At 48.2% G+C, this 534,235-nt stretch overlaps 7 protein-coding genes and 3 pseudogenes across 16 annotated transcripts; 6 read left to right on the top strand and 4 right to left on the bottom strand.

Annotated features, from left to right (window-relative positions):
• Positions 1-21,278: 21,278 nt before the first annotated feature.
• Positions 21,279-22,061, bottom strand: LOC101048787 (ADP-ribosylation factor-like protein 6-interacting protein 1 pseudogene; annotated as a pseudogene).
• Positions 22,062-26,841: 4,780 nt separating this feature from the next.
• Positions 26,842-64,732, top strand: LOC101044555 (tumor necrosis factor receptor superfamily member 10D-like). Its single transcript, XM_074384245.1, has 9 exons — positions 26,842-27,213; positions 41,638-41,973; positions 48,734-48,836; positions 53,040-53,150; positions 53,878-53,989; positions 55,017-55,202; positions 56,258-56,441; positions 61,624-61,696; positions 61,884-64,732. Exons 1-9 carry the CDS (start codon positions 26,842-26,844, stop codon positions 62,015-62,017), a joined length of 1,611 nt encoding a protein of 536 aa, XP_074240346.1. The 3' UTR covers positions 62,018-64,732.
• Positions 64,733-70,493: 5,761 nt separating this feature from the next.
• LOC101044220 (tumor necrosis factor receptor superfamily member 10D-like) lies at positions 70,494-90,167 on the top strand. 3 transcript variants are annotated; one of them, XM_010347735.2, is made up of 9 exons: positions 70,494-70,798; positions 74,038-74,140; positions 80,585-80,698; positions 81,447-81,558; positions 82,593-82,831; positions 83,406-83,437; positions 83,847-84,029; positions 87,523-87,595; positions 87,783-90,167. In XM_010347735.2, exons 1-9 carry the CDS (start codon positions 70,742-70,744, stop codon positions 87,848-87,850), a joined length of 981 nt encoding a protein of 326 aa, XP_010346037.1. In that variant the 5' UTR covers positions 70,494-70,741; the 3' UTR covers positions 87,851-90,167. The 3 variants fall into 3 exon arrangements, with proteins under 3 accessions (XP_010346037.1, XP_074240162.1, XP_010346036.1); XM_074384061.1 differs by lacking the exon at positions 87,523-87,595; XM_010347734.3 differs by having other exon boundaries at positions 87,523-87,871.
• LOC120360598 (peptidyl-prolyl cis-trans isomerase FKBP1A pseudogene) lies at positions 77,052-77,494 on the bottom strand (annotated as a pseudogene).
• Positions 90,168-98,716: 8,549 nt separating the features above from the next.
• LOC101043903 (tumor necrosis factor receptor superfamily member 10D) lies at positions 98,717-123,057 on the top strand. Its single transcript, XM_010347730.2, has 9 exons — positions 98,717-98,975; positions 107,571-107,673; positions 112,714-112,827; positions 113,562-113,673; positions 115,037-115,293; positions 115,862-115,893; positions 116,314-116,496; positions 120,053-120,125; positions 120,358-123,057. Exons 1-9 carry the CDS (start codon positions 98,829-98,831, stop codon positions 120,423-120,425), a joined length of 1,089 nt encoding a protein of 362 aa, XP_010346032.3. The 5' UTR covers positions 98,717-98,828; the 3' UTR covers positions 120,426-123,057.
• Positions 123,058-127,940: 4,883 nt separating this feature from the next.
• Positions 127,941-128,763, bottom strand: LOC101043590 (homeobox protein VENTX pseudogene; annotated as a pseudogene).
• Positions 128,764-165,848: 37,085 nt separating this feature from the next.
• On the top strand, positions 165,849-197,793 carry TNFRSF10B (TNF receptor superfamily member 10b). 2 transcript variants are annotated; one of them, XM_010347805.3, is made up of 10 exons: positions 165,851-166,207; positions 175,715-175,817; positions 187,184-187,297; positions 188,288-188,399; positions 189,741-189,814; positions 189,902-190,012; positions 190,585-190,616; positions 191,050-191,211; positions 194,023-194,095; positions 195,317-197,793. In XM_010347805.3, the coding sequence occupies exons 1-10, from the start codon at positions 166,127-166,129 to the stop codon at positions 195,628-195,630; spliced, it is 1,176 nt and encodes a 391-aa protein (XP_010346107.2). In that variant the 5' UTR covers positions 165,851-166,126; the 3' UTR covers positions 195,631-197,793. The 2 variants fall into 2 exon arrangements, with proteins under 2 accessions (XP_074240161.1, XP_010346107.2); XM_074384060.1 differs by having other exon boundaries at positions 165,849-166,207; positions 189,741-190,012.
• A 487-nt stretch (positions 197,794-198,280) lies between these two features.
• RHOBTB2 (Rho related BTB domain containing 2) lies at positions 198,281-218,562 on the bottom strand. 2 transcript variants are annotated; one of them, XM_003937169.4, is made up of 10 exons: positions 218,032-218,562; positions 213,523-213,724; positions 212,763-212,866; positions 212,099-212,284; positions 210,522-211,540; positions 210,158-210,276; positions 207,292-207,442; positions 203,491-203,579; positions 202,591-202,696; positions 198,281-201,134 (listed from the first exon to the last, which is right to left on the bottom strand). In XM_003937169.4, the coding sequence occupies exons 2-10, from the start codon at positions 213,712-213,714 to the stop codon at positions 200,917-200,919; spliced, it is 2,184 nt and encodes a 727-aa protein (XP_003937218.1). In that variant the 5' UTR covers positions 213,715-213,724; positions 218,032-218,562; the 3' UTR covers positions 198,281-200,916. The 2 variants fall into 2 exon arrangements, with proteins under 2 accessions (XP_003937218.1, XP_074240160.1); XM_074384059.1 differs by lacking the exon at positions 218,032-218,562 and adding an exon at positions 213,165-213,300 and having other exon boundaries at positions 213,523-213,613.
• A 181-nt stretch (positions 218,563-218,743) lies between these two features.
• PEBP4 (phosphatidylethanolamine binding protein 4) lies at positions 218,744-507,737 on the top strand. Of its 4 annotated transcripts, XM_074384056.1 has the most exons (11): positions 218,744-218,956; positions 219,403-219,527; positions 229,825-229,969; positions 273,877-274,075; positions 274,187-274,446; positions 289,716-289,852; positions 296,920-297,046; positions 403,240-403,338; positions 493,855-493,900; positions 496,095-496,208; positions 507,453-507,737. In XM_074384056.1, exons 6-11 carry the CDS (start codon positions 289,734-289,736, stop codon positions 507,605-507,607), a joined length of 660 nt encoding a protein of 219 aa, XP_074240157.1. In that variant the 5' UTR covers positions 218,744-218,956; positions 219,403-219,527; positions 229,825-229,969; positions 273,877-274,075; positions 274,187-274,446; positions 289,716-289,733; the 3' UTR covers positions 507,608-507,737. The 4 variants fall into 4 exon arrangements, with proteins under 4 accessions (XP_074240157.1, XP_074240158.1, XP_074240159.1 ...); XM_074384057.1 differs by lacking the exon at positions 219,403-219,527; XM_074384058.1 differs by lacking the exons at positions 218,744-218,956; positions 219,403-219,527; positions 229,825-229,969; positions 273,877-274,075; positions 274,187-274,446 and adding an exon at positions 289,145-289,534.
• Positions 507,738-527,798: 20,061 nt separating this feature from the next.
• Positions 527,799-531,156, top strand: EGR3 (early growth response 3). Of its 3 annotated transcripts, XM_003937166.4 has the most exons (3): positions 528,163-528,219; positions 528,640-528,692; positions 529,497-531,156. In XM_003937166.4, the coding sequence occupies exons 2-3, from the start codon at positions 528,653-528,655 to the stop codon at positions 530,504-530,506; spliced, it is 1,050 nt and encodes a 349-aa protein (XP_003937215.1). In that variant the 5' UTR covers positions 528,163-528,219; positions 528,640-528,652; the 3' UTR covers positions 530,507-531,156. The 3 variants fall into 3 exon arrangements, with proteins under 3 accessions (XP_010346027.1, XP_003937215.1, XP_074240156.1); XM_010347725.3 differs by lacking the exon at positions 528,640-528,692 and having other exon boundaries at positions 527,799-528,219; XM_074384055.1 differs by lacking the exons at positions 528,163-528,219; positions 528,640-528,692 and adding an exon at positions 528,237-528,495.
• The last annotated feature ends 3,079 nt before the right edge of the window (positions 531,157-534,235 follow it).

The raw sequence follows: 534,235 nt of genomic DNA, 5'->3' as shown, positions 1-534,235 counted from the left end.
TCCCAGGTAATTTTTCTATTTTTAGTCGAAATGGGGTTTCACTATGTTGGCCAGACTGGTCTCAAATTCCTGACCTCATGATCCACCCACCTCCGCCTCCCAAAGAGCTGGATTACAAGCGTAAGCCACTGCACCAGGCCGTGTTGTAGTCTCTAATGGAAGGCTTGTATTTGGTTCTAGGAACAGCCACTTTGTTTCCTATGCATTTCTGTTCATCAATTTGCTCTATGTAAATTTCCTAAGCTACCTTTGTCACACCTGCAAAAATTGAGAGATGACAGCAGCCGTTTAAAATTGGATTGGTTTTGCTTACCTCTGGTGATCTCGAGAGCTACAAGAGCTTTAAGCTTCCTGGCAAAATAAATAAATAAATAAATAAATAAATAAATAAATAAATAAATGGCTTAAAGTCCTGAGCAGAAAAAGTACATTATTTATTTTGTTATCTGGAAAAGCAAGTGAGAGGAGAATGTTTAAATGGTATTTCTTTTCAAGGAAATTTAATTCCATCAATAATTTAAGTTGGTTTCAGATCCTTTTCTTTAGAAAATGAAGAAAAACTGTGATAAAGGTACAAAGTTTTAATATTCAGGAAAAATTAACCTTGCCCTTAATAAAATTATCTTGACTAGGATTTCTGTAAAATTGCTTTAGTTGTGTTTGCCATTATTAAAACTAAGTGACATTCACTTGGATTAAGTAGCAATTTTATTTTATTTTTTACTTTTTATTTATTTATTTTTTTGAGACAGAGTCTCACTCTGTCACCAGGCTGGAGTGCAGTGGCTCAATCTTGGCTCACTGCAGCCTCTGGCTCCCAGGTTCAAGTGATTCTCTTGCCTCAGCCTCCCAAGTAGCTGCGATTACAGGCACTTGCCACCACACTTAGCTAATTTCCATATTTTTAATAGAGATGGGGTTTTGCCATGTTGGCCAGGCTGGTCTTGAACTCCTGACCTCAGGTGATCCACTTGCCTCGGCCTCCCAAAGCGCTGGATTACAGGAGCGAGACACCTTGCCTGGCCAACTTTCTAGTGATTTTTTTATTCCAATCCTTTGATTACATTTAGGTCTTCATGCGTGTACTTGAAAATAAAATACGTACGAGTGCCGCACAATTCTAGTGGTGAAATTTACCTAATCAGTTGTCAGTACTGTGTCCAGATTAACAATCTTGGAAAGATGTGATGACGCTGTTCTGAAATAGTTAAAATTATTCTGTGCTTGTTCTTACTCTGTCCCTGTTTTGTTGTACAGTATTAAAGTGAAAGGAGATTATTTATCCTTATGCTGAATTTCCAAAACTGATATCTGCATTTACCTTATTTTTTTTTTTTGCTTTTTAAGATGGAGTCTTGCTTTCTCACCCAGGCTGGAGTGTAGTGGCTTGGTCTCGACTCTGCAACTTCTGCCACCCGGGTTCAAGAAGTTCTCCAGCCTCAGCTTGCCAAGTAGTTGGGATTATAGGCATGAGCCACCACACCCAGCTAATGTCCGTATTTTTAGTAGAGACAGGGTTTCATCATGTTGGCCAGGCTGATCTCAAAGCCCTGACCTCAGGTGATCCACCTACCTTGGCCTCCCAAAGTATAATACCAAAGTACAGGCATGAGCCACCATGCCCGGCTGCATTTATCATTTCTTTTTAAATAATGTAGAGAAAAGTTAGTTGTCCTACTCTGATAAGTTTGGCATAAAACTTCTCACATTTTTATGCATTGGGGCACAGCTCTGTCACTAGATTGCTAGCAATTAGACACATGCAAGAAGTAACCTAATCACTTCAATATAATGGTTTGAAGTGCTGCAGGCAGAACTACTGGACGTGGTTAATTTGTGACATGATAGAGAGAATGCCAGGACTTCCTGCAGCATAAATATCCTAAGCCAGGTGCGGTGGCTCATGCCTGTAATCCCAGCACTTTCGTACGCTGAGGTGAGTGGATCATGAGGTCAGGAGATTAAGACCATCCTGGCCAACATGGTAAAACCCCCATTCCTACTAAAAATATAAAAATTAGCGGGGCTTGGTGGTTCGTGCCTGTTGTCCCAGCTACTGGGGAGGCTGAGGCAGGAGAATCGTTTGAACCCGGAGGCAGAGGTTGCAGCAAGCCGAGATCGTGCCACTGTACTCCAGCCTGGTGACAGAGCAAGACTCCATCTAGGTCGGGCGCGGTGGCTCAAGCCTGTAATCCCAGCACTTTGGGAGGCCGAGGCGGGTGGATCACGAGGTCGAGAGATCGAGACCATCCTGGTCAACATGGTGAAACCCCGTCTCTACTAAAAATACAAAAAAATTAGCTGGGCATGGTGGCGCGTGCCTGTAATCCCAGCTACTCAGGAGGTTGAGGCAGGAGAATTGCCTGAACCCAGGAGGCGGAGGTTGCGGTGAGCCGAGATTGCGCCATTGCACTCCAGCCTGGGTAACAAGAGCGAAACTCTGTCTCAAAAAAAAAAAAAAAAAAAAAAAAAAAAAGACTCCATTTCAAAAAAAAAAAAAAAAAAGTCCTAGTAACTAATCCTTGTGCTGTCAAGTTAAAGGACTTTCACTTCGGTCTGAAAAGACGCCGACTCTTGCTTAATCTTGAACCTTGGCACCTGTCAAAGCCTCGTCTTCAGACACAGGAGAAGGTGACAATCAAAATGAAGTGGTTTCTTGAGACACAGGACCAGAAATGAGAACCATTCAACCCCTTTAGGCCCAGGGACTATTTTGGAAGAGACGGGCTTGTGAGATTGTAAGGACCGATTCCAAGGGATGAAATGAATTCAGAGTTTTTCTACAAATTAAGCGTTAAAATCAAAAGCACACTGATGCAAGGCCAGCATCTGGGCCCCTGTGCCACAATAACAGGGTTTCTTTGGAAAATTGATATGCTTTTTAACAGAAAAGTATAAAACGGTATAAAGGGTTTATGAAAATCTTACATTATGATCAAACTAATTAAAATTAGATAGGTTGATAAGAGTTTATTAAAATGAATGTGAACATTAATAGTACACCATATAAGGGTAAAAATTTTGTTTTTTCTTTTAAACAAAATATTTGTGTAATATTAACAACAGATGGACTTGCTATGATTCATCTTTGGTGGAAGTGGGGGATGGAGAGAGGAAGATTGTGTTTCAGAAGAAAACTGGAGGATTAGATTAACCTCTGATTCGTGGGTGGCCACGAGGTCCCGTGTGCCCGCAATGCCCCTCCTCAGCGTGAAGCAGCCAGAAAGATCCAAGACTACGTTCCCTAGGATTGAGGAATTAATAAGTTGAAAGGAGGAACTGAAACTGGCTCAATTGTCTCAGAGAATCGATCTTGGTTTCTCTGAAAAATCATAGAAATTGACCCTTTCAGTGTTAAAACTTGAGAAAGTTACATTTGTCCTCTCTAAGTTCCTTTCTCAGAAAATGTTGGAAACAGATACTTGGTGCCACAAAGAAAAATTAGCACTGAGACAAAGGATGTCACAGCAAAGCCATTTTTACTTTACTTCCTGCATTGTAGGAAGGGTACTCTCACTAGCCATCTTGCCATGAGAGTACAATGAACAAAGGAAAACCAGACATATTTATTCCTTACATATTTGGGGTTGCTCTTACTGCTGTGTCTGATCTCCATTGGCTGGAGCTAGACCTCACAATCTAAACTAAAACCCACTTGACTAACAACTTAAAACTTTTCTAAACAGGTAAAAGCAATGGCGAGCTGGGACATGCCTGGGAGCACGTCCAGCACAAAATCTTGATTAAAGTACAAGGACATAGAATGTGCTACGTGCCTCTAAGCATGGCATGTCTAACAGCTACATAGGATAGCACTTGACAAAGAGTTACTAGCACATTTAAAATTTATTCTTTAATAAGAAAGGAAACTTAAAAGAGGATTTTTTCTCCTTCTCACCGAAAATCCACCATGAAGCCTCATAGCCAGTATCAAGGAACTGAAACTTGCTGAAATCATTCCATTTGGGCAGTGAGATGCCAGACCCTCACCCACCATGATTGCCTAACCAACCACGTGCTTCCTATTGACCGGGTTCTCTTCTTTAACCCTCTCTGCTCTTTTCGCACACATGGTTACATTTCTTGTCAGCCTCTAATTCCTGCATTCCTACACATGGTTACATTTCTTCCCTGCTATGTAAACTCCTAAATTTCCCTGGCAATATTCATTACCTCAGTGCTTGGTCTTCTGTGTTTCAAGCAGCAGGACCTAGACCCATCCTCAAGGGTTTCAGTAACAATAACAGTCTGCCTAGGGACAATTTTCATGCCTGTGCCTATACGGGATGCTCAGAAACTTCACCAGAACACGTGACATAAACCACACAACAGGAAATTCATCAAAATTGCCATGGCTTTTTGTTATGCCACCATCTAAAGATGCTTCAAGCCCAACATCTAGAAATCTCACCTGAGTGTCCTCTGGATTCAAAAACTGGGTTTATATAATTTGCTCCAACAATTAACCTTTACTTTTCTTTCATTTCCATAGAAATACCTCTTACATCATACTGATTGTCCACACTATATAGAGGCCTAACCTAGATGAAAGACCACCTATAACATAACCTCCTAAAATGAGATACAACTGCCTAAGTGGACAAAACTATTCTCATGACCAAGATACTTAATAAATAAGATATGGGACGCCTGTAATCCTAGCACTTTGGGAGGCTGAGGTGGGTAGATTGCCTGAGTTCAGGAGTTTGAGACCAGCCTGGCCAACACAGTGAACCCCTGTCTCAACTAAAATACAAAAAAATTAGCTGGGCATGGCAGCACATGCATGTAATCCCGGCTACCCGGGAGGGTGAGACAAGAGAATCGATTGAACATGGGAGGCAGAGGTTGCCGGTAGCTGAGATGGCACCATTGCACTCCAGCCTGGGCAACAGAGTGAGAATCTGTCTTAAAAAAAAAAAAAAAAGATATGGGACAATATAGTTAGACTCTAGTTAGACTCATGTCTTGCTTGTTCCAATTTATGTTCCTGTTTTCTTTTATAGATCTCTTGCCACTCCGTATTCCAATCATGGAAGAAGGCAAAGGGAGCCAGCACATCACAGGTGAGAGGGAGCAGGAGAGACGCGAGAGGTCCCAGACTCCTTGAAGCAACCAGCTCTCAAGTGAACTAACAGATGAAGAACTCATTCACTGCTGTGGGGAGGGCAGTAAGACATTCATGAGGGTTCTTCCCCCATGATCCAAACACCTTCACCAGGCCCACCTCCATATTTCAGTATGAAATTTGAAGGGGACATATATCCAAATTGTATCAGGCAATATAGCTGCATAGACTATTTATTAACTTCTATTTTGCCTGGTATGGCAAAGCACAACCCACATTCATCAGGTCCATAAACAAATGGACAGAAATGTCTCAACACATAGTCTCAGTTTCTGGCTTAGGAGTCGTTGCCGCTTCCAGCACTTGTAGTCCCGGTCCTGTGGCCACTGCACCAGGTGGCAGGTGGGAGGAGGGGAGAGTCGAGGTAACACGGTGGAGAAACAAAAATGGCAGTCATTGGCCAGGCGCGATGGCTCACATCTGTAATAATAGCACTTATGGGAGGTCAAGGCAGATAGATCACCAGAGGTCAGTCGTTTGAGACTAGCCTGACCAACACAGTGAAAACCCGTCTCTGCTAAAAATACAAAAGTGAGCTGGGCATCGTGGTGGCGGCCTGTAGTCCCAGCTACTTTGGAGGCTGAGGCAGGGGAATCACTTGAGCTCTGGAGGCAGATGTTGCAGTGGGTTGAGATTGTGCCATTGCACTCCAGCCTGGGTGACAGAGCAAGATTGTGTCTCAAAAAACCACCACCACCACCACCACCAAAATAACAGTGATTTATACTGGCATCCTCCCCACCCTCTTATCCCCAGATCCACTGGAAAATGACGGAAAGTCCAGCAGGGTCAGGAGCAGACTCACCCCCAAGGGTCTAGGAGTCGTGCCATTGACCTCACTGCCTAGAATCACAAGCTGGCACCCTTCCCCACCACACCTTGGGTCTGTCCTCACAGTGGCAGTGTGGTTAACTGGATGGGGAGGTCAGCAGCCCAAGGTCAGACAGTTGGACCTGGGTAGACACCAGACTTGGGAACAGGCTGTGGAAGCCACTCCCCTGGTTCCCCTGCCCCCATACTAGAGCCCTCAAGGTCAATCTGGGCTTATCTGTGCTTTGACCACACAATGGGTGCCAGGCTGTGGCTAGGGATGCCGCAGGGTTCCTCTCCCTCCTACCTACTCCTCAGCCTCTGCGTGTGCCTGTCATGGCCTGTGTGTCCTTCATTCTGTCCACTCATGGGTTCATTGGTCCCCTCCTTGGTGCCAGGCATCTGCTACTGAGGGGTGCCAAGCCCCAGCCAGAGAAGCTTGGAGCTGGGTGGGAGCAGCAAGGGGGCTGGAGGTAGCGCCATGAGTGCAGTGGTCAGTGAGGCGGCTGTGGGAGGAGGCAGTGGGAGCAGAGGCTGAGTGGACTGATGTGCTGAGGCCACGAGGGAGCTCAGGTTAAGAAGAGGAGAGACAGGCGTCCTGGGGACGGAGCAGGCTCCTCTGCTCCTTCCCTTGTGCTGTCCATGGCCGGGGCAGGACCCGAAATCAAACCACAGACCCGGGTCACCGCAGCCGGCCAGAACCAGTTTCCGTGGGCCCACAAACCCACCCCTCCCAGGACTGCGCCGAGTGACTACAAGAGACCACGCCCTCAAAAGCGGACGGCGGCGCAGGTGTGGGAAGTTCTCCGCGCGGAAGCACCACGACGGGGAGGATTTCCGGACGATTTCTGATTGATTTGGGGCCTTTTGACCCAAAGTTCAGGTGATGAAGAACCTCCCCCCTCCTTCTCGTGGCACTTCGGGGACAGAGTGTCCCGGCCGCCTCGACGGCTTGAGCCGGGCGCGACCCAGGACCCAGGACGGTGCGGGAACCGGGTATGGCTGCGGGCCCCAAGACCCTTCCGCTCGTCATCTTCCTCTTCGAGGTCCAGCTGCTGGTGAGTCCCGCCGCGGTCGGTGGCTGGAAAGAGCGCGCCTGACGGGGGCCGGGAGGGGCCAAGGGGTGGGGGGGAGGGGGTCGCGGCGCGGACGCCTGGCCTGGGTCGCCCGCGGCTGGCGATACCTGGTGGGACCAGCCTATCATCGGAGTTCGGGAAGAACTGGGTCCCCGCGCTGGGCTGGAGCGACACCGCCGCGAGGGAGCAGAGCGCGCGCTCCTGCTGGCTGTCCGGTGCCGCGAGGACCAGGCTGAGCTGCCCCATAGAAAGTTCCAGAATCAATGGAGGGGTGGAGTCAAGAGGGAAACTTCTGAGTGAAACCTCAGGAAGCCGCAGAGAGGTTGCCTCTTTCTTTAGTTCAGGCGTCCCCAAACTTTTTACACAGGGGGTCAGTTCACCGTCCCTCAGACCGCTGGAGGGCCGCCACATACTGTGCTCCTCTCACCGACCAGCAGTGAAAGAGGTGCCCCTTCCTGAAGTGCGGCGGGGGCCGGATAAATGGCGTCAGGGGCTGCATGCCGCCATGGTTTGGGGACGCCTGCTTTAGTTAATAAAATTAACCCGTTTATATCTATATATATATGTATTTATAAAGTTAATTATATAGATATATATATTTTTTTAAATTTTATTTTTTGAAAGGGAGTCTTTCTTGGTCGCCCAGGTTGGAGTACAGTGGCTCAATGCAACCTCTGCCTCTTGGGTGCAAGCGATTCTCTGCCTCAGCCTCCTGAGTACCTGGAACTACAGGCACCCACCACCATGCCCAGCTAATTTGTGTGTGTGTGTGTGTGTTTTTTTTTTTTTTTTTTTGAGGCGGAGTTTCGCTCATTACCCAGGCTGGAGTGCAATGGCACGATCTCGGCTCACCGCAACCTCCGCCTCCTGGGTTCAGGCAATTCTCCTGCCTCAGCCTCCTGAGTAGCTGGGATTACAGGCACCCGCCACCACGCCCAGCTAATTTTTGTATTTTTAGTAGAGACGGGGTTTCACCATATTGACCAGGATGGTCTCGATCTCTTGACCTTGTGATCCACCCGCCTCGGCCTCCCAAAGTGCTGGGATTACAGGCTTGAGCCACCGCGCCCGGCCAATTTTTGTGTTTTTAGTAGAGATGGAGTTTCACCATGTTGGCCAGCATGGTCTCGAATTCTTGACCTCGTGATCCTCCCGCCTCGGCATCTCGAAGTGCTGGGATTACAAGCGTGAGCCACTGCGCCCAGCTGACGCTATGTTTATATTGTTAAACGTTTTTCTTGGTGATGGGGTTAATAGCCAGTGAAAAGGCTTTCTTTCCAGTGCTGTCTTTTGCAGCTTTCTTTTTCTCTGCTCTGAAAGTGTCAGGAAGCACTTAACCAACTTGCTTGCGATTAGTGTCTAGCTCTGCCACGCTTGTGTCCCCTCTGCTTCCCACAGGGGACCAGGGGCTGGCCCCTTCCTTCAGCATAAAAGGTGTAATTTCTTTGTGAGTTGTCTTTGGAAACTGAGATTGGTAGTGGTGTACACAATAAGGACATATTATAAATGAAATGTGCAGATATCCGGGACTTTTTCAGAGTGATGGAGGTTTTTGCCAACAGCGCTTTTTAAGGTTCCTTATATAATATCAGAAAAAAGAAAAAAAAAAAAGATGGAAGGGCAAAACAAGGTTACAGAAATGATGAGAGTTTGCATGTTTTCTTTCAAAAAATTAGTGCTAAATTCAGAAAAGTAGTAACATTTTCACCTCTCAAAAATTGCACAACTGACTTTTTTTTTTTTTTTTTTTTTTTTTTTTTTTTTTTTGAGGCAGAGTTTCACTCTTCTTGCCCAGGCCGGGGTGCAATGGCGTTATCTCAGCCCATTGCACTCACTGCCTCTCAGGTTCAAGCATCTCTTCTGCCTCAGCCTCCTGAATAGCTGGGATTAGAGGCACACACCACCATGCCTGGCTAATTTTTTATATTTTTAGTAGAGACAGGGTTTCACCATGTTGGTCAGGTTGGTCTTGAACTCCCAATCTCAGGAGATCTGCCCATCTCAGCCTCCCAAAGTTCTGGGATTACAAGCATGAGCCAACATTCCCAGCCAACAACTGACTTCTAAATTAGTTTATAGTGGGTGGACCTTCCATGAAGGCAGCTGGAGGAATGGTTGTGTCCGGACAGTGGTCCTGAAGAGAGAATGTGTGGGTGACCTGTGTACACAAGGTCAGCAGCCTGAATTTCACAGTTTTGGGAATATGAGCTCTATATGTCCCAAAGGAGGCTTTAATCCCTCTGTCAGTCTTTCCTTATTAAATGCATTTCAAAGCACAATAGCTTTTTAAAATTTTGGAGCTAACATAAATCACATTAGATGTGTTACAGCAGTACATTCAGGTTGATTTTTTTTTTTTTTTTTTTTTTTTGAGATGGAGTCTCACTCTGCCACCCAGGCTGGAGTACTGTGGCACGATCTTAGCTCACTGCAACCTCTGCTTCCCAGGTTCAAGAGATTCTCCTACCTCAGCCTTCTGAGTAGCTGGGATTGCAGGTGCACACCACCACACCTGGCTGATTTTTTGTATTTTCAGTTGAGACGGGGTTTTGCTATGATGGCCATACTGGTCTGGAACTCCTGACATCGTGATCCACCTGCATCAGTCTCCCAGAGTGCTGGGATTACTGCCGTCAGCCGCTGCACCTGGCCTGATCTTCTTTTTAACAAGGGTATTGTGTTTTCCTGTGTGGATAAGCCACAGTTTAATTCACTGTTGCTTCCTAGGGGCAGCTGGTGAGATCCCATCATGACTTTGCCTTTGCTAATTCCAACAGCATTGTACTAAATACCCTTGTATGTATCTTGTGTCCACATGTCCATGTGCAACAGCTTATTGGGCAACTCCTTAGAAGTAGAATTTTACCACTGGACACGGTGGCTAACATCTGTAATCCAAGCATTCTTGGAAGCTAGTGCAGGTGGATCATGAGGTCAGGAGTTCAAGACTCGCCTGGCAAATATGGTGAAACCCCGTCTCTACTAAAAATACAAAAATTAGCTGGGCATGGTGGCGTGCACCTGTAGTCCCAGTTACTCGGGAGGCTGAGGCAGAGGAATCGCTTGAACCCAGGAGGCAGAGGTTGCAGTGAGCCAAGATTGGGCCACTGCACTCCAGCCTGGGCAACAGAATGAGATTCCATCTCAGGAAAAAAAAAAAAAGTTGAATTTTACTTCCACTTTTATGGGATAAATGATTTCAGAAGTTTCTTAACATGTTCACAGCTTTTCCTCTAAAAGACCATTGAACCCAGCTTACATTCACACCTAGTCCACAGATGTGACTGTGTCCCTACACCCTGGCTACCCTTAGCTTTCATTCTTTACTAGTCTGAGGAGTAAAACGTGATGCATCACATTGTTATGCATTTTCATTCCTTCATGGTATTAGGGATTTTCAAGGATACAGGAGTTTTTTGATACTGGCAGTGCATGACCTGGAGACCCCAGATGAGACAGCAGGGGAGGGCGGCAGGGAGACTGAATTCCCAGCTATGCACTTGGGAAACCGTGGTCAGCTGGTGCCAATCGCTGCCACCTGCCATGCCTATGAATAGAGATAAGGTCTGTGGCCTCAGGCTGTCAGGATGACATCAGATGAGCCTGGAGCTGAGCTCAGTTCCTGACCCGGTTCTGGCTCTGTCAGTCTCTGGGTCAGGTCCTTCTACATCTCTTAGAGAGAGAGGGGTCATTCCTCTCTCTCTAAGTAGGAATCTGGAATCCTGGACTCTTAGGCTGTCAAGGACTCCTGGAATTGGAGGCTGGAAACAGCTGGGCCCTGCCATACTTACCTCCAGCTCTGTGATTCTGGTGTGGCCCGGCTCCTGCCTGTAAAATGAAGAGGAGATAAAAATCTTCAGCAGCCCTGTGTAAACCTCAGAGGGCTGTGTTTGCAGGTGTCGGAGGACAAATTGTATCCTCAGGGCTGGTGTCAGTCACTCTGGACTGGATCCTCAGGGCACGTGTCCTCCACTTAGCAGAGGCTTCACCTGCTCCTACCTGCATCTCAGTATAGGGTCCCTGAGCTTGGGGCAGAAGCTTCTAAAGACTGGGGTGGAGCACCATGGGGAGGGGCCATGGAGGAACAGAGGAGCCAGATTTCAAGTGAGGATAGCGATGGCACTGCAGGGTCAGAGCCTGGTTCACCTGCCACGCTTCCAGTTCTCCTACTGGTAGGCGCCCAACCCTGACTGCAGTTTGAGGAGTGAGCAGGAAGCGTCTCCATCTACACGGCTGCAGATGGCTGCTCATGCAGCCTCTATGGAGGGGCCACAGCCCCAGTTCTGGTCCTCTGTCCTGTATCCAGGAGTGGCAGGGCAGCGAGGCTCTAGCTTCCAGGTTGGAGATGGGGACAGTGGGGACAGTGCCCTGCCCCGAGCCTCTGCTGTTGGGCAGCTGGTGTCCTGCTCCCAGCCAGAGACTGCACATCTTCATGTGGTGGATTTTCCCAACAACCCGGGGACAGGAAGGCAGGTTGTCTTCCCTGTTTTAAAAGTGGCAAAAATGAGATTCAGGAGCAATGTCTCTAGCATTTTTGGCCTCACCTCCTGTATAATAGCAGCCATATTTGTGCCTCTGCAGGGCTAGAGTTCTCTGAGCAGCTGCTTCTCAGTGCAGATCTCTGCCCTGCACTTGGCCCTCTGGGAGCTCCTATGGTTCCTCAGCAGAGTCCACAGGGCCCTTTGTGGTTCCCTCCCTGTGCTGCAGCCTGGAGCCTGTCCTTAGGCGGTGACCAAGACCACAACTGTCCTCACCTTTTGGGCTTAAGGGGAAAGTGATTCACACAGGAAGTAGAGAGTGAGCCCTTGACTCTGAGAACACCTGTGCCTAGAGTCTTCTGGAGCCAGGGAGGACAAACGAGCCCCATGTGAATCCTGCTCCCTGGAGCCCACCGTGTGGTGGGAGAAGTGACACCAGGGATCATATCACCAATAGGAAGTAGCATGATGGAGGCCTGAGGTCTTACCACCCTTGCCTCCCCTCCTCCACAGAGGCCATGCTGGAGGGAGGCTGCACTGGTGCGAGGCCACAGGATGTGGTATTGTTGTATTGTTCACCTGAGGATGTTGTTTGGGTACAGTCTCCATTGAGAGTCATAGCTAAGCTTCTCTTTAAAGGTTGTTTTTTTGTTTTTTGTTTTTTTTCTGAACCTGAGAATTAAATTGACATAAGACAGATGCATGGTAGACAAGCACACACACACACACACACACACACACACACACACACACACGCATATATTTTTGAGACGGAGTCTTGTTCTGTCACCCAGGCTGGAGTGCAGTGATGAAATCTCGGCTCACTGCAACCTCCGCGTTTCAGGTTCACAGGATTCTCCTGCCTCAGCCTCCCAAGTAGCTGGGATTCCAGGTGCCCACCACCACATCCAGCTAATTTTTCTTGTATTTTTAGCAGAGATGGGGTGTCTCAAAGTTGGCCAGGCTGGTCTCAAATTCCTGACCTCCTGATCCGCCCGCCTCGGCCTCCCAAAGTGTTGGGATTACAGGCATGGGCTGCTGTACCTGGCTGAACACACTTCTAAAAAATCTGTGGTTCAGAGAAGAAACCAAAAGGGAAGGTAAAATATTTCAAAATACATAATGATTTATTTCAAAATAAATAAATAATGATTGGCCAGGTGCAGTGGCTCACTCCTGTAATCCCAGCACTTTAGAAGGCTGAGGCAGATGGATCGTGAGGTCAGGAATTCAAGATCAGCCTGGCCTAGATGGTAAAACCCTGTCTCTAGTAAAAATACACACACACACACACACACACACACACACACACACAAATTAGACAGGTGTGGTGGCAGGCACCTGTAATCCCAGCTACTCGGGAAGCTGAAGCAGAGAATTGCTTGAACCTGGGAGGCAAAGGTTGCAGTGTGCCTACATCACACCACTGCACTCCAGCCTGGCAACAGAGCGAGACTTCCTCAATTTAAAAAAAAAGAAAAGGCTGAGCACAGTGACTCATGCCTGTAATCCCAGCACTTTGGGAAGCCAAGGTAGGCAGATCACGAGGTCAGGAGTTCAAGACCAGCCTGGCCAACATGGTGAAAACCCGTTTCTACTAAAAATACAAAAATTAGCTGGCCATGGTGCTGCATGCCTGTAATCCCAGCTACTCGGGAGGCTGAGGCAGGAGAATTGCTTGAACTAGAACCAGGGAGGCAGAGGTTGCCGTGAGCTGAGATCGCGCCACTGCACTCCAGCCTGGGCTACGGAGCGAGACTCTGTCTCAAAATAATAATAATAGTAACAATCATAATGACAGTAAAACACAAAAACTGGTGGAAGTAGCTAACAGTGCTGGGGTGAAATATCCACCTTTCAGTGTTTCTATGAAGAATTGGGGGTTGGGGAGATGGGGAGTTACTGCTGAAGGATATGGAGTTCCTTTTTGGAGTGATGAAAATATTCTGAGATTGATTATAGTGATGATTGCATAGCTATGAGAATATTAAAAACTATGGAAACGTAGGCTTTAAGTGGGTGAGTTGTATGAATAATCATTATTATGTGAATTGTGTCTCATTAAAACTGTCAAAGAAAAAATATGAAATCTATGGCCAGAAGCTATACATTAATGAGTTATAAAATATAAGTGTAAATTTAAACCAAAGTAACAACGAGGAACATAAATCGAGGAAACAGAATAAAAATCACAAAAAGAACTGACGAAATGGATTGTGTGCGGTGGCTTATACCTGTAATCCTGGTACTTTGGGAGACTCAGGAAGGCCGAACACTTAAGCTTAGGAGGTAGACCAGTCTGGGCAACATGGCAAAACCCCAGCTATACAAAATACACAAATATTACCTGGGTGTTTGGGCACATGCCTGTCTGTGCTCCCCGCCACTTGGGGACTGAGGTGAGAGGACCACTTGAACCTGGGAGGCAGAGGAGGAAGGGGTTGTAGTGAGCAGAGATTACACCACTACGCTTCAACCAGATGACAGAGGGAGACCCCATCTCAAAGAAAGACACTAAAATAAAAAAAATAATTTAAAAAAAAAGGAATTGACAAAATGAAAAGTTGGTCTTCTGAAAGGAGAAGAAAAAAAAACCTAATAAACCCTTCCTTGGACGAGATGGAGTAAGAGTGTGGGAGCAGAGAAAGGAGACACAGACATTGCCTGAACCTAGAGGGATCCCAGCCCGGGAAGGAAGGATTTGGAAAACGTGCCTTAGCTTCACTGTCAGCAAAGACTTGATGGACCTTGATGTGGACCAACGCTACATTTTGTCTTGTTTAGATCCAGGCAGTTGAACTGAGCCCAACATAAGTAGCTTTTATTGTAACCATTTTGTTTTTGCTCAGAAACAAAGTTAGATTAAATGTAACTAAATTTGTTTACAATTAAATTAATTTTGTACTTTAAAAAGCTCCCAAGTTAAAGAAAAGTTACAAAAAATATACAAAAAACCCCATTTGAATAATAGCTGTTGACATGATGAAGGCTATTATTGAATTGTTTAGTGTGTACAAGGAAATTAATGTCAACAGATCATCACTATGTAATACTCAGACTCTTTTCCGATTTCTCCAGTTGTCTTCTAGTTGCCATTTATAACGGAGATCAAGGCAAGAATCCCTGAATTGCTGTTTGATCTTTTTCTGTGACACTTTGATATTTAGTGGGAACAGCTTGTCAAAGTCCTTCGTAAAACAGAGATTAATGACTTAATGTTTGATGCTACATCCTGACTTTCATTAAGGTTATAGATATTTTAACCTTCATTTGTAAAAATTTGTATGTTTATGTGTGTGTCTCTGTGTTTGTGTGTGTGAGAGACAGAATTCACCTATTGGTCAATTAAACACTTGGTCAAACTAAATATATTAGACGCTATTTCTGCTTGAAGTTCTCATGTGGATTTTTTAAAAAATCATATAAAGTATTTTCTTGCCAACCACAGTGGCATGTGCCTGTTATCCACGTTACTCGGGAGACTGAGGCGGGAGATCACTTGAGGCTAGAAGTTCCAGGCTGTAGTGGACTATGATCTGTGAATAATTGCTATCCACCTGTGAATAGGCGCTACATTCCAGCCTGGGCAACATAGCAAGACTCTATCAAAAAACAAAAAACAAAAAAAAACCTCTTCTGGCTCACATTTTCTGGGGTGAAGGTATTTTATATTATAATATGAGGAAAGGATACAGAGGTGTTTTTCTTTATAGAAAATAGCCACCCTAACAGGCCAAGGGACAAACAGGGATGCAAAAGAATGAAAGTTTGGAGCTGGAAAAAAGTCCAAGCTCTGATGGCTTTTGTTACTTGGGGTGAAGGGAATGTGAGACGGAGCCTGGAAGAAGTGAGGTCTGAAAGCCATTCATGCCCATCTATGCTTTGTCCCTGCAGGGCCAAGTTGACTGTCTCAGCCACCAGCAGGATGAAGTTCCCCAGCTGACAGTGGCCCCACAGCAATAGAGGCGCAGCCTTTAGGAGGAGGAGTGACCAGCAGGTGCACTCTTATTTTAAAAAGTGGTTTTGTTTTTAATTAACATTTAAGTACAGTGCACACTATGATGTTTTGAAATATGTATGTATTGTGGAATGCCTAAATCAAGCTAATTCACATACTTATGTATTTATAGTAAGAACACTTAAAATCTGTTCTTAGTAATTTTCAGCTGTATGGATACAGAGCCCTGGGATAAGCCCTCTTTGCCCTTTCATCTTTGGGTTTTGTGGCTCTCATCTGTGGTTTCTGCATCCATGGTTGCAAAAAGCCACATATCAAAATACGTAGAAAAAAACAATAAAAATGATAATCCATCCATAAAAGTAGATAAAAAGCAATGCAGTATATCACTTATTTACATAGCATGTCTTTTGTATTAGTATTACAAGTAATCTAGAGATGATTTAAAGCATATGTGCCTGGCTTATATACAATACCACTCCAATTTATATCAGGGACTTGGGTATGTGAAGAGTTTGTTCCACAGAATATATTCCCTGTGAGTAGAAGGAAGGACTGTACAGAACATTACTTTATTGACTGTAGTTACCATGCCCTGCAAGACATCTCTTGAATTTTCCCCCCGTCTAACTGAAATTTTGTATCCTTTGACCAACATCTCCCCAACTCACCGTCCAGCTCCAGCCCTGGTAATCACCATTCTACTCTCTACCTCTTTGAGATCAACTTTTTCAGATCCCACATGTGTGAGATGGTGAGGTGTTTGTCTTTTGTGCCTGGCTTATCTCATTTAGTTCAGTATCCTCCATGTTTATCCATGCTGTCACAAATGACAGAATTTCCTTCTTTGTTAAGGCAGAATACTATTCCATTATGTCTGTGTTACCACGTTTTCTTTACCTTTTCATCCATTGATGGACTCTTAGATTGATTCCCTGTCTTGACCGTTGTAAATAATGCTCCAGTGCACATGAGAGGGAAGCTATCTCTTCAACATACTGATGTCATTTCCACTGGATGCACACCCAGTAGTGGGATTGCTAGATCATATGGTTGTTCTTGTTTGTTTCTTGAGGAGCCTCCATCCTGTTTTCCCTGACGGCTGTACTAATTTCCATTCCCACCGACAGTGTACCAGCGTCCCTTTTCCTCCACATCATCGTCATCAACACTTGTTATCTTTTGTCTTTTTGATAGTAGCCATTCTTACAGGTGTGAAGTGATATTTCTGGTTTTGATTTGCATTTCCCTGATTAGTGACGTTGAGCACTTTTTAATGTATCCGTTGGCCATTTCGATGTCTTCTTTTGAGAAATGTCTCTTCAGGCCCCTTGCCTGTGTGTCCATCCATTTTAATTGGATTATTTGATTGCCTGCTGTTGAGATGTTTGAGTTTCTGTGTGTTTTGGATATTAATCAAAATCTTGGATCTGTTGGCTATTGATCTCTCATCCTGTAGTTGTTTCTTCACTCTCTTCATTGTTTCCTTTGTTGTGCAGAACCTTTTTAGTCTGTTGTAATCTCACCTATTTTTGCTTTTGTTGCCTGTGCTTTTGGGGTCATAGCCAAGAAATGATTGCCCAGACCAACGTCATGAAGATTTTTCCCTATGTTTTCTTCTAGTAGTTTTACAATTTCAGGACTATGTTTAATCTTTAGTTTATTTTGAGTTGATTTTTACATGCGATGTGTAAAACTTTTATATGTGATGTGTAAAAAAGAGTGGATACTGCATGTATCTACTCTTCTCTATATCATATATTGAAGAGACTGTATTTTTTTCGTTTGTGTTCTTGGTATCTTTGTCACAATCAGTCTACGGTAAATGCATTGATTTAAATCTGTGTTTATTACTTATTTCCATCAGTTTATTTCTTTGTTTAAACTATGACCATTCAGTTTCGATTACTGTACCTTTGTAATATATTTTAAAATCAGGTAGTATGATGCCTCTATCTTTGTTCTTTTGTTTGTTTTGCTTAAGAGCACTTTGGCTATTTAAGGTCTTTTATGGTTCCATACAAATTTTAGAATTGTTTTCTCTATTTTGGTGAAAAATGTCATTGAAATTTTAATAGGCATTGCATTAAATCTATAGATCAATATTGTTTGATCATAGTATGGATGATTAAACAATATTGAGTTTTCTAATCCATGAACATGTACTGTCTTTCCATTTATTTGTGTCACTTTGCATTTCTTTCATCAACGTTTCACAATTTTGAGATCTTTTGGCTCTGTCATAAATTTATTTAGAAGAGTTGTTGCACTGACATCCATTTTTAGGCCTGAAGTAAGTTGTTTAAAACTCAGTCATACCACATCCTCTTTTGTCCAGTTAATAATTCCTTTCCATGTTCAATTGTTTTTGGTAAAGCATATTTGTTCTTCATCTCCATTACCCAAAACCCAACACATCCCACAGCAGCTGACTATAGTAAAACCTAATGGTTCACAACAGAGCAGTGTGAACCTTCTTTGCAGGTGTTGTCTTCCACAATCTCTGTGGGAAAGGCTGTGGTATCATGCCCATGACCTTTATAAAGGCGTAGTCCCACGGATCCTCTCTCTCTCTCTTTGCTTCCCACACATCAGTTAGTGTGGTTAGACTGAATGGCTCCCCACTTCCTGTAAGTGCTGCAAAGTGTGCTGTCCTCTTCTCTCTGGAATCTGTAAGTAATACACAACTGCTGTGTTTCCTGTGTTTTGTTGTGTTGTTTTCTCTCTGTTTTCCCTAACTAACACACCTGAACCTAACGTCTTTCCCAATCTTGCCTCTCTTAAAGAGTGACTATCTCCTAAAGAGTAGGTATAACTTTAAACAACATAGTTCAGAAAAGAACCACAGAGTCATCTACCAGAAGAAGTAATTTTCTTGTGGAAGGGACACCTATAAGATTGAATACCTAATTAGGCATTAGACAGTCCAGCGGGGTAAAGAAGTTTCTTGTGAACATCCTTGATAAAATCCCCTGGGTCCCCATCGGGGCAAAGCTAGAGTTTACAGTCACTGTTCACAGAGAAACCTCAAGACCAAATCAGAAAGAAACCCAGCTACCACCTTGCTTGAATTTATTTCTAAGCATTTTTTTGTGGCTATTATTACAAATGGGGTTTTTCAGATAGTTACTTGTTAGTGTATAAAAACACTACCGAATTTGTATGTTGATTTCATGTTTAAGTTTATTTTGCACAGATAACAACTTAACGTTTGATAACATTAAAAAACTCGACACTTTTCCATCCCTGCCTTATTTATGTTTTTGACGTCATTATTTACATCTTTTTGTGTTTCATATTTGATAACAAATTGTTTTTACTATCATTTAAAAATATTTTTGTCTTTTAACCTTTGTACTAATGATATAAGTAATTTATACACAATTTTGATTGTATTAGAATATTTTGAACTTGACCATGCACTTACTTTAACCACACTTTTATATTTTCATATGGTTTCATGTATCTAGTTAGTGTTCTGTTCTTTCAGATTGTAAGGCAAGAAATGCTAATGAGATCCCACAAGTTTTCTTTGTCTAATAAAGTCTGTACTCCTCTTTCATTTCTTTTTTCTTTTCTTTCTTTCTTTCTTTCTTTCTTTCTTTTTTTTTTTTTTTTTTTTTTGAGACAAAGTCTCTGTCACCCAGGCTGGAGTGCAGTGGTACGATCTCAGCTCACTGCAGCCTTCACCTCCCAGATTCAAGCGATTCTCCTGCCTCAGCCTCCTGAGTAGCTAGGATTACAGGCATGCAACATCATGCACAGGTAATTTTTGTATTTTTAGTAGAGATGGGGAGTCACCATGTTGGTCAGGCTGGTCTTGAACTCCTGACCTCGTGATCTTCCTACCTTGGCCTCCCAAAGTACTATGAATACAGGCGTGAGCTGCTGCACCAAGCCAGCTCTTTCATTTCTAAAGTACAGACTTGCCATTCTTGGTTGGCAAGGGTTTATTTCCTTTCTATACTTTGTATGGTTCCACTCTCTCCTGGCCTGCAGGTTTTCCACTGAGAAACCTTCAGTAGTTTTATAGGGTTCCTTTGTACATTCTTTTTCTCTTGCTGCTTTCAAAATTCTCTTTGCCTTGGATTTTTGTGAATTTGTTTATGATTTGTCTTGGTAAAGATCCCTTCATATTTAATCTGTTTGTGGTTCTTTGGGCTTCATGACTTTGGATGTCCATTTCTTTCCAGATTTGGATATTATCTTTTATTATTTCTCCCAGAATTACATGTTCTGTTCCTTTGACTTTCTCTGATGCTTCTTGGCCCACCATAATGCATATGTTGTTTTGCTCCATGGTAACCATCGGTACTGTTGGCTTTCTTCCCTCTTTTTTATTCTTTCTTTTCTTTCTTTCTTTTTTGTTTTTAAGATTCTGGCTGTTTTTATTTTTTTCCCCTTTTACAAAAAACTAAGTAGAAGAAATAATACAGGATTAAAACTGCAAAAGTAGTTAATCAGTAGAACATGTATACACAAAAAAATCCAGATAGGAAGACAGGCTTATTTACAATTAAAGTAAGGTAAAATTAAGGTGTTTTTTTTAAATGAAATATTTAAAACAATCAAACATATGCTGCAAAGGGCACCACTGTTTACAGCAATATTAAAGAGGAGAAAACAACACTTACTTAAAAGGGACAGATATACCACAAGGTACACATCATCAGTGCAGTAAATTCTCAAAACTATATTACAGCTAGTTCATCAGTTTAAGAATTGTTCCCAAGTCAGTCACATTTTTGGCCCTCAGAAGTTGATTCCTACAGATTTCAGCTACTCCGGATTTCTAGCTACCGAGAAGTTAAGAATGATTATAAGAAGCTTTCCAAGGAGTTACAAAATCTTTGTAGACCAGAGGCCAACTATCATCACCTCAAGTCTGCTCTCACCAACAGCCCTTGTATTTTTCAGGGAGAAATCTCTAGGAAAAAAGACACCAGTGTAGTCACTATCTCCCATGTCAAACCTAGGGGACTAAAATGGCCAGTATTACCATAAAATGAGAATTTTGAGGTTTACCTTAAAAGGCTTATTCTGGTATCAAAAAATCAGTCAGATTATCTTCTACTAAAATGAATCTTGACTAAACATAGAAGACTGCCGTCCTTTGCTGCTGGTCTTAAAGTACAAGTCATAGACGTGAGTCTTAACCTACTGTATACTATATAGCTAAAGTCAGCTGAAAATTTATGCTAGAGATCCTAAATGCAATCTTTTGGAACTCTGACATTAAAAAGCCTTTAAGGATTTACTAACTTCAAGGCTAAGTGCAAGGGGACAAAAGCTTAAGCCTGTCAGACATTGCTTTTTCATGGACAAAAAGATCAGTTTCCTACAAATAGCTAAGCTTTGCACAAGGGAGAAACCTACACATACTAGTGCATGGAATCAGTTTCATTTTATTCCATGGGGACTCTTCTCCCACAGGAAAGAAACAGAATGAGGAATGAATCTTACTTGGTCTCTTCATCAGAAGTGGTAAACTTGGTCTCTGTATTCATGAAGTCAGACAGTTTTTTAAGCAGACTGTGGAAGCAGACAGTAGAACCAGCTTCCTGTAGCCACAGACCACAACACTGAATCTAGCTAAAGCAAAGATGAACTTGAACAACTATCCAGAGTCACTTGAACGGTCCTAAAGGGCAAGGTTTACCACTATAAAAAGGAAGTTGTCAAAAAGCAAGAATTCAATTAACCCTGGCTACAAAAAATCAAAACAGGTCAGACACACTGAGTCACCCATGAGGCCAACTGCTAAGAGCTCACTCAACTATGCAACATGAAGACACTATGCAGAAAGCCTTACTTGCCGAGCCTCAGTTTCTATTAACTAAGGGCAGAGTGAGGGAGAGCAAAGAGCTACTTCTGAAACATTTTAGTGTCCACATAGTACAGCAGAAATGGTTCCCAGGGGCAACGGGTGCTCCATTAATCACGCTGAATAAAGCAGATGAATTATTCGTTTTTCTTTTCTTTTTGTTTGAGAAGTTTGTTTATCTCCATTTTGGCCTTTCCAATGTACTTCAAAATGATTCCATGTTGGTTTAGTCCAGGAAGCAACAGTAGGGAAGTCACTATGAGGTAGGTAAGAAGCAGGTTGTGGACTTGCTGTCCCACCCAAGCAACCGCAGCAAGGGAAACGATCCTGGTCATGAAGTACATCTTAGGTTTTTCTTCCTTTAGTGTGACGAGGCGTTTCCACCAACCCACAGCTCTGCATCGAGTTTTTTACTAGATTGCTGCAAATTTCATGGAATCTTTGCTGTTGTTCAGTGGTCCATTTATTGGAGCCAAAAATTCTAAGCGCTAGAATGGGAACGAGGTAGTCAGCCAAGCACAAAAACATAACAAAATAGGAAACGCCCGACAGAACAGATGGGTCTAGATAGTAGATCATCAGAAACACCGAAGAAACCACACCCATGATGGCAGGTGGAAACCAGGCTGTTTCCCATCGAAGGACTTTGTCAGCCATCAGCACCACTTCTCCCCATCCTTGCAGCTGTTCTTCCAGACTTGCAGTCTCTGCAGCCAGCAGGTTGGTGCTGTGATTATCTCCCTCCACCATCGTCTCTGAGATGCTGCCTCCATGAGCTCAGGCCACCTTCCCGGCGACACCTCCTACCAGGACTCACACGGGACCACAGCTTCATTCTTTATTTTCTTTTTCTTCCTGTGACTTGGTATTTTCCAATGCTTTGTTTTGAAGCTCACTGATTCTTTCTTCTGCTTAGTCAACTCTGCTGTTGACATTCTCTGTGGAGTTTTTTTAGTTCAGGTATTCTGTTGTTGATTTTTAGAATTTCTGCTTGGTTCTTTAGTATGGTGTCTGTGTGTATATGAAACTTCTCATTTTGCTCATATATTGTTTTTCCGACTTCACGTAGTTGTCTATCTGTATTCTCTAGTAGCTGACTGAGCTTCTTTAAGATGCGTATTTTCGATTCTTTGTCAGGCTTTTGTAAACCTCTATTAGTTTAGGGTAGTTACCTGTGCTTTATTTTGTTTCTTTGGTGCTGTCATGGTTCCCTGATGGCTCAGCAGCCTGTGGCAATGTGTTGGAATGTGTGCTTTGAAGCAGCAGGGACTTATTCCAGTCTTTATAGACTGGCTCTGTTAGGGAACGCCCTTCACTGTTCAGCCGGTTCACAGATTCTGGGCAGGCCATGTGGTGTGATTCAAGGGTGGTGAGAGGCTGTTTCCAGAGAGGTGACTTGAGGCCTATGTCCATGGGTACTGAACTGGCACTGGAGTGGGCCTTGAACTTCAATTTGCAGATGTCAGCCAGGTGCTGTGATGGGTTTCTTCCCTAGGTCCACAGGGAAGGGCCTGGAGTGTGAGTTAATGGGGACTGATGTGGCACTAGGGCAGACCTGGAGGCTGAGTCTGTGGAGGTGGGCCAGGATCCTGGGTCTGTAGTGCTAGCTGGAAGGCACAATCTAGGACTGCTGTCTCACCGTTATCATGCCCTTATCTCTGTGTGCCTCCAGACTTCTGTTTGCTGCACTCTTTTTCTTTATTCCATAGGGATAGATTGGATGATTTCTGTGAGTCAGGTACCATGATATTGGTGGTTATAAGAGGCCCTGTCTTCATGGAACCTTTTTTCTGGGATAATATTATTACAAAGAGATCAACATAACAATTCGAAATTATGGATACGAACCATGAAGAATAATCAAGTGATGGATGAGACAGAGACAAGGTTGGTGGGGCCTCTCAGGGATGGTGACGTTGGTCAATATCCAAAGCTGGACAGGGCTAGTGTTGCAGAGAGCCAGAAACAGTGCTCCTGAGCAGCCTGCCCAGGACTGAAAGGCCCAGGGTGCAGGGGCTGGGGGATACTGAGCAAAGACAGGGCCACTGTAGTGAGTGGACCGCAGACAGGTCAGGTGGGCAGCTTGGGCAGATCACATGTAGAAGAGGTTGGATTTTAGTTTGTTATTTTATTTTATTGTTAAAAACAAAACAGTAGACTGGGCATGGTATGTTGTGGCATGGTGGCTCAAGCTTGTATTGTCAGCACTTTGGGAAACTGAGGTGGGTGGATCAACTGAGGTCAGGAGTCCAAGACCAGCCTGGCCAGTATGGTGAAGCACCGTCTCTCCTAAAAATACAAAAAGCCGGCGTGGCGGTGGGTGCCTGTAATCCCAGCTACCTGTGAGGCTGTGGCAGGAGAATCCCTCGAACCTGAGAGGCGGAGGTTGCAGTGAGCTGAGATTGTGCGACTGCCCTCCAGCCTGAGCACCAAGAGTGAAACTCTGTCTCCAAAAACAAAAAAGAAGTAAAATATTTCTGAGATTTATACTGATTACATATTGATAAATAGTGTGGATAGTCATTGGCTTTTTCTCTCCCTTCCCAGGATCTCGTAGATCAGAATATACTGGAGCCTGTATCGGGTGCACAGAGGGTGTGGATTATACCAATGGCTCCAACAATTTGCCTGTCTGCCTCCTATGTACAGTTTGTAAATCAGGTACAGAATGTGTGGACCCCTTGCCCAGAGGTGGCGTGCGGAGTGATGAGGTGAGAGTTGTAGCCGATGTGAGTCAGAGAACCAAGTTCCAGCCCAGCTTGGTGTTCATCATACCCTGTTCCATGATTGTGACTTTGGTTGATTAAAAACAAAAAAAGAAAAGAAATATTTTTTATAAGACATGCCACCTGGCTGAGAAATCTTCTAAACTATCAGCTGCAAGGGGGCAGGGGCATGATTACAGTACAGAGAAGTCCTGGCTGAGTGGACAGGACTGGGTGTCAGCTGTGGCACGGGTCTGCTCCGGGGCCAGGCTCTCTTTTCTGGGCTCTGGGCTCCTGGAAGGTGCTGGGCCTCACTCAGCCTTTAGGTTCTCAGGCCCCTTCCTCCTCCCTAGCAAAGCTGGGGCTTTGGGAAAGTCACCTGAGTGCTCTGCTCCTTGCAGAGTCCCTCAGGTGATGCCCCTAGGCCTCCCTTGCTACTGAACATGTGATCTGAATGATGCTATTCCCCTAATCTGATGTAATAATTAATGAATCATGGTCCCTTTGTATGACCCTGAGGCTTGGTGACAGCCGAAGGGTGGGTTGTCCTATATAAGCCCCGAGTGTGCTGGTGCAGAACCGGCCCTCAGAACTCCTTGGTGAACTGAGTTGAGTAGAGTGGGAGGGGTTCGGGGTGGTGAGGAAGGGTCAAGGGACAGGCCAGGGAACTCATTGCCAAAACCTTGTGCTCTGTCATCAGATGAAGAAGAGCTAAGTCCCTGCACCACGACCAGAGACACAGAGTGTCGGTGCAAGCCAGGAACTTTCCGGAATGACAATTCCACTGAGATGTGCCGGAAGTGCCCCACAGGGTGAGACAGCAGCCAAGGGGCCCCGATAGCTTTCAGGAACCCGAGAAGACCCAAGTCACCTGGTACCTCTTTCTCTCCCCTGACCCCATGGAGCCTCTAGCCCCATGAGGCATCCCTGAGCCTGTGGGGTCTCCTGAGCCTGTGGTGGCCCCTCCTGGTCCCTGTGCCTGTCCCCACCGCTGCCCCCTACAGTAGCCCTTTCCCACTCCTCCCCAGCACGAGTCCCTTTGGCCAGGCCAGATTGTTCATCGGGCTCAGGAGGTGACTTTCTAGGTCCCTTGATACTTTTCAGGGGACCTAGGAAATGTGATTTCCTTTTGAAATCAGAAGAAAACACTTGGATCCAGCCTCGTTTGTATTTGTCCTTTTTCCAAGTTGGTTTTAAAAAATGTAATTTTAAATATTTTTTATGCAGACAGGGACCCATAAAGACAAAGGTTTCCCCAGCCCACAAGTCATGGGTGGAGCTCTCTTAAGTTACAGTGAGGAGCTGAACCCACCAGCCATCCTCACCCCGGTCCCTGATTTCTCAATAAGTCCTTCTTTCTCCTACTTAGGTTTTAGGGGCAAAGAGTAATTTTCTCTTCTCTGGCCCTCCAGTGTTTGCTGTGACTGGGAGGAACCAGCAGACAGGGAGGGGTGAGGGCTCACTTGTATTGTGGGTTAACTGGAGGATGGGGTTCAGCTGGTGGGCACATGGGCATGCGATCTTCCCCTGGAGTGTGGCTCCTCCTAACGCAGGCCTCCCCTGCAGCCCAGGGAAGCTCAGTGTGTGCCCAGCACAGAAGGCTCCTGGAGCTGCAGCTCTGACCCCAGAGCAAGGAGGCCGAGGGGCTGAAGTACGCATGCTCAGACTCTTCCCCAGCGTCAACCAGGGAGCATAGAGCGGGCCCTGCAGATGTGAGGAGCCCGTCCTTCCCCTGATGCCTTCTCAGGGACATTGACCAGGCTCCTCTTTCATCCCACCTGGCCAGCTTCCCTTCAGGAGTCCTGCCTCTACCTCCCTGTGTGTACCCAGGTGCCCCAGAGGTCAAGGTCATGATTGTACTGCCTGGAGTGACATCAAGTGCGACAGTGAATCAGCTGCCCATTCTACTGGGAAACCCGCAGCCACAGAGGAGACTGTGACCTCCAGTCCGGGGACTCCTGCCTCTCCCCTTCCCACAACAGTCATCATAGTGGTCTTACTTCTAGTGTTCACTCTGTGGCTGGGTTTGTTTGGAAGACTTCACTGTGGAAGAAAGTCCTTTCTTGCTTGAAAGGCATCTGCTCAGGTAGGTGCTGGCTGAGGGTGGGGCATTGGCCTGCCCTCTCCCACCCTGTTCCCACAGACACAAATGCCTGTCCCTGCCCCTAGTCTAAGTGTTTCTGGCCTGGCTCTTTCTTCCTCCTTGTGATTATCCCATCTCCACATCCTGTGCACCATCCAGTCCCTTTCCGGGGGTGAGGGGTCCCTCATCTCAAAGCCAAGATCAGGAGGGCAGGGTCAGTTCCTGCCATCTTCAGGCCCCGCCTGGCAGGGGGCAGTCAGCTCCTCAACTGGGTGACAAGGGTCAGGATGAGAAGTGGTCATGGGAGTTATTCAGCCTTGGTCAGAGCAGAACACAGAGCAGAAAACTGAGATTTTCCACATGTTTGTTTTTACTCTAGTTGTCCTTCTCATCCCCCTTCTCAGGTGTCCCTGAATTGCAAGGTCCCATTCCTGTCCCTAGGCCCAGGGCTTGTTGTCCAGTGTTCCAGCCCCCAGCCTGCCCCTGCCCCACACTGCCCTCCCGGAGGGAGGTGCTGAATGGGCCCCTCCCCACCTGCTAAGGAGACTCCTTCTCTTCCAGGTCCTGGAGGGGACCCCGATCGTGTGGACAGAGTGAGTTGGTTTCTCCAAAACTGGGGGCATCATGGGTTCACAAAGTGCTTCCCGTCTACTGTGGAGTCTGGGTGGGCACGATCTCTTGTCCTCACAGTGGCCCTGAGTCTCTGACATGGCCTGGGGGCTCCAGGCTAACTGTGGGGAACACATGGTCATTTTGAGCGCCATACAGACTGGCTGGCTATGCTGCAGCCCTGTCCTTCCTGCAGCCTGAGTGCCACCATCACATACAACCTGCACCCTGGGGATGTGGTGACCCACCTGCCCTGGACCTCATTGGAAGGGATTGGGGCTGACACGTCCAGCTGTGTGCTAGGGACCCTGAAGCTGAGCCCTGGGTGTGGACTTGAGTGGGCGGTTTGTCTTCCAAAGGTCTTTTTCCGGCGTTCATGTCCCTCACGAGGTCCTGAGGCTGAGGACAATGTCTGCAACGAGGACCCGAGCAACAGAGAATCGCAGCACACCCAGGTCCCTGAGCAGGAAATCGAAGGTCAGGAGCTGAGAGAGTCAGCAGATGTGACTGTACAGTTGCCAGAGGAGCCACAGCATCTGCTGGTGAGTTGAGGATGGACTGTGCCATGCCTGGCCTGCTGCCTGCACAGGGCTTCATAGACAGGGGGAGAGGGTAGTGCCTCTGCTCTCCTGGCCTAGGGGGACATGCAGCTTTTGGGAGACAGGAGACTGCAGGGGATGGAGCAGCTGCCCTGAGGTGGTGACTGTGCCACTCTGCAGGACATCTGCTTCTTACTCCCTGCCCTGTCCTTGCTGTGTCCCCAGAATCTGGAGCTCCACAGACACAGAGTGGGGGTCACAGGGTTCGTTGATGACTGAATGAGGGCAGCACGGTCTCCACTGTGTGCTCCTAACAGAACTCAGGGAGCCCCTGCTTGAAACAGCAGAAGCTTTAAATTTACTCCAAAATAATTGTTACATTGAGCATATTTCACAGTAAATCTTTGTCCAGATTTCCGATCAAGTGTGTAAGGAGGCTTCTGGGAAGAAGTAGGATTTCTGAGTCAGTGCATAGAAGTGCTTTTGTATCACACAAACACACACATCCGGATGTTCACAGCAGTTCATCAGTTTTCATACGATATTGAGTAGGTATGAAATCTGGACACATATTATTATTTTTTAAGTGTCAAAATTTCTTTCCTTCAAGATAAAACAAGATGATCCTATCTAATTTCCTACGGACTTTTAAAAAAACGATTTGGTTTGTACCATACACCAATGGAACCTAGGTGCCATTTCTTTTGTGATCCTGTGTGAAGTGAGAAACTCCCTGAATTGTTCTGAGTCACTGTCTCCTTCCAAGCCTGTTTAAGAACTGATTCCCCTAGTTTTCTCTGCTTTTGGCTCCTCTTTGATCGCTCATCAAATGGGTGGACAAGGATCATTACCTCCCATTTTCTTCCTTTCCTACGGTTATACCACGTGGTTTTTTTCTTCTTCTTCTTTTTCTTCTTCTTTTTTTTGAGACAGAGTCTAGCTCTGTCACCCAACTGGAGTGCAGTGGCATGATCTCGGCTTACTGCATGATCTTGGCTCACTGCAACCTCCACCTCCTGGGTTCAAGTGATTCTCCTGCCTCAGTAGTTGGGATTGCAGTTACCATGCCTGGCTAATTTTTGTATTTTTAATAGAGATGGAGTCTTTTCATGTTGGTCAGGCTGGTCTCAAACTGCTTACCTCAGGTGATCCACCTGCGTTGGCCTCCAAAAGTGCTGGGATTACAGGTGTGAGCCACTGTGCCCTGCCTGTTGATAGATTCTTTTTGTTGATAGTTTCTTTTGCTGTGCAGAATATCTTTACTTTAATTAAATCCTACTTGACAATTTTTATTTTTGGTGCATTGCTTTTGAGGGCTTAAGCACAAATTCTTTGCCATGGCTGATGTCTAGAAAGGTTTTCTGGGTTTTCTTCTAGGGTGGTTATAGTTCATGGGCTTACTTTTAAACATTTAATCAACCTTCAGTTAATTTGTGTATATGGTGAATAGAGGGAGTCTAGTTTTCATTCTTCTGCATTTGGCTAGCCAAATATCCCAGCATGATCTGTTGCATAGGGAGTCGTATTAGTCCATTTTCATAGTGCCAAGGAGAAATACCTGAGACTGAGTAATTTATAAGGAAAAAGAGATTTAATGGACTCATAGTTCCACATGGCTGGGGAGTTCTCACAATCGTAGTGTAAGGTGAAGGATGAGGAAAGGCACATCTTACATGGTGGCAGGCAAGAGATTGTGTGCAGGGGAACTACTCTGTATAACACCATCAGATCTTGTGAGTCTTACTAAACAAGAATAGAACAGGATAAACTCATCCACATAATTCAATTACTTCCCACCAGGTACCTCCCATGACAGGTGGGGATTATGGGAGGTACAATTCAGGATGAGATTTGGTCGGAATGCAGCCAGGCGGTATCAGGAGTCCTTTCTGCATTGTTTATTTTTGTCCACATTATCCAAGATTAGGTGGCTGTAGTTGTGCAGCTTTAGTTCTGGGTTCTCTCTTCTGTTCCATTAGCTATGTGTCTATTTTGGTACCAGTATCTTGTGGTTTGGGCTATGGTAGCCTTAGAGTATAGCTTGAAATTAGGTAATGCGATGCCTCTAGGTTTTTTCATTTTGCTTAGGATTGTTCTGGCTATTCAGGCTCTTTGTTGACTCCATATGAATATAAGAATACCTTTATCTAATTCTGTGGAAAATGACATGGGTAGTTTGATAAGAATAGCATTATATCTGTAGATCGATTTGGGCAGTATGACCATTTTAACTCTATTAACTCTTCCAATCCATGAGCATGGAATGCTTTTCCTTTTGTTCATGTTACCTATGATTTCTTTTTTTTTTTTTTTGAGACGGAGTTTCACTCTTGTTACCCAGGCTGGAGTGCAATGGCGCGATCTTGGCTCACCACAACCTCCGCCTCCCGGATTCAGGCAGTTTCCTGAGTAGCTGGGATTACAGGCATGTGCCACCATGCCCAGCTAATTTTTTTGTATTTTTAGTAGAGAAGGGGTTTCACCATGTTGACCAGGATGGTCTCGATCTCTTGACCTTGTGATCCACCTGCCTCGGCCTCCCAAAGTGCTGGGATTACAGGCTTGAGCCACCATGCTCGGCCATCTATGATTTCTTTTAGCAGTGTTTTGTAATTGTCCTTCTAGAGATCTTTTATTTCCTAGGTATTCCTAGGTATTGTACGTATGCGTATGTGTCTGTGTATTGTAAATAGGATTGTGTTCTTTATATGGTCCTCAGCCCGAACATTATTGGTATATACATATGCTACTGATTTTTATGCATTGATTTTGTATCATGAAATTTTGCTCAAGTCATTTATCAGTTCCAGGAGCCTTTTGGTGGACTCTTTAGGGGTTTCAAGGTATAGACTCATGTTGAAGAGAGATGGTTTGACCTCTTCATATCTGGATGCCTTTTATTTCTTTCTCTCGCCTGAGTGCTCTGGCTAGGACTACCAGTACTGTGTTGAATATGAGTGGTGAGAGTCAGCATCCCTGCCTTGTTCCAGTTGTCAAGGGGAATGCTTCCAACTTTTGCCCATTCAGTATGATGTTGGCTGTGGGTTAGTCATAGATGGCTCTTAGGATTTTTAGGCATGTTCCAGTCAGAAACTTGTAGTGTTTTTTAATATCCAAAAGAGCAAACACCTTTTCCATACTTTTTCAAAATTTATTATTTTACCTGGATAAAATTTAGAATTATAAGATTTCCTCCATCCTCCCCTCTCAAAAACACTCAGTGGCATTTTTATCAATTCACTTTAAAAATTAATATAGAAATACTGCATATCCTATAAATATTCAGTATTTTCTTATTGAATAAGATAGCATTTGAAGTCAAGTACTTTATTGTAACTGAGTTGTGATTAGTGTTTCTCTTTGAAGAAGCTATTCCTGTTTCTTCTCACGGCTGTTGAGTATTTTGTATCCATTATGAATTTGGATAGCCCTGTAATTCTATTAGAAACTCGTTGCATCTGCTATGTTTTTAGCATTCCTCCAGACATACATTTATATTTCAATGTTGTAGTTTCATGCTTAGGGATTTTAAATGACATTGAAAATAATGATTGTTGTGTCTGCCCCCATCCAAGAGTCTTGCCTCATTTTTGTTTCCCATCTTGTTGCCTAGACCAGACCTTTCGGAACAATGTTCAGCTGTGCTTGGGAAGGCAGGTGTTCGGGTCCTGATTTGATTTCTGGGGAAGGCCTCCAAAGTGTCAACCTTAGGAATGGTGTTCACTTTTGGTTTCATATAGAAATTCTCATCAGGAATACAGCCTCCTATTCTAAAAGGTTTAGAAAACAATCAGAATTGGTGTCTAATTTTACCAAACGTCTTTCCAGCCTCCATAGAGCCTGATGTTTTATTTAATTACCCTATTGATATGGTGCAGTATTAATGATCCAAGATCATTTACAGTCTTGGAATAAATCATTTTGTTACATTTTCCTGGGTGCCCTCATATATAGTCTTCTGCTGAGACTTCTGCTGGTAAAAATTCTATAAGGAAGTGATCATCTCTTGTGAAGGTGGGTGGGGGTTGATTAGATAGGGCAGAAGGGGACTTTCTGGGGTGATGGGAATGTTCTCTGTCTTGATCAGGGGATGATTACACCAGTGTAACAGTAGTCAGAGCTGGGCAGAACACTTACACATTCAGCATTCACTGCATGTCACTTATGTCTCAATGAGCCACTGTCACATAGAGCCTGAGAGCTATGCAGAACTAGAGGGTTATCTCCATCTCCATGTAGACCCGAGAGGGGAGGTGCTGCAGGTGTCAGGGCTGGTGGTTGGGGTCAGTACTGGACTGCAGGACTCCTGACTGATCACAGCCTTCCCCACTGTGTGTTACAGGGACAGGCAGAAGCCGAAGGGTGTCAGAGGAAGAGGCTGCAGGTTCCAGTGAATGACGCTGACCCCACTGAGAGTAAGTATTTTGTGCCTGGAGATGCAACAGGAGGGTGGGGAATAGAGACAATCCTACCTGCTGTTCCATAGCTGAGAGAACTCTTCTGGAGCACTCACTGCTGGAAGCGTGGGGTCCTATGTCGATCCTGGGCTGATTGTCCCTGGAGCATCAAGACCCTCAGTCTCCTCTTCTGTCCTCTCATTCAATGCCTTGCTGGATGCCTCGGCAACACCAGAAAAAGGACATGCAAAGGAAACAATTCAGGACCAACTGGTGGGCGCCAAAAAGCTTCTCTATGCAGAAGGTGACGCAGGCTCTGCTACGTCCTGCCTGTGAAAGACACTGGCGCTTCCCTCGTTTACCTTTTCTTCTAGAAAGGGAAGCAGCCTTGAAGAAACAGTCTAGTGCTTGAACCTTGCCCCAGCAAACTCTGCTATCCAGTATGGTGCAGCTTACCTGAGGTCCTACAACTTTGTCAATGCACTTGGAGTCATTTTAAGATTCTGGGCATTATAGAGTTATACGATTGTATATTAAGGGTGGTTTTAAGCATGTATTAAGGGGTATATTAAGTGATGTATTAATATTGTATATTAAGCGGTGGCTTATGTCTATAATCCCACCACTTTGGGAGGCTGAGGCAGGTGGATCACTTGAGCTCAGGAGTTTGAGACAAGCCTGGGCAACACGGTGAAACTCCGTCTCAATTTAAAAAGGCAAAAAGTGGTTTTAGGATGTCATTACTTACAGTTCTTCATCCTGAGACGTCTTTTTTTCTGTTTTTTGTATTGTGAGCTCCATCCATGCTGGCGTGTGCATTAATTCCATCTAGCTACAGATGCCGCACAGCCACGATGGTTTGCCTTACAGTTTTTAACTTTAGAACTGGATGGTCTGGCCATTACCTGCATATTCAGTTTAGGGTATTTTTGACTTAATGATGAGATTGTCAATACATAGCCCCATAGTAAGTCATAAGCATTTAGACTTGTGAGGGTTCAACTTAAAGTTCTGAGCTTTAAGATAGGATTATCGGGGCTTCTCCATGCTAAGTAGAGAAACATTTGCATCGCTTCATACTGTCTGACGTACATCTTTCTATTTTGCGATTCTTATAACGATGTAAGCATGAAAAAAACCTAAGAAATGCACTTAGTAGGTTGTTTGCCTTGGTTGCCTGAATGCAAACCAGCAGTCACAAATGACTAGAAATATAAGTAACGATGGGGGAGAAATCCTCCCTCTGTGGGAGGCAGGGACTGCATTCCAGGTCTCCTCCCACGCCCTGTGACTGGACCAGGGTTTAATGGCTGGCAGCTTCTCAAGGGGCCAGTTTGTCTTATTTGATAATTTTAGGGGTATATAGCAGTATTTATTTATTTAAATATTTATTTATTTATTTATAAGTAGATGTTTACATATGCCCAGGATTTTGGAGAGTGTGGGATCTACAGGAAGCCATGTGTATGTTCGGTCCTGCTGGGACAGGCAGGAGACTGCATCTTCCTGCTTGTCCACAGCAGATGAGGACAGTGAGAACTGGGTGAGATCTGAGACTGTGAATAGCTTTTCTGTCAAGTGCCCTTACAGCTGAATATGAGTGAATCTTGGGCATCCTTTGGGCTCAGGGCAGAGCAGGTGTTCATCTGCCTGAGCATCTGCCTTGGCATCGAGAGGGAAGAGTGGACGGTGTTTGGAAATGGTGTGAAATGGTTACTAACTCAGGCATGGGCGGCCCCTCTCGCTTCTGGTATTTTGTGATGCTGAGCCCCTGAGCAGAGTTTAAGGGTACAGATTCCCCATTTGAGTAGTTTGGCCCCTCTTTAAGCACATGACTCATCTCAGAAATACCAGTTCTTGAACACTGTGACAGCGGGACCTAGAATGGCTGATGCATTAATGCTTTGTTCTTGTGGCCCATTCTATTATTTTACTTAAAAACCTCAGTCATCATTTTAACTTCTTTCCAGCAAACTCTTCTCCACAGTAATCCAGTCGTGGTAGGATAATTTACAGATGTAGTCATTCTAGGAGTTTCCATCTTTTCCATCTCAAGGCATTGCGTGTTGTCTTTTTCCCGGACTGATTTGGCTGAGACAAAGTTAGAATTGCACGAAGATTTTGGCACATCCAGAGTGTTGTGTCTGTGCAGTGGCCTTTCTGGTCTTGGTACTTCCATCCTCTCCCACTTCCATGGGGCGTCCCAGGCATCGTCCCCTGCACTTCTGGAAGGCACAAGGTGCTGCTGCCTTCGGGTCTTTGTCTTTGCTGGGCCTTCGGTGTCGGACGCTTGGCCTCAGAGCTCAGAGGGAGCCATTCCGGTCCCAGATCCATTGTCCCTTCTGCAGAGGCCTTCCTTGAAGATGCATCTAGAGTATGAGCCTTATCGGTGTTTGCTAAGCTTGTTCTTTTAAAGGTAGCTTCCTGACAACGTGAAATCGTTGGAGGTTTTTGGTGTTGGTTGGTTGGTTTTGGTTTTGCTTTATACCCAGGCCAAATGGCACGTAACAGCTGGTCATCCCGAGGGCCTCCTGAGGGGCTGCGTAGTCCTGCCTGACAGACGCTGGCCCGTGGACTACTGAGCACGTGCCCTGCAGGGAACCTGAATTTGACGAGCAATTTGATGGCCCTATCGCAAGAATTTACTGACTAAATCACGTAGCATGTTTCATTAATAGTTTATTGTGCATTAATTGCATGTTGAAATGAGAACATTTTGGCTATATTGCATTGAATAAAATGTCATGAACATTCATGTCAGCTATTTCTTTTTACTTTTTTCATGAGGATATTAGAAAATATAAATTTGTGTTTCAGACTCACTTTATATATCACTGGGTAGTGTGTGTGGTACATTTCACACGCATCTCATTTAGTCCTTCGTATAGTCCCTCAGATGGTGACACTTGCTCCATCCTACCAGGTAAATCGTTCCTCAGAGTCGGTTTGCCCCCCCCGGCTCTGCCTCCGTGTCCACGAGTGAAGCTGAGTCACGTGTAAAACCAAGTTTCTGTCATCAGCAAGGTGGTGCTACAGGAGGCTCTCCGCTTTTCCTCTCTGGAAGCACCAAAGGAACATCTGTGCGTGAATCAGTTTGATCTGAGAGAAAAGCAGAAACCTGTTGAGAGACTGTTACACGTGGAGAACTGAGGAAACATCCACACTGAAATGCGCTGGACAACCTGGGACACACTCCCACACGAACACCACCCCATGCACACTGCTGCATCATCAGGAGAAAGCTCCCAGCTCCCAGCTTCTCCCCGGAGGAGTCACCACCCCGTGCACACTGCTGCGCCGTCAGGAAAAAACTCCCAGCTCCCAGCTTCTAAGCCATGTGCTTAGGCCACGCATATAGTACCCCAACTTTTACAGCTTGCCTGAAGGGTTTAGCTTTTGTGTCACCTAGATGTGGGAGTGACAGACACCTTTCCCGCTCACTCTTGACACTGCAACCCGGGCCGGACACCAGGCTATGGCCCTGCAGTGCCATCGCTGTCCTCACTTGAAGTCTGTCACTTTAAATTCCAGGGAGTCGGGAGGCAGGAAACAGCCACTCAGCCTCATCAGCAAGACCAGGCGTCCCCAAAGTAGGGGCCGCATGCAGCCCCCTGAGGCCATTTATCCGGCCCCCCGCCGTACTTCAGGAAGGGGCATCTCTTTCATTGGTGGTCAGTGAGAGGAGCACAGTATGTGGCGGCCCTCCAACGGTCTGAGGGACAGTGAACTGGCCCCCTGTGTAAAAAGTTTGGGGATGCCTGCCTGAAGGAAGAGAAGGCAGGAAGGAAGGAAGTGTGAGTCACAGGAAGAACACAGTCTGTGTTACTCAAGAGCTGATGGGCAAAAAGAAAAACAATATAGGCCGGGAGCAGTGGCTCAAGCCTGTAAGTCCAGCACTTTGGGAGGTTGAGGCGGGTAGATCACGAGGTCAAGAGATCGAGACCATCCTGGTCAACATGGTGAAACCCCATCTCCACTAAAGATATAAAAAACTAGCTGGGCATGGTGGCACATGCCTGTAATCCCAGCTACTCAGGAGGCTGAGGCAGGAGAATTGCCTGAACCCAGGAGGCGGAGGTTGCGGTGAGACGAGATCGTGCCATTGCACTCCAGCCTGGGTAACAAGCAAAACTCCGTCTCAAAAAACAAAAAAAGCAACAACAAAAAAAATAGACAAAAATAAACAAAACTTCATACTTCCTTTTATGAAAGTTTCTGTTATTAATTTAGCCATTAATTCACACACACCTAAGGCCTTTACCCCTAATTGCCTGCCTTTTATGTTTAATGTTACCAACACACTCATCACAGATAGGATCATCTACTGCTTTCTCTAGCGGGAGAGGACAAGCAAGGGAAGGTCTGCTGCCGGGAGGCGGCTCCCCCATGCACACCGCACAGACTGCTGGGAGGCGGCTCCCCCATGCACACCGCACAGACTGCTGGGAGGCGGCTCCCCCATGCACACCGCACAGACTGCTGGGAGGCGGCTCCCCCATGCACACCGCACAGACTGCTGGGAGGCGGCTCCCCCATGCACACCGCACAGACTGCTGGGAGGCGGCTCCCCCATGCACACCGCACAGACTGCTGGGAGGCGGCTCCCCCATGCACACCGCACAGGCTGCTGGCCTGTTCTTTCCTCCTGTCTTCAAATGAGCGGATTCTTTCTTCTGCCTGATCAAACCTGCTGTGGAATTTCTCTACTGGATTTTTCACTTCAGCTATTATGTTTTTTCAGTCCCAGGATTTCTACTGGGAACCTTCTAGTAATTACTCTGTCTTTATGGATACTCTCTGTAGCTTCAGAGAATTGATACATGTATGTATCAATGTGTTAGATGCATAGATGGTTCCCCAGAGGAAAGGTGTAGGTGGTGCTCTGGGTTCCCCCGGAACATTTCCCTCCACCCCTGCCCATGGGCACCTCAGCCTCACCCTGGAAGCCATGGGCTGCGAGCTACTGTTTTAATCCTTTGCAGTCCTCTACAATTATACACACACACACACACACACACACACACACACACACACAGTGCCTTTAGATATTTGAGCATGTTTAAAACTGTTGATTCAGGCAAGGTGTTAGCTCACGACCGTAAATCTATCACTTTGGGAGGTGGAGTAGGGCAGATCACTTGAAGTCAGGAGTTTGAGACCAGCCTGGCCAACATGGTGAAACTCAGTCTCTACTAAAAATAGAAAAATTAGCCAGGCATTGCGGTGCACTATTGTAATCCCAGCTGCTCCGGAGGCTGAGGCACTAGAATTGCTTGAGCCCTGGAGGAGTTGTAGTTTGCAGTGAGCCGAGATGGTGCCACTTCATTTTAGCCTGAACCACAGAGTGAGACTCTGACACAAAACCAAAAGCCCCAGCACAATGGTTGATTGAAATCATTTGCCAAATAAGCCCAATGTCTGAGCTTCCCTAGGTATCTGTCCATGTTTTTTTTCTGTACTTGGACCATATTTACTTTGTATGATTTAGTGGTTTGAATTTTTTTACCCTAAAGCTTATTTTGAATCCCTACACTCTGTTATTTGTGAATGTGATGGGTTTTTTTCTTTCTTTCTTTTTTTTAAAGATGCTGTCTCACTGTGTTGCCCAGGCTGGAGTTCAATGGTGGGATCTGGACTCACTGCAACCCCTGCCTCCCGGATTCAAGCGATTCTTCTGCCTCAGCCTCCTGAGTAGCTGGGATTACAGGTATGTGCCACCCTGTCTGGCTAATTTTTGTATTTTTAGTAGAGATGGGGTTTTTATCATGTTAGGCAGGCCGATCTCAAACTCCTGTACTCGTGATTCGCCTGCCTTGGCCTCCCAAAGTGCTGGGATTACAGGCATGCACCACCACGACCAGCAAAGAAAACAAAATTTAAAGATTATATTTAATTTGTTTCGAGGCCTTCATGAAACATTTAAAGAAATTAACACCAGAACCCACGTTGACAGCTACTGACCCCTGGAAACCAGTAGAGGATGTGTTAGGAAAAAGTGTTCTGCTGGGACCCATCTGATGTTGGCCTGATCACCTAAGCAACACTGGTCCCACTCATTAACAGATCTAAGAAACATGAGGTACCACCCCTACTGCTGAGAACTCTGAGTGTTTTAGGCTCACACAAAAAGGCAAAGTTCTAGCTTAGAAAATATTAAGAAATTAGACTGATCAATATTTATTATTTATTTATTATTTATTGAGATGGAGTTTTTCTGTGGCCCAAAATGGAGTGCAGTGGTATGATCTTGGCTCACTGCAACCTCCACCTCCCAGGTTCAAGCTATTCTTCTGCCTCAGCCTCCCAAGTAGCTGAGATTACAGGCACGTGCCACCACGCCCAGCTAATTTTTTGTATTTCTATTAGAGATGGGATTTCCCTGTGTTAGTCAGGATGGTCTGGATCTCCTGACCTCATAATTTGCCTGCCTTGGCGTCCAACATCTTGGGATTACAAGCCTGAGCCACTGGGCTCAGCCTACACTGATCAATATGTTAACAGTTCAGTATGCTTCTGTGAACAGTTGTGTGGGTTTTTCCCACTCTGACCAATTCTCCCACCTCACATGAGTATCCCCTAAATGAATTCACTTCTGACGCTAGTCAGAGGTCTGGCCGACCCCACAGGTTAAGGAGTCCATCCCACAAGACGCCCCCCTCTTCAGGGGCAATCACAAGTAGGTGGTCTGACATGGTTTGGCTCTGTGTCCCCACACAAATCTCATCTCAACTTGTAATACCCACATGAAAAGGGAGGGAGCTGGGGGCAGTGACTAGATCATGGGGGTGGTTTCCTCAGGCTGTTCTCCTTACAGCGAGTAAGTTCTCCCGACATCTGGTGGTTTTAAAGGGTTTGTTGGTTCCTCTTTCACTCTATTCTCTCCCTCCTGCCAGTTTGTGAAGAAGGTGCCTGCTTCCCCATCGCCTTCCACCATGACTGTAAGTTTCCTGAGGCCTCCCCAGCCATGTGGAACTGTGAGTCAATTAAGCCTCTTTCCTTTATAAATTACCCAGGTTCGGGTCATTCTTTATAGCAGTGTGACAAAGGTGGTCCTTTGTCAGTGTCCCTCACTTCCTGGAGGGGACACATATCCAAACCATATCAGGCAATATAGCTGCATATACTGTTAGCTTCTATTTTGCCAGGTGTGGCAAAGCACAACGCACACCCATCAGGTCCTTAAGAAAACTGACAGAATGTCTCAACACATTGTCTCAGTTTCTGGCTTAGGAGTCACCACTGCTTCCAGCACTTACAGTTGTAGCCAATCCTTCTGAAACTATTCCAAACAATACAGAAAGAGGGAGTCCTTCCCAAATCATTTTATGAGACCAACATCATCCTGATACCAAACCCAGCAGAGACTCAACAAGGAAAGAAAACTTCAGGCCAATATCCATGATGAACATAGATGAAAAAATCTTCAACAAAGTACTGGCAAACCAATTGCAATAGCACATCAAAAAGATTATCCATCACAATCAAGTAGGCTTCATCCTGGGGATGCAAGGCTGGTTCAACATACACAAGTCTATAAACATAATCCACCACATAAACAGAACCAAAGACAAAAACCACATGATTATCTCAATAGATGCAGAGAAGGCCTTTGACAAAATTCAACAGCCCTTTATGCTAAAAACTCTCAATAAACTAGGTGTCGACAGAAAGTATCTCAAAATAATAAAAGCTATTTATGACAAACCCACAGCCAATATCATACTGAATGGGAAAAACTGGAAGCATTCCCTTTGAAATCTGGCACTAGACAAGGATGCCCTCTGTCACCACTCCTATTCAATATAGTATTGGAAGTTCTAGCCAGAGCAATCAGGCAAGAAAAAGAAATAAAGGGTATTCAATTAGGAAAGGAGGAGGTCAAATTGTCTCTATCTGCAGATGACATGATTGTATATTTAGAAGACCCCATTGTCTCAGCCCAAAATCTCCTGAAACTGATAAGCAACTTCAGCAAAGTCTCAGGATACAAAATCAATGTGCAAAAATCACATGCATTTCTATATACCAATAACAGACTTAAAGAGAGCCAAATCAAGAACGAACTGCCATTCACAATTGCTACAAAGAGAATAAAATACCTAGGAATACAACAAACAAAGGATGTAAAGGACCACTTCAAGGAGAACTACGAACCACTGCCCAAGGAAATAGAGAGGACACAAACAGATGGAAAAACATTCCATGCTCATGGTTAGGAACAATCAATATTGTGAAAATGGCCACACTACCCAAAGTAATTTATAGATTCAATGCTATGCCCATCAAGCTACCTATGACCCTCTTCACAGAACTAGAAAAAGCCACCTTAAACTTCATATGGAACCAAAAGAGAGCCTACATAGACAAGTCAATTCTAAGCAAAAAGAACAAAGCTGGAGGCATCATGCTACCTGACCGCAAACTATACTACAAGGCTACAGTAATCAACACAGCATGGTACTGGTACCAAAACAGAGATATAGACCAATGGAACAGAACAGAGGCCTCAGAAGCAATGCCACACATCTACAATCATCTGATCTTTGACAAACCCGACAAAAACAAGCAGTGGGGAAAGGATTCCGTGTTTAATAAATGATGTTGGGAAAACTGGCTAGTCAGGTGCAGAAAGCAGAAACTGGACCCCCTCCCTGACACCTTACACTAAAATTAGCTCCAGATGGATTAAAGACTTAAATATAAGACCTAACACCATAAAAAACCCTAGAAGAACACCTAGGCAAAACCATTCAGGACATAGGCATAGGCAAGGACTTCATGACTAAAGCACAAAAAGCACTGGCAACAAAAGCCAAAATAGACAAATTGGATCTAATTAAACTCCACAGCTTCTGCAGAGCAAAAGAAACAATCATTAGAGTGATCTGGCAACCAACAGAATGGGAAAAAATTTTCGCAATCTACCCATCTGACAAAGGACTTATATCCACAATCTACAAAGAACTAAAACAGATTTATAAGAAAAAAGCAAACAAAGCCATTCAAAAGTGGGTGAAGGATATGAACAGACACTTTTCTAAAGAAGACATATATGAGGCCAACAAACATGAATAAATGCTCATCATCACTGCTCATTAGAGAAATGCAAATCAAAACTACATTGAGTTACCATCTCATGATAGAATGGCCATCATTTAAAAATCTGGAGACAACAGATGCTGGAGAGGATGTGGAGAAACAGGAACAATTTTACACTGTTGGTGGGAGTGTAAATTAGTTCAACCATTGTGGAAGACAGTGTGGTGATTCCTCAAGGACCTAGAAACAGAAATTGCATTTGACCCAGCAATCCCATTACTGGGTATATATCCAAAGGATTATAAATGGTTCTATTATTATAAAGACACATGCAAATGTATGTTCACTGCAGCACTGTTTACAATAGCAAAGACTTGGAACCAACCAAAATGCCCATCGATGATAGCGTGGACACGGGAAATATGACACATATCCACCACGGAATACTATGCAGCCATAAAAAATGAAGAGTTCGTGTCCTTTGTAGGGACATGGATGAACCTTGAAACCATCATTCTCAGCAAACTGACACAACAACAGAAAATCAACCACCACATGTTCTCACTCATAAGCAGGTGTCGAACAATGAGAATACTTGGACACAGGGAGGGGAGCGTCATACACTGAGGTCTGTCGGGGAGACTAGGAGAAGGACAGTGAGGAGTAGAGAGTTAGGGAGGGATAACATGGCGGAAAATGCCAGATATAGGTGATGGGGATGGCGGCAGAAAACCACATTGCCATTTATGTACCGATGCAACAATTCTGCATGTTCTTCACATATGCCATGTACTGCAGAACCTAAAGTGTAATAAAACATAGATATATATTAAAAAAAAAAAAAAAGGAAGAGGAGAGACAGGGGTCCGGGGGAGGGAGCAGGCTCCCGCCCTGCTTCGCCTTGTGCGGTCCACAGCCTGGGCATCACCCGGAATCAAACCACACTTCCCGGGTCACCGCTGCCGGCCAGAACTAGTTTCTGTCGGTCCAGGTACCCACCCTTCCCGAGACCACGCCCCGCCCCAGGCATAAAAGCGGGCCGCGCGCTCGGGTCCACGCAGAGCGGGGGTGGGAAGTTCTCGGCGCCGGCCAACTAAGGATTTCCGGAGGATTTCTGATTGATTTTGGGGCTTTTGACCCAAAGTTCAGGAGGTACAACCTCCTCCCCCCTCCGCCTCGTGGAACTTCGGGGACAGAGCGTCCCGGCCGCCTCGACGGCTTGAGCAGGGCGCGACCCAGGACCCAGGACGGCGCCGGGAACCGGGTCATGGCTCCAGGCCGCAAGACCCTTTTCTTCGTCATCTTCCTGCTCCTTGGTCACCTGCCGGTAAGTCCCCGCCGCGGTCGGTGGCTGGGAAAGAACGCGCCTGGCGCAGGCCGGGAAGGGCCAAGGGGAGAGGGGACGGGGAGGGGGACGCGGCGGGGATGCCTGGCCCGGGTGGCTGCGGCTGCGATTCCTGGAAGAACTGGGTCCCGGGCTGGGCTGGAGCGACCCGGCCGCGACAGAGCAGCGCGCCCGCTCCCCCCGGTTGTCCCCTGCGGCAAGGACCGCACTGAGCTGCCCCGTAGAGAGTTCCAGAAACAATGGAGGGGTGGAGTCAAGATGGAAATTTCTGTGTGAAACCTCGGGAAGCCGCAGAGACGTTGCCTCTTTCGTTATTTAGTAACAGTAACCTGGTTTTTACACTGTAAAACATGTTTCTCGAAGACTGATTTAACACCCACTGAAAGAGCTTTCCGACGACGGCTATTTTACCACTTCCATTTCCTCTGCTCTGAAAGTGTCCGGGGAAGGGCAGGAAGCTGCAAACCAACGTGTTCGCGGTCAGTGTCTTCCGTGGCCACCCGTGTCCCTTCTGCCTCCCACAGGCAGGACTCAGGGCTGGCGCCTTCTTTCAGCATAAATGGTGTGTAGTTTCTCCTTGTGAGTTGGCTTTGGAAACAGATTGATAGCGGTGTGCACAGCGAGGACATGTTATAAATAAAATGGGCCTGGCGCGCCTGTAAATCCAAGCACTTCGGAAGGCTGAGGTGTGGTGACTCACGCCTGTAATCACAGCACTTTTGGATCAGGAAGTCTGGAGTTCAAGATCAGCGTGTCCAAGATGACGAAACCCCTTCTCTACTAAAAAAATACAAAAATTAGCCGGAAGCGCAGCTACTCGGGAGACTGAGGCAAGAGAATTGCTTGAATCCGGGAGGTGGAGGTTGCCGTGAGCCGAGACTGCGTCATTTGCACTCCATCCTGGGCAACGGACCGAGACTCTGTCTCAAATAAATAAATAAATAAGTAAATGCATACATGCATACATACATACAAGTTGCAGACTTCCAGGACTTTTTCAGAGTGATTGAGGTTTTTGCCAACAGCACTTTCTAAGGTTCCTTATATAATACAAAAGAAGAGCTGGGAAGGTGGGGTGGGGTTGTGGGGGGAGCAAAACAAGGTTGCAGTCACATTTTCACCATGTCAAAAATGATACAACTAACTTCTGAAATAGTTTATAGTGGGTGGACCTTCCTTGAAGGCAGCTCGGGGAATGGCTGTGTCACGACAGTGGTCCTGAAGAGAGAATGTGTGGGTGACCTGTGTACACAGGTCAGCAGCCTGAATTTCACAGTTTTGGGAATGTGAGCTCTCTATGTCCCAAAGGAGGCTTTAATCCCTCCGTCAGTCTTGCCTTCATAAATGCATTTCAATGCACAATCGCTTTTAAAAACTTTGGAGCGAACACAAATCACATTAGATGTTCTCAGGCAGTACATTCAGATTCATCATCTTTTTAACAAGGTATTGTATTTTACTGCGTGGGTGAGTCACAGTTTAATTCACTGTTGCCACCTAGGAGCAGCTGGTGAGATCCCATCCTGACTTTGCCTCTGCTGATTCCACCAGCATTGTTCTAAATAACCTTGTGTGTATCTTGTGTCCACATGTCCATGTGCACCAGCTTATTGGACAACTCTTTAGAAGTAGAATTTTACTTCTACTTCTGTGGGATAAGTGACTTCAGAAGTTTCTGTAGATGTTCACAAATTTTCCTCCAAAAGACCATTGAAGCCAGCTTACACCCACACCTGGTCTACAAACATGCCTGTGTCCCTACACCCTGGCTACCCTTAGCTTTCATTCTTTACTAGTCTAAGGAGTAAAACATGACGCATCACATTGTTATGCATTTTCATTCCTTCATGGTATTAGGGATTTTCAAGGATGCAGGAGTTTTTTGATACTGGGAGTACATGACCTGGAGACCCCAGATGAGACAGCAGGGGAGGGCGGCAGGGAGACTGAATTCCCAGCTGTGCACTTGGGAAACCGTGGTCAGCTGGGGCCAGTCGCTGCCACCTGCCATGCCTGTGAATAGAGATAAGGTCTGTGGCCTCAGGCTGTCAGGATGACATCAGATGAGCCTGGGGCTGAGCTCAGTTCCTGACCCCAGTTCTGGCTCTGTCAGTGCTGGTTTGGCCCAATCTCTGGGTCAGGTCCTTCCACCCCCCACCTCTCTCTCTATCAAAGTAGGAATCGAGAAGTTACTAAGGTTCAGAATCCCGGACTCTCAGGCTATCAAGGACTCCTGGAATTGGAGGCTGGGACAGCCGGGCCCTGCCGTGCTTCCTCAGAGTCAGCTCTGTGACTCTGGTGTGGCCCCAGCTCCTGCCTGTAAAATGAAGAGGAGATAACATATCTTCAGCAGCCCTGTGTAAACCTCAGAGGGCTGTGTTTGCAGGTGTCGGAGGACAAATCATATCCTCAGGGCTGGTGTCAGTCACTCTGGACTGGATCCTGAGGACACGTGTCCTCCACTCAGCAGAGGCTTCACCTGCCCCTACCTGCACCTCGGTACGGGCTCCCTGAACTTGGGGCAGAAGCCTTTGAAGACTGGGGTGGAGCGCCATGGGGAGGAGCCATGGAGGAACAGAGGAGCCAGACTTCAAGTGAGGACAGCGATGGCACTGCAGGGCCACAGCCTGGTTCACCTGTCTCACTTCCAGTTGTCCTCCTGGTAGACGCCCAATCCAGGTTGCTGTTTTAGGAGTGAGCAGGAAGGGTCTCCATCTACACGGCTGTAGATGGGTGCTCACGCAGCCTCTATGGAGGGGCCACAGCCCCAGTTCTGGTCCTCTGTCCTGTATCCAGGAGTGACAGAGCATTGAGGCTCTAGCTTCCAGGTTGGAGATGGGGACAGTGGGGACGGTGCCCTGCCCCGAGCCTGTGCTGTTGGGCAGCTGGTGTCCTGCTCCCAGCCAGAGACTGCACATCGTCATGTGGTGGATTTTCCTAACAACCCGGGGAGAGGAGGGCGGGTTGTTTTCTGTTTTACAAGTGGCAAAAATGAGATTTAGGAGCAATGTCTCTAGCATTTTGGGCCTCACCTCCTGTATAATAGCAACATATTTGTGCCTCTGCAGGGCTAGAGTTCTCTGAGCAGCTGTTTCTCGGTGCAGATCTCTGCTCTGCACTTGGCCCTCTGGGAGCTCCTGTGGTTCCTCAGCAGAGTCCACAGGCTCTCTGGGGTCCCCTCCCTGTGCCGCAGACTGGAGCCTGTCCTTAAGCGGTGAGCTGAGGCCACCACTGCGCTCACCTTATGGGCTTGGGGGGGAAAGGATTCACCCAGGATTTAGGCAGTGAGCCCTTGACTCTGAGAACACCTGTGCCTGGAGTCTGCTGGAGCCAGGGAGGACAAACGAGTCCCATGTGAATCCTGTTCCCTGAAGCCCATAGTGTGGTGGGAGAGGTGGCAGCAGGGATCATATCACTAATAGGAAGTAGCATGAGGGAGGCCTGAGGTCCCACTTGCTTCTCCTCCTCCACAGAGGCCGTGCTGGAGGGAGGCCGCCCTGGTGCAAAGCCACAGAATGTGGTATTGTTGGCCTAAGGCTGTTGTTTGGTTATAGTCACAACTGAGGGTTCCTGGAGGGAAGCTAAGCTTCCCTTTAAGGGCTCCTTTTTTTTTTTGGCTGGGCCTGAGAAATAAATCGACATGAGACAGGTGCACAGGAGAAAAGCACATACTTTTTTTTTTTTTCTTGAGATGCTGTCTTGCTCTGTCACCCAGAGTAGAGTGCAGTGGTGCAATCTTGGCTCACTGCAACCTCCGCCTCCTAGTTTCAAGCGATTCTTCTGCTTCAGCCTCCCAAGTAGCTGGGATTACAGGTGCCCGCGCCATGCCCGGCTAATGTTTGTGTATTTAGTAGAGATAGGGTTTTGCCATGTTTTTAATACAGCTTAAAAACACATGATGCAAAAGTAGAATGAAAAGGAGATTACATCTCCCCTTTCTCCGCATTTGATAGAACTCAGATGAAAACACCAGCTAAGCGGCAAGCGATATGAACACTCTCAACCACTTAGATTTAACTGACGTTTAAAGAGGAGGAGTAGAACGTCCACTGAACACTCATTCCTTTCTATGCTCATGATACTTTTGCCAAGGTAGACCAGGTTTGGGGCTATAAAACATACAATATGATCTCTAAACTTAATGAAACTAAACTGGAAATCAGTAACAGTATCTACAGAGAACTCTAAAATTTGGTTATTGAACAACACACTTGGAAGAAATCTGTGCTTCAGAGAAGAAGTAAAAAGGGGAGGAAAATATTTCAAAATAAATAATAAGGACAATATAACACAAAAACTGGTGGGAAGTGGCTAACAGTGCTGGGGTGAAATATTCAGCTTTCAGTGTTCCTGTGAAAGAACTGGGGGTTGGGGAGGTGGGGAGTTACTACTGAAGGATATGCAGTTCCTTTTTGGAGTGATGAAAATATTCTGAGATTGATTATAGTGATGATTGCATAGCTGTGAGCATATTAAAAACTATGGAAATGTAGACTTTAAGTGGGTAAAATATATGAATAATCGTTATTATTAATGATGTAAACTGTTGTCTCATTAAAACTGTCAAAAAAAGAAAAAAATGTGAAACCTATGGCCTAAAGATCTACATTAATCAATCATAAAATATAAGTGTAAATTTAAATCAAACATGCTGGGTGCAGTGGCTCCCGATTGTAATCTCAGCATTTGTGGGAGGCTGAGGTGGACGGATTATGAGATCAAGAGATTGAGACCATCCTGGCCAACATGGTTGAAACCAAGTCTCTATTGAAAATGTAAAAAATTAGCTGGGGGTGGTGGTACCTGCCTGTAGTCCCACATACTTGGGAAGCTGAGGCAGGAGAATCACTTGAACCTGGGAGGTGGAGGTTGCGGTGAGCTGAGATCGTGCCACTGCACTCCAGCCTGGCGACAGAGTGAGACTTGATCTCAAAAAAAAAAAAAAAAAAAAAAAAATTCAACCAAACAAAGTAACAAAGAGGAACATAAATCAAGGAAACAGAATGAAACCTGCAAAAAGAATTAACAAAATGGACTGTGTGTGGTAGCTTACGCCTGTAATCCCAGTACTTTGGGAGACCCAGGCAGGCAGAATGCTTGAGGTCGCGAGTTAGACCTGTCTGGGCAACAAGGCGAAATCCCAGCTGTAAGAAATATACAAATATTAGCTGAGTGTTGGGGCACATGCCTATCTGTGGTCCCCACCACTTGGGGGACTGAGGAGGGAGGACCACTTGACCTCGGGAGGCAGAAAAGGCAGAGGTTGTAGTGAGCAGAGATTACGCCACTGCACTTTAACTAGATGACAGAGGGAGACACCATCTCCAAGAAATAATAATAATAATAATAAATTGACAAAATGAAAAGTTGACCTTCTGAAAGGGTTAAAAAATAAAACCTTATAAACCCATCGTTGGGTGAGAGAGAGTAACAATGTGAGAGCAGAGAAAGGAGACACAGACATTACCTGAACCTAGAGGGAGCCCAGCCCGTGAAGGAAGGATTTGGGAAACATGCCTTAGCTTCACTGTCAACAACTACTTGGCAGGCCTTGATGGGGACCAACACTACATTTTGTCTTGTTTAGATCCAGGCAGTTGAACTGAGCCCAAGGTAAGTAGCTTTTTTTGTAACCATTTTGTTTTTGCTCAGAAGCAAAATTAGATAAAATGTAATTGAATTTAAGTTTACAATTAATTTTGTACTTTACAACAATCTCAGTTTAAGAAAAGTTAAAAAAAAGAATCCAAAAAAAATTTGAATAATAGTTGTTGACATGATGAATGCTATTATTGAATTTTTTGTGTGTGCTTTCTACAAACAAGGAAATTAACATTAACACATTACCACTATCTAATACGTGTAACGTAGCCTCTATTCCGATTTCTCCAGTTGTCTTCTAGTCGTCATTTATAACACAAAGATCATGGCCAGAGTCCCTGAATTGCTGGTTCATCCTTTTCTGCGACACTTTGATATTTAGTGGGAACAGCTTGTCAAAGTCCTTTGTAAAGCAGAAATTAATTACTTATGTTGGATGCTATATCCTGACTTTCTTTAAGGTTATATATATTATAACCCTCATTTGTGAAAACATGTATGTTTATATGTGTGTCTGTGTGTGTTTGTGTGTGTGAGAGAGAGAATTCACCCATTGGTTAATTAAACACTTGACCAAACTAAATATATTAGATGCTATTTCTGCTTGAAGGGCTCATATCTCTCTCTCTCTCTCTCTCTCTCTCTCTCTCTCTCTCTCTCTCTCGTGTGTGTGTGTGTGTGTTTATTCTTATAAAATGTTTTCTTGCCAACCACAGTGGTGAGTAACTGTTACCCAAGTTACTTGGGAGACTGAGGCAGGAGGATCACTAGAGGCCAGAAGTTCCAGGCTGTAGTGGACTATGATCACACCTGTGAATAGCTGCTGCGTTCCAGCCTGGGCAACATGGCAAGACTCTGTCAAAAGGAAAACAAATAACTCTTCTTGCTCACATTTTCTGGGGTAAAGGTATTTTATGTTATAATATGAGGAAAGGATACAGAGGAGTTTTTCTTTATAGAAAATAGCTGCCCTAACAGGCCAAGGGACAGACACACATACAAAAGAATGAAGGTTTGGAGCTGGAAAAACGGTTTAAGCTCTGATGGCTTTTGTCACTTGGGGTGAAGGGAGTGTGAGATGGAGCCTGGGAGAGGTGAGGTCTGGAAGCCACTCACGCCCATCTATGCTTTGTCCCCACAGGTCCAAGGTGCCCCTATCGACAACGCCCCGCTGTACAAAGCTCCCCAGGAGACAGTGAAACAACAGCCACAAAGGTCCAGCCTCAAGGAGGAGTGTCCAGCAGGTGCACTTTTATTTTTAAAAATCAATTTATTTTATTAACAGATAAACATTGTATATATTTATGGTATACCTCATGACGTTTTGAACTATGTATGCATTGTGGAATGCCCAAATCCAGCTAATTCACATACTTATATATTTGTGGTAAGAACACTTAATATCTGCTCTTAGCAATTTTCAGCTCTCTGGATACAGAGCCCTGGCATAAGCCCTCTCTGTCCTTTTTATGTGTAGGTTCTATAGTCTTGCTTTTCTGTGGGTTCTGCATCTGGTCACAACAAACTGCAGATCAAAAATATGTGAAAAAAACAATAAAAGTGATACTACATCAATAAAGGTAGATAAAAGGCAATGCAGTATAGCACTTACTTACATAGCATGTGTATTGTATTAGGTATTACAAGTAATCTAGACAGATCTAAAGCATATGTGCCTGGCTTATCTGCAATACCACCCCAATTTATATCAGGAACCTGAGTATGTGCAATTTGCTCCATGGAAGATATTCCCTGTGAATAGAAGGAAGGAGTGTACAACACATTGTTTTACTAACTGTAGTCACCATGCCCCACAAGACATCTCTTGAATTTTTCCCCTGGTCTAACTGAAATTTTGACCAACATCCTTTGTATCCTTTGACCAACATCTCCCCGACCCAGCATCCAACTTCAGCCCTGGTAATCACCATTCTACTCTCTACCTCACTGAGATCAACTTTTTCAGATTCCACATGTGTGAGATGGTGAGGTGTTTGTCTTTTGTGCCTGGCTTATTTCACTTAGCATAGTATCCTCCAGGTTCATCCATGCTGTCACAAATGACAGAATTTCCTTCTTTGTTAAGGCCGAATAGTATTCCATTGTGTCTGTGTTACCACGTTTTCTATATGTTTTCAAGCATCGATGGACATTTAGGTTGATTCCATGTCTTGACCATTGTAAATAATGCTCCAGTACACATGGGAGAGAAGATGTCTCTTCAACATACTGATGTCATTTCCTTTGGATATACACCCAATAATGGGATTGCCAGCTCATATAGTTGCTCTATTTTTTGTGAGGAACCTCCATCCTGTTTTCCAAATGGCTGTACTAATTTCCATTCCCACTGACAGTGTACCAGCGTCCCTTTTTCTCCCCATCATCATCAACACTTGCTATTCTTTGTATTTTGGCTAATAGCCATTCTTAAAGGTGTGAAGTGATATTGTATTGTGGCTTTGATTTGTATTTCCCTGATGAGTGATGTTGACAACACACTATTTTTGTATATCTGTTGGCCGCTTTGATGTCTCCTTTTGAGAAGTGTCTGTTCTTCAGGCCCCTTGCCTGTGTGTCCATCTTAATTGGACTATTTGATTATCTGCTGTTGAGATGTATGACTTTCTGTGTATTTTGGATATTAACCAAAACCTTGGATCTTTTGGATATTGATCTCTCATCCTGTAGTTGTTTCTTCACTCTGTTCATTGTTTCCTTTGTTGTACAGAACCTTTTTAGTCTGATGTAATCTTATATATTTTTGCTTTTGTTGCCTGTGCTTTTGGGGCCATAGCCAAGAAATCATTGCTGAGACCCTATTTCATTCCATCAATTTATCTTTTTTTATGTCATGACCATTCCGTTTTGCTTACTATACCTTTGTAATATATTTTAAAATCAAGTAGTACAATGCCTTCAACTTTGTTCTTTTTGTTTGTTTTGCTAAAGATCTCTTTGGTTATTTGAGGTCTTTTGTGGTTCCATGCAAATTTTAGAATTGTTTTCTCTATTTTGGTGAAAAATGTCATTGGCATTTTAATAGGCATTGCATTGAATCTATAGATCATTTGGGTAGTATGGATGATTAAACAACATTGAGTTTTCTAATCCATGAACATGTATTGTCCACTTATTTGTAACACTTTCCATTTCTTACATCAATGTTTTAACAGTTTTCAGATCTTTCACCACTGTCATAAATTTATTTAAGTTGCTGCCTTGACATCCATTTTTAGGCCCAATGTAAGTTATTTAAAAACCAATCATACCACAGCATCTTTTGCCCAGTTGATAATTCCTTTCCCTGTTTATTTGGTTTTTGATATAACACATCTGTTCTTCATCTCCCTGACCCAAAACCCAGCACATCCCACAGCAGGATGATGCATGTATTGTTTTGCTTCACAGTAACCATTGGTACTGTTGGCTTTCTTCTGTCTTTTTCATTCTTTATTTTCTTTTTCTTCCTGAGTGTGACTTGGTAATTTCAAATGATCTGTTTTCAAGCTCACTGATTCTTTCTTCTGCTTAATCAACTCTGCTATTGATATTGTCTGTGGGATTTTTTAGTTCAGATATTCTGTTGTTGAATTTTAGAATTTCTGCTTGGTTCTTTCGTATGGTGTCTGTGTGTATACAGAACTTCTTGTTTTGCTCGTGTATTGTTTTTCTGACTTCACGTAGTTGTCTATCTGTATTCTCTAGTAGCTGACTGAGCTTCTTTAAGATGGTGTATTTTCGATTCTTTGTCAGCCTTTTGTAAACCTCTATTAGTTTAGGGTAGTTACCTGTGCTTTATTTTGTTTCTTTGGTGCTGTCATGGTTCCCTGATGGCTCAGCAGCCTGTGGCAATGTGTTGGAATGTGTGCTTTGAAGCAGCAGGGACTTATTCCAGTCTTTACAGACTGGCTCTGTTAGGGAACGCCCTTCACCGTTCAGCCGTTCACAGATTCTGGGGAGGCCATGTGGTGTGGTTCAAGGGTGGTCAGAGGCTGTATCCAGAGAGGCGACCTGAGGCCTGTGTTCATAGGGTCTGAACTGACACTGGAGTGGGCCTTAAACTTGGGTTTGCAGATGTCAGCCAGGTGCTGTGATGGGTTTCATTCCTAGGTCCACAGGGAAGGGCATAGACCATGAGTTTATGGGGACTGACCTGGCACTATGGCAGACCTGGAGGCTGAGTCTATAGAGGTGGGCCAGGATCCTGAGTCTATAGTGCTAGCTGGCAGGCACAATCTAAGACTGATAGCGCATCTTATCATGCCCTTATCTTGATGTTCTTCCAGACTCCTTCTTCTTGCACTTGCTCATTCTTTATTCCATAGGGATAGGTTGGATGATTTCTGAGAATCAGGCACCATGGTCATGGGGCTTATAAGAGGTCCTGCCCTCATGAAACCTTTTTTTCTGGGGTAGTATTAAGATACACACATCAGCATAACAATGAGAAATTCCTGATAGGAATCATGAAGAATCATTAAGTGATGAGTAAGACAAAGTTGAGGTTGGTGGGGCCTCTCAGCGATGGTGATGTTGGCCAGTATCCAAAGCTGGACAGGGCTAGCATTGCAGAGAGCCAGAAATAGTGCTCCTGAGCAGCCTCCCCAGGAATGAGAGGCCCAGGGTGCAGGGGCGGGGGGATACTGAGCAAAGACAGGGCCACTGTGGTGAGTGGACAGCAGACAGGTCAGGTGGGCAGCGTAGGCAGATCACATGTCAAAGAGGTTGGATTTTATTTTGTTACTTTATTGTTAAAAAAAAAAACACCCGACAAAACAAAAAACAGCACACTGGGCATGACATGGTGTTGTGGCTCACATCTGTAATCCCAGCACTTCGGGAATCAGAGGTGGGTAGATCACCTAGGTCAGGAGTTCCAGACCAGCCTGCCCAATATGGGGAAATACCGTCATGACTAAAAATATAGATAATTTGCTGGGTGTGGTAGTGGGTGCCTGCAATCCCAGCTACTCCAGAGGCTGAGGCAGGAGAATCACTTCAACCTGGCAGGTGGAGGCTGCAGTGAGCCCAGATTGTGCCACTTCTCCCCAGCCTGGGCAACAAGAGCAAAACTCTGTCTCCAAATAATAATAATAATAATAATAATAATATTTCAAAAACTTAATATTGATTACATATTGAAGTGTAGTGTTCTGGATACTTTAGATTAAAAATGGATTGTTAAAAGTAATGACCTATTATTTTTACTACTTTAATATGGTTCTTATGGAATTTGAATTTCTTATGTGGCTTGTCTTATATTTCTTTTAGTGATGCCAGTCAAAAGTATGTAATAGATGCAGAACTGATGAGAAGACCAAGCCTGGAAGAGTAGATTTCTCTGTCTGGATTCCACTGAGGGCCAAAAGAGGAGTTTCCCAGCCACTGTCAGCCTCTGGGAATTCTGTGGCAACTCATTCATTGGCTTTTCTCTCCCTTCCCAGGATCTTATAGAGAACCTGCTGGAAAGTGTACCGGGTGCAGAGAGGGTGTGGATTATACCAATGTCCCCAACACTTTGCCTTATTGCCTCCGATGTAAAGTTTGTAAATCAGGTACAGAATGTGTGGACCCCTTGCCCAGATGTGGTGTGCCGAGTGATTAGGTGGGAGTGTAGCCGATGTGAGTCAGGGAACCGAGTTCCAGCCCAGCTTGGTGTTCATCATACCCTGTTCCGTGATTATGACTTTGGTTGATGGAAAAAAAATAGAAATCTTTTTTATAATACATGCCACCTGGCTGGGAAATCTTTTAAACTATCGGCTGCAAGGAGGTGGTGGGATGTTTATGGCATAGAGAAGTCCTGGCCGAGTGGACAGGACTGGGTGTCAGCGGTAGCGCAGGTCTGCTCCGGGGCCGGGCTCTCTCCCCGGGCTCTGTGCTCCTGGAAGGTGCTCGGCCTCACTCAGCCTTTAGGTTCTCAGGCCCCTCTCTGTTCTGCAGCAGGGCAGGGGCTTTTGGGGAAGTCACCTAAGTGCTCCTCTCCTTGCAGAGTCTCTCAGGTGATGCCCCTGCACCTCCCTGAACATGTGATCTAAATGATGCTTTTCCCCTAATCTGATGTAATAATTAATGAATTATGGTCCTTTTGTATGACCCTGAGGTTTGGTGACAGCTGAAGGGTGAGTGTCCTATATGAGCCCCGAGTGTGCTGGTGCAGAACCGGCCCTCAGAACTCCTTGGCGAACTGAGTTGAGTAGAGTGGGAAGGGTTGGGGTGGTGATGAAGGGTCAAGGGACAGGCCAGGGAACTCATTGCCAAAACCTTGTGCTCTGTCATCAGATGAAGAAGAGCTAAGTCCCTGCACCACGACCAGAGACACAGAGTGTCGGTGCAAGCCAGGAACTTTCCGGAATGACAATTCCACTGAGATGTGCTGGAAGCGCCCCACAGGGTGAGACAGCCCGAACAGCTTTCAGGAACCCGAGAAGACCCGAGTCACCTGGTACCCCTTTCTCTCCCCTGACCCCATGGAGACTCCAGCCCCATGAGGCATCCCTGAGCTTGTGGGGTCTCCTGAGCCTGTGGTGGCCCCTCTTGGTCCATGTGCCTGTCCCCACCGCTGCCCCCTACAGCAGGCCCTTCCCACTCCTCCCCAGCACGAGTCCCTTTGGCCAGGCCAGATTGTTCATCGGGCTCAGGAGGTGACTTTCTAGGTTCTTTGATACTTTTCAGGGGACCTAGGAAATGTGATTTCCTTTTGAAATCTGAAGAAAACACTTGAATCCAGTGTGGCTTGTATTTATTTGTCCTTATTCCAAGTTGATTTTTAAAAATGTAATTTTTAACATTTTCTATGCAGACAGGGACCCATAAAGACAAAAGTGCCCCCAGCCCACAAAAGTCACAGTAAGGCCATGGGTGGAGCTCTCTTAAGTTCCCAGGAAGAGCTGAGCCCACCCAGCCGGCCTTGCCCCTGACCCCTGATTTCTCAAAAAGTCCTTCTCTTTCCTATTTGACTTTTAGGAGAAAACAGTAATTTGCTCTTCTCTGGCCCCACAATGTTTGCTGTGACTGGGAGGAACCAGCAGACAGGGAGGGGCGAGGGCTCACTTGTATTGTGGGTTAACTGGAGGATGGGGTTCAGCTTGCGGCCACATGGGATTGTGATAGTCTCCTGGAGTGCGGCTCCTCCTAACGCAGGCTGCCCCTGCAGCCCAGGGAAGTTCAGTGTGTGCCCAGCACAGAAGATTCCTGGAGCTGCAGCTCTGACCGCAGAGCAGGAAGGCTGAGGGGCTGAAGTACGCATGCTCAGACACTTCCCCAGCCCCAACCAGGGAGCATGGGGGAGCCCTGCAGAAACGAGGAGCCCTTCCTTCCCCTGATGGCTTCTCAGGGACATTGGACGGGGAAGGTGGCTCCTCTTTCATTCCACCTGGCCAGTTTACCCTCAGGAGTCTCCCCATCCTGTATATACTCAGGTGTCATGGAGATATGGTCCTGGACAGTAATTATACCTGCATCAACAAATCAGCTGTGAATTCCACTGAGAAAACCCCAGCTGCAGAGGAGACAACGACCACTACCCTGGAGACTCCTTTGGCTCTCTCTCTCTCTGTCATATGTATCATTGCAGGATGCGTTCTCATCATTTGTATTTTACTTTGGTAAGAAACTCACTTCTTTCCTGAAAGTCATCCGCTCAGATAGGTGCTGGCTGAGGGCGGGGCACTGGGCACTCTCTGCCCTACACTCTCCCACTCTGTTCCCACAGACAGAAAGGCCTGTCCCTGCCTCTAGTCTAAGTGTCTCTGGCCTGGCTCTATCTTCCTCCTTGTGATCACCCCATCCCTGCCTCCCGTACACCTCCTAGGACCCTGGTCACATCAGTCCCTCTCCCGGAGCTGGAGGTCCCCTCATTTCCCAGCCAAGTCCAGTAGGGCAGGGCCAGTTCCTCCCATCTTCAGGCTCAGCCAGGCAGGGGGCAGTCAGCTCCTCAACTGGGTGACAAGGGTCAGGATGACAGTTGGCCACAAGATTTCTTCAGCCTTGGTCAGAACAGAACAGAGCAGAAAACAGATTTTCCATGTGTTTGTTTTTACTCTAGTTCCCTTTGTATTCCCCCTTTCTCTGGGTGAATTGCAAGGGCTCATTGCTGTCCCCAGGCCTGGGGCTCCTTGTCCAGTGTCCAGCCCCCAGCCTGCCCCTGCCCCCCACTGCCCTCTGGAAGGGAAGTGCTTCATGGGTCCCTCCCCGCCTGCTAGGGAGACTCCTTCTCTTCCAGGTGATGGAGGGGATCCTGGATGTGTGGAGAGAGTGGGTTGGTTTCTCCAAAAACTGGGGGCATCATGGGTTCAGGAACTGCAGGGCCCAGGAGGACACAGTCCCTTGTCCTCATGGTGGCTCTCACTCTCTGACATGGCCTGGGGGCTCTGGATTGACTGTGGGGGACACGTGGCCTTTTTGAACACCCCACATACTGGCTGGCCTTGCTACAGCCCTGTCCTTCCTGCAGCCTGGGTGACACCCTCACCCACAGCCTGCACCCTGAGGATGGGGTGACCACCTGCCCTGCATCAGCAATGGGTCCTGGATGTGCTGAGCCTCAGCTGCCTGGGATGATCTCATTGGAAGGAGTTGGGAATTGCAGGTCCAGCTTCATACTGGGGACTCTGAATTCAAGCCCTGGGTATGGACCTGAGTGGGCAGTTTTCTTTCCCAGGGTCGTTTTCTGTTATTGCTTTTGCTCACAAAGGCCTGAGACTGAGGACAATGCCCACAACGAGATCCTGAATAATGGAGACTTGCAGCCCACCCAGGTCCCTGAGCAGGAAATCGAAGACCAGGAGCTGGCTGGGCTGATACATGTGACTGTACGGTCGCCAGAGGAGCCACAGCGTCTGCTGGTGAGTTGAGGATGGACTGTGCCATGCCTGGCCTGCTGCCTGCACAGGGCTTCATAGACAGGGGTAGAGGGCAGTGCCTCTGCTCTCCTGGCCTAGGGGGACATGGAGCCTTTGGGAGACAGGAGACTGCAGGAGATGGAGCAGCTGCACTCAGGTGGCGACTGTGCCACTCTGCAGACATCTGCCTCTTACTCCCTGTCCTGTCCTTGCTGTGTCCCCAGAACCTGGAGCTCCACAGGCACAGAGTGGGGGTCACAGGGTTCGTTGATGACTGAATGAGGGCTGCATGGTCTCCACTGTGTGCTCCTAACAGAACTCAGGGAGCCCCTGCTTGAAACAGCAGGAGTTTTAAAATTTACTCCAAAATAATTACTACATTGTACATGTTTCACAGTAAATCTTTGTCCAGATTTCCGATCAAGTATGTAAGGAGGCTTCTGGGAAGAAGTAGGATTTCTGAGTCAGTGCATAGAAGTGCTTTTGTATCACACAAACACACACATCCAGATGTTCACAGCGGTTCATCAGTTTGGGTATGATATTGAGTAGGTATGAAATCTGGACACAGATTTTTAATTTTTTTAAAGCTTCAAAAAGTTCTTTCCTTCAAAATAAAATGAGATGATCCTATCTAATTTCTTATGGACTTTTAAAAAAACGATTTGGTTTGTACCATACACCAATGGAACCTAGGTGCCATTTCTTTTGTGATGCTGTGTAAAGTGAGGAACTCCCTGTTCTGAGTCACTGTTTCCTTCCTCCAAGCCTGTTTAAGAACTGATTCTCCAATTTTTCTCTTTTAGCTCTTCTTTGATCACTTGTTAAATATTTATCTTGGGCCAGGCGCGGTGGCTCAAGCCTGTAATCCCAGCACTTTGGGAGGCCGAGGCGGGTGGATCACGAGGTCAAGAGATCGAGACCATCCTGGTCAACGTGGTGAAACCCCGTCTCTACTAAAAGTACAAAACATTAGCTGGGCATGGTGGTGCATGCCTGTAATCCCAGCTACTCAGGAGGCTGAGGCAGGAGAATTACCTGAACCCAGGAAGCGGAGGTTGCGGTGAGCCGAGATGGCGCTATTGCTCTCCAGCCTGGGTAACAAGAGCGAAACTCTGTCTCAAAAAGAAAAAAAAAAATTTATCTTGACAAGTATCACTTTCCACCCAACATTCCTATACCACTTTTTTTTTAATAAAGAAAAGCATGCAAAGGTAAGGAAACAAATAAAAACTGTCAGCAATTATTCCATGCTGCTGAATCACACTGGACATGTGTTTTGTAATTTGTAGAGATCTGATCTTGCTATGCTGCCCAGGCTGGTCTCAAACTCCTGGCCTCAAGTGATTCTCTCACCTTGGCCTCCCAAAGTGATGGATTACAATCATGAGCGACTGCACCCGGCCGGCCACATTGCACATTTTTTGAAAGTGGTAAATGCATAGCCACACATCTACCATACCATAGATAGGTGCTCATAGTGAGAGTCCCCTAACACTTTGTCCAGACCCTAGCCCTTTTTAATTCATAATACAATACATAATTTCTTGTGATTGTTTGTAGAAATCTTTATGCATATGCCATGTATATTAATACATGAGTATCTACATTTTCACATATGAATATGTACATTGCAGGGATTATATTATGTATAATTCACTGCCAAAGGGAACATTTTTTTTCCTTTTTAAAATGTATTTTGATTCAGGGGGCACATAAGCAGGTGTGTTACCTAGTTATATTGTTTGATGCTGAAATTTGTGGTGTGAATGATCTCATCACCCAGGTAGTGGGCATAGTACCCAACAGTTTTCATCCCCTCCTCCTTTCCCTCCCTCCCCCAACTAGTAGTCCCCAGTGTCTGTTGTTGCCATCTTTATATTCATGAGTACCCCATGTTTAGCTCCTATTTGTAAGTGAGAACATACAGTATGTGGTTTTGCATTCCTACATTCATTTGCTTAGGATGATGACCTCCAGTCTATCCATGGAGCTGCAAACAACATGATTTCATTCTTATTTATGACTCTGTAGTATTCCATGGTGTATATATACCACATTTTCTTTATCCAATCCACTGCTGATGGGAACCTAGGTTGATTCCATGTCATTGCTATGATGGATAGTGGTGTCTCTGGGTAGAATAATTTGTTTTGTTTTTTGTATATACCCAATAGTGGGGTGACTGGGTTAAATAGTAGTTGTTTTAAAATTATTTGAGAAATTTTCAAACTCATTCCACGGTGGCTAAACTAATTTACATTCCCACCAAAAGTATATGAATGTTCCTTTTTCTTCATAGCCTCACAAACACTTGTTGTTACTGGCTTTTTAATAATAGCCATTCTGACTGTGTGATATGGTATCTCATTGTAGTTTTGCTTTGCATTTCTCTGATAATTCATGATGATGAACATTCTTTTATATGTTGGTTGGCCACTTGTATGTCTTCTTTTGAGACATAAAGCCTGTTTATGTCTTTTGCCCATTTTTAATGGGGTTGTTTTGTGTGTGTTCAATTAAGTTACATATAGCTCCTGAATAGTAGACCTTTGTCAGATGGATAATTTGCAGTTATTTTCTCCCATTCTGTAGGTTGTCTATTTATTCTGTTGATTGTTTTTTCTCTCTTTGCATTTTTTTTTTTTTTTTGAGATGGAGTCTCACTCTGTCACCAGGCTGAAGAGCAATGGCATGATCTTGGCTCACTGAAACCACCGTCACTGAAGTTTAAGTGATTCTCCTGCTTCAGCCTCCAGCTATTACTACAGGCATGCCACCATGCCCAGATAATTTTTGTATTTTTAGTAGAGACGGTATTTCACCATGTTGGCCAGGATGGTCTCGATCCCTTGTGATCCACCTACCTCGGCCTCCCAATGTGGCGGGATTACAGACTTGACCACCGCCCCTGGCCCTTTCTTTTTATTTTATTTTTTGAGACATTCTTGCTTTGTCACCCAGGCTGGAGTTCACCCTCCACTTCCCAGTTTCAATTGATTCTCCTGCCTCAACCTCCCTAGTAGTTGGGATTGCAGGCACACACCACCATGCCTGGCTAATTTTTGTATTTTTAGTAGAGATGGAGTTTCATCATGTTGGCCATGCTGTTCTCAAACTCCTGACCTTAGGTAATTTGCCTGTCTCGGGCTCCCAAACTGCTGGGATTACAGATGTGAGCCTCTGCACCTGGCCTGTTGACAGTTTCTTTTTGTTGATAGTTTCTTTTGCTGTGCAGAAGGTCTTTAGTTTAATTAGGTCCCACTTGACAATTTTTGTTTTTGGTGCATTGCTTTTGAGGGCTTAATCATACATTATTTACCATGGCTGATGTACAGAAGGGTATTTTCTAGGTTTTCTGCTAGGATTCTCAGAGTTGATGGTTTTACTTTTAAACCTTTAATCCACCTTGAGTTAATTTGTGTATATGGTGAAAAGTGGAAGTATAGTTTTCATTCTTCTGCATATGGCTAGCCAAATATCCCAGCATTATCTGTTGAATAGGGCTTTGAATTAGTCCATTTTCATATTGCTATGAAGAAATACCTGAAACTGGGTAATTTGTAAAGAAAAAGAGGTTTAATGGACTCACACTTTGACATGGCTGGGAAGTCTCACAATTATGGCACAATGGGAAGAATGAGCAAAGGCACATCTTACATGGTGGCAGGCAAGAGAGCATCTGCAGGGGAACTGCTCTTTCAAAACCATCAGATCTTATGAGTCTTATTCCCTATCACAAGAACAGAACAGGAAAAACTCGTCCATGTTATGCAATTACTTTCCACATTTTTTTCAATTCACTTTAAAATTAAAAATCTAGAGGCTGGGTGCAGTGGCTCACACCTATAACCCCAGCACTTTGGGATGCCAAGGCAGGCAGATCATGAGGTCAGGAGATCAAGATCATCCTGGCTAACTGGGTCAAACCCCATCTTTACTGAAAATACAAAAAAATTAGCCAGGCATGGTGGCACACACCTGTAGTCCCAGCTACTCAGGAGGCTGAGACAGGAGAATCTCATGAATCTAGGAGGTGGAGGTTGCAGTGAGCTGAGATCACATCACTGCGCTCCAGCCTGGGTGACACAGAAAGAGTCTGTCTCAAAAAAATTAACATAAATATTTAGTTTATTAAAGAAGATAGCATTTGGAGTCAAGTATTTTATTGTAACTGAGTTGTGATTTGTGTTCGTATTCCAATAAGTTATTCCTGTTTCTTCTTATGGATGTTGAATATTTGGTAACCATATGAGTTTGGATAGCCCTGTAATTTCTATTAGAAACTTAATGCATCTGCTATGTTTTTAACTTTCCTCCAGACATACATTTATATTTCAATGTCAAAGTTTCATTCTAAGGGATTTTAAATGACATTGAAAATGATTATTGTGTCAGCCCCCTTCCAAGAGTCTTGCCTCATTTTTGTTTTCCATCTTGTTTCCTAGGCCAGACCTTTCAGAACAGTGTTCAGCTGTGCTTGGGAAGGCAGGTGTTTGGGTCCTGATTTGATTTCCAGGGAAGGCCTCCAACATGCCACCCTTAGGAATGGTGTTCAATTTTGGTTTCATATAGAAATTCTCCTCATCAGGAATACAGCCTCCTATTCTAAAGGTTTTGAAAAAAAATCAGAATAGGTATTTAATTTTACCAAATATCTTTCCAGCCTCTATAAAGCCTGATGTTTTATTTAATTACCCTATTGATATGGTACAGTATTAATGATCCAAGATCATTTACAGTCTTGAAATGAATCATTTTGTTACATTTTCCTGGGTGCTCTCATATACAGTCTTCTGCTGAGACATCTGCTGGTAAAAATTCTGTAAGGAAGTGATCATCTCCTGTGAAGGTGGGTGGGAGTTGATTAGATGGGGCAGAAGGGGACTTTCTAAGGTGGTGGGAATGTTCTGTGTCTTGATCAGGGGATGATTACACCAGCGTATACAGTAGTCAGAGCTGGACAGAACACTTACACAGTGAACACTTACTGCATGTCACTTATGTCTCAATGAGCCACTGTCACATAGAACCTGAGAGCTATGCAGAACTAGAGGGTTATCTCCATCTCCATGGAGACCTGAGAGGGGAGGTGCTGCAGATGTCAGGGCTGGCTGGGGGTCGGGGTCAGTACTGGACTGCAGGACTCCTGACTGATCACAGCCTTCCCCACTGTGTGTTACAGGTACAGGCAGAAGCCGAAGGGTGTCAGAGGAAGAGGCTGCAGGTTCCAGTGAATGACGCTGACCCCACTGAGAGTAAGTATTTTGTGGCTGGAGACACAACAGGAGGGCAGGGAATAGGGACAGTGTCCTACCTGCTGTCCCCATAGCTGAGAGAGCTCTTCTGGAGCATTCAGTGCTGGAAGTGCGGGGTCCTATGTCGATCCTGGGCTGATTATCCCTGGAGCATCAAGACCCTCAGTCTCTTCTTCTGTCTTCTCAGTCAATGCCTTGCTGGATGCCTCGGCAGCACTGGAAGAAGGACGTGCAAAGGAAACAATTCAGGACCAACTGGTGCGCGCCGAAAAGCTTCTCTATGAAGAAGGTGACGCAGGCTCTGCTACGTCCTGCCTGTGAAAGAATCTCTTCAGGAAACCAGAGCTTGTCTGGTTTACTTTTTCTCTTACAAAAGGAAGAAGTCTGGAAGAGACAGTCCAGTGCTTGACCCATGCCTCAGCAAACGCTGCTATCCAGTGTGGTGCAGCTTACCTGAGGTCTTACCACTTTGTCAATGCACTTGCAGTAATTTTAATTCTGGCATAGAGTTATACGATTGCGTATTAAGGGTAGTTTTAAGCATGTATTAAGGGGTATATTAAGTGATGTATTAATATTGTGTATTAAGCGATGGCTTACGTCTATAATCCCACCACTTTGGGAGGCTGAGGCGGGTGGATCACTTGAGCTCAGGAGTTCGAGACCAGCCTGGGCAACAAGGTGAAACTCAGTCTCAATTTAAAAAGAAAAAAAGTGGTTTTAGGATGTCACTACTTACAGTTCTTCATCCTGAGACAAGTCTTTTTTTCTGTTTCTTGTTTTGTGAGCTCCATCCTTGCTGGTGTGTGCATTAATTCCATCTAGCTACAGATGCCGCACAGCCACGATGGTTTGCCTTATGGTTTTTTAACTTTGGAACTGGATGTTCTGGCTATTACCTGCATATTCAGTTTAGGATATTTTTGACTTAATGAAGCGATTATCGATACATAGCCCCGTAGTAAGTCATGAGCATTTAGACTTATGAGGATTCAACCTAAAGTTATGCACTTTAAGATAGGATTATCGGGGCTTCTCCAAGTTAAGTAGAGAAGCATTTGCATTGCTTCATACTATCTGACGTACATCTTTCTATTTTGCGATTCTTGAATAATGACGTAAGCACGAAAAAACTTAAGAAATGCACTTATTAGGCTGTTTACCTGGGTTGCCTGGATGCAAACCAGCAGTCACAAATGACTAGAAATATAAATTGCGATGAAGGGAGAAATCCTCCCTCTGTGGGAGGCAGTGACTGCGTTCTAGGTCTCCTCCCATGCCCTGTGACTGGACCAGGGTTTAATGGCCTTTCTGGTCTTTCCACTTCCATCGGGTGTCCCACGCATTGTCCCCTGAACTTCTTGAAGGCACAGGGTGCTGCTGCCTTCTGGTCTTTGTCTTTGCTGGACCTTCGGTGCAGGACACTTGGCCTTAGAGCTCAGAGGGAGCCAGTCTGGTCTCAGTTCCCTTGTCCCTTCTGCAGAGGCCTTGAAGATGTATCTAGAGTATCAGCCTTATCAGTGTTTGCTAAGCTTGTTCTTTTAAAGTTAGCTTCCTGACAACATGAAATTGTGGGTAACCCCCCATATAGGCACGGAGGAATGAGAGCTAAGCAGAACCCTGGCACAGTTAGGGCTTGAGGAATATCTCAGTTTATAATGTTACTACTCAGCTATTTCCTTTCATATAATCCTTTACATAATCATATATTAGTTTATAGAATCAGGGCTTATAGAATCCCTTTATATAATCCTCTGTATATAATCATATAATAGTTGATAGTATGAGTGCCTAAAGAATATTTCCCTACGTATATATGTATCTTAGTTCATAATTGGAGGAATGCCTAGAGTGGACACAGTACAGAGCATGACTTAAGGAATAAGCAGCTTATAATCGGCGGAATGCCTAGAGCAGACACAGTGCAGAGCATGGTTTAAAGGAAAACAGTTATACCAGGACAAGAATCCACGGCCCAGGCGGCAGCATTCAGTATAATAAAGATACCCGCTGTATGGCAGGCTTGGGACGAGAGCCACTCCTCCTGATAAAGGAGTTGTAGGACCTTGCTCCAGTTCTTGTGGAGGGCTGCCCTCAGAACGGCAATCCACCTTGGTGACTGTGAACTTTATCAGCTCTTGCTACTGTGCTGCTTGTAAAGCATCTCCCATAGAACTCATTGGAAGCTGCCAGAAGGTGGCGGTAACATTTGACAGCTCTGTCACTACTATGAGACTTAAAGCATTCTGCCATAAATACTCTTAGAAGTAGTTTGCCCATAGATAGAAGTATTGCACACTGCACCCTCTTCACTGCGCACGGCCCACCTTCAAGCCTCGGTGACCTAATGGGGGTGGACTCTTTACTGCACACGGCCCTTGCCTTCATGGGAATGAGCCCCTTGCTGTGCACTGTCCACCTCCTAGCCTAGGTGACCTAATGGGGGTGGACCCCATGTTTTATTGCTCATGATCCTATCACTATCCTTAAAGATGATTTCACTCACTGCCCTGCCCCCTAACCTATACACAATAAATACTCACGCTTCTGGACATTCGGGGCCTCGCCTGACTACTCCGCTCATAGGTGGCGGGGCCCCTCGAGTCCAGCTGCGTTTTCCTTGTACTTCTGTGTCCTGTCTCTTTATTTCTCGGATCCTGTGCCTCAGTACAGCATGAGGCTCACCCCACGACCCTGTGGGACCATCAGCCGTACAAAAATTGTTGGAGGTTTTTGGTGTTGGTTGGTTGGTTTTGGTTTTGCTTTATACCCAGGCCAAAAGGCACGTAACAGCTGGTCATCCCGAGGGCCTCCTGAGGCGCTGCGTAGTCCTGCCCGAGAGGCGCTGGCCCGTGGACTACTGAGCACGTGCCCTGCAGGGAACCTGAATTTGACGAGCAATTTGATGGCCCTATCACAAGAATTTACTGTACTAAATCACGTAACATGTTTCATTAATAGTTTATTGTGCATTAATCACATGTTGAAATGAGAACATTTTGGCTATATTGCATTGAATAAAATGTCATGAACATTCATGTCAGCTATTTCTTTTTACTTTTTTCATGAGGATATTAGAAAATATAAATTTGTGTTTCAGACTCACCTTATATATCACTGGGTAGTGTGTGTGGTACATTTCACACGCATCTCATTTCGTCCTTCGTATAGTCCCTGAGATGGTGACACTTGCTCCATCCTACCAGGTAAATCGTTCCTCAGAGTCGGTTTGCCCCCACCTGGCTCTGCCTCCGTGTCCACGAGTGAAGCTGAGTTAAGTGTAAAACCAAGTTTCTGTCATCAGCAAGGTGGTGCTACAGGAGGCTCTCCGCTTTTCCTCTCTGGAAGCACCAAAGGAACATCTGTGCGTGAATCAGTTTGATCTGAGAGAAAAGCAGAAACCTGTTGAGAGACTGTTACACGTGGAGAACTGAGGAAACATCCACACTGAAATGCGCTGGACAACCTGGGACACACTCACTTGTTTCCCCAGAGGAAAGGTGTAGGTGCTGCTCTGGGTTCCCCTGGAACATTTCCCTCCACCCCTGCCCGTGGGCACCTCAGCCTCACCGTGGAAGCCATGGGCTGCGAGCTACTGTTTTAATCCTCTGCAATCCTCTACAATAAACACACACCCACCACCCACCAAAACACACACAGCGCCTTCAGATATTTGAGCATGTTTAAAACTGTTGATTTAGATAAGGTGTTGGATCACGCCTTGGAGGTGGAGTTGGGCAGATCACTTGAGGTCAGGAGTTTGAGACCAGCCTGGCTGGTCTAATACAAAAATTAGCCAGGCATTGTGGTGCACTCTTGTAATCCCAGCTGTTCCGGAGGCTGAGGCACTAGAAGTGCTTGAGCCCTGGAGGAGCTGGAGGTTGCAGTGAGCTGAGATGGTGCCACTTCATTTTAGCCTGAACCACAGAGCGAGACTCTGTCAGAAAAACAAAAACCCCAGCGTAACAGTTGATTGAAAGCATTTGCCAAATAAGCCCAACATCTGAGTTTCCCCAGGTTATCTGTCCATTTTTTTTTTCCTGTACACGGACCGTATTTACTTTGTATGCTTTAGTGGTTTGAATTTTTCACCCTAAAGCTTATTTTGAATCCCTACACTCTGGTATTTGTGAACGTGATGGGTTTTATTCTTTCTTACTTTTTTTGAGACGCTGTCTCGCTGTGTTGCCCAGGCTGGAGTGCAATGGTGGGATCTGGGCTCACTGCAACCTCCACCTCCCGGGTTCAAGCGATTCTCCTGCCTCAGCCTCCTGAGTAGCTGGGATTACATGTATGCACCACCCTGTCTGGCTAATTTTTGTGTTTTTAGTAGAGAAGGCGTTTTATCATGTTAGGCAGGCTGGTCTCGTGATTCGCCTGCCTTGGCCTCCCAAAGTGCTGGGATTACAGGTGTGCACCACCATACCCAGTAGAGGAAACATAATTTAAAGATTATGTTTAATTTGTTTCGAGGCCTTCATGAAACATTTAAAGAAATTAACAGCAGAACCCACGTTGACAGCTACTGACCCCTGGAAACCAGTAGAGGATATGTTATGGAAAATTGTTTTGCCAGGACCCATCTGATGTTGGCCTGATTACCTGAGCAACACTGGTCCCACTCATTAACAGATCTAAGAAACATGAAGTACCAGCCATACTGCTGAGAACCCTGAGTGCTTTAGGCTCACACAAAAAGGCAAAGTTCTAGCTTAGAAAATATTAAGAAATTGGCCGGGTGCGGTGGCTCAAGCCTGTAATCCCAGCACTTTGGGAGGCCGAGGCAGGTGGATCACAAGGTCAAGAGATCGAGACCATCCTGGTCAACATGGTGAAACCCCGTCTCTACTAAAAATACAAAAAAAGTAGCTGGGTATGGTGGCGTGTGCCTGTAATCCCAGCTACTCAGAAGGCTGAGGCAGGAGAATTGCCTGAGCCCAGGAGGCGGAGGTTGCGGTGAGCCGAGATCGCGCCATTGCACTCCAGCCTGGGCAACAAGAGCGAAACTCTGTCTCAAAAAATAAATAAATAAATAGAAAAGAAAAGAAAATATTAAGAAATTACACTGATCAATATTTATTATTTATTGAGATGGAGTTTTTCTGTGGCCCAGGATGGAGTGCAGTAGTGTGATCTTGGCTCACTGCAACTTCTACCTCCCAGGTTCAAGCTATTCTTCTGCCTCAGCCTCCCAAGTAGCTGAGATTACAGGCACGTACCACCACGCCCAGCTAATTTTTTGTATTTCTATTAGAGATGGGATTTCCCTGTGTTAGCCAGGATGGTCTGGATCTCCTGACCTTGTGATTTGCCTGCCTTGGCCTCCAACATCTTGGGATTACAAGCCTGAGCCACTGGGCTCAGCCTACACTGATCAATATGTTAACAGTTCAGTATGCTTCTGTGAACAGTTGTGTGGGTTTTTCTCACTCTGACCAATTCTCCCACCTCACGTGAGTATCCCCTAAATCAATTCACTTCTGACGCTAGTCAGAGGTCTGGCCGACCCCACAGGTTAAGGAGTCCATCCCACGAGATGCCCCCCTCTTCAGGGGCAATCACAAGTAGGTGGTCTGACATGGTTTGGCTCAGTGTCCCCACACAAATCTCATCTCGACTTGTAATCCCCACATGAAAAGGGAGGAAGCTGGGGGCGGTGACTAGATCATGGGGGTGGTTTCCTCAGGCTGTTCTCCTTACAGCGAGTAAGTTCTCCCGACATCTGGTGGTTTTAAAGGGTTTGTTGGTTCCTCCTTCTCTCTCTTCTCTCCCTCCTGCCACTTTGTGAAGAAGGTGCCTGCTTCCCCATCGCCTTCCGCCACGACTGTAAGTTTCCTGAGGCCTTCCCAGCCATGTGGAACTGTGAGTCAATTAAACCTCTTTCCTTTATAAATTACCCAGGCTCGGGTCATTCTTTATAGCAGTGTGACAAAGGTGGTCCTTTGTCAGTGTCCCTCACTTCCTGGAGGGGACATATATCCAAACCATATCAGGCAATATAGCTGCATATACTGTTAGCTTCTATTTTGCCAGGTGTGGCAAAGCACAACGCACACCCATCAGGTCCTTAAGAAAACTGACAGAATGTCTCAACACATTGTCTCAGCTTCTGGCTTAGGAGTCACCACTGCTTCCAGAACTTATAATTGTAGCCCTAGTCCTGTGGCCACTGCACCAGGTGGTGAGTGGGAGGAGGGGAGAGTTTGATGTAAGGGGCGGGGGGAGACAAAAATTACAATCATTGGCCTCTCACGATGGCTCACGCCTATAATCCCAGCATTTAGGGGAGGCCAAGGTGGGTAGATCACCTGGGGTCAGGAGTTTGAGACCAGCCTGCCCAACATTGTGAAACTCTGCCTCTGTTAAAAATACAAAAATTAGGTGGGTGTGGTGGGGGGGGCCTGTAGTCCCAGCCTCTTGGGAGGCTGAGGCAGGGGAATCATTTCAACCTAGGAGGCAGAGATTGCAGTGAGCTGAGATCGTGCCATTGCACTCCAGTCTGGGCGACAGAGCAAGACTGTGTCACAAAAAAATCCACCACCACCATCCCCACCACCACCAAAATGACAGTCATTATACTGGCATCCTCCCCATGCCCTCATCCCCAGATCCACTGGAAAAATGAAGGAGAGTCCAGCAGGGACACTCCTTTAGCTCCACTTGTGTGGAGTGGGGCACACAGCAGTGAAGGAGTGGAAGCCAGACCTTCATGCCTTTGTCTCCCCCCATTTTAGACAATCCATGTTTCGGTTGACTGTTCTGCTTCCCTGTCAAATTATTACTCTAAGGAGGATACCTCCAGCCCATTGCTAAACATTCTGTGCTCGCCATACAGCCTGTTTCTTGGTCCACAGAGGTGTGGCTTGGTGGTCCAAACTAGAACAATAGCTTGTTTCAGTTCTTTTCTATCAATAGCAGTCTGGGGCATTTGCAGCCTCCCCTGGGTAACCAAAAGACAATCCATCAGGTTCTGTTCCTGTCGAGATTCATTTGTAGCCCCCAGTGGAACTGCCCCAGTCTCACTTTCCAAGTATGTGCAGGGCGTCCCCATCAGGGAATCTGCCTCATAGTCATAGGCAGCCTGTATCTCTCCCGCTCACAGACAGAACAGAACATCTGATTGACGTTATGTTCCTGAGAGGGAGCAAGAGGAACATGTTTAGATTCAGCCCATCTCTGCATCGCTGTGGTTCCCCACGTCCGCTTATTTTACTTCGTGGCCTCTAGTGACCACGTCAAGGGAGTACACGGGGGTATGTCTTGCTGATTATAATCACTTTCCACACCCGAGGCTGGTTCTACTGACTGGCATGGGCATGTCCTACTTTAATGCAGTCCTCAAGTCCCCCTAGAGATTTCCATAGGGTAGGGCCCCATATGGACATCCTTTCAATAGGTCAGTTTTCCACTACTCTTGGAAACAATGGAAAATGTAGAGATGAATATCCAAATTTAATACACTTTATTTGGAAGGCAAGGTTGGAATTCTTGGCATACAAAACACCAAGTTGTCTTTGGTGTGTCCAAAGACAGAAGAGAAGTTTAGAGGTTTTTAGCCATAGTCAGTGCTCCACGCAGGGCACAGAGAATGTGTCATTACCTGCCCTCTGGTTTCTAGTCTACACTGTGTGCTCCACCCTCCAGGGCCAATGGGCCTGAGCTGCTCTGAAGACCTTCCCGCAGGCCCTGGTGACTCTGGTTAATGCTGTCAGTCCTCCTGAAGCCCTTGTCCTCTCACCCCCTGCCTGGATCCGCACCAGCACACATTCGTGACCACACACACTGCTCAATGCCTGCGGCCTGGCACACATTTCTGGTCCTAACTCCGTGTCTGGGGCCTGGCAAGTGCCCAGGGTGCTCCACTGCTCAAATACAAGCCTGCGGAGAGGATGACATTCATTCCCAGGTTTCTGGCGAGCCGAAAAACCTTCTTCGTTTCTATAGGGCGATCCTTTTCTATATACCAAGTGCGGGGTCAGGACTAGCCTCACCCCAAGGGTCTAGGAGGGTCATTGACCTCACTGCCTAGGGTCACAAGCTAGCACCCTTCACTACCACACCTTGGGTCTGTCCTCACAGTGGCAGTGTGGTTAACTGGATGGGGAGGTCAGTAACTCAAGGTCAGACAGTTGGACCTGGGTAGACACTAGACTTGCGAGCAGGCTTTGGAAGCCACTCCCCTGGTTCCCCTGCCCCCACACTAGAGCCCTCAAGGTCGATCTGGGAGTGTCTGTGCCTTGACCACGCAATGGGTGCCAGGCTGTGGTTAGGGATGCCCCAGGGTTCCTCTCCCTCCTACCTACTCCTCAGCCTCTGCATGTGCCTGTCATGGCCTGTGTGTCCGTTCTGCCCACTCATCGGTTCATTGGTCCCCTCCTTGCTGCCAGGCATCTGCTACTGAGGGGTGCCAAGCCCCTGCCAGAGAAACCTGGAGCTGGGTGGGAGCAGCAAGGGGCTGGAGGCAGTGGCATGAGTGCAGTGGTCAGTGAGGCGGCTGTGGGAGGAGGCAGTGGGAGCAGAAGCTGAGTGGACTGAAGGGCTTAGGCCGGGAGGCAGTTCAAGGTTTAAGAAGAGGAGAGACAGTCGTCTCGGGGAGGGAGCAGGCTCCTCAGTTCGTTCTGCTTTTGCAGTTCACAACCTGGGCACGACCCGGAATCAAACCACAGTCCCCAGGTCACCGCTGCCGGCTATAACTAGTTTGTGTCGGTTCACGCCCCCACCGCCCGAGACCACGGCCCAGCGAGACCACGCCCCCGCGCGGGACCACGCCCCTCCCACCCGGATATAAGCCACCTCCCATCCCGCCAGACAAGCAGACGCGCTTGGGTTCACGTAGAGTTGGGGCGGAAAGTTCTCCGCGCGCACGAACTACGGGGAGGATTTCCGGACGATTTCTGATTGATTTTGGGGCTTTTGACCCAAAGTTCAGGTGGTGCAACCTCCTGCCTCCTCCTTCTCGTGGAACTTCGGGGACAGAGTGTCCCGGCCGCCTCGACGGCTTGAGCAGGGCGCGACCTAGGACCCAGGACGGTGCGGGAACCGGGTATGGCTCCGGGCAAGACCCTTCCGCTCGTCATCTTCCTCTTCGAGGTCCAGCGGCTGGTGAGTCCCACCGCGGTCGGTGGCTGGAAAGAGCGCGCCTGACGGGGGCCGGGAGGGGCCAAGGGGTGGGGGGGAGGGGGTCGCGGCGCGGATGCCTGGCCTGGGTCGCCCGCGGCTGGCGATGCCTGGTGGGACCAGCCTATCATCGGAGTTCGGGAAGAACTGGGTCCCCGCGCTGGGCTGGAGCGACACCGCCGCGAGGGAGCAGAGCGCGCGCTCCTGCTGGCTGTCCGGTGCCGCGAGGACCAGGCCGAGCTGCCCCATAGAAAGTTCCAGAATCAATGGAGGGGTGGAGTCAAGAGGGAAACTTCTGAGTGAAACCTCAGGAAGCTACAGAGCGGTAGCTGGGATTACATGCGCCTGCCGCCGTGGCCGGCTAATTTTTGTATATTTAGTAGAGATACGATTTTGCCATGTTTTAAATACAGTTTAAAAACACATGATGCAAAAGTAGAATGAAAGGAGATTAAATCTCCCCTTTCTCTGCATTTGATAGAACTATCAGATGAAAACGCCAGCTAAGTGGCAAGCGATATGTGCTCTCAACCACTTAGATTTAACTGACTTTTAAAGAGGAGGAGTAGAACGTCCACTGAACACTCATTCCTTTCTATGCTCATGATACTTTTGCCAAGGTAGACCAGGTTCTGGGCTATAAAACATACAATATGATCTCTAAATTGAATGAAACTAAACTGGAAATCAGTAACAGTATATATAGAGAATTCTAAAATTTGGTTATTGAACAACACACTGGGAAGAAATCTGTGGTTCAGAGAAGAAGTAAAAAGGGAAGGAAAATATTTCAAAGTAAATAAGGACAAGATAACGTGAAAACTGGTGGGAAGTGGCTAACAGTGCTGGGGTGAAATATCCAGCTTTCAGTGTTCCTGTGGAAGAACTGGGGGTTGGGGAGGTGGGGAGTTACTACCGAAGGATATGCAGTTCCTTTTTGGAGTGATGAAAATATTCTGAGATTATTTATAGTGATGATTGCATAGGTGTGAATATATTAAAAACTACTGGACTATAAACTTTAAATGGGTGAATTATATGAATAATCATAATATTTATGTGAATTGTGTCACATTAAACCTGTCAAAAAAAAGAAAAAAATGTGAAACCTGTGGCCTGAAGATGTACATTAATCAATCATAAAATATAAGTGTAAATTTAAACCAAACAGGCTGGGCGCAGTGGCTCCTGACTGTAATCTCAGCATTTGTGGGAGGCTGAGGTAGGTGGATCACAAGGTCAAATGATTGAGACCATCCTGGCTAACATGGTGAAACCAAGTCTCTGTTGAAAATACAAAAATTAGCTCTGCGTGGTGGTACCTGCCTGTAGTCCCACATACTTGGGAAGCTGAAGCAGGAGAATCACTTGAACCTGGAAGGGGGAGGTTGCAGTGAGCTGAGATCGTGCCACTGCGCTCCAGCCTGGCGACAGAGCGAGACTCTGTCTCACACACACACACACACACACACACACACACACACACACAAAATTAAACCAAACAAAGTAACAAGGAGGAACATAAATCAAAGAAATAGAGTGCAAACTGCAAAAACAATTGACAAAATGGACTGTGTGTGGTAGCTTACTTGTGTAGTCCCAGTACTTTGGAAGACCCAGGCAGGTAGAATGCTTAGGTTGGGAGTTAGAACAGTCTGGGAAACAAGGCAAAATCCCAGCTGTACAAAATATACAAATATTAGCTGGGTGTTGGGGCACATACCTGTCTGTGGTCCCCGCCACTTGGGGGACTGAGGGGAGGACCACTTGACCCTGGGAGGCAGAAAAGGCAGAGGTTGTAGTGAGCAGAGATTACGCCACTGCACTTTAACCAGATGACAGAGGGAGACCCCATCTCCAAGAAATAATAAAAAAAAATTGACAAAATGAAAAGTTGGTCTTCTGAAAGGATTTTTAAAAACACTTATAAGCCCTTCATTGGATGAGAGATAGTAACGATGTAAGAGCAGAGAAAGGAGACACAGACATTACTGAACCTAGAGGGAGCCCAGCCCGTGAAGGAAGGATTTGGGAAACATGCCTTGACATGCCTGTCAAGTAGTTGCTTCACTGTCAGCAACTACTTGACAGGCCTTGATGGGGACCAGTGCTGCATTTTGTCTTGTTTAGATCCAAGCAGTTGAACTGAGCCCAACGTAAGTAGCTTTCATTGTAACCATTTTGTTTTCACTCAGAGGCAAAATTAGATGAAAGGTAATTGAATTCAAGTTTACAATTAAATTAATTTTGTACTTTACAACAATCCCAGTTTAAGAAAAGTTAAAAAAAAATACAAAAAATTTGAATACTAGCTGTTGACATGATGAATGCTATTATTGAAATTTTCATGTGTACTTTCTACAAACAAGGAAATTAACATCAATGCATTACCACCATCTAATACACAGCCTCTATTCCGATTTCTCCAGTTGTCTTCTAGTTGTCATTTATAACACAGAGATCATGGCCAGAATCCCTGCATTGCTGCATCTTTTTCTGCGACACTTTGATATTTAGTGGGAACAGCTTGTCAAAGTCCATTGTAAAGCAGAAATTAATTACTTAATGTTTGATGCTATATCCTGACTTTCTTTAAGGTTATATATTATAACCCTCATTTGTGAAAACGTGTATGTTTATGTGTGTGTCTGTGTGTGTTTGTGTGTGTGAGAGAGAATTCACCCATTGGTTAAACACTTGATCAAACTAAATATATTAGATGCTATTTCTGCTTGAAGGGCTCATCTCGTGTGTCTGTGTGTGTGTGTGCGTGCGTTATAAAATCTTTTCTTGCCAACCACAGTGGTGAGTGCCTTTTATCCAAGTTACTTGGGAGACTGAGGCAGGAGGATCACTTGAAGAAGTTCCAGGCTGTAGTGGACTATGATCACACCTGTGAATAGCCACTGCGTTCCACTCTGGGCAACATGGCAATACTCCATCAAGAAAAGCAGAAATAACTCTTCTTGCTCGCATTTTCTGGGGTAAAGGTATTTTATGTTATAATATGAGGAAAGGATACAGAGGAGTTTTTCTTTATAGAAAATAGCTGCCCTAACAGGCCAAGGGACAAACACACATACAAAAGAATGAAGGTTTGGAGCTGGAAAAAAGGTGTAAGCTCTGATGGCGTTTGTCACTTGGGGTGAAGGGAATGTGAGACGGAGCCTGGGAGAGGTGAGGTCTGGAAACCACTCATGCCCATCTGTGCTTTGTCCCCACAGGTCCAAGGTGCCCCTGCCACCATCACCCTGCAGGATGAAATTCCCCGGCAGACAGTGACACCACAGCAACAAAGGCCCAGCCTCAAGGGGGAGTGTCCACCAGGTGCACTTTTATTTTTAAAAATCGGTTTATTTTATTTGACAGATAAACTTTGTATATATTTATGGTCTGCCTCATGATGTTCTGAACTATGTATGCATTGTGGAATGCCCAAATCCAGCTAATTCACATACTTAGGTATTTGTGGTAAGAACACTTAAAATCTGCTCTTAGCAATTTTTAGCTCTACAGATACAGAGCCCTGGCATAAGCCCTCTCTGCCCTTTTTATCTGTGGATTCTATAGCCCTGCTTATCTGTGGGTTCTGCATCTGTGGTTGCAACAAATCACAGATCAAAAATATGTGGAAAAAACAATAAAAGTGATAATACCTCAATAAAAGTAAATAAAAGGCAATGCAGTATAGCACTTATTTACATAGCATGTCTATTGTATTAGGTATTACAAGTAATCTAGACAGATTTAAAGCATATGTGCCTGGCTTATCTGCAATACCACCCCAATTTATATCAGGAACCTGAGTATGTGCAGTTTGCTCCATGGAAGATACTCCCTTTGAGTAGAAGGAAGGGGTGTACAACACATTGTTTTACTAACTGTAGTCACCATGTCCCACAAGACATCTCTTGAATTTTTCCCCCTGGTCTAACTGAAATTTTGTATCCTTTGACCAACATCTCCCTGACCCACCATCCAACTCCAGCCCTGGTAATCACCATTCTTCTCTCTGCCTCTGAGATCAACTTTTGCAGATTCCACCTGTGTGACATGGTGAGGTGTTTGTCTTTGTGTGCCTGGCTTATTTCACTTAGCATAGTATCCTCCAGGTTCATCCATGCTGTCACAAATGACAGAATTTCTTTCTTTGTAAGGCTGCATAGTCTTCCATTGTGTCTATGTATCACATTTTCTTTACCTTTTGACCCATTGATAGACACTTAGGTTGAGTCCCTGTCTTGACCATTGTAACTAATGCTCCATGCATATCGGAGGGAAGATATCTCTTCAGCATACTGATGTCATTTCCTTTGGATGTACACCCAGTAGTGGGATGACTAGATCATATAGTTGTTCTATTTTTCATTTTTTGAGGAACCTCCATCCTGTTTTCCATAATGGCTGTATTAATTTTCATTCCCACCGACAGTGTACCAGTGTTCCTTTTCCTCCCCATCATCGTCAACACTTATCTTTTGTCTTTTTGAAAATAGCCATTCTTACAGATGTGAAGTGATACTGTACTGTGGCCTTGATTTGCGTTTCCCTGGAGATTAGTGATGCTGAACATTTTTTTCATGTATCTGTTGGCCACTTCTGTGTCTGCTTTTGAGAAGTGTCTATTCGGGTCCCTTGCCCATGTGTCCATTTTAATTGGATTATTTGATTGCCTGCTGTTGAGATGTTTGAGTTCCTGTGTAGTTTGGATATTAAGCAAAATCTTGGATCTTTTGCATATTCATCTCTGTCTCATCCTGTAGGTTGTCTCTTTACTTCATTCATTGTTTCCTTTGTTGTGCAGAACCTTTTGAGTCTGTTGTAATCTCATCTATTTTTGCTTTTGTTGCCTGTGCTTTTGGGGTCATAGCCAAGAAATCATTGCCCAGACCATCAACATGAAGATTTCCCCCTACGTTTTCTTCTTGTAGTTTAAAATTTTCAGGGCTTATGTTTAAACTTTGGTCCATTTTTAGTTGATTTTTACGTGTGATACAGTGTCTTATCTCATTCTTCTGCATGTCAATATCTTGTATGGCAAGAAATGCTAAAGATGAACTCCCACAGGTTTTCTTTGTCTGATAAAGTATTTACTGCTCTTGCATTTCTTTTTCTTTTTTTTTTTTTCTTTTTTTGCCAGCATAAAGCACTTTTATTGCAATAATAAAACTTGAAACTTATATATGGTGCTGGAGGGAGGGGGCAGCAATGATTTCCCTCACCAAATCACTACACAGGACAGCAAACGGGTGAGAAGGGGCTGAGGGAGGAAAAGCCAGGAAACTTTGAGATCCGTAGAGGGAGCCAAGCATCAAAAAACAGGAGATGCTGAAGCTGCGATGACCAGCATCATTTTCTTAAGAGAATATTCAAGGATTTGTCATGATGGCTGGGCTTTCATTGGGTGTTAAGTCTACAAACAGCACCTTCAATTTAAACTGTCAATTAAAGCTCTCAAGATTTAGGAAGTGGTGGAGCTTGGAAAGTTATGAGATTACAAAATTCCTGAAAGTCCATTAGAAAAACCACAGGATGGGGGAAAAAAAAATAAGCCAGGCCACAAAGAAGGCTTCAGAGGTCTCTGCTGGCTCAGGGACAGCTAGATACCTGTAGTGTCCAACATCACAGTGAAAATGACCTGCTATCAAAGGCAGAGGGTTTAAGGAGAGGGTAGGGTGGGACTGGTGGAGGCAAAGGCTCTCCCCATCCCCACCTCAGTTTTAGGCAGGGCTTTCATTTTAACCCAAGGACATCTCTCAACTTGGAGAATAATTCAGCCCTCAAGAGTGCCTCAAATCTGCTATGGCTTTGCAGCACAGCAGCAAGAATATTCAATATATAATAGATAAAAATTTCATCCAAAAAATTAAAATAAAATATTCTTGCAAGCCCCACCCCAAACACCAATTCCTATTCTAAAGTTAACCTATCACTCGTGCTGTTAATACTTGATCATATACTAAATTGGAAACCTAGATCCAAAAGACTGAAACCAAATCTTCACCCCAAAATGAAAACAAAATAAAATGAATAACTTGAGGTTTATGGCATATAGAGTTTAGGTAAACACACATACGAGGATAAAGGGGAAGAGGAAATGGAGGTGTCAGAAGCAAAGCTGAGTGACAGAACACATTCAGTCAGGGCAGATGTCTATACAGAGTGTAGTGGAACATCAGGAAAAGCTCCATATGGATTCACATGCACACATCTGGAGGCACCAGGATCCCTCCGGCAGACCCAAGAACAGGGAGCTAAGGGAGGAGGCCATTCCTGTCATTCCAGTTTTAGAAGCTCCACATCGAAGACAAGAATGGCATGTGGTGGGATGATGCCTGGGTGTCCAGTGGCACCATAGGCATAATCTGGAGATATAGTCAGTTTGGCTCTCTGACCCACACTCGTGGGCAACCCCTTCTTCCCAGCCTCGGATCACCTCCTGCTTGCCTAGCATAAACTTAAAGGGCTTGTTTCTGTCCTGGGAGGAATCAAATTTCTTTTCATCCTGGTGTAGTGCACCACGCAGGTCTGGCCACGCTTCGGGAAGGTGCGCCCGTCTCCTGGGGAGATGGTTTCCACCTGCACTCCCATGGCGGTGGTAGACGCTGGATAGGTGGGCACTGTGATGGGTGGTGTGGACCGACAGCAAACTGGTGGTGTTTCCATGGCTCTGCTTAGTCCTTCAGCCTGCTCTTTCATTTCTAAAGGACAGACTTGCCAGGTATAGTATTCTTGGTTGGCAAGGTTTTTTTTTTTTCCCCCCTTTCTATACTTCCTATGATTCCACTATCTCCTGGCCTGCAGGTTTTCTGCTGAGAAGCCTTCAATATTTTTATAGGGTATCCTTTGTACATTGCTTTTCTCTTGCTGCTTTCAAAATTCTCTTTGCCTTTGATTTCTGGGAATTTTTTTGTGATGTGTCTTGGTGAAGATCTCTTCATATTTAATCTGTTTGGGGTTCTTTGGGATTCATGAATATAGATGGCCAGTCCCATCCAGATTTGGGTCATTTTCTGTTATTTCATTAATAACACTTTCTGTTCCTTTGACTTTCTCTGATGCTTCTTGGACCACCATAATCCATGTATTGTTTTGCTTCATGGTAACCATCGGTACTGTTGGCTTTTTCCGTCTTTATCATTCTTTATATTCTTTTTCTTTCTGTGACTTGGTAATTTCAAATGATCTGTTTTCAGGCTCACTGATTCTTCTGCTTAGTCTACTCTGCTATTGGCATTCTCTGTGGAATTTTTATTTCAGATATTCTGTTGTTTGATTTTAGAATTTCTGCTTGGTTCTTTAGTATGGTGTCTACAGGTATTGATCGACTTATGACCTATGCAGCTTACGACCATTTGACTTTACAACCACAATCGCTAGCCACGACTGCTCCTTGTCTGGCAACGCAAATGTTGCCCAGCTGGGCATACAACAGTGTGGACCAGCTTCCGGCAGCACTACCATCTCTGCGTGCACCATTTCAACTGTTATCCCAGACTCGGTACAGCAATTTGTGTTTTGTGTCTTGGATATTTTTCATCAAACCCCTCCCAAGATGTCTACCAAGAGGAATTGCCAATAAAATGTTTCATACATGTTTGTATATTTTGATATGTTTTGCAATTGGGAAAATGTTTCCTATGGTATTTTTTACACCTGTATTTTGTATTTTTGTATGCACCTGTATTTTGTAATTTTGTATGTTTTGCAAATATTAAACCAGTTGTACTGGTAATGCAGTGTTTTACTTAAACCTGACGAATGTAAAAATAAGAAACAAAATGGTGTAGAGATGATACAAATGGCATAAAATGAACAAAGAAAATTATGATATATAACAATAATGAAAGAAAATTATGATAAAATATGACTTAAAGATTTTTATAACATCATTTCACAGTACTGTACATATAGCCTACTCAACTTACAACCAAATCATGTTACGGCCGGCCTGTTGGAACTAATCATGGTCGTAAGTCGAGCACTAGCTGTGTGTGTATATGAAACTTCTCGTTTGCTCATGTATTGTTTTTCTGACTTCATGTAGTTGTCTATCTGTATTCTCTAGTAGCTGACTGAGCTTCTTTAAGATGAGTGTTTTCAATTCTTTCTCTATTAGTTTAGGATAGTTACGAGTGCTATATTTTGTTTCTTTGGTGCTGTCATGGTTCCCTGATGGCTCAGCAGCCTGTGGCAATGTGTTGGAATGTGTGCTTTGAAGCAGCAGGGACTTATTCCAGTCTTTACAGACTGGCTTTGTCATGGAACGCCCTTCACCAGGCAGCCTGTTCACAGATTCTGGGCAGGCCATGTGGTGTGGTTCAAGGGTGGTCAGAGGCTGTATCCAGAGAGGTGACTTGAGGCCTGTTTCCATAGGGGCTGAATTGGCACTGGAGTGGGCCTTAAACTTGAGTTTGCAAGTGTCAGCCAGGTGCTGTGATGGGTTCCATCACTAGGTCCACAGGGAAGGGCCTGGAGCGTGAGTTAGTGGGGACTGATGTGGCACTAGGGCAGACCTGGAGGCTGAGTCTGTGGAGGTGGGCCAGGATGCTGGGTCTGTAGTGCTAGCTGGAAGGCACAATCTAGGACTGCTGCCTCACCGTTATCATGCCCTTATCTCTGTGTGCCTCCAGACTTCTGTTTGCTGCACTCTCTTGTGTTTTATTCCATAGGGATAGGTTGGATGATTTCTGTAAGTCAGGCACCATGCTAATGGTGGTTATAAGAGGCCCTGTCTTCATGGAACCTTTTTCTGGGGTAGTATTAAGACACACATATCAATGTAACACTCAGAAATTTCTGATAGGAATCATGAAGAATAATTAAGTGATGGGTGAGACAGAGATGAATTTGGCAGGGCGTCTCAGGGATGATGATACTGGTCAGTATCCAAAGTTGAACACGGCTAGTGTTGCAGAGAGCCAGAAATAGTGCTCCTGAGCAGCCTGCCCAGGATTGAGAGGCCCAGGGTGCAGGGGCTGGGAGATACTGAGCAAAGACAGGGCCACTGTAGTGAGTGGACAGCAGACAGGCCGGGTGGGCAGCATGGGCAGATCACATGTCGAAGAGGTTGGATTTTATTTTGTTGTTTTATTTTATTGTTAAAAAACAAAACAGTAGACTGGGTATGGTGTGGTATGGTGTGGTGGCTCACGCCTGTAATCACAGCACCTTGGGAAGCCAAGGTGGGTGGATCACTTAGGTCAGGAGTTCAAGACCAGCCTGCCCAATATGGGGAAACACCGTCACGACTAAAAATACCAAAAATTAACTGGGTGTGCTGGTGGGTGCCTGTCATCCCAGCCACTTGGGAGGCTGAGGAAGGAGAATCACTTGAACCTGGAAGATGGAGGTTACAGTGATCCGAGATAGTGCCACTGCACTCCAGCCTGGGCAACAAGAGCAAAACTCCATCTCCAAAAAAAAAAGTAAAATATTTCAAAGGTTTATATTGATTACATATTGAAATGTAGTGTTTTAGATACTTTAGGTTAAAAATAGATTGTTAAACTTAATTTGACCTCATTCCTTTTACTACTGTAATATGGTTCTCATAGAATTTGAATTTCTTATGTGGCTTGTATTATATTTCTGTCAGCAGTACCAGTCAAAGGTATGCAGTAGATGCAGAACTGATGAGAAGATCAAGCCTGGAAGAGTGGATTTCTTTGTCTGGATTCCACTCAGGGCCAAAAGAGAGGTTTCCCAGCCACTGTCAGCCTCTGGGAATTCTCTGGCAACTCATTAATTGGCTTTTCTCTCTCTTCTCAGGATCTCATAGATCACCATATACTGGAGACTGTATCAGGTGCACAGAGGGTGTGGATTACACCAATAATTCTAACAATTTGCCTTCTTGCCTCCTATGTACAGTTTGTAAATCAGGTACAGAATGTGTGGACCGCTTGCCCAGAGGTGGCGTGCGGAGCGATGAGGTGGGAGTGTAGCCGATGTGAGTCAGGGAACCAAGTTCCAGCCCATCTTGGCGTTTATCATACCCTGTTCCATGATTGTGACTTAGGTTAAATAAAAACAAAAAAAAGAGAAATCTTTTTTATAATACATTCGCCACCTGGCTGGGAAGTCTTCTAAACTATCGGCTGCAAGGTGGTGGGGGAATGATAAGAGCACAGAGAAGTCCTGGCTGAGTGGACAGGGCTGGGTTTCAGTGATGTCACGGGTCTGCTCCGGTGCCCAACTCTCAACTCCTGGCTCTGTTCTCCTGGCAGGCGCTGGGCCTCACTCAGCCTTTAGGTTCTCAGGCCCCTTCCTCCTCCCCAGCAGGGCCGGGGCTTTTGGGAAGTCACCTGAGTGTTCCTCTCCTTGCAGAGTCCCTCAGGTGATGCCCCTGCACCTCCCTTGCTACTGACCATGTGATCTAAATGATGCTTTCCCCCAATCTGATGTCATAAATAATGAATCATGGTCCTTTTGTATGACTCTGAGTGTTGGTAACAGCTGAAGGGTAGATGTTCTGTATCATACCCCAAGTGTGCTGGTGCAGAAACTGGCCTCAGAGCTTCTTGGTGAACTGAATTGAGCTGAGCTGAGTGGGAGGGGGTTTGGGTGGTAAGGAAGGATGGAGGGATATGTCAGGGAAACTCACTTCCGAAACCTTCTGCTCTGTCTTCAGGTCAAGATATGAAAAGTCCCTGCACCATGACCACAGACACGGTGTGTCAGTGCAAAGAAGGCACCTTCCAGAATGAAAACTTTACTGAGATGTGCCAGGAGTGCAGCACAGGGTGAGACAGCGGCCAAGGGACCCCAACAGCTCTCAGAACCCGAGAAGACCCGAGTCACCTGGTACCCCTATCTCTCCCCGACCCCATGGAGCCTCCAGCCCCATGAGGCATCCCTGAGCCTGTGGGGTCTCCTGAGCCTGCAGTGGTTCTTTTTGGTCCATCTGCCTGTCCTCACCCCTGCCCCCTGCAGCAGCCCCTTCCCGACCCTCTCCAGCACAAGTCCCTTTGGGTAGGCTGAAGTGTTCGTTGGGCACAGGAGGTGACTTTCTAGGTTCTTTGATACTTTTCAGGGGACCTAGGAAATGTGATTTCCTTTTGAAATCTGAAGAAAACACTTGAATCCAGTGTGGCTTGTATTTGTTTGTCCTTATTCCAAGTTGATTTTTTAAAATGTAATTTTTAATATTTCCTATGCAGACAGGGACCCATAAAGACAAAAGTAGCGCTGGCCCACAAAAGTCACAGTAAGGCCATGGGTGGAGCTCTCTTAAGTTCCCATGAGGAGCTGAGCCCACCCAGCCGGCCTTGCCCCTGACCCCTGATTTCTCACTAAGTCCTTCTTTATCTTATTTGACTTTTAGTGGAAAACAGTAATTTGCTCTCCTCTGGCCCTACAGTGTTTGCTGTGACTGGGAGGAGCCAGCAGACAGGGAGGGGCAAGGGCTCACTTTTATTGTGGGTAAACTGGAGGATGGGGCTCAGCTTGTGGCCACATGGGCATGCGATCTTCCCCTGGAGTGCGGCTCCTCCTAATGCAGGCTGCCCCTGCAGCCCAGGGAAGCTGTGTGTGCCCAGCACAGAAGGCTCCTGGAGCTGCAGCTCTGACCCCAGAGCAAGGAGGCTGAGGGGCTGAAGTACACATGCCCTTCCCCAGCCTCAACCAGGGAGCATGGGGGGCCCCTGCAGACACGAGGAGCCTGTCCTTCCCCTGATGCCTTCTCAGGGACATTGGGCAGGGAGGGTGGCTCTTCTTTCATCCCACCTGGCCAGCTTTCCATCAAGAGTCCCTCTTCTTCCTTCCTGTTTGTACCCAGGTGCCCCAGAGGGATGGTCAAGGTCAGGGATTGTACACCCTGGAGTGACATTGAGTGCGTTGATGAATCAGCTGCAGAGGAGACAGTGACTTCCAGCCCGGGGACTCCTGCCTCTCCCTTTCCCACCACAGTCATCATACTGGTCTTAATTCTACTGTTCATTCTGGTTGTGGCTGGGGTTGTTCGGAAGGCTTCACTGTGGAAGAAAGTCCTTCCTTGCTTGAAAGGCATCTGCTCAGGTAGGTGCTGGCTGAGGGCAGGGCATTGGGAACTCTATGCCCTGCCCTCTCCCACCCTGTTCCCACAGACAGAAATGCCTGTCTCTGCCCGTAGTCTAAGTATTTCTGGCCTGGCTCTTTCTTCGTCCTTGTGATCACCCCATCCCCACATCCCGTGCACTGCCCAGGACCCTGGTCTCATCATTCTCTTTCCTGGGGATGGGGGACCCCTCATCACCCAGCCAAGTCCAAGAGGGCAGGGCCAGTTCCTGCCATCTTCAGGCCCAGCCTGGCGGGGGCAGTCAGCTCCTCAACTGCCTGACAAAGGTCAGGATGAGAAGTGGTCAGGGAATTTATTCAGCCTTGGTCAGATCAGAACACAGAGCAGAAAACAGAGATTTTTCCATGTTTGTTTTTATTCTCATGCCCCTTCCCCAGGGTGTCCCTGAATTGCAAGGTCCCATTTCTGTCCCCAGGCCCATGGCTCCTTATCCAATGTCCAGCCCCCAGCCTGCCCCTGCCCCTGACTGCCCTCTGGGAGGGAGGTGCTGCATGGGCCCCTATGCGCCTTCTAAGGAGACTCCTCCTCTTCCAGGTGCTGGAGGGGACCGTGAACATGTAGACAGAGTAAGTTGGTTTCTCCAGAAACTGGGGGCATCATGGGTTCAGGAACTGCTTCCTGTCCACTGCAGCACCAGTGTGGGCACAATCCCTTGTCCTCATAATGATCCTGACTCTCTGAAGTGGTCTGGGGACTCTGGGGATAAATGGCCATTTTGAGCACCACACAGACTGGCTGGCCATGGTGCATCCCTGTCCTTCCTGCAGCCTGGGTGACACCCTCACCTATAGCCTGCATGCTGGGGATGGCGTGACTACCTGCCCTGTCTCAGCAGTGGGTCCCAGATGTGCTGAGCTTCAGCTGCCGGGGTGACCTCATTGGAAGGGGTTGGGGATGGCAGGTCCAGCTGCATACTGCGAACCCTGAAGCTGAGCCCTGGGTGTAGACTTAAGTGAGCGGTTTGCCCTTCCCAAGGTATTTTTCTGGCGTTCACATCCCTCACGAGGTCCTGAGGATGAGGTCAATGCCTGCAACGAGACCCTGAGTAACAGAGACTTGCAGCCCACCCAGGCCCTTGAGCAGGAAATCAAAGGTCAGGAGCTGGCTGAGCTGACGGGTGTGACTGTACAGTCACCAGAAGAGACACAGCATCTGCTGGTGAGTCGAGGATGCACAAGACTCTGTAGACAGTGGGAGTGGGCAGTGCCTCTGCTCTCCTGGCCTGGGTAGTGGGCATAGTACTAGTAGTCCCCAGTGTCTATTGTTGCTATCTTTATGTTCATGATTACCCCATTTTTAGCTCCCTTTTTATAAGTGATAACATGCAGTGTTTAGTTTTACATTAATTTGCTTAGGTTAATGACCTCCAGCTCCATCCATGTGGCTGCAAACTACATCATTTTATTCTTTTTATGGTTGTGTAGTAGTCCATGGTATATTCCATGGTATATATACTGTATTCAATGGTGTATATATACAACAGTTTCTTTATCCAATCCACTGTTGATGGGAACCTAGGTTGATTCCATGTTACTGCTATGATGGATAGTGGTGTGTTTGGTAGAATGATTTGTTTTATTTTGTTTTCCATATCTGGTGAGTTTGCTGGGTTAAATAGTGGTTGTTTTAAAATTATTTGAGAAATCTGTAAACTCCTTTCCACAGTGGCTGAACTAACTTATATTCCCACCATAAATATATGAACGTTCCCTTTTCTTCATAGTCTTGCCAACATTTGTTGTTTCCAGCTTCTAATAATTGCCATTCTGACTGTGTGAGATGGTATCTCATTGTAGTTTTGATTTGCATTTCTCTGGTAATTCATGATGATGAGCGTTTTTTCATGTTTGCTGGCCACTTGTGTGTCTTCCTTTGAAACATGCCTGTTCATGTCTTTTGCCCATTTTTAATGGGGTTGTTTTTTGTGTGTTCAATGAAGTTACATATAGTTGCTTAATAGTAGACCTTTGTCAGATGCATCATTTGCAAATATTCTCTCCTATTCTGTAGGTTGTCTGTTTACTCTGTTGATATTTCCTTCCTTCCTTTCTTTTCTTTTCCTTTTTCTTTCTTTTTTTTGAGATGGAGTCTCTCTTTGTTGCCAGGATGAAGTGCACTGGCGCAATCTCAGCTCACTGAAACCACTGTCTCCTGGGTTCTAGTGATGCTCCTGCTACAGCCTCCCAAGTAGCTATGACTACAGGCATGCCACCACATCAAGCTAATTTTTGTATTTTTAGTAGAGACAAGGTTTCACCACGTTGGCCAGGATGATCTCAATCTCTTGACCTTGTGATCCACCCACCTTAGCCTCCCAAAATGTTGAGATTACAGTTGTGAGCCACTGTGCCTGGCTCTTTCTTTTTTTTTAATTTTTTTTTTTTTTTTTAAAGACAGATTCTTGTCACCCAGGCTGGGGTTCAGTAGCATGATCTTGGCTCATTGCAACTTTCACCTCCTGGGTTCAAGTGATTCTCCTGCCTCATCCTCCCTAGTAGTTGGGATTGCAGGCATATACCACCATGTCCAGCTAATTTGTGTATTTTTAGTAAAGATGGGATTTCATCATGTTGGCCATGCTGGTCTCAAACTTCTGACCTCAGGTGATTTGCCTGCCTCAGCCTCCCAAAGTGCTGGCATTATAGGTATGAGTCGCTGTGCCCAGCTTGTTGATAGTTTCTTTTTGTTGACAGTATCTTTTGCTGTGTAGAAGGTCTTGAGTTTAATTAGGTCCCACTTGACATTTTTTGCTTTTGTTGCATTGTTTTTGAGAACTTAATCATAAATTCTTTGCCATGGCTGATATCCAGAAGGGTGTTTTTGTAGATTTTCTTCTAAGATTCTTATAGTTCATGGTCTTACTTATAAACCTTTAATCCACCTTGAGTTAATTTGTGTATATGGTGAAAAGTAGGAGTGTAGTTTTCATTCTCTGCATACAGCTAGACAAATATCCCAGCATTATTTGTTGAATAGAGAGTTGAATTAGTCCCTTTTCATAGTGCTGTGAAGAAATACCCAAGACTGGGTAATTTATAAAGAAAAAGAGGTTTAATGGACTCACAGTTTTACATGGCTGGGAAGCCTCACAATCGTAAGGTGAAGGATAAGCAGAGGCACAGCTTACATGGTGGCAGGCAAGAGAGCATGTGCAGGGGAACTGCTCTTTACAAAACCATCAGATATTTTGAGTCTTTTTTACTACACAAGAACAGGACAGAAAAAAACTCATCCACATGATTCAATTACTTTCCACATTTTTTCAATCCACTTTAAAATTAACAATTAATCTAGAGGCTGGGCACAGTGACTTAACACTTGTAATCCCAGCACTTTGGGATGCTGAAACAGGTGGATCAGGAGGTCAGGAGATCAGGACCATCCTGGCTAACTGGGTGAAGCCCTGTCTCTAGAAAAAATACAAAAAACTAGATGGACGTAATGGCACTTGACTGTAGGCCCACGTACTTGGGTGGCGAGACAGGAGAATCTCATGAACCTGAGAGACAGGTTGCGATGAGCTGAGATCATGCCACTGCACTCCAGCCTGAGTGAAAAAGAGAGACTCAAAAAAAAAAAAATCTTATAAATATTTAGTATTTCCTTATGAAAGAAGATAACATTTGGAGTCATGTATTTTGTTGTAACTGAGTTGTGATTAGTGTTCCTCTTCAAATAAGTTATTTCTGTTTCTTCTCATGGCTGTTAAGTATTTTGTATCAATTATGAGTTGTATAGCCCTGTAATTCTATTAGAAACTTATTGCATCTGCTATATTTTTAACAGTCCTCCAGACATACATTTATATTTCAATGTTGTAGTTTCATTCTAAGGGATTTTAAATGACATTGAAAATGATTATTGTGTCAGCCCCCTTCCAAGAGTCTTGCCTCATTTTTGTTTCCCATCTTGATGCCTAGACCAGACCTTTCAGAACAATGTTCAGCTGTGCTTAGGGAGGCAGGTGTTCGGGTCCTGATTTGAATTCCAGGGAAGGCCTCTTAACATGTCACCCTTAGGAATGGTGTTCACTTTTGGTTTCATATTGAAATTCTCCTCATCAGGAATACAGCCTACTAATCTAAAGGTTTAGAAAAAAATAAGAATTGGTGTTTAATTTTACCAAATGTCTTTCCAGCCTCCATAGAGCCTGATGTTTTATTTAATTACCCTATTGATATGGTGCAGTATTAATGATCCAAGATCATTTACAGTCTTGGAATGAATCATTTTGTTACATTTTCCTGGGTGCCCTCATATATAGTCTTCTGCTGAGACTTCTGCTGGTAAAAATCCTATAAGGAAGTAATCTTCTCCTGTCAGGGTCGGTGGTATCGGTTAGATGGGGCAGAAGGGTCTTTCTGGAACGGTGGGAATGTTCTGTGTCTTGATCAGGGGATGATTACACCAGTGTATACAGTAGTCAGAGCTGGGCAGAACACTTACACAGTGAGCATTTACTGCATGTCACTTATGTCTCAATGAGCCACTGTCACATAGAGCCCGAGAGCTATGCAGAACTAGAGGGTTATCTCCATCTCCATGGAGACCCGAGAGGGGAAGTGTTGCAGGTGTCAGGGCTGGGGGTCGGGGTCAGTACTGGACTGCAGGACTCCTGACTGATCACAGCCTTCCCCACTGTGTGTTACAGGGACAGGCAGAAGCCGAAGGGTGTCAGAGGAGGAGGCTGCAGGTTCCAGTGAATGATGCTGACCCCACTGAGAGTACGTGTGTTGTGCCTGGAGACATAGCAGGAGGGCAGGCAATAGCGACAGTGTCCTACCTGCTGTCCCCATAGCTGAGAGAGCTCTTCTGGAGCATTCAGTGCTGAAAGTGCGGGGTCCTATGCCGATCCTGGGCTGATTGTCCCTGGAGCATCAAGACCCTCAGTCTCCTTTTCTCTCTTCTCAGTCAACACCTTGCTGGATGCCTCGGCAACACCGGAAGAAGGACGTGCAAAGGAAACAATTCAGGACTAACTGGTGGCCCCGAAAAGCTTCTCTATGAAGAAGGTGACGCAGGCTCTGCTATGTCCTGCCTGTGAAAGAATCTCTTCAGGAAACCAGAGCTTCCCTCATTTACCTTTTCTCCCACAAAGGGAAGAAGCCTGGAGGAAACAGTTCAGTACTTGACCCATTGCCTCAACAACCTACTATCCAATACGGTGCAGCTTACCTGAGGTTTTACAACTTTGTCAATGCACGTGGAGTAATTTTTATGGAATATTGACTGTGATAAGCAAATTTCGGAGATTTATATAAGATTCTTGGTGGCGTAGAGTTATACGTTTGCGTATTAAGGGTGGTTTTAGGCCACATGCGTTGGCTCATGCCTGTAATCCCTCCAATCTGGGAGTCTGAGGCAGGTCAATCACTTGAGCTCAAGAGTTCAAGACCAGCCTGGGCAACACCGTGAAACTCAGTCTCATTTAAAAAGAAAAAAAGTGGTTTTAAGATGTCATTATTTTCAGTTCTTCATCCTGAGACAAGTCTTTTTTTCTATTTCTTATATTGTAGGCTCCATCTCTGCTGGTGTGTGCATTTAATTACATCTAATTTCAGATGCCGCACAGCAACAATGGTTTGCCTTATAGTTTTTTAACTTTGGAACTGGATGATCTGGCTATTACCTATATTTTTAGTTTAGGATATTTTCGACTTAATGATGAGATGTTCAAGACATAGCCCCATAGTAAGTCATGAGTATGTGGAGTTATGAGGGTTCGACTTAGAGTTTTGAGTTTTAAGATATGATTATTGGGGCTTTTCCCCACCTTAAGTGGAGAATAATTTGCATTTCTTAGTATCATATGATATACATATTTCTATTTTCCGATTTTTTATAATGACGTAAGCATGGAAAAACTCTAGGAAATGCACGTACTAGGCTGTTTACCTGGGTTGCCTGGATGCCAACCAGCAGTCACAAATGATTAGAAATATAAGTAATGACGGAGGGAGAAATCCTCCCTCTGTGGGAGGCAGTGACTGCATTCCAGGCCTCCTCTCAATCCTTGTGACTGGACCAGGGTTTGATGGCTGGCAGCTTCTCAAGGGGCCAGTCTGTCTTATTTGATAATTTTAGAGATATATAGCAGTATTTATTTATAAGTAAATAAATATTTATTTATTTATAAGTAGATGTTTACATATGCCCAGGATTTTGGAGAGTGTGAGATCTACAGGAAACCATGTGTATGTTCGGTCCTGCTGGGACAGGCAGGAGACTGCATCTTCCTGCTTGTCCACAGCAGATGAGGACAGTGAGAACTGGGTGAGATCTGAGACTTCGAATAGCTTCTCTGTCAAGTGCCCTTACAGCTGAACATGAGTGAACCTTGGGCATCCTTTGGGCTCAGGGCAGAGCAGGTATTCATCTGACTTAGCATCTGCCTTGGCATCTAGAGGGAGGTGCTTTGGAAATGGTGTGAAATGGTTACTGACTCAGGCGTGGGTGGCCCCTCTCGCTTCTGGTACTCTGTGACCTTGAGTCCCTGAGCAGCATTTAAAGGTACAGATTCCCTATTTGAGGAGCTTGGTGCCTTTGTAAGCATGTGACACATCTCAGAAATACCAGTTCCTGAACACTGTGACAGTGGGACCTAGAATGGCTGACGCATTAATGCTTTGCTCTTGTGTCCCATTCTATTATTTTACTTAAAAACCTCAGTAATCATTTTAGTCTCTTTGCAGCAAACTCTTCTCCACAGTAGTCCAGTCATGGTAGGATAATTTACAGTTGTAGTCATTCTAGGAGTTTCCATATTTTCCGTCTCAAGCCATTGTCTGTTGTCCTGCTCCGGGACTGGTTTGGCTGGGACAGTAGAATTCCCTGCAGATGGCAGCACATTGACAGTGTTGTGTCCCTTGATCTTCGGGAGGGGGCGGCCTTTCTGCTCTTGGCACTTCCATCCTCTCCCACTTCCATCTGGCGTCCCACGCTTCGTCCCCTGCACTTCTGGAAGGCACAGGGTGCTGCTGCCCCCTGGTCTTTGCCTTTCCTAGGCCTTCGGTGCAGGACGCTCGGCCTCAGAGCTCAGAGGGAGCCAGTCTGGTCCCGGCTCCCTTGTCCCTTGTGCAGAGGCCTTCCTTGAAGATGCATCTAGAATATCAGCCTTATCAGTGTTGGTTAAGCTTATTTTTGTAAAGTAAGCTTCCTGACAACATGAAATTGTTGGGAGTTTTTAGTGTTAATTGGTTTGTTTTGGTTTTGCTTTATACCCAGGCCAGATAGCACCTAACACCTGGTTATATATGCAGAGCTCGTATGTTCATGAATCTTGTCCACAATAAACCTGAAAGCTTATATAAAAAGAGGTGCGGTGCTTGTTTATTTCCATCCTTCCCTCCTCCTGTGAAACAGCTTTGAGTGACAGGAGGCCAGGGTTTCATTCCTGCTGGGACTCCTTACTTGTCCCCTCTTTGCCTTCAGGCTTGGCCTGCCTGGTGAGGGTTGGGGGGTGGGGTATGCGGGGGTGGGTTGGGGGAGGTTCCTGCCCATGACTCCTTGGATTTTAAAGTGTCAGGTTCTCACACCTCCTCCCCGTCTCTCTCCTATCTGCTCCTCCCTCTGGGGAGAGAGACACCAGCTCTTCCCTGCATCCCCATCAGTGGACTCGGGTGGCTCAGCCCTGCAGGCACCTCAGAGACCCATTTTCCGCTGCCCTTGTCCAGGAGGACCCGCTCTCCCTCTTCGCCGACAGCTCCAGGAGGCCCAGGTGTGCCCCAAGCTGACTCCTGGTCTCTAGGCCAGTGCCCCTTTCCCTGACCTTTGACTCCAGTCTGGTCCCCTCCCAACACACAGCATGGAGTGCCGCTCTGAAGGTGAGGAAGGGAGTCTGCAGTCCCCCGATGGGCTTAGAGCCCAGAGTTTGTATATGCATTTGAAAATCAGTCTTGGACAACTTTTGCTACCAATGTCGTAGGGTGGCTTCTTGAAAAACATAGAATTACCGTGTTAATGTGCAGAGGTATTTTTTTCTGCACACACACACCCCTGTGCACACCACACACACATGCACAATTTTGGTTCCAGCAACAGTTCATTCATCTTGACCTGATGCACTTGCTCTTTTGTTTTCTCCAACAAGGAAGACATTAATTAACTTAAACATGCATTTTCTTATTTTTGGACTTAGGTTTCACATGTTTATTAGCTGTTTGATTCTCTCTTCAAACTGATGGTTTACAACTTGCATCCGCCTATTGAGACATGCGTCCCTGCCCATGCACTTTCTCAAATGCAGATCATAGGTTCCTGCTTGCTTGTTTGCCTTTTTATTTGGCCAAATGTTTTCATGTGCAGAAATTTTAACGTTAAGAAATTTAATCTATTGATACATTTATTTTGTCATTGATTATAATCTTACGAAAGTTGCCTCCTAGACAAAAGGTAATGTATAATTCTTTAGGTGTGTGTTTTTTGTTTGTTTGTTTGTTTGTTTGTTTGAGACAGGGTTTCACTCAGTCACCCAGGCTGCAGCACAGGGCTCACTGCAGCCTCCACCTCCTGGGCTCCAGCTTCCTGCTTTTGTCAAGGGTGTATTTTATTCTTTGTAGTTATCATGAATGGGATTGTCTTAGAGTTATGCCATTTCTCATCAAACCAATAGAATCCTGAATCCTCTTCTCCCACCCTCTTCTCCTCCCCCTGCTGTATCCAACCTTGTCCCCTAACAACACCCTACACCTGTCTGTCTTTCCCTTCCTCTTTCACCTTCCCTCCTTGCTGGAGCTCAGGGCCTAGGTCAGCTTGCCTAGGGTCTCCCGAGGGGCTGTGCAGTCCTACATGACGGGCACTGGCCCGTGGACTACTGAGCACTGGACCTGCGGCTAACCATTCACAGGCATGCGGGTGGCAGGGACTGGCCCCAGCTGACCACAGTTTCCCCAGTGCACAGCTGGGAATTCAGTCTTCCCTGCCACTGTCCCCGGCTGTCTAATCTGGGGTCTGCAGATCATCTAAACTCAGAAAACTCCCAGACCTTTGAAAATCCTCTAATAACGTTGAGAAATCCAAAACACGGCAGTGAGATGTACCATCGTTTACTTCTTAGACTAGCAAAGAATGAGAGTTCAGAATGGCAAGGGTGTAGAATGCGTGTATTCTTGGTGTGAGAGTAAACTTGTTACAATGTTCTTTTGGAGGACAATTTGTCAATATCTAAACAATTTTAAAATAACTACTGACTTCACAATTCTGCTTTTAAGTAGTGCACATGGCTATCTGGATACATGATCCCTACAAGGTCATTTGCTACAGTGTGTAAGAATTCAAAAACAAATGAGACTATTCACAGAAGGCAACAGTAAAATGAGCCATAGTTCAACCATGAAAGAAAATACTATGCTTTTGTTAAAAAGAAAGAAACAAATGAATATATTGACCAAAACATCTAATATATTAGCTTCAGAATTAAAAAAATAGTTACACCTGTAAATACATTTTTCCGACAGTGTTTTCAGGGAATCCTGCAGGCTGTGGACTACGGGGCCCCACCTGGTGTTGCGGACCCATCTCACTAGCATCTGTACAAGGCATCCCCTTAAGCTTGCTGCACCAGCTCTGGCCAGGAGGATCTCATTGTGAGGCTTGGCTGCCTCATGAGCAGGTTCCAGGAGTTAAAGGGCAGTATCTGTGCAAAGTCGTGGAAGAACAGCCACTGAGCCGGGTGGAGAAAGCCACAGAGCCAGCCAGGTGAGTTGGGACTCAGTTCAGAAAGGGCAGAAGATCCCACATCAGGACCAGAACCCAAGCAGGGAACTCGGAGAGCCCCCTGTGCAGGGAACCTGCCGCTCCATCGCCCACCTGGTTCCCATCCACAGATAGCCCACCCATGCTGCCCGGCCTCCCCCGCACCCAAGCCACTGCGGGGAGTCAAGGTTTTCAGAGAATCAGCCCTCACACATGGCCGAGTACCTACCTGTGGAGGCTGGATGGACGCTACAGAGGCAGAAAGCAAACTCAGTGAGAGCCTGAGGGAGGGAGGGAGACAGTGTGACTGCAGCGGGACCTCAGAGGAGGGAGGCTGCCTGGGCTGCACTTGGGTGGCCATGTCTCCATCTTTGGAAAGCGCAGGGCCTGGGGCAGGGGACCTCTGTTTACACCCAGCTCAGCCTCATTCCCTGAGGCTGGGGCAGAGGGAAGTGGGGGGGCAAACAGGCCCTGAGCAAGAAGCGAACCCCAAGAGGCAGCAACCCCACCCAGATCTTGGGACTGTGAGGGTGTGAACACAGAATATCTGAGACGGGTCTCAATTAAGTTAGAACGTTTATTTTGTGACCAGGCAAAGTGGCTCCTGCCTATAATTCCTGCTATTTGGAAGACCAAGGCCGATGGATCACTTGAGGTTAGGAATTGGAGACCAACCTGATCAAAACTTTGTCTCTACCAAAAAGACAAAAATTAGCTGGGTGTGGTGGCACATCCCTGTAATCTCAGGTATTCCAGAGGCTGAGGCACAAGAATCCCTTGAACCTGAGAGGCAGGGGTTACAGAGAGCAGAGATCCTGCCACTGCACTGCAACCTGGGCAAGAAAGCCAGACTGTCTCAAAAATGAACATAGAAATAAATTTTAAGATTTTTTTTGAGACGAAGTCTGGTCTCTTGCCAGTCTGGAGTGCAGTGGCACAATCTCAACTCACTGCCATCTCCACCTCCCAGGTTCAAGCGATTTCCCTGCCTCAGTAGTCTGAGTAGCTGGGACTATAGGTGCATACCATCGCACTCGGCTAATATTTTTGTATTTTAGTAGAGACAGGATTTCACCGTTTTGGCCAGGATGGTCTTGATTTCCTGACCCCGTGATCCGCCCACCTTGACCTCCCAAAGTGCTGGGATTACAGGCTTGAGCCACCTGTGCCTAGCCCGTAAAAATGTTTTAAAAGTTTATTTTCCCAAGGTTAAGGACATGCCCGTGACACAGCCTCAGGAGATCCTCCGGACATGTGCCCAAAATAGTTGGGGTCAGCTTTGTTTTATCTATTTAGGGAGAGATGAGACATTAATCAGTAGGTGTAAGATACATTGGTTCTGTCCAGAAGCGAGGGACAACTGGAAGTGGAGGCTTCCAGGTCATAGGGAGATAAGAGACACAAGTTTGCGTGCTTCTGGGTCTTTGATCAGCCTTTCACTGAATACACAACTTGTACGTCAAAGGGTAGAGGTAGAGGAATAGTCACTCATGCCTTAGTCTGGCTCAGTGAATCTTCGTTTTTCATTAACAACAGCGTGGCAAGGCAGTCAGATAAGCATTTGTCTCAGGTGGGCAGAGGGATGACTTTCTGTCCCGCACCTGTGAAGATCAGCTATCAATGTACATTGCCAGGGTGAAATTCGGCAGAACTGCTTTAGGCTAAGGATCTTGAGGCCCACAAAGAATTGTCTCATGGGGGAATTGTGAGGGCGGTATGTGGCTTTTTATACTTTGTAGCTGTTATTTAGGAATAAAATGGGAGGCAGGTTTGCCTGACACAGTTCGCAGCTTGACTTTTCCCTTTGGCTTTGTGATTTTATAGTCCCAAGATTTATTTTTCCTTCACAAGTGATTCAATAAAATGTGTGTGCATCACACTACACACCACTCTCCTTAGAGAGAGAGGGCCGAGAATACGAGGTTATGTTTTGTACAGTCTCATTTAAAGAACATATAAAGAAACAAGCGACATTCATTGATTTTCATTCATCCTTTTCACCTGAGAACCTTCAGCTTTTAGGTGACTGTAAAAGACAATGGAGAACCCTTGATCAGAGTTAGGAGTCGTGGATTCCAGTAGTGACCCTGAGAAGCAGCCAGCTATCAGAACTGTTGCATGCCAAGTCTTCTCTTTGGTCTTCATGGAAATGATAATAAACCTCCCATCCTGTAGAGCTCACAGATTTTCTGTCCCTGTTCGCTCACTGAGATGTAAGTTAATGCAGTAAACTGTGCATTTAAAAAAAAAAAAAAAACAAAAACAAAACAAAACCAAAAAAACAGGGCTGACTCTGTCATGCTGGCTGGAATGCAGTGGTGCAATCTCAGCTCACTGCAACTTCAGTCTCCTGGGCTTAAGCAATCCTCCCACCTCAGCCCCTTGAGTAGCTGGGACAAGGTGCACACCATCACGCCCGGCTAATTCTTGTATTTATTTTATTTTATTTTATTTTATTTATTTTTTTGGAGACAGACAGAGTTTCGCTCTTGTTACCCAGGCTGGAGTGCAATGGTGAGATCTTGGCTCACCGCAACCTCCGCCTCCTGGAATCAGGCAATTCTCCTGCCCCAGTCTCCTGAGTAGCTGGGATTACAGGCACATGACACCATGCCCAGCTAATTTTTTGTATTTTTAGTAAAGACGGGGTTTCACCATGTTGACCAGGATGGTCTCGATCTCTTGACCTCGTGATCTACCCGCCTCAGCCTCTCTAAGTGCTAGGATTACAGGCGTGAGCCACCGCACCCGACCCTATTTTATTTATTTTTATTAATTATTTTTGAGATAGAGTCTTGCTCTATCACCCAGGCTGGAGTGCAGTGGCACAATCTTCGCTCACTGCAACCTCCACCTCCTGGGTTCATGCGATTTTCTGTCTCAGCCTCCCGAGTAGCTCAGACTATGGCTGGGTAATTTTTTATATTTTTAGTAGAGACAAGGTTTAACCCTGTTAACCAGGATGGTCTAGATCTTCTGACCTCATGATCTGCCTGCCTCGGCCTCCCAAAGTGCTGGGATTACAGCCATGAGCCACCGTGCCCAGCCTAATGTTTGTATTTTTAGTAGGATGGGGTTTCATCATGTTGCCCAGTCGTGTCTGGAACTCCTGGACTCAAATGATTTGCACACCTCAGCATCCCAAAGTGCTGGCATTATAGGTGTGAGCCACTGCACAGCCTCAGCTGTTCGCTTCTCAAGTATTTCACTTCCTCTGTGACGGCTATATACTCACATGTAACCATTATGCAATCAAGACAGAGAATATTCTCCATTCCCACAAAATCTCTTTCTGCTAATTTTAGGCAGTTTCCACCACTACAACAAGACACAGCTACCTCCTCCCTGGCTTTTAGAAGACTAATGACGTTCATATAGATGAGGGTACTTTGGAAAATCTAATGTAGAAGCTTCTTCCAATAATGTGAATGTGTTAAAAAATGATGTACCATGTTGATAGTATCAATAAGCAAGCATCATATCGTCTCAATGGGGGCTGAAAGCCGTTTAGCAAAATTGTTCTCCTACTCTGGTTCTTAGAACAGAACAGGAGGACAATTGACAATGATAAGAATTTTTGTAGAAAAGCAGGAGCCATCTGGGTGTGGTGGCTCATGCCTGTAATCCCAGCACTTTGGGAGGCCAAGGTGGGTGAATCACCTGAGGTAAGAAGTTCAAAACCAGCCTGGCCAGCATGGCAAAACCCCATCTCTACAAAAATACAAAAGTTAGCTCGGCATGATATCAGGTACTTGTAATCTCAGCTACTTGGGAGGCTAAGGGGGAAGAATCACTTGAACCCGGGAGGCAGAGGTTGCAGTGAGTTGAGGTCACACCACTGTGCTCCAGCTTGGGCAACAGAGTGAGTCCTTGTCTCAAAAAAAGAAAAAAAGAAAAAAAAATGGTTTTATCCTATACAGGGAGTTTATGCTAAATCTTCATGCAGAAATCTAATGATTGTAGAGAGACAGGTTCCTCAAACAGGCCATCCAGACTCCAACATGTAGTGCAAAGGCTCTGATTCGGGGACCACCAGAAGAGAGAGGGTCTAGCAACTCACATCGGCAAACATTTACTGTCAGTCACACTCCCCGTCCACTCTTTCTCCTCCAGGCAAAGGCCTCTCTCCCCTGCGCCCACGTGGGGCCTGTGGTAAGCTGCTTCTGAAATGGCCCCAGTGATCCTCCTTCCAGGTATTCATGGCTGGGACATAATAAGAAACATCTATTTTTTTTTCTCTGCTCCTGGTTTTGGGGACAAAGCTTCAAAACATTGATGTTTCCTGAACAATTGTGGTGAGAGGGGTTTTATTTTTTTAATCATGAAACGACTTCCAGCATTCCTGAGTTGATGCTCACTAGGTGGCTCTTGGAGGAGAGGGACCGGCTGCCACTGGAAGCAACCACGTGATCAGCTCTACCACACCCATCAGCTCAGAGCCCGGAGAAGGCCCGAGACTTCAGCACCGGAAATGACTGACTAACACTTCCCTGCCTACAAGTGAAACTTCCATAAACACCATAAACCACAAGGTTGAGAGGAAGGGCCTAATCAGTCACTTACTGGGGTTGGACAGATGAGAGTAACGCCGAAAAATTAAGAACAATGTCACACTTTCTACATCAGAAGTAATGTCCATGGACTTTACATCACTATATGCTACAGATCTAATGATTTAGTAAAACCTCCTTAAGAAATTAGAGAGATCATCTTATTTTATGTTGAGCAATGGACATTCTAAGCTTACAACCAAGAAACAAAAGTGGACCTATAGATTTAACTACTTAAAATTTAAAATTTCTGTACATTAAAATCTAAGACAAAAAGAATAGGCAAATAAAAAAATCCAGAAATCTGTTCTCAGTATTTCGGAAGCGTGAAGGCTGTCTTTCTAGACAACACAAATTCCAAAAAATGAATTTAAAGGAGTCTAAACTACTGATCAGTATATGAAACACAAGTCAGAGAAATGCATATCCAAGTCAATTAATTCTTTCCTAGTTAGAAAAGAGGAAAACAAAAGAGCAATGACGTCAGATCTAAAGTGACACATTCTCAGTAGGAATCACAGCTCTGTGTGTGCGTGTCCGTGTGTGCGTGTGTGTGTGTGTTTGCACCTCTATGGGTGAACCCTGATATTCTACTTCTTCTAGGAAGTTGACTAATGCATGTGATCAGAAATGTGGCCAAAGATGTATTGTCAAATATTCAGAAATTCTTTGCCCTCTGCACACTGGTGATTGAGGATTTGGGGAGAGGGGCTGGTATTTGGGTGGAGCCCGACACTGGACTCTCACCTTTGCCATCTTGAGCACACAGGCCATCCTCTTCATCTTTGGAGGTGACTCACAGGATGTTTATTGCCTGTATGTTTTCTGGGGGAGGGGGGCTTTGGGCAGGGTCCAAATGTCAGGAGAAAGGGCACAGAGTCCCTTTCTCCTGACATTTGGAGTCACCTATAATGAAAGGTCACACAGAGAGAGCCCTACCTAGTGCTGGCTTGGAGGAAAAGAGAGGAAAATGGGAGAATAGAGCAAGAGGAAAAGCAAGGTCAAGTGTAAGAAGAGGAAAGGTGAGACTGGAGGATTGTGGAGGATTCAAGCCACAGCTCACAGCCCAGGGCTTCAAGTGAGGCTCAGGAGCTCATGGGCAGGGCAAGTGAGAAGCAGGGGGAGCCTGGAGCAGTAACCCCACCCCTACTGAGGGGTGCCAAGCCCTTGTCAGAGAAGCTTGGAGCTGGGTGGGAGCAGCAAGGGGGCTGAAGGCAGTGGCATGAGTGCAGCGGTAGCGAGGCGGCTGTGGGAGGAGGGAGTGGGATCAGCAGCTGAGTGGACCGAAGTGTTTAGGCCGGGAGGGAGATCAGGTTTTAGGAAGAGGAGAGGCAGGCGTCCCGGGGAGGGAGCAGGCTCAGGACAGGCCTCCAGTGCAGCCTCTGACCCTCACTACCCCGATTACAGCAGCTCAGTGGGAGGCGCCTCCCCTCCTTCCCCTTGTGCTGTCCAGCCTGGGAAGGATCCAGAATCAAACCGCAATCTCTGGGTTACCGCAGCGGCCACAATCAGCTGTCCCGGGACTGCGGGGAGTGACTACAAGTGACCACGCCCCAGGGGTGTAACGGTGCGCGCCACTCCCATCGCGCAGAGCAAGCGTGGGACGTTCTCCGCGGGCACGAGCTGCGGGGAGGATTTCCGGACAATTTGTGATTGATTTTGGGGCTTTTGACCCAAAGTTCGGGGGCGAAGAGCCTCCACCCTCCTCCTTCTCATGGAACTTCGTGGACAGAGCGTCCCGGCTGCCTCGACGGCTCCAGCAGGGTGCGTCCCAGGACCCAGGACGGCGTCTGGAGCCAGGCTGTGGCTGCGGGACCCCAGGACCCTTCAGTTAGTCTTCGTCGTCGCAGTTCTGCTGCCGGTGAGCGGGCCGGGACGGGGCCGGGGAAGAGCGGGAGGGGGACGAAGCGAAGATCCTGACCCTGGTCGCCTGCAGCTGGGCGTGCCCGGGCAGGACGAACACCTGTTGGAGTCGGGGGCAGAACTCGGTCTCGGGGCTGGGCTCGAGGGACCCTGCCGCGATGGAGGAGCAGAGCGCGGGGTCACCCCGGTTCTCAGGTGCGGTGAGAATCGAGTTCCAGAATCAGTGGAAGGAGGGAGTCAGTATGGAAACTTATGAATGAACCTCTGGAAGCCACAAAGCGGTTGCCTCTTTGGTTACTTAGTTAACAGTAACCCTATGTTTACATTGTTAAACACACTCGGAGATTGATTTGACACCCATTAAAAAAGCTTTCCAGGCCGGGCGCGGTGGCTCACGCCTGTAATCCTAGCACTTTGGGAGGCCGGGGTGGGTGGATCATTTGAGGTCAGGAGCTCAAGACCAGCCTGGTCATCATGGTGAAACCCCATCTTTAAAAAAAGTAAATTAATTAATTTTTTTTTTTTTTTTTGAGATGGAGTTTCGCTCTTGTTACCCAGGCTGGAGTGCAATGGCACGATCTCAGCTCGCCGCAACCTCCGCCTCCTGGGTTCAGGCAATTCTCCTGCCTCAGCCTCCTGAGTAAAAAAAAGTAAATTAATTTAAAAAAAAAAGAAAAAGAAAAGGCTTTCCAACGCTGTTTGTTTGTTTGTTTGTTTGTTTGTTTTTTCCTTTTTCAACTTTCATTTCCTCTGACCTGAAAATGTCAGGAAGGGTAGGAAGCTCTTAACCTTGCAGTCAGGGTCTTCCATTCTCACCCGTGTGTCCCCTCTGCCACTTACAGGTAGGACCTGGGGCTGACCCTTCCTTCAGTATAAACGGCGTAAAGTTCTCCTTGTGAGTTGACTTTGGAAACTGAGATTAGCAGTGGTGTGCACAATAAGGACATATTATAAATAAAATGGGCCGGGCGCAGTGGCTCACGCCTGCATTTCCAGCACTTTGGGAAGCCGAGGCAGGTGGATCACGAGGTCAGGAGTTAAAGACCAGCCTGCCCAAGATGGTGAAACCCCGTCTCTACTAAAAAATACAAAAATTGGCCGGGCATGGTGGCAGGTGCCTGTAATCTAAGATACTCGGGAGGCTAAGGCAAGGGAATCCCTTGAAACTGGTAGGCAGAGTTTGCTGTGAGCTGAGATGACGCCATTTACACTCCAGCCTGGGCGACTTCGAGACTGTGTCTCTAAATAAATAAATAAATAAATAAATAAATAAATAAATAAATAAAAGTTAAATACATAAATAGGGCAGGCGCAGTGGCTCACGCCTGTAATCCCAGCGTTTTGGGAGGCTGAGGCAGGTGGATCACCTGAGGTCAGGAGATCCACACCGACCTGGCCAACAGGGTGAAACCTTGTCTCTACCAAAAATACAAAAAATTAGCCAGTTGTGGTGGCATACGCCTGTAATCCCAGCTACATGGGAGGCTGAGGCAGGAGAATTACTTGAACCCAGGAGGTGGAGGTTGCAGTGAGCCAAGATTGTGCCATTTCCACTCTAGCCTGGGCAACAGACTGAAACTGTCTCAAAATAAATAAATAAATAAAATGTGCAGACTTCCAAAACTTTTCCAGAGTGATTGAGATTTTTGCCAACAGCCCTTTCTAAGGTTCCTTACAGGGAAAAAAAAAAAAAGGCAGGGGGAGGAGTGGGGCTATTTGCATGTTTGAATAAATTAATGCTAAATTCTGAAATGCAGTATCATTTTCACCTGTCAAAAATTACACAACTAACTTCTAAAATAGTTTATAGTGGGTGGACCTTCCTTGAAGGCAGCTGGAGGAATGGCTGTGTCAGGACAGTGGTCCTGAAGAGAGAATGTGTGGGTGACCTGTGTACACAGGTCAGCAGCCTGAATTTCACAGTTTGGGGAATATGAGCTCTCTATGTCCCAAAGGAGGCTTTAATCCCTCCATCAGTCTTGCCTTATTAAATGCATTTCAATGCACAATTGCTTTTAAAAATTTGGAGCGAACACAAATCACATTAGACGTTCTGTGGCAGTATTTACAGATTCATCTTCTTTTTAACAAGGTGTTGTATTTTACTGCTTGGGTGAGTCACAGTTTAATTCACTGTTGCCACCTAGGGGCAGCTGGTGAGATCCCATCCTGACTTTGCCTTTGCTGATTCCAACAGCATTGTTCTAAATAACCTTGTATTTATCATGTGTCCATGTGCACCAGCTTATTGGGCAACTCTTTAGAAGTAGAATTTTACTTCTACTTCTGTGGGATAAATGACTTCAGAAGTTTCTGTAGATGTTCACAAATTTTCCTCCAAAAGACCATTAAAGCCAGCTTACACCCACACCTGGTCTACAAACATGCCTGTGTCCCTACACCCTGGCTACCCTTAGCTTTCATTCTTTACTAGTCTAAGGAGTAAAACATGATGCATCACATTGTTATGCATTTTCATTCCTTCATGGTATTAGGGATTTTCAAGGATGCAGGAGTTTTTTGATACTGGCAGTGCATGACCTGGAGACCCCAGATGAGACAGCAGGGGAGGGCAGCAGGGAGACTGAATTCCCAGCTGTGCATTTGGGAAACCATGGTCAGCTGGGGCCAGTCCCTGTCACCTGCCGTGCCTGTGAATGGAGATAAGGTCTGTGGCCTCAGGCTGTCAGGATGACATCAGATGAACCTGGAGCTGAGCTCAGTTCCTGACCCCGGTTCTGGCTCTGTCAGTCTCTGGGTCAGGTCCTTCCACATCTCTTAGAGAGAGAGGGGTCATTCCTCTCTCTCTAAGTAGGAATCTGGAATCCTGGACTCTTAGGCTGTCAAGGACTCCTGGGATGGGAGGCTGGGACAGCCGGGCCCTGCCGTGCTTCCCTCCAGCTCTGTGACTCTGGTGTGGCCCCGGCTCCTGCTTGTAAAATGAAGAGGAGATAACATATCTTCAGCAGCCCTGTGTAAACCTCAGAGGGCTGTGTTTGCAGGTGTTGAAGGACAAATTGTATCCTCAGGGCTAGTGTCAGTCACTCTGGACTGGATCCTCAGGGCACGTGTCCTCCACCAGCAGAGGCTGCACCTGCTCCTACCTGCACCTCGGTACGGGCTCCCTGAGCTTGGGGCAGAAGCCTCTGAAGACTGGGGTGGAGCGCCATGGGGAGGGGCCATGGAGGAACAGAGGAGCCAGATTTCAAGTGAGGACAGCGATGGCACTGCAGGGCCACAGCCTGGTTCACCTGCCACGCTTCCAGTTCTCCTCCTGGGTTGCAGTTTGAAGACTGAGCAGGAAAAATCTCCATCCACATGGCCCCAGATGGCTGCTCACCCAGCCTTTACAGAGAGACCACAGTCCCAGTCCTGATCCTCTCTGTCTGTATCCAGGAGTGGCAGGACAGCGAAGCCCTAGCTTCCAGGTTGGAGCTGTGGGCAGCTGGTGTCCTGCTCCCAGCTAGAGACTGCACATCTTCATGTGGTGGATTTTCCCAGCGACACGGGGAGAGGAGGGCAGGTGGTTTTCTCTGTTTTACAAGTGGCAAAAATGAGATTCAGGAGCAATGTCTCTAGCATTTTGGGCCTCACCTCCTGTATAATAGCAACATATTTGTGCCTCTGCAGGGCTAGAGTTCTCTGAGCAGCTGCTTCTCGGTGCAGATCTCTGCCCTGCACTTGGCCCTCTGGGAGCTCCTGCGGTTCCTCAGCAGAGTCCACAGGCTCTCTGGGGTCCCCTCCCTGTGCCGCAGCCTGGAGCCTGTCCTCAGGCAGTGAGCTGAGGCCACCACTGAGCTCACTTTATGGGCTTAGGGGGGAAAGCGATTCACACAGGAAGTAGACAGTGAGCCCTTTACTCTGAGAACACCTGTGCCTGGAGTCTGCTGGAGCCAGGGAGGACAAACGAGTCCCATGTGAATCCTGTTCCCTGAAGCCCACAGTGTGGTGGGAGAGGTGGCAGCAGGAATCATATCACTAATAGGAAGTAGCATGATGGAGGCCTGAGGTCTCAGCACCCTTGCCTCCCCTCCTCCAGAGAAGCCATGCTGGAGGGAGGTGGCCCTGGTGCGAGGCCACAGGATGTGGTATTGTTGTATTGTTCGCCTGAGGATGTTGTTTGGTTATAGTCACCATTAAGGGTCCCAGAGGGAAGCCAGCCTCCTCTTTAAAGGCTGTTTTTGGCTGAGTCTGAGGATTAAATTGACATAAGACAGGTGCACAGGAGAAAAGCACATAGTTTTTTTGTTTTTTGAGATGGAGTCTTGGTCTGTTGCCCAGGCTGGAGAGCAGTGGGGCAATCATGGCTCACTGCAAACTCCACCTCCCAGGTTCAAGTGATTCTCCTGCTTCAGCCTCCCGAGTAGGTGGGATTACAGGTGCCTGCCACACGCCTGGCTAATATTAGTTTTTTTAGTGGAGATGGGGTTTCACGATGTTGGCCAGGCTGGTCTCGAACTCCTTAGCTTGGGTGATATGCCCGGCTTAGCCTCCCAAAATGCTGCAATTACATGCATTAGCCACCATGCCCAACCAACACACAGATTTATTTAATGCAAGTTTTACCTGGCACAGAAAAAGCAGTGACAGTCAGTTACCAAGTAACTTGTGAAGAAGCAAGTAACTATGTGGGAGGCTAAAAAGGTAAGAGTGGTTCTATTCTAACGAGGTCTGCACAGGACTCTCTTAGCCTTGATTCTCATCCTTAAAAGGAGGCTGTTCTCTGTTTCCCTGGGGGCTTTCATCTCCTGCTTTTAGGAAACAGGAAAGGGGTCAGAAGGATCTTCTTGCACGTGCTGTTTTTCAACAGCCTTTAATGCATAATAGTCAATGGGCCAGAGTGGGTAGGGTGCGATGGATCACACCTGTACTCCTGTCAAGGTGGGTGTGGATCCATTGAGGCCAGGATTTCAAGACCATCCTCGGAAATATAGTAGAACCCTGTCTAAAAAAGCACACACTTACACACACAGACACACACACAGACACACACAGACACACACGCACACAGAAAATCATGTTGTGAAAAAAATCCAAGCAGAATGCATACCATTTCATTCCTCTTCTTATTAAAGTGCAATTAATCTATTAGGACAAAAAGCAGAAGAATTATTGCTGGGGACATAGGAGTCCAGCAGAAGAGAGGATTACACTGAATAATGAAGAAACACTGCAGGGCGGTAGACATGTCATTATCTTCTCGCGGTGAAAGTTCCACAGTGTATACATACATCTCAATCTGCCAAATTACCTAATTCAAGAATGTCTACTTTGTTTCATATCCATTATACCTCAATCTATTTTTTAAAAAAATCTTAAATAGAATATAAGCACTTAAGTGTATACCGTATTCCCTATAGCTTTTGTGCATAGACCATAGAAATATGTATACGTAAAAAGTCAGTATACGATTAAAATGGGATTCTAAAAGGTAATTAATATTAAAATGTGCAGGGGAAAAGGAGCAAAAAAATTCGACTAGACATGGCTTAAATACGAAACGTACAGGTCTGTCTCAACTATATTGTTGCACTATCTGTAAATCCACTAGACAATACAGTTCAAAGTTAGAAATGGTTGGAAAGGCTGAAAAAACAAGGCTCAACCATATGTTGTCTGTACGGGAGGGGACTTGAAGACACAGATGCTGTACGTTGTAAGTAAATAGATGGAAAAAAGTACATCATGTAAAGTGTAAGGCCAGGAAAACTGCTGTGGCTGTGTCACAAAAGAGACCTTTGTAGTTAAAAAGGTGAATTCTTCAAGGAGTATAATAATAATCACAAATTATATATGCCTGGTAATACAGCTTAAAAACACATGATGCAAAAATGGAATGAAAAGGAGATTAAATTAGCCCTTTCTCTGCAATTGATAGAATGAGCTGATGAGAACACCGCCAGTTAACTGGCAAGTGATCTGAACACTGTCAACCACCTTGATATAACCGACATGTAAAGAGCAGGAGTAGAACATCCACTGAAGACTCTTTTTTTTTCTTTGCCTATGATACTTTTGCCAAGATAGACCAGGTTCTGGGCCATGATACATACGATATGATCTCTAAGCTTAATGACACTAAACAAAATCAGTAAGTATCCATAGAGAATTCTAAAATTTGGTTATTGAATAACACACTTCTAGAAAAAATCTATGGTTAAGAGAAATCAAAAGGGAAGGTAAAATATTTCAAAATAAATAATAAGGACAATGTAACATGAAAACTGGTGGAAGTGGCTAACAGTGCTGGGGTGAAATATCCAGCTTTCAGTGTTCCTGTGAAAGAATTGGGGGTTGGGGAGATGGGGATTACTACTGAAGGATATGCAGTTTCTTTTTGGAGTGATGAAAATATTCTGAGATTGATTCTAGTGATGATTGCATAGCTGTGAGTATATTAAAAACTACTGAAATGTAGACTTTAAATGGGTGAATTATATGAATAATCATAATATTTATGTGCATTGCATCTCATTAAACCATCAAAAAAAAAAAGAAAAAAAAAATAGAATCTATGGCCTGAAGATGTACATTAATCAATCGTAAAATACAAGTGTAAATTTAAACCAAACAGGCCAGGTGCAGTGGTTCACACCTGTTATCCCATCAGTTTGGGAGGCTGAGGTGGCGGATCATAAGGTGAAGAGATTGAGATCATGGCCAACATGGTAAAAACCCCTCTCTACTAAAAATACAAAAATTAGCTGGGTGTGGTGGCATGCTTGGGAAGCTGAGGCAGGAGAATCGGTTGAACCTGGGAGGTGAAGGTTGCAGTGAACTGAGATCATGCCACTGCACTCCCACTTGGTGACAGAGTGAGACTCTGTCTCAATAAAAAAATAAAAATAAAAAAAAAGATTAAGCCAAACATAAATTTTGGAAACATAAATGAAGGAACTAGAATACAAACCACAAAAAGAATTGAAAAAAATGGACTGTGTGTGGTGGCTTATGCCTGTAATTCTCTAATTCCAGTACTTTGGTACTTTGAGAGGTCTGGGCAGGCAAAACACTTGAGCTCAGGAGTTAGACCAGTCTGGACAGGCGAAACCCCAGCTGTACAAAATATACAAATATTACATAGCCATTGGGGCACACGGCTATCTGTGATCCCAGCCACTTGGGGGACTGAGGTGGGAGGACCACTTGAGCCTGGAAGGCAGAAAAGGCAGAGGTTGTAGTGAGCAGAGATTACCACACTGCACTCCAACCTGCATGACAGAGGGAGGCCTGGTATCAAAGAAATAATAAAAAAAAGAATTGACAAAATGAAAAGTTGGTCTTCAGAAAGGGGGAAAAAAAACCCCAACCTAATAACCACTTTGTTGGATGAGAGGGAGTAAGACTGTGAGAGCAGAGAAAGGAGACACAGACATTGGCTGAACCTAGAGGGAGACCAGCCCGAGAAGGAAGGATTTGGGAACGTGTGTTAGCTTCACTGTCAACTACTTGACCTGCCTTGATGTGGACCAACGCTATAGTTTGTCTTGTTTAGATCCAGGCAGTTGAACTGAGCCCAACATAAGTAGCTTTTATTGTAACCTTTTTGTTTTTGCTCAGGAGCAAAATTAGAGAAAATGTAATTAGATCTGTTTACAATTGAATCAATTTTATACTTTAAAAGACTCCCAAGTTAAAGAAAAGTTACAAAAAGTATACAAAAAAACCATTTGAATAATAGCTGTTGACATGATGAAGGCTATTATTGCTTAGTGTGTACTTTCTACAAACAAGGAAATTAACATCAATGCATTACCACTGTCTAATACGCAGACTGTATTCTGATTTCTCTAGTTGTCATTTATAACACAGAGATCATGGCCAGAATCCCTGAATTGCTGTTTCATCTTTTTCTGTGATACTTTGATATTTAGTGGGAACAGCTTGTCAAGGCCCGTTGTAAAGCAAAAATTAATTACTTAATGTTTGAGGCTATATCCTGACTTTCTTTAAGATTGTCTCTAACTGTCATTTGTAAAAATGTGTATGTTTATGTGTGTGTCTATGTGTGTGTTTGTATGTGTGAGAGACAGAGACAGAATTCACCCACTGGTCAATTAAACACTTGGTCAAACTAAATATATTAGATGGTATTTCTGCTGGAGGGGCTCACATGTAGTTTATTGTGATTATTATTCTTATAAAATCTTTTCTTGCTAACCACAGTGGTGTGTGCCTGTTATCCAAGTTACTTGGGAGACTGAGGCAGGAGGATCACTTGAGGCCAGAAGTTCCAGGTTGTAGTGGACTATGATCACACCTGTGAATAGCTGCTGTGTTCCACCCTGGGCAACATGGCAAGACTCTATCAAAAGGAAAACAGAAATAACTCTTCTTGCTCACATTTTCTGGGGTAAAGGTATTTTATGTTATAATATGAGGAAAGGATACAGAGGAGTTTTTCTTTATAGAAAATAGCTACCTTAACAGGCCAAGGGACAGACACACATATAAAAGAATGAAGGTTTGGAGCTGGAAAAAAGGTGTAAGCTCTGATGGCTTTTGTCACTTGGGGTGAAGGGAATGTGAGATGAAGCCTGGGAGAGGTGAGGTCTGGAAGCCACTCACGCCTGTCTATGTTTTGTCCCCACAGGGCCAAGTTGACTGTCCCAGCCCCCGGCAGGATCAAGTTCCCCAGCTGACAGTGGCCCCACAGCAACAGAGGCACAGCCTCAAGGAGGAGGAGTGTCCAGCAGGTACACTTTTATTTTTGAAAATCTGTTTATTTTATTTGACAGATAAACGTTGTATATATTTATGGTATACACTATGATGTTTTGAAAAAGTTATGTATTGTGGAATGCCTAAATCCAGCTAATTTACATACTTATCGTGTATTTGTGGTAAGAACACTTAAAATCTGCTCTTAGCAATTTTCAGCTGCACAGATCCAGAGCCCTGGGATAAGCCCTGTTTGCCCTTCTCATCTGTGGGTTCTGCATCTGAGGTTGCAACAAACCGTAGATCATAAATATACAGGAGAAAATAAAAATGATAATCCATCAATAAAAGGAGATAAAAGGCTATGCAGTATAGCACTTATTTACATAGCATATCTATTGTATTAGGTATTACAAGTAATCTAGAGATGGTTTAAAGCATATGTGCCTGGCTTATATGCAATACCATCCCAATTTATATCAGGGAGTTGAGTACGTGCAGAGTTTGCGCCATGGAATATATCCCCTGTGAGTAGAAGGAAGGAGTGTACAACACACTGTTTTAATAACTGTAGTCACCATGTCCCACAGACATCTCTTGAATTTCTCCCCCTGTCTAACTGAAATTTTGTATCCTTTGACCAACATCTCTTCAACCCACCATCCAACTCCAGCCCTGGTAATCACCATTCTACTCTCTACCTTGTTGAGATCAACTTTTTCAGATTCCACATGTGTGAGATGGTGAGGTGTTTGTCTTTGTGCCTGGCTTATTTCACTTAGCATAGTATCCTCCAGGTTCATCCATGCTGTCACAAATGACAGAACTTCCTTCTTTGTTAGGGCCAAATAGTATTTCATTGTGTCTGCATACTACATTTTCTATATTTTTTCAAACATCGATGGACACTTAGGTTGATTCCTTGTCTTGACCATTGTAAATAATGCTCCAGTACACATGGGAGAGAAGATGTCTCTTCAACATACTGATGTCATTTCCTTTGGATGTACACCCAATAGTGGGGTTGCTAGGTCATACAGTTGTTCTGTTTTTCTTTTTCTCAGGAACCTCCATCCTGTTTTCCATAATGGCTGTACTAATTTACATTCCCACCGACAGTGTACTAGCGTTCCTTTTCCTCCCCATCATCATCATCAACACTTGTTATCTTTTGTCTTTTTGATAGTAGCCATTCTTACAGGTGTGAAGTGATATTTCACTGTGTTTTGATTTCCATTTCCCTGGTGATTAGTGATGTTGAGCATGTTTTTCATGTATCTGTTGGCTGCTTCAATGTCTCCTTTTGAGAAGGGTCTATTCAGGCCCCTTGCCCATATATCCATCTTAATTGGATTATTTGATTGCCTGCTGTTGAGTTGTTTGAGTTCCTGTGTATTTGGATATTAACAAAAATCTTGGATCTTTTGGCTATTGATCTCTCATCCTGTAGTTGTTTCTTCACTGTCTTCATTGTTTCCTTTGTTGTGCATGATCTGTTTAGTCTGATGTAATCTCATCTATTTCAGCTTTTGTTGCCTGTGGTTTTGGGTTCATAGACAGGAAATCATTGCCCAGACCAACATCATGAAGGTTTTCCCCTATATCTTCTCCTAGTAGTTTAACAATTTCAGAGCTTATGTTTAATCTTTAGTCCATTTTGAATTAATTTTTACATATGATATGAGATAAGGGTCTTACTTCATTCTTCTGTATGTTAACGTCTACTTTTCTCACATCATATATTGAAGAGACTGTCCTTTCCCATTTGTGTCGTTGGTATCTTTGTTATAATCAGTAGACTGTAAATGCATTGATTTGCATCTGGGTTCACGATTTTCATTCCATCAGTTTATTTATCTTTGTTTATGCCATGACCATTCAGTTTTGATTACTATACCTTTGCAATATATTTTAAAATCAAGTAGTATAATGCCTTCATCTTTGTTCTTTGTTTGTTTAGCTTAAGACTACTTAAGCTATTTGAGGTCTTTTTTGTTTCCATACAAATTTTAGAATTATTTTCTCCATTTTGGTGAAAAATGTCTTTGGAATTTTAATAGGCATTGCAATGAATTATAGATCACTTTGGGTGTGTGGATGATTAAACAACATTGAGTTTTCTAATCCATGAACATGTACTGTCCATTTATTTGTGTCACTTTCCATTTTTCATCAATGTTTTACATTTTTTAAATCTTTCACCACTGTCATAAATTTATATAAGAGTTCCTGCCTTGACATCTATTTTTAGGCCCAATGTAAGTTGTTTAAAACCCGATCATACCACAGCATCTTTTACCCAATTAATAATTCCTTTCCCTGTTTAATTGGTTTTTGATACAGCAGTTTGTTCTTTATCTCCCTGACCCAAAACCCAACACATCCCACGGCAGCATAATGCATATATTGTTTTGCTTCACAGTAACCATCAGTGCTGTTGGCTTTCTTCCCTCTTTTTCATTCTTTATTTTCTTTTTCTTCCTGAGTGTGACTTCGTAATTTCAAATGATCTGTTTTCAAGCTCCCTGATACTTTCTCCTGCTTAGTCAGCTCCGCTGTTGATGTTATCTGTGGGATTTTTTAGTTCAGATATTCTGTTGTTGAATTTTAGAATTTCTGCTTGGTTCTTTAGTACAGTGTCTGTGTATATATGAAACTTCTCATTTTGCTCATAAATTGTTTTTCCGACTTCACGTAGTTGTCTATCTGTATTCTCTGGTAGCTGACTGAGCTTCTTTAACATGCATATTTTTGATTCTTTGTCAGGCTTTTGTAAACCTCTATTAGTTTAGGGTAGTTACCTGTGCTTTATTTTGTTTCTTTGGTGCTGTCATGGTTCCCTGATGGCTCAGCAGCCTGTGGCAATGTGTTGGAATGTGTGCTTTGAAGCAGCAGGGACTTATTCCAGTCTTTATAGACTGGCTTTGTCATGGAATGCCCTTCACCAGGCAGCCTGTTCACAGATTCTGGGCAAGCCATGTGGTGTGGTTCAAGGGTGGTCAGAGGCTGTATCCAGAGAGGTGACTTGAGGCCTGTGTCCATGGGTGCTGATCTGGCACTGGAGTGGGCCTTGAACTTAAGTTTGCAGATGTCAGCCAGGTGCTGTGATGGGTTTCATTCCTAGGTCCACAGGGAAGGGCCTGGAGCGTGAGTGCATGGGGACTGATGTGGCACTAGGGCAGACCTGGAAGCTGAGTCTGTGGAGGTGGACCAGGATCCTATGTCTGTAATGCTAGCCCAAAGGCACAATCTAAGACTGATAGCTCACCCTGATCATGCCCTTATCTCTGTGTCCCTCCAGACTTTTGTTTCCTGCACTTTCTGTTTCTTTATTCCATAGGGATAGGTTGGATGATTTCTGTGAGTCAGGTACCATGCTCATGGGGGCTATAAGAGGCCCTGCCCTCGGCCAGGTGCTGTGGCTCCTGCCTGTAATCCAGCACTTTGGGAGGCCAAGGTGGGCTGACCATGAGATCAAGAGATCAAGATGATCCTAGATAACACAGTAAAACCCTGTCTCTACTAAAAATACAAAATATTAGCTGGGTGTAGTGGCATGTGCTTGTAGTCTCAGCTACTTGGGAAGCAGAGGCAGGACAATTGCTTTAACCCGGGAGGCAGAGGTTGCAGTGAGCTGAGATCGCACCACTGCACTTCACCCTGGGTGACAGAGCCAGACCTTGTCTCAAACAACAACAACAACAACAACAACAACAACAACAACAACAACAGAAATAAAACGAGGCCCTGCCCTTAAGGAAACTTTTTTTTCTGGGGTAGTATCGTGACACACAGATTAATATAACAATCAGAAATTCCTGATAGGAACCATGAATAATAATTAAGTGATGGGTGAGACAGAGATGAGGTTGGTGGGGCCTCTCAGGGATGATGATGTTGGTCAATATCCAAAGTTGGACAGGGCTAGCTTTACAGAGAGCCGGAAACAGTGCTCCTGAGCAGCCTCCCCAGGAATGAGGCCCAGGGTGCAGGGGCGGGGGGAAACTGAGCAAAGACAGGGCCACTATAGTGAGTGGACTGCAGACAGGTCAGGTGGGCAGCATGGGCAGATCACATGTAGAAGAGGTTGGATTTTATTTTATTTTATTTAAAAAAAAGTATACTGGGGGTGGCACGGTGGCTCATGCCTGTAATTCCAGCACTTTGGGAAGCCAAGGTTTGTGGCTCACCTGAGGTCAGGAGTTCGAGACCAGCCTGGCCAGTATGATGAAACACTGTCTCTAGTAACAATACAAAAAGGTAGCCAGGTGTAGTGGTGGGTGCCTGTAATCTCAGCTACTCGGGAGGCTGAGGCAGAAAAATTGCTTGAACCTGAGAGGCAGAGATTGCAGTGAGCTGAAATTGTGCCACTGCACTCCAGTCTCAGCAACAAAAATCAAACTTTGTCTTAAAAAAAAGTAAAATACAAGCCGGGCGCGGTGGCTCAAGCCTGTAATCCCAGCACTTTGGGAGGCCAAGGCGGGTGGATCACGAGGTCAAGAGATCGAGACCATCCTGGTCAACATGGTGAAACCCCGTCTCTACTAAAAATACAAAAAAAATTAGCTGGGCGTGGTGGCGCGTGCCTGTAATCCCAGCTACTCAGGAGGCTGAGGCAGGAGAATTGCCTGAACCCAGGAGGCGGAGGTTGCGGTGAGCCGAGATCGCGCCATTGCACTCCAGCCTGGGTAACAAGAGTGAAACTCCGTCTCAAAAAAAAAAAAAAAAAAAAAAGTAAAATACTTCAAAGATTTATATTGATTACATATTGAAGGGTAGTGTTTTGGATATTTTAGGTTCAGAATAGATTGTTAAAATTAACTTGACCTCATTCTTTTTACTATTTTAATATGGTTCTCATGGAATTTGAATTTCGTATGTGGTTTGTATTATTTCTTTCAGCAATGCCAGTCAAAGGTATGTAATAGATGCAGAATTAATGAGAAGACCAAGCCTGGAGGAGTGGATTTCCTTGTCTGGATTCCACGGAGGGCAAGAAGAGGAGTTTCCCAGCCACTGTCAGCCTCTGGGAATTCTGTGGCAACTCATTCATTGGCTTTTCTCTCCCTTCCCAGGATCTCATAGATCAGAATATACTGGATCCTGTATCGGGTGCACAGAGGGTGTGGATTATACCAATGTCTCCAACAATTTGCCTTCTTGCCTCCCATGTACAATTTGTAAATCAGGTACAGAATGTGTGGACCCCTTGCCCAGAGGTGGTGTGCGGAGTGATGAGGTGGGAGTTGTAGCCGATGTGAGTCAGAGAACCAAGTTCCAGTCCAGCTTGGTGTTCATCATACCCTGTTCCATGATTATGACTTTGGTTGACTAAAAGAAAAAAAGAAATCTTTTTTTATAATACATGCTACTTGGCTGGGAAATCTAAACTACTGGCTGCAAGGGGGTGGGGTCATGATTACAGCACAGAAAAGTCCTCGCCGAGTGGACAGGACTGGGTGTCAGTGTTGGCATGGATCTTCTCCGGGGCCAGGCTCTCTCCCCGGACTCTGGGCTCCTGGCAGGTGCTGGGCCTCACTCAGCCTTCAGGTTCTCAGGCCCCTCCCTCTTCCCCAGCAAGGGCAGGCTTTGGGGAACTCACCCAAGGGCTCCTCTCCTTGCAGAGTCCCTCAGGTGATGCCCCTGTGCTTCCCTTGCTACTGACCATGTAATTTAAACGATGTGTTTCCCCTAATCTGATGTAATAATTAATGAATCTTGTTCCTTTTGCATGACCCTGAGTACTGGTGACAGCTGAAGGGTGGGTGTCCTGTATGAGCCCCGAGTGTGCTGGTGCAGAACCGGCCCTCAGAACTCCTTGGCAAGCTGAGTTGAGCAGAGTGGGAGGGGGTTAGGATGGTGAGGAAGGGTCAAGGGACATGTCAGGGAAACTCATTGCCAAAACCTTGTGCTCTGTCATCAGATGAAGAAGAGCTAAGTCCCTGCGCCACAACCAGAGACACAGAGTGTCGGTGCAAGCCAGGAACTTTCCGGAATGACAATTCCACTGAGATGTGCCGGAAGTGCCACACCAGGTGAGACAGTAGCCAAGGGGCCCTGATAGCTTTCAGGAACCCGAGAAGACCCAAGTGACTTGGTACCCCTTTCTCTCCCCTGACACCATGGAGCCTCCAGCCCCATGAGGCATCCCTGAGCTTATGGGGTCTCCTGAGCCTGTGGTGGCCCCTCCTGGTCCATGTGCCTGTCCCCACCGCTGCCCCCTACAGCAGCCCCTTCCCACTCCTCCCCAGCACAAGTCCCTTTGCCCAGGCCGGATTGCCTGGGCACAAGAGGCAAATTTCTAGGTCCCTTGATACTTTTCAGGGGACCTAGGAAATGTGATTTCCCTTTGAAATCAGAAGAAGACACTTAAATCCAGCCTGGTTTGTATTTGTCCTTATTCCAAGTTGGTTTAAAAGAATGTAATTTTTAGCATTTTCTATGCAGACAGGGACCCATAAAGACAAAAGTGTCCCCAGCCCATGAAAGTCATAGTAAGGCCATGGGTGGAGCTCTCTTAAGTTCCCATGAGGAGCTGAACCCACCCAGCCGGTCTTGCCCCTGGCCCCTGATTTGTCAGTAAGTCCTTCTTTTTCCTGTTCGGGTTTTTGGTTTGTGTTTTTTTTTTTTTTGACAGAATTTCACTCTTGTTACCCAGGCTGGAGTGCAATGGCGCGATCTAGGCTCACCACAACCTCCGCCTCCTGGGTTCAGGCAATTCTCCTGCCTCAGTCTCCTGAGTAGCTGGGATTACAGGCACGCGCCACCATGCCCAGCTAATTTTTTGTATTTTTAGTAGAGACGGGGTTTCACTATGTTGACCAGGATGGTCTCGATCTCTTGACCTCATGATCCACCCGCCTCGGCCTCCCAAAGTGCTGGGATTACAGGCTTGAGCCACCGCGCCCGGCCTCCCGTTCGGGTTTTAAGGGCTAAGAGTGATTTGCTCTTCTCTGGCCCTCCAGTGTTTGCTGTGACTGGGAGGAACCAGCAGACAGGGAGGGGTGAGGGCTCACTTGTATTGTGGGTTAACTGGAGGATGGGGTTCAGCTGGTGGGCACATGGGCTTGTGATTTTCCCCTGGAGTGTGGCTCCTCCTAACGCAGGCCTCCCCTGCAGCCCAGGGAAGCTCAGTGTGTGCCCAGCACAGAAGGCTCCTGGAGCTGCAGCTCTGACCCCAGCAGGGAGGCCGAGGGGCTGAAGTGCGCATGCTCAGACTCTTCCCCAGCCTCAACCAGGGAGCACAGAGCGGGCCCTGCAGATGTGAGGAGCCTGTCCTTCCCCTGTCCTTCCCCTGATGCCTTCTCAGGGATATTGGGCAGGGAGGGTGACTCCTCTTTCATCCCACCTGGCCAGCTTCCCCTCAAAAGTCGCCTCTCCCTCCCTGTGTGTACCCAGGTGCCCCAGAGGGATGGTCAAGGTCAGGGATTGTACATGCTGGAGTGACATCAAGTGCGTTGATGAATCAGCTGCCAGTTCCACTGGGAAACCCCCAGCTGCGGAGGAGACAGTGACCTCCAGCCCAGGGACTCCTGCCTCTGTGTTTTACATCCTACAGATTGTCATAGGGGTCATATCGTTTGTGTCTGTGGTTGCATTTGTTTACATTTTATTTTGGAAGAAACTCACTTCTTTCCCGAAACTCATCTGCTCAGGTAGGTGCTGGCTGAGGGCGGGGCACTGGGCACTCTCTGCCCTGCCCTCTCCCACCCTGTTCCCACAGACAGGAATGCCTTTCCCTGCCCCTAGTCTAAGTGTCTCCAGCCTGGTTCCATCTTCCTCCTTGTGATCACCTCATCCCCACATTCTTTACACCCCCCAGGACCCTGGTCTCATCAGTTCTCTCCCAGGGTTGGGGGTCCCCTCATCTCCCAGCCAAGTCCAGGAGGGCAGGGCCAGTTCTTCCCATGTTCAGGCCCAGCCAGGCAGGGGGCAGTCAGCTTCTCAACTAGGTGACAAGGGTCAGGATGAGAAGTGGTCAGGGAATTTATTCAGCCTTCATCAGAGCAGAAAACAGATTTTCCACGTTTGTTTTTATGCTAATTCCCCTTCTATTCCACTACCTCAGGGTGTCCCTGAATTGCAAGGTCCTATTTCTGCCCTAGGCCCAGGGCTCCTTGTCCGGTGTCCAGCCCCCAGCCTGCCCCTGCCCCCTACTGTCCTCTGGGAGGGAGGTACTGCATGGCCCCTGCCCGCATGCTAAGGAGACTCCTTCTCTTCCAGGTGGTGGAGGGGACTCTGAAAGTGTTCACAGAGTAAGTTGGTTTCTCTAGAAACTGGGGGATCAGGGGTTCAGGAACAGCTTCCCCTCCACTGCAGGGCCCGGGTGGGCACAATCCCTTGTCCTCATGTTGGCCCTGACTCTCTGACATGGCCTGGGGGTTCTGGGCTGACTGTGGGGGACACATGGTTATTCTGAGATCCACAAAGACCGGTGGGTCATGCTGCAGCCCTGTCCTTCCTGCAGACTGGGTGGCACCCTCACCCACAGCCTGCACCCTGGGGATGGGGTGACCACTTGCCCTGCCTCAGCAGTAGGTCCTGAATGTGCCGAGTCACAGCTGCCTTAGGTGACCTCATTGGAAGGGGTTGGGGATGGCAGGTCTAGCTGTGGACTGGGGACCCTGAACCTGAACCCTAGGTGTGAACTTATGTGGGTGGTTTGCCTTCCCAAGGTCTTTTTCTGGCGTTTATGTCCCTCACGAGGTCCTGGGGCTAAGGACAGTGCCTACAATGAGACCCTGAGTAATAGAGACTCACAGCCCGCCCACGTCCCTGAGCAGGAAATCGAAGGTCAGGAGCTGAGAGAGTCAGCAGGTGTGACTATGCAGTCGCCAGAGGAGCCACAGCATCTGCTGGTGAGTTGAGGATGGACTGTACCATGCCTGGCCTGCTGCCTGCACAGGACTTTGTAGGCAGTGGGAGAGGGCAGTGCCCCTGCTCTCCTGGCCCAGGTAGTGGGCATAGTACTAGTAGTGTCCAGTGTCTGTTATTGCCATCTTTATGTTCATGAGTACCTGATGTTCTGCTCCCTCTTATAAGTGACAACATGCAGTATTTGGTTTTGCATTCCCATATTAATTCGCTTGGGATGATGACCTCCAGCTCCATCCATTTGGCTGCAAACAACAGGATTTTATTCCTTTTTATGGCTGTGTAGTATTCCATGGTGTATATATACCACATTTTCTTTATCCAGTACACTGCTGATGGGAACCTAGGTTGAATCCATGTCATTGCTATGACAGATAGTGTCGTCTTTGGTAGAATGATTTGTTTTGTGTTCTGTAATATATGGTGGGTTTGCGGGGTTAAATAGTAGTTGCTTTAAAATTCTTTGAGAAATCTCCAAACTCCTTTCCACAGTGGCTAAACTAATTTACATTCCCACCAGAAGTATAAAAATGTTCCTTTTTCTTCATAGCCTCGCCAACATTTGTTGTTACTGGCTTTTTAATAATCGCCATCCTGACTATGTGAGATGGTATCTCATGGTAGTTTTGATTTGCATTTCTCTGATAATTCATGATGATGAGCATCTTTTCATGTCTGTTGGCAACTTGTATGGCTTCTTTTAAAGACATACAAATTATGTCTTTTGCCCATTTTTAATTGGGTTGCTTTTTGTGTGTTTAATTAAGTTGCATGTAATTCATGAATATTAGGCCCTTGTCAGATGCATCATTTGCAAATACTTTCTCCCATTCTGTAGGTTGTCTGTTTACTCTATTGATATTTTCTTCTTGCTTGCTCTCTCTCTCTCTCTCTCTCTCTCTCTCTCTCTCTCTCTCGTGCTCGCTCGCTCTCTCTTTCTTTTTTCTTTCTTTTTGGAGATGGAGTCTCTCTCTGTCACCAAGCTGAAGTGCAGTGGCATAATCTTGGCTTACTGAAACTACTGCTTCCTGAGTTCAAGTGATTCTCCTGCCTCAGCCTCCCAAGTAGATAGGACTACATGCACGCCACCACGTCCAGCTAAGTTTTATATTTTCAGTAGAGATGAAGTTTCACTGTGTTGGCCAGGATGATCTCGATCCCTTGACCTTGTGATCTGCCCACCTTGGCCTCCCAAACTGTTGGGATTACAATTGCAAGCCACCATGCCTGACTCTTTGTTTTTTGTTTGTTTGTTTTTTTTTTTTTTTTCATTTTTATTTTTTGATACAGGGTCTTCCTTGTAACCCAGGCTGGGGTGTAGTAGCATGATCTAGGCTCACTGCAACTTCTACCTCCCAGGTTCAAGTGGTTCTCCTGCCTCAGCCTCCGTGGAAATTAGGATTGCAGGCATGCACCACCATGCCCGGCTAATTTTTATAATTTTAGTGAGATGGGGTTTCATTATGTTGGCCATGCTGGTCTCGAACTCCTGACCTCAGGTGGTTTGCCTGCCTCGGCCTCCCAAAGTGCTGGCATTATAGGTGTGAGCCACCATGCCCAGCCTGTTGATAGTTGATTTTTGGTGATAGTTTCTTTTGCTGTGCAGAAGGTCTTTAGTTTAATTACATCTCACTTGACAATTTTTGGTTTTGATGCATTGCTTTTGAAGACTTAATCATAAATTCTTTGCCATGGCTGATGTCCAGAAGAGTGTGTTCTATCTTTTCTGCTAGGATTCTTATAGTTCGTGGTCTTACTTTTAAACCTTTAATCCACCTTGAGTTAATTTGTGTATATGATGAAAAGTAGGAGTGTAGTTTTCATTCTTCTGCATATGGCTAGACAAATATCCCAGCATTATCTGTTGAATAGGGAGTTGTACTAGTCCATTTTCATACTGCTATGAAGAAATACCCAAGACTGGGTAATTTATAAAGAAAAAGAGGTTTAATGGACTCAGTTTTACATGGCTGGGAAGCCTCACAATTGAAAGATGAACGATGAGCAAAAGCACATCTTAGATGGCGGCAGGCAAGAGAGCATGTGCAAGGGAACTGCTCTGTATAACACTATCAGACCTTGTGAGTCATATTCACTTTCACAAGAACAGGACATGAAGAACTCTTCTGTGTGATTCAATTACTTCCCACATTTTTTCAATTCACTTTCAGATTAAAAATTAATCTAGATGCCAGGCGCAGTGGCTCATGCCTTTAATCACAGCACTTTGGGATACCCAGGCGGGTGGATCATGAGGTCAGGAGATCAAGGCCATCCTGGCTAACTGGGTGAAACCCCATCTCTACTAAAAATACAAGAAATTAGATGGGCATGGTGGCACATGACTGTAGGCCCAGCTACTTTGGAGGTTGACAGAGGAGAATCTCATGAGCCTAGGAGACGGAGGTTACGGTGAGCTGCGATCGTGCCACTGCACTCCAGCCTGGGCAACAGAGTGAGACTCCATCTCAAAAAAAATAATAATAATAACTTATAAATGTTCTGTATTTCCTTATTAAAGAAGATAGAATTGGTAGTCAAGCATTTTGCTGTAACTGGTTTGGGATTCATGTTCCTCTTCAAATAAGTTATTCCTGTTTCTTCTCATGGCTGTTGAGATTTTTTGTATCTATTATGCGTTGGACAGCCCTGTCATTCTATTAGAAACTTGTTGCATCTGCTATGTTTTTTTATATTTTGATATTGTAGTTTCATTCTTAGCGATTTTAAATGACATTGAAAATAATGATTATTGTGTCTGCCCCCTTCCAAGAGTCTTGCCTCATTTTTGCTTCCCATCTTGTTGCCTAACCAGACCTTTCAGAACAATGTTCAGCCGTGCTTAGGGAGGCAGGTGTTCGGGTCTTGATTTGATTTCTGGGGAAGGCCCCCAAAGTGTCACCCTTAGGAATGGTGTTCACTTTTGGTTTCATATAGAAATCCTCCTCAACAGGAATACAGCCTCCTATTCTAAAAGGTTTAGGAAAAAATCAGAATTGGTGTTTTTTACCAAACGTCTTTCCAGCCTCCATAGAGACTGTTTTATTTAATTACCCTATTGATATGGTACAGTATTAATGATCCAAGATCATTTACAGTCTTGGAATAAATCATCTTATTAGGTTTTCCTGGGTACCCTCATATACAGTCTTCTGCCGAGACTTCTGCTGGTAAAAATTCTGTAAGGAAGTGATCATCTCCTGTGAAGGTGGGTGGGAATTATTTAGATGGGGCAGAAGGGGAGTTTTGGGGTGGTGGGAATGTTCTGTGTCTTGATCGGGGGATGATTATACCAGTGTATACAGTAGTCAGAGCTAGGGAGAACACTTACACAGTGAGCATTTACTGCATGTCATTTATGTCTCAACGAGCCACTGTCACATAGAACCTGAGAGCTATGCAGAACTAGAGGGTTATCTCCATCTCCATGGAGACCCGCGAGGGGAGGTGCTGCAGGTGTCAGGGCTGGCTGGGGGTCGGGGTCAGTACTGGACTGCAGGACTCCTGACTGATCACAGCCTTCCCCACTGTGTGTTACAGGGACAGGCAGAAGCCGAAGGGTGTCAGAGGAGGAGTCTGCAGGTTCCAGTGAATGATGCTGACCCTACTGAGAGTAAGTATTTTGTGCCTGGAGGTGCAACAGGAGGGCAGGAAATAGGGACAGTGTCCTACCTGCTGTCCCCATAGCTGAGAGGCCTCTTCTGGAGCATTCAGTGCTGAAAGTGCGGGGTCCCACGTTGATATTCACTTTCACAAGAACAGGACAGGAAGATCCTGTCCTGTTGATCCTGGGCTGATTGTCCCTGGAGCATCAAGACCCTCAATCTCTTCTCCTCTCTTCTTAGTCAACGTCTTGCTGGATGCCTTGGTGACACCGGAAGAAGGACGTGCAAAGGAAATAATTCAGGACTAACTGGTGCGCGCCAAAAAACTTCTTGATGAAGAAGGTGACGCAGGCTCTGCTACGTTCTGCCTGTGAAAGAATCTCTTCAGGAAACCAGAGCTTCTCTGGTTTACCTTTTCTCTTAAAAAGGGAAGAAGCCTGGAAGAGACAGTCGAGTGCTTGACCCATGCCTCAGCAAACTCTACTGTCTAATATGGTGCAGCTTACCTGAGGTCTTACCACTTTGTCAATGCACTTGTAGTAATTTTTTTTTTTTTTGAGACAGAGTTTCACTCTTGTTACCCAGGCTGGAGTGCAATGGCGCGATCTCGGCTCACCGCAACCTCCGCCTCCTGGGTTCAGGCAATTCTCCTGCCTCAGCCTCCTGAGTAGCTGGGATTACAGGCACGTGCCACCATGCCCAGCTAATTTTTTGAATTTTTAGTAGAGATGGGGTTTCACCATGTTGACCAGGATGGTCTCGATCTCTTGACCTCGTGATCCACCCGCCTTGGCCTCCCAAAGTGCTGGGATTACAGGCTTGAGCCACCGCGCCTGGCCAGTAATTTTTATAAAATATTGTGTGTGATAAGCAAACTGCAGACATTTATATAAGATTCTTTGGGGCACAGAGTTATATGATTGTGTATTAAGGGCAGTTTTAGGCCAGGTGCATTGGCTCACACCTATAATCCTATCACTTTGGGAGGCTGAGGCAGGTGAATTACTTGAGCTCAGGAGTTTGAGACTAGCCTGGGCAACATGGTGAAACTCTGTCTCAAAAGAAAAAAGTGGTTTTAGGATGTCATTACTTTCAGTTCTTCATCCTGAGACAAGTCTTTTTTCCTATTTCTTATATTGTAAGCTCCATCCCTGCTGGTGTGTGCATTAATTACATCTAGCTACAGATGCTGCACAGCCACGATGGTTTGCCTTACAATTTTTTAACTTTAGAACTGGATGATCTGGCTATTACCTGCATTTTCAGTTTAGGATATTTTTGACTTAATGATGAGATTATCAAGACAAAGCCCCATGCTAAGTCATGAGCATATGGACTTAAGAGGGTTTGACTTAGAGTTTTGAGCTTTAAGATAGGATTATTGGGGCTTATCTTCCTGAAGTAGAGAAACATTTCTATTGCTTAGTGTTTATATCATGTACATCTTTCATTTTCTGATTTTTTTATAATGACATAAGCATGAAAAAACTCTAAGAAATACACTTATTAGGCTGTTTACCTGGGTTGCCTGGATGCAAACCAGTAGTCAAAAACGACTGGAAATGTAAGTAGCAATGGAGGGAGAAATCCTCCCTCTGTGGGAGGCAGTGACTGCGTTCCATATCTCATCCCACGCCCTGTGACTGGACCAGGGTTTGATGGCCAGCAGCTTCTCAAAGGGCCAGCCTGTCTTACTTGATAATTTTAGAGGTATATAGCGGTATTTATTTATAAATGTTTTTTAAACATGTATTTATTTATAAGTAGATGTTTACATATGCCCAGGATTTTGGAGAGTGTGGGATCTATGGGAAGCCATGTGTCTGGTCGGTCCTGCTGGGACAGGCACGAGACTGCATCTTCCTATTGTCCACAGCAGATAAGGACAGTAAGATCCGAGACTGTGAGTAGCTTCTCTGTCAAGTGCCCTTACAGCTGAACATGAGTGAATCTTGGGCGTCCTTTGGGCTCAGAGCAGAGCGGGTATTTATCTGCCCCAGCATCTTTCATGGCATCAAGGGGGAAGTGTGGATGGTACTTGGGAATGGTGGGAAATGGTTGCTGACTCAGGAGTGGATGGCCCCTCTTGCTTCTGGTGCTCTGTGACCCTGAGCCCCTGAGCAGCATTTTAGGGTACAGATTCCCATTTGAGGTGCTTGGCCCCTCTATAAGCATCTGACTCAACTCAGAAATACCAATTCTTAAACACTGTGACAACAGGACCTAGAATGGCTGATGCATTAATGCTTTGTTCTTGTGTCACATTCTACAATTTTACCTAAAGGCCTCAGTCATCATTTTAGCCTCTTTCCAGCAAACTCTTCTCTACAGTAGTCCAGTCGTGGTAGGATAATTTACAGTTGTAGTCATTCTAGGAGTTTCCATGCTTTCCGTCTCAAGGCATTGCGTGTTGTCTTGTTCCTGCTCCGGGACTGGTTGGCTGGGACAGTAGAATTCCCTGCAGATTGCAGCACATTGACAGTGTTGTGTCCCTTGATCTTCGGGAGGGGGCGGCCTTTCTGCTCTTGGCACTTCCATCCTCTCCCACTTCCATCTGGCGTCCCACGCTTCGTCCCCTGCACTTCTGGAAGGCACAGGGTGCTGCTGCCCCCTGGTCTTTGCCTTTCCTAGGCCTTCGGTGCAGGACGCTCGGCCTCAGAGCTCAGACGGAGCCAGTCTGGTCCCGGCTCCCTTGTCCCTTGTGCAGAGGCCTTCCTTGAAGATGCATCTAGAATATCAGCCTTATCAGTGTTGGTTAAGCTTATTTTTGTAAAGTAAGCTTCCTGACAACATGAAATTGTTGGGAGTTTTTAGTGTTAATTGGTTTGTTTTGGTTTTGCTTTATACCCAGGCCAGATAGCACATAACACCTGGTTATATATGCAGAGCTCGTATGTTCATGAATCTTGTCCAAAATAAACCTGAAAGCTTATATAAAAAGAGGTGCGGTGCTTGTTTATTTCCATCCTTCCCTCCTCCTGTGAAACAGCTTTGAGTGACAGGAGGCCAGGGTTTCATTCCTGCTGGGACTCCTTACTTGTCCCCTCTTTGCCTTCAGGCTTGGCCTGCCTGGTGAGGGTTGGGGGGTGGGGTATGCGGGGGTGGGTTGGGGGAGGTTCCTGCCCATGACTCCTTGGATTTTAAAGTGTCAGGTTCTCACACCTCCTCCCCGTCTCTCTCCTGTCTGCTCCTCCCTCTGGGGAGAGAGACACCAGCTCTTCCCTGCATCCCCATCAGTGGACTCGGGTGGCTCAGCCCTGCAGGCACCTCAGAGACCCATTTTCCGCTGCCCTTGTCCAGGAGGACCCGCTCTCCCTCTTCGCCGACAGCTCCAGGAGGCCCAGGTGTGCCCCACGCTGACTCCTGGTCTCTAGGCCAGTGCCCCTTTCCCTGACCTTTGACTCCAGTCTGGTCCCCTCCCAACACACAGCATGGAGTGCCGCTCTGAAGGTGAGGAAGGGAGTCTGCAGTCCCCCGATGGGCTTAGAGCCCAGAGTTTGTATATGCATTTGAAAATCAATCTTGGGCAACTTTTCTAACCAAGTTCATAGGATGGCTTCCTGAAAGAAATAGAATCACTGTGATGATGTGCAGAGGTTTTTTCTGCACACACTCACCCCTGTGCACACCACACACACATGCACAGTTTTGATTCCAGCAACACTTCATTCATCTTGATCTGATGCGCTTGCTCTTTTGTTTTCTCCAACAAGGAAGACATTAATTAACTTAAATATGCATTTTCTTATTTTTGCACTTAGGTTTCACATGTTTATTAGCTGTTTGATTCTCTCTTCAAACTGATGGTTTACAACTTGCATCCGCCTATTGAGACATGCGTCCCTGCCCATGCACTTTCTCAAATGCAGATCATAGGTTCCTGCTTGCTTGTTTGCCTTTTTATTTGGCCAAATGTTTTCATATGCAAAATTATTAATGTTAAGAAATTTAATCTACTGACATATTCATTTTGTCATTGATTATAGTCTTATAAAAGGCATCTCCTGGACAAAAGGTAATGTACAATTCTTTAGTTTTTTGTTTTGTTTTTGAGACAGGGTGTCACTCTGTCACCCAGGCTGGAGCACAGGGCTCACTGCAGCCTCCACCTCCTGGGCTCAAGCTTTCTGCTCTGTCAATGTGGAAAACAAGGAGATACCTGTTTTTTGAACCTGATGTTCAAAAAAAGGAAAATAAGTAACTTAGTACTTTAACAGAATATATGCAGTCAGCCAAAGGAAAATGACAATAAAAAGTAAGGAATATTTGTGCCAAGCAAGGAGTGAGAAAATAGCTGCTGTGTTTCTGAGGAGGGAGAGACCTTTGGGATGAAACGGAGGAGGGCATATAGGCTGAGGTAATTGTAATAAGGAAGATGAAAGGGATTGGTCGCTTCAGAGTTAGACCTGGGTCCTAATGAATTTGGCAACAAGCAGATGTCCATGGAATGAGCCATAAACGACTAGCCTAGTTTGACTGTTCACTGGGGAGAAGGTCTTCAAGTAAAAGAGAAGTAAAACATCTGGTTGGAGAGACTGGAAGGCCATGTCGTATGGGACAGGTCAAACCACGGAGGGCCTTAAATGTCAGAGCAGGAAGTGCAGGCTTTATGACATCGTCATATAAGCACTCATAAGGTATTAGAAAGGGGTAATGCACTGAGGAGTCTTATGCTGTCCTTCCGTTTGTTGCTACCTTCCGTCAAGAAACCATTCCTGTGATACTCCTTAAATTAGAGATATAATCACTAGGCAAGCATTTGCTGCAGGGAGGGAGAGGCGATGGACATGTTTGTGGGGTTTCCACCTGCGTTTGTAATTATTCTATTTTATTTCTTGAGCAAAATGATGTAAGCATTAAAGTATCCTGGATGGTGGCCCATACCTTGTGGTACATCTAAAGAATTTACACGTGAAAATGAAAAACAGAAAAAAAAAGGAGGAAGAGAAGGAGGGGAAAGGAAAGGAGAGGAGAAAGGAAGGAATAAGGAAGGAGAAAGGAAAGGAGAAAGGGAAAGAAAGGATACAGGAAGGGGAAAGGGGAAGGAGGAGGAAGAAACCTGGCCAGCCAGCCACCCTACTGTGTATACAGTTCACAGCGTATTTCAGAATCCACCCTTTATTCCAATAGGCAGCTGGACCTGTGCAGTTACCGCCTCGATGGACCTCCTGGTGCTCCTGCAATAAACTGTGTGAAGGTCAAGGCGAGGCTATGGGATGATGCCCATGAGACCCCCCCCCCCCGGGAATGTGGGCACAGCATTCAGAGAAGACAGCTAGAACCTTTGAGAGCTCAGTATTCCATTTCTGCCAGGGGCTGCTCCTGAACTCGCTCTCAAACATGAAGCACACTGGAAATATCTTATCATGTCCATTTTATCACAGGAAAACTGAGGAAGAGGGCCACATTCTGCCCCAGGTAGTAAAGAAGACAGTCATGGTGCCCACCACCTCACTGCCTGCATGTAAAACGCCCACCATATGGAATGTCATTAAATGTTTAAAATTTCTTTTAGTTTATTGACAATGCCTAATGTCTGGAGATTGGACAAGTAGTGATCTTTTAGTGCATTTTCTGAATAGACGGCTGCAATCATGGTAAGCGACATTTCGCCCACCTGTCCTGAAAGTGACCAACATGCAAAGTCACTTTTGCCCTTTTCTTTGACTCTTCTGATGTGGACTTTACCATCTCTCAGCATGAGCCTGTTGCTTGGCTTTCCTCCTTATCCTCCAGCCCGGCAGGTTTGCCTCACCCTCTCCCTGCAGAATCACTGTAAAGATCTGCGCTAGGATAGCTGTTCCCCTCCTTCAGTGTTGAACCGATGCCTGCCTGTCCAGCACACAGGATGCCAGACCCACCCATTTAGTGTGATACTGGCTGAGGATCACTGCTCAACACCCGCAGTCCTGCTCAAGAACCAGGCTCATGACGTGAGCAGCTTGGGACATGTGAGAACATCCCAGAAATACCCAGGCCCAGTCGAGACATGGGCAGATAAAATGGAAAGCAGAGAAAGATACAGGGAGCTCTGAGAGGTGAAATGGACAGGACTGGTAATGATTTGGTCCTGACAGGCAAGGGACATGGGGCAGTCTCACCAGGGGGACTTGGCCATGTGTTTCCAAACCTAGTGATAGTTGTCCCAAACTGAATGGTATCCCCAGATCATAAAATCCAGGCCCTGTTGCCATTCAGAGAATCGTGAAGATAAAATAGGTCTTGAGTTACTCGTATATAAAATAAAGTATCTGCACTATATAATCATAGCCTGGTCACATTCTTTTTCCTGAATCCTATTATATTGGGAGAGGTAAAGCTGTTTGCCCATTCATAGGGATTACTTTGAAGAGTTCAAGACTTCAGGGCTGGAAGTAACTGCACATGTGGTGGACACAGCAAGAGAACTAGAAGGGAACCTGAAGATGTAAGTAAATTGCTGTAACCTCATGATAAATCTTGAACTTTTAGGAGTTACTTCTTATGAATGAACACGGAAAGTGATTTCTTGTAATGAAATCTACTCTTGGTAAAGACACTGTGAACACTGGTAAAATGACAAAGGATGTAGACTCTTCCATAAACTTAGTTGATAAAACAGCTGCAGGGTTTGAGAGAATTGGCTCCAATTTTAAAGAAGTTCTACTGTGGATAGAATGCTATTATCAAATAGCATTACAAGGTACAGAGAGAAATCTTTTGTGAAATGAAGAGACTGTTGATCAGCCAACTTCATTGTCTTACTTTGAGAAACTGCCACAGCCACCTCAGCCTTCAGTAGCCACCACCCTGATCAGTCAGCAGCCATCAACAGTGAGGCAAGACCCTCTTACCAGCAAAAAAGGTTAATGTGGAGTCCTAATTAGACAAAAGAAGTCAGGCTGGCAGAAGCAGAGGACAGCAAAAAGAAGCAGCAGATGAACTACAAGTCTGCCTTTCTTCAAGGTCCAGGACACACAGTCCTCCAGCACAAATAACTCACGATCATCCTGCACCCAGCTATCCCCAGACCCTCGGCTGATAGGAAAAATGCAAGTTAGGGCATTGCAACTTTGGCATTATCTTACTGCACATCGCAGTCTGCGGCCCAAGCACTAACTTACAGAATCTCCAGCAGGCCTTTGTTTCCTTGCAGACGCTATTCTCTTGCTGGCTGCCCATTGCTCTCTTGCAATGTATTTTCATACTTTCCCTGATAAATCTGTATTTTTCTATCTAGAAGTGTCTTAGCAAATTATTTTACCCCCATGCCACTGGCCCAGATAGTCATCACTCCCCCAAGACACTTATGATGTGCTGGAGGCTCAGGTGATCATTAGCATTTTTTAACAATAAAATACTTTAAAATTAAGCTATACATATTCCCCTTCCCACCCCCGCCTTTTTTTTGGAGATGATGTCTTGCCCTGTTGCCCAGCCTGAAGTGCAATGGTGTGATCTCGGCTCACTGCAACCTCCACCTCCCGGGTTTAAGCGATTCTCCTGCCTCAGCCAACGGAGTAGCTGGGATTACAGTTGTGCGCCACCAGGCCCAACTAATTTTTATTATGATGAAAGAAAGTATCATATGCTGAAAGCCCTACCCATAACAAGCCACTTCTGTGTTTGGCTGTGTTCAGGGGCCCTTCATTTACCTAAACCGACCCTTTTGTTAACTTTCAGTGAAGAAGTGGTTTTAATACATATATTCTCAAGAAATCTACAAACTTTTTCGTGGGTCAGGGTGAGAGGTGCCGCCATGATGCAGAAAGAACAGCTGGTAAGCGCCAGATCTTATCTGCACAGACCACGTGGGTGGGAGGCAGGGAGTCACAGGCGCTTCCTCAAAATGAATCCCCTGTCTCTGGCAGAGCACACAGGCCCCAGCGCCCCATGGACAGGGCTGGTCCCAGCGTTTGCACGCCACTTCCTGGGCTTGGGCGGTGGGGGGTGGTCCACCAGAGGCTGCCCGCAGCAGAAAGCCCACGCAGAGGCCAAGGCCTCCTGTTCCACTTGGCAGAGACCCCACAAGGAGCCAGAGGGTAGCATCAGAGCCTGGGGCCCTGCAGGGGTGCCCAAGGACACAGCAGCTGCAGGCCACTGGCAAGGCCAGAAGATGGTGAGTGGAAAGTCGAGGGCACGTGGAGAGACCCCGAGAAGGGGCTGTTCAGCCGGGAGACCGCACTTGCCGCTTGTGTTTCATCCGGCGATTTGGAAACCAGGTTTTTATCTGGACCTCTGAGAGCGGCATCTCCCTGGCCAGCCTCTTCCGGTCCAGAAGGCCCCGGTACTGGTGGTGCCGGAAGTCGCCTTCCAGGCCCCTGATGTGCTTGGTGGTGAAGTAAGCCGCAGTCCTCTCCGGAGCAGGCAGGTTTGAGGACCTAGATTCCTCGATGCTGACGGCCTGAGGGGCTCCTGGTGCTGGATGTCTGGCCCGAGACAAGGAGGCTCCCGGGGAGACACCGGCAGGCCTGGGGTGTGGTTCGGTCCTGGGCAGCTGCTCTGGGAGAGCCAGTCCACCGAGCCAAAGCTGGAGGGCTGCCGCCGGCCACGAGGTGGGGAGAATGAGAGACGCACGAGACGCACGAGACGCACGAGACGCACCGCGGTCAGGTAGGCCAGAGGGAAAGCTGGGCAGGGCTGGTGAGGCGCGTGATCCGTCACCATATATTGTTTTTAAAAGACACAATGCGGTTGCAAACTTAACAGACTACAGTATAGGATACCCATAACTTTTTGTTTTACACTTTATTTTCGTTTTGTTTTGTGTCTGAGATGGGTGCTTGTTCTGTTGCTTAGGCTGGATTATAGTGGTGCATTCTTGGCTCCCTGCAACCTCTGCCTCCAGGGCCCAAACGATCCTCCTGCCTCAGCTTTTTAAGTAGTTGGGACCACAGGTCCACAAACCACCATGCCTTGCTAATTTTTGTGTGTTTTGTAGAAACGGGTGTTGCCATGTTACCTAGGCTGATCTGGAACTCCTGAGCTCCAGTGATTCCCCTGCCTTGGCCTCCCAAAGTGCTGGGACTATAGGCATGAGCCATTGTGCCCAGCCTTGTACCCGTAACATTTATATGCACTGGAAAACAAACAAAAAAATTGTGTGACTCACTTTACTGTGGTGGTCTGGAAGCTAACGTGCAGTATCTTTAAGGTATGTCTATGTTTTCAATATTAGATCCTCATCTGATACAGTTCAAAAATATTTTCTCCCATTCTGTAAGTTATCTCTTCACTCTGTTGATTGTTTCCTTTATTTTTCGTAAGCATTTTAGTTTGATGTAATCCTATTTGTCTGTCTTTGCTTTTGGGGTTATACCCAAAATATCTTTGCCCTCCCTGGGCCACTTCTGCCATCCAGAACAGAGACGGGGAGATGGAGCCCCACACTACACAGAATACCAGCTCGTCTTTTCTAGAACCCTCCACCAGACTTCCCACTACAGTTGTTTGCTTGTTTTGAGAGGGAGTCTTGCTCTGTTGCCAGGCTGGAGGGCAGTGACATATCTTGACTCACTGCAGCCTCCTACTCTCAGATTCAAGCGATTCTCCTGCCTCAGCCTCCTGAGTACAGGTGCGCACCACCACACCCAGCTAATCTTTGCATTTTTAGTAGAGACAGGTTTTCTCCATGTTGGCCAAGATGGTCTTGATCTCTTGACCTTGTGATCTGCCTGCCTCGCCCTCCCAAAGTGCTGGGATTACAGGCGTGAGCCACTATACCTGGCTACCCTCCTAAAGTCTTTACTCGGCACACTTTTTAGTGCTCAGCTCACCCCAGCATTGAGGAAATCTGTGCAACAGTTAAAGAGGGACAGAAAATTCCAGGGACAAAAATGAAATATTATTCAAGATCTATTGTAAAATTTAAAAAGCAAGAACTTGAAACACTGTGAAGACTGTGAGTCCATTCATTTTCGTATATTATTTTTATTTTTGTTATTTGAGACAGGGTCTTGCTCTGTCACCCAGGCTGGAGTGGAGTGGCATGAACACACTCACTGCAACCTCAGCCTCCTGGACTCAGGCCTCCCGCGTAGCTGGGCCTATAAGCATATGCCATCACATCTGGCTAAATTTTTTTTTAAGAAGTTTTATAAGGATGGGATCTTGCCATTTTGCCCAGGCTACTCTTGAACTCATGGGCTCCAGTGATCTTTCCACCTCAGTCTCCCAAACTGCTGAGATTTACAGGCATGAGCCACCACACCCAGCCTTGGTTTCTGTATGTTCTAGGCATTTGTAGTGTACACTGGGAAGACATTCTGGAAGAACAGAAATTATGGAGGGGAGGTTAGGTTATGGGATATTAATAAGATAAATTTTGGAGCTCTGGGTTTTCAAATACGTTGTCAACAGATGTGACTGTAGGGTGAGAACAAATACACTCACCCACAGTCCTGTCCTGGGGATTCTACAGAACTAGCTGTCCAAGGTAGAAGAGGTGTTGTCGGCCCAGGGAAGGGTGACCAGGCAGTTCTCTCCTGATAACACATACCAGGCATGGACTCTGCACCAGACCAGAAGTATAGACATCTATATACCTCTAAAATCATCAACTAAGGCAGACCGACTCTTGAGAAGTTGCCAGTCATCAAAACCTGGTCCAGTCACAGGGCGTAGGAGGGAGAACTGGAACGCAGTCATTTCCTTTCGCAGAGAGGGATTATTTCTTCCCCTATTGCTAATTATATTTCTAGTCATTTTTGATTGTCAATTTGCATTTAGGCAACACATATAAACAGCCTACTAAGTGTATTTCCTAGCGTTTTCCCATGCTCACATCATCATATACAAAAACAGGAAGACAGAAAGATGTACATCTTGTAGCATTATGCAACACAGATGTTTCTCTACTTAAGATGGGGGTAAGCCTTAATAATCCTGTCTTAAAGCTGTAAAATCTAAGTCAAATCCTGGTAAGTCTACATGCTCATGACTTTGCATGGGCTCTGTCCGGATAATCTCATTGTACATCCAAAATTTTCAAATTTAAAATGCAGGTAATACCCAGATACACCAAATCTAAAGTTAAAAAACTGTAAGTCAAACCATTGTGGCTGTGAACCATCTGTAGTTAGATGTAGTTAAATGCACATAAAGCAGAAATGGAGCTTACAATATAAGAAAGAGAAAAAAGACTTCACTCATGATGAAGAACTCAGAAGAATGACATCCTAAAACCACACGGTACACAATTATATAACTATATGCCACCAAAAATCTGATATAAATTTCCACAGTTTGCTTATCACATGCAGTATTTCATCACAATTACTCAAAGTACATTGACAAAGTTGTAGGACCTTTGGTAAGCTGCACCATATTGGATAGTAGGGTTTGTTGAGGCGTGGGTCAAATACTGGACTGTTTCTTCCAGTCTGCTTCCCTTCGTAGGAGAAAAGGTAAACGAGGGAAGCTCTGGTTTCCTGAAGAGATTCACAGGCAGGACGTAGCAGAGCCTGCATCACCTTCTTCATAGAGAAGCTTTTTGGAGCCCACCAGTTGGTCCTGAATCTTTCCTTTGCATGTCCTCCTTCCAGTATTTCTGAGGCCTCCAGCAAGGTGTTGATTGAGAGTAGAGAAGAGGAGATTGAGGGTCTTGATGTTCCAGGGACAATCAGCCCAGGATCGACATAGGACCCCCTCTTCTTCAGAAGAGCCCCCTCAGCTATGGGGACAGTAGTTAGGACATTGTCCCCATTCCCTGCCCTTCTGCTATGTCTCCAGGCACAAAACACCTCTCAGTGGGGTCGGCGTCATTCACTGGAACCTGCAGCCTCCTCCTCTGACACCCTTCAGCTTCTGCCTGTCCCTGTAACACACGGTGGGGAAGGCTGTGATCAGTCAGGAGTCCTGCAGTCCAGTACTGACCCTGACCAGCCAGCCCTGACATCTGCAGCACCTCCCCTCTCGGTCTTCATGGAGATGGAGAAAACCCTCTGGTTCTGCACAGTTCTCGGGCTCTATGTGTTGTTGGCTCATTGAGACATAAATGACATGCAGTAAATGCTCACTTTCTAAGCTTTGCCCAGCTTTGACTACTGTATACACCGGTCTAATCATCCCCTGATCGAGATGTAGAACATTCCCACAATCCCAGAAAGTCCCCTTCTGCCCCATCTAACCAGTTTCCACCCACCTGACAGGAAACAATCAGTTCCTTACAAGATTTTTACCAGCAGCAAAAATCTCAACAGAAGACTATATATGAGGGCATGCAGGAAAATCTAACAAAATGATTTATTCCAAGACTGCAAATGTTCTTTGGTCATTTATACTGTACCATATCAATAGTCTGAGGAAATAAAACATGCCTCTATGGAGGCGGGAAAGACATATGGTAAAATTAAACACCAATTCTGATTTTGTTCAAAGCATTTCAGAATAGGAGGCTGCAGTCCTGATGAGAAGAATTTCTGTATGAAAACAAAGTGATCACTATTTCTAAGGGTGACACGTTGGAGGCCTTCCTCAGAAATCAAATCAGGACCCAAAGGCCTGCCTTCCCAAGCACAGCTGAACACTGTTCTGAAAGGTCTGGCCTAGGCAACAAGATGGGAAACAAAAATGAGGCAAGACTCTTGGAAGGGGGCAGACACAACAATCATTTTCCGTGTCATTTAAAATCCCTAAGAATGAAACTATGATATTGAAATAGGAATCTATATCTGGAGGAATGTTAGGAACATAGCAGATGGAATAAGTTTTTAATAGAATTACAGGGCTATCCAACTCATAATGGTTACAAAATACATAACTAATGGTCATGAGAAAAGACAGGAATAACGTTATCTGAAGAAGAACACAAATGATAACTCAGTTATACTAAGATACTTCAAATGCTATCTTTAATAGGTAAATATTGTATCAATTATGTCTAGATTAATTTTAATTTTAAGATAATTGATAAAAATGTCACTGGTTTTGTTTTTGGTAGAAAGGATGGAGGAAATCTTATAAAATAATTTTAAATTTTATCTGGGTAAAATAGTAAATTTTGAAACAGTATGGAAGAGGTGTTTGCTCCTTTGGATATTAAAACACATTAGAAAGTTACCGTTGTAACCTGCTTTAAAATAAGAAGAGCCATCTATGACAGACTCACAGTCAGCATCATACTGAATGGGCAAAAGCTGGAAAATTCTGCTTGAGAACTGGAACAAAACAAAGATTCTCACTCTCATCACTCCTATTCAACTTAGTACTTGAAGTCCTAGCCAGAGCAGTCAAGAGAAAAAAGTAAAAGGCATCCAAATAGGAAATTAAGAAGTCAATCTGTCTCTTCATGGATTATACTGAATGGGCAAAAGCTGGAAGATTCCGCTTGAGAACGGGAACAAGACAAGGATGCTCACTCTCAACACTCCTATTCAACATAGTACTGGAAGTCCTGGCCAGAGCAATCAGGCGAAAAAAGTAAAAGGCATCCAAATAGAAAATGAAGAAGTCAATCTGTCTCTTCATGGATTATATGATTCTATACCTTAAAAACCCTAAAGACTCCACCAAAAGACTCCTGGAACTGATAAATGACTTCAGCAATGTTTCAGGATGCAAAATTAGTAGACAAAAATAAGTAGTATATCTCCATACAAATAACATTCAAGCTGAGAGCCAAATCATGAACACAGTTCCATTTACAATAGCCCCCACACCAACACATCCAAAAACACCTACAAATGCTTCTAACCAAGGAGGTGAAATATTGCTACAAGGAGAGTTACAAAATACTGCTAAAAGAAATCATAAATGACACAAACAAATGGAAAGACATTCCATGCTCATGAATTGGAAGAATTAATATTGTTAAAATTGGCAGGCTGGGCGTAGTGGCTCACACGTGTAATCCCAGCGCTTTGGGAGGCTGAGGTGGGTGGATCACAAGGTCCAGAGATGGAGACCATCCTGGTTATCAAGGTGAAACTCTGTCTCTACTAAAAGTACAAAAAATTAGCTGGATATGGTGGCACACGCCTGTATCCCAGCTACTTGGGAGGCTGAGGCAGGTGGGTCACTTGAACCCGGGAGGTAGAGGTTGCAGTGAGTCAAGATTACGGCACTGCACTCCAACCTGGTAAAAGGGCAAGACTCTGTCTCAGAAAACAACCAAAAAGGATCATGATTCATTATTTGTTATGTCAGATTATGGGACAAGCATCATTTAGATCCCATGGTCAGTTGCAAAGGAGGCATAGGGTATGGCATGAGACACTCTGCAAGGAGAGGAGCCCTCAGGTGATTTCCCAAAAGCTGAGGCCTGCTGGAGAGAAAGGGGCCTTAGAACCTGAAGGCTGAGTGAGGCCGAGAACCTGCCAGAAGTACAGAGCCCATGGGGCAGAGCGCCTGGCCATGGAGCAGACCTGTGCCACTGCTGAAAACCAGCCCTTTCAACTCAGCCACTCCTCTGTGCTGTAATGATGCCCTCACCCCCTTGAAGCCAACAGTTTAAAAGATTTCCCTACCAGGTGCCAGGCATTATGAAAATAATTTCTTTCTGCTTTATTTTATTGACCTAAGACAATTATGGAACAGGGTATGATGAAGACCAAGTTGGGCTGGAACTTGGTTCCCTGACTCACATCGGCTACAACTCCCACCTCATCACTTTGGCCTCCACCTCTGGGCAAGGGGTCCACACATTTTGTACCTGCTTTACAAAATCTGCCTGGGTAGCAAGAAGAGAAATTTTTGAGAGCACTGGTGTAATGCACACCCTCTATGCACTGGTTTACAGTTCCCAGTATGTTCTGATTGATGAGATCCTGGGATGGGAGAGAAAAGCCAGTGAATGGATTGACACAGAGGTCCCAGAGGCTGGTGGCGGTAGCCGGGATGCTCTTCTTTTGGCCATCAGTAGACTCCAGACAGGGAAATCCCCTCTTTCCAGCTTGGTCTTGTCATCAATTCTACATCTATTACACACCTTTGACTGGCACTGCTGGCAGAAATATAATACAAGCTACACACAAAATTCAAATTCTGTGAGAGCTGCTGATGCGATCATGATAGACGAGAAGCAGGACTAGATTGCACCTCTCACTCAGACGGAGCAGCGTGTGGAGGTTCGCATTGGGAACTTACGCTCCAAAGTGACTGCAGGACTAAATCAGGAAAACCGAGAAAACCCGCAGACCCTCTGAAGGAAGCAGATTGCGTCTGCAGGACCTGGTAGACACCCCAGATACTGTGAGCCCCCAAATTGTGCAAGTGGGAAAAGGGAATTATCTGCCCCTGACATACACACCTTCACTGGGGAAGCTGAAGGTGTAGATCTCAGAAAAGATTCTGACCTTACCTGGAGCTGAGTCAATTTAGAGAGCCAAGTAGGGGCTAGAGGAAACAGTGGGAAAAGACTTGTGACCTTGCTGGGTGCCCTACTGCCTTACCTCACAGGGGTCCTTAAGGACGGCCGCCAGCGGCACTGGGAAAAGGCTAGAGGGAGAAGGAAACCTCCAGCTGAACTTTTTTTTTAATTGCATTTTGGGTTTTGGGGTACATGTGAAGAACATGCAAGATTGTTGCATAGGTACACACATGGCAGTGTGATTTACTGCCTTCCTCCCCTTCAGCTATATCTGGCATTTCTCCCCATGCTATCTCTCCCCACCTCCCCATAACAATTTGAACTGATTAAGAAGTTTCCTGGCCAGAGCTCAGGGGAGGGCATGAATCTGGTGTGCAGACTCCACAGGCGGGGGAAGCATGAAAGCCCTGCTTGCTTTCTCAGCTGGGAGGCAGGTAGCCTGGGGCAAGTTCTCATCCTTGCTCACCCACTGCCTAGAAACAGACTGAGCACTGTTGAGGGGACGCAGCGGAAGTAAGACCAGCTTTTTGGGTTGCGTGGGAGTTGGGTGAGTCCTGTGACTGCCAGCTTTCCCCCACTTCCCTGACAACCTGCATAACACAGTACAGGTAGCCATAATCCTCCTAGGAACATAACTCAATTGATCTGGGAACCACACCTCGATTCCCAACAACAGCTGCAGCAAGACCTGCCAAAGGAGTCTGAGCTCAGACACTTTTAGCCCTGCCCGCACCTAATGGTCCTTCCCTACCCACCCTAATAACTGAAGACAAAGGGCATATAGTTTTCAGAGTTCTAGGGTCCTGTCCACTACCTGTTCCTGCCCGTATTACCAGAGCTGATGCTCTCTTGAAAGGGAAATTGGCACGCTGATCCTAAAATTCATATGGAATTGCAAGACACCCAGTATAAACAAAATAATTCTGGATAAGAAAAACAAAAAAGAAAGATTCTTATGTCCTGATTTCCAAACTCACTACAAGACAATGTGGCAATGGCAAAAGGACAGATATAGATTAATGGAAAAGAATTGAGAGTCTAGAAATATACCATACCTTTATGGTCAGTTATTTTTTGACAAGGATACCAAGACCATTCAATGGGAAGAATTGTCTTTTCAACAAATGGCAACTGGATAGTTACATACAAAAGAATAAAACTGGACTCTTATCTGACACCATATACAAAAAATAATTGAAAATGGATCAAGACTTAAACTATAAAACTCTTAGGAGAAAACATGGGGTTAAAGCTTCATGACCTTGGGTTTGGCAAAGGATCAGTAAGTACCTGTTGAAAAGAACCAGAAACTGCGGGAAACAGAAGACTGGATGAACATGGAAAAGGAATGTTCTTGGTCAATTTTGAGTTCATTTTTGCATATGGTGTATTATAAGGAAAAGGGTGGTGTAAATAATTGAAAATCAGTCTTAGAATGTACCTGCTGGACGTGATTCTCCCAAAGGGCTATGTTTCCATTGCTGTGAGACAGGTGACTGATGATAAACTCTGATGGTTGTGGCTGAGCCAGGTATAACCTGTGGAGGCAAAGCAGGAACTGGCATGAGTAGCTTCCAGATCTCACCCATCACAAGGTCAATGTCACATTCCATTCCCCCAAGCCCCCAAAACTAGACAGAACTTGCATCTTTCTCCCAGTTCTAACACTCAACCATTCGTTTGTACTTATATTTGTCTCTTTGCCACTACCCCGCCCCGCAAGTCCTTGGCGACTACCATTCTACTGTCTGTTTCCATGAATTTGACTACTCTAGGTACCTCATACAAATGGAACTGTGCGGCATTTGTTTTTTCTTGTGGCTAGCATATTTCACTTAGCATAAAGTTATCACTGCCCATCCATTTGGTACCATGCATTGGCATTTCCTTTCTTTACATTGTGTGCATATCTAGCATATTTTGTTTATTCATCTGTCAGTGGACACCTGGCTTATGTTCACATTTTGGCTATTGTGACTAATGCTTCTACACACATGGGTGTACAAAATCTCTTTGAGACCCTGCTTTCATACCCAGAGGTAGAATTGCTGTTTACTTCTAAGAGTTGTATAATTCTTGTAGATCTTACATTCAGGCCACATATGAAAAGTCAACAGCTAGCATCCTACTCAACAGTGAAAGACTAAAGGTTTTTCCTCCAAGATCAGGAACAAGACACGGAGGCCTCCTTTCATCACTTCTACAGTACCAGGGTAATGCCGGGCCCACAGAAAGAGAAAGTGTTTCCTCATCCTCAATTTCTTGGAAGAGTTTGAGGAGAATTAGTGTTCGTTAGACGTTAACTGGTCCAGGGCTTTTCTTTGTTGGGAAGTTTTGGATTATGGATTCTATATCATTACTATAGTTCTCTTCAAAATCTCGATTTCTTCATGATTCAGTCTTGGTAGGTAGTGTGCTTCTAGGAATTTCTCAGTTTTATCTATGTGATCTAGTTTGTTGACATACAGTTACTCATAGTATTTTTTAGAATCCTTTTGACTTCTGTAAATTGGTTTGAAATGCCCCCTGTTTCATTTCTGATCTTAGGTAAGTTTTCTCTCTTTTTCTTGGTGTGTACATGCTATCTCCTAACAGTCAGCTTGAGACTTCTTTGATTTTCTCTATTGTTTTTCTATTCTCTATTTCTATTGTCTCTGCTCTAATCTTTATTATTTACTCCCTTTGCTGGTTTTGGGATTAGTTTACTATTCGTTTTTTAGTTGCTTAAAGTGTAAAGGTAGATTGTGGATTTGAGAACTTTCTTTTTTAATGTGAATATTTACAGCTATCACTTTCCATTTTAGCACTGCTTTCACGTCCTATAAGTTTTGATATATTGTGTTTTAATTTGTCTGAAGATATTTTCTCAAACTTTTTTTATTTACATAGGTTTTGGGGTACACGTGGTTTTTGGTTGCATGGATAAGTTCTTGAGTGGTGATTACTGAGATTTTAGTGCACCTGTCATCCTGTCTCAAGGTATTTCCTTTTTTTGGAGGGATGACAGGGTCTCACTCCTGTCACCCAGGCTTAAGTGCAGTGGCACCGTCACAGCTCACTGAAGCCTTAACTTACTGGCCTCAGGTGATTCTCCCACCTCAGCCTCCCAAGTAGCTGAGACTGCAGATGCACGCTACCACACCAGACGAATTTTTCATATTTTCAGTAGAGACAAGGTTTTGCCATGTTGCCCAGGCTGGTCTTGAACTCCTGGCCTTAAGCGATCTGCTCACCTTGGTCTTTCAAAGTGCTGAAATTACATGCATGAGCCATGGTACCTAGCCTCTCAAGATGATTTCTAATATCTTTTGATTTTTTTTAACCCGTTGGCTGTTTAAAAACATGTTATTTAATATTTACATATTTGTGGATTTCTCAGTTTTCCTTCTGCTGTTGATATATAATTTCCTTTTATTGTGACTGGAAAGGATACTTAATATTATTTCAGTTTTACAAAATTTATTAAGACTTGTTTTGTGGGCCAGGTGCGGTGGCTCACACCTGTAATCCCAGCATTTTGGGAGGCCGAGGAGGGAGGATCACGAGGTCAAGAGATCGAGACCATCCTGGCCAACATGGTGAAACCCCGTCTCTACTAAAAAATACAAAAATTAGATAGGTGTGGCAGTGTGCGCCTGTGGTGCTAGCTACTTGGGAGGCTAAGACAGGAGAATTGCTTGAACCTAGGAGGCAGAGGTTGCAGTGAGCCGAGATTGTGCCACTGCACTCCAGCCTGGTGCCTGGTGACAGTGAGACTCTGTCTCAAAAAAAAAAAAAAAAAAAAAAAGACTTGTTTTGTGGCATAACATATAGTGTGTCCTAGACAAAGTTTCTTGTGCCCTTGAGAAAAATGGGTATTCTGCTGTGATTGGGCAGTGTTCACATATACACAGACACATACACTTTTACTAATGGGAGTTATATGATGTGTAAATTTTTAAAAAATCAGGATATTGAATTAAATATCAAGTAATGAATAAACATTAATTGAAAATGGATCAAGAGTTAAACTACAAAACTCTTAGGAGAAAACATGAGGATAAAGCTTCATGACCTTCAGGTTTAAAAAGGCACTTTACAAACTGTCACCCAAAACAGCCTGTCACATGTCCCACTGAATACTAAAGAGTCACAGAAAAAGGTGAAACAGCAGTATAGTTATTCAAGGCAGAATTTCTGTGCAGTAACATCATAAAGACAAGTGAAAATCATTGAATGTGGTCTCAGGATTATCTGGTAGTAAGGTACTAATGTTTACTTGTCTGGTATTGAAGGTTGTATTGTGGTGATGGGGGAGAATGTCCTTCGTTGCTGGAAATACCACTCAAGTGTTTCAGGGTTATGTGTATTCTATGGGTGGCTTGCTCTCAGATGGTTCAGAGCAAAGTATATAGCATAGTTTTTGCAATTGGAGTATGGTGTTTTCTGTAATGGCACAATATTTTAAATTAGAAAGGGAAATTAGAAAAGGAGGAGGAGAGAGAGCAGGAGGAGGAGGAAGAAGAAAAAGTTGTTAAAAGAAAAACAGCTTAGGCTAAGTTCAGTTCTGACTGCTGATTAGATTTAAAGAAGATTAAATAAAACACCTTTCTGCATATATGTCTTTAAATATCTGGTGACACGAATGTGTGTAGGAAACCCTGTCTGTGTTTCCTTTTTCTGCTCTCACAGATACTTGGCTTGTATCATGTGACCTGCTAGATTCACAAGTTACTGCTAGTAGTTCTTCTCTACAAATGAAAGTGGTTGCAGTCTTTCCTTCCCAGTTATTCTGTCTTCTCCCATGTCATACTGCACCGGCTAGGACCCTGAGTTCAGTGCTGAATAGCTGTGATCAGCAGAAACATGCTTGGAATTCATTCGAATCATGGAAAGAATGCATGGGATATTTTACCATTGTCACTGATGGGGTTTTATATTGCATTTTAATCAGATTGAGGAAGTTCTCTTCTGTTTCTGATGATAATTTTTTGTCATAAATGGAAGTTAAAGTTTGTCAAATGCTCTTTCTGCTTCAGTTAGCATGTTTATATGGTTTTTTCCTTCATGCTGTTAGTATCATGAATAACATTGATTAATTTTCAGATCTTAATCCAACTGTCTTCCTGAAATAAACCCTACTTGCTCACAGTGTATTATCTTCTTGCAGAATTCAATTGGCTATTGTTGAATTAAGGATTTTTACATCTATATCTATAATAAATATTGTCAGTATTTTTCTTTTCTTGTAGTGTCTGTCAGATTTTGGTGTCAAGAGTTATGCTACCTCCCCCTCTCCCCCGCTTTTTTTAAGAGGGAGTCTCACTCTATCACCAGGCTGGAGTGCAGTGGCGTGATCACTGCTCACTGCAACTTCCACCTCCCAGGTTCAATCGATTCTCCTGCCTCAGTCTCCTGAATAGCTGGGATTACAGGCACTCACCACCACATCCAGTTAATTTTTGTATTTTTAGTAGAAACAGCGTTTCACCATGTTGGCCAGGATGGTCTTGATCTCTTGACCTCATGATCTGCCCACCGTAGCCTCCCAAAGTGCTGGGATTACAGGTGTGAGCCATCGCCTCTGGCCTATGCTGGACTTTTAAAACACTAAAGTTTTTCCTCCTCCTTTATTTCCTGAAACAATTTGTCTAATGTTGTTGTTATTTATTTTAAAAATATTTATAGAATTAAGGCCGGTGCAGTGGCTCATGCCTGTAGTCCCAGCACGTTGGAAGGCTGAGGCAGATGGATCTCTTGAAGTCAGGAGATGGAGAGCATCCTGGCCAACGTGATGAAACTTGTCTCTACTAAAAATACAAAAATTAGCTGGGTAGGGTGGTGCACTCCTGTTATCCTGGCTACTTGGGAGGCTGAGGCAGGGACATCTTTTGAACCCAGGAGGCAGAAGTTGCAGTGAGCCGAGATCATGCCATCACACTCTAGACTGGGTGACAGAGCGAGACTCTGTCTCAAAAACAAACAAATATATTTATGGAATTCTTCAGTGAAATGACATGGGCCTGCAGTTGTCATCTTTGTAAGCTTTTAAATAATAAGTTCTAATTCTTAGAGAGCTGTAGAAATATTTAAATGGTCTTTACCTCTTGTGACTATTTTTGCTAAGTAGGATTTTTCAAGAAATTCGTTTCATCTAAGTTGTTAAATATTTTTGCATATAGTTATTCATGAGACTCCGTTATCCTTTTAATAGCTATAGAATTTGTAACAATATCCCATCATTAATTCTTGATACATATTGGTATTTCATGCTGTTGGTTTTTTTTTTTTCTTTTGAAGTTTGGTTTATTAATTTATTAATTGTGTTGATCATTTCTGAGACCTAACTCTTGGCTTGTTATTTTTATTCTTTGTATTCTATTTCACTAGTTTCTACTCTTATTATATATTTTCCTTCCTGTTACTGCCTCTAAGTTTAATTTACACTTATTTTATGGGTGAGTAATGCAGACATCTGAGTCACTGATTGTGATACCATTCTTCTTTTAATCCTTAAGAACTTTACTGAGATACACTTTATATATCATATATATGTCATATAATTTCCTTTTAATCTATTTATAGGAGTGTATAACCATCAATAAAATCAAGTTTTGAACATTTCCTCATCACCCCTAAAAGAAACTCCAGGCTCATTAGCAGTCACTCCTTGTTCCCCCAACCCCCAATTCTTTTCACAGAAGCCGTGAGAGCTGTGCATGTCACTCTGGGCACTGGCTTAGTGGCTGGCTTCCCACACATTCCACATGTTATGTAATCATCATAATTTATTTTGAAATATTTTGAATTATCTTTTGATTTCATCCATGAACTATGAATTATTTATAAGTATGTTGTTTAATATTCACATATTGGCAGTCTTTCTAGATACAGTTATTAACAAATTAATTTCATTGAGATCAGATTACATATTTTATATAATTTCCTTCATTTTGTATGTTTTTAGATTTGTTTTATAGCCCACAATGTGCTCTATCTTGGTGGAAGTACCATGTTCATAGAAAAGAATGAATCTCCAGTAGATGTTGCATGTGTGCTCTATAAATGTCAGTTAACCCACTTATGCCTGAGGTTGCAATTTTTAAAATTTTGCAATTAGACATTGGCGATGGCCTTGAGCAGTAAGATAAAATAATTTTCACATGTTTAGCATTTAGGATATAAATAATTCCCACATGTTAGCAATAATGGAACCTTAGGCATAAATATTTGTCAAGCTGGTTGACAGTGTTCAGATCTGATATTTTACTGTTTTCATCAGATCATTCTATCAATTGGTGAGAAGGAGGTGATAGGATCTGCCTTTAATTCTTTTGAGTGTTGCTTTATGTGTTTTAAAGTTTTATCATTAGGCATATACATTATACACATCTATGATTATTATGCCTTCTGATGAATTCATTTTTTTTTAGGAGAGGTTGGGGAGATGGAGTCTTGCTCTGTTGCTCAAGCTGGAGTGCAGTTGTATGATCTCGGCTCACTGCAACCTCCACCTCCTGGGTTCTAGCAATTCTTCTGCCTCAGCCTCCCAAGTAGCTGGGATTACAGGTGCATACACCATGCCTGGCTAATTTTTGTATTTTTAATAGAGACAGGGTTTCACCATATCAGCCAGGCTGGTCTCTAACACCTGACCTCGTGATCCACTCGCCTCGGCCTCCTAAAGGGCTGGGATCACAAGCAGGAGTCACCACGCCTGGCCAAATTCATTCTTTTAACACTGCAAATACTGTCTTAAAAAAAAAATCTCTGTGAATAGCAAGTGAAAACCTGACAACAATCTCTTGTTGACTCTGGGCCTGGGCAGTCCTCAGCATTTGGTTCAGCTGTTTTTCCCATCGCTCACATGGAACATAGCTTATGAAAGGCTGAGAACATCACATCCCTGGTGGTGCAGGCTTCCTAGAACCCACGTTATTTACTTATCCAAGGAGGGCTTGTCCAGCACCCGGTGACCACACTGCAAGGAATCCGGGAGTATCAGGGGCAGGCACGACCCTTTCCTTCCTTCGGACAGTTCCAGTTCACAGGGAGATGAGGCACAGCCATCAATAACTCAAAGTCTATGAGGTGCAAAGAGTCATGAGGGGCTGCCCATGCAGAGGTAACAAATGCCATTGGTGGCAGGGACACTGGTGGACATAGAAGAAAAAGTCCACACAGACAGGTTCCCAGGCAGATAGGAGTCAAAGCAGTGGGTGAGGGGAGTAACAAGAAGTGAGGTTGGGACCCAGCTCTGCAGTTTGTGGGCGTCTCTGATTGAGGGAGATGGAAGGTGTGGTCAGAGAAGTGAGGGTCTCAGTTCACAGCTTTGGGCTCATGGGGGTGTGAGGGTGTGTGTTTGTGTGTGTGTGTGTGTGTGTGTGTGTGTGTAAAAGAGAGCGAGAGAGACAGGGCTTGTTCCAGGTCTTCTCCATAGCCTCTCCTGACCCTGCCTCTTCCTGAGCTGAGTCATTAACCAGGGGATTTCCTTGCCTTATTCCTCCTGGGCAGGAGTTGCGTTAGGCTGTTTTAGAGGCAAGTTGGCATTCACACTGCAGCTTCCTCTCTCAAGCGTACACGCCCTAAAACATGCCTTCTTGATCTTAAAATGAGGAACTCAGAATTGTTTTGAAGGTCATTCTGTGAGGAGAGATATGTTTCTTTTGAGTCTTTTGTGGCTTTTCTTCTTTTTTTCTTTGTTCTTTTGGTATAAAAAGACCCCTGGCTTAAGAAGCAAGCCATCTATCTTATAGTTTTGGGCCAGTCTCATGGTCTGGGGAAAGCTACTTCTTCTCTAAACATGTCTATCATTCTTGAAATAAGAGGTGGCCTTACATGACTTCTCAGGGACCCCCAGCTGTGATCCAGCCCTAACTGAGTGCAGGCCTCAAGAACAAGCACCAAATACCCCCCTGGGAAAGGCCAGCACAACCCAGTGACCCAATCGCTGCTGCTGCCGCCGCCCCGAGGGTCGCTCATCCCCCTGCCCAGCCCCTCCACTGAACGAATGTTCTGCGTCTCCTGCTGCTCATCTAAAGTGAGGGCAATGAGAGCTCCTGTGCAGTCTGGCTGTGTGAGGATTCCGTGCGTTCATATGTGTATAAAGTGCTGAGAACAGACTTGGCACGTGCAAGTAATATATTTCAGCACACGCTGTTGTTAGTACAAACATTACCCTCAGTGTGGATTTTAATCAAACCACATCTTACAAGCCAACAATACCGTGACCTGAGGCCTTGTAACTCCACAGCCTCCCTCTGCCAGAGTCAAGTAGGGAGATGGTATCCCTGGAGCCGGCAGAGCCTCTCTGGAGGTAGGGGAGGTGAGGCAGGTGGGACCCCGTGCTTCCTGATAGCTATTTAGGTCCCTGGTGACACTCCCTTCACCAGACTGTGGGCTCCAGGGAGCAGGATTCACACAGGGCTCACTTGTCCTCCCACCGCCACCAGGTGCAGACATTCTCAGAGTAAAGGGCTCATCATCCACTTCCTGGGTGAATGACTTTCCCGCCAGGCCCATGACACGAGCCCAGCGGTGGCCTCAGCTCACTGCTCAGCTCATAGGCTCCAGGCTGCAGCACAGGGAGAGGCCCCCGAAGAGCCCTGTGGACTCTGCTGAGGATCCCCAGGAGCTCCCAGAGGCCAAGGGCAGGGCAGAGATACACAGAAGTAGCTGCTCAGGGGACCTTGGTCCTGTAGAGGCCAAAACGTGGCTGTTATTATTCAGAAGGGGAGGCCAAAAATGCTAGAGGCATGGCTCCCGAGGATTATTTTTGCCGAAATCAAAGTGATAAAACCAGTGTTAAGGAGAAAGTCTTAAAAACAGCCAGAGAACAAAGGTCTCCTCCCCACAGACGAGCCAGGTGAGAGGGGCAGCCTAAGCCAGAGAAACCACAGCAGGAGGAGGCAGCCACAGAGGGCCTGCCCCAGGCGGTGTGACTCTTCCCTCCTCTTTACCAGGACTGTTCCCCCTCCCTCCGCTCAGTGCTGAGACATGGGGCGAGGGCGAGATGCACTTAATATGACCTAAGCCATACAAACCTATTACCAGCAAACTCCAATGCCTTTACTTTGAAATTCTCTTCATCTAACTTTTTAAAGTGGTCATTCCTAGTTTTGCTCATTCTTACCAGTGCTCTGGGCAGAACTTCCGTGTGGCCTGGTGCACATCCGCTGTTCCCACCCCTTCCAATGAGGTCACCCCAGGCAGCCCAGGCTCAGCACATCCAGGACCCATTGCTGGGGCCAGGCCCCTGATGCTGTGCTTGAGCAGACACCCCATCCTCGGTGCAGGCTGTGGGTCACCAGGGCTGCAGGAAGGACAGGGCTGCAGCAGGACCTGCCAGCCTGTGTGCTGCTCAAGGTGGCCATGTGTCTCCCACAGTCAGTCCAGAGCCCCCAGGCCACTTCAGAGAGTCAGGGCAGCCATGAGGGCAAGGGATTATGTCTGCCTGGGTTCTGCTGTGGGTGGGAGGCAGTTCCTCAGCCCGCTAGGCATCGAGTTTCTGGAGAAACCATGTCACTGTGTTTACACATTCAGGGACACTTTCACCACCTGGAAGAGAAGAAGTCTCCTTAGCAGGCAGGGAAGGGCCCATGCAGCACCTCCCTCCCGGAGGCAAGTAAGGGGTAGGGGTGGGCTGGGGGCTGGGACACTAGACAAGGAGCCCTGCACCTGGGGACAGGAATAGGGCCTTGCAATTCGGGAACACCCTGAGGAAGGGGGATGAGAAGGGGAAGTAGAGTAAAAGCAAACAGATGGAAAATCTGTTTTCTGCTCTGTATTCTGCTCTGACCAAGGCTGAGTAAATTCCCTGACCACGTCTCATCCTGACCCTTGTCACCCAGTTGAGGAGCTGACTGCCCCCTGCCTGGCTGGGCCTGAAGACAGGAGGAACTGGCCCTGCCCTCCTGGACTTGGCTGGGAGATGAGGGGACCCCCAGCCCTGGGAGAGGACTGATGAGACCAGGGTCCTGTGGGGTGCATGGGATGGGGGGATGGGGTGATCACAAGGAGGAAGATAGAGCCAGGCTGGAGACACCAGGACATAGGGCAGGGCTGGGCATTTCTGTCTGTGGGAACAGAGCAGGAGGAGACAGCAGAGAGTGCCCAGCACCCCCGCCCTCAGCCAGCTCCTACTTGAGCCAATGCCTTTTAGGTAAGGAAGGAATTGCTTCCACAGTGACGTCTTCCAAATAAACAGCCACAACCATGACTAGAACTATGGCCCCTACGATGATGCATAGGAGGTAATCGCAAGAGGCAGGAGTCCCCGGGCTGGTGGTCACTGTCTCTAAAGCAGCTGGGGTTTTCGCAGTGGCGTTGGCACCAGATTCTTCAACACACCCGGTATCACTCCAGGACATACAATTACTGACCAGGACTTTCCAACTGGGGCACCTGGGTACACACAGGGGGGCGGGGGGACTCTTGAGGGAAAACTGGCCAGGTGGGATGAAAGAGGAGCCACCCTCCCTCGGCAATGACCCCAAGAAGGCGTCAGGAGTAGGACAGGCTCCTTGTGTCTTCAGGGTCCACCCATGCTCCCTGGTTGGGGCTGGGGAAGGGTCTGAGCATGCGCACTTCAGCCCCTCGGCCTCCCTGCTCTGGGGTCAGAGCTGCAGCTCCAGGAGCCTTCTGTGCTGGGCACACACTGAGCTTCCCTGGGCTGCAGGGGAGCCCTGTGTTAGGAGGAGCCACACTCCAGGGGAAAATCACAAGCCCTAGTGGCTGCAAGGTGAGAGCCCCGTCCTCCAGGTAACCCGCAGTGCAAGTGCATTCTCACCCCCACCTGTCTGCCGGTTCCTCCCAATCACAGCAAACAATAGGGGGCCAGAGAAGAGCAAATTAGTCCTGGCCCCTAAAACCCAAATAGGGAAGACAGGACTTACTGAGAGATTGGGGCCAGGAGTGAGGTGGGCTGGAGTGGCTCAGGGCTTCATGGGAACTTGAAGGAGCCCCACACATGGCCTTCTTAAGACTTTTATCGGTTCTGGGTACTTTTGTCTTTATGGGTCCTGCCTGCATAAAAAAATATTTAAAATTACATTTTTTTAATAATTTGGTATGGCAACAAATACAATCTAGACTGGATTCCAGTTTTTTCTTCTCATTTCAAAAGGAAATCGCATTTCCCAGGTTTTCTGAAAAGAATCAAGGGAGCTAGAAAGTCGCCTCTTGTGCCCAGTGAACAATTTGGCCAGGCCAAGGGGACTCGTGCTGGGGAGGGGCGGGTAAGGGGCTGCTGCAAGGGGCAGGGGTGAGGACAGGCAAATGGACCAGGAGGGACTAGCACAGGCTCAGGAGACCCCACAGGCTCAGGGATGCCTCATGGGGATGGAGGCTCCATGGGGTCGGGAAGAGATATGGGTACCAGGTGACTCGGGTCTTCTCGGGTTCCTGAAAGCTTTCGGAAGCCTCTTGGCTGCTGTCTCGCCCTATGCTGCACTCCTGGCACATCTCAGGAAAGTTTTCATTCTGGAAGGTGCCTTCTTCGCACTGACACACTGTGTCTCTGGTTGTGGTTCAGGAACTTCTATTTTTTTGGCCTGATGACAGAGCATAAGGTTTTGAGAATATGTTTTCCTGATGTATCCCTCGACCTTCCTTACCATGCCAACCCCTTCCCACTCAGCTCGACTTAGTTAGCCAAGGAGTTCTGAGGGCTGGTTCTGCACCAACACACTCAGGGCTCATACAGGACACCCACCCTTCAACTGTCCCCAGTACTCAGAGTCATAAAAAAGGACCACCATTCATTATTTATTACATCAGATTAGGGGGAAAGCATCGTTTAGGGGGAAGCATCATTCAGATCATATGGTCAGTAGCAAGGCAGATGCAGGGGCATCACCTGAGGGGCTCTGTAAGGAGAGGAGCCCTCAGATGACTTCCCCAAAGCCCTGGCCTTGCTAGGGAGGAGAAAGGGACCTGAGAACCTGAAGGCTGAGTGAGGCTGAGCACGTGCCAGGAGAACAGATCCTGGGGAGAGCCTGGCCCCAGAGCAGACCCATGCCACTGCTGAAACCCAGTCCTGTCCACTCGGCCAGGCTTTCTCTGTGCTGTAATCATGCCCCTAACCCCTTGCAGCCGATAGTTTAGATTTCCCAGCGAGGTAGCATGCATTATAAAAAAAATGTCTATTTTTTTTTTTTTTATCAGCCAAATGCATAATCATGGAATAGGGTATGATGATGACCAAGTTGGGATGGAACTTGGTTCCCTGACTCACATCGGCTACAACTCCCACCTCATTGCCCCGCACTCCACCTCTGGGCAAGGGGTTCACATATTCTGTACCTGATTTGCAAACTACATGGGAGGCAAGAAAACAAATTGTTGGAAGCATTGGTGTAATCCACAACCTCTGTACACCTGTTATAGGTTCCAGTACGTTCTGATCTATGAGATTCTGGGAAGAAAAAGCCAATGAATGAGTCACCACAGAATTCCTAGAGGCTAACAGTGGCTGGGAAACTTAATCTTTTTGGCTGGGCGCGGTGGCTCATGCCTGTAATCCCAGCACTTTGGGAGCTCAAGGCGGGCAGATCATGAGGTCAGGAGATCGAGACCATCCTAGCCAACATGGTAAACCCTTTCTCTACTAAAAATACAAAAATTAGCTGGGCACGGTGGCACGTGCCTATAGTCCCAGCTATTTGGGAGGCTAAGGCAGGAGCATTGCTTGAACTCAGGAGGCTGAGGTTGCAGTGAGCCAAGATCGCACCACTACACTCCAGCCTGGTGACAGAGCAAGAGTCCATCTCAAAAACAAACAAACAAAAACTTTGTCTTTTGGCCCTCAGTGGAATCTAGACAGAGAAATCTATTCTTCCAGGCTTGGTCTTGTCACCAATTCGACATTTGTTACACATTTTTGACTGGCACTGCAGACAGAAATGTAATACAAACCACATGTAAAATTCAAATTCTATGAGAGCCATAAGAAAGGAGTTAAAAGAATGAGGTCAAATTAATGTTAACAATGTAGTTTAACCTAAATACTACATTTCAACATGTAATCAATATAAATAATTGACATATTTTACTTTTTTACACCCTTACTCACAAAGTAACATCCAGCCTCCTCTGCATGTGATCTGCCCATGCTGGTCCACCTGACCTGTTTTCCCTCCACTCAGCTCAGTGGCCCCCTGTCTTTGCTCAGTCTCCCTGAGCCCCTGCACCCTGGGGCTCTCCTTCCTGCAGGGCCTTCTCAAGAGCCCTTTTCCTGGCTCTCTGCAAGACTGGTCCTGTTCAACTTTAAGTATCAGCCGAAATCACCATCCCTGAGAGGCCCCACCAACCTGTCTCTTTCTCACTAATCACTTAATTATTCTTCATGGTTCCAGTCAGGACATTCTGACTGTTATGTGTATTTGTGTGTCTTTTTTTTTATATGGAGTCTTGCTCTGCCACCAGGCTGAAGTACAATGGCATGATCTTGGCTCACTGCAACCTCCAACTACCTGGGTCAAGTGGTTTTCCTGCCTCAGCCTCCCGAGTAGCTGGGATTACAGGCATGTGCCACCATGCCCAGCTAATTTTTGTTTTTAGTAGAGACTTGGTTTCACCATATTGGCCAGGATGATCTCGATCCCCTGACCTTGTGACCTGCCTGCCTTGACCTCCCAAAGTGCTGGGATTACTGATGTGAGCCACTGCACCCAGCCTATTTGTGTGTCTTGATACCATCCCAGAAAGAAAGCACCATGAGGCCAGGGTCTCTTAACCTCCATTAGCATGATGCCTGACTGACAGAAATTATCCAATGAATCCCTATGGAAAAAGAACCAGAAAGTGCAGGAAACAGAAGTCTAGAAGCACATAGAGACAAAAACATGATAAGGATGAGAGATCAGTCTCCAATGGGGGCCTCCAGGCTGTACTATAGACCCAGGATCTTGGCCGACCCCCACAGACTCAGCTTCCAGGTCTGCCCCAGTGCCAGGTAAGTCCCCATGAACTCACGCTCCAGGCCCTTCCCTGGGGACTTAGGGATGAGGCCCATGCCAGCACCTGGCTGACATCTGCAGACCCAAGCTCAAGACCCACTCCAGCGCCAGTTAAGCCCCCATGGATTGAGGCTTCAGGTCACCTCTCTGGAGACAGGTTCTCAGCCTACCCATACATGCCTGGATGCCAAACCAGCTTGCCTGAGGACTCCAGCAACAAGACCACCCTTGAACCATACTGCATGGTCTGCCAGGAATCTGTGAACAGGCTTACTGGTAAAGGGCGTTGCCTGACAAAGCCAGTCTGTAAATAACTGGAATAAGTCCCTACTTCTTCAAAGCATGTATTCCAACATATTGTCACAGGCTCATGAGCAATCAGGAAAATATGACATCACCAAAGAAACAAAATGAAACACAAGTCATCCACCCCAAACAAATGGAGATTTATAGTAACCTGATGAAGAATTGAAAATACTCAAAGAGCTTAATCAGCTACAAAAAAAACAGATAATTAAGTGAAGTTAGAAGGACAGTACATGAACAAAATGAGAAGTTTAACAAACACGCAGACACCATAATAAAGAACCAAACAAATTCTGGAATTGAACAACACAATATCTGAACTAAAAAAAATTCCACAGAGAGCTTCAACAGCAGAGTTAATTAAGCAGAACAAAGAATTAGTGAGCTTGAAGACAGATCATTTGAAATCTCCAAGTCACAGGAACAAAAAGAAAAGAAGAATGAGAGTGAGCACAGTGGCTCACGCGTGTAATCCCAGCACTTTGGGAGGCCGAGGCAAGCCGATGACGAGGTCAGGAGATCGAGACCATCCTGGCTAACATAGTGAAACCTTGTCTCTACTGAAAATACAAAAAATGAGCCAGGTGTGATGGCGCATGCCTGTAGTTCCAGCTATTCAGGAGGCTGAGGAAGGAGAATTGCTTGAACCTGGGAGGCAGAGGTTGCAGTGAGCCGAGATAGTACCACTGCACTTCAGCATGGGTGACAGAGCAAGACACTGTGTCAAAACAAACAAACAAACAAACAAACTTATCTCCCAACCCTCAATTCCTTAATAGAAACATTGGAAGCTGTCCATTTCACCCTGAGCACTGTTAGCCACTTCCCACCAGTTTTGATGTGTTATATTGCTGTTATTTATTTTGAAATATTTAACCTTCCCTTTTGACTTCTTGTCTGAACCACAGATTTTTTTAGAATTGTGGTGGTTCAATATCCAAATTTTGGAATTCTCTATGGATATTGTTACTGATTTTGAGTTTAGTTTCATCAAGTTTAGAGATTGTATTGTACTTTTTTTTTTTTTTTTTTTTTTTTTGAGATAGAGTTTCGCTGTTGTTACCCAGGCTGGAGTGCAATGGTGCGATCTCGGCTCACTGCAACCTCCGTCTCCTGGGTTCAGGCAATTCTTCTGCCTCAGCCTCCTGAGTAGCTGGGACTACAGGCATGCGTCACCATGCCCAGCTAATTTTTTGTATTTTTAGTAGAGACGCGGTTTCACCACTTTGACCAGGATGGTCTCGATCTGTTGACCTTGTGATCCACCCGCCTCAGCGTCCCAAAGTGCTGGGATTACAGGCGTGAGCCACCGCGCCCATATCGTACATTATTTAACTCCTTTTAAATTTCTTTCGACTTGTTTTATAGCGCAGAACATGCTCCATCTTGACAAAACTACTGTGATCATAGTAAAGAATAAGTCTTCAGTGGCTGTTCCACTCCGGTTCTTTAAATGTCAGTTAAATCAAGGTGGTTGATAGTGTGCAGATCACTTGCCAGTTTACTAGTGTTTTCATTTGATCATTCTATCAATTGCAGAGAAACAGCTGATTTAATCTCCTTTTCATTCTATTTTTGCTTCATGTGTTTTGAAGCTGTATTACTAGGCATATGCAATTTGTGATGATTATTATACTCCCTGATGAATTAACCTTTTTAACTACAAAGGTCCCTTATGATCTCCTGTAATATTTTATGTCCTAAAATTATTATAGTAAGGAGCTAGTCAGGTTTGAGTAGGGCAAGAGAGGGTCCCCTCTTAAACTTGGAGGGTTGGGTGACCGTCAGGTGATGGTTAGGTGGTTTTTAACTGTTTCTCTAATGTAATAACTGATTACAGCTGATGCCAGGGAAAGGCAGTCTCCTAATAGATAGAAAGCACCTGAAACTGATCAGCAGCTTCCCAATAAGATTTCAAAAGTGGGGAGAAAAAAATCCCAGAAGTTTGCTAGTGTATAAATCCCCAAGTTGGGAGGTCAGGCTGTGCACTTGGCTCCTGAGTCCCCTGCTTGGCCATCTCCCATGTTGTACTTTCCTTCTTTTTTTTCCTTTCCTTCCTGTTCTAAAGCTTTTTAATAAACTTTCACTCCTGCTCTGAAACTTGCCTCTGCCTCTCCTTCTGCCTTACGTCCCTCAGTCGAATTCTTTCTTCGGAGGAGGCGAAGAGCTGAAGCTGAGGACCCCTACAGACTTGCCGCTGTCAACGTAGAGTGACTTGGATTTCTGCCATTGCTAACAAAATCAACTTCATCTGATATTGAGATAGCCACAGCAGTTTTCTTGGCCTTAGCATTTGCATGATGTACCTTTTTCCATCCATTTACTTTCAACGTATAGCATCTGTGTCTTCCTTTTAATTCCCATCTCATAGACAAGATATAGTTGAGTCTTGCTTTTCCTGCCCTTCCAACCCTTTCTACCTTTGAACTGTAGTGCCCAGTGGATTTACAGTTAGTGCAATAATTGATACAGTTGAGACAGACCTATAAATTTACTATTTAAGCTGTGATTGTCTTGTCTAATTTTTTACTCCTTTTTTCCCTTGCACGTTTAAATGTTAATTACATTTTAGGATTCCATTTTAGTTGGATACTTTTTACACATATTTCCATGATCGATATGCAAGTGCTATAAGGAATACAGTATATACTCAAGTGTTTATATTCTATTTAAAGTCTTTTTAAAAATAGATTTATTGTGATATAATGAATATGAAACAAAATATACATTTTCAAGGTGTGTAGTTTGGTAGATTGAGATGTATGTATGTATACACTGTGAAACTGTGACCATGATAACATAATGGCATGTTACCACCCCCCAGAATTTCTTCATTCTTCAGTGTAATCCTCTCTTCTGCTTTGCTTCTATGTCTCCAGCAATGATTCTGGTTTTTGTCACAATAGATTAGTTGCATTTTAATACAAAGTGGAATCAGATGGTACGCATTCTGCTTGGATTCTTTCACACGACGGGATCATTTTGAAATCCATCCCTGTGGTCCTGTGCAGCAATGCTGCATTCCTTTTCATGGCCGAGTTGTGTTGCTGAATTAATGGTGTGGTATTAATGTAAAGTGTAAGAGACTCACAACAAGATAGATCCATTCATTACCATCCACTGTTCCTAGGACTTAGCTATGTGTACTTTATGAACCTCACAGAAATGTTGTCATCATCCATAGTACATATTGTCAAGAAACTAAGAGGAAGTAATAATCTTTTACATTTCCCCCGTCTTTATATTTCTGGTGACCTTCTTTTCTTCCTTAAGATCCAGACTTCCATTTGGTGTCATGTCTCTTCAGCCTGAAGCATTTTGTGTCCTGCCGGTCTACTAACAATGAAATATCCATAGTGTCTCCAAAATCATATTCATGTTCCTAATTCTTTGTGTGTGTGTGTTTGTTTTGAGATGGAGTCTTGTCCTGTTGCCCAGGCTGGAGTGCAGTGGCGCGATCTTGGCTCACTGCAACCTCTGCCTCCTGAGTTCAAGAGATTCTGCTGCCTCAGCCTCCTGAGTAGCTGGGATTATAGGTGCATACCACCACGCCCGGCTAATTTTTTGTATCTTTAGTAGACACGTGGTTTCACCATGTTGGCTGGGCTAGTCTTGAACTCCTGAACTCGTGATCCACCCGCCTCAGCCTCCCAAAGTGCTTGAATTACAGTCGTGAGCCACCACACTTGGCCCCTCATGTTCCTAATTCTTAAAGCCGTTTATGCCTCTTTGGTAATGACCTCAGCCAAGTCTCAGATTAGGAAAACCAGAATCCACTTTGAGCCTCTTTCCTGTTCTTACCAAACCTGTTCCATCACTGGCCTGCATTATCGTCATCATTTTCCTCAGGTCTGCCTCCTAGCCACTTGCCTCCTTTACAATAACGCAACCTGACCCTCACCCTAACCACTAGGGACTCATCCCAAACGCTGCCCAGGCCATGTCTGGAGGTCACCCATCTAATCCACTCTGCACTGGGCAAACGGTGATCTCTGATCATGGATGATCTGATGGGGGATGTCCCCAGTGAAAACTTGACAGTAGCCCTGGTGACTCGACCTGGGCAATCTTCCACATGCTATTCAGATCCTCTGTTCTGTCCTTGGCCTGCCTGCCCCACTCCCTGCCTCTCACGTTTAACTCTATGAGCTGGCTGAGGACGCAACACCTGCATTAGTGCAGCTTCCTAGAATCCACATCACCCATTCATTTACTCAGGGAAGGCATGTAGGTGCCTGGCAACCACATGTGCAAGGTGCTGTGGAATATCAGGAACACGGTGCGGCCCTCCCTTTCCTTAGCACAGTTTCCATTCACAGGAGCTGAGACACTGCCATCATGAACCCCAAAGTTCATCAGCATGTGAAGAGTCTGGAGGGGCTGCTTGGGCAGAGGTGACAAATGCAGTCGGTGGCAGGGAGAATAGTGGACATAGAGGAAAGAGTTCACACAGACAGAATCCTAGACAGAGAGGAAATCAAAGTTATGCGGTAGGGGAGTAAAAACAAGTCAGGTTGGCATGAGGCCATGCAGGACGCAGGCCTCTGATTGAGGGAGAAGTGTGGCCAGAGATGTGTGGCTGTTAGTCCATAGAATTGCGTCAGACTGGAACTTTTTCCTGGTGTGTGTGCGTGTGTGTGTGTGTGTATGTGTGTGTGTGTGTGTGAGAGAGAGAGAGTGAGAGCGAGAGAGCGCAGCATGCTAGAGGCATGGTGGAGAGAGAAGGAGAATGAGAAAGGAGGAGGGTGGAGGCTTGCTCAGGTCCTTCCCTGCAGGGCCTTGCTGCTGATCCAGGATCCTTCCCAGATGAGTCATTAACCGGGGGTTTCCTGGTCATGCGCGTCCCCCAGTAGTGACGCAGTAGGTAGGTGGTTCCACAGCCCAGTGTGGCCGTCAGCCTCCCTTACACCAATCACACTACTCTTTCCTCTGCAGGGTACACACCTCCATAGAGCTGCCAGTGGACCCTGAACTGAGCAGTGACTCAAGACCACGTATCAACTCAGACTTGTTCTCTTGGACTTTCTGTGGCCTGGGATCTGCTTCTGAGGTTTATGGAGTTTCTTTCTGTCCCTGTATTAAAAGACCAGGGCCAGCCACTAAAGAGCTGCATGAGTCTGGGAAAGTCACTTCCCTTTTTTTCTAAACATCACGTTTCTCTCTCCTGAAAACAGGAAGTGACGTTAAATGAGCTCTCAGAGACCTCCCAGCAGTGACCCAGAATGAGCTGAGCACCAAATACTCCCCTGGGAAAGGCAGCAGAAGCCAGTGGGGCAGTGGGTGCTGCTCCCCTGAGTTTGGCTCACCCATCCCCTAGCCCCCCTGCCCCCATCCCCCACGGAATAGCTGTGTGACCTTCAGCAAGTCACTGAGTTGATCTGTGTCTCACATAAGAGAACCAACTTAATCATAGTTCTGGCACAGTCAGATGCTGTGATAATTAAATGTGTGAATTTGTATGAATGGCTCTGAACAGAGCTTGGCCTACGGCAAGTGCTGTATTTCAGCGCACACTTTGAATAGCATAATCATTACTAAAAGAATTTTTTCTTGAGACGCGGTCTCACTTTCTCCCCCAGGCTGGAGTGCAGTGGTGTGAACATGGCTCACTAAAGCCTCAACCTCCCCAGCTCAGGTGATCCTCCCACCTCAGCCTCCTGAATAGCTGGGACTACAGGCACATGCCATCACACCTGGCTGATTTTCTGTGGGGTTTTGTTGCTGTTGTTGTTGTTACTTGTAGAGACAGGTTTTTCTGTGTTTCCTAGGTTGGTCTTGAACTCCAGGGCTCAAGAAACCCGCCTGCCTTGGCAGGACTACAGTGTGAGTCATCGCACCCTGCCTACTCTGGCCTGTTGACTATTACGAATTAAAGGCTATTGAAAAACAGCAGGTGCAAGAAGATCCTTTTGACCTCTTTTGTGTTTCCTAAAAGCAGGAAATGACTGGGAAACACGAGACGACCTCCTTATTTTGGGGGATGAGAAGTTGAGGCCAATAGAGTACTGTGCAGACCTTGTTAGAATAGAACCACTCTTGAGAGCTTCGGCTTGGAGGGAGGGGCCAAGATGGCTGAATAGGAACAGCTCCCGTCCGCACCTCTGAGCCAGGCCAACGTAGAAGGTGGGTGATTTCTGCATTTCCACTGTGGTACCCAGTTCATCTTATTGGGCCTGATTAGGCACTGGGTCCAACCCACAGAGGGGAGCAGAAGCAGGGTGGGGTGTCGCTTCACCCAGGAAGTGTGAGGAGCCAGGGACCTCCCTCCTAGAGCCGAGGGAAGCTGTGAGGAACGGTGCTACCTGGCTGGGTTGCTATACTTGGTTTTTGCAATCTGCATATGAGGAGATTCTCTCCTGTGCCTACACCATCAGTGCCATGGGTTTCAAACACAGAAAATGCCTGGCTGTTTGGGCAGACATCGAGCTAGCTGCAGGAGTATTTTTTCATCCCCCAGTGGCGCCTGGAATCCCATCAGGGCAGAACCATTCACTCCCCTGGAAAGGGGGCTGAAGCCAGGGCGCCAAATGGTCTCTCTCAGTGGGTCCTTCTCCCACAGAGCCCAGCAAGCTAAGAACCACTGACTTGAAATTCTCACTGCCAGCACAGCAGTCTGAAGTCGACCTGGGATGATCGAGCCTACTGGGGGAAGAGGCATCCACTATTATCGAGGCTTTAGTAGGTGGTTTTCCCCTGACAGTGCTAAGGAGTCTGGGAGGTCTAGGCTGGGCATGGCAAAGTGGCAATGGCCAGACTGCTTCTCTAGATTCTTCCTTCCTAGGTAAGGCATCTTTGAAAGAAAGGCAACAGCCCCAGTCAGGGGCTTACAGACAAAAAACCCCCATCTCCCTAGGACAGAGCACCTGGGGGAAGGGGCAGCTGTGGGTGCAGCTTCAGTGAATTTAATCGTTCCTGCCTGCTGGCTCTGAAGACAGTAGCTGATCCTGACAAAAGGGATTCTCCCAGCACAGCACGCCGGCTCTACTAAGGGACAGGGTGGGTCCCTGACCCCATGCCTCCTGACTGGGAGAAATCCCCCAACAGAGGTCGACAGACGCCCCATATAGGAGAGCTCCTGCTAGCATCAAGCCAGTGCCTGTCTGGGATGAAGCTTCCAGAGGAAGGAGCAGGCAGCAGTCTTTGCTGTTCTGCAGCCTCCACTGCTGATACCCAGCAGAATAGGGTCTGCAGTAGACCTCCAGCAAACTGCAGCAGACCTGCAGAAGAGGGGCCTGACTGTTAGGAGAAAAACTAACATGGGTCCAGGTGTGGTTGCTCACACCTATAATCCCAGTACTTTGGGAGGCTAAGGCAGGAAGATCACAAGATCAGGAGTTTGAGACCAGCCTGGGCAATATGGTGAAACTCTGTCTCTACTAAATATACAAAAATTAGCCAGGTGTAGTGGCCGGGTGCCTGTAGTCTCAGCTCAGAAAGCCGAGGCAGGATAATCACTTGAACCCAGGAAGTGGAGGTTGCAGTGAGCAGAGATCTCACCACTGCACTACTTCTGCCTAGGCAACAGAGCAAGACTCCATCTCAAAAAAAAAAAAAAAAGAAAAGAAAAGAAAAGAAAAAATTAACAGAAAGCAACCACATCAGTATCAACATAAAGGAACACCCCCCCCCACCACAAAAACCCCATCTGAAGGTTATTAGCCTAAAGATCAAAGGCAGATAAAACCATGAAGATGAGGAAAAACCAGCACAAAAACGCTGAAAATTCCAAAAACCAGAATGCCTCTTCTCCTCCAAATGATCACAGCTCTTCTCAGCAAGGGCACAAAACTGGATGGAAAATGAGACTGATGAATTGACAGAAGGTGGGTAATAAAACACTTCAGAAAGTACGTAATAGAACACTTCAGAAAGTGGGTAATAAAACACTTCAGAAGGTGGGTAATAAAACACTCCTCTGAGCTCAAGGAGCATGTTCTAACCCAATGCAAGGAAGCTAAGAACCTTGATAAAAGGTTATAGAAACTGCTAACTAGAAAAACCAGTTTTGAGAAGAACATAAATTACCTGATGGAGGGGAAAAACACAGCACAAAACTTTGTGAAGCATACACAGGAATCAGTAGCTGAATCAAGCAGAAGAAAGGATATCAGAGATTGAAGATCAACGTACTGAAATAAGACATGAAGACAAGATTAGAGAAAAAATAATAAGAAAGGAATAAACGAAGACTCCAAGAAATATGGGACTATGTGAAAAGACCAAACCTATGATTGATTGAAACCAATGAGGACAAAGAGACAATGTAGTAGAATCTCTGGGACACAGCTAAAGCAGTGTTAAGAGGGAAATTTGTAGCACTGAATGCCCACAATAGAAAGCTGGAAAGATCTAAAATCAACACCCTAACATCACAATAAAAAGAACTAGAGAAGCAAAAGAAAACAAATTCAAAAGCTAGCAGAAGACAACAAATAAGATCAGAGCAGAACTGAAGGAGATAGAGACACGAAAAACCTCTTCAAAAATCATTGAATCCAGAAGCTGTTTTTTTTTTTTTTTTTTTTTTTTTTAGGATTAACAGAATAGATGGACCACTAGCTGGACTAACAAACAAGAAAAGAAAGAAGAATCAAATAGACACAATAGAAAATGATAAAGAGGATATCACCACTGATGCCACAGAAATACAAACTACTATCAGAAAATACGAAAAACACCTCTACACAAAACTAGAAAATCTAGAAGAAATGGATAAATTCCTGGACACATATACTCTCTCAAGACTAAACCAGGAAGAAGTTGAATCCCTGAATAGACCAATAACAAGTTCTGAAATTTAGGCAGTAATTAATAGCCTACCACCCAAAAACAAAAACAAAAAAAGCCCAGGACCAGATGGATTCACAGCCAAATTCTACCAGAGGTACACAGAGGAGCTGGTACCATTCCTTCTGAAATTATTCCAAACAATAGAAAAAGAGGGACTTCTCCCTAATTCATTTTATGAGGCCAGCAAAGCATCCCGATACCAGAACAAGGCAGAGGCACAACAACAACAAAAAAAGAAAATTCAGGCCAGTATCCCCAATGAACATAGATGGGAAAATCTTCAATAAAATACTGGCAAACTGAATCCAGCAGCACATCAAAAAGTTTATCCATCATGATCAAGTCGGCTTCATCCCTGTGATGCAAGGCAGATTCAACATATGCAAATCAACAAACATAATCCATCATGTAAACAGAACCAGTGATGAAAACCTCATGATTATCTCAGTAATAAGAGGCCTTCAATAAAATTCAACATTCATTCATGCTAAAGACTCTCAATAAACTAGGTACTGATGGAACATCTCTCAAAATAATTAAGAGCTATTTATGACAAACCCATAGTATCATACTGAATGGGCAAAAGCTAGAAGCATTCCCTTTGAAAACTGGCACAAGACAAGGATGCCCTTTCTCACCACTCCTATTCAGCATAGTATTGGAAGTTCTGGCCAGGGCATCAGGCAAGAGAAGGAAAAAAAAGCGTATTCAAATAGGAAGAGAGGAAGTCAAATTGTCTTTGGTTGCAGACGACATGATTGTATATTTAGAAAACCCCATAGTCTCAGCCCAAAAACTTCTTAGGCTGAAAAGCAACTTCAGCAAAGTCTCAGGATACAAAATCAATGTGCAAAAATCACAAGCATTCCTATACACCAAAAATAGACTAGCAGGGAGCCAATTCATGAGTGAACTCCTATTTACAGTTGCCACAAAGAGAATAAAATAGGAATACAACTTACAAGGGATGTGAAGGACCTCCTCAAGGACAACTACAAACCACTGCTCGAGGAAATACAACAGGACACAAACAGATGGAAAAACATTCCATGCTTATGGATAGGAAGAATCAATATCGTGAAAATGGCCATACTGCCCAAAGTAATTTATAGATTGAATGCTATTTCCATCAAACAACCAGTGACTTTCTTGCAGAATTAGAAAAAAACTACTTTAAATTTCATATGGAACCAAACAAGAGCCCATATAGCCAAGACAGTCCTAAGCAAAAAGAACAAAACAGGAGGCATCATGCTACCTGGCTTCAAACTATACTACAAGGCTACAGTAACCAAAACAGCATGGTACTGGTATATAGATGTATAGATATATACAAACAAAACAGATATATAGATGAATGGAATAGAACAGAGACCTCAGAAATAACACCACACATGTACAACTGTCTGATTTTGACAAACCAGACAAGAACAAGCAATGGGAAAAGGATTCCCTATTTAATAAATGGTGCTGGGAAAACTGGCTAGCCATATGCAGAAAACAGAAACTGGACCCCTTCCTTACACCTTATATAAAAATTAAGATAGATTAAACACTTAAATGTAAAACCAAAAACTGTAAAAATCCTAGAAGAAAACCTAGGCAATACAATTCAGGACATAGGCATGGGCAAAGACTTCATGACTAAAACACCAAAAGCAATTGCAACAAAAGCCAAAATTGACAAATGGGATCTAATCAAACTAAAGAGCTTCTGCGCAGTAAAAGAAGCTGTCATCAGAGTGAGCAAGCAACCTACAGAATGGGAGAAAATTTTTGCAAGTTACCCTTCTGACAAAGGTCTAATCCAAAATCTACAAGGAATTTAAACAAATGTACAAGGAAAAACAACCCTCTGAAAAAGTGGGTGAAGGAGATTTACAGATACTTTTTAAAAGAAGACATTTATGCAGCCAACCAACGTATGGAAGAAAAGCTCATCACAGGTCATTAGAGAATGCAAATCAAAACCACAATGAGATACCATCTCACAACAGTTAGAATGGCGATTATTATTAAAGAAACAACAGATGCTGGTGAGGCTATGGAGAAATAGGAACACTTTTACACTGTCGGTGAAAGTGTAAATGAAGTTCAACCGTTGTGTGGAAGACAGTGTGGCAATTCCTCAGGGATCTAGAACCAGAAATACTATTTGACCCAGCAATCCCATTACTGGGTATATACCCAAAGGATTATAAATAATTCTATAAAGACATACGCACATGTATGTTTATTGCAGCACTGTTTGCAATAGCAAAGACTATGAACTAACCCAAATGCCCAACAATAATAGGCTGGATAAAGAAAATGTAGCACATATACACCATGGAACACTATGCATTCATAAAAAAGAATGATATCATGTCCTTTGCAGGGACGTGGATGAAGCTGGAAGCCATCATTCTCAGCAAACTTAACACAGGAACAGAAAACCAAACACCACATGTTCTCACTCGTAAGTGGGAGTTGAACAATGAGAACCCATGGACATGGGGAGGGGAACATCACACACCAGAGCCTGTTAGGGGATGGGAGACAAGGGCAGGGAGAGCATTAGGACAAATACCTAATGCATGTGGTGGGGCTTAAAACCTAGATAACAGGTTGATAGGTACAGCAAACCACCATGGCTCATGTATACCTATGTAACAAACCTGCATGTTCTGCACATGCATCCCAAAACTTGAAGTAAAATAAAATGATAAAGTATTCAGGGATAAAGAGAGAAAAATAAATTTAGATTGTATGCACATATAAAATGCATTTTGAAAGGTGAGCTTGTCTTTTTTATTCCTTAAAGGAGCAGATATATATATATATATATATAAAGAATAGAATCACTTTTATCTTTTAGCCTCCCACGTATTTACTTGTTTCTTCACAAGTTACTTGGTCTAATTCAGTATGTAAGTAACTGACTCTCACTGCTTCTTCTGCGCCAGGTAAAGCTTGCATTAAATAGATGTGTGTGCTTTTTTCCTTGGACCTGTCTTATGTCAATTTAATTCTCAGGCTCAGCAAAAGATAAATAAAAACAAAAATAAAAAAGCCTTTAAAGGGGAGCTTAGCTTCCCTACATGACCCCAGTGGTGACTGTAATCAAACCACACCTTCTAGGCGACCAGTACCACATCCTGTGGCCTCTGTGGCCTGCCTCTAGCATGGCCTCTCTGGAGGAGGTGAGGCAAGGGTGCTGAGACCTCAGGCCTCCCTTACTCTATCTCCTATTAGTGATATGATCCCTGGTGTCACCTCTCCCACCACACTGTGGGCTTCAGGGAACAGGATTCACATGGGGCTCGTTTGTCCTTCCTGGCTCCAGCAGACTCCAAGCACAGGTGTTCTCAGAGTGAAGCTCACTGTCTACTTCCTGTGTGAATTGCTTTACCCCGCAAGCCCATAAGGTGAGTGCAGTGGTGGCCTCAGCTCATTGCCTAAGGACAGGCTCCAGGCTGCAGCACAGGGAGGGGACCCCAGAGAGCCTGTGGACTCTGCTGAGGAACCGCAGGAGCTCCCAGAGGGCCAAGTGCAGGGCGGAGATCTGCACCGAGAAGCAGCTGCTCAGAGAACTCTAGCCCTGCAGAGGCACAAATATGTTGCTATTATACAGGAGGTGAGGCCCAAAATGCTAGAGACATTGCTCCTGAATCTCATTTTTGCCACTTGTAAAACAGAGAAAACAACCTGCCCTCCTCTCCCCGTGTCACTGGGAAAATCCACCACATGAAGATGTGCAGTCTCTGGCTGGGAGCAGGACACCAGCTGCCCAACAGCACAGGCTCAGGGCAGGGCACCGTCCCCACTGTCCCCATCTCCAACCTGGAAGCTAGGGCTTCGCTGCCCTGCCACTCCTGGATACAGGACAGAGAGGATCAGGACTGGGACTGTGGTCTCTCTGTAAAGGCTGGGTGAGCAGCCATCTGGGGCCATGTGGATGGAGACCTTTCCTTCTCCTCAAACTGCAACCCGGGTTGGGCACCTACTAGGACAACTGGAAGCATGGCAGGTGAACAAGGCCGTGGCCCTGCAGTGCCATCACTGTCCTCACTTGAACTCTGCGTGGCGCTTTACCCCAGTCTTCCCCCCCGCCACCCCAGTCTTCAGAAGCTTCTGCCCCAGCTCAGGGAGCTGGTATGGAGGTGCAGGTAGGAGGAGGTGCAGCCTCTGCTGGGTGGAAGACACGTGCCCTGGGGATCTAGAGTCCAGAGTGACACCAGCCCTGAGGATGCAATTTGTCCTCCCACATCTGTTACACAACTGCTGAAGTTTACACAGGGTTGCTGAAAATCTTTATCTCCTGCTCATTTTACAGGAAAGAGCTGAGGCCACACCAGAGTCACAGAGCTGGAGGGGGAGCAAGCCAGGGCCCAGCCATCCGCTTCCAATAATCTCAGTACTTTTTGACAGCCTGAGAGCCTGAGACCACGAATCTTCTTGATTCCTGCTTTGATAGAGGGACGGAGTGGAAGGACCTGGCACAGAGATTGGACCAGCCCAGCACTAACAGAGCCAGGACCTGGGTCAGGAACTGAGCTCAGCTCCAGGCTCATGTGATGTCATCCTGACAGCCTAAGGCCACAGACCTTATCTCCATTCACAGGAATGGCAGGTGGCAGGGACTGGCCCCAGCTCACCAGTTTCCCAAGTGCACAGCTGGGAATTCATTCTCCCTGCCGACCTCCCCTGCTGTCTCATCTGGATCCCTCGTCATCTACTCCCTGTATCAAAAAACTACTGTATCCTTGAAAATCCCTAATACGTAGGGAAGGAATGAAAATACCTAACAATGTGATGTATCATGTTTTACTTCTCAGACTAGTAAAGAACGTGGCCAGGCGTGGTGGCTCATGCCTGTAATCCCACCACTTTGGGAGGCTGAGGTGGATGGATCACGAGATCAGGAGATAGAGACCATCCTGGCCAACATGGTGAAATCCTGTCTCTACTAAAATATAAAAAATTAGCTGAGCTTGGTGGTACACACCTGTAGTCCCCGATACTTGGGAGACTGAAGCAGGGGAATCACTTGAACCGGGGAAGCAGATGTTGCAGTAAGCCAAGATCGTGCCCCTGCACTCCAGTCCAGCAACAGAGCAAGACTTCGTTTCAAAAAAAAAAATAAGTGTAGCAAGGGTGTAGGGACAGAGGCACATTTGTGGACTAGGTGTGAGTATAAGCTGGGTTCAGTGGTCTTTGGAGGAAAATTTGTGGACATCTAAAGAAACTTCTGAAATCATTTATCCTGCAGAAGGAATAAGATTCTACTTCTAAGGAGGTGCCCCATAAGCTGGTGCACATGGACATGTGGACACACGAGACATACAAGGTTATTTAGAACAATGCTGGTGGAATCAGCAGAGGCAAAGTCGGGATGGGATCTCACCAGCTGTTGTAGGTGGCAACAGTGAATTAAATTGTGGCTTACCCACGCAGTAAAATACAATACCCTTGTTAAAAAGGAGATCAATCTCGTGCCATTGCACTCTAACCTGGGTAGCAAGAGCGAAACTCTTGTCTCAAAAAAAAAGGAAAATAAAAAACAAAACGAGGGAGATCAGTCTTAGTGTACTGCCATAAAACAGCTAATGTGATTTATGTTAGCTCCAAAATTTAAAAAAGGGATTGTGCATTTAAATGCATTTAAAAAGGCAAGACTGGCCAGGTGCAGTGGGCTCATGCCTGTAATTCCAACATTTTGAGAGAGGCAGGTGAATTAACTTGAGTTCAGGAGTTGGAGACCAGCCTGGCCAAATGGTGAATCACCGTGTCTACTAAAAATACAAAAATTAGCCAGGTGTGGTGGTGCAGTCCTGTAGTCCCAGCTACTCAGGAGGCTGAGGTGGAAGCATTGCTTGAACCCGGGAGGCGGAGGCTGCAGTAAACCAGGATCATACCACTGGGCACCAACCTGAGTGACAGTCTCAAAAAATAAACCTCAAGAAAGAAAAAGAAAAGAAAGAGAAAGAGAGAAAAGAGGAAGGAAGGAGGGAAGGAGGAAGGAAGGAAGGGAGGAAGGAGGAAGGGAGGGCGGGAGGGAAAAAGGAAGGAAGGGAAGGAGGGAGGAACCAGGTGCTCTGGGAAGGGGAGAGGATCAGGATGCGCCTGGAAAGCAGACTCTGAACCTCAAGACCCTGCTCACAGCCCAGCGCGCGACCCTGGGAGGCTTCGATTCCCCACGCGCCTCCGCCAGCTCATTCTCCCCAGTTTCAATGCCTGTCCTGTCGCGCACAGGACGCAGAAGCAAACCACAGCCCTGGGCGCCGCCGCCTGGGCAAAGGTTCGTTCCTTTTCTTCCCCTCCCCGCCCCACTTGGACGTGCTTGCAGAGGATGGCGTTGACGAGGCTATATTTATTGTCACCAACCTGTGGTGGAATTTCATTACCGTCTGTGCTTCGCCCCGCCCAGAATGACGCCCGCCGGGGCGGTGAAAGTGCAGCGGCGCCGCGCCGCACAGCTCATCCTCCACACGCAAATCGGCACGCGTCCCGCGAACACCACAGACTCTAGGGACGTTTCCGCGACCACGAATACACAGGCGATGCCCGATCTACTTTAAAGGCTGAAACCCGCGGGCCTGGGGGACGAAGAGCGTTTCCTGCCGCCGTCGGACAGCGGGGACAGAGCGCCCCAACTCCCTCGGGGGCCCGGAAAGGGCGCGGCTCCGGGACCCAGCACAGTGCGGGAGCCATGTCTGGGCTTTTCACCCCCAAGACCCTTGTGCTCGTTGTCATCGTCGTCGTCGTCGTCGTCTCCTCGGTGCTGCCGTCGGTGAGTTCCCGCCGCGATCCCTGGGAAGCGCGCGCCTGGCGCCAGGAGGGGGCCAGGAGAGTGAGGGGCACCTTCTGCCGGGCATGTCCGGGCAAGACGTACCCATCGTCGTCGGAGTCTGGGGAAGAGCAGGGTCCCGGGCTGGGCAGGACTGACCCGGGCCAGGAGAGAGCAGAGCGCGCGCTTCGCTCGGAATAAATCCCCTAATCCAGTGGGGGAGGGCGGCAGGTGGGAATTCCCCTGGACGCCGCGTGAAGCCACGGAGAGGTCGTCGGACTTTCGTTCTCTTTTCTTTCCTTACTTTCTTTTTCTTTCTCTTTTTTTCTCTCTTCCTTTCTTTCCCTCCCTTCCTTCCTCGCTCAGTTCTTGCCATAATTTTTTTTTCTTTTTTTTTTTTTTTGAGACGGAGCTTCGCCCTTGTTACCCAGGCTGGAGTGCAATGGCGCGATCTCGGCTCACCGCAACCTCCGCTTCCTGGGTTCAGGCAATTCTCCTGCCTCAGCCTCCTGAGTAGCTGGGATTACAGGCTCACGCCGCCATGCCCAGCTAATTTTTTGTATTTTTAGTAGAGACGGGGTTTCACCATGTTGACCAGGATGGTCTCGATCTCTTGACCTCGTGATCCACCCGCCTCGGACTCCCAAAGTGCTGGAATTACAGGCGTGAGCCACCGCGCCCGGCCAATTTCTTTTGCTTTTGCGCCTTCGAATGAATTCCGAAAGATGCTCATTGCAGTTCGCTTTGAACAGACAAGTCTACAGACAGAAACTCTTCTGTGGTCGCTGCGGCCCGGCGGTTCTGTTCGGCGCGCTGGAGCGGTCGCGGGCGCAACTGGAGAGGCCCCTTCCCCTCCTTAGCGGCTGCGCCCCCAAGCGCACGGGGCCGCTCTTCACACCCTCATCTGGCAGCCAGACCCAGGCTCTATAGGGAACAGCATGGTGTGCTCAACACTTGGAACAGCCTGGGCCAGGAGCTGGAGCCAGGAGGGGTGGTGAATCATCACATTTTACAGCGGAGGAGAACGCAGATCAGAGGGGGAAAGAGTGTGGGCCCAGGCCTAACAGGAGTAACTGGGAAAGTAAGGTCAGGGGAATGCTGGTGTTGACCCAGAAGAATGTCGCTGTGAAACATTGGAGTTGTATTGGAATATTGTTATACACCTCATGTTGAGTTCACTGCTTCCACCTCACACCACTGTGTGTCCTTGTTCTTACCTCTGAGTGGAGGGAGGGTTGGAACCGTCCTGGTGAAGCCGGGTGTACAGGGGCCTCTGCCTCCGCCTGCTACTGTGGTTTCTGTGGGCCTCGGCTGCCCTGGCATCTTGCTTCTCTGTGAGTAGTGGATCTTTGGTCTCTGGCAGCTTTTAGGATTTTCCTTTTTTTTTTTTTTTTTTTTTTAACTTTTACAGGAAGTTTAATCAAATATGCAAGGAACAGGAAATCCAAATATGACAAACTTTTCCAAAGAGTAGAAAATGAGTACATCTCTAAACACATTTTATGAAAACTTGTAAAACCTCTATATCAACCAGGATTTTTCTTAGCACTGGTTTGCAGTGACTTAGTTTGTTTGCCCAAGGTTGTGTTGAATTTCTTGGATTTTTGGCTTTAGACTGGTATGTTCTTTCTACTTGTAAGATTTTTTCTGTAAAGAAAGCCACAGCTGGGTTGTGTTGAAGTTCTTGGATTTGGGGTTTTAGAGTTTATGTTCTGCTTGGAGATTTTTTGGTAAAGAAAGCCACAACAGCTCATGTCTGTAATCCCAGCACTTTGGGAGGCCGAGGTGAGGGGATCGCATGAGGTCAGGAGTTCCAAACCAGCCTGAAACCCCATCTATACTGAAAATACAAAATTAGCCTGGCGTGCTGGTGGGGACCTGTAATCCCAGCTACTTGGGAGGCTGCAGCAGGAGAATCACTTGAACATAGGAGGTGGAGGTTGCAGTAAGCAGAGATGGCGCCATTGCTCTCCAGCCTGGGAGACAACAGAGAAACTGGAAAGAAGGGAAGGGAGGGGAGGGGATGAGGGGGGATGGGAGGGGGGGAGGGGAGGGGAGGAAGGGAAGGGAGAGTAAGCAAGCCACTACAGGGTTGAGTTGAATTTCTTGGATTTTTAATTTTACACTTTATGTTCCACTTGTAAGATTTTTTCTGTAAAGAAAGCCACAAAGTTATGTTGAATTTCTTGGATTTGGGATTTTAGAGTTTATGTTCTACTTGGAAGATTTTCAGCCATTATTTCTTCAAATACTCTGTCTCTTCCTGTTTTTTCTTACATTTATGTTAGAATGTTAGCTTTTTGTATCAAAGCTAACTTAGTATCTGTTCTTTTTCTTCCCCCATCATTTTTTATGTCTCACTTTGAATAGTTCCTAGTGAGGGCTCATTGATCTGCTTCTGCAGAAGCTAACCTGCTGTTAATCTCTTCTACCATATATCAGAAACGTATTATTTAAACTTTAGAGGTTATCTTTTGGCCTTTTTAGTATCTTCCATCTATTTCCTGATCATCTTTGTGTTTTTCTTTTTTGAGACAGGGTCACATGAGGTCAGGCCTCTGTCACCCAGGCTGGAGTGCAGTGACACAGTCAGAGCTCACTGTAGCCTCAATCTCTTGGGCTCAAGTGATCCTCCCACCTTAGCCTCCCAAGTAGCTGGGATGACAGGCACTTGCCACCACAGCAGTCTAATTTTTGTATTTTTAGTAGAGACTGGGTGGGTTTCACCATGTTGCCCAGGCTGGTCTCAAACTCCCAGGCTCAGGAATCCTCCCAGCTTGTCCTCCCAAAGTGTTGGGATTACAGGCCTGAGCCACCATGCCCAACCTATGATTATGGTGTTGTTACTGTTTTGTTTTTTAATATCCTTGAGTTTATTTGTAAGCTTTAGATGACCTGTTTTAAGTTTTTTAATCTATCCATGCCATTATATCTGTTACTGCTGCCACTGTGTCTGTTGATTGCATTTTTCCCCCACCTGTAGGGACATTTTCTGTCTTTTTTCATGCATAGTTTTGTTTTGTTTTGTTTTGTTTTTTTTGGAGACTCGTTCTCTCACCCAGGCTGGAGTGCAGTGGCAGGATCCTGGCTCACTGCAACCTCCACCTCCTGGGTTCAAGTGATTCTCTGCCTCAGCCTCCCGAGGAGCTGGGATTACAGGCACCTGCTGCCACGCCCAGCTAATTTTTATATTTTTTGTAGAGACGGGGTTTCACCATCTTGGCCAGGCTGGTCTTGAACTCCTGACCTTGTGATCCACCTGCCTCAGCTTCCCAAAGTGCTGGGATTAAAGGCATGAGCCATTGCACCCAGCCCATGCATAATACTTTTTTATTGCATGACATTGTCAGTTTTGCTTTTTTGGGTACTGAACTTCATTGTGTTGTTTCCAAGTCTTTTGGATATTATTCTGGTCACAATTAGAAAACTGAGGATCAGTTTGCTCCTCCAACACTAGCTTTTAACTAGTTATAACTATATGTTGTGTGCAGTTGCCTTATTCAGGGGCTCAGTTAGTTAACTACTAAGGGTGCAGTGGTCAACTTCTGATGGTAACTAGCCAGCACCCCTGGCATGCGGTCTGTCTGTCCACTATGGGAAGGGGAACATGCAGCACTCCCAGCCCTGAGTGGGCCACAATCCTGGCCCATCCACTGTGTCTGGTGGTCTCTCCTCCCCAGGGTGGCTTCCTCTCAGGCACCCAGAGTTAGTCTCAGCAGACACTAGACGTGTCCTCTGCATGGATCCGGAGTCCTCTGGGCAGCTACTTCCCTCAGTCTCTGCTCTGCCCTTGGCCTCTGGGAGCTCCTGCCTGTGATTCTCAACAGTCTATACAGCTCTACAGGGTCCTCTGTCTCTGGTGCAGCTGGAGCCTATCCTTACGCAGTGAGCTGAGGCCACAGCTAGTCTGACTGCCTGTGCTGGGCGGGGAAGTGATTCATTCATCAGGTAGACGAGCAGCCCTTTACTCTGGGAAAGTCTGTGCATGGATGGGGGAAGGACAGATGAGCCCTGTGTGAATATTACTCCCTGGAGTCCACAGCCCGATGGAGCAGGTGACGGCAGGGAGCTAAATAACTCTCAGGAAGCATGAGGTCCAATCACTGTCACCTCTCCCACCTCCAGAGCCGCCCTGCTGGCTCCAGAGATGTCATCCCTCCACATTGGACTCTGACAGAGGAAGCCTCAGCAATCTCAAGGCTCCAGGTCATGGTATTTTGGCCAGTATAATATGGTTTGCTTAAAATCAACACTGAGGATGATGATCGTACTAATCAAAGCATGTGTTTAAAGTTCTGTGTTCTAAGCACTCTCCATACGTATTGACACTGTCAGTTCACACGACAGCTCGGGCAGGAACTGTGATTATCCAGGGCAGTCGTAAGCATGTGGGTGACCCAGAGAAGAAGGAAGAGCTTACTTGGGTTAATTTGTGACCAGAAACGTTAGCAGGCATTAGACTCAAACTTCGTAAAAGCAAACCGAGTCACAGGTGGGTGAGTCACAAGACAAGGAAACTGCCAATGACTCATTTCCGGGAGGAGGCAGTGTCTGTAGAATTCAATGGGGCAAGAACTGAAATAAGCCAAGTTCCTGGCCTCCCCATTTATTGTTTTCCTTCTCTCTCCTAACCATGCCCACACCCTCACACCCCCATGAGCCCACACCCGTGGACCCACACAGCCACACGTCTCTGGCCGCATGCCCATTCTCTTGAAATCAGAGAGGCCCACAGACTGCACAGACTTGTCCTGCACAGCAGAGAGAATGAATAGTGATGAAGGGATCTATATTATTTCAGGTCTCCTATATTTCATAATCATATTACAATATTAATTCAGCAGTACCTTTCTTGTTTTTACTCCCCTTCCTTATTACATTGGCTCCCTGTCTGTCTGGGATTCTGTCGGTGTGAACTTTTTCCTCTATGTCCACTATTGTCCCTGCCACCGATGGCATTTGTCGCCTCTCCCCAGACAGCCCCTCCAGACTCTTTGCATGTTCATGGACTTTAGGGTTCGTGATGGCAGTGCCTCAGCTCCTGTGAATGGACACTGTACTAAGGAAAGGGAGGGCTATGCCGTGTTCTTGATACTCCACGGCTCCTTGCACGTGTGGTCACCAGGCGCCTACGTGCATTCCCTGAGTGAATGAATGAGTGGTGTGGACTAGGAAGCTGCACTAACATGGATGTTGTGTCCTCAGCCTGCTCACAGAGTGTGTTAAACATGAGAGGTGGAGAATGTGGCAGGCAGGTCGAGGACAGAATAGAGGATCTGAAAAAAGGCGAAGGATCGCCCAGGCCCAGAGTTACCGGGCTTTTGTCACGTTTTCACTGGGGACATTCCCCATTAGACCCGAACTTCAAAGATCATTGTTCACCCACTAGAGAGTGGATTAGGTGGTGACCTCTGGTGTGGCCTGGGCAGCATTTGAGATGGGTTCTAGTGATTAAGGTGGGTCAGGTTGCATTATTGTGAAGGAGGCAAGTGGCAGCTGAGGCTGACCTGAGGGAAATGATGACGATAACGCAGCCCAGTGATGCAGTGGGTTTGGTAAGAAGAGGAAAGAGTTTACTGGTGGATTCTAGTGTTCCTAATCTGAGACTTGGCTGAGGTCCTTACCAAATACGATGGAGTAAATGGGCATAAATGGCTTTAAGAATTAGAAACCTGAGGCTGGGCACGGTAGTTCATGCCTGTAATCCCAGCACTTTGGGAGGCCGAGGTGGGTGGATCACCTGAGATTAGGAGTTTTAAGACCAGCCTGGCCAAAATAGTAAAACCCCCATCTCTACTAAAAATACAAAAAATTAGCAGGGCATTGTGGCTTACGTCTGTAATCTCAGCTACTTGGGATACTGAGGCAAGAGAATTGCTTGAACCTGGGAGGTGGAGGTCACAGTGAGCTGAGATCGTTCCACTGCATTCTAGCCCAGGTGACATGGTGAGACTCTGTCTCAAAAAAAAAAAAAAAAAAAAAAAAAAGATTAGGAACCTGAATGTGCTGTTGGAGACAGTATGGATATATCATTGGTTACAGACCTGCAGTACACAAAATGCTAAAAGATTTCAATCTGAGTAGAGATGAGATGAAATGGAAGCATGGGGTTTGTTTGTTTGTTTGTTTGTTTGTTTTTGAGACAGAGTTTTGCTCTTGTCACCCAGGCTGGAGTGCAATGGTGCAATCTTGGCTCACTGCAACCTCTGCCTTCTAGCTGGGATTACAGGCACCCGCCACCATGCCCAGCTAATTTTTGTATTTTTAGTAGAGACGGAGTTTTCACCGTGTTGGCTAGGCTGGTCTCGAACTCCTGACCTCAGGTGATCCACCCGCCTTGGCCTCCCAAAGTGCTGGGATTACAGGCGTGAGCCACCTCACCTGGTCAGAAAAATGGATCTTAAGGAAAGAAGGAAGATCATCAGGAATAAAAACATGAATGTACATATTAAGAATGATCACTTCCTCTTAATTTCTGACAAATATTTACTATCAAGTAATATAACACTATAACACTTTGTGGGGTTTGTAACATATGTACATACATGAGACAACTACAGCAGAAAGAACGAGTAGTGGAGATGAATGAATCTATATTATTTCAAGTCTCCTACATTTTATAATAATATTACCATATTAATTCTGCCAAACAACTCGGTAATAAAAAGAAATGGAATATTGACACACGTGATAATATGACCGAACTTCAAATACTTACGCTGAGTGAAAGAAACCAGACAGAAAAGCATATATACCATTTGATTCCACCTATGATAGTTATAGCCAGAAATGGTTTAATTCAAAAAGAAAGATCTTAAATCAACAAGCTAAGTTTACAAATTTAGAAATTAGAAAAAGAATGAACCAAACCCAGAGTTAGCATTATAAAGGAAATAATAATTATTAGAAGAGCAATAAAATAGAGAATAGAAAAACAGTAGAGGCTGGACATGGTGGCTCATGCCTATAATCCCAGCACTTTGCGGGTCCAAGACAGGAGGATCACTTGAGGCCAGCAGTTTGAGACCAGCCTGAATACAGCAAAACCCTGTCTCTACAAAAAGTAAAAAAACTAGCCTGGTGTCAGGGTGCACTCCTGTGATCCCGGTTATTTGGGAGGCTGATTTGGGAGGATCACTTCAGCCCCAGGGATGGAGGTTGCAGTGAGTCAATATCACGCCACTGCACTCCGGCCTGGGCAACAGAGTGGGACTCTGTCTCAAAGAAGGAAAGAAAAACCGTAGAGAAAATCAGCAAAACCAACATTGATTCTTCAAAACTATTAAACTGACAGACTTCACTAGTGAATTCTAATAAGCTTTTAATGAAGAGCTAGTACCACTACTTCTCAAACTCTTTGAAAAACTTGAAGAGAAGGGAACCTTTCTTGACTCTTTTTGTGAGGCCAGCATTGCTCTGATATCCAAGTAGAGAATGATACTACAAGAAAATAAAGCTACATACCAATATCCCTAATTGATGCAAAAATCTTTAACAAAATACTAACAGAGAGAATTCAACAGTACCTTAAATGGATTACACACCATGACCAAGTTGGATTTATGTCTGGAATGCAGGAATGTTTCAACAAATGAAAACTGAACAGTGTAATACATTGCATTAATACAATGAAGGGGAAAAAGACACATGATCATTTCAACTGATACAGAAAAAGCCTTTGACAAAATTCAAAGCCCTTTCATGATGAAAACACTCAGCAAACTAAGAATAAAAGGAAACTTCCACAATGTCATAAAAGCCATGTAAGAAAACCCCGTAGCTTGGAAGTTCTAGCCAAAGCAATTAGGCAAGAAAAAGAAGTAAAAGCATCTGAACTGTAAAGGAAAAAGTAAAACAATCTGTGTTTCCAGGTGATATGATCTCACTGGTAGAAAATCCGAAAGATTGCACAAAAAATTAAACTGCCAAAAATAAAATCATACCAGATTTTAAAATTTTTGAAATTTACTGTTGTACAGTAAGAGACAGTATAGATTACAATCTGGGAGGTTTCAAATCAAGTTGTAAGAGACTTGCCTTACAGCAGGTATAGGACAGTTTATAAAGGATGATGTATTTTGACAATTTCATGATTGACTGTTAAAAATTTACATTCTTTTTAGAGGCAATCAGAGCTGTTTAAGATGATTTTTCTATAGCTGCTTGTTTTAATTTCACTGAAACTCATGACAAAGATATAAAGCTTACATTTTGTGGGGCTTTTTTATGATTACAGCTGGTGTTTCATGGATATCAGGTTGTCTTAAAGTTTTGGCTACATGGTTGTATAAGATTGGCCTTAGGGTTACACAAGGTTGTACAAGATTGGCCTTGGGGTATATCTAAACTGTGTTTTTAAGTTTTTCTTTAACAGTACTAAAAATGAATTCATCAAAGAAGCAGAATACAAAATCAACAGGAAAAATCAGTTGCATTTCTATATGCTACCAATGAATGATTGAAATCCAAGGTCATGAAGAATTATTCCTGTATTTTCTTTGAAGTTTTAGGGTTTTCACTTTTGTTAGATTTTTTATTCATTTTGAGTTAATTTTTTGTATTTATGTAAGTTAAGGGTCCAGGTTCATTATTTCATGATGAGTTAATATCTAGATTTCCCAAGACCACTTTTAAAAAAGATTGTCCTCACCTCATTCAATGGTCTTGGTACCTTTATCAAAAATCACTTGGTCAGGTACAGTCATGCACCGCATAACAACATTTCTGTCAACAGTGGACTACATAAATGGTGGTGGCTCCGTACAGTTGTGTAACACACTGCACAGGTTTGTAGCCTAGGAGCAAGAGGCTCTATAGGCCAGTTGTGTCACAGGCTACAGCATCTAGGTTTGTGTAAGCACACTCTCTGATGTTCACACAACATAATCACCTAACGACCCTTTTCTCAGAACAATATTGAGCAATGCATGGCTGTATGTGCAAGTTCATTTCTGGGCTCTCTGATCTAACCATGGGTCTGTATGTCAGGCACCTTTTAAAATCAGAAGTTCCTTATTTAATGTTTGCTTTTATATCCCAATTTTAAAAAAGTTTTCTATATTATAACCCCCATTTGTAAAAACATGTGTGTGCGCCTGTGTCTGTGTGTCTATGTGAGAGAGAGAAAGAGAGAGAGAGAGAGAGAGAGAGAGAGAGAGAGAATATGTATACCTATGGAAAAATAGTGGAACTAAATGAGATAAAATATTAATGGATGCTATTTTTAGTTGAGAATATCATGTGTGGCTTGTGTATTCTTCTAAAAACCTTCCTTCCCCACATTTTCTGGAATAAACATGTTTAGAAGAGTTTTTCAAGTGTATGTTACTTGGCCTTCCCTGAAATACGAAGGGACAAACAAACACAAAAGAATGTTTGAGAGCTGAGAGCTGCAAGAAAGATGAGGGTTCTGTTTGGTTTGATTGCCTGGGATGACGGGAATATGAGACGGATCCTGGGAGTCATGAGGTCTGGAAGCCACTCACACCCATCCCTGCTTTGTCCCCACAGATCTCAGCTGACTCTGTTCCAGTCACCCAACAAAACCTAGTTCCCCGGCAGAGAGCGGCCCCACAACAGAGGTTCAGCGCCACGTATGGATTGTGTCCGCCTGGTATGTTCAAGATGGGTCTCTGATCCTTGCCGCTCCTCCCCTTGTCTCCATGAGCTTCCAGGCTGTTTCCTTTGCACTTCCTGGTTCTTCACTCCTCAGAGAAGCATTGGGTGCCTCCAGCATGAGGCCCTGTCCTCCTGGAGCCTTCCTGCTGGGCTGGTGTCAAAACACATGAATGAATGAGACAGCCAAAGAGACTGATAGGAACCTTGTGGGAGACTTGAGTGGGACAGAGATGGGGCTGGTGAGGCCTCCCAAGCAGTGGTGACTTTGGGCTGACATCTGGAGGTGGGCAGGGCCAGAGGTGCAGAGAGCCAGAAAGAGTGCTCCTAGGAGGCTTCGAAAGAAACAGTTGCTGGGGGCGGGGGTTGGGGAAGATGGAGCAACGGCAGGGGGCTGCTATGGGAAGAGGTAGGCGAGGGCAGATCCCACACAGAGGAAGTTGGATTTTATTTCGTGAGTGATGGATGTCCCCGAGACGTTTTCAGCAGAGGGCCACCAACATTGGATGTGCATCTTTAGTGCTCACTCTGAGATTGAATCGGAGCAAGACAGGAAGCAGGTGGAGGGCCTTGAGTATGAAGAGCTCCTCTGGGATGGTCTGTGGTGCCCCGCAATGTCATCTGAGCCCCCAGAGAGGCAGCAGGAACCTCGCCTGAGGTGTGCTTGACTGTAGTGTTCGCCTCTCACTTCTTTCCCTCTTCCCCTCACCGCGTGTGTGAGTTAGGAATTGATTGCTGCATGCGGGCTTCCAGAGCTGGCAGGTGTAGCAAGCAGTGGTTTTTAAAATCTGTTTACAAATTTGCATTTCTTTTTCATGACTAAGGGCCACAGGAAAGGCTTGCCTGAAGGCACACCCTCATTGCACGCTTGGGCTTGTCAGGAGCAGAGCGTGGAGGAGGAAGAACCTAGCCTGAAACTCATCTGTAAATGCACCTACTGCTGCAGTTGGGGGTCAAGACCAGGGAGCTGGAGGGGAATAGGAAGGACTCCAGATGTATTTGGAGTGTGGATGGATGACGTGTGGGGAATGAGGACGATGAGGCACCAAATTCAGCTGCTCAGGGTAACTTGAGCCTCTGCAGGGACAGTGTGTGGCAGGGCAAGCAGTGCACATTTGGGGACTCTAGCACATAGGTGACACTTAAAGCCTCTGTCTTGGGGTGTCCACCAGGAAGAAGATGTAAATACTAAGAAGGAGGGGCACAACTGAGCCCATTAGGATTCGCTCTCAGAGATGATAGGCCAGGGAGACAGGACTGCAAAGGGCTGAGCAGGAGCAGTCCACAGAACTTCCATCCTAGAAGGGAGATGCCCTTCCAGCCACAGGGAGCAGCCCACAGCAAGTGTCAAGGACTGAGACGTGGAAACTCCTCAAAATGTGCATTTCTCTTCTTGTGAATGAGGTCAGAAATCTGTTAATGACACAGATACCATGTGTACACTGGTTCTGCTAGGTTTTCTTCACTCCTAGTAAGAGGTTCGCTTTCTTTTAGTCACATGAATTCTTACAGGTTACAGGATTTCATTCTGTTGCCCGGGCTGGAGTGCGGCATCAGGATCATAGCTCACTGTAGCCTCAACCACTTGTGCTCAAGAGATCCTCTCACCTTGGCCTTCCAAAGTGTTGGGTACAGGTGTGAGCCACTGTGCCACATCCAAACGTCTAATAAAAATTCCCATATAAGGCCAGGCATGGTGATGCACACCTATAATCCCAACACTTTGGGAGGCCAAGAGGGGTAAATCACTTGAGGCCAGGAGTTCAAGACCAGGCTGACCAATATGGTGAAACCCCGTCTCTACTAAAAATACAGACATTAGCTGGGTGTAGCAACATGTGCCTGTAATCCCAGCTACTTGGGAGGCTGAGGCAGGAGAATCACTTGAACCCAGGAGGTAGAGGTTGCAGTGAGCTGAGATCATGCCATTGCACTTCAACCTGGGTGACAGTGAGACTACGTCTCAATAAAAAAAATTTTCATCTATATTTCCAGTCATTTTGTGGTCTCCTATGTTATAATTAAGTCATTGAGCCATCTGGACTTTATTTTCTTATAAGAAGAGAGTAAGGAAGACACTTACTTCATTATTTTCCAGCCACCTTTTAGTTGCCCCAACACTATTATTAAATAATCACATTTTTATCAGCGACATGAATCACTATCATCATGATACATTATTAAGTAAGCTTTGTGTAAGTTGGGTGTTTTAGAGTATCTTTCAATATTAATAAAGATAATTCAGAAATGTTGTGGGTAGCATATAGATTGGTTATGGTGTATTTTTTCCTTTTGTTTTTACTCATTCTGCCAAGCTCTGCCTTTTAATTGCAGAGTTTAAACTATTTTCAGTTAACATAGTCACTGAAAGGATTTTATTCTGCTCTTCAGCTATCTGCTTTCTTTATGTCTTACATATATTTTGTTCCTCCCTTACCACTTTTTAAAAAAACTTTATTTCTTGGCATGCACCATTTTGACTCACTTCTTTTCTTTTCTGCATATTTTTAAATGCATTTTCATTTTTTCTGAAATATATTGTTGTATAAGTATATATTTAATAAATCTATATTTAAATATATACTTATTTTAATATATCTTAAAGATATACATGCATATCTTTATCATAAAGATATATATTTAAAAAATATATGTGTATATATATATTTTTGAGACAGAATCTGCTCTGTCACCCAGGCTGGAGTGCGATGGCACGATCTCAGCTCGCTGCAGCCTGTGGCTCCCAGATTCAAGTGATTTTTCTGCCTCAGCCTCCTGAGTTCAGGGAGTAGCCACCACGCCTGGATAATTTTTATATTTTTTTATAGGGACAGGGTTTTACCATGTTGGTCAGGCTGTCTCAAACTCCTGACCTCAAGTCATCCACCTGCCTCGGCCTCCCAAAGTGTTGGGATTACAGGCATGAGCCATGCACCCAGCCTAAAATTTATTTTCTTACTGATTTCCTTGAAGATTACAATTACCTTCTTCAGTGTCTAAAAAGGTAGTTTTATAATACTGACATAATTTCATTGCAGTCCAAATATTGTGCTCCTGGACAGCTGCATCTCTCCAGCTTTCCATTGTTGCTGCCATAGATCACATCTTGGCACGTTGCGTGACCACTAACGTAGATCTTCAGGTCGTGCATATGTGTGCTGCAAGGTTGACTTGTGATGGTTGATTTTGTGTATCAACTTGGTTACCCAGATTCTTGGCCAAGTATTATCCTAGATGTTTCTGTGAAGATTATTTATTTATTTATTTATTTATTTAGATGAGATTAACATTTAAATCAGTGGACTTTGAGTCAAGCAGATTACCCCCATAATGTTGTTAGGTCCCATCCAATCAGTTGAAAGCCTCAATAGAAAAAAGACTGACCTCCACCAAGACAGAGGGCATTCTGCCAGCAGGCGGTCTTCGGACCTGAGCTGTGACTCTTCTCTGTTGGCCTATCCTACACCTTTTGAATTTGCCAGCCTCCACAGTTATGTGAAGCAGTTCCTCAGGATAAATCTGTGTCACTCTAGAGCAGGGGCCCGTAACCCCCAAGCCATGGACCAGTACTGGCTGTGGCCTGTTAAGAACCAGACTGTACAGCAGGAGGTGAGCTGCAGGAGAGTGAGCATTACCGCCTGAGCCGCGCATGCTGTCAGATCAGCGGCAGCGTTAGACTCTCGTAGGAGCGCAAACCCTACTGTGAAATGCACATGCAAAGGATCTCGGTTGAGTGCTCCTTATGAGAATCTAATGCCTGATGATCTGGCACTGTCTTCCATCACCCCCAGATGGGACCGTCTATTTGCAGGAAAACAAGCTCAGGGTTCCCACTGATTCTACAGTATGGTGAGTTGTATAATTATTTCATTATATATTATAATGCAGTAATAATAGAAATACAGTGACAATAAACGTAATGTGCCTGAATCATCCTGAAACCACCCCCATGCCCCCAACTCCAGTCGGTGGAAAAATTGTCTTTCAGGAAACCAGTCCCTGGTGTCAAAAACGTTGGAGACCTTTGCTCTAGAGAGCCCTGAGTAATACAGAATTTTTAAAGATTTGAAGTTATTTTAAACCAAACTTAATCTCCAAGTAACAGCAATAACAAGATTATATTTTCACCTAACATAAAACAGCTATCCTGTATAGAACTGAAAACGCACTAACCCTTTCTCCAGAAGAGGATGCAAAGTCCTTGAGTGGCAGTTACCCCTCTCCTTGATACCCTTGGAACATAAATACTATAAAGTGAACAGTACTTAAATACTATGTTATACATCGAATATCTTATGTCACATAGCAAGGGGATAAGAGAAGGAAGAAAAGACAGATATTTGCTGAACATATATTTACACATAAACACACACACATAACACAATAAGGAAGAAATACTTACAAGTATTACAATCCTTGTTTCCTTGGCTGGTCATGTTGTAGCTGGTATTTATAACAAGCTTCTTTCACTCTGCATTCTGTATTCCCTGTGCTCTCGCTAAGCACCTCAGTGGTCATGGCTCTATGCCTGGTACAGTGAACCAACCATTCCTGAAGGGTCTGAGCTATTAGTGGTCTTGCCTTAATTGGGCTGTCGTGGTTTTCTATTGACTTTAATCAGTGGGCATGGTAACACTAAGAGATGCCCTAAGGAATCTCCTGATTCTAGACATCCTCTTCCTTATATCCACTGTGGAATAACAGTCCAGTTTCCCCTTGGTGGTCAGAATCAATCAATGCAGCCCGCAGGGTTTGTGTAACTGGTTTTTGCCTGTTAATTCAGAGGCATGAGGAACCCAAAGTGGCAAGTCGTAGTCTTAATTTCAAGTTAAATGGAATCACTGTTGTGTCTCCTCATGGAATCATTCCTCCCTCTGAAACTCAGAGCTCTAGCAAAGCGTAAAGTTGAGGAACCAGGCAGCAAAAATTTTGCTAACGAGTCACTAAGAGTAATGTGGAGTGGGGCCATTCCCACTTCCACCCCTAGATTCCTGGACATGTGACTCCTAGCAATGGAAGAAACAACCCCATGTATTGGATGATAATTCAAAGCATAGACAGTCTCCTGGAGAACCTTGTTGCAGCCCTGCAAGGTACTGCCACCCAGCTGACATTACACATGAGTCTTCAAAAGGTCATATTCCACCATCCTATCAAGCCAACAGCTTTGAGATGGTGAGGAACATGCTAAGACCAGTGAATTCTGTGAGCACAGGCCCATTACAGTGGGCTCTTCATTTGCCGTGAAGTGAGTCCCTCAGTCAGAAGCAATGTTATATGAATACCCTGGCTGTGGATAAGGCATTCTGCGAGTCCACAGAGGATAGTTTTGACAGAAGCATTGTGTGCAGGGAAGGCAAGTCTATATGCAGGATAAGCTCCTCTTCCAGTAAAAATGCTGCCCCCCTCCATGATAGAAACGGTTCAGTATAAGAATCAACCTGCCACCATGTACCTGGCAGATTGACCCTCTGAGTGGTGCTGTCAGAGACTCACTGTTGGCCTCTGCTGCCTATAGATTGGGCATTCGGTAGCAGCTACAGGCAGGTTGGCCTTGGTGAGGGAAATCCATGTTGTTAAGCCCATCCATAACCTCCATCCCTACCACCATGCACACTTTGTTCATGAGCCCACTGAATGGTGACGGGGGTGGCTGGGGAAAGAAGCTGACTGCTATCCACAGAACAGGTACTTCTCTCCACCTGATTATTTAAAATTCTTCTCTGCTGAGGTCAACTTTTGTGCAGATATTTGTGTAATATGGGGGACAAATATCTTCATGTTTTTTACCCATTCAGAGAGGTCTGTCCGCACACCTCTCTTCCAGACTTCCTTGTTATCATTTGCCTTCTGAGTTGCTGACCATCCAGCCAAATCATTGACCACAGCTTATGAATCAGTATTTAACTGCAGGTCTAGCCAGTCTTCGCTCTAGGCAAAATGAACAACCAGGTGCACTGCTCAGAGTTCTGTCCCATGGGAGGATTTTCTTTCTTTCTTTCTTTCTTTTTTTTTTTTTAAGACAGTTTCACTCTTGTCGCCAGGCTGGAGTGTAATGGTGCAATCTCAGCTCACGGCATTCGCCTTCCGGGTTCAAGTGATTCTCCTGCCTCAGCCTCCTGAGTAGCTGGGATTACAGACCTGTGCCACCACATTCGGCTAATTTTGTATTTTTAGTAGAGATGGGGTTTCGCCATGTTGGTCAGGCTGGTCTTCAACTCCTGACCTCAAGTGATCCACCCACCTCGGCCTCCCAATGTTCTGGGATTGCAGGCATGAGCCGCTGCACCCAGCATTTTTTTTTTTTTTTGAGTTGGATTCTCGCTTTGTTGCCCAGGGTGGAGTGCAGTGGCACAATCTGGGCTCACTGGAACCTCCGCCTCCCAGGTTCGAGAGATTGTCCTGTGTCAGCCTCCTGAGTAGCTGGGATTACAGGCGCACCACCACACCGAGCTAATTTTTGTATTTTTAGTAGAGACAGGGTTTTGCCATGTTAGCCAGTCTGGTCTCAAACTCCTGACCTCAGGTGATCTGCCCACCTTGGCCTCCCAAAGTGCTGGAATTACTAGCATGAGACATTGTGCCCAGCCTAGAGGATTTCTTTTCACCTTCAGGGGTGTCCCAGACAGTGGATGTGATGCTGTAAACATCCACTTCTAAGTGTGACCCATACGTGGTGCAGAACCATCTCTAAACCAGGCCCAAGTGTTCTCTTCTTCTGACAACTGGCCATAGGGAATTCCTTATGACGCCTTAAGTGCAGCCTGGGCAAAAGAAAGTAATGTCCCGGGAATGGGGATCATGGGCACTTGGGCCAGTGCTTCATGTAACTTTCTTGTGCCGTCAGGGCCTACTTAAGCCCAATTTTGTATATATGCAAATTCCATTTGAAGATGGAAATGGAAATTTTAGGCTGCCCTTGCCCAAATTTATGGCTTGGTGGGCAAAATAACACTCAGTTCAAGATGGGCAGTCAGGTCAGAGTAATTTGCTGGCCTATGGATAACCATTCAGTCTGCACTAAGGCCTAGAAACAAGCCAAGAGCCGTTTCTCAGAAGGAGAGTAGTTATCTGCAGAGGATGGCAAGTCTTTGCTCCAAAACCGAAGGGCCTGTGCTGTGGTTGACCTAGAGGGGGCTACCAAAGTTTCCAAACAGGATTACTATCTGCCACCAATACTTCAAGCACCACTGGGTCTGCGTATGGCCCAAGTGACGGAAAACTGTCTACAGCAGCCCAGACCTGTTGCAGAGCCTTCTCTGGTTCTGAGCATCACTCAAAACTAGCACATTTGCAGGTCACTTGATAAATACGCCAGAGTCACACACCCAAATGAGGGCTATGTTCCCATGAAAATAAAAAAGAGCACACTAGGCATTGTATCATTTTCTTGGTTGTGGTGAGTGGGGGTGGCAGATACAACAATTTATCTTTCATCTTAGAATATCTTAGAATAGAAGGAATACCTTGTGCGCCATGGCATTCATCAACTAGGAATCTGTTTCACTGAGGTAGAAGGCCCTGGAAATGTTGTCAGATTTGTTTCCCACCCTCTGACATGCAAATGCCTTACCGGTAAGTCTAGAGTATTTGCTACTTCTTGCTCATGAGGTTCACTCTGCATAATGCCATCAATGTAATGGATCATCTTGTGTGACATCTTGTGGAAGGGAAATGCCATCAATATCCCTGCAGGCCAGATATGGTGGCTCATGCCTGTGATCCCAGCACTTTGGGAGGCCAAGGTGGATTGGTCACTTGAGGCCAGGAGTTAAAGATCAGCTTGGCCAACATGGTGAAACCCCATCTCTACTAAAAATACAAAAATTAGCCAGATGTGGTATGCATGGGTAATCCCAGCTATTCAGGAGGCTGAGACATGGGAATTGCTTGAACCTAGGAGGCGGAGGTTGCAGCAGTGAGATGAGATCGTGCTGTACTCCTGCACTCCAGCCTGGGCAACAGAGTGAGACTCTGTCTCCAGAAAAAAAAAAAAAAAAAAAAGATTCCTGTGAATTAAATTATGACATAGGGCTGCAAGTTGATGCATCCCCAAAATAGGATACTGACAGTATATTGCTGACCTTGCCAACAGAAAGCAAACTCCTTCTGGAAGTCTTTACTGACAGGTATGAAGAACAAAGCATTTGCCAGTTCAATACCTGTATATCAGGTACCAGGATGTAGCAATTTGCTCAAGCATGAAACCATATCGGGTACAGCAGTTACAACTGGAATTACCACCTGGTTAGGCTTATGATAATCCACTGTCATTTACCAAGATCCATCTGTCTTTGGCACAGGCCAGATAGGCAAGTTCAATGGGCATGTAATGGGAATCACCACAGATGCATCTTGGATGGTGGTAATGGTCTCTGTAATCCCTCTAGGAATGTGGTACTGCTTTTTTTTTATGCTTTACAGGCAGGGTATCACTCTGTCACCCAGGCTGAAGTGCAGTGGCACGATGATAGCCCACTGTAGTTTAAACTCCTGGGCTTAAGCAATCTTCCTGCCTCAGCTTCTTGAGCAGCTAAGACTACAGGCATCTACCATCATCATACCTGGATAATTTTGTATGTGTATGTACACATGGAGTCTCATTATGTTGCCCAGGCTGATCTTAAACCCTTGGCCTCAAGCAATCCTCTTGCCTTGACCTCCCAATGTGTTGGGATTAGAGACATGAACCACCATGCCCATCTGGTATATTTTTAAGTAAATGCAAGTCTGATGGCTTCTACCTGGTCTTTTCCACCTTAATAGTCTTCACTGCACATGTCCGGGGATGAAGATGGGAATTGTGCCAGCTGCTGAGTATGTCTATTCCAATTATACATACTAAAATGGGGAAATCAGACAGGGTGGGTATGGGGACCCACTCACCCCTTTCTGAGATGGGCTCCAGCTTAGTTTGAATAATATCAGCATAATTTCAATGGCATGCAAACACTGTACTCCTGTACTTCGCCATCTTTCCTCCCTCATCTTGTTGTCCTAGATCATATCCTTGTACATTCTGTGCCGATTAACATCAATTTGTAATTACCGTTTTCTGCATTTGCTCTTTAAATCATGTAAGTAAACAAGATGATTTACAAACCAAAAGCAGCATAATACTGTGCTATAGACTGAATTGTGTCTCCCAAAATCATATGTTAAAGTCTTGCCATCCAATGCAATAGTATCTGGAGATGGTGCCTTTGGGAAGTAATTTGGTTTAGATGAGGTCATGAGGGTGGGGCCCTCATAATGGGGTTAGTGCCTTTTTAAGAAAAGACGCTGGACAATTTTCTCTCCCTCTCTCCCTCTGTCTCTCTCTCTCTCTTTGTGTGCACAAGGAAGAGGTTACATGAATGCACTGCAAGATGGTGGCCATCTCCAGAACTATGAGAAATAAGTGTCTATTGTTTAAGCCATTTGGCCTATGGTATTTTATTATAGCAGCCTGAGTAGCTGCATACTGGCATTTATATTTACTTATGTAGTTACCTTTTCCAGTGTTCTTTATCTCTTCATATGCCTTCGAGCTATTACCTAATGTCATTTCATTTCTACCTAAAGGATTCCTTTTAGCATTTCACAGGGCATATCTACTAGTAATGTGCTCCATTATCTTTTGTTTATCTAAGAATGTCTTAAGTTCTTCTTCATTCTTGAATGACAGTATTGCTGGATATCAAATTCTTGGTTGCAGGATTTTGTGTGTTTGTGTTTTTGTTTATTGGCACTTTAAATATGTTACCCACTCCCTTCTGGCCTCTGTGGTTCCAGGCGAAAAATTAGCCAATAACCTTATAGCGATTCCCTTGTACATACTGAGTGGGCCACTTGCTGCTTTCAGGATTTTCTGTTTGTGTTGGCTTTTGTCCATTTGACTATAATGTGTCTCAGTGTAGTTCTCTTTTAACTTATCCTGCTTGGAGATAATTGAGCTTCTTGGATGTGTAGACAAATGTTTTTAAAAGTCTTGCAGCTCCTTGTTAAATTTATTCCTAAATGTTTTATTCATTTTTATGTCATTGTCAATGAAATTGTTTTCTTAATTTCCTGTTTGGATTGTTCTTTGCTACTGCAAAACTTTTACATTGAAAACTATTAAATGTTGCTGTAAGAATTAAAGAAAACCAAAATAAACAGTAAGCTATTCCATGTTCATAGATCAAAATAGTGTTACATTACCAAGGCAATGTACAGATTCGATGCAATCCAGTGGTGTTATTTTAAACACCAGTGGTGTTATTTTAAAAATGGAAGAACTTATATTCAAAGTCATATGGAATTAAAAAGGACCTACTGACCAAAAACAATTTTGTAAAAGAAAAGCAAAGTTGGGGGAACTCACACTTTCCAATTTTGAAACACATCTTCATTCCAGGGCAGCTTTAGTGCCCCTTTTGGATCACTCTTTGACTCTATAGAGACAAGATCCTTTTTCTTCCCATTTTCTTCCCATGGCTGATGATGTGAGCTTTAATTTTGAAGGGTTTCCCCACTGTTCTATGACTTCTGCTCCTGGTTGTATTTTTCACTGTCGGGGAGCTCATTCAGAACAGCCATTAGGACATTCTTCTGTGCATTTCCAAGGTCTAAGATTGCACTGTCCAATATAATAGTTCCTAGGCCCATGTGATTGCTAATCACTTGAAATATGTTACTGCAAATTGAGATCTGCCATCAGTTGAAATATACGCGGGATTTGAAGACATACTATGAAAACATGCTGTAAAATATCTCAATGTTTTATGTGGATTACATATTTAAGTGATATTATCTGGGGTACGTTAATTAAAATGCATTATTAAAATTAATTTCACCCCTTCTCACTTTTTTTTTTCTTAATGTGGTGAGTGTGAATTTAAATTTGATATGTGGGCTGGGCACAGTGGCTCACACCTGTATTCCCAGAACCTTGGGAGTCCAAGGAGAGTGAATCACTTGAGCCCAGGAGTTCGAGACCAGCCTAGGCAACATGGTGAAATCTCATCTCTACAAAAAAAAAGTACACAAAAAATTAACCCGGCATGGTGATGTGCACCTGTATTCCCAGCTACTCGTGGTGTGGGGAGGAGAGGGCCCTGGGAGGTCGAGGCTGTAGTGAGCTGAGATCACACCACTACACTCTAGCCTGGGCTATAGCACAATACCCTGTCTGAATAAATAAATAAATAAATGCGTGGCTTGTATTTATTTTGGCAGTGCTGGTCTGAGGTGTGTAAATGCAGAATTGGTGAACTAACCAAGCTAGGTAGAGATTTCCCTGTTTGGATTCTACTCATGCCTGAGAGGAGTCCCCCAGCCACCACTGCCAGCTACTGGGAATCCTGTGATACTTCACTCACCAGCTTTTCTCTTCCTTCCCAGGATACCATATCTCAGAAGATGGTAGAGATTGTATCTCTTGCCAAAATGGACAGGACTATACCCCTCACTGGAATCACCTCCTTTTCTGCTTTCACTGTACAAAGTGCGATTCAGGTATAGAACATACGGACTCATGCCTAAAGGTGGAATGCAGGGTGATGACATAAAAGTTGTAGCTAAAATGGGATCAAGGAGACCTAGATTCTGGCCCACCTTGGTCTTCATCATACCTTGTTCCATGATTTTGTCTTGGAGTCTTTTAATAAATAAAACAGGCCAGGCACAGCGGCTCATGCCTGTAATCTCAACACTTTGGGAGGCATTGCTTCAGCCCAGGAGTTCGAAACCATCCTGGGCAACATGAGGAACCACGTCTCTACAAAAATATAAACATTAGCCAGGCACGGTGGCTTGCCTGTAGTCTCAGCTACTCAGGAAGCTGAGGCAGGAGGTTAGTTTGAGTTCAGGAGGTTGAGGTTGCGGGAGCTGAGACTGTCCCACTGCACTCCAACCTAAGCGACAGAGCAAAACCCTGTCTCAATAATAATAATAAAGCAGAAATTATTTGTATAATATATGCTACATGGTAAGGAAATCTTTTAAACTAACAGCTGCAAAGGGGTGGGGGCACCGTTACAACACAGAGAAGGCCTGGCTGAGTGGAAAAGTCTGGGTGTCAGGGTGGCATGGGTCTGCTCCAGGGCCAGGCTCTCTTCCCCGGGCTCTGGTTCTGGCAGGTTCTCAGCCCCCTTCCTGCTCCCCAGCAAGGCTGGGCTTTGGGGAAATCACCCAAGGGCTCCTCTCCTTGCAGAGTCAGGTGATGCCCCTGCGCCTCCCTTGCTACTGACCATGCGATCTAAACGATGCTTTCCTCTACTGATGTAATCAATAATGAATCGTGGTCCTTTTGTATGACTCCAAATGTTGGTGACAGCTGAAGGGTGGGTGTCCTGTATGAGCCCCAGGTGTGCTGGTGCAGAAACCGGCCCTCAGAACTCCTTGGCGAACGGAACTGAACTGAGTGGGAGGGTCTTGGAGTGGGGAGGAAGGGTCAAGGGACACATCAGGAAAACACACTCCCAAAACGATATGCTCTGTCGTTAGGTAAAGTGGAGATAAGATCCTGTACCACGATCACAGACACAGTGTGTCAGTGCGAAGAAGGCAGCTTCCAGGAAGAAGATTCCCCTGAGATATGCCGGAAGTGCAGCACAGGGTGAGACGGCAGCCAGGGGGCTCCCGGCAGCTCCATGGAACACCAAGAAGACTTAAATCTCCTTGTATCCCCATCTCTCCCTGGCCCCCATGGAACCTCCACCCCATGGGGCATCCTTGTGTCTGCGGCTGCCCCTCCTGGTCCCTCTGCCTGTCCCCACCCCTGCCCCCCTGCAGCAGCCCTTTCCCACCCCTCCCCAGCACAAGTTCCCTTGGCTAGGCTGACTTGCTCACTGCCCACAGAAGGCCATGACTTAGGGCTCATGATACTTTTAGGGGCCCATGATATTATTTCGTTTCTTTTTCTTTCTTTCTTTTTTTTTTTTTTTTTGTTGAGATGGAGTCTTGCTCTGTCACCCAGGCTGGAGTGCAGTGGTGCGATCTTGGCTAATTGCAATCTTTGCTTCCCAGGTTCAAGTGATTCTCCTGCCTCAGCCTCCGAGTAGCTGGGATTACAGGCATGAGCCACTACACCCAGCTAATTTTTGTGTTTTTAGTGGAGACGGGGTTTCACTATGTTAGTCAGGCTGGTCTCGAATTCCTGACTGCGTGATTCGCCCGCCTCAGCCTCCCAAAGTGCTGGGATTATAGGCATGAGCCACCGCGCCCGGCATGATTTAATTTCTTTTGAAATGAGAAGAATGAGTAGAATGCTGCCAGGCTTATATTCATCTTTATAACAATTCAGTACTAAAATATAATTTTTAGTATTTTTTATGCAGGCAGGGACCCATGAAGACAAAAGTGCCTGCAGCCCACAAAAGTCGCAATCAGGCCATAGGTAGAGCTCCCTGAAGTTCCCATGAAGAGTTGAGCCCACCCAGCCGGCCTTGCCCCTGGCCCCTGATCCCTCAATAAGACCTGCCTTTTCCCTATTTGGGTTTTAGGAGCTAAGAGTAATTTGCTGTTCTCTGGCCTCCTAGTATTTGCTGTGACTGGGAGGAATGGGCAGACAGGTGGGGGCAAGAGCTCCCCTTTGTGGTTGGCTGGAGGATGAGGCTTTGCTTGTGACCACATGGGCATGCGATCTTCCCCTGGAGTGCGGCTCCTCCTAACGCAGGCCGCCCCTGCAGCCCAGGAAAACTCAGTGTGTGCCTGGCACAGAAGGCTCCTGGAGCTGCAGCTCTGACCCCAGAGCAGGGAGGCCGAGGGGCTGAAGTGCACATGCTCAGACCCTTCCCCAGCCTCAACCAGGGAGCATGGAGGGGGGCCATGCAGACAGGAGGAGCCTGTCCTTCCCCTCACGCCTTCTCAGGGACAGTGGGCAGGGAGGGTAGCTCCTCTTTCATCCCACCTGGCCAGCTTTCCTTCAAGAGTCCCCCCTCTTCCTGTTTGTACCCAGGTGCCCCAGTGGGATGGTCCTGGTCAGTAATTGTACACCCTGGAGTGACATCAAGTGTGTCCACAAAGAATCAGGTACAAAGCTCAGTGGGGGCACCCCGGCTGCAGAGGAGACAGTGACCTCTAGCATGGGGACTCCTGCCTCTCCCTGTTCCCTCTCAGGCATCATCATAGGGATTATGGTTCCAGTCATATTGCTGGTTGTAGCTGCGTTTATTTTGAAGACTTTACTGTGGAAGAAACTCCTTCCTTACCTGAAGGGCATCGGCTCAGGTAGGTGCTGGCTGAGGGCAGGGCGCTGGGCCCTCTCTGCCCTGCCTCCTCCCTCTCTGTTCCCACAGACAGAAATGCCCACTCCTGCCCCAAGTCCAAGTGTCTCCTGCCTGGCTGTTCCTCTTTGTGATTGCCCCATCCCTACATCCCATGCACGCCCCAGGACCCTGGTCTCATCAGTCCCTCTCCCAGGGCCGGGGGTCCCCTCATCTCCCAGCCAGGTCCAGGAGGGCAAGGCCGGTTCCTCCCATCTTCAGGCCCAGCCAGGCAGGGGGCAGTCAGCTCCTCAACTGCGTGACCAGGGTCAGGATGAGATGTGTTTGGAGGATTTATTCAACCTTGGTCATAGCAGAACCAGAGATTTTCCCTGTGTTTATTTTTACTCTAATTCCGCTTCGCATCACCCTTCCTCAGGGTGTCTCTGAGTTGCCAAGTCCCATTCCTGTCCCCAGACTCGGGGTTCCTTGTCCAGGGTCCAGCCCCCAGCCTGCCGGTGCATGCCCACTGCCCTCTGGGAGGGAGGTGCTGCATGGGCCCTGCCCCACCTGTTAAGGAGAATCTTTCTCTTCCAGGTCGCGGCCGGAACCTTGAGCGTGTAGACAGAGTGAGTTGGTTTCTTCAGGAGCTGGGGGCTCAGAGGCTCAGGAACTGTTTCCTGGGACAGCAGAACCTGGGTGGGCAGGTCCCTCTTGTCCTCGTGGCTGTTCTGACTCTCTGAAGTGGCCTGGAGGCCCTGGGCTGACTGTGGGGGACACATGGCCGTTTTGAGCACCACACAGGCTGGTGAGCCCTGCTGCAGCCTAGGTGACACCCTCACCCCACAGCCTGCACCCTGGAGATGGGGTGTCTGCTTGAGCACAGCATCAGGGGCCTGGCCTCAGCAGTGGGTCCTGGATGTGTTGAGTCTGGGCTGCCTGGGGTGACCTCATTGAGAGGGGGTGGGGATGGCAGCTTCAGCAGCATTCTGGGGACCCTGCAGCACGCGCTGGGTGTGAACTCCTGAGTCAGCTCTTTGCCTTCCCAATGTCTTTTTCCAGAGTTCACATGCCCAAGGAGGGCCTGGGACTGAGGACAATGTCCACAACGAATCCATGAGTATCTTGCAGCCCATCCAGGACCCTGAGCAGGAAATGGAAGTCCAGGAGCCAGCAGTGGCAGGTGACAACGTGTTGCCCCCAGGGGAGCCAGAGCATCTGCTGGTGAGTCGGGGACAGGCCATTCTGTTTCCTGGCCTGCTGCTCGCCTGGGATTTTGTAGACAGTGGTAGAAGGCAGTGCCTTAGCTCTCCTGGCCCAGGAGAAATGGAGCCTGAAGGAGACACGGTACTGCAGGGGATGGAGCAGCCACGCTGACATCGTGACTGGGCCACTCTGCAAGACATCTGCTTCTTAGTTCCTGTGCTGTCCTTGCTGTGTCCCCAGAGCCTAGAGATCTACAGGCACAGAGTGGGGGTCACAGGGTTTGTTGGTGACTGAATAAGGCTGCACAGTATCCACTGTGTGCTCCTAACAGAACTCAGGGAGCCCTTGCTTGAAACAGCAGAAGTTTTGAATTTACTCTGAAATTGTTACTATGTTGAATGTATTTCAAAGTTGGTAGGGTAGCTCCGAAAAAGTAGGATTCCGAGTTGATGCACAGAGGGCTTTTGTATCTAACACACACACACACAACCAGTTCACTTCAGTCCATCAGTTTTGGTATGGTACTGAGTAGGTCTGTACATAGATTTAATTTTTCATTGCACGAAAGTGATGAAAGTCCTTCCCCCAACATAAGATGAGATTATCTAGTTTCTTGCAGTGTTTTATTTTTAATAATTTATTTTTTGGCATACAGCAATGTAATCTAAACAGAAATGAATTTTTTGATTCAATATAAGCTGAGGAACTCCCTGAATTATTCTGAGTCTGTTTTCTTCTTCCAAGCCCATTTAACAACCAATTCTTCCTTTTCCCCCTGCCTTTGCCCTTTTGCCACCACCTTCGCTACATGTCAGATGTTTCCTTTTTTTTCCACTTCCTCTTCAACCTTTTTTTTAACTAGATCTTGTCCTTGAAAATGCCAAAAGTTGATGTGGGCAGTGATCTCTTCCACCTAGACTGTTCTGTTTCCTTCTTGCATTTATGCGACTTTCTTTTTAAACAAAGAGAAGAGAATTTTAAAGAAATCAAATGAACAATGCCAATAATTCCTCCATGCTTATTAATCACTTCGAACATTTTTTTTTTTTTTTTTGAGACAGCGTCTTGCTCTATTGCCCAGGCTGGAGTGCAGTGGCATGATCTTGGCTCCTTGCAACCCCTGCCTCCTGTGCTCAAGTCAGCCTTCCATCTCAGCCTCCTAAGTAGCTGGGACTGTAGGCATGTGCCACCGTGCCCAGCTAAATTTTGTACTTTTTGTACAGACAGGGTTTGGCCATGTTGCTTAGGCTGGTCTCGAACTCCTGAGCTCATCCAGTCCACCCCCTTTGGCCTCCCAAAATGCCAGGATTACAGGCGCAAGCCACCATGCCCAGCCTGATCATATTTTAAAAGCAGGTCACCCATAGCTACACATCTACCAGAGTATGAAAACACTTGATCATCTCCAGAGCCTCCTCTCTTTCCCCAGCCTTCTTGCCCTTCTTATTTCAGGTCACTACGGTGGATAATTTTTTGCAAAATTCTTTATGTATATACCATCTTTGTCCATGCATATGTATATATGTAGTGTTGACATGAAAAAGATTATATCATGCACAGCACTAAAGAAAACTGTTTTAATATCTTAGACGGCAAATATGTTTTCAAAATCATTTTTGCACATCTTAAAATGTAGAAATAGATAAAATTTAGAATTACAGGATTTTCTCTGTACTGCCCACCAGCCCCAAATAATCACTGGACTTTAAAAAATGTTAATTAAAATTAATAAATGGCTCTAGGAGTGATGGAGATCCTTTCAACATTCGGTTTTATTATCAAAGAAGACAGTATTTCAAGTCAAGTGTTTTATTATGACTCAATCAAGATTTGGGGGTTTATTTTAGATAAATTATTCTTATTCCTCATCAAAGCTGTTTCTTTGCATTTTGGGTCTTCTTGTAAGTCCATTTTCTATTTTATGATGTCTGCTGATACTTTTCTTTCTTTTCTGAGACAGGTCTCACTCTGTCACCCAGGTTGGAGTACAATGGTACAGTCATGGCTCACTGTAGCCTTGACCTCCTAAGCCCAAGTGATCTCCCTGAGTAGCCAGGACCACGGTTTTGTGCCACTACGCCCAGCTAATTTTTATTTTTTATTTTAGAGACAGGATCTCGCTATATTGCCCAGGCTGGTCTCAAACTCTGGGGCTCGAGCAATCCTCCCACCTCAGCCTCCCAGAGTGCCGGGATTACAGGTGTGAGTCACCATGTCCAGCCTTTGCTATGTGTTTTAACATTCATCAGGGCTGGGTGTGGTGGCTCACGCCTGTAATCCCAGCTCTTTGGTAGGCTAAAGTGGGTGGATCAACTGAGGTTAGGTGTTCGAGACTAGCCTGGCCGACATGGTGAAACCCCGTCTCTACTAAAAAATACAAAAATAAAATAAAAAATTAGCTGGGCTTGGTGGCTCGTGCCTGTAATCCCAGCTACTTGGGAGGCTGAGCAACAGAATCTCTTGAACCCAGAGGTGGAGGTTCCAGTGAGCCAAGATCGCACTACTACACTCTAGCTTGAGAGACAGAGCGAGACTCTGTCTTTAAAAAAGAAAAAAAAAAATTCATCAGGACATACTCACTTTTAAGTATTACAATTTAAACATTGGGGTTTTAAAAATATACACTCCTATCTAAAATATTGACTGGTGTATTGACCTCCTTCCAAGAGTCTCGCCCCTTTGTTCCCTGTCTTGTTGCCAGAACTTTCAGAACAATGTTCTTTCCGGAAGTGAAGTGCTGCAGGTGTCAGGGCTGGTGGGTGGTCGGGGTCGGTACTGGACTGCAGGGCTCCTGGTTCTGACCACAGCCTTCCCCACTGTGTGTCACAGGAACCGGCAGAACCCGAAGGGTCTCAGAGGAGGAGGCTGCTGGTTCCAGCGAATGGCGCTGACCCCACTGAGAGTAAGTGTTTTGCTCCTGGAGATGCAGTAGCAATGGAAGGAATAGGGACAGTGTCCTAATTGCTGTCCCCGTAGCTGAGAGGGCTTTTCCAGAATATTCCATGCTGGAAGCAGTGGTTCCTGTGCTGTAGACCATCCGGACCCTAAATTGTCTTCTCCCATCTCTTCTTCTCCCCACTCTACCTCATCTTCTCTGTACCCTATCAGTGACCCTAATGACTCTGTCCGTCCCCTCGTTCAGCTCCTCTCTCTTCCCGTGTTGCTCAGGGCCTGATGCAGCCCACCTGCCCCCACACCCCGCCCCGAGGACCTCCTGAGGGGCTGCTCTGTCCTGCACGGCACCGCTAACCCCAGTGGGCTAAGGAGCTCTTGACATGCGCCTAAGCCCAAACTGCAGAGCTGTTGTGTAAACTACATGTGAATTCCAAAGACTTCATGCAAAAAAAAAAAGAGTGGGAAATATTTCACTCACAGTTTTTGTATATTGACTGTATTAAATTATATTTTATATATATTCAGTACCATACATTAAAATGAATGTCACTTGTTTCTGACGTTCTTTAAACTTGGCTATTAGAAAACGTCGCCTCGTATTCCTGGCCCTGTCTATCTCTGAGGACGGCAGCCCGCTTCAGGTTCTACACACGTCTCGTTTAATGCCTCGTGGTCCCGAGATCTGGGCCAGGTTGCTCTGTCTCCAGGGTCAATTTTTGCTCAGGGTCTGCTTGCCCCCACCTAGCTCTGCCCCAGCCTCAGGGAATGAGGCTGAGCTGGGTGTAAACAGAGGTCCCCTGCCCCAGGCCTTGCGCTTTCCACAAATGCAGAAGTGGCCACCCTGGGACCTGCTCCCATGGCAAGTGCAGCCCAGGCAGCCTCCCTCCTCTGAGCTCCCGCTGCAGCCACGCTCTCTCCCTCCCTCGGGCTCTCACCCACTTTGCTTTCTGCCTTCCTGGGGTCCATCCATCCTCCCCAGGTGGGTTCTCAGCCCTGTGTAAGAGCAGATTCTCTGGTGACATTGACTCCCCGAAGCACCTTGGGTGTGGGAAGGCCAGGCACTGTGGGCGGTCTCTCTGGGTGGGACGTGCGTGGGCACTGGAGTGGCGGGATCACCTGCACAGGGGGCTTTCCAGGTACCCCGCCTTGGTTCTGGGCCCGATGTGGGATCCTCTGTCCTTTCCGAGTCCCAGCTCACCTGGCTGTCTCTGTGGCTTTTTCCCCCCAGCTCTCAAGCAGTGCTTCCAACACTTTACGGACCACGTGTCCTTTTACTCCTGGGTGCCGTTCATGAGGGAGCTGGGCCTCACGGACAACGAGATCGACGTGGCGAGAGCTGAGGCCGCGGGCCCTGGGGACACCTTGTATGAGATGCTAAAAAAGTGGGTCAACAAAACGGGGCGGGACGCCTCTGTCAACACCCTGCTGGATGCCTTGGAGACTCTGGGACAGAGACTTGCAAAGCAGGAGATCCAGGACTGCCTGGTGAGCTCCGGAAAGTTTGTGTATCTAGAAGATAATGCAGACTCTGCCATCTCCTGAGTGTGAATCCCTTCAGGAAGTCAAACCTGCCAGAAAGAGCTTTGCCTTTGTTTCTGGAAAAAGCTGGACCCCAGACAGTGGGAAAGTACAGCTGTCACATCACCGGTACTGGAAGAAACTCTCCCATGCAATATCACCCCTGGATGGAACATCCTAGAACTTTTTCACTGCACTTGAAAATCTTTTTATATGCTGAATGTGATGATAAGCACACTGTGGAAATGTCTGGATGATTCTATGTGTGTGTGTATATTGAGAGTTGGTTTGGGATGTCGTTCTCTTTATGGCACTTTTTTATCCTAATGCAGATGCTTTATTTACCTGGGTTACATCGTATAATCCATCTGCCTTAGTATCTACGCAGTTCTTTATGTTCAACTTTACTTGATACTATATGATATGAACTTTTTTCTGGGGGCGGTCTCACTCTGACTCTCAGGCTGGAGTGCAGTGGTGGGATCTTGGCTCACCAGAGCCTTGACCCCTCAGGCTCAAGCAATTCTCCCACCTCAGCCATCCAAACAGCTGGGACCACAGGCGTGCACCACCATGCCCAGCTAACTTTTTATATTTTTTCTAGATATGGGGTCTCTCTATGTTGCCTAGGGGGGTCTCGAACTCCTGGACCCAAGCAATCCGCCCACCTCAGACTCCCAAAGTGCTGGGATTATAGGTGTGAGCCCCTGCACCTGGCCTTACTTTTCTACTTTTATAATTCTGTATGTGATTATTTTGTGAACATGAAGAAACTGTAGTACATGTACTTGTGTACATAGTTATGTGAATGCGTTACACAAACGAACAATGAATAGACATACAATGAGGGAAGAAGAAAAATTCCTCTGTAAGATGTCACTGTCTGGGTTCCAGTTCTCCCTCAGATGTACTTTGGATTCAATGACTGGCAACTCAGTGTTTTGAACTGGATAACCTTAGAAGTGTATGAGTATTATTTATAGGTAGTAGTAATTATTTATTATTTATTAGGTATTCATTATTTACATGTGAGTCGAGGCCAGGGAGAACTGGACCCACGTGAAGTCCTGTGTGTGGCTGGTCCCTATCTGGCCAGTCTACTTTGCACCCCCAGCCCCCGTCTGTGGACAGGCAGGGAAGGAGGCAGATGCAGCAAGTAGGGTCTATGTCATATCCCATTTCCAGTGAATGTAGTGAACTTGACCCTGTCTGGGCTCAGGAGAGAGAGGACAAGATCTGTCTCCCGTGTCTGCCATGGCATCGAGAGGGAAGAGTGGACGGTGCTTGGGAATGGTGTGAAGTGGCTACCAACTCAGGAGTGGACAGCCCCGCTCGCTTCTGGTGCTCTGTGACCCTGAGCCCCTGAGCTGCATCTTGGGGTACAGGTTCCCTATGTGAGGCGCTTGGCCCCTCTGTAAACATCGGACTCATCTCAGATATATCAATTCTTAAACACTGTGGCAACAGGACCGAGACTGGCTGACGCATTCAGGCTTTGTCCCTGTGTCCTGTTCTATTACTGTTTTAAAACCTCAGTAACCATTTCAGCCTCTTTCCAGCAAACCCTTCTCCATAGCGTTTCAGTCATGGCGGGATCGTTTTTGCAGGTAGTCATTCTAGGAGTTTTTGGTCTTTTGCGTCTCAAGGCATTGCGTGTTGTCTTGTTCCTGCTCCGGGACTGGTTTGGCTGGGACAGTAGAATTCCCTGCAGATTGCAGCACATTGACAGTGTTGTGTCCCTTGATCTTCGGGAGGGGGCGGCCTTTCTGCTCTTGGCACTTCCATCCTCTTCCACTTCCATCTGGCGGCCCACGCTTCGTCCCCTGCACTTCTGGAAGGCACAGGGTGCTGCTGCCCCCTGGTCTTTGCCTTTCCTAGGCCTTCGGTGCAGGACGCTCGGCCTCAGAGCTCAGACGGAGCCAGTCTGGTCCCGGCTCCCTCGTCCCTTGTGCAGAGGCCTTCCTTGAAGATGCATCTAGAGTACCAGCCTTGTCAGTGTTTGCAAAGCTTATACTTTTTCCTTTTTTGAAGATGGAGTCTTCCTCTGTCACCCAGGCTGGAGTGCAGTGGCACGATCTCAGCTCACTGCAACCTCTGCCTCCTGGGTTCAGGCAATCCTCCTGCGTCAGCCTCCCAGGATTACAGGTGTGTGACACCATGCCCGGCTAATTTTTGTATTCTTAGTAGAGATGGGGTTTCACTGTGTTGACCAGGCTAGTCTTGAATTCCTGACATCATGATCCACCCACCTTGGCCTCCTAAAGTGCTAGGATTACAGGCGTGAGCCACCATGCCCGGCTAAGCTTATTCTTTTATTTTTGTTTTTTTGAGACAGAATCTTGCTCTGTCACCCAGGCTGGCACGCAACGGCGCCATCTTGGCTCACTTTGATCTCCTTGACTCACTCTTGACCCCTGGGTTCAAGCGATCCTCTCGCCTCAGCCTCCCAGGCAGCTGGGATTACAGGTGCTCACCACCAAGCCCAGCCAAGCTTCCCGGCATGAAATTGTTGGCGTTTTTTGTTGTTTGGGTGGGTTGGGTTTTGCTCTGTCCTCACACACGGAAGCCACTTAGTGCAGTGTGTCACTCATGGTCGGTGTCCTTTCATGCCTCTGCCTTGTCAGAGGCCCCTGTTTGAAGTTCGTTAGAGTATTAAACAATACAAGGAGGCATGTTATGTACAAAATACTTATGTATTTATGAATTAATGACCAAATTAAATATGAAACCTTATATAAAAAGAGGTGTGGTTTTGTCTGCCGCCCCATCCTCCCCTCCTCAGTGAATCAGCTCTGAGTGACAGGAGGCCAGGGCTGTGGTCCTGCTGGGGACTCCTTCCTCCCCTCTCTGCCTTCAGGCTTGGCCTGCTTGGGGGGTTTCCTGCATCCGACTCCCTGGAGTTTCAAAAGCCAGGTTCCTGGGGACTGGAATTCATACCTCCCTCCCCTCTCTCCTGCCTGCCCCTCCCTCTGGGGACAGGGGCACCAGAGCTGGCCTGGTTCACCCACAGCCTCCCAGGAGGGTTCTCTTGGCTGCCTGGCTCCTGCATCTGTCTCTGACAGTTCTCAGGGAAGGGGTGGTGGGTCCCTGAGGGGTGAGCCAGGCCTGTTTCTCAGGGAGTCCGGTGGTCACTCTCCTGTGGCTTCCTGCAGCCCTGGGCCACCTTCACTTTCTCTGCCCTGGCATTCCCTGCATCCCATCAGTGGACCCAGGTTGCCCAGCCCTGCAGGCAGCTGGGAGACCCATTTCCCACTCTCCTTGTCCTGCAGGACCCGCTCTCCCTCTCGCCCACGGCTCCCGGGAGGCCCAGAGGGGAGGTGGGGCTGCTCTGGGCTCCCCTCTTGCTTCCCTGGCGCCCAGCCCCTGGGCTCCTGAGCCTCACTTGGAGCCCTGGGCTGAGCGGAACTGCAGGGAGGCCGAGCAGCCTGTAGAGGGCAGCACGCGCACGGCTTCGCAGCCAGCCGCCCTGGAGCACGTGGAGGGGAGGCAGCCACAGCCCTGGAGGATCCTGGGCCTGGACAACATGGCTTCCCCCAGGGAGAGAGCCGCTTGTCCTCCCACCGCCTGCTCTCTTTCTCGGTGAGGATTTAACTTTGTTTCGGGTTCGCTCAACACCAGGCCTAACCAGCGTTTTCCCGGAGCCCAGCCCAGGGCCAAGCCGTCTCGGCCAGAACATCTCTCACAGGTGAGGCAACTCCTGGGCTCGAGCCCACAGCCCCACGGACTCCATGTTTTACACCTGAAAAGGGTGTGGGTGCTGAAATTTGGGTTTGGATTAGAAAACGGAAAGGGGCAATTGTGGCCCAGCGTTTGCCCCATGGGGGCTGGGAGCTACTGTTCAACCCCCTCCATTCCTCCAGGCCCTCCTCCTCTCTGGATGAACCTGGCTCTCCCTCCTGCCCCATTCCCCCTCCTCTCCTTCCCTTTATCCCACCCGGCACTAAGGCTAGGTCCTCGATGTTCGCTACGGGAGACTGCAGGACCCCAGGGCCACGCCCCTTTCCCTGACCTCTGGCCCCTACTGCAGCCCCCTGAAGACACCCACCACAAGCATCCTGTGGGGTGGTCCTCTGAGGGCAAGGAGGGGAGCTTGCAGCCTCCAGACGGACAAAAGCAAACGTCCAGTGCCATCTGAGTCCTGAAACCAAACCCCTCCTTGCCGCCAGCCCCGGCCCCTCCATCACCAGCCCGCTGGAGGCCAGGCCCCTGTGCTGCGCTGGGAGCCAGCTGGCAGGGTCAGGGCCTCCGCCGTCAGAAAGTGCCGAGTCCCTTCCTGAAAGGCATTGGCGTCGATTCTGCAACCTCAGTCTTCACCTCCTCATCATGTAGAGAAATGTGAGCTAGGCAGGGACTTTTTCTGATTTTCATTCCCTGGGGGGTATAGAGGAGAGTGTTTGTTGGTGATTTTTTGTTTCGGTTCAGTTTGGTTCTTGTTTGCTTTTGTTTTTTTGCTAATTCTGCCCCATCCTATAAAGAGCAGTGGCCCCCAGAGGCCGGGGAGGGCCCTGAGGAGCTCGGGTCGCCGTGCACTGGTTCCCACTTCCTTCTCCGCCTGTCCCAGCTGCTTCCTTTGGTTCCCATCTCCGAATCTGAGGGTAAAGGAGGGGTGAGGGAGAAGTTCCTTGTTGTACCAAGAGGTGTTGCTTTCAGGCCTGGAGCTCCGAACGACCTCTGTCCCCCTGATCAGGCCTGTGCTACCACTGCCCCCTGGGAGGGAGGGAAGCTGGCGGGATGCAGGCCTTTCCACTCCTGGCCTTTTGCAGCTGCACCCCAGGATGTAGAAGCCTTGAGTTGGGCTCTGAAGGCTCCATTTCTACCCTGACTTCTCCAGTGGGGATTTGAGTAGGCTCCGTGCGGAAATGCCCACAAAACAATTGTAACACTCAAGTCCATCAGTGGAAAGACACGGCCAGCAGGGGCAGGATCACTTCTGCTTGTTGGGAGGGGGCTGCCTCTCCGCCCAGAGCAGTGACCAAGACAAACGGGGAAGCCGTCGAGGCTGGGAAGCTTCCCCTTTGACTCAAGGGCTCTCGAACCCAGAGATAAAATGCCACGGCGCTGGCTCCTCCCAGCAGTCGACTCCCGTCCTGCTTTGGGTCTGGGGACCTCTGCAGGGGGTTCCTGTTCCGCTCCACAGGGCTCTGCTCCCCTCTGGCTGAGCCACGGTGGCTGGTGAGGACAGCTCCACCCTCTGGGTCCTGGTTACAGGGGCCCCTGGTCGTTGTAAGGTGGATGGGGTGACGCGGAAGAGCAGAGGGGCGAGGGCGGATGGGGACAACAGCAGCAGGGTTAAAAGAGGGTGGCGGCGTCTCAGACCACAGCCGAGGAGGAAGACGGGGATGAGGAGGAGGCTGCCGAGGAGGACGGGGAGGACGGGCTGTTCCAGAACAGCCACCGCCGCTTAGGCTGCCGCTTGAGGTGGAGGTAGTCCTCCTTCTCGCGTTCCTTCCGCGCCCGCTGGTAGTGATCTTCCTCCTTCAGGTACCACACGGGCGGCCACCGGTGCTTCTCGAAATACTCCTGGTTTTCTGGAGCATAGAGCAGTGTGGCTTAGTTAGAAAGTTGGCAGAGGGAGGACTGGGGGACACCAGCCCCACCCCGCCACGAGGCCTGCAGCAGGCCCCAGCCCAGCCCCCAACACATCCCCAACACGTGAGCCCCTGAGATAAGCTAAATGCTCAAAGAGCGGGGCTGAAAGTCAGCACTGGGGAAGCCCTTCCCGCTGTGTTTCTTCCCAAAGCGGGGCGATCTCAACAGGGGCTTCCTGAGCGTTGTGTGTGAAACAGACTGAGATGAAGGGTAAAGGAGAAGGGGTCAGCAAATGTCGGCCGGGACGCTCGGCGTCGTTAGGGGATGAAAGTAGGAGTTTCTGGCCAGAGCTAAGGTTCCCAGGGGGAAGATGGAGTCAGGCCACAGCAGGACACAGCATCACAGCAGAGGAATGCTGGCCTTATTCTGCAGGGTGTGGGGAGCCTTGGAAGGTTTGGAACCAGGGAGTGATGCTATTGGACCTGTGCCTTAGAAAGAAAATGCTAGGCAGGGTGCGGTGGCTGACGCCTGTAATCCTAACACTTTGGGAGGCCAAGGGGGTTGGATTGCCTGAGGGTAGGAGTTATAGACCAGCCTGGGCAACATGGTGAAACCCCGTCTCTACTAAAATACAAAAAAAAAAAAAAATTAGCCAGGCGTGCTGCTGCACGCCTGTAATCCCAGGTACTTGGGAGGCTGAAGCACAAGAAGTGCATGAACCCAGGAAGTGGAAGTCGCAGTGAGCCAAGACTGCGCCACTGCACTCCAGCCCAGGCAGCAGAGCAATGCTGTCTCAGAATTTTTTTTTTTTTGAAGTGTTTTAATAGTGAAAAGGGGTGGGAGACTTGGCAGCATGGAGCAAAAACGTGGCAGCAGGGTGGAGGGTCACGGCAGAGCGAAGGAAGCCCGAAGAGGACCCCATGGACACAGAGTGGCAGACCCCTCAGGGAGGCCAGGGACACCTCTTCCTGGAGCCTGTGCAGTTCCTGTTGAGCTCTAGGGCCTGAGAAACTAATCAAGAAGAGACAGGAGGCCTCAGAGGATGTCCAGACCCGGGTGGTCCAAGCTGTGGCCTGTGCCCATTCCGGGTTGTACAATCAATTTAGTGGGCCATGAATAGCACGAAAAAGACGTATATCTCTTCCTATATGTGTCCTGGGTCACAAGAGGAAATGTGTTTCTTATTATGGTGTTCTGTCCAGAAAAGTCTGAAATCTGCCAGCTCTAGTCCAGTATCGTCTTCATTCCTCTGAGAACGAGAAGCCCAGAGAGGCAGGGTGAGTGCCCTCCAGGCCAGTGCTTTTGCTGGGGCCCTTCGGCTTGGCTGGAGGCTCCTTCGCAGGCTACTCCCGGCCCCAAGTCAAGGGTCATCACTGGCAGCCTCCCAGTCCCTGGGTTATGTGGGAGCTGTGGAACCCCGAGCAGGCGCTGCCAGGCCTGGCCCTGGACGCTCACCTGGGGACATGGCCTTCATGTCTCGGGGGAACTTGCGGCACACGCTGTTGTAGTTGGTACAGATGTGGTGGAGACACCAGTCAGCCAGCTGGTACGCACAGTGGAACTGGGGACAGAAGGGAAGAGTATCTGCACTGAACTCTCCAGGGGAGAGGGTCTGCACAGACACCTCCAGCTGCCTTTAGCGCTAAAGCCTGCAGTTCTAGAGCGCCCACACCAGAGGCAAGGCCACACAAAACCGAGGAGGATGCTGCCTCGGGCTCCTTGGCACCATTGCCAGCATGGTCGTCCCTCGCCTCTGTTCTGCCCACTCCCAGCATCCTCGCTGCAGACACCCAGAGCCCCACGTGGTGGCTTCAAATTGCGTCTGCCCTCCTCAGATCTTACGCCACGTGACTTCCGTCTCCTCCCCACCCAGGACCAAGGCAGCCTGCACTGAGGCACTGACAGTGAGCAAAGGGAGCTACTTTCCCTGCGTGAGCCGGGCTTCCACCCCACACACTAATCTTTGGTGGCTGAATTTCTGGCACTGCGAGGGCCAGTGTGGGAGATTTTGCTTGTCTGTTTGGGATTAAGGGGGTGGTTATGAAGATTCCTCAGTCCCCCTTAAATAACCTCAGGCAGGCAGCAGCCATATGTAAGCCTGAGCCTGGGGTTCCCTCCCTGGCCATACTGCTGCCTAAAGCCTCATCCCTTCCCTGCTTGGCCAGCTCCCCTCCCAGTACATCAAAGTTTCCCAGCTGCTTCCTGGCATGGAGGGGAGATGGGCTCCACACAGTCAAGGAGTCCAGTCTGATGACAGGTTCCCCACATCAACCGCGTTCCAGCCTTCCCACTCAGCCAGCGGGAGGCAGAGTGTGGTACTGAGGCTGCCAGAGATTCCCTTCCCTGCCGTGATACCTGAGCCAGCTCCAGGAACACAAGGACGTCCCCATCGATGTCCACCATCATCTGGGTCGCTTCCATCAGCCCGGTCACTGTGTACTGCTCTGTGACACACATGGCCACCAATCAGCTGAAGAAGCACATGACGGGACCTGTGTTCACCCTCCCCCTGTTCCCCTCCCCGCCAGCTCACTGCAGGGCAAGGAAAACCAGGACCCCAGCCAAGTCCCAATAGGGCAGGAAAGGCCCCAGGCTATGAAGTCTGCTGCCACGGGGAACGCCAGGGATGAGAGCAAGACCTTCTCAACAGGCTGGGTTAGGAAGAGTAAGAAGGACATTAGGATCATCCAAGAGGATCTTTCAAACTACGAATGTCCAACGACATAATCTGATAGAGATAGGGTCAAAGTTCCCAATAGAACCAGCCACTGATATACAAAGGAAAGCGTGGGAAACCTTGTGCCTGTTGATCACAGAAGAAGGCTGAGAACTGTTAGTTAGAACTAGGAGTTACCTCTAGTTGTTTAATTTAAATTTTGTAACAAATTGTGTACTAAGCTTGCATTTTAAGTTAAAATATTTATATTGAAGAAATAAACACCCTTGGTTATGAATTTTATTTAGAAGTATCAGTATAAACTCATGAGTTATCTTATCCTTAAAAAGATCAGGCCAGGTACAGTGGCTCGTGCCTATAATCCCAGCACTTTGGGAGGCTGAGGAGGGCAAATCACAAGGTCAGGAGTTTGAGACCAGTCTGGCCAATATAGTGAAACCCCATCTCTACTAAAAATACCAAAAAAATTAGCTGGGTGTGGTGGTGCGTGCCTGTAATCCCAGCTACTTGGGAGGCTGAGGCAGGAGAATCGCGTGAACTTGGGGGAGCGAAGGTTGCAGTGAGCCGAGACAGTGCCGTTGCACTCCAGCCCAGGCAACAGCGCAAGACTCCTTCTTAAATAAATAAATAAATAAATAAATAAATAAAATCAAGATCGATGTATTTCCCAGCTGTGTCCACAGAAAAGACCTAGAAACAACAACCATCCCAGTGCAATGAGCATTCCTAGTGCACACAAATCTCAGTTCTACTTCCAACATAAGAAACCAGGACTTCCTGAAGAAATGGCTGATTCCAGGTCTGGGGCATAGAACGTTCAAGAACCCAGAACATCCCATCATTCCAAATAGGAAGTCCAGAGACTCTGGAGCCAAGACCAAGAGTGTAGGATTTGAGCTTCAATGAAGGTAACTGCAATTACTTGAAACCAATCGAGTATGTTCAAATCTAAGAGATCAAAATAATACTTAAAAAACAACCAACCGGCTGGGTGTGGTGGCTCATGGCTGTACTCCCAGCACTTTGGGAGGCCAAGGTGGGCAGATCATTTGAGGTCAGGAGTTCGAGACCAGCCTGGCCAACATGGTGAAACCCCACCTCACCTCAAACTACAAAAATTAGCTGAGTGTGCTGGCATGCGCCTGTAGTCCCAGCTACCCAGGAAGCTGAGGCAGGAGAATTGCTTGAACCCGGGAGTGAGGCAGGATCGTGCCACTAAACTCCAGCCTGAGCGACAGAGTAAGACTCTGTGTCTAAAAATAAATAAATAAATAAATAAAAATTAGCTGGGTGTGGTGAGGCATGCCCGTAGTCCAAGCTACTTGGGAAGCTGAGTCGGGAAGATCACTTGAACCTAGGAATTCGAGGCTGCAGTGAACTATGATCAGGCCACTGTATTCCAGTCTGGGCAACAGAGCAAGATCCTGTCTCTAAAAAAATATAATCACAATAATAATTCAGTAAGCTGAACACATGTTTCACATGCTTTTATGTATTTGCATTCTACTGAACAATAACACGTTTTCCACTTGAATTAATGGCTTCACAGGAAGCATATCCTTTTTATATATATAATTTTTTTTTCTTTTTTTAAAGATGGGGTTTCACAAAAATGGCCAGATCTTGAACTCCTGACCTCAGGTGATCCACCCACCTCGGCCTCCCAAAGTGCTAGGATTACAGGCATTAGCCACCGCGCCCGGCCAGGAAGCATATCTCCAATTACACAAAATTTGGCATCTTCCACTGATCCTTAGCAAGGCAGATATATACACTTTCGTATATGTTTCCTCCAGTGTATCGACAATTTCATGAAAAGTTTCTTAACATTGTTTCAATAAGCCTTTCCATGCAGCCGTCCAGTCTGACATGTTTAATGACTACCATGTAACTGCCTGTGTGTGCTTAACCAAGGGTTTGGCTGTGACTTGCTTCCGATTGCCTGCCATGATGACATGAATTTCTAGAAATACCTTTATGCATTTTGCCCCTTTGGGTCATTTCTCTGAAGGTAGTGTTTTAAAAGTGGAATTATTCCATCTAAGAATTTGAAGTTTTATGTGCTCTGGGAAGACCACACCATTTTTTCATGGACAGCAAGAAAAGATACACTGTTGTAGCTGGGATCTTTCAAAGCCTCTCTTGCTACCTGCCCCAAAGTTCGCTTTACCCCCTTCTGGGGACCCTGGACTCCCTCTGCAGCCTCAGCTCTTAATCTTCTGGTTCTGATCAAGGATTTCTGCCTTCTTTCCATAACCTAGCCCCACCTAATTCATTTTTCATCTTAGGATTGCTGTTTTCTCTCATACCTGAGCCCCGATCTTCATCATCTGCCTAGATAGACCCCAGCAACTGTGACACTGGGCCCTTCCCTAAACCTCAACTCAGTATGTGAGGATCTGCTCTTTGCCCCCCGACCTATGCAAGAATACTAACCTCGGCATCAGTATGACCACTGGTACCCATGTCACCACCACCAGCTCAAACAAGAGCCGGCTGCCTGCCTGGGTCCGGGTCTCCAGCCCCAGGCTCCCTTCACCCCGTGGACGCTTCTCTCCCCTGGGCCTTTGGACCCTGACTGCCTGCCACTGCCTCTCCCCCACGCCTCAGTTCTTGCTCCATCTCAGAGAGCCCCTGGGATTGGTCCACACAAAAAGCTGAGCTCTGGCTCACGCAGTCTGTTCAAGGACTAAGGAGTGGCAGGGATGTTTGTCTGCTGTTTCTGGAAGGAGGAAGAGAAGGTGATGTCAAGGGTAGGGAAAGAAGAAAAAAGGCAAAAGGAGAATAAGAAAAATGAAAAAAAAGGAGAACCACAGGGTAAAAAGTGGGAATTGTGTTCTACTCTTTTTTGACTTCTTAAGCTTGTCCAAATGAAGCCAAACTAAGAACATAAAGCAAGATCACGTTCCATTTTTGTTTGTTTTGAGATGCAGTTTTGCTCTGTCCCCCAGGCTGGAGTGCAGTGGTGCAAACTCAGCTCACTGCAACCTCTGCCTCCCGGGTTCAAGCAAGCCTCCTGCCTCAGCCTCCCGAGTAACTGGGATTCCAGGTGCCTGCCACCAAACATGGCTAATGTTTGTATTTTTAGGAGAGACGGGGGTTTCACCATGTTGGCTAGGCTGGTCTTGAACTCCTGGCCTTAAGTGATCTGCCCGCCTCGGCCTCCCAAAGTGCTGGGATTACAGGTGTGAGCCACTGAGCCCAGCTTCGTGTTCCATTTTGTTGGGCTGAAATTGCCTTTGGAGAGAGCCCCTCAGGTGACCCCATCAAGCATCCCCTGCACACACCCTTCTTCACTCTGTTTCCTCATCCAGAACTCTCTGCCTGTCAACAGATTCCATTTGATGTAAGCTTAGTCCCTTGGACATGAGCTAGTCCCCCAGGAGGAGAGAGGCGAGAGGAGACCATAACATCGCCCCTTGGGGTTTCCCTGACCTCTCCTCCAGGGAGGTCTCCACGCGCTCCGCTTAGTTACTTACCTGTGAGGGCAACCAGGTGTGGCAGGCAGAGGCGGTTGGCTAGGATGATGAGCTTCATGTCGTCCAGGTCAGGGCTGGACGTGAACATGCCTGTGTAGAGGTATTCCAGCACGGCCCGCATGCAGCTCTTGCTTGTGTAGGGAAATACCACCTGGGCGGGAACGAGTGAGGTCACGGCAATGAGGTCCTGCTTAGCAGGAGAGGAAATCAGCCCTGAGAAACTCAAGAGCTCTGGGCTGCATGCCGGGGCTCCCCCAGATGGGCAGCCTTCCCTGTGTCGCGTGTGTATTGCTGAGAAGACCCCCAGTACCTGGCTCCTAGAGCGACAACCTGTGCTGAGCCCCAGTTTGCTGACAGCACCAGAGAACAGGACTCTACTGTCATTTCTGTGTTTATTTTTAGAAATGGGGTCTTGTTATGCCATCCAGGCTGGTCTTGAACTCCAGGTCTCAAGCATTCCTCCTGCCTCAGCCTCCTCTGTAGCCAGGACTATAGGCACGAGCCATGGCATCCAGCTTCTAAACTCTTCCAAAGGGACCTGGATACTCACTGGCACACTTTGGAAGCCGCTCTGGCTCACGGGATGCTTGAAGGAGGCCTTCTGGTCACCTCAGCCTACACCCCAGCCCCTCCCGTCCCTGCAGCAAGCAGAAACAGGATACAGAAAAAGAAGGGCCCACAGCAGCTGACTTCTTTCTGTTTGCTCAGAGCAGCTGCTTCGGGCCTCCGGGATCTCTCAAGAGCAGTGCTGCAACAAACTGCTTTCTCATCAGGTGCACGGCTCTCCGGGCTGTGCTGGGAATTGGCTAGAGCTTTAAAAGCTGGCGTCTACATTACCGAGAAGTGCCCGGGACTGGCAGGCCCCTGGGGCTGGTGAGAGCTCCTAGTCTCACATTTTGTGTATCCAAATCCTACTCCCACTCCAGAGACCGACTCCCATTCCCAGTGGTTCCACTTAGTCTTCCTTAAGTACTTCCTTCCCAGAAATCTTAGAAAATGTACATTCCGCATCACGGGATGCCACGCAGCCGCGTTCTGGGTTCTGTTTTTCATTCAGGCATTTGGCGAGCACTTCCTAAGAGACTGGCGCTGAGCGGGTATTTGGGAGAAGGAAAAAGAACCAGTCCCTGAACCCAGAAGCAGTTACAGAACAGCAGGGAAAACCGTGGATGTTCAGAACTCCACACGCCTGTGCAAAGCAGAACCTCCCTAACTACAAGGTGCCAGTACACTCAGGATGGACAGCTGAAGTCCCGGAACTCAGAGTACACCAAGGGCTACCGCCCGGGCTGCTCTGCTTGGAATGGAAAAGAGACCAAACCCAGGAGAATGTATCTAAGGACACACTGAGGGGCTCCTTCCATCCCCAGGTTTCCAGTGTAGGTGCCTGAGAAAGTGGTGGTACCGTGAGAGCTGCAGGGGCACGGATTGGAGGGGCAGCTGACTCTATGAAGTATCCCCCCCCTTCCTTTCTTCCTCCCTCTCTCCCTCCCTCCTTCCTTCCTTCCTTTCTTTTTCTTCCGTAGAGACGGGGGGTCTGTGTTTCCCAGGCAGGCCTCAAATTCCTGGACTCAAGCAATCCTCCCACCTCCGCCCCTCAAAGTGACGGGATTACAGGTGTGAGCCACTGCCCAGGCCTAGTTTCTTTATTTTGAGGCTTTGATAACTAAGGCTTGCTGGCCCTATAGGGCTCCCCCAGGGCTGGCCAGGTCCTAGAGACAGTGAAGGAGTTGCCTACCAAAGTGCCTTTCATAGGCAAAGCAACCAATCCCACTACCTCCCCTGCCCTAACGCCCTAGAGCCAGGAGACAGACAATAGTGATAGCCCCAGGCCCCAGAGCCTGCTAAATGTATTCAAACCAGCCAATCCTAAACTGCTCAACCTGCCTGGCCCATTCCCTCCCAGGGAAACCCTCTGCCTCCTAACTGACCCCAGAGCTTCCCTGGTGGCCCCTAGCCATGGTGGTGCGGCATGCCCGTCTTCTTGGGATCTGTGCGTAACAAGCTGTCTTAATGACAGCCATCTCCAGATCCGTTGGCCTCCCCTCATCTCAATAATCATAAAACCTACCTTTTAAAACAGTGCTGGAGGGGCCGGGCGCGGTGGCTCAAGCCTGTAATCCCAGCACTTTGGGAGGCCGAGGCGGGTGGATCACGAGGTCGAGAGATGGAGACCAACCTGGTCAACATGGTGAAACCCCGTCTCTACTAAAAATACAAAAAATTAGCTGGGCATGGTGGCGCGTGCCTGTAATCCCAGCTACTCAGGAGGCTGAGGCAGGAGAATTGCCTGAACCCAGGAGGCGGAGGTTGCGGTGAGCCGAGATCGCGCCATTGCACTCCAGCCTGGGTAACAAGAGCGAAACTCCGTCTCAAAAAAAAAAAAAAAAAAAAAAAAAAAAAAAAACTGCTGGATTCAGCCTGGGACACGCTGAGTTTTTCTAGTGGTTTCAAGTGTGTCAGGGAGAACATAAGGTACAATGTAACAAGCCAAGGAATAGGATTCACGAGTTCAAGTCCTAACTCTACTTCCAACTTCACACAAGCTACTTAACTCCTCAGGGCCTCCTACAATTTCCTAGGTATACGGCAGGAGTGGCTCACGTGTAAGCCACACGTGAATTCAATGAGATCATATATCAAAAGTGCTTTCTCTACTAGCTGGTTGAGGTGTTACTGTAATTCCCTCTCCTGGTGCACTGTGTCGTCCTGAGCTCCAGGAACCACCTCATAAACCTCTCCGCCCATCACCCTGTGGTTAGCACACAGTCAGTGATGCAGAAAGCACCCTAAATGGCAGCGCCTCAGAGGTAAAGAGTGCCAGTGTCTCACTCCGTCCTCCCCCGCTCTGCGTCCTCAGCCTTACCTCCCGGGTGGAGCTCTCCACAAATGGCCCCCCAAACATGGCAGCCATCCAGTCACAGCTGGAAATCAGCAGGGGCTTGTGGGCACTGATGGTGCCATCATCCAGGATGAAGGTCACATCTGTCCAGAAGAAGCATCACAGGAGGGCCGGTGAAAGAAGGTGGGGTAACGAGCCCCCAGAGGAGCCACAGAGTCTCCTCCTGAACCCAGAAGATTTGGGACACAGAACAACCCCGCTCCCAGCCAGGAAAGACCAGGCTTTGAAAGCACGGCAGCCGCAGCTCTAGGATACCAGGAGCTGAGACCGACAGGCAATACTAATGGACCAACGCAGAGCCCCCTCGCCTTCCAAGCACGTTCCATACCTGAGAAGGTGCCTTTTGCCAAGCACTCCTTAACCCGGTTGGTCCGGCGGACATGGAAGGCCTTGGTGATCTCCTGGTTCATGAAGGCCTCATTGTTGAGAATATTGGCCACCATCATGCGCAGATCAAAGACCTCGAGCAGCTCGGCGATGTGGGCGATGTGCATGAGGTCACGCTCGTTCTCGTCCAGCTCCCCCGTGTACAGGTACTTGAGGACGGCCCGGAAGGGCCCCGGCTGGATGGAGTTGTCCATCTTCACCACCACCATCAGTCGGGATTTGTAGGTAAGAGGATCTTCTGCCATCTCTTCCTGGATGCTCAGAAAAGCTCGGCTCCAGGAAGAGAGCACACGACCCCTGCCAGGCAGGTACCCCGTCCCGTTGCCCCGTAAGATCCCGTCGCTGGTGGAAGCACGGAGGCCGGCGGGACCGGAGCCCCCGGCCTCGTCCACGCTTTCGCACACGTCAAAGCTGGCTGCCCGGAGCAGAAAGTCTCGCCCGTGGTGATGGTGGTGGTGGTGGTGGTGTTGATCAGGGTGGCCCTGGTGGTCCTCTGGGTGGGCACCCCCTGGCCCCGAGGGGCCCCCCAGCTCCCCCTCACTCAGGTCCATGAGGAACAGGTCATAGAACTTGGAGGAAGAGGTGGAGAGGTAGATCTTGTGGGCAAAGATGCGCACCCGCTCCTGCAGCACCAGGATGACGTCCGCGCAGAGCGGGTCCTCCAGGAGGTGGGCGGGGCACTCCTCGCTGCTGGAGGGTGGGTCGGGCACCACGATGATGGGGGGCGGCGGCTTGGGGGGCAGGAAGGGTGCCTGCAGCAGAGGCCGCTGCACGTTACGGAGGTGGGACTTCCAGAACTGCAGGTGGCGGCGGGAGATGAGGGCAGCTCGGATGGCGTTGTCAAAGACGTCCTTGATGCCGAACTGGGCCACCACGCTGGTCTCATAGTATGGGATGCCCAGCTCCTTGGCCACCTCCCGACCCTTCTCCGGGGGCAGGATTTCATTGGGCTTGATGGGCCTGGTAGGTTCAGGAAGGGAAACCAAGCTTGCGTTAGGGGTGGAGGGAGGCCGCCTGTTCTTCTGCAGGCTGGAGGGACCCCACTCAGGATCTGGCTGCCGCCCTGCTCTGTCTGGCCAAATCCCATCAAGCTCCTTCAAAGTCCACCCAAACCCTTCTTCCAGGAAGCCTTCCCTAACTATGTGAGGCCCCAGTGACCTCTCCAGTGCAAAGCTGTGACAGCCCTGCCTCTCTGCAGTCAGCAGGCAATGCTTCCCATGGGCATTTAACATGCTCACATAGTTACTTTATCTCCCAGCAAAATTATAAGACTTTTTCATGCAAATATCACCTCTTCCTCTCTGTCTTTCCTCACGGTGCTTTATATAGCACTGCTCACATCAGAGGTGTGCAACAGGTATAAGAATGAATGAATGAGCATGCTTGTTGACTCCCGATGCAAGCTTGCTCCAAATGGAGGGAGAGAGATGAGGCTCAGTGCAACTCCCCCATGGCTGAGCAGGGAGCCATGGTGAGGCACCCATGCTGGTCTGCCTCCTTGGTACCAGCACCCCCTACCTCGCCAAGGGTCGCCTGGCCCTGTTGACAGCCTCCAGGTCAGCGTAGCGCAGGTCCAACTGGCAGCCCACCAAGATGACAGGTGCTCGGGGGCAGAAGTGCTTGATTTCTGGGTACCACATGGTCTTGACATGGTGGAGGGAATTGGGGTTGGCAATGGAGAAGCACAGAACCACCACGTCGGATCTGTGGAGGGGGGTAAGGTTACGGGCAGAGACGCAAGCGGCGGCTGCCCTGGTCCGGGAACGCCAGCTGCGCCCCAGCCTGCAGAGCCCCACACCGGGCTTAGGTTATCTGCTCATGCGTTCTTACACAAAATGAGAAATTAACAGTACCTCCAAATTATGTGGCATTTTAGAGCTCAAGACTTGTTTTGGACCCACAGCTATCTTGTGAGTTGGAAATGGCAGTTTTTACCACTTCATAGCTGAGAAACATCATCTCAGAGCTACTGGGCACAGAGCTGGAACTCAATGATTCCTGGCCCAGGCGTCCTTTGCTGCCCCAGGCTGCCCCAGGCTGCCCTAGCCCCAACGAGGCTCTGCCAGAGCTGTTTTCCCCACTCCTTCCTCCCAGCTGAAATTTCAGAGGTGCTCAGTTCCTGGAAAAAGCAGGAAAAACCCACCCTGCTGGTTCTCTGTAGGCAGCCAGAGGCCTTCCCTACCTCCCATAAGCAAAGCGACGGTCTTTGTGGTGGTCTCCAAAGGTGTCCCAGAGGCGCAGGGAGACGCTGACATCATCTACCACGTCTCGGGAGCGTTCCAGCACCTGGGGACAGGGGAGGAAGAGTGGGACTCGAAGACAGCAGTTTGGGGGCCCTCTGTGTGTCAGCTCAGGATGGGCGTCCGCTGACCCCTGGGGGTCCCAGACAGCACCAGGGATGGAGGGACAGGGCTAGCATCACCCACTGTGCACCTTGCACAATAATTTCGCCCATGGGAAATCTCTGTAGAATTAATAACAAGGGTGGCCTCCAAGCCAACCAGGAGGGGAAGAGACCTTAAGAGGGTGGAAGAGACCCTAAGTGACTACTATGGGTGTGGAAGGGGCCTCTTTGGGAGCTGACCCTTGTTCCTGGCTTTCCCTGCAAACTGCATGTTTGTGAGCCTCTGGCCTTTTGCTCTCAGCTGCCGGCTTCTTTGCTCCTCTCAGCTCGTATCTCTTCCAGGCCCCAGCCCCTTAGTGCTCGCCATTACCTAGGGCTGTGATGACATACAGTGCAGTACCCCAGACAAGGCTGGAGTCCCAGGCACCAGCTCAGTCCCTGAAAACACAACCAGCCGGAGACGCATCCCTGGGGTAGGCTTGGCTCAAACCTCTCTCCAGGGGCTTCTTCCTCTTCAACTGCCCCCACCCCACTCCATCCCGCCCCTAGGTCCAGACCCATGGAGGGGACCCCCAGCCGGGTAGCCCTGCAGCCTTACCTCTTGGCACACACGATATTGGTCGATGGCCCACACTGTGGGCACGTGCGTGGCCAGCAGCTGGTACTGGGTGAGGGTAGCATTGCAAGCGCGGGCACAGATGAGCCTGGTCTTGCCCACGGCGTTGTCCCCCACCACAACGCACTTGATGGTCTCTACGTTTGGCCTTTCATAATCCATGTCAGAATCCATTAAACGGGACCTGAGGGAGAGAGGAGGGAGGCAGTCAGGATGGCGTGGCATGCCAGCTCGCCGTGGGCCAGGGCCAGCACCCGCAGCTTTCAGCCAGGCTGCCCCCGCTGCAAGCCCCACGGCTGAGGGGAGGAAGAAGGAATGGGCAATGTTTGGGGCCAGAGCTCCGCGGGGACCCAGAGGGCCAGGAGCCCATTCAGGCAGAGAGGAGCAGTGCCACCAGATGGGCCACGTGTCTTCCTGCTGCCTCCATCCTCCAGCTGTGCATCTGGATGGAGGAGACCTGCGCAAGATCCCCAGCGGAGCCCGCCCAGGCCCTGCCCTGTCCCTTCTGCTCTCCAGCGAGGGCAGCTCACTCATCATCTGCTCTCCTCCTCCTTTCCCGGCAGGGCAGTGGCAGCGGAACAACAAACAGCTGAGAGAAGCCGAGTGGCCAGGTCCCCACCCTTTCACAGCATGCCTGAGGGCAGGGCACTTTAAAATTTAATGGGCTTGTCAGAGCTGGGCGGCGGCTCTCCTGGCCTCCACCCTTTCCCTCACCCTCTCTGGTGGTGGATTTCCAAGCCCTAGCCTGCCTAAGTGCATCGTTCAACCCCAGACCCCAGCTCCCTTTATAGAGATGCAAGAATTTCCCCCCCCAACCTCCCTGAGATAGGGACCTTTCTGGACACACCTGACCAGCCCAGGGGCCTCCCCTCCTCTACCTGGGTCTGTCCTGTTGCCTGTGTATCATGCTCAGCCACAGGTCCAGCTTTGAGGTGGGGGTGAGGGGAACCTCAGGCCTATGATGATATAGTCAGTGGCCAGTGGGCCTCTCCTTCCCCTACATGGGGCTATCCTCCCAGCACCCTGCCCCCAGCCTCAGAGCGAGTGAGAGCTACCTCCACGCTCTTCAGCCCTTCCCATTCCTGGGGAGGACAGTCCTTGGGCTGAAGATCTCAGGCAGCTGGCACTCCTGGGTGATGATCACTGAGCTGGCTACATGGGTGATGGAGTCGCCAGGAAGCAAAGGATCAGAAACTTGAGCCTGAACTTCTGGGCAAATGCTTGCCTCAGTTGCCTTCAATGCTGAGCAGAGAGGAAGTGGCTTGTCCACCCCCAGAGAGGGATGGCTTGAATGAACAAACAGAAGGCCCTTCTGTAGTCAGATGTCATGTTGGTGTTTAAAAAGCTGTCGCCAGGAGGCCCTGGGTTCAGCATCCACCCTCCTGGGCTTAGGGAGCAGGGGCAGGCCCGGCGTTATTAGGAAACCTGATTTCTCCAGCATCATCCGCCTGCCCCACTCACATTCCCTGTGTGCATGAAAGTCGTCTGGGGGGCTTTAGCAGCCCAGAGTCATCCCTCCTAGGCCAGGCAAAGCTGAGCTCTGAGTCCTGGAGGCTGCCGAGGCACCCTGGCCGCTAAGCCATCCAGTCCAGAGCCAGGCCACCAGCAGCAACAGAGAGGTTCCACTCCTGCTGGGCTGTAACTGGATGCCATCATGCAGGGATGCAGACCGAAATATCCAAGTAATGACAGCAACTGGGATTCTCGCGAGTGGACGCATCTCAGCAACCTAAGCAAAAAGTGCAGCAAGGACTTCTCAATGAGACAAACTCCTGCTCCTTCTTGGAATGTTACAGGATCTGGACCCTTCAATGAGAGGTCTCCATGCAGTGCTCTTGGGGTCTCCAGGGCAACTGCATCATCCCTTCCCTCTCCTCACCCTCCTCCAGCAGAGAACTATTTTTTGTTTTTGTTTTGAGGTGGAGTTTTGCTCTTGTCGCCCCAGGCTGGAGTGCAGCGGTGTGATCTCGACTCAGTGCAGCCTCCACCTCCTGGGTTCAAGTGATTCTCCTGCCTCAGCCTCCCAACTCACTGGGATTACAGGTGTGTGCCACTATGCCGGCTAATTTTGTATTTTTGGTAGAGACGGGGTTTCACCATGTTGGTCAGGCTGCTCTCAAACTCCCGACCTCAAATGATCCACTCGTCTTGGCCAGGATTACAGATGTGAGCCCAGAGTGCCAGGATTACAGATGTGAGCCACCATACCTGGCCCAGAGAACTGTTATTCTAACCACAGGCTTCCTTCTCCCAATTCTCTCTCCTGAGCTGAGGACCCGGAACCCCACTTTGACAGTTCCTGGTCTCAATCTGAGGGACGTGCTGGTGCCAGGAGGCGACATCTGGGCTGTGGTTTCTGTATTGTCAAGTGGATAGCAAAACAGATAGAATCTCAAATGCAAAATATGTGCAGCTGGAGGATAAAGATTAACACCCAACAGCCGGAAGAACTTCTTTCTCAAGTTGCACTTCTAGCAGCATGTAGGCCTGTAGACAGAAGCGGGGGGAATGAGGAGGCATAATGGAGGGGGTGCCCGTTCTCAAATCCAGGGGCACCTTGACAGTGAGAATAATGCCAGGACACCGGCAGAGCAGTGCTGGGCCAAGTTCAGCTACTTTGAGGTGAAAACACTGGTGCCCACCTTGTGCTGTGTCACCTCTAGGGCTAAGCAGGGATCAGCCAACCAACAAGCAGGAACGTGACAAATACCGTGCGGTGAGTTTAGACACCAGACCTGCGGGGTTGCTTCCCAAGCTTCGCGACCCCTTCCATCCACTCCCCGGCCCCTTCAGCTGTCCCCGGCTTGTCCTTCAGTGCTTCTCTGTGTCATGTCACCCTTTCTACCCTGTCCCAACTGCCTGACTGGCAAACTTTACTGTCCTGTCTAGGAAGAGGCAAGTCACTTCACTTTTGTGGGCATCAGTCTCCCCCTCTGGGAAATGGGTGTGAAGGCACTGGCAGACAGTCTCCTAAACCTTGGTTCATTTGTGCCAAGAAAGCCTGGGCTGATTTGTCTTCTTATGTAATGTGGTATTATATAATGCTAGATTGCATATCTATATGTGTAATTATATCTCTCTTGAAGATACAGACTGGCCCAATTCAGCCAGCAGAACTTAGTCTAATCAGGCCTTTGCTAACTGAGGAGCCTGTACTGGAGAGAGCGTGCCAACAGTAATACAGTTTTTGCCCCAGGATGCTGCTGATGTTGTATCATTGCTGATACATGGTGATACAGCCCACTCGGTGAACTTCTCAACTTCCCCTCTCCCCCTGGTACCCTCCCCTTCTGTGACTCCAGACTGTCCCTCACAATTGCCTTATGTCCACTCAATCAACCTCCGTAACTATGACCTCCTCGCCACCCGGCCCTGGGCATCACAACCCCAAATTCACTCCTCTCCCATGATAATCACAAAGTCACTGGTATGCGCTCCCTCCATCCCTGTCCCATGATCCCTGTGCCCCTCTCCAAAAACAGCCTCCTGCCCACTGCTCTCCCAGCTCTTCTACTTGGTACAAGCCAAAACCCAAGGTGTGCTGAAATTAGCTACAAACCTCGTGCACTCCCATTCCCACCCCCACACCCCTACACACACTCTGCAGAGCTCAGAAAGGGCCCCTTTCCCTCCCACAGCTGATAGGAGGCTTGTTCATCTGTGGCTGCCCTAGTCTGGTTGTCAAGGAAACGAAAGAATTTCCCTGGGAGCCTGGCTTGTCTCCTAGCAACCAATATCCCACATCATCTTACAAAACGGTAAAGGGAGGAAAATCCTGAAAATGAAGGTTAAAATCCAAGGGAGATGGATAGGAAGGAAGAATTGGAAGGAGAAGAACAAAGAGAGTGGCCTCTGAATTCCGGGAGGCTCCCACGGGGGTCGCTGGCACTGCAAGGAGCCCCGCGCAGATCCAACAGAAAGCAAGGCCCAAAGGGACCCTGAATGGTCATATTAACAAAGGAATGCAAGCCTAAACACAGGATAAGCCCCCTCAAACCTGAAATGTGGACACATCACCAAACACCGCCAAGGATCTCCCCAGTAGTTTCACCGAACTCAGTTTCACAGACTGCAACAGAGTTGAGTTCAAAGAACCAGCTCCAGAACCGCCTGCCACACACCCCAATTCCACTGTTGTTTGGATTTTGTTTTCTTAGCAGAATCACTTCCACCCCTCTGGACCGTTTTTCTTTTTTTCTGACACGCTGTTCTACACACACACACACACACACGAAAAATAAAAAATTTTTAAACACAGAGAAGGGGGAGGGGCGCGACACGCCGAGGCAATCAAGTCATCTTCCGCTCCCTAGAAACACCCGGAAAGGGTTAGTCTCCAGCCCCTCTGAACCCAGCAGCGGGAGCCAGAGCGCAGGGAGGTGCGGGGCCCAGGGGACGTCGCGAGGGGCACAGCAGGGCCGGGAGGGCGGCGCGGCGCGTCTGCAGGGTTGCTGGCCACCCCGCCATAACCGCAAGCGGCCATCTACTTACACCACTACATGTGACGGGGTGGCTTCTAGCGTGAGGAACACATCTCTTCCTGCTGAGCACGCTCATTTTAGTGAAATGTCAGGGGTCCCTCCGCGCCTGCAAGTTGGGGCGACGCCGGCGCCGCCGAGCTGCTGCTGGGCTCCAGCCTCCGGGCCGGCTCGCGGCCGCTCAGAAACTCCGGCAGAGCAGCCCAGGCCGGACGTGGGCCCGGGAGCCGCCGCGCGCGCTGCACTGCAGCCGCTGCCCCTTCCGGATTAGCATCGCCCCGCGCCCCGGGCGCCCAATGTCACCGCGGCGCGCGGAGCCGAGCTGCGGAGGCTGCGGGCGGCGCGCAGGGGCGCCGGGAGAGGGGCGAGGCCGCCGCTGCTACGCGCCGGGGCCCGCGGCGAAGGCGCTGCCGCGAAGACGCCTGGCGCTGCAGTCCCGGGGACCGCTCGCGACCTCCTTTTTTCATTCACAAAAAAAGGAAAGAGAAAAAAAAAAAAAGAAAAAACGAGAGGGTAAAAAAAGGGGAAGAAAAAAAAAAATCGCACCCTGGAGGACGGCCGTGACGGGCCCCGCCCACCGCCGCGCGCGGTTGGTGGAAAGCTTTCGGGGGCCGGAGCGGGTGGGTGGGTCGGGCGGGGAAAGAAGGGGATTGGACGCCCCGGAGACCCCGCCCCGCCGCGCCGCTCCGGCCGCCCCCCCGCGCTCTTCGGCCCCTCCCGCAGGGACCCCGCGGGGAGGGTCTCGGCTCGCGAGTTAGGTGGCTCTCGTCCCTCCACCTGGCGAGGCTCAACGCCTCCCCGGACGCCCACGGCGTTTTCCTCTTTCCTCCGGGAGGCGGGCAGGAACCTCTGAGAGGCATCCTAGTGCGCCCTGGAAGGGATGCGAGTTGGAGGAGAACGCGTGGTTGTAGACCCGGGCCCCCACCACTTGCCCACGGGTAGGCGACGGCAGGGGCAGACGGGGTGTGGGTGGGCAGGAAGAATGGCGTTTCCATACAAGCCCTCTGCTGCCTTGGAAATTTTCGTGGCATTTGAGAGCCTTCCTCTCTCCATGGCCCTTAATGTTGTGGGGTGGGTACCTGTACCACCTTACCTGTCTCCCCCCGAGGTCTTCAGCCGGTCCCCACCTCCATCCCAACCCCCTCCTGTTGCCTCCTGGAATTCAGTAATAGCTACTGACCTCAGAAAGAAACACCAGGGAGACAGTAGCCTCGACAGTCCCTAACTCTTCTTTGGGTTCTCTGCCTCAATTTACCCCTCTGTAAAAATAGATTCTAAGGTGTAACATTTATAACCTGAGTGGTCCTTAGAAGAAACTTTCCATATTCAAGGCTGCTTTTATCAGGATGATTTGTTGTTTTTTTTTTTTTTTTTTTTTTTTTAGACGGAGTTTCCCTCTGTTGCCAAGCTGGAGTGTGCAGTGCAGTGGCACCATCTCAGCTCACTGCAGCCATTGCCTCCTGGGTTCAAGACATTCTGCCTCAGCCTCCTGAGTAGCTGGGACTACAGGTGCGTGCCACCTTGCTTGACTAATTTTTGTATTTTTAGTAGAGACAGGGTAACCACCTTGGCCAGGCTGGTCTCGAACTCCTGACTTCAGGTGATCCATCCGCCTCGGCCTCTCAAAGTACTGGGGTTACAGGTGTGAGCCACTGTACCTGGCTAGGATGATCTTGACTGTTAGTGTTACAGCAGTCAGCTCAGTCTGGTTTGTTTCAGCTCTTTGTTACCTCTGGACAATTTTTAAAGCCCAGACTGGCATGCCGCCCACCTGAACCGCCTCCACCACTCCTCCATCCTGTGCTCTGAAAATGCAAATCCACTCTAATATTAGTTTATGCAAAATATGATTAGGAAGAGAAATTTACTGCCAAAAGAAAGCTGAGTTAAAATTGAATTTTGTATGGTCTGAAGCATGCTTCTCATCTGTGAATGCCTATACTTGGAAGCTGTCCGTCAAGGTGTTTGTGACCAACCTGCCTTACTACCTGGTGGATATACAGGAAGTGCTCGGTTGGTGGAGAATGGGCCCCTACCTCTTTCTGAATCTACCCAGAGCTAGCCAAGAGGTTAACGATGGTGGACGGTGCTACTTCTCATTTCTGGTTAGAATTCACCCTCCATAAACCAGAAAGTACTCATTGGAATACATATTTAGGAGAGAAATTAAACCGTGCTCGCATTATGTTCTTCACCACATGTTTGGCATTGAAGAGCCTTACCCCATCTTCTGTGTGCCAAAGAGCCCCTGTGCCAGAGAAAAGTGTAATAAGAGCTCTCTGCATGGTGCCCACGGCAGGGCAGGGTCTCTCCCACGGACATCCTGTTCACTCCACCCACCTCTAGAGACTGGCTGAGTGCCAGATGCTGGTTTCATCACCTTTCACCTGTCCTGGCAGTAGGCATGGCCCCAGTGCAGCAAGGAGTAGGAAGACAGAATTCCCCTCCACCCTAAGTCATGAAGCAGGAGAGGGTGGCTACTTGGCCTGTAAGCTGGAGCCAATGCCTTCTTTGCCTTTAGAGACAAAGCTAGCTCATCCTGGAAACCTCAGCGAGGCTGGGCTGTGCGAATTCCAAGGTGTAGGGTTCGTTGTGGGGGGAAGGTCTTGAACAAAGATGTGGGTGTCAAATGAAATTGCACCCCCACAGCCCCTGCCACGCTCACACTCAGTGAACTGTTTCAGGCAGAGGTAGGAGCTTTGCTGGGGAGGTGGCCTCAATTCCCAGCCCTGCTTTTTGCACGCAATTCCCTCTTTCGGGTTTTCTTCAAAACCAAAGGCCTTCCCCATCATTTCACCCCTTGGGCTGTCGTGGTTGATGCCCCCTCAGTCCCCTCTTATCATCGGATTTCATCCAAGTCCCCACCTCCTCCATCCAGTGCCCCTCAGCCCATACTCTACAGCCCCTTGTCACTGTCGAGCCGCCCCATCCATGTCCCACCTAGGCTGTCTGGGGACCTCCGCAGACCCCTCCTTCAGGCCAGCCTGCAGGAAGCTCCAGCGTTTTGATATTCCCAGCTCAGATGGCAGCATTTCCCCCGCTGCACGAGGGAGCAGACCACCAGCAAGCTCCAGTCCTTGGCCTGTGCCCCAGTTGTGGCTAAAACCAGGCCTTCTTCCCAGCCAGCCCTGGCCAGGACTGCCCCAGGGCCTCCACTCCTGCTACTCAAGACAGCTTCCCGCCCCTGGCACCCCAGCCAAGGATCCGCCACATACCTTCATCTCTGCCCTGCCCTCCAATGCCAGATCCTAGAAAACAGGGCCATTCCCTGAGGCCAGGCTTCCCCACCAGCAAGAAAGGAGCTATTGGGGTCCTCTCCTGCCCAACCCTGTCCCCAGCTGTGAGCACCCGGCAGGCAGCAGCATCTCACAGCACAGGAAGCTACCCATTCCCCTCACTGTACCCTCCTACCCCAGGTCCTGAGGAGTCCATTTTCCTTGATTTAAGTGACTTCTTAAGGCAGGCCTGGCAGGGAGAGAAAAGCTCCTGGCCTCTTTCTTCCTCTGCCGCCTCCATTCTGTTATATACACAGACACACACAAAGACACACACACACACACACACACACACACACACACACACACACACACACACACACACACACCCAGCCCTCTCTGCCCGTCTGCTACACTTTGGAAACACTGGTGTGATTCCGAGGAGCAATTCAGCCTGAGCGCTGACTTCCCCCATCACCGGCTTGTGGAGCCTCCACGCCGGCTTTCGCTGTTGGACCTGGCAATGTCCTGCCACATGCCTGGCCACGTGGCTGCAGCCCGAGGGCTTCCTGGCAGCATGGAGGTAGGTTCCATTCTACAATATCCTGCCCCTGCCCCACCCCAGCATCTCTTCCCTCACCAAAGCCCTCTTGTGACCCCCCCACACACACACACAATGACATAAACCCCTGGAACCTGTCCCCAGAAGGCACCCCCTCCATTCCTCCCCACACCACCTTCCTCCAGGCTGTCACGAAGCTGCTGCTTTCCTGAAGCCGGGCCGATGCCTGTCTGTGAACGGGAGGTTTATCTGGGGAAAGAGAAACCTCCATCCTGGCTCTTAGGAAAGCGTACATGCAGCAGGCTCCCCGGCCAGCCCCACCAGTGTTGCTCTTCCCGTGGCCCTGAAGGCCCCTCCCCAGTGCCAGCCCAACTTACACCGACTCCCTGGCTCAGCCCCTCCTCTAACCTGGACCTTCCCTTTGCTTCACAGGCAGCTTTACCCTTCAACACTTTGCAGGCTACTAACCGCACTTTCATGGCACCCCTCTCCTGGAACGCTAGAGCCTCTGCAGAGCCCACCCCGTGGGCCTTGTGACATGAGCTCCACCTCCCACCCCCAGCCTTGTGCAGGCTGGGGCACGTGGTGTCCCTACCCTGCAGTTGGGGTAAAGTTCAGAACCAGCCTGAGCAAAGGTAGAGGCATTTCAGGATGCAGAGCCCCCGCAGGGTGAAGGAGCTGGAGCTGGAAAGCCTAGAGTCGCTCAGCCTCCCTGTCCACGGCTTAAGGGACACCATCGGGTCCTCACAAGGAGACAGGAAGCTTCTGGGACTTTGCACAAGCAGTTCTCTCAGCCTGAACTTTTTTTTTTTTTTTTTTTTTTTCAAATGGAGTCTCACTCTGTAGCCCAGGCTGGAGTGCAGTAGCACAATATCAGCTCACTGCGACCTCCACCTCCTGGGTTCAAGTGATTCTTCTGCCTCAGCCTCCGGAGTAGCTGAGACTACGAGTGTGTGCCACCACGCCTGGCTAATTTTTATATTTTTAGTAGAGACATAGTTTCACCATATTGTTCAGGCTGGTCTCAAACTCCTGTCCTCTGGTGATCTGCCTGCCATGGCCTCTCAAAGTGCTGGGATTACAGGCGTGAGCCACCAGGCCCAGCCTACTCTTTCTATTTCTACTCCTTTCACCAGATAAATTCATACTCATCATTTAAGTGTCAGCCTAGATATCACTTCCTCCAGGAAGCCTTCCATGAATACTTTCTTAAACCTGATAAAGTATACGTTTCCTGTTGTGCTCCCCTAATAATACCAATCATACGACTCTATCGTTGGGTTTTTCTTTATCCTTGACCGTACTGAGAATTCTCTGGGATTGGCAGGGGAGAGCTTTCCTAAGAGCCAGCATGGAGGTGTCTCTTTCCCCAGTTAAGGCGCCTACTCACAGCCCAGGAAGCAGCATGCTGATGCTGGTTTAGGCCAGGTGGGTGGCTCAGGCCTGTAATCCCAGCACTTTGGGAGGCTGAGGTGGGAGAATAGTTTGAGCCCAGGAGTTGGAGACCAGCCTGGGCAATGTAGTGAGACCCTGTCTCTATTTTTAAAAAAAAATTTTTTTTAATTTTTTAAAAAAGATAATGCTTATTCAAAAGGTATTTTTGACTTGGCGCTGTGGCTCACACCTGTAATCTCAGCACTTTGGGAGGCAAAGGTGGGGGAATCACTTGAGGTCAGACATTCATGACCATCCTGGCCAACAAAGTGAAGCCCCCTCTCTACTAAAAATACAAAAATTAGCTGAGCGTGGTGGCCTGTGCCTGTAATCCCAGTTACTCTGGAGGCTGAAGCAGGAGACTAGCTTGAACCTGGGAGGTGGAGGTTGCAATGAGCCAAGATTGCACCACTGCACACTGGTGCAATGGCTGAAGAGTGAGACTCTGTTTCAAAAAAAAAAAAAAGTATTTTTTATGCCAGTCTAGTGCCTGCAGTCTAGTGCTTCCACAGACATTTGGGAGATGCTCCGTAAAAGCTCACGGATGAATGAATGAGAAGAGAGAGGATGGTACACAGTAGCTACTCACATGCTATCCGAAGGGGTCTTCCAGGGGCCATCCTGCCCTTTCCTCCAGGCTTGCATTGCTCTGTGTTGGCTCCAGGCTCCTGGTTGGCAGGGACGGGAGTGGATGGGGCGGTGCAGGAAAGACAGAGGGAAGAAAGGGAATGAGCACATTGCAAATCACTCCAAGGTCGTTCAGCTCAGATGGAGGGCTCTACTCAAGACGAGAGAGTGGCCCCTGCTATCTGGGCCCAGCCATGGGTGAGACCCCAGCCTGGGGGCTAAGACAAAGGCCACCCCAGGGAGTCAAGGGACTAGATGAGAGGCTGAAACTGGGGTCCTGGTGCATCACGTGCCGCAGGCATTTGTGCATTCTGAGCTGGTCTGGCGATTTGGAAAGGAGTGGTCAGTCGTGCGTTGGTGCCTGGGTTCTGCCTGCACGAAACTGCATGACACCGGATCATTTCGTGCCCTCTCTGGGCCTCACTTTCTCATGGACAAGGGCCAGGTTAGGTGGGCTCCAAGACTCATTCTGACCCTGACATCCTCTATGCGTGCCTGGCATGGAAGGTCTGTATTTTCTTGGTCATTCTTTTCATTGAAACATCTCCTGACCCAAATTAGGACTCAGAAAAAGATCAGCTGATGGCCACAATGGCTGAGAATGGAAGGAGAGAGGTATTTTTTGGAGAGAGAGTGAGGTTTAAACACATGGTAAGAGACAGAAAGAGAATCTAATTCTGCAATCGTCCCCACCTTCAGTTTCTTTAAATGGTCAGTCACAGTCTTGGGACCAGTTTAGCCAACGAAAAGTCTAGAATTTCAGGAGAGATTGGGAGTGATCAAGGAAGAGATGAGTAAGGCCAGGCAGGCAGCTCTGGAGGCTGTTGGCACTGTGTGGTTCAGGGAGATGGAAGGGCACTTCTGTGACAACCCCCTCGGGGACAGGGAAGCCAGAGAAGCCACAAGAAGAGGCAGCTTCCAGGAGGGAATGGAAACCAAGGCACAGGAGCAGCCACTGAACTCGGTGGCAGCCTTGGAAGTGGCTGTATGACTTTGGGCAAGAACCTTAATCTCTCTGGTCTCCCATTGCGGGAGATAACATTATCTCTTACCTGAAGACAGGGATGGTTGCATGACCTTCTTCCTGTCCCTTCCAGCACTGAGACTCTTCTAACTTCTCCACTTCTGCCTCCTCCCCCTCACAGACCTAAGCCCCATGCCCTGGGTAAAGGGGGAGCCACCTCCCATTTGTGCCCCTGCCATCTCGGCCTTGTGTGGAGGACAGACGGCACAGAGGGCAAGAGTCTAATCCCCCGAGGTCAAAAAATCCCATGTAGAACCAGACGCAGTAGTGCATGCCTGTAGTCCCAGCTGCTCTGGAGGCTGAGGCGGGAGGATCACTTGAGCCCAGGAGTTCAAGGCTGCAATACTCTATGATCTCACCACTGCACTGCAGCTTGGGTAGCAGAGCAAGAACCCATTTCCCCCCCCCAAAAAAGAAAGAAAAAAAAAATCCCATGCCCACCTTAGCTCTAGTGCCCTGTGGGTCTCCCAGAAAAATGAAGGCCGGGACAGGGAGATCTTATAGTGAAGTCCTCCCGGCTGGCCAGCCTCTCAGCCTGCATGCACCCGCTAGAGCTGCTCCAAGCAGGACCTGAAGAATCCATTTCCAGTCCGGTCTGGCCAGGCTACGCCTAGTCCCCGCTGACAGAGGTGTTGGCACACAGACTCCTGTGCCCATTCCCCCAGTCCTCCCTACACTGGCCCTGCCTCCCAGAAAGTCATGGCTGGCCAAGGCCTGCATGAAACGTTTACTGCATCTCTGAAGCATCTCCCCCTTCAGTAAAGAAATTGGGGCATTGGTTTGTGTCTTTTTTTTTTTTTTTTTTTTTTTTTTTTTTTTTTTTGAGACAGTGTTGCTCTGTCACCAGCCTGGAGTGCAGTGGCACGATCTTGGTTCACTGCAACCTCCATCTCCTGGGTTCAAGCGATTCCCCTGCCTCAGCCTCCTGAGTAGCTGGGACTACAGGCACCTGCCACCATGCCCGGCTAATTGTTTGTATTTTAGTAGAGACGTGCTTTCACCATGGTCAGGATGGTCTCGATCTCCTGACCTAGTGATTCTCCCACCTCGGCCTCCCAAAGTGCTGGGATTACAGGCATGAGCCACTATGCCCGGCCTGGTTTGTGTCTTTCAAGAGTTCCAAGTACCACCCTTAATGTCATGCAACAATGCATACAAAGGAAATGCATGGTATATATCAATGATCGCTGAGCCACTCCGAGTCCCCGGGATGGAGATATCTCAGGACGGGGCCTGGAAGCTACCATCAGGCAGACCTGCATGAAAGCAGCTAGATCCTGTGACTTCCACCTTACCTTCTGGGCAGAGAAGGTATAGGAGGAAGACAAAAATGCAGACTGCAGCTGGGGCTTCCAGGTCTAAGAATCCTTTGCCTTGACCAAGCTGCAGACCTCCTGAGAGAGGGCAGGCCCCATTCCTTAAGCCCTGCAGAGCTGGGAGTGAGAAGCTTTGAGGAGGCTGGTCACCCCAAAATAAACTTGTTTTTTTTCACAACTTCTTCATGAGGCATTAGCATCTCTTGCAGCATGGGAAAAAAATAGCCTGAACTGTTAACAAATAAAGATTATAAAAAGCCCCAACTGTTCCCCATGGGTTTCCATGTGGCTGCAGTATTTAGAGGGGGCAGAGGGAGTATGTGTCCAGGAGCCGCCTGTCTCTCCTCCTCTGATCCACCTCTCTCCCTCTGTAGTTGGTTCTGCTCACAGGGATAACAGTTGATGTCAGGGATGAGAAAGTTATTTGTTGACCTTCATAAGTGATCCACTGCGCATGCGTATTCTTGTTTACTGCTTCCAGATAAAGGAGTACGTGGAACAGAACAGGCTCCGTCAAAACATGATCATATTGCGATGAGGCTGGTTTCAATGAAGTTATCTGACTGAGGGTGCAGAATCTGTGTAGTAAACACTTGGAATTCTTATCAAGGTCAGCTAAACTTGAACTTTGACCCTTCCCTTGGTCATTGCTGGATGTCAGTAACTAGAAATGAGTTTAGGGTTGTAGTTGCTTTAGATCCAGCTTAAAGGATTACCAGGGGCCACCTGGGAGGGGCTGTGGTTCTTGTCTGTGTTCTGCGTTACTCTTGCAGAGTTCCAGGCTGGACCCTGACGAGCTATCCCCCGTACCCTCTGCCTTCTGGGTACATGGATCCCCAAATGACAACACAAGCCAGAGAATGGTGTCAAAACCCTTGAGTGGAGTCAGGAGCTGAGTTCCTGTCCCTGTGGGGTCTTCAGGAAAACAGGTCATTGGCCTGGATGATACCTGAGGAGTCTCTGGCCCTGACTTTTTATAGCTGGAAGAAGAGAACACTCCTCAACCCTTCAGGGCTCTGTGTTCTCCACCAGACTCATTCATCCCTGGAAGACCCCTCTAGCCCATCTTCGCAGGTCCCTTTCCCCCTCCTTCCCTCCTCTCTTCTCTTCTTCCCTTTTGTTTATCTGTCCTATCCTTTCCCCACTTCCTGAGCAGAGATTTCTATAAAAATAAATACACGTGGCTCTGGCTTGGACAGCTTACAAATGAGCAGGCTAGGACAACCAGATCCCCAGGGGCCTTGGTGGGCAGTATTCAAGCCTGGATGGGCCCTGAGTGGATGAGGACAGGGAATGCTGGCCAGAAGTTTCCTGAGGTGGTGACAGTGATGGAAAACCCACAGGGTGGCTGCGTGGCCTCTGGTCTTCTCTGGACCCACAGCCCTCTCTCAGGCTCCCATCTGCCCAAGTTAGCAGCCACCTCTGAGCTCACCAAGGGGAATCCCACCCCCTCCAGAGTGATCATTTTTAAGCTAAGAAGAGAAAAAGGGCTTGGGTGGAGAATACTGAGAGTCCATTCTGACTCGTCACAGCCAAAGCATTGTTCTGCAGGACATGGCTATTCCCCCTGACACAGTTTCTGACCCTTCCACGAGGCATGAAGTGAGGTGCGGGGAGGCAGGCAGGCAGGCCAGACCACGGGCAGCTGGCACAGGTTCCGGAGGGGAAGGAGCCGATGCTGAGCTGGAAGCTTTCTGTGGAACAGGCTGGACCCCAGATGGCCTGGGATGCAGGGGCCTCGGCTGAGTGGCAGGGACCACAGGACACATGGTTCAGGGTCCCTCAAAGACCACTAAACACACACCTCAACCTTCTGGTTGTCTGTGCCTCACCATATGCCTGGAAACATTGATTCTGAGTCACATAATCTTCCTCCCAACCCACCCTCTCTTCCTCCTCCTTCTGGGAGGCGCCGGCAGAGAGCCCCCTGGCAGCTGCTGCTGGAAGCCTGGCTGGAGAAGAGAGTCTCCCTAGAGGAGACTCATGCATCGCCACCTCTGCAAAGCTTCACAGCGGCCATCCCTTCACAGATGCAGAACTGATGCCCAGAGAGCTGGGGACTGAGAGGTGTCAAGTCCAAGGTCCAGCCACAATGGCCTGCCTGCAGGCTGCCTCCCAGCTCCAGGCCCGCAAGGTGGTGGTGGGGGGTGCGGTTATGGAGGGCAAAGGTGGCATGGGGGCACCAGCAGCCCTTCCGGGACAGAATACACCTGACTTGTCTGTGCAGCACCCCGAGTCCCCTTGCTTAACTTGGCTTCCCCTTTTCTCTGGAAAATGTGAGGCTCCTTTGGTCTCCCTTCATTGATCCTTTCCTTTTTTCATTTATCAAATAATACATGGTAAACTCTTTTTTTCATTTATCAAATACATGGTAAATTCTTGCTAGTGCCAGACCCTGTGCAAGAGATGGTGAGGATGATAAAATGATGATACACTACCCTGTGGTCAAGGAGCTGAGTTTAATAATAATAATTCTAAATACCTTGTTGAGTGTTTATGTCATGTCCGGGGTTGTGCTGCATGTACTGCTTTATTTAAATTTCAAAACAATCCCATGAGATGGAGGAACTATTCTTATCGCCACTTGGCAGAGAAGGAAACCGAAGCTCTGAGAGGGGATGTGAATTGTCAGGGCTGGAAAGCAGGTGGGCAGGGTGAGGGTTCTCAGCAGGTGGCTGGCTCAGCACAGCACAGCCCTGAGCCCTCGTGCCTAGCCCGTTATTCTTCATTTATGTCAAAATCACCCTCTTTATCTTACAGTTGAGCAAACTGAGGTCTACACAAAGTCACGACTAGTTTGCAGTTGCGACAGACCCCTGTGCTCCAGTTCTGATGCCAGATTTGACCTCTGGCCTTCAGTTTCCTCTTGTTTGCCTGAACCTCGGCAGTTTCCTTAGATGAGCCCTAGGTTCTGATATTCTGATGGCATGATGTCATCCTAAGATGTGTTAGAGAGACAGAACAGAGAAGCAGGAAGATCTCAGCTGAAACTAGCCCCAGAGCCCTACCCTGTCCACAGCCACCCCAGGGGACCATCCTTGCCCAGTAGGGAGTTAAGAATGTGGAAATATGGCTAGATACATGGCTCACGCCTGTAATCCCAACACTTTAGGAGGCCGAGGCCGGTGGATTGCCTGAGGTCAGGAGTTCAAGACCAGCCTGGCCAACATGATGAAACCCTGTCTCTACTAAAAACACAAAAATTACCCTGGCACGGTGGCACACACCTGTAATCCCAGCTACTTGGGAGGCTGAGACAGCAGAATCACTTGAACCCAGGAGGCAGAGGCTGCAGTGAACCAGATCGCACTATTGCACTGTGATGTGCCTGACAGAGGGAGACTCCATTTCAATTAAAAAAAAAAAAAAAAAGAAAAAAAGAAAAGAAAAGAAAAGAGAAAAGGGGGAAGGAGCAGCAGGACAACAGAGATGCTGGAGAGCACTCTTCAGCTGGGGAGGGGCAGGAGATAGCGTAGGCATGAGGGCAGAGATGGCCCTGTGTCACAAGCTGTTCCTGTGCTCCTCTTGGCCAGTGGTCCCTCTGGTGGAGAGAATTGAGTGGGTTACGGGGGGTGGGGTGCAGTGTCATCTACTTGATTTCGGGGGCCTTCCCTTCTGTCCTGGCCAGGCTCGCAAGGAGAAAGTGGCATCCAGGCCTGTTGCTGGCACATGGCGACTGCAGAGACTCCTCCTGGACACCCTCATGATGGGAGGAAGCCCTCCGCGTCCTGGCCCAGCTCTGGCTGCCCCAGTTTGCTGCTGGGCCTTGACGGGTAAGATGCCTGGTTGCTGATCGCACCCAGCCCTCATACTGCCGTCACACGCCCCTCCATTGGAAGAGATCTCATTCTGAGAAGTGGAAATTGTGCAGTGCTGTGAGTGACCAGGTGAAGATAGGTTAGAGAAGCCAGGACTTGGAGCTTCCTCTTTTCCCTGGGCACAGAGCGAGGGCCCAAGGATTGTAGCCTTACCTGCCACCTCACCTCTGGGGCTCCGCTGGCCTTTCACTATTCTCTGTCCTGAAGCAGTGTCCTGGGCCAGGTCTGTGGGAAGAAACAACACAAGAGTTTTAAGGGCTGGGATCCAAAGTCCAGCTTATGGGAAGGCAGGGGAGGGACATGATTCCTGCATCGCAGGGTGTGACCAGGGGCCTGGGTTCCTTGTCAGTTCCCTCCTCCTCCAGGGCTGTGCAGAGCCCAGAGATAAACCACTTAGACGGCAGGCCCTGCTCCGTCTTCGGCCAGGTGAGCACTGTTGATGCCTGGCGCAGCCTCTGGCCCTCAGGGCCCTGTTCTGTCCACCTTGAGCTCTTATTATCCTGGCCGGTCCTTCTCAGCCCCGGTGACTCACACTGCTTTGGAATTTCACTCACTGGCGTTTCTGACGCACATCTTGAGAGCCTGGCCTGCAGCCAGGGAACAAGCTATGGCTTCAGCCCCACTGGTAATTAATTCTGGCTACCCAAGCTAGAGGCCACGGTGGCTGGGGAGAGGGAAGGCCGTGAAGAAGCAAGGTAGGGGTGGTTGCTGGTCGATGGGAGGAGACTTTGTTCTCGCTTTTGCTCACCTGCACGCAGGTGGAAAACAACAGAAAAGCTATCAGCTCTCAGAGGCCAGACATCCGGGGCTGGTCCGCCAGGACACACATGAAGCAGGAGTGACCTAGTGTAAAATCTAGACTAGCCACTGTGCTGCTTGGAGCGGATTTCTGAATCTTAGTTTCCTTTATATTTTTGTGAGTCCTATACGTTTGATAGCTTCCGCTTTGGAATGCTAAGGACCTGTGCACTGGGTTGATCGTGCCTCCGTTTCACTCCAGATGGCGGGAGCTCTGTTCTTTCTCCATTTTCAATACATTGTGAGGCGCTGGCGCTGGATAGAATTCTGGAGAAGAGAAGAGAGAAGGAAAATTGCCATAACAGTGCACGGGGTGCCAGGTGCAGTGGCTCACACCTGCCATCCAAGCACTTTGGGAGGCTGAAGTGGGTGGACCCTTTGAGCCCAGGAGTTCAAGACCAGTCTGGGCAACATGGCAAAACCCCATCTCTACAAAAAATGCAAAAAATTAGCCAGGCATGGTAGCCCATGACTGTAGTCCCAGCTATCTGGGAGGCTGAGGTGGGAGAATCACCTGAATCCAGGAAGTTGAGGCTGCAGTGAGGCACTGCACTCCAGCCTGGATGAAAAGAGTGAGACCCGGTCTCATTAAAAAAAAAAAAAAAAAAAAAGCAATGTGCTGGACTGGAAATTGAAGACCTGGATTCATTTCCAGAGTGCCATTTCCTGGCAACCCCCTACCAGGTACCTCATCAGTGAAATATGAAAGAGGGGGAGAGGGAGAGAGAAAGAGTGAGAGAGAGGGAGAGAAGGAGGGAGAGGAGAGAGAGTCCACCATCCTCGCAGCGTCCCCTCCCATGGGTCTCTGATGTTCGCTGTAGTCACTGGCAGAGACCCGTGGTTCTCCACTCCTCTAGAAGGCAACTGCTTTTCCCACTGCTCACCTAATTGTCCTTGACCTCCTTCCTCCTTCCAGCCTCCCAGGCTTGAGGGGTCCCAGCCTCGCCCTGGCACCGCTAGCGCCTCTGTTTAGAAGGGCTTTGTGCCACCTGCTGGACTGACCCCTGTGGGTGCACTGGTGGGTAGGTCAGAGGAGATCCTGAGTGGGTTCTAGGAACAATGCTCTGGCCAGGCGCGGTGGCTCACGCTTGTAATCTCAGCACTTTGAGAGGCCCAGACAGGCGGATCACAATGTCAGGAGCTCGAGGCCAGCCTGGCCAACACAGTGAAACCCCGTCTCTATAAAAATACTAAAATTAGTGGGGTGCGGTGGTGGGCGCCTGTAATCCCAGCTCCTTGGGAAGCTAGGTCAAGAGAATTGCTTAAACCCGGGAGGTGGAGGTGGCAGTGAGCCATGATTGTGCCACTGCACTCCAGTCTCAGTGACAGAGCTAGACTCCCTCTCAAAAAAAAAAAAAAAAAAATCGCAATGAAACAATGCCCTTATGTGTAACTCCAGCCTGAAGAGTGACTCCAGGCGGCCTGAAAAGTGACTCCAGGCAGAGGAACAGCTGGCCAGGTCAGGGGCGTTGGAGTGTCTGTGAAGACACACCCTGAGGTCTGGTCAATCCTCTACTTTCAGGTTGGGCAGGTCTGGCTGGGAGTGTTCTGTAGGGAATGCTGGAAAAGCATGTGCTTCCAGCCCTCTGTCGCACCTTCCTCCCTCTTAGCCGCACCCCACCCATGTTAACCAAGATCATTTGGGAAGATCAAAGGAGTAAGGGGTTGGGGGTTAGAAAATGAGTCTGGGTCTCTGATTCTATAGCAATGACTGTAACAGATTTTTTTTTTTCTAAATTGGAAACACTTTTTATTTTATTTTATTTTATTTTTGAGATGGAGTCTTGCTCTGTTGCCCAGGTTGGAGTGTAATGGTGCGATCTTGGCTCACTGTAACCAGTGCCTCCCAGGTTCAGGCAATTCTCCTGCCTCAGCCTCCTGAATTGCTGGGATTACAGGCATGGGCCATGACACTCAGTTAATTTTTGTATTTTTAGTAGAGATGTGGTTTTGCCATGTTGGCCAGGCTGGTCTCGAACTCCTGACCTCAGGTGATCTGTCCACTTCGGCCTCCCAAAGTGCTGTGCTGGGATTCCAGGCATGAGCCACCATGCTTGGCCAGAAACACCCTTAAAAAGACAACACATATCATGATCAGGTGGGTTTAAGAGTCTGGAATCTCAAGTCTGTCTGTCTGGGTTTAAGTTGAAAATGCTCCACTTCCACGTTTTGAATATGTCTCATGTTTCCTTCTGCCATAGTCATTAACATATTTAAATGATGTAATATACGGTGCACAATACACATATCTAAGTCATAAGACACAATAAAGACCCAACCAACCATGAAACTTTACACGTATTACACAGTCAATACACTGCGTGGTTGAAGCTACCCCTGTGGGGTGACTTCCGATCCCTCCCTCCGACCTCGCCAACAGAGGCAGCCCCTGTTCTGTATTTTGTGCTTGTCATTTATTTGATGGTGATATCTTCTTTGAAGATATTTTATATCATATTATGTGGGCACCCCAAAGTCATATACTCTTTAGGTCGGCTTGTTTTTAAGTTTTAAGAAACTGTATTATACTATATGTACAACAGCTTTTGGGGCTGTTTTTTTTTTGCACTCAGCCTTGCATTACTAAAAGCTGGTCACATTGATATGAGTAGCTGTGGTGGCTTCATTCCCATTGCAGTGTAAGATTCCATGGCACTGGGTGCAGTGGCTCATGCCTTGGGTAATCCCACCACCTTGGGAGGTGAAGTAGGGAGGATCACATGAGCCTGGGAGTTCAAGGCCAACCTGGGCAACATAGTGAGACCCCATTTATACAAAAAATAAAAATTAGCCAAGCGTGGTGGCCCATGCCTGTAGTCCTAGCTGCTTAGGGGGCTGAGGTGGGAGGACCACTTGAGCCCGTGAGGCTGAAGCTGCAGTGAGCTGTGATTGCACCATTGCACTCCAGCCTGGGTGACAGAACAAAACTCTGTCTCGAAAGAAAAAAACAAAAAAAGATTTTGTGGTGACAGCATAGTCTTCTGCTGTCCAGTTTTTGCTGACAACTGCTTCTTTGAATATTCTTTTTGAGTTTTTTGTTTGCTTGCTTGCTTTTTGTTTTGTTTTTTGAGAAGGAGTTTTACTCTGTTGCCCATGCTGGAGTGCAATGGCATGATCTCGGCTCACTGCAAACTTCACCTCCTGGGTTCAAGCAATTTTCCTACCTCAGCCTCCTGAGTAGCCGGGATTACAGGTGCCTGCCACCATGCCCAGCTAATTTTTATATTTTTACTAGAGACGAAGTTTCACCATGTTGGCCAGGCTGGTCTTGAACTCTTGACTCTAGGTGATCTACCTGCCTTGACTCCCCAAAGTTCTGGGATTACAGGCATGAGCCATGGCGCCCGGCCTCTTTTTTTTTTTTCTTTTTTTTTTGAGACGGAGTTTCGCTCTTGTTACCCAGGCTGGAGTGCAATGGCGCGATCTCGGCTCACCGCAACCTCCGCCTCCTGGGTTCAAGCAATTCTCCTGCCTCAGCCTCCTGAGTAGCTGGGATTACAGGCACGCACCACCATGCCCAGCTAATTTTTTTTGTATTTTTAGTAGAGACGGGGTTTCACCATGTTGACCAGGATGGTCTCGATCTCTTGACCTTGTGATCTACCCGCCTCGGCCTCCCAAAGTGCTGGGATTACAGGCTTGAGCCACCACGCCCGGCCAACCCGGCCTCTTTGAATATTCTTGCGCTTGTCTTCAAGTACACGTGTTAAAGCCTTTCTCATTCGATAAATACCTAGAATTGTAATTGCTGGGTTACAAGGTAGGCATATGATCAACTGTATTAGCTAATACTCAAGTGTTTTCACACTCGAGTATAAAGCAGCTAGAACACCAGCAGTTTATAACAGCACATTCTTACCTCCCCTTGACTTTTCAGATGTCAACTTTGCCCTCTCTGTTGGGTACAGAATGGCACCTCAGTTGTGATATTGTGTGTTCCTCTGATTGCTAACAAGGTTGAGCGGATATTTTCATGTGTTTTAATATATTTGTGTTTCTTCTTCTGTGTGATACCTATTCGTGTCCTGTGCCCATTTTTTGTACATTTTGTCATTTTTAAAATATCACTGATTCGTCAGGGTTATTTATATATTCTAGGACTAATCTTTTTCTAATTATATGTATGAATAATATCTTCTCCAGGGATATCACTTTCTTTATCATGTCTTTTGATGAACATAAATTCTTTTTTTTTTTTTTTAGACAAAGTCTGGCTCTGTCATCAGGCTGGAGTGCAATGGCATGATCTTGGTTCACTGCAACCTCCGCCTTCCAGGTTGAAGCAATTCTCCTGCCTCAGCCTCCTGAGTAGCTGGGACTACAGGCACGCACCACCACGCCTGGCTAATTTTTGTATTTTTAGTGGAGATGGGGTTTCACCATGTTGGCCAGGATGATCTTGATCTCTTGACTTCGTGATCTGCCCACCTTGGCCTCCCAAAGTGCAGGGATTACAGGCATGAGCCACCACACCCTGCCTGAACATAAATTCTTAATTATGCTACAGTTGAATTTATCAAGTTTTCTTTCATGATGGTTATATTTTATGTCTTGATTGAAAAACCTGTCCCTATCCCAAGGTGATAAATATCGTTTTCTATATTTTTTTCTTAAACATGTCAAGTTTTGACTTTCCTTTTTAAATCTTTACTCCATCTATAATTGGTTTATATAAATTGGGTAGTATCTTATTTACAAACTTTTTCTGGTTCTATCATTAACAAATGTTCATAAATACAGAAAATGTGGAATACAAGAAAAAAAATTTAAAACCACAAAAATTTTCACCACCAATAGATAGATATCTAAAATACCTAAGTATAACATGCATATGGCATTCATGTATTCTTTCTTATATTTTATCTTTTCTGATTATACAAGTTCACAATAGAACATTTAGAAAGGAGAAAATGAGGGCTGGTGTGGTGGCTCACACCTGTAATGCCAGCACTTGGGAGGCTGAGGCAGGAGGATTGCTTGAGACCAGAAGTTGGAGACCAGCCTGGGTAACATGGCAAAACTCTGCCTTTACAAAAAATACAAAAATCACCTGAGCCCGGGAGGTCGAGGCTGCAGTGAGCTGTGAACACACCATTACACTCCAGCCTGGGTGACAGAGGGAGACTCTGTCTCAAAAAGGAAAAAAAAAAAAAAAGCAGAAAATGAAGAAAGAAAAAAGCATGTTTCATGCTGCTCTGAAAGCAGCATTCTAACTGTTGGGTATTCAGGAGCAGAGTTCTCCACTGGTGAGAAGATTCTAGATTATGGTGGTCACACCAGTTCAGAGACTTTCTAGCCATGTCCTTGACCAGGATAGGCTTCCTGTACTTCCTCTGCAATAAGCATACCACAAGGGGACCCTCAACATCCCAGTATAATTGGAAACAGGTGAACTCAGATTTGAGAAAAAAAGTTCCACTGCTGGCCAGGCACGGTGGCTCACGCCTGTAACCCCAGCACCTTGGGAGGCTGGGGCAGGTCGACCACTTGAGATCAGGAGTTAGAGACCAGCCTGGCCAACATGGTGAAACCCTGTCTCCACTAAAAACACAAAATTAACCAGGTGTGGTGGCACACGCCTGTAATCCTGGTTACTGGGGAGGCTGAGGCAGGAGAATTGCTTGAACCTGGGAGGCAGAGGTTGCAGTGAGCTGAGATGGCGCTACTGCACTCTAGCCTGGGTGACAGAGTGAAACGCCATCTCAAAAAAAAGTTACACTGCTGAATATTTAGCAGAACCATCCAAAGTATGTGAAACTGGTTAAGTGATAGAAAAGTTATGCCTCTATTTCTTCTGCACACTCAAAATCTTTTTTCCTCAAGGGTAGAAAAGTAAAACCTGTGTTATGATAACCATCATCAAAACGAAGAAACTCTCCGCATTTCACTCATGCTTTACTCTGGCTGAACTGTCAGCCTCAGATTTTCTTTTCTATTATTTTTTCCCTTGAGATGGGTCTCTCACCTTGTTGCCCAGCCATATCTCAAACTCCTGGCCTCAAGTGATCCTCCCACCTCAGCTTCCCAGATTACATGAGCCTGTAATCTTAGCACTTACAGTGCCTGGCCTTGCTCCTTTTATTTTAAATAAATGATTTGAACTCTGTTTCACTGGATCAAGGTAAAAATAGTCACACATTGGTGCAGACTTATCTTCATGTTGTCATATTCCCCTGTTACACATGGCAGGTAGAGTTAATCCACCATGGTCCCCAGAATTTCTAACCAACATCAGAGGCACCTCCCCATCTTCAAGACAGTGCCTCTGTCAGAAATTAGGGTATACACAGAAGCTAAAGTCGAGCTTGCCAGGCATTTCTATGTTGTTGGGTGCTGTAGTCTGAGTGCATGCTCCCCAAATTCACATCTTGAAACAGAATCTGCAATGTGGTGGTATTAAGAGGTGGGGCTTTGGGGAGGTCATCAGGTCATGAGGGATCCACCTGCAGGAATGGGATTAGTGCCCCTGTTAAAGAGGCAGAGACCTGAGGAAGCTTGTTTGCCCCTTCTGCCATGAGAGGAAGCAGCAAAACGGCACCGTCTATAGGAAACCAGACCTTACCAGACACCAAATCAGCTGGCACCTTGATCTTGGACTTTCCAGCCTTTGAAACTGTGAGCAATACATTTCTGTTTATAATCACCCAGTTTAAGGTACTTTATTATAGCAGCCTGAACGGAATAAGATAGTATGTAAGAAAGATTTGTGGGTTTTTGTTCGTTTGTTTGTTTTTGTAACCGAGTCTCACACTGTCACACTCAAGCTGGAGTGCAGTGGTGCAATCAGCTCACTGCAGCTTCAACCCCACGGGCTCAAGTGATCCTCTTGCCAATGGCGTGACCTCTGCTCACTGCAACCTCCGCCTCCCAGGTTCAAGTGATTCTCCTGCCTTAACTGCCTATGAGTAGCTGGGGTTACAGGTGCCCACCATCACGCTGAGCTAATTTTTGTATTTTTAGTAGAGACGGGGTTTCGCCATGTTGACCAAGCTGGTCATGAACTCCTGATGTCAAGTGATCCACCAACCTCGGCCTTCGAAAGCGCTAGGATTACAGGCATGAGCCATTTTGCCTGGCCAAGAAAGATTTGAGAATGAGGAGTGGCAAGAAGATTAGTGGAAGGAGATGGTAGAGCAGCATCCCCTGACAGCAAGAGGAAAGGGAGACAGGGAGAAGAGTTTTAAAACACACTGACATCTTGCCCTGGCCCTTCCTTGGCTACTTAATGGCGTAGGATGGTGGCACTGAACCAGTGGCCTCTGCGTCTTCCGGCACTTGGGTTAGTTGGAATGGTGGGAGGACAGAGCCAGAGGTCGCTGGAGCAAGGGAGGGCTTCTGTCTTCTAGTTTACTGCTGAAGTGCCTGGCAGGCCCCAGGGCTCAGCCTCTCTGGCACGGTCATCTCCATTCATACACTGAGGGCTTTAAGATCCTGGTGAAGGCGCCTGGGGTCAGAGAGCAAGTGGACGAGGGGCCAGTTGCACCTGAGTGTAAAGCGGCCCAGATATGGGGCCACCCGGGCTGCAGCAGCAAGACGCCACTGCAGCTGGTGCTCAGATGACTGGGCTCAGGGCCAAGCTGAGGCCCTAAACTCGTCTGGAAAAGCTGGCACTTTGCTGTAAGAGCATGCCAGCCAGGAGTAGGCCTCTTGCTCGTTCTGCACACCCAGAGGACAGACTGAGTTGCTTCAGGGGCAGGTCAGGGGGGATATGGCAGCTGACTGCACCCACCTCTGTTCCTTTCAGCTTCACCCCATCTCACCTCCCACCTCTGCCCTCTTTCAAACCCAATAGAAGGAGCCTGTACTAGCCTTGGCTGCAAATTCCTGAATTCCCTAATTCAAGGCAGGGACCTGGTGGCTTATTCAAATGAATCTGGTTGGCAAAAGACCCAGCTCTCAAAACCAGCCTATGTAAAACAGTCTTGAGGGGCCTGCCCTGGTGAGAGAATGTCTCAGGGCTTCATTGAAGTAAAGAAGAGTGGTAGCCAGGGTGAGAGAGTCCTACACCGGGAATGAGTTGAGGGTAGCTCCCCCAGACTCATCCAAGCTCTCTTTCTATCAGATATTGATAAAATCTAGCCTAGGTTTAAAAATAATTGTCACCACAACTAGAAATAAGGAGACATTTCACTCTTACTGGTGGTTGAATCAACTCCAGCCAGTAAGTGTTTCTTGAACGAGTTTTGGCAGGTGTGCCAGGCACTGACAATTTGCTTTACAACAGGAAATGAGATCGTAAGAGAAAAATATGTAATCTGACAAGCGGACCTTTTATATGTACTGAAATAGAATTCTGGAAAATACATGTATAAATCTCAGAGACAAATCAGTTGGTGGTTTAAAATTGGAAAAGCTGTGAACAAATTCTTTTGCTTTAAATCTCTACAAACAGATAACGTATCATACTTGGAAGAAGAAACATCACCAAGCAATTTGGCGTTTTCTTTTGATTGGCTGTGGCTGAAAGGGAAAGTTAAATATAGGAGATGAGAGCAAATTTAAAAATATTGTTTTTGGGTCACAGCTATGGAGTGAGGTGCCCTTAATGTAATCAAGTTGAAACACGAAGTTGTAATTTGGGATTTCTAAAGTATTTGGGACACCACACAAAGCTGTTAGAAGATTAGGTTCCTTGGAATTTAGAGCTCTAATTTTAAATATCCACAGAGTTTGTTTTTTAAAAAAACTTGGTATTGGACATTCGTTCAGAATTTTACTTTGAAGACAGCTAGCATAACAATCAAAATTGTCCTGATTAAATGAACTGGCCCTTCTGTTTTTCAAAATTAGTAAGGAATTTGGTGATTAATGAATTCTTATTTCTCTTCACACTGGTAAGATAAATACACAAGTTTTTTACCGTTTATTCTCATTAATATTGTAACATAACAATTGAATATGTAAAATCTGAAGGATTTAAATTACTAGTAAATGATTTCTAGGAAATAAAAGTAGGCAATGAACATGCAGTTATAATTCATGAAAAAGGAAATAGAAATAAACATTTAAAAAGGTTTTGCCTCACTTAGTAATTTTAAAAGTGAAAATTAGATTAATTTGTAACCTATCAAATTGGTAAGGATTTTTAAGAGTGATAATACTCGGCCAGGCACAGTGGCTCTTGCCTGTAATCCCAGCACTTTGGGAGGCCAAGGTGGATGGATCACCTGAAGTCGGGTGTTCAAGACCAGCCTGACCAACATGGAGAAACCCCGTCTCTACTAAAAATACAGAATTAGCCTGGCGTGGTGGCACATGCCTGTATTCCCAGCTATTTGGGAGGTTGAGGCAGGAGAATCGCTTGAACCTGAGAGGTGGAGGTTGTGATGACCCGAAATTGCACCACTGCACTCCAACCTGGGCAACAAGACTGAAACTCCGTCTCAAAAAAAAAAAAAAAAAAAGACATAATAATACTCCTTCTGCTTAGTAGGAGTATAAGTTAGTAAAATATATCTGGAAACTAATCAAATGGTATATGCTGCTGCTTTTATTGGCATAAATAAACATTTTTTCCTCCAATTAATCTGTCACTTGTCAGTTTAATTCACAGGCCTCAAGTACTGAGCCTAATAGGGTGGAGGAAAACTTTTCACATTTGCTGCTCTACATATACATTAAGAGGCTTAAAAGAATTCCTATACTTTGACCCAAGAAAACTCTAATAACAAAATCTAAGAAAAAAATCAGAAGTCAGGAAAAGGTTTATGAATAGGGCGTTCATAAACACTAGTGATAGTGGGGGAAAAATGAAGAAAAAAATAAACTGTCCTGCAAGAGGAGATGGCTTAATAAACAATGATATATCCATCCGATAAGAATGTGTGTGGTACATGTGTGTGGTACATGCATGCACACACATTCATCCATGGTACATACTTGTACACAAAAACCAAGAAAAATTCATACGTGAGAAAAAGGATAGAAAGAACTATTGCAAGATATAAACAGTAGTTATCTCTGGATGGTAAAATTATGGGTCTTAGAATTTTCTGTATGTATTTTTATATTTTCCGGATTTTTACAATAAGTATGTAATACTTTTAGATTGGAGCGTTCAGAAGAAGCACAGATTTACTTGTTTACCAAAATAATAGACAAATTAATTAATTTGAAAGGAAGAAAGGAAGGGAAGAAGAAAGAGAAATGTTTGGAAAGATCTTTTATTTCCCTTGTAAAATGTCATTAAAGCAACCGATACGGTGGATTTTTTTTTCTTAAGTTAGGAACAGTATTTTAATTATTTTATTGTATCCCAAAGGTCAGTGATAGAAGAAAATGTAATTTAACCAAGTTGAAACACAAAGTTACAACTTGATATGTTAAAATAACTTGATTCATAAAAGATTCTAATAAAGATTTAAATACATGTATATATCATGGCCATATATAAGATAAAGGAAGTTATGCAGGTAATTACTTTCTGTACATAACTTTTAACAGCCTTTCAAAGATAAGAAAATATAACAGGAAGTTAAAAAAAAAAAACGTGATTTCAACTTCTGAATGCCAGTTGCTTTCCGTTATTCTATTTGCATATCATACCCTTTTTTTTTTTTGAGACAGTCTTTCTTTGTCATCCAGGCTGGAGTGCAGTGGCACGATCTCGGCTCACTGCAACCTCCGCCACCTGGGTTCAAGCGATTCTCCTGCCTCAGCCTCCCAAGAAGCTGGGACTACAGGTGTGTGCCACTACACTCAGCTAATTTTTTTTACTTTTAGTAGACATGGGGTTTCACCATGCTGGTCAGGATGGTCTCGATCTCCAGATATCATGATCCACCCGCCTTGGCCTCCCAAAGTGCTGGGATTACAGGCGTGAGCCACTATGCTTGGCCATATCGTACACTTTTTATATGATTTTTGCTTTTTAATTTATCAGGTATTTACTCGTAAATGATTTCTAGCAAGTAAAAACAGGCAATGAACATGCAGTTATAATGTATTCGAAAGGAAATAAATACAGAAACATTTTTCTTTCTTTCTTCCAGCCTCTTGTTACATGAAATACATTTTATTTTCTAACTTCTTGTTGTAAATGTTTGCAAACATACAGAAAAACAAACAAAAAAAGTACAATAAATAGTGATATTCTCCTTACCTAAACTTAACAATTGTTCAGTTTTTGAGTATTTTTTTTTCAGCCATAACTTTTTATCCACCACCATTGTTAAGTTTTGGGATATTTTGGGGGGGGCATAACTTTTCAAAATAACTTTTAGACATCACATCACTTTTCTCCTAAATACTGTTTTTTTATTTTAATATTTTTGTTTCAAAATATTTAAAAAGCAAATATTTTTCTTATTTTAAAGGTGGTGTCTCGCTATGTTGCCCAGGCTGGAGTGCAGTGGCTATTCACAGGTGCAATTCCACTACTGATCAAAACGGGAGTTTTTCCTCCTTAGGTAACCTGGTGGTCCCTCACTCCCAGGTTGTCACACGTTGATATGGAACTTAGTGCAGACACCTGGTCAGCACAGGACTCCTGGGCTCAAGTGATCCTCCCACTCCAGCCTCCCCAGTAGCTGGGACTACAGGCCTGAGCCACTATTCCCGGCATTACTCCAAAAATATTTTAACATGAATTCGCCTATATAACCGCAAACCACCGTCACACTTAGGAAAATTAATAAAAATTCCCTAATATTATCTACTACGCAGTTGATAGTCCTATATCCCAATATGTCCCCACACTTTTTTTTTTTTTTTTTTTTTGAGACAGAGTTTCACTCTTGTTGCCTGAGCTGGAGTGCAATGGCACAATCTCGGCTCACTGCAACCTCTGCCTCCTAGGTTCAAGCAATTCTCCTGCTTTAGCCTCCTGAGCAGCTGGGTTATGTGATATACCACCAAGACTGGCTAATTCTTTGTATTTTTAGTAGAGACATGTTTCTTCATGTTGGTCAGGCTGGTCTTGAACTCCTGACCTCAAATGATCTGCCTGTCTTGGCCTCACAAACTGCTGGGATTACAGGTGTGAGCCACCATGCCTGACCCCCAAATGTTTTTATAGCTATTTTTTTATGCATGCCTTTTTAACAGTTGCCTAATATTATGATTAATGGCTATACCATGATGGAATTAACCAGTTCTACCATTTAAGGTGCTTTCAGTGATCAAGAATCTTCTTTGCAAATTTGTTCTTTCGACAATTTTTTTTTTTTTTTTTTTTTTTTTTTTTTTTTTTTTGAGACAGGGTCTGGTTTTGTCACCCAAGCTGGAGTACAGCGATGTGATCTCGGCTCACTGCAGCCTCCACCTCCCAGGCTTAAGCAATTCTCCCATCTAAGCCTCCTAAGTAGCTGAAACTACAGGCATGCCCCACTATGCCCAGCTAGCTTTTGTAGGGATGGGGTTTTGCCATGTTTCCCAGGCTGATCTTGAGCTATTGGGTTTGAGCAATCCACCTGCTTTTAGCCTCTCAAATTAATGAGAAAAGCATGAGTCACTGCACCTGGGCTTCAACAAGTAGCTATTGAGCTAAGTGTTCCAGCCAAGTGCTGGGTGCTGAGAAGTGTAGGGTGCAAGTCATTGCTCTTACCTTTGTGTGGCATATAGTTAGTGGACAAGGAGGCTTTTGTTCTTCATTGAAGTATTACTGTATTAGCTGAAGGAGGAAACTGAGTTTAAAAGTGGGAGCTATCAATAAAGTAATTAATCGTATAGAGATGGGGTCTCGCTATGTTGGCCAGGCTGGTCTCAAACTCCTGACCTTAGGCAATCCGCCTGCTTCAGCCTACCAAGGTTCTGAGATTATAGGTGTGAGCCACCATGCCTGGCCATTCTAGCCCTTTCTAGTGCTTTTTATCTCCTCTCACTTCTGCGTTTTAGTTTATGTCCCCTGGCCCTCCCAGCCACCTCAGGCCTCCAGCTGTTGGGTCACATGAAACACACCTCATGCACCAACTCCCCAGGGACTCACCTCCACTTCCTGCGGTGCCTCTAGCCAGCTCTGGTGGGAGTCAGGGGACCGTTTTGATATGCATGACGAACTCCCACCAAAGCCTATCCCATAGCCTGCAGTCTTTTCTGGGGGTTCCAAGGAAATACAACTTCAGGATCTCCCCAGCTACCTAGAGAAGACCCCGTTCTGCTGCTTCTAAGTAGAAACAGGGCGGGGCCGATGAAAGGGCCCCGCCAGCTGCAGCATCAGAGGGAAGAGGGCTGGCTTGCGTGGGGAGGAAGCATGCAGTTCCACTTTGAGACTTTCACATGTGGCGTGCCAGGGAGACAACTGGAGATGTGGACTTGGTACTCTCTTGGGAGAGAGGAGGGGCCAACGATGTAGGTTTTGGGGTCAGCAGTACGTGGGGAGATGTTTAGGCCCTGGAAAGAGATGTCTAGGGAGAGGACAGAGTCTCAAGGGACAAAACATTGATCCAGGAGATAGCCCCAGATGAAGAGGGGTAATTGGGGCACTTAGTGGGTGAGTCATTTCCCTTGTCATTTTATGCACAGGTCCTTAAAGTTCATGTAGAAGGAACTCCGAGTAGTACACAGTACTACTTTGATTGTGCACAGTACCTGCTTGTGCACAGTACCTACCTGAGCACAGTACCTGGACCATGCAGCTCCCAGCAGCCCTTTCTCTCCCCCTGATTGAATTATTAACTCGGGAAAGGAATTCCCAGTGGAGGGGCTTGATGGCCAATTAAACTCTACAGACCACACTTCATAGGCCCAACCTGGCCTGGCCTTATAGCTTCTAGGTCTTCAGGGAAACTGAATTTCTCCCTGACCAATGTGGCAGTGACTAAGGTCTATTATCTTTTAGCTGGGCCTCAGGGGGAGGAAAATTCGGATTGTGAAATGGGGCAGAGGCCTGGCCTGCACTGGAGTGAGAGCTGTGGGCCCCCAGCTTGTCTGGTTGTCTCACCCGAGACACTAAAAACGGCACAAAGAGCCGGCAGGCCACCCTGCACCCCGCACCTTGCCTCTGCCTTGTGACTGTGCTTAATATAGGTCAAATGAAAACAGCGCCCAAAATAGACCTCTGAGAAGCAGCTGCAGTTGTGAAATGCTCCACAGAAAGGGAAAAGGTGTGGGTGACGAGAGCCCAGTTCTCCTCAGGTGTTACATAACCCGGGCTTGGAAATCGGGCCAGATGTCTGCAGAGAACGAGCCAGCCTCCCCTGCCCTTTGCTCCCGGCCTTCCTCCCTCCGTGCCCCCACCCTAGACCCAGGAATCAGCCCAACCACACATCAGCACACTCGGAGGGAGGGAGCTATGCCGCTTTGGACGGCAAGGTCACCCCTAGAGCATCCCCCGGGGAGCTGGTTGTGCATACCTAAGTGATCACATGGCTCCCAGCAGAGCTGGCTGGGAGCCCCGGAAGTGGTCAGGTGACTCCCTGGAAGGGCTGGTGCCTGGGGTGGGTCTCATCTGACCCAAATGGTGGGGTGTGGGAGGGGTGGGGAGGGTAGTGGGCTGAGATGGCTGAGAAGATGCCCCCAGGGCAGACTGCTGCTCTGGTCTGTTGAGGGATAGAGGAGGCCTCGGGGAAGGAAGGTACCTCTGTGCCACCCGCCTCCGGCAGACTTGGCCTCTTCCCTCTGTTCCCCAAGCAGCCTCTGCCTGTGACGTTTCCATCTTTGCCTCAGCAGGGAGGGGGATTTCCATTATATAATGAAAGAGAGAGGCCTCCCTCTCATCACCCATTTCTCGATTCATTCAGTGATCATTTCATCGCTGAGGAAGCGCCAGGCCCGGCCTGGGCACCGCAGATACAGCTGGGAATGAGACCTATTGCTTGCCCTCCAGGGTCTCTCATGGTTTAGCATGAGAGAGAGCAGGACCGGGTGTGGCAGCTCACGCCTATAATCTCAGTGCTTTGGGAGGTCAAGGTAGGAAGATTGCTTGAGGTCAGGAGTTCTAGAGCAGCCTGGGAAACATAGCCCAGGAGACCCCCATCTCTACAAAAACTAAAAAATTTAGTCCTGCATGGTGGCACACACCTGTGGCCCCAGCTACTTGGGAGGCTGAGAAGGGAGGATTGCTTGAGCCCAGGAAGTTGAGGTTGCAATGAGCTCTGATCGGGCCACTGCACTCCAGCTTGGGTACGGAAGAAAGACCCTGTCTCTAAATAAATAAATAAATGTAAGAAAGAAAAATAAACAGGAGGTTAATTTTCAGGAAAAAGCCAGGAGAGGTGAGGACAGGGTGGGCTCGGAGCCCCTAGGAGGGGCACTGACTTCGGGGCAGGTGAAGGACCAAGTCGACTTCCTGAACAAGAGACTCTGGAGAACGGACAGGAAGGTTGAAAAGAGCCGGCCAGGTCAGGAAAGGGAGCCAAGGCTGGAAAAGACCCCGGCAAGGGAGGCTATGCCTGTGCCAAGGCGCAGGGTCACGGTGGAGAGCATGCCTTCCCAGGAAATGGCAATCATCCTTCAAATGGCAGGATGGCATATTCAGAAAGGCAGGAGGAGGGACGAGGTCGAGAAGGAGAAAGGAGGCCAGATCTGGAAGGGCTTTGTGAGGAAATGTGGGCTTCATCCTGAGGGCCCCGGGGAACTGCTAGGGCAGGAGGTTCTCAAGGCATGGTGAGCGACTGGAGGAGCAGACCAGAAAAGCAAGCCGTCAGGCTCCACTGCAGACCTACTGAGTCAGCAATGCTGGGGGTAGGGTCCAATCCTCCTCGTCTTCACACGCCCCTCCGAGCACCCACTGAGCAAAAGGCTGTTATGCCAGGGGCGTGCATAAGCAGCTCGGGAAGATGTCTGTGGTTGCAGGGTGTGGAAGTGGGTGAGACTGGAGGCATAGCAGGAAGGGAGGGTGTGTGGTGGCACCCAGTGCCCTGGGCAGGGCCGACGGTGGTGGTGTGGACATGATGCCACATACCAGATTCAAGAAACCTTAGCAGGGCCGTGCACTGACTTTGGTGGGCTCCGGCACTTTTGACTTTGTGGACCACTTCCTCCGTTAAACAATATTCAAAATCACGTGTGATGACTGCCTTGGTATAAAAATAAATATACTTCGGGCCAGGTTAGGTTAATTTTATTCTTCTAACTTTAAAAGAAATGAAAACTTTATCGTGGGCCCCTAAATGTGTCATAAACCCTAAGTGCTGTGCCTAGTGGAGGAGTTGGTTTGGAATATCTAGGCTCTACTCACAACAGGAAGTGGCCTTTGATGGAATGCGGCAAGGAGGGAGAGAGGGCATCATGGCTGACACCCACCATCTGGGCTGGCATCCTGGGCGGAGGGTGGTCCGCTGAAACTGACAACACACAGGAAGAGCAGATTTGCAGAAGGAGATGAGGCCAACTACTTTATGCAAGTTGAAGCGTAGGGGGCCTGAGACGCGTCCAAGTGGAAATGTCCAGGAGGCAGCTGGACACCGGGATTCTGACTTTGATAAGGATGTGTAAATCATGGCCAGCCAGGGGGCAGCTGAAGCAGGAGAAGAGCGAAGGTTATTCTGCAGAAAGTAAGAAAACAAGAATCCAATGGGTAAAACCTGAGGGAAAGTGACATTATAAGTATGGACTGGCCACGGAGGTGGAAGGAAGACCAGAAAGTCCTAGGTACACTGAGGGAGGTGAGTGTTTCAAGGGAGAACAGTCAGGTGTCAGATGCTGCGGAGACGTTCAACAATGGGCAGTGCAACCTGTCCTTCCGATTGAGTTGCCAATGAACAAGGGAGCCTTGGCCTTGACCTTTCAGAAACAGTGGAGCTGTGGAAGTCAATTCGTAGAAGTGGAGGCAGCGAGTGTAGTTTGCTCTTTCAAGAAGTAGGCTGTGAAGGAAAGGAGAGAGATAGGGCCAGGTGTCGTGGCTCACGTGTGTCATCCCAGCACTCCGGGAGGTTGAGATGTGAATATCACTTGAGCCCAAGAGTTCGAGACCAGCCTGGGCAACATAGCAAGACTTCATCTCTACTTAATAAATAAATAAATAAATAAATAAATAAATAAATAAATAAATAAATAGATGGGCAGTGTGGCACGTGCCAGTAGCTGCAGCTACTTGGGAGGCTGAGGTAGGAGAATTGCTTGAGCCCAGGAGTTCAAGGCTGCAGTGAACCATGGTCATGCCACTGCACTGCAGCCTGGCAACAGAATGAGACCTTGTCTCTTAAAAAAAAAAAAAGATACAGAAAAAGAAAAAAGGGCAAGAGAGAAGTAATATGGGCTACGTGCAGGTGGGAATGAGAGGACTGAAGCACAGCAAGAAAAGTCAGCCTTTGGCTCAAGGAGAAATGGCCTTCCCTCATGTTGGGAGAGAGGTGGAGGAATTCAGGTAGTTTTTGTCTCATGACTTCTATTTTTCTCTACAAAACAGAAAGGACCCAGAAACACAGATAGAGGGGTTTATCAAGGGTGCAGAAGGTTTGTAATGATTACTGTTGAGAATGTAGAAAATTACAAATCAAACCATGCAACATTGAGGAGTCAAATGGAGATAAAGACCATCACAGTTTAGCCACAACCATCTGCAGAGTGTGTGTGAAAAGAGAGTAAATGAAAACATAAAGTATGACACTGACGGTTTGTTTTTTTTTTTAATTGTTTTTGTGGTCATACATAGTGGCTTATACCTATAATCTCAGCACTTTGGGAGACTGAGGCAGGAGGATCACTTGAACCCAGGAACTCAAGACCAGCCTGGGCAACAGGGCGAGATCCTGACTCTACAAAATAAATAAATTAATAAAAATAAAGATTTTTTTTTAGAGCCAGGGTCCTGCCCTGTGGCCCAGGTTCTGGAGTGCAGTGGTATGATTATACCTCACTGCAGCCTGGAACTCCTGGCCTCAAGCAATCCTCCTGCCTTAGCCTCCTGAGTATAGCTGTGACCTTACATTATTATTATTTTCCCTTTTTGTTTGTTCCTTTCATGGAGATAAGGTTTTGTTATGTTGCTTAGGCTAGTTTTGAACTCCTGGGCTCAATCTTGCCATCCTGGCTTCCCAAAGTGCTGGGATTCCAGGCTTGAGCCGCTACAGAAGCCTGATGTGAGCATCTTTTCGGGTACTTATTGGTCGTTTGTATGTCTTTGGAAAAAATGTTTATTCAAGTCCTTCACCCATTTTTTAATTGGGTTATTTGGTTTTTTTTTTGTTGTTGAGTTTCATAAGTTTTCTTTTTCTTTCTTTCTTTTTTTTCTTTCTGAGATAGAGTTTCGCTCTGTTGCCCAGGCTGGAGTGCAGTGGTGCCATCTCGGCTCAGTGCAACCTCCACCTCCTGAGTTCAAGCAGTCCTGCCTCAGCCTCCCAAGTAGCTGGGACAACAGGTACCCACCACCACGTCAGGCTAATTTTTGTGAGTTTTTTTTTTTTTTTTTTTTTTTTTTTTTTTTTTTTTTTAGTAAATATGGGGTTTCACTATGTTGGCCAGGCTGTTCTTGAATCCCAGAGTACTGGGATTATAGGCATGAGCCACTGTGCCTGGCTGAATTTTATAAATTTTCTATATATTCTGAGTTTTAATGCATTATTAGGTATGTGATTTACACATATTATCTCCTATTTTGTGAGTTGCCTTTTTACTCTACTGATAGCGTTCTTTGATGTGCAGAAGTTTCTAATTTTCATTCTGTCCAGTTTGTTTATTTTTATTGTTGTCCATCTTTTTTTTTTTTTTTTTTTTTTGAGACGGAGTTTCGCTCTTGTTACCCAGGCTGGAGTGCAATGGCGCGATCTCGGCTCACCGCAACCTCCGCCTCCTGGGTCAGGCAATTCTCCTGCCTCAGCCTCCTGAGTAGCTCAGATTACAGGCACACGCCACCATGCCCAGCTAATTTTTTTGTATTTTTAGTAGAGACGGGGTTTCACCATGTTGACCAGGATGGTCTCGATCTCTTGACGTCGTGATCCACCCGCCTCGGCCTCCCAAAGTGCTGGGATTACAGGCTTGAGCCACCGCACCCGGCCTGTTGTCCATCTTTTTGATGCCATATCCAATAAATCATTGCCAAATCCAGGGCCATAAAGCTTTGCCTCTATGTTTTCTTCTAAGAGCTTTATAGTTTTAGCTCTTACAATTAGACCTTTATTCCATTTTGAGTTAATTTTATATATGGTAAAAAGGCAAAAGTCAAATTTCATCCTTTTTAATGTACATATCCAGTTTTCTAGAACCATTTGTTGAAAAGACTATCCTTTCCTTATTGGCTGGTCTTGGCAACCTTGTCAAAATTGTTTGAACATATGTGCAAGGGTTTATTTCTGGGCTTTTTATTCTGTTTCACTGATTGATATTCTGTCTTTATGTCAGTGACACACAGTTTACTGTCACTTTTTAGTACATTTTGACATCAGGAAGTATGAGTCTTCTAACTTTGTTCTGCTTTTTCAGGATTGTTGTGGCTATTCAGGGGTCCCTTGAGATTTCCATATGAATTTTAGAATTTTTTTTCTATTTCTGCAAAGAAGTATCATTGGGATTTTGAAAGGGATTGCATTAAATCATTAAATTGCTTTGGGTAGTATTGACATCTTAGCAACATTAAGGCTTCCCAGTCTATGAACAAAAGATGTCCTTCCACTTAGGTTTTTTTTTTTTTTGAGTCAAATAGCTTAATCATATTACCATTTTTTTTTTCCAGTCGCCGGGCTGGAGTGCAGTAGCTTGAACTTGGCTCACTACAACCTTTGCCTCCTGGGTTCAAGTGATTCTCCTGCCTCAACCTCCCGAGTAGCTGGGACTATAAGCATGTGCCACCATACCCAGCTAATTTTTATATTTTTAGTAAAGACAGGGTTTCACCATGTTCGCCAGGATGGTCTTAATCTCTTGACTGCATGATCCACATACCTTGGCCTCCTAAAGTGCTGGGATCACAGGCATGAGCCACTGCACCCAGCCTGTATTACAATTATTGTTAAAGTCAGCTATAATGTTGACAAATATTATGAATTAGTCTATAGCCAGTCTCTAATTTCCAAGATATGAAAGACAATAAATATGGATTCAAATTCAGCCTAAAAACCAGATTCTAAAGCTAATTACTAGGACAAGTACGGTGGCTCACACCTGCAATCCCAGAACTTTGGGAGGCTGAGGTGAGCAGATCATCTGAGGTCAGGAGTTCTAGACCAGTTTAGCCAACATGGTGAAACTCTGCCACTACTAAAAATACAAAATTCAGCCATACGTGGTTGTGGGCACCTGTAATCCCAGTTACTCAGGAGGCTGAGGCAGGAGAATCGCTTGAACCCAGGAGGTGGAGGTGGCAGTGAGCCAAGATCACGCCATTGTACTCCAGCGTGGGTGACAGAGTGAGACTCCATCTCAAAAAAATTAATTAATTAAATTAATTAAAACAAATCTAATTACTGGTAGTGTAGCTTAGTTTCGATATTTCAAATACATGTATAATTCTTAAGCTGCTACAAGAACTCATAACATAAAGGTATTGCTCACTGACAACCAACTAACAGGTCTCCACTGACCATACTCAATTGTATGGTGTCTTGGAGCCTTCATGTGGGTCCCCTGAGGGTTTGCTGGTGCTGGGGACAATCAGAGATGGCATCACAGTGGCACTGTTTTTTTCTAGTGGGAGGACTGGCATAGGAGCAAGTGCTGAAAATGCCACTGAGCAGGACAGAAAGCTGATTTCCCAATAGCACAATAAATCGTCCTATTTTTTGCAGAAGACAAGATTTTTGCTGTATATTTTTCTGAGTGCTACATGGAACACCTTTGCCCCACAGAATATGGCCTGCTTACTTCTGAGCTCCGTTCACATGTGTTTTTACTATTAGGAATGAATGTTGGAATGCTTTTGTATTCATAAGAATGGTTGGTGATCTGGTTTGGCTGTGTCCTCACCCAAATCTCATCTTGAATTGTAACTCTTAGAATTCCCACATGTGATGGCAGGAACCCGGTGGGAGGCGATTGAATTATGGGGGATGGTATTTCTTGTGCTGTTCTTGTGATAATGAATGAGTCTCATGAGATGTGCTGGTTTAAAAAAAAGACGATAGGGGACTGGGTGCGGTGGCTCATGCCTGTAATCCCAGTACTTTGGGAGTTCGAGGCCGATGGATGACCTGAGGTCAGGAGTTCGAGACCAGCCTCACAAACATGGAAAAAACCCATCTCTACTAAAAATACAAAATTAGCCGTCACATGCCTGTACTCCCAGCTACTTGGGAGGCGGAGGTAGGAGAATGGCTTGAACCCAGGAGGTGGAGGTTGCTGTGAGCCGAGATCACGCTATTGCACTTCAGCCTGATCGACAAGATCAAAACTCCATCTCAAATAAATAAATTAAATTAAATTAAATTAAATTAAATTTAAAAAAATAGGAGTTTCCCTGCACAAGCTCTCTCTCATTTTTTGCCTGCCACCGTCCACACAGGATGTGACTTGCTCTTCCTTGCCTTTCACCATGATTGTAAGGCTTCCCCAGCTACATGAACCGTAATTCCAATTAAATCTCTTTCTTCTGTAAATTGCTCAGTCTCGAGTGTGTCTTTATCAGCAGCATGAAAACGGACGAATGCAGTTGGTAATTCCTCTTTTTTTTCACTTTGTTAAGTTTTGGTATTACACTTGGGCTAGCTTTGTAAAAGGTATTTAGAAACTTCCTGTACTTTTCTCTAATGTGAAATTATATTTGGTAGCAAGGGAAATATATTTACCTATTTCATTTTTATAGCAGGTATGAATTTTACACAGGATCAAAGCTATAACTATGTGTCTTTATTTCTCTGCAACAGATAGTTCGGCCCAGCCTACTTCTGCTGATGAGAAAACTTACTTTTCTAAATCTTAGCCCCTTCCGTATTGAGGTGTATCAATTCAGAGTATAAACTGAAGTCAGGTGTCTCCCTTTCCCCTCTTCCTTCCCATAGTGATCTTAATTTCAGGACGCTTCCGTATCTTTCTAGCATGGGGTGGGTTATCTGGTCCTGGCATCATGTCCTTTGGCTCCTGTTGCCATATGCTGGCGCTGACGCAGATGTGCCCAGCTCTGCTGTAGCCTCTAGTGGGCAATGGGCCCAGGAGCACTGCATACATTTGTCTTGATGACAGGACTCTTCAGATTTGCCCACCTCCCTACTCACCACTTCTGTGACCACTAGTGCTTGGCTGCTTTCCCTCACCTGCCCAGGGGTGCATGGGAGCAAATGAGGCTTCCATCCACCCAGGTGGTCCACTGAATTATTTTGCTTTTACCACCCTTGTTCTGTGTCCTCCGAGACTTGCTGGGCTACGGAAACCAGCCTATGGCTCTGCTCTGGGACCCACTAAAACTATCTGGGTTTTTCTCATCCTGCTTTTTAGTGTCCACCAGGAGAGAGTCAGGGTGCTGAGACTCTCAGAGACTCTCTGATGTCTCTCTACATCAGCAAAACTGTCCTTTTGTTATATGATCATACACTCTGTGTTCTCAGGGGCTTTATAGCCTTTAATTGTAAAGTCAAGTTTTTTGGAATACAAAATAAAATAAAAATAGCTTCTTTCTCAGATGCCTGACTCTTGAAAGTCAAGTGTTTTTGGCATTCAGGCTTTCTCTCTCCAGTAAGGTAAAACCTGCTTTGAAACGTAAAGTTTAGCAACATTTTGTTCTTGAACCTGCCACGTCCTCAAAGCAGTGAATGCCTTTGAGTTAAGAACAACGAGCTGCTGGCAACTAAGAGAAAGTAAGAGTCATTTTTAATGAAAAGTACATCAGTCATGTTAAATAAAATATCCCATGTTTAAAATCATGTTCTTATAAAATCACCTGGGCCTAGTATATATCCAGAAGATAATTATTCGATGGTTTTCTTTTTTTTTTTTTTTTCATTTTTATTTGTCTCTTTTTTTGTGCGTGTAAATTTGTTGTTGTTGTTTTTAAAGACAGCCTTACTCTGTGGCCCAGGCTGGAGTGCAGTGATGCCATCATAGCTCACTGCAGCCTCCAAGTCCTGGACTCACGTGATCCTCTCACCTTGGCCTCCTGAGTAGTTGGGAGTACACGAACAACCGAGCTTGGCTTTTTTGTAAATTTGCAAAACTTACACATTCTGAGAAACTATCAGATGTATCTATTTTTCTCAAATGTATCAGCATAGTATTATGTATTTTAGTCACAATTTTTAAAACGCCTTTTTATCTATGAGTGTTTACATTTTGGTCAATTCTGTCTTTCACTTGCATTTGTCAGGGTTTGGTTGCAGAAAAAGAGTCCCTATGACTGTTGTAAGCAGAAAGGGAGTCACATCAGTGCAGTAAATAACTTACAGAATTGTTGGGAAGACTAAAGAGACAGATGCAAAGCTGAGCTCTCAGAGACAACTTCAGAGCCACTGTGGACACACAGGGGTTTTCACCATGTTGGTCAGGGAGTCCTCGTGTGTTCCCTTCTCCCCTCCCCACCCGCCTTCCAGCTCTTTGTGACTATGTTTCAGTGATGACTGACATCAATGATGTAGCCTATGAGGTAGGACAAAAAACAAAGACCAATGAGTTATTAAAATAAAAACTCGAGACAAATTAAATTTAGCAGGGTTTAACTGAGCAAAGAAGGGCTCGAGAGTCAGGCAGCCCTCAGAGCCAGCAGAGGTTCAGAGAGCTCCATTCCACAAGGCGGGCAGGCAGTATTTATAGAAGGAAAAACGGAAGAGAGTAACAGAAACGGATTGATCAGTTACAGCTTCAGGTTTGCCTCATTTGAACATGGTCTGATCAGTTGGCTGCTGGTGATTGACTGGAGCTCAGAGGCTGTGATTGGTTGAGACTGGGCTATTTTTTACAAAAGTATATTCCTGTGTTAGGCTTTCAGTTACTTTACTACTAAGCTGGGTCGCAGGGTCTGACTTAGTGGCTGGCTCCTATATCCTTATTACATTGGGAGGCTGAGGCAGGAGGCTTGCTTGAGGCTAGGAGTTCAAGACTAGCCTGGGCAATATAGGGAGACCCCTCTTCGCTACAAAAAATACATTTTAAAAAGTTAGGTTGCAGTTCCTTCCGTAATGACTCAGGTACGGAAACATTCTTAGGCCAAATTTAGTTTAATTTAACAGAATCTATGGTCTCCATGGTGACAAGAAGGCTAACAAGTAGGGAATCAGGTCTAGAAATAACTTTTCACGTTTGAGGCTGATAACCTACAGGTCACATTTGGCAGGCTTCCCAGTGCACCATCCGGGGAAGGTCTTACAATTAATGGCTTACAGTCTGCCCCTGAGTAAAGAAAGTGATTGTGAATCCCTGAAATTTTATCATGAGCTCCTTAAGACATACTAACCTGCTGACGCTAAAAGTGACACTGATTTGTTTCAGAATCACAAAGTTTTACTGGTTGTCTTGCACATAGAACATTTGAGCTATTGTGATCTGTAGCCAACGATTGTACCCTCCAATGAGAAAAGAACTCAGAAGCCAGGCACAGCACATGCCTGTAATCTCAGCACTTTGGGAGGCCAACATGGGTGGATCATTTGAGGTCAGGAGTTCGAGACCAGCCTGGCCAACATGGTGAAACTCCATCTCTACTAAAAATACAAAAATAAGCCGGGCATGGTGGTGCACGCCTGTAATCCCAGCTACTCAGGAGGCTGAGGCAAGAGAATTGCTTGAACCCAGGAGGTGAAGGTTGCAGTGAGCCGAGATCGCACGACTGCACTACAGCCTGGGCATCAAAGTAAGGCTCTGTCTCAAAAAAGATTTAAAAAAAAAGGAAAAAGGAAAAGAAAAAAGGCAACTCATATCTGAGGATTTCCTCTCCCATCTTCTAAACTTTATTATAAAAGCATTTTGTAAAAGCATTTCAACTTGGATTTGTTTTTGTTTTGTTTTGTTTTTCTAGACAGAGTCTCACTCTGTCGCCCAGTCTGGAGTGCAGTGGCATGATCTCGGCTCATTGCAACCTCCACTTCCCTGGGTTCAAGTGATTCTTCTGCCTCAACCGTCCCAGTAGCTGGGATTACAGCTGCACACCACCATGCCTGGCTAGTTTTTCTTTTTGTAATTTTTTTAGTAGAGACAGGGTTTCACCGTGTTGGTCAGGCTTGTCTGGAACTCCTGACCTCAAGTGATCTGCCTGCTTTCGCCTCCCAAAGTGCTGGGTTATAAGCATGAGCCACTGCACCCGACCAGCATTTCAACTTATTACAAACTCTGGAATGTCTCCAAATCTGTTGTTGTGTCTTCCCTGGTTGATCCTCACATTTAGCTTCCAATAAACCTTTATCAAACTATTTCTACCGCAACAGACTTAATTTTGGTTGGCAATGTAACCACAGGGGGTCAGAGCAGATGGGCCCATCTCGTGGGATGGGCCACGAGATTCTGGTGGTCAAAGTGCCTAAAACCCAAAGAGTTTGGGGATAATTACGAGCTGGTAACAGGAACCAGATTCTAGACTGAACTCAACCTTGAGATAGAATTATTTCTTCCTGGGAGAACTGGTGATTGAATTCTGGCCTAGAAAGATTAGGCTGGGCATGGTGAATCCCACCTGTAATCCCAGCACTTTAGGAGGCTGAAGTGGGCGGATCACTTGAGATCAGGAGATCGAGACCAGCCTGACCAATATGGTAAAACCCTGTCTCTACTAAAAAAGTACAAAAAAAAAAAAAAATCTAGCTGGGCATGGTGGTGTGCACCTGTAATCCCAGCTTCTTGGGAGACTGAGGCACAAGAATAGCTTGAACTTGGGAGGCAGGGGTTGCAGTGAGTGCCACTGCACTCCAGCCTAGGTGATAGAGCGAGACTCAGTCTCAAAGTAAAAAAAAGGAAGGAAGGAAGGAAGAAAGAAAGAGAAAGAAGAAAGGAAAAGAAAGGTTAAAAATGGGACCCCAGAATGTGGTTGGATGGGCCTGTGGCTGGGGTTGTTGGGGGAGGGAGAATGCTATGGCAGGCTACATGCCTGGCAAAGACCAAGGAGGCACTGGCCGGTGCCTCTGATATGTCCCCTAATGGGGTTAAGGAGGGTGAATGACAGATTTTCAAACCTGGAAGACTAGCAGAGTCCTGATCATCTTCATACAAAAGCTTGATGACTTCTGGGCTAGCCTGGAGCCCTGGACTTCCCAGGCCACACACGTTTACCATACATACTGGCCCCAATTGCTGCCAGAGAGTGTCGCCGCTGTGTTTGTGTGATGCTGTCTTACCCCACTCTGGGTCCCATTCAGATGTCTGTGTATAGCCTCAGAGGACACTTCAGATGGATAGCTCACTGCAGCCTCCACCTCCTGGCATCAAGCAATCCTCCCACCTCAGCCTCCCATGTAGCTGGAACCATAGGTGTGCACCGCCAGGCCTGGCTAATGTTTTTTATTTTTTTGTAGAGACAGGGTCTGGCTATGTTGCTCAGGTTAGTCTCGAACTCCTGGGCTCGAGGGATCCTCCTGCCTCAACTTCCCAAAGTGCTGGGATTACAGGCATGAGCCACTGCATCTGGCCTGTTTAGCTTCTTGCATAACTAATTTCATATGGGTCTTCCCTAAGTTGGCGAGTCTAGCTTTTTTGCTTTGGTATTTAAAATAAGTTCCTTCAAGCTTCAAGCTCTGCTTACTGCACACTAGGCCCCAGTTTACCAGCATTTAAAGAAACAAACAAGTTCATGTTGACCCTGTTAGATCCACCTTCACTCTTCACTTCTCCAGGTTGCAGAAGACTAACTTATGTAGCCCACCTTCATTCAAAAGTTCTTCCCAGCTCCTTGTCATGCAGGCTGTCTTGTTTCTAGGCATTCAGAACATTCCCATGTCTTTGCAGAGGGGAGGACACCCACCTGTGCTAGGCCAGGTCTCCCTAACAGCTGAACAGGCAGGCTTCATCACAGTTTCAGCTCTGGCTTAGTATATATTAAAAACTGAAAGAGCCAGTGCACTTCTACAAAGGCTGAAATGGAACAAGCCCACCAAGAGTTTTGCTTAGGCCTTTCCTGGGCCTGAAAGCATGAAAAGATAATGAAGGAATTCTTAATAGGACCCATTTAGGATTAAACAAGTTTTTGTTGTTGTTGTTGTTGTTTGTCTGTATTTTGAGATGGAGACCCGCTCTGTTGCCCAGACTGGAGTGCAGTGGTGTGATCTCGGCTCACTGCAACCTCTGCCTCCCAAGTTCAAGTCATTCTTCTGCCTCAGCATCCCGAGTAGCTGGGATTACAGGCAACGGCCACCAAGGCCACCTAATTTTTATGTTTTTAGTAGAGATGGGGTTTCACCATGTTGGCCAGACTGGTCTCGAACTCCTGACCTCAGGTAATCCACCCACCTCGGCCTCCCAGAGTGCTGGGATTAGAGGTGTGAGCCACAGCACCGGCCTAGGATTAAACGAGTTTTATTGGGGCTCTGAAGAAACTCCCCAAACCTCCATGGCTTAGCAGGACACAAGATAAGGGTAATCACCCCAGCACCTGGACCCATTTAGATTAAGTAAATTTACTGAGGCTCCAGAGGAAGGTCTTCAGGATTCAGATCTTAGTTGTAGATTAAAAGAACTTAATCACTTATGTCTTTAGATGAATGCACACTTACATGTAGACATATAGCTTAGAAGGTATATAAGCTCTGGAAAACTTTGTAACTTTGAGTTGGTCCGGTGATATGTTCCAGGCCTTCCTCCTGTGCCTGGTTATTAAAATAAACTCCCTCCTTTCTCAGTTCATTTCCATCTCATTATTGGGCCACAGGAATAAGCAGCCCGACCATCGGTTTGGTCTGGGAACACACATGCTGCCCCAGGCAGGAACAGCATGGCTTCTTTGTGCCCGTGGGCAGGGACGAAAGGAAGGGGCAGCAAGTGCCCTTTCTCAGCTGAGTAGCCAAGAAGGACTGGCTGTCAGGAATAATCAGACTTATGAAGCCCAAACCAGGGATGTGTTTGAAAAACAGCCCCCAGCAAAACTTAAGCAGAAAGAGGATATTTGCATAATCTCAGAGTATTTCCTTTCAAATATTTAGTGATCACAAAAGAGAAAAATAGGTTGCAGTAGAAGATCCTGGCAGATGCCACCTTAACCAAGTGGCGAAGGTCGGCCTCACCAGGAATACACACATTACACACCCTTGATCTGAAGCACCGAGAAGAGCTCGTCACCTCTGTGGTGTCTTCTGCAATAATACATCACCTCAACCTAATTGTGAGGAAGAGTTCTGCAATGTGTCTAACCAATGGCCTTCAAAATGTCAAGGTCATGAAAGTCAAGAAAAGACTGAAGAAGAGACTAGGGCTAATAAGGACATGTAGTATTGATGACAGTGTGGATCCATGATTGGAACCTGGATTAATTCATTCTCACATGGCTATAAAGAAATAACTGAGGCTGGGCACGGTGGCTCACATCTGTAATCCCAGCACTTTTAGGAGGCCAAGGTGGGCAGACCACCTGAGATGGGGAGTTTGAGATCAGCCTGACCAATGTGGGGAAACCCTATCTCTATGAAAAATACAAAATTAGCTGGGCTTGGTGGCACATGCCAGTAGTCCCAGCTACTTTGGAGGCTGAGGCAGGAGAATCACTTGAACCCGGTGGCAGAGTTTGTGGTGAGCCGAGATCGTGCCATTGCACTTCAGTCTGGACAACAAAAGGGAAACTCCATCTCAAAAAAACAAAGAAAGAAAAATGCCTGAGATGGCAATTTAGAAAGGTTTAATTGAGGTTTAGTCGGCTCATGATTCCACAGGCTATACAAACAGCATGATGCTGGCATCTGCTTGGCTTCTGGTGAGGCCTCAGGAGATTTACAATCATGGCAGAAGGCAAGGGGGAGTGAGCACTTCACATGCCTGGACCAGGAGGAAGAGGGGGAGGGGCTACCCACTTCTAAACAACCAGGTCTCATGAGAACTCACCATCACAAGAACAGCACTGAGGTGATAATGCTAAACCATTCATAAGAAACTGACCCCATGATCCATTCACCTCCCACCAGGCCCCACCTCCAACATTGGGGAGACTCTATCTCTACAGATAATTTATAAATTAGCTGGGCATGGTGGTGCACACCTGTAGTCCCAGCTATTTGGGAAGCTGAGGTGGGAGGATCCTCTGAGCCTAGGAGGTCAAGGCTGCAATGAGCCATGATCATGCCACTGCACACCAGCCAGAATGACAGAGAGCGATCTTGTCTCAAAAAAAAAAAAAATTATTGAATGAATGGATGGATGGATGAGATCCTAGTTTCCATAATGGAATCAGAATTTACTTCCACCAAGAATCTTCAGAGCCACTACAGTTGTTAAGTCTGTATGTTGGTCTAGAGTTCTGGAGGACATGGAGCCAGAGTGGGGATAAACTTGGGGTTGGATAAACCTCTGGGGCCACAGTTGTCCCACTAGGTTTCTATTAATGGTTTGGGATGTAAGTGCTTTCCTGAGGGGCGGGGAAGGGCTGCTGCAGTGCGGAGTAATTTGTACCCTCGGTCTCTTCCTGTAGCTTCCCCCTTCTGCTGTGTTGTTGGTGTTTTTTCTGATTTGATTTGCGGGGGCACTTTATGCATTCTGAAAGTAAATCCTTTACTGGAAAAATGCAATGCAATATTTTTTATCTGAGGTATCTTTTTTTTTTTTTTTTTAGACAGTCTCACTCTGTCACCTAGGCTGGAGTGTAGTGGTGCTATCTCAGCTTACTGCAACCTCTGCCTCCCTGGTTCAAGTAATTATCGTGCCTCAGTCCCCCAAGTAGCTGGGACTACAGGTGTGAGCCACCACACCCAGTTAATTTTTGTGTTTTTAGTAAGATGGGATTTCATCATGTTGGCCAGGCTGGTCTTGAACTCCTGACCTCAAGTGACCGGCCCGTTGGCCTCCCAAAGTGCTGCGATTGCAGGTGTGAGCAACCACACCTGACCATCTGGGGTATCTTGATGAAAGAAAAGGTTTTAGTTTTAAGTATAGTCAAATCTACGGTTTCCTTGGTACAGTTTGTATTTTTTTTTTTCTGTCATATTCCCTTCCCTACTTTAGGTCCTAAAGATATTCTTCTGCATATTATTCTAAAGATTTAAAAGTTTCTATCCACCTGAAATTTATTCTGTGTAAAGCATGGCATCACAACATAATTTTATTTTTTCATAGGGAATTCAATTGTCTCCACACTATTTGTTAAATAGTATGTCCTTTACCCCATTGACTTGAAATGTCATCTCTGCCAAGGAAGCTTGTAATAAGAAAAAAAAAAAAAAGAGAGAGAGAGAGAAAAGAAAATGATACATGGCTTAGAGCTCATTCTTCCAGGTTCTCTGATTCATTGGATTAAGCTATTTTACAGCTTTATAACTATAGATAACTAGTACCCAATAGAATAATTTTTGTCTATACATATGTTAAAAACAAATTCTATCTGGTGAAGCTTCAATTGAGATTCCCTCTCCTGCTGTGGAAGAATCCAGTTGGTTTCGCTGCCCTTTTCATGTGCATGTCAATATCTCAGATCTATCAATGTGTGCATTCCTTGGATTGCCCTTATAAGATTTTACCTGTTCCCTCATTAATGATGAGTTAAATAAAAAAATCTACCATGTGTTCACTCTGTGTCTGTATGAGCGTGATGATTTTGCCTTTTTTGAAAACCACACTTTAACAGTCACATATTAATGGCATATAGCTTGAAGCAAACACAAAGGGATCGATTACATAGCGATTATTCACTTTTATAAGCTCTTCCTACATGACAATAGGATCCAGTTTATGAGTATTTAGACCGTTTTATCAGCAACCAAGCCCTGAGTACAAAGGCAGCCTTGTACATCTGGCAGTGCTCTGACAGGCCAGGGAAACAAACAAACCGTTCGTATTCTTCTTTGTATCATCGTATTAGAGGAAGCTTTTCAAATTGTGAGGATTACATAATCAATTCCAAACATCTGGAATGGAGGTTGCCTGACTGAATGGAGCGGAAGTCATGAACTTTCTAGGAGCTCCCATAGTCCATCCATTCAACTCAGCAAATGTTTACTGAGTGCCTATGATGTACAGCACTCAGTGCTAAAATGCAGTAGGGAAATAAAGAAGTCTCTCTGGTCTGATTGAAATTAATGTCCTAGTTTCAAAAGCAGGAACTAACCACTTGAGCCCTATGCTGTGAGATATATTATGGGTTTCCATTGCAACCAAAACTCAGGTTCAGTTATGCATCGCTTTCAGAATGCAATGAACAAGAGCAAGGTCTGGTATTGTTAGGCAGTCATGAGCAGGGCAGGAGAGGATCCCCCCACCCCGGTCCCGCCCCAGAAATGTCAGAATGTATTTATATCTCTAAAATAATAATTGGTAGCAGCCAACACCGGGGAAAGGCAGTCTCTCAAGAGATAGAAAAACCTGACGCTGGTGATCAGGAGCTTCCCAATAAGATCTCAGGAGTTGGAAGAGTGGGTTCAAGCATGCCACTAAGAGGCAAAACGGCCAAGTTTAGCTCGCATATGACCTTCCCCTAGGAATACCCAACTGGTGATGAGGAGGGAGACCCCCTTCTCCGAGTCTGTGCTTGCAGAAAAGGAGGAAGTAAAAGTTAACAGTCAGCCAGATGAGAGTGGAAGGACTAAAGGTTACAGATTAAACCCCCTACTCCTAACCACGATCCTATCTGTAGATCACAGACATGGTATGGAGGGATTTTTCCCCGGAAGGCACTGTTCTTGCTCAACTGCTCAGACCCCTACCTCGTCACGTCCCCCACACTTGCCTAATCGATCACAACCCTCTCACATGTGCCCCTCTTAGATTGTAAGCCTTTAAAAGGGCCAGGATTTCCTTTGTCGGGGAGCTAGGTTGTTAAGGCTTGAGCCAGCCACAGCTTCCGCCGAATAAACTGCCTCTTCCTTCCCCAGTTCCGTATTCCAGAGGTTTTGCGCAGCGGCTCTGCTACAGTAAGGGAAAAGTGCCTCAAATGAGCGTGTGTATAACTCCAGTAAACACACTGCACATGCGGTTCCTCCTAAATGCTGGCAGGCCACTGCGTAGGTGGACAGTCCACCGTAGAAGGAGTCGGGAAAAGGGATGCAATTCCCCGGAAGCATGCCAACGTATGAGGCCCCAAGTCAGAGGCCAAACCATGCACTTGATCTCTCAAGCAGCCGCTTGGTGCTCTTCCAAGTGCACTTTACTTCCTTTTGTTCCTGCTTGAAAACTTTTTTATTTTTTTGACACTGGGTTTTGCTCTTGTCGTCTAGGCTGGAGTACAATTGCAACATCTGGGCTCACTGCAGCCTCTGCCTCCTGGCTTCAAGCGGTTCTCCTGCCTCAGCCTCCCAAGTAGCTGGGATTACAGGCATGCACCATCATGCCCGGCTAATTTTTTGTATTTAGTAAAGATGGGGTTTAACCATGTTGGTCAGGCTCTTCTCAAACTCCTGACCTCAGGTGATCCACCCACCTCGGCCTCCCAAAGTGCTGGAATCACAGGCATGAGCCACCGCTCCTGGCCTTGAAGGCTTTTGAATAAACATGCACTCCTGCTCCAATACATGCCTTGGTCTCTCTGCGAATTCTTTCTTCTAAGGAGGAAAGAACTAAAGTTGCTGCGGACCTTAATGGATTCACTGTCACCCTTATGGTAACCGAATAAAGACTTTATTCTAAGACTTCTTTTAGGGGAACAAGTACAGACTCCTGCCTTTAAGGATACTTCTTCGCTTTGGGGGCAGAAATCAGGAGCTTTTAAAGGGGGACTTGGCATGCATGGCCTGCAGGAGGGAGCGAGCAGACGAGGTTCTGCAGGACTCACTTTGGTGCCTTCCCAAATGGTTGAGCTGGTGCCACCGCCAGCAGTACTAGGTTGTACAATGGCCATTGTCTCAAGATACTCTGCAGGTGGGACAGAGTTTGGTCAAAGGCATGCTTTAGGTGGTTAATTGACTGTTGTCTCTCCCACTGGGTCAGCGTTCTGGCTCTGCGGCTTCTAGGTAAACGCGTAATTAAATAAGCTTGTCCTGTAGGGACTGTCTGGAGAAGGGAAGGTAAAGGTTATAATTCCATTTCTCAAGAGCTAAGTAGAAGCTGGGTGCAGTGGCTCATGCCTGTGATCCCAGCACTTTGGGAGGGTGAGGTAGGCAGACCACTTGAGGTCAGGAGTTTGAGACCAGTTTGGCCAACATGGTGAAACCCTGTCTCTACTAAAAATAAGCCAGGCTTGGTGGCAAATACCTGTAATCCTAGCTACTCAGGAAGCTGAGGTAGGAGAATTGCCCGAAGCTGGGAGGCGGAGGCTGCAGTGAGCTGAGATGGTGCCACTGCACTCCAGCCTGGGTGACAGGGTGAGACTCTGTCTAAAAAATAAATAAATAAGTAAGAGCTAGGTAGAATGTGGGAAATGGGGAAAAGGAGTAAAGAAAAAGGAAAAAAAAATTTTTTAACTCTTAGAAAAATGGGGGTACTCGATTACATCATAACAAGATATGTTACAGTATTAATATCGGAGTTAAGAAGAATTACTTAGGCAGATAGTGAGGGTGAGGAACTTCCCGTGGGGGGAAGTCCTGGCATCATCTGTTTATAATTCAAGGCCTGTGGACTCTATTAATTTAGTAGGCAATCTGTGACCAAAGGGAGAAGGTCTCGCTGTCAAGTGATATTTTCTTTTCCTTTTTTGAGATGGGGTCTCACTCAGACTGGAGTGCAGTAGCGTGATCTTGGCTCACTGCAGCCTCTGCCTCCTGGGTTCAAGCAATTCTCATGTCTCAGCCTCCTGAGTAACTGGGACTACAAGTGCTGGCAACCATACCCAGCTGATTTTTTTTTTTTTTTTTTTAAGTAGAGACGGGGTTTTACCATGTTGGCCAGGCTGGTGGTCTCAGATTCCTGACGTCAAGTGATCCCCCCACCTCGGCCTCCCAAAGTGCTGGGATTACAGGCGTGAGCCACTGTGCCCGGCCAGGTGATACTTTCTTGGGAAGCCCAAGCCCCTCAGAAAAGTTTTCCCAAGGACCCCTACCAATACTAAGAGAGAGAAGCTGTCATCAAGAAATACCTGACCTACTTGAGAAGGCAAGACCTACACAGGTAGAAAGCCAAGTGCAGATGCCCCTTGACTTATGAAGGGGTTACGTCCTGCTCAGCCCATCATAAATGGAAAATATTATGAGTCAAAAATATACCTAATACCCCTAACCAACTGAGTATCACAGCTTAACCTAGCCTACCTTAAACATGCTCAGAACACCTACAGCAGCCTAGAGTTGGGCACAGTCATCTAGCACAAAGCCCATTTTACCACAAAGTGTTGACTCTCATATAACTTACTGGCTGCAGGATGCAGGCGTGGCAGCATTGAGCTGTTCACCGGCACGATCGTCTGGCTGAACGGGAGCTGAGCTCTCTGCACTGCCCGGCATCTCAGGGCAGTTTCCCACTGCTTACCGCTGGCCCAGGAAAAGATTGAAATTCACAATTTGTAGTATGGTTTCTGCTGTAGTATCGTTTTTGCATGTTGCCTTGGCACCATCATAAAGTTGAAAAACCATAAATGAAACCATGATAAGCAGGGGGAAGTCTATGATGATCCTCAGCCTGAGTGAGGCTGGTGCAGGGAACTGTTAGGAAAGCCTGAAGGCGGCACCGGGACAGAGCTGGGCATTCCACGTGGTGGATTTGGTAGCTGGGTGATGGGGGTAGAGAACATCCCCAAGGCAGGCCCCAGACAGAGGAGGAGGGAGCCAGAGGAGGCCCAGAGACAGGGCACTGGGGACAGCCTGATTGTTCAGGAATGTTATTACTCCAACCAGCCTAGGAAGTTCCCCCAAGGCCACTCACTTCAGAAGCCTTTCCTGCTCACCTCTGTGGAAAAATACCCAGGCTGTGCATACACCTAGGCTGGGCCCAGTTCGGCCTTTTGAAAAGGCCCCTTCCCTCCATCAGGTTGCTTTCCTGCCCCACAGGATTGCGCTTCCAAAGTGAGACACACAAGGCTTGGGAAGTGGTGGTCGGCAGTGAAGTCAACTTAGGCACATTCATTCAGTGTTGCCAGGATCATCTGATCAAGGACAGAAACACCAAATCATAGTCCTCGGAGGTGAGGTAGGGAGGAGGATCAGGAGAGCCCGGTGGGAAAGAGTGGAGAGCCAGGGTCAGTGTGGCCGGCTTCAAATCCAGCCACTGCCATTGACCAGCCGGGAACCTTGAGTGAGCTCTCCCGCTCTCTGTGCTGTTTCCTCATCTGAAAAGGGACAGTCAGTCGCTGCATACCCCATAAAGCATTTCTGAGGATAAAAAAGGGCAACATGGGTCAAGAACAGAGAAGAGTAGACAGCAAAGATGCAACAGAGGTACGTTCGTATTGGCCCACCCAGTGAGTTCCTGACGACTTACCAGCAGAATTATCCTTTCTTTCTTTCTTTCTTTTTCTTTTTTTTTTCTTTTTTTTTTTTGGAGACACAGTCTTTTTCTGTTGCCAGGCTGAAGTGCAGTAGTGCAATCTCGGCTCACTGCGACCTCCACCTCCCAGGTTCAAGTGATTCTCCTGTCTCAGCCTCCCGAGTAGTTGGGACTACAGGTGCACACCACCATGCCCAGTTAATTGTTGTATTTTTAGTAGAGACGGGGTTTTACCATGTTGGCCAGGATGGTATCGATCTCCTGCCCTCATGATCCACCCACCTCAGCCTCCCAAAGTTCTGGGATTACAGCATGAGCCACCAGGTCTCTCTCTTTTTTTTTTTTTTTAGTGGAGTCTCGCTCTGTCACCCAGGCTGGAGTTCAGTGGCATGATCAGGGCTAACTGCAACCTCTGCCTCCTGGGTTCAAGAAATTCTCCTGCCTCAGTCTCCCGAATAGCTGTGATTACATGCATGTGCCATGACACCTGGCTAATTTTTGTATTTTTTTAAGGAGATAAAGTTTCACCATGTTGGCCAGGCTGGTCTTGAACTCCTGGCCTCAAGTGATCCACCTCCGCCTCCCAAAATGCTGAGATTACAGGCATGAGCCATCACACCCAGCCTTATTCTTTAAAATATACCCTAAACAGCACATTACTGTAGAATAGTTTGTACAGGCCCAAGCTCTAACCAGTCAGCTTTCCTTCCCACCCTTTGCATCCACAGTAGTTCTCGAAGCACCTCCCTAGAGCACAGGTGGAAAAACCACTGCTCCATATCCAACCTATTACCAAGAGTGGAATCCCTTTGGCAATGTTCCTGGCAGGACTCCAGGGGGTCCTTGAAAGAAGGCTCTCTGTGGGAAAGCCAGAATTCACACCCCCCAGATCCCTCCCAGATGATTGTGTTGGGAGCACGAGGCTGCTGGAAGGATGCCAGCTCCTCTCTGCAGTCTGTGACAGAGCTTGGGGCTGAGCTGGTTCCTGTGCCTAAGATAGAACCCAAGCTCCTCATTCTCCCCTAGGCTGGCTTCTCCCATTTCTTCCCACCCTGGTCAGTATCTAAACACTTCGTTGATGGGTCCCTTATGGATCTCCCAAGTGGCCCTGCAGGGGACTATCCCATCAAAGGTTGCTGATCTGATGCTAGGCAGAAAACTGTCTCTGGGTAGCCTGACCTATTTCCCCTCTGGGGCTACTGAGGACTAGGCTTCCCTCAACCCTTCCACCCCCACCCACCTGGTATTGCTTTGGGAGATGATTGCTGCATATAAAAGGAAAACAGCCAGGTACGGTGGCTCATGACTATAATACTAGCACTTTGGGAAGCCAAGGCGGGCAGATCACTTGAGGTCAGGAGTTCGAGATCAGCCTGGCCAAGATGGTGAAACCCCATCTCTATTAAAAATACAAAAACTGGCCGGGCATGGAGGTGGACGCCTATGATCCCAGCTCCTCGGTAGGCTGAGGTATGAGAATGGCTTGAAACTCAGAGGTGGAGGTTGCAGTGAGCCGAGATCACACCACTACACTCCAGCCTGGGTGACAGAGTAACACTGTGTCTCAAAGAAAAAAGAAGACAGTCAAAGTCAGCTCCACAACAGCCACCCGGACTTAGCAATTACCTTCCTAAGAAAGCTCTCTCCCAGGTAGGCAAGCATCATAAATAAGGCCAGGGTAAAGAGGAAGGAAGGTCAGAAGGCCCAGAGGGCCACCCTTGTGTTTCCTTTGAGTTCTCAAATGACTTTCCCAGTGAAGAGCGAGAACCTGGCCTCGTCCCAGCCCCGTCTTCATTCCTTGGCTGGTATCTGCGAATGTTCTGACAGGCGGGCCAAGCCTCTCACGGCTCCCAGCGCACACTTGCTGTCGGTGGCTTCGGGCTTAATGACTTGGCTGCCTTCACTCCTCCACTGGGCAGCCTGACAGCCATCAGCCCCTCAAACTGAAGGCTGCAATTGCTGCGAGGACTCATTCAAGAGCCAGGGCCGCTCTAAGGAGACTCTGCGGCAAAACCTGATCAGATGTCAGAGCCTGGAAATCAGGCCTTGAATGATTTGATGCAAGAGTTCTAGTCCCCCTCACGGCGAAAAGGATGAGCTCACAGTAAACAGCCTCCGAGACTCAGCAAAATACCTTCTCCACTGTGAAGTCTTCTTCAATTCTGTCCTCACGGGTTTCCCTGCTAGTTTTCCCCTTTATTACAGAAGCTAGTGCTTGACTTACGACCGCGGTCGGGACCGCCTAACGGTCGTAACACGGTTTGGTCGTAAGTTGAGTAGGCTATATGTACAGTTGAAATGGTGCACGCGGAGATGGTAGTGCTGCCGGAAGCTGGTCCGCACTGTCATGTGCCCAGCTGGGCAACGTTTGGGCTGCCAGACGCGGAGCAGTCGTGGCTAGCGATTGTGGTCGTAAAGTCGAATGGTCGTAAGTTGCATAGGTCGTTAAGTCGATCAATACCTGTATAGCCTTATCACAGGCTGTCTTGTTTTACTGTTGGTTCAGTAAATGTCTGTTTTTCCCTTTGAGCTGTGGAGGTAAATATTGTGTTGCATTTATTGTGGCAGTAAGCCCCAGAGCTTAGGACATTGCATTGTATGCAGCTAGGCAAGGATTATTTTATTTATTTATTTATTTATTTTTGGTTGAGATGGAGTCTCACTCTGCTGCCCAGGCTGGAGTGCAGAGACATGATCTTGGCTCATTGCAACCTCTGACTCCTGGGTTCAATCAATTGTCCTGCCTCAGCCTCCCAAGTAGCCAGGACTATAGGCGCACGCTGCCTCACCCATGATTTTTTTGTGTTTCAGTAGAGATGGGGGTTTCATCGTGTTGCCCAGGCTGGTCTCAAACTCCTGAGCTCAGGCAATCTGCTAGGATTGTAGGCATGAGTCACTGTGCCCGGCTGGTCTGTGGATATTTAAATTGCATGGGCTCAGAGGTGGAGGTTGCAGTGAGCCGAGATCACTCCAGCCTGGGTGATAGAGTGACACTGTGTCTCAAAAAAAAAAAAAAAAAGAAGACAGTCAGAGTGAGCTCCACCTTTCCCAGAAGGGATCAGCTAAACTGCATTCTAGATCCAGCTGAAACCACTTTTTTTTTAAAAAATTTGATTTTAATTGCACCCTGGTATAGTGGGAAGGGGCCATGTAGCCTTAGAGGTACTTCACACCTGGCCTGGAGAGGACCCCAGTGGAAATCTGTTGATTAGACGCATGCAGAATGAATGAGATGAAACATAGGAGAGGTATTAAAGATGGAAGAGCCAAAGTGTCGCAGATTGGGTGAACTGAATCAAAGAGATACAGCTTGCACAACCACGGTTCGTGTCCACAGGTCTTTGGACTGAGGCTGGAAAATGTAAAGCGACCCAGGACACCTTCGTGCAGGGAGGAAGCACACGGGCTTTGGATTCAGGCAGATCTGGATTGGGATCCAGCTCTTCATTCACTAGCTGTGTGACCTTGGATAAAGTTTTCAGTCCCCCCAAGCTTCAGCTATAAAGTGGGGGTAAGAGTCCCCCGACACAGGTCTGTGGGAGGATGAAATGGAACAGTGCTAGTTATGTGTGCTCACATACTGCTTGGCACACGGTGAGTGCTCAAACAATAAAAGCTGCTGTTGTCATCAGAGCAGCTCTAGGGGCACAAGGCTTCCACGTGGAGCAGAGGACCTAAAGGCAGAGAGCGGGGATGATGGAAAAGACAATCCCCTACCTTGCCTTTCTACAGAGAAGCTCAGGAAACAGGATGGGCGGGTATCTGAGCTCCTTGGGCCTATTGCAACATCTGTTTCCCCTGCAGTATTCTCTGGAGACTCTCCGGGAAAGTGACAGGCCTTATTTAGCACAGCAAGAAGATAGAAGCTGACACTGGCTAGCTGAGCAGATCTTGTGGTTCTGCCGCAGATCAACAGCCCCAAGGAGTACCTTATGGCACTGATGGGCTGGAAGAGACACCCTTACTGAAGTCTCATCCCTTGGCACTCCTGAGCTGCTCTCTTGCGGTTTTGATAAATCCTCTCTCTTTTTTTTTTTTTTTTTTTTTAGACTTTAGAAAATTATTTCAAAACGGAATGTTTTTTTGCTGGTAGATTCTCCTGGGTAATAAAGGGAAAATAAAGCAAACTGTAAGGTATTGTAAAATATCAGATATTTAAAGCATAGAAAATGAGAATAAAACTACTGAATGTAGGCCGGGCATGGTAACTCAAGCCTGTAATCCTCTCTCTTTTTGTTCTCATCAGAGTTAGAATTTTTCTTGGTTTAAGAGGGAAAAAATAAGGCCAAGCACTGGGGCTGACGCCTAGAATCCCAGCACTTTAGGAGGACAAGGTGAGTGGATTGCTTGAACCCAAAGGTTCGAGATCAGCCTGGGCAACATGGCAAAATCCTGTCTTTACAAAACATGCAAAAAATTACCCAGGTGTGGTGGCACGTGCCTGTAGTGCCAGCTACCCAGGAGGCTGAGATGGGAGGATTGCCTGAGCCTGGAGGGTTGATCACATCACTACCCTCCAGCCTGGGCGACACAGCAGGATCCTGTCTCAATAAAGAAATAAGAGGGAAAAGGTGGAATCAAACATAGTATGTGTCAAGCACTGCTCACCCTTCTCCTTCCTCGTCTGCTTGCCTCGTGGATTAGTGTGCCCACTCTAAAGAAGAGGAAACAGGAATAGAAAGAATAGGAAGCTTGACCACGGCACAAGCTCGCAGTGGTAGTCCACGCGCAAAGCACGTCTTCCCTCTGGATAAGGGCTTTTGCCATTATAGTCTCTCTTGCTATAGTTTCAGGCCAGGAATGTTGGTGCCAGCCTGAAGGCTCTCCACGATGACCTTGTTAACCTCACAGAAACCCACACTGTGAAATGAGTTAGTTCACAGGACTTGCTGGAGAGAAGACAAGGGCGTAAGTCAGCTCTTATTTAAAGAGGAATCAACTCTTCAGCATGCCTCAGTTTCCCACCTGTAGAATAGTCTCCTCTCTTCTTCTTTTTTTTTTTTTTTGAGACGGAGTCTCACTCTGTTGCCCAGGCTGGAGTGCAGTGGCGCTATCTCGGCTCACTGCAACCTCTGCCTTCTGGGTTCAAGAGATTCTCCTGCCTCAGCCTCCTGAGTAGCTGGGACTACAGGCGCATGCCACCACACCGGCTAATTTTTTATCTTTAGTAGAGACGGGGTTTCACCATGTTGGCCAGGCTGGTCTCGAACTCCTGACCAGTCTCCTGTCTTCTATCCAGCTCTTGGAGATGTTGTAAGGCTGAGTGACAATGGTGAAGGGTGGTGTCCCATGCTGACCCTGGGATTCTCCCATTCAGCCTAAGACTTGGATGCGGTCCCCACCCCAACTCTCTTGGTCCTTTGTGTTTGGTGCTCCAGCAATTCCATCCCATCCCTCGTCCACCAGCCTCTGAGTCCTTCTGCCCCAGTGCCTTTGCACCTTCTCCTGTCCCTCTCCCAAAACCTTTTCTGATCCCCATTCCATAAGAGAATCACACCCTCTGTCTTGATTGTAGTGGTGGGATTTTAGCTGAGAGGAGTTACAGAGTAACAACACGAAGAGGCCAATGCCACTGAGAGAATGTATTACCTATAGTTTCCAAGAGAAAGGGGCATACTAGGTCACACAGGGCCACATGGGGAAGCAGCTGGTAGGTCAGGAGACAGGAAGAGCCAGACAAAGTAGGGCCCTGATTGCATTTCCTATGGGAAGGAAGGAAGGGGCAGGCGGAGTGGCTGAGCTGTTGAGGATTGGCTGGTTTGCATAATGTTGGTGGTCTGGGGTGATTTAGGGCAGGGGGAGTATTGGCTTGGTGTGTGACAGTAGATAAAGGGTCGGGGGCTGGGGAATGAATTGGTTGTCATGCACATGAAAGGCAAGTTCACAGGCAAGTTACTTACTATCTATAGGAATTAGCTAGCCCTGGGAGGGACAGTCTCTTTTAGGCCAGCAAGGCCCCCAAGATGTCAAACAATCATAAAATACAGAAAATTTAAAACATGACTGGCTGGACACAGGGGCTCACACCTCTAATCCCACTGCTTTGGGAGGCCAAGGCAGGAGGACTGCTTGAGCCCAGGAGTTCAAGACCAGCCTCGGCAACATAGCGAGACTCTCATCTCTACAGAAAATTTAAGAATTAGCCAGATATGGTGATGTATGGACTGCAGTCCTAGCTATGTGGGAAGATCCCTGAAGTCCGGGAGTTCAAGGCTGCAGTGAGCTATGATCACACCGCTGCACTCCAGCCTGGGCAACAGAGTAAGACAATGTCTCTAAAAAAAAAAAATGTTTTTTTAAACATGATTAACACACCCTCCTCTTTAATCTGGGAGTGCTTCTATGACTGAACTCGGCACACAGTTGGTGATTTTTTTTTTTTTTTTTTTTTTTTTTTGAGGCAGAGTCTCACTCTGTTACCCAGGCAGGAGTGCAGTGGTGCAATCTCAGATCACTGCAACCTCCGCCTCCCAGGTTCAAGCAATTCTCCTGCCTCAGCCTCCCAAGTCGCTGGGATTACAGGTGCATGCCACCACACCTGGCTAATTTCTTTTGTAGTTTTAGTAGAGATGGGGTTTCACTATGTTGGCCAGGTTGGTTTCAAACTCCTAACCTCAAGTGATCCACTTGCCTTGGCCTCCCAAATAGTTAGGATTACAGGTGTAAGCCACTGTACCTGGCCCTCAGTTGTGATTTTGTTTGCTGTGTTGTTTTATTTTGTTTTTAGACAGGGTCTCACTCTAGGCTGAAGTACGATGGCACAAACGTGGCTCCCTGTAGCCTCTACCTCCCAGGCTCAAGCAGTTCCCCCTCCTCAGCCTCAAGGTGTGCACCACCACACCTAGCTAATTTTTTCTTTTTCTTTTAGTAGAGATGGGGGTGGTATCACTATGTCGTCCAGGCTGGTCTTGAACTCCTTGATTCAAGCAATACTCCCACCTCCCATGGTGTTGGGATTACAGGTATGAGCCACCACACCTGGCTGTTTGTTTAGATGCTCAACTCCCTCGCTAAGCTGTGAGCTTATCAAGAGCAGGATCCTCACCTTGTTCATCTTTGTACCTTCCACACCTGGTGCATGCCTGCTATTTATATAGATTAAATACAAGGACTCTCCAGCCTGGCTGCATATGAGAATCATCTGGGAAGCATTTGAAAACCTCCATGTCTAGGCTTCACCCTCAGAGATTCTAGTCTAATCCACTTGTTGTGGGGCCAGGCATTGGTGTTTTCAGGAATTTCTCAGATGGTCTACTGTGCAGAACCACTGGGTTAATGTTTAACTTTTCACTGATTCACTGATTTTCCTGGGAGAAATTCTCTAGAAAGCAAGCGATGGTTCCAGGTGTGGTTATTTAAAACACAGCAGGAAACCTGGGACCTGAAAACCACGTACTTGCCCCGGGCCTAGTTACCCAAGTCAGAGCCAGCCTGAAATACCTCGGGCTGAACCAGGTGGTGGTGTTCTCCATCATTCTGCAGGCTCCAGGCCACACTTGTCGAGGAATGGGAGGTTTCTAAATCCCTACAGTAGCCTGGTTCAGCGGGTGGCTCACGCCTGTAATCCCAGCTCTTTGGGAGGCCAGGATGGGTAGATCACCTGAGGTCAGCGGTTCAAGAGCAGCCTGGCCAACACGGAGAAACCCCGTCTCTACTACAAGTACAAAAAAAGAAAAAAAGCTGCGCGTGGTGGTGGTGCCTGTAATCCCAGCTACTCCGGAGGCTGAGGCACAAGAATTGCTTGAACCTGGGAGGCAGAGGTTGCAGTGAGCCCAGATCGCATGATAGCACTCCAGCCTGGGCAACAAGAGTGAAACTCCGTCTTTAAATAATCATTAATAAATAAATCCCCCCAGGCTGGGAGCTGAGGATGGCTGTCCGTCGCGGTCTCTCCCCCGTCTGTGGCAGCGTGCCTGTTGCTCTCCGTGGTGAAATGCCGGTCCTCTTTCCCTGGATTCTGGTCTCGGTGGTCCCTCCAGCCTCCTGCTCCTGACTCTGCACCTCCAGCGTCCCTTCAGCCTGACTCTCAGCGCATCTCGAAAGGCAGGAGAAACAGTAAGAGAATCGTCTCTGCCATTTCCACTCTTTTCCTTAGAATCCTTGGAAGGAGGAATGCCGCAAACCCACCCATTCTTCTTTCCTGTTCTCGTCTGCCCTACGTATTAGCTCGTCCCTGGAACTTCGCTGGAACCTTCTCCAACTGTCTCCCCAACGGCCAACAGCTGCCTCCTCTCCTGTGGCTCCAGGAACCTTCCTGAACCCTCTCAAACTCTCAACATCTGCAGGCTCTCTCCGTGATTACCTTAAGAGCCCAAACTGAGGGACACCCTGGAGGGAACTTTCTCCCCAACTTCTCCAGGCCAGAGACCTGTCAAGGTGTCTCACTGTCCTGCAGCCACCACCCAACAGCTCCCACACGGTTCTGGGTAAGTGACAAGGACTCTTCTCCCTTGTTGGTGTGTGGCAGGCGTTTGCTGTGGGGGCGGGGGCGGTGGCGGTCAGGAGATTGGCTTAGGGGGCTGTTAGGAATTTGTGGTGAGGGTGGTGTTTCTTTCACTCTAGTATGATTTGAGCCCGTCATTTGAGGCGTTCTTTGTGACATTATTTATGGCATTTCTAGGTGCCTGTCTCTGAGCATCAAACATTTCTCTAATTCTCCCCAGAAAGGGAGCTTTGGTGAATTTCTCACTGCCTGAGCTCTGGACTGGGATGAGCCTCACCGATTTCAGGCAGGCCTTACGTCTGTCAGATTTAGTGAGTTTCTTTCCTTGGCGAGGCCTTCATTCCGCCTTCCATGATACAGGAAGAAGAGTCCCCGTTTCCTTCCATCCTGAGATATGTGGGGGAAACCAGAGATTGACTCTGTCCCTGCAAAGAGTGGCGAGGTAAATACACAGCTTCAGCAGGCTCTACATTCAATTCTCACCTCCACCAGATGGAAAAAACATTCATTCTTTCAAAGGCGGCATGGTGGCAAGTGAATGCGTGAGGCACCACCATTTCATAGCCCTTCTGGAGCCTGCCATTTCATGGGTGAAGTTATTCATTAATAGATGCATGTACATCTATTAACGAAATGAGCTTATTAAGTCAATGGTTGGTTGCGGAGACCAATAAGCTGGAGCTACCTAAAAGAAGAACTTGTGTCCCTAGAGTGGACGGGTCCTGGCCCCCAGCTTCTGGAGGGGTGAGAGCAGGGGTCAGAGCTAGGTTTCTGTCACACTCTCCTGACTCCTGGGGAATGTAATTGCTGGGAAAATTCAGCCCTGGAGCTCTCTTTGCCAGCATCGTTGCCACCATGAATTCCTTTGTCTTCTGCTTGATAAAAAGAAAGCAGACATCTCTTAAAACAACAGAGCAAGTGCAGATACCCGGTAACAGAGGGTTCCCTGTTCCTTCCTCCCATTCCTTAGATATTGCTGGTATTCATGCACTTAACCATGAGCCAGAATCATTTGAGACATTCTTGTTTTTAACTTTTAAAAAACAATTATCTATAAGGCCAATTAATAATAAAAATAGGCCAGGTCCAGTGGCTCATGCCTGTAATCCCAGTACTTTGGGAGGCCGAGATGGGTGGACCACGAGGTCAGGAGTTCGAGGCCATCCTGGCCAACGTGGTGAAACCCTGGTTTTACTAAACTACAAAAACAAAATTAGCCGAGCATGGTAGTGTGTGCGCCTGTAGTCCCAACTACTTGAGAGGCTGAGGCAGGGGAATCGCTTGAACCCAGGAGGCAGATCTTGTGGTGAGCTGAGATCGTGCCACTGCACTCCAGCCTGGGCGACTGAGTGAGACTCCATCTCAAAAAAAAAAAAAAATAGTAAAAATAAAATATTTTCTTTTACCTCCATTTATTCCATCTTTGATGTTCTTCCTTTCTCTATGTAGAGCCAAGGTTTCATTTCGCTTTTCCTTGAAGGGCTTCTTTTGACGTGCAAGGCAGGTCTACTGGAAAATTCTTCTCTCGGCTTTTCTTCATCTTCATATCCTCTCCACCTTTGAAGAAAAATTCCACTGGATACAGATTCTAGGTTGATAGGAGTTTTTCTTTCAACGCTTTTTGTATTTGACTCCGTTCTCATCACGCTTGCCTGATTTCTGATGGGAAGTTTGACGCAATACTTACCATCGTTCATTTAGAAGTAAGCCCACCTCCTTGAGAAAAAAAAACAAAAGAAATTATATTTTTATACTTTTACACTTCACGACAATTTTCAAACTGGTCATCTGAAATGGAAGATGCATAAAAAGCAGTGAAGAGCTGATAACAAAAGATGGCCCACGTGCATGTTGGGTGACTTTGGGATTCTTTGCCTGTCTTTAAATAGGACAACCAAAGGTCAAAATGGTTCCTTTACAACAGACGGTTTTAAAATGTGCGTGCGTATTTATGTAACGGTTTATTAAGCATCTGCTATGTTCATGGTGCTGTAGGGAATGCAGAGACAAACGGGGCCCTCACAGGATGAAATATGTGCACAGAAAACTCGAGCAGAAGGCAAAAAATTAATGAATGTGAGGTGGGAGGAGCAGCTCTGCTCCTGGAGCTTCGGTGAGACCCAGATCTATAATGGGGGGAAGCGTGACTTTTAAGAATTCAATATCCACCCCTCCTTCTCTGACTTTCTCCCTTCCTCAAGTAGTGATGGAGCACCTGCTGATCCCACGCACTGTGCTTGTGGCAGACACAGCAATTCATAGGCTGCATGGGGTCCCTCCTCCATGAAGGTAACAGCCCAGTGACAGAGAAATGCAAGAAAATAAACAAAAATGACTGGATATTATTATACTATCGTGGTGGAAGTACTGCAGATGCTGTCTGCAGATATGACAAGATATCCAGGAAGGTACCCTAAAGAAGTGATTTTTTTTTTTTTTTTTTTTGAGTCAGAGTTTTTCGCTCTTGTTACCCAGGCTGGAGTGCAATGGTGCGATCTCAGCTCACCGCAACCTCCACCTCCTGGGTTCCAGCAATTCTCCTGCCTCAGCCTCCTGAGTAGCTGGGATTACAGGCACGCACCACCATGCCCAGCTAATTTTTTGTATTTTTAGTAGAGACGGGGTTTCACCATGTTGACCAGGATGGTCTCGATCTCTTGACCTCGTGATCCACCCGCCTCGGCCTCCCAAAGTGTTGGGATTACAGGCGTGAGCCACCTCGCCCAGCCCAGAAGTGATGTTTAAATGGCCCTTGAAGGTGAGCAAAAGTAAGTGGGTCACCTTTTGCAAAAGCAGGTGGGTCATGGAGCAGGAGACAAAAGAGCTCCTTACCGACAGAATAGCTTGTGCAGAAAGGCCTAGAGGTGGGAGAGAGCATAGCTGATTGGGAAGATAGAGAGTAGTCCACACAGGCTGAACAAGCTGTCTACACAGATAGGAGGGTGGAGTGGCCAGTGTTGCCACAGGGGCTCTATAGAACGCTAGTTCCTGGGATTCTTTTTCTCTCCTCTTCTGCAGGTTGTCTTTTCACTGTCTTGATAGTGCCCTTTGATGCCCCAAAGTTTTCTGTTTTCATGGAGTTCAATGGGTCAGTCTGCTTTTGCTGCCTCTGCTTTGGTGCCATATGTAAATCAATACCAGATTGGATGTCATGAAGCTTTTCCCCTGTGTCTTCTTCTAAGAGTTCTGTGGTTTCAGCTCTTAGATTTAGATCTTTGATCCACTTTGAATTTGTTTTTATGTCTGGTGTAAACCAAGGATCCAACTTCCTTCTTTTGCTTGCGCTACCCACTTGTCCCAGAATCTCTCTCTCTCTCTCTCACACACACACACACACACACACACACACACACACAGAGAGAGAGAGAGAGAGAGAGAGAGAGAGAGAGAGAGAGAGATTGATTCTCACATACAAACATATGAGGGTTTATTTCTGGGCTCTCTATTCTATTCCATGGACCTATTTATCTGTCTTTATTGCCAGTATCACACTATTTGGATACTGTAGCTTTGTAGTAAGTCTTGAAATCAGAAAGTATGAGTCTTTTAAATATGTTCTTTTTTTCAAGATTATTTTGGCTCTTTGGGGCCCCATGAGATTATATAGAAATTTTAGGGGGGGGGGTTCTATTTCTATAAGAAAATGGCATTTTGACAGGGATTGCAATGACTCTGTAGATCACTTTGAGTAACTTTGCATCTTACCAATATTAAGTCTTCGCTTCATGAACACTGAATGTCTTTACATTTATTTATCTCTAATTTATTTCAGCAACATTTTGTGGTTTTCAGTGTACAAGTCTTTCACCTCTGGTTAAGTTTGTTCCTAGTTTATTCTGTTTGATGTAATCATAAATAGACTTTTCCTAATTTCCTATTGGAATTCTTCATTTTTAGAGTAAACAAATGCATTTGATTTTTGTTTGTTGATTTTGTAAACTGCAGCTTCACTGAATTTGCTTGTTAGCTCTAACAGTTTGTCTTTTTTTAATTATTAAAGTTTTCTATATGTAAGATTGTTACCTGCAAACAGATAATTGTACTTCTTCCTAATTTGGATGCCTTATATTTCTTTTTCTTGCGTAATTGCTTTGGCTAGAACTTTCAGTATATGTTGAATAAGAGTGGCGAAGGCATGCATCCTTGTCTTGTTCTTGATTAGAGGAAAACTTGAAGTCTGTCACCACTGAGTACATTGTTACCTGTGACCTTTCTGTATATGGCCTTTATTGTGTTGAGGAAGATACTTTCCCTTCGTAGTTTGTTTTTATCATGAAAGGGTGTCGAGTTTTGCCAAATGATTTTTCTGCATCAATTGAGATGACCATGCAGTAGTTTTCATTCATCCTATTAATGTGGTGTTATGTTGACTGTTTTTTGGTTTTTATTTATTTATTTATTTTTGGTTGTTTTTTTGCTTGTTTGGTTTGATGTTTTTTGTTTTGTTTTGTTTTTTTGGAGACAAAGTTTGCCTTTTGTTGCCAGGCTGGAGTGCAATGGCACAATCCTGGCTCACTGCAACCTCCGCCTCCTGGGTTCAACCGATTCTCTTGCCTCTGCCGACCGAGTAGCTAGGATTACAGGTGCCTGCCACCACGCCCAGCTAATTTTTGTGTGTTTAGTAGAGATGAGGCTTCACTATGTTGGCCAGGATGGTCTCAAACTCCTGAGCTCAGATGATCCACCTGCCTTGGCCTCCTGAAGTGCTGGGATTTCAGGTGTGAGCCACTGAGCTAGGCTGTTGATTGCTTTTTATACATTGAATCATGCTTGCATTATAGATATAAATCTCACTTGGTTATATTGTATAATCCTTTCAGTGTGCCGTTGAATTCTCTGAGCTAATATTTTGTTGGGGGCTTTTGCATCAGAGTTTACAAGGAATATTGCTTTGTGATTTTCTTTTCTAACAGAGTCTTTGTCTGGCTTTGGTATCATGGTAATGCTGCCTTCATAGAGTGAGTCAGGGAGTATTCTCTCCAATGTTTTGGAAAAGTGTGAGAAGAATCAGTGTTCATTCTTCTTTAAATGTTTTGTAGAAATCACCAGTAAAACTATCTGGTTCAGGGCTTTTCTTTATTGGGAAGTTTTTGATTACTGCTTCAATCTTTTTACTAGGAGTGGGCCTATTCATGTTTTCCGTCTCTTCATGATTCAGTCTTGGTAGGACTTATGTTTCCAGAAATTTGTTTTTTTCATCTGAGTTAGTGAATTAAGTAACCAACAACCTTACCCATTGTTCCTATTAATCTCTTATCACCCTTATTTCTTTATATTTTTATTTCTATAAATTTTAGAGGAATCTCCTTACCTTCATTTCTTATTTTAGTAATTTGAGTCTTCTCTGTTTAATTAATCTGGCTGAAAGTTTGTCAATTTTGCTAATGTCTTTAAAAGAACCAACTTTTGGTTTTGTTGATTTTCTGTTCTCTATTTTATGTCGGCTGTAATCTTTGGTATTTCTTTCTTTCTGCTAGCTTTAGTTTTTCTTGTTTTGTTTTGTTTTCCTAGCTCCTTAATGTGTAAGTTTAGGTTGTTGATTTGAGATCTTTCTTCTTTTTTAACATAAGCATTTGCAACTTCTCAGTGTAAGCTTTTATAGCTGTTTCATAGCATATACAGCTTTCACTGCATCCCATACACCTTGGTATACATGTTGAGTTTCCCTTATTGGAAAGTATTTCAGAAGTATTTCACATTTCAAATTTTTCAGATTTTAGAATATTTGCATATGTGAGATATTTTGGAGATGGGACTCAAGTCTAAACATGAAATTTATTTATATTTATAAACACAGCTGAAAGATAATTTTATACAATATCATTAATAATGTTGTGTATAAAACAAAGTTTTGACTGTGACCCATCCCATGAGGTCTGATGTAGGATTTTTCACTTGTGGTATTCCATAGGCATTCAAAATTTTGAATTTTGAAGCATTCCAGAATTCAAATTTTTGATTAGGGATGTATTTTTGTTGTTGTGGTTTGAGGCAGAGTCTTGCTCTGTTGCCCAGGCTGGAGTGCAGTGGTGCAATTTCAGTTTACTGCAACCTCCATTTCCCGGGTTCAAGCAATTCTCCCACCTCAACCTCCCGAGTAGCTGGGATGGAACTATAGGTGCTCACCACCATGCCCGGCTAATTTTTGTATTTTTAGTAGAGATGGGGTTTCTCCATATTGGCCAGGCTGGTCTTGAACCCCTGACTTGGAGTGATCTGCCCACCACAGCCTCCCAAAGTGTCAGGATTACAGGTGTGAGCCACTGCACCCAGCCAGTCTCCCTTTTCTTTAATTGGTCTTCTGCCTAGTTGTTCTATTCATTATTAAAAGTAGAGTATTGCTGGGCGCGGTGGCTCAAGCCTGTAATCCCAGCACTTTGGGATGCCAACGTGGGTGGATCACAAGGTCAAGAGATCGAGACCATCCTGGTCAACATGGTGAAACCCCGTCTCTACTAAAAATACAGAACATTAGCTGGGCGTCGTGGCACGTGCCTGTAATCCCAGCTACTCAGGAGGTTGAGGCAGGAGAATTGCCTGAACCCAGGAGGCGGAAGTTGCGGTGAGCCAAGATCGCGCCATTGCACTCCAGCCTGGGTAACAAGAGTGAAACTCCGTCTCAAAAAAAAAAAAAAAAAAAAAAAAAGGTAGAAAATTGAAATCTCCCACTACTGTTGTTAAGTTACCTAGTGTTCCCTTCAATTCTATCCTTGTTTTCTTAGCTATTCTGGATCCCTGATGTTTGGTGCATATAGGTTTATAACTGTTACATCTTCTTCGTGAATTGACGCTTATCAATATACACTGTCTTCTTTGTCTCTTGTTGTAGAGCCAGACTTTAAAATCTATTTTGAGAACAAGGATAGCTATATATTAATAGAGCTATCCCTGTTCTCTTTTCATTACTATGTGCTTAGGATATCTTTTAAATCCTTTCTCTTTCAATCTATTTGTGTCCTTAAAGCTAAAGTGAGTCTATTGTGGACAGTATATAATTGAATCATTTTTAAAAAACATAATAGGTCATTTTATAACTTTTTATCAGGGCATTGAATGCAATTAAATTTAAATTTAAATCCACTTACTGACAGATAATGACTTATTTTGCCATTTTGTTGTTTTCTGTATGTTTTCACCCTCCCTCCGTCCCTCCCTGCCTTCCTTCATTCCTTCCCCTCTCTCTCTCTCTCTCATTCTCTCTTTCTTTGAAATGGGGTCTCACTACGTGGCCCAGGCTGGCCTCAAATGATCCTCTCACCTAAGCCTCCCAAACAGCTGGAACTACAGGCATGTGCCACTGCATCTGACTACTTTTCAGCTTTTTATGTCCCTCATTTCCTCCATTTCTACCTTTCTTTGCATTTTTTTTTTTTTTTTTTTTGCAGTGACATGTTTTATTCACTTCTTATTTCCTTTTGTGTATATTCTAGAAATACATTTTGTGGTTACCATGGGAATTACATATAACATCCTAAAGTTATAATGATCTAATTTGAATTGATACTAACTTAACTTCAATTGCATACAAACACTTTTACATCTCCACGACCCCCACATTTTATGTGACTGGTTGTTATATATTGTATACCCACTCACATAGATTCATAATTATTTTATTCATTGTCTTTAAATCCTGTTCTATAATTTAGGTATTTGCCCCCTGAAAATCTCGTGTTGAAATCTGATCCCCAGTGTTGGAGGTGGGACCCAGTGAGTGATGTTTGGGTTATGGGGGCAGGTCTTGCGTGAATAGAATGCATTTCCAGGGGAGTGCATTCTCACCTTATTAGTTCCCATGAGAAGTGGTTGTTAAAAGGAGCCTGGCAGCTCCCCTCTCTCATTCCTGCTTTTTTTTTTTTTTTTTTTTTTTTTTGAGACGGAGTTTCACTCTTGTTACCCAGGCTGGAGTGCAATGGCGCGATCTAGGCTCACCGCAACCTCCGCCTCCTGGGCTCAGGCAATTCTCCTGCCTCAGCCTCCTGAGTAGCTGGGATTACAGGCACGGGCCACCATGCCCAGCTAGTTTTTTGTATTTTTAGTAGAGACGGGGTTTCACCATGTTGACCAGGATGGTCTCGATCTCTCGACCTCGTGATCCACCCGCCTCGGCCTCCCAAAGTGCTGGGATTACAGGCTTGAGTCACCGCGCCCGGCCCATTCCTGCTTTCTACTTCACTGTGTGATTTCCGCACACTCCAGCTTCCCTTTGCCTTCTACACAGAGTGGGAAAATCCTGAGGCTTCCAGGCTTCCAGCCAGCAGAATTGTGAGCCAAGTAAACCTCTTTATCAATTATTCAGCCTCAGGTATTCATTTATAGCAACACTAAATGGACTAAGACATCCTGTATTTAAAAAATGGAATTATAAACCACAATTATAGTAATACTGGCTTCTTTTTTCTTATTTTCATTTTTTATTTTTATAAAGATGGGTTTCACTATGATGGCCACGCTGGTTTTGAACTCCAGACCTCAAGTGATCCACCCACCTCAGCCTCCCAAAGTGCTAGGATTACAGGCGTGAGCCACCGCGCCCAGCATACTGGCTTTTTTATTTGTCTATGTGTTTACCTCAAACAAAGGTCTTTATATATTTTTTCACCTAGTTTTAGCCTACTGCCATCTTTTCATTTCAACCTACTTTCAGTATTTTTTGCAGGGCAGCACTAGTGGTAAAAAAAAAAAAACAAAAAAACAAAAAACCTCCCTAAGCTTTTGTTTATCTGGGACTTTCTTTCTTTCTTTTTTTTTGAGATGGGGTTTCGCTCTTGTTACCCAGGCTAGAGTGCAGTGGCACAATCTCGGCTCACTGCAAACTCTGCCTCCTGGGTTCAAGCAATTCTCCTGCCTCAGCCTCCTGAGTAGCTGGAATTACAGGTGCCTGCCACCATGCCCAGCTAATTTTGTATTTTTAGTAGAGACAAGATTTCTGTATGTTGCTTAGGCTGGTCTCAAACTCCTGACCTCAGGTGATCCACCTGCCTTGGCCTCCCAAAGTGCTGGGATTACAGGCATAAGCCACTGTGCCCAGCCATGTTTATCTGGGATTTTCTTAATTTCACTCTAATTAATATTTTGGAAGATAGTTTTGCTGGATGTAGAATTCTTTTTTTTTTTTTTTTTTTTTTGGAGACGGAGTTTCGCTCTTGTTACCCAGGCTGGAGTGCAATGGCGCGATCTCAGCTCACCGCAACCTCCGCCTCCTGGGTTCAGGCAATTCTCCTGCGTCAGCCTCCTGAGTAGCTGGGATTATAGGCACGCGCCACCATGCCCAGCTAATTTTTTGTATTTTTAGTAGAGACGGGGTTTCACCATGTTGACCAGGTTGGTCTCGATCTCTCGACCTCGTGATCCACCCGCCTTGGCCTCCCAAAGTGCTGGGATTACAGGCTTGAGCCACCGCGCCCGGCTCCTAGAATTCTTAATTGACAACTTACCTTCTTTCAGTACTTTATATCATCCCAATGCTCCCTGGGCCTCAAAGTTTCTGCTGACAAATTGGCTGATGATTTTGCTGAGGATCCCTGTACATGATGAGTCACTTCTCTCTTACCATTTTCAAAGTTCTCTCTTTGTCTTTGGTTTTCAACAGCTTGATTCTAATATGTCTTAGCACAGGTCTCTTCAAGTTTATTTTATTTGATATTCCTTGAGCTTCTTGGGGCCTTAGATGGTCTATTGTATGTTTCAATCCGCAGTCTTTGTCTTTGGTGTCTGAAGGTCTGTAGTCTGTCTGCAGGTCTGTAGTCTGTCTGCTGTTTTCATAGGCAATGCTGCCCCTTTTCACTTAGGCAAAGCAGAGAGTACTCCTGCAGGCAGACCCCAGACACGCTAGAGCATTGTGCATGATGGGTCTGGCTCTGCCTTGAGTCTAAGCAAGGAGAGAACTGGGGCTTGAGCTACCATCTCCTCCAGACCAGTACTGCTGGCACTGGAGGTGGGGCAAAGTAGAAAGAAAATGAAACTCCCTACCTTTTCTTTTGGAGATGGAGTCTTGCTCTGTCGCGCAGGCTGGAGTGCAGTGGTGCAATCTAGGCTCAATGGAATCTCAGCCTCCTGGGTTCAAGCAATTCTTCTGCCTTAGCCTCCCGAGTAGCTGAGATTACAGGTGCTCACCACCATGCTTGGCGAATTTTTTTTTTTTTTTTTTTTTTTTGAGACGGAGTTTCACTCTTGTTACCCAGGCTGGAGTGCAATGGCGCGATCTCGGCTCACCGCAACCTCCGCCTGCCGGGTTCAGGCAATTCTCCTGCCTCAGCCTCCTGAGTAGCTGGGATTACAAGCATGCGCCACCACGCCCAGCTATTTTTTTTTTTGTATTCTTAGTAGAGACGGGGTTTCACCATGTTGACCAGGATGGTCTCGATCTCTTGACTTCGTGATCCACCCGCCTCGGCCTCCCAAAGTGCTGGGATTACAGGCTTGAGCCACCGTGCCCGGCCTGAATTTTTGTATTTTTAATAAGAGACGGGGTTTCACCATGTTGGCCAGGCTGGTCTTGAACTCCTGACCTCAGGTGATCTGCCCACCTGGGCCTCCCAAAGTGCTGGGATTTTAGGCACGAGACACCGTGCCTGGCAAAATTCCTATTATTTTGAAGGAGGCTTTGAAAAATGGAGACAGGGTCTCCCTCTCTCACCCAGGCTGCAGTTAAGGAGGCTTTCCTTGGTTGGGCATTTACCTGGTTGCTCTAACCTTTGACTGTTTTCCAGAGTTCCTATAAAGTTTGTTCAGCCAGTTCTCTCTCTCTCTCTGTCTTGTCTTGTCTTGTCTTGTCTTGTCTTGTCTTCTCTTCTTTCTTTCTCTCTCTCTCTCTCTCTCTCTCTCTCTGGGGGGAGGGGGGTGGGGTGGAGGAGGGCAGTGGGGAGGGTGTATGTGTGTGTTTAGCTTTCCATGAAGGAACAAGAGCCTGGAGCCTCCTAGTCATCCATTTTGCTGACATCCCCACAATGATTTTTTTAAACAGCGTTATTGCTATATGTTTAACAGATCTCAGAATTCACGAATTTTGAAGTGTCTAATTCAGTGGTTTTAGTATATGTGTAGATACGGGCAACCATCACATAGTCAATTTTAGAACATTTTCCTCACCTTTAAAAGAAACCTCATACCCTTTAGCTTTCATCCCCCTACCTCTCAGTCACATCTTACCCCGGCCCCACCTTCAGCCTTCAGCCTTAGCAACTACTACTCTAATTTCTGACACTATATGTTTGCCTATTCTGGACATTTCATATAAATGGAATCACACGATATGTCTTCCTTTGCAACTGGCTGCTTTCACTTAGTACAGTGTTTCCCCCATGCCTCCCAGGCCCCCACCCTGGGCTCTGTAGAAGGCACAGGACACTGAGGGTGGAGCAGGAGCAGGGCTGTATGGCGGAGTAGTATTTTAGGGATGGAGCAGTTTGTAGTCATGACAATGTCCAAGAAAGTGGCCACGGGAAGGGAGGCTGGAAAGGAAGAAGGGGAAAATGTTGGTAGAGGCGTCCAAAATAGGCAAATTCATAGAGATAGAAAATAGATTAGGGTTGTCAAGGGCTGGGGGGAGGGAGGAATGGGTGTTACTGCTGATAAGTACGGGACTTCTTTTGAGTTGATGAAATGCTCTGTACTTTGGTAGTGGTGATGGTTGCACAAGCTTGTGAACACATGAAAACCCACTGGACTGTACGTGTTAAAAGGGTGAATTGTATGAGGTATCAATTATATCTCAGTTAATTTTTTTTTAATTAGGAATGAATGGAAAGAGTTCAGGGGAATTTGTTTACTACGGTTCAGAGATTCCAGAGGGCCTGCCTGGAAAGGTTTAGGAGGGAGAGAAAGAACAAGAGTCTATATCTGGGTAGAGAAAGGAGGTACGGTCTGGGCACTGACGGGGGTGTCAGGCACAGGAGGCCTGAAGGGATAAAAAGGGAGTGGAGAATTTCAGCAGCAGTGGTCCAGCAGATCCCAGTAGCTGGAGGGACCGATGTGTCTCAGGAAGCCACAGGTTTGGCTTGATTTTTGGTGGTGCCTGGCGGTGGTCCCAGCCCAGGTAACCGAAGGAGGAGAGGAGGGCTTCAAGGGTGGGCACTAAGAAATCCGGCGATGGGACTTGGCAGGAGTGAGGGGATCGTGCAAAACCAGCCGGGGATGGGGAGGGGGAGCTGTCACTCCCAAAGCTTGAACATGGCCTCCAGATCTTAGGTTTCAAGTATGAATCAAAGTCCTGAAAATCCCCAAGAGAAAGATCAGGTTTGAAAATCCCAAAACCCCCTGCATTCTGCCAGATCTCTCTGTAGGAAAACAAGCCAGAGAAGGTTAGATAAATAAGCAAAAGGCATCCAGGGCTAAGGGCCAACCTGAGTGATTGTTTCCTACTGATATTTATACAGAGTTATGAGCTGTTAGGTAAAACGAGGACGATCAGAAACGGAAGTGGCATGTGTCATGCACTTAAACAAGTTTTATTACGCCTCTATATACTCCATGTAGGGTTCTCAGAATGCTGGACAGTCTCCGTGCTGCCTCCCAGAAGCTTATAGGCTGGGGGGATGAGGGAGATACTATCACTAAGCAAATAACTACAAAATAATTTATTACAACTATAAAGAATAATGAAGAAAGCAATAAGGTGCTCTGATTGCTTATAACAGGAATCTGATGGAGCCTAGGGGTCAGAGCAAGTTTCTTAGGAAATGATATTTCAGCTACCCCCCAATGAAGGTGGGAAGTGGGTCAGTGCCTATTATGGTCCTGGGGTAGAAAGGAACTTGAGAAACCCACCAGAGGTAACATATGAGAGGAGCAGGAAGTCAGCTAGAGAGAGACAGGAAAAGCCGGATCTCACAGGGCATTGTGGGCCATGTGGAGGACTTTGGGAGCCTTCTCCTAAGAGCAAAGGAAAGGTGCAGGGACTGAGAGGCCATGGAGCAGCTACAGGGTGCAGTGGAGCCAGGTGGTTAAGAGTGTGGACTCTGGGCTGGGTGTGGTAGCTCAAACCTGTAATCCTAGCACTTTGGGAAGCCAAGGTGGGTGGATCACTTGAGCCCAGGAGTTTGAGACAAGCCTGGGCAACACGGCAAGACCCTGTCCCTACAAAAAATACGAAATTTAGCCAGAGCCATGGTGTGCCTGTAGTCCCAGCTTCTTGGGATGCTGTGGCAGGAGAATCCCTTGAAGCCCAGAAGGTGGAGGTTTCAGGAGCCTCCATCGCCCCATTGCACTCCAGCCTGGGCGATGGGAGTGAAACCCTGTCTCAAAAAAACAAAAAGCATAGAGTCAACCCAGTTTCAACAGGTTCAACCAGCGCCTGGTTCAAATCTCAGATCTGCCACTTCCTGGTGACCAATATCAGGTTTTAGCTAATGTCACTGTGCCGTAGCCTCCTCCATAAGCGTCTAGTTCCAAGAATTGGCTTGGGGATTTGGAGATAAAAGTGCCTGGCACGTGGATTTAGGAAGAACCAAGGCTGGAAGTGGGCTCAACAGCAGCAACCTGCACTGTGGGCTCTCTCTGCCTCCAGGCCGCCATCACTGTGCTAAAAGAGTTGACACCCAGGAAAGCTGAGGCTTCTCTAGTAATGCCATTTGGAAGATGAGAGTCCCTTGGTCTCGGACAACCATTCTGACAGCATCTCCTTGGCTCTGGCTGTCCTGTGAGCTGTATGCAGACTGAGGCCATGCTCAGCACATACCCTGGGGCCCAACATGGGGCAGGCATGTGGGAGGCTCTTCATGCCTATGGGTGAAGTGGATTGCAAAGGAATGAATGGATGGTTGGATCTGTGGGAGAATACTTAGGCTATTCATAAATTATTGAGCATTTACTATGTGCCAGGCACCTTCCTGAGTGCTTGACCTGATTGATCTCATTCTCACAATGATCTTTTGAGAAGGCTGCTATCGGACTCTGTCCAGTACGGGAGATCTTGGGAATACATTTTCTGGTTGGGGGCAGGTGGAGTCCTGGTTGTACTTCAGGGAACCTAATGATTGAGAAATGTGTTTAATACATAGCCCCAAAGTGGGGGCTTTTTGCCCCACTTTGGGATGCTGGAGGCAGGAATTGAGCCAGAAAGCAGACTCTGCTGAAAATAGTTTCTCTAAAGATCTAGCTGCATGCACTTTACAGCGATGATCTCATATTCCTTAGCGAGGCACCACGGTGACAGGAATCATTTTACTTGTTTGTGAAAAGGAAAAGTGATGTGTTCCAGGGAGACACAGTGGCCTCCCCAGCATCCAGAGAGAGCTCAGAGCAGAAGCCAGGCGTCCTGAGCTGATGGCATGTTTCTCCCACCCCCGCCTCTGAGGGAACAGAGAGCAGAGAGCAGAGAGCAGAGAGCAGAGCTATTGGAAAGGCCGTGGGAAGCCGCCTTTGTTCTTCCCCCTGCCCACTCAGGCTCTAACCAGAATCCCACAGGCACCTGGTGGCAGGGCTGTTCCCCAAGGGAAGGCAGGCGATGGTCTCTGGCTCCCCGTCCTCCTGGTGCTGTGTGGGGGAAGGCCACCCCCTTCTGAGCCCCATGCAGCTCCCGAGACCTCCTTCTCCAGAGACAGTTATTTTGGGAGTGCTGAGTTGAGCACAGCTGCAAGGTGCAGCTGGACGCAACCTTCTGTCCTCAGCTGGCCCTTCAGAGCTGGCCTGGGGTGCCCCTGCCCCAACCTGGGGCAGCAGTCCCTCCTACACAAGGTCACTGCGTCCAACTACCTCTACCTTGGGGAAGCTTGAAGGAGGTGGAGACAGACAGTGGAAGAACGGGGGCGAGGAGGGGCAGAGCTGGTCTAGGGGGCACAGCCCAACCCAACCCCTAGCTCTGAGCCTGAGGTCACCAGCTTCCCAGGGCTTGCCTTACAGCCATGGAGCAGGCTGGCCTTTGGCCAGCTGACCATCCCCGGGCCAGGAGCAAGGGCTGGACGAGGAGCTGCACTAAGAAGCTGCTTATATAAGCACTTCTACTTTGCAGCCTGCTCTCTGCCCTGGCAGCCAGTACAAGAGTGACAACAAAGCTGTGTCCCGCTAGGGGAGGGGCCTCAGCCAGGACTGCACACCGAGTCCACCTTGGAGGAGGCCCGGGTCCTCCCAAGGTACTCGCGTCCGGGTGGTGGATCGGATTCGCTGCAGAGCCCTGGCAGCTGCCTGCCCTTCGCCCTGTGCTTAACCAGAGGTCTCTATCCTGCCTAGTGGGCCCCTGGGGTGGGGGCACAGGTAGTGGGCAGGCACCCCCCAGCAGGGGATCCAGCCTCTCTAACGCTCCTTCTGTTCCAGGTGCCCACGGGTTGGACAATGAGGCTGGCCACAGCAGCACTGTTACTGGGTGTCGTGGCGGTGCTCACTGGAGATGAGAACAAGAATGACTTGTGTGCCCACAGGGCCCTCTTGGATGAGGACACTGTCCTGTGCCAGTAAGTCAGGGCAGGCTTGGAGGCGGGAGGCACAGAGGCTACCTGGCGGGTAGATCTCGGGGAGGGGTGTTTCCAGAACCAAGGAACACCATCTCCTGAGCCCACTTTTATGGGGAAGACAGAACAGATGTCAGGTCTGGAGACCAGCCTGATGGAGGATGGCACCGAGAAAGGGACTCAGAATCAGCTCCTTCCTGCCTCCCAGAACGCACCTTTCCCAGGGCCGGAAGAGCTGTGTGGGTGGTCGGCTCTGCTCGGGCCCTCCAAACCAGGGTCGGGGGCACGGGGGTGGGGCAGGGGGCTGGCCTCAACCTCCCTGCTGGGACCCAGGGAGAGACCGTCCCTCCCTATGGCCTGAATGTGCCACCCCCCCCAGAACCCCAACAAAGAGGCATTTTAATGAAAAGGTATATGATTAGACTGTCTCTGTGTGAGAGGTTTATTTTCAGTGATGGGACCCAGGAGTGTTTGGGCAGGGGGCCCTTTAGGGATCATGGCACTGGACGGAGTCTGGTGGCGAGGCTGGCTTCTTCCCTTTCAAGGGCACTAGCTGCTTCTACTCTGGGTAAGCTGGAAGGCCTGGCATCCACTCTCTCCTCGCCAACTCTGCCTGGTTACAGAAGCAAGCCTTCATTTGTCTGGACTCGTGGGTCCTCCTGAGGCCTCCCCAGGCCACTTTGATGTCAATCCTCCCTGCCAGTTTAGTGACTGGGGAGGGGGCCGCCCACTGCGCCCATGTGCGGGATGGGAGAGGAGGAAAAAGAATTTAGACTTACTCTCTTCTGTACCTTTGAATTTGCACAAACATTACTGTTTGTGAAAATGTTTGTTTTTCTTTTTATTTTAATTTAAAAATTTTTTGACCAACATTACTTTTAGAACCATAAATATGCATCTTCTCTTAAAGTTATGTAGCGGAATTCTTGTTAAAAAGTAACATTTTGGCTGGATGCAGTGGTGCACGTGTGTAATCCCAGCACTTTGGGAGGCCAAGGTGGTTGGATTGCTTAAGCCCAGGAGTTCGAAACCAGCCTGGGCAACATAGACTCTATTTCTACAAAACAATTTAAAAACTAGCCAAGCATGGTGATGCATACCTGTAGTCCCAGCTACTCAAGAGGCTGAGGTGGGAGGATTGCTTAAGCCCAGGAGGCCAATGACTGGACCACTGCACTCCAGCCTGGGCGACAGAGCCAGACCCTGCCTCAAAACAAAACAAAACAAAACAAAAGTAACACTTTGCTCGCATTAGTACATTTTAAAAAATCTTGTTAAACACAGCCAGGCGTGGTGGCTCTCACCTGTAATCCCAGCACTTTGGAAGGCTGAGGTGGGCAGATCTTGTGGTCAGGAGTTTGAGAATAGCCAGGCCAACATGGTGAAACCCCGTCTCTACTAAAAATACAAAAATTAGCTGGGCATGGTGGCAGGTACCTGTAATCCCAGCTACTTGGGAAGCTGAGGCAGGAGAATCGCTTGAACCCAGGAGGCAGAGGTTGCGGTGAGCCATGACCCCATTGCACTCCAGCCTGGGCGACTGAGAAAGACTCTGGCTTAAAAAAAAAAAAAAAAAAAAAAATTCTTGTTAAACAGTTCTGGGTGACTTTCATGTGGGAGGAGGGAGAGAAACATGGCTGCCTCTCACAGAGGGGATCGAATTTTCTAGGTGCTCTGCTGAGGAAGCTGAGGGGCTGGCAGGCTTTCCACTCTGAGCAGTGCAAGGTCAACGCCCCCATAAGCTGGGGAGGCCAGCTGGGCCAGGATACAGCAGGCGCGGGATGCAATAATGGCCCCTTGAGGAGGACCTCAGTGGTTCCTGGAGTTTCCCACACTGTGAAAAATGAGGATGTCTGTAGGGTCACTGGAGGTGACCAGCCTGTGGCCCTGGATGCGCTAAGCTCTGCCCTAATAAGATCACATCTTGGCGCCCTGGTGACCCATGCATGGGGGCACACATGGGGAGCCTCGGGTGTGTATGCCAGATTTCTGTATGCCAGATTTCTCTGCCAGTGCCTGGACTCCCTGACTCCTTTCACTGTCAGTAATGAACGTGCAAAGTCTGTGTTAGCATCCCCACTCTGCAGATGAAGAGTCCCCAGAGATTAAGGAACCTGCCCACGGTGCTTACGTAGCTTAAAAGTGGCAGAGCCAAGATGGAGCCTGCTTGTCTGACTCCACACTGATGCTCTTTCCCCATCTGCTTCTGCTGACAACCCTCACCCTGGGTCCAGGGCTCCCAGACTCGAGTCAAGGGGGACCATTTTCAGGACTCCCAGAATACGCCAGCAGGCCCCCAATTTGAGAAACAGACTTACGACCCTAAGGTAGCACACCAGGAAGATATCTTTTGATTTCAAGCCATCATTGCAAAAGAGGAGCTTTGTCTTTATTACCACTGAAGATTTTTGTTCCAAAGAGATCCTCATGAGTAATGATGAAATTAAAATGCGTCAAGGACAGATCTGACCCTGGAGGAGACAGATTGGACCCCAGCAGGACCTCCTGCACTGAGCCCTCCTCAAGATCCCCACTCAGCTCAGGCTCTGACGTTGGCAAACGATCCCCCAGATGCCCCTGTCCCTTCATCTCCAGCTCCCCGCAACCTGGGCAGCCATCCTCAGTCCTTCAATCCCTGTCAGGGGCCTTGGCTACTCTTCTCTTTAAATAAATTCCTTTTTGAGACAGAGTCTTGCTCTGTCACTTAGGCTGGAGTGCAGTGGCCTGATCATAGCTCACTGCAGCCTTGAACACCTGGGCTCAAGCAATCCTCCTGCCTCAGCTTCGTGAGTAGCTGGGACCACAGGAGCATGCCACCACGCCTGGCTAAGTTTCTTTCTTTTGTAGAGTTGGGGTCTCGCTGCGTTGTTCAGGCTGGTCTCAAACTCTTGGGCTCAAGCAATGCTGCCACCTCAGCCTCCCAAAGTGCTGGGATTACAGGCATGAGTCACCACACCTGACTTGCTCTTTCTCCAAGTGGGGTGACCCATACTTTCACGGGGGGGGGGGGCCCTCTTCAAGGGAGCTTCATATCCCATGCGGCTTTTTGTCATCCTCACTGTCTTAGTCTGCTCTGCTGCTCTAACAAAATACCTTAGACTAGGTCGTTTGTAAACGACAGAAATGCTGTGTTTTAGGAGGTGCTGGTGTCAACCTAGGTAGGACTCGGGTCACAAATGCGTGGAGATGGAAGGGTCATGGCCAGGATGTGACCAAGTACACACACCAAGGCTCACGACTCTGGAGGCTGAGATGCGCCAGGATCGAGGTGCTGGCTAATTCAGCGTGTGCTATGAGCTTGCTCTCTTCAAAGATGGCGCCTTCTTGCTGGGTCTTCACATGGTGGAAGGGAAGGTCAGCTCCCTTCAACCCTTTCATGAGAGTGCCTTTTATGAGGGTGACTTAATCACCTCCTCCAGGTCCTGCTTCTTGATACCATCATATTGAGGATTAAATTCCAAATTTAGAGGAGACACCAACACTCAGACCATAGCATTCACTAAGTGGCAGCTGAAATTCTAAGCCCTTCCTATGGGCACAGCTGAGAAGCCATGTTTTTAGAGACAGGGTCTCACTCTGTCACCCTGTGTCACCCAGGCTGGAATGCAGTAACAGGATCACAGCTGGCTGCAGCCTTGACCTCCCAGACTCAAGCAGTCATCCTAGCCTCCTAAACCTGGGACTACAGATGCGTATCACCACACTTGGCTAATTTTTACAAAATGTTTTATAGAGATAGGGTCTCACTACATTGCCCAGGCTGGCCTCTAACTCCTGGGCTCAAGTGATCATTTTACCTCAGCCTTCCAAAGTGCTAGGATTACAGGCTTGAGCCACCATGCCTGGCCCTTCTGATCCAATTCTTACTGTGACAAAGAGACTCGCATGACCACCTAGCTCAAACTGAAGCCTAGAGGAGAGAAACAGATCACTAGGAAGGATGTGTGGTACAGGAAGGAATGTACAGACACACCCACTGTACCAGTTCTCTGTTGAATACAACCGATTACTCCAATACATAGCAGCTGCAAATATGTACAGTTTCTCCGTTACTCGTCTGGAGATAGGAATGGTGATAACAGCTGCTTCAAGGTATAGTTGCATGAAATGAAATCATACGTAGGTGAGGTCCCTGATCTATTAGAGTGGCCCAGTAAAAGTCATGCCCTTTGTCCCTAGTCCTTTATGTAGTCTTAGTTCATGGCAAAGCCAGGGACAAGGCCCCTGATCTTTTTATTCCACTTTCTAGGGTGCCTCCGAGTCTTGTCCAGGAGATCAGGAGATCCCCAAACTCTTGGGATGGAAATTAGAATGAATTGCATGTCAGGTAAACCACAAGCAGCAAGGGCACAGAGGAAGGTGGTACCTTTGAGGTTTTTTGTCTTGAATATAAGTTGTTTATCTTTAAGATAGGGTCTCGATCTGTCACCCAGGCTGGAGTGTGATGGTGCGATCATGGCTCACTGCAGCCTCTACCTCCTGGGCTCAGGTGATCCTTCCACCTCAGCCTCCCCAGTTGCCGGGACTACAGACTTGCACCACCATGCCTGGTTATTATTATTATTATTTTTAATTTTTGGTAGAAACAGGGTCTCACTATGTTGCCCAGGCTGGTTTCAAATTCCTGGGCTCCAGCGATGCTGGAGCCTCCCACCTCAGCCTCCCAAAGAGCTGAGATGTTAGGCATGAGCCACTGCACCTGGCCTTGAATGCAAATTTTAAAGTATATTTTCTCACTGACTTTAATTTTTGATTCAGCTCACCTCAGCTTTGTCCAGGTTGTCTTGTGAGTTGATCTGAGCATCACAATTCGTGGTCATCAGCTCTGTGCCGTCTGTGGATCAAATAAATTTGCCTTTGTTTCCTTCTCCAAGCCTTTGCTAAAGCTGCTGAGCAGGGCAGAGGCCTGCACACGCCCCTTTCCCATCGTCCTAGTTGGGGCAATATTCAGTCTTCAAACGCTGTCCTGGTAGTGGCCTATGGGTGTGAAGAGAGGGACAGGGACACGACCCAATCCCTGGGTCCCTGGCATGGGCCCTGTCCTTCGGGGTATTCTCTGTGGCCTACATCCCCCTCACCAAATATAGATTTACTGATCTTGCTTGTTTAACTCTTTTGATATTTGTAGCAATTCTACTGTGGTAAAAGGGGAGAGGGGTTGTGGGGGTGGGGGTGGCCCTCTACCCTCAGTTTACCTCCTCCTTGTCCCTCACTTTTCCCATTCTGCGCTGTTGGCTGGCTGGCTCTCTGCCCTTGGAGGGTTCCCTCTCTGCCTCGCATCTGGCTGGCTGCAGCAGCAAGGAGTTGCAGCAGAAACAAACGAAATGGTCCTTAAGATGGGTGGGCGGATCATGAGGTCAGGGGTTCGAGACCAGCCTGACCAACATGGTAAAACCCTGTCTCTACCAAAAAAACAAAAATTACTCGGGCGTGTTTATGCACACTTGTAATCTCAGCTACTCGGTAGGCTGAGGCAGGAGAATCGCTTGAGCCTGGGAGACAGAGGTTGTAGTGAGCCAAGATCGTGCCACTGCACTCCAGCCTAGGTGACAAAGTGAGACTCCATCTCAAAAAAAAAAAAAAAAAAGATGCTTCGATCAAGATAAAACTGGTTCCCTAAAACTTCTCCAAGAGCTGCGAAAACCTTGCCATCCACCAAGAATTGCTGTAAATGTGCAAAGAGTTAGAAGAAACAAATTCGCTCAGCAAGCCTGTGACTCATCCCGCTTCCACCATCTGAGACCACAGTGCCTGAGTCCAGGGACTGGGGGTCCTGGCCCAAGAAAGTGTCCTGGTCCATGGCTGCCAGGTGGTGGGGGCTCAGCGGCCTTTTACCCAAGGCTGGACTTCAGGAGCCGCTGAAAGGGTGACAGGTGGAAGGCGGGAGGCGGGATGCAGGGCTCCCCACCAGGAAGCTGTGCTTGGCCTACTCCCAGCTCCCAGCCTCAGGAAGCTCTCCCTCCAGCTCTGTTCTCCAAATTGCATCCTCCCAGTGTCCCCTTAGGTGTCACCCCCAGCAAGTCGCTGGACAGCTGTGGGTGGCTAGGGGCGGGCTGTGGAGCGGCTCAGCCATGCGAGGCTGTTAGGACAGGCTGAGAATCTGCAGCCCCCACTCCCTACCTACACCCCTTCTCTCTCAGTGGTGTCTTAACCCACATTAACCCAGCAGAGGCCTTGGGTCTTGGAGATAAATGTAACAGAAGGGCAAGTAAAACAGTTTTTACAAGTATTTTTGAAAATGTTTGCTTACGTTTCTGAGTTTCAAATACAAGCATGCACCAAAGGCCCACGTGGCACAGTCATGGCCCAGCCTGCCCTGCCCTGCAGACTCTGTTACCTTGCTCTGCGTCACATTTTCTTCCCTTCCAGGGAGCCACGTTCTCAGATCCCTGGTGTTGTTTGGGCCCTTCTCAGGGAGCAAATAGATGAACTGGTTCATTCATACTGATAGTCTCAGAGAGGCAATGTTTTACCCCCTGGTATGTTTGCATTTTGATAGAGAACCTAGCCTATGATCATTGCTTCACCTAAAGAAGTCAATTACTCACTAACGGTGGGGATTTTAGGCATGGGGAACTCTTGATTGTTTAGGGGAGAGAGAAGGTCTCTGCCCTTGAAGGAAGGTGTGCTGACTTGCTAAGCCTTTCTTTCTGTAATAAGAATGTTACCGAAAAGCAACATATAGGTATTGTTTTTATAAACTCAATCCTACTTTAAAGACACTAAGTTTACCTAAGGATATATATTCTTCTAGGGAAGTAAACACTGATGAGAATTAATATTACACTTTCTGATGACTTACCACATGCCAGGTTCTGTTCTGACCATTGACTGCCACTTTACTCACACTGACCCCTGAGGGAGGTATTATGAGTGTCCTCATTTTACAGATGAGGAAACTGAGGCACAAGGTGGTCAAGTAACTCTTGGATCACACAACTAGTTAGGGGCAGGTTTAGGATTTAGTCCCATTTCACTTTACATTCCCAGTAGTGCTAGACCGAAACCTTGGGAACCCGAGGCTCCCCTAAAACCTTGACAACGGGGTAACCTCCTTCCTCTCTTTGTAGGGGCCTTGAAGTTTTCTACCCCGAGTTGGGGAGCATTGGCTGCATGATAGTTCCTGACTGCAACGACTACAGACAGAAGATCACCTCCTGGACGGAGCCAAGAGTCAAGTTCCCGCAGGCTGTGGATGTAAGTGAGCAGGGCCGTCTTAAAAGCAGGGGGAGGGCTGAGGGTCTTGATGTTCCTTCAGGCTTGCTCCTCTGGGTGACTTGAAGCTGTGTGCAGAGCCTTCTGGGTTGGGTCTGGTGGCAGCAGAAGGCTGTTGTCATAAAGCTGTGCCTTCCTTAGACTGGACTTGAGGAAGAGCCTGGGGGCCAGTGGGAGCGCCACAGACTGGAAACTTCGGTGATGGCTGAGGCCAGTCTGCCCAGGCCTCTTTCTGCTCCCCTGCTCTGGGAGCTCCTTGGCTGCCCCTGCAGCCCTCGGGGTCCTGAGACCTGGGCCCCCAAGCCTGGAGGAGACCAGCTGGTGTGTGCTTTGAAGCTGGCAGGGAAGTGGAAGAAGGGGTGGTATGGGGAGTCCTTTCTTGAGGTGCGGCGCGTCTGGGCCTTCAGATGGCTTCTGGGCTGGAGAGAAGCTGGGTGGTACCAGGACAGAGCTTAGACAGGCCTGTCTGTTTAACATAAAAGAAGCTTGTGTGTCCCAAGTCGCCGACACAGGCAGAGGTCAGTGCGTCCTGACGGCTTTGTTATTGCCGTGTGAGACACGTTCTTCTTTGGCCCAAGGTTGTATAAAAGAGGAACAAAGCATTTTAGGAACTGGAAATAACTATTTTGCTGGGCAGTGATTAGTACCGTCCTGCTCTGGAAGCTTTCCTTGCTGTAGGGGTCCGGGAAGCCTGGGAAAGTGTCACAGAAGTGGGAGATGGGTCTGCTGCTGCTTTCAGCTGCTGGAGTGTGTTTTGGGGGAGCTGATCTGGTCTTCTGGTCTCTGCCTCTATTTCTTGACTCCTGGGCCGGATGGAGCCTCAACGTGTTGATGGTGGAGACTGTCCTCTTTTCTGCTGCGTTTTAGCAGGAGAGGTGCTGGCGTCAACCTAGACAGGACTCAGGTCACAAATGGGTACAAGGGTCATGGCCGGGATGTGAGCAAGCACACACAACAAGGCTGACTTCTGGTCCCTTCTGTGCAGGGTGGCAGGGAGGGGCCGCAAGGGGTTCTTCCTTCCCCTCAGTGCTGCCTTGGTCAGGCCTGATGCAGGCAGCTCAGCCGAGTGGACCCACAGGCTCTGGAGAGCGGCAGCATGTGGGGGCCTCCAGTGTAGGGGGCAGACTCTTCTCTTTCTGGAAGCGGTTTTCACTGGAGGCTTTGATGGCTGTCTTGTTTGCAAATATCACAATTTATCTTTTCCTTTGGGAAGACGGGCAATAAAGCACACACATGCACATGTGTGCACATGTGTACACACACACACTTGCATGCGTGCACACAATGTCAGCCCTTCTCCATGGAAACCCTTGGCTTGGTCACACCTGTGGACAGCCAAGAGGAGCAGAGAAAGGAAGGCTGCCGGTTCTAACTCCTGGGATGGGAAGTGCAGGGCCCAGAGGCTGGGCAGGAACCCAGTCTCATAGAAAAGAGTACATGCCACTCTGTGGGACGGGACTCTCAGCTTCGCCATGCATTCCCTTGTCTTGGGGTTTGTCCCTTACACAGTGAGGGTCAGTTGCTTTCAGAGTCTGGGGTGGTCCCAAGGGAATTCTCAGCAAAGGGCTGACGATGTTGCAGACATCCACTAGATGGCAGTGTAGACTTTTCTGAGCACCTGGTATCTTTCAGGGCAGGGATTTATTTGAAGCCTGTTGGGAAAGTCATCAGTTTGATTTGGTTTAGTTGATCCTGATGGCCCTGGGTTATCAGCACATAACACAAAGACGACATCACCCCCGCCACATCCTGAAGTCTCGCACTGTTAAATCCAGCCTGTCTCAGCCCAGGACTGGTGTGAGGGGAAAACGGATGTGAAACATAGAGATTTATGAGGGACACAGAGCTGTGGTCAAGAAAGTCGGGGAGGGTGAAGATTTTACCAAGGAAGATTTGATCGAAGCTGTGGGGAAAGGGAAAACGTAGTATTCTACTGCTATGGAACTATAGTATATGGAAATGTAACAGATCTATGAGAAGGTAGGTTCAGTGAGAGTTGACAAAAGTGGTCATTGAGTTCCACCTTATTCCTGGGAAAGCCATGCATTTCATTTAATTCTGTCATTAAGTCTGCCAGTTAAACATTTCTTTAGTCAAGACTGTTAGTGGCATGTGACAAAAAAGTCAAATCAGCTTAAGCCAAAAAAGTGTGTGAGGGGGAACTTACAGGTTTACAAAACTGTAAACTCCAGGGATAACTTCAGGTGTGGCTGGATCCAGGTGCTCAGTGTCACTAGGAATCTGTCTCTTGACTGTTTTTTTTTTTTTTTTTTTTTTTTTTTTTTTTTTTTGCTACACTCTTTTTATTTTAAAAAGACTCTTTCCTTGTGACAAAGTTGACCCCAACAGCCTTAGGTTTGTATTTGACCAGTTTGTCAATCTCCATGGAAGTAGGGATTTCCAGCTATTAAAAGTCACAGGCTTTGTCTGGCTTTGGTCTCGTGTCTATCCCTGAACCTAGCAGTGACGCTCTACAGCTCCCTTTGATCCGTGAGGACTGACAGCAGAGAAGGATGGTTGCCCTGAACGTGAGTCCAGGTGCAGTTTATCCCACAAGGGTGAAAGGCTGTCAGGTAGAAATGGCAAGAGCAGGTCCTATGGAAGGGAGTCATCTGGCCAAGTGCAGAGCTGAAAAGTGCCAGAGCCAGGGTCAAAGCCAGGTCTGCCCAACCCCAGAGCTCATAGGCTGGACCTGTGGGCCACTGGCAAGGGCTCTAAGGGAGACACAAGTGGGTGCTGGCACAGGCAGGGGTGGGCAAATAGGACAGTGCTTGTTAGGAAAGGTGATAGTTGGAGCTTCTCTTAAGGGAGAGGGCATGACTGATGAGGCCGCAGGAGTAAGTGCTACCGGGGTCCCTCAAGAAAGGGTTGCGGGGAGCCTGAGTGCTTAGGACAGAGAAGAGCATGAAGGTATATTCCTCAGGGCCTGATGGAAAAGGGCATGAGTTGGTGACTGCTGTGTGGGGCTGGTGCGTTGCTTCCAAGGTGACTGAAGCAATGCCACCCAAGCAGTGACTGCCAGTCGACATGCCCAGGACTCCCTACCTCCCATAAAATGCCAAAGTCCTGGAAAGAGGGGTGCAGCAGTGCCTCTGTGCCCACCATAGGTCTTCCCACCTTCATGCCCTGGCATCAGCCACTTCCCCATCCTTGGCATCTTTGGACCCTGCTTCCATCACAATGCTTCCTCCTCTAGGAAGCCTTCCCTGAGTGCCCCTCTGGGCACCACCTACATCCCTGGCTGATCTCTTCTTTCTCTGCGCTTTTAAAATGTCCCTACCCTCTAGACTGGGTGTTGACTTTCCTCTGTCTTGTGCCGTAATTGCTCGTTTCTTTCTCTCATAGCTTCAAGCACTTTGTAAGCTAGGACAGCAAGACTACGTGTGATTTTTCTTTGAGTCATCTTCAGGCCTCACCAGCATCTCAGATCCCATGCTGGCTGACTGGGTGACTTTGGTGAGAGAGTGAACAGGTGAACGCATGCATGCATGAATGAACGGCAGCTGGCAGAGCATCTCCTGGAGTGTGAGCTGTGAACTGTGTCAGCCCAACTGTTGGCCCTTTCAGCCTCTGTGGAAGAAAAGCTGCGAAGTCTGGTGGACCCAGGGCAGCAGGACTCTCCTCCCCCCAGGGGTGGGGTGTGAGCTGGGAGGCGGGTGAGGAAGCAGGGAGAGAGAGAGGAAGTCAGGCAGGTTCACAAGGAGGCAAAGTAGCGCAGGAAAACGTGGCTGGCTCCCGTGCCAGCTATGGCTGAGTGAGAGAGGTGTGGAAGTAAGAGGAAGCGTTTCTCCCCTGGCACTCCGACAAACATGAAGAGGCAAACATTTCAAAATGCATCCCATGCTCAAGCCAAGGAAAACTGAAAGGCCCCTGAGAAGCTTCTTGACTGGGGGCTTATTCTCCACCTTAAATTTCGCCAGCTGGAATCCTTTTGAAGTGCAGAAATTGCCTTTAAGTGGGAATGTGCATTGCATTACAGGGAGGGAACAAAAGCCTGTCTCGTTCTGTCCCGCTGTCCCTCGAGTTTCCAATCAGGCTTGGCCCAGGCCCTATTTCTTCTCCCTACCAAGCAGGCGACCCTGAGTGCCCTACCCACCTGGGCCAGCGTATCTCGTGCCAGCCCGGGCTGCTAGCCACAGCCTCCCAGGGAGCACCTTCTCGTGCTCATTGGCCCATGGCGGAGACATGAATTTCAACAGAAATTTTCTAAAGGCTTGGAACTTTCCTCTCTGCAAGAGACCTCGGAACTCACAGATCCACTCCCCACTCCCAACCCTTCTCTATACACAGAGCAGAAAAATGCAGGCTGCTGCAGTCACAAAATGATTAGCTGAGGAAGGACACAGGGCTCCCAACACCCACAGCAATCCTTAGAAGAACAGCCCCTAATGGATGGAGCAGAGGTGTTTGTCGGAGTCAACAGAGGCTCACAGGCAGGCATTCCCAGTACAGGCACATGTGCCTACATGTGGAGGCGGTCAAATGCAGCCGCCACGGACTATTTGGTGTTAAGGATGTGAAGTGATTCACTTAGTAAATATTACTGAACACATACTGTGCGCCACGCACCATGTTAGTGCTATTGATTCAGAGACAAATGACACCATCACGGAGCTTGCAGTATAGCTGGGAGACAGACAGGTAACAGACAAGCATGAGGACACAGGGTGTCAGAGGGCCAGCACCCAGCGAGAGACAGGTGGGAGCCAGAATGGTGGGGTGAGGGAGGAAGCTTGTGGTGGGGTGGGGAGGGGACAGGGCAGGACAGGGGCACATCCATGGTGAGGAGCCAGGAACTTCATGGCCCTAGTGTGGAGTTGAGAGTTTATCTTGAGGCTTGGCTGGTGCCTGGGGGAAGAGGGTCACCATTTGATGTTGAGGCTGATAAATGAGATCAGATTTGCAATGTGGGAAGGTCACTCCAGCAGCAGGTGGAAGAATGGAAGAAACGTAAAATTGAGGGCAAGGTGCCTGCCCTGCAACCTGGTGATGGCATGGATGGCGGGGGCAGGTTTAAAAGATGTTAAGGATGTGGAATTCACAGAGCTTGGGGACTGTGGGGATTTGGGGGAGAGGGAGAGTCCAGATGCCCCTGTGATGGGCTGGTGAGTAGGTAACAGTGAGGTTGAGTATGTAGTTTCTCATCCAAGACCAGACCCTTTGAGAGTAAAGGGGGGTGCTGTTAAGAGTTATGCCAGGATGGCTGGGCGCGGTGGCTCAAGCCTGTAATCCCAGCACTTTGGGAGGCCGAGGCGGGTGGATCACGAGGTCAAGAGATCGAGACCATCCTGGTCAACATGGTGAAACCCCGTCTCTACTAAAAATACAAAAAATTAGCTGGGCATGGTGGCGCGTGCCTGCAATCCCAGCTACTCAGGAGGCTGAGGCAGGAGAATTGCCTGAACCCAGGAGGCGGAGGTTGCGGTGAGCTGAGATCGCGCCATTGCACTCCAGCCTGGGTAACAAGAGCGAAACTCCGTCTCAAAAAAAAAAAAAAAGTTATGCCAGGACAATGGGTATCATTGGGCACACCATTAACTCTAATAATGGTGCCTTCACCAAAATGGGGGCACAGAGGATCCCTGAGTTTACAGGGATGGCCTACACAGAGACCCACAGTGTCTGAGGACACTGTAGCATCCAGGGGTAGCCGAGGGGTGGGTCTGCCGTCTGACTAGAGAAGAGAAGGCCGGGCTGGGCACTGGGTCTGTGTCCTTAGCTTTCTGGCAGGGGTGGAGTCTGAGAGGAGGGCAGGCGCCCCTGGGGGAGGCTCTGCTGTGCTCAACCACAGCCAGCCAGAGAGGTCTGGTTAGGCCACAGGAAACGCACACACTATCTTATCCCCAGTGAGCCACTGGGTACCCGTGTGAGGCGACCAGGGAGTGAATGAGGAGTGTATCCCATGGAGTGGGCAACTCACAGCACCGCTTAGCCACGGGAGAAGAGATGCCTCAGAATATTTAAATGCTGGCAGGGGCTGGGCACAAGCTCATGTCTCTGCTTCCAGCACTTTGGTAGCCCAAGACAGGATTGCTTGAGATCAGGAGTAAGAGTCCCCATCTCTACAGAAAATGAAAAAGCTAGCCAGGCCTCATGGTGGATGTTGCCTGTAATCCTAGCACTTTGGAAGGCTGAGGTGGGCAGATCACTTGAACTCATGAGTTCAAGACCAGTGTGGCCAACATGGTGAAACCCTATTTCTACTGAAAATACAAAAATTAGCTGGGTGTGGTGGCGCATGCCTGTAATTCCAGCTACTCGGCAGGCTGAGGCAGGAGAATCGCTTGAACCCAGGAGGCAGAGGTTGCAGTAAGCTGAGATCACACCACATCCAGCCTGAGTGACAGAGCAAGACTCTGTTAAAAAAAAAAAAAAAAAAAAAAAGTGTAGCCAGGCCTGGCAGTTCACACCTGTAGTCCTAGCTACTGGGAAGGCTAAGGTGGGAAAATCGCTTGAACCCAGGAGTTTAAGGCTGCAGCAAGCTAAGGAGCTATGATTGTGCCACTGCACTCCCCCTGGGCAACAGAGCAAGACCCCAACTCTAAATAAATAAGTAAATTCTGGCAGGAAGGAACCAATAAAAGGGCAGTGTCAAAATACAGCAGAAGGAGGGGCTGGGGGTCAATTGGCGATGCTGGTGTCAGGGAGAGAAGCGTGTGGATGGCGGGGATGAAGGAGGAGGAGATTTCAGAGTGTCCAGCTGCTCCGGAGCTGACAGGATCTGGCCACTGACTAGAAGTCAGGGGTGGGAGGGGCAGAAGACGCTTCTGAGGGAAGAGGAGGAGGAAGGGGATGGTGGGCAAGAGGGGCAAAGATGTGGCCACAGGGGCTGGCGGGGGCTGTCCTCTGCTGGCCCTGGAGCTGGAGCTCCGCCAGGTGAGCCCCTGCTGCAGGGGGAAGAGGCAGCATCATGAAATTGCACGGTGGACGGATTTTGGGGACCGAGCATGGGGAATGCTGATGTTTCCAGCGTTGCAGAAGAGGTGGAGGTGCGCAGGGGAGGAAGGTGCCGGGAGAGGCAGGAACGGGAGGCAGGAGTCACCAGGCTCCTCTGTTGGGAGAGGCTGCCGTGGGGTGGGCTGGGGAGAAGCCACTGCGTCTAGATCCTTCCGGGATCGTGGGCTGAGGCTGACGGTAAAGTCAGGACAGGGCCAGGGGCCACCCGGTGGAGATCACCAGTGCATCAAGTGAGGGTCTAGGGAAGAATTCATGAGACGCCACCGTGTCTGGTGCCAAACATCTAACCAGAGCTTCATGGATGGGATCAGTTGTCACTACAATAAGAAGAGACGGGTTTGTAGTTTGAAGGGCAGAAGACACAGAAGAAGAGTCGGGCTTTCCGAGACTCCAGGAGGCTTGTGTGTGTTTGAGGCCCAGAGGCAGTGGGAAGCCAGTGAGGTTGTCAATGAAGGGCTCAGGTGCTAACAGGTGGAACAGGTGTGGGAAGGCAGGTGAGGACAGCACCCAGCACCCAGTCAGGGACACATCAGGTCATTTCATCCTTTGTCCCTGGCTCCTTCAGTGCAAGTGGTGACAGTGCTAAAATCACTCGGCTGTGTCCCACTCTAGTCCAGGTTCCCGGCCATGTCATCCTGGGCTCCTCTGGGTGCAAGAGGACTGGGTGAAAAGGGAGTGATGACTGTCAGCATTTCTAACCTTTGCAGCTAGGTGTTGAGGTGGCAAAGACACTTCCTGTGCAGGACTCCACAGGACCAATCCTCCTAGCAACATGGGGAGAGGGACAGAGCGGGGATCATCCCAGTGATGACAGACACGGCGCTGCCAAGGTCGCGCTTGCCAAAACTGCTAAGTTGGAGAACCAGCCTTGGATGGCAGGTTCCCCAGCCTGCAGTCCGCTACCCTTTCACCTATGTAATTTTGCCTCCGGAATCCCCCCGATTTCTGAAAACAGGCCTGTAATGTTGATAGTGGGCCGGGGGTGTCATTCACTCATTCATGTATTCGCTAGAGCCAGTTGGGAGGGATGTCCACTGTCTGCCCCTCTGCCAGATACTGTTCTTGGGTGAGGGATACACGCAGAACGTATCCCTGCCCTGCCCGTGATGGGCATCTTGCAATAGTGAGAATGTTCGTTGTTGTTGTTACTTGTCTGTTAAACACTTGATGGCTGAGGGGAAACCATAAAAGAACGGACCACGTGCTCTGTCGACTGTCGTACTCAGGGCGGCTTCAGTAGCAGGATTCCCAGGCTTGATCTTCACTCCCAGGGCTTGTTATCCTCATGGCCTTTTCTGTCATTCCAGATCTTACGGTCATACCTGAGCCTGCCTCCAGCAGCTTTTAATCAAACAGTGTCCCCTCTCCTCCCCCACCCCCTCCCCGCCTGCAGTCCAGAGGATCCTGCCAGCAGCACTAGCAGGCAGGGTGCGCGCTCAGAGATTGGGCAGCTGACTTCCACTGAAAGCTCCCAGTCAAGTGCTGGGGAAACAGGTTCCAGATGTTTCTGAGATCAAATACTGTTTCTTTGAAAAAACTGTGTGGGCTGATCTACCAAGGGGGCCCCTGGGACCTGAAAGGAGCACTCAGTGGGTTTGCATCCTGGGTTTTTCTGTGTTTTGTTTTAAAGGCATTTAGCAAGCGTCTATGTAGGGCTCTTCATATGTTTGGGATGTGTTCACAGCGGTATGTTGGGAGTGTCAGCAAAGGCTTCTTGGATTTTAAAATAGCTGCCCGGCCTTTGTCGGAGCCATTTAGAAGGGAGAGCATTTTGAATGCTATGAGGACTTGTTGCCTGCTCTCATTGGGGAAAGAAGGTGGCGGCCTAAAGGGGAGTTTTGAGAAAGGTTTTGCAGATTTTTAGAAGAGCAGTATCATTTGTTTGTTAAAACTTGCAGGCTTGTGGATGAGGGGCTGAGAGAAGGCGGCGAGTGAATTTCCCAGCTCTGTGCGGGGAGCTGCTTCTGGGAGGAGGTGCCCACTGCAGTCCAAAATCACCCCCTGCCCCCTGCCCCGAGGGGAGGTGGGAACTGCCCGACAGTGGGGCAGCAGCAGCTGCTGGGGGTCAGACTGGCAGGGGCAGTTGTCATAGGATCCGACTTTGGGAGCATCTCTCCTCCTTCCAGGGCCCCGCGCACCCCTTACATGTTGGTCTCCTGCTCGTGGAGTCCACTAGACCCTAAGCACAGCCATGTGGGTGTCGTAGCAGGCAGAGCAGGTGTTAGTGTCTCTGTCTTACAGATGAAGAAACAGCAGATCGGGACAATATTTATTTATTTATATTTTATTTATTTACTTTTTTGAGACGGAATCTCGCTCTGTTGCCTGGCTGCAGTGGCGACACGATTTCAGTTCACTGCAACCTCCGCCTCTTGGGTTCAAGTGATTCTCCTGCCTCAGCCTCCCAAGTAGCTGGGCATAAAGGCACCTGCCACCATGCCCAGCTAGTTTTTGTATTTTTAGTAGAGACAGGGTTTCACCATGTTGGCCAGGATGATCTTGATCTCTTGACCTCACGATCTGCCCTCCTCGGCCTCCCAAAGTGCTGGGATTACAAGCGTGCGCCACCGCGCCTGGCTACTTTGTTTATTTTTAATAGACTTTATTTTTTAGAACAGTGTTAGGCTCACAGTAAAATTGAGCAGAAGGCACAGAGAGTTTCCATGTACCCCTGCCCCCACGCAGGCACAGCCTCCCCCACCCTCAGCACCCCCCACCAGAGCGGTACATTTGTTCTACTCAACAAACCTACGCTGACACATGACTATCACCCCAATCCACAGCTCACATTAGGGCTCACTCTTAGCGTTGCACATTCTTCCCTTCTACAAACGTGTGATGGCGTAAATCTACCACCATGGTATCATACAGAGTAGTTTCATTGTCCTAAAAATCCTCCGTGCTCCACCCTGTTCGTGCCTCCCTCCTGCCTCCCTCCACCCCCTGGCAACTACTGCTCTTTCCACTGTCTCCGTCGTTTTGCCTTCTCCAGCATGTCATATAGTTGGAATCATACAATGTGTCGTCTTTCCAAATTAACAGAGACTAGACTACCACCGAGGCCCTCTGACTTCCATTTCAGCACCTTCTTCGATAGACAAGGGTTCCGTAACCCTGCCCATCTTTACCAAGGCATTGGCCAGTTGCCCTGGGGCTAAGCTTCCCTTCTCAGAATTGCTCTTCCTTCACTGGGTGTCTCTAGCAAGGCTTCCAGGTGGATGAACTGGCTACCTCTGCCCCTGGCATCAGCTTCAGGGTTCTCGCCATTCATTTTCTTGTCTGTCTCTCCAATGAGAACATAAACTCCTCAAGGGCAGAGACCTCTGTGTGCTTGGAAAATCAGCAAGAAAACAGGCAGATCCCATGCAGGGAAATGAGTGCCGTGATACGGAGCGAGTGCAGGATGCCAGGGCCTTGGTCTCTTGCTAATAATGGGGGAAGCTGTATAAGTTTCAAAGCACTTTCCATATCAGGAGCGTCGTTTTCATGGCAGCAGCTCTGCGCTGTCATTTCACACTCTTATCTACGATCAGTCCTGAGAGGGGGGCCAGGTAGGTGTTGATCTCCGACCCCGATGAGGAACCCGAGGCCCGCAGAGGTAAAGCGCCGCTCCCACGGTCAGCAGGAGAGTGCCGCTGGGCTGGCTCTGCACCTGGAGCCCTTTGGTGTACTGCCGCAGTACCTGGTTTGAATCTCATCACAACCTGGCGAACACTGGTTTGCTCTGAAGTGCAGATGTATTATTACATGGAGTGATGAGACTAGATCCTGGGTCCCCCAGCTCTAGCCCTTCCCCACCCACTCCGGCCCGCTGGTCCTCAATGTTTACCACATGGCCACATTTACTGGCCATTCTCCTCGTGGTCAGGCTCTGTGCTAAGCACTTTGTGAACAGTATCCCCCTTAAGCCTTGCAGCCACCCAGCACAGACGGCCTAAGTGCCCTCATTTCACAGATGAGGAAACTGAGGCACAGAAACATTCCCACTACTCATGAGCAGCAGAGTCAGGATTTGAACCCAGGTCTGTGCAGCCTCCAAAGCTCCTGCCCATAACCACGCCACAGTACTGCTTCTTGGTGGGTAGAGTGCAACCTGCGTTGTGCCCCAAATGTCCTGAGGTGTTTCCAGGGACTGTTCCAGGCCCAGGGAAGAAGCCAGCCACCTAAGCCAGTACAGGAAGGAGTGCGTTGTGGGACTCCCCTGGTTCTGTCACCTCCCTTTACAAATGGACTAATATCAAGTGACTTAGCTGTGGGAGTGATGTGGGGCTGCAGTGGTGTATACAAATCAGAGACCCTCGTTTCCTTACTGCAGGTTAGGTCTGCACTGCTAACCTGAGGTTGAGTCAGAAGAAGCCATTACACGTTCGGACTCCCAGGCACTGGCAGTGTGGAGGGCTTGTGCCATGGTCCGGGTATAGAGCCACAGAGGGTGGGATAGGAAGGAGGACCCCGGACCCACGTCTTAGGGGTGGCTCCCGAGGCCCCCCGCCAGCAGGTAGGCGGAGATCGCCCTCTATCTCCTGGGGCTGCAATGGGAAGAGCCGACACCAGGGGGAGACAGGGGACCATAATCCTACCCCAGGAACCTGCTAGCTGGCTGTGTGGCCGGGGCCACGCATGCAAGAAGGCGTTGGAGGGGGCAGGTAGCCCAGAAGTGAAATAATAGAGAATCCCTGATTTGGGTTGGGTGGGCTCACCTCTCTCTGCAACCCCTGTCCTGTCTCTCTATGCCATTTGGTTGCGGAAATACCCTTCTGCCATTAATATGCAAATATCCCCAGGATGCAATGCTTTAAAACCTCTGCCCACTGGAAGTGCCTTCCAGGGTCAAGCCCCTAAGTAGCTGGGTGGGATGCTCCTTCCCAGGAACAGGAGGCCGGGTGCTGAGAGTGCCTCTCACACCTCACCCCGGATTGAAAAGATTTTTAAAACTGCACTAACAGTCCGTCCCCTCTTCCTCCGCAGTTTCCCCTCCCCTCAGACTTCCTGAGGCCGAATCCCTAGCAGGAATGTAAACTGTTGTCTCAGAGCTGCCTTTCTTGGTCTACGGAACACTTGGAGCCTGAGGAGCGAGTCTGAAAAGCTCCAGGGGCTCTGGCTTTGCACAGACCTGAGTTTAAATCCTAGCCCTGTCGCTTGCAGCTTGTGACTTTGGGCAAGTTACTTCCACACTCTGAGATTCCTTTTTCTCACCTTGAGATGGGTGGAATATCCATTTCAGGGCTGAGAGCCAGTGGCCAATCCTCTGCCCTCATCTTTCTGGAGCCATCAGCAGCGTTTCACCGAGTGGCTCACCGCTGCCTCCTAGACAGCTTCTTTTTCGCTTGGCCTCCGTGACCCACACGCTCTGGACTGACTTTCACTTTTTCTGACTCTTATTTCTATGTCTCCTTTTCTCCTTTCTTGTCCCCAACTTCTCCTGGATGGTCTCATTCAATGTCATGACTTTATTATTTATTTATTTTTATTCTGAGACGGAGTCTTGCTCTGTCGTCCCGGCTGGAGTGCAGTTGTGCGATCTCAGCTCGCTGCAACCTCTGCCTCCCAGGTCAAGAGATTCTCCTGCCTCAGCTTTCTAGTACCTGGGACGTGCATGCCACCATGCCCAGCTAAGTTTTGTATTTTCAGTACAGACAGGGTTTCACCATGTTGGTCAGGCTGGTCTCAAATTCCTGACCTCATGATCTGCCCGCCTCGGCCTCCAAAGTGCTGGGATTATAGGCATGAGCCACCGTGCCCGGCCCTCATGACTTTAAATTTCATCCACATAACCAAGGTTTCCTGCCCACATGTATCTGGGGTATCTGATCGCCTCAAATGAAACATGTCCAACCTCGTGTACGCAGTCACAACTCCCAACTGCAGCCTGCTCCACACGTGCTCCATCTTCAGTTTTGCTCCGTCCTGATCAAGAGCAACTCCAGCCTTCTAGCTGTGCAGGCTGGACATGCTAGAGTCACCAGTAACCGTGGTTTTTTTTTTTTTTTTTTTTTTTTTTCTTATGAGACAGGGTCCTGCTCTGTCACCTATGCTGGAGTGCCCTGGCACAGTCTCGGCTCACTGCATCTCTTCTTTCTCTCTCATCATTCAGCCAATGCACCAGGAAAATATATCCAGAGCTGACAACCTCTCTCATCCACCATCAGCACCCTGGCCAGGGGCACCATCCTCCCGACCTGTGTCACTGCAACAGTTCCCTAACCCGCCTCCCTGCCACCACCTCTGCCTGCTTCAAATGCCCAGCATACTCACAGTCAGGCAGGCAGAGTAAGCCTTTAAATCTGCAGGTCAGACCAGTCCAGCCTCTGCTCAGAAGCCTTCGATTCCTCCCCATTTCCTCAGAGTAGGAGCCAAGCGCTGACAGAGCTTCCCAGGCTTGGTGTGAGCCCGCCCGCCACCACTTCACTTCTCTGACCACAACTGCTGACTGCTCCTCACCTCCCTGGCTTACCTGGCTCCTTCCCTTTCTCTCTCCCTCTCCCTCTCTCCCTCTCCCTCTCTCTCTCTCTGTCTGTCTCTGTCTCTTTCTCTCGTTCTTCCCTCCCTCTGTCCTTGCCTCCCTCCCTCTCTTCCTTCCTTCCCTCCCTCCCTCCCTCCTTATGGAGTCTCACTCTGTCACCCATGCTGGAGCGCAGTATCGCAATTTCAGCTCACTGCAACTTCTGCCTCCTGGATCCAAGGGATTCTCCTGCCTTCGCTTCCTAAGTAGCTGGGACTACAGGTGTGCACCATCACACCTGGCTAATTTTTATATTTTTAGTAGAGACGGAGTTTCGCCATGTTGGCCAGGCTGGCCCAGAACTCCTCACCTCAAGTGATCTGCCCACCTTGACCTCCCAAAGTGCTGGGATTACAGGCATAAGCCACCGGGCCCAGCCTCCTTTCTGTTTCTTGACTGCATGAGGCATGCTCTGCAGAGCCTTTGCACTGCACTAGGATGGCATCTGCCACATCCCCCCTGCCCCTTATAGCTTGATAATTCATGTCTTCCTCTCCTTCAAATCTTTGTTTAAAGGTTACCTTCCAAGGAGGCCTTCTAGGTCCCCCAGCTCTGAGCCCAGAGACCCTTTATCCCTCTCCACTTCTTTCCTTCATATTTACCTTCTAACCTTTACCACCTTTTAACCTACTTGTCATTTTTTTTGCTTTTACATTTTTTGCTCTTTTATTTTATCTATTCTCATCCCCACCACACAGCTAGAATATAAGCTCCATGAGGGCAGGAAATCTTTGTCTGGTTTATTGACTGGTGCACACCAAGCACTACAACAGTCTCAGCCACATGGCTGTAAATATTTGTACTTACTAAATATTTGTTGAAATAAAGGTTATTAGATGAAGATGACAAGAGATCATGTATGTCAACCTGTCAATGTCAAACTCCAGAAGCATTCAGTACATGAGGATGGTGGTGGTGATGGTGATGGACAGTCATCTTGGCCAGCTGGTGACTAGTGCAGCCTTGCAACGTGACAGTCAGGCAAGGCAGTGGCCAGTGGATGTGGGACTCAAGACAGAAGGTATATTTTTTTTGTTTTGGTGTTTTTTTTTTTTTTTTTTTTTGAGACAGAGTCTTGCACTTTCGCCAGGCTGGAGTGCAGTGGCATGGTCTCACTTCCTGGGTTCAAGTGATTCTCCTGCCTCAGCCTCCCAAGTAGCTGGGACTACAGGCGTGCACCACCACATCTGGCTAATTTTTGTGTTTTTAGTAGAGACAAGGTTTCACCATTTGGCCGGGATGGTCTCGATCCCTTGGCCTCGTGATCTGCCTACCTCGGCCTACCAAAGTGCTGGAATTACAGGCGTGAGCCACCACATCTGACCTATTTTTGTTTTTTTAAGGATTTAAGGAGAGAGAAAGGGGAGAGGGTGATTTAAAGGAAATACTTTATCCCTGGTTGAAGAGGAAAAAATCACAAGGCTGGACACAGGGCTATGCAGATAGTAGATGCTCAGTAAACCTGTAGAGTGAATACACAAATCCCTTGCAGAACTGACTTTCAAACTGGCCAAGCAGCCTTGGTGAGAAGTTTGAAGGCTGAATTGAAATAGGGATGTGAGAAGGCACACTCTCCCGAGGCTGGACAGACGAGGCAGGCTGCAGCGTCCTCTTCCTGGAGGGTGTCCTGAGGTAACACCCTCTGTTCAGCATCACACCCTCCCACCTGGTACTTTCTGTGTCTAGGGCCCCTGGAGCATGAAGGCTGGGGGTAGACTGAGTGAAGACCTGCATCTCCGGGGATCCCCAGCTTCCTCCACCTCCATAGCACTTTTCCTACACGACAACCTGGCATTCGGGGGTATGCAATATCGGTAACTGTCTCAGACTCTTCATCTTGCAAATAGCGTAATGGTGAATTTCAGGTTTGGAATCAGATTCCTTGATTTCTAATGTGCTAAGAATGAAGCGACTTGCCAGCTTTCCATACATCTGGCGCTCCCATCCTCCACCGCCCCCACCTCAGATGGGAAACAGGGCCACGTGAGGTGTACCTTTTTCAGTATGTAATCGTGGAACAGCTATTTCCTCCTCCCTGTTCATCTTTTCCATTCACCAGCAGCATCCTAGGGCCCTGTGGAGAGGTGCCTGCCAGGCCGAGACCTGTGAGGCGGGAGCAGCAGGCAGGTCCAGCTCCTGCATCTCCTTGGCCAGGGCCTCTGACCTGTCCAGGCAGGTTCCTGCCTCTGGACCCCTAGAGAAGTGAAGGCCAAACCTTGCCTCTACCTGAAGCCCGTGTGGCTTAGAGCAGTGGACAGAAAACCGGACACACACAGCCATAAAATAACTAAGACAACAACGTTCAAGTAGATACATAGCTGATCTCAGGAGAGAAAAGGTCCACCTAGGCGTAAAATCAAAGGACAAGATGATAAAGAAAAAGAAAGGTGGATGTGAATTACAGCAACATTTGAAACTTCTGCACTTTAATGGCCATAAATAAAATAAAAACCCATGACAAGCTAAGAGAACATATGTGCCAAAAATATGCAAAGTATTATTATCTTTATGCACAACGGGCTCTTATCAATCAGCAAGAAGAAGATGAATACTCTATTTTTTTTTTTTTTAAAAAAAGGAAGGATGTTAGTGGGTGATTATAGAAAGAAGAAAGTTCATTAAAAAAATGAGGGAGGTTCCACTCCATTTATAATGTAAAAAATGTGATTTTGGAAAATAGCATAAAACTTTATTTTAAAGTCAACTAAATGACAGTTTGTGTTCTTTTATTAAAAGAGTATACCTTACAGGCAAAACTGCAAATTGCTTCAACTTTTCTGGGTGGTTCCGATGATTCAATAATGCCTGTCAAAGTCATTAGCATGTCCATTGTGTTTGAGCAGTAATTTTAGTTCTAGGAATTGATTCTAATCGGATTACTTAATCAGAGAAACACACAAAAAATTATGTAAAAGGATGTTCATTGTAGTATTATTTAAAATAGCAGGAAAGAAAAGAAAATTGTCTTAAATGTTCAACAATAGATTGGTTAAATAAAATGTGCTCTACCCATATGAAAAAGTACCATATAGCCATTAAAAAGCATGTTCTCGAAGACTATTTAAGGCTACTGGAAAATCTCACAATATATTTTTAAGCGAAGGAAGCCAAATGATAAAATAGTCATTTAACAATAGTTCCAATTTTCAAAAATTATATCTTTTATGCATGCAAAAATAAAAAAAAACCACGAATGGAGAATATATCAAAATGTTAACATTGGATCTCCTTGAGAGTTGGGACTAAGGGTGACTTTTATTTTCTCCTTTACACTTGTCTGTAATTTCCATATGTTCGCCAATGAATGTGTATTACTTTAATAAGAAGGAAAAAATGCTATGGGGGGCCGGGGGGCGAATGCTAAGAGGAAAAGGCTTCAGCTACCCAAATGGTCTGAGTGCTGGTTGCTGTGGAAACTGTAACTTTGAATTGCCCAACTTTTTGTGAATTACTTTCCTGCCCTGCAGGGTTAATGCTGGTGCTGGATTCAGCATCAGGCGTGGGCACATGTCTAAGGGTGGTAAAAACCGAGGGGCTCTGCCTCCAGCCAAGGTGCACGAGGAAGCCCCCTCAGCCTCGTCCTGGCTCCTTCTCCTCTTCCAGGTACGGAGAGCCCTGGGATCCCACAGCAGGTACCGAGGCACAAGCTGCCTCGTGTGCAGATCAGCCAGGGAGCCAAGATGCAGCCTGCTGCTTCTCTAAGTAAGGCTCCCCCAGCCTCCGTGGAGTATTTGATGTTTCTCATTAATCAGTCTTGCCCCACTCTTAGCCTGGTATCTAAAAATAGGGTCTCAGTCACAGTGTCGAGAGGCAGGGCAAGCAGCTTTAGTTTTCTTTTTGTGATAATGAACAAAGACAGGAACTCCAGTGAGTTCAGGGGCAGCTCCCTGAAGTTGGGCATCTAAGCACAAGTCCCACTCCCCGCTGGAGCCTCGACCACTGGCTCTGTCCTGCCGGCCTGCTCTTTGCCATGGGAAGAGCAGTGCCTGCCTTGAAGGGGGTCAAAGAGGAAGCCCTGGAAGCAGAGAGACTGGCCACCAGGTAACCCTGGCCGAGTTGCGAGGGCACTTTCCTATGCCTATTCTGGGAACGTGGATGTCTTGCTGCCATTTGCGAATCCTGCTCAGAGCTCTAGGGTGTGGAGAGCTGGTTGATTTATAGATGGAGGCAGCTACAAGTTGGAATTTTAAAAAGCAATGTGTCCTTTGAGCAGGAGCCCGGGCTGGGGCCTTTGCAGGCTGTTGCTTTGTCCCAGGGACCAGATGGAACTTGTTTTTCTGCACACTTGGGGGTTTAACCCTTCACGCACTCCCTCCCCTGCAGCCCCGTGCAGGAACTGCCGACTCTGGGGGTTAGGAGAGAGATGCCACATATTTGAACCTTACCAGCGTTTCTTACAAATGCCTCCTCTTTCAATTCTCTGCCTTTGCCCAATTATTTTGTTTCATTTGGCACACATTGACATGTGCCAGACACCGATCTAAGTGCTTTAGAAATATGAGCTCATTTGCTCTTCACAACCATTGTTCTCCCCGTTTTACAGATGAGAAAACTGAGGCACACATAGGTTAAGCAACTTGCCCAAGGTCACACAGTTGGTGAGGGATGGAGCCAGGATTTGAAAGCCAGCTGTCAGCTTCCCAAATTTAATTGCAGCATCATGGCTAGCTCTCTCATAGCAGGTAAATAAGTCTTGCTCTCAACATTTTGGGGTTTCTGGGTTCATTCTTCTTGCTTAAGCCATGGGAGAAGAAGGCTATCAGAGTGAGATGGAATCCGAGTTTCAGGTTGTACCTGAAATACCACTGCCATCTTTTTAGGGCTATTACAAGGCACTCCTATTTATGAGGTCCATGCAGTATAATGAGAAAGGTTCAAGGTTCAACCCCCACCTCCACCTCACTCCACCAGCCCCACAGCATGTGGGAACGCAAGACTGGGCTGCAGGGTCTGCGATCTCTGAGTTTGGAGCTTCTGTTTTCCTGGAAAACTTCCGCATGTGTCCAGTGCAGTTTCCCTCCGGCAGGGGTCCTGGGCCCTGCCTTTTGCCAAACTCCCTTGATTATTTAGCAGAACTCTCAGGGCTCTCTGATACAGAACTTAACTCTTCCTGGGCAGAAGCTGTTTCTGACTCTAGGGAAGTTTGCAGAGACAGGAGCTGGACAGAGTCCAGAGCTCAGTCCTTGGCATTCCAGGCCTGGGGGCTGACGACAGAGCCAAGGCTGGAGTCCCGCTCTCCAGGCCACTCAGGTCATGCAGGACGGAGAGGTCCCCTGGGAAGAGGCTAACCAGGAATCAGATCGTACATGAAGTAATACGGGGCATGTCACATCCTCGCCAGGGTCTCAGGGACACATGAGAGGACTCTGCCTCATGCCGTAAGGGTACCGGGGATCCAGGGAACTTGGTGTGATCTATTACGGAAATGACATAGGGCTTGGAGTTAAGACGTAGATTTTTGTTGTTGTTGCGTTTTTTTGCTTTTTGTTTTTTTGAGAGAATCTCGCTGTGGTGCTGAGGCTGGAGTGCAGCGATGTGATCTCAGTTCACTGCACCCTCCGCCTCCCAGGTTCAGGTGATTCCCCTGCCTCACCCTCTTGAGTAGCTGGGATTACAGGCACCAGCCACCACACCCGGCTAATTTTTGTATTTTTAATAGAGACAGGGTTTCACCATGTTGGTCAGGCTGGTCTCAAACTCCTGATCTTGTGATCTGCCTGCCTCTGCCTCCCAAAGTGTTGGGATTACAGGCACGAGCCACTGCTCCCAGACAGACTTAAGTTTTTAAAATTAAAAATGGCAATGCAGTCATGCCGCACTTGGGAATGAGCTGTTCTTTCTAGGCTCAGCTTCCGGATAGCTGACCCTGGCTCATTCATGGACTCAAACTTCTTATTTTAATCATTCGTAATGGCAGTCTTTCTAAAACAGATGACACATGGCCGTGCCTTCTTAAGCAGAGTCTAAGGAACATGATTTAACCTTTGTTAAATGATGCTGTGTCATCATTGTAAATATGTTACAGAAAGTTGCCCTCGTTAAGTACAAGTACTCCTTTTCAAGGGTGGCAGGAGCTTGTTGACTTGTATTCTTGCAGGGGTTCTGTCAGTATCCTCCTACACAGCCTGCAAATCCCCCAGCCCGGGATCCTTTGAGCAGGCTTGGCGTCGCCCTGGAGAGGAGGTTGCCCTGGTACTCAATCATCTCAGACAGGGAACGAGAACTCTGGAGGTTGCCTTAGTCGAGCTGCACAGTGCGGAGAGTGGGTGGGCAGTATTAAAGATGGCTTTAGGTGGACCAGGAGGGGCTACGTCCCTCCCCAGGGGTTAGAAGCTGGAGATTAACACGTCACGCTCCCTGCGGAACGGACCCTAGGTAGTTCCAAGAGGGCAGAGAAAGAGAGTCGACTTCACAACTGAACCCCCTTGGCCTAGGACCGTGCTGACACAAGATGGAGTCCTACTCCATCTTCACCGACCGTGTCTGTGATAAACCACTGGCGATTGTGCACCAGATCATCTGTTTCACGTCATCGTCTTCCTTTGCTTCCATCTTGCTGCCTGCAGGTCTTAGGTGAATACGTGTTGCCTCTCTCGTTTCGCCAGCCGCCCCACCCAATGTGAAGACTCTTTTTCTGGAGCCAGGCCTGCCCGGGGAATATAGGTTTTATTTTATATTCATAAGGAAGGCAGAAATGTTCTTAGATCATGCACAGTGATATCTGTGGGGACCAAGGAAATGTGTAGGGCTATTTGCTTCTACACAAAACCACCCTAAATTGCTAAAATTATTTTTAAACATTTTATTATCCTCCTGTCATCTGTCACTTCTTGCTGCTGTCAAGGATGATTAGTGTCCTTACGGTCCTTCTGATGTGTGGCGATATGGGAAACCTGAGAACTGACGATGTCAGAATTATGTCTAAACTAAGAGTAAATAGGCTCAGAGTGAGGTTGTGGGTCTAGTGCCTGAGTTTTAGCCTGTAAGTCCTGCGACACATGTAAGATGCCTTCCAGTGTATTTTTCAGAGGTGGGGCCAGGAAATCAGCGTAGGATGGACAGTTCTGAGTTGAGATCTGAGTTCTATCTCCAACTAGCTTAGGTTTCTCAACCTTTTAGGCTCAGTTTATCAGTTCTCTTATCTGTAAAAGTAAATAATAATATATATTTATATATATTTTTTGAGACAGAATCTCACTCCATCACCCAGGCTGGAGAACAGCATATCTTGGCTCCCCGTAACCTCCTGGGTTCCGGTGATTCTCATGCCTCAGCCACCGGAGTAGCTGGGATTACAGGTGCCTGCTACCATACCTGGATAATTTTTGTATTTTCAGTAGAGACGGGGTTTCACCATGTTGGCCAGGCTGGTCTTGAAACCCTGGCCTCAAGTGATCGGCCTGCCTCTGCCTCCCAAAGTGCTGGGATTACAGGTGTGAGCCACCATACCCGGCCAAGATAATAATATCTTTTTAATGGGGCACCAAGAAGATCAAAGGAAAAAATGTACCTGAAGGAACCAATTAGTGTACGTGGAGTTCTTTCCATAGTAGGTGCTCATTAAAGTCGTCTCACACCCCTGCCGGACCCTTCCTCATTCTCAGCTATGCTGTGGGATGCATGACCTCCAGCTAAGTCATTCTTACCATGTCTTACATTTAGGGTGCGTGCCACATATTTCCTGTCCTTAGTCTTGTCTCATGGTAGTCCTGTGGGCTTAGTGCAGCAGCCCTCCTGCTCCTCCGTTTGCAGACAAGAGAGTTGAAGCATAGAGAAGACTCTTGCCCAGGGTCATGCAGGCAGGTGGTGATAGAGCCCAAACCACAAGCCAGGCTTCCTTTTTGTTTTTCTCCCCCTTTCTCTGTGCTTTGCTCCTCCCGTCGTCACTCACCCGGACCACAGGTGAGAAGGTTAACCTCTCCATGTTCTTGATCTTCTCATGCATAATATGGGCAAATAAAACATTCCTGGTCATCCCTGCTGTCCCAAGGTTCTCAGGTGGCTCAAGTGACATAATGCCCATGAAAGCTCTTTGAAAAACGAAAAGCACAGTGCATGCACAACTTCAGCAATTTCTCTGCAATATTTTAATTCCCTTTCTCACATTGAGCAGATGAGATGCCAGACACCCCAGTCTCCCCTTCCCCACCCTGGCTAGGGAAAAAGTAGCCAGGAGTCATAGCCACTTGGCCAAAATGAGAGGCATCACCACCAGGTGCTGTTCAGCAGACACCATGGTAACGGGGTGAGTGGCGGCTGCCAGAAGCCCAGCATCGGGCTTAAGAAGCAAGGTGCACCTGAAGCACCTCCCAGAACACATGCGAACGAACACACTTCTTTTGCCCCCTGCAAAAGCAGGTTCCTTGTCATGTGTCAACTTTTCAGAATTAATGATTTTGAAGGCTCAGCTGCCTCGTGGAAGCACCTTGGGACCCTCAGACGGGGACACAGGAGCTGCTCTCTCTGCCTTTCCACGGGCCAAGGCTCCACAGACAGGAGCTGGCACTTGCCTGAAGAGCCTTGGGCTGGGGAAGGGGCAATGATGGCCAAATGCACCCAGCAACTGTTGGCTCCCTGAGTCTGTGCAGCCTGCACAGGGCAGCTTTTCCACCCCCAGAGAGTGAGGCTAGCAGAGCTGGATTTTTTTAATGTATCATCATCATTTAGTCTTCCCAACAATGCTTTGAGGTAGGTACCTACTTTTCCAGATGAGGAAGCAAGTGTGTAGCTTGCCTCAGATCCTAGCTTAAGAGCTTCAGAGGCTGTGAATGAACCACCAAGGTGTACTGCCTGCCTGGAACAACGGACTTTATTTAGCCAAGCCACACCTCCTTGGAGCTATCCACAGCAGGGGCTAGCAAAGGGACACTGGAGCTCAATTTCCTTACCCCACCTCGTTTATAGGGTGGGGCCTGTCCCTCTCTGCCTTCCTCAACTCCTCTCTTCTGGGCAACAGTGGGGCCTCCCCAGGGCCCAGCGCCTCGAAGTTCACCCCTTTATCATCCCACAGCCTGCCCTGCCCCTCAGCCTGGATTTCATCCACACGTTTTATGTTACAAGCAGTGTCTCTTCTATGCCAGACCATTGAGAAGGACTTACTAACTCCAGAGGATAAAGAAAGGGACAAAGAGGAGCTAACAGCCACGGGGCCACTTCTGGCTTTTACCCGGGGGCGCAGGGCATGAGGGGAACAGTCCCTCAGGCATGATTGTCTGTGGTTATCTTTCTAAACTTGTCGCAAACCAGAGCTTAGATCACTTCGATTGAGAACCTGTGTATTAGATTGAGCTACTGATGGCTGGGAGGACAGAGTGACCGTTTTCTGAGATGGTGCCTTAGCTTGGACTTCCATAACAAAATACCATAGACTGGGTGGCCTTAACAACAGCCATTTATTTTCTTACTGTTCTGGAAGCTGGAATTAGGAGATTGAGGTGCCAGAAAATTCATTTTTTGGTGAGGGCTCCCTCCCTGGCTTGAAAACAGCCACCTTCTCACTGTGTCCTAACATGGTAACAATGAGCTCTCTGGGATCCTTTCTTACAGGGGTACTGATCCCATCATAAAGGCCCCACTTTCATGACCCAGTCACCTCCAAAGACCCCCACTTCCAAATACCGTCAAACTGAGGGTTAGGACTTCACCATAGGAATGTGGGGAGACAGAATTCATTTCATAGCATATGGGAAAGGAGATGAGTCCAAGAGCTCAGGGCCTCTGATCTGGACATGGTGGGTGTATAAGTCCAGGGAGAGATGTTAAGGATTTTTTTCTATGAGTTTGATGTTTAAAGGAAACATCTGGACTGGAGATAGAAATGGATTTGAAACTCACCTCTCCAAGCCAGTTTACTCAACTATAAAATGGAATTAATAATACCCATCTCATAGGTTTGTTGTAAGATTTGAATAAGAAAGCAAAATACTCAGTGGTATTTTTACGCATACTAAAACCAGAGCGCTAGGTCTTGAGAGTCAAATGGGAGAGACAAGCCTGAGTCAGGTGATGAAAGGGTTTGTTTTTGGTGCCTCAGTACTCCATGTGGTGTGGCCTTCCCCGCGGCTCTCTTCCCCTTGGACAGGCAGCATCTTCATTCTCCTCCACCTCCCTTCCTCCATCCACATCTGTGCTTCTGAACACATCCCATCCCATTGCAGTGTGGTGACTGATAGCAGCTTACAATGTGATCTGTCCCCAGAGACACTGCATGATAGAGTCTGAACAGTCTTAAATTTAAAAAGAGTTGGAAGAGTAGAAGAAAAGGGGCTGTATTTTCTCAATTAGCACAAAAAACAGATTTCTCAATTTTGAGTGTTTCTCCCATGCTTCAAAAAAATCTTTCCCACATCTCAATGTCTACACTAAGCCTTAGTATATTTGGATATTTTATGTGTGTGTGTGTATATATATATAAATATATATATATATACACACACACACACATATATATATATACACACAAAAATATATATAGATGGGTATAGCTATATTATCTATTTTGGATTTAGCTATATATAATATCTAAATATGTTATATATAAAAATATCCAAATATACCATTTATATTATATATATTAGAGACGAACTGAGAGAAGCTAATCACGTACATCAGTGTACACTGAGAACTAGTGAGCTAAAGGGAAGAGGCAACAATTGTGGATTTTTAGGCATCATATAACAGGTGGTGGCACAGTGGAGGCACCTGACACCGTCAGAATTCTGCCTTATCATAAGCTGTCACCTTGCAACCGCTGTGTAATGCTGGTTCTACCAGGGGCTGAACAAGGCATTGGGAGAGTCTGTGTCACTGCTGAGCCTCGGTCTGAACAATAATGAAGAGGCCAAGGGCTGGTGGGGGAAATGAGAAATGATATAGGTAACATGCTTCTCTAGATATCCAGAACCAGAAAACGCTGAACCAGAAACACAAAATGTCAGGAAAGTGAGAATAGAAGTGCTCCTGAGTGAGCCCCAAGAAACCCCTTGTGGGAGGGGTGGAAGGAACCCCATCATCATTGGGATGATTAGGGGAGATCAGAGAAGATTCCTCTTAGCCTGAGGAAGACTCTGAGCAAGCAGGTTGGAGCCTGGTAATACCCCCACTGAGCACTGCAACCATCAGTTAAACCATTGGAAGTCCGGGCACAGTGGCTCACACCTTTAATCCAGTCTGGAAGGCCGAGGCAGGCGGACCACAAAGTCAGGAGTTTGAGAGCAGCCTGGCCAACATGGTGATACCCTGTTTCTGCTAAAAATAGAAAAATTATCTGGGTGTGGTGGCAGGCGCCTGTAATCCCAGCTACTCCATAGGCTGAAGCAGGAGAATTGCTTAAACCTGGGAAGTGGAGGTTGCATTGAGCTGAGATCATGCCCCTGCACTCCAGCCTGGGTGACAGAGCAAGACTCCGTCTCCGTTGGGAGGGGGTGGTGGGAAGCCATTGGTGTAAGGATTGATAGGTCAGTGGGAGCAAAACTCATTCATTCCTGATTATTAATTGGTATTACTCTGGCCTGTGTGTTGCTCTAGTTCAGTTCTTCCTCATATCACACTCTGGCTATAAGAGTGATTATCCAAGCTCCATTCCCTGTCTCTCCTCCCAGATGGGCACATCTTCTTGTGGGTTCCCACATCACTCTAGGTTCCAATGGCACTTGTCTCACTTTATGCCCAGATGTGGGGGTTGGGAACATATTTCATCTCTCCAACCACATTACCATCAACTTTCAGACAACTGTCTGATGCCACACAGCACATCTGCCCCAGGGGAGAGAGGGCGATAAGTAGACAGTAACTGGGGGCACAGGCAGACTGGCATGAAGAAACCTGCCCAGGGGAAGCAGGGCCAATGCCGCCTAGGCTAGCTTCAAGGATGGGTCTCTTCCCCTTGGAGGTAATGTGGCCAAAAAACCAGAACTTCCAACACACTTAGAATTAACTAGACAGGTTACTGAAACAGGAGCTTAAACTTTTCAGCAAAGTAAACGTAGCAAATGTAAACTGGAAATATCAGTGAACTTGAAGATAGAGCCACAGAAGTGATCTCAAAAAATATAAGGAGAGAAAAGAAGGTTGAGGGGCAGAACAGAACAACCAAGCATTGTGGGACAACATAAAATGGTCTAACATACGTATAGCTGGGGTCTCATTAAGGAAAGAGAGCAGAGCGGAAGAACTATTTGAAGAGATAATGGCTAAGAACTTCTTGAAAGTAAAGACAGGCAACATACCACAGATCCAAGATAGTCAGAGAAACTTAACAAGAATTTTTTTTTTTTAATCCACCAGGATATATCATGGTCAAACTGTTAAAAACCAAAGATAAACTCTGAAGAAAACTGAGGAAAAAAGAATACTGGTGTCCCCCTCAGCAAAACATTTCTAAATGCTCATGAAGGAAATATGTTCTCATGGAACAGAGTGAGGCAGGGCATGTGGGGAACACATGTGTAAACCCATCCCAACATTATTATATCTCTCTCGGTATTAAGATTCCTTGCTTTATGTCAAGGAATTTCTGTCACCTTAACTTTACTTAGTATAGGATAACATTGAGTTCAGGTTTCATTAGTTAATGCAATGAGTGAACAGAACCATGCCCAGATGATCCAGCTAGTACTTTGGATCCAGAATCCATATTGATTAATATGGCCGAATTGAAAATGCTCTTCTTTCCTCTGTGATCAGCACCTTTCTATTTCTCAGATCTCTACCAATAAATATAAAAAAACCACTGGCACCTTCTTTGGTGTGGAAGTCTCCTGTTTCAGAATCGGAATTCATGCTTGTCTCCCTTGGCTGTGCTCAAATTTGATTCTAGTATAGGTCAGGAGCAGCCAGGGGTGGTAAGTGTGGACATCAGGGAGAATTGGGATTCTTTTGCAAGACAGGTCCTGGGGAAAAGAGTCAGCTTGTGCTGGAAAGGGAGGCTCAGTAGGGTCTAAGTCTCAGTTATCTGAATTCAACATCCCAATTCACAGGGTCCCATCTTTCCCAGTCAGCACCCTCTCCCATAAGAGACCTGATGAGGCTGTGAAATTAACTAAAGCTGTAATTCAGGCATCCCCAAACTTTTTACACAGGGGGCCAGTTCACTGTCCCTCAGACTGTTGGAGGGCCGCCACATACTGTGCTCCTCTCACTGAATACCAATGAAAGAGGTGCCCCTTCCTGAAGTGCAGCAGGGGGCCAGATAAATGGCCTCAGGGGGCCGCAGTAGTTTGGGGACGCTTGCTGTAATTCAACAATCTTCCAGGTCCAGCTCCACTTCTGATTTCACTTTTGTTGGCCCTGAAACTACAAACCATGGGAGATTCTTTGAGGATAGTCCTAAGTGTTCCTAAGAGCAAGGCTCTTCTGATTGAGCCTTGAGCCAAGAATTTATTGTTATTTTATTTTATTTTTAGAGACAGGGTCTCACCCTGTTGCCCAGGCTGGAATGCAGTGGCACAATTATGGTTCATTGCAGGCTTGACCTTGAATCAAGCGATCCTCCCACCTCAACCTCCAGAGTAAATGAGACTATGCTACTAGGCACATGCTGCTATGCTCAGCTATTTTTTTTTTTTCCGTATTTTTTGTAGAGACGGGGTCTTGTCATGTTTTGTGGGCTGGTCTCAAACTCCTGGGCTCAAGCCATCCACCTGCCTTGGCTTCCCAAAGTGCTGGGATTATAGGCATGAGCCACTATGCCTGGCTGTGCCAAGAATTTAAACCTCAAGCTTCTAAGTATTTTTCTTTACTTTTCCCACTTCTGGCAGAAGTCATCTTATTCCAACATCTTTATATTCATCATTCTGACATAATCATCTATCGTGCAACTCCACCAAACTCTTATCTTCAATGGGTACTTCATTCTAGGTAATCACATTAGATAATCAAGATTATTTTGTTACTATATACCATGGGCTGCCAATGACACATTTGCTAATGATTTCCTGTGCTCTCATCTTCACTAGTTTTAAGCAATTTTATTACGATATGTGTTGGTCTAGTTTTCTTGATGTGTCTTTGCTTGGCATTTCTTTGGTTGGGCTTCTGGGACCTGTGGGTTCATAGTGTTCATCAAATTTAGATTTTTTCAGCCATTATTTCTTCTAATATTTTTTCTGCCCACTTCCCTTTTAGGGACTCCAATTACAAGTATATTTGACTACTTGAAGATATTCCACAGCTCACTGATATGCTATTCTGGTGGGGGTTTTTTCCCATTTTTTTTTCTCTCTGTGTTTTATTTTGAATAGTTTCTATTGCTGTGCCTTCAAGTTCACTGTTATCTTATTCTGTATAGTTAACTTTCCATTAAATTCCATTCAGTGTACTCTTCATCATAGACAATGAAATTGTTATCTCTTCAAATTTGAATTGGATCTTTAAAAATATTTTCCATGTCTCTGGAAATATAGAAACCTTCCCCTGCCTTTTTAAACATATGGAATATCGTTATAATAACTGTCTTAATATATGTGTGTACTAATTCTATTATCTGTATCATTTTCCAGTCTATTTCAATGGATTACCTTTTGTCCCTTTTATGGTTTTTATTTTCCTGCTTCTTTACAGTGTCTAGTAATTTTTTTGGATGCCAGACATTGTGAACTTTTACTTTATTAGGTATGAAATATGGTTATAATCTCATAAATATTCCTGAGCTGTGTTCTGGCATGTGGTTAGGTTCATTGAAAGCAGTCTGCTCCTTTTCAGGCTTGCTTTTAAACCTTGGTAAATGGGACCAGAGCAGCCTTTTTCTAGGGATAATTTTGCCCTACTGCTGAATACTCTCCCTGCTGCCCCAGGAATTCTGAGGCTTTTTTACTCTGCCTGGTGGAAACACAAATTTATTCTCAGCCCTGTGTGAGCCCTGTAGATTTTCCCCTCTCTTTCTTTTGGGAGTTCTTTCCCTGGACTCAGCTAAAACTCAAGGAGGACCTTCTGCAATTTCCACAGTTCTCTCCCTGCACAGCTGTCTCTGCCCTGTGAATTCTGAGCACCTTAACCTCCTTGGACTTGAACTCTTATCTCCTCAATTTAGGGTAACTGTCAGGTTCCCTGAGTCCCCCACCTCTGTACTACTGCCTAGAATCTCTATCAGGCAGTGAGTTGGGGTGATTGTAAGACCTTCCTCATTCGTTTCCCCTCTTTTGCTGATTACTGTCTCACAGTGCCTGAAGTTCAAAATCTGGACACCGTTGTTTCACATATTTTGTTCAGTATTTTTGCTATTTCAGGTGATAGAGTGAATCTGGTTCCTGACACTATCTTGGCTAGAACCAGAAGACCTTTACCTGTCTTCATGTCCAACCAGATAACCAACCCTAAACATGAGGCTCTGTAACCTACAACCTCCTCTAGTTCCAAATATGTCAGTCCTTGTTTACTTGCAGAAAATAGAAACCATACTCTAGTTATTTTAAGCAGAAAACTAGTTAATACAGAAAATTGTTAGATGGGCTGAGAAGTAGGCTGTAGCTGAGGCCTTCAGGAATTATTCCACCAGGAATGAAGCCACAAAACTGGCCTACCAGAGTTTTAGTTTTGCAAGATGAAAAGAGTTATGGAGGTGGATGGTGGTGATGGTATACGATGATGTGAATGGACTTCACACCACTGAATTCTACACTTAAAAATGGTTAAGATGATAGATTTCAAATTATGTATATGATTCCATGGGTTTTAAAATAATCAATATATGTCATTTAAAAAGATACTACTTAGAAAACTATTCAGATATTTTAGCCTTAAATAGGCTGACTACTAAAATTGTATTCACAAGTTGGCTCAATGAAGTATGACTCTTAGTTCCTCTACTTTCTCCTTCTCTGGTTTCTTAAGCTGGAAAGGAGGCTATGGTCCATGGTGGGAGGATGATGGGGAGGGGTCGGGAGATCCTGTTATAATCCCAGCTCCATTCCTCCTCTGCTGTCTGAGGCAGGCCCACCTAAGTGGACTTCACTAAGGGCCTTAGCTGTCTCTCTGAGACTTCTCTCTAAATAAATGAAACATTCGCCCACAGAACCCTGACTTTTGCATCAGGAGTGTCCCATCGTGTGCTAGAGACAATGCCATGCCTAACTGTGTTTTCATTCCCACACCCAGACTCCTTCCCCCAGACAGCTTTACCTTCTGGGTGGGATGAATCATAGCAGCCTAAGAGGCCGAAATGAGCACTTCTTGGATTTGTTACCTGGGTTTCACGGGAGGGAGGTGAGGACGTGGGAGACAGCAGGTGAGGTAGGGCAGATGGCAGGAGGAGCCTGGCTCCATGGCCCCCACCTTCTGCCCTGGCATCTTCCTATGTGTGAGCCACTTATACTTTCTTTTCCTCGGCTGCCACGTACATGTTCATTCATTCATTTGGCAAGTGTACACTGAAAAAGCAGATAACACAGCTGACCCTTCCTGGACATCTGGTGTTGTGTCATGGTCATGACACTGCATGTGTTATGCTATTGAAAATACGGGAAGATTTTGAGGAAAGAGCTTTATTCCGAAGTTACTAGCGACAAAGGTGAGGTTCAGGGAGGTAAAGTAACTGGCCTGAGATCAGGAGTGCTTGCAAGTAAGAGTCAGGATTCAAACTCATGTTGCCTGATTCCAAAGTCTGTCTGCCACCCTGCCCTGTACCTGCCACCTGCCAGGCGATCTCTGAACATAGTGACCTTTGGACACACTCGTCTGCTGGACAACACAGTGTAATATGGCAAGTGGCACTACAAAGATGTGCCCCACAGTGCTACCGAGGCACAGAGAGAGGAGGACAGGGAGTTTGAAAGCTAGGGCTGATGATACCTTCCCTGCGTAAAGAATGGAGAACGCACCAGGTTTCACCTTGGTGTCTTTCTAGCTCTGCAATTTGTAATTCTATGATTTGAAGACACTTACTGACCTAAAGTTTCTAAAATTCTAGAGAATCACTGCCCAAAGTGTGGTCCGTGGACCAGTAGCATCCACATTCCCTGGCCACTCGTTAGAAACGCACCATTGCAGGCGCCATCCAGACCTTCTGAAGTGACATCTGTACCTTAGTGAAAGTCCCAGACTCCTGAGTGTTCATTAATGCAGTTTCTCTCTTGGATGTTCTCTTGCCTTTCGCCTTCAGCCCCTCGATGTCCTGAAGCACAATTGTTGCTGGGTCCCCAGGGCAGGAAGCTACCTCTTCTCCATCACCCATCTCCTTCCGGTTTCCTCCGTCTCTCTGCCTATTGACAGTGGCAAGTACTGGCTCATCTTCTCCTCACTCCTGTAGAGGAGCGTGAGGTCTTCCAAGTAACATCTGGTGGTGCTCAGCGGCCTGCTCAGAGGCCTCAATATTGCTTGGCTCAACCAAAAATAAATTGGAAAAGAAAATTGAACATTGCATCAATTTGGAGCAAGTTTATAAATTCTGCAGCTAAGCAATACCAATAGAAAATGATAGATCGCCACCGAGCGGGGCGTCCCTGCAGTGATCTATAGTCATATTAGCTGAAATACCGTAGTACATGATTCTGCTTTATTACCAGTGTTGGTGGCAGACAGAAAAACAGATTACACTTGAGTTCAAATCGATAGGAACTTTATTTACCGGCCTTTTAAAAACATATTTCTGCACTTTATAAAAACATACGGTAGATGCTATTGATAGAGCTTGTCTGCTTGTTAAAAAGCAATTTGCCCAAAACGAGGCTTTTAAGCTGTAATTTACGGCATTACCTTTTACCTCCTTTTTTCGGGTTTCTGTTCGCCTGGCTGTGCTTTGACGACTTCCTTAGACTTCTCTTGCCTTTAATTTTTCTCTCGCATTTACCATATCCCTAAACTCTGGGATCCCTGGAGCCTTAGAGCAGAAAGGAGAACAGGGTAGCATCTTCTGATCGAGACTGGGGTCTCTCCCCAAAGCCCAGCTTCCACCTTGCTCTTCTTAGCCCTTGAACTGTTGTGGCTTTTGAAGGGGCTCAGAAGGCCCAGCCTCTGCCTCCTGCTATTTCTCACTCCCATGGTTCGTTTTTTCCTCCTTTTCACAGCTCCAAAATGGGTGCTTCTCTCCCGAGAACAAATGCTGTGTGGTAGGAAAATTATCCCTATTTTATAGCTGTGCAAACTCAGGCTCTCAGAAGTCAAACCCATGTTTTCTGACTCCAAATCAAATTGCTTTCGAGGTTTGAAGATGTGCCCGCAGTAAGCCTGGTGCTGCGGGAATGCAGACAGCTTATGATCCAGTTGAGAAGACAAAACAAACATACTTTTGAATCAACTATGAGAGGTATTTCTCAGTGGTTAAATCACATAGTGACTGAGCACATGGGAGTTTGAAGAAGCCTGGAAGGCTTCCTGGAGGAGTGAGCCTGTGGCCAGGATTAGCCCTGGGTTAGCCAGAAAAGGGGAAAGATGGGAGCTCCCAACAGGGGGAATAAGGTGAAAGAATCCTGAGCCTACCACTTCCTGACGTGGAGAAGAGAAGGCCTGGTGGTGTGCTAGACAGAAGAGAGGAACCAGCAGCTGGGCACAAGGGCATGGTGGCAGAGGCCCAGAATGCTGAGATGTGATGGGGACAGAAGTGAGGCATTGTAGGTTCCTAGGCACAGGAATAGCATGTAAGTAATGGTTTAGAAAGATGATGTCATAATGATGTGTGAGATCCTTGTTGGAAATCCAGAGATATGGGACCAGTGCCCCTTAGCAAGCCGGCGTTGCCCAGCCCAGGAGGGCTTCAGGAGCCTGGCTGGAGATAGGTAGAAGCCACGTCCACCTCACTTGTAAGCCCCACACTCAGAGCCGGGGCCAAGACTGAGGGTTCTCCCATGGCCCATCCTTTTAGAAGTGGGTGGGTTGGGGCCAAGCACAGTGGCTCACGCCTGTAACCCCAGCACTTTGGGAGGCTGAAGCAAGCGGATCTCCTGAGGTCAGGAGTTCGAGACCAGCCTGGCAAACATGCTGAAACCCCATCTCTACTAAAAATACAAAAATTAGCTGGGCTTGGTGGCACATACCTATAATCCCAGCTCCTCAGGAGGCTGAGTTGGGAGAATTGCTTGAACCTGGGATGGTGGAGGTTGCACTGAGCTGAGATCACACCACTGTGCCCCAGCTTGGGCGACAGAGCAAGATCCTGTATCATAAATAAATAAATAGATACTAAGTGGTTCGGTCAGCCAAACATCCCTGGTAGGTCCTGCATCCCAGGAGCTTATGTCCTAAAGAAGGTGTGCAGAGTCCCCTGTAGGCCACTGTAGGGGAAGGCAATTAATTGGAAATAAGTAGAAAGCAATTAAAATGAGAGCACTAACTCCCTTTTTATTGTCATTGTTGTTATTAAATGATTTTGAGTTAGCAAGTGTACAGATAAGGGTCACAGTGAAGAGCTAACTTCCCTCCCACTCAGTTACCTACCAAAGCAGCTCCTGTTCTCAGCGTGTATGTGCATACATGCGTTTATATTCTCCAGAGACACTTCAGAGGGTTGCTTTTTAAAGAGAATAAACTATAAAATGCTAGAGAACACCATAAAACTTCATTTGGTAAATACATTCTTTGAGACGGTCTCGCTCTGTCACCCAGGCTGGAGTGCAGTGGCATGATCGTGGCTCACTGCAGCCTCCACCTCCTGGATTCAAGTGATCCTCCTGCCTCAGCCTCTCCAGTAGCTGGGACTACACGCACACACCACCACACACAGCTAATGTTTAAATGTTTTATAGAGATAGAGTTTTGCCATGTTGCCCAGGCTGGTCTCAAACTCCTGGGCTCAAGTGATCCTCCCACCTCGGCCTTCTGCAGTGCTGGGATTACAGGCGTGTGCCACCATCCCCAGCCTTATTTGGTAAATATTATAAAAATACACTACGAGTGGCCAGGCATGGTGTCTCACACCTGCAATCCCAGCACTTTGGGAGGACGAGATCGGTAGATCACCTGAGGTCAGAAGGTTGATACCAGTCTGGCCAATGTGATGAAAGCCCATCTCTACTAAAATTACAAAAATTAGCTGGGTGTGGTGGCAGGCACCTGTAATCTCAGCTACTTAGAAGGCTGAGGCAGGATACCTCCACCTCCTGGGTTCAACTGCACCTCCTGGATTCTCTTGAACCTGGGAGCTGGAGGTTGCAGTGAGCTGAGATCATGCCATTACACTTCTGCCTGGGCAACAAGAGTGACATGTTACCTCAAAAAAAAGTGGGGGGGCCGGGCATGGTGGCTCATGCCTGTAATCCCAGCACTTTGGGAGGCTGAGGCGGGTAGATCACCTGAGGTTGGGAATTCAAGACTAGCCTGACCAACATGGAGAAACCTTGTCTCTACTAAAAATACAAAATTAGCTGGGTGTGGTGGTGCATACCTGTAATCCCAGTTACTCGGGAGGCTGAGGCAGGAGAATCACTTGAACCTGGGAGGCGGAGGTTGCAGTGAGCTGAGATCACATTATCAGACTCCAGCTTGGGCAACAAGAGCAAAACTCTGTCTCAAGAAATAAACACACACACACACACACACACACACACACACACACACACACACACACATACTGGGAGGGTCCTCAAGGCTCAGTAACTTGGGAGGATTAAAAAAAATAAAGAAATACAAGTGATAAGGAGAAAAGGAGAGATGAATCACAGTTAGATGAACAGTCCAACCTCCCTCCCCCACACCCTAAAACTTTGCTTTCTGATTTGAGCAGCATCCCGCCCCAACCCCATGTGATCCCTGGGCCTCCTCCAGCCCCTCTCACCTTACCCAGCAGAGGGCTGCGCAGCAGATAGTGCTGCTAACTGCTCCCTCCACCACCCACTTCTGCCCCTACCTGAGTACTCCCCACCTTCTGGCAGTGTGCCCAGTGCCAGCTGCCAGCCAGATGGGCCACCCCGTCTTGGGTCCCTGTCACTGTCCCTGTTGCTTCCATGTGGGGAATGGGGGCATGCCAGGTGCACCAGAGCCATCAGTGCACCTGCCGGGCCACTGCTCTGGGGCAGCAGGCTGTTTGGGAGCTACCGTCTTACCCCGAAGGGCTTCCAAATGGCAGGGTCCTGCAAGTCTCCAAACTTAGAGGTTACACCTCACCCTGCCCCTGGATGTTGGACTTGACCTGGACTTCACAAGGGAATTTAAGAAGCCCTCAAAGTCCCACGGCGGGTCAGATTCAATGACTGTGAGCTGCGTTGAATTTCCTCTTGATCAATGTGGCTTGAAGAGTTGCCTTTTGCTTCTTCTAGAAATGTGCCATGGGAGAACCCCATGGCCGGTGGCTGCTTCTGATTGCTTCTGTCTTATCTGTCTGCAAAGTGCAGAAATAGACCCTGAACGCCTGTGGGAAGAAATGCTTACTCATTTGACAATCCTAGCACTGAGCAGATCGTTTTTCTGGAGCAGGGAGTCAGTATTTGTCTAGTAAGGGTTTCATTTGTTGAAGAAATGATTGACGGGTGAGCAAGTGAGTGAATGAATGAATCAGCAGGTGAGCAGGACTTCCCTCCTAAACCTGTAATTCCAAGTTAGTCGCAAGAGAAAAGTGAGCCGGTCTCTGGCAAAAGGAAGCCTAAGTCAACCCTGCAGACGGGTTTGTGACAGTGAAGCCAGAGGCTGGTTCTTGGAGTGGCCTATATGCTGGCACAAAAGCAATTCCCAGACTCAGGCGCTCCCCACTCCTGTGCCTGGGACACAGAGCTCCCTCCCCAAAAGGACCCGATGAATGATGAATACCCACAAGGCATATTCATCTGCATGCGTGAGTCCTTACTTCTTTCAGAAGTTCACTGGAGACCTTTGCCAGAGTAGTTTCACTAGCAATGGAGCTGTGGAAGCCAGGAAGCAGAGGCGATGTCCACGCTGTCTCCTGTGTCCTTCTAAACCAGGCATCTTCTGAGGCTTTTCCACCCTGAAATGGGAGAGCGCACGGCTCCTTCGCTTCAGGTGGAAGGCAAGCTCCGGCTCCCTCACAGACTCTGGAGGACCACAGTAATGTCATGTACCTGGTACGGGGGACCAGCAGCAGGTGTAGCCCAGCCCAGTGCTCGTAGCAGGGAAAGACCAGTGCCAACCTGTTTCTGGTGCTTGGTCATGGAAGAAAAGGGCTGGTGCTGGAGTCAGCCAGACTTGGGCTTGAATTCTGGGTCAGCCTCGTACTATCCGTGTGACCCTGAGCAAGTCATCTAACCTCCTGAGTAGAGGGAGGAAATAAGAAAAGCCATCTCGTGATTGTCGGAAAAATCAGACGAGATGATTTAAGTAGAGTCCTCAGCACTCACAAGCTCTCAATAAGCAAGAGCTCTCTTTATGAACTGGCACCACGCAAGGATGGTGTACATCTCCTGGGGCAGGTGATACTCATTTTCAGTATTATCACAGTCTTTCCTTGCATTGCATTGAATGCACCACTGGGTGCAAAAAGATAGAATATTCTCTTCTTACTGCCAACAAGTGTCCACTTCATGCGGGGAGAGCGCAGTAACTCTGTGTTAGATGTAACCTGAGAGTTATCTCACAGTAAGTGGGGCTGTGATTCAGGATGGAGATAACACCACAGGGTGGAGCTTTCCGGAAGAGGTGAGCCTGGCCATGCTTTGAAGGATGGGCAGGACTTGAATGAGCAGAGATTAAAAGGGAAAGCTTTTTCAGGTAAGATAAAGGGACCAAGACAGATCCCAGACCGGGAGGCAAACATTCGCATTGGAGGATGCAGCGAAATTAACGAGAGGACACTGGGGGGAGAGAGAAGTGATGTTGAATTGAACTTAATCATGTGAAGGCTGGGGACCAGGAAGAAAATGCTCAGGGGACTACAAAGGAAGTGAGAATGCACCTGGGGCTGGAGGAAATGGCCCTTTGCCTAGGGGATGGATGCTGGCCTTTGGAAGAGGATTTTTTTCTCCCTTCCCCCTCCTGGTGTTCTCAAGTCACACACTGGGTGAATCTTGTCGACCAGCTCTTCCCTGATTAACTCCCGTCCTGGAGCCTTAAGTTATGATCTGCACTTGATTCTCCGTAATAGCCAGTGAACCCTGCCATCCCACTAGTAGAGGAGAATGCACGTCCTGACATTGTAATAGGCTCAGCAGCGAAGGCAGTGCTATCATCGCGGTGGTGACAGCGGGCTCCGAGCCCTGACAGGTAGTTTTAGCAACTTTTTAGTCTTCCTTGTCTTATTAATTAGGAGAGTCTATCTCACAGATCTGGGGCTATGAATCTCACATAACAGCTCTTCAGCCTTCATAACTGCTTCTAACTAGGTGGGAGAACCAGGTGCATTTCGTCTTCATTTTAAAGAGGCCCCTGTTTCTGAAATTTGTGTGTGAGCCCTCCCTGTAGGACGGGAGCAAGAGGAACTGCTGGTGATGGCAGGCAGGGGGACATTTTCTATGCGGCTCTTCACTGGCCTCCAAAATTGCCCAGTCTTCAGCCCTTAAGTCAAGATGCATCAACTCCATCCCCTTCCCTGGCTCCCGTCTCAGATTGGAGAACACATGTACAGGTGTTGAAAGCCTTTGCACTCCAACATAAATAAGTGTGAACCCTGGAGCAGAGAATTGGTGAATCAGCTGATGGTGGATTTATCCCGTCTTTTCGTAGCCCCCACAAATAGTATACAGTAATCAAAATTTAAGTCACTCGAGATGAAATAATTGCTTAACAATCATATAAGACAAAATGATTCAACAAATGACAACGAGGCCCTGTGATATACGGAACAGATGTATCCAGTGTACCATATTATAATGCGCTAATACAAGATTGACAGCACAATAATAGGAGTGAGCAGCAACTCAGCCTGTAATTCCAAACCAAATGCGAGGCTGTCCACAGAACTCAAATTCTAGCAGGCTGCAAAATTAGAGGTAACACCACGCGAGGTTCAAGACGACTCATTAGCAGGTTGGCAGAGTGTTTCAGGAGCAAATTTGTCTGTCGAAGGAACTAATTTCGTGCCATCTTCAGCTCAACTATTTTTTTTTTTTTTTTTTTTTTTAAAGTGTGCAGATACAACCTTCCCTGGAGAGGGATGCAGGGGTAGGAGGTGGAGATCTGGCCAGAGCCCCCTGGGGCACAGGGAGGTCGCTGGTGTGTGTTTTTGAGTGGCCAGTATTGGGAGAGTGATCCAGGTGTGTGAACGGGTGATGAGAAGCAGTGGTGATGCAGCAATCACTATTCAGGCCGATGGCAGTGTGAGAAACTGACGGCACTTTGTACTGGCTCCTTGGGGCTGTTCTCACATCAAGAAAGCGTTTGGGGCCGGGCGCGGTGGCTCAAGCTTGTAATCCCAGCACTTTGGGAGGCCGAGGCGGGTGGATCACAAGGTCGAGAGATCGAGACCATCCTGGTCAACATGGTGAAACCCCGTCTCTACTAAAAATACAAAAAATTAGCTGGGCATGGTGGCTCATGCCTGTAATCCCAGCTACTCAGGAGGCTGAGGCAGGAGAATTGCCTGAACCCAGGAGGCGGAGGTTGCGGTGAGCCGAGATCGCGCCATTGCACTCCAGCCTGGGTAACAAGAGCGAAACTCCGTCTCAAAAAAAAAAAAAAAAAGAAAAGAAAGCGTTTGGATCAAGGATATAATGAAGGATAATTGTGATAAGCGTCCTTCTGGGTCCTGAATTTCTGAGCCTTTAAACAAGCACCATCATTTCTGCTTTGTATAGATGCCTCTATCGTTTTGATGGTGTCTGGGATTTGCTTGAATCAGGTATGAGAAAACATACACACACAGAAACGGCTCTCATGAAAGAAGTCTTTATACTCACAGATCCCTAGAAGTGGGAGGTACGGCTTGCAGGGCCACATGGGGGATTCTCCAGGCTGGGTCAGGAGGCAGAGGGAACCAGGGGAAAACCTGAGTAGGAGTCTTGGTTGTGGGAGGAACAGGTAGGGTAGGGTAGGGTGAACAGGCTTGGGGTTGGCTGATGTGAATCATTTCAACAGGCTCTGGGTATAAAGACTGTTCCCAGTTGTCTAGTCTCCACCCTGGGGTGGTTAGGGGAGGCGGATAGTGGCCTGGAGTGTAATGAGAGGAGATCGTACCCACCCTGGGTACTGGACGCTGGTATGGGCGCTGGACTGGTTGGTTTTCGTAAACAAGTTGTGTTCACAGAGGAGTTTACTATCTCTAGAATTACCTAGCCCTGAGAGCGACAGTCCCTCCAGGACCAGTGAGGCCCTAAGATGTCAAAGCATCAACATTACAGAATAAAAAGACGATTAATACACCTTCATAGTTTTACATATGTGGCTGCTTTCTCTCCTGGAGCTGTGGCCCCTTTTCTGCCAGTTCGAGGCCTCCCTCTGCTCAAGATCAAAATAGGGCATGGTAGTAGAGCCACTGTGCATACATGACAAAAAGTCGTGATACACTTTCCACACCACCCCAAATCCTGGATCTGTGAGGTCAGGAAGGGAAAGCACCCATCTCCCTTCAGCTGGGACCCCCTCCTGGCTCCTTCTACCTCTGCTCAGTATGGGGCTGCTTGGGTGTGGCTGCCACTGTCTGGGTCACTGGTGCTGATGATGCAGGCTTTCCTAGAGTCGAACCAAGAAGCCCCGTGTCCTCAGTTCTGCCAATAACAGGCTGTGGGCCTTGGCAAGGCTGCTGTGATTTCCTCTGTCCCCATTGCCTTCCCTGAAAAGTGATAGGATGGATCCCAGTTCTAAATGCTTGTTTTCTCTGAAAAATTGGGGCAAAGATAGGGAGAAGGAGGGAAAAAAAGCAAATGAGATGGAGGGCTGGGGAGTTCGCTCATCTTCACAGAAAACCAGTGATGGCCACCTGTTGGAGAGGCCTCCCAGGTCTTGTTGAGAACCACTTCTTCATTCGGCCCTATGAGCCAAGACCCTCACGGGGATGACGGTGATTCGGTGCCTGTAAGGTAGGCAGGCTTCTACACTTACTACATTGTGTCATTCTTACACCAGCCCGAGGATGGAGTAGCCACTCTCAGTACCATTTTACTGCTGGGGAAACTGAGGTGTAAAGAGGTTAAGTCATTTTACTGCTGGGGAAACTGAGGTGTAAAGAGGTTAAGTCAATTGTCGCCACTGGTTCATGGCCACACAAGTAGGAATGGAGCCTGGCCTGCAACCTCACAGTTTTATCCCTAATTGCTGTACGCTACTGCCTCCCTCTGTCACAGCAGAATCATCCACGCGGGACTGGATGGCTTGAGTGTGGATCCAGGCAGCAACCGAGATTCATCCCGGGAGGAGTTATTCCAAAGAGGGAGAGTGAATCCCAAAGGGGAAGCATTGCCCCATGGGGAGAACGCTATTTGGAACTTCAGGGGTTTTCACTAATTTCTTCTCTTTTTTTTTTTTTTTTTTTTTTTTTTTTTTTTGAGACGGAGTTTCGCTCTTGTTACCCAGGCTGGAGTGCAATGGCGCGATCTCGGCTCACCGCAACCTCCGCCTCCTGGGCTCAGGCAATTCTGCCTCAGCCTCCTAAGTAGCTGGGATTACAGGCATGCACCACCACGCCCAGCTAGTTTTTTGTATTTTTAGTAGAGACGGGGTTTCACCATGTTGACCAGGATGGTCTCGATCTTTCGACCTCGTGATCCACCCACCTCAGCCTCCCAAAGTGCTGGGATGACAGGCTTGAGCCACCGCGCCCGGCCTAATTTCTTCTCTTAACAAATATTTTGTGTCTATCAGATGCCTGGCATGGCTCTAGGCACTGAGGACATACAACTGTGAATGAGATGGTCCTAGTCCTGCGCTCAGGAAGTTTTCAGCCTGGCAGAACGGGACAGACACAAGAAAAGTGAACAGATTACAGTTGCTGCGGGAAGCCCAAGTCTGACCTGTCTGCATCAGAGCTGTGACCAACCCTGGACACTTGAAAAGGCATGAGTCCCTGCAGGTGACAGGAGGTCTGAGAAGCTGAAAAAGAGGGTGAGAGGAACACCAAAATGAGCAACTACCGCCCTTAGGGTGGACAGACAAAGGGAAGATGTGGGGTTGGGAGAGTCTAGAAACTGGGACATCCCTGGGGACGCTGGAACCCTGTGGGTCTCCATAGACACAGCTGAGGCCACAGTTAGATGCCAAGAGGGAGAGGTAGGAATATCCTGGCTTCTCTTCCTCCTTCCTGCCCTTTAATTTCCCACTAGTGCCTCTCGATGGCTCAATGCAAACTAAATCCAGAGGATACGAAAGTCTGGGAAGTGCAGCCATGGCGGTAAGTCCCCATCCTCCCAAGGCAGAGCAGAGCAGGAAGGATGGGGGGACCTGGAAAGGACAAGCAGGCCCTGGCCCCCGCCCCGTGCTTCCCTTTCTTTGGGGATGTATCAAGGTCTTGGAGTTTACGGAAGCTCCTGGTGGGCAGGAGAACCGGTGGCTTTGAGCACAGTCTGGGCTGAGGCTGCCCCTGCCAGAGCCTCAGTGGGCCCTTTCACTGGTCCACCTGGGCCACTCCACGTCCATCTCTGCATGACCAAGTGAAGACTGCAGAACGGGGAGGAAGGTATGGGGAAGGACAAGTAGGGAGAGCATCTGGTGAGGGGGAGGGCCCTGCTGACATAACAATACCTCACATTTATAGAGCCCTTTGAGCCTCTCAAAGCAAGTTCTCCCATCATTTGACCCTTACCAAAGCCCTGTGAAGTAAATGGCAGGGACAGTAGTTGAGGTGGCTAAGGTCACATGGGCACCCACTGAAGAGGTGGGGCCCACTCAGAGCTGCTGTCTTGTCTTCTAGCTGAGTCTCCCCAGGCTTGAGTGCCTGTGCTTTTTCACCTCTCCCCATCATTCTCCGCCTTCATCGTCCTGGCTCCAGGCAGAGCCCCGGGCTACTCTCTCCTCCCCATCTGCTTGCCCAGGCCTGACTTTGAGGAGAGCTATTCCCACTTGAAGCCAAATTTGGGTGCACGTGGCAATCGGCTTTTCAGTCTGAGAGATCAAAGCAAACAATATTTCCAGCTGCAGAGACAACCACCACAATAAAAAGGGTGCTTAGCCCCCTTTCCGCAAATGCAGCATACCCTTCTGTGTGCCGTAGAATCTTACCATATTCTGCCATGAAATAAACACACCAGAAAATGTTTTTCTTCTGTGGAAGAGGATGAAGAAGTTTTGGAGATTAAAACTCCCATCAATCAATGCTTAGATCTCGGAGATAATCGCACTGCTGCTGCAGATGTTTGTTGAATCATGCTGTTTCGTTCTCAAGCGTGTGTGTGCCCCAAGGCCTAGAATCACACTCTCCCGGTGTGAAGCACACCTGCTCGGGCTCCCTGTCCCCCCCTCCCCCGCAGCCCTCGTGGAAGAATGTAGTGAGGATAGCTGGGTGGTAGTCCTGGGTCTCCCTGGAATTAGCTAAATGGGACTGAGCCTGTGACCTAGCCTATCTGGACCTCTGTTGCTTCTACTGATTGAAGAACTAGAATTGGAAAATCTCAAGACTCTTTCCCTCTTCTGATGTTTCTTGGAGTCAATATTCCTTTCGAGAGGTGGTCATCTCTCCCCACTGGCTTGAAATCTCATGTCTGCTACTCACCTATTCATGCGTCCACGAGACGCATGAATTTTTACTGAGTGCCCCTTTTTGGGCAGGCCCCATTGTGAGGCTTGAAAGTAAAAGGGTGACTAAGATAGAGTCCCGACCTCTGGGGAGCTTGAGGCCTGGTGGGACAGGCAGCTCCGAAGTAGACACGTCACGAAACAGTATGTTGAGCGCCATTCTGGAGATGTGTGCTCTAATCCTGTGACCTGGTGCTGCTCAGTTACGCCTCCGTGTCTGTGCTTCATCATCACCTGGGGATGTTTGCCTCCCTCCTAGCTGAGATCTATTCGCTGTGAGTGGGCTCTGAGGGTTATATTAGGGTAGAGCATAGCAAAGCATTTCCCATGGGGAAGGGCTTGTCCTCTCTTTCTGCCGCAAAAGAGATGGAGGAACACAGGGGAGGTGTCACCCGCCCCACAGCCACACTGAGCTGGGAACAAGAACCATCATTTTTAGCTCATCCCCCTTCCTGGTGCTGTGTGATGAGAAACCAGCCCAGCATCATTCCCGGTGCCCTCTTCCAGCCCGCAGGGTCTGCCCATGGTGGCTTAACTGTGATGACAGTTCAAATGCCAGAATACTTTGAAAAGGAGGGCCATTTTCCTCTCGGCGTCCAGCTTGGCCTGGACATCCAGTTTGATCTCTGTTCCCTGAGCTCCAAGGCTCCGCTCTGATGAAGCCAGGGAACACACTCCTGTTTGGAGATCTTGTGCTCTGTTGACTTGCTCAGGCTGTCCAGAAGCGAAGAGCCTGGGTAAGCAGCTCAGAGGAAGGAGGCCAGGGGACCCGACCCTGGGAGTGTCAGGCCTAGAGCGGGAAGCCTTCTGCACCTGTCTGTGCTTTTTGATTAAAACTGAGCAACGGGATAACTCACAGGTAGCAGTCTCACCCACTTGGCGCGTAGAGTAAACTGACAGGCAGAAAAATGAGAAAGTGCGACCTGGAAACCTCAGGCCACTGCTGCATAGCCGGCCAGGTCTTTGCCGCTCTCAGAGCCCTCCCCCTAAGCATGCACTGACCCTCCAGCCTCTCCCGCTGAGCCCATGCTGGTCTGACCTGCAGGATATGGTTTCAGTAGAGGCCCCCAAATACCATCTTACCACGCAGGTCCCCTACTATATTCTCTAACCTTAAATTCCAGAGATTCCGCCCCTCTCGCCCTCCCTCTCCATGCTCACCCTCCACCCGCTTTCCCCCAGGAGCTGCGCCTGTACCTGGAGCCGATTCACCTGCAAACACTCAGCTTGCAGGAGCATGGCAGACTGGGGAGTTTCCTTTGCCAGGAGTTTGGAGGTGGGTGTGGGAGGTGATGGGGAGGGCTGGGGACACAGGTTGAGTCTCTAAAGAATGAGGACTGTGTTGCCTTCTTCCCTGCCTCCTGCTTACAGCTGAGAAGGTAACCAGCCTCGTGTGTATGTGTGTGCACGAGTCAGTGTATAGATGCACACACGGCCGCTCCGTGGTGGGGTGGGGAGCCGTTCTCTCACCCTGCAGCTTTCTGCCTCTCCCTCCACCCTCCTCCGACTCCCTGCGTCCCACACTGCAGGTGTCTCTGAGGCAGTGTTTATGTAAGCAGCTCATGTTCTGCCGAGCGACAGCGAGAAGCTGTTGTCAATTCGAGGAAAGCCCCCGGCTGCCCACATGTGTGGTTGTCCCTGTGGGTTTCATAACGAGGAGGGGAGGCAGGGTGATGGGTCCCTGGGGCGAGGGCGGCTGGGCTCAGCCCGGCCAGGGAGCCTCCCTGCTGCCGCCAGCGCCCCGTGTTCACAAGCTGCTGGCCTCACCGCTTCTCCTCCCGGTCGAACTGCAGTCAGTGCCTCCTGGCTCTGGCTGGCCCTGCCCAGGAATGCAGGACCGGGGTCGTGCTGGGCTACTGAAGTCAGGGCAACGAACCTGCTACCTTGAAGGAATGGAAGTCCTAAGGACCTGCCAACCAACCCAGCAGGTTGGTTTGATTCTGACTTCAGAATCAAAACATAGGCCCCAGGTTTTGACTCATAACAAGAACATGTAGCCCTTGAGTTTTATACCCATCCTCTTTCTATTCCAAAGCCAGCTGTCCTCACCCGGACGACTGAGGACAGGGGGAAAGTGGACAAAAAGGGCTTTGAGCCCCCCAGGCAATGGAGGTGGCTGGGATACCTTATACCTGGGGCTGAGGGCTCAGTTCGAGGATCCCCACTCAGCCCAGCCTGGTCCAAGGAGAAGAGAAAAGATCAAAACATGGTGTCTACTTGATATGTTTATAAGGGCAGAATAAACTCCCTGAAACCCAAATCATAATTCAGATAGGTAATACCTGTGGAAGTGCTTTTCTGATCCAAGCATCATGCTATGAAATCTACATTTCAGTCCTGGCAAAGACTTAATGAAGGAGGCACTATTAGCCTCATTGTAGAGGTAAGGGTTCAAGGCCCAGAGAGGTCGAATGACTAGTCGAGCCTCACACAGCCGTTCAGGGAGAGGTTCCCCTCAAAACTTGGAGTTTTCCTGTCTGTGCTGAACATCAACAGAAATGCGTTTATGTTTTCTGGCTAACCAAGCCACGTTTTGGCTTTGATCCAAGGGAGCTAATGTCCCACCCGAGAAGTAGCTTTGGTTAAACGGTGGAGAAAATAATTCCTAACTCATTTATTTACTGCCAGTTTTACACTTCAAATGCTGTTTATTTACACAACAACGCAAGCACTATGAACATGCAAGATGTCCCTGGGCTGCCACTGAGGTAGAGACAGGACATGTCACCACCGGTAGTAGCTTCATGATTGCATGGTGACCTCTCTCCCACGTTTCTTGCTTCTCCCAAGTGTTGTCCTGCCAACCCTCTTCTGGAATGAGGCCGAAAGGAAAATCCTGAGCACCGGAAGAATAAGCTGGATCCTGTCTGTTCTGGGTAGTTCATCCATTCAGTCCTTCAACACACACTGGATGCCGCTAATTTCACCATGGACCCTGGTCCTTCAATACACACTGGATGCCGCTAATTTCGCCATGGACCCTGTGCACTGGTGATGGAGAAAGCGCTGAGATCTGATCTCTGCCCTAGAGGAGGCTGTCAGAGAGACAGCCAGTATGTCAGACTGTTGTATGCATGGAATGTGTTAGCAGCCGAGGTAATAAGGGAAGAAGTGATTGCCGAACACGTGAATCTGTCAGCCAGGCACGGTGGCTCATGCCTGTAATCCCAGCACTTTGGGAGGCCGAGGCAGGTAGATCACTTGAGGCCCAGAGTTCGAGACCAGCCTTGCCAACAGGGCAAAACCCATTTCTACTAAAAGTACCAGAATTAGTCCTGCGTGGCAGCACGTAATCTCAGCTACTGGAGAGGCTGAAGCACAAGAATCACTTGGACCTGGGAGGCGAGTTGCAGTGAGACAAGATGGCGCCACTCACTGCCCTTCAGCGTGAGCGGCAGAGTGCACCTCTGCCTCAAAAAAAAAAAAAAAAAAAAGGTGACATCTGAACTGAATCTCAAAGTCTAAAAATTCTAAATCTAGAACGAGCATGGCCAGTAGAAGGAAAACTCAATGCAGTACTAAGATCTGGAAAGCCCAGGGTGTATGTGGAAGTGTGGCCTGAGACTTCACTGGGTTTCTGGACAGTGCAGGTGGGTGATGTGCTGGGTGACAAGCAGGAAGAATAAGCGGGGGCCAGCTTGTGAGAGCTTTGGGGGCTGGAACTGGACAATCTGGACCCTAATAATTCCCAGCTTCAGCCTTTGCAGATGACAGGGAGTAAGTCAAGAGTAACTGTCAAGCAGGATCCCAACTATTTATGTTAGAGATAAGAAAGTGCCAAAGCTTGTAAGCAGTTCCCTCCTTTATTTAAAAAAAAAAAAAAAAAAAAAAAAAAAAAAAAAAAAAAAAAAGGGCGGGCGCAGTGGCTCAAGCCTGTAATCCCAACATTTTGGGAGGCCAACATGGGCAGATCACAAGGTCAGAGGTTTGAGACCAGCCTGGCTAACATGGTGAAACCTCATCTCTACTAAAAATACAAAAAAATTAGCTGTGCGTGGTGGTGTGTGCCTGTGATCCCAGCTACTTGGGAGGCTGAGGTAAGAGTATTGCTTGAACCAGGGAGGAGGAGGTTGCAGTGAGCCAAGATCAGGCCACTGCACTCCAGCCTGGGCTACAAGAGCAAAACTCTTAAAAAAAAAAAAAAGGCTCAGAACAGCAGACACTGGAGTCTACTTGAGGAGGAGGGCAGGAGGAGGGAGAGGAGCAGAGAAAAGATAACCATCGGGTCCTGGGTTTAATGTTAGTGATGAAGTAATCTGCACAACAAACTTCCATGACATGAGTTTACGTCTGTAACAAACCTTCACATGCACCCCGGACCTAAAATAAGAGCTAAAAAAAGAAGCAAGGGGAAAAAGAAAAGAAAATCAAAGGGGCTCACATATAACGTGATTACTAAAATACTATCCTATGCGATTTGGACACGAGAGTGAGCAAGGAGTGGCGTTCCCTTTTCGTGGGCAGGAATTGTGTTGAGCTTGCAACTCTTCTGGCATCTGAGTCTTGAGGGTGAAAAAGCACAGCTGGCTCTGAGGGATCAATTCATTATTTCACTAACGAGCCTGACTCCCAAGGTGGCAAAGGCAAAGGATGGCCACGTGTGTGTCTGTGGCCTGAATGGAGAAGCAGAAAAGAAGCCACAGACCCCACCCAGGAAACCGAATGGGCAGGTAGACCACTAGAACCTCCATTTCTTAAAGCCCCAGTGGACAGCTGGAAATTACTTGCCCCTGAAAAAAAAAAAAAAACAAATGAATTCCAAATTACCATTTCAATGGCTCCTCACATAAATACTAAAGAATCAGAAAAGCTGATGCCTCATGTTGCTCCAGGAATCTAAGAAATGGTATCTTTCGGTTATCGGATTTTATTTCTTTGCAGCATTACATTTTATACATATTTATTCATGCAGAACAGAAGCCCTGCGTTATTGAGGCTGCCACAGGAGCGGAGGAAAAGCTGTTATCCATAAGAATGCACTGCATTTACACTGTCGCACTTTGCCACAATTGAACTATATGCAACTGGTTTTTTTAAAATAAAATTTAAAAAACCCTTTGGTTTGCATTTAATTTGCTGACTTTTTTTTCTTTCTTACTCTTGAATTTCAAAGAAATGTGAAAAGGGGGTCATGTCAAAATGCTTGCAGATACAGAGCTCTGGGGGCTGGCAAGAGACAGCTTTAGTGGGGAGGGTTTGGGGACCCACAGCAAGTTTATAACTATTTCTTTTTTAACAGATGCAGTTAACTGAACTGCAAAACATTCATCTTCCAATTTAATAACTCATTCTCCCTGCATGGAGACAGGGGTATTATAGTGCGGGATATTGCTTTTCGGGCTTTTGAGTGTCAATGATGAATCCCCATCTTCTAATAAAATACATTTTCATAGTAATTGAAATAATAATTTTTTTGCCTCTTCATTTTCCCAGGTACTTAAAAAGGGGCTTTTGACTTCTTTCCCTTTCTACTCTTCTAAGCGTATTTTCTTTTAACTGAAATTCCTCAGGCTTTTGAGCTGCACAAGTCCGGGCCTCTGGCATCTGTGTTCTGTGGCCTGCACACTTTCCCCAGTGCCAAACTGCGGTCTGGGCTCCACACACACGGACCTAGTTAGGAGGAACTCGATGTTAAGACCTGGAGTTTTTGGATGGGCTTGGCTCTTGACTTCCATTGGATTAGCAAGCTGACTGTCCCAAGAGAGGGACAAATGTGGTGACCAGCCAGCTGAGGGAAGCCAGAGAGGAACAGGGAGGGGCCCCAGTCCTACACATCCTGAAGTTCACACACTAGGTGAACTCTTAAATCTTGACCCCCAAGGTCAAGATCTGGGATGCCCCGACCACCAGCATTCCACATGTACCCATCAAGGTGCAAGTGATCTCCTCCCCAGGAATTGAAGTGAATATCAGTATTCAATGCGGTTAAGGACCGCATTAATTTCTCAAGCAGACAGTGATGATGTTACGCTGTGTCATGTGTTTAATCTACAGCTCTGTTCACAGGGTTACTTTGTTTGGTTGATTGCTTATTTTTGAGACAGGGTCTCACTCTGTCACCAGGCTGGAGTGCAGTGTCACAATCATGGCTCACTGCAGCCTGGAACACCTGGGCTCAAGCGATCCTCCCACCTCAGGCCCCCTGAGTAGCTGGGACTACAAGTCTGTGCCACTAAGCCCAGCTAAATATTTTTTTTTTGAACTTTTTTTGTAGAGACGGTGTCTTACTATGTTGCCCAGGCTGGTCTCCTGGCTTCAAGCAATTCTCCTTGCGTTGAGGTCCCAAAGTGCTGGGGTTACAGACATAAGCCACTATAAATGCCTGGCCAGCAGGGTTACTTCAATTGCTATCTTGGTGAACTTAATTTGGATGGAAAAATATAAAGTTGTCTCCTAAGACATCTTTTCGTTGCATTCTTTCCTCCATGGCTGACAATGAAGAGAAGAAAAATAGAACTAAGACAGTAACGGGTTTAAAAAGACCAATCCAGGTGCAGCCTCACCAATAACTGCACCAGCTTCGGGAGGGTTTCTAGCCCCTTTCTCTTGATACTCTCCTGGGGAGGAATGATTCTGGTGAGAACGTACTCAGTTTAGGCTACAATTTCAACTTCACCTATAAGAATTCTCCTCTTTCTATGTCTAATCTTCCCTGATCTAGTAAAAAGACCTTGGAAGTCAGGAATTAAAATTTAGGCTGGGCATAGTGGCTCACACCTATAATCCCAGCACTTCAGGAGGCCAAGGTGGGCAGATCACCAGCTTGACCAATACGGGGAAACCCTGTCTTTACTAAAAATACAAAAATTAGCTGGGCGTGGTGGCACATGCCTCTAGTCTCAGCTACTTGGGAGGCTGAGGCAGGAGAATCGCTTGAACCCAGGAGGCGGAGGTTGCAGTGACCCAGATCACACCACTGCACTCCAGCCTGGGTGACAGAGCAAGACTCCATCTCAAAAAAAAAAAAAAAAAAGCTAGAAAATCAAACTAGTTAAGAGTAAACAGTCAGGAAAACTTAAAACTGTTGAAGGCGGTGCCTTCATCGTTTATAGTGTCAGAAAGAATACTATTCTGCCTCTTTATTTTTCCAGGTACTGAACAAGAGACTCTTGACTTCTTTCCCTTTTCTCTGTCCTAACAGAAAAAGTACACATGGCCCTGGCACGTCCCAGAGAGCAGGTTCCACCACACAGGGCTGCAGCCAGCATCCTCGGCACCTTCGTGCAAACTGCAAAAAAAGGTCCTGTCTTTTGGCCTGATTCATCCCTAGGCCAGGAAGCATGGCTTGGCAAAGGGAACAGGGGCTGGATTTTAGTCGCCCTCTTGTCTGAGGGCCACTGTGCAGTAGGTGCACGACTTAACTCTACGACGGTAGATGGTAGAGTTAAAAAGACCCAGGTTCAAATCCTGACTCCACCATTTTCTAGCTGTGTTGCCTTTAGTTGATTTCATATATATATCATACTTATTATTATTATATCTTTATGTGCTCATTGGCCTATATTATTATAGGTCAACGAGCAGATAAAGAAAATGTAGTGTGTATATACCATTGGCTACTACTCAGCCACGAAAAGGAATGAAATAATGTCTTTCACAGCAATTTGGATGGAGCTAGAGGCCCTTATTCTAAGTGAAATAACTCAGGAATGGAAAACCAAATATCGCATGTTTTCACTTATAAGTGGGAGCTAAAGTGTGAGGATGCGAAGGCATAAGAGTGATATAATGGATTTTGGGGACTTGGTGGGGGAGGTTGGGAGTGAGGGATAAAAGACTACATATTGGGTACGGCGTATGCTACTTAGATGATGGGTGCACTAAAATCCCAGAAATCACCGCTGAAGAACTTATCCATGTAACCAAAAACCACCTGTACCCCAAAACCTATTCTAATAAAAATAAAAATGTTTAAAAGAGAATGTTATTATGATAATATATGTAAATTGCTTAGCACAGGACCAGGAGCTAAATCTGTAGTGACTATTATTGTTATTATTATCTTGAGGCGGAGTCTTGCTCTGTCACCGAAGCTGGAATGCAGTGGCACCATCTCAGCTCACTGCAACAACCTCTGCCTCTGGGTTCAAGTGAGTCTTCTGCCTCAGCCTCCTGAGTATCTGGGATTACAGGCATGCATCACCAATTCTAGCTAATTTTTGTATTTTTAGTAGAGACAGGGTTTCACCATGTTGGTCATGATGGTCTCGAACTCCTGACCTCGTGATCCATCCGCCTCGGTCTCCCAAAGTGCTGAGATTACAGGTGTGAGCCACTGCGCCCGGCCTTGTAATGACTATTGTTATTCCAGAGAGGTCTTCCTAGGTCCTCTACTGCCCCTGGGCAGAAATGAAGCTACATTTCTTACAACAGTGATAGGGGTGAAAAATGTGGACCCAAGTCTGGAGGGGAACTGTTCTTGGGACAGAATTGCTGTCAGAGAGAAACCAGTGGGTTGTTTGATCTTGGCTCCTAGACAGAGGCTGGACTCTTGCTCCTGCTTTCTGGGGTCACCTGTCCCAGCTCTTCCTGCTTCTCTCTCTGCCCACCCCTCGCCCCTCACCCCTGGGGCCTAGCAGCATTTCAGTGGATTAAAGGATCCTGCTTTACCCGACTTTGGAATTGGGGGTCAAGAGCAGCAACAGGAAATCTTTTATTTTTCCTGGGTTGAGCAAGAAAGAAACAAGTCCAGATGCATCTGCAGAGGATCCTCCAGAACGTTCCCTTTCCACCTTCATCTAGTGCCATCTTTGATCCTGAGAATCTTGAGGATTGTTCCGGAACAAAATCCCTTCTCTGGCAGAGGCCCCAAGGGCTTCTCTGGATGGGCGGGAAGTACCCACGCAGAGCCTGCAGATCTACTGTTTGAAAAGACCTGTGGCTCATTCCACTTTTTCTCAATAGACTCTGTTTTTTAGAGCAGTTTTTGGTCCCCAGAAAAATTAAGCAGAAGTTTCAGAAAGTTCCTACATACACCGCTGTCTCTTCTCATACCCCTACTCCCCACCACTCACTATCAACATCCCCCACCAGAAGGATGCATTTCTTACAATTGATGAACCTACATTGACACGTCATTCTCACCCAAAGTTCGTAGTTTACATTGGGTTACACACGTGGTGGTGTACATTCTGTGGATTTAGGTAAATGTATAATGACAAGTCTCCACCATGGTAATATCATACAGAGCAGTTTGACTGCCTAAAAATCCTCTGGGCTCTACCGAGTCATCCCCTCCCTCCCTCTTGAGCCCTGGCGACCACTGATCTTTTAGTATCTCCATAGTTTTACCTTTTTGAGAATGTTGTTTAGTTAGGATCCTACCACATGGAACCTTTTAAATTGGCTTCTTTCACTTTGTAGTATGCATTTAAGATTTCTCTGTGTCTTTTCATGGCTTGATAGCTCATTTCTTTTCAGTGCTGACTAATGTTTGATTGCATGGATGTGCCACAGTGCATTAACCATTCATTGACATTTTGGTTGCTTCCAAGTTTTAGCAATTACGAATAAACATCTGTGTGCAGGTTCTTCTGTGAAGCTTGGATGGTAGCCTGGATTTGTTCCAGGCTGGCTGGTGCAGGTTTTGTGTCTTGGAACCTAAGTTTTCAAGTCCCTTAGGTAAATATGAAGGAGCATGACTGCTGGATTATATGGTAAGAGTATGTTTAGTTTTGTGAGAAACTGCCAAACTGTCTTCAAAGGCAGATGTCTCATCTTGCATTCCCGCCAGCAGTGAGTGAGAGTTCCTGTGGCTCCGCATCCTCACTAGCATTTGGTGTTGTCAGTGTTCTGGATTTGGGCCATTCCAATAGGTGTGTAGTGGTGCGTCATTGTTGTTTTAATTTGCAATTCCCTAGTGACGTATGATGAGCGCCTTTTCATACGCTTCTTTGGGACCCATATATTTTCTTTGGTGAGGTGTCTGTTCAGATCTTTTGCCCATTTTTTAATTGGGTTATTCATATTCCTATGGTTGTGTTTTCAGAGTTCTTTGTATGTTTCGGACCCCGGTCCTTTATCAAGGATGTCTTTTGTGGGTGTTTTCTCCCTGTCTGTGGCCCCATTCAGTTTTGTTCCCTCTTCCTGTGTGTCCAGCAGATTCACACAGCTCCTTATGAATGAGATGCCAAAAACAAGAGCAGCTGTGGGGGAGCGTGGCTTCCTAGGGAAAGTACATGAGCCTGTGACCACCTTTCACTTTGAACCCATGTGTTTGTTTATTCTGTAAACACTTGCACTGTGCCCAGCACTACATCCTGAGGACCCATGTGTGAAGGAAAGAGACAAAGCCACATAAGGCTCCCTAAAGTCTTGCTTACTTTCTGGTAGGGGAGACATACACAAAAATAAATAAACATAGAGACATATGGGGAAAAACATACGTAAGTATACTGGGCTGCGATCTGGAACTCAGTCCAGGGTAAGATCAGAGCAAAGGAGACCAGAGGTGCTGGCACAGGGTACATTCACAACCTACATAGGGGCAGAGTGGGCTTCACTGAGAAAGACATATTTAAGCAAAGAGTATGAAGGTCGAGCCAAGAGGGCAGAAAAAGAAGGCATAGGGGCCAGCCAGGACAAAGACCACGCAGCAGGGGAATGCCTGGGGTGTCTGCGGAACTGCAAGGCGGCCAGTGTGGCTGGAATGAGTAGATGGAGGAGGAAGATGTAGGGTCGTTTTGGGGTGGTGTATGCAGAGAAATGGGGAGCCATGGGAGGGATTTGAGTAAAGGAGCGATATGACCTAACTTAGGTTTGAACGTGCCTTCTCTGGCTACCATGTTGAAAACAGGCTGCCCTGAAGGCCCACATGGAAGGAAGGAGGCCAGTGTAATAATCCAGGTAAGAGGTGACGGAGGAGGTAAAGTCGGTGAGACGTGGTCTGATGTTGAGCCAAGGGGATTTCCTGCTAGATTCCATGTCAGGGTGAGAGAAAGAGGAATCCCAGATGACACCAAAATTTTTGACCTGAACCACCAGAAGGATGGAGTTGCCATTAGCTGAGATGGAAAAGAGCAGTTTTCGGGGTCAGGGGGACATGTTTTGTTTACACCGTTTGACATCCAGCTGGAGAAGTCAGGCATCTAGATGTTGGGCGAGGGGTTTAGAGTTCAGGGTTGTTTGTGTATGTGACATTGGGCTGAGTTTTGTGAGGAATAAAAAGGAAAAATACGGCCGGGCGCGGTGGCTCAAGCCTGTAATCCCAGCATTTTGGGAGGCCGAGGCGGGTGGATCACGAGGTTGAGAGATCGAGACCATCCTGGTCAACATGGTGAAACCCCGTCTCTACTAAAAATACAAAAAACTAGCTGGGCGTGGTGGCGCGTGCCTGTAATCCCAGCTACTTAGGAGGCTGAGGCAGGAGAATTGCCTGAGCCCAGGAGGCGGAGGTTGCGGTGAGCCGAGATCGCGTCATTGCACTCCAGCCTGGGGAACAAGAGCGAAACTCCGTCTCAAAAATAAAAAAAAAAAAAGGAAAAATAAAACCCAATTCCTCCCACCCCTACCTCTACCCAGGACTTGCTGGGGAGCTGGAGAGAAAGCAGGCAGGCAGCACACACACCGGGCACACCCAGAGGAAAGCAGCTTTTCTGAGACTCCCTGGAGGCTTGAAAGCAGGCGAACAAATCTAGGCTACCAAAAATCACACTAAAGAAACAATTGCATACTAGACAAATCCCCCAAACCCCCCGACTGCTCACTGCAAAAAAGCAGTAAGAAGAGAAAACCAGGGGGGCTGTTTTCCCTTCTCCAGCAGCAAGAACATAAACATCTCCGACGTGCAAAGATGATCACAATGGCTCCTCTGTCTTCCCTCCCCACCTAGGACATCTGGGGCCACTCTGTCCACAGCCCCTTATCAAGCAGCCAGATCTACCCTGGACCCCTGCCAGCCGGGCTGGGCTCGGTCCTATTGCCTCTGGTCTGCACATGCACGAAGGTGGCTGTTAAAGGAGGTCTGTGACTATGGGTCCATCACCTATTGGACCAGAATCAGGCCAGATCTCTAATATCCCTAACCCAGGTCCCAGGGTTAGCGTGCTGGATGTGGTCCTCACCCTGAAATCCAGTCAACTGCCCAAGCAGGAGCTGAGTTTTCACATTCAACATCCCTGAGTCTCTCTTGTTGAAGTGGCAGATGGTGAATTTCATGCAATGACGTGAGCAAAGGCCCCTCTATTTCCAGCTTGGAACTCGGAATCTGCGGAGAAGCTGCTAGTCTGCATTCTGTGCACTGAATGCTGCAACTCTTGGGGTGGGGTTGGAGGAGGGGTCGGGCTTGTTTCCAGGAAGGCTAGAGCCAGGAGGGGGAAGGGCAGTAAACTGGACTTTGTCCAGTGTTCCCAGCAGGGAAAGGGGGAACCAAGGCACTTTGAGAAGCTGGGCTGGGTGTGTAGGACAAGACCTGCCATCCGCAACCTGAAAATCTAGTGCTTTAATAAGCTGGTGTGCTAAGGAGACCTCCGAGAGATGGGGCAGAACAGCACCAGGGCTGCAGGTTAATTGATACGAGTCTTTGCAGGCTCAGATCTGAGCAAGAGTCAACCCGAGTTATGAGGTGGGCCTGATTCATGAAGATGTGCCTGGTAACGGCCGTCCTCGGTGATCTCCACCCAGCACTCTGGCACCTTCTGACCCAAATATGTTGACGGAATCTAATGTCCTACATCCAGGTTTTTCACCTCCAAAGATAGAAAATGATTTATAACACAATAATAACTTTCAGGAACCTCAACCCACTCTGGGATGGCTCTTTTAGTTCCCCAAGGGAAAGGGCAGATTTCAGGGGTCTGGAATTCTCTACTCAAGGGGCTTCCCCGGAAATGTGATTTGAGGTCTCATCTCCTGCACCCTTTCCCCTCTTCATTCCTGTCACACAGATTTACCTGCAATTTCTTCAACCAGCCTCTATGCTCCTGACGTTCCTTTGCACAGCTGGGGTACAAAGTTCTCCTTCCTGGAGTGCCCCTCCCCATTTCCCAGCCGGACTAGCTTCCCTACTTCCACTAGGGCAGACTCACACGTCACTACCTTTTGGAAAGCTTTGCATTCAAGCTGTATTTTAATAACATTTATTGTTTTCTTATAAAACTCATTTCTGTACAGAAAAATATGGCACTTATTAAAAAAAGAAGAAAACAAAAATCACCCATCGTTGTGACATATATTATTCTGGTCTTTTTTCTCCGGTGTGTTTATATGTATTTAATTGGGAGCATACTGTATATACTGTTTTGTGATTTGCTTCCCACCCCACCCCCCGGCCCACTTAAGGCTATATAGTTAAGCACAAAAGAGGCAGTTTAGTATAGTGGTTATGTGTGGGTGGCCTCTGGAGTCAGACTGTCTGGGTTCAAATCCTGGTGGCTCCACTACAACACTGAGACCTAGGCAAGTTACTGAATCTGTTTCCGTGTTTAGAACAGTGTGGTTTACAGCATATTTTAATCTGTAATTTTGTTTCCTCTCTTTCTCACCGTACTGCGAGTTCCTTGAGGTCAGAGAGTGGCTGTTGTTCATCTCTGTGTTCAGTGTCTTGCTGGGTACATAACAGGCATCCCCAAACGTTAAATGCTTGAAAAGACCCCAGATACTCAGCACAAAGGACCAGATGAAAGTTTCCGAACCACGGGACCCAAGATTGGCCTGCGTGGCGTTGTTTCCTACATATATTAGCTAAAGCAAGGCCAATAATTGAGTTTTCTGAGGCTCCCATTTCTTCATTTGTCAAATGGAGACGGCAGGGTGACTGTTAGACAAGCAAGAGGATGTCGTGGACCTGCTCTGAAAACTGTAAAATTTGGCAAGTGACATTATTTACTGACTACTCGGGGCTTGTCTGTAGCTCTGAAAGGGGACAGGCCTGGAGCCCATGACTCCCCGGGTTTAGGAGAGAACAGGGTGGGCGCAGCGCTGGCGCGGCCGGCTAGGAGCTGCGCGTCTTCCAGGTACCACCGCCCAGCGCCGGGCCCCACCTCGGGGCGCGTGTCCTGAGTGGGAGCTGTGGGCTTCGGGCGCCGGAGCCGGGAGAGCCGGGATGCGCTCTGCGCTCAGTCCGGACCGGGGTTCGAGCCCGGGGTGGGGGCTGCCGCTCGCGCCTCCGGGAGTGGTCGCCGATCTCCTTCCCGTGTGGCCCGTCTTCCACCCACCAGATCCGGTGGGGAGATTCCTCTCCCCTTTCCTCTGGGATCCGGGCGGCGGGAGGTGGCTGGAACGGAGTCTTCCATTGCCTCCTCCTCCCGGGCAGCATCCGAGGCTTTTCTGAGCAGGATGGGGCGGGGGCGGGGGGCCGCGTGCGCCCGGGCGGAGGGAATTCCTTCCCCGGCGGCGGCGGCACCGGCCCCAGCAGCAGCGCCTTGCCTTTTTTAGCTCTTCCCCGAGGATCCTTCTAGCGGCGCGGCCGGCGGGCGGCGGCGCGCTCCACCTTGCGGCGGGGAAAGTGCGGCCCCCGCCCGGCGCCCGGGAGGCGCAGGTGGAGCGCGCAGCCAGGCCCGGGGTCCCGCCGCCGCCGCCATCGCCACCGCCCGTGGGTGGGCAGCGGGAGAGACGCCGGAGGGGGACCCTGAGTGATTCCCGCCCGCCCGCCGCTCCTCCCGGGCTGCCCTAAGCAAGGAGCTGTTTTGTCATTTTCCCAAAAACACCTTCCCTCCCCCTCCCCGCCGCCCCCCGGCTGTTTCAGAAATGGCATTGAGTCAGACCTGAGTCACTGGAGAACGTGGGCCCCCGCCCCGTCCCGCAGCGGCTCTTTCCCGGGCCGCCCCAGCCCTTCTGTCTACCCCCACCCCGCAGCCGGGGCTCCGCGTCTGGCCCAGCAGGTCCCCGCCTGTGACCTATCCAGGGGCCCCGCCGCCCGCCTTCCTCTCTCGCGGCCACACCTGCGCCCTCGCGCGCGCGGCCCGCCCCGCACCCCTGCCCTTGGTGGCCGTGAAGGGGCCTCATCGGGGTGCGGCACCGCCGTCCCGCCCTGGGTCCCTGGCCCCGACCTTCCCACACGGATGGTGCGCGCTGGGGGTCAGTTCACCAGCCCGGCGCTCGGCGGTGCTCGGCGGCCCCCGTGGTGGTGTACGGTGGTGCGCACTGCCCGCCAGGACCTGGTCACCTTCTCCCACCTCTGGCTACCTATTTTCTCACCCCTTCCACCCTTTCCTGAGCTCTCTGCCGAGAAGGTGCTACACAACTCTATTTTTAGTCCTAACAAGCTGCCTGGCGGAGCAGCTTCCATCTGCAGCGCTCAGAGCCCTTTACAAATGCTAATGAATGGAAGCCGCTTCCTCCGAGTCACTTCGATTCCTACCGCTCCTCCTCACCCCTCCTCCACGCTTTCTCCGGGAGGAAATCGAGGCATGGGGTTAGGGTTTTCGGATTCGTTCCAGCTGGGACAGAACCCCTTGTCTCCTATGGCCTATTGGTGGTTCTATCTTCACCAGCGCCTTCTCACTCCTCTGAAGTCAGAGCCGGGTCCTGGGTTAGGTTCAGAGGTCACACAGTCCCTGTCCTCAAAGAGCTGAAGAGGTGAGCCTAGAAGTAAACCATCACGATGCAAACAGGTGGCCCCACAGAGCTGTTTGTGCAGAGAATGCTGTAAGTGCACAGAAGTCTTACGTGGGCAGGAAGGGAGGGAAAGGGCTGGTCCTGGGTTTGTCCTGTTTATAATCAAGCAAGACTTCCTGGAGGAGGTGACACCTGAGCTGAGACTATAATTGGGAATTGGAATTAATCAAGCAAAAGGCAGGGGGCCTGAGGGCACTTCATGGACAAAAGCACAAGGTTCAGAAAAAAGCAGGATGAAGTTGGAGGTGAAGATGTTCTGTGTGCCCAGGAGGGAGGTGGGGCTGGAGAGGATCTGCTCAGACTGGAGTTTTAAGTAGATCATTCTGGTGGCTGGGAGGAGGGTAGGCTTGATGGGTTAGGAAGCCCTTACTGTAGTCAGGGCAAGAGATGATAAAAGTCCCGACCAGACATCATGGAGAGGTGTCTTGCAGAGGACAGCACGCATTTGAGAAACATTTGACGGTTTCTTAACTGGAGATCCAGAGTGACACATCCTTCTTTCCTCCTGCAGCATACTGGCAGGCAGGCCTAACATCTCCCTGGTCCTTCAGCCAGGTATCATCAGGCAGGCGAAACTCTTTTTACTTTTGTGCTGGACCCTTGGTACTCCTGGAGGGCAGAGACCCACCCTCTGTCTCTGCCATGACAACTCGCGACTATGCACACAGACAGTGCCTGTCTGAGCTTATGAATGAATGTGCGTTGGACAGATCAGAGCCACGAGAAGGGGTGGGGAATATTCTCCGGCTATCTGAGGACTATGGAGATAGAAGGATGCAGGGAGGCAGGACCCTAACCATGGTTCATCCTCATCAAAAGCCACTTGGCTTCTGCACTTCAGCCAGAAGCCAACCCTTCCTCCACTCCAGTCGCCATACATCAGAAAACGCTGACAACCGTCTATGACTGAGGCTTCAGAAGCTGTAGGAAACCTCCTTACCAGCTTCAGGCCCTGGTTTCCAACCAAAAAATTATAGTGTCATTTTTGAACACCTGAAATGTGTTCCAATTGGAGCCAGCTGTGCAGGAGGTGGGCTTGGATAATGGCCCACCGGACACACAGGGAGGAAGGGAGCCTGAGGGACTCCCCCGCATTCAGCAGCTTTGTCTCTTGGGGCAGTGGGAATAGGGAGCCTTTGTCCATCTCATCTTCCATGCTGTTATTATTGTGCCTGGAGATTTCCACAGCCGCCCTTCACTGCCAACGGTAACCGGGGTCATCTTTCCACTATTAAATCCCAGTCTGTTGTGATAATAAAAGAAGAGGTTACGAGGGCGGACCCTGGTCTCAGCTAACACGCCAGTACCTCCACCCCACTAGCTGTGTGGCCATAGAGAGGTTGTGACTTATTTAGCCTTTTGAAACCTCGGTTTTGTCACCTATAGACTGAATAAATATGAAAGTCTTTGTTAAGCTCAAAAGAGTTGGTGTTTAAGCATTTAGAATGGTGTCAGGTACCTAGTAAGCGCTCAGTAAGCAGTAGTTACACTAAATATTGCTAGAGCCCTCTAGCCTATGCTTGTTATGTCTGTACTTCCTGCTCCTCTCCCAGCTGTTCTGAAACAGAAGTTGCTGTTTTGGGATCTGGTGGAGTCTTCCCTTGGTCCCTTCCCTTAGGTCTTAGATACTTAGGGAGGGAATCAGTGACCCTGTCTTTAATTGCTGAATCATTCTTCTGGCACAGGAAAACATATTTCATAGAGAACGGTTCCTTTTTTTTTTTTTAAAGTCTCGCTCTGTCGCCCAGGCTGGAGTGCAGTGGCATTAACTCAGCTCACTAAAACTCCACATCCAGGTTCAAGTGATTCTCCTGCCCCAGCCTCCCGGGTAGGTGGGATTACAGGTGCCCACCACCACATCCAGCTAATTTTTGTATTTTGAGTAGAGACGAGGTCTCAGCATATTGGCCAGGCTGGTCTCGAACTCCTGATCTTGCGATCCGTCCACCTTGGCCTCCCAAAGTGCTGAAATTACAGGCATAAGCCACCACACCCAACCAACAGTTCCATTTTTGATGTAGATGAGAGACTCCTGTAGATAATTGACTAGGCGCTGTGGAATCAGAATGTTACAGCTGGCAGACATCTTGGGGGTACTAATTCCAGCTCGAAATTTTCTGAGATCCAGAGATTGAGTTACTTGTGTGGTTAGGGGAAGATTGAAGACAGATCCCAGGCCTCCGACTCCTGTGGCCTCTCGAACAATGCTGCCAGCTTTCCCTGGGATCTGCTGTCGCCCCACTCCTTCAGTTCAGCCGGAGTGTTTTTGATCTTTTCTTTCTCTTCTCCCCATCAGTACTCCTGATCAAGTGGCCACTTTCGCACTGACATCACTCCCTTCGTGCTAGCTAAACATGCAGGAGGAATTGATTCGGGGTTCAGACTTAGTGGGGAGAGGGAGAGAATGACATCGTGCTCCTGATCCAACCAGTACGCTGCTCAAACCCTCCTCACAAATTGCTCCTAGGATCTTATCACTGAAGTGCAAGGTTGAGTCTAGGTTATTGTAAGTGGCTACTGAACCCGTTTTCTCTCTGTTTCTTTTCATTTTCTCCTGTCCACCACTCCTACCCCACACCTCTCTGTCAAGAGAAGTTCTTAGTTCTCAATATTTCTCCTTAATCGAGGTGACATCCTTTGGACCTAAGGAAATTCAGAAGCCAGACGGGCTGCAAGACTCAGAATGAGAGCCAAAACAGAAAATAGATCCCTGACATCACAGAGCCCTGGTCAGGCCCCTTTTTAATGTTTTAAAGAGATTCTCCAATGAGTTCTGCTAAATGTAATCTATGTCAAATCTTGCCAAAGAAAGTCCAGAACAGCATAGGATTGGGAGTTTGCCTGCCTGCATTAGCGTTCTGGCCGTATGACTTAATTTCTTCTGTATTCAGCGATAAGGTGTGTAGCCTCTCTGGGCCTCCGTTGTATCACTTGCGAAATGGGGATAGTAGTCGATATTTATTTATCCTAGCTAAAAACCTATCTCTCAGGCTTGTTGTGAGGATTCAATTAGTCTGTGGAAAGCACTTGGAAAGCCTGGCACGTGGAAAGAGCACGAAACGTCTGAGCTATTATTATTTGCTGTAATAGGGCAAATGGAACCCCTACTTCTCCCTCTGCACATGCTGACTTCAGTAGGTTGAAGTGAAATTCTTGTTTAAAGTTCCCCACTCCACTGATGAGGGCTTTGAATCGAAACCTGGGGCCCTGGACAAGAACCAGGTAGCAGCTCTGGCAACAGATGGGCACGGGCTTCTAGCTTACTGTGTTAACTGGCCGGTCACTTAGAAGTCAAGAAGTGCAAATGTAATTTTATTTTATCATATATTTATTGAGCATTTTCTGTGTTCAATATATTTTGCTGGGCACTGGGGATACTGAGACCAGATGTGGCCGGGGTCCTCAAGAGCTTACAAATGAGATGACTAACGTGGAAACCATTAAGTAGACCTCCTGGCAGCACAGTGTGTCATGAACATGGCCAGTCAGCTGTCACCGAGTCGCCTGCAGTGTGCTCAGGAAGCTGGGCTTGGATGGACCATGCAGGAGAGACTGTGGCTACTCATCCTTCCATCCCTGTTGCCTGGCACGGAACAGATGCTCAAAAGATCTTTGTACATGATTAGCTTATAACAGAGGATCTTGAGGAAATCTCCATGAAGTACGTATCCTGGGTTTTAAACTTTGAAAACAGAGTCAGATTTTTGAGAGGGCAAAAAAGATGGAAATGCATAAACAAGACGTGGAATATCCACACAGTGGAAAATTATTCAACCCTAAAGAGGAAGGAAATTCTGACCCATACTACCATGTGGATGGAACTGGAGGACATTATGCTAAGTGAAATAAGCCAGTCGCAAAAAGACAGGTACTGCACCAGTCCACTTAGGCAAGCTACCTAGAGGAGTCAAATTCGTAGACAGAAAGTAGAGTGGTCATTGCCAGAGGCTGTGGGGAGAGGGAAGAGGGAGTTGTTTAATGGGTAGAGAGTTTCAGTTTTGCAAAATGAAAAGCATTCTGGAGATCAGTTGCATGTCGGTGTGACTGTGCTTAAGACCACTGAATTGGACACTGAAAAATTGTTAGAATGGCACATTGTATGATATGTGTACTCTAATACCATATATATATTTCTTCTTCTCCTTCTCCTCCTCCTCCTCCTCCTCCTCCTCCTCCCCCTCCTCCTCCCCCCCCCCCCCCCCCGCCCCGCTTTCTTGACAGAGTCTCACTCTCACCTTGGCTGGAGTGCACTGATAAGATCACAGCTCATTGCAGCCTTGATCACAGTGCTCAAACAATCCTCCCACCTCAGCCTCTGGAGTAGCCGAGACTACAGGCGTGCACCGTCACGCCCAGCTAATTTTTAAATTTTTTGTAGAGATGGAATCTCCCTGTGTTGCCTAGGGACAGACAGCTCCTGGGCTCAAGTGATCCTCCTGCCTCAGCCTCCCACAGACATATTTTCTTAAAAGATGGGAAAAGGATCTACAAAGACAAAGTCGTAAGACAAGATAGAGAGCATGAGAGTGTAGATGGTATTCAGGGAAAGGATGCTTGACTGATCTGGCCCACGCTTAAAGTACAGGGAGGGACATAATAGGAGATGAGGCAAGATGGACACCAGATGGGCCTTGAATGCCATGTCAAGGAGTGTGGAGTTTAACATTTGGGCTTCGATTTCATTGCTAAAGTGGGTCTTCTAATATTTTCAGTCTTGGCTACCATATAGCCATCATAGGTGCTCTGTGGGCCAGTGTGCCAAGCTGTTGTCTCAGTTCTAGCCCAGCCCAACCTCTTCTGCTAAGTGGGCCCCAAGGCTCATCTCACCTGGGCCAGAGACGGCCCATTGCACCCGGGTACTTCTGCTGCTTCCTCTGCTGGCTTTGTTGTGGACTGATCCGCTGGGAGTATTTAAGCTCCCGCTCACTAAGGGAAACTAATGAGATTCCAGCCTGATGAGCCTGACTTCCTTCCAGTTGAAAAGTTGTAAGCAACCTCAGTACTGCAAGCTCAACACTTGGTAACTTACTGGCTCTACCCCAGAAGCTACTTGGATTTTCCATCTTTGACTTTCTCTTGGGGTGCAGTCTCCACAGGGAAGTCTGATGGCCGTGTGGTAGTGTTCCCTGGTAGGTAGTTGCTGCCTTAGTTTGCTGTGTAGGCTGGGCTTCTGTCGGCCTAAGACAAAAGTTTACTTATTGAAAGTAGAAATGAGCTGGTCTGTGACATTCTGGAATTCAGTATGTTGGGTTTTTCAAGTGTTTGGGTGTTTGGGGACACCCATGCCATGCTGACCTTGAGATAGAGTCCAAACCAGATGACCACAAGGTAGTCCCTTCTATGTAGTTCTGTTTTGTTGTTGTTTAAGATGGGGTCTCACACTGTCACCCAGGCTGGAGTGTGGTGGTGCAATCTTGGCTCATGGCAACCCTTACCTCCCAGGTTCAAGTGATTCTCCTGCCTCAGCCTCCCGAGTGGCTAGGACGACAGGCACCCACCACCATACCCAGCTAATTTTTGCCTTTTTAGTAGAGATGGAGCGTAACCATGTTGGACAGGCTGGTCTTGAGCTCCTGGACTCAAGCGATCCTCTGCCTCAGCTTCTCAAAGTGCTGGGATTACAGGAGTGAACAGCCATACCCAGCCTCTGTTATTTATTTCAATGAAACTTTCGGGCTTCAGTTGTCGTCTCAAAGTCTCAGTTTTTTCATTCTAAGATGAGTCTAATTATCCCTTTCTTGCTTTCTGCGAATACTGAGAGGATGAATGGGGTAGAGAGGATGCCATACTTTGAAAACTGAGTAACAGGATGAGATACATAATACTCTGCATTCTTTCAGGATGCTGGGGCCAAGCATGTGACAGTGAGGATATATTCTGTATGCTCCTTATCTGTACGTTCACCAAAATGAAAAGAGAAGAAGGAAATTCTCATTCTGAGATGAACAATAAGGGTTAGTCTGTGATTATTCATTAAGGCCATGCTAATTCCTATCTTAAACCGCATTGCTAAAAACAGCCACACTCCTCAGATGCCCTCACTATTGTGCTGCCCAACATCTGAGAAAGGAATTTGACAAGAAGCAATGCAGGAAGCTGGACGTTTCCTTTTGCCATTTCAACACCCACACCATCCCTCTTTGACCAGCTGTGTCTGTGGGTGCTGCTGAAGCTAGCCCTTCTCACTGGGACATAGGATGCCGCCTTAGTTATAAGAGCAGCAAGAACAAAAATGCCTCAGCCCTTGTCGCCTCGAAGAATTTCTACCCCATGGTCCCTGTGCTCTGAAAAATGGTGGAGGAGACGGTTGGGATAACAACAAAGAGTTCGCCCCATGCCTGGCCCACAAAGCATCACCCAACGCCACGCGCCAGGGGCGTGTCAGTCAGGTGATGGACAGCTCCCACTATTGCAGGTGGTTCTCAGGGATAGCTCTTCTCTTATACCCCGTCCCTTGGCTCCTGTTCATCTCCATGGCTCACTGCTCCCTGACGCGGTGCGCTGCCTTAACCACGTACAAACTGAGAAAGACGGAGAGAAAAGCTTATGCGGAATGCTTCAGTATTTGCTACTGGCTTCTGGCTTTGCGGTTTAGTAAGGCACTTCCGCCTCCCTCTTTTGTCCTGGACTTGGCATCCCACTAGAATCAACTCCCTTTGCTTGCCCAAGTTCCAGTTCTCCTGTGACTTCAGATGAAAGACTCATCACATCGGTCCTGGGTTCAAGGACCCTACCAACCAGGCCAGCTCCTGGCCCACCATCGTCTTAGCTTCCAATTCCAGTTCTGCTGTTTGCTTGCTGTGAATCTCACTGGCTGCTTAAAGGCCAAAATATAATGTGCACTAACTCTCCCGCTCCTAGTGGTCTTTCAAGAACTGGGCTCTGGCCACAGGTGTTTCTGGAATGGGTGATCGGGAGCAAGAGGCTGAGAGAAGGTATAGCTTTGGTAGGTTATGTGAGCCCCATGTGGTGTAGATGCTTTTTCTGTAAACTGCCTCCGGGTATTAAACCAAAATGTGTGAGTAAATGTGTGAATGAGTAAGAAGGGGTATGTGTGTGTGTGTATGTAGATGCCATTTTTTAAAGTAGCCCAAATGTTCACTATAAAAACTCGAACTACCAGACTTCTGTTAGAGAAAGGGAAAAAAATTAAATGTCCCTACTCCCACTCTAAAAGATGACCCAGTATTAATAAGGTGGTATAAATTCCTCTACATTTTTATACCTATCAATTGTATCTTACTTCACCTACTGGCTTATAATTTATTTTTTTTAACATAATAATGTATCAGTTCGTGTCATCAAACACTCACCTATCTTTTTAATGGCTGAATTGCGTTCTGTGGAGTTCAGGCTCTATCATACTTCATTTAACAGTTTCCCTTTGTTGGACATTTGGTTGTTTCTGGGGAATTTTTTCTTTCACTATTTTAAATAATTTGGTGTCAGGAAAACTTATACCTAAGGCTTCGATTTTATTTTTAATTTCTGAGGGTAAGATCAAAGGATACATACCTTTTCAGGGTACATACCTTTTTCTTTCCTTTTCTTTTCTTTTTTTTTTTTTTTTTTTTTGAGACAGTTTTCCTCTGTTGCCCAGGCTAGTGTGTAATGGCACAATCTCAGTTCACAGAAACCTCTTCTTCCAGGCTCAGGTGATTCTCATGCCTCAGCCTCCCCAGCAGCTAAGATTACAGGCATGTGCTGCTATGCCCGGCTAATTTTCGTGTTTTTAGTAGAGACGGTTTCGTCATGTTGGCCTGGCTGGTCTCGAACTCCTGGCCTCAAGTAATCCACCCGCCTTGGCTTCCCAAAGTGCTGAGATTACGGGTGTGAGCCACCTCTACCAGCCCTTTTCAAGGTTTTTGATATTCACTGCCAAATTTGTCCCAAGAAAATTAACCCAATTTCTATTATCCTACTATGAGCATTTCATCAACATTGTATTTTATAATTCGTTAAAATAATTACCAATATGACAAGTAAAAAATAGTCCCCTAATTGCTTATAAATTAGGCAGTTTATTTTTTCATGTGATTTTTGGTCTTGTGTATTTATTTCGTGATTTTTCTCTCCATTGTCCATTTTTTTCTATTTAGACGCTTTTCTATTGGTCGGAGCTCTTTAGTACATCAGGTGTATTATTCTCTTCATCATACATGTTGCAAATATTTTCTTGTTCTTTTGTTTGCTTTTTTTTTTTTTTTTTTTTTTTTGAGACGGAGTTTCGCTCTTGTTACCCAGGCTAGAGTGCAATGGCGCGATCTCGGCTCACCGCAACCTCCGCCTCCCGGGTTCAGGCAATTCTCCTGCCTCAGCCTTCTGAGTAGCTGGGATTACAGGCACGCGCCACCATGCCCAGCTAATTTTTTTGTATTTTTAGTAGAGACGGGGTTTCACCAAGTTGACCAGGATGGTCTCGATCTCTTGACCTCATGATCCACCCACCTCGGCCTCCCAAAGTGCTTTTGTTTGCTTTTTATTGTATTTGGTTTTCTTTTCCGTTTTTCTTTTTTGAGACAGGGTCTCACCCTTGTCCAAGCTGGAGTGCAGTGGTGCAAACTTGGCTCACTGCAGCCTCAACCTCATAGGCTCAAGCCATCCTCCTGCTGCCTCAGCCTTCTAAATAACTGTCAATACAGGCGTGCACCACCATACCTGGCTAATTTTTAAATTTTTTGTAAAAATGGGGTCTCACTTTGCTGCCTAGGCTGTTTCTAATTCCTAGGCCCACACAATTCTTCCGCTTTGGCCTCCTAAAGTGCTGGGATTACAGTGTGAGCTAGCATGCTTAGCTGCTTTTTACTGTATTTATGGTATTTTTATGTAGAGAAATTGTACCTTTTTTCATGGTCTAATCAGTCTTTTTCCTTTATGATTTTGATTTTGATATCATCATTGGGAAGATCTTCCCTGCTCATAAGACCTTTCTTTCTTTCTTTCTAGACAGTGTCTCACTCTGTTTCCTAGGCTGGAATGTAGTGGCACGATCTCGGCTTACTGCAGTCTCCACCTCCTGCCCCCCAAGTGGCTGGGGCTGTAGGTATGCACCACCATGTCCGGCTAATTTTTGTATTTTTAGTGAAGATGGGGTTTCACCATGTTGGCCAGGCTGGTCTCAAACTCCTGACCTCAGGTGATCCACCGTCTTGGCCTCTTAAAGTGCTGGGAATACAGGCATGAGCCACCGTGCCTGGCCCAAAAAGGCATTCTTTCTCATTTGATTTAACGTCAAATTCAAGGGACATAATACTTCCAGCAATTTTTTCTGTAGAAGCCTTAATCTCAGGGGCGCACAGCCTCCAAAAGGCTGCAGGGCCAGAGGAAGGAATGTGAAAATGCAATCATGACACAGACCCCACATCTGATAGACTCTCTGAGGGTTGGAGAACGACTTTAAATCTGTTATAGTCTTGGTGACAATCTGAGCTCCACTTGAACACCCCTAGCGATCTCATCTGGAGGATTTTACTTTTTATTGAGATCTTTACAAAAGTTCCCTAGGTTCAGAATAATGTCAACATCTTCCCAAGCATCCCTCTCCCAGGAGCTCTCAGTGTCACTACACAGTGTTACTCGTGCACCGACACATTCACCCCACGCAGGGCACAGGTCACCCAGGCAATTACAGGTGAGAAGCACAGAGAGAGAGGTGGAGTTGAGCTTGCGTCACGCAATTCTTCCACCTCAGCCATGGGAACACTGTAAAATGATGTGCTGTTCACTCCTGGGCCATGACGACTCTTCCAGGGTTTGAGAAACACCTTTCTTTCCCGGGGTGCCTCTGTGTGTGTGTGTGCGTGTGTGTGTGTGTGTGTGTGTGTGTGCGTGCGTGTGCATGTGCACACGCGCATGCACACATGCTCACTTGGACATGCTTGCATAGGTACACACACACACACACACACACACACACACACACACACATTCTAACCTCACCCTTCTGCTAGTTAATCATAAATGGGAGAAACTATCTCTGTAATTTGAAGAGAGGCAGGCGGAGGGAGCAAATAAAACCCTCTGTAGAAATAGGAGAAGATATTTATCGAGCATGTGCAGAGTAATTTTTCTTCTGCATGCTTTATTAAAGAATTATATGACATAATTACACGTTATAATGTCTTCACACATATTTATGGTAATTACGTCAATGCACATTTGATGTTCTGTAATTACAGTAAATACACAACAATCCTGACAAATTGCTTGATCAAGAATTCAAATTCCCTAAGTGAAGACGGGGAGAAAAGACATTAACTCCTTTGCTTCCTCATTGCCCCAGCCCCTTCTTAACGCTCTGCCCTTTACTGGCAGTCGTGGAGGGGCTTTGTGTTCCTGGCTGTTATCAAGTCAGGATTACGTTCGTTTCCGACAGGCATATTCCTGAGACTGGCCCCTACAGCAAGACTACTTATTTTTATTGTTCTCCCTATGATACTATTGTGTATGCATGTTGTGTAGGAGTGGGTACCACACCTGATAGTGTCCTAGAAGCAGATAGGTAGTGAATATACATATTTGGTGAGCCCTCTACAAAAATAATTCTCCTGGGCGACATGGGGAGATACAAAGGAAGTCACCAGTGGGGTTTCTTCTCCTACAGAAATTGGAGTTAAAATGAACACCAGCAAAGCACCTCACTCAACAACAGGCTGCTGCCAATCTCAAAGCCACTTTGTAACTCAGTCAATTCCTGAGGGGTGGAGCCATGTCCAGTCCCATTCCAATCCTGTAGCACCTGGGCTCATGAATTGGGAATCTTAAGTCATGAGGCTGTGAGACCACCTATCTGTGTGCAATATTGCAGGCACTGATTATATTGGATGGATCATTTTTTCTCTTACATGTATTTTTTTCTTTTTTTTTAATCTCATGGTCTCTGGATTCTGGTGCTGGGGAGGTTTGTTTTTCTTGCTAACTAGAATCTGTGGCCAGTTTATCAAAAACAATAAACAGTTGGCATAATTGTTGTCCCAAGCAAGATGCATCTCCTGTGATCTGTTCATCTTCGGGTCCCAACTCCTTCTAAAGACTGGAGGAAGCGTTTCTTTGCCTTCATCCTGACAAGTTCCTGGACAGAACCATCCGTGGACTTAGGCCATTATTTATTACGCCCAAAGAAGGAGTGCTGGGCTTCCAGGAGGCACTAGTAGAGTCCAGAGTTTGAGCTCCAAATCTCTAATGGCTCACTTTCTGGATTTCCTCCTGTGAAGGAATTTGCTGTGAGGCAAGTTGTAGAATTGAAAGAATGTCAGGATGGAGGCAGGAAGCCCTGGTTCCCTCTGTTCCTACCTAACTCTGATGAGCGGCTTTTTGACCCTATCTCTGAAAAGAGGGGAAGGCCTGCCTACTCCACAGGGCTTTGAGCTAATGGATATTAAGGATCTTGAAAATTTTAAAACTTTGAATCAATGGAAGAACTTTGCAATAAACTCCAGTGCCCAGCATTGGCTTCCTTTAGTGTGAAAGCAGAACTAGTCCTCCAGGTTTACATCCACGGATTTATCCCACCTCTGTGACCTGGAGAAACCAATTATCCCTGGAACAGGTGGTCTTACAGGGTGTTTTTACTGGTCCCCACAGGAGGACAAAAGAAATCTGTCACATTTGGTCAGGCCAGTATGAGAAAGGAGTGAGATGAGGGCTAATGATTCATAGAAGTAGCAAACTTATTGACTAACAGAATTCTTAGTCATGAAGTCTCCATGTTCCACTCGTACTGAAATCAAAGCCATTACAGATTGAAAGGAACCTGGAATGCCGAGTTTGGAAAATGCTCCTTTCAGACCAAGATCGGGGCTGGAGGCGAGTGACCCCCCCACTCCCCCAAGTAATGAAAGCACTTCACAGCTTGCTTGGAAGGATGGTAATTGCTGCAGGCTAAGATAGGGATCTGGCTGTGCTAATGATGCCCTGTTCCTTTTGAGAGGGCCTTGCTCCCGTTTTCCTGGAGTGCCAGGATTGCAAAGGAATGAAGCGTGATAGAAATGAACACATGAACACACCTATCTTAGCATTTTGCATTTTTCAAACGTTGCCATCATCTTTTAGTCTTTTTTTTTTTAATTGTCAATTGCTCAGGTCCTGGTAAATTTAGACGGATGCCTCATCGATGTATTGAAACATGTGAGTAACTGAAATGGAAACAGATGTAGCGTTTTTTTTCTTTCTTATTTTTTTTTCTTTTTAGTGAGGACTTTGCACGGCCAGGAACTATAATTCATATTTTCTTCACACTCACAAAAGACTCCGTTGGAACCAAGTTTGTGTTGGGAAACAGATTTTTCTAGGCTCTTTCTGGTTGGACGCTCTTGTGGTGTGTTTTTCACTGCTGTTCATTTACCAAGACTAGAAAAGGTGGCCTCCAGGGAAAGGAGACCCAAGCTTGCTCCTTTTTACATGGGTTCGGGAAAGAAACTGGGGGGCATGTGCTCCTGGGGTGGTCATTGGAGATGGGAGGGTGCCAGAATCAGCAAGATGTGTTCGTGTAATCAGAGCGTATTCGTTCTGCCAAAGCAACTTCTTGCCTTGCTACAACAGGTGGGGGGAAGAAAAGAAGAACAAGAAATTCAGTTCTTTTACACACTAGGGGTGATGCTTTGGAGATGGAGGGCAGGAGTTTGAAATTAAATATTCGGAAGAGAAATCGGCAAGAGACCAAATCTCCAGCAACAGAATGTCCATTAAATCGCAGTGATGGGATTACCAATAAAGACTGTTCCAACCCCTCTCCATCTTTCCTCTGCTGCCTCCCCACCAGTGCTTGGGAGTTCAATAACTCCCCCAGAGGGATGGTGCCCTATTCTCTCCGGGTCTGTATAATCCTTGGCTGCTGAACCACCCACTGTGGTCCCCGGGGATTGAAAATTAATTTCTTTTCCTGCCCCATGCAGCTGATCCCAGCTGGCCTGTGGCTCGGCTGGGCACTGGGTCAGATGCGCGAGACCACCAGATGCTCAGAGTAAATGATCAGGGCCTTGGGCTGAGAAGGCTCCTAACAATACGGAAATGCCATTTTCCACTCAATTGCAGTGCATCCGGCTGTCTCTTTGCACTGAGATTCAATTATCAGGGCCGATACACGCTTCCCCTTTCCCCCCAAGTCCTCATCTGTGTGTTCTGGGGAACTGTTTAGTGCCCTCTTTTCCCAGCAGCTATGGGTAATGGGATTCCAATAAGCAAGAGAGAGGAATTTTCTGCTCATTGTCAGCTTCAGGTGTGAGGACCTGAGTAACTCTGATATGCAGGGGGTGGCGCCCTGAGAGAGCATCGCAGTGCGAATTAGAAGACCCTGCTTTTTTGCTGTGTGGCCTTGGGCAAGTTGCTTAGCTTTCCTGAGCTCAGTTTCCTCCTCTGTACTATTATAAAGCCATATCAGATGATCTCTGGGTCTCATCATCTAGTTCCAAAATCTCAAGTATCTACCTTAAGTAGGCTTCACTGAGGACTCCAAAGCACTTCCTCGATGGGAGTATATTCATTCTCAGGAATTGATTCAGAAGAAACTGGAATGCAAAGTCACAAAGAAAGGTCGCTCAGTGCCCTAGTCACTGGTGCGCCTGGAACTCAAGCCAGATGTTCCAGCGTGGGGGCTCTGGGTCTTTGCATCCCCTTCCTTCAGAAGCCCAGGAGTCTCCGTGGAGTCCTGCGTGTTAGCACCTACTAGGGCCACCGTGCAAGCCAAACGTGGATGGGAGGAAGGGAGTGGAGACTGTCACCCCGGGGCAAGATCCATTTGGACATTGTCCCGAAGAGGCTGCCTTTCCAGGTCCCCCGCCTCTCGATCTTCAGTTTGTGAGGCTGTCAATGGAAACGAGATCCAAGTGTTGCTGATTCAATGATGTTTGCCCAAATGCTGTTTCCTAAGAACTGTTGGATGCCCAAAATGCTTTCTGAGTCTGTTTTCTTTTTCCAACAAGCCCGTTTCTTTTCCTGGAAGTGGGACATGGCATGAAGCCGTGTCTGAACCCAAGTCTATTCCAACTCCTTTCTAAAGTTGGATCACATTGCAATGAGAGGCCCTTCCTCCTACCCCCTCGCCGAGGTCCTGGGAGGCTGTGGCTGTTAGTAACACTGACTGTATGCAGCAGTCTTCCTGCTTATGAGCCCAGACATAGCTCCATACATCCGGATTTCATTTCATTCTCAAACCATGTTGGGAGGAAGGATGAGTATCTCCATCGTATAAATGAAGAACTAAGACTAGAAGTCACAAATGGCAGCTTCCACAGCCAGAGCTAGGCTCACAGCCCCTACTCTTTCTAGCATCTCTCTCTCTCTCAATCTCTCTTGCTCTCTCTCTCTCTCTGTCTGTCTCTCTCTCACACACACATACACACACACACACACACACACACACACACACACACACACTCACAGACACACACTGGCAATGGAGATGTTTTCAGTACAAAAACAACCCCTTCTAGTGGCACTGTCCCGGCCCTGTCACAGCTCCCGCCTCACCTGGCTGTTTGGACATGACTTTGCTCTCTGGCTTCCCAGTTCTCCCAGAAGAACAGCTTGCTCCAAGAAGCCCCTGGCTTTGTTCCTCTTCCAGTGTCTCTTCAGTCCCTTCCCACCATCAGGCAGTCCCTTTTGTCTGGTTGCTCTGATTCGAGATGCCGGCCAGCAGGGACTCATCCTGCTCACTCTTTTGCCTGTTCGTCTTCTCCATCATTTTCAGGAGGGTCCCATCCACTCAGAACCTAAACCAGGGAAGGCGTTGCAGTAAGAAGAACAATAATCATCCCAGCTCACTCACTCACTGGCCAAGTCCTCAAGCCTATTCTTTATCCCTTCTAAGCCACATATTTTTTTTCTTAAAGGGTAGGATGATGTCTTCCTCTATTCCAGGGCTCCTGGGGGAATCCATGAGTCCCTCTCTGTGGACATACTTGGTGAACTGTAAAACACAAGGCAGACACAAGCTCTTCTGTGCCCACTGCCTCCACCCTAATTCAATCACTATTTCTTTCCACCCAGCATTTCCCAAATGCCCACACGTGACGCCTCCTTCATGGAGCTCACTCAAGTCCTCTCTCCCATCCCCACTCACAAACCAGTTGCATTCCACAGCAACAGATGACAGATTAAAGCCATGGACACATGAATGTCTTGGGTTGACGCTATGTGAAAGGAATGGGAAGCATCAGATTTTGACATCTTTAACCTTTTTTTGCATAAAAAGTAGATGTGAAGAGTGAAGAGTTGTAGTAACACCCCAGGCCAAGTAGCACATTCAAGACAGCATGGCAGGTGACACCCAGGATGTCAGAGAATGTGACAGCAGCCCTAGGGACGTGAATAGCATAATGCCACACATCAGCGTTGCCAGCAGAGCCAGGATAACTTGGCAGTGGGCACGGAAACACCGTCTGGGTCAGAAGATGCCAAGAAGTGCTGGTGTGTTATCATTAGCAAAGCAACACACAGATTCAACCAAGGCTGCTAATACCAAGTTGCTGTGTCTTCCACCCCCTCTTCCTGCCCTCTAACTGACCTCGGGTTGGTAGCTTTTCTTTCCCTGCCTGTGCAGTGGGGTGTCCCTCTTCCTTTCTACACTGTAAAGCCCCTTGAAGGCAAGAACCAGATCTTAGATGCCAGAAGCGCATCTCCCAGAAGGAGGCACCTAATATCTATTAACTCATTGAAAGCCATAATCTGCTTTCACTCAGTGTCTCAGCTTCTCCATTTGTAAAATGGGAGAATAATTTCAATACCTTCTAAAGGATAGATAAGAAAAAGTTTAGTAGCCATGGAGAATGCTGAAGCCATCTATTAGAACTGCTTTATGTTCATCTTCATTTCCAATTGTGACCTTACTCGGCCATTCTTGCTCAAGTCTTTAGGGTCCAAAGCCATAGAAACTAAGTCCCAAGCACTTTAGGGTCTCGAGGGGCCAGGGGCCAGGGCCACCCTCTTGCTCCATGGACATGCTGCCTGGGCTGGTGCTTGCTGCTTTCCTGATCCCTGCCACTGGACTCTGCTAGGAGAAAATGGTGTAAGGAGAGCTGACTCTCTGAATGATGGTGGCTAGTGCTTCTGAGAAGAGGTTAGAGGCCAGACAGTGTACGTTTGTCTTTATCAGATAGTTCTTCAAAGGGAAACAGTCCGCTCCCTCAGCAGTCCACCTTTCCACCAGCTGCCTTTCTTTTGATGACACTTATCATATTCTCTTCCCTGAAAACACAGCAGAAGAAAGGAAATTTCTCCTTCCTTCCTCCTTGCCACACAGCTACTACCAAGAGTCCTGTGTCTTCACCTTTGCCATTCCCTCTCCTCCCTCCCGCCTGCCTCTTTTTCTCTGGCTACCAGGCAGTCAAGATTGATCTGTTTCTTATGGCTTGAAGTGGAATTTGACCATGTGCATGGAAACAGCCAGGTAGAGCTAACAGCACCGTCAGACAGTGAGCACAGCTCCTGACACACCTGCTCAGAAGTGAGCACACACACACGTGCACACACATGCACGTGCATGTACACACACGCACACACACGTACACACACTCTTCCCCTTTTCTGAGCCCACACAGGATTTCCTCTCCCCAGTCCCCCTTGGCTGGTCCCACACACTCATCCTCTCCGGGCACAGCCCACCTCGCCACCACCCTGCCCGCCCCATACTCCACTCCCGGCAGGCAGACAGCCCTCTCCTCCCTCCCTACTCCTCACAAATCCAGGAAGAGCTGCACTCCCTTGGATAATGAGTTGAGAACTTACAGCCTCTCGTCTCTCTCTCTGGCTGGTGACTGACACAAATGGAATTCATCTTTAATCATCTGTTAACTCGTTGTCTATTATAGCTCTTTAATAGCACCATAGATATTCTTAATGAAGCATGATTTAAGGTATTTACAGCACATGGACCGACAGACATCACTCACAGTGTGCAGGTAATGAGGCATAAAACGGCTTTTGAATTCCCCCCAAAAGAGAAAGCGACAGAGAGAGAGAGAGAGAGCTTTAGCGCTAGGGCAAAAGGAAAAAAAAAAATTAAAAGCCTTGTGTTGTAAGGTTTGTTTTAAAATGTTTAGGCATTTAAAGTCATTTCAGCTCTTCTGAGGTGTTTGGCTCACAGAGTTCAGCGATTACCCCCACTGAGAGTGTCAGGCTCAGGTTCTGAGCATTCTCTTGAAGCCACCTGAGGTCCAGGCGTCTCTTCCGGAGCATTTTGGGGGCTGGGGCCAAGCAGCGTTGTTCAAGGGGGCATCTAGAACTCGGACCATCCTCAGCTTCCTCCCCTCACCCAATCTATCCTGATGCTTTTCCTAGGGGTGACAGTTATCTTTGCAGGGAATGGGACAGGGGCTGGGGGTTGTCCTCCCACCTAATGGACCTGCTGCCTGGAGCTGGCTCGTGCCTCTCTCTTGCCTCATGAAACCCAGGCCACTTTAGCCTTCAAAGTAAAGCCCCTGAGAAGCAGAGGGGACCCAGCCTGTCATCTTACCGAGGAGGAAACCGGAAGTTACCCAGCTAGTTAGGGACAAACCCAGAACCACAGCCAGGGTCTCTCATCCCCACCCCATGATGGCGTTGTGAATTTCCAACTAGAGAGGCTTCATAAAATCTCCAAGAAAATGGAGATTTCAAGGGAGTAGGGAAAAAGATGGAGGTAGAGTAGGAAACTGTTTTCCAAGGTTATGCTTTAAATGTAGAGATCTCTAAAGCGGAAGTGGCACCTTAAAGGGTTACGTGCCAGGGTAAGACAGGAGAGGATGGCAGATCTGAATGCCAACTCTGACCCTGCTGCCCCAGGCCCTCTGACCTTTGAACAGGACTTGCTCACATTCTCCCACTTCCTTTCTCTGCCTCAGAGGAATGGGCCCAACCAACCCACCTTCCCCATAGTGAAGTCATAACGTGAAGAAAAAGGACTTGGTGCAGGGTGTGGATCAGATAAGCACATCATCCACAGTCATGGAAATGATGGCATCTTTCTCTTGAAGCCCAATTTACCAGGATTTTCCTTTTTTTATTTAAAAAAATTTTTTTGTAGCGTTGTAGGCTCCCTGGCTTGCTCAGGCTGGTCTCGAACTCCTGGACTCAAGCAATCCTCCCATCTTGGCCTATCAAAGTGCTGGGGTCAGAGGCATAAGCCATCATGCCCTGCCAGGACCCCCTTTGTTATGCCACCTTTTTCACCCTCCATTACCCCTGCACAGGCAATCTCTACTTGGCCCAAACCTAAGCACTACATGTTTTTGGTAACATTTGCATTAAGTCCCCTTTCTGCAACCCACCAGTGTGTGTAGGCCACTGTAAGGCCGTGATAGTTGTGGGCAGGGAACTGGAGACCCTAGGCCCCGTGGGTTCGCCCTCATGAGGGAGCAGAGTTGAGATGCTTTGGGGAGCAGTGACACAAACTCCTACCTGGCTTGGGGTACAGACCTAGGCTCCCTGTCCCCCTGGCCTTCTCCTCTCCGAGAGAAGGAGAACTGTGAGCATGGCAGTGGACACTTCAGTGACCACAGGCTCAGCAGCCAAGTGAGAAGGTGGGTTAGGGTGGGGAGGGGGAACCTGTTGAGATTTCTCAGAATGGGGTGATGAGGATCCCGCGATGGCTCGACAAAGGCCACCAGATTCTCTCCCAATGCAGGGCTTAGTGCCTTTAAAAGCAGGAGCTTCCGCTGGGCGCGGTGGCTCACCCCTGTAATCCCAGCACTTTGGGAAGCTGAGGCGGGTGGATCATGAGGTCAGGAGTTCAAGGCCAGCCTGACCAACATGGTGAAACCCATCTCTACTAAAAATACGAAACTAGCTGGGTGTGGTGGCGGGTGCCTGTAATCCCAACTGCTCAGGAGGCTGAGGCAGGATAATTGCTTGAACCTGAGAGGCAGAGATTGCGGTGAGCCGAGATTGCGCCGTTGCACTCCAGCCTGGGCAACAGGAGCGAAAAGCTCCATCTCAAAAAAAATAGCAGGAGTTCTTACTTGAAAGAGCTGCAGTTCCCCTTTTGCACTCAGAAGAAGGTGGCACAGGGAGGGGAAGGGGCCAGTCCTGGTCACACAGGATCAGAACTCTGGAACCCAGAACTCCCCAGGCTGTTGCTTCTCCCAAGCTCCCTCCCCATGTGCAGCCTCCTCTTATGCCTTCCAGAGGCCAGTGACCATGGGAGGGAGCCAGATGCCCTAATCTGTGCACACGGTGAATGTGGCTGTCATTCTGAGGACACAGACAGGAGAAGAAACCCACCAGCATCGGCCCAAAGGTGGAGGTCTGCATAGGAGAAGGTTGCATTTCTCCTGCATAGGAGAAGGGCATCTCTAGCCTTTTTAGATGCACCCCGACTTAGAGGCTGTCCCAGACTCTCCCAGCCAAGCTGTCCCTAGGCAGGCCCAACCCTAGCAAATAGGAATGCAGGAGCAGAAGCCTGTCCTTCCAGGGCCTGGCTGACCATGCTAGTCATTTCACGCATTCGTTCTGTGCCAGGCCAGGCCCGTGCTGGGTCCTGAGGGGAGCTGAGCAGCTTGCCCAGATAAGCCTGCGGTCTGGTCGGAGGACAGATTTCTAAACCAATAATGCCTGACTGGCTTAAGGAGGTGAGAGGCGCCTTATGGGCATGAGGGCAGAGTGATGCTGTGTGGAATGAATGCCTGTGATATTTAGAATGGATTTCTCAGCCCGAAGGATGGCAGAGCATTTCCCCAGCAGGCCACAGAGATGCATGTAGAGCTGACGAGCCTCCCAAAATACGTGGACTCGTGGAATGGCAAGATGAGAGGAGACCCTGAAGCTTCCCTTCCAATGTCTCCACCATGTGCTGCTGGGTTATTTTATTATTTATTTTTTGAGACAGGGTCTCTCTGTGTTGCCCAAGCAAGAGTGCCATGGTGCACCCATGGCTCACTGCAACCTTCCAGCCTCAAGCGATCCTTCCACCTCAGCCTCCTGAGTAGCTAGGACTGTAGGCACACATCATCACATCCAGCTTGCTTCCTTCCTTTCTTCTTTCTTCCCTCCCTCTTTCTTTCTTCCTTTTTCTTTCTTTTCTTTTCTTTTTTCTTTTCTTTTCAGATCCAGTCTTGGTATGTTGTCAGGGCTGGTCTCAAACTCCTGGGCTCAAGTGATCCTCCTGCCTTGGCCTCCCAAAGTGTTGGGATTTCAGGCATGAGCCACTGCGTCTGGTCTGATGATAGATTTACTTTCCTCCCCAACCCTACCCTCACTCCCAAGCAGCCCATTTCAGGGCTGCTCGGTGCTGACTCTTGGAAAGTTTTCCTTCGTCCTTTGAGGACTATAAGGCTGACATAGGGGATGTATGAGGACCACATAGGAAATGGAGAGCTGGCAGGCCTCAGGAGGTCGGGGGAACTAAACCCCTTCTGCGTGGCTGCTCTTCCCCTTGCGTGCTGGGTGAATTGGCTCCTGGTGGGTCCTGCCTGCAGGGGGCTTTAGTTTGCCATGATCCGGACTTCTCCCACCCCCTGCTAATGGGCCCTGGTTCCTAGGGCTGAGAGTGGCCTGGCTTTTCTTGTGCCAGAGCATACGCTGGCTGGCTTATGAGTTGGCTGCCCCAGGCCAAGTGCCCACCATGGTCCAATCAACTAAAGATGCCCCAAAAGAACATGGTTCTGTTCTTTTCTTTAAAAAAATTTTTTTTTCTTCTTTTTTTAAGTTGGGGTCTTGCCATCTTGCCTAGGCTGGTCTGTAACTCCTTGGGCCCAAGCAATCCTCCTGCCTCGACCTCCCAAAGTGCTAGGATTACAGCTCTGAGCAGGGAGAGAAGTCAGAGACAGATCCCAGATACACTGGCTTCTGGCTGGGGGAGAAGCAGCAGCCCCACCAGTGGGCCAGGGCACACCCCTGAAACCCTTGGCTAGGAAGGAGTTGTCTCTCCTGAACTCCTGGAGGCAGTATATCCCCAACAGCATCAATTTTCTGAACAGAAAAGAGAGACAGAGAAGGAGGATAACACAATGAAGTGAAAGGCAAGAAAACCACAGGGAACGCTTTATTGAGATACTTGAAATTTTCTAACCAGGTGCAGCCTTGCAATCCGGGACTTCCTTTAGTACGGTCTCATCCTCATTTATAGCAACTTCTTTCTCTGTCAGCTGGAAAGTGCCCGTTTATAGAGGCATGAGCGTCTTTCGAGAATTTCCGGGGCCCCATCTTGGTGTTTCTTCAGTAATTATTTCTGTGACAATATGAACACTCCAGTTAATTACTTCAGTAGTGACTTTTCCCCTTTTTCCAACCAAATTGGTGCCTTTGTGCTTTCTAAGGAGGATTTGAGTTGATTTGCTCTGAAGACAGAAAAGGTGAGACCCCTTTTACGTGAAGTGCTTATTAGAAATGCCGCTTGAGAGCCGGTACAGGAGCGGTGAGAGGAGCAGCGGGTCCCCGCCTGGCCCCGCGCTCCTTGGATTGTCTTTGCTTTCCCTCGATCATCGTCTTCACCCTTGATCCAGAATCCAGGCCCCTCAAGCTCCCCAGATAACCTAGGAGTGGCCCTTGTCATAAGCTTAAGTCATTACTTAAGAATATTGCTGAAAACACACGTGTCTGGGGCAAGGCTGCCATGCAACTTCCAAACATCCACTCAAGACTAGGCCCGATAAGGCTAATTGCTTTTTCTCTTTTCTAGATGATGTTGGAATTTCCTAGATGGTTCCGTTCATGGGTTGGCCAGGCAGCAGCTTGTCCAGCACCCCAGGTTCTCCCAGGCCTGGTTTCCCTTGGTTGATTCCCTGACATTAGGAAATGTTTTTAGCAAAGCCTGTGTGCGACATGTAGATGGAGCCACCCGTTGCCTAGGAAACTGTTCATTCTATACATGTCACACTTCGTGGTATCATTTGGATCTGGCTGCCCCTCCTTGGCCCTCCTCTGGCCCCTCCACTATTAGATCAACTGAGTAGTTCCTAACCAGACCTGCAACATCATTTGTGGAGCCCAGCACAAAATAAAAATGCAGGTCCTGACCAGGTGTGGTGACTCATGTCTCTAATCCCAGCAGTTTGGGAGGCCGAGGCAGGTGGATCACCTGAAGTCAGGAATTTGAGTCCAGCCTGGCCAAAATGGAGAAACGCTGTGTCTACTAAAAATACAAACAATTAGCCGGGCATGGTGGCATGCACTTGTAATCCCAGCACTCGGGAGGCTGAGGTAAAGGAAAACCTGAGGTCAGGAGTTTGAGACCAGCCTGGCTAACATGGTGAAACCCTGTCTCCACTAAAAATACAGAAATGAGCCAGGTGTGATGGCATGCACCTGCAGTCCCAGCTACTCAGGAGGCTGAGGCACGAGCATCACTTGAACTCGGGAGGTGGAGGTTACAGTGAGCCAAGACAGTGCCACTGCACTCCAGCCCAGGCAACAGAGCAAGACTCCATCTCAAAAAATAAAAATAAAAATGCAGGGCCTGTAGTTCAAAAAGTATCAAGAACTTCAAGATGGCAATAACAGAGCATTAAACCAAGCAGCTGCCCCTCTAAGTGCAGGCTTGTGTGACTGCACGCACGTGAAGCCAGCCCTGCGTCTCGTCGCAGTAGGAACAGCCCTGCACGATCTTCCAACGGCTGTGCAGGCCTGTTGGGACCCTGGTCCGATGACTGAGTCATGCCCCTTCCATTTCATCACAAAAGCGTTCCAAAACCTCCCGGATTTTAACCTCAGGTTTTAAAGTTCTCCTTGATGACATGGCTGATATATTTGTAGGGACCAGGAATTACTTTTTGTAAGCCATATTCACTCTACTCAGAATGTGCACATAATGTTTCCTACCTCCTTTAGCCCCACAAGAGCATTACAATTGGCACCCTGGGTCCAAATGAACCATTTTCCATTCAGCTGGGAATGCTGCCTCTGGCCACCATGCCCAGACTTAATGACCACGGTTCTCCTCTCTGCTCTCAGTCCTTAGGGATCCCTTCCTAAAAGTCACGATCTACTCCGAGAATCCATTGTGAGTCGATCACCCGCGGGTTTCTCCAAACGTTTTAAAGAGCAATTTGTATTTTCAACTTGTCTCACCTCTCGGGGGATAATGAATTAGACGAGCTGACTACCCACTGTGTAAGTTAGCAGTTCCTTTTATCTGTACTAACTGCTTCCTTTTCAAGTGTCAAGAGTTTGCTCTAGATCTGCCTTCCAGGGTTTGATAACCAAGACTGTGTTTGAACATCTGTGCTTGTAGTAACTTGAAATACTTTGATCGTCCCTCGTCCCCTTCTTCTGTCCTTATTTGGCCTCTCCCTCTCTCCCTCCTGTTTCTTGTGTTTGGCCATCTCTGCGGCACTGGAAACCAAAGACAGCTCCCCTTGGCAGGCCGATGATGGTTCTCTGCGAAGGCAGTGCACCAATACATGCGTGCTTCTTTCCCAGGGAAGCCTGAGCTTTCTCTGTCTTTTCAGGTCTCAGTGGCGGCCCTTTGGGCTGGTGTCTTTAGGGAGCAGTCTGTAGCTGTTCTTACCCTTTTCCGAGTTGTCCTCCCAGAACTACAAGTAGGGCTCGTTCTGGCACAGACCTGCCAGGTTTCTCTGTTCTCACATGGCCTCTTGGTGTCAGCCTGGATTCATCTCCACCAGGTGGCATTTCCACCTGCGGAGGGACTCCCGCTCCTCTGATTACCTAGGGGCCTCCTTGCACACTTCCTCTTCCATAAAGGTGTAGAATAAAGAAGCCTAGAGTTGAACCCAAAAGAATGCAACCCAGAAGTGAATAGAGAAAGGACCCGTTTGGTGTTTTGTTAGTTGCTGTCTCTAAGCCGTTCCCTAAATATTTTGCACTGAAGGTTCTTAACTTTGAAAGTAACCTTGTCAAAAACTTTTGAAAAACTGAATACAATTGCCTTTCCCACTAAGTTATTAACCCCCTAAAGAACTCTTGACAGATGAAGGAGGAAGGATTCTACTTCACAGAAATCCTGCTTCCACCCCCTCAAAGGGCCACAGAAGAGTGTGGCTAGGAGCCCCTGCTTCACAGTCAGACAGAGCTGGGCTTGATTTTTCCCTTCGCCACTTACTCATCTTGTGCCCTTGGGCAAGCTACTCAGTCTCCCCTCTTAGCCTCAGTTTCTCTTCTTTAAAATGGAAGTGATAGCATTGAGCTGGTGCGTTGGCTGCAGAATTAAATGAGTCAAGGGATATGAGGGGTTTGTCATGTCGTAGAAAAGGGCTTGACTCGTGGTTGCTCTTATTTCTTTGATAATCTTTTATTGTTGATTATATCGATTTATACATCCAGGGTTTGCTTTTTATGGAAAAGGCATTTACTGGGTAGTAAAGTCCTTGGCAATTAGTACCATCCATTATATGTTTCCTGTATTTCGTTCGTGTACTCAGCATGCACATTCATGGTTTGTCTCATGTGTATTAGGTACGGGGCCAAAGTACTCAGCAGAGGACACTGAGAGTCAGCCACCAGTCCCTGGCGGAGATCACATGGTGGTGATGGCAGCAAACACACCAAAAGCTGACATGATGTAACTAGCCTTTAACACAGACATTCTCTCAGGCAACTGATTCACGTTTTTCCTCATTCTTTCAAACAAGGCTTTGGCCCAGGGAGACCGTGTGGATGTTCCCAAGGTAACTTTGAAAATTTGTCAACAGGCAAGAATTACTCAAAATTCTCCCCCTTCCAATTCCCTAGTTAAAGAACCAGAGCTAGGTGTGGTGGCCTGCGTCTGTAATCCCGGCACTTTGGGAGTTCGAGGCAGGAGGACTGCTTGGGCCCAAGGAGTTACAGACTAGCCTAGGCAAGATGGCAAGACTCCCTCTTAAAAAAAGAAAGAAAAAACTTTTTTTAAGAAAAGAAAAGAACCATGTTCTTTTGGGGCACCCTGGCCAACAGGGCCATGTTTTCATCCACACCTGTGCATTTAAAAAATTCTTTGTTAAAGGCCCAGCAGTCCCCATTGAACCTAGTTTCAAGGAAGATCTAGGCCATGCTGATCCATTTAGAGGGTAATTTGAAGTGAAAAAGACAGGCAAAGTCTGTTCGATACCTGAACAATGTTTTACACTGTGATCGTGGTTAGATGTAATTCATCTGATTCTCTGAGCCTTTCTGGAATTTTATCAAATCTTCTGAGGGGTATGGAGAATAGTATAGTGTCCCACACACAGAAAAAAATTTCCCCAACAAATGTCTTATTTACAGCAGACCGGTCACATTCTGTGGATTTCTTTTCAATGAAAACACTTCCTTGAAATTGGAAGAAGACTTAGAAATCTCATGGCTGTCTTCCCTTAATTCGTTTCTTTCTTTCCCCAACAAGTTCCCTCCTCAAAAGCTCAACATTGCCTCCCTCCCCAGCCCTTCCAGTTGGGGTTTGGGTGAGGGGCTAAGAACACCGTTTTCAGCCCCACAGGATGAGATGGGCCCCTCACACGGAAGAGCTGGCGGTGGGAGGGAAGGAACCAGCACAAATCGCAAGGGTCTGTCAGGTTTGTGGTTCTCACAGTTTGCCTTTGTTTCACACCCTATGGGAAGACAGAAACCCACACACACTGGGCTCAGAAACCAGAGGCTTCAACCCTGCACGCATTTGTTTTGTGTCGCTCGTAGCTATTGTATTTCACACACCACGCCTTCATCATCCCTTGTAGTCCTTTTTGCCAGAAGAAGCCTCACTATGTTGTAGTAACCCATTCATTCTCCTAACAGGCCTTCAGGGAAGCAGGGTTGATGACCCCCTCCCATGTCGCAGGTGGCGAATCAGAGGCCCAGACAGGACGAGTCATTTAGTTCCAACCTCTGCCTCCCCACCAGCCCTTCCAGATCCACCAGCCTTTCCTCCAGACCTTGAGCCCATCTAGCTCCTGAGCAGGGCACTGCCAGGCCACCCCCAAAGCCCCTGCCTCTTCCTGAGAGCCCCGCCCCTCCCAACTGGGTAGCCCACCCAAGGGTCCACACACCTCAACTGGGGCCGACTCCCATGACGACCAACACCACGTCCTAAAGGCTGAGCCACCAGCCCAGCCTCTCACTCCCATCTATCTGGGCTTGGTCATCCCGAACAAGTGTGAAAAACGCCACCTTTGCAGGCCGGAATCTGAAAGAAATTGGAAACCTGCTGCTAGCTCCATCCCCACTCTCTTCTCGTGTTTGCTGTTATTTTTTAACACTTTTTTTTTCTCATAAAAGCACTATCCTCTTCCCCAGAGCTTGCCTGTAGCGAAGGCATGGTCTGTACAACTGCAATTATTTCAGAGAACAGATGGAGTGAGGAGCAGAAAGTCTGTTAATAGTAATAGAAATGCTACATGTTAACCTGGACAGCACATGATGACAGTCCCATGACTACCCGTTCTGTTCCCACCAGCTGGGTAACCAAAGTAGGAATGAGATATTCACAAACACAGCCATCAGCCACGTAGCCACCTAAAGTTAGAACTCAAATTCCTTCACACTAGGGGCCCTGGCGACTGCTGCGGCTTAGGCCAAGAGCAGAGGAGGCTGAGCTCCAGCTCAACGCCAGGGCTGGCATCATCACCCGGCTCTAGCTCCACCACCAAGGCTTCCCGGGTCAGCCAAGGCCCAGGCCTAGCTTTTAGGCAAACACTGAACTCACCGGCCCTAGACACGAGCCAACCCCGCCACTGCTTTCTACGGATGCTCGTGAGGAGGAGCGTTAGGTCTGCTGAGCTGCTCTTGACTTCCTAGAAGGCAATGTCACGCGTGAGGGAGTAAGTGAAGGGCCAGAGGCTTCGGGTCTCCCAAGCCAAGGTTCAGGCTCCTTAGCAGGTAACACAGTGTCAGGACCAGCAGCCCAATAGGCTTGTCCAGTCCTGCAGCCAGAAATTTCTTTCCCTTTCTAGAACATTAAAAAAAAAAAAAAAAAAAAAAAAAGAAGCATGATCCTAACAGAGAAAATGGATACAATTCATTTCAACAAATATGTCTTAAGCACCTACTATGTGCAAGAAAATATGCTAGGCACTCCAAGAGCAACAAAGAAATAATAGTCCCAAGAATATAACGTTCTAAGGCCAGGCAGGTGGATCACACCTATCATCCCGTACTTTGGGAGGCCAAGGTGAGAAGAAGCTCATTGGAGCCCAGGAGTTTGAGACTAGCGTGGACAACACAGGGAGACCCTGTCTCTACAAAAATAAAAATAAAAAAATTAGCCAGGTATGGTGATGTGCACCTATAGCCCCAGCTACTCGGGGGCTGAGGTGGGAAGATCGCTTGAGCCCAGGAGATTGAGGCTGCACTGAGCTAAGATCACACCCCTGCACTCCAGTCTGGGCCCTGGGTGAGCAAGACCCCACCTCCTCCCACCAAAAAAAAAAAAGGAATATAATAATCTAATAAGAGAGGCCAAAAGAAGCCCCCACAGAACCAAATATGTAGCAAAATATGGGAAATGCCCCAACAAAGGAACAAGCGAAACGCTATTAGGGTTCAAAGAATGAGGATGTCTTCCCTGGGCCAAGGGGCTTCAAAGACGTTTTCGCAGATAAGATGAGGCTTGAGGAAGGAGAAGGATTGTCTGAAGGCACAGAGGTGGGAAAGCAAGAATCATATTGGAGATCAGAAGCATCCTCCATCTGCATGGGCACATGTATGGGTATGCCGGGGTCCCCTGGGCAGGCTGACTGACAGCTAGAGGTGCAGGGCCACGGATGGCAGGTTATGAAGTTCATATTTAAGTCTTAAGTCTGTAACGAGCTGTTCTTTAGAAAGATTATCGGGCAGCAGTGGGCTCGCAAGTGCCGGTTCTATGTATCTTTTCAACTCTGCATCCACTGACCTTGGGTTGGTAGCTTGGACAGACCGCATGTGAATATCACCCATGGAAATGAACAAGCACTACAAGTCAGGGCCTGATTTTTCTTCTTCATCATCTTTTTTTTTTCCCCAGAGAGTCAGTTTACTAAAACGCCACTAGCTTACTCCGATGGTAAGCAAGCATCTGGGGAGTAGGAAGGGAGCTTTTGAGGTTAGAAGGCCAGTTAGCATGCGATTGAAATAGAGGGAAGAGCTAGCACAGACCTCACTCGGGGGTGTCAGGAAGGATGGAAAAAGGTGAGGATAGATTCCAGAGAGACTGTAAACCCAGACAGCGCTAAGAATTGGGCATGACTTTAAGAGGGAAGAGTCAAAAGATGATTCATACTTTGAATTTGACAAAATGGTAGTGCCATTCATAGAAATAGGCTAAGTCAGAGGAGGAACTGGTTAGGATGGTGGATATGAATGTAGCTTGGGAGATAGAGATATTTGTCTGATTGCTAATTTCTTAAAGAAATGATGCACATCCTTTGTTGCTTAGGAGCTGGTTTTTTATTTCTTTCTTTTCCACCCATTTCCTCTTCTCTCTCCCTTTCATGCAGTATGGATAATATCTTAATTCATCATTTGACATGTAGTGATTTCTGCTGCCTGCTTGGCTGCGGATGAAGCTTTGAAATTTACATACGTTTCTCAGCTTTATTAAGACAAAAAAAGTTGCAGTGGCCCGGGGGGGCAGAGCACAGGCTTTGAGGAGGGGACAGAGTACAGTGAGGATTTGAACTCGCCACCCGGCTGGCCCACACCCCTTGGCACACAGCCAGAGCCATGTGAGGCAGGCGAGAGCATTGCTTCCCCAGCCATCTTGAGTGGGCAGATGCTCTAGAGGGACTGTCTTCCCCAGAGGACTGGGCAGCGCAGTGGCAGAAGGCACTTGATTCGGAGATGCCGGAACATGCTGCCAACAAGTACGTGTTTGTAGTATGGATGTTGTAAATTGCACAAGTGTCCAGAGACCTAGGTGTGCAGGAATTTGCAGCACACAAACAAATACCATATTGCTGTGAGTAGAAGTGAGCTCCAAATCTGTCTCTCTACCCTCTGAGCAGGGGTAAGAGAGTGGAATGTGGAGACAAGGGATACGATTTTGAATCCCAGAGAAGCCATTCATTTGTCTTGCCTTTGTTGATCACTTCACATATGCCAGGCATTATTCTGAGCCATGTATTAATCCATAGAATATGCGTGCAGTTTAAGAGAAAGGCACTGTGATTACCATCTCCATCTTATCCATAACGAACCTGAGGCCCAGAGAGTTCAGGCAACTTGCCCAAGGCTGCACAGCAATGGAGTAGGATTCACGTCTAAAGTTACACTGCCTCAGGTGGACATCCTGATCCCTCTGAGCCTCAATTTTTCCATTTATAGACTCAGAGTCATAATGTCTGTTTAGCTGACTTTCCCTGCAGGGGCCCCTTTTCCCGAGCTTCAAGATGTTGTGTTTACACGTGCGTCTCCCTCGGTAGCTGTGACCCACTCGAGGCAGAACATAGGATGGAGCCCCAGGGAGCTGAACTAGTGAAGAAACTGGGGCCTTTTGCCTGAAGAGCAGGTTGTTGAGGGCCATGATAACTGCCTTTGAATATCGAGGGGCTGCTGTGCACAAGCAGGACAGGGCCTGTTCTAATGTCATTTCTGAAGTCACAGTGAGTTTGAAGAAGGCATTTTGGGCCTCCATGGGACATCGTGCTTTCTAACACCCTGAGCTGTGCCAGAATGAACAGCATTTCCAGGATAGTGGGGCACCCATTGCTGGGAAGCTGTGCAAGATGCTGGATGGTTCTCGCTAGGTTTATCATAAAGGCGACATGGCCCCATTCCTTCCAGTGTTCCAAAATTCTGTAATAGTCCCATTCTCAGGTGAGCTTAGTCCCCGCTTAGGGGACCAGAGGGCTGCCCATGAGATGCTGTCTCCATGTACACCAGTGTTCCCAGGCCACTTGTTTCTAGGCCTATCAGAGATGCTGGGAGTTCAGTCTCTGGCTCCAGGTAGCTGGAGACGGACCATTCGGAGGATGTCTTCCAGCTATCAAGGTCACTGCTACCCCAGAGACCTGTGGAGACAAATGCTGATGCCATTTGTTCACAGTAACAAAACCTGACTCACAAACATTGGTGCACAGTCTTAAAAATACTTCCATGGTCAGCCAGGCACAGTGGCTCACACCTGTAATCTCAGCACTGTGGGAAGCTGAGGTGGGCAGTTTATGAGGTCCAGAGACGGAGACCATCCTGGCCAACATGGTGAAACCCCGTCTTTACTAAAAATACAAAAATTAGCAGAATGTGGTGGTGCACGGCTGTAGTCCCAGCTACTTGGGAGGCTGAGGCAGAAGAATCACTTGAACCTGGGAGACGGAGGTTGCAGTGAACTGAGATCGTGCCACTGCACTCCAGCCTGGTAACAGAGTGAGACTCTGTCTCAAAAAAAAAAAAAAAAAAAAAAAAAAAAAAAAAAAAAAAAAAAAACCCAAAAAACAAAAAACAAAAGCTTCATGCTTTTAACTCATTTTATTTTTAGAATAACCCTGCTGTGTGAGAAAAGTATTATTGCCATTTTGCAGATCAGTAAACTACACCTTGGTGAGAGTCAATAATTCCCTAAGCCACAGACTGCATATAGAACAACAGGGGCTGGAATCCATGTCCCCAGCATTTACTCATCTCCTCGCATAACCTCTTCCCAACAGCTAGGTTGTCTTTCTGAAGACCTGCCTCTGGCACCCACTTGCCAGAAGCGACCTAAGTGTTAACAGGAATGTGTTTGGGCACAAGGGAGAAAAATCCCTATCACAGGAGACTGAGGGCTTGTTTGTTTCATGCAACAAGAAGTCCAGGAGCTGAATCCTGAGCTGTTTCAGCCTCAAGGGCTGGGCTCTTCCCATCTTTTCGCTTTATCATCTTTAGCACACAGACCTTGAGCCAAGCACCTGTCCCCTCTCAGTCACAGGATAGCTGCAACACACCAACATCACATTGACATTCCAGGCAGGGAGAAGGAAATGGGTGAAGGGACAAATGACACCAAGGATTTTCTTCTCCAAGTGAGACTTGCCTTTTATTCAGGAAAAAAAATCCCTCCCTAGGGATTTTCTCCTACGTCTTCCAGGCCAGAGTATGGCTGCCTCTCAGTGCCATAGAGGCTGGAAAATGCAGTGTTTTGGCTTCCCAACCTCTAGGATAGAGGCAAGCAAGGGAGGAGGACCCCTGATCTACAGCGACTACACTATACCTCTTTCTGAATGTGTCAGAGCATACCGTGAACCCCAGCTCCTGGGTGGAGGTGCCTCTGTCCACACAGCCCAGGATGTCTTTCTCTACAGCTATAGAAAAGACCGGTTGCTGGACATCAGCCTGAAATTCAAACCCATCCTTGGGGATGAAAGGCTTACAGCTTCAGGGGCAGCACCCGGCTTGCATCCTGGCGAGCCCATCGGCCCTGGCGAGGAGCAGCTGTTACACTCAACCTCCCCCGGGAAGAAGGCTCTTAACTAGATTTCCCATACAGAACTTGGTGGGGGAGGCTCAAACACAACCAGCCCACTATGGGCTAAATTTGTATGGCAACCAACATCATCATGAATAGTGGGAGCGCAGGGCAACTTGTGTTTGTGACTTCAGCTTCTTGATTGGGTGCTCCAGCCCCTTCATCTCCAGGACCCAGGATACGAGGGTCCCCAGCCGAGGTCAGGGGAAGACTGTCCTCTTTATGAAGAAGGCAGTGGTCTTCTAATGAACTGATCTGAGCTCACTGATGAGGAGGGGAGAAATCTGGGTTGTTGACAGTGATAGATCTGGCCATGGGCTTTGGGGAATTCCACTTTAGGGTTGTCATTCTTGCCCCTAACTCTACATTAGATCACCTGGAAATCTTATAAATCAGCAACAACACTTGGACCCCACTCCACACTCCTTCAATCAACCAAAACCTCCACCCAGTGGAGCCCCACCTTGGTAGCTTGAAGAGTTCCCCTGGTGATTCTAATGTTCACGCAGGGGTAAGACCACTGCCTTGGAGAAAATGGCTCTCCACTCATCATGGCCGTGAACTTTAACCTAGCCAGGTCAGCTCAGTCTCCCCTCCAAGGACAAGTGAGTGCTGGAGACAATAACCCACATTCAAAATCATATCAGAGCCTATAATCCCAGCACTTTGAGAGGCCGAGGTGGGGTATCACTTGAGGTCAGGAGTTCAAGACTAGGTTGGCCAACATGGTGAGACCCCATCTCTACCAAAAATATAAAAATTAGCTGGGCATGGTGGCGTGCACCTGTAATCCCAGCTACTCAGGAGACCGAGGCAGAAGAATCACTTGAACCCGGGGGCAGAGGTTACAGTGAGCTGAGATCGTATCACTGCCCTCCAGCCTGAGTGACAGAACAAGACTCCATCTCAAAAAAAAAAAAAAAAAATACCAGAAAGAGGGACCATGCCATGCTAGACAGTCCCCAGGTTTCTATAGGCTCCAGACAGGCTTGATGGGTATCTGAGCCTTAAGGAGTCAAGGGCCCTGTTTTAAAACATACCAGGAATTTCTTCTAATTGGGCACAGTAAGACACACAGAAAGACATGATGGGAATGACAGAAGCTTATACTCACAGGCCTCTAGAAATAGGCACAGCACACCACACAGGGCCACATGGGGTAGCACCGGGGTCGATTAGGAGGCAGAGGGAATGAGGGGGAAGCGTGGGCGAGAAACTTTATTGTGGATTTTGCCGGAAGGAATGGATGATACAGGGTAAGCAGCATCGACAGGTTTAGGATTGGCTGATCTGAATAATTCTGCTGGACTCGGGCACAGGGGCAGCCCCTTGTTGTCTGGTGTCTGGCCATGAGATGATTGGAACTGGGGACAGTGACTCAGCATGATAAAGGAGAGGGGTGAGGGTGGGAGCTCTGGGTGGGTGGCTGGCATTTGAAGAATGTGCTCTGGGGTGGGTGTCTGCTGTCTCTAGGAATTAGCCCTGGGAAGGGCAGACTCTCCAGGTCAGCAAGGCTCCAGGTGTCACTGCATCAGAAAATACAGAAAATAAAAGTGGTCCCACCTTGCCAGGACTTCTAGGACTCAGGACTGTCTCAATGTCTGCTGAAATCTGATCACATTCTATCCTAAGAATACTTCTCATTTCTCCTCTTGGGGAAAGGCAGACACACAAAGGCTCCCCAATAGCAAGGCAGGAGAGGGCCCTAGAGACTTGATCTCTGTGTCAGGAAAGCCCCTCTCCCTGTGCATCTTAGCGCAGGTTGCTATAACAAAAATACCATAGACTGGGTGGCTTAAACAACACACAGTTATTCTCACAGTTCTAGGGGCTGGGAAGTCCAAGACCAATGTGCCAGCAGATTCAGTGTCTCACAAGGGACTGCTTCCTGCTTTGTAGTCAGCCTTCTCTTGGCAGAGAGAGAGAGAGAGAGAGAGAGAGAGAGAGAGAGAGAGAGAGCAGCAAGTTCTGTAGAATCTCTTCTTATGAAGGCACCCCTCCCATCACAAGGGCTCCACCCTCATCACTTCCTCCCAGAGGCCCCACATCCAAATGCCATCACCTTGGGAGGTAGAGCTTCCACATACGCATTTTTGGAGATGCAAACGTGTAGCCCTGTCAGCATTGCTGCACTACAGAGGGTGTGGCACGCTGGTCTTCCTCCAGGAATGACCACTCTTTGCCATGGTGACCCGTCCCTCGCACGAATTCATCTGCTAGCCCCCGCACTGGCCTTTACTGTGCTCATGCTTATCCACCCTCACCACATCACATGCAGGAATTCTCTCTGTACAGTCCAGCCCTGATCATGTCACTCCTGCTCGTCCCCTGCCCCTGCCCCCTGCATTTACAAACCTCCCCTGGCACATACTCATCTGCCCTCATCAGTCTTGCTGGGCTCATCTGCTGCCACTCACTTCACCTCTTGGCCTTGTGAAATCCGCCCTCCAGACACACAGCACAACTTGCTGCTCCCTGCCTGTGGATATGCTGCTTCATTTGCATGGAGTATGCCCAGGAGGCCTTCCCTCCTGGGCATACTCCAGCCCAGTGGTCGCATCCTCTGCAGGGCTTTACTTGGTCACCCTGAGCAGGGTTCATCACCTCCTGAGGTTTGCTTTTCCAGTGCTAGGTATATGCCTGGTTATAGCGCAGAGGGTCCTTGGACCTTCTGCACACATATCCACCTCCCCCTGTAGGTTAATATGTCCTCAAAGGCAAAGGCTATGCCTCTATGCCTCTGTCATCTCTTATCCCAAGCCCCTAGCATGGTGCTTAGTACATGAAAAGGGCTCAGTCAATACTTGTTGAATGAATGAATGAATGAATGAATGAACAATGGAACTATCTGGGCCAGGCACAATAAGTATTTCATTTATTTGTTCAAAATATGTATTGAGTGTCTACTGTGTGCAGACACTGTGCTCTACTGGAAATATAATGGCAAGCAGAAACAGACACCATCCCTGCTTTCAAGGGGGTCATACTCTTGTGTGGGACACTGACATTAATCAAAAACTGTGCTTATCAATGTATGATTGATTATAAACTGAAACGAGCACCAGAAGGAAAGAAATGCAATGATGATTGACAAAGGAACGTAACCTAGAATGGGGCTCAAGAACACTTCTGCAGAGAAATGACCTTGAACTGAGTTCTGAAGTATGAATGAAAGTCAGCTAGTTCCAGGGTTGGGGTATTCTAGACATAGAGGAAACATACGCAAAGGCGATGAGTGAGGAGGGAGCAGGGTGAACCCTGGAAGTAGGAAGGCCCGTGAAACCGGAATACAGCCTGCAGGAGAATGTTTGCAAGATGACAGAGCCAGTGGGCTGATTGCAGGGCCAGAGTGCGCAGTGCCTTGTAGGACGTGTTAAGGATCCAAGGGAAGCCAGAGAAGGATTTTAAGCAGCAGGATCACATGATCTATTTGTGTTTTGAAAAAAATACTCTGGATCAGGGTAGAAAATTGCTTAGGGTTTCAAAGAGACCAGTCAGGAGGCTCTTCCAGCAGACAAGACAGAAGATAGGGGGAAATGGGTGGATCTGTGAGCCATTTGGGAGGCTGAATTGATAAGAATTGATGGTGAATTGGAAGAGTAGGAAAAGAGGGAGGAGCATGGCAATGGTGCCCTGGTTTCTGGTTTGCATTTCCAGATGGAGGGCACCTTTATTTGCCGAGAAAGGAAACTCTGGAAGACCAGACAGTGTTGTTGGACATGATGAGTGTGAGGTGCCCTGAAACACCAAAGGAAGGTGGGAAGCGGGTCATTGGACATAGGGTCTGGATCTCAGGGGAGAGCTCTGGGTTAGAGAAATAAATGTGGCTGTGGGTTGATGTTCCTGAGAAGGAGGTTAGGGTGATACAAGAAGACAGCCTAGGACCCAGCAGTGGGGAAAACAAGACTTGAGGAAGAAGAATGGGATGGAAACACAGAAGTCGTGGGAAAAAGATATTGCTATAAAGAAGGGGTGGACTGCCCTGTCAGCTACAGCTGAGACACCAAGTGTGATGAGAATTGAAAGCATCCTTGGATTTGGTAACATGGAGGTGGTGATCTTAGCAAGGACTGCAGCAGAAGCCATGGGGGCAGACTGGATTAAGGAATTGGTGGGAAGTAAGGAAACAGAGGCTGAGGGTGTTGACAGTTCTTGCGTGGAGTTTGCCTGTGGAGGGAGGAGACAAGGATAAGGGAATAGCAGGGGAGGGTACGGGGCAAGGAGGATGTCTTTAAAGATGAAAGAGACTTGGTCATGTTTTAATGATGAGGAGGAAGAGGAGAATGGAATATTCAAGGAGAGAAGGTATTGCTGATGATGGGGAGAGGATCCAAAGCATGACAGAGGAAGCAATCTCGTCCTTCTTGGGGCTGGAGCCACTCAGCTTTTCTAAGACAGTGGGAGGGGAGAAGGAGAGGTTGGGGGCAGATGCGCTGGGGGTTGCAAGCCTTGAAGCAGATCTTGAAGGACTTCCTATTTGATGACTTCAGTTTCCTCTGGTAAGTCATCAATAAGAATGTCATCTGCTAAGACAGGGGTCAGGGGAGTTAGGGGAGTTTAAAGGTTAGAGATTTAGGGATATTGGAGGCTTGAAATACCGGAAAGTCATGACTAACAGTGGAAGGGCAAGTTGACCAGAGAAATCCACAGTGGCCCTCGGGACTACTATGTAATAAAGCTGGAAATACAGGGTTGGGCCAGTCTCTTCTGTGATGTGACTTTTTCCTGAAGCACTCACTGCTCAGGTCACACATGGAATGAAAGGTTTTGTCAAGAAAATGTTCGTATAACAGAGGACAAGGGAATTCAGGTTCTGGCCATTTAAGCTGACTAAGACACAAGTGAAGAAAATCACTGCCATGCAAAGTCATCAGCTCCCACTGATGGGCATTGAGACAGGAGTTATCAGTCGCCTGAAGGTCCAGACTGAGGTTGAAGACTACTCCCGGTAGACATAGTTGAAGAAGCAAGCTGGAGAGAGAGGGGAGTGTGGCCAAAATTAGTGACTTTTGGAGGTGGAGCAGTTTGGGGGATGACAAGCAGCTTCAGGATGTGGCTGTAGAAGTTGATGGTTGAGTCAGAGAGGGGAAGATTGCCCAAGATGAAAAGACCCAGGAACCAGAGAGTCCATGGTGTTGGGTGGGTGTTCCACATGTTTGCTGAAGTCACCAGGATAAAAGCAGGACTTAAGGACAAGAAGGAGACTGGGAGCTGGTGACATTATCTCTGGTGAATGTAGCAACCAAGAGGTCGTCGGTGACAGCAACCAAGACAGAAAGAGGATGTATTCAACTAATGGCCTGTGCCGCAGAGAAGGCAACAGGGAGCTATGGTGTCTCCCCAGACCTCCTGACCCTGCAGTTTATGGGGTGTGGGAAAATACTTACCACAAGAGAGCAGTGAGGGGAGGGGGCCCTTCAGGGGAAAGCCAGAAAAACATGAAGAGATAGAGAGCAATTGTTGGAGGGAGAGGATGGAGGGGAGATGGCTTGTTATCAGTGGCAGTTGCAGAGCAAAGCATGGAAGGGTTTGGAGGTAGGGGAGGAAAATAGGTCTGGCTCAGAGACAAAGAAGGAAACATTTCAGGCACAACGATGTGGTTGAGGACCAATGGCTGGGAAGGCAGGGGTGGGAAAGGCTTTGACTAAAGAAAATTCACCGGGAGGCAGACTGTTGGGGCTCCATAGTGTCTTTGAAGGTGGCCAGTGGGGCAATGAACAGAGGCCATGGCTCCCTGGGCCTGGGAGAAGTCGATGTCAGTAGGTGCCCCTGCTCACCTGGGCTACAGTGGCAGTGTAGGGTGCAGGCTGTCCTTGAGGCTGGCATTCCCAGTGGGAGTAATCAGTGTCATGGTGAGTTATAGGAAGTGACAACCCCATGTACAGATGGGGATTGAGGCCGGAAACCGGAAGTTCAAGAATGAGGGAAGTCCAGCCCTGACAGCTGATCAGAGCAGTTTCAACTGGATAGCCCATCCCCCATCTATGGAACTATTTCCCGCCATCTTGCTTTCCACTCACCCTGCTGCCTCCATTTTCCCTAACTCCCAGTTGGGACACACCTATTAAAATTATTTCTGGATAAATAATCCTATTTTAAAAGGTAAATAATCCAATTTTTAAATGGGCAAGAAACTGACATAGACAATTCAGCAAAGATATACAAATAGTCAATAAGAACATGAAAAGAAGTTCAGCATCACTAGTCCTTAGGGAAATACAAGTTAAAAACATAAGATACCAGTTTACATCCACTAGCATGGCCATAATAGAAAGACAGACACTTATAAGTGTTGGCAAGGATGTGGAGACACTAGAACATTCATACCCTGCTGGTGGGATTGTAAAATGGTGCAACCACTTTGAAAACGTTTGGTCATTTCTTAAAATGTTAAACATAAATTTACAATATGACCCAGCAATTCCACTCTAGACATCTAACCAAGAGAATTGAAAACAAGTGTTTGCACAGAGATTTACAGCAAATGTTCTCAGCATCATCATTCATAATAGCTAAAGTGGAAATAACCCAAATATCCATCAATTGGATAAACAAGTGTGGTCTCTCTCCATACAATGAAATATTATTCAACAATAAAAAGGAATGAAGTACTGATACATATACAACGTGGATGAATAAAATATGCCAGCACACAAAAAAACACATATTATGATTCCATGTATATGAAATGTCCAGGAAAGGCAAAAAGGAGATTACAGAGACAGAAAGTAGATTCATGGTTGCCTGGAGCTGGAGGAGGGAATAGGGAATGACTGCACACATGGATACAAGGTTTCTTTCTGGGGTAATAAAAACGTTCTAAATTCAGATTATGGTGATAGCTGCACAACTTTGTAAATTTTCTTTTCTTTTTTCTTTTTTGCTGCCTCCATCTCCCCATCACCTATATCTGGCATTTCTCTCCATGTTATCCCTCCCCAACCTCCCTGCCCCCCGCTGTCCTTCCCCTAGTCCCCCCCAACAACAGACCCCAGTGTGTGATGCTCCCCTCCGTATGTCCATTTGTTCTCATTGTTCAACACCCACCTGTGAGTGAGAACATGTAGTGTCTGATTTTCTGTTCTTATGTTAGTTGCTGAGAATGATCGTTTCCAGATTCATCTATGTCCCTACAAAGAATACGACCTTGTCATTTTTTATGGCTGCATAGTATTCCATGGTATATATGTGCCATATTTTCCTTGTCCAGTCTATCATCGATGGGCATTTGGGTTGGTTCCAGGTCTTTGCTATTGTAAACAGTGCCACAATGAACATATGTGTGGATGTGTCCTTATAGTAGAATAATTTATAATCCTTTGGACATATACCCAGTAATGAGGTTGCTGGGTCAAATGGGATTTCTATTTCTAGGTCCTTGAGGAATCGCCATTGGTTGAACTAATTTACACTCCCACCAACAGTGTAAAAGTGTTCCTATTTCTCCACATGCTCTCCAGCATCTGTTATCTCCAGATTTTTTAATGATCGCCATTCTCACTGGCGTGAGATGGTATCTCACTGTGGTTTTGATTTGCATTTCTCTAATGACCAGTGATGATGAGCATTTTTTCATATGTTTGTGGGCCTCATATATGTCTTCTTTTGAAGTGTCCGTTCATGTCCTTCACCCACTAAGTGGTGAGGTTTATTATATGTAAACTATGCCTCTGTAGAGCTGTTTTTTAAAAAATTCATCTGGGCAAATCCAGATCTACTTCTCCTTCAATGTCATCATCATTGTCCCAAAGCACTGTGATTTGTGAACGTGGCTTCCTGCACCTTGCTCATGCCCTGCTCTGTAGCACCCAGGGTCCTACTTCAGCAGTTGCCCTTCCCCCAAATGACCTTCAAAAGTGGAATGAGGATTTCTTGAGCTCTCCTTGCTGCAAAGGACAGGGCCATCCCTCTTTGCCTCTCAGCATCAATGAAAGAGAACTAGAGACTGATGTCTCCAGCATAACAATGACACACCTCCAAAATATTGTGCAACTGCTGTGCGTTCCACATTATTTTATAATATTGGTTTATGTTTAGCAATAATATGTATTCACACGGCTTTAAAAATCAGTATGATAGAACACATATAGATGTCTATTTCATTTACCCGTATCAATACCACCACCCACAGCCTCTGTTAGTTTTTTTTTTTTTTTTTTTTTTTTTTTTTTTTTTTTTTTTGAGGCGGAGTTTCACTCTTGTTACCCAGGCTGGAGTGCAATGGCGCGATCTCGGCTCACCGCAACCTCCGCCTCCTGGGTTCAGGCAATTCTCCTGCCTCAGCCTCCTGAGTAGCTGGGATTACAGGCACACGCCACCATGCCCAGCTAATGCCTCTGTTAGTTTTTTAAGGACCCTTCTGGAGTTTGCTTATGTAAATACAAGCAAATGTGAAGATATATCTTATTTTCTCCTTCTTATATAAAAATAAAGTAATAGTTATACTGTTCTGCACCTTGCTTTTTATACTAAATTATCTTGGAGACCTTTTCATATCAGATCTTAGAGATCTTCATTGTTTTTTTTACAGTTAGGAAGTTTTCCACTATTAGTACATATCATTGTTTATTAACCAATCCCCAGCTAATGGACACTTGAGTTATTTCCAATTATTTTGAGTTACGTCTGACTGTGACAGACAGGGCCAAAATGAATAACCTTATATACAAGTCATTTCATAAGTGTGCAGATATCTTCAGTTGGAAAAATTGCAGAAATGGGATCACTGTGTCAAAAGGCATGGACTCGGAGCGATGGCTCACACCTGTAATCCGAGCACTTTAGAAGGCTGAGGTAGGTGGATCATAAGGTCAAGAGGTCGAGAGCATCCTGGCCAACATGGTGAAACCCCGCCTCTACTAAAAATACAAAAATTAGCTGGGCGTGATGGTGCACACCTGCAGACCCACCTACTCGGGAGGCTGAGGCAGGAGAATTGCTTGAACCCGGGAGGCAGAGGTTTCAGTGAGCCAAGAGTGAGCCACTGCGCTTGAGCTTGAGCAACAGAGTAAGACTCTGTCTCAAAAAAAAGGCACATCGCCCATATCATGCATTCCTATAGCAATGCATGCAGCCTCAGTTTCCCTGCAGGCTTTCCAGCAGAGTGTGCTGTCAGGCTTTGAGATATGCAGTGTCTTTGGAAAGTACTTGGATTTCATCCTGCCTTCTTCAAGTGGGATTACTTTATTTTTATTGTATTTTATTGTGATAAGAATGCTTACCTTGAGATCTACTCAAAAGACTTTTGAGTGTACAATACGATATTGTTAAGTATGGACACAATATTGTACACCAAGCTTTCTTCAACTTCTCTCATGACTGAAAGTCTATACTCATCAATTAGCAACTCCCCATGTCCCCCTGACCCTACTCCATCCCTGGCAACCACCGTTCCTCTCTGCTTCTGTGAGTTTGACTTTTTGAGATACATCATGTAAGTGGAATCACACAGTGTCTGTCCTTCGGTGACTGGCTTGTTTCGCTTAGCATAATGACCTCAAGTTTTATCCATGGTGCCACCAACTGTAGTTATTTCCTTCCTTGTTAAAGCTGAATAGTGTTCCTTTTATGGATATACTACATTTTCTTCTTCCATTTGTTTGTTGATAGACATCTTGTTGTTTCCTCACCCTGACGACTGCAAATAGCGCTGCAGTGACCCCCGGATTTCTGTCCCCCGAAGTGTGATTGCTGGATCATATAAGCAGTCTTACTTTTACAGTGTGTCTAGATAGCTCAGAATCCACCAAATGGATGTCAGAATCCTAGGGAAAGTAGATGACCTGGCTCAGCACCCTCATCTTTTAGGAGCAAGCCAGCAAAGAGAAGGACTTAGCTAAGAACCACAACCCACGGTGTAATAAGCATTCATGGGTACCTATTAAAGGCTGGCATTTTACCAGGTCTATACCCCTGCAGAAGTATAAAGCAGTCTCTATCCTAGGCAAAAAAAACGTGTGGCAAGTACGAAATTCCCTAAATTCACTTCCCTTGTTGGAAGTGTTGATGGCATATTCTTCTGTCTTGGCTACACTTAGGGGATGGGCTGCCGTGGTCAGAAATTAGCTTCACCTGCCAGAAGGAAGACTCGCTGATCCCTGCTAACTACTCCATCCTGTCAGCTCCATGGACCTCCAGAAGCGGATGGGGACCTGGGTTCAACTTCAAGGAGTCCAGTTAAGGGCTAAGCCCTTGAATAGGCTGTTTTTTACTTTCTGTGGTGAACAACCACTCCTTTGCCACCTCTGTCAAACATTTGCTAAGGAACTTCTGTTGAATGCATTGAGGGTCATGAAATGTCTGGGACCCAGCTCCCTAACTGCATTGAGAGAGATCTATCTGCAAGACCACCATAGAAGTCGTTGAAAACATCTCCTTTGGGGCTGCTTAGCCAAGAGGGGATCTAGGGCAAACCTCAGGTTATGACCACCTGCAAGAGTGCCCTGCAGTGCAGACTCACCCTACAGCAGGGGTCCCCAACCCCCAATACGGGTCCATTTCCTGTTAGGAACTGGGCCACACAGCAGGAGATACATGGTGGGCCAGTGAGGGCAGCTTCATCGATATTTACAGCCACTTCCCATCTCCTGCATTACCGCCTGGCTCCGCCTCCTGTCAGTTCGGCTGTGGCATTGGATTCTCATAGGAGCGCAAACCCTATTGTGAACTGCGCATGCAAGGAATCTAGGTTGCATGCTCCTCATGAGAATCTAATGCCTGATGATCTGTCGCTGTCTCCCATCACCCCCACATGGGACCCTCTAGTTACAGGAAAACAAACTCAGGGCTCCCACTGATTCTACCGTACAGTGAGTTTATAATTATTTCATTATCTACTAGAATGTAATCATAATAAAAATAAAGTGTACAATAAATATAATGTACTTGAATCATCCTGAAACCACCCCCCTCCGATCCCCATCCGTGGAAAAATTGTCTTCCATGAAACCACTTCCTGGTGCCAAAAAGGTTGGGGAGGGCTGCCCTAAAGAATCAGGCAGCAGTGTAGAGGTAGGGACAGGAGACACCACAGGAAACATCGGGGTGGGGAGGGAGAGCAGCCTGCTGCTGAGACTTCCCCCACCTATTGTTTGAACAGGAGACATTGAGGGTTCTGGGACTTTTCACCATGACTTTTTTTCCTTGAATGCAAATCTTTTTGTCTAAGTATAAAAGCAATGCATTTTATTGCAGAAACTTTGGGAAGTGCAGAAGAGCACAAAGAAGAAAATAAAGTTCATAATTATTCCATCGTTTAGAGATCATCGCCCAGCTTTTAAACTTCCTATTTTTCTAGTTTTCTTTTTTTTTTTTATTGCATTTTAGGTTTTGGGGTACATGTGAAGAACATGCAAGATTATTGCATAGGTACACACATGGCAGTGTGATTTGCTGCCTTCCTTCCCCTCAGCTGTATCTGTCATTTCTCCCCATGCTATCTCTCCCCACCTCCCCACAGAATCGTATACATGTGTATGACAAGTGGGTTTGGTCTTCTGTCCTTTAAAAAAAAAAAAAAGGATTATAGGATTCATAGGATTTGGGGAGCTACCCATTGTTTCTACATACCTTAAAAATTCTGAGATGTACATTAAAACTTTTGTTAATTTTATGGGCAAAGATTGGATCTTACTTTATTTTTTGCGTATCTTTTATTAGTAGTAAATGTGAACACTTGTTCATATGGTTGTCGATCATTTGTATTTCTTATTTTATGAGTTACCTATTCATGTTGTTCATCCATTTTTCTATTGAGTTATTAGTCTTTTTCTTATGGAGGTAAAGAGTACTTTGTATATTAAAGATATTAACATTATCTCATAGATATTGCAAATATTTGCCACCAGTTTATTGTCTTTGAATTTTATCTTGCACTTTTTTTTGCCATATAAAAGATTCAGAGTTATATCTAGTTAGATATATCAATCTTTCCTTCATGACATTTACTGTTAACAGTTTGGTGTGTATTTTTTCAGACATTTTCTATGCATATGCAAATATATCTATAAAGATTATATATATAGTTAGATATATAAAGTTTTCCTGCACATTTGAGACATCATGCACATTATTCTGTAACTTACTTATTTCACATACTAGTATATTGTAGATAATTTCTTGTATGAGTATATAAGGATCTAACTCTAACAGAGTGTTCCATTGCATAAATGTAATATTATGTTATTAAACCAGATTTAAAGCTTGGTTTTCATTTTCATATTTAAATATGGAAGTTTTCTGGTGTCTGAAAGAAATAGGAACCTAAGTTTATTCCACATACTGAGCCAGTTTTCCCAGTAGCATTTATTAAATAATCTATGTTTTCCCCACTGAGCTGAAATAACTTTGTCATATATTATTTAATATTTTATATTCATTTTTAATATTCATTTTAAATGGTAACTATCATATATTAAATATATATTTATTGAAAACTTGACTTTCTGAGTTTTCTGTTTTGCTTCTTTTATTTATTAACACCATATTGTTCTAATTATTGTAGCTTAATAAGATATGTTAAAATCTGCAAAGTTAATAACATCTGTATTTTATCATTTTCAATATTGCCTTGGATACTTATTTTTCTTTTACTTATTTGTTTTTTACATTTATTATGACCTTTAGAATTATTCTGTGACATTCACAAAACATCTATTTAGGATTTTGTTTGGAATTGTGCTAGATTAACAAATTAATTGAAGGTTTATTTACATTTTTGCAAAATGATTATTTCCATTTAAAAGCATTGTATTTCTTTTTCTGTCTATTCAAGTTTCCTTCTTATGTGCATCGATAATGTTTTTGTTTTCTTCATATAATCTTGCATTTTTCATCAAATTCATTCTTACTTTACATTTTTGTTGCCATTGTTAATGGGATCTTAAATGTATACTTTAGGACTATTATTAATATGTAGAAAATACCAGTTTTGTGTACAATGTGTAACAGTTTACTTTACCGAATGTTACTTTTGTTCCCAGTTGATTTTTTTTTAAATTTCTTATGTAGCAATCATGTCATTTGCAAAAAAAAAAGAAAAAAGAAAAAAGAAAAAAAGGAAAAGAGAGAGGACATATGGCTTTAGTTCTTCTTTTACCGTATTTACACTTTGTTTCTTTTTATTTTCTTATTACTTTCTTGGATGTATCAGACACTATGTACAGTTTTCTCTTTATGGCATTCTATTGGGATTTTACACACACCCCCACTTTAGGACATATTCCTTCTTTTCACCTACTATTTTCTTTTCTTCTGAGTCCTTGGAGATTTTCTTGGGTTTATCTTCACATTCTCTGATTTAATTTCCTGTGGCATCTAGTATGTGGTTTATGGCTTCCTCTGGGTCTTAAAATCCAGTAGTCAATGTTTTCACCTTTAAACTACTCATCTTTGGAAAGGTGTCCATGATCCCTTTCTTGTCACAACCAACAGTCTCTTTGCGGCCCTCATCTCCCTCGATGACTGTGTCACGGACACAACCTTTATCCCTTCCTTCATTTCTCTCTTGGCATCCGTGACACTAACTCTCTGGCTCTCTTCAGAACTGTCTTCTCCTCAGCCTCTTTTTCCCTTCCCTGCCCCGCTTTGAGTTCCCAAGTTCCACCACAGTCTTTCTTTTGTTTTTGTTCTACAGATTCTCCCCAGACAACCCATGAATCTATAGATTCATCCGTCTCCATGTCCACTGCCCATTTGCCAAGTCTCGAGAGGGCATCAACCTCATTTAAAGGGCATCTCTCCCTGTAGGGTTCGACACCAAACTCCTGCCTCACGGTCCCCTGACTTTGCTACCCTTAATATCCATGGCTTCATCATCACCAAGCTGCCCAAGACAGAATCTCAGAGTCATCCTGGCTTCTTCCTCCCCGACATCTGCCCTATGCAGTCACCTCACTGTTGGTTCTGCAGTACACACGTCTCTCCTTTCTGTTACTACTATTTGAATGGAAATCCCTGTGTTCTTCCTCCAGAGTACTGCAATTTTCAGCGTTTTTTGGATTTTTTGCTCTGCTTTTCATCCTTTATTCTACCCTCATCATGTCTCATCATGGGTCTTTCCAAAGCATATGTGTTGTTTTTTGTTTGTTTGTTTTGTTTGTTTGTTGAGACAGGATCTCACTCTGTCTTCCGAGCTGGAGTACAGTGGTGCAGTCATGGCTCACTGCAGCCTCTTGGGCTCCAGCAATCCTCCCACCTCAGCCTCCCTCGTAGCTGAAATCGTAGGTGTGGGCTACTATGCCTGGCTAGCTTTTTCAGTTTGTGTAAAGATAATGTTTTTCCATGTTACCCAGGTGGGTCTTGAACTCCTAGGCTCAAGCGATTAGTCCACCTCAGCCTCCCAAAGTGTTGGTATTACAAATGTGAACCACCATGCCCAGCCCCAAAGCACACGTTTGATGATATGAGTTGCCTATTCAAACAATTTCAGTGGGTCCTGTTGCATAACAAATTCTCAGCAACATAAGATGTGCAGAGCTTTCTGTTATCTGGTGCCAATACCCATTTCAGCTTTGTCACCTACTGTTTCTTTCCAGATACCCTATGGCCCAGACATTCCCCCAAACAACCCCCTGCCTTTGCACACACCACTGCCTGTACCTAGAGAGCACTTTTCCTGATCTTTTACCTGCACAGCCTTCGAGGTCAAGCTCAAAAGACAACTCTGCAGCCTTCCTGGACTCCTGGGGTAGAGAGATTTAGTCTCCCTTTTCCCTGTCCTTCTGCTTGATAAATGCTCTTCTGCTCACGCATTTAGAACACCAGAAAGCATTTAGAACAACAGAGTGTGCCTGCCTCTCCCTGTCAAGGGGAGGGCCGGGACTCATCTCTCCATTGACTCCATTCATCTTGCCACCTTCTTCCTCTCTCACTTCCCCCTCTTCCATTATGCTCACATCTAAGTCCCCATCCAAGGTAAGCCCAACTAACCACGTATCTCACACCCGTACTTGAACAGTTAAAAAGCCCACAACTGTGAAACGTAACACTGTCTAGTGACCTACTGCACACCTATTGTATATCCATTTTCTCACTCTCTTAAATGACTAGCACACACCTTCTTCCCTGTCCCCAAACTTCATTTTTTTTTTTTTTTTCCTTTTCTTGAGACAGAGTTTTGTTCTTGTTACCCAGGCTGGAGCGCAATGGCATGATCTCCGCTCACTGCAGCCTCCGCCTCCTGGGTTCAAGCTATTCTCCTGCCTCAGCCTCCCGAGTAGCTGGGACTACAGGCATGCACCACCATGCCCAGCTAGTTTTTTTTGTATTTTTAGTAGAGACGGGGTTTCACCCCAAACTTCCTATAATCCCTCTTTCCCTGATGACCTTGCCTCTCACTCACTGAAAAAGAGAAGCAATCGGACAACAATTTCCTCATTCCTCTGAGTACCTCACCTTCCAGTTCTCTTGCATCTGAACCCACAGCCTCTGCTTCTACCCAAGCCCTAGCCCTTCACTTTCACTCTGGATCCTGTCCTGTCCCCACTTCCCAAAGTCGGCTCTTGTGACCATCCCCTTCCTCCTCTCTGTTCCATCTCCCTTTCTATACTGGACTATTTCCATTGGTCTACAAATATCATCCCTCTCTTTAAAAAAAACTCTTGACTCTTCTTTCCTCTTTAGTTACAGCCACTCCATATCTCAGCTGTCCTTCCCACCAAAACTTCCTTTTTTATGATCCTCTGTAATAGCTCTCTTCAGTTCCTCATCTCCCGTCTCAGCTCAGCCTATTCCAGCCGAGCATCAGTCCTTTCTACTCCACTGAAACTGGTCTTGTGATCACAGTGATATCCAAGTTGTCAAATCAGATTGTCACACCGTGTCCTCATCTGGCCCTAACTTTTAGCAGAATTTGATACAGCTGATCACTTTCTCTTCCTTGAGACACTTTCTATCCTGGCTTTCGCGACATCTGCTCTCCAGGTGTTTCCCGTACCTTTTTGGATCGAAAGTCCTCTCTCCCTGACTCTTCCCTCTTCTCAATGTTAGTTGCTCTAGAGTTCAGCCGTGAGACCTCTTTTCTTCTCTGTGTCTGCTCTACTGATTTAGAGACCATCTCTCTATCAATGACTACCAAATTTATCCACCCAGTCCTGATCTCTCCTCTGAACTACAGACTCTGATATGCATACCCGATTGTCTTCTGAGAGACATTTCAAACTCAAGATGTCTAAACCAGAATTCTGAATGGCCCCCTTCATACAGCCTCCCCTCCCGGTCTTAATTGTGCCATTAAATTGCCATTAAATTGTGCCATTAAGTTGCTCAAGCCAGAAACCCAGGATTCGCCCTCAATGTCTCTTTCTCCACCCACCTCCTTACCGCCCTGCCATTGAATCCATCAGCAAACCCTGTTGATTTTGCTAAAAATACTCCCGTAACCCATCTATTTGTTTTTGTCTCCGTTGCTGCCATCCTAGCCCAAGATGCCATCATTTTTTTACATGCTACTGCGAGTCTCTTAACTGGTTTCCTGGCCTCCTCTCTGGCCTTTGCAGATCATTCATTTTTTTTTTCCCAGCAGCCAAAAGAATTCTCTAAAAACATAAATCAGAGCATATCACTGTCCTGCGTAAAACCCTGTAGCAGTTCTGTGTTGCATTTTGAATAAAACCCTGCTCCCTACCCAGGCCTAGAGAGCCTCCTGTGGCCTGGCCCCTGCCCCGTCCCCCACCTGCCATGTCTACCCTCCCCCTTGATTGTCGCTGGCCACCATGATGCTCTTTCTTGCTCCTCAAAGCCTACTTTTTTCCCACCTGAAGACCTTCATAGCAGCTATTTTGTTTCCTTCCAGAACACTTCCCACCTCTCATCCCACCCTGTTTTATTTTCGTCATAGCACTACTCACACGTTCCCTTGCTTATTTATTTATTTTTGTGATTTGTGTCTCTTACCTAGAATAAAAGCTTCCTGAAAGTATGGACCTCACTATCTTGTGTTCTGTTGCCTCCTGGCACCTGGAGCAGCTCCTGGTGCACAGCAGGTGTTCAGCAAAGGCTTGTTGAAGGGACGAATGAATCCTGGTGTTCTTTGTGATGGGTACCGTTCCTGACACAAAATAAGTCCTCATATATTTGTCAAATTAATAGACAAGTCACTCCAACTACACTGGATGCTTCTTGGAGGACCAGAGTCCTGTTTCAGGTTTCCTTGATTCCTCCAAGCACCCAGCACAGCACTCGGAGCTCCCAGGTGCTTGGTACATATAACTTGTTGGATTTATTCTTCCTCACAACGGGGAATCCAAGAGTCCTGCTGTCTGCTTCACAGATGCCATTTCTCTGAGAATTAACATGATGTGACAGGGATGTGACAAGAACAAGGATAAACTGGATGGGATGCCATAGGGCTACTCAGCCATTCTCGATTGGAACGGCAGAAAAAGGAGGTCTGCCCGGGGGTATTTTCCTATTTCGGCCATGACTCTACATTACTTTTTGGTGCGTGTGTTACAGGGTGCGACCTATGTCCTGGTGATGGTGGATCCAGATGCCCCTAGCAGAGCAGAACCTAGACAGAGATTCTGGAGACACTGGCTGGTAGCAGATATCAAGGTAAGCAGGCCAAGAGGCATTCTCTGACTCATTTGGGGTTGTAGCTGGAAGACTGTCATTCAATGCCATTCCCACCTGTTGCCCAGGAGGGCTGGAGCAAGGACTTCCGTGTCCGATCTCCCCCAGAGCTCAGCTGTCAGAGCCCTCCCGAGTTTTCCAACAATTTCAAAAAGTGTCCCAGGGCCAGTGGTACGCTGGTAAACCAGCCCTCGGGAAGGGTGGGGGAACTCTGATTTCTAGTGTTTGCTGATTTTTTAAGGTATAAATAAATACTCCCACCACGGCCAGTTTCAAACTCCTGATGATTTAAAAAACTGACTCACACTGTTTCTGAAACGTTAACAATTGGCTTCAGCGCATCACTGGATTTGGGGGCACTGAGGGGATTCTGAGATGTGCAGGTGGCAGAGCCAGCCAGGGGAGGTCCTGGAACTCCTCCCCATGATGGGGCGAGGGGCATGAGAGAGGCACAGCGGTTTGCTTTTCTTTGTGTATAGAAACAAGTGGCCGCCTCTCATCTTTGTGTCTTTGTCATCATAATTGTGAAGGTGCCTTGCTCACCACCCTCTTCAGGGAGGCTCCTCAAATCTGGTGGCTTGTTTGTGCCGTTGTGTGGGGGGAAAGGCTATGTTGCCAGACAAGTTTCGGATTCTCCGGGTTGAACTGAATTCATTCTGTTTCTCACTGAAGGGCTTTTGGAGCTGTTCGTAGTCTAATATGCACTATATCATGTACACTGATTTACCAACTGCATTTGATGGTTGAATCTTTTTGTTCACAAGTGCCTGGCAGTGCTCTCTGGGGAGGTCCACCCTTGCCTCAAACAGTCACAAATCTGTGCCTAGAACACCTGACGATGGGCTTTGCGAAGAGTGTACAAAGGCATCAAGCCTGTAAGATAGTGGGAACTCAGAGCTAGCAAAACAAAGTCTGGATGTGGTGTGGATCTTGGCTGGTTACTAACTCAGTGACCTCTGTCGGCTCCTCTGGGCATTTCATCTTGCTCTGTAATACGGGAAGCGGGCTGCTGACTTGCTGTGATCGTCGTGATGAGCCAATGACTTACAAGAGCACTTTGGAAAACGTAGACAATTCTGCAAATACAAGGGGTTTGTGTTTTTCCTTCTAGAACTATGGGTAGAGGAAGGGGTTTAAATCTGAACTGGCTTCTGATTATCCTGAGCAAGGCAGTGTGCTCACAGCCACTGGGTGGGAGTCCAGAAGTGAGAGGAGAGTTACCCAGGCAACTAGAGGGTGGCCCAACGACCAGGGCCCCTCCCAGGGAGCTCAGGTGGACAGCTGTTCCTAGAGGCAGCCCTGCCTATGGCCCTGGAAGGGGCTATCTCAAGGCAGACCCAAGCAGCAGCTTCGTGGGCAGTGCTGGAGCCACCTCTGTTACTCTATACGCTTCCCCAGCCAAACACGGTAAACACACAACAGAGCTGGGAGGTTTGAGCCGTCAGGAAGGGGAGGGGAGCAACGGGCATGAAAGAGAAAGATCTGGCATCCCCCCCCCCCCCACCCAGGCTAGAACATTGTCAATTTCTGGACTTAGCCCTCCCCAGCGGTCTCAGGGGTGAAACACTCAAGAGAGGAGTGCTGCTCTGAAGGTCACATTTGCAGCCACTCCGTGCACTCAGGGCTTCCTGTTAGGGAGCTCTGCTCAGCAGTCCTGAGGCAAGAGTGCAACAGCAGTTAGGGATGGGATGACTTCAGAATTGAAGGGACTTGAGATCATGAGGCTGCCTCTCTTCCAAGCCTGAAGACCCCCACACACTCCTCCACTCCCCTCACCCCCATACTCAGAAGGGAGCTCTCTCAGGAGCCCTGTGCAACAAACATGAGTTTAGCCTCAGCAGCCCAGCTTAGAACTGGAACAGGTGGCAGGTGACAGGTGGCAGCTGTCCGGCAAGGCTGCTAAGCCACAGAACTTACCAGTGCCACCTGCCCGAGTGTGGCCCTCAGCCTTCCCGCCCAGACCGGAGGAGGCTTGGGTTTCCGTCGCATTTGTGCCGCTTCCCTCACGAGTGTTCAGCAGGAAGCGGCAGCGATATCCACTTGGCCCTGCCCACCTTCCCCAAAATTCCACCGGCCACAGAGATGGTGTCAACCAAATTCATTTAGGTCTCAGGTTCTAGACCTTAAGCAGAGGAAGCGAAGGCTCTGATCAAACCCAGAGCACTTCCTTTGTGTTGGTGTTTGCTGTGGCTAAGTGGGTCTCAAACAGTTGAGTACATCCGAATGGGCAGATGAGCTTGTTAAAATGCAGCTGCCTAGGCCCCACCCCAGCCGCAGAACTTCCACTTCAGTCGGTTGGGGGAGAACACGGCATTCTAGCTTAATAAGCACCCAGAGGGGTTGAGCAGATTGAAGGAAGACCGTAGAGCTTCGGTGCCTTGGTCGTTCTTAACATCACTCATTGCGGAGCCATTTTCAAGTGAAAAGTACTTTTAAAACTTCTGAAGCTCGATGCCACTTTGTGAAATAGACATAATCCTCGTTTTATAGATGGGGAAAGCAAAGTCCAGAGAGGCTGAATGATGCTATCTTTCAGCTGGTGGGTTAGAGAGCTGAGTCTTCAATCCGCTCCCCCTAACCCTAAGTCACACGCCTTTCCTGCCATACCATGTGGCCTGGGTCACATCATATCCCTCCCATCAACTCCACTAGGAAAAGGAGCCACTGTGCCCTCCATACCATGGAAGGCGTCAGCTCCGTGGTTCCTTCTAAAGAGGTTCCCTCCCTTCACCCCAGCTCACTCCCAGGGTTCTATTTCTAACTACCCCTTATGGGTAGATGCTTCCAGAGAACTGTCCCCAGAGAATACTATCTTGTTAAATAAAACACACTAGGTAAGTGTTTTGGACCCCATAATACTACACCCTAGATATCATCATTACCCAAGCAGCCTCAGTAGGAAAGCCTGCCGTAGAGTCTCTGCAGACACAGAGTGACCACAGCCTCATGGTTCCCAGTGACCACAGACTCAAACTTGGTGGAACTTCAGCTGACCTTGATATTAGGTGGCCAGGTCTAACTGGATGGTAGGCAAGATTATGGCCATAGGAACCTCTCAGCAGGGACAGTTTTTTTTATTGCATTTTAGGTTTGGGGGTACCTGTGCAGAACATGCAAGATTGTTGCATAGGTACACACATGGCAGTGTGATGTGCTGCCTTCCTCCCCATCACCTATGTCTGTCATTTCTCCCCATGCTATCTCTCCCCAACTCCCCATCCCCTGCTGTCCCTCCCCCATTTCCCCCCGACAGACCCCAGTGTGTAGTGCTCCCCTCCCCGTGTCCATGTGTTCTCACTGTTCAACACCCACCTATGAGTGAGAACATGCGGTGTTTGATTTTCTGCTCTTGTGTCAGTTTGCTGAGAATGATGGTTTCCAGGTTCATCCACGTCCCTACAAAGGACACGAACTCATCATTTTAGATGGCTGCATAATATTCCATGGTGTATATGTGCCACATTTTCCCTGTCCAGGGATAATTTTTTGACAGGCTATCTGGGTTGAAATAGGACAGCAACTAGTTTTTAGGAATACAAGAGTCATTTGTGGCACCTCCCCCCCGCCCACCTCCACTCCAGAGAGAGGCTGGCAGGGTCTAGTGCAGAGTAGGATAAAGCTCTGGAACTTTAGATGACTTAAATAAAGCCTAGGAGTTAGAGACATGCTCAGCCATGGAGACCAGGCATTCATTCATGGGACCCTTTTGTTCATTTAATTCAAGAAGTATATATTGAACGCTATTCAGTATAGCACAATGGTTAAGAGCTAGGACTCTGTAGCCAGAGCCAGACTGCTGTGGCTTGAATTCCTAATCTACCATTATTGCTGTGTGATCTTGGGCTAGTTGCTCAACCTCTCTGTGTCTCAATATACTCATTTGTAAGCCAGAGATACTAGTAGTGCCTACCTCACACTGTTGTTATGAAGCTCAAGTGAGTTATGTATGTATGTATGTATGTATGTATTGATTGATTGATTGATTGAGACAGTCTCACACTATCACCTGACTGGAGTGCAGTGGCGCAATCTCGGCTCACTGCAACTTCCACCTCCCAGGTTCAAGCAATTCTCCTGCCTCAGCCTCCCAAGTAGCTGGGATTATAGGCGCCTGCCACCATGCCTGGGTATTTTTTTTCTTTTGTATTTTTAGCAGAGACGGGATTTCACTATGTTGGCCAGGCTGGTCTCAAATGCCTGACCTCGTGATCCACCCGCCTCAGCCTCCCCAAGTGCTGAGATTACAGGCGTGAGCCACCGCGCTTCGCTTCAAGTGAGTTATTTTAAGGAAAGTGCTCAGAACAATACCCAGAACACAGAGTAAGCTCTATATTGTTATTTGCTGTTACGTTGTTATTATTGCGCTCAGTCAGCTAGCTAGGCTAGCACTGGCATCACAAATGCAAACAAAATTGAGGAAGGCTCTGCCCTCGCGGGGCTTCCGTTCTAGAGACCAAGGAAGGAATCCATAGCACAGTGGTGGTATTAGGAGGGCACCAGGGACTGGCTTGGGGTGGAACTTCCTATACCTGTGGGTTTCCATCAACTCAGGAACAGGACTAGGCTCCAGTCTCCAAACCTGGCCCGGCTGGGACAGGCAGAGACTGATACCTAAGGCATGCTGTCTCACTGGGCTCGCTCTTTGAAGTGTTCTCATTGAGCAAGAGAGATTTCTAACTGAGCACTGACAGATAACATCTCTCTCCCCCACTGCAGCGTCCTTAGCCTTTCCTTAAAGATGATATTCAGTTCAGATTCCATCTAACTACTAATCTTCATGCTGAAAGCTCATTAAGGTATCAATTAATTTGCATCATTCATTTTCAAAGAAACACTTATTGGTTCCTCTTTTATTTGTCTCTGAAATTAGTGCTTAGGGCTTTTCATGCAGATATTTTCATCAGACTTTTTATTGTTAATGGGAATATTGAACACAGGAAGATGGTATATTAATACTTTCCACAAAGAATATCATGATTGGTGACAAAGAACACTAAGAACAATTAAGGAGACAAGAGTACCTTTCTTCTTCCAAAAAAGAAAATCTTCCTAGAAACCGTCAATGATTCTAAAATTTGCCTTGAATATCTTTTTTGTTTTAAGAAAGAAAAGGAGACGGGCAAGTTCATGGTTCCCTTTCATTCAGTGCCCTCCACCTTTGGCAACTGTAAATGCAACCAATTCTGGGTTGAATTAAAAGGCTCTCTAAAGGGTCATAATTTTGTCTACTTTCCTGTAGGGTTAAAATTTCCCGTTATTAGAGGTTTTCTTCCTAAGGACCTCTAAGTGCATTAGATGAATAAGATAATGGGAAATCCAATAAACAGGGCAAGGATTACAGCTCCCTGCTTTCTAGTTATGTGGACGGCACGTGCCAGGACACTTGTGCTTGAGTGATTGGTGCCACTACAGAGCAAGTCATTTGACCTCCCTGAGACTGTGACTTCTCCTCTGTGAAACTGACAGAAAGGAAAGCCTTACTCTTCAGGGTGGAGACAAGGAAAAAGGAAATTACATATACAAAGAGGAGAAGCCTCCCTAGAGAGAGTCACTATAGCAAGTGGCACGTGTATCCTAATCAATGGAGCGGCAGAGCCTGTAGAAATTTAAGTATATCGATATAAAAATAATGATATAATCTCATTTTCTATATATCCAGAACCCGGCTAATGATGATAAACAGAATAAACAGTCTTTATCGGGACTGCAAGTTCAGATGATGAGGTCAAACCAAGGAAATGGGATTAATAATGATTTGTTTCTTTAATATGATTTGTTTCTTTAGAGCTGTATTTACACTTTTGCCGCTGATATTTGTGCCGTTTCCCATGCATGCTTTGACCTGTACTGTGAGGATCCATTTTAAGTAAGAAGCAGCTAAAAGGCATGGCTTAGGCTCCCTAACCTGTAGGTGCAGATCGATGGGCCATAACGAGTGCTTGCTGCTAGAGACAGTGCGGAGGTGACCCCGGTGATAAACCAGATTCCTACATGGTCACCCTCAAGGGAAAGAGAAAGAGCTTGGAGTTTAGGTCAGATGAGCCAGAGGAGGTGCCAGGCTCTGCCACTTCCAGGTGGGAAGGACCTCTAAGTGCATTAGGTGAATAAGATAATGGGAAATGCAATAAACAGGGCAAGAATTATAGCCCCCCTGCTTTCTAGTCATGTGGACAGCAACTGCCAGGACGCTTGTGGTTGAGTGATCAATTGCGCTGCTGGGCAGGTTATGTCACCTCTCTGAGACTGCAACTTCTCCTCTGTGAAACTGACAGAAATCCTCACTCTTCAGAGTGGAGACACGAAAAAAGGAAATTACATGTACAAAGAGGAGAAGCCTCTGAGGCTCAGTTTCTTCATCATTAAAATGGGCATGATAATAATATCTATTTCCCAGTGTTCAATGAGATTAAGCCTTCTGACACAGAATAGTAGGACCTTGATAAATGTAACGATCTCCCCCACAACCTCCAACTTTGATGTCTGACCACAGCAGCTACTTATAATTTAGCAAATTTTCTTAGACCATTAGACTCACGTTTTGCAAAATAAAAATTCTAGTGCTCAACATAGCTCGTCCTTTTGCCTTTTGAAACTAGATGAATCCAGGCCTAGCCTGGAGGACCTAACATGACCCCAGCTGGCTTTTGTGGAAACCGAAACCTGTTGGGACCTGGAAGGGGGACGATCGGTCCCATCATTCCATCTCTAGGGATCCCCTGTGGCCTCCTGCACCAGAGCAGGCTCCCTGGAGTCATCCCAGGCCACAGCCCAGGTGCGATGCTAGGTGCAAGTGACAGCCAGGCCTGTGGTGCACTGCCCACATTTGGGGCTGCAGCCCCTTCCTCTCCAACACTTCCCACCTCTATTTTTAACACAAGCCAGCGCCCCTACCATCTCCTTATCACTCACAGTCCCACTCTGCTGTCATTGTCCCGCCCTGGAGATGCTTTTGCTCCCATTCAAAATAATCTAAATAAAATGTTGCTACAAAGTGGAATATTATCTTTTGATGAATGTTTTTAAAGCCCTTTAGGTTTTCATGGTAATTTGTGATGTGAAATTATTTGGAGATAAGAGCCAAATTAGCTCTCGTATGCTGAGGTCGCTGTGTCCTGTTATCCATGTGAGCAGTGTTTAAATATAATCAGCCCTTAGACTAATGCAGCATAATTGTTCATTTGAAATAGCTTTTTTTTTCACTCCATTCAATGAGTCATTAAAATATTCAAGGGATAATGCAGTGAATTGGAAATGAATTTATCATATTATCCCATACATACTGTAGTGCTTCAGGTAACTAAGGAGAGAGAGAGAAAGAGAAAGAGAGAGAGCGGATATGAATAAGGCATACATGCAGGAAGGGAGCCAGTATATACAGAAATATGGTAAACAAAGCTTTTTAGTTGGTTTATGGCAAGCGTGTATAGAGAGGATGACTAGGTGGGGTGAAAGAGAAAGAAAATGCTGTTCTTCTGGGAGGTTTCTCTCTCTCTCTCTCTCTCTCAGCACTCTGAGATTCTGTGCTCCACCACAGCTCTGCTGTTAACTTATTTTTATCAAATATGTTTATATCAGAAAGTCGTTATGGAAACCAATTCTGCCATCCAGGAGAATTCCTGGATCAGGCAGAAACTCACTCTTTCTTTCTCTCTCTGTCTCTCTCTCTGTCTCTCTGTCTCTCTCTCTCTCTCTCTCTCTCACACACACACACACACATATCCTCCATGAGACACCCCAAAGGGAACAGCACAGTCAAGCTCACCCAACTCTGAACTCAGCTCAGGGGACAGCTCGTGGCTCCTGGCACTCCTTCATGGGCAAAGCCATAAAATGCATAAGACCAGCAGCCCAAATCCACCCTTGCCCTGACACGAGGAACCTGGGCATGTCACTGTCCTCTGAGCCTCAGACCCCCTCAACCCCTGAGCAGATGCTCTTAGGAAGAGATGAGGTGGGGGAGGGTGGAGGGAGAGGGTGAGCAGCATCTTTGAAGCGTGATGATCCTTCCTCGGTCTTAGAAAGTTCTATCTGTTTGCATTGTTGGTGCCGCACTGTAATAATGTCTTCTGTTCTGGCCACAGTAATTTAAGAGGGATAGTGACCAGCATAGGAACGCAACCAGAATGGTGAAGTTCTGTAGAAACCACATAAGGTCAGCAGTAGTGGGAAGAAGAAGGGAAGGCTAGCCTGTTGGAACAACTACGGACACATAAGAATGGCCTTTAAAGAGTTAAGGAAATCTCCTTGGAAAACAGAAGAGATCTTGCTGGACCCCACTAGGCAAAATCAGGACCAATGGGGGATGTTTTACAGGGAAGCGCATTTTGGTCCTATATGAGGAAGAACTTTCTAAGAATTTGAACTGCACAGGAACCGAGCATATAGCCCACCGAGGAGCAGGCTTTTTATTACAGACAGTAATTATTCATGGGTGAGCCAGGGAATCTTCCCATTGGGCAGACGGCTGGTGCAAGTGGCCTGTATGGTGTGCCCTTTGCTATTTCCAATAGTGTCTCCACCTGCCACATTGTTTCTCCTGGCTAGAGACGCTCTCCCTATAGTTCATATCCATAGAAAATATTAACAACCACAGGCCGGGCATGGTGGCTCACGCCTATAATGCCAGCATTTTGGGAGGCCGAAGCAGGTGGATCACTTGAGGTCAGGAGTTTAACACCAACCTGGCCAACATGGTGAAACCCTGTCTCTACTGAAAATATGAAAATTAGCCAGGTGTAATGGCATGCACCTGTAATCCTAGCTACTGGGGAGGCTGAGGCAGGAGAATCACTTGAACCCAGGAGGCAGAGGTTGCAGTGAGCTGAGATCGTGCCACTGCACTCCAGCCTGGGCATGTGAGCAAGACTCTGTTTCAAGAAAAGGGAGAAAATATTAACAACAACAATAAAGAAGAGAAAATAAAAAGGAGGAGGAAAAGGAGAGAGGGAAGAGGAAGAAGTAGGAAAAAACATCATTGATGCACTTGGCAAGTGATGCCAAGTGCTGTCCTTTACGTAAACATCTCGTGTAGTCATAAAAGGGGGAGGTGATGGTGGTAAGAAATTGAGGCCCAGAGTGAGTAAGCAACTTGCCCAGGATGTCACAGCTAGCAAGTGGCTGTGTGAGATTGGAGCCCAAAACCTACATGCCTACTCATGAGGCCATATTGCCACTCCAGAGTCTAAGTGGCTTCCACAACCACTACCTAGGCCCAGCCCAGGTGACAGCTTACGTTAGGGCCACGTGTGGGGGCTAAGAGGTGGTGACGCTGGTGTAAGGAGTTTGGTTTGAGATTGGTGGCTTCTCTACCTATAGCCATACCTGTCTTAGCCATGCACAGCCCGGGACCAGGGCTCCAAGTGCTCTGTGGACACAGGAGACTGATTCTCTGACTTACTATGAGCAAATTGTTTACCTCGCTGAATCCATTTCCTCGTCTGTATAAGAGGAAACTAACGTCGACCTCGCAGGAATGTTGAGGATGTAATGAGATAAAATTTGTGAAACACCCAGCACGTAGCACCTGGCGCTTAGGAGTTGCTATGTATATGCTGGCTCTCTCCTCCCATCTTTTACCACCCTCAGTCCTCCATAGGAAGCTTAGAAAGTCGAGCCTCTGATGGTACGAAACATATGTCACTCCCAAGATGTAGGGCAGGGCCTGGCCAGGAGAAGGAGCTGCCGGTGTGGTTATCGCTTTAAAGACCTTGAAGGAGAAAAGGCACCAGTGGGCATCAGACTTAACAGGGAGCTGTTAGGACTGATTGTTTGACCTGACTGCTCTCAGCACTGTGGCTACTAATAAAGTAAATAAAAATTAAATCCAATCAAATCTGATGACTACATGTTAGGGATTTAAAATGTGCTTTTCCTGCTGCACAGTTGGAAGGACAAGGCCAACATACAGGAAATAATGAAAGAGCAATACTCACTGGTTTACAGTCAACTCCAAGTGGGCTTTTCAGACTCAAATGGCTGTGGGAATTGGGAGCACCCTCCTCTTCTCGGTGAGACAACTTCTCCTCCTTCAAGGCCCAGCTCAGATGTCACCTCTGCTGAAAGGCTTGCTCTACCACCCCCAAACTGAGTGAGTCAGTCCTGCCCCTGCTGCTGCCACACTCAGTCAAACCTCAATTAGTGCCCTCATTGTTATTTATGAGTCTCTTTTCCCTCTTCGTCCATGAGTTCCTGGAGAGCAGAAATGTGTCTTCTTATATTCTCGGCATTTAGCCGAGAATAGTAACGACCCTCAGTAAATGTTGAATTAATGAAGTCATGAAGAAATGAATGAATAAAGAATGAAGAAAGAGATGGGTGGATGAGTGAATAGAGGTGAGTAGGTGAATGAATAGAGGGATAGATGGAGATGAATAGGTGGGTAGGTGGTGGATGGATGGATGAATAGATAGAAAAGTGAATAGATGGATGGGTGGATGGATGGCTAGAGGTTGGGTAGAAGGGTAGGTGGATGAATAGAAATTGGATAGGTGGATGGATGAATGGATGGATGGATGGATGGAGTGATGAATGGGTGGGTGGACACTGAGTAGGTGGATGGATAAATGGATGAATGAATGTCTGGATAGAGGTTGGGTAGGTGGCTGGAAGCATGAATGGATGGATGGATGGATGGAGTGATTAATGGGTGGGTGGAATCTGGGTAGGTGGATGGATAAACGTATGAATGAATGGCTGGATAGAGGTTGGGTAGGTGGCTGGATGCATGGATGGATGGATGAATGGATGGATGGATGGATGGATAGATGGATGGATGGATGGATGGATGGATAGAGTGATGAATGGATGGGTGGAAGTTGGGTAGGTGGATGGATAAACAGATGAATGAATGGCTGGATAGAGGTTGGGTAGGTGGCTGGATGCATGGATGGATGGATGAATGGATGGATGGATGGATGGATAGATGGATGGATGGATGGATGGATGGATGGATAGAGTGATGAATGGATGGGTGGAAGTTGGGTAGGTGGATGGATAAACAGATGAATGAATGGCTGGATAGAGGTTGGGTAGGTGGCTGGATGCATGAATGGATGGATGGATGGATGAACGGATGGATGGATGGATGGATGGATGGATAAAGATCAGGTACGTAGGTGGTTGGATAGACATTGGGTAGGTGGGTGGATAGGTGGATGCATGGATGAATGGATAGAGGTTGAGTAGGTAGATGAATGGATAGATGGATGGAGGCTAGGTAGGTAGATGGATGGATGAATGGATAGATGAATGAATAAAGGTCAGGTAGGTAGGTGGATGAATGGATGGATAGACATTGGGTAGGTGGGTAGATAAATGGATGGATGGATGAATGAATGGCTAGAGGTTGAGTAGGTGGATGAATGGATAGATGGACAGAGGTTGGGTGGGTAGATGGATGGATGGATGGATGGATTGATAGAGGTTGGGTAGATGGATGGATGGATACATGGATGGATGGATGGATATTAGGTAGGTGGATAGTTGGATGGATGGATGGATGGATGGATGGATAGAGATTAGGTAGGTGGATGGTTGGATGGATGGGTGGGTAGATGGATGGACAGAGGTTGGGTACATGGATGGATGGATGAATGAATGGATGGAGGTGGAGCTTTTGTAGGTGAATGGATGGGGTGGCATTATTCTGTGATGACTTCACATTGGAGATGAGAGTTGAGCTGGGACTTGAAATTATGAGCAGGCCTGCAAAAGTCAGAGGATACAAGCAATTGCATTTCAGCAAAGGAACAGCATGATTAAAAGCTCAACATTTGAATGGGGCAGAAAAAAGAATAATAAACATAAAATTAAAAGCCAAGATGGGCATGTTAATTGAGGCCCTTGGTTGTTATAGATGTCTCTAGATTGTTATTGCAAGCATCTACTAACTGGTTCCCTTCCTATAATCTCACCCTCTACAAAAATGTGAATCTTTCCTTCATGGAATGATTTTTCTAAAATCTAAATAGGCTCTTATTGCTTTCCCATTTGAAGCCCTGCGGTGATTCCCCAGTATCTCAGGACAGAGCACCTCTCCGCAGTGTGTTATTCAAGGCCTTTGAGGCTCTGGGCCTTGCCTGCCCCCACAACCCTCTTGATCTCCTGCTGATCTGCATGTAGTGTCTCAGACCTGCTCAGACCTTCCAGGCTTCTGCAGACTATTACCTGCTCTGCCCACTCTTACAAAAAGCCCTCTGCAATCCACAAACACGCCATTGCTTTAAATGAGTTGGGACTGCGAGATGAATTATACCTCCAAAGTCCAGAAAGAGCTTAGATTTGCAATCACAAATCATTTCCAGAAATAGGGAAGGGAAATGTGGATTCCCAAATTTAGGCTGATAAGTGTAATATCAGTCCTCATCAAAACATCAAAATTCAAAAACAATTTAATAAGCAGATAGCCTGAGACAATATAGAAAACAGTGCACATTTGGAGTCAGCATAGATTCACCAAAAACAAATCATGCTGGATCACTCAGATTTCTTTGTTGGGAAATGCACTGGCCCCTTGGACCCGGAAGATGCTGTCAGTAAACACAGTACAGCTTGCCTGAGCCAGTCATTAGAACAAGTCCATCGTGGTAACCTTTGGCCAAGGGGGAGAGATGTTGCTTCAGTGACTGTTATGTTAGGTGGAGTTTTGTGACTTGTTAACATATTATTCTTGAAGAGCTGACAAATGAATTAGTACCAATCTTAAAGTTGGTACCTGGTGACATGTCACAAGATTCTGGTCTGAGCACTTGACCTTGTTGGTTTATATCCTTTTTTTTTTTAGACAGTCTTGCTCTGTCACCCAGCTGGAGTGCAGTGGCATGACCTCAGCTCATTGCAACCTCCCCCTTCTGGCTTCAAGCAATTCTCCTGCCTCAGCCTCCTGAGCAGCTGGGACTGCAGTCATATACCACCACACCTGGCTAATTTTCGTGTTTTTGTTTTTTGTTTTTTGTTTCGTTTTGTTTTGTTTTGTTTTTAATAGAGACGGGGTTTCACCATGTTGGCCAGGCTGATCTTGAACTCCTGACCTCAGGTGATCTGCCTGCCTCACCCTCCCAAAGTGCTGGGATTACAGGCGTGAGCCACCTCGCCCAACCACCTTGTTCAATATCTTCATGGATAGCATGCTCACCAAATTTTAGGTCAAAGTTTCAAGGAGTAGCTAATGTGATGGGTAACATAAAACAGTTAATTTTGGCAAATCAAAAGGCTGTACCTGCATTGAGAAATTTAAATTTAATAGGGATTAATCTAAAGTTCTATATTTAGGTCCTAAATCAGTTGCACACATACAGAATGGGGGCGATCTGGCATGTCAGAGGTTCATGAGGGGAAAAGATCAAGAGGAGTTTTAGCTAGTTTTGAAGCTAATTTTAATCTAAATTTTAAGCTAATAATAGAACATCAAGCCACAGTGCAGGAATGAAGACAGTTAATATTGTCTTAGGCCACATCAATAGAAGTAAAGGCTTTGGATCATTGAAGACTTACGCCTCCTTTCTGTGCATCTATCAGACCTCTCATTCATTCATTCATTCATTCAGCATGTGTTCAGCACATTTTAGGCAACAGGTTTCATTCAGGCACTGCAGATCAGAAAGTTTATGCAACCAAATCCTTGGGTTTTTTTGTTTTTTTTTTTTTACTTTCTTTTTCTTAAAAAACCATAGACTTTATTTTTTAGAGCATTTTACGCTCATAGTGTAAGAGAGCAGAGTACAGAGTGTTTCCATATACTTGCTGCCAGCCCCAAGCCGCCTCCACTATCAACATCTGGCACCAGAGTGATATGTTTGTTACAGTTGATGAACTTAACAGTGGCGATCATTAGCAATCCATGAACCTACATCATTATCACCCCAAAGTCCATAGTTTGCATTAGGGTTCACCCTTGATGTTGTATCTTGTTTAGGTTTGGGCAAATGCATAATGACATGTATCCACCATGATAATATCATGCAGACTAGGTGACCTGCCCTAAATGTCTTCTGTGCTAACCTGTAAGCAGTTACATCCTTTCTGTTAGGGAGCTCCCTGTCTGGTGAGGGGAGCAGAGGAGAAAAATCAATGACTCCATGAAAGAGTGGGGAGTGTTAGGATGAAGTTGAGTCCTGAAAACCATGAAGACGAGAAGGTGGATGGGGGGAAAGTTCCCCAGAGAAGGAAACCTGTGAGCAGAGTGGGAATTCACCAGGCAACCCTGTGAGAACAGGGCCCCCCTTCTCAAGGGAATAGCAGGAAGGAGCTGGTGTATTCCAGAATCAGATGGGGACTGGCGTAGCTGGGACAGGGTGGTCACAGGGCAGCGTGTAGGAGATGAGGTCATGAGGCAGCAAGGCAGACCAGGAAGGATGGTGGTTCTAATCCTGTTTGTCAGAATCACTGGGGAAGCTGCGCCCAGACCAGTTAAATCAGAATCTCTGGGGGTGGAGCACAGGCATTCTTATTTTTAAGGCTCGTCAGGGGATTCGAATGTGCATCTGGGCAAATGGAGGGGGAACTGGGGCGTTGCTGTTCAGCGGCTGTAAAGTTTCACTAATGCAAGATGATTAAGTTCTGGAGATCTGCTGCACAACACGGTGCCTGTAGTTAGTAGTACCGTACTGTACACTTACAAACTGTAAGGCGGGTGGATCTCATGCTAAGTGACCTTATCACAATTAAAAAAAAAAAAAGAAAGAAAGAAAGAAAGCAAAAATGTGCATCTGGGGCTGAGAACCACCAATGTCGGATCTTTAGCCGGGCCTGGGCGAGGAGTCTGGCACACAGACTATGCGGAGACTTCCAACAGAGGGGAAAAACTGCCTTGCATTTTTGATGCTGTTTTTAAGAGCCAGTGTCTTGTTCTGCTGCCCAGGGTGGAGTACAGTGATGCAATCATAGCTCACTGCAGCCTCCAGCTCCTGGGCTGGAATCATCCTTTTACCCCAGCCTTTCAAGTAGCTGGGACTACAGGTGCACACCACTATGCCTGGCTATTTATTTTTATTTTTCATAGATGTGGGGCCTCACTATGTTGCCCAGGCTGCTCTTGAACCATTGGCGTCAAGCAATTCTCCCGCCTTGGCCTCCCAAAGTGCTGGGATTGCAGACATGAGCCACTGCACCCATCCCGTGCCTTGCACTTTTTTTTTAGGTGGAGTTTTGCTTTGTTGGCCAGGCTGGAGTACAATGGGCAATCTTGGCTCACGGCAACCTCTGCCTCCCAGGTTCAAGCAATTCTCCTGCCTCAGCCTCCAGAGTAGCTGGGATCACAGCCATGTACCACCAGGCCCAGCTAATTTTGTATTTTTTGTAGAGACAGGGTCTCTAGTTGGTCAAGCTAGTATTGAACTCCGGACCTCATGTGATCTACCCACCTCGGCCTCCCAAAGTGCTGGGATTACAGGAGTGAGCCACTGTGCCCAGCCTGCCTTATACTTTTAAAAGATCCATGTAACTGCTATGCGGAGTGGCCCGAGGCAGCCGTTTAAGAGACCATTTTGCTCCTTTGAGAAGGATGATGGTAACTTGCACCAAGGCAAGAACTGTGGCCATGGAGAGAGCAGCCTCAGAACCTGTTGTGAGGTTGAGAGCCAACAGGACGTGCCAATGGATTAGACACAGAGGGTGAAGGATGGTGTGAGAATGGCCCCTGGCTCTGGGGCCTGAGTGAACAATGGTGCCCTTTACTGGACGCCCGGCAGGTGAGGAGACAAAGGGGAGTCTCAAGTGTGTCTTAGATGTGTTCATACAGAGATGCCTTTTATTTTATTTTATTTTATTTTATTTTTGAGATGGAATCTTGCTCTGTCACCCAGTCTAGAGGGCAATGGTACTATCTTGGCTCACTGCAACCTCCGCCTCCCAGATTCAAGCGATTCTCCTGCCTCAGCCTCCCAAGTACCTGAGATTACAGGCCCGCATCATCATGCTTGGCTAATTTTTGTATTTTTAGTAGAGACAGGGCTTCATCACGTTGGCCAGGCTGGTCTCGAACTCCTGACCTCAGGTCTGCCCACCTTGGCCTCCCAAAGTGCTGGAATTACAGGTGTGAGCCACCGTGCCCAGCCAGAACTACCTTTTAGATTTCAAGTGAGAGATTGAAATGAGCCTGGAACTCCCAGGAGAGGCCAAGACAGGTGGCCTGGCTTTGGGATACTAGCCAAGGGGCTACTGTCTCTTCAGGGGCTGACTGTGTTGTGTCTGAGGACATTCAAGGAGAAGTTGTCTGTCAGAGACTGGGCAAGAGGTTGGTTTAGAGTGGCCCTCAGATGCCGCGACTTTGTAAACAAGCTTAACCCCTGCCCACGTAGAGCAGAACACCATCCTGGGGGGAGAGTGAGGAGAGGCAGGGAGGCCTCATGGTACAGGGCTTTGGAGGCCATGAGGAGTCTGTTCTGCTGAGCAGGAAACTGAGTGATATTTCAGAAAGCGTTTGGGGCCAGGATTGGGAAGACATGTATGCTTGGCCACTCGCTAGCTGGTGATGCTGCTCCAATATCTGCCGCTCTGTGGGTCTCTGTTACCCCACCAGCAAACACAAACCCGGAGGTGGATTTTGGTGATAAAGCCAGGCTCTGATAGTTTATAATGCCATACTTGATCCTCCACTAAGCAGCCCTCAACTTTTCTTTCTGCCGAAATGCTCGTATGCACAACACACTCCCCTGGGCCTCAGAACACATAAAACAAGCTCCACGTTCCCCACGATTCCCTACGCGCCTGCTCTCCCAGTAACAAAGTGTTGGAGCACCGATGAGAGTGGCGTTATTAGAGAGAGAATGTGGAAGCCACTCTCATTTATTTGCGAAGGTAAATCACTCTCTGGAGCTTTATTATTAGCAACAGCTGCCTGGGAACCCACTTCTCTAGTGGTTTGGGACCTGTGATTGGAACTTGTGTCAGGTCAGTGCTGCAAAGCTCAGCTACAGACCATGGAAGACGAGGGTGGGCATTGAGCCCGGGCAAGGCCTGAACAGCTCTCATTTTAGGAGAAGGAGTCAGCTGGCAGCTTTGTGCAGAAACTGGAGAAAGACAAGCCCCATGGCAGGAGACGTGCTGGGGGGTGGCTGCAGGAATCCAGGCGGGCGGGGTGAGAGGCAGGCTTGGCATGGGGGCAGTGGGGATGCGTGGGGAGGGCCAGGGGCCTCTTGGGGCTCCCCTGCCAACCTCCACTCAGAAGGACCAAGGTGGAGCTGGTGTGGAGAGATCAGAGGTGGAGGGGCAAAGAGCCGGTGACCCAGAGTCAGGACAGAGAAACACCCTCCTCCTGCAGGGGGTTCTGTGGCTTCCCGGAGAGATGAGGAGGAGGAACCCGAAGTCCAGAGCGCCTGGGGAGAATCAGGAGATGCTGGGAGGTTGGGGAGGGGCTGCAGGGAGGGACTTCAACAGGGTAGAAGGACAGATGCCCAGAGCTCACTGGGCTGCTGGCCCGTCAAGCTCTTGACGAAGAATTGGCTTTTTCCTTTCAAAGAGGGTGGAAGTCACTGTTTTCTTGTCTCAGTTGATGAACAGATTCTGGGTGGCAGGAGTCACCATAGAAACAGGTGCTATCTTAAGCAAATGAGCCTTATTAACCTTAAGAGTGGTGGAGTTTTCACAAGATTGCACATACAGGGTAGGAGGGAGAGCGGGGTTTGGTGGGGGAGGGCCTCGGTGGCTGGGAGCGGGCTGCTGTGGCTCTGGGTGCAGAGGCTCGTGTGTGCGCATGTGTGTGTGTGTGTGTGTGTGTGTGTGTGCATTGCATGTGTGTGGATGCCCATCTACATGTGCTTTTGCAAAACCATCTCCCAAGGGGTGAACTCAGGTTTTGCCTTTTCCCTAAGGAATACACATTTCCCCCCAAAAATCCCTCATCTCTTTGGGGGCCAGCCTGAAGGCAGCAGAGGCCAGGATCCCTGACACTACCCCTCCCCTTTCCCCAACTACTTTCCCCTCAGTTTCTGCACGCATCTTCCTGTCAGCTTCACACCAGGAACAGGTCCCTGAGGACAGCCAGGAAGCAGGGACCTCTTTGCTCCAGGAGGCAGTTGGTGCAGTGGTGCATGCAGGGATACTGACGCCAGGTGGACCTGGGTCTTTATGACTGCTCCATGAGTCTGAACCTGCCTCTGTGAGCCCCAGTCTGTAAAAGACACCCCATAGGGCTGAGATGAGGCTCTGATGAGATCATGCATGTCCACCTGAAGTGTCTCCCCAGCCCTCCCCGCTGTGACTAGGGGCTCGCTCTTCTCAGGCACCGCTGTGACTGCACAAAGGTTGTTAATTAACCGCAGGGTTAATTTTTCCCCAGCATGATCTCATCAGTCAACAGATTTCCACTCTCCATGAGTTCCGTGCTCTGCTAGGTCCTGGGGGAGGCGTAGAAGGTTAGGATTAAGAGCCTGCCCTTGGGAAGGTTGGATGGGCAGGGAGGGTGTGGAGTGGCAGAGGTGGGTGGGGCCGTGAAGATGGGTAGGATTGGGGTAGGCAGGGAGGAAAGTATCCAAAGAAAGGGGGGCATGTGTTAGTTTCCTGAGGCAAAGGCAGCCCAAATCTGAACTGTTCCTAGGTTAGGAAAGGTTATGTAAGAAAAGAAACTGGCATTCTCCCGCAGCGTCTGGGAGTTGCATGCACTGGCTCTAAGAAGCACGGCTGCTGCCCTCTGCAGCCCCTCCCTGGGCAGGACACTCAGCTCCGGTATCATGCCACCTGCCTCAGTCCTGCTATAATCCCAGGGAATAAACCGAGACTCTTATCCCAGGGGCTCTGCAGAATCATCCTGTGAGACTCTGCGATGTAGTCCCTGCAGCCTGAGGTGCAGTTTGCCCGGGAGACAAGACAGAGCCAGCCTGCCCAGGGACTGTACCACAGTGGGCACAGCAATGAGGGGACATTGATTTTCCTTTGCCATGGAGAGTAAAGAGTCACAAAACATGCCTGAAGTGGGGACAGGGCCAGTGGCACAGATGAGGGACACTTCCCTGTGTCCGAGATTTCTAGATATTAGAGCTAGAAAAGCCTTGAATCTATCTGGTTCTACCCTTCCATTTCATGGATGAAGAAACTGAGGTGCAGGGTCATAGAAGCTTATCAGTGCAGAGTGTAGACGAGAATCGAGGTGTCCCAGCTCTTAGTACTCCTCCTCCTCCTGTCTCCTGCCCAATCCAGCATATGGTAAGCAGGCCCAGGGCAGTCCCAGAGCAATTAACCAAGACTCCAGGCATACCAAGACACAGCAAGCGTTGTTTAGGTCAGACTACAATCAAGAAAAAAGCAAAAGTTTACCATGAGCTGCTCAGCTCTCACCCCTCTCTTTTAGAAACAAAAATTTGGCATTTTGTGAGCCTTTCCGGGCCTCTACCGATGACTGCAGTTTTAGAAGTTGCAGAAAAGTTCTCCCAATCCACCCATTCCCAGCTCCCAGATGATCTTCTCCATTGGCTTTAGAGATGCCTAAAATTTCTTGATAGCAGGGAAAGCATGGTAACATAATTGAGAATAAGGCTGGAAAGGGCTAGTCACAGGGGGAGAGTTCATGGACTGGCTTAAGCCCAAAATGCCAAGCAACAATACACAACATTGGACTTTGGACTGGGCCACTCAGAGGAAAACGGAGCAGGAGGCCACCGCCACAATGACATTAAGTGAGAGTTGAGGAAGGGAGGACAGCAGGAGGGGAAGGTCAAAGGAAAGGAAGGGATCTCCCCCTCACCGTGTCTTCCTGCAAAATCCACGCACATTCCTCTGTACCAGCTGCTCCAAAACATGAGGCCGCTCCCTTTCCCAGTATTTTTATTGTACCCAAGTCTTAATTCATGGGCATGACTGGACACGGTATCTCACTCCTGTAATCCCAGCACTTTAAGGAGGCCGAGATGGGCAGATCACTTGAGGTCGGGAGTTTGAGACCAGCCTGGCCAACATAGTGAAACCCCATCTCTACTAAAAATACAAAAATTAGCCGGGCATGGTGGTGGGCATCTGTAATCCCAGCTACTCAGGAGGCTGAGGCAAGAAAATCACTTGAACCTGGGAGGCAGAGGTTACAGTGAGCCAAGATCATGCTACTGCACTCCAGCCTGGGCGACAGAGTGAGACTTCATCTCAAAAATGGAAAAAAAAAAAAAAAAATTATAGACATGACCATGTGATGACACAGAGAGATCAGTGCTATTGAAGAAAGTTTATTACTCACAGTTCCCAAGAGGAGGCTCGCTGGACCATGCCACAAAGAGCTCTGTAGGGAGACACCAGGGTCATCAGGAAGAGGAAAACATGGTCCAGAGCCTTTATTATGGGTTCCGCATGAAGGAATGGGCATGCAGGTGAGCAAGTTTTAACAGCTTAGGACTGGCTTGTTTGCATAATGTCAGCAGGCTCTGTGCCACAGGGGTGATCCCCTGCTGTCTGGTAGCTGGCCCTGGGGTGATTCAGGGCAGGGGAACATTGGTTTGCTGTGTGAGAGTAGATGGAGGTGGTGGTTGGGGGAATGTGCTCTGGATTGGTTAGTTGGTGCATGGAAGGTACATTCACCAGCAGGTTGTTGACTGTTTCTCTAGGAATTTGCTAGCCCTGGGAACAGTATTCTCTCCAGAATTAGCAAGCCTCCAGAATATGAAAGCACCATAAAACCCAGAAAATAAAAAGCATGATGAATATACCCAGGACCTCCCTCCTGTCTGAGTGCTGTTCTTTTTTGGAAGTTGTGCTCAAAATCCTCCTCATTTGGGATGCTTTCCTGCTGACTCCAAACCTTCTCTCCTTCTCTGGCCTCCTTAGCGCTCAGTTTGTGCTGCACAATTTAGCACCTGATTCCATGCTGCCTTGTTTCCTAGCTGTCCCAGGGCACTTGCCCTAGTTTTCCAGCCCCTGGGGAAGACTCTCCTTGCCTCTCCCCTGCACCCATGCATGGCCAGTCCTATGCCCAGAGCACTGCCGATGATGTTGGCACCAGCCCTTTCCCGCCACCATCCTGATCAGAGTACTCACTCAGACCACCTGATTTTTCATACTCTCATCTCAGGATGCTGAGAACCAGGGAGATCAATGATTTGACTCAAAGTCAGTGAACTGTCGTGATATATCACATGATCGTCCCTGTGACAGACAGCAGCAAGGCTACTTCACCCCAGTTCCTCCATGATGACATGGACTCTGCAGGGGTCAGCCAGCAGCCTCCTCCAGGAAATACACGTCCTCCACCACCACCTGGCCGTCCACGGCTTCTCACCATCAGCAACTTACTCACCCCTACCTCTAATCCTGCTCGCTTACCATCCCCTTTCCTGAATACCCTTTTCCTTCTTCTCTCCCAAAATAAAGTTATTCCCAATTTCCAAACTCTGCTAAAAGGCCACCATGTCACTTTCAGAACTGCCCTGTTCTCTTCTGCCAATGAGTTCACTGACTTGGAGTCAAGTTGCTCGTCTCCCTTGGCCCCCAGTGTCCTCCCGGGTAAAGTGAAGAGCTGGCCTGCATGACCACCTGGGTCCCTTGTGTTGGTGGTGGGGTTTTTTTTTTGTTTGCTTATTTTATGGGGTTTTCTGCACTGAGATATTCTGACTTATTTTTATTTTTATAGATTTGGGGGTACAAGTGCAGTTATGTTGCCTGGATCTATTGCATAGTGGTAAAGTCTGGGCTAAAAGTGTACTCGTCACTGCAATAGTGTACGTCATATCCAGTAGGGAGCATTTCATTCCTCTCCCACCTCCCTCCCTCGCTCCCACCTGTTAGAGTCTGCAGTGTCTATTATTCTTCTCTGTATGTCGATGAGTAGCCATTGTTTAGTTTTCACTGATAAGTAAGAATGTGGTTTTTGGCTTTCTGTTTGAGTCATTTTCCTTAGGATAATCTAGGCCCCTGCTGGCTCTAACCATCTTAGGTGCTGATACTGTCTATACATCTCTTCCTTGGTATGCAGCAAGTACTTCTTCTTAGGCAGAGAATAGGGCTTTTGTGCCTGGCGTATCCTTCCCTGAGAGCCAGCACAGAGCACCGCCTGGAGGTAGCCTTCCCCTCTGCCGGTTACTGACTGCGCTATTGGCAATGGTAGCAGTCAGAGACAATTCCGCTCAACTTAACCACGATTTACTGAGCACGCCCTCTGAGTTCAGTGCTCTCCTGGGCACTGTGTGGGGCTCCAGAAGGGTAGGATTCAATTCCTGCCCTCAAAGAACTCAAAACCCAGTGGAGAAATGAATTACACACTCATGCGCACATAAACACACACACACACACACATACCTGAGAATTGCTGAGAAAACTGGGCGAATCTGTAGGTTCAACAGTCTGATATTTGTACTAGTGTGAGTCATTGCTTTTAATCCCTTATTCTGGATTTGCCAATATTAGACTCTTAAGTGTCTGCCAACACAGCAATGTGAGGCCACCCGTGAGAGTCGAGTGTCCGCCATGTTGCAGGACACTGTGCTGCCCACTTTGGGCTTGGAGAACATACCTTTGGGATTTGTTCAATACCATTCCAGCTGTAAACATTCCCACCTTATCGACCTCCTAACCACAGAAATGCCCAGAAATTCTCATAGTTCAGCATACAAACACACCTCCTAAAATGTCTTTGACACTTAGAAGCACCCATACAAAAAATATTATCCATGTGCATTGATTTTTTGGGTTCAGAAAATATGGTAAATTCATTATGTTTTATACTAATAAGTAGTATAAAATGTCATTAAAATATTACCCAGTTAATGTGAAGCATTTAAATGGAAAAAAATCTTTCATGTAGAATGTAAAAGACTTGAATATTTGGAGAGAGATATCATAAGTTCACAAATCAACATTCCCCAAATTAATTTTCACATGCGCTCCTTATTGACAAAAAGGAATTTTTATTGTAACTTGACAAAATGATTTTTATTGGAACTTAAGGTGATTCTAAGGCACACCCTGGATGGGGAAAACCCGTAAAGAATATTTGAGAAAGTTTTGTAACAGAGAACTAGTAAGTGAAGGATAGGAAGAGAACTTGTACTTCTTGTTATAAAATTATAATAATTAAAAAGTAGGCACTGGTGAGAGAATACACAGACATATCACGGAATAGAAACATCTGAAACAGATTAAAATACATATTGATAATACAATAAAGAAGCCATGAAAAACTGAAAAGAAAGGACTGATTATTCCATAAATGGTTTAGGGATGATTGACTATCCATTTGGGAAATAAATAAATAAACATTGGTGCTCTTTCTCAGACCATAATCAAGTAAGTTCTAAATGGATTAGCTGTTTAAATGTTTAAAGTTAAACTATAATAGAATCAGAAGAAAATAGACATGCATATTTCTCTGATCTCAAGATGGAAAAATACCTCTTCACATGTACATGCAAAAGCAGAAGTAAAACAATTGACCAATCTGTGCTCATAAAACCTTCAAACTTCTGTAAATAAAAACCTCTAAAGATAAAATTTTTTTTTGGTCTTTTTGTTTTTTTCCTTTTTGTGGAGAACGGGGTCTCGCTATATTGCCCAGGCCGGTCTCGAACTCCTGGGCTCAAGCTATCCTCCTGCCTCTGCCTCCCTAAGAGCTGGGATTACAGGCGTGAGCCACAGCGCCCGGCCTAAAGATAAAATTAAAAAGCAATCAGTACATTTAAAAAATGTGGAATATATAAAAAGGGTTATTGTCTTCAACCTGTCAGGCACTTACAAATTAGTAAGATAGTAATTGTATAGTCAGCTCGGCATGGTGGCTCACACTTGTAATCTCAGGACTTTGGGAGGCTGAGGTGGGCATATTACTGGAGGCCAGGAGCTTAAGACCAGGGTGGCCAACATGGCAAAACCCTGTCTCTACTAAAAATACAAAAATTAGCTGGGCTTTGGTAGCCTCCGCCTATAGTCCCAGCTACTGGGGAAGCTGAGGCATTGCTCGAACCTGGGAGGCAGAGGTTACAGTGAGCTGAGATCGAGCTACTGCATTCCCACCTGGGCAGCAGAGGGAGACTCTGTCTTAAAAAAAAAAAAAAAATTGTATGTACCTTACAGGGTTGTTGAAAGAAGCAAGAAATAAAGCAGTCTATAAAGTACATGGAACAATATCTGGCATACAGTAGACACCCAATAAATGTTTGCTGTTATTTATTTTTAACCAATAGAAACATAGTAAGTAGAAAAATGAGCAAAGGACATGAATAGGAAATTTTCTCGGAAGAAATACAATATAAAGATATGAAAAATGAAAATCTGCCCTGGCAATTGGAAATGCAAACAAAACCCAGAAATCAACACCACCTCTCCCTACCTCACCCCAACTGTGGCCATTATGTTGGCAATGTTTAGATTTTGTTTTGTTTTTTTAAAAGAGAAATAAATAAAATGTCATCCAGTGTCTTCTCATATAGTGCTGGTGAGAGTGTAAATTATTAAAAACCCTTTGCAGCATTATTTGGCTGTATGTATCAAACGTCAAACGCCTTTAAAATGTATATAGCTTTCAGCCCAACAATCTCCTTCTAGAAATTTACACTAAATTTATATAAAGAATGATATCTATCAAAATAAGGCAGGACATGTTATGTGTTGGACAGTTATTAAGGAAATTGTAATGGATATGAGCAAAAATTCATCCACAGTGCTACTCATTCCTGTGTTGCTTATAATAGTAAAATGTTAGAAATGACCTATGTGTCAGACAAGACACAATGGGTATCTCTCCTAGATTAAGGGAGTACTGATCTATTGATGTAGCCAGCTCCACGGTTATACAACCAGCCGGGCTTAGTGGCTCATGTCTGAAATCTCAGCACTCTGGGAGACTGAGGTGGGCAGATCACCTGAGGTCAGGAGTTCAAGACCAGCCTGGCTAACATGGTGAAACACCACCTCTACTAAAAATGCAAAAAGAAAAAAAAAAAAGCTGGGACATGGGGGCACATGGCTGTAATTTTAGCCACATGGGAGGCTGAGGTAGGAGAAGCACTTGAACCCAGGAGGCAGAGGTTGCAGTGAGCCCAGACTGCACCACTGCACTCCAGCCTGGGTGACGGAGTGAAACTCTGTCTCAAAAAAAAAAAGAAAAGAAAAAAGAATATTATGCAACCATTAAAATGGTTGAAGATGAATATATAAGGCATTAGTAAAATATTTGCGCCACTTTTTTACACGAAAAGAAACAACAAATGAAAAGTATTTAGAGCACAACTCATTTTTGTTGCGTGGGGATAAGAAACTGGAAAGTGTGTGCACCAAAATGTTGATAAGGAAGTCTGGGTAGCAGGATTATGGGTGACTTTTATATTCTTTGGACTTAGCTGTTTTTCCAGATTTTCTATAATTATATCATTTTGTAATCCAATTTTAAAATTGTACTTAAAAATTAAATTGCTGGGCAGGAGAAATTTGATGATCACAATTATGGTGGAGAGTATAAAGAGAATTAAGTAAGGGCCCCACTCCAAGGAATCTGTGGTTTCTTTTAGGAGCATTTGAGCATCACCTCTGCTGAGAGCCACCTGCCCCCTACTATACAGTGCAAGGCCCCTGTAGCACCCTATACACACCTCTGTCATATACCTGGCTTTCTGCTTGCAATTACAGATTAGCTTGCTGGTCTCTCTGCTGGGCCAACAGCTCCTATGGGCAGAGCCAGGGTCCTTCCTTTTCACATCAGTAGAAATTCCATGAGTGTTCCTTGAAAGAGCAACATAGACTTAGAACAAAAGTTGCTACCTATCAAAATAAGGCAGCACATGTGAAGCACTGGGTGAATCACACAGAAGGTAGGATGAGCTCATCAGAGGGCATCTTTGGTTATGACTGGGATGAGCAGGGAAGGCTTTACAGAGAGGAAGACATCAAAAATCACCCGGAATCATGGAAAGGACATGACCAAGGACACGGCCAATTATCACTGTAGGGTGAAGATCTAAGGCCACAAGCAGGGGTCGCACCAACCCTCATCCCCAGCTCTTTTATCTCCACCTTAGAAGCACTAGGAAGTATTCTCTGGGCATAAGGCCCTGCAGCCCTGAGGCATCACCTACAGCAGGGAACCCTAATGCCATCTTTGTTTGCCACTGTTGCACCCAAATGGGTATCTCTCCTGGATTAAGGGAGTACTGATCTATCGACCCAGCCAGCTCCGTGAGTGTCCGTGCAGATTTCCTAACATGTGTTTGGAAACCTTGTACTAAAAATCCAAGTTGGGTGCTGTGGCTCACATCTGTAATCTTCTTTGCACTGTAAGCAATTTGGGAGGCTGAGGCAGGTGGATCCCTTGAGCTCAGGAGCTCCAGAACAGCCTGGACAGCATAGTGAGACCCTGTCTCTACCAAAAAAAAAAAAAAATGTTCTTTTAATTGGCCAGGTGTGGTGGCATGTGCCTGTAGTCCCAGCTACTGTGGAGGCTGAGGCAGGAGAATCACTTGAGTCTAGGAGGTCAAAGCTGCAGTGAGTCTTGTTTTTAAATGTCAGCCCCCTAAGGCGGCAGGGGCTTTGTCTCACTTGTTTATTGCTATACCCTCAGGGCCTAGGACAGTGCTTAGCAAAGAGTAAGTGCTTATTAAATGTTTGTTGAATACATTAGATATGATAACTTAAATATTGGCTTCCCGGAGTCTGCACTGAATGACACATATATGTGATGAATATATATATACTTCTGTGGCTGCCTTGTGAATATGCATTATGTGTTTGTGCGTAAAATATGTAGAGGACCCTAAAATGAATGTGCATGCGTGTGCACGCACACACACAAGCACGCGCAAACGCACAGAGAGTTTGGGAAAATATCAAAAGGAGAAGCCCACAGCTTTCTCGGGAGTCAATCGCACCCTTGGAGAAGAGGATTCCAATAAAATAGAATTTGGATGGTGTCACAAATAAATTTGCGTTTCTAAAAGCTCCCAAATTAAAATTTGCGAGAGGGTTGAGCATGAGGACAGGATGGCAATGAGCAGATATGAATTTGCTTTATTTGTACGGCTCAAAACTCCTCTCTGTACCATTTGCGGGTGAGGAAAGAAGGCTGCAGGACAAGAGAGAAGATGAGAAGCTCTGAGCCTGCTCCCTTCTCTGCTCCTCAGCCTGAGCTTCTCCAGGAGCCCACTGGATGGGGCAGCCCCTTCCCCTTGCACCCCCGGAAGCCCATGGAATCCAGCTCTTTCTGTATGTGTATGGGGTGGGGAGGTTGGTTGTCTGCATGGTACAGTGACATTACCCAGCTTAGCTCTCTATTCCTCTGGTCCTCTGGCCAACCAAAGGGTACTGGCTGACCACCCCCACCTCCCCCCCAGAAATAAAGTGACTGCTGTCATATTGTTCCAGCATCTTAAGCCCTGGGGGGGTCATCAGGTGTCCCAATTACTCACAGAGCCCAGTACCGCCTGCTAAAGACTGTATTTAAGGGTAATGTAAACAGTTTGATCTTTAAAGTACCCTGGATGCATAATATCTATACATAGTTCTTGAATTTTTCTTCTAAAAACAATTAGCCAAAAAGCCCTTTTTATATGATATTTGCAACTACACTGACAGTAACAGCAATTAAACCCCGTCTGCTTGCTGAGAAAGGAGCCAACTCTTCATTTCTCCAGAAGCCTGTAAAATGTACAAATTCGGAACTAGAACACTGAGCCTTCAAAGGTAGCCGCCAGACCCTTCAAGGTCAGGCCCCAGCCCAGCTTTTATCTCCCCCTTGATCCCACGTGATCCCATCATCCCAACCCCACAACCAGCAGCCCCACAATATCCCTGGTGTTTTCTGGCCCTGTTAAGCTGTTGCCGGGCTTGGGGGCCTTACGCCTGGGATATCATCCTCCCTCATACCCCTCTTCCCCCACTGGTATGTTAAGGCATGGTTCAAATCCCACCAATGTATGCTGGTTTCCTGGTCTGCCTCAGCCATCAGGGCTCTCCTCGTCCCTTGAATTCCTGTATCTACGCCCTCAGGAGGTGCTTCCACGTGGCCTGAGGCTAATCAGTTCTATAGGTCTCTGCCCTCCTCTAGACTGTGACCTCCTTAAGGGCAAAACTATACCTGGCTCTCTGCCTGCACCTGTGATGAATAAATGAATGAGTGAGTGAAGGAAGGAAGGAATCATCAAACAGCCCATGCAACGGTTAAAGGATGACAAAAGGAAGTTAACAGGCATATGAAATAAAGACCAAATCTCCAGGTCGGAGACTTAGAGAGGGGTCAGAGGAGACGCAGGGAGATCTACTAGCAGGCTATGCAGTGGTCCGGGAGAGGGAGGACAGAGTGGCCATGGGGGTCAGTGGGCCATGGGGCCAGAAAAGAGACAGTGGACTCCCCATGCTGGAAGGCCAGGCCCAACACCCTCTCTCTTGTATCCGAAAGCGTGCTACAGAAATACCAAATCAGCATGGACGGCAGGGCCTCTGCCGTGGCACCTATGCTCCCAAAGTTGAGCTCGGTGAAAATTAGGTGCTGTCTTTGCATTGGGGGGTAAGCAGAGTGGGAGGCGGAGAGGAATCTTTTCTGGAGGAAGGAGAAGCGTATCTGTCACAAAGTGACAAGGTGAACATCCGTTTCTTGGGAAGACAGTGAAGCCTAGCTCTGGGCCACCCAGAGACTGATTTCCCTTGGGGGCACGGATCAGCTCCCAAATGACCCCCATGCTGCTAGAGACATTGGCCCAGAGCTCTGCAGTGGACCCAGGTACCTGCCTGTGGCCTGGAGCTGCTTTGAACTGCATAGGTCTTCAGAGGTTGGGTGGAAGGGAGGAGCCCCTAGCCCCACCTCAGGGGGCTTGGGAATAGAGTCACCTCTTAAGTATCAGCAGGGTCTCTCTCAGGGGGGAAATTGGAAGACCCTAGTTCGAGGCTGGCACCCACCCCCATCCTTGACTAGTCACTGTCTAGACTTCCTTAAGAGCCTGAATTTCTTCATCTTGAAAAAAGTGAGGAGGTTGGGCCCAACGATCTCTAGGGTGATTTCCGCTTCTAAAATTCTATAGTTTCAGAATTTCTCCACTCCCTTGACTCACTGACAGCCTACTCTCCATCCTAATGACTTAAAAATTCCTGTGAACACACTTAGTGTATAACTGTCTTTCTGTTTCATTTTTTAGTTACATTATTCTAGATAATACTCTTCTTGCTTGCCAAGAAAAGAAAAAAAAATGACATTAATTAAAGATTTGGTCTGTGTCCTAATCAAAAATTTTGAAAATGAATGTATCATACTGTACGTTCCGCAGTGTAGCCTGCTTTTTTACTTAGCAATATATCATTAACATTTCCCCATGTCAACACATAATCTTCTAAACCATGATTTTCAGTGCAGAAGTAGTTTACCATATGGATGTACTATAATTTACTCAGCCAATCCTCTACTATTGGACATTAGGTTGTGTCTATTTTTTTTTATATTATCACCAACGCTACAATGAACAAAGTTGTGAATCCACAACTCTTCATTCACCTCTGTGGCGACTTTCTGAAAATAAATTCTCAGAGGTCAAAGGTTTTGCATAATTCAGAGGCTTTTCAGTACAGGTTACTAAAATGCCATCCAGAATTTAGAATGTCTATCAATTCAGAATCCTTGTATCAATTTAGAATTCATAGCATATGAATAACCAGCAGGACAGTCATATTTTAGAGTTAAAAAGGGACCTAGCAAGGCTGTGGGTCCAGCCCCTCCGGTTTGCAGGTGAGGAAACTGGGCCCCGGGATGCAAGTGGCAGGTATTTGTCCTGGGCGGTCCTCCAAGCACAGGTGGCACTCTGAATGCTGCCAGGACCCTGCTTGTGCCCCAGCCTGCCAACCTCGGTCTCCACTGCCGTAACACAGGACTTCTAGAGCCCTCCTTCCCTGCATCACCTCTCCTGGGTCTGCACAGCCACACTGCTTCCTCCTAAGAGCGGGCTGCGCTGGCCATCGCTCCCGTTCTCTTCCCATTCAGCTTTTCCCTGCTCCTTCTTTGTCCCCCTGGCAGCCATTCTGATGGAAATGAGCAGTTCTTGTCCCAGAGGTTTCTCTGTGATCGTTAGAAGGCCTCTCCCATTTTGAAACCCCCTCCTCTTCGAGCCACCTGGATCCCACCGCCAGCTGCCCCTTTGGCCAAGCCTTCTCAGCATCCTTCCCAGGTTCCCTCCCTCCACCTTGCCTCCTGCCTGCTGCTCCTGGTTCTCCCAGCATCCCCCTTCCCTTCATACCTTCCCAGGATGAGCCGGTGCATCCCCGAAGGCTCCAGCCACACCCGCTTTTCCTCTGCCAGAGCTCCAAGCCTGTGGGCCCAATGTACGCCCCTCCCTGCATGCTCTGCAAGCCCATCCACAGTGCTTTAGAAACAAAACGTAAACCCTTCCCTTCCCTTCCCCAGCCCTCACCTTGACACCCTCATCTGCCTAGATCTTCTTTTAAGGTTGAGCTGAAACACGTCACCCTTCACAAGGCCCTCGTGTGACCCAGCTTCTCTGGGGCAGCACTAAGCCCTCTCTCATCTAGGAAACACCCACAATCCCCCATCAGGGAACTTAGCACCATTGTGCAATTACTCACAGCCATCGCCGTAGGAGGAGCAGTGGTAGTTTATTTCTCTGACTCTCCAACCAGACTCAAGAACTTGAGAGCAGAGGCCATGTTTAATTGGCCTTACCCCCAAAGAGTGTTCATTGACTGAATAAGCAGTGGCAGAGAAGACCAAGTATTATCCTTAGGGGATAACTCCTCTTTTCTCTTTGCTGTCACCAGCCAATTGGGAATCTGTACTAAGACTCATTTCTGGCTACAAGGAGAGGGAATAGGTGCCGTGAAAACAAAACTCCCCCATCAAAATGCTGGTATCCCCCTCCCCAACTCTGCCAATTTCCCTGCCTGATGGAAGGAACGTTCTCAAGGTTAGATCAGTTTGAGATTTTAAGACCCAGTGTAATTATTGCCTTCTAACCACTTGTCCAGAACAAACTCTTTGTGCTAACCTGGCTGGTTATCTAAAAGCAGATCCCAACTCTTCAACTCTACTCATTGTATTTCATTCTTTTAGAAAAATATGACCCCTCTCCTCACCTGTGCAAATCCTACCACTCTCCAAGATACTGTCCCTGGAGGAAGCCATCTCTGCAGACTGCTCTCCTGTCCAAACATCAGAATCCCCGTTAGAAGGGACCAGCCCTCAGCCGGGCATGGTGGCTAATGCCTGTAATCCCAGCACCTTTGGGAAGCTGAGGCAGGAGGATTGTTCACACCCAAGAGTTCGAGATGAGCCTGGGCAACACAGAGAGACCCTGTCTCTACAAAAGAATTTTTTTAATTTGCCAGGAATGGTGATACACACCTGTGGTCCCAGCTACTTGGAAGGCTAAAGTGGGAGGATCACTTGGGCCTGGGAGGTTGAGGCTGCAGTAAGCGGTGATAACATCACTGCACTTTAGCCTGGGTGAAAGAGAAGATTCTGTCACAAAAAAAAAAAAAAAAAAAAAAAAAAACAAAAACAGAGGCCAGCCCTCTTTCCTGCATAGGATTCCCTGGGTATTGACAACCCCTCACTACCTGGCATGGAGCTTTATACAAAGTGTGTGCTCTGATGAACAACCTCTGGTTGCTCAAATGAAGATTTGATGACTGCTAGAAGGAGGACTGAGGAGAAAGAGATGGCTTCCTTTCTGCTCCCCCAGGCTGCTGCCCTAGCAACTTTGTTAAAAGCCACTAATGGTTTCAAAATCCAGAGAGACCAGGAATGGCAGCTCATGGCCTGTAATCCCAACACTTTGGGAGGCCAAGGAGGGAGGATTGCTTGAAGCTAGGAGCTTGAGACCAGCCTGGGCAACATGGCAAGGCCACCATCTCTTAAAAAAACTAAAAAAAATTGCCGGGCTTGGTGGCATGCAACTGTAGTCCCAGCTACTCAGGTGGCCAAGGCTGGAAAATTGCTTGAGCCCAGGAGGTTGAGGCTGCAGTGAGCCATGGTCACACCACTGAACTCCAGCCTGGGTGACAGAGCAAGACCCTGTCTCTTAAAAAAAAACGGAATATACCTAACCTCTTACCAGAGGTCCTCTCCTAACTCTAAGGGACACATGCCCCGGAATACCGTAACATATTAGAGTGTTCTTTCCTCGGTACCACTAATCCAGAGTCCTCCAGAGTGGATAGTTTAGTGTTTTTATTGCTGGGAGACAAAAAGCTGGATGAAGGGGATAGGAGGAAGGGAAAGAGAGCCAGGATGTATTCAGTTTCTACTCCACACCGGGCACTTTCCAAACATGCATTATCTTATTTCATTCCCATTATAACACTGTGAAATAAGCACTGAGCCTACTTGATGTAGGAGAAAGCTGTGGTTCAATGAAGTGAATCCACCTATCCAGGGGCACAGAGGGTCGTAAGGAGCAGGGCCGAGATTGAAACCTGCATTCTTTAGAGTAGCCTGGTTGTCTCCAGGAGGGACGTTGGGCAGCAGCAAAGCTCAGAAAAGGCAGCGCCGTGTTTGCCTGTGGGTCTGCCGTCTTCCTCTCCTATAGACAGTCATTGGCAGCTTCCTCGATGCCAGACGGAAGTTGCCTCTCCCAGGACCTGGCGTGGTCGCTGTTGCTCCTGTTTCGAATGAGGACTCAGGCTCAGCGAGGGTCTGTAACTTTCCCAGGCTATGCTGCTAGCAGGTGGCAGGGTCCATCTGACTCCCTCGCCCCCTGGGTCAGCCCTGTCTCCTCTTTGGTCTTGTGTCTTCATTCTCCTCACCTAGGGAACAGGAGCAGGATCTGTGGCCAGGATTGGTCCCAAGCCGGACCACCGACCTCCATGTGCCTTTTAGAGCCTTTCCCTATTCCAGAGATAAAGCATCTCTGAGAGAACACGTTGGAGGGCAGCTGGGGTCTCCATCTGGCCATGGCTATGTCGCAGGCACTGGGCAGGAAGTGCTGAGGGGCACCTGGACCGGATTCCCATGGGTGCCCCCAAGAGGACAGGAATTTAACCGAGAACACAGCAGCTCTCAGTTCCAGTTCTAGAGTCCCCTGTTGAAGGCAGTTGAGGGCCAATGACTCTTTTCCTCCGCGAGAGAATTGTCAGGGCACCACTGAATGCTGACCTTGCTCCCTGTCCTCCCACTGCCACGGGAGCAGCCTCTAGGCCTGGGAAAAGTGGGGACAGACTGGGCCGCAAAGTGTTCTGGACACACTGGGGTCTGAGGAGCAGGCCCGGAAACAGCTCACATGCACAAACTGCACACACGTGGCCCGTTCCTTTTCCTTCACGCAAGCTGTGTCCCCAGCACCCACAAAAGGTGGTGCCCAGATGGAGCCCGGAGCATCCCTGACGGTCCCCCCTCCAGCTCGCTGCCTTTCTCCTGGTGTCGCTGTTGACAGAGGGTTATGTAACCTCGAAGGAAGGGAGGCCTGCGGTTCTCCCCAAAGCGGCGAGTGAATCAGTTTTTGCTGCCGTCATTTTCTCAGCAGGAATCTGCTTTATGCAGATTGGATTTAGGGGTTTTTCCTGGATGCTTCTGTTTCATTTAACATGCAAGGGCTAATAACTTGTCACAATTCAATAAGGCGGTGGTTACAAACACCCGGGCGGCTGCTTATTTAAATGCAGGTTTGTTAATTAGCTTCTCCTAACAAGGCGTGCGCTAAATCAGGCTCCCGGCTGGCAGCACCCAAGCCTGGCACATCTCCCAGGACAGGATGGGAGGTCGGGAGGTTGGGTACAGGGTCACATCCAGTTGCTGGCAGCAGGTCCAGAATTCAAGGCTAGAAGGCCTGGCTCAGCCACCCCACTGCCTCAGTTTCCCTCAGATTGCGGCATCAATGACAAATTTTAAAAGCAAACAAGGCGTGCGCTAAATCAGGCTCCCGGCTGGCAGCACCCAAGCCTGGCACATCTCCCAGGACAGGATGGGAGGTCGGAAGGTTGGGTACAGGGTCACATCCAGTTGCTGGCAGCAGGTCCAGAATTCAAGGCTAGAAGGCCTGGCTCAGCCACCCCACTGCCTCAGTTTCCCTCAGATTGAGGCATCAATGACAAATTTTAAAAGCAACTGCAAGATAACCACACTCTGTCGCTTCCCTTCCTTCCTTCTCTTTTTCTCGTTCCTGCCTTTGATTCCTGACCCCACCCCCCCCACTCCAAGTGTGCTGCAAATGTGTATTGCTGTTGCCGTTCTACGCAAACCCCACAAACCCCACCTCTTCCATGAACCTTCCATAGCTTCCTTCAACCCTGACACCCTCTCCACTTACATATCATCATCTACTCAGTTTGGTTGCAGGTAGCAGAGGTGCCAGTGACAGGGACAGAAGAAAACCAACCAAGATGGGGCACCTGCTTCGAGCCAGGGGCTGACTCCATACTCCACACAACAGCCTGCAGTCGGGTGACCCCAGCCTCCTCCTACAGAAGTAGACATTGAGGCCCAGGGAGGTTGCATGACCTTCCCAAAGTCACTGGGCCAATGAGAGGCACTCTGGGGTTCAACCTCCTGTTGTAACTCCAAAGCCTGTGCTCTCTCCCCTCCTGGTGGGCAGGAAGTGCTTGAAAACGGCATGTGTCAGCCAGGCCAGCATGGTAGCCCACTCCTATAATCCGAGCACTGTGGGAGGCCAAGTCGGGCAAATCACCTGAGCTCAGGACCAGCGTGGGCAATATGGTAAAACTCCGTCTCTACCAAAAATACCAAAAAATTAGCCGGATGTGGTGGCATGTGCTTGTGGTCCCAGTTACTTGTGATGCTGAGGTAGGAGGATGGCTTGACATGGGAGGTTGGATAACAGAGTGAGATTGTGTCTCAAAAAAAAAAAAAAAAAACCCAGCATGTGTTAGGGGGGCATTATTCATTACTGTCGTTGTGATGGTTGCTGCTCTGAGATCTCACTGAAAACAATGACCCTATTTGGATCCTACCTGAATCCTGGAATCGGTTCCACACAGAGCCTCAGGCCTCTCTCTGAACACCTGAACACCACCATGAGAAAGCCACTGAATGCCCACCAAAGCAGCTGGGCCACTTCGTTTGAAGGGCCTCATCCTTACAGGGCAGTTCTGGGCACCAGCATTCGGTGAGAAGTCAAGCCTTAAGCCAAAGCCAAGAGAAAGCTGGTCACATAGAAATCCCAGGAGGCTCTCATCTATAGACATCTGCCATCCACATTAGACAGCCATGCCCAGCCTTCCCCAGAGGGAACACAGAATGAAAGCACAAAGAACATTGCTAAGCATCACTCACTTATTCTCAAGAAAGGACTGAAAAGGATCTAAATATAGAAGCCAAATGGGGAAAGACAGAGCCCTGAGAAGTCCTGGGTTGCCCCAACCCTCCCCTGGCGAAGTGCAAGACCCCACCCACCTACCCCTACCCAAACCTTAGGAGCCCTACCCAGCCAGGTGCGCTGCTTCTCCATGGAGCAGGTATCTGGCCAGAACCCTCTGGCTGAGGTTGAACCTGCAGTTGCCGGCAGCTGGAACCTCCCAGGACTGCTGCTCCCTGTTATGGGCCTAGGCAAGAAGGCTGAGGGACCTAGTGGTCCTCCCTAAGACTCTGGGAGAAGGAAATGCTGGAGTCCTGGGAGGTTGGTTACTAAGTTACCACCGAAGACACTAACGTCCATGTCTGACGTGTATGTGAGCTGTCACTCTCAGGATACTCTAAAACTTGCTGCCTCTTAAAGCTGGGCCAGCTGCTAAATAAAAGGGTCTTTAACCTCCTGGAGGATCAGAGATGCCAATCAGATGAAAGCGGTCAGCCTCTCCCTAGGGAAATATACATGCAAACATATACAAAGTTACACAGTTTTGCAATTTGTGGTCATTTGCAGACCCCTCAAAGACTATTCATCAGTCCTAGATTAAGAACTCTTGCTTGAAGAAGACATTCTAGGAGTTTCTTTTCTTAATTAGCTCCCCCCAGTGCAGAGATGAGACTTTCTCTTTCTGTCTGTGGTCCATTGACTTTTCAAAAATGTCAGCTCCCTGGCACTCTCTGATGGATGGGTCAGGTATTTTCACGCCCCAGAAGGCAGAGGTCTGGATCTGATGGTTTCTCAAGGACTCGCACCAAGCTTAGCACAGAGTAGGTGCTGAACAGTGTGTGCTCAATGAACGAGGGAGCGGTTCCCACGTGCTCTGTGAGTTTGCACTACTCTATTTTTACAGCTCACATGATTGCTCTTAATTCATAGTTATTAAGCCACTGGTAAGGCGTCTTGTATCACTCAGATCAACATTATGGCCTTTTAAAGGGGCGTGTATAAGGGCCCATCTAGTCTCTGTCCAGTGTTTCTGGCACCCAGCTCGAGAGACCTCTCCCCCACCCATCCTCACTCCCATCTCAAGTCTTGGTTTCCCAAGCACTTGGACACCTCTGTCCAGTCAAGGCTTCCACGAGCAATATAACGGGAAAGCCACAGTGCAACTGAAGGAACAAGACGGAATTCCAGGTCTTCTCGACCACCATGGCTGCTGAGATTAAGGAGGGGGAACTAAGTTCGGCAGGGCCCGTTTCTTTGGATGTGGCAGTAGAGTGGGTGGCTTCAGCTCCCCGAGTTTCCTGGGCCTTGCTGAGAGAGGCCCAGCTCTGTCACCTCCAGAAGATGCCTGGCCGGCTCCCCCTCTTCCCCAGAGAGGAAGGAGGAGAGCCTGCCATGCCTGAAGTCCAACATGGGCACCTCCAGCCATGAGCTGGGGCCCCTGAGCCCGAGCCACACTCGAAGACCAAACATGTGAGGGTCTGGGTTGGGGGCGGAGGCCACGCGAGGAGTCTGGTTTCCCCAGATGTCTTCGGGCGGCTGGGCCACATGACATAGCCAACTGAGGCAGGAGTGGCTGTGTGGGAGGCCCGGGTACAGGGGGAGGGAACTCCTACCCCTGCCCAGGCCTTGGATCATTTGAAAGGCAAATGTGCTGGGTTGCCTAGGGAACGGGAGAAAAGGGACTTCCCTAGCACCGGTGACTAGTAAGGGATGGAGACAGGAGCTGTGATGCTGAGAAAATTGTTTCCAAAAAAAAAGTAAAAAGCAGTGACTAAGCAGCCCTGGTTATGTAAAGCGATCCCTGAGGAAGTGTGGGGAAAAGCCCGGAGCCCACCCCCGTGTCCCTCCTCCCCACTCCCAGCCCCGGTTGCCTGCTGCCTCGGGGAGTTTCCACCAGCCCCTTCCCCCTCCGGCTCTCCCGGAACTCCCTACTCCTCCACAGGACTGCGAGGCAGGGCCGGCCCCAACTGGGGTTTTCACTGCCGAGGGCATCCAAACGTGGTGGGCAGGACAGGGTACCAACAAGGAGGTGCTGGGGCCTGTCCCCAAAGGTTCTGTCACCTCTGCTCTGAACGGGGCACTTGGGGTCAGTCCGGCAGGGGGCAAAGGGTCATTTGCCATCCCACAGTCGCGCGCTATCCTCTTCAAAGACGAAGAGTTTCAGATCTGAGCCCCGACGCTGCTGCTTGCTGACTGTGCTGTCTTCACAAGTTAGGGAGTCTCTTTGAGCCAGTTTCCTCAGCTGGAGACCGGGGTCTACCCCACAAGGCTGTTGGAGTGATTGACTAAGAAAGACCACGTGTGCAGTTCAGGGCACCGGGCAACACGTGGGAAGCCCCCAGAAAATGTTCGTTTCCTTTCCCCATAGCCAGAGGAGTCCTAGAGACCCTCTCATCCTTTTACAGGAGGGAAGACCTGAGACTGAGTGTTAGACTCACTCCGTATCGTAGGGGTCCGGCCATCACTTCAGTGCCCTGCGTCCACATTCTTCCAGCTGCTGACGGGCCGCTGTTTCAGACCCCTTTTCTTCCTGGTGGGTGTGTGGCAGGGGTGTCAATGCCTTCAGGCTTTATAACTCCCACCCCAGGTTTCCTCCTGTTTTCCCAGGAGGCATCCTCTGGCGAGCAGCCCACAGCACTGTGGAATTGCAAAGGATCCATGCGAGGTCGTAGCCCCCAAAACCCTCATCTGTGGTTGAGGCAGAAAGGCAAATGTGCCTGGCTCCCCTAGGGAGGTTCTCCCTACTATGCATCCTTAGGAAAGGAGAGGATCTGGTAGGGTGCCCTAGACAAATGAACCTCGAGGTATGAGCGACCCCAAGCCTCAAAAAGCTATTGAAAAGGGAGAAACAGCTTCGGTCATCAGTGAAATCAACCCAGGCCTGAGTGAGGAAGGAACCTGTAATTCCTCTGCTGCCTTAAGATCTTTAAAAGGGCCAGGCACGGTGATTCACACCTGTAACCCCGGCACTTTGGGAGGCCAAGGTGGGCAGATTGCTTGAGCTAGGAGTTTGAGACCAGCCTGAACAGCATGGAGAACCCTATCTCTACAAAAAATATAAAAATTGGCTGGCTGTGATGGTGTGTGCCTGTGGTCCCAGCACCTGTGGTCCCAGCGACTTGGAGGCTAAGGTGGGAGGATCACCTGAGCCAGGCAGGTAGAGGTTGCAGTGAGCCGTGATCATTCCTCTGTACTCCAGTCTGGGTGACAAAGTAAGACCCTGTCTCAAAACAAAACAAAACAAAACAAAAAAGAGAGAGAGATTTTAAAAGGCAAGATTCCTAGGAATCCAGGCTACTTTTAACTCTCCCGGGCAAACTCCAGAGCAGCCATCCCCTCCAGAGTGTTTGCGTGTCCAATCTAAGTGGCCCATGTGATGGCTGCCACCCTGTTTCCTCTCATTTGTTCTTGGAAAATAAAAATAGGCACTTACCTTCTGTACGCGCATACTCGAAGGCCCGTTGAGTGTCTCCTCTTCCAGACCTGACTTTTCTCACCCTTCCCCATGATAAACAGGTGCTCAGAGCACTCCATGGTTCATAGTGGCCAAATGAATGAGCATTCCCAGTGGAGACACCACCCAGCCTTCCAAAGAACTCTTCTTGTTGGTGGGACACAGAGTTGGGGGACCAGGGGACCAGCCCAGCTCTCTCCCTGGGCTTTTCATTCTCCCCATATAATGGGGGGTGGGTGGAGACATGTGTGACCTGGGACCCAGATGCTCTGCTAAAGACCTTTAGAGCTCTTTGCCTGGAGACCTCCATGACACCATACAAAACTCACTGGCCTTGGCGTGGGACCTCTCCCCTGACCACCACTTAGGCCAGTGACCTTTGACAAGTCAGTTATTTCCCTGCAGCTCAGATTCTTTATTTGTAAATTGAGACCATTCACAGCTGCCTTGGGGTTGTGGGGAGCACACAGGCCTGTTACATCAGAGATTTTTGGAAAACAGGTGAGTGCAAATATGGGGCACCTTGAACCCCATGAGGACTCCATTCTTCTATAGTTAGCCAGTGTCCCCATGACTTTCCCGTCTCAGGATCCCAAACCCTCCTCTGGGCACCATCACAGCGAGCCAGCTGACTTGGGGAGGAAAACCCCTCCCCCTCCTCCCCCGCCTCCCCCACCCACCTTCCCACCACCTACTCCCCAGGGCCTCAGTCCGAGCTTGTGAGGCTTAGTCACTGCCTCCCCCGCAGCCCAGGCTCCCCACGCAGGCAGACCGGCTGAGTGCTTAATTGGAGTTCGTCACACCTCTCAGGACAGCCTTCGGCAGCGCGACAGAGGAGCCAGCCCTGGCGGCCGCAGCCCCCGACTGTCGAGGGCACTCAAACTGGCTAAGGACTTTGCTTTCCCTGAAAAAGCTCCCTTAAGAGGGCCTCAGCAGAACAAGGACAGAAGGCCAAGATAGGGCAAGAAGGAAGGCAGGGAGCCATCCGGGAGCCCAGCACCCATGAGACAGCACACCTAGAACCTTCTCCCAGGAGGCTTTGCTGGGGAGCGCTCCACCCAGGCCTGTGCATCCCAGAACACAGGGTGGCCCCGGGCGCGCTCCATCGGCAGAAGCCTCGTTCCCATCCCCGGATCACAGGGGAGGGAAACAGGGACGACAGGAAGGCAGGAAAAGCATCTTGGGTGGAGCAGTTGCTGTCAGTGGGCGTGCTTGGTGAGGGCCCAAGAAGGCCCAGGAGCCTGTCCAAGTTATCGCTCGAACCTGGGAGGCGGAGGTTGCAGTGAGCCAAGATCGCGCCACTGCACTCCAGCCTGGGAAACAAGAGCGAAACTCCATCTCAAAAAAAAAAAAGTTCATGCTGTGTCTTCCCATAACTGCCTCTAAAGAGGACTGACTGGGTCGTCTTCGAGGCCACAGGATCCAGCCTCACACGAAAGCTCATGGGTTTGTGTGCCGGGGGCAGCTGGGGACTTTGGGTCTGGGGGAAATGAAGTCATTTCCTGCTTTACCAGTGCCGCTGAGCCCAAGCACAGAGGGGCCAGATGGACAACCACTGCAGAGTTGAGAAAAGCTCGGGGCAAGCAGGAGAGGCAGGTGTAGGTGGGCAGCCAATTCCAGGGGTACCGGGGGCAGCCTCCCCAAAATTCCTCGGGCAGCTAGCGAGAGGAAGGAAACCGTGGTGGCATTACCGGGGAGTGCTGCCGCCTCAAGGGTCCCATGGCTGTGGGACTCTGTTTCCCACTCTGTGCTGGAGCTGGTGGTGGGGAAAGCTGCGTGTGATGACGGCCCTGGGAAAGGAAAGAGAGTGGAGGGGGGCTGTAACGAAGGAGCCAAGCTATAATTTCTCATTGAGGGCGCGGGGAAGCCAGAAAGTGAAAAGCAGCCTTCTCCCACACGCCCTCAGCCTCCCCAGCCTTGCATGTCTAATTGGATTCCCTCTGCCTCCTACAAGGTTATCCTTAGCGCCAGGAAAATACCTCATGGTCGGATTCTCTCCTCCCCCTCAAGAGGAAGGCTGGGGGCTCGGAGCAGCTCTGCCATTCATAACATTTCCCGGTGCCCGCCACCCCCGGCGCTGGGGCACCAGGAGTGCGGTGCAGGCCGAGTGCGAGGAAAACCCTGCACCTGACAGAGCTAGGGCAGGCTGGCAGCCCGTGGGTGAGCGTCCTGGCCACCTCAGGCTGTCACCTGGAGGTCCTGTCCATGTGGCCCCGGCTGAAGCCAGCGCGTCTCCTTCAGGGTCTCAGTGTTGAATTTCCCCCTCCCCACTGGCCCTCTTATACTCCAGGCCAGGCCCACCCTGGGCTCCAGCTCAGGTCACTGTCACAGCCTAGGAGGGCCCCACCCAAGAGCCTGTCCCCTGTGGTCTTGTCGTCTCCATCCCAGAAAGTTCTCCTGGGGTAGCCTCAGCCTCCTCTTCCACGCCGTAAATGTGAGAGATGGTGCAGATGGGGAAAGTGAGGGAAATGGAGGAGTAGAAGAGGGGAACGGGGGACCTGAGGGGAAGGAGCATGGAAGAGGGAAATCAGGGAAGATGAGGCAGGGGCCAGCGCCCGCCCTCCTCCTCCTCTGGCCCACACCACCTGCTTCTCTGCACACTCGCCCCCTTTGCAGCAGTCTCCCGGACCTCAGCTGGTGCTTCTCGGCCCCAACCCACCATTGTGACCAGTGCCCTTCTGCCGTCCCTACCCAAGCCTGCCCCCGCAGGACCCACCACAAATGCCCTGGTTGTACCCCAATGCCATCCTTCAGGCCAGTCTAGCTAATGATATGAGGCCATGTACCAACCACCTTCCAGCTCTGAGGAGGAGGAGTCAGCTGGCATGGGATTCGTTGACCCGTATCTCAGATGCCTCGATCAGGAAAAAACGGCTGACCATTCTCCTCCCCCCGTCCATATCAAGCCACTTAGCTCCTTAAGTCAAAGAGTGATTATGTTTTAAAGGGGAATTGATGGTGGAATTAGAGATAGGGAGGAATCAGTGTTTGCAGATAGGGAGAGAAACGGCGTCAAGAAAAGCAAAAATGCAGAGAGGATTCGGCTGATGGAGAAACTCGTGGGAGGAGGAGGCAAGAAGACCGAGTGGCAGCCCGAACCAAAGACCAGTGGTTTGAAGGCTGAGAGCAAGGCCGATGGAGGAACAGGGGGTCCACAGACCGTGCAGCCATCAACGCTGAGGTTCCAAGGGACTCACAGGCCAGGCACCATGGAAGGCTCCCCAAAAGCAAGTAATTTTACTGTTGAAAGACTGAATCTAGTAGCATCAATATAGATTGGCTTCTATGCCCTGGAGAACTTTCATGTTTTCTACCAAATCTCGTCTATGAGTAAAAAGAGAGATGAAGAAAGGGGAAAGGGAAGGGTTTGCAATGGCTTCTGGAGACCCGTGCACCCCCACAATGCCTTAGCTAGGAAGGATGTGAGTACCGGTGTCAGCATCTCAGGATTCTGTTCTTCCGAGAAACTGCTGCCCCCCTCATGAGGCTTTCTAAGTGTGACTTTGGCATAGAGATAAGGAAGAGGAGGGTCCCAGTGGTCCCCGGGGCACTGCAGAGGTAATGGTGCCTGCCCCGGGCAGCACCAGCCGCAGACCCCCCTGCCTGTCCGGTTGGCGACACCCCTCTGTGTGCCTTGCAGCCCCCATTGTTCCAGGGGTGAGCCCAGACCACCCTGGCCATCCCTGGTAGGGACAGATGGCCCGGAGAAGCTCACTGCCGGCGCCTCCAGAACGGGAAACCCCCCCAAGAGCCAAGGAGTCGGGCAATCCTTCCTGCCCACTCAGAGATTCCGGAAGCCCTTCCAGCCTGGAGAACCCGCCTCCCCAACCTCTCTCTCGCTTCCTCTGTCTGTCTCCTCAAGCCTCCTGTGAGTGCACAGGAGGGCTGAGGGAAGCCCCGTGTGCCTGTGATGAACGGAGCTAATTTCTGGTTTGCTGGTATGCCGCAGAGACGCTGCCTCCGTCCCCCTCCTTCCCAGCAAACCCTCTCCCACACACAGACAAATAGGCTGCATATTTAATTGGAATTCCTCACACCTACAGGGTAAAGCCTTGTCAGTAGAAATAGAGCCCACAGCCAGCTGGCTTCCCCCATTCCACCCACCTTGTCTCTTAAAAAGAAATCCCCCCCTCCATACGTGAACACCACCCACGGGCCCCTGCACACCCCTCCCAGCATGGTTGTAAAGGAGGGATTGGTTGGCAAGGCCGCTCCTTGCCTGGGCCTCGACAGCTGGGCCCACCCAGCAGAGACCACCCAGAGGCTTCTCCCTGGCAGATGGGATTGCCCACCTTGGGATTGCCCACCTTGGCAATCCCCTCATCAGACGCTCTGGGGCGCCGGGGTCCCTGAAGGTTGCTGCTGAGAGAGGCAGGTTTCTTGGGTATAAGGGGCTGGGTGGTATGGAGAAGGAAGAGAGGGGAGCCCTAAAACCTAGAACATGGCCTTAGAAGAGACCTGGGGACCCATGTCTTGTGGTACAGGTTGGGAAACTGAGGCCAGAGAGGTGAAGGAAAACGTAGCACACGGCTAACTTAACGCAGAGCTGGACAGAAGCTGGGGCTCGCTCCACGGACACCTCCTTGCCCTTTGCCTTGTGCCATCTCTCCAGGAAGGTGGCACCCAGAACCTGGCAGCACCAAGGAAAGCGGGGCCCCTGGGGAAGAGTCGGGGAGAGGCTGGAGGGCACGGGAGGACAAGGGACCTAAAAGGGATGAAACGGACCAAGAAGACCATGGGAAAGTCAGACTGGTTATTTCCATATGGCAATAGGAGAAGGAAATCGGACAAGAGGCAGAGGCCCTGACAGGCAAGGGGAGGCTGGACTCCTTAGGACAGGATGGGGGATGGCCAGGACACAGCAGCCCATCCTGGTGGGGACAGCTGGGCCAGAGCGGCTCCCTGCCTGCACCTCCAGGATGGGAGTCCCCCAAGCCTCATGTCATGACCTCGACATACAGGCTCAGCAACTTCAGCGAGTTGTGTCGGGGGACCTCGGCCCCCACCCTCGTTGGTGATCTTTCTCTTGCTGCCTCCTCCCTGTGGGGCCTCCTTCCCTCCCTGGCTAAAATTGAGCCTGGCACAGGCTTGCGCCAAACCTGTGTGTCAGTGAGTAGACAGCTGCCTATGAGGCTCTGAAGAGCACTGTGACATCCTCCCTCTCCCCCACAAAATATCATCTCAGTTTGCCTGAAAGTTCACCATTAGTGACTCATTTCTTTGGGTTAAACATAGCCCTCCCTTCTTAAATGCAGCTGCTCTAGCAAAGGGTAACTCATTGAGTCCTTAACATCCTAGCGTGAATGGGGAGACATGTGAGATGCAGATGCCCCGAAAGGAAGGGAGGAAGTGGAAGAAGAGAAAGAGGCAAAGAAGAGGAAGGAAAGGGATTGAAAGGGAAGGTGAGAGCAAAGAAAGGAGCAGCAAGAGGCAGATCCAGTTCACGCCCTGGCCCCCTTCCTTCAGGAGCAGCATGCTGTGGTCCACAGAGCACGTTCTGTCCTCCTCTGAACCTCACAGCTCCATGAAGCCAGCAGGAGGGAGGCTGTGGTGCCCGTTTTAGAGTTGAAGAGACTGAGTCCCTCGGAGGTTGGAGGACTCGCCATCTGGCCTGTGAGTGGGACGGCCAGGGCTCTCTACCCGCCCTCCCCACCGCCACCACCGTGTACAGCACCCGTTAAGGGGACCGCACGGAGCTCGCCTTCTCCCCAACTCTCCCATCATCCTCTGGTCAGAACAGGGAAGGTCCCTGGTAGAGGAATAAGATGCAAAAGGGTGGAGGAGGTCGAGTGAGAACTTCAACAGTGTGAACAGTGAGCAACCCTGCATCCCAAAGGCCCCGGCTGAGGCCCCCGAGGGAGCAGAGGTGTGGCTGGAGGGCCGACCCCCCCACCTGCTCCCTGGTGACAAGCCCGATGCCAACATTGGGCAGCAGACTCCCTCCTGAGCACCCCCTCAGGGGCCAGGAGGGCTGCAGATGACTTTGCTGGCTTGGGGTATGAGCAGGTAGCTGGTTCTGTAGGGAGAGGGGTAACCCGGCCCAGACAGAGGCCCCTGGGAAACAGTGAGAAGCACAGGAAGAGACCCTGCTGAGCAATCCCAGTCTTCCAGGCGCAGCTTCCCCATCCCCTCATCTCCCTGCCTCCCTCCCCGCCTTTCTTCCCTGGGTCACAGGTCTCCTCCAGCTTTGTGCCCTGCAGGAAGTGGCCTGTCCGCCATATTGAAACTGTCCCCTGTGTCTCCATCTTAACGAGCCAGGTTAAATATGCTGTAATCAGAGCAATAATACACCTGGGCTGGTTCTTGAGCGAACTGCCTTTTGTGCTGCGATAGGACATTAATAGCAATTATTCTGCTTTGTAATTGGAGCTTTAAATACTAATTCAAACAGCCAGAGGAAAACCAATTAGTGCTAATTTATCTCTATGTGTTTTCCAGAGCTGGTGTCTGTCACACTGTGAAGAAATAGGTTGGTAATTAGTACAGTTGGGTGGTAGATAGAAGTAATTATCAGATTCTTTCATTTTTCTTCGGTAGGGAAAGAGGGGTAGGGGGCGGGGAAGGCCAAGATGGGTTCTATAAGTCTTTGTTCCGTTGAAGTTTAAAGAGAGGCCCCTGTTAGCTCTGCCCAGCTCACAGCAGCAGAGACTGCACAGATATTTCTGAGGCAGGTGGGTTCTGGTGGACGCTGCCTTGAAGGCCTTCACAAGGATCTTCCAGCTAAGAAGCCCACAGAAGTAAGGCCAGCAATGTCACGGGAAGCAGAATCTTTCCTATTTGTCTAAGAAAATGTTTGTGGGCCGCAGATAGCTGACTTTCAGGGAGAGAAGACAGTAGGGCCTGGGTCCTAGACCAGCCTCTCAGTTCACAGCTCTGTGGCCTGGGCAGAAGTACTGAATCTCTCTGATAGCTGGCTTCCTCATTTGGAAATGGACATAAGAATGCCTACTTTGGGAGGCCAAGACAGGAGGATCAGTTGAGGCCAGGAGTTGGAGGCTGCAATGAGCTACGATCACACCACTGTACTCCAGCCTGGATGACAGAGCAAGACCTTGCCTCCAGAAAAAGAGAAAGAGAGAGAGAGAGAGAGAGAGAGAGAGAGAGAGAGAGAGAGAGAGAGAATACCTGCCCTACCCCACAAGGTTGTTGTGAGAATTTGATTAAATAAAATAAGGTATGTAATGGGCATGGAACCCAGGAATACTTAGTATGAGTTAGTGAGTACTTACAGTCTGCCTGGGACTCTTCTAGATGCTTTTGTGTATGCAGCATTATCCCAAAGCCTTGAGGCACCGTGTCCAATTATTTCCCTGCTCGCTCTCCTACCCAGACCTCTCACCAGCCAAGCAACCCCGGAGAAGTCACTTAATTGCACTAAGCCTCGGTTTTCTCATCTATGTAATAGTGTAACAACAGTGCCTTCTTTGTAGACTTATTTTGAAGGTTAAATGAGGCAGTGATTAGAAAGGCTCTTATCACAGTGATGCAGGGCAGGTGAACCCTAACCTGGGGCTTAGCCTGGGAGGGTTCTTGGCTTCACCCTGGAAAGAATTCAAGAGGGGACAGTGGTAGGGCAGAAGAAAACAGCTTTATTGATGTGGCAGTGTTACAACTCTGGCAGCAAGACAGCTCCATGACTGCTCCCGCAGAGCGGGGCTACCCCATAGGCACTGTGCTGAGAGTGAGAATAGCAGCTCAGGGCAGCTTTGTAGTCATATTTATAGCTATTTTAATTACACATAGATTAAGGGGCAGTTGATGCCGAAATTTCTAGGGAAAATGTGGTAGCTTTTGGGTGGCCAGGCCATTGCCATGGAAAGGGGCGGTAACACCCGGGTGTTGCCATGGCAATGGTAAACCAACATGGTATATTGGTGGGTGTGTCTTAGGGAAAGCAACTTCTACCCTGTCCCTGTTTTAGCTGGTCCTCAATTTGGTCCAGTGTCTGAGCCCTGCCTCTGAAGTCAAGTCCCACCTTCTACCTGAATGGTGCCAACATGGAGTCAGAGTTCTATCCAATGATTACTTAGCATTATCAATATTATTATTATCTCATCACAGATCATTTTATTATAAGCTATACAAATTCTCTCTCTTTTTTTTTTTTTTTCCTTTTTTGAGATGGAGTCTCACTCTGTCACCCAGGCTGGAGTGCAGTGGTACGATCTCAGCTCACTGCAATCTCCACCTCCCGGGTTCAAGTGATTGTCCTGCCCCAGACTCCCAAGTAGCCAGAACTGGAGGGGTGTGCCACCATGCCCAACAGATTTTTGTATTTTTAGTAGAAACGAAGTTTCACTGTGTTGGCCAGGCTGCTCTCGAACTCTAGATTTCAAGTGATCCACCCACCTCAGCCTTCAAAAGTGCTGAGACTGCAGGTGTGAGCCACCATGCCCAGCCTACCTCTCTGTTGAAGGAGGTAGATATGGTACTATCAATGCATTTTATTAACTATCCACACGTATTTATCAGATGCCTGATAGGGATTTAGTACCATGGGGGTCAGCTTATACTATTCAGAGTGACTAGCACACCCTGAACAAAGGTGATGGGATGCTCATGGCATCTCATCAAGCTGCACCGTTTACAAAATGCTTTCACATAGCTGATTTCAATGACTTCTCACAAGTGAGTGAGTTGAGAAGTAACTTTAATCCCATTTTAATAGGTGGGCAAATGAGGCTTGGAAAATTTAAGTGAGTTGTCCAAGGAAGTCATAAAATCAGAAGCTAAGCCCAGATTTTTTTTTTTTTTAGACAAAGTCTCACTCTGTCACCCAGGCTGGAGTGCAGTGGCATAATCTTGGCTCACTGCAACCTCCACCTCCCAGGTTCAAGCAATTCTCCTGCCTCAGCCTCCCAAGTAGCTGGGAATACAGGCACACGACACCATCCATGCCTGGCTAATTTTGTATTTTTAGTAGAGATGGGGCTTCACCATGTTGGCCAGGCTGGTCTCAAACTCCTGACCTCAAGTGATCTGCCTACCTCAGCCTCCCAAAGTGCTGGGATTACAGGCATGAGCCACTGTACCTAGCCAGCCCAGATTTTTTTTTACTGTAAAGCCTGTGAAAGCACTTAATAAATACATGTTGAGTGGATGTGTGGATATGTGTGCTTTCCGTTAAAGCACACAGCCTGAACTGCCAATGTGAGCATCATGCTTCTCTGCGTAAGGAGCAGGGCTGATCAAGGAGAGGTGGGATAGAGGCACAGAAATCTTCAGAGGACAAATGGAATAACTTCTCTCAGCCTGGGCAGGGTCTCTTCAAGAGTTGAATGAGCAGGTGACATTGAAAAATCACATAGTTACAATTGAAGAAACTGTAGGAAGATCTGGCCACCCCGGGCCCTCTCCCGTTCCCCACAGACCCCACTGCACCCACAGTTTCACTCAGAGGACCTGCCTGGACCTCTGGGCTGGGCCTCCAAGGATGCGCAGTGGAAGGGTAGGGAGAGGGAGGACAGGGTGCAGCTTCGGCTAAGGTCGGAGGGGGATGGAACACACAGCATCTGAGAAGCAAGGACCAGGCTGGCCTGGCAGTGAGGGAGGATAGGTGCTTTGGAAGGGGGGCTGCAATTGATAAGGGAGGTTTTTGCAACCACGTGGCAGAGGGCAGGTTTTGCCAGGCCCACCTCCCACCACTGTGGACTGCTTCTGCTGCAGAGGCAGGTAGGGGCTGCCAGCTAGCTGCTGTCTGTCCACCAAGCCACTGACCCAGTCCCGGAGCTTCCTCTGCCCCAAGGAAGAGGAGCCTTCTTCCTCATTCACACAAAGGTGCCCGCCACAGACCTGCCACCCTCTGGCCTTCCACCCAGAGGGGCGCCTGCTTCCGGGGGGGTGATGGCTGCCCGGAATTTGACATGCAGGAAACTGAAGTGTTTCAAAGGCAGAGTTTGAGAAGGTTAGAGCGGCAAAGGAGGTGGAGTGGACAAGAGGAGAGAGTCAGGGGACCCTGAGGGGAGTCACAAAACAAAGAGGAAGTACAGGTTCCTGAGCACGGGCTAGGACTGACTCGTGTCTCTCAAAATAATGACTGTAGCAACAGCGGGAGGAAGGATGGGTGGCTTTTCTCTTTTCTCTTTGGTTATTGGTATTTTCTAAATTTTCTACACTGAGCATATTTCTCTTTCATATGAAGAAAAACAATGGAATTTATTTTTTTAAAAAAGGAAGGGACATATGCTGGCGACATTTTGAAGGAAGAGCTGACAGAATTTGATAAGTGACTGGGAAGGGTGATAAAGGAGAAAGAGGCTGGGTGATGGGGAGATGACAGAGACCAGGCATGGGTGGGGAGGCGGGGCCTGGGGAGAGGCTCTGTTCTGCTCCTCCCTAGCCTGCAGGCAAGACATGGGAAAAGCAGGAAAGGAAGGATCTCAGAATGGAAACTGAGGCACACAGCAGAGAGGGTCTTTGCTCACTCACCGGGCTGCAGGGCAGCTTAGGGTTAAGAACGGAACTCAGAATATCTTTACCAAAAGGCTGCATCCAGAGCTGCTGGGACGGGGCCAGGCATAATGGGAACCCTGCCTCTCTGGAGGAGCCTTCAAAAAAAAGGCTCTGAGCTAAGCCCCTGGGGGCTGGACCTCAGGTGGCCTCCCGGCCTGGAGACTTGGGCTACTTGGTTGGCGCCAAGAGCATGGGCCTGAGGGAGTCAGGACCCGAAGTGACCTCAGTGTTGTGCCCAGGGAGTGTGAGGCTGAGCAGGTGCCGAGGGGGCGCTGAGGCCAAGCCGGCTGGGAGCTCCCAAGGGTCCCATGCCACTGGCGATGGCAACATGAGGGTGGAGAGGGAAGGAGATAGTCCCTGGGGGACACAGGAGCTACTTCTCACACCAAAAGGATCCGCCTAGACCTTAGTTTCCAGCTGAACCCCTCCCCAAACGTCCACAAATGCTCTCAGTCCCCAGAAACCCACTCTGCCCAGCTCCTGATGTGACTGAGGTCTGCAGCGGCGTGACATCTGGCAGAGCCCTGGAGCAACTGTCCCAGGCCACACACATACCAGGATGGGAAAGCGTAGTTCCCTCAGCCTCTAGAACCTTCCGCCTCATATCTGTTGGTGACACAGCCAAGGGAGGGTCTCCCGAGCCTCCGAGTGGAATGTTGCCTCCTGATAGCACCGTCTTCGGGCCAACTACAAGCCCGCCCCCACTCCCCTTCCCATCCTGCCCTGACCTACCCCCTACCTCTCTGCCACCCTCCCCAGCACCCTGCTGGCCTCCCTGAACCATTGCCTCAAAAGCCTCCGTATTGACTGGGCTGAAGCCCCACCCGAGGCTGCGTCACTGTTTCCTTGGCAACTGAAGGGCTGGGTGAAAAGTAACACACAAAGCAAACAAAATGAGCTCCACATGGGAGGCCCAGGAGCTGTCACCTCAGCATCGTGGGGCCTTGGATTGGCAGGGGATGGGGGCGTCTGCTTGGCTTCGTTCACTCAGACTCTCCTGGGAGGCTCCCATGAGCACCCCAAACCACGGCAGGCAATAAATGCTTCACAACGCGCCGTGGTAGCATGCGTGCTCTCACTGTGCTAGGGTCTGTGTGGCCAGGAGAAATAAAGCATCCAAAGAGGGTCCTGTCTCTGCAAGCACTGACACTAATAAGGCTGAGATGCCAGCCCCAAAGGCATCTACTCGGGGGCAGAGGGGCACGAGAAGTGTTCGTGGGCAGTCACTCCGGGGAAACGGCCTGCTAGGGCCTCCAGTGCCCCCAGGCTCCTGCATTATTGCCATCACCCCACCGTCTTTGCCCAAGACCCTAAAACATTTAGGGCATTTCCAACAGACACCATAGGAAAACCATTATAGGTGTTTGCCTGGAATTCCAAGGTACTTTAAAATATATATATATATATTTATAAGTCAGACACCGCGGCTCACACCTACAATCCCAGCACTTTGGGAGGCCAAGGCAGGGCAGATCACCTGAGGTCAGGAGTTCGAGACCAGGCTGACCAACATGGTGAAACCCTGTCTCTACTGGAAATACAAAAATTAGCCAGGCACGGTGGCGGGAGCCTGTAGTCCCAGCTACTTGGGAGGCTGAGGCAGGAGAATCGCTTGAACCTGGGAGGCAAGATCGCACCACTGCACTCCAGCCTGGGCAATAGAGCCAGACTCCATCTCAGAAAAGACAAATACAGCTACAAGTATACACATCACACATCAAGTACACAGGTCTTAAGCATACAACGTCATGGTCATTTATCTGAGTAACCACCACTGACATCAAGATCGCAAATATTTTCAATACCCCAGGAGTCTCTCACACACCTCCTCCCTGTCCATATCCCCCTGCAAGGCGAGATTTTCTGGACTCCTGTCACTGTCAATCAGGCGTGTTCTTGAGTGTCGTGTCAATGGAATCATGGGATTCTAGCATAGGAATCGCCTGTGCTGTTGTGGAAAGCAGTGATTACTTCTCTCCCCCCGCTGGGCTGCATACCTAGTGTGTCTCGATTTCCCAAATGCCTTCACGGTTCTGTTCTTTTCCCTGGTGGTGGCTTGTAACTGCTGCTTACTCCTGGCCATCCGTGACTGGAGACATCCACACCCAGGCTGCTCTCAACCCCGGGGTGCGCCCTCTTTTTTCTCACTCAAGAAATCACGGAGGAATGACAGTGGACATGACAACATTGTAAGGATAGTCCTGAATTCTCTCTGATTTACAAAGAAAAAAATTGGGGGACAGGGATTATTAGAAAACAGCGGCACTTTACCATTAGCAATATATTCGCGTGTGATCCAGCTCACAGCTGCTGGTCCCACACCACCGCATCCCGGCTTCGAGGCTGAGAAATGCTAGTCTAAGTGGTGTGACTTTGGAAGTCAAGGAAGGCCGTTTCCTGCCCCCAAAATATCCTTCCTCTACCCCACTGCGTCCCCACAGAGCTTCGCCGCAGTCGCTATACTGTGCTGTATGAAGCTGCCCCAGTGTCCCCTTTGAGAATGCAAGTCCTCCTGACAGGTGAGAATGTGTTAAAACCAGAACGCCTCTTCACGCGGCTCAAAGAGGAATTGGAAGCAGGTCCCACCCAGACACTTGCACGGCACAGTCTAGACCCACACAGTGAAGTAAGGAGGATGGTATCATTATCCCCCACTTTGTCCATGAGGAAACTGAGGCACAGGGAGGTTACATAACTCACCTAAGGCCACACAGCTGTTAGCCTGCAGAGGCAATCAGGCAAGCCCAGCTTAGTCGACTTTTCCTCCAAAGCCTGTGCCGTGACCCACCTGGTGGCCAAGAAGTACTGAGCGTTTGGAAGCAAGAAGAGCAAGGAGAAGCCATGCTGAGAAAAGTGACACCAGGACAGGAAGCAAAGTATTAGAGAAAAAAAGACCCATCTTCATGTTGGATTCCGTGCCCCCACCACCCCGCCCCAGCTGCTGCTGCCCCTGAGCTGCTGGCATGTCCTTCGCTGGCCCCTACAGCTCCGTTCTTGGTTACCACCACAGCCAGGTGCAGGGACGGGTCACAGGCACCAGCTCACATCCTCGCAGAGAGGTGGTGCACACGTGTTCCTGACCCTTGAGGGCCAGCTTCCTGATGTGCCTCTTGGGCTATGGAAGAACGCCCGTTCAGAAATTTCATGGTGTTTATTCCATGCCATGCAGCTTAGCTGCATTATTTTAGTCTGTGGAATGGGTGTTCCAAGGCTCCTTTTGTGAGCGAGAAAGCCAGTCCTCAGAGGGTCATGGTATCGCCGCTGGGCTGCAAGCTCCGTGAGGTCGGAGGCCATCTATGAACTGGTCATCGCCCAAGGCCAGCTTCTTCCACTTTGGCATTTTTCAGACGCGTGTGACCTGTCGGTGGGCTTTCGCCACCCACAGTCACACAGGTGTGTGTGGCTGGGTCTGCCCCACCCTGAAGAGCACATCCTCCACACCACATCCTCATCACCAGGTGGCCTCACCATGACAAGACTAGCCAGGGGCGTGACGTGAGGATGAGGAAGGAGACGCAGGCTTGGCAGGGAAGAGGATGTGCTTAGGGAGTCCGTCAGGTCAGGCCAGGGAGCTGGTTGTCTGTGTCTGTTGGTGTGAGGCAAAAGCTCTTCCTCAAAAGCAGCATCCTCACTGCCTGGATTCCACTGTGACGTCTATACTCTCTTGGTCTTGAATGCTGAGGGTCAATGCTTGCATGGAAATTCACCAAACTTCGTATCAGAGACCTACACTGTGCCAGGCGCTGCGTCAGGCTGTGCGTTTGACAATGAATAAAATGCAGTTTTGTTGTCGAGCGTTGAAAAGGCGTCGTGCAAAGTCCACCAATGGTGGCGACCCACAGGCTGTGGAGAGAGCCCATCCACAGCGGGGAGCGAATACCTGTTAGGTGCTTAGAACCTATGCACACGCTCGCAGGCACCGACGGGCACACCACGGGGTTTGTATGCTATCCTGGAGTAGATGGGGAATCTTGTGGACAGGGTTTTAGCAGGAGAAGGTAAAAATTGAATTTGTTTTCTATTACACTAGCTTTGGCAGCATCCATGATGGGACGGATGAGAGAACAGAGGTGAGGCCCCTCCAAGGTGGTTACAGTCGTCCAGACATGGGCTCACAAGGAACAATATTCATCCCTAAAAGAAGGTGTTCTTAAGAAACTGAGGACCTAGTCTGGGCACAGCGGCTCACACCTGTAATACAAGCACTTTGGGAGGCAGAGGCGGGCGGATCACTTGAGGTCAGGAGTTTAAGACCAGCCTGGCCAACATGGTGAAACCCTGTCTCTACTAAAAATAGAAAAAGTAGCTGGGTGTGGTGGTGCGCACCTGTAGTCTCAGCTACTCAGGAGGCTGAGGCAGGAGAATCACTTGAACATGGGAAGCAGAGGTTGTAGTGAGCTGAGATTGCGCCATTGCACTCCAGCCTGGCCATCGCATCCACCGTCTCAGCGAGAGAGAGAGAGAGAGAGAGAGAGAGAGAAGGAGAAGGAGAGAGAGAGGGAAAGAAGGAAGGGAGGGAGGGAGGAAGGAAGGAAGAAAAGGAAGGGAGGGAGGGAGGGAAAGAAGAAAAGAAACGATAAAGAAAGGAAAGAGGAGCCGGCGGATGGAAAGAGGTACATATAAGAGAAGGAGTACTTGTCTCCGTCTCTGGCAAAGCTGTAATTTGCAGGACCGGGGGAGATTTGGCCCTGCCTGGGAGAGGGCAAGTACATCCCCTCTTCTCTGTGACCCACTGGTCCTCGTGGCTGGAGGTGTACCCAAGGATTGCAAACTCCGTGCCCAGATGTGCTTGGAACCTGGATTGGGGCTGGCTGAGAAACCCCTGCCAAATCATCCACTGAATGTTGTCAGCTGGGGATAGGAGCAGCCAATGTTTGTCCCACTCTAAGATGCCATGGGGTGTATGCCTTATCTCCACTCTGCACCCGCACCCAGGCTCCCACAGAGCGCAGAAGGTGGCATCAGCCAGCTGAGGCTCCAAATTCCCACCACATGTTCCACTGTCCCATCAGACTTCACTTACCAAAAACACATTCAAAGATGAAATTACTAGGAACTTGGCAGCAACCATGGGACATTAAATTAAAAACATGAAGCCCTTCAAACACAGGGCATTATGCAGCTACAGTGCTCACACGCCTGCTAAGCCAGCCCTGGTCTCTGGGTTTTGGCTGGCATATGGGGTGGGCAGTGGGACTGCCAGCTAACTCAGTGCACTCTGGAGGGTTCACGGGTCAGCAGTTTGCACCTTCGAGTATCCAGTAACACCTCCACAGAGAGTAAGCTGGACTACTTGAGGAGAGACCCTGGAAGAGGTGGACATCCACATTTGGAGAGAAGAGTGTATCCTTCTCCATTTATTCAGGATGGAGGGTGTATGTGTGTGTGCATTAGATTCATGTGTGGGGAGTTTTTAAAAAAAAAAAAATCAAAAACAAAACAAAACAAAACAAAACAAACAAACAAAAAAACGTACTTGGGCCCATTCCAGCCCAACAGAATCCCAGTCTCCTGAGTAATGGGTGCTGTAGAGTATGTTTGGGTAATGGAAGCCCAGATTCACTGCCATTTTTTTCTTTATGCTTGGTAAATTTCTCTAGACGATTTCACATTAGGAACATGGGCCAGGAAAGGCTTGACATCAATATGTGAAGAAACTGATGAGCATTTCCCCTGGGGAAGAGAAGTCCAAAGACAAATTACACGTCCTTCTGGAGTGTGGGCTCTTGAGAGCAGGGACCAGGTCTTCTTCATGGCTCTCTCCATACCTAGCACTACGTACCCAGCAGGCAGGGGCCACCTAGCAGAAGTTGTGCAATGAATGAATGAAATAGTTAAAGGCAGTCATGTAGGAGAAAAATTAATCTTGTTCTATGGGGCCCTGAGCAGAACTAGAACCATGGTAGTTCTTAGAGGCGAGATGGTTCTTTCATGGTAGTTGTTTGGGGGAGAAAGAGCTCATTTGAGAAGATGAGCTTTCTAACAATAATGATAGCTAACCATAGTTAGCCTAGCAGGCTGGGCGGCTCTTACATATTACCTAGCCTCCTCCTCACAACTCCCTGTGAAGCAGACACTCACATTGTTCCCAGTTTACAGATACAGGGGAAATGGAGGCAAAGAAATGCTCGGTGTCTTAGCCAAGGTCAGAGATCTGGGAAGTGGCAGTGCAAGATTTGAAACCGCACATTCTAGGGCCAGCATTCCCGGCTCTTAAACTCTTACTTTAAACCATGAGATACACAATGATGGTAGGACCACTATGGGGGGTTGGGGGCAGTGCCCAGAGCCAAGATTGAACAAGTCCTTGCTTGAGGACATTGTGGAGTGGGATGCAAGAAGCAAGCCAAGGGGTTTAAGACTTCTTCCGGCGGGGCACAGTGGCTCACACCTGTAATCCCAGCACTTTGGCAGGCGAATCACCTGAGGTCAGGAGTTCAAGACCAGCCTGGCCAACACAGCAAAATCCTATCTCTACTAAAAATACAAATATTAGCTGGGCGTGGTGGTGGGTGCCTGTAATCCAAGCTACTTGGAAGACTGAGGCAGGAGAATCGCTTGAAGCCGGGAGGCAGAGTTTGCAGTGAGCTGAGATCTTACCGCTGTACTTCAACCTGGGAGACAGCGCGAGACTCCATCTCAAAAAAAAAAAAAAAAAAAAAGACTTCTTTCAGCCCTCAGAGAAGATGCTGCTGCTGTCATTTTACTCCTTGGCCCTTGGTCATTCTTGTATAGGAAGAGTTTCTTGGAATTTCTCTGTTTGAAGTAGACACTGGTAAAGGAGTCAGAAAGCTGGAGTCCAGTTCTGACCGCAGGCAGTCTGTGATATTAAGGGACACGCACAGCCGCTTTCAGCCAGGGTTCCTTGGCTAGAAAACAATGAGCACAGGAAATTTCTGATGCCTTCAACCCCAAGACTCCAGAGTTCTATGATTTGGGGGTGGGGAGGAAAAAGAAAGTCACAGCAGGGGAGAACACGACCCCACTTTGCCACTTACGGAGAAGTAATTCTACCTCTCAGAGAACTGCAGTCTCTCTGCTCTCCAGTGGCATGGGAATTGGAGGCCCGACCGAGAGGAAACCAGATGGGTCAGTATCATCCATCCCCAAGGAACTTGGCCTCTTCCTCCCTTCGAGACTGAGAATCTGAGAGACGAGGGCACCTCAAAATTGACCTTGGTTTTTCTCAACCATGGGCAAAGGCTAGTGTCAGAGAGGCCCAGAAAAACTGACGGAGCAGCATTCTGACTACGTCTCTGGATAGGCACTTTGAAGGAATGCTCTCTGGCACATGGTTTTCCACCCTGTGTTGCTTTTCTAGATATATATTTATATACATATAAATATCTCTTTCCCTGAGGGACAAGGAGGCTCAGCCAAGAGGGAATTCAGTGTGATCTGGTGGAATTTGTTGCAAAGAAAATTCGCTGGGGTGGGAGGGAGAAATTGTGTATTCAGGACATCACCTGGTTAATAAAAATTACACAGCTCCCCAGAACACATGCGATTTCTTTTCTTTAAATTAATGAAGGGTGTATTGTTTTCCTTTTTTTTTTTTTTTTTTTTTTTTGCCGATTTAAATTGTGTGTTTTTTTTTTTCTGAGACAATAAGCAAACTAGCATAGGGGTTAAATAATTTGTCAAAAGGTGAGGGGCAGAGAGGAGTTGGGGCTTGGAAAAGGGGGCTCGGGTGGGGAGCTAAAAGCTGCCAGTAGCAACAATAAATGCAGAGTTATGCCTTAGGCATAATATATCAAAGAAAATATAATGCATCCAGCTTAAAACTAATGATTGCCATATAATTAGATGAGAAGCATTGTGCTATAAATGTGTATTCTTTAGCGTGCTGTGATTTTACTGTAAAAAAAAAAAAAAAAGAGAAAGAGAGAGAGCAAGAAAGAAGGAGACAGAAAAACACAGAGCCCAGCAACATACTATAAAAAGAACCCTCTGTTGACTTCTCTGCTGTTTAGTATTCCTTGGCTGTTCTCCCTTGGGAGTGTGTAATTAGTACTTTATGAAGAGTACATTTAAAGCAGTTTAATATTCACCTCATTCAATCTGAAACAATGTGATCATGCTTAGACAAATCAGTGCTCCTTGCTGACATAATCTGTCAGAACATTACCTCTGAAAAGACCTTTCAAGAGGTTTGGATGTTAATTAGTTGTCTATCATGTATAAACAGAGCAGTGAGCAGAAGGGGCTCCGACAGGCCAGAGGGATACGTTGGGAAATGCATTTTGTATGAACACGGCTTGCAGGGGGGTCTTCTCGCTCTCCCCGCCTCCCCCGCCTCCCCCTAGCCTTCCCTCGCCATGTCAGCAGCCACACACGCTTTGGACCTCTTCCGGGCAAGATAAGTACTTTCCGGTTGGCATCAAGGGGTGCCCCTGGCCCCCAGAGGGGACTGTGAATAAGGCTAGAGGTATTCACACACACGCAGCCCACCCCACAGCTCCCCAGGGCAGGCCCACCTGTAAGACGTGACAGCTGTCTCTTTTCAGATCTGGGAAGCATGACCTCACAGCCCACCTGTGCTTGCTGGGGAGGCTCCAGGCTTTGGGACATGGCAGGGTCCCACCTTCTGTGGGCCATGGGCAGAGAGGGCCAGGAGGAGATGGAGATCTGATGTGTGGCTCCCCGCTTGCCCTAGAGCTCACTTCCTTTGGAACCCAGGCTGCTGTGACAGAGTCACACGGTGCAAGAGAGGACCAATGTACAGGGGACTCTGTGCACGAAACCTCCTTGAACACCCTAGACCCAAAGAATGCCAGCAAGGCTCAGAGTCATGTTCAAGGTCATGTGATCCAGACCTCACCTCCAGGGGGAACCTTTCCCAGAGTTCATCCTGCAAGAACTGAGGTCTAGGCAACTCCTGTGTGCGTTGTCTAGGGATTTGAACAAGCCTTCTTTCATTGTGGACTTAGAATGCCCATGTCTGAAGCACTTCCTAGCATTTTGAAGATGCTTACTAGGTAGTAGGCTGGTGATTCCAAAATGGCATGACACAGGCCCTGTAGGAACTACCTTCCTTCCCAGACCTCCGGAGCCTTCTCCCCGTACCCACCACACACACACACACACACACACACACACACACACACACACACACAGTCCACTCACTGCCCCCACCCCCCGCCATCTTCCTTTCTCTGGCCTCAGCCACTCACCTTCCATCAGCAGCCTCAAATCTCTTCGTTCACTGTTCATCCCATATGCATCCGCCCAGCACCTACTGTATGCATTGTACTATGTGCTACATTCTAGGACAGCAAAGATAAGTAAGTCATGGTCTCTGTTTGTGAGGCATTTACCAGACCCATAAATGTGTAATTACAGTTTGGGGCAATTTTAAGTCATGTAAAGGAGGCAAAATAATTTAGTGGTTAGGAGAGGGGCACTGGAGTCAAATTGCCTAAGTTCATCTCCCAGTCTTAACACTCAGCAGCCAGGTGACTTTCGCCAGGTGATTTAGCTGCTCTAAGCCTCAGTTTCTCTGTCTATAAAATGGGGATAAGAACAACCGGCTCATAGGTTTGTAACTATTCAGTGAGATAATGTGGTGAGGTGCCTAGCACAAAACTTAGGGTGTAGTAAGTGCTCAAGCAATGTTTGTTCCTGAAAATAGTGCAACGGTAGGAGCACAATCAAAATGCTTGAAGGTAGAAGAGGGAAGTACTACCCGTGCCTGAGTAGTCTTGGAAGGCTTCTCAGAGGCGGTGATATCTGAGCTGCATTTGAAAGGACTAAATAGAAGTTTACCAGGAGACAAGTGACAGAAGTGCTGTCTGATAGAGGGAGGGCACACACAGATGCCAGGGGGTGCAGAAATGAGCAAACACTGAGACACTGCCTTGAGCTCCGTGTCCGCTGTTCCCAGTTGAGCCCTTCAGAACCAGCTATGAGACAGCACAGGTATGCAGAAGGGGAGCACTCCAAGCCTCCATGGCTGGGTGGTGATGGGGTCTTCTTGAGGAACCAGTTGCTTCTCTCTGTATTTCTCAAAAAGAAAGGAATCAAGATCGCAAACCCCCTCGACCTGGGTATCCTACTGCAACTTGAACCTGCGCGCGGCAGAGCTGGGCTCCCGGGGAGATGGTGGGGCATGGAGAAGGCAGGACCACTGATTCCAGCCAGTTCTCACCCCAGCTCCAGCCCCGCGACCCTGAGACAGAGTGGGCACCTCCACCCCTCCCAGTGGCAGAGGGTTGTGGAGAGGATAGGCGCCAAGGTTCACGAAGGTCCGACACAGTGCCTGGTAAGCAGAAGGCACTCGGGACATGATCACTTTCATTATTATGGGGAGAGCTTACTCCAGTCCACCCTTTGTTCAGAAAAAATAAAAATAAAGGACTGTCCGGCTCTAAGGTTTCACTTGACAAGGAGCCAGGACTCAAGAGGACTGGGTATTCCCCGGGTATCCTCTCTTGGCAAAGCCCTGAGCCTCCTTGGGCCTCGGTCTATGTGGGATCTCTTCCAGCCTCAAAGACTCCCAGCCCCTACCCCTGCCAACAACAAAGTCAGTATTGGGGCCCAGGTCTCCAGCGCCTCGCATCTACCCCCGACCTTCCCCTGAGCCCACCAGACTGCCGTGGCCACTCTAGGCCCCCAGGGTCGCTCCCTCAAGGCCAGCAGAGCCCATCACAGCTGTCCAAACAGGTGAAGAGCTGCTTCCCATGGTCCTCCTCCCACCCGCGCTCCCTCACTCCCTGCGCATGGTCCTCCCTCCCCTGGCTTCCACTTCTCCATGCTTCCCCAGTGTGCACTGACCAGCTCCTGACATGAGCCCTGGACTTCACTTCTCTTTCCCTCATGACACGCCAGCCTAGGGGCCTCTCCCATCCAAGGCAAGGCATTGGTTCCGTGATAAAATACCCCAGGCCCTAGGATAGCGCTGTCCGCTACTCCACCACACCACAGACGGGGTGGGCCAGCCCTGGACCCTGCATTCTCATGTGTGCTGGACAGAAGCAATGACATCAGCTCCCATCTGCTGAGAGCCTGCTACGGTGTGCGTGTGATTCTCATGACAGCCTCTGAAGCATCATTAGAGCCATAGGGCAGACCATTAAACGAAGTCTGGGGCAGGCAAAGTGAGTGGTCTAACGGTACACGGACAGGCAAGTGCAAAACCGGGCTTCGGGCTTTGCTGTCCATTTCCAAACTCCTACCACCCGCTTTCCACGAGGTAAACCAGCCCCCAGCAAATGACAGCCTGCAGTCCCAATAAATATGCTCTTGTAGGGCCTGTGAGCTGAGAATGGTGTTTGCATTTTCAAAAGGTTGTAAGAAAAGACGCAAACATAGAACATGTGACGAAAACCGTATGTGGCCCACCAAGCCTCAAATATGTACTACCTGAGCGTTTCCAGAACGTTTGCCGAACCACAGGGCCACCCAGGAACATTCAGTGCCAGGCACTGGGTACCACAGACACCAAGTGAAAGGGTCACCAGAGGGAAGACGGACGGACGCTCAAGCCGTCCTGCTGTGTGACCCACCAGCTTCAATACCACTTTCAAAATAGTGTTTAGTAGAGATGAAATCAGGCTACAGGAAACACCAGTAGTTTTTCTCTTTGCAGGCTTCACAGCTTGTGATGAAATGTTTCACACACAATGTCTCTTTCACGGAGCTGGAGTCCCCATTTTTTGAATGAAAAATGGAAAAGCTGAGAGCTCAAATGACTAACTTAAGGGCCTCTGGTGAATATCCTCCCCAGGCCCCATGACCTCAAGGCCAGTGTTCTTTCCATCACACTGAGGCTGCTCTGGCCCCCAGGGCATCTGGCCAGGGAAGCTGGACACAGAGAGACCAAGAGCGGCCCAGGCAGGGCTGTGCGGCGGCTGGGCAGGAGGCGGAGCACTGCGATGATCACTCCTCCCAGGCCACCCTGCTCTTTTCATACGGATTGAATTTATATGCATCTTGGCTTTCTGTTTTCCGCACAAACCCAACTCTCTTGGAGCTGTTTCAGCCCCTGAGTCACCCCCAAGGGGAGTACCCCAGTTTGCTGCATCTTGGGTGATTCTAGCTCACATCCAGCATGCTAAAGAACTATTCCGGAGGGCAGGAAAGCCTCATTTCCAGTCTTGGCTCTCCCACTAGCAAGCTGGATGACCCAAGGTGGGCCAGCGTCCTTCTCTGAGCCTCCCTTCCCTCCGTAGGAAGCCGAGTTAACAATCCCCACCCCGTCCTTCACCCCTACGGGACTCTGGGAGAGGGAATGAGGTCATGTCTGCGAGCCGCCTGGTGGAAGGAAGCAGCAGGGGGAGTACAAGGTAGTATTATCTTCTGGGTCGAGTTGGGCAGTTGCCATGAAGTTGCTGAGATGTGCAAGCATTCCAACGGCCTCAGGAACCCGTCCTGGGAATGTCATGGGAAGGCAGTGTGTCAGAACCGGCTTGGGCATCCGAGTCACCACGGTGTGAGTACAAACCCCAGCTGTTACTTCCCAGCTTTAGCAAACCACCCAGTCACTTTCGGCCTCAGTTTCCTCACCTATAAAATGAAAATAATTCCAACCACAGTCAGGTTGATTGGTTAAGGATTTTAAAAGGAGCGCTCATTATGACGACTGCTGGGGACAAGACTATTGTCTTGTCGGGACACCTCTTTGTGTTTCTCCGTGAACTGTCTCCAGATAAATGCAAATGGCCTCCACCTGTGCCCTTCCAGGAGTGCCTTCTGCAGTGGGGATGGCTGGGCATTCTGAGCACCTCCTTTTGCAAAAGAAAAATTGGAACTGAGGCAGTGAACACAGGCCTTTTCCCCAGCATCACCCAGGGAACCTGCAACCCACAGGGCCAGGGCTCCTAAGTCCAGGGACTGAGGGAGGTTAGATTTCCCTGGGTCCCTTTCCCTTGGGCAGTGGTGGAGTTCAGCCCCCACGATTTCTGAACTCAGCAGTCTCAGGCTTAGCAAGCCAAAACTCCCAGCCCACCAGCAACCACTTTTTTCTCCCTTACCCAGGAGAAAAAGAAGGGCCTCAGTGAGCCCCCAAGAAAGTGAGTTTTGATACAGACAGAAGTGGACAATCTGCTCCTGGCATCTTTTTAAGGCAGGAAGGGACACAAAGATTGGGGGTTGGATGCACCTAGAAAAGGCTTGCTTCCCCAAGCATCCCCAGTCCACATGGGGGGAAGGAGCACTGGAGAATGGGAGAGATTGGTGGGGCTGGGGCTGGGGCCAGGGCCAGGGAGGAAGTGGAGAGTTGCATCCAGCAGAGGGTGTGAGAATCAGCCACAACTGGCCGAGGCTATCGGAATTACTCATCAGTGTTGACGAGGAGTTCAGTCAGTTACACAACAGCCTCCCTCGCTCGCCGCCGTTGGCTCCCCTGAGTTGGAGCTCTGCAGGGGTGAAGGGTCTCTGGCAGGGTGGGTCACATCCTGGGAGCCCAGGGGCAAAGGTTCTTGCACAAGCCCGCCCTCCCCAGCCCTGCTCCAGCCCTGCGGAGCCAGAAGGAGGCGCCAGCTGTTCACCTCCTGCCTGAGTCTCGCCACCTTGTCTCCAGACCATCCCACGCTAGCCTCACAAGGCTGTCGCTCTGGCCTGAGCACAGAAGATGCTCAGACAAGGAGTTAAATATGAATCTCAGCTCAGGGCAGCTCAGTGTCCCCCTGTCCTCTTCCAGTCCCGCTTCCCCGCTGAATCTATTATGATACAGCATTATAAGTATTATTATCAGTAAGCATTTAGCAAGCACCTTTAGTTGTGGTCCCAGTGGATGTATTGTAGGAGCTGCAAAGATGAATAAGACCCATGTGTATGGCAGTAGCAGAAGCTTGGGACTGCAGTGATTTTCCTCCAGAGGGGAAAGCGTGTTCAGAGGGAGGGGCTCTAAGCGAGTGGCTCCATTTCCTGCTCAGAGTAAGACTGAAACCTTGTGCAAAGGTTGGCAGAGCCAGGCTCAACCCCAAATGCCCAGGATGGGTCAGGTTTCTTGCGGCCACCTTCCATGCCGATGTCCTCACCCATTGCACATGGCTGAAAAAAGAACAATAAATGTCTAAAAATATCAGTAATGGATGGTGATGATGATGGTGGTGGTGAGGATGACAAAAGTGATGTTAGAAAAGAGTATACAGTTTTGGCCAGGCGCGGTGGCTGACGCCTGTAATCCCAACACTTTGGGAGGCCAAGGCAGACGGATCACTTGAGGTCAGGAGTTTCAGACCAGCCTGGCTAACATGGTGGAACCCCATCTCGACTAAAAATACAAATATTAGCTGGGTGTGGTGGTGGGCGCCTGTAATCCCAGCTACTCAGGAGGCTGAGGCAGGAGAATCTCTTGAACCCAGGAAGTGGAGGTTGCAGTGAGCTGAGATTGCACCACTGCACTCCAGCCTGGGCGACAGAGTGAGACACCATCTCAAAAGAAAGAAAGAAAGGAGTATATTGTTTTGGCTCCAAGCCCTGGGAACTTCAGCTCTTCCTGCCTGCCTGTTGGCATTTCTGTTATACTCTCTAGATAACAGAAAGCCAGGAGCAGAAGTTTGAGAAACATTTAAGAGTCACTCAAGCAGATATTCGGACTCCAAGCAAGACTTGACTAAATCATCCAAGAAGAATCACCGTTATAGCAGCGGGTCAACCCAGGAGTGGGTTCAAAACCCAGGAGTTGGGTGATGGCCTCTTATGCTGTTCCTCTCTTTCCCAAGCCCAAGTTAAGAGAAAACCCCCAGCCCAGGCCCTCAGGAGACAGTGATAACCACCAAGGACCACATTCCCTCCTTATTAGCCTACCAGATTCTTGTTAGTTAAGAGCCGACAGGAATGTCAGTCCAGCTCTCCCATTCTATAGATGAGAACACTGAAGCCCAAAGAGGAAAACTGACTCACCCAGGGAAACACAGTACAGACGGACCTCAGACTCCCACATCCTTTCATTACACTGTGAAAACAGGAGAGAGGTGAGGGAGGGGACGAACATGGGGAAACTGTCAGCCTCCTGAGCCCGTGGAGGTCTGTGTGATCCATACTTCCCGCCTAGCTGGCCCAGTATCAGGCAGGTGACACCTTCACATGGAGGGAGAGCAACCACCTGAAGGAGGCCACACAAATGGCCATGAAGCCAAGTCAGGGTGTGCAGTTTCTAGAACAAGCCTTTCCTCTCTGCTTTGCTCCCTGAAAAGAGTAAAAGGCTCACTCACTCTCAGGCCTGCTGGCCAATTTCTGATGAGAAATCTACTCTAGCTTCTAACTCCCAAAGATCTCCCAGGCATCTAATATTTAAGACCAATTGGAGAAAAATTAAGGGATTAAATAGAAAATTTTGTGTTGGTCAAGGCCATAAAATCATTCATTCACTCAACACATGTCTATAGAGTGAGGATTCAGTCATAGAGGCAAAGTCTCTGATCTTCCTACACCTGCACTCTGGTAGGTAAGGCAGAAAAATTATCAGTGATCCCAGGGACTTTCAGAGCTACGATGTAAGATACTGACAGCCTGCAGAGTGTGGTGGGAACACCCTATTGAGTGTGGCGGCCAGGGGTCTAGGGCAGCTTCCCAGAGGAAAAGACATCAGACCCTGGGGCTTAGAGAGCCACTGAAAGCCCAGAGCCCATCCTGAGAAAGATAAAATTTAATCTATTTGCTTCCATTTTCCACGTTCTCTTCATCCCTCCTCTCCCTCCATCCGAACATACCCCATCAGCAACCCCTCGTTCCTGCTCTATCATCAGACTTTCCCATCTTCTTCCCCATCTGGAACCCAAACTCAGCCCACACCCTCTCGAACGAACGTGTAGAATCAGCAGGGGTTGTGGGGAGGGGCTCCACTCACGCCCAGACAGATGAGCTCTGTTTCCCGCACAGCTGTCCCGGCGGCAGCCCATCTGCGCTCACTTCCTGCCTCCCAGTTCTAGCCCCTCACACCTCCCACGCAGGGGCGGGGAAGTCTGGTCCTGAGATTCATCCCAAAGCCGATGTTGAGGCAGCCACCAGCCCAGGAAAGCGCCAGACCCTGGCTCCCGCCCTCCCCACTTCCTCACAAGGAGTGGTGGCCCAGGAAGGGCTTCAACGAGGTGGAGACTTGGCCCAGGACCTTCTGGAGGACACTGCCTTGAAGTTCAACTTCAGTCTTCTGACAGTCGTGGGAGCTGCCCAGCATCATATGTTTGCGTGAAAAACCCAGGCGTCACTGATCTGATTTCATTATTTTGTCAAGATTAAAAGAAGGCTGCCTCACTCAAGCCAGATATATCCCAGGAAAGAAAATTATATTTTCAAGAGTGTTTGATTCACAAAGCTCTCCCACCTTGATTGCAGTCTCCTTGTTGAAGTCCACATGTGCCCCCATTCCCCCGCCACCGGTTTCGGTGCTGAAAGGCAGGGTCTACATTGCTGAGAGAGAGTTTCTGGACATCTGCTTGTCTCTGGGATGCTCACAGCTCCCACCTGGCTCCTGAGCAGGGAGCACCTATTCTCTGGGAGCATAGGGATGGTACAGGCAGCTGTGCGGTTCCCACAGAATAAACACTTCAGGAGATGTGAGACGATTAATTTTTGTATCCCCTGTGCACCCAGCCCTGGCTTGGTACTTGGTAGGCACTCAGTAAGTGTGTGCTGAACTAAGCTGCCAGGATATGTCCCTGACCACACACCTGGGCCAAACAGGCAAGGGGGGAATCCGATTAACCCTCTCCATTTGCCCTTAGGAAACTCAACTTGGGCCATGGGGAAAAGAGAAGACGTGGCAGGAATATATCTCCAGCATGGAGAAGGGATGGGTGGTGAAGGAAGGAGAAAATGGACTGTAACATTAACAGGCGTCCTCAGCTGAGCCCACAGCCTTTTCTTGAATATCGCGTCCTAATGCGTGGGGAGTTAGGCAGAGAGACGACAGCCTCTTCCCTTTTCCTAGAAACAGAAATGCCTTAAGAGCACGTGCAAATTCTGGAATCCTGCATCTCCAGAAGAGTGCCATTACCTCGGTGGGAACAGCTTCTGCAGGCAGAAATGAGCCCCCAGAACAAGGGCTGGGGCCAAGAACAGGAGCAGAGAGCTAGCCCAGACTTTCTGACCCTTCCGTGACCACCGCTTGTAAATGAGGAGAAATTCCAGTTCACCCCACTGTCCCCACTGCATACGCAAACACTCGCGGTCTTGGTATGTGACTCTGGGCAAGGGGCGATGCAGGTCCATCTCCCAGGCTGGAAACCTGTTAACCAAGGATGTGGATTCAGGCCTTTTGGATTGCTCCCTTATAGTGAGCTTCCACAGGGTCTATGGCCAGGCAGCTGTAGACTTAGGTTGCTTTGCTTGGTAAAGTATCTAAGAAAGAGAAGTTCTTTCACAAAGCCATTCATGTCATCTGTTTTGTTTGTTTTGTTTTGTTTTGTTTTTTTCATTTTGGAATCTGGGCACTGTGATTGTGACAGAGTCTCTGAGATTCAGGTTCCAGCCTGAAAACCCCCATCTCCTGATAAGCCTGGGCCTAAGGTAACAGACAGGGAGGCTCACACCTGTAATCTCAGCACTTTGGGAGGCCAAGGTGGGAGGACTGCTTGAGGCCAGGAGTTTGAGGCCAACCTGGGAAATGGCAAGACTCCAACTCTATGAAATATAAAAATTTTAAAAAAATTAGTTGGGCATGGTTGGTGTGTGCTTGTAGTCCTAGCTACTCGGGAGGCTGAGGTGGGAGGATTGCTTGAGCCCAGCAGTTCAAGGCTGCTGCAGTGAGCTATGATCACACCACCGCACTGCAGCCTCGGTGCCAAAATGAGACCCTGTCTCAAAAAAAGAAAAAAATAAGAGAGGATGTTGAGCGGGTGGCTGATGATGAGAGGAGCGGGTGACAGCCAGTGGGAAGGCAGGCTAATCTGCCAGCAGCAGGCGAAGAGGCCAGGGGCCCTATTCGGATCTGGGGCCTCTGAGGCAGGCTGCCTGGCAGAGGAGACTCCTTTGTTTTAGAAACAGTGATTTATGTTCCTGCAGTTTCAATCAAGAGCAACCCAAAGTGTTCTGTAAATACAAATATATAGATGCACCACACACACACACACACACACACACACACACACACCCCACCACCACCACCACCACCCGTCCTCCTCCTCCAGTGCAGAGCCTCCTGTTTCACCAGCCCATCAATGATTTGGGGCCCCTCTATCTACCGCAGATTCAGGAGAAAGGGAAAATCCACATTCACACATTCACCTGGCCTCCTCCCCTAATTCATCAAGATATGGAAGATCTAGGGTCTCACACATGCTCCTGGACATCAGACCTGTTTCTCAAGGCAACTGGGCCTTGCAGGGAAGAAGCAGAGGCTGGTTCTGACCCCCCCCCCAAGAGTGGCAGGTTATCCTGGGAGCCCTAGAGCTCCTAGGTCTCTCCCAGGCATGGTAGCATCTCTGAGCATCTGACTTGAGGGTCTCTTCCTCTGCTCTCCTACCTGTGGGATTTCAGTTCAGAGTGGTCACCCTTGCCAGCCCCAACCCTACCCAGAAGCATGGGTCTTGACCTTGGAGCTCCTGCAGCACAGATTCCCTGGGACAGATTTCACAACCCAGCACTGAGTTTTACCACAAGTTTCAGACAAAGAAGGTGTGTTGGAGCCGAGAGCATGCTTCTGCCCGCTGCGTGGGCGTGAAGTTCAATGCCTTCTTGTCAACACTTGAATGTGTTTAACATCACTCACAAGGGCATTCTTTAAGAAACCTATTAAGTTAATTATCCAGGCATTTTTTCTCTCTCTCCCCCTATCCCTGCATCTCATATAAAAAGAAATTTGGCTTTCTTCCTCTCTGAGATACTTTTGATGTAACTCTTCTCCCCTTGGCACAATAGCATCTTGTTTATTTCTCTAACAGTCAGTCAGGGTGGCTGTATTGCACAGACCGACCCCTTTGCTCTGGTCTTAGTGCTGAGAGGAGCTGAGAGAGAGACAAGCATGACCCTAGGGATGGGGGCGTGGCCCATCTGACACCCTCCTTTCCAACTGCCCAGCCGGAATGCAATCACAAGGATGAGAACAGTGAAGGAAAAAAAAAAAAAAAGTTCCCACGGGGTATTCCCGTCCTTCCCATAGAAGGTGAAACAGGAGTCACCCCGATGGGCAGATCAACAAGTATCTACGAAGCACCAGCCGTGTGCCCAGAACCATCCACCTCAATTTTGGAAGAAGAAAAACTTCTGCCCAGATAAATTTTTCCCAATTCCAGTCCCCTGTACATCCAAGCCCCTGGGAAAATGAAAGTATCAATTCATCATAAAGAATCACAAGCTGAAAATCGGGAGAGGTAGGTTCTAGACCCACACCAATGCCCGTGACTGGTCCTGTGGCTGCCGTGGCCGTGAATTTGCTCCTCTGTAAAAGGTAGGGGGAGGGGACCTGGCTAAAGGATGGCTGACCTCCCTTGCAGCTCATTGGTGCCTGCACCACTGGCCGCAGCTACCCACCTGGATGGGGAATCCGCTCACAGGAAGGGAAGGAACGAAAATGCTCTGTTCAGACAGCGAGCAAATGAGGGCCATCTCAGAGACTTGATCCACATGCTGTGTTTGGTGGCCATGCCCTTGGTGGTGACACCCCTGTCAGGGAAGGGAAGGGATGCAGGGCCTGGGGCGGGCATGGCTCTCCGGCTCTAGCTGGGCAGGTGGAGGCTGTGAGCCCAGGAAGACAGCTGTGCCCCTAGGCTGACATTACATGGATGGGATCTCTTGCCTATGGAGCTAAAACAAGAGCCTCAGAGAGGTCCACAGAGACACACAGAGGAAGTACCAAGTAACCAGTCCTCAGCCTCCCAATCATTGTATTATGGGAAGTCAGGGCTGTCAGCTATGCTAAAGGAGGACCACACCCCACAGCTTTCTTGCCAAGACCATACATAAGCACAAGGCAATTTTCAGAACTTTCCAGCCATCCCCACTCTCCTTCCTACTTCCAGGAAAACAAGAGTCCTGGAGCAGATGCAGAAACTCCAGTGGTGCTGTGGGACACTCCTGTTCCCACATCCCACGTCCATCTCAGTCCCCTGACCCCAGACTGCCATTTCCCCAGTACCAGCAATGGGACTACCCAAATTCAAAGCAGACTCATCTGGGTACACAGAGCAAAAAGCACTGATGCGGTGAGGCCTCTGTGCAGAATCACAGAGTTCAGAGCTACCCAAGGGGTCCCTGGGCCAACCCCCTGCTGGCAGGCAAGTCTGCCCCTAGGTCATCCAGGACTCATGGAGACGTCTCCTGTTCTCCTGGGGTGTGTCCTGGTGGCCGAGAAGAGGCCTAGCCTGCTTCTTGCAGAGCTGTATTTTTCTGGGATGCTCTTGCTTATAGGGAACCCCAAGACTACCAGAAGCTGTTTTACCCACCTCCCCGCCCTCCCTGTGACTCAGGGCTGCTGACAGCCTGGTGACCTCTGAGTCACACCCCCTCTTCGTTCTCCCCCCAGCCCACCCTATCATGTGTGATCTAGCACAGAACAATGCTGGGGACGGGAAGAAGAGCAAGCAGAGCCCAAGGACTTGACCCTGAGCAGCTGAAGGTTGAGAAATGAGGATCACAGGTCCTCAGCGCCCTCTCCCCCCAGGCATCCAGCACGCAGTTTCGCTCTGATGCAACTCTCTGCCAGGCGGGTTCTGTGACCCAGCATCCCCGAGGCTTGGGCACCTTCTGGGGCAGGAAGAGAAAGTTCTTCTCTCCAGACTGCAGCCACATTCCATCAGTATGGACTGATGGGCTTCTGTCCCCTCACCCTGGGGGGCTCCTCTCAGTGATCCATCCGACCTCAGCCATAGGCTTGGAGCCATCATCGCACCTAAGCAGCCTAAGCACAGCCCTCTCTTGGAGGAGGACCCCCCTTTTCCCTCCAGATCTGGGGAGACCTGCAGGCAGAGTTTGGCATGGGTGGCCTCCCTTCCTCACACCTCCCTGCATGGGTGTGTGCCTGCCTATGTGTGCACATGTGTGTGGCTGTGCCCCAGTTGCTCAAGTTGTCTAAGAGTCTGAGCATTGCAAAAGCCAGGGCCTGAGTCCAGGCAAGGGCCAGCCTTTCCTCCGCTCTCCACCCGAGCTGGGATGAACCTCTCCTCCAGTGCCAGGGCCCACAGTTCTGTGGGAGAGCCAGCACACGGCTCTGGGCTCCTGCTCCTCAGTGCTTGTGTGAGCACACACTCACACATTCCACGAGAAAGCCCCTGGGGCCTCTGTGGGAAGGCTTTCCGGGAGACTTTTATGGCCAAAGAGGAAGGAAGTCCATCGTTGGAACAGCGAGGGCCAGGCAGCAGGCAAACGCTGGCCAGGAGCGGAGTCAGGCTGCAGCCTTCCCACTGTGAATCCTTTAACCCTTTTCCTAGTCTCAGGCTGCTCAGTGAGGCAGCGCCAGCATGAGAAGCAACCTCCCCTAGGGTCCCACTCTCACCCCTCACCCCCCACCCCCCTGTGCATGCACAGCCATGCATACCCCACTCACCCTGCTGCTCACACTGGCTCACCCAGCTCTGATCACAGCAGGCGCCTGCCCAAAGAAACACAGACCTTGAGCCTTACAAGAAATCATCTTCACTATTTCACAGACGAGGCCATGGAGACCCACACATGAGGTGACTTGCCCAGGGTCGCCCAGGTCCAAGCCCAGAACCCAGGCCTCTGTGTCCTCTCACGGGTGCTGTACAGGAGGCTGGGCACAGCAGATACCCTGAGTCCACACAGTGGCACCAGAGGAAGGGATGCAGCCCGAACAAGCGTGGGGGCGCCCCCAGGGACTTCCCAGGAGTCCAGCACTTCTTATCATCCAGAGCTCTGGTATCCACTACAGTAGCCACTAACTGCATGTGGCTATTTTAATTTAAATTAATTCAAATTAAATAATTCCGCCAAGTGTAGTAGTTCATGCCTGTAATCCCAGCACTTTGGGAAGCCAAGGCAGGAGGATCACCTGAGCCCAGGGGTTCAAGACCAGGCTGGGCAACATAGTGAGACCTCCCCCACCTCTACAAAAAATTTAAAGATTATAAAAATTAACTGGGCATGGTGGTGCATGCCCGTAGTCCCAGCTACTTGGAAGGCTGGCGCAGGAAGATCACTTGAGCCCAGAGTTTGAGGCTGCAGTGAGCCGTAATTACGCCACTGCACTCCAGCCTGGGTGACAGAATGAGAGCTAAAGAACTCTTTTTAAAATTCTGTTCCTTTGAACTTTGGCCACCGGCAGCTGGCCACTACTCTGTAGGACAACACAAAGAGAGGACTTCTCGACCACCACAGAACATGGCGTTGGACAGCGCCGATCTGGAGGGAGGCAAATTGTTCAGAAGAAATCTGTTCTCTGATAGAAGGCTGAGGTCCTCTGTGAAGGAAAGAGGAGAGAGAGGAGGGAGAAGAGGAGGAGAGGGCAGAACGAAGGAGGGGGGGTGGAGAGGCTGGAGAGAGGGGAGAGACCAGGGAGGAAGAGGCTGGAATCGGAGAGAAGGGGAAGGCGGTGAAGGAAGGGAGAGAGGACACATCTCTGGCTTTCTTTTCTGGCTGAGATCTGACCAACCAGGGGGAGACTAATACTCTCCTCACCCCAGTCCACCCTCCATCCCAGTCCAAAAGGGCCGGGGTCACAATCATAGACACCGAAACTAGCCAGGGTTCAAAGAGACAGCACCTGGTGGTTTTCCAGACCCAAAGTGTCCAACCTACTCCAAAGTGATCAGCCCTTGTGCCCTGAGCTTTCTCTACCCCCAGAGTGTCCTCCACACCTCAGCATCTGGATTCACAGAGACACCTCCTGCTCTGTTCCTCTGGGGGAAATTGAACAGGGAGGACCCTGCAGTCCTTTTCACATTCATTTCAGCAAAAATGTCTCTTGGGGTGGAGGATTGGGGGGTGAAAGAAAGAAAGCTGAATGTAGTAATATGAAAAGGCTTCTCCTGCCATGAGATGGGTACGTTTTTCAGACCGGGGACAACACTTTGATTCAATTCCATAGACACATGAGCCGTCCATTTGTCACTTTCTCTCACATTCTTCTTAGCAAACATTTGTGCAGCATCATTGATCTTGGCAAAGAGCATCCCCTCTGAAGTCAGAAATACCTGGGTTGAATTCCAGTTCTGCCACCTAATGACTTAGATAAAGCGTCGCCTCCCTTAGCCTCAGTTTCCTGCCTTGCGGGCTGTTGTGGCGGATGGAGAGTTCATGGGCGAGGTGGGCTCTCAGGATGTGAGTTCTTCCCCTTGTTCCCCAAATACTTACTGTGTGTCCTTCCTCCTGTGTTACGGGTAGGGAATAGGAACGGGATCCTCTCAAATTGCTCTCGGGCAGAGGAGAGGCAGAAGGACATGCGGCTGTGGTTCCAGGTAGCGTGGCGGCCACAGCACCGAAGGGGAAGGGAGGGGATGCTGGGAACAGGAAGACTTCACAGAGGAAAGGAAGTGTGAACTGGACTGGAAAGATAAAGAGAATCAGAGCAGGGCCTCTTGAGACTGACCATCCACGAGCCAAGCTCACAAGAAACTTCATCAGCTCTTCTCAGTTGAGCTAGACAGAGGCTCTGAAGAGAGGTCTCAGCCTGGGGTGCATGAAACCTTTAGCCACAAGGCCCCAGCCTCATCCCTGCCCTGAATCACCAGGGCTACCCCACCTCCCTGTGGGGCTCACTACCCCATCAGGCTGCCGATGTCTCTGCAGGACCCAAGGCTGGGGACCTGATGACTCATCACACCACTCTCAGCTCTTCCCACCACGGAGCACAGGGTCGCCTAAGTCAAGAGGGCACTAGAGAATGTGGCCTGTGCTTTTCTCAAAAGCTTTCTGCACCCAGGCCCAGGCATTACCCAGGAGAGAGTTGGGAAGATCTAGACTGGCCCTTCCATCCAACCTGAGCAAGTCCAATATCTCCAGAGAAATTCCAGCAAAGGGGAAAAAAAAATATTCCCTTCCCGGCCGGGCACGGTGGCTCACGCCTGTAATCCCAGCACTTTGGGATGCTGAGGTGGGTGGAGAATTTGTGGTCAGGAGTTCGAGACCAGCTTGGCCAATGGTGAGACGCTGTGTAAACTAAAGATAAAAAATTAGCTGGGTGTAGTGGCAGGTGCCTGTAATCCCAGCTGCTTTGGAGGCTGAGGTAGGAAAATCGCTTGAACCAGGGAGGTAGAGGTTGCAGTGAACCGAGATTGCACCACAGCACTCCAGCCTGGGCAACAAAGTGAGACTCCGTCTCAAAAGCAAAACAAAAAAAATTCCCTTCCCTTCAAAACTGATTTCCCGAACACAGCTCCTCTTTGTTCTGAGGCGTAGACAAAAGAAAATTAGACTATGAATCAGGAGACTAAGATCACGGGCCAGGACACCTGCATTCCATTCGCTGATCTGCTGCCGATTGGAACTCCCATCTCGAGCAAGTCATTAACCTCTCCAGAGCTTGCATCCCCATCTACAAAGGCTGTCCTCTCTGCCTCCTGGTGAAGGAGGATTAAGTGATACAGCAGTGCACAGGCCTGACAGCCCTGGAGAGGAGAGTGCTGGATACAGGTCTGGGACAGTTGCTGTGACTGTCTAACAACCATGGCACAACCTCCAAGTGACTCACCTGGCCCGTTTGCTCCCCACTCTTCCCATCCAAGGATGTAGGAGCTGCACCTCTCTAATGTTCCTCTCCTACCATGCCCCAGTAGGAGGCTGAGTGACCTGGGACAGTGCACTGTCTGTCCTGCATTGTAAGAAGGTGATGTCTGCAGGAAGAGAAGACATGAAAAGGGTGCTTGGTCAGGGGCACAAGGAACCTGCCTGCTTGGGCTCCTCTGCCCTCCACTGACCCCAACTATCAGCAGGTGGCCTGGAAGCAGAGTTGGGCCGTGCCTGGCTAGGAACTGAGGCTGCAGACTGACTCACCCATGAGTGTCTTTCCACCAGCAGACCCTGTCATGGTGGCCTGTGGCTTCTGTCCACACTTTGACCAGAAGACCACAGTTAGGCAGTTCTAAAACTCTGGGGAAAACAGATGGACCCATCTCTTCATCCTCAGTGGATGGCAGAGGTAGGGGGGGTGGGGGCGGGTGTCTGATTCTGCCCATCCCGCCTCCCTCAGGTGCCACCAGTCACCAAGACTCCCTGGGCACCCCCCCTCCCCCCCAACCCCGGCCAGGGACTTGAATATGGCAAGTAGATTGCATGTCAATTTCCACTACACACTTTATCCCAAGTGATTTTATGTTCCTCTGACCAATGTCTACAATCAAATTGGGAGAGGGAGGCAGAATTCAAAGAATAACTTGAGTCTCTCAGGGAGCTAGTCCTGGGAACACAGGGCAAGTATCTCTTTAAAAATACTCCCTGCACAGCAGGTCACACTGGCCTGCAGCCACAACCCCGAGGCTGTGATCTCACTAAGCTCCAAGAAGCCAAACAGGGTCAGGCTTGGCTGGTCCCAGAGCTGGGAGACCTCCCAAGCAAAACACAGGTGTTGCTGGTGATTCAGCCGGCCAGCCCCTCCCTCGAGGGAGTCTAGTTCTGCTCAGGTATTGGAATTACAGCTGGGATGATTCAGGGAGCTCGTATCAGTACCTGGGCAGAGGAAGGGGGTGTGGTGCTTCCAGCAGGTGCTGAATGCTCTTTCTGGCTTCCATGTGTGACAAGTGTTGACACTTCTGAAGAATCAGGGTGGATGTGCTTCCTCCCTCCCTGTCCCCTGCCCATTTCCTAAGGCTGGTTGTTGTCAGCCATTGACCTAAATTCCTCAGGCTGTCTCAACCAGATAAGGGATGGAGGAGGAAAAGGCACCTCCAGAGGGGCTTCGGGCCCAGGAACCGATTAGTCCCCACTCCAAACAGCTGTGGTCTGGGAGCTGCCACCAGGCTCCGGCCTCAGCCCCTAAGATGGTCCCTTCTGGTTTGGGAGCGAGTAAGGATGAAAGGGGTCCATGAAATGAGGGCCGAGGGCCGTCATTAGCCTGTTTTATGAGCACACAGATATTCATTACACCCCAACCCCATCATTAGAGGCTCCAGCAAGAGCTCAGGGCCCGTCTTTATTGCAGTAGAAACTGACAGAGTTTCTCCCCCAAAGGGGGCTCTGCTTCTGCTTCCGGGCAGGAAGTCCCGCCCAGGAGGTCAGCAGCCTCCACTCTTAGGCAGGCCTGACTCTCAGTGCCCCTGCTCACTCCCCAGCTCCAGGAGCTGGCAGCCCAAGGGAAGGTCAGGTAGCTCAAGGAAGCGCTGACAAGGGTCTGGGGTTTCTTGGGCACTGGAGTCTGGCATAGGAGAGTGTGGGCTCCCCAGCACACAGGCCTTCACCCCCTGTCCCAACCAAGCACCAATAGCTGGCAGAGACCCTATGCAGCCTCCTTCAGGAAGCCTACCCTGCTCCCCCAAGGCTCTCGGCACCTCCTCTTCCTGTGTTCCTGATAGCTGTAATGATCTCTTGACTCTTGTGTCCTGGCACACTGCAAGCCACCCCACACAGGGGCACAGCACTTGGCACCTAGCAGGAGCTCCACAGAGATGGGCTGAGTAGACATCAGCCAGGTCCAGGGTAGGATTATAAATTGAGGTGGGATTGGGGCTCTCCCAGCCCCAATCCCTCTCCCTCTGCTTTTCCAGAAGGTGATGGTCAGCTGTCCTGGCTGCTTTCTGAAGGCCATAGTCAGCAAGTGACTGAAAAATAAATCATCTCCTGCTGTCTAGGCAGCGCCCCCTTACCTCTTAAATTGAATCCCTTAAAATGATTCCCACTGAGCAGCTCGACAGGTCTCCCTTATCATCAGCCCCCTTTCTGTCCCCAGAGGGACCACATCACAATAGGGAATGCCCAGTGACAAAGTCCAGCAGGGGCAAGCCCACACTTCCAGGGCCAGTCCCAAGAGCTTCTCATGCTTGAGGACCACAGGCCGACGGGGGCAGAGGAGGGGCGGGGGCTCACCCCCTTTCCCATTAGGGCTGGCAGCACCACTGGTGATAGATTGGAGCCCACCCCGCTGGTGCAGGCCATCGAGGCTGAATGGAGCGTAGCCAAACCCCACAGCGAGGACCAGGGGCTCAAGAGCTGGCAGATTAATCAGCTGCCGTTTGCATTCATTAAAGGCCCCTTGCTTGTGTGCACGGCAGACTCAAGATGCCAGGGCAATTAACTGCTCACAGCAAAAAGTTCTGGGGAGAAGTTTCTCTCGGCTCTCTGCAGCACAGCCTAGGGAGGAGCCTGGTGTTCTAGAATCCCAGACTTCTCGGAGGAAGGCTCTCTGAAGGTCTGGCTTCGAGGGTGAGGCCCTGCCCTGGACCAGAGCATGGTGGACTTTGATTGGAAGAAGGCAGGGGAGTCCCAGATTGGGCGGCCTGGGGAGTCAGCAGCTGTCCCTTGATCCTCTTTAGGCCCTTCCCTCTGCTGTGACCCTGTCCCGTTTCCTCCCATCTCCTCGTGCGCCTGGGCGCTATCACGAGGAACAGCTGGGCCCTTGTCATGGTTGTGCAAAGACTCATTTCGACACACTCGGAGACGGACCATGTTCCCCGTGGGGCCTGGAAGCCAAGAACTCTGGGCTGCCCCCAGCCCCACTCTCCTGCCTGCCAGGGGGGGCACAGTGGCACTGGCTTCCTGGACAGTCAGGGTTCCTCCTCTGCACGCAAACCTTCCTGCCACCTTCCTCTACCTGGGGCTCTGTCAGTCCTCAAAGCATTCCCGGGACATGGGGCCAACTGCAAGCTCCAGGTGGAGTTCACAGAGCACAGGCTCAGGTGTTTTTTCACTGTGATTGCCAAACTTCCTGGATTGGCATTTGCCTGCCGGGCACTGTAAAAAGTGCCACAACAGAATGAGAACAAGCCCCGGGCCTGGTGGGCAGTGGCAGGGCCCTGGACCCCAGCAGGCCCTGGTGGGTCACATTCACTGTTGTGTCGGCTCTGAAATGAATCTGGGTTGACACAGGCAGGCAGGGACACGAAGGCCCACCACACAGGCCTTGGCATGACCAAGGCACGTGAGAACGGCAGCTCGGCAGAGATGGCAGCTGACTTGGGCGCCTCAGAGCAGTGAGACCCGAGGAAGTCACCTGACTGCTGGCCTCCTGCTGGAGCCAGGGCCCTAGAGTTGATTCTGACCTGCAAACTGGGGCTACCCCATGCCCTCCTCTGATCTATAGACAGCATGGAAGAACCACTGTTCTCTAGCATCTTCCATCCCATCCATCTCTTCCTGGGTCCCTGAGGTCCCTGAGTGCCTGGGAGACAAACACCCCTCCCTCCTCACATAGGGTAGCTGAGGGTCTCACGATTTGTGGAGAGGAGCTAACAAACACCCACTGCGTGCTCAGCCCTTGCCCTTCTCCCCCAGAACTCCAAGGGTCAGAACAGCACACCCAGAGTCGCTCACCTGGGGCCACTTTCTGTGGCTCTAAGCAGGGACAAAGGGAAGGGGCTATGCCTCCTGCCTCTCAGGTCTGGCCCAGACCCTCCGAACACCCAGGAGCCCAACCTGTCTGAAGGGTTTGACTCGAGAGCTGGGGGCACAGGGCATAGGGGAAAGGTGAGCTCCTGGGAGCTCCTGAAGGAACACGAAAGGAGGCACCATAGGAATGGGGGCTCAGATGGTTCCCACCACAGCCGCCACCGCAGGTCCAATGAAGAGTTCCCTTCCCTGGCCCGAGACCCCAGGGGAATCAGGCAGGACGTTTCCACCAGCAGGACCCTGCTGTGATGGTGCTGCAAGGCTTCACAGACGTTAGTGCACGTGGAAATCACCTTGGGTTCCTGTGAAAAGGAAGCGCCTGGCTCACTTGGTCTAGGGTTCAGCCCGAGAGGGAGTCTGCGTTTCTGACCAGCTCCCAGGGCATGCTGCTGCTGTTCTGAGGGGCTGGGGGACTGGGGCCAAGTGCATCATCAGTCCCTGGGAAAAGAGCAAGTTGTGATTTGAATAAGACTTAGACTGTTTCTGCTTCTTGTCACACTTTCTAATGAGCACAGGGTTTCTTAGAGCTTCCAAATCTTGCCAGCATCTTTTCTTGCTAGAAATTCCCAACCTTTCTTCCAGAGCCTCTCTCTGTCTTTTTCCTTCCAGCCATCCCTCCCTCCTTCCTTCCTTTCTGTTCACAAGGCAGCCCCAGGCCTGGGTCCATTGGTAGGGAGGGAGAGACGAGGCTCCAAAGGGTAGATTATGCTTTCTCTTCCCACCAGAGCCAAGTATGGAAACCTAAAATAGGGCAAAGGAGGGAGACAAAGCAGAGAACAGAACGAGGAATCTGACTCCCACCTGCTGCTACCAGCTTTCCCCAGAGAGCCACAGTCGAGGCTCATGGCTGTTAGGCACCCCCTCCCCCTCCATTCCCCCAGCCCAGCCTTTGTGGCCTGGGTTCCCAAGGACATCTCCTCTCATAGGTGGCATGTGGGGAGGGCAGAGTAAGCCAAGACAGTAGCCATCTTCCGGTTGGCAGTAGAGGAACAGGATGAGTCAGGGTTGGGGGCTGAGGGGCTCTTCTCAGCCACATAGAGGGGAGACCGGAGAGCCGCTAAGGCTGGAGCTGGGGGAGACTGCTGAGCCACTCTGCAGAGCTTGCGGGGGGCATCACTCAGCAGTCACAGCCACCGGGGATCCCAGGGCAGGGGGTTCCAGCTCACTCCTTAACCCTGGGGTTACCACTGCCCAGGCCAGGTGGAGGCTAGTGGTCTGCTGGGCCCCCTCCGTCCCGCCCGAGTTAGGGAGCAAAGGTCTTGTCGAGTCACCTCCTCCCAGCGTGTTGGTGCCCCCGACTTCCTCTTCCTCTCCCTCTTGGAGATGCGGCCACCCAAGCCGGAAAGACTGGGTGCTGGATGAGAGCTGGGGAGTGATGAGCGGGGTGCTGGATGGGAGCTGGGGAGTGATGAGTGGGGCTGAGGAGTTAGCCCTACAGCTCTCTCCTCTCCAGCTGGGCCGCGGTGTCCCAAGCCCGGTTTGTCTGAGGGATTAACCTGAGGGTGCCCCCTGGCCCGCCCCGCCTCCTGGTTGGCTGCCTCCTCTCCCACCTCTGCTCAGATGCAGCCCGGCCCCATTGGCTCTCAGCCCCTGGGTGGGTAACAGACCAGCTTAGGTCTCACTCACAGACCTCAGTGCTAATCAGTCATCTGCTTGTTCTGGCCTCCTGCCAGGGGCCTAGAAATTCCCACACCCACTTTTCCAAATTGCATGGCCCCAGCTTCAGCCTGGCCACCCACCCTTTCCCAAATGCCCCCTTCTCCTGGTCCTCCCCACCATGCCCAGCCCCAGGCATACCCGGTGAAAGGCAGTCTAGGAGAGGGGTGCTTGAGTGCATGTGAGGGTGTGTGAGCCTGTGTGTGTCTGCGTGTGCACGTGGTTGTGAGCATGTATGTGAGCCTGTGCCTGTGTGTGTACACATGTGGCAGCATGTGTGTTTGTGAGAGCATGTGTGAGCATGTATGTGTGGGTGTGTGAGTATGCGAGCGTGTTGTGTGTGAACGTGTGTATATGTGAGTGTGTGGATGTGAGCATGTGCCTTTTGAGTATACCACATGTGTGCAAGTGTGTACTTTGGTGTGACTTGTGCTCTCCCATCTCTGGCCCTCTCAGACCCAGCCTGAGGGTTCCCCTAGGCCCCCTCAGCCTCATTCTGGTCCCAGCTCCAGCTTCTCCCTTCTCACACCCTGCCACTCCCGTTCCCACCAGTTCTGGAAAATTCTTCCCACTGCTGTGCTTCCCTTGCTCCCGTCACTGAGCAGTTTCTGGCCAAGTTTCCACTTGACGGCAGAGCCAGCAGCATCCTACTTGCTCTCCAACCTGGGATCCTTGTCTGACCCCTGAGGCCGGACCCCCTCCTGAGCCCCCTCCTCCTAGACAACACCTCTCCTTCTCCTGAGCCTCTTCCCAGCCCTCCTGTGTCTTTCTGGCTGTGGGATCGTGTGTCCCCAAGGGATGGGGGGAAAGAGGAAGGGGTGAGGAGCAAGAGAAGGAAGGAGGCCGGGCTCAGATGGTGTCATTAAGAGATATTAATGCCCCTCATCAAGGGTTATTAATAAACATGATGTGCCACTCGCTCTGCGCACCCTGGCTGAGCGCAGACCCAGCGGGCAGGCCCAACATTCACAGCTGAGTAACCTCCAAGCCCACGGCACAGCCATCAGCCTCAGGAGGCTGGCCCTGCTGGGAGACTTCGAAAATGGGCTCCCAGGGCTCCACCGGTGGGTGGAGGAAGCAGCCCCCTCCTCACCCCCACACCGTCTACTCCCCAGCAGCCCCTCATGCTCATCCCCAAACCATCTACTCCCCGGCAGCCCCATCCTCACCCCTACACCATCTACTCCCCAGCAGCCGCCGAGCCTTTCCCTCCAGAGTCCAGCCAGGAGCTGATCCCAGTAATGACCCTTCCACTTGGGTGGCGCTGCGGGACTTTAGAGTATTCCATTTCCTAATTGCATCTTCACAACAGCTCCGTGAAGAAACCAGGACAGGTATCGTTATCATGACCACTTTATAGGTATGGAAACTGAGACGCTGTGAAATTAAATGTCTTGCTCAAAGTCATGTAGCTAATTGGTAATGACATTGGACTGTAGCCCAGCCGCCCTGTAGGAGAATGGCTGTGTTAGACGCTGAGTTGCTCATTGACTGAGGCTGCTTTGACTGGATGGCTCCATTTCCCTTGTTCTTCTGGCTGCCAGAAATCAGACCACAAAGCAAGGCAGCAAACCTTTGCTCTCCAAGGCAGGGGTAGAAGGAGAGCTCCTGTACCTTAGCCGGTAATTTTCTGTAGGGCGGGGATCTGAGTGAGTGAAGTCAGGTAAAGACCCTGGTGACATGCCCACACGGCACGGGCACTCCAAGAGAGGTGGTTCCCCTTTCTCTGCCTGACGACCATGACATAAACGTGCAATTATTGGCTCCTAAGGAGATTGGGGCAGGTGGAAAGCTAAATGGTCCATTCTTTTTATTTGCCTTTTTTTTTTTTTTTTTTTTTTCTTTTTTTTTGAGATGGAGTCTCGCTCTATCGTCCAGGCTGGAGTGCAGTGGCGCAGTCTGGCCTCACTGGAACCTCTGCCTTCCGGATTCAAGTGATTCGCCTGCCTCAACCTCCTACCTCCTGAGTAGCTGGGACTACAGGCACCTGCCACCACCACGCCTGACTAATTTTTGTATTTTTAATAGAAACGGAGTTTTGCCAAGTTGGCCAAGCTGGTCTCGAACTCCTGAACTTAGATCATCTGCCCATCTTGGCCTCCCAAAGTGCTGAAATTACAGGCATGAGCCATCGTGCCCAGCCTTTGTTTGCTTTCCAGCTTTGCAGTTTCATGCCGTGGTTGGGTACAAAATTGGCACCCACAGTGACAACCACAATGGTATTTAAAATTACATAAAGTGTTTGCCATGAATTATGTTTAGGAAGACAAGAACTAGTGTTCTAATAAGATGGCGATCCAAAATAGGTAAGAGAAAAGGAGTCCGGGAGCTAAAAGTATAAGATTCGAGATATCAGAGAAATGTTTTTATAAGAAATACCCAATTTCCTACATGAGTTCAGATAAATGAGGCATCCCGGCAACCTGAGGTTATATCAAAAGCTACTTTTGTTCTGAGTGTCTAGAAAGGGCAGTCTTTAGTTTAAAGTGACACCAGTGCATAGTAATCATATTTAGCAATAAACTCCTGATATTTGCTTTCAACTTCATATTTCCTGCCTACTTTTTCAATATTCAAGACAGAGTCTCACTCTGTCACCCAGGCTGGAATGCAGTGGTGCAACCTAATAGCTCACTACAGCCTCGAACTCCCAGCTCAAGCGATCCTCGCACTTCTACCTCCCGAGTAGTCAGGACTACAGGAATATACCACCTAGTCTGGTTCATTTTTTAATATTTTGTAGAAATAGGGTCCCACTATGCTGCCCAGGCTGGTCTGGAACTCCTGGCCCCAAGCAATCCTTCTGCCTCAGCCTCCCAAACTGCTGGGATTACGGGCATGAGCCACTGCACCCCCAGTCTTATCTGCTTCTAGGAACAGGCTTAATAAGACCGTATGTTGTGTTCTTCACTTCTTACCTTCTTCTTAACCCCACCCCTGAGCCCCATACAGAGAATGAATGACCCATGACCGGCAAGGGTCAAAAGGAGGTAGTTCCACAATTTCCCGTGACGCAGCCTGCTCTCTGAGTGTCAGGGACTGAAAGTAACTTGGGCAAGTTTCCCCAAGCAGGAGGTCCCCAAGGGCAGACAGAGGGGAGTCCCAGCCAATACAGGACCCAAAGGGACCAGGGGTTCAAAGCTGGCATCTGTATGACAAGAAGCTTTGGAACCAAAATGCAAAGAAAGGAAGGATATTCTCAGGGCAGTTGTCTGTGTGCTAGGATCCAGGGAATGCTTTTTCTTTCTAGTGCTTTTCTGTCTTACAATTTTTCTACAAGGAGCATGTAGTCCTTTTATGACCTAAAACAAAAGTTACTGTTTGTAAAAGGGAAGTGTTTGGGCTTAGGGGCCCCAGACATACCTGCTCTGAGTGAGGACACCGGTGCCCAAATTCAGCACCCTTCTGCTCTGGCCTGCCACGTGGGCCATGTCCCCTAGCCGGGACCCACCCACATCCTTTCTTCACAAGGAAGGCAGCTCAGCCAGCCAGCTCTGGTGGCCCTCCTGGGACACAGTTGCTGATCATTTGGAAAAGAGAAAAAGCTTCGCCTGGGATCTGTGGAGACAGGGTTTAGGTTGCCGAGAGCTTTGATTCTCAGAAATCAGAGGCACTGCCTGCCATTCCAATCTTAGCCCCAGCCCTCATTTCCAGCCTTATCTTGAGATTCTTGCGGACACACATGCTGATTCTGGCTTCAACAGACAGCCAAGTCATTTGAAATCTTCTCCTATCTCATGCACACATTTATACATTACTTAGGCAGCTTTCTCAACCTAGGCTGCCCTTCCCCTCCTTTATCTTGTCTATTGGAGAACTGAAAAACTCCTCTACATCCTTCAAGGTCCCAAATCTAGCCTCCTTTCGATAACTTCCTCTGATGGCTACCCCCAAGCCGTTATCTCTTCCTTCATTTGTGCTCCCCCAGGCCTCAATTATTTAGGCCTGTAATCGTTATTTGTGATTTTTCTGTTCTATTAGATCAGAGGCTCCTTGATACCATGCCCTGTGTCTTAATTATGTTTCCGTCTCCAACACAGGGGCTCTCATCCATTCATCTGTCTACCCATATCCCCAGCTACCATTCATCAGGGCCAGCTTTGTGCTAGATACTATTACACACACACAGCTGCAAGACGGTGTGACATTTTTGGCAACCGCGTGTCCTAGAACAAAGGGCCTGGAGAGCCTGTACTTTTCAAGCCTCAGACGATCTGGGCCTTGGAAAATCTCGCCTCTTAACCCAGTGTCATGGAGGATGGTGACACTCTGGGTGAAGCTCCTCCCATCCTGGATAAACTCCTTTCTCCAAGAAGCAAATCATTCTTCCTCAACTGCATATTGACACACGGCTTAGGCAGCTTTCTCAGCTTAAGCTGCCCTTCCCCTCCCTTATCTTGTCCACTGGAGAACTGAAAAGCTCCTACACATCCTTCAAGGCCTCAAAATCTAGCCTCCTTTTGATAACGCCCACCCCACTTTGGCATCTGGAGATCCAGAGAAGTAGCCAATTCCAGATTTGAAGCCAAACTAGGAATCAAAACCCAGGAGTCCCATTGCCAGTCTGTGCCAAGATACCAGGATCTGCCATGCACCCATCGGCATCTTTTAAGATGATATTCACCAAGCTATCGCCACTGCCCATGCAAGTGCCAGGGAAAGGCCCATCAGGTCTTTGATACGGACATTTCTGGAGGGAAACTGGGCACAAAATAACTGGCCATCCTGCACCCTGGAGTCTAGAAGTACTCAGCTTCCAGAAGAGCTCAGATCTGCGCCTCCTTCTTCCACTTCCCATGAGCTTCATTCCATGCACCTCAGTGGCCATCCCTCCTCTCCCCAGCCCCAGGGCAAAAGAGCAGGCTGTGGGGTTAATTGACTGGAAGCCTCTCCCTGGCAGCAGGCAGCAGTCTCTGAAGCTGGGTCTTCTCCAGGCTGGCGTTAGGCGGCCCCTGGGGACCTCAGAGCCTGGGAGCTGTCAGTGCCTTCCGCTCACTTACCCTTTGTTAATTGCAGAATACACAGATTGCTGGGTAGCACTTTCCAGTCCTGTGCCTTTTCCTGGATCCTTTGCCACTTGGCAGCCTGCAGGCAGCTGTGCAAAACAGCAAGGAGCTTTCTTGTTTGGTGCCAGTGTCGGGGAGCTTGGAATTCTGTTTCCCTTTTCCCTTTTTTTCTCATTTCTTCCTCCCCACCCCGAAGTGCTCTGTTTTGCTAATTTCTCCCTCTACTCTCCCTTATCTCCATGACACCTTTCTACGCCTCATCTTTCAAGTTAGGGACTCTTCTGATGGGTGTCCCCCCATCCCCACCCTCCCCAATCCCCCCATCACCACCTTCACCTTTCACCCAGAGATCAAAAAGCGAAACTTCCCACTCTGATGGGAGTTTGCACCCAGGCAGGAGAAGATCGAATCTTCCTGTGCAAATGGGAAGATGTGGGTAAAGAGATTAAATCATCTCCCTCGCTGGAGGATATGTGGGACTGACCCTTTGCTCTGGGGGACCTCTAGCCTGAGTCTCTGGGGCCTTCACAAACACCCAGGTGAGTGGGCTGTTGCCTACAGGTAACTGAAGGGTAATAAGGAAACTGGGCTAGCATCCCTGCTGGGACCAGCAGTGAGCCAGACCCCTTCCCCACATGCCAGCCTTCACACACCAAATCCAGCCAAAGAGCCTTTACCTAAGGGGGTCCTCAGGTGAGGGAGGGGTGTCGCTGGACCCTCGAGTCTATGAAAGGCTGCAGAAAATGCAGCTCTCTGTCCCTATGGGGACACACAAAGGATAGCGTTGTTAAGTAGGGATGACTGAAGTTGCAAGGGCTGGGCACTGGGCCAGGGCACCCATGGACATTGACTATGCCCACTATGTGCAGAGCGTCTCGTGGTCACAAAGACAGGTAGAGTATAGTCCCTGGCCTTGAGGGAGCTGAAGCTTCTGTGGTTTCTCTCCAGTCCAATGGGGCTAAAGATATCTGCCCTTCCCCTGCATGGGATGTTTCTAGATCAATCAGTTGGATGGTTGCCTGGAGAATAAGCGCTGAAAACCTGTTAAAAATACAAGGTACTAGTGGTGGGGATAGACCCCTGGCTTCCAGAAGCACGCTCTTTACCTGACCCGGACAGGACAAGTCTGGGAAGATAAACTGCATCATCCCGGACTGAGAATGGGGTTGCCATTACTCTTAGTCAAGCCACAACGTTCCCTGAGTATCTCACCTGCCAGTTGCAGGCTAGCTTGCCAGAGAAGCAGTCAGCTCTGAGGTGGGAGAGAACTGAAAAGGAAATGTCATGTTCTAGGAACCCAGAAGCACCTCCAAAGTGTCCACAATGTTGAGCTGCTTCTCTGCAATTAGAATAATTTGCGCCTAGTCCTGTGCCAAGCAGTCATGCACAAACCAGGTACCCTACACTCACACACGTGCACATATACACACGCATATGCACACACATGTGCATATACACACAACTGTGGACAGCTTCTAGGAAAAAGGAGTGACTACTAGTCTTTTTTTCTTTCTTTCTTTTTTTAAAATTTTATTTAAGTTCTGGGGTCCGTGTGCAGGAAGTGCAGGTTTGTTGCATACGTAAATGCGTGCCATGGTGGTTTGCTGTACCTATCAACCCATCACCTAGATATTAAGCCCCACATGCATTAGCTATCTATCCTGATGCTCTCCCTCCCGCTCCCATCCCCGACCCACCCCAGTGCGTGTCTCGTTCCTCTCCCTGTGTCCACGTGTTCTCATTGTCCAAAGTGAGAACATGCGATGACTACTATTCTTCTCAGACCCTGAGCATTTGAGGCTCCTTCTAAGGAACTCACCTCCTCCTCCCTTCCCTCACTAGGGAAGTCATGGGTATCTCAGACTCCCCAACTCCAGAGGATGCTGATGAAGAACAATTGCCTTTCCCGGGCCCTCCAGTCCCAGATGATTAGAAGGGCCCAGAATGTCCTCCAACGCATCCTACAAATACCTCGGTGTTCCTGGCCTGCTCTCCTGAGAAACCCACCCTGGGCTTTTGAGCATTCTGGAGGATTCGAAACTGAACTACATGTCTGTTGTCTGTAATTTCTATAATTACAGTTCACCCTTAAACAATGAGGGGGTATGGGTGCCACCCCCAACAAAGTCAAAAATCTGAGTATAACTTTGGACTCCCCCCAAATTTAACTACTAATAGCCTACTGTTGACTGAAAGCCAATAACGTAAACAATCAATTAACATGTTTTATATGTTGCATGTATTCTACACTGTACTCTTACAATGAAGTAAGCTAGAGAAAAGAAAATGCCATTAAGAAAATCCTAAGGAAGAGAAAATATATTTCCTATTCATGAAATGGAAGTGGATCCTCATGAAGATATTCATCCTCATCGTCTTCACGTTGAGTGGGCTGAGGAGGAGGAAGAAGAGGAGGGGTTGGTCTTGCTGTCTTGGGTAGCAGAGGCAGCAGAGGTGTAGGAGGTGGAAGGGGAAGTGGGAGAGGCAGGCACACTCAGTGTAACTTTTGTTGAAAAAAATCTGTTTACAGGTGGACACAAATCAAACCATGTTGTTCAAGAGTCAACTATATTTTATTTTTTTTAACCTTAGCATTTAAACACGTTCCTTTTGAAAATGTCAGCCCGTCTTAGCTATAGGAAGGGAAAGGAGATGTGGTCTCTGTGCTCAGCCCATCTTAAAGAGGCAAGAGCACATCTGGAGTCCGGGCTGGGAGAGGCAGCAAGGTCTCAGTGAGGACTTCCCCCCACGGTGTGGGGGAGCTCTTAGCAGACCCTGCGGGTTTGGCCATAAACCTCCCCTCACTGGTCAGTCCTAGAGGAGCTAAAATTTCTACCATAGAATCAACACCTGGTGGGGGCCTTCAGAAACTAAATTCTAAAAGGTGAGAAAGCTCAACTTTCAACCTCCTTCCAGGGCTCCTTCCAAAGTCCATCTCTTCTCAGACCAGCAGCCCTGAGCAGTGGTCAAAACTACAGAATTCTCCCTCTTACCTCCCGAAACTTCCTTAAATCTCAACCGTCCCTGGAGAGTTTCAGCTTTCTAGGGTGATCACAGACTAGAAGTGACATTCTAATCCATGCATGTGTCTTGAGACAGGGTCTCACTCTGTCATCCAGGCTGGAGTGCAGCGGCACCGTCATGGCTCAGGATCAGCTCCCTGGGCTCGGATGATCCTCCCAGCTCAGTCCTCTAAGTAGCTGAGACCACAGGCATGGGCCATCATGCCCAGCTAATTTTTGCATTTTTTTGTAGAGAGAGGAGATTTTGCAATGTTGCCTAGGCTGGCCTCAACTCCTTGGCTCAAGTGATCCACCCACCTCAGCCTCCCAAAGTGCTGAGATTACAGGTGTGAGCCGTTGCAGTTGGCCATCAGGTGGGAGGTCCCCATTTTCACCACAGCCCCAGCCCTCCAGAATATCTCTGTATTTTAATAAGGGTCTTTGGAAAATTATGCCTCCCATAGAAATGATGGAATTGTCACGATGTCACAGAGAGAGCACAAGACAGCGCTGAGGTCAAAAGTCATGAGAACTTGAGTCAGCTAATCTCGAAGGACTTGGGGTCTAAGCCCTTTGAATGTTTTGGATTTTCCCTCTCTGGAGCCCAACTTTCTTACTTTTCAGAATTTAGTTTTCTAAGCCCCCTAACAGGTGTTGATTCTACGGTAGAAATTGTAGCCCCTCCAGGATTGACCAATGAAGGAAGGTTTATGGCCAAAGGGAGCTTAGGCGATTCTCAAGACAATCTGGGCAAATCACAGCTGCTGACCCCATGCCATGTGGGGGCCCCTCTGCCATCGAGTCCTCCCCTGTCCTTTCTGCCGGTGAGAACCAGTGCCCATCCATGGGATTAGCTCCAGGGCGGGCCTGAACAGTCCATTTGCCATCAGTGCCTCAGTCAAGCACAGGGTCTGCTGGGTGGCTAGGAAGGGTGGGTGGCTTGCCTGAGCGAACCCAATGTCAGGATTTGCAGAGTCTTTGCCTACGCTGGTCCTGACTGATAAGAAAAGCTCCCTAGGGTGAAAGGGCGGGGATAGAGAGCCTTCCCAATGCATCAGGGCTCCAGACCAGCCTTTCTGCCCACTCCAGCTCCACACAAACCAGCTCTCCAACCTGAGGAGCCCTGGCGCCCACCCTTACCCACTTCCCGGCCTCACTCTGGGTGGGATACAAGCCTAGGGAAAATTGAAAAAAAACAGCCAGCTTAGGTTGTTATTGTTTTGTTTTAACAAGCTGCTGGCTGGACTGACTTGGAAAGGAGTAAGGGAAGGCTGAGGAGCTCAGGGCAGACTGGGCTGGGCGGGGCTTTCCTGAGCTCAGTCCCAGACCTCTCCATCTTGCTAGGGTGGCAGAAGACCTCTGTAGGGACAGTGGCTGCTAGGCATCTGTGAAGGCCTTCCCTCCTCTCCTGGAACAGATGGGTGTCAAGATGGGCTTCCATTCTCAACCCCCTTATCCTTGTCTCGGGCCACAGACCTTGGTCACACCGGGGCATAGATAATGCCAGCCCTGGATAATGCCAGGCCGAAAATGTGGGGAGTCGGGACTGTGCTGAATGGGGAGTGAGGCAGAGCTGGAGTGAACACCACCGTATGGGTGGGACTGACATGGAAAGCTACCCAGATTCTCCTGAGCAGAAAACAACAGGATGAGGGAGAGTGGGAGGAGGTTAAAGGAAAGAGATTGCAGCGAGGCACGGGGCTCACGCCTGTAATCCCAGCACTTTGGGAGACTGAGGCGGGTTCATCACCTGAGGTCAGGAGTTCAAGACCAGTCTGACCAACATGATGAAATCCCATCTCTACTAAAAATACAAAAATTAGCCAGATGTGGTGGTGGGCGCCTATAATACCAGCTACTAAGGAGGCTGAGGTAGGAGAATTGCTTGAACCCGGGAGGTGGAGGTTGCAGTGAGCTGAGATCATGCCACTGTACTCCAGCCTGGGTGACAGAGCAAGAATCCAAAAATGAAAGAGAGAAAGAGAGAGAGAGAGAGAAGGAGGAGAAGAAGGAGGAGGAGGAGGAGGAGGAGGAGGAGGAGGAGGAGGAGGAGGAGAAGGAGGAGGAGGAGAAGGAGGAGGAGGAGGAGAAGGAAGGGAGGGAGGGAGGGAGGGAGGGAGGTAAGGAAGAAGGGAAGGAGGGAGGGAAAGAGGGAGGGAAGGAGAGAGGGAGGGAGGGACAGAGGGAAGGAGGGAGGAATCTATCTATTTCACCTGCCTCAGGTGAAGAAGAAAAAGAGCAAGGGGCTTGTGGGGGAAAGGTCTATCCTTCCACAGTGTCCTGCCCCTTCTTCCATCCAAATGGGACCTAGGTCTATAGGAACCAGCCTTGGGAGAGGGATATCTGACCAAGAGGTCCCAAGTGTGTACAGTAACAGACAAGCTGCAGTCCGAAGGGAAGGAGATCTAGTGGGTTCTGGGCTGGGCGAGTGGGACTTTAGTTCTATAAAAGGTAAACGTCAAGCTAGGGGGTTGGATCTCACCTGCCCCCACGTCAACAGGGCCTCCCGCCTCTCCCCATCCTCCCAGCATCCCATGGGCCCCTCTTCTAGGCTTGGTGAAAAGGTAGCCAGGGCACAGTTAGGTGTTGGCAGACTCAATTAAGAGCCACGCTAATCACCTTCATTAAGGCTATAAAACCCCACACCTAGGGGCCGCAGGGCTCCCTGGCATGGCCTGGGGGCCCTGAGCCATGGCACAGACCCAGGGACCCAGCTCCAGTCTCTTTCATCTGAGCATCTCCCAGTCCTGCACAAACAGTAATTAGCACCCACCCTCAGGGTCACCTCATTATCCCACAAACACTGAGCGGAGGGGAGGAGGGAGGGAAAGAGAGGAGGGAAACTGAGGCTGTCCCAGTGACCAAAGAAACTGCCCCAGGGTTGTGGGCTGAGTTAACTGAAGCTCTGCCACAGCGTCAGGCAGTGTAGCCTCCTCCTGCCTTCCCTTCCCCCACTGGTTGCTCAGAGTCCATTGCCTGATATTCTAAAGGCTCCAAAGGGAGTAGGATCCTCCCTCCAGAGAGGATGGGCTCCTCAGCAAGATCCAGAGAACCATAGATGGAAGCGCCTCCCTTAGATCTGACCAGAACCTGCAGGTGATGTCCAGTGCCCAGTCTCAGGCACCAAGGGGATTGTGTGACAGCACTTTGGGAAGTGTCCTACAGGGTCTCTCTAGAGGGAAAGTGTCCATCTGCCTCCAGGCCACCTCAGCAACACCTACGTCTGTCCTTTCTCCCTGGATCCCCTGAGATACCCACTCCAAAACCCCACTCACTGCCCTGTTTCCCAAAAGCAGCCATACATCCTCCTCCTCTCCCATCCTCCTTCCTCAGAGAGAGAAGGAACCCCGCAGAGCCCACGTGGCCTGAAGTGCACCCCAGGCATAACCCACAGCCCTGTCTGTCTCTTCTTTCAGGGTGCTGACCTGAAGAAAGGGAAGATTCAGGGCCAGGAGTTATCAGGTGAGTAAGACCCTAGGGACACCTTCCCCCACCCAGGGCATTAGTGACAATCAGAGAAACGAAAACCTCATGGCACTGCTCTGTTGTATGCTAGCGCCAGCCTGAGAGTTTTCCTGGATGCCCTGATTTCATTTCCACAACTGCCTTTTATGGTCACTGCCATCAGTGTCCCCATTTTAAAGAAGATAATACTGAGGCACAGACCATCCTGTGCCATGTGCATGGCTAGTAAGGAATGCAGCCAGCGTCACAGTGCAGGGGCCATCTGACTGGAGGCTGCTTGTAATCCCTGTCCACCCCCATCACCCCTCCAGCTCCCCTCTCTCAGGTCCCTGCCCCAGGAGGATGCCGCCAACCTACCTTGAAAGGGATACTCAGGTAGTGAGCCAGCCTCTGGCACAGGACTGGGCACCAGACCTCACCTTCCAGTTCCAAGAAGCAGCTTGGGCTTGGGCACCAAGCAGGCCTGGATTCAGATCCCAGCACCACCACTCACTGTTGGCCTGGCTTCACCTCTCAGAGCCTCCAGGAAATGGGAAAGTGGAGGAGATGTCATAAGTGAAGGCCTGCGGCCCAGGGCCTGGCCCAGAGAAGTGGCCTAGCATGTGTGAACCACTTCCCCTCCTCTCCACACCTCAATCCTCCGCCTTTGGAGGTTCTGAAGAGGGGATTCTCCAGGAAAGCCCTAGTGAGAAGCATTAGTCTCTGTCTCTCTTGACGATAAATTCCCCATTGCACAGAACCAGTGAGTTCTCACTTCAGACTTGTCCGCACAGAACCGAGGTCACCAATTTTGGGCAGTGTGGAGTGTGCCCATCGTGGAGTGCATGCCACAGCCCACATGCCCACCCACCTCACCCACACTGACTTGTCCCATCTGCCCCCCATACCCACACACACGAAGAGACTCCCTGGCACCCACTGTGTTCAGAAGTCTTTCTCAGCACTGTCGGTGTTTAGGAAGAAATGCTGGTCGACCTGCTTTTACACACACACTCACAGGACTGGCTCTTCATGTGTGCACACCCGCCCCGAGTGGAGACCTCCAAACACACACACTCATGGATCTCAGTACACCCAGCTGTGCTCTCATTCTGAGCATGTGCATGCACGCGCGTGCACACACACACACACACACACACACACACACACACACATCTGATCTGTGATCCAAAAATGCAGGGAAAGATGAATAGTCAGGAATTCCCCAGCTGTTGGCATGCTGGAGGCCACCAGTGGCCGGAAGTGCACAGTGAGAGACTCTTCCAGTGGCTCCAAGCAGCAAGTCATGCTTTTGTTTAATGATCAGGAGGGGAAAGAAGAGGAGGTGGTCATAAAGGACCAATACTCCCTCCCACCAACATCCTCATGGCAAATGCTTCTTTCCCACCCACCCAGGAGGACTCTTGGCTCTAGCCTGGCTCTCCTCCTTGGAAAGGAAGCTGGAGAGAGGGAAGGGGAGTGGGAAGGGGTGAAGTACTCTGGGAAAGAGGCCCATCTTGAAAGACCCAGGCCAGGCCAGCAGGACCTTGACTCCTTGCATACACTTAGGGCAAGAATGAAGGATGTCGCCACCCAACGTTTCCCCCATAAAAAAAGCCCAGCCTCCTGCAGGGAGAGGGAAGGAGTGGGAGAGGGGCCTTCTCCCCGGTGCTGCAAGCGCCCAGCTCCTACAGCTCCCATGATCAAACCTTTGAACCCAGTCCCACCCACCCTCATAACCATTTCCAGATCCTCCAGACGCAGCCAAGAAATTGGCTTCTTTGGGGATTGAGTTCATAAGGAAATGCCGAAAAAATAAATAAAAATCCTCTGCCAAACACACTCACAGAGGAAGATGGGCTTCTCTTGCGGCAGGAAGTCCATCAGGATAGACTAAAGCAAAAACAGGACAATGCCAGCACCCACTAGCCCATAAAGGCCTGGGAGCCACGCCAGCACCCAAGGCCTTCAAGCCAGCTCAGGGTGTTTCCTCTCGGACCACCTTCTCCCCACTGTCACCCTCACCAATACATGTACTTCTTCAATGAAGACACTGAAGGTGAGATCCCATCAAATACAAATCCTGACGGTTCGCACAGGTGAGCCTTGATCTGGGACCCCAGGGAGGTCAGTAGGACCGTGGGAAGGCAGAGAGCTCTGCGCTGGGTATTGTGGAATGTGACGCCCACCTCTCTCCTTCTTCTGCCTGTAGCCTACCAGCCTCCCTCCCCACCAGCACACAGCGGCTTCCATCGCTACCAGTTCTTCGTCTACCTTCAGGAAGGAAAAGTCATCTCTCTCCTTCCCAAGGAAAACAAAACTAGAGGTAAGACCTTCTCATCCTCCAACCACCACCAGGGTGAATTCTGGGGTGGAACTGATGCTTCATGCATTTATGGGGAAATTGGGACCTTGACCCCCATTCATGAGCCTTGGGAACCGGGGTCAAAGGCTAGTGTTTCTTGGCAGCCAATTGGAATGAGTGCCCTAAAAATGCTGGCATCAGATATGGTCTCTCTTGAGAAGTAAGTCCCGCAGACCAACGTGGAGGCTCTAGCTGGGTGGGTTGGTATGTGAGGCAGAGTCTCAAAGGTGATGACTGGAGCCAGGGAGAAGAGTACCCTGAAACTTTGGATGGCATGTACAGGCAGCTGCCCCAGAACTTTGGCAAGTCATTGTACTCTGTAATTGAGTCTGATCTGGGCAAGAGGGCCCTGGAATGCCACCCTGCCGGTCTATCCTCACGGGTTGCTAATTATTAGGTCGGCTATGCCATCTCAGTGATGGGGTGCAGATGTCCCCCACGATCCCACCTCCGCTAGCTTCTCCGAGCAGCCCTCCTTGGCCTCTGGAGCAGACCAACTCCTGTAGCCTCGTAATGGCGAACCCCGCCTACTTGGCCTGGGTCCTCCCACCACGAGTGCCAGGGAGCAGGAGCCGTGGCTACTTGGCCCCTGCAACATGCACACTGACTCACCTGAACCCATGTGAGCCATGCCCCCGACTCCCCCACCCGCCATCTGAGCCTTAGACTTCTCTTCCAGCAAACGGGAGATAAAGCCACCCCTGTGCACTATATCACCTCCCCAGTGTTAGGGAAAGGGAGACAATAGAGGCTGCACAAATGCCATCTGAGAGTGCAAGGAACACATCCCCCGGGCTGGCGGGAAGGCGAGTGGGAGGGTAGGTATCGTCAGCCGTTTCCTCTCACCCAGTGACCTTGGCCAAACATCCACCCACTGGGAAGCCAGCACAGGTATTGCTACAACCACGATGCCCGAGGCCCCAGAGGAGAGGAACACGGAGCTCAGAAAGGCACAGGTCGAGCGACGGGGCCCTTCAGATGTGCCAAGCACGGCCCACCAATCACAGAGGGCTCCAGATCACCCTGGGAGGGGAGTTGGTGCAAACTTTCCACAGGTGAACCTTCCCCAGGTGCCCTCAGTGCCTTGCCAATCTGCAAATCTGTTTAAACGGCTTTGCCAAAGACACACTTTTAAGTTTAGATGCAGAAAGAAGGAAACAAAATACGTATCTTGCCCAGACCAAGCAAAAAACGTCTCTAGCACCCTGGGTACCCGTCTCACCGAAGATGTCAGGACCTCAGCCTGTGACATTCCCCCACCCATGGGGTTCTCATAAAATAAGGCAATGCCTCTGAGCCCCACCATGAGACTCTGGGGGCGCCATGCCTATGCCTAGGGCCAGAGCCTCTCTCGGGGCAAGAGCTTTCTGAAGACAGGATGGAGGGAAGGACAGAGCATCAGGAGATGCCATGAGAAGGGACAGAAAGGGTAGAAGAGAACTGCAGGCACAAAGACGCCTCCCTGCTCTGCACACCGGGGATCCTGAGGCTTGACTGCAGCCTGTCCTCCAGAAAACACAGTGGCCTGAGGGACCGGCCAAAGCCTGACCCACCCTCCCAGGATGTTGATGATGGAAAGGCATGCTTTGGGCCTGAAACCTGTTGTTGAGTCTTGTGTACTTCTCCACCCCATGCCTTGACCCACCGTTCGTCCATGGGGAACTTAGGCACTGGACTTGCATCTGGATGGAGTTGAAAATGGCCCTCCCAGAAGAAAGCCCCAGCCACGCTTCCAATCCTGCCATGTGATGCCTTCCATGTGCCCATTGCTGTGCTGGGAACTTCAGAGAAGACACAGTTAAGGGCACCAGGAATTTTCCCTGCCCTCAAGCGGCTTACAGTCTACTTTGGAAACAATTAAACAACAATGCAGAGCAGGTTATAATTAAACACTTAATTGTGTGATTCTTACTGTAAAGATAGTTGGAGATCTGTGGACGCAGGGACAGAGCTCTTCCCTTCCTATCATCTTCTTCCCTCCAGAACACTGTACCCTCTCCAGCCAGAGAGGGTACAAAGGGGTTTTATTATAGAGTGAGGTAATCTGGACTCTCCTCTCTCTAGCTAGTGATTTCTCTTTGAGGTCAATCAATGAACCTCGCTGGGCCTCGGTTTCCTCATCTAGAAAATGAGGGGTTGGCTCCAAGTGATCTACAAATTTCTACAGCCCTGAGGCCACAGAGAGGAGGTTGGAGCAGGGCTGGGCCCTAGAGAAGGAGGAGATCTGAATCCTTGAGTGAAGGAAGAGGGAGCTCTGGGCTGGAGAAACCACAGATGCAGATTATTTTTTAAGTGAGAAAATGGAGGGGAAGGCAGGGGAAAAAGAAGGTTCTCGAAAGTCCGGCAGAGGAGTGACTTTTTTGGGTTGAGTCTGGGAAGCCATTAGAGATTATTCACCAGAGAAGCAACACTCAGAAGTCACTCTTTGGAGATGATGAACCTGGAGAGGACAGGATACCGCCAGAGGAGTCGAGACACGAGGCAGTGAGGTGTGGATGAACCCGGGGCAATCACAAAAGCAGAAACCCCAGGTCCTTGCACAACATTGAAATGCTGAGGGCTTGGTGCTCTCTGAAGCACCTGGACGGTGCCTGGGGACTCATGGAGCCCAGGGCTGGACTGGTGCTCGGGAGGCCAGAGCTTGGGGCCCTGCCAATGAACACAGGCCCCAGGACTTGCCTTGATCTAGATTTCTCTCCATGGGAGAGAGTCCGTGGAGGAAGTGGGGTGTCAGGAGTTGGGGGAAGCAGTGTGGTTTAACCAGCTGCTTGTGTCCCCTGCGTGAACAGGCAGGAACAGCTTCTAGAGACTCGAGGGGAAAAGTCACCCTACAGAAGCCAGGTAGAGGAGCATCTACGGCAGACGGGCTACCGAACCCCATCCTGTTCAGGCCTCTTCCCTCTCTGGATCTTGTGGGTGAATGACAGGCTTAGGGTGGAGAACGGGCTTTGAGATGATTCTAATAGAGCCGGCCATGACTATGTAGAGAGGTGCGGGGATGATACGTGTTGTTCAGAATTCTCCCCAGGATTCCCCAGGACTATGTACATGTGGTCAGCAAAGGAGGAGATCTTGATGTCCCAACTCTGACTGTGTGACCTTGGCCGAGTGACCTCCCATCCCTGGGCCTCGATGTTGACCTCATCAAGATAAGGGGTTGGACTAGCTGATCTGCAATTGAATGACCTGAAATTGATTTGCTCCCAGATTCCCCAGCTCTCCTCACCTCCCTGTTCTGCCTGATAAATGCAAGGACCGGCTGATGAGTCTCGACTCTCCTGTCCAGCCCCGACATTTCCTGGTAGAGGTCTTCCATCAGATACCAGGAGGTCAGGAACACAGCAAGAGCCCTGGAGGGGCTGAGAGCTACCCGCTTCTAGCTGATGAAACCCTGTGCTGCCACCCCCTCCTCCTACCTTTGCATACCTCCTTCCTCTCTGGCCACTTTCTGAACCACGCTTGGCATGACTCAGTAATGCCCTCTGCATTCACTCAGCCAATGCCAGATGCCTAGTGCGTGCAAGAGAAGTGCTGTGAGAAGTCACCATGTGATGGTGTCCCTGCTGTCATGCACCACCTATCCACAGAGCTACACCCTGAAGTCACCCTGGTGTAGCTCTGTGGATAGGTGGTGTTCGCTGAGTCAGGGAGATATTCAGACAGTACAAGCATAACTGGTCCCCACTGCAGGAGGAGCAGGGAGACCCCTGAAACCTAAACAGCCTTAAGTGGTGCCTCTGACAAGGGCTGGCTGGCCTGACATCACAGGGCAGCTGTGCGACGCTTGTCCCAAAGGCCACACTTTGCCCTTCCAGATTTGCGGGCGGCATTATCTCACGCCTGTGATATGCTGGGCCTTCTCCCTCTGATTCCAAGTGAACTCTCCTCTGAGGGGGACATCTTCCCTCCCAGGCAGCTTTCATTTGTACCTCGTACAGTTGCCCCTCCCTGTGGGATACTGCCAGAATGCCCCTGAACCGCTTCTTTGCTCACGTCCTGCCCACCACTGCCCACCTGGGCACCTCACTCTCCACTTCCCAGACCTGCAATGCTTTGTCCACCTTCCAAGCACTAGTCCCGGCCGCTGGCCCTCCATCCCGCCATCTAGAACAACCCGACAGGGCTGTTCCACTCAGCCAGGCCCCCCGCCCCACCCCCACCTGCTGTTGGCTTCCCTAGTGTCTCTCATCTTCTCCACTCACACAGCATTTGTTGTGCCTCCCCAGACATCGGCTTTGATCTCTTTTGTGTTCCTAAATCACTTTCCACTAGCGGCGGGTGGTGGCCCCCCTTCCACCACGAGTCTATGAATTCCTTGAGCAAAGAGCTCACCTCAGTCTTCCTTCCCTTCTCCCACCTCCCTGTGCCCAGCCCACTGTGGGCTTCCCGTCAATGAGTGTGTCTGTGTGGGGGACACACCCATGTATGCCCATCCACAAGCCATTTACACACATGGATCTGCGCGTTCTCACACCCCCACATTCACAAACACAGGTCAGCTCCCCTCAGCACCTGAGAAGGCAGCCACCTCTGTGAGCACCGTGCCCACAAGTGACAGTCTGCACTGATCCGCGTCCTCCCTGTGGCAATCCGGGGCAGGCAGGGCTCCCCATCCACCAGCCTCTCCATCAGCCACCCTTTCCCTCCCTGGCCTTCCACTTGCCAATGATGTCAAGGGGGCAGGACAGTGGCCATTCCCCCTACCCCAGGGCAAATGAGGAAAGCAAAGCCTGGAACAGTGAGTGGCGTGATTGACTGAGGACACCCACAGTTAACAGCCATTCCATGTGCTCCTGGCTTCCCAGGAAGGGCTCTTTGCACCTGCCACCACCTTGCCTACATCCCCGCTCTCCTGACCCAGACCGCTAGACTTCTGGGCTCCAGTGGGGGTACAGACAGGGCACAATTGCATCCTGCTGTCCCAGGCCTCCTTGGCCAGCAACAGCTGCCCAGAATGGTCCATGCGCACGCCCTCTCCCTGGCTGTGGCCGAGCCTCAGACTCCTGCGGAGCTGTGGTCTGTGCCACATCACACCTCAGCCACCTCACCAGAGGTGTCACAAGCCAGTCTCACACTCCTCTTGCAAGTGAGCAGGGGAAATCCCCTCTCTGCCCCACCAGAGGACATGCCACCACTTGCTCCAGAAGCCACTCGAAGGCCGAGAGCCAAGGATGGTGCCAACAGGCTGGGAACTAACGGGCAAGAGAGGCTCAGGTCACTACCTCCTGGGCAGCCTCGGAGCCTTCAGAGGGGACACTTGCTCATTGCAAAACAGGAGTCCTGGGCCAGGCAGCCATAAACCTGGCCAGTACCACAGCCACCCAAATTCAGCAGCTCAGAGGTGGAGCCACCCACCCACAGGGGTCAGAGAGGAGAGACAGGCAGGGACTTGCCACGCAGGGCTGAAGTCTTGCTTGTGGCATCCGAAGGCCTGCAGGGCTCGATGGGTGAGAATGAAGGGTATCCTGGGGCCAAGAGCAGCAGAGCCCCATGCACTTTCAAGGATAGGAGGTATTGCCGCAAAGGGATGAGGCTGGGAGGAAATCCACCAGCCTGGTAGCAGAGCACAGCAGCACATTGTGTCAGGAAGCATGGAGGGAAGAGGCCTGAGAGGAAAGGGGCCTCTGCCTGGAGAGCAGCCCTCACCCTCAGACTGCCTCCCACCAGCACACACACAGACAGACACAAACACAGCCCACCCCCGTGACCTCCCATGGTGGTTCACCTGGCCCAGCCCCAGCATCCCCCAGGGTCCAGCCCCTGATCACTGTGTGGGCTTGTGGCAGGAGGCGCTCCTCCTCGGAAGGGCCCCACCCACCTGGCCAAGCGGGTAGAACTGGGGGCCTGGCAGCCGCCCAGCTGGGGCCATCCCGGGCAACACTCAGACAGGCGCCCAGGCTGGGAACCGCCTGAAATCTCCATGGGCCCCAGGCAGATCCCCTCAAGAAGCAGGTCCCAGTCCAGCCAGATGTCAGCCATCTCGAGCAATACTGAACACATCGTGGGGAAACCACGGATAAGCCCCCAGATTCTACCCAAAACTCCAGCCAACTCTCGCCACTACCGAATACTGGAATTTATCACTGGGGGCTAAACTGGCAACTTGGAGTCTCCCATCCTCCCGATCCCTTTCCCGCCCACCCCAAGCTGCAAAAGAGAGAAGGAGGCCTAGGGAATGCACTGGCTGGATAATGAGAACCAGCTTCCCCTCTTCAGCCCCCCTCGGTCCTCTCTCCAGAGGAGATGCAGGTCACCCCTCAGCACCCCTGAACTCCTCTGGCATCTCCGTCCTCTCCTGCCAAAGTCAAAGTGCCCCCCACTACCCCAAAGCCTCTGGAGCTGGCGGGATCAGCCACTCAGCAAATCTCCTCCCAGAGTAATTGGATGTGATGGAACGAGGGCTTTTCAGGTCCTGAGTGGAAGTCTCTGGATGTCATTTAATGGCACAAAAAATAAAAGGCTCAGGCCTCCCGCCTACCACCGCCGGGACATCATTAATCTCAGCAGAAAGGTATCAGCGCTTCTATCAATGCAGCCAGTCCCGCGACGAGCCAGACAAATTACAGACCTGAGCTGGGCTCTCTGCGGGGCGGTTATTAGGCTGGAGTTGGGTTTTTGTTTTTTTCTTCAGGGCCACCGGCCCCAAGAAGAAGCAGTGGTGCCCTTGCATAAGGGGAGAGGCAGGGAGGCCGGGGAAGAGAGTGCTCGCCTTGGGTGGATATGGGTCACCACCTGAAGGGACAGGGCTGTTCCAAGCCGGATCCAGTGGCCGCTGTCCTTGCCGAGACTGCCTTGGGACAAGAGGCTGCTACAGCTCCAGCCTCAAGGACTCAGCAACCCACTCCCTGTTCTCCAGTCCGCCAGAATAGGGGCCCATGGGATAATGGAGCTGGGGTGGGGGGACAGCTCCCTCTCTCAGCCTCCCTACCCCACTTCCCAGGCGAAGAGGGAAATACATCAGCACCCGCTAAGGACCAAGTGACAGGTCAGTCCCTTGGCTACAGCACGGGTACCCAGGAAGTGTTATCCTCTACTGCTGGGAAGTCTTAAGAGTGGGCCTGGCCAGGTGCAGTGGCTCACACCTGTAATCCCAGCACTTTGGGAGTCCCAGGCAGGAGGATCACTTGGCCAGGAGTTCAAGACCAACCTGGGCAACGTAGGGAGATCTTGTCTGTCCAAATAATTTTTTTTAATTAGCCAGGTACAATAGCACAAAACTGTGGTTCCAGCTACTCGGGAGGCTGAGGCAAGAGAATCAATCACCTGAGCCTGGGAGGTCAAGGCTGTGGTGAGCAGTGGTCATGCCATTGCACCCCAGCCTGGGCAAAATAAGAAAAGAAGGGGCCTGCCAAAGGGAAGCCAGGGGTGTCACTAGGGCTGGGACCTTGTCTGCCAGGGACCCAGACTACAAAGTTCTACTGCTGGCCAAAGCCACCCTTCGAAGGACCAGATTGTAATTAATTCAGTATTACTTGTATTACATTAGAAACCTGCCGAGGGCAGGCGGTGAAATAAGGCAGCTCCACCGACCCCATGCCTGGCAAAGGACCAGGGGGACGGCTGCCAGTGCTAAAGGGGCCCTGAAGCTGGGGTCTGACCTCACCTAAGAGCTTGCACTTCTAGCAAGGGAGCAGACTTCCCCATTCTACTAATTCCTGCAAGGGGGCTGGGGCTGGCTGGACTCGGCAGGGCACCTCTCAGTTCCTCAGATGCATGCTTAGCCCAAGCAGGCCCAATGGAGCCATCCAGATGCATGAGAGAGACAAACCACTCCCAAACAGCGGAAAGCCAGCCCGGTAGATAGGGGAAGCTGGGGGTAGAGAAACCGACTGTCAAGACCTGCCCCAGGGCTATTCCCAAACATTCCTGCCATCATCACAGTCCCTGGGACTAAAACTCTGAGGAGGAGCCCCTTCCCCAGCTGCTGAAGACAGGGGACATCATTCCCCACTAGAGTCTAATAGGAGGCCAGGCACACAGTTGTGGCCCAGACACCCGGTGGCTTTAGATGAGGTTATCCAACTCCCCGCTTGGCCCCCGTCTGGAACATCACTGGTATCTGACATCTCTCGTCGCTAACATCTTTCCTATCAGGACTGACCAGCAAGTGGGAGAATGGCCTCTAGGCAGGGCCACTGGGTCTGGCTCTGCAGGATGAGAATGGCACCCCACGCTGTGCAGGGATCAACCCGTGCATCTCATGTGGCAGCGCTGTCCTGAGACGCCCAGGCCTCTGTGTCCCAGCCACAGGGCAGTTGGCTCGTGAGACAGGCATCAGACAGCTTCCTCTTTCCTTCTCCCTTCAGCCAAGGCCCCCCACCACAGAGGCCTCTGTGATGCCCGCACTGCCCCTGCCCTCATTCCAGGAAAAGCCCGGCCTGGGTGCATCCAGGGCACAGCGGAGCAGCCCAAGCACAGACAGCAGCACTGCCCTCTTCCTGCCTGGCCTCGGACGCTCTGCCTCTCAGGGACAGCGGTGCCGTTCAGGAAGGGGCTTTCCTCTGAGCCGTGACCACGGAAGCCGCAGCTTCCTAGCTCCCCAGCTCTCCCCACACACCCCAAGGGCCTGACTCACCCCCTCTGCCTTCTAGAACTTGCCCTCTGTGGCAGGAAACAGGGGGTGTAAGGAGTCGCGGCCGAGCCAGGATAGGAGGCAGCGAGAGGCTGGGTCTCAGGAGCTGCCCGGGGAGCCTGAGAATCACAGGGCTATCGACTTGGGGCTGGAAAGAAGCCACGAGGCCCCCAGGACACCGCAGGTTCAGAGGCTTCCAAACTAGCGAGGGGAGCCAGCTCTTGCTCTGGACTCAGGGGATTTCTTGCCCTAGCCTCGTGAGGGTTTCAGTTTCCTTCCTGCCATGAAGGTTCCTTTCTGCTCTACGGTGGGGAAGGCCCCTGGTCCTGGTTCCTGCCACACACCAATTCACCCCTAAGTCCTTATTACCCTGGCAGGCATGCACACACACAGACCGGCATACATACATACACACACATGTACCGACGCATACGCATGTGTGTGCACACACTCTTTTCCAGGGTCATAATACCAAAATCCCTTTCCTCCCAGCCAGCTGGGCTCCCGGGGTGCAGATGCTCACACACAGACCCTCTGAAAGGTCACTCAGGTGACAACGAGCCTCCTAGGAGAACCTGGCTGCAGTCAGTACACCTCCAGCAGGAGAGGCTTTCTCAGCATCTTGGCCACCCTTTCTCCAAAAGAACTCCTGGAGCCCCTTGCTTTCCAGCCCCTCTGAGCCCCATCTGAGCATGCAGCCGCTGTGTCAGATAGGATTTGAGAGAACGTGCAAAGGCCTTTCCTCCCTCCCTACCCCTATGAAGCTTCCTCGCCAGTACCCACCTTGTACCTCAGTCATCCCATCTGCGATCCGGGGATGGGAACGGTCCTCCCTTTTTAGGATTGCTGTGAGGATTAAATGATTTATGAGTCAAGCTCTTAACACATAAGAAGCACGGAAATTGAGGTGTTACTGCTATTGTTATTTGCATTATTGTTATTGTTATTTTGGGTTTGGGATTAAAAATTATCCTCTCCTTAAGAACGTATTTGAGCCGGGCGCGGTGGCTCAAGCCTGTAATCCCAGCACTTTGGGAGGCTGAGGCGGGTGGATCACGAGGTCGAGAGATCGAGACCATCCTGGTCAACATGGTGAAACCCCGTCTCTACTAAAGATACAAAAAATTAGCTGGGCATGGTGGCACGTGCCTGTAATCCCAGCTACTCAGGAGGCTGAGGCAGGAGAATTGCCTGAGCCCAGGAGGCGGAGGTTGCGGTAAGCCGAGATCGCGCCATTGCACTCCAGCCTGGGTAACAAGAGCGAAACTCCGTCTCAAAAAAAAAAAAAAGAAAAAAAAAAAAAGAACGTATTTGAAATGCCAGCAGCCTCTGGAAGAGAAGGATGCTGCAATGGACTTGATACCTCCATTGCCATGAAAAGGGTGGTGGGTGCTAGCCGATGAGACAGGTAGATGGGAGGGTTGGTGGCCCGTGCGTCTTGGGTCAGGCTCTGAGAGGAAATCTAGGCTGCCAGCCTCCTGCCCTTTTCTGTTGGGGTATCGGAGATAACTGGTCTCCATTAACCCACTTAATACCCACACTGCCTCGCTCTGCTCTGGACAGGGTGTTCCCCAAGCACCCTCTCCGCCCAGGGAGGTTGCTGGATTTAGCAAAAAACGAACAACAACAAAGCAGGATTGGAAATAAAATTCAGTAAAATTTGAATTCCAGATAAACAATGAAAAGAAAAAATCCGTACATTCTCCATGCAGAATGTGGGACAGGCTCACAGCAACAAACGATTTGCTGTTTATCTGAGATTCAAATCGAACTACATCCTGCCTTTTCCTGGCAAGCATCTGCCCAGGGTGCCTGACTCCCAGGGTTTGGGAAACAAGAATGTGGGAATGTGCCTCTGACCACTTCCCTCAGCCTCACTCCACGCCCCGGGCTGTGCCCTCCGCGCCTTGCCACGAGGCCTGTTCACACTCACTCTGGGGAGATGTACCTCGTGCCCCCCTGTACACACTGGTGCTTTTTCCCCCTGAAAAGGAGCCCCTCTGACCTGGGCACTGGCTGGGTTTCTGCAGGCCCAGCTCCCCCACCAGGGTCCAGGGGCTGCTCCTCTGCCTTTGCCACGGGGAAGGCACTCTGGTGCATGCCATGTCCTGGGACAGAGAGGAGGAGGTGGTTAGGGTTTGAGGGAGAAGATTGAAAGAACAGCACAGATACTTCCGCCAATCTCAGCCTCAGCAGCAGGGGTGAGCAGGTGTGAAGGAAGGCAGCAGTAAAGCCTCCTCCTGGGGTCAGGAGAGCATGCAGGGAGAGGGTGTGAGTGGAGGAAGTGGGCAGCCCGCGTGATTGGGCTTCCTTTCTGCCTAGGAGTGAGAATGCAGAGTTTTGCTAAACAGAGGTGCTGGGGAAGGGAACTCAGGCATCCTTGACTCAGTCTGGGCTCAGTCCCCACTGCCCTCTGGGGGGCAGGCAGCTTTGCTGCTGTTCAGAGGCTCTGCTGACATGCAGGGGCTGCCTCTGTGGCAGGAGCCAGAAGCTCCCCCAGCCACTATGCCACATGGCCATTGTGTCACCTGCTGCCTCTGCTGCCCTAAACCGGCCTCCCTCTCAGGCCGCTGCCAGCTTTCAAGTCCATGGCTCTCTCTCACTGCCTCCCTGTGGTCTGTTTGTCCTTCCAGGCTCTTGGAAAATGGACAGATTTCTGAACCGCTTCCACCTGGGCGAACCTGAAGCAAGCACCCAGTTCGTGACCCAGAACTACCAGGACTCGACAACCCTCCAGGCTCCCAGAGGAGGGGCCAGCGAGCCCAAGCACAAACGCAAGCGGAGATAACTGCCTGCTAAACAGCACGCTTCGCTGTCCAGGTGCGTGTCACACTGCCCGCCACCGACAGTGTGGGTACGGAACCCCCTCTGGATATGGAACCCCTTCTCTTCCAAATTAAAAAAAAAAATCATCCAGGGCTTGGTGCTTTGCTTCCTAACTTGTGTTCCTTTGAAAACAACAAGAGGAAGAAACAGCCAATATCCAGCACTGGGGACTGAGGTTTTTCTGTAAATGCAAGTGGTTGGGTGGGAAGTTCGGGGAATAGACAGGCAGGCAGGACATAGTGATCCCTATGCCCAAACTGTCACTGAGTCACTGTGGGACCTCAGGGAAACCTCTTATCCTCTCCAAAGTTCTGCTCCTTTGACTGTGACACGGAGGTAGGAAGAAGTGGGAGAGGGTGATTGGTTTATCACCGTAGCCTTTCCAGCTCTGACATTCGACAACATTCATTCACAGAATATTGTTGCATGTGGGATGCACCTGGCCTTCCTCCAGGCACTGGGGATGCATGCCTTATCCACATGCATGGGTAAGCAGGGCAGACACAGCATGGTGCTCACCTCATGGAGCTTCCAGTCCAGCAGGGGAAGCAAATATCCCCAACACATGGTGAATTGTAGTAAGTACAATGAGGGTGCAAAGGGGGCCTGATTTCTGATGGAGAGGAAGGGTTGAAGACTCAGGCAGAGCCCTGATGTTTAACTTCAGGCTGAAAAGCGGGCTAGGGGTTACCAGGTGAGTGGAGACAAGAATAGAGAACATTCCAAAGCTCCTCCAAGCCCCTGGGGCTGGCACGGGCATGCATGGTACCTTCCAGGAAATGAAAGGCCCACTGAAAAGTATGCAAGGACGAGAACAGCATGACAGGGCAAAAGGCAGGCCATGCCAGGCCTCGTTGCCGAGTTAAAGCTCTGAATTGTATTCTAAAAGCAATGGGAAATCATTAAATGATAGGTAGATTGGACCAGGCGTGATGGCTCGTGCCTATCATCCCGGTGCTTATGGAGGTCAAGGTCAGAGGATCACTGAAGCCAAGAGTTCAAGACCAGCCTGGGCAGCATAGGGAAACCCTGTCTCTACAAAAATAAGGCTAAAAACTTAGCCAGATATGATGGTGATGCCTATAGTCCCAGCTACTCAGGAGGCTGGCATAGGAGAATCACCTGGGCCCAGGGGTTTGAGACTGCAGTGATCTCTGCACTACAGCCTGGGCAACCAGGCAAGACCTCATCTCTAAAAAATTAATAAAATAAAAATAGATTGGAGGGGCAGATGGCATAATCAAATGTATGCTTTTTAAAAGCTGTGAATTAACTCCTTGGTATCTGCAAAGAATGAACTTTCAGCATCTAACTTCCCTGGACTTTCTCTGCAGGCCTCTTGACTTCCCTACCCAAGGACCCGTGGGAGACCCCTCTCTGCTACAGCCTCATTCCCAGCCTAAAGTTCTGGAGGCCTCTCGCCTCCCCACCACCACTCCAGTCCTCTCAGCACCCCCAACACCCCCTTTAGTTTGGTTTCCCTCCAAGAGTTAATAACTGGGGGCACTCTTGGCTAGCACCTAGCAATGTCGGTAATTCATGTGTACAGACTGCTTGGAGGCCCCCAGATGAAAAGAGCAGGCTTCGTCTGAGTACAAGGTTATTACCATCTCAGAGTCCTGCCCCTCGTTAGCCGGAAGGCAGAGGGCCCTAGATGACCCCTCGGCCCCGCTGAGTACGCTTTTGACTAGTGGAACAATTGCAGTGGTGGGGATCTGAAGAATGCCATGGGGCCGGAGGTTGAGTTTGTAAATGAGGAGAGACTTGAATCATGCCCCCTTCATAATAGATTCAGCTCTCTGCCCAGGAAATGGGCACCAACTTCTGGTGCTGCCGAGGGCATTTAATGCCAGCCCAGGGCAAAAGGAAGCCTGGACAGTAGAAATGGTGGAGCCTCCCCACTTCCTTCTACCCCATCAGGCAAGCCTGCAAATAGGCCGAAAATAAGAAGCAAAGGGAAGTATCCATCTGTAGTGCCATGGAAGGCAGCCCCACAAGGTACTTTCTGGGTCCCCTGCTCCCTGAGACCTTCCCCCCACAGCCCCCACCCTAACAGGCTCAGAATGTAATTGGCAGCTCCGGTTGGTGCCCAGGGCCAGGATAAATAAAAGGTCAGCTTCCTAGAGCAGCCCCAAATCGAGACACATCCTCCCCTCTTCTGCTTTTAATTCATTGTGGCTAGCCTGTTTATTTTGGGTGAGGAAAAAAAATCGGATGTTTATCCTTCGAGGAAATTATCGGCTTGCTTGCTTTCCTTCTCCCAACCCCCTCCTTCCTTTTGACTTGACGTTTGGGGCTTTGAATTCAGCTGCTGGAGAAACCCCCACCCTCCTGGCCCCGAAATGTGAAAAGAGAATAAAGCTGGCCCAGGCTCTAGGTTGAAGCCAGCCCTGACCAGGCGATCCCTGGAAACCACAGAGAAGGAGGTCCCAGTTGTGGAGAGGGGAAACCTGGAGGCCACGGGGATCTTGGGGAAAACCCAGGCTTTGCCGGTGCTTTCTGCCTGCAGAAGCCTTTGGGTCTCTCATCCCTTTTCTTTGCACCACCTTCTTCAAGAAGGAAAAAGATGGACATCTAAATTGCTTTGAGATTTCTAATGAAGCAACTAAGAAAAATATAAGGGAGCATTAGTGACCCCTTTACAAGGGTAAAGAGAATTGACATTATTATCATCATTGTAATCAGATGCATTTATTGAACACTTTCTGTATACCAGGCACTGCACAAAATGTCTAATGTGCGGTGTCTCACTGAATGGATCCCCATGCTGCTTCAAGGTTTTCTGGGGACCTTCATACATGTTCTCTCATTTTATTGTCACAACACCCTAATAAAGTGGGTGTTATTCTGATTTTGGAGATGAGGAAACTGACAGTCCCATCAGTTGAGTTATTATGGAGCAGGGGTCCCTGTTCCATAACTAGTCATGGTGGAATCTGGTGTTAACTAAAGCCTCCTCAGGTGTAGTATTTAGAGGTAAACTGTACTCTAATTTTACTCTCTGGGCTATATAAGATAAAAGCCAGATCAGGATCTGGAGTGGGCCAAAGAGAGAGGGCCGGAAGTTCCAGAAGAAATTAAGGGGACTCTTCTCCAAGTGTCTTTCTTTACTCCAAGTTAAGCCAACCTGGACCACGTGTGATTTGTGGGGATGGCCAGGGTTCCTAGATACTCAAGGCAACAGCTGGCCCAGCCCAAGGCCATTACCATCCCTCCCCACCTGCCCAAGGTCACTACCCCAACAGTTTACCATCCTTAGTGCATTTAATTACCCTTCTCCCTCCCCGTGATTCCTATGTGATAACTGCTCTTAGGTAAGGAAGAAAGGTAGAAAAGAAGGAAAAGCCACCTAGGAAGGCTCCAGGTTGATGATGATGGTGATGATGATGGTGATTGGTGATGATGCTGATGATGGTGATGGTGATAGTAATGATCATGGTGATGATGCTGATGGTGATGATGATCATGGTGATGATGCTGATGGTGATGATGATCATGGTGATGGTGATGATGCTGATGATGATCATGGTGATGGTGATGATCATGGTGATGATGATGGTAATGATGCTGATGATGGTGATGCTAATGATGCTGATGATCATGGTGATGGTGATGGTGATCATGGTGATGGTGATGGTGATGATCATGGTGATGGTGATGGTGATGATGGTGATGATGATCATGGTGATGGTGATGGTGATGATCATGGTGATGGTGATGTTAACGATGCTAATGATGGTGATGATGCTGATGGTGATGACAATGGTGATGGTGATCATGCTGATGATGGTGATAGTGATGATGATGGTGATGATGATCATGGTGATGGGTGATGGTGATGGTGATGATCATGGTGATGGTGATGACGGTCATGGTGATGGTGATGGTGATGATGATGATCATGGTGATGATGATGGTGATGACTGATGATCATCATGGTGATAGTGATGGTGGTGATCTTGGTGATGGTGATGGTGATGATGATCATGGTGATGGTGATGATGGTGATGCTGATGATAAGGTGATAGTGATGGTGATGATCATGGTGATGGTGGTGTTAACGATGCTAATGATGGTGATGATGCTGATGGTGATGATCATGGTGATGGTGATCATGCTGATGATGGTGATAGTGATGATGATGGTCATGGTGATGGGTGATGGTGATGGTGATGATCATGGTGATGGTGATGATGGTCATGGTGATGGTGATGGTGATGATGATGATCATGGTGATGATGATGGTGATAATTGATGATCATCATGGTGATAGTGATGGTGGTGATCTTGGTGATGGTGATGGTGATGATGATCATGGTGATGGTGATGATGGTGATGCTGATGATAAGGTGATAGTGATGGTGACCATGATAGTGATGGTGATGATGATCATGGTGATGGCAATGATAAGGTGATAGTGATGGTGATGATGACGATGGTGATAATGATCATGGTGATGGTCATGATGATGGTGATGATAAGGTGATAGTGATGGTGAGGATGATGGTGATGGTAATGATGATCATGGTGATGGTGATGGTGATGATGATAGTGATGATAAGGTGATAGTGATGGTGATGGTGATGATGATGGTGATGATAAGGTGATACTGATGGTGATGGTGATATAAGGTGATGGTGATGGTGATGATGATGAGGTGATGGTGATGGTCATGGTGATGGTCATGGTGATGGTGATGATAAGGTGATAGTGATGGTAAGGATGATGGTGATGGTAATGATGATCATGGTGATGGTGATGGTAAGGATGATGGTGATGGTGATGAGTGATGGTGATGGTGATGATGAGGTGATGGTGATGATCATGATGACAGCAATGGGTCCAGGTGTCAGAGTTCAGCAGCCATGGGATAATAAGAAAGCATAGTACATACATTCAGTTATGCCATTTAAAAACACAAGTTTTCTTACTGAGCAGATCTAAATTCACATCAAATTTTTACCATTGATAGCTCCGTGACCTTTGCAACTGCTCTGGACCTATGTTTCAACTGAAAAAAAAAAAAAAGAAAGAAAAGAAAAAGAGAAAACAGTATAATGAAAAATAAATGAAAAGAAGTGCTTTCCTCCAAAGATGTGTTGCAATGGTTAAATGAGATAGCAGGGAAGTCATCTGAGCACAATGCCTGGTGTGCAGGCTGTTCGGTAAATGTGCATGTTCCTCTCTTTCCCTGCCTCCACCTCACCTGTTCTCAGCTTGGCTGGAGCAAGCAGTGAGGCTTAGGGTATTGGGAAGGAAGCATCTCTCCCAGAAGAGAGTCCTTCCCCAGAGACCCATCAGAGGCTCAGCAGCCCCAGGGAAAGGATAAACTGCCAAGGGAGCCTCAAGCCTCAGCCCAGCATCCCCTCCCAAGCTAAGCAAAACATTGGAAGGCTTGGATCAGGAAAGACAACCCAGTTCCTTAGCAACTAACAAGCATTTCCCTGTAAAGACAAAGACCCTTCACTCAGAATGCTCCCTCCCCCCTCTCTCCAGGTGTCTGATCTGCTTTGCTGGAGGGGGGCTGAGGGCTATCCTGTCCCCAGGACATCTAGAAGCCTCTTGCCTCACCCTCCTGGCTGTCCTGATATTACCTGCAATTATGCCAGAACACCTTTCATCCTAGTGCTAATTAATTTTTCCACTTACCCCCGGGAGCTCCTGGGAGACACATGAGATACACGCACACACACACACACACACACACACACGCACACGCACATGCACACACACACGCACACACAAATGCCCATATTTTCTTTCTGAGGCTCTCTCTATTTTAAAGACCAGAAAAGTATGGTTAGTGAAAGGAACCCATTTTTTGAGGGTTTCTGTCTGCTGCCTCCCTGGTATTTGGAAGGAGAAATGAGAGCTAAAAAATGATGGTTTAGGGAGAAGGGAGAACAGGGTCCCTAGGTATCAGGGGGTGAAGGACAGCAAAGGACTTTTAAAAGGACCAAGGGAAATCCTGCCGGGACAGTGGACTCAGCACCAGGTGCCACCTCAGAGCCTCCAAGCACAAGTTGTCCTGCTTAACACAGAACATTTTAAAGAAAAAAAGAAAGAAAATGTTTTAATAGTAAAGGAAAGGTCGAGAAAGAGTAGGAAGCAGAAGGAAACAGAAAAGAAAAACATGGCTGTCTAGCCTGAAAAGAATCACTGACCAGGAGTCAAGATCCGATTCCAGTATCAGCTTCACCATTCACTGCTGTGTGAGCCCAGGTAAGTCAGCCACCCTCTCTGGGCCTCAGTTTCCTCACTGATAACATAACTTGGGACAGGTATTCTCTGAGGCCCCCCTCTAGCAGAATGTTCTGCGATTTTATATGGTCATTTGGGGGGAGTGGCAGAGAAAGCTATGACCACTCGCTGGGGCGGGGAGTAAGCGGAAGCCACTAGAAAAATTTGAAATGAGCATTTTCAGAATCCAGAATGAAAGAGAGCCAAGTGCATTTGGCTGTAGGAGCCAGGAAGCCCTCCCTAGCGTGAAGCCCAGGCTAAAAGGAGTTTACAGATGTGGAGGCTGAAGACCCTGGGAGTCCGCAGAAGCAGCAGACAGGCCAGTGTCCCCCAAACCCCGGGCAAGAGAAAACCTCTCAGGGGCCCTCAGCACCTCCTGGAAAGAGGATGGAGGAGCGCATAGGCATGGGCCTGCCCGTAGAGCAGGATGCAGGAGCACACTCTGTATTCCCCATGAGCTGGGCTCCACACCATTGGCGTTAAGTCAGCTGGGCGGAGAGGAGTGGGTAAAAGGGAGGAGGCTGACCGTGTCAGGAAGGAGGAGCAGCAAGGCCACTGAGTCCGAACCTTGCTTTCCAGACCCATGATGGAAGCAGGAGAGCAGCTGAGTGTGCTTCCCTTAGGGACTGGGCCATAGGGGCAGGCCCGGGAAGCATCCTGGGAGTTCAAACACCCTCCCCCAACCCCCAGGATGCCCCGCAAACACCAGCATGCTACAACAGCTAGACATGCACCTTCAAATCACTGTAAAGAAACCAATACTTTGTACACATGCTGTGGCTGTGAAGCCAGCATACAGTCAGCCTTTCTGCAGGATTTAGGGAGGCTCAGCTGTGAGTCAAGAATTGAATGCACTACAAAAAAAACAATTTAGGTCTCTGCCTTATTGGTCAAGTGCAGTGACTCACACCTACAATCCCAGCACTTTGGGAGGCTGAGGTGGGTTGATCACTGAGGTCAGGAGTTCAAGACCAGCCTGACCAACATGACAAAATCCCATCTTCACTAAAAATACAAAACTTAGCTGGGCATGGTGACAGACACCTGTAATCCCGGCTATTCGGGAGGTTAAGGCAGGAGAATCACTTGAACCCCGGAGGTGGAGTTTGCAGTGAGCCAAGATCATGCCACTGCACTCCATCCTGGCTGATAGAATGAGACTCCATCTTAAAGAGAGAAAGAGAGAGAAAAGAAAGAAAGAAAAAACAAAAGAAAGAGAAAGGAAGAAAAAGAAAGGAAAGAAAGAAAAAGAAAAAAGGAAAGAGAAAAAGAAAGAACGTAAAAGAAAAGAAAGAAAAGAGAAAGAGAAAGAAAAGGGAGACGAGCAGAACCCAGGTCTCTGTCTTCTGGAAGCTCTTCCAGTGTGGGAGAGAAGATGGACAGACCCAGAGGTGGCCAAGAGTCGTTTTGATGGTGAGGCCTGTGCAGGACGTAAGTTCCAGAAGAGAGGGATGGGAAGGCTGGTTAACAAGAGGGGCGGGAGCATTCCAAGCCCGGAGGGGATGTAGCAGCCTATGGAAGGGGAAGGGGACCTGAAGAGAGAGGCCTAAAACAAAGGACAGAACAGTTGCTGGCCTCAGGCTCACACCTGCAGTTCACTAACCTGCCCTCAAGCCTTGATCCGAGGGGGCACCTACAGCACAGCATTTGCCCACATGAGCCCTAGTCACCATGGTCCAGAGCCTGCCTGTCTTCCTTTTCCACCCCCTGAGAGGCAAGCCCACACAGACAAGTGTGCGTGCACACATTGACACACACCTCTACTGTATGAAACTTGCACACGCTTACTGTAAATACAGCAACCCACACAAAATCACATGGTGTATGCACCCGCTAGACACTCCAGGCTATCGGCTCTGCCAAGCTCTTTCTAGACACCCATGCGGCCTGTGTACACGTGCGCTGTTCGGCTTCCACAAATGTGGATGTGGAATTTGCATGCACAGGTGATCTCCATATATGCACACCCACTTTGTTCACAGCCGGTACACACACCAGCCCACCACTGACAGAGAGACACCCCTCCGTGTGGATTAGACTGAGGATCAGACAAGGCCTAACCGCAACTCTCACTTTGCATCGTCTGATGCAACAAGTGGATTTTTGACGGCGGCAGTGGAGGTTTCATGGAGGAGGGGGAACTGGGAGGAGTGTGTGGGGTAACGGGGAGGTTCTGGCCGAAGACGGGAACGAGGCCTCCCCTGAAGTCCACGAGGAAGGCACCCAGACACATGCCCTTCTCCCAGCAGCCCTGCCTCTGGCCCCTCGCCTGCTGCCAAGCCAGGGAAAGGAGAAGCTAAAAGTGGCCAGTCTGAGTTGCTAAATTGGACCTTGGCAGAGAAGGGGAAACGCGTCAGTTCCCTGGGGAAGTGGCTGAGCCCAGGCGGCCACAGGCCCCTGAGCTTCTACTCCAATGGAACAAAAGTTGCTCAAATAGATGTGACGCTTTGTTTTCGAACCCAAAATACCCTGTGGTGGCCGCCGGAAGTGTGACCGCGGGAGGGAAGTGGGGCAAGAGGGGAAGATTAGTTCGAGTTTCCATTGCGGGTGACTCTATATTTCATTTGGGGTCTAGAAGCAGCTTTCCTGCCACTTGGAGAGAGTTTGTGTGAGAGGGGAGTGCGGCTCTGAGATTTGGGGTCTGGGGCGCCTGAAGTGACAGCAGTCACCCTTCTTCCACTGCCATCTCTCCCCAGATGTGGCCTCTGAAAACAGCCCTGTCCTCACGCACTGTCAGAATTTCATCTCGGGCCACCTGGTGGCAGGGCGGGAAAGCCCACCGGGGGAAGAGAGGCTGATTAGACGGGGAAGGGGACAAGTGGCAGGTGACTTTGTCTTCGGATACTAGACTTCCCCTTGTGAGCGTTGATTCTTTGCTGCTGTTGTTGTTTTAACAAAAATTCTCTTTACACAGAATTTTTCAAAGAGCACTCAGTAAATGAGGCTGTAGCTGGACCAAAACACAGACCCATATATTCAGACTCGGTCCTTTAATGACCACCAGTGCTAGCTCCAAACTGTAAGGATTCCCAGAGAATTACAGGATCTCAGTGTGCACTCCCATCACCTGTGCCCTTATGCCTATCTATTTAACTTCACACCACTTATCAGCTTCTCAAATATGTGTATTTGTCTGTTCCCACCCTGAATACTCATTAGACCTGAACTTGCCCCACTGGAAGGACTTGGACTTGGCTTTCGTCGGTGCCATATCCCCAATGGCTGACCACACAGTAGGTGCACCGTAAGCGATGCTCAAATGCTGGGGGAAAACGGGAGGAAGAGAGGTCATCAGACAGTTGTCTTGCCTCATGGGAACTTGTAAATTCAAAACTGTTTCGGTGACTCTACCCCAGCCTCTGGGGCCACATCAGGGTGCAGTGGGGCTCCAGAGGGGAGAATTGGGGGGTACGATGGGAATACCATACAAAATGAGACGCTCCGGCCCTTGTGGAACAAGCCTTTTGGGGAGGAGGGCGGAACAGACATTTGTCAAAGGATACACAAAGGTCGAAAGGTAAGCAGGGGGGATTTCGGGCAACCTAGGAGAGGTATTTGGGGTGACACCTGGAAGAGGTACACCGGGAAGGCTTTTTAGAGCGTGCTTAGACTCACCGATGGGGTTTGACTCTGTGAAGGCCCCAGCCCCTTCCTGGCACCGCGCGGGGCTGAGTGCAGTGGCAGGGGTGCCTCCCTTTGGCACCCGGGCACCGGGAATTCGAACCAGTCGCCTGAGAGGCCGAACGGCGCCGCCCAGGGCCAGGGGGCGGGGTGAGGGGGGGGACTTGTGAACCCGGGCTGCAGTTCAGACGCGGCCGCGCGGCCTCGTCCCTGGGTGCTATTTACCGGCTTTTAATGACGGCAAGGTAATCACCCTAATGAAAAACGCCCTCGAGGCTCAGGGCAGCCAGACTGCGATGAGGAAACCGGGAGGCATCTCGGAGCCGCCAGTGAGTCACAGTGAGTGTGCAGCGCGCCGGCCTGCGCTAGGCTAGAAGGACGCCCGGGCGCCCTCCCCACCGCGCGCACCACTGCGCGGCCCCTGGAGCGCCGAGAGCGTGGCGGCTTGCTCGCAGGGCTGCGGGGTCTACACCCCAGGCACGCCCACACCCGCCGGGAAACCACGCCCCCATCAGCCAAGCCTCCAGCAGACCCGACTTATCCACTGCAGCGTTGGATCAGGCCTGCAAGGGGCTCTTCCTCTTCCTCCCTACTCACCGCTGGGCTTCCCAGGCGCCTGGATTTTGGAGGGGCCACTCTCTGGTGGGTTCAAGGCACCCCTGAAGATTCTGGGTTTCACATCTGCTCTCCTAAGGACAATTTTTGTCCCAGTACCTCAGTTTCCCCAACTGAGTGCCAGTAGCATAAGATTCTCCACACCATCCTCCACACCCTGCCCCCGGGTGGCAAGAGTATTAATTACAGTTTGTTCCTGGCTTTGAAGATGAAAAATACCACGGATCATTACCACTCAATTAACGGAGCTGTTTACTCCTGGAGTTTAGAGCTGATTAATCTGCCCCCTGCCCCTTGCCTTGGATCCATGTTGCTCCCTGATGCCCCTTCCTTGGACTCCCACAAGCTCCTCATTCCTCCTGGATTCATACCTGGAGTTAGTGCCTTTCCTGTTCCTGCCAATACTCTTGGGACCTGGAAGAACGTTTGGCACAACCATCTTCAACAAGTATTGTTAAGCTCCCCACAAAGCCAGGGGCTAGATGGTAGAGAAGTGAAGGTCACAGACCCAAGCCCTTGCCTTCCTGAAGCTTGCCTTCTGGTAAGTGCACAAATGTCTACGTGGGATCAGGTGTATGTCCATGGCTTCCTCCTGCCTTCCCCCTCTCCCTCTAGGCTTCCTCATTCAAACAACAAACCATGGGCAGTCCTAGGCCAGGCACCCCAGTCCTGGGTGGGCAATGCTAACAGGCTCTAGTTTCATAGATGAAAACAAAGTTAAAGAGGAGGGGAAAAGATCACAGCACGTTGCAGGGAACACCCCTTACCCTTCCCCTCCTCTCTTCTTCTCAGCCCTTCCTTGAGGTCTTGGTCAGGCGCCCCGCCTTCTATAGGGCCTTCCCTGGTCCTGAACATCTCTCTCCTCCAAGCCTGCAGTGGCCCTTACCAATCAGAACTCCCTGCTTATACCTCCTCTGGACATGTATCATGTCTCATATGTGATATTTCCACTGAGCCTCATTCCACACTTCTCATTAAACTGCTGCTCCCTGACAGCAGAATCCAAACCTCAAGTGGTTTCCTTCCACCAAGAATGCACGGGAGTTCTGCGTACATGTTGACCTCACTGAAATTAGAGCGCTAAGACCCAGTCCTGAAAACCCCACACCCACTCCAAAATGGAATTCTAGTAGTCAACAGGCCTCCTATCCAGTGCTGTGAGGGTTAGGAGAGTCGGGCGACCTGGGGAGAGAGAAGCCAAAGGTGGGAAGGGCAAAGTGGGTCAGACTCCTCCTCCAATCAACCATGCTTCAGAATCATCAAGTGGGATATTTGAATTGGGTCCACAAGCCCTTACTGAGTACTGATTGGGGCCGGGCACAATTCTAGGCACTGGGGAGACAAAGGTGGGTGAGACTCAGTCCCTGCCCTCAGGGAGCTTGGATACCATCACTTGTCTTCAGCAACTTTCTGGTTGATCCTAGGCCAAATAATTCAGAGCAACCCAAAGAATTCTTAGCATCACGCCCCTCTTCCTTCGCCTATGCACCATGAGCGCTGACCGGGAAGCCCATGCCATCAGTCAGAGCTTCCTGGCCAACGTGCAGCCCTCCAGTGGGTTCTGGTTGGGCCAATATTGGTCTCGGTGTGATGCGATGGGGCCAGGGCAGCCGCGGTTCTCTACGGCAGTGGCTGTAAAAAGAGTTTCATTTTCTACGAGAATTACTGCATGGCAAAGGTTGGGAAGCCCTGCCTAAGCCATCTGGTGAAAGAGGGTGCAAATGCCACCAAAGAGTTCCAATTCTGGGTCCCAAAGAGTCATTAACTGCTGTTCCCTGGATGCCAGGGTTTTGACTACATAGAACAGCAAAGAAGAAACCAAAAGTTGGCCTCCATCCAATTACTCACCTGAATGGATGAGGCCAACACCTGATTGTTTTAGGCTGAGGAGGCTCCTGAGGCTGAGAGCGGTTAAGAGACAGGGGTCTAGGGTTCGCAACTCTCTCTGGTTTCCTGAAGCTTTTTCTTACAGGGCACAAAGAGAGGAATCTGCCAGCCTTTGGTCTCAGCATCTGTCCCATGGGCAAAGCCTGTATCCAGCAAGAATCCAGCTGTGTAGCAAGCAATGGAGGTGAGAACTGCTGTCATCTCTTGTCTCTCTAACCCTCCCTCTTCTCTCTCTCTCTCTCTCCCTCTTTGCTTCCCCTGACTGCCTCCCGCACCACCCCCCACCCCACACTCACACCTTTTCTGGTTCATTTCAGTCACAAAGTTCCTCTTTCCAAAAAGCCCCGTCCGCAGAGAGTCCTTTCTGCAAAGACACCCGTCCCTGCTGGCTGAGAAGGGCCTGTCCCAGTGGCCCCCAGGGGGAATGACGGTCCCTCGGAGCACATGACCCCACTTACTCTCCCTGAACCCCGAGCTAAGACAGTGAAGTTCCCACTACAAGCATTCATCCCTCCCCCTTCTCCCTGAAGACCCCAGCCCAAGCCCTACAGAACCCCTAAATTTGATTAAGAACTTGAGCAGATGTCTCTCGACCCTCTGCAATAGAACCAGAAACTCATGGATTAACAGAGCTGGGAGGAACTCAGAGCTAGGTTATCCCAGTCCAACCCCTTCCCAAAAGCTAGGAATGAGAAGGCCTTGGCCTAAAATCTTAGATCATTCATAGCAGAACCCAGAACTCCTGATTCCCAGGCCAGGGCTAACACCTGATATCTACCCACACACCACACTTTGCACGAGTCTCACCTAAGATCCTCCTTCCCGCCTGCCCCAGCCCAGCCAGCCCCAAACTCTCATCCTCTGGAGTACACATGGCAGTGACTCGCTGCCTTGGACTTGTGTCTTGGGAGAGACCTACAGGACAGTCCACTTTGGGTGCCTGACCTCCTCAATATGTGGTACCTTTTCTGGCGAGGCACAGTGGCTCATGCCTGTAATCCCAGCACTTTGGGAGGCCAAGGCAGGCAGATCACCTAAAGTCAAGAGTTTGAGACCAGCCTGGCCAGCATGGTGGAATCCCATCTCTACTAAAAATGCAAAAAAATTAGCTGGGTGTGGTGGCGGACACCTGTAATCCCAGCTACTTGGGAGTCTGAGGCAGGAGAATCACTTGAACCCAGAAAGTGGAAGGTTGCAGTGAGCTGAGATCGCACTATTGCATTCCACAAGAGTCAGACTCTGTGTTAAAAGAAAAAAAAAAAAAAAGTTACTTTTTCTCTCTTCTCTTCTTTCTCTTCTCTGCTATAGTACAGTGGCAAAATCTCAACTCACCACAGCCTCCACCTCCCGAGTTCGAGATTCTCCTGCCTCAGCCTCCCAAGTAGTTGGGACTAGAGTCATGCGCCACTACGCCCAGCTAATTTTTGTATTTTAAGTAGAGATGGGGTTTCGCCCTGTTGGCCAGGCTGGTCTCAAACTCCTGACCTCAAGTGATCCTCCCACCTTGGCCTCCAAAGTGTTGGGATTACAGGCGTGAGCTACCTTTCCCTCCAGTAAATGTTACTATGTAACAAGACTTTTTCTCTTTAGTTACCAGACTCTACCTGAAATTGCTTAAAGCATAATCAAAAACACTCTTGTTTCAACATCATTATAATATGTTAGTTTGAATTTTGGCACAAACAGGTGTTTAGAAGGGAAGTATGTAACTGGCTTGAAGAAGACCCGGTAGCCTCCGAGACAGCCTAGGAAAGTGGTAGTCAGGTACAGAGTGGCACAGTGGCTGTTTCACCTTCTGAGAGACCCTGGCAGAAACAGTTCCTCCCTGATGCCTGTGGGAATGGTGAGTACCCTTACTCTCCCCTGGGCTATGGCTTCTCCCCTGCCCCCATGCTGGGTCCAAGGGGGTCCTGCGGTGCACCATTCAAGCTTGCCTTTCTCCCACACGTTGACTTCTCCACAGTTTCATCCTGATTCCTTCTCTTACTCACATCTACCACCCCATTTCTTTCCCTTGACACAGCCACAGTGGGGACAACGGATGGAGGTAAGAGCATTTGTTTTGGAGTCACGTGGGATGAGTTCCAATGTCAGACCAGCCAGGTATTCTCCTGTAAGCTACTCAGACTCTTAAGACTTGAAAGGACAACACTAAAAGCTTCCTCTCACAGGAATGTGATAAAGAATGAAGAAAATTATGGCCTGGAACGGTGGCTCACACCTGTAATCCCAACACTTTGGGAGGCCGAGGCAGGTGGATCACCTGAGGTCGGGAGTTTGAGACCAGCTTGACCAACATGGAGAAACCCTGTCTCTACTAAAAATACAAAAATTAGCTGGGCGTGGTGATGCATGCCTGTAATCCCAGCTACTCGGTAGGTTGAGGCAGAAGAATCGCTTGAATCCAGAAGGTGGAGGTTGCGGTGAGCTGAGATAGAACCATTGCCCTTCAGGCTGGGGAACAAGAGCAAAACTCCCTCTAAAAAAAAACTCGAAAAAAAATTTTTTTTTCATTAGCTGGGCACGGTGATGTGCACCAGTAGTCCCAACTACTCAGGAGTCTGAGGCCGGAGGATTGCTTGCACCAAGGAGATCAAGACTGTAGTAGCCATGATCATGCCTTTGCCCTCCAGCCTGGACAACAGAACAAGACCCTATTTATTTTAAAAAAAAAAAAAAAAAAAAAATGAAGAAAATGAAGTGTGTCCACAAGGCCTGCCCAAGGCAGGCATCAGACATCGGTCACCCCTATCTTCCATGTCTACAGCCTGGAAGCTCCTGCAGCTCCCGAGACTGGGCTCCGTTCCGACTCCACCAGGAGCAGCAGCCTCAAGGTCTTCAAGCCTGTGGGAATCTGTGAGGCTGCCAACAGCATTCCCTTTCTAAAGCTTCTAGGCAAAACCAGCCTAGCCTCTGAGCTAGCTGTCATTATCCAAGAAATGACAATGACCTCTAGAACGCCAGACAGGGCTGGCCAGGATTCTACTGTGACTTGTCCATCACCTATGAACCCCTGCGGCACACCCCAAAATGGAAAACAACTGAGGACCCTCAAGAGAACAGCCATTCAGGAGCAGTCCCACCAGGCTGGGCCCCGTACACAGGTGCTTGGTGTGATTGGAGGAACCCAGACACTCTCTGCACCCCAAGTCTCCCACACCTTGACTCTGATATGCCACAACCAGATGTGATTCCACCAGCATTATGGGCACCCGCCACTTTCCAGCCTTCATGCTGAGTATTGGGCTTGATTCCTCTGGGTTGTATATCACCCTCCCTAAGCGTTTTCTTTTAAAAGGCACACACCCTCTGAGAAGGGCAATGCGTTAGATTGCTCACACCCCAGACTGAATTAATTCAGGGTGTGGGGAGTTATTTTAAGATAGCAGAGAGGGACTAGATATCTTCAGCAAACAGGGCAGCTACAGTTCAGAGGGCAGGGGTGACTATAAAACAAGACCAAGACAGAGCTGTCACTTTGCATTTTTCTACAGTGGATTTCAGGGGCCACTTCTCCTCCCTCCTTTGTCCTTAATTAAGACAAACACGCCCATGCCCAGGACAAGCAGCCACATTCCCCATAAGTACAGCTGATGAGCTGGACTCCATAGGAGACAGCGGCCAGGAGCTGGTGGCCTTGGCTCTGCTGCAGAGGAGCCGGCCTGCCTTTCACCACCTCCAGGATAAGGACGCCCTGAACCAGTGCCTACTCGCTCCCCAGCAAGTTCAGGGCTTAGAGTTCAGGTAATTAGGCTCTTGGCAGTCTCACCTGAGCCCGCCAATAAACCAGACAAACACCTTCAGCTCCTGTTCAGGAGGAAGAGAGGAAACCAGGAGGGAGGAAGGGAAGAAGGAAAACTTTTTTCTATTCTAAGGCTTGGCAACCAGAAGGGAATATGCGATTCATTTACAAAGCAGCCACTCCAATACCCCATTCCTACTCCACACCCAGCGTTGTCCCCTCCTGCCACAGAACCCTGTGCTACTATCTGCTACAGTCCTCCAGGGTGACGGGGGACATCTCTGCAGGCCACAACCCAAACAGGCACTGGGTACTGAGGGCCCAACCTTGTGGGGCAGGCTTTCCCCAGCATGGTCCCTTCTAGCAGAGGAGAGAAGGAAAGGCTCCCTCCCACTCCAGGGGCTACGCCACCCCCCAAAAAATGTCTGAAAGCGTGCTCCAGAGTGTTAGAGAGCAACTGAGTGACTTCTTTGAACCCTGCTTTGTGTCACCACCAGCTGTTGAGGGCTCACTTTGTGTCTGGGCTCTTGAAGACCTGGGACCATTCCTTAAGGATCTCTCGATTGGGACAGTGCCCAGGAGATACCACACATACGGATAGAAATTTCCTTTTCCCCTTAAATAATAAACATTATGAACACTTCTTGCATATGATCATGCTGCTCTGTGATGAAGTTTCATACCTGGCCTTTCTAGTACCTATATCATCTGAATTTACTCCTGCCATACACAGGAGGGAAGAGCCTGTCCGTCACATGGCGGGGTGAGGAAGAACAGTTTAACAATAGTAACTGCAGTTGATTGGGTGCTTCCCTAAGGGACTGGAAAGTACTCTATGAGGATTATCGAATTTAATTCTTCTTAAAGGGTAGATACTGTTATTATCCCAATTTAAAGATGAGGAAACTGAGGCTAAGAAGAAAAAATACAGACATTTGCCCAAGGTCACAATGAAGCTTTAATGAAGACTTTATTTAATTGAATTGAAGGCTCCCGTTTTATGCAAAGAACTAGTAGAAAGGAGAGGGGACGAATCATGTCTCCAGACTGCTATCCAATTTTGCTGCCCGGTAAGCAAGCCCTGGTGCAGGTTGGCAGACTTTGCCCCATGCTCTTCTCCTTGGGAGCTACAAGTCCAGCGAGCCGAAAAGGGTCAGGGAAGGGGGCCGTCTGCTCCAGATGGAAGTGGCTGCACTCCACCGCCTCTGTGGCCCTGGAAGCTTAAGGATCCCAAACGCTTCCACTGCCTCTGCCTTTCCCAACGCAGGCCCTAATCGAACAGGATATGGACTTCTAGCTCCTCACTCTGCAGCCCCTCCTGGGGAGAGATCCTGACAGGTGGAAAGTGAGCGCATCACAGAGGGGTCCTCCGGAGTTGAGCTGGGCTGCCCGGAGGCCTCTCACTTCCTTCTCACCACCCCAGCAGGCTGAGCTCTGCCTCGCGCGGGGAGACAGGGGCACTGCAGCCTTCCGGCCTGCAGCTGCCCAGGACCGCCGACCCCACTGCGTCTCCCGGCCCCGGGCGAGAACCGTGGAGACCCTCCGCAGCCTCCAGTGCACGCTCAGCAGGAAGCGCACTAGAGGGGCCAGGACTGGGACTGGCGCGCCCGCAGCTCTCTGGTCGCCTCCCCTCCTCGCTCCTCCCCTACGGCCGGGCTCTACCGCCAGAGGCCAGAGCCGCCGGCTAATTTTTTCACGCTTCCCCCCCAGACCGCCTCCCTGGGTGACGCTGCAGCCTGTGCGGTTCCTTTAAAGGCTGCGGGTTCCGTTCTTCTTTCCTTTTCCACTGGATGCCAAAATATGCAAATCTTGGGACCGGAATCTGCAGCCAAATCGAGAAGGAGAAGGGGCGCGGCCGGCGCGTCACCGGATCCGCTCCTTGTATGGCTCTTCCCGGCTTGGCCCGCCGCCCCGCGACCCTCCCTGCAGCCGCCGGGGCCCCTCCCGCACCCAGCCCGGCTCACACCGCCGCCCACGCCCCCTGACCGGCCGCGCGCGCCCCCCCAGGGAGGGAGCTGGGGGCGGGAGGCACAGCCTGCCCTGATTCTGGCCGGAGCGCGGGACCGCCGCAGCGCGCTACCTCCCCGCACCGCGCGGGCGGAGGAGAGCCCGGGGGCGCTGTGACTCCCTAGTATAGGAGTGGGGAGCCTGGCGGGAGAGGTGGCGGAGGTGGGGAGAGGGGGCTTGCAGGAGGCGGGAATCCCTCTTTCCCTAAGAACTAGAGAAGATGGGGGGAGGCCGGGCCCTCCGGTCCCCAGTCCTCCACCGGGTGGAGGGAAGGGGAGGGGAGCGAGGTTGTCATCCACCCCCACTACAACGTGCAGCTCGGGAGTTCCTCCCACACGTCCCTGGCCCGCGTGGCCCTCCCACGGCGTGAGGCCCGGGGATCCTCTCCTCCTCCTCGTCAACGCTCCCACTCCCCCCTGAGAAATGCACGTTCCCCCAACCCCGACTCCCTAGCAGGGGACGAGGGATTCACCGCGCCCACGCGGCCACCGAGGAGGGAATCCTCCTCCGCCAAGCCGCTGTGATTTGGGGTCGCACCCCCATGCTCCCGCCCTCTCCCTCGCCCTCGGGCCGGCTGCGCGCGCCTTGGGAGCAGGCCCCAGGGAGCACAGCAGCCGCCCCCGGGATCCGCTGCCTCTCTTGGAGGTGACAGCGCTCCGGGTCGGCACACAGGCCGCCCTAGACTGCAGAGCGCCGGCAGGCAGCAATAGGGACAGCCCTGTGGAAGGCGAGGGGGAGGGCAGAGACTAGGGGAGGCCGCCGGTGGCTCAGAGACAGTGGGTTCGGCGTCCTCCTGCTGCAACTCCGTGGCGGGCCCTTAGCAGGCAGCAGTAGACAGCGACTGCGCCCGGGCCTGCTGGGCCCTCCTGCCATCCGGTGGCCACAGAGGCTGCTTTGGAACCGTTAGGGAATTTACTGGGGATTCGGTGCACGTGTTTATCTATCCCTGCAACTTCATTCTTTCTTCTTCACCACCAAAACCACACATCCTCCACCCCAGATGGATGGGGCTCTTTGGCGCAACCGCTGGGGTGCTGCGAATATCCTCGCCACTGCGCTAAGCCTAGTGTCAGCGCCGGGTCAGGGGCCCAGGGAGGGGCAGGGGTGTGGGAGGCGAATCAGAGTGAAGTTGGCACAAAAGTTCTTGGGATATTGGACTAAGGAATTCTGACACGTTGGAACATCCCCCCACACACACACCCTGCGCGAACCCCTCCTAACCCCCACAAAGGAAAGCACTCCCTTTCTCTTAATCTCGGATAGGATCCCGGACGCGGGAGCCGCTGCGGGAGCAGGGGCGCAACGCAAGCCTTCCGGGTTCCCCAGCGGTTCCCAAGCTGCAAAGGGACTTCGCTGGGTATTTTCAACTCTCTCTCTAACTGCTGGTGTGTTGGAGACCACTTACAAACAACCCCACCCCACCGCCCAGCACCCCCTACTACCCTCTCCTAATGCAAACCTCAAATAAACACTCATAATGAGATACTGGTGTTTCGACTCCACGCTACGCGCTTTGCGCTTTGCATTCAGCTGCATCCTTCCTTCCTCTCTCTTCTCGCATTCTTCTTCTTTCTTCTCCCCTTCTCTCTCTTTTTTTCAAGAGCCGCGAGCGTTGCGGGCGCCGCACGTTGGCTGAGGCCCGCTTCCTGCTTTCTAATGTTCCATTGTGAGGAGCTTCCATTGTGACGTCGCGCCCCTTCGGCTGGGCTTTGTCTGTCCATATATGGGCAGCTACGTCACGGAGCTTTCCCGGGGCTCAGATAAATAGGCTGGTGGAGTTCCCTGGCTGGGAGCTTTTGGGCAGCAGTGAGCTTGCTAGGAAGCGGCGGGGCTGGTGGTGGTGGTAACAGCGGCGGCAGAGGCGGCGGCGGCGGCGGTAGCGGCGGTGGTGGCGGTGGCGGTGGCAGATCGGGGGGCGGGGGGGCCGCGGGCGCGTGTCTGTTTGTGAGATCAATACTGAGGCCGCGTCCGACCCCCTTGAGCCGAGATCCCCCCAGCCCAGCCCCAACCCCACCCCCCCGCACACGCCCCACCCCACCCCCCACGACCCAGCCTCATAACGCACCAGCTGAGGCACCCAAGAGGATTACCCCCTGGGGCCCCCTTCCGCCCCCAAAAAGAGAGAAGATCCCCTCTCTTGGCCCATCCCTTCCCTTCTTCCCTCCCCCCTCCCCCCGAACTTTCCCTCTCGCATGCTTTTCCCCTGCACCACGGATCGCCTCTCGGATGCCGCTTTCCTGGAAGCTGCGTTAGGAGCGAGCGGCGGCGGTGGCGGCGGTGGCGGCGGCGGCGGCAGCTCGGGAGTGCTATGACCGGCAAACTCGCCGAGAAGCTGCCGGTGACCATGAGCAGTTTGCTAAACCAACTGCCTGACAATCTGTACCCCGAGGAGATCCCCAGCGCGCTCAATCTCTTCTCCGGCAGCAGCGACTCGGTAGTCCATTACAATCAGATGGCTACAGGTAAGGGCGGCGGGGAGGCGGCAAGGCAGCGAGGAAGGAAGGGGAGAGGAAGAGGAGGAGGGGACGACCTGGTGATGGATGGATGGATGGATGGATGGATGGATGGATGGATGGATAAATGGATGGAGAGATAGGGGCGCGCTGGGAATTTTCCGGGGGGCGAGTTGCTTTTCCCTCCCACTCCTCCCGCCCTCCTTGATCGGGAAGGCTAGGTTGGCGACGCCACGGTAGAGGCTTCGGTTCTCCCGGGTGGGGGCAGCCGCCGACCGGAGGGAGGTAGGTGCGAGCGGCTCTGGGGCTCTCCCTCCCCACGCAGGGGGCCCGATCGCCGGGCTACGCGCAAGGCGTGGTGCTGTCGCCCCCTTCCCGGGAGGAGCCCGGCGTCTTTTTCACCCGCGCTCTCCCCCCTTACTCCCTCAGCCTCCCACCCGGGATGGAGCCATGTGCGGCGTGGAGTCCCCGCGGTGGGAGAGGTACTGCGACGCTGCCTTTCCGGGGCGTTCAGCAAAGCCGTGGGGGTGTGGGGACGGCGGGGAGAAGGAGGGGGCTCACCCGCGGGGCGGGGGCTGCCACGAGGGACGATCCCGGGCCCGGTGAGCTGGGGAAGGGCGGTTGCTCCCGCCATGGAGACACGGGCCGGTTTTCCGCCGCTCTCCACCCTCCCTAGCTGGGGCTAGGCTTTTCCCCTCCAGCAAGAGCTGAAAGGTCCTTCAGGCCGGAGGAGGCTGGGGCCGGGGGAGGTGAAGGGAGAGCTCCCTTTGAGGGCGGCACCCTTCTACGCTCCGAGGACAAAGCGTCGGAGCGCTCTGGGTCGGCGACCCGGGAGCAGCGCGCGGGGGGCATCGCCGGGGAGGGAAAGGCGCGGCGTCCTGGAGCAGACAGGGCCAAGGAAAGAGGCCGAATTGTGTGCGATGGAGAGCGAGAGCCCATTGCGCTCCGGGTCTGAAACTACCTGTAGCTGCAGCTACCTGCCCGCCCCACCTCGGGAAGAACAACAATGCTTCTCGCGCGCGCGCGCGTGTGTGTGTGGTACGTGAGTGTGTGCGCGGCTTGTGCGGTGTGTGTGCAGCAGCCACTCCACACCCCGATCCGTAGTATTTTGCTGTATCCAGGTTGCGCCCGGGAGCGCGGCACCGCCCGCTTTGCGCCGGGCTCAGCGTTCCTCTTACCCCATGCGCTACGCACTCCACCCGGCCGCACCCTCCGCACCTGGGCGCCGCGGATCGGAGCCGGCTCGGCTTCACTCACCCCTCCCCTCTCTCCCCCGCTCTCCGCAGAGAATGTAATGGACATCGGTCTGACCAACGAGAAGCCCAACCCGGAACTCTCTTACTCCGGCTCCTTCCAGCCAGCCCCAGGCAACAAGACCGTGACCTACTTGGGAAAGTTCGCCTTCGATTCCCCTTCCAACTGGTGCCAGGACAACATCATTAGCCTCATGAGCGCCGGCATCTTGGGGGTGCCCCCGGCTTCAGGGGCGCTCAGCACGCAGACGTCCACGGCCAGCATGGTGCAGCCACCGCAGGGCGACGTGGAGGCCATGTATCCGGCGCTACCCCCCTACTCCAACTGCGGCGACCTCTACTCAGAGCCCGTGTCTTTCCACGACCCCCAGGGCAACCCCGGGCTCGCCTATTCTCCCCAGGATTACCAATCGGCCAAGCCGGCGTTGGACAGCAATCTCTTCCCCATGATTCCTGACTACAACCTGTACCACCACCCCAACGACATGGGCTCCATTCCGGAGCACAAGCCCTTCCAGGGCATGGACCCCATCCGGGTCAACCCGCCCCCTATTACCCCTCTGGAGACCATCAAGGCGTTCAAAGACAAGCAGATCCACCCGGGCTTTGGCAGCCTGCCCCAGCCGCCGCTCACCCTCAAGCCCATCCGGCCCCGCAAGTACCCCAACCGGCCTAGCAAGACCCCGCTCCACGAACGGCCCCACGCGTGCCCGGCCGAGGGCTGCGACCGCCGTTTCAGCCGTTCGGACGAGCTGACCCGGCACCTGCGCATCCACACGGGCCACAAGCCCTTCCAATGCCGGATCTGCATGCGGAGCTTCAGCCGCAGCGACCACCTCACCACTCACATCCGCACTCATACGGGCGAGAAGCCCTTTGCCTGCGAGTTCTGTGGGCGCAAGTTTGCGCGCAGCGACGAGCGCAAGCGCCACGCCAAGATCCACCTCAAGCAAAAGGAGAAGAAGGCGGAGAAGGGCGGTGCGCCCTCTGCATCCTCGGCGCCCCCCGTGTCGCTGGCCCCCGTGGTCACCACCTGCGCCTGAGGCTCGGGCCCCCAGATCCCCACTTTTCCCCTCCAGTGCCTCCTGCTGCTCTCCTGATAGCAGCGGGAAAGCCAGCCACGGAGGCGCAGGGGCCGCGCCCTGGCCTCTCCATGGACGTGCGGCCCCTTGCTCCCCTTCGACGCCCCGGGTTCCCAATCTTTCACGCCGGCCAGCGGTCAGGGGCCAGGGCTGGAGGCGTCTTCCCCTCGCGGTCCCCCCCTTAGCCAAGGCGTGGGGGCGGAAAGGTGGCGTCTAGCCCTCTTTGTTCAGTTCGGATCGCCTTGATCCAGGGGCCGCTGGGCCGCGCCAAGGACCTGCAAGGGACTGAAGGCGGAGCCCATTCAACCCTCGCCCGACCCAAACACCTCACAGTTTCCCCCACGTCTCCCTCTGTACCCCCTCAAAGACTCGAGAGGGGGAGGGGGTAAAGAGCGCACCAAAGCGCAGAGCTTGCTGCCCGCCGCACGCACGCGCGCCTGCGTGAGGGGATGCGCGCGAGTGTGTGCGTGCTCGCGTGTGTATGTATGTGTGTGTGTGAGTGTGTATGTGTGTGTGCGCGCGCGCCAGCGTGTGTGTAAGACTCTTGATCTGAACTGGGCTGTGTTTACCCCCAAACTCTTCCCCACCTCGGGTCCCCAAGCCGCTGGGGGATGTCCCAGGCTGGGGGTCCGCACGTGGCTGGAGGAGATGGTCTTCCATCCGCTCTGAAATCATGTTTCTTAGAGAAATGCCTCGGATGCCGCCGACGACGCGGTGCTGCTGCCGCCGCTTCGGGTTTGGCCCCTCAGAACCCCTCCTTTTCTGAGTGCTTCCCTCTTAGGCCTCAGGGCAGTTTGATCTGTGGGGAGAAAGAGCAGCCATCGCTGAGCCTGCCTTTTAAAATAGATGTATATTTCCTTAACCCCACTCTAAGAAATCTATGTTCCTGAGTTTGCCCTCTGGCCTCCCCCTCTTCCCCTTCTCCCCTCCAAACCTTCTCCCATCTCTTTCAAAATCTTTTCCCAGAAAGGCAGGCTTCAACCAGCCACTCCGGCTTTTTGCCTTCTCTCACTTACATAGCAATTTCTCCTTCCCACCATCATGGGGAAGCTGGCTCTGCTTTTGCCCTTTGTCATCACCAACACAACAGATAGAATTTAAATATATGTATATGGTGTGTGTGTGTATGTATGTGTATGTATATGCATGCATGTGTATGTAGATACACATGCGTACATATATATAACATGCACACAATATGTATTCCTAGCAAAATAAAATCTCTAAGGTACTTGGTTATCCAGTGCAGTGCACCGGAATAAGAATTTGTAGGCGTATACAGCTTTAAATGATTTATTTTTTATGAAAATGTTAACCGATGAGATTATATCTACATATATGTGTATGTGTGTGGATATAGATACACACATATCTGTACATATATGTGTGAGTGTATATATACATATACACATATATGTACAGATATGTGTGTATGCACATATACACATCTCTGTCCAAATTCTCCTCAAAGATATGGGGATTTTTTTTCATGAATCCACGTTGATGAATGAGGTGTCTCCTTTCCATACCCAGTCTCACCTTCTCCCCACCCTACCTCACCTCTTCTCAGGCACCCCTCTTCCCCAGCTGTCCTGCCAGCCCTTCTCGCACAGGGTGGCTCCTTTGAAGTGGAGTAATAGGGAAGGTTGCTCTCTGCCACAGCTTCCAGCACGGTCTTGACTGAATGTACTGTTCCTGTTAGCGTTATTTCTCCTGTGGTCAGTAAGCTGCCCAGAGAGAAGGAACAAAGGTCTGGAGTTTACAGAATGTCTGTTTTTAAAGTCACTTTATGCGTTTTCCACTTTTTTTTTTTAAGAAAAAGAAGTACCATTTTTGCTTTGTTTTGTTTTGATTTTTTTTTTTTTTTTTTTTTTTTTTTTTTTTTTTTTTTTTTGGTGGTGGATAAGTAATACTAAAAGGACTCTAGTGGAAAGGGGGGAAATTGAAGAGAAGGGGGTTGTGAATTTCCAGGTACTTGGACTTTTTGTAGAAGGAGAGAGAAGAAGATGAAGTTTGCCAGGAGGGCCCATATTTTTTCAGCTGAAGGGTAAAATCTTTCTTTGCAGAGACAGTATTTTGCTGAATACTTTTTATAATGTGATGATTATTAAAAAAGCAAAAATTTTGGTCACTTCCAAGCTAGAAGGAGGAATCAGATATCCTTTAATATTTTTTCCTCGCTCCTTCTGGCATATGCATGTCACTGCATGATAATTGAGTTTTCCTTTGTTTTAATAAAACTGTTCTCAGACATTAAGCTAAACTAAGAGAAAAATAACTTTGTTGCCAAAAGGTTGTGCTATCCAGATTTTTTATATGTCTGCATGTTTAAAAAAAAAAAAAAAAGCAACAAAAGAAAATGCACTCTAACTTATGTGAACTGAGAGAAAAAAAATCAGGTTTTAAACAGGAAAACCTATGGGGAATGATATTTTTTGAAAGACTTTTGTATAAAGTTGAGTACTTAGAAAAAAAAGACAAACCAGATGTAATATATTTTGTGGATGTTTTTATTTCTTGGATTTATAGTACCTTATACTAAGGTTAAAAAAATATGCTTGATATTGTGAAAAGGTGAAATTCTTCACCAACATTTCATTTGCTCCTTTGTCATATTGTAATGCCAATATAATATAGTTAATGAAAACAGCATTTTTAAAAACCGAAATATTGAAATGGTGTAATGTTGTACCATTTGCACTGTGAGCAAATGCTAATACAGTAAATATATTGTGTTTGCTGACAATCAGCCGGCCTATAAATCTCCTTATTTTATTTCTTGTTTTTATAGCATAAAGTTTTAGTTTGGCCTGTTTTTTTTTTTGTCTTGGTTTGTTTTCGGATGGTGGTTTGTTTGATAGGTTGTTATGCCTGGTTTTGCCGTTCTTGCTCTGAAAACTCTCAAAGTGGAAATGTAGAATTTGGTGTTATTGGAAATAGGTCAGAATTTGGTGCAGGTTCTGGTGTTTCAAATAGTTTTGAGTGTTTACTGTGGTACCAGGAGAATAGGATTCCCCTCCACCCTTCTGGAAGCCTCACATTGCCAGAGGGATTCGGTGAACATTAGGGGAACAGGTTAGATAAATTCATGGGAGTCAGGGCTGGTGACTGGGAATCTTCTAGAACCTTCTCTCTGGTTTCCAGTGGATACTTGGGGATAGAAGGGAGGAGATCTCCTGGTTTATGAACAATTTCTCTAGAGACAGACTTAGGGAACACCAGAACGGGACCCTGGAGGGCCTGTCAGCCATACTGAGTAGTTTTCTTGCCAAAGCTTTTGAAGCCTGAAAAACAGGTGGAGACTTGACAGAGGTTCTTCAGGGTTGGCAAGATGGCCAGAGAGATTGGCAGCTCTTCTGTGATCAGATAACTGGAAAAAAATCAGGTTTTAAACTTTAATCCCCCTTGGGAGGGATTCCGCTAGGCCTCACTGTTTGTAGCTGCCTGGTAAAGGTAAACCTTGATGAAAACCAGCTCCTATGGATGACCCAGGATCCAATGCCTTGAAAGGAAGAAAGGACATTGGGACTTGGAGGACACACAGGGAACGTTTGCCTAGCGTCAAACTGCCACATCTTATGATTTCTACATCCCGTAAAAGCAATGCTTCTCGTATCCTGCAAGCTATCTTCCCTAGAACATTCCTCCTCCTTAACTTAGTTTATTTGCCAGCCCTAGAGCTGTCTCCAC

The sequence above is a fragment of the Saimiri boliviensis genome, chromosome 13 (assembly GCF_048565385.1).
Source record: "Saimiri boliviensis isolate mSaiBol1 chromosome 13, mSaiBol1.pri, whole genome shotgun sequence".
Lineage (NCBI taxonomy): Eukaryota > Metazoa > Chordata > Mammalia > Primates > Cebidae > Saimiri > Saimiri boliviensis.
Note: the sequence above shows the minus strand (reverse complement) of the source record. Positions and strands in the feature narration are given on the sequence as shown.

Bases quoted from the DNA above. Each gene is read 5' to 3' on its own strand.
- LOC101044555 (XM_074384245.1), top strand. From the start codon at position 26,842: ATGCTGCAGCCCTGTCCTTCCTGCAGCCTGAGTGCCACCATCACATAC. The intron at 41,974-48,733 runs GTAAGTCCCCGC...TTGTCCCCACAG, and splicing joins TGCTCCTTGGTCACCTGCCG to GTCCAAGGTGCCCCTATCGA. The intron at 55,203-56,257 runs GTAAGAAACTCA...TTTCTTTCCCAG, and splicing joins ATCATTTGTATTTTACTTTG to GGTCGTTTTCTGTTATTGCT.
- LOC101044220 (XM_010347734.3), top strand. From the start codon at position 70,742: ATGGCTCCGGGCAAGACCCTTCCGCTCGTCATCTTCCTCTTCGAGGTC. The intron at 70,799-74,037 runs GTGAGTCCCACC...TTGTCCCCACAG, and splicing joins TCTTCGAGGTCCAGCGGCTG to GTCCAAGGTGCCCCTGCCAC. The intron at 82,832-83,405 runs GTAGGTGCTGGC...CTCCTCTTCCAG, and splicing joins CTTGAAAGGCATCTGCTCAG to GTGCTGGAGGGGACCGTGAA.
- PEBP4 (XM_074384057.1), top strand. From the start codon at position 289,734: ATGAGGCTGGCCACAGCAGCACTGTTACTGGGTGTCGTGGCGGTGCTC. The intron at 289,853-296,919 runs GTAAGTCAGGGC...CTCTCTTTGTAG, and splicing joins GAGGACACTGTCCTGTGCCA to GGGCCTTGAAGTTTTCTACC. The intron at 297,047-403,239 runs GTAAGTGAGCAG...CGTGTGTTACAG, and splicing joins AGTTCCCGCAGGCTGTGGAT to GGTGCGACCTATGTCCTGGT.
- LOC101043903 (XM_010347730.2), top strand. From the start codon at position 98,829: ATGGAACTTCGTGGACAGAGCGTCCCGGCTGCCTCGACGGCTCCAGCA. The intron at 112,828-113,561 runs GTACAGAATGTG...CTCTGTCATCAG, and splicing joins ATGTACAATTTGTAAATCAG to ATGAAGAAGAGCTAAGTCCC. The intron at 115,894-116,313 runs GTAAGTTGGTTT...TGCCTTCCCAAG, and splicing joins ACTCTGAAAGTGTTCACAGA to GTCTTTTTCTGGCGTTTATG.
- EGR3 (XM_010347725.3), top strand. From the start codon at position 528,066: ATGACCGGCAAACTCGCCGAGAAGCTGCCGGTGACCATGAGCAGTTTG. The intron at 528,220-529,496 runs GTAAGGGCGGCG...CGCTCTCCGCAG, and splicing joins TTACAATCAGATGGCTACAG to AGAATGTAATGGACATCGGT.
- RHOBTB2 (XM_003937169.4), bottom strand. From the start codon at position 213,714: ATGGATTCTGACATGGATTATGAAAGGCCAAACGTAGAGACCATCAAG. The intron at 210,277-210,521 runs GTATGGAACGTG...TCTTCTGGACAG, and splicing joins GGCAAAAGGCACCTTCTCAG to ATGTGACCTTCATCCTGGAT. The intron at 202,697-203,490 runs GTATCACGGCAG...TTCTGTCCCCAG, and splicing joins TGTTCCTGGAGCTGGCTCAG to TTCCACTGTGCGTACCAGCT.
- TNFRSF10B (XM_074384060.1), top strand. From the start codon at position 166,127: ATGTCTGGGCTTTTCACCCCCAAGACCCTTGTGCTCGTTGTCATCGTC. The intron at 166,208-175,714 runs GTGAGTTCCCGC...TTGTCCCCACAG, and splicing joins TCTCCTCGGTGCTGCCGTCG to ATCTCAGCTGACTCTGTTCC. The intron at 175,818-187,183 runs GTATGTTCAAGA...CTTCCTTCCCAG, and splicing joins GTATGGATTGTGTCCGCCTG to GATACCATATCTCAGAAGAT.